Below are 576,716 nucleotides of genomic sequence, written 5' to 3' on the forward strand. Positions count from 1 at the left end.
TTAGCTTAACCAGATTTTTATTTACTTAACATCTTGCCAACATGGTAAGTATTGTGCTAATGTGAGTTTTTAAGATTTGTGGGATTTTATACCTTGTTCTTAAAGCCAGTATTACTTGTTTTGCTCACTCTAGCTAAAAGCCCTACCACTACACAGTCTCCTAAATCTTCTTTCCTGGCAAGCTTGAATCCCAAAACGTGGGGTAGATTAAGCGCACAGTCCAATAGCAACAACATTGAACCAGCCCGTACAGCCGGAGTCAGTGGTCTTGCCAGGGCTGCCTCAAAGGACACCATATCTAACAATAGGTAAAGTCCGTTGTCTTTCCTTAGGCTTTTATTGACAAGGGTAGAATCCATTTTCATTGATTCAGTTTATGTTACTAACATATAGTTTAAAATGAATTATTAGTATTTTCATTTAATATATGAACTTCAGTGAGAACAGGCATCATAATTAGCTGCTATATTTGGATTTGAATCCAGTCTTAGCTAGTTGTGTACCCTGAATCAGCTATTTAACTATCATATCACAGTGCTATTTAGGATTAAGCACAGATATTTTCTGAGAGTAGCAAAGATGTTTTATCTTAGTTTTTATTATTCTCATCTAGTTTTCCTATTATACTGTGTCCGCCACAGGCGCCCCCCCCCCCCCCCCAACTTCTTAAAATCAGAATTTCTCATCACTTAACTAGAAACCAGGGCTTCCTGGGCCCAAAACTAACTTTCTATCCACAAGGTTAAACTGCCTGTTGAATAATTTCAGATTTCTTGAGTCTACATTTGTATTCAAATGTATACATCCACAGTTGTTCAAAACAGATGTCTATATTACTCCTGAAGTGAAATTAAAAAAAAAGACTTCTTTAATCAAGCACTTATTTGCCTTTGCATAAGTGAAATGAATGGGGAAAATGATTCATTATGTTTTTATTGCTTGTTTTCTATTCCAGAGAAAAAATTAAGGGTTGGATTAAGGAACAAGCTCATAAATTTGTGGAACGGTATTTCAGCTCTGAGAATATGGATGGAAGCAATCCTGCACTAAATGTCCTTCAGAGACTTTGCACTGCAACTGAACAACTCAACCTCCAGGTAGAATTTTCAAGTGTGGTTATCAGAGATTCCATTACATTTTTGAGCACAAGAATGATGCTTTGTTAATGATTAGGGGCAGCTGGGGGTAGCAGGAGCACCAGGCCTGGAGTTGGGAGGACCAAGTAGCTTCAGACACTTCTAACTTTGTGACCTTGGCAAAGTCACTTAATTGTAGTTGCCTAGTCCATACCTCTTTTCTGCCTCAGAATTAATACTTAACCAATTCTAAAATAGATGTTAGTGGGTTTAAAACAATTTAAAGAATAGTCATGATTGGGTTTTGATAATAAGTAGACATTGACTGTTGTTATTATTTCTGATTTATCCTTATATAATATTTGGATATTTTTATATTCTAATATATTGAACTCATTGTAGATAATATAATTAGCAGTATCCTTTTAATGGAAGTTCATTTAGAAATAGCTAAATAAAATTCAACCTCACTTTAAAAAAAAATGCCTACAATTTCTATAGAAAGTACTCATTCCCAATAGGCATTAATATCCGTTTACCTTCTCTTCATTACTGATAAAGGAGTCATGGTGGGAAACCCTCTCGATTTGGTGAGTGGTTATCAAATAATTAGAATCTGGAGTCTTGTATTTATTTTTAGGTGGATGGTGGAGCTGAGTGCCTTGTAGAAATCCGGAGCATAGTCTCAGAGTCTGATGTCTCCTCATTTGAAATTCAGCATAGTGGGTTTGTGAAACAGTTGCTGCTTTACTTGACATCCAAGAGTGAAAAAGACGCTGTGAGCAGAGATATCAGAATTAAACGATTCCTTCACGTCTTTTTTGCTTCTCCAGTAAGTAATCCATTGAGTGTTGGAACAGCTACGTCTGTTTCAACACTAGTTTGCACCTGAATATTGAAGGAATGCTGGGTTTCTCAGTAGCTACATCACTGGGCTTGGAGTCAGGAAGATGTGAGTTCAAATCTGGCTACTTACAAATGGTATGATCCCTTAATGTCTTCCTCAATTTCCTTAATTGTAAAATGGATATAATAGGGTGTTGTGATCATCAAAAGACATCCTATTTATAAAGCCCTTAGCACAGTACCTTTCTCATAGTAGGTGCAATAGAAATGCTAGCCAATATTGAATGTCTTCTAAAATTTTATTTTATAATTGAAGCCTTTGGCCATCTTGGAATTCCACAAAAGACATAGTAAGACAGTGTTTCTCCCAAAAGCAGTATAGGTTCAACTGCAAAAATGTCTGATCGGTATGCTTACAGACCCCTCTCCCATTAGACTCCCTTCCATAGCCTCAGAAGATTGGTATACAGAGGGGGACGGGTGAGGGCAGTGAATAGGATTGAAATGTATAATTCCAAGAATGTTTGATAGTAAATTAATTTATTTTAGCCTGGTAAAAATTCATGCAGTTATGTAGACCAGCATTCAAACAAAGACTTTACTAGTGCAGATTACCTAGAAGAATAACTTTTAACAACTTGACTTCAGCAGCTCCTACAACTTTTCTTAAAGGAGAGTAAGTAATTTGATGTTCTCTATCTATGTCCACACCAATGAGTGATGCTTCCTATATTTTATTACATTGTAATAATAAAAGAAACCTCTATCTGGGTCACTTCTACTGCTTTGAAGAGACCTGTGGAGCTTCCTTCCTGTCCATATATAGAGGTCATATATATGGTCAAAGTGACTTGTCTTTGAAGGCATTCTAAAATTTGAGATGTTACTCAACAGTAGATCAGTGGCAGACTGAACATATATCACAATTTTTCCACTGAGTATACAATCTCAGAAAAGATTACCTATAACAAGACAATTGTGAATTTGAAATTTATAGTTTTCCTATTCAGAAGTCTTCTGTCCTTAAAAAGCATTAACTAGTTGGTTTATTTATAACTTTAGCTTCCTGGAGAAGAACCAATTGGAAGATTGGAACCCATGGGAAATGCACCTTTGTTGGCATTAGTTCACAAGATGAACAACTGCCTTAGTCAGATGGAGCAGTTTCCAGTCAAAGTTCATGATTTCCCAAGTGGAAATGGAACTGGGAGCAGGTAAGGATTAATGCTTAGGTACATCCATGCCATTATGGGTTTGGATGTGTACTAGCTTCTGTGAAAGTTGAAGCCTTCTCTTTCCCAAATCAGGTTTGCAAATATCAACACTGATGATATCCTAACCTGTATTCATTTTAAAAGACGGCTCCAATGCTTTACAGAGAAGTTGAAATTTTACTCATTAACATATTTCTTTTAAATGTCACGATGTATTAACCTGAGTTGCAAAAATATTCTTGGAAGCATTCCATGATGTTCTTGCCTCCTATAAGTATTAGGGACTATTTCTGACAGACTTGGCCTGTTGAGGTGAGCCTTAACATTTCCATATTTAAAGAAAACCCCATTGGTCTTTTGGTCTTGAATGAATATCATACTTGGTATAATTTAAAGGGTACTTGTAGTAGTGGTTAAAGTAACTGTATGCTCTACTCCAGCATGCTAATTAATTGTTACTTTGGATAGGTCATTTTGCTTCTTAGCCAAAAAATGAGATTTATGATATTGTGAATAAGTGGTTATTTAATGATTTGTAATGAATTTTGAAATTAGCAAATGAAATTGACATTTATATCTAGTTGATATGATTATTAACCAATCTTTCAAATGTTTTTTAAAAGGTTTTTTTTTTAATACTTAATTGCCCTACAAAAATATCATTGAAACGATTTGATTCTTGCACCTCTGAAATGAGATGTAATATATTTTTTTTAATTGGTATGTAAAATGAAGAAATTAATGTTTAACTCTGCTGACTTGGGAAATGTTTTTAATATGTATTTTTCTAAGGAGAAATGGTGTTTAATATGAAATGACAACTAGTACAATCATTTGATTCTTTAAAGGCTTCATTTTTTTATTTGGGACAAATTTTTTTTACAAGCATCTTTTTACTTTTTCATTAGCCATTGTATTTTGACAAAAGTCATTATGTTATTCATAATAATAAAGGGAAAATATATTCTAAGTGTTTTGAAGGATATAGGATTTCTTAATGGATTGAATAAGAATCTTGCTGCTGTATGTTACAGACTAGATAATGAATGTTAAATATGTACATCTGTAAGGAACAGTTCATAATGTTCAAGATTCCTAATAGATTTAAAAATAATTCACAACCTCTTCCACATACATAAAAGTTTGTCAACTCTTTGAAGTCTTTAGTTTCATTTCTTTGGTGTATCCTCCATTCTCATTCAGGAGCTCTATATATATAGGCTAGATATGGGAGAACTCCACCTGTAATTATTAATATTGCCTTATAGAAATTGATAATCATCATTAATTTTGTTTTTAGCAGCTCTTAGATACGCAAAATATTATATCTGTATTTTAAAGTGAAGAGCTTAATGGCAGAAACTTGCTTTACCTTAATGTAGCCTGGAAAATTTTGCACCCTTTACCTTACATTTTAGCTGTGTTGGACAAAATAACCATTAATGTATTTTATTAACACTTCCTATTAGGAAGTGCTGAAAAGAATCAAAATAGATTAAGACAAATTATGAGACCGTGGAAGATGAACTGTAAAAAAGAAAAACAAAACAGAAATGTCTAAAATGATGTAAAAGACCAAGGGATTTTGTATTCATTTCTGTTGGATGAGTTATTTCCCCCTACCTTCACTTATGATTTATTTTTTATGGTTTATTATATTAATCCTTGCTACTTTATTTTAAAGATATTGTTGGTTAAATGTGGAATATTTCCCCTATTTTATTTATATATATATGCTTATTTAGACAAGATATCAATTTGCATGAACACTTTCTCATTGCATTATTTATGTATGTTATTTGTAAGATGACAAGTAATAGAATAATTGTAGCAACTTTTTTCATAAATTATCTTGAGTTTTTCTCTCAACAGAGGATCGCAAGCTTTAAAATTTTTCAACACACACCAGTTAAAATGCCAACTACAAAGACATCCTGACTGTGCAAATGTGAAACAATGGAAGGGTGGACCTGTGAAGATAGATCCCCTGGCGTTGGTACAAGCCATTGAGAGATATCTTGTAGTCAGAGGTACTTCTACATGCCTCCAACTCCTGGTCCTATGCTATTCACCCTAGTGTTTCTATTGTGACTATAAATGGAATGCCACCTATACAGTGACATACTGGGGATGGCATGTAGTCAGATACTGTCTTTTAAGTGCTTGAAGTTTTAGGGGAAGGGGCACTACCTTTTAGAAAATATAGTATGTTCTTTTTTAAAAAAGACAGAGTAAGTGACTGCTTTTTGTTTGAGCCATTATTTTGCAGATTTATAATTATTCTGTTAAGCTTTCTTTTGCCAGTAAGCCAGGGTTCTCTTAGCTAAAGACTTTATGTATTAGTATTTAATTTTATGTTCAAGAGCCTCTTGGAGCTGAGATCTTTAAATTTGTAGTTAAGCACAAAGAAAATAAATCAGGATGTTTTATTGGTCTTTGTTGATAGCATTACTGAGGAGAATAACGTGCTTTTCCTTTGTTAAAGATTCATAATTTAATATTTGGATATTTTATAGGGGCTAGAGTTAATCAATAATTTTTGGAGTTCTTTGTTTAGAATTGCAAAGAGTATTAAGATGAACTCTTCTGTTTTTAGGCTATGGCAGAGTAAGAGAAGATGATGAAGACAGTGACGATGATGGTTCAGATGAAGAAATAGATGAGTCTTTGGTAAAGCGTTATTCATACTGAATTTTCATAGAAAAATGTAGATTCAGTATAAATCAAAATTTGTCTAATTTTTCTCTATTAGGCTGCTCAGTTCTTAAATTCGGGAAATGTAAGGCACAGACTACAATTCTACATTGGAGATCATTTACTGCCCTATAATATGACTGTGTATCAGGCAGTTAGACAATTCAGTATACAGGCTGAAGAGGAGAGGGAATCTACAGATGATGAAAGTAATCCATTAGGAAGAGCTGGCATTTGGACAAAGACTCACACAATATGGTATGGTTTCCTCTGCCTTATGTTGGTTTTTGTGTTTTACTTATAAAGAACATTAAGATGAGCTTATTTTCATTCTCTTGCCATATTAAAATTTTTTGATTCCTATTGTTCTATAATGATTCCTATTATTTCTATAATGGTGTGTATAGAAAGCCATTGATGTACTCAAACTGTTCAATAGAATGAATGCAAAATTTCATGTCGTGTAAAACATAAACTTTCTCAATTTTCTTAAAACTTTTCTTTACCATTTTCTTATGCAAATGGACAGGCTATATGGGGAATAAGAGGTAGAAATGCAAGACCATTGCTTGCAAATTGAACCAACTTTACTTTTTTTAACCTTCCTATTTTTTATTTATAAAGAAATTATAGCTCATTGTATAAAGGCCATTTTATAGCCCTTCTGTGAAGGTCTCTTAGGAAACAATGAGTTGTTACTTCAGCTTTTAGAAGGAGGTGAAGATATGGTAGCACCTTCTTGTTTATAGATATTTTCAAGTTTAGCTAATCAAGAGCTGGTGTGGATAGGGAATCCCATTGTCCTAGCTACTAATTTTGTAAGGAGAGTCAGTTGTGCTCAACAGAGCTAATCCTTACATAGAGATAATCAGTAGGATAGCTTTATTAGCTTAGTAGAAAACCAACAAAATCACATTTAGCAGCTTATTCTAGGTATTTCTTATCCTCTAGCCTCTTCCAGATGAAAACAGTTTTTAAAAATTATTTGACTTCATATTGAACATCTCTACAACTGATTAAACTTGCTTAGTAACTCTTTACTATTCCATTCATTGATTTCTACATGTAATCTTAATAATTCGGATTTTTTGTCTACTTGGCGATAATTTTTATTTTTCAATTATGATTTATTCATAGGGTTATTTGTGCTCATATTTTAATTAATACTTTGAATGCTCTTCTGTCATCCTTTTAGGTATAAACCTGTAAGAGAAGATGAAGATGGTAGTAAAGACTCTGTTGGTGGTAAAAGGGGAAGGGCCCAAACGGCTCCAACAAAAACTTCCCCTAGAAATGCAAAAAAGCATGATGAATTGTGGCATGGTATGTTTTCCAGAAAGTAACTCCCTATTATAAAAAGTTATGATTAGGAACTATCTCCTGTTATTGTCTTAACTAAATTTATCATTTTAAAGAAGCATTTATAGATATCAAAATATTTTTATGCTACCAAAAAAAATGAATTAAATACATTTAAACTTTCTACTTCCTTAATCCTGGCATTAAAACCTTTGAAACACGAAAGTCTGACTTTACTGTGAGAGATCCTTCAGACCATATGCAATAAAAATATAGTACCTTCTATATAGAAAGATGAAAAGAATTTGGTCTTTGCCCCTGAGGGCTTTATGTTATGGAGCTGCAAAGCATGTTTTAAAGTAATTTTGTGTGTGTATGTGTGTGAGAGGTGGGGGGGGAGGAGAGGGAGAGAGAGATGAATCCTGTTACCCCTTTGTTGGGAATAAAATTGTTCACTGGAAATCTGCTCCAGTATGGCAGCAAGAGTTTAAAAAAATTAATAACCCCCAACATGAACTTTGCCAGTAGTCCCTACCTCTGCCACAGAAAGTACATTTTCTCCTCCCTTTTTTGTAGTCCTGCTTGGTCATTATATGTAATCTATGACCCAGCATTCAGTTTCCTTTTTGTTCTCTTCCCTGCAGTTGTGTTAGTCATTGTCACACTTTTAAGATACTGCTTGTGTTGGCTTCAGTGGGCATCAGGGTTCTTCTGCCTTAATGTATTCATGCCTCCATTTCACCCCTTGTTCCCTCTGCCCAGACTTGGGGTACTATTTTTTCTCCCCTGGTTTTTAGGATGGCCAGGATGACATTGTCATAGTACACTGAACAAAGTAGTACCAAAATACCCAGAGTTCAGAAACTTTGTCATAATCTTTTAACTGTTGTTTTTTCTTTTTGAGCTTAAAAATGAGTGAGACTTGGGGGCAACTGGGTAGCTCAGTGGATTGAGAGCCAGGCCTAGAGATGGGAGGTCCTGGGGCTAATCTGGCCTCAAACACTTCCCAGCTGTGTGACTCTGGGCAAGTCTCTTGACCCCCATTGCCACTCTTATACCATTGACCCCTTACCACTCTTATGCCCTGGAGCCAAAACACAGTATTGACTCCAAGATGATAGGAAAGGGTTTAAAAAGAAAAAGAGTGAGACTCAACAAATAAAAACATTTGGTTTTCAAAACTTTTTTTTCTCATTATGTAATTAACCAATTTTAGGTTGAAAAGTCTTTTATGAACATAACTCCTAACCATCATTATTTGAAGCTTATGAGTTAATAATCATGATATATACTTCATGTAACAGTTTTGTTTTATACTTGATATCCCTCCTAACATGGCTTATTCTCACTGGATTGTTAGCTAGAGGATATGTGACTCATCATTGCATTTATTTATTATTATTATTATTTTTTTTGATGCCTTTCTTTTGCTAGTGAAGAGGTGCGTGCCAGAAGAGAAAGAAATCGTCAAATTGAAGTTACTTCCTTGATTTCGGTCATTACATATAGATTTCATTAAGTTTATGTTCTTTTTTTAATATTCCATTATCATGTATACTTCAATATTTGAAGAATTCATGGTATTCTTGGTATATGCAGTTTTACTTAGAAGAAATGGTATCAGTGCCTAGTATTTATTCATCAGCCAGTAGCAGAGCTCTATACAACTGTAACACATACTCAAGGGATATTTGGAGAAATGCTTTAGATTTACAGGAGCTATTGTATTGAGTACCATCACATCTGCTATGTTGGTTTACGATAGTTGCTGTAACAATAAACTTTTTACTTTAATTTTTTTCTTTAGATGGAGTGTGCCCATCAGTATCAAATCCTTTAGAAGTTTACCTCATATCTTCCCCACCTGAAAATATAACTTTTGAAGACCCTTCATTAGACGTGATCCTTCTATTAAGAGTTTTACATGCCATCAGTCGTTATTGGTATTATTTATATGATGTGAGTAATCCTTAGTTTTCTGAGGTTATTTATCAGATTAATTTCATCATTTCATAATATGTTTCTATGATGGATAATAATAGTCTACTCCACTTCCACAAGTAGGAAGTGTTTTGGCACTAGATAATAGTGTTTTTATTTTAATGAAATGGATATATTAATTGAGACAACTTTTTGAACCAAGTTGCCAGAATCTTAATTTGGCACGCATGTGTGCGTGTGTGCACGTGTGCGTGTGCGTGTGCGTGTGTGTGTGTGTGTGTGTGTGTGTGTGTGTGTGCGCGCGTGCTAGAATAATAGAGGAAGAGGGCAAGGAGCCACGTTAATGTTGACATAATAGAAGAACAGAAAGGAGGAAACCAGAAACATTGACTCTTAGCTTAGGCATGGTATTCCAGACAGCGCCTGGGGGTTTTTGATCTGTACTACTACTGAGTTGGCTTTGTTTGGAAAGTGATTGATTTTAAATCACTGAGATATACCTAGTTTTAAAGGGGAAAGAAGGGGAAATTATCTCATTAAGTTTTTTGTTGATAAATAACATTCCTTTAAAATTTTTTGACAGAATGCAATGTGCAAGGAAATAATTCCAACTGGTGAATTTAATAACAGTAAACTGACAGCAAAAGCAAACAGGCAGCTTCAGGATCCTTTGGTAATCATGACAGGAAATATCCCAACATGGCTCACTGAGCTTGGAAAAACCTGGTATGACTTGTCTTGCTTCTATAATTTTCAAGTTTTGAGCATTATGTCTTGTCTCCTCCCACCTCCTCTCCAGGGCCCCCAACACACATACATTTAGTGTTTAGAGGGGGCACGGAAAGGAAGGAGAATTAAGACCTATAATATGCTATATGTTTATATGTATAAAAATACTAATTATTTGGCTTCAATTGATTGTATGTAATCTTTGTCTACTTAATTTATTAAAAATGTACCTTTTGTCTTAAAATCAATATTGCGAGTTGATTCCAAGGCAGTAGCGTGACAAGGGTTAGGCAGTAGAGGTTAAGTGGCTTGCCCAGTCACACAACTGGAGCGTACCTGAGTCCAGATTTGAGCCCAGCACCTCCCATTTCTAGGCCTGGCTTTCAATCCACTCTGCCACCTGGCTGCCTCCTGAGATAACTTTATTTCTCTTCTCTTCTCTTCTCTTCTCTTCTCTTCTCTTCTCTTCTCTTCTCTTCTCTTCTCTTCTCTTCTCTTCTCTTCTCTTCTCTTCTCTTCTCTTCTCTTCTCTTCTCTTCTCTTCTCTTCTCTTCTCTTCTCTTTCTTTTCTCTTCTTTTCTTTTTCTTTTCTTTTCCTCACCTTCCAACTTAGAATTAATACTGGGTATTGGTTCTAAGGCAGAAGAGTGGTAAAGGCTAGGCAATGGGGGTTAAATGACTTGCCCTGGGTCACACAGCAGGGGCATGCCTGAGGTCAAATTTGAACTCAGGACCTCCCGTCTCTGGACCTGACTCAATCCACTGAGCCACTCAACTGCCCCCCTGAGATAACTTTAAAGGGAGGAAAACAGCAAAATTTCCTCAGCCTTACTTATAAACCCTGAAGACCATTTGTTTAACACCTGCTACATGCCAGATACCATGCTAAGTGCTGTGGATATAAGAAGAAGCAAAGGACATTGCCTTCAAGGAACTCAGAGTCCTAATGGTCTCTCAATAGGCAAACAGTAGTTATAATCTATTTGAGACAAGAACCCAAACTCCTCACCACTTGAGTATTCTTCATTTTTCTTTCTCACATTTTGGTTTCTTATGAAACACAAATTTTCAAACCTTTAATCCTTTATGTCTGATTGGCTATAAACTATCAAATATCTTGACCAGTGGTTTTACATGGGCACGTGATAGGTGTAGAACTAAAATAGGCTTTTCTACCTTTTTTGTAGGACATTTTATTGTTAAGTAGAATCATACTAACTTATTATGTTGCCATGTTAGCCCTGAAATTAGGAAGTCTATTAAATAAAATAGAAGAAATTACTATTATTATGAACAAAATGATGGCATGTTAAAAAGTATATAATGGAACAATATAATGTTTTAAATGATAGTATTGACATTGTGATATAGTATAATATGACTTCCAGTGTATTTTAGTTTTATAAAATTGTTTCATGGTGGTATCATGGGGAAGGGATGAGAGTATTTAGATCTTAATTGCTACTATGAAACTACAAATTTGAAACAGTAAATTTTTGGAAAACCTAAAGTAAAGTGACCAGCAGCTTATTTTAATGGCCACTTTGGACTACCATGATGAGGCAGAAAAGTTGAATGTTAAATACTGCATGTAAAGACCTATAAATTAAAATGTTTATATACCATCTCACTCATCATGATATACATACATATACACATACATGAGAGTGTGCAAGGACCTGAATTCAGATCCATTCTCAGACATTTACTAGCTCCATGACCCTGGGCAAATCACTTAAATTATATTCGCCTCATTTTCCTCAACTCCAGAATGGAGATAAAAATAGTATTTTCCTCCTAGGGCTTTTGCGAGGATCAAATAGTTATCAAATATTTATAATAATATTTATATTATACTTATAAGATGCTTAGCACAATGTCTAATACATAGCAGAAACTCTTTAATTGCTAGATATTTTTAATTATTATACAGTATGTTTTCATATCTACATAAATATAAAAAATTAATCTACATAAATTTCATATCTGCATAAATAAAGCCTAAATATGTTTATACACATGTTCAAACAAGGTTTAAGAGTATAACTAGGCAAATAAAGAAAATTGGTTACATTACAAAAAATAATCCTTGTCAGAGGAGCAAAATAAAACCCAAACCCAACTAGCTAACACTTCCATGTTGGCATTTTAAAATTTGTTTCAGTTCAGCAGATATTTTGTGACACGTGTGTCTATGTTCAAACACGGTTGTTAGTGCTAGAACACAAAACCTGCCTTTGATCATGCATTTACTTCATTTGTGTGTTTACCTAGGAAGGCTTTTTTATGTTGCTCAGAGATTAATTTTTAATTTAGGCTTCATGGTTTTAATTAACCTAAACAAAATAATTTTTATCCTATTTTTCCAGCCCATTTTTCTTTCCATTTGATACTCGGCAAATGCTTTTTTATGTTACTGCATTTGATCGAGACCGGGCCATGCAGAGGTTACTGGATACCAACCCAGAAATCAATCAGTCAGACTCTCAGGACAGCAGAGTTGCCCCCCGACTTGACAGAAAAAAGGTAAGTTTTTCAGAAAGCTGTCTTTTTTTTGTAGCACGACTCTTCATTCTCTTGGTTAATATTTGCAAGTAAAAAAGTAGTTACTCTGTCTGGCTTGCTAAATGATTCCAATGATGGTACATCTCTGTGCTGAGTACTGTGCTCAGGGCAAACTCTTCCCCAACTTAAGTGGCCTGTGCATGGAGGGGTGATGTACTGGCATTGGGGAACAGAACACAAACAGATGCAGAATGAAAGAAATTTTTGCTGGTATTTTCTGTTCCCAGTTTTGATATTACTCTTTGCTTTAAACAATGATTTGATCTTTGCTCATCCATTCTTACTTTATACTCCTCAGGTTTTCCCATTCATCTCTATCATGACTACATTCTTTCACATTATAATCTGTTCTTGTCCTGTTGAGGTTAACCTTTCTTCCTCATAGCATTTAATTGGAAAAAGTCAGGCATATTAAGTATTAGTGAAAATTATTAGTTGTGGTTTGCTCTGTATACATTTTTCACATACCACCTCTTCTCTGTACTCACCTTTTACAAGGTGCAAGCACTGCTTACCATTCTGAATATGTTTGTGTTCCCTTCCTTTTGGTAATACTTCACCTACTGACTTAGAGCTGCTGTTGGAGTAGAAGAGCTCCTTATAGGCATGCATTGTGCTATGCTTTGTGGTCCTACAAAGCAAATGGCCTAGAATGGAGGAGACACAGTAGCATTTCTCTGTCTCTCATTGGCCACAGCTCCAGAGTTTTAGTGCAATCCTCAGAACTGGGCCACTGACTGCTTAAATGCCATGCTTCACCATAGACCACATCCTTGCTCCTCTGGATATGGTCAATTTATTAGGCGGTTTAGACCTACTTTTCTGCTGCTGTCACAGCTGAATCTTTTTTTCATGTCCAGTTCCTCACAGCCATACCTCTCAAGCCTTGATAACTAAATCTATCCCATTAAATGTACATTCAGAAATCTTTTAGAGTGTCAAGAAAGAAATGTTGAATGACTTTTCAAATTGGAATAGAATAAGTTAATAAGAGGTAAACATCAATGAACTAAAAGCATGCCATTTTCCCACTGCTCATGAGCCTCCATGGGTTAGTCAGGATAGCCTAACTAAAACATCAAACTACCTAAAGGAGAGATAGGAACAGGCATCGTGTTTTCAGGTGAATTTATTCATTGATACAACTTGGATGACCACCCTAAAAAAGATAGCCAAGTCCCCTCGTGCCCAAGAATTACAGCCTGGCCCTCATTTAGGAAAATAGTCTCTGTAGCAATGTTACCTGGCAACTGCTTCTGCCATCCTCCTCAACTACCATAATGACAAAAGAAATGTGCCCTCAGCCTTCAAGAACCTGGCACTGTCAGACGGTTCAAGATCAGAAGGGAGGAATATGGTTTTACAAGGAAGAACAACCTAAAGAAGATGCAATATCCACTTACTTCTGTTTCACCTTTTAGAGCTGATTCAGCATTGAAACCACCTCTGTGTATTGTCCTCTCCATTAGTATGTGAGATCTTTAAGATATAATAACTAAAATTAAGTCATGAGGCTGCTAGTAGCTTTAGTAGCTTTAATAAATGTAGGTAGGAGTTAGACCCTGTTATTACATAACAATAATGGGTCAGCCACTTTTTATCATAATCAAAGTGAGATTGTTGTTTGGTTATACTTGGAAGATTCTTTGTCTCTGAATTAACACAACTAATACAGATCTCAGTTTTTCTAATAAAATTTTTCTTCCCAGCGAACTGTGAATAGAGAAGAGCTTTTGAAACAGGCAGAGTCTGTGATGCAGGACCTTGGCAGTTCAAGGGCCATGTTGGAAATTCAGTATGAGAATGAAGTGAGTATCTTCATTATTTGGGGTCCAACTTCTTGGAAAAACTCATTTGAACATATTCATGGAACACCCCCCCATTTACCCTTTTGGAGTAGAGAAAATTCTATGAAGTTCTTTTTAGAGTGGATTATAGAGGAAGAGCATTTTTTAAATACTTATCCTATACCAAGAATTATGAATACAATCAGAAAAGTAGGGACAATCCTTATATACTTATTCAATCCAATTATTCACTACCACAAAACAAGCTGGCAAAAAATAATTTTGAATATACAGATGCTTTTCCTCTTTCTTTGAGGGATGGGTTGGGTCTAGCAGTGGTGTTGAATATATTACACACACAGCTTTTTGGACATGTTTTCAGATTGCTCTCCAGAAGAGCTGATCTGTTGTTCCCCAACCCTTCCAGCATGGTGTGTGTCATCCGTTCTCCACACACCGTGACAATCTGATGGGTATGACGTGGTGTTTTAAAATTTTATTAGTGAATTAGGGCATTTTAAAGTGAGATTAAAAGTGAGTTCAATCTATCCTTTTTTGGGAGAGTATATGACCATATTTCATTTCCTTGGGATAAGAGAAGCTTTGTTCATTTACACTCTTGCCTCTGATGGACAGCAGATATTAACATGGAAAATTTTTTTTAAAATTTAAACCCTTACCTTCTGTCTTGGAATCAATATTGTGTATTGTTTCCAAGGCAGAAGAGTGGTAAGGGCTAGGCAATGGGGGTCAAGTGACTTGCCCAGGGTCACACAGCTGGGAAGTGTCTGATGCCAGATTTGAACCTAGGACCTCCCATCTCTAGGCCTGGCTCTCAGGCCACTGAGATACCTGGCTGCCCCGGGGGGGAAAAATTTTTTTTTAAGAGAAAAATACAGACATTTTGCGTTTCCATCAGCACTGTCTTATAAAAACCAAAGCAAGCTGTCTGAAAGTTAAGATGAACTTGGAAGCTAACTCTAATCTGATGTTGTTCATCCTCCTCCATAAAGGAACTAGATGAATAGAATAGTTTTCAGTATTGAACAGATTACTTAATGCTCTGAGCCTCAATTCATCCATAAATGAAGGGGGTTGGAAGAGATGTCATATTTTCCATCTCTAATTTCAATGCCCTATTAATAAATTCCTTGAACATCTCTGTTTAACTCATTTTCAAAACAAAGAGGTTTATAGAAGTGATTTCTAATATCTCTTCCTTCTCATAACTACCTTTTTGATGGAGTAGAGAATTATTTGTCCTCGACCTAGAATTTGAGTTAAAGCAGGAACATGGCATAACTTCACAACATAGCTAGGTCCTAGGGTAGGCAAGTGGTTCGTGTGTTGTCATAGAATGTTAATATTGGAAGAGACCTTGGAGTTCACCATGTCCAATTTCTTAATTTTATTTTTTACATTTAAAAATATATAACATAATTTAATATGTGATATAACAATGACATAGTAATTTTTTTTTGTAAATATGTAATAAATTATTACAAATATACTTATCTAAGAGAAAGAAATTCTCACATTAGCCATATGGAAATCTATGTCTCATTCTCCCCCCACCTTCCTCAAGAGGGGAGATAATATGATATAGTTTTTACATATATTACCATATATTGCATGTTTTCCTGTTTGTCATGTTTTAAAGATAAAGTGAGGTCCGGGGAAGAAAAGTGCATTGGCCACAGTCATATAAATAATACAACAAAGATTTTAATTGGGGTGTTCTGTCTTTTTTCCTTCATACCATGCTCTTAGTATCTTTGGTTTCTTCCTCTCCCCTCCAGAAATGATCGAATTATTCTATAAAAGACCATGGAAAATGGCACACCTTTGATCAGTTGAAAAGTTCTCTACAGAAGAAAGAGTCTATATAAATTCTGAAGTAATTCTCTTTTCTCCCTCTTCATTAGGTTGGTACAGGTCTTGGGCCTACACTGGAATTTTATGCACTTGTATCTCAGGAACTACAGAGAGCTGACTTGGGCCTCTGGAGAGGCGAAGAAGTAACTCTTACTAATCCAAAAGGTGATTTGGGGCAAAATGATATATTCTGTGGAGGACAGCTCAAACATCTTAATAGTTCCATTAATCCTGTGTTTCCAGTAGCATCATGCACTTCCTTGCCTTAAATTAGTTTCTGAAAAATAGGACTTAAAACTAGAAAATTTTTTATGCCTTTCATGTTTTGCATACTTCATTCAAGGACTATAATAAGTAAAACAAAAATGAAAGATATTTTTATGGTTAACCTGTTAATTTGTCAAAAATATAACAAGTTATTGGTAATTGTTGTTTTAGGAAGCCAAGAAGGGACCAAGTATATTCAAAACCTCCAAGGCCTGTTTGCACTTCCCTTTGGCAGAACTGCCAAACCAGCACATATTGCTAAGGTTAAGATGAAGTTTCGCTTTTTAGGAAAATTAATGGCCAAGGCTATCATGGATTTCAGATTGGTAAGTTGAAGATCATAGTAATTTTCTTTAAAAACAAATTTATGTTTCAAAGAAGCATGGAATTTGAGTATTGGAAGTGACCATTTAGCCCAACCTCTATACAAAAGAATTTCTTCTATAACGTATCCTGCAAGTAGTTCTCTCCTTTCCTCCCTCCCTCGCCTTCCATCTTGGAATCAGTACTTTGTATTGGTTCCAAGGCAGAAGAGTGGTAAGGGCTTGGCAATGGGGGTTAAGTGATTTGCCCTGGATCACACAACTAGGAAGTGTCTGAGGCCAGATTTAAACCCAGGACCTCCCATCTCTATGCCTGGCTCTCAATCCACTGAGGCACCTCCCTGTCCCTTATTCTTTATTTATTAAAACATTAATTAAAGGGTTAAAAAAATTCTTTATTCAAATAAAACCAAAAACCATTTGCCTTCTGTCTTAGAATCTGCTTTGTATTGGTTCCAAGGCAGAAGAGTAGACAATAGGCAATAAGTGACTTGCCTAGGGTCACATATCTAGGAAGTGTCTGAGGCCAGGTTTGAACTCAGGACCTTCCAGATGTTCTATCCACTCAGCCACCTAATGCTTTCTCCATGAAAGAATAAATTGCTTATTAAGGCTGTCCATCCCACTTTTGGAGAGTGAAAAGTATTAGAAACTTTTTCCTGACATCAAGCTTTCAGTGACCTCCCAGCAACTTGTTTAGGGGCAACACTTCTTTGTGCAACAACTCTTCATATACTTAGAAGATAAATATTCCTCGAAGTCTTCGCTTCTTTAACATAGTAATTCCTTCAGCTGATTCAAATATGTCATATCCTTACAGCCCTTAATCCTGGTTGATCATCCTTGAGTTTGCTTCCAGTTTGTCAGTGCCCTTTTTATACTGTGGTACCCAGAATTTAAGCACATTATATTATAATAAGCACAGCTCATTATATGAAGTCTCTGAAGAGTGGGATACAGGGACATTGTCACCTTCTTCTTTTGAAAAACTACTGATGCTCCTCAAGATTATGCTACTTTGGATGGCCATGTGCTGATGAATTGCTATTTATCCCTATATACCTGTGAAGTTGATATTTTATATACTAGCTTAAGACATTACATTTATCATTATTTTAATTTATCTTACTACAGACAGGCCAATGCTCTTGCCTATTAAGATCCTGACTCTTATTATAATGTTTGCCTTCCCTTCTAGTTTTTCACCGTTTGCAGACTTTATGAGGATTCCGTCTGTGGTTTTACCCAGATTGTTGACAAAAATGTTAACTAACACAAGGCCAAGCACAGATCTCCAAAGGGTTCCATTAGCTACCTCTAGCCACATTGACACTAAATCATTTATAATAATTTTGAGTCTGGCCATACAACCATAATTTGTCTTAATTTATATCTCCCATCTATTCCATAAGAATAGCATGAGATGTGTTATTGAAAGATTTGCTAAAAGCTACTCAACTGTCTATTGCATTTCTACTAATTTATAATCCCATCCAAAAAAAGATATGAGGATTTCTGATGTGGCTCATTCTTGATCAAGCCGTATAGACGTTTCCCAGAAGCCCAAGTCAACTCAGTGGTCCATAGTTTTAAAGACACTTATCTTTTTCTCTTTAAGGAACAAACAAAAACCAGGAGAATATATCCCCTTTTCCCATTTTGCTCTATCTTTCTTGTTGGCGTTTTTTTTCCCCTGTTTTTTTAAACATATTGAAACCTGCTGGTTCTCTAGACTTTTCATGTTCTTAAGGGGGTATCTAGGCAGCACAATGGACAGAGAGCCAGGCCTAGAGTCAGGAGGACCTAGGTTCACATCTGGTCTCAGACACTTTCTAACTTTGTGATTCTGGGCAAGTCACTTAACCCCATTCCCCTTCTGTCTTAGAATCAATATTTAGTATCATTTCTATGATTGAATGTGAGGGTTTTTTGTTTGTTTGGTTTTTTTTAGTGCTCTCTTACTTTTTACTTATATTGGGGACACATGGGCCACACTAGATGTTTTTGTTCTTTCATTTCCAGTGTAAAGACTATTCTTCTTTTTCTGAGGACAGACAGAAAGAATAGAGCGACTCTGAATTCATCTAATCTCTTTTCTTGGATGCTCCTTTTTCTCCCATTATCCTCAATATAGCCTGCACTTGAGCATTTCCAGTGCTGTTTTTATAGGACCATACCATGCACTTAGATTAATTTTTTGTTGCCTAGTCTTTAAATGATTGCTGGGTTTCTTGTATTTCCACATTGATTTCCTTTGACAAAATCCATTTTCCCTCTTGAGGTAGAACTGTCTCTATTTGTGCCTTTAGAATTTAATTCTTGAGCATTATGCCTCTTTCCTGGGCTAATTTCTCCTGAAACACTTTATTTTATTTTTAATTATTGTTTTGGAAAATTTTATTTAGTTAGTTAATTTAGACTTTTTCCATAGTTACAAAGAATCATGTTCTTTCCCACCTTTTCCCCCTGCCCCCCTCCTGTAACCAATGTGAAGTTCCATGGGGTTTTATATGTATTGTTGATCAAGACCTATTTCCATATTATTGATATTTGCACTAGGGTGATTATTTAGAGTCTGTATCCCCAATCATGGGTTGATAGGATATGACTGGGGATACAATCAACCCATGTGATCATGTGGTTGTTTTTCTTCTGAGTTTCTGCTCCCAAAGTTCTTTCTCTGAATGTGGATAGCATTCTTTCTCATAAGTCCCTCAGAATTGTCCTGGATCTTTGCACTGCTGCTAGTAGAGAAGTCTATTACCTTTGATTGTATCACAGTTTATCTGTCTCTGTGTACAATGTTCTCCTGGTCCTGTTCCTTTCACTCTGAATCAATTTCTGGAGGTTGTTCCAGGCTCCATGGAATTCCTCCAGTTCATTATTCCTTTGAGCACAATAGTATTCCATCACCAACATATACCACAATTTGTTCAGCCATTCCCCAATTGAAGGGCATCCCCCCATTTTCCAGTTTTTTGCCACCACAAAGAGCCCAGCTATGAATATTCTTGTACAAGTCTCTTTCCTTATTATCTCTTTGGGGTACAAACCCAGCAGTGCTATGGCTGGGTCAAAGGGCACAGTCTTTTAGCGCCCTTTGGGTGTAGTTCCAAATTGCCTTCCAAAATGGTTAGATCAATTCACAACTCCACCAGCAGTGCATTGATGTCCCTATTCCTGAAACATTTTAGTCTACTGTGAATTTTAAAACTATTCCACCCTAATTAGACCATTCTTTAGAAGATATGATTTAGCTATTTCCTGATCAGTAACAGTTGAGATACTTGGAATCAGGTCTTGGGAACTACATTGCTCCACCCTACTTACTTTAATGAGGTCAGGAATGTCTGCACCCATACTCAAGGATTAAGTATCTAACAAGATGGCCTTCAACAGACATGTGCAGAAAAAAAAAGACAGACTCCCCCTGGGCTGTCCTAAGTCAAGCTAAGCCATCATTGGTACAGATGAGACACAGGAAAATGATGTAAAACTGTCTATATAAGGCATATCACTTCCTCTCTCCTCTTTCCTCGGAGAGAGGATTCTAGCTGGCAGCGTGCTAAGCGTTATAACATCTTGGCGTGGTGGCAGCTATTGTCTGGGTTTGGTGGTGAGTTTTGCCCTGGAGCTGATTTCAGGTTTGGGCATCTTGGCTTAGCCCTTTCCTTTTTGGAGTTCAAGCCTGACTCCTTCCTCCTTCATACTCCAAAACTTTATCTCCTAATCTCCCCGCTCGGTACCAGCCAGTCGGGGAAAAGAAAACCTACTCCTTTCCTTCTTCCTTCTCCTTAATCTCCTCCACTATCAATTAAATCAACATAAAATTCCCAGCTGACTTGGGTGTTCATTAGGATTTTATAAATAAAATCCTTGACAACCAAAAAATATTATTACATTCAGTCTCAGCCATAATTTAAACCCTTACACTACTCATCTTTTCTTTGAACCCAGTGATACTCACTTTTTCCAGAATTAGACTGTGGGTCAGGCTATAACCAGATTTCCTCTGCGCTGTAAAATTCCAGGATGTATTGGCTACTTCCACCCCCAAGATTTTTAATTATTTCTACCCTAGCAACAAGTTCCTCTGTTACTGAGAATCAGATTCAAAAAAAACATTTAGTTGTGTTTATATATATATATATATATATATTACTCGTCACTAAGACAAGTCCAATGTTGTCTCAGAGAGTAGCTATGTAATCTTGTGCAAATTGGCTCATTGCTCTTTGCCTTAGTTATCTAATCTCTAAAATGAGTTTTTTGTGGGGATAAATGAGATACTATTGTAAAGTACTTTTCAATCCTAAAAACACCATGTAAATTTACTAGCTTACAACTATTAGATGCATTCCAATTCTAGTCAAGAGACAAGTATGTTTTATAAGTTGTCTGTTTTATCCATGGCTAATATAAGTTGGATAAATTGCTTAGTTATTGTAAATTTCTTACCAAGTATTACAAGTGTTTTGCTTTACAATATTTCATCATTGGGAAACACAGTTTACAAAGTTGAACAGTGAGAGAAGAAAAAGATTTTATCATTGACTTTATTTACTTAAGTTTTCATTAAAAACTAGTGTGAGTATAGTACCACATTTTTATCTTGACAACCAAGTAGTCTAGTTCTCTTTTATTTGGGATGACTTGGGCAAGTGGGGCAGGGCATAGTATGGTTTTGTTGATTTCACCAGTGTTAGAGAACGTGCATCTTTGAGGTTGGCATGGAGCATGACTGGTCAAAAAACTTAGTTTCTTGATACCCCTCATAGTTTCTTGATACCCCTCATACAACTAGAGTGTGTCAGAGGTAGTATTTGAACCAAATCTTCTAGACTCAAAAACCAGATAGCCATGCTGATGTGCTTATTCATTTTAAAAATTTGCAAAAGAACTCTTTCACTTAACCAGAAACTGCCTTTTTTTTTTTTTTTGAGATTTGGGAATTTCATATTTGTATAGTTTTTCAGTGGTAGTTTTAACAATAAATAAAGCAGCCCATTTCTGTTGTGGAAATACTAAAAATGTTGAAACTTTGTATTCTAATTCAGTGAGTTTATATTATTGCATTTCTGGTTGTTTTTAAAGAATTATTTAAACTTCTCATATTAAAAAATGTAATCAATCACATACATTTAATCTCATCAAGGAATATTTTATATTTTTCCCCTCCAGGTGGACCTTCCCCTTGGCTTGCCTTTTTATAAATGGATGCTTCGACAAGAAACTTCACTTACATCACATGATTTGTTTGATATTGACCCAGTTGTAGCAAGATCAGTTTATCACCTAGAAGATATTGTCAGACAGAAGAAAAGACTTGAACAAGATAAATCACAGGTAAGCATATAAAATGGAAACATTACACATTCTTACTTTTCATAAACTATGTATTGGTATGTTACTTGTTATAAAGACATTATTAAAGTAACATTTTCCCTTCATTATAAGAATTATAGTAAATTATAATTCTAAGAATTTTACAGTGAGAATATCAGGGTGGCTTGCAGTAAAAAAATGCATTCCCATTGGCTTTACTTTTGTATTTCTTTAAAAGAGATTTTTTTTTTACATAATATTAATTTTACATTATATGCTTCTTTCCCATGTCCTCCTCCTATTCCCTCAAGCCATCCCTTTAAAATACATTATTTTAAATAGGAAGAAAAAAATTCTGCAAAATCAACCAACTTATTAAAAAAAACATACATGCAGTAATCCACGACTTTGGTTCTCTACCTCTTTCAGAGAAGCTAGGAGAGGTAACTTCTCACTTGTCTTTTGAGGCCATGCCTGGTTGGCAGTATAATTTCACATCATTGTTTTATTTGTTTCTTTATTTTTCACCTTCTTTCTTAGTATCAATGCTAAGGCAGAAGAGTGGCAAGAGCTTGGGAATCAGGGTTAAGTGACTTGCCCAGAGTCATACAGCTAGGAAATATATGAGGTCATATTTGAAGCCATGACCTCCTGTCTCCAGGCCTGGTGCTCTTTTTTTTTTTTTTAAGCATTCAATTTTAATGGTTCTTTCCACTCAAATTGCTGAAGTCGTGTATGTTTTTTTCTTCATTCTACTTCATTTTGCATCATACTTCTCATACTCTTCCTTCCTCTCTGTATTCCATCATATTCACCATATCTTAAAGTACAATAATGTTCCATTATATTCATATACCACAGCTTGTTTAACCATTCCCCAGAACTAGCTATACTCAATTTCAAATTTCTGGTTATCACAAATCGTGCTGATGTATGTAGGAAATTTCTTTTTGTTGTTAACTTTCTTGGGGTATATGCTCAGGAGTGGAATGTCCAAATTAAATAAAACGACCATTTTAAATCATGTTATTTTCATAATTCCAAATTGCTTTACAGAATCATTGATTCAATTCATGGGGTCACCAACAATGTTTTTTACTGTACCTGTCTTCCCACAACACCATTCCTGTCAGCCAATTTTCTGGGTGTGATTGTTTGGTTGCTAACAGTTCATAATTTGCTGAGAATTGTTTATTTATTTTGGGGTGAGGAACATTTCTTTTGTGTATATCTTAAACCCAGAAGGAAATACTTGATACAAAGATTTTTCCACCCTCAAGCTTTTTTATGTTATATTTTTGTTAATGCAAAATCTTTAAAATTTACATGTAATTGAAATTGTCTCTCTTTTGAAATGGCTACTCATGCTTATTTGGTTAAAACTTGTCAGTATTGGGATCAGACTGAGTTGCCCACTGCATTTCTACCCTGGGTGAGATGGAGAGACATATTCTTATAAGTAGGTGAATTAGTAAATAAAATTACCATGAAGCCAAAGCTCTTATTTATTTTAGAATACATTTTAAGATGTTCGATTGAACCTTCTGTGTCTGCCTCTTTTCTAGTGTTTCCAGCGATTCTTTTCAAATTGAGTTCTTTTTTAGGTAATTGGGTTTTGTGGTTTATCAAACACTGAATTACTTTGTTTCTGATTCTTGTGTGATTTTTTAAGGTGTTTTTTTTTTAAATTTACAATTTTTTTTTAGTTCCAGATTCTCCTTTCAACCCCTTCCCATACCTAATGAGAAGGCAAGCAATACAATATCAAATATACATGTGAAATCATACAAAATATTTCTATATTAGCTATGTTGGGGAATAAAGCAAAAAATGAAAGCATGCTTCAGTCTGCACTCAGAATTCATCTGTTCTCTCTGGAGGTCGATGGCATCTTTCATCATAAGTCCTTTGGAATTGTTTTAATCAGTAGCTAATTCTTTAATCATCATTACACTATAGTTTTTACTTTTTCTAGTATTCTCCTGGTTCTGTTCACTTCACTTTGCACATTTAAGTCTTCTAAGGTTTTTCTGAAATAATCCTCACTATTTCTTACAGCAAAAGTATATTCCATCATAGCTACCTCACAACTTGTTCCATTCCCGTTATTCCCCATTTCCCATACATTTTCCAATTTCTTTGCCACCTCAAAAAAATCTGCTTAAAATATTTTTGTAAATATAGGTCCTTTTCCTTTTTAATCCCTTTGGAATTCAGACCTGGTAATATTTATTGAGTTAGAGGGTCTACACAGTCTTGGATACAATTCAGAATTGTTTTCAAGAATGGTTGGGACCAGTTCACAACTCCACCGACACTGCATAGTGTGTACTTTTCCACATCCCCTTGGAGATTATCTTGTTAAGTGATGTGAGGTGGTGTTCTAAGCTTAATTTCTACTGGTTAAATATGTGGTTTTTCTAGTAATTTTGTCAAATAGTAAGTCCTTCCCCTAGTAACTGATGTCTTTGAGTTTATGAAAAAACTATGCTTCTATGTTTATTTGTGTTTTTGTACCAAATTTTAATGCTTACTGACTTATAGTATAGTTTGAAATCTGATATTATTAGACTTTCCCACTTTTTTCATTATTTACTTTGTGTTCTTAAGATTTTTTACTTTTAGTTCCTCCATATGGATTTTGTTTGTTTTTCTAGGTCTTTAAAATATTTCAGGATTGGCATAATTGTTTAACAGACATAAATTAACTTAGGTATTATTATTATTATTATTTTCATTACATTATCTTGACCTACCCGTAAACTATTGTTGCCTTTATTTCTACAAAATGTTTTTTGTACTTGGTCTCTGATTTAGTCCTTGAATGAATTTTGGAAGATGCATTACCAGATATTTTGTTGCTTTAGTAATTATTTTGAATGGATTCCTCTTTCTAATTCTTGCTAGATTTTTTTCCTGCATATAGGAATGTTGATAATATAGATTTTTCTTGCATTATGGGGTTCAGGTTTTTTATTTATAATGTTCTTCTAAAGAACATAATAGTCCTTAAATTGTCTCTGCTGAAACTTCTGACACAAATTTCTAGTTTCTTCTCTTCTGGATTCCTTTTTTTTAAACATTCTGAAATTTTTCATTATTGTTCCATATTCTCTTGGGATCCCATTAGATTTTGATTTTTCCTTAGGTTTTATGTGTAATGTTTGACACGAGTCCTTTTTGATTTCTTAGGTTATATGTTTAACTCTTTCTAGTTTTAAGATTCATTCTGTAGATTTATCTGCTTTTGTGTCCTGAGTTTGTTGAGCTTTCCTATTGAAATATTTGGTGTTTGAGCATCTTCCTTATTGTTTTCCCTCATTCACTTTCTGACTGCTCCCCATTTGTGATTATAGATGGGAGAATAGGACCAGTCTGGCCCCACTGTCCACAAATTTCCTTGACTTCTTTCTTCCTTGTCTCTGAGGCTCAGTCTGTCACTTTTTTCAGAGTAAGAGAAGGATGGAGAACCTATTCCAGCCAATCTGCCAATAGCATTTATTAGTTTGGAGCTACAAATATGCAAAAGATAGCCGCCCTGCCTTCAAGCTCAAGTCATAATGGAGAAGAAATAAAACAAACTATAAGACAAAATAAATTGGAAAAACTTGAGATGGGGAAGTCACTAGATGGAATTTCCATAGATTCTGGATTCCTTACCTATGGATTATTCCATGTAGAAGACAACCGATTCCCCTTCTATCTTTTTTTCAGGTAACACAATATATCTGTGTACATGGCTTCAGAAGAAATAACTATATATGACTTCTAAAATAGATAGCTGTACAGACATGAGAATCAACAACTGTTTCATGGACTATTAAATATCTAGTTTATATGTAAACAACAGAGTACGTTAATTTGATGAAATGATGCCAAATTGCTGCGGTTATGAGAAGCAGCAGCCCTTCCCTGCATGGAGATGTAGCCAGGAGATTTGGAAGCTCTTGGTTTGTTGGAGAGGCCTTGTGTATTCCAGATGACGTGGGGCTTGGAAAAGGGTTCAAAATGAGAAGTTTCTTTGCTGATGACTAATAAAATTTGAATTTAAAGAGACAACGATTAAAAAAGAAATAGGAAAAATTAAAATGCTTCAGGAAGACTTGGCTCTTGCTGTGATGCCCAGAGAAGACATCCAAGAAATATAGCTTGCAGAGAAAGCCTTAGAGGAAGGTTAAGTGTTTTTCCCAGAGCAGGCCCTCCAGAAAGAGGAGGTAGGAATAGCCCAGAGGAGAGATATTTAGACCCTGACCCAACCAACATAAGTAGCCTTTCTTAGAACCTAATTGTGACTAGGAATCTCCAGCTGGACCAGTTTTCTCTCATTAATAGCATTTGAACTTTCATAGTATATGATAGAAAATGCTTACCAGAACAATGCTTTAAATTGATTTAGCCCTCTTTACATTGAAAGTTTTATTTTGAACATAATTTACATTGAAAGCTATACACTGGCCTAAATGTGTCAATATGATAGGGGAAATGAAGTGTGATTCACCATCTGTCAATTGTTAGACCTTACCATGATAGAATGTAAAACAAATACTCATCAAGAAATTTCCTTTTTTAAAGACAAATATAAGAAATTATGTCTGTAAAGCTACATATTTTTTAATCTTCACTGCTTTGATGTCTCACGCTTTTATCATTTCCTCTTGCAGCTTGGGGATTTTAGAGATTCCAAAATCCTTAGGGATTTTAGGGATTCTAAAATCTTTAGAATCAAGCTTGTTTCTGTTTCCATTTCAAATCTTTAATCAAGGTATAAATCTTATTCAAGATTGTTCAGCAATTAAAAATAAAAGGAAATTGATTGTATACTAGGTCTCCACAGGTATCCTTCTCTGAAAATGTAAGCATTTGTTCCAGTTCTATTGCTTTTAAGTTAATAATGACTAGCACTTATTACATAGTTACTGCTTTATAGTTTACACAGCATATGTTGTCTTATTTCATCCTCACAGGAACCTGGAGTGTAGCTGTAATTATCTTCATATATTATAGATGAAAAAACTCTGCCAGACAGAGAGTTAAGTGTTTTACTCAGGGTCACCCAGCTAATAAATATAGAAGGCTGGACTTGAATTCAGTTCTTTCTGATACCAAGCCCCGCTTACTTTCCCCTCTTTTTCCATGTTTTTCTAGTAATACTTGTTATCATACAAAGATTGGCTTCTAGCCAAGTGGACTTTGGGTCCTTATTGTCACTAAATAATGAGGAAAACTTTATATTTGCACATAATGAAAACAAGAGTGCAGTGATCTGCTGAGCCTCAAGGGGGTAGGTGGGCAATTGCTATCTGGGCCCTTTTGCCTGTAGATGCAAACTTTTGAGATGCAAACTTTTGAAATTATCTACTTCTGCTCTTTTTTGAAGTGAACCTGAGTAATGTACCTCTCTGGTGCTTTCCCCTATTGTAGCTGAAATGCAGAACATTGAACTCTGCTTCTGACAGAATCCTGTTTTGTGTTAACTTTAAATAACACAAAGTTATTATATACAGTGATTCTGTATCAGGAAGAAAATTACAGTGAAAGCCCTTTCATTTTATCTTTAAGTGAAAAAAATTGCATACCTTTTTTATTCATTTAGCTTGACCTCCCAATTTTCCCTCAAAAGCTTCAGTTAGTTCATTTTCCCTTCCCTGACTACTCAGCCAATGTGATCTTTCTAGGCAGATTTAAAGTAACATATGGGCTCCAGGTTTGAAGCTTCATTGGTTTGTTCAGTCATTCTCCAATTGGTGGGCATCCCTTCAATGCCTACTTTATCATCACAAAAAGAACTAGTATAGATGTTTTTATACATACAGGCCCTTTTCCTTTTGCTTTAATCTCTTTGGTATAATACTTAGGAAAGGTGTTTCTGGGTCAAAGGGTATGCACAGTTTTATAGCCTTGTGGACATAGTTCCAAAGTTCATAATTCCAATAACAGTGTATTAGGGCCCAAAATTTTCCAAGTTCTTTCCAGCATTTCTTTTCCTTTTCTGTCATAATAGCCAATCTAATACAGGTGAGGTAGTATCTCAGAGTTAATTTTAATTTCTCTATTCATTAATGGTGTGGAACATTTTTTCATGTGACTTGGTAGCTTTTATTTCTTCTTCTGAAAATTACCTGTTCGTGTCCTTTGACTTTTCTCAGTTGGGGCATGGTGCTTATTTTTATCAGTTTGGCTCATATTCTTATATTTGAGAAATGAGACGTTTATCGGAGAAACTTAATGTGATTTTTTTTCTCAGTTTTCCACATTGCTTCTAGTTTTAGCTACATTGGTTTTGTTTTTGCACAAAGTTTTAATTTCCTGCAGTCACTTCATTTCCTATGAACCTCTCAAATCTTTTGTTCATGAACCTCTTCCCTTTTCAATAGGTCTGACAGGTAGTTTCTTTCTTCCATGCTGCCTTCTCACTTTATGTCTAAATCATTTACCAATTTTGGTCATAGGGTGTGTGATGTTGTGAGATCCAGTTTCTGCCAGACTGCTTTCTAATTTTCTCAGCAGTTCTTGTCAGATAATGAGTTTTATCCCTCAAAGCTTGGATCACTAGATTATTGTGTTCGTTTACTCACTACTCTTTATTTCTTAGCCAGTCCTAGATTGTTTTTAAGATTACTGTTTTGTGGTATTGTTTGAAGTCTGGTACTGCTAGACTGCCTTCCTTCACATTTTGTTGATTGTCATTTTTATTTTATTGACTTAGCCTACCCATGAGCAATTAATATGTCTTCCCTGTTTAGATGTATTAAACTTTAGATGTTTTGTAGCTCCGGGGGTAGAATCTCAAGTCTTCTATATTGTCTGTAGTTATTTTAAAATGGAATTTCTCTTTCTTCCTGTTAGATTTTATTGTTAATGAAAAGAAATGCTAGTGATTTCTATGGACCTATTTGTTTTTTTACCCTAAAACTTTGCTAAAATTGTTAATTGTTTTGAACAGTTTTTTAGATTGTATGCTTCTTAAGGACATTTCTCTTTGAACTGAACCCAAAAAGTAATTTTGGTGTTTTAGACATGAAAAGCACAGACTTCTTTTTTAAGGATTGTAGAGTCATTTAATGCTTCATTTAAAACTTTTTTTTATCATATTGGAATCTCCCTAAAATTTCTAGACTGTTTCAAGGATTTATTTTCAGTTTAAGGATAGTAGTTCAAATCTGGCCTCAGACAATTACTTAATTCGAATGACCCTTGGTGAATTGCTTGACTCTTCCTTGGTTTCCTCATCTATAAAATGAACTGGAGAAGGAAAATGATAGACCTTGTCAAGAAAACTCCAGACAGAGTCACAAAGAGTCAGATATGACTGAACAATAGTAGAAGGAGAACATCTATTTAGGCCAAAACAAGTTTAGAAGTATCCAAGGCTAGGAAAAGGTTAATGAGAGGTTCTGAGTACTATGGGGTGTTCTCAGGCAGCATTTTGTTAGACTCCTAGAAATTCATTTCATTGGGGATTAAGAAAAAAAAAGTTAAAAAAAATTTTTTTATATATATTTTAGGAGCTGTTGGGTAGCACAGTGGATAGAATGCCAGGCCTTGAATTCAGGACTTCAAATTTGGCCCCAGACTCTTTCCTGTGTGGCTCTGGACAAGTTACTTAACACTCTTTCCTTCAGTTCCTCATCTACAAAGTGAGCTGTATCTTTGTTAAGAAAACTCCAAATGGGATAATGAAGAGTTGGCCATGGCTGAAACAACTGAACAACAATGAAAAATAAAAAACTTTTTTCCATTAATTGTATATGGTCTCAAGAATTTTAGGTGGTCTTTAGAAGTTTTTGGATTTGGTTTGTGTTGTTAGTGACTTCATGAATATTTAGATATATTTTAATGTACATTTCAAAAATAAACCTCAGGAAATGAATAATCTTTTTTCCCAATTGAGAAGACTTCATTATTTCCTTTTACTATTATATTGACTCTTTGCTATATTGTTTTAAATTGAACTAATTGTAATATGAATTAATGAATTGTACTTTATTTTTCCCCTCCATATTTTTAGACCAAAGAGAGTCTACAGTATGCATTGGAGACCTTGAATATGAATGGCTGCTCAGTGGAAGACCTAGGATTGGATTTCACACTACCAGGGTTTCCCAACATAGAACTGAAGAAAGGGGGAAAGGATATACCTGTCACTATCCACAACTTAGAAGAGTATCTACGAGTATGTAATACAGAAGAAAGCTTTCTTTTTCAGGGGGAAGGAAGGTTGTTTAAGTTTATCTGTACTCGACACCTTTTTTCTGCAGAGTTCTTACTATACCAGTCAATCTCGTGATACTTTTTGGTGCAAAGGTATATCTAGTAGTGTATTTAAATATAATTTGCACATTACAATTTTGTGCATAATTAATATTGGCTATCATATATTCAGATTGGGCTTTGGACAGAGTTCGTTTATATTCAAGTAATTAAAGGGTAGAGAGTCAAAATCTTAGAATTGGAGTGGATTATGGGGGTCATAGAATCCTATGGAAAAGGGTCCTCTTTTACCTCCTGTCCAATTGACCATCTTTCCAGTGTTTGCCAAAAACCCTCTAATGAGAAAAAACTCACACACTACTTCCAAGGGAAGCCCATCCTATCCACTTTTATGTGGATCTGTTAGGAAGTTTTCCTGACATCAGACTTAGTAGATTTGTCTCTTAAATTTGTCCCAAGCTCCTACTTCTGGTCCCTAGAGTTTTGTAGAAAAAATCTAACCCCTCTTCCACATATGAGGCCCTTCAAATACTTGAAAATAGCCATCACTTTTCTTCTTAAGTCTTCCCTTCTCTAAGCTAAAGATACTCAGTTCCTGAAAATAAAGTAGGTACTGATTGATTTGGTGACTCTTAAGCAAATTGTGACATGTTGGAATTATGCTAGGCTGTAAAATAACAAATATAAGGAATTTGAAAATATAGGACAACTGAGGCAAGCTCTTCAATTTTTGTTATAAGGTCTAGGAGAGTAGGAGAGAGAAAGATAGTAAAAAATGAAGGGTATGAAAACCAAAAGCATTAATAAAATAACTCTTAAAAGGAAACTGAACAAATAAACTTATTTCTTTAGTGGATCCTAATGCCATGAACTCAAGACCTTCCACCATTTTGACTACTCTCCTGTGTGTTCTCCAGCTCACCAGTGTCTTTGTGGTACCCCAGACAGGACAGAGTACAGTGGCCCTCTTCCCCTGCTTATTTATTACAGTTCAGGATGCAGCTTAAAATTGTGTTGCCTCATGCTACTATTGACTGAATTTGCAGGCTCCCCAAAACAGATCCCACTATGATGTCATTGATGATTTGTGGAGATTTAAAACTTTCTCATTTGTCTCATGAAAATAGATTACCTGATGAATTATAAGTTCTGTATTTTATTTTCTGATTGTAATTCTTTCCCAATTAACAAAAGTGAAGCCCTTTAAATTTTTTTTTATTGTACACTTTTAACTCAGCTAGTCTAGGATTAAACTTCCTAATTTAGAAAATTAAATTGTACTTCTAGCCAGCCTATATGACAAACAAATAATTCTTTAATCCTGTCCCCTCTCCAGAGACTGAGGCAATACAGGAAGCATTATCTTCCTTCCTCCCACCTCCACAAGGTTTCAGGGAGGGGAGATATTTGTGTGTTTGGTTAGAAACACCAGACTCCAATTCTTAACTAGCCTGTTTCTTTCTGATTGATGAAATCTGAAAGCCCCCAGCATGCTGCTAACAGGACTGCTGCCATGTTTCCATTAGCCATGATAAACCTGTGGGGGACCCTTCTAAGGATCAGGGCCAAGAGAAATTAGTGGATAATCAGAACTTCTTAGGTGTTCTGCTGCTGAATAACTGGCAGGCAAAGTCAAGTCCACTCTTTCATATTCAAGATTTCCAAAGATAGTGAAAGTCTGACTCAGGATCACACAACAGAGAAGACAACCTGTGGAAGGAAATGAGAAAATGATTATCCTGGCTAGTGGCAGGGGAGGAACAGGATACTTGTCCTCAAGTATTAGAAAGCCTACCATGGGGAATTGGACTTGTTCTCTTTGGTCCTGATGGACATAGCTAGGTTCAGTGAATAATAGTTACAAGAGGCAGATTTTAGACTGATGTAAGGAAAACAGAGCTGTTTAAAAGCAGAATCAGCTGCTTGAGAATATAATGGGCTCCTCCTCACTGGAAGCCTTCATGCCAGACTAAATAGACAATAAATAGACTGATGGGACAAGAGCAAGGGAGACCCAAGTTCAGACCCAGATCCAAGCTTTGTGACCTTGGACAAATCAGGTAAGTGTTGTTTGCCAAGATTTTCTCAACTGTAAAATGGGGATAGCACCTACTTGCCAAGAGTTGTATGCAGCATTTAGCACAGTGTTGGAGTTGGTGATATATAAATGTTAGTTATGATGATGGTGGTGGTGTTGATGATACCACTTGTATGTACAGCGTTGTATGTAGATTTTGTAAAGTATTCTTTTTCAAATACAGATTGGATCATAGTTGGCTTCAAAACTTCATTTCAACCCTCAGATTTTGCTTTATTAGGTCACCTCACCCTAACTTGGCCTTGCTTTTTCATTTATAAAATAAGGGAGTCATTATATTAGATTACAGTTCCTATTTATATTTAATTAGGCCCTGTGTTGTTATTGATCATTTAAAATAAAACAAGTACATATTGCTAGAATGCTTCAGTAGTTGCATGTCAAAGATAAGTGTGCCTCCTTAGCTAGGCAGCCAATTATGAATTTGCATTCCAATGAGATTTTTTTGGTTAGTATACCATAACGAAATGTGTTTTCTGTGACATTCTAGCCCCTTCTTGAGCCCAATAAGTTCTTTTGTTCTAATATGGAAAATTCTTAAGAAAACATTGCTTGGTAGGCATTTTTATTTTCTTCTCCCCTTAAATGATATGCAGGGCGATACTTTACCCTTTTGATTACAAACTATTAGGATAATAGATATTTTAGATTTAGTGGAATTTAGAAGTAAAGCCTTTTGGGTGGAATGAGGTGCACATAGTCTTTCATAAGTGATTTTGGTTAATTTTCCTCCTTATATAAAAGGATATTTTGGATTTGGTTGGGAATTTCCATTTTTTCCCATCAAGCCTAACTGGTATGTGTGAGGCTTTTTGTTCAACAGAAGAAAATGAGTCCTAAATACAATGAAAATTTTGCATTTGCTGAGGCTCCAAATTAAAAACAACCTTGAGGAAATTACTTTCCATTGAATTATGTCAGGGGGCCTAATAGCTTACAGAAAATAGGCATTTCATTATGCTTTGCCATACATTAAATAGAAAAATTGCATGAAATTTTTATGTCTTTTTTTTCCTCCCAAGCTGGTTATATTCTGGGCACTAAATGAAGGTGTTGCCAGGCAGTTTGATTCATTCAGAGATGGATTTGAATCAGTCTTCCCACTCAGCCATCTTCAGTACTTCTATCCTGAGGAAGTAAGTAATTTTTCTGAGTACAACAGCAATCTTTTAAATGGGCCTGCAAGTGCTAGTGGGTGTATACCAGATCTAAATCCCGCAGCTTTGTCAAACCTTTCCTCACCTCACAATCAGGGCCTCTTCTTCCTCCTGAATTACAGTCTTTACTAGTTGCTCCACCATGACCATCTCCTAGATTTGTTTGTTGAATTAAGATGTGGAAGGGCAGGTGGCCCGGATAGAGCAACACTGAAGCTATGGCACTGCCTTACATGGTGAAGGGTCTACGTTGTTTTGTTTTTCAAATTCATTTAGATTTCTCCTCTTACTGTCTTACCAACTAAGAACCACACTTGACTCCCTTCTGCTTCTGTGGGAGTGGAGGTTAAATGTGGCTCAGTGGCTTTAGGTTTGGGAGCATTATTAGACATTTTTAAGCTGCATTTTAAACTTGGTGATATATGTTTTACATAATCATAGTTGGTCTTACATAGCCATGTTGCAGGTGGTAATTAGCTGTTGAGAGAAGTATAGCAAAACCTTGGGAAAGTAGTCATGCCAGTAATATGGCATGAGAAAAGTCAAAGGGTTGCATAAATAATTTTAGTGTACCTAATTTTACAATGAAGTCTATTTTCTTGAAAGAAGAGACTTATTTTAATGCTGTATTAGAGCCAATTGATCCAGTATGTTCATACATCTTTCCTCAAGTCTAAATTTGATGCCTCATCATGCCATTTAGGTATCTGCCAAGACTGCCAGCAGAGCCCAAGCTTTTGTTTACCCCCCACCAAAACCCAGAGAGATTCATCCCCAGAAGGCTGGCCACCCCCTTAATCTGGAGAGGTGGGGTGGGGGGATTTATCTAGACAGAGAGAGGCTTTGTGATCTTTGGAAATGGAATATAAATACTCATGCTGAGGCCATGATGCAGTCAGCTGGACCGTATATGCCATCTCCCCTCCCCAGACATTTCAGACAGGCCCACAGTGGGTGTGCTCCTTTCTGTCTCATCGCCTGATGTCTTCCCTTGTATGTTGACCTTATAGCTGGATCAGCTTCTGTGTGGCAGTAAAGCAGACACTTGGGATGCAAAGACACTGATGGAATGCTGCAGGCCCGATCATGGCTATACACATGACAGGTAATGATGACAAGGGTCTCTTATGTTGGAATTGGAGACAGGCAGGTCTCAGAAGAGATTTTCTGGCTTAAACAAGAAGAGCTGTTTTAAAGGATCCCCTTCAACACTTTCAAGAGAATTTTTTTACCTTAGTGTAATACCTGTTAAAAGCTAAGAAGCTCATTTTCAGTTGATAAACAATAGAAAAGGAAAAGAGTTTAGGTTTCATTGTAATTAATAGCAACAAAAAAATCTTGGATCCAAAATCCAAGGCACCCAAGTAGTGTGACTCATTTATGTTATCTCTCTACAAATATAATCTTTTATATCTGGTTATGAATACATAGAGATGAAACACTAAAGAGCAGGCCACTCTCTAATTTTAAATTGTCATTAATGAATGGGTCACTATCTGGGTTATGAATATTTTGGCTTCAAGATTTCTGCTGTGTGAACTAGATGAACTTCTAATAAACCTGCTTGGTAGAGCTTGGCCTCATAAATTGTTTTCATTCTCTTATCTAGAGATCATATAGATATGTCATTTCATTTATTTCTGATAAAGTAGATAGTGTTTTATCCCATTGTATAGATAGGAAAACTGAAGCTTTAAAAAGTGACTTTGCAAGTCTCTCAGGTAATTGATGGTAAAAGCTAGAGTTTGAATCTTAGTCCAGGTTACTTTCCTCTCTGCCCCCTTCCCATTCCTGTGTCATGCCAGCTTGCATGCTGCATGGGCATGGCCTGTTGCGCCGCCGGGCGCTGTGTTCCTCTCCCCCCCGCCCCCCCAATTGTCCTCGGGTGGTGGTTGCTGTGTCAATTTCATACAAAACTATGTTCCTGATTCCAGGTTTGATTTTAGTGATATTTTGCTGATATTGACTCTTGATGGCTTTTAATATTTAGCATTCTCATGGTAATGGCTAATATATATGGGTAGAAATAATAATAAATATGAAATAATTTTGTTTCTTTGTTGTTTTAGTCGAGCTGTGAAGTACCTGTTTGAGATTCTCAGTGGTTTTGATAATGAGCAGCAGAGATTATTTCTTCAGTTTGTGACTGGTAGCCCAAGATTGCCTGTAGGAGGTGAGTATGTTTAGTTGGCTTTTACCTCACATCTCAGTAGAGCTATTGCTTGTCTAGGCTTTTGAAGATAGCTATTTTCACATAGTTAGCATTAAGGCTTTCATTTTAATTGGTACTTCAGTTTTTCAACTTGATTTATCAGAGCTAGAAGCTCTGAATTATATCAATTGCTTCAAAATATCTGCTTAATAATCATTTCATGCATGACATAAGGGACAAGAAAATACATGTAGGTAGAGTTTGGTAAGAAATAATTGCATTTGATAGAATTAGTAGCCCTGAGTGATGTGGCTATTTGTGCTTCTGAGGAAAATCTAATGCTTTTTTTTCCTTTTAAAATTCAAGGCATATGAATATAGGAAAGTCAAAATGGCTGTCTGTTGTCTAAGATGAAAATGGTTCATTTAGAATTAAGTCTTTTTTTTTTTCCACCCTTACCTTTCATCTTAGAATCAATACCATGTATTGGTTCCAAGGCAGAAGAGTGGTAAAGGCTAGGCAATGTAAGTTAAGTGACTTACACAGCCAGGAAGTATCTCAGATCAGATTTGAACTGAGGCTCTGGACCTGCCTCTCAATCCACTGAACCACCCAGCTTCCCCCAAGAATTAAGTCTTAATAGATAATTTTATATCGTATTTTAAGAGATGTAAATATATTTTTAAATGTTGATTTTTGTGTCTGTATTACATGCTGTCTTGTAAAGCTAATGTCTGTATGTAATAAGTGGATTGAGCAGCCATCCCAGATAGATCAGTTCAATTGCTAAACTATAGAAGAAGGAATGAAACCTGCATACATTTTGGTATTTCCCGGCCAAATATTTTCTTGTTTAGATAAAAGTGCAAGAAACCTTGTTGTTTCTGTGATTTCCTCACTGCCCTGGTCTTCTTAAAAAGTTTTTTTTTTTTAATGGTTAAGAGATTTCCACTATGTGAACTAGCTGAATTTCTAAAAAACCTACTTGGTAGAAATTGGCCTGATAAACTTAGCTTTTAGCAACACCAAGTTACTTGTAAAAACTTAATGATTGCCAGGTATCTTATATGCTTATTTTATTGATAAATGCATTGGCTTTTTCTTCCTTTCCTCTGTATCAGGCTTCCGAAGTTTGAATCCTCCTTTGACAATTGTCCGCAAGACCTTTGAGTCAACAGAAAATCCAGATGACTTCTTGCCCTCAGTAATGACTTGTGTGAACTATCTCAAGTTGCCAGACTATTCAAGTATTGAGATAATGCGTGAAAAACTGTTGATAGCTGCCAGAGAGGGGCAGCAGTCATTCCATCTTTCCTGATCACAATGAAAAATGCAATGTCTGCCTGTTACAGCAAAAGAGAAAAAAATCATGATTTCTTTTCTAAATGTATCACCTGAGTCAAGGAAACGTGTTACTCCTTCTTGTAGAAAAACGGCTTGCAGATTATAAAAGAGACACTTGGTTGATATTTCTTAACGGCCCCATGGACTTAAAAGTGATCAGGCCCTAAAAAAAAGTTGTTGTGACAAGGTTTCTTTAGCAAGTTCTTGTTTAAATTATCATTTATTTGATGAGTGAAGTTTTTAAACTTGCTTTGCTGTGTGAAATTTAAAAAGGGATGTTTTTCCAGGCTGGAACAATAAATGTCGCTGTGCAGTTTAATACTGGGCTGTGTGTATCCATCTAGCTAAGTCTGCAGTTTTATTTCCTCCAAAGACAACTTTTGTACATAAGTACAGAAATGAAAACACATGTATTTGACATAGAGTTTAGTAGACTAGCTCTCTGTACCTTCACTTGCCTCTGATTTTTCTCCCTTCCTCCGTGTATTGTCTGATGTGCAATTCACATGGTTATTTTTTGTGTACAACACTCACAACAATTGTTACATTTTCGTTGGCATGGGCGTTTACCGTTCCATGTTTTCTCTCAAATTAAGATATAATTTAAATTTTACTGAATTAAAATATATTGTCGATATAACTCAGCCTTTGTAACTAGGTAGATTCTTTCATATAGCTTAGTTTTAATGTAGTTTTAGGCTATATTGGCTACAGCCTTTACCAGATGACACACTAGGACTGTTTACACAGTTATTTCAGGCAACAAAAAGCCTCCAAAGTGGAGGCAAGGAAGAAATCATTATTTTTTTGTGTGTGTGTAGTTGAAAAATTCAACAGATTGGGCTGGCCAGTATTTATTATTATATGGCCAGAGCATTTTGAATTGATGTAAAGTTTTAAAAGGAAATTAGCAGTTTTCATTCCCTGTTCTAGGAAAACTTTTTTCCCCTTGTTCTTAAGTTCTTGCTTTTCTTTCATAGTTTTGCTTTCATTCCTTTCTCTTCACCCTTCCTTCCTTCCCTCCCCTCTTCCCCAGTGCTAGCTTGGAACAAACAGTTCAGCCTTTGTCTTGACACAGATAAAGCACCTGTAAGCAATGCTCTGTCCAACTGTTTTATGTGCTGATTTCTCAAATCTGCAATAATTTACTTCATCAGGTTAATGTTTTTACCTGAATATAAATAAATAAAGTTTGCTTCACCTTTTTGTTTATAGTTTTGTACTGTATCCATAAGTTCAATTGTGTAAATTTATTTCAATGCCAGTAAATCATTTAAATCTCCATGACTAATTGCCTATGGTCATGGCTGATTTGCTATTTAAACAAGAGTTGCAATATATGCGATTAAACTCCGTGGAGAGATGACTGAAGGAGATTCTTTCCTTCCATGGGTTAAAAATTTACAGTCTGCTACAAACATTCTTGAGAAAGAACTTTCTATGATTCATCTCTTTGAAAATCTGAGATGAGTTCATTATTTTTATTCAACTTTGAGAAATCAAATTTATTTTTAGTTTGATCACTTGTTCAAAAATTTATTTTGTCACTGTAAGAATCCCTATCTTCCTCCCCTTTTCATCCCTAAAGTAACTTAGTGGCTGTTTTATTTGGGTGAATGTGTCATTTTAGAATGAATTTAAATGGCCTTTCACATATTTTTTTACAGTTAAATTAGTCACAGAATTTCCTATGAAGCAAATCCAGCGAAGTGCCATTGAACTATAACTCAAACTTGTGATGAGGTGTGAAATTTGAAATCATTGAAGAAAGAATATGAAAATTAAAAAACCATATTAAAATGGAATAAAGGAACTACATTTTTACATGTGACATTGGATAGCATTAGTTTCATAAAACAAAGGCAGTGTTAGAGCATGGATTAATTTGTTTCATATTGTTAATACTTTTTTTAAGCTAAGCACAATAGTTTTGTGTTTATAATGTCTGGATATAGCATTTTGTTCTGCATTTTTAAAAAGTTCTATATTTTAAAAATTATAGATCTGTGTTGCCAAAAAAAGGGCAAGTAATGTTTTATATTAAAATATCTGTATTTGATATTTTTTTAAAATCCATGTTGTCTCCCTGCCTAATATGGCTTCATTGGTTTGCATTTAATATAGATACAGTCGTGGTTGAATTGGAAATTCCGAAGTGTGAATAAATCAGTCACTACTTGTGACAACACCAAGAGATCATTATTGACCAATTTAAAAAAAAAAAAAGAAACCACTTAAGTTTTTAGTGGTTGAGCTCTCCTGTCACAAAACCAACAGATTTATTCATAAGGTTTCAGAGATTGACTAAAGGATAGCAAGATGTTTCCTTCCCATATAAAGCAACCTTTCTTGGTCAAGGTCAACCACACCACTGGCCAACAGGATGTAAGAAAACATCTATTGATGGCTTTTGCTGGGCCTTAAAATTCCATCATACTGCCCTCCATAAGCATTAGCCACCTTAAAAAAGCAATACAGATAACAAAGTAGTCAATGAGAAGGCTTTATTGTCCTTTGATTTTTGCTGAATTGGTTTCAGATCAACTTGGACCATAATTGAAATTGAAAGTCTATTGGCTTATTCAGTTCTCCAAGGGGATGCCTATGTGCCCCGTGAATTCATCTCTGTTTTTTTGTTTTTGGCTATTTAGAGTACCTCCATAAAGTTTGGGGGAAGAACTTAACCACCCTACTATTTTAATTCATCTCACTTTTCCTTCAACCATGGCAGAAGGAACTGAGAGAATTAATATAAATGAAAGCAACATTCTTTACTAACCCAGAATAAAAGGCTGCTTGCCCTGAAGGAATGTCTGAACAGCTAGCTTAACAGGTTAAAATCCAGTTCATGAGTAGAGAGTAGAATTTGTTAACCTTTTTAAAAAAGTATAAAGAAAGTTATAAAGTTGCTCTGTATTGGACTTAAAAGTACAGTTAAAGGTATAATCTTATGAGAGGAGGGTTGATTAATATGTTGGATCACATTGCAGCTCCTATGTATATATAATATAGTTAATCTCTCATTGTCATGAAGCCTATAAAGAAGATTGTTTCCTTGACTCCTAAGGTCTTCAAGTTGTTTTTCACTAATGTCAAATGCATCTCAAGGAACTACAATCAACTCTTGGTTATCCATTTCCAGGGTTCAACCTCCAGGTTGCTTCTGTAACCTGGGGCAAGTACATGCAGACAACTCCATCACACACACAACTCACACACTCATCAGCATTACGGTGTGTTTGCAAGAAATAAAAATGCAATTGTTAACTAAACAATTTATTCAGTTTATTCAGAATAGCAAAACTGGAAGGGGGGAGGGGGCAGGAATTCGAGTGCTTTCCAAAACCAAATCATTTGAATTATTTCCTTTATGGGATGGTGGATTCCCTCAGTAGCATGGAGGATGATCAAGAGTTGACTCAGAAGTTCCATCATTTCAGGCTTCCTTTCCACACTTACCTAAGTGTTTGCTTCTGACCTTAACTGTAGTAGAAGACCATGGTTTTAAAAATGTTCTTGGCTAGATAATAGTCTTTCGGATATTCTTTTGAGTAGTTGAGTCCTCAATTGGACCTTGAAATGACACACATTAAATCCCAGTGACAACGTGCTTCTTTCAAGATGCAAAGAAAGCAAGATAATTAAAATTCGAACTTATTCAAATGTATAGCAAAGGAAAGTTTTTTAAAAATTTAAGATAATTATCATTATGCAAAAAATTTAGCAATTAATGCCACTTTTCGTAAAACAAACCAGTGATTCTCTAACAATAGAACTATGGTTCTCTTTCTCCCACCCCTCCCCTCCCCAGCTCATTGATAGAATGAAATCTATCATCAATTGCTAATACTTGTATAAAGTTTTTTTCTCTATCTTAATCCAAAACAATCATTTATATGAAAATTCTTCCTCTGTTGGAATAGTAAAACCTTAAGCTACAGCTTCATATGTAAAGATGCATAAATACACTGACTTCTCCCTTAATATATTTTTAATAAATAGCATCCTGACTTGATCACTTTTTAAATTGTACTTTAGAGGATTTCTTCAGAAAAGCGGAATGTGCCTTTTTGTAGTGCTTTGGAAAAGCTGATGAATTGATCCAGCTGACCATTACAAGGAATGCGGTTAACTGTTGCTCATTTTTGAAGGGATGGTTAATGGGGGAAAGTCCTAGAAAGATAGGTCCATGGGTGTGGAATTGTTACTTAAGGTTAACTGAGGGTGACACCTGTACCTTTAAGTAATGCTTCTCTATGCAGTGATGAAATTGTGCCTTTGAGATTTGGTTTATATTTCAAAATAAAAATCCTCACTTAAAAAATTAAGACTGACTACAAAGACAGGAGGAGTTATTTTTCCTGGGAAAAAAAATGCATCCTCTTATCAGAACACTAGTTGGATTCCTAGGCTTCATGCCTGTCCTGGGACTGACTTGGCTGTTACAACCTATTAGAATAAAGACAGGCATTTACCAAAACAGGAAAGTGGGTAGAATGCACTGGGCAGGAGGTAAAAATGAGGTCATGATTTTTAGGAAAAAAAAGTTTTAGTGATGTAATGGAACTGGATAGACTATCTCGAGGTCTTACACCTGACATAGAGGTCTTAAACTAACCACCACATTAACCGAAAACAACATTTTTCCTGAGTGTACGTCTACATGTAACTACTTTGTGATCAGTAAAATGCTCTGAGCCTCAGATGAACGGTGCTATTCAACTTAAACCTGTTACAGAATAAGAGCATTTCCATAACATTTGTAATTAATACAATGCTGTCTGTATTATATAAATTGTGTATATTGAGGTAGTGAGGCATTATGTTAAAGAATAACAAATTAATTTGACTTATGTTGATAGATGTTGACATTTTAATGACTCCTTTGGATAGTATTTTTAAATCTTTACTATTAAAATGGAAGTTATTTTGACCATTGTTCCAATATTAAGTTTATAGATTAAACTACTTTATCCCCTTGAAGTACTATTTGGAGGCCAGTGGACACTACACAAGACATTTCATTTTGGCTTGAAACGCTATAGCCCATTTATTATAAAACACTCCACGTTTACTAAAAAACCCAGGTTTATCTTTTTGGACAACTCAAAACCAATCCTTTCTCAACTTTTGGTTGTCAGGTTATCACTCCCCAAAGACAGTACATGAATTACACATATATACCTTTACCAAATGGATGACGGTGTGCTGGAATACCAAAGTGCTGCTATCCTAGTATCTATGCAATAGGTTACCAAAGGTGGTAGTCTTAAGAGCCACCCTTAATAATCCTCACTGTAGGAATGATTCCCCTGTTCTCTGTGCCCATGTACAATTGAGATGGATGGCCTGGCCCAGCCAGTATTGATATTTCTACTAAATCTGTGATATTTCTACTTAAATCTGCTTTACTGCTCTAAATCCATGGCTAGATGTTAGGATCCAGCACAGCATCACTAAATGGAAAAGCCATATAGGTTTCAGAGGTGTGGGCTTTTGAGATATTAATAATATAATTATGAGGTAATGTTGCAGCTACACAAACTAGCCATAGAAAATGTACACATAGATTATTGGCATGCCAGAAAGCTTCCTTAAATTCAAGCAGAGGACTGATCATTTGTCAAGGGATGTCAGATAAGGTTCTTACACAGGTATGAATTGGACTAGGTGGTTCCAACTTAAGTATGAGAATTCTAACTGGCATCTCTGAATCCTTTTATTTCTAGTTGTATTCCTGTTTGTCCTTTTTTTTTAAGAGTTATATGTTATATTTAGAGTATATGAAATGAATACCTTCAAATTAGACCATTAATGTCATGAATAAAAGAAAGCCAACAGCATACTTTGACATAATGTAAAAATTCTATTAGAACTAAACTCTCAAAGAGAGTTGCTGATTGGAATTAAAATTAAATGCCATGAAAATGTAAATCTAAACTTTTCTCCACCCCCAAGAATAATTAGAATAAAGATGGTTTAGATTCACGTCCACTAAAATCAGTTTCCTCTTGGTCATTCTAAAGATAATTATAAAAAGTTATTTAGGGATGCTGCTTTTTGAGAATACTTCTTGGGGCAGCTTGGAGGCTAAAAAGATGAGTCAGACTAGAGATGGTAGGTCATTGGTTAAAATCTGGCCCCAGACTAGCTCTATGACCCCTAGGCAAGTCTCTTAACCTCAAATGCCTAGCCCTGACTGCTCTTCTTCTTTGAAACCAATAGTGAGTAGACACAAAGTAAGGGTTTTTTAAAAATCTAGAAATCATAGTTGTCTTTTTTAATCGTTTTTAACCTTTAAGAAAAATTAGGCTTAGGTTCTAATTTGAATTATATTGGTCCCCATTAATGTTATTTTCCAACAAATTCATTTTGATGACAAAAGCTTATTGTTTTGGTGCAAAATTTTACAAAGTTTGATTAAACTTAAAAGTACTTCAAGAAGAGAGATTTATGGCAATAAAGCAGTTAATTGAAATGAGTCCGGGAGTTAATTCTGAGTTCTAATACCTGCTTTGCCTCTATAATTCATTGTGAGCCCCCTTGACTGTGTAGCTGAACTTCTCTGGGTCTTTCCTCATCTGCACAGTAACTCACAACTTGTACAAATAGAGCCTTAAAATTTGCCAAGATCTTCATGTATTTGTGAAGAAGGAATTCCCAATTTTCTTAGCCACATCTGAGAAATGAAGAAAGAGTCTCAGAGAAGTTGAGTAACCTTTTCATAGAAGATAACCAGTAAGCTGAGACTTGAGCTCAGGTCTCTTGACTAGGTCCTACTTCTATGTTGTTCATCACACTGAGTTGTCATAGATGATTTCCAAAATCCTTCTAGCTCTTAACAATAAGAGAACCTTTGCTTCTGTTGTTCTCTGGATCCTCCTGGTCCAAGAGAACACTTTGAAGGTTGTTTGTTTTTGGTATTCAGTTTCAATAAGGACTGTCAGGCTATCCCTTCCTGGTTTTGCTGGGGGGAGGGGGGGCAGAAGCAGCTTTCATAATGTTTAACTCAAAACTTAATGATTTAATTTGACTACAATTCTTTGGGGAAAATGATAACTTCCATTATCTAGTTGATCAAACACTTTCTAAACCCACATGAATTATGTGTAGCTTTCTCCAGTTACTCTTGATTTCATATACATGCTAGGATGGCTGGGTTTCTGGGATGTTTTACATGTCCCATTTCAAACTAAAGCACTATTATGAATGCCATTATTTATCTTGTTATAATGATTCAGTGGTTATTGGCATGCTAAGAAGAATCCAATTTCTCAAGTGCAAACGGTAGAACAATTCTGCTCCAGTGAGTGAATAACTGGGTCTCTTAGTTCTTTGATTAATTATTTGTGAACATAGGATCAGAGGATTTTGAATTGTAAAGGACCTTAGGAATCATGTATTTAACCCCCTTCATTTTGTTTTATGGACTGATGAAGAGCTTGGTCCTTGATATATACCTATTTCAGTAGATCTGAAGGTTCATGTGTGTGACTGTTTCTCCATTGGTGCTGATTACAAGCCTCAATTTATGGGATCTTTATCTATGGCTTTATCAAGCTGACATTTTGGAAATTTAGTCCCTGTGAGGATAGCACTCCTGCTATTGAATTAAAACTCTTTCGCTTACCAGACATCTTTTCCTCTGTTTCCTTAATAATGCATTTCCTGCATATAATTAATTGCTGAAAATGTTGCCTACTTATACTCACCATACATCCCCTAGTTGCTTCTTGGTTTGGTTCCTGGATTTTTGTTCTTTAGAGTTTATGATGTTCCAAGATTCATTTATATTTCTAAAAAGGAAGATAGATAGATTGGTTGATTTTGGTGTTAGGGAGCAGCTTGGGATTGGTGAAAACATTGTACAACATCCCAAAAGCAATCCAGTGTACTGTCTTCAATTATATTCTGCCCCCAACTCATCCATTTGCAGTGCCTTTCTCAGGTGTATACACACACACACACACACACACACACACACACACACACACACACACACACACACACACACACACACACACACCCCTACCTAATTTAATAGACTGTACCTCCAACTATTTCATATACTGAAAAATAGGCATTTTAAAATGCCATTTACTTTTCCCTATATGTATCAAGTAATCCTGGATCTCATTAAGGATGGCTTATGATGTTCTTAAAGCTTGAACACACAATCATCCACAAATTGGAGGACCTCATCATCTGTATTAGGATTTCTTAACCTCCTTTGTATCCCAGGAATCTAGTAATTCCTATGGACCTCTTTTCAGAATAATTTTTAAATGCATAAAATAAAATGCCTAGAATTACAAAGGAAGTGAATTATATTGAAATAGTTATAGAAAATAAATATTTTTGAAGTTCACAATCCCCAGGTTAAAAACTATAGGGAACCCTTCCATCTGCCACTTGTCTAGAAACTGTCCCAAGTTTTATATACATAAAAATAAAGCATATTCTATATTTTAAAACTATAAAGCCATGAAAAAGATATTGTAATAATCACATAAATTAACATTCTGAATTTTAAAAGTACATTTGAATTGACTACAATGCCAGAACTAAAAGAATACTATAACTATCTGGTACAATTTTGCATTAATGTTTTTTCTCTATTTTACTTTTTCATCAATTAATTATGTATTTTCTTCTATTCCCATCTCTATTCCCTACCTTATTGGGGGGGGGGGGGGGAAGAAAAGTAAAATCCTTGTAGTGAATCAACATAACCAAAGAAAAATTCCCACATTGGTTATGTCTGAAAAATAGGTTTCATTCTGCATCTTGCATCCATCACTTCTGGATTTTTATCTGTCATTCTGTATCTTCTGGTTTCTCTGAAACCAGTCCCTTTCCTAATTTCTTATAGCACAGTACTATTCCATTATAGTCACAAACCATTTTGCTTCCATACAGATGTGAAAATGATAGAGATTTTTGGAGTTATTTCAGTTTTTAGTATAACATCAGATTTGCTTATGTGAACTTGAATGGGTTACTTACCTCCCTGAGCCTCAGTTTCCTCATGTTTAAATAAGGGATCAAACTACATGATATCGAAGATCCCTTCCATCTAAAAAACTTTGTGCTTCTCCAAATTAGAGTTGGGGAATCATCAACTGACCTATCATTATTGATCTGTAGGATGCTTAGAATCAGAAGGCAAAACCTTGTTAGGGACCTTAGAAACAATCTTTTTCTGGTTTTGTTTCACAGGGGATGAAGCAAAGCATAGAAATTACTTGTCCAAGGCTGCCTAGAGACTAGCACTAGAACCCATCCCTCCTGACTTTCAGGCAATCTCTCCTTCCATGACACCATATTACCTCTTGATCCCTGCCCGTTTCAACTTTAAATAGATACTTAAGTAAATTCTATTTTTGGGGAGGCTCTAATTCTATCCTAAATTCCACTGGAGGAGATCTGTCTTAAGAGTTTGGGGGAGAAGGCTATAGGGGAGATCAGGAAGGTGCAAAGGGGTGAGGGCATTTTTTTTTTGTGGCTTAACTAGCAAAGATTGTAGAAATTTATTGGACATCTTTAAGCCCCCATAAAGCATAGAATTTCACATTGCCAAACTTTGGTTCCCTCTTCCAGAAGCAAGTGACTAAGACCTTCATATTTGGAACTGGAAGGAACCTAAGAGATCACCTAATAAAAGCTCTCCATTCTATATACTGGGAAACTGGGTCCCCAGAAAGTAGATTAACTCGTTGAGCTTATAGGTGGGTAGCAGCAGAGATGGGATCCCAAAGCCAATCCTCAACTCCCTCTCCCCGAAGCAGGTTTCTGATCAGAACCTCTCTTGTTGTGAGCTCACCACCTCATGTCCCAAACCACCACCCCAAACTCTTAAGACAAATTCACCATCATTCTGCAAAGATTCTGTATTGTCGATCATTTTAAACTCTTTCCCATAGTGCTCCAGGGGAACCTCTGATTCTAGTGACCCAGGGATCCATTGACTTAAAATTCTGATGTAAAGGGTTCATGCATCATCTTGCCATGGATACTGATGCTGGGTCAAAATGTTAGAAGGAGTTTAGAATTATAGGGGGGCGGGATTAAATTCAGATTTTTTTTTCTCAAATTAAAAGTGTTATCATTTTAGGAAAATAAGCTCACAATTTGAATCAGATTTATTTCCCAACTTGGACTGAATGTTGCATCTTTATTGGAGTGTGTATATATCTTTGCTATTATCCTTGCATTCTGTTTGCTACCTCATTGTTGATGTAAGAACAATGTTTCCTGCAGCTCTGCTTTTGTGTTTGTTATACAACTGTTCACTGATCTCTTTGGAAATCTTTCTTTCAACCTCTCCCTCACCTTGACACTCATTATTACTGTTACAAATAAAGACTGTTGCTAAAAGTCACTGGAGTTTTCCTTGGAAGGAAAAATGAAACAATCTTTACATAATCAAATTGATTACATGTGAATAAAAGAATCTATTATGTTACAGATTTCTTATTCATTGGATTCACCTTTCCTCCAAGAGACTCTAGATACCCTGCATAGATATTTTGCTCTGATTTTAGAATGATAGTCTTAAATATTATAACAAAAAATTAGCAAGGAGATGGCATGGCATGGGGTCATGCGGAGGTGCCATGGGATCAGAGGGATGATGAGAAGGAACAATAATATAAGCATCCTATCCTATATTTCCACCCAAACCAATCAACTGTTACGCAGTGCAGTAGGATGGTAGAGATGTATATAATAATAGTAACTAACATTTATAAAGAACCTATTATGTGCCACGTGGGGTACCCAACACTTTACAAGTATTATCTTATTTGATCCACACAACAACCTGGGGAAATAGGGCTATTATTGTTTCTATTTTGCAGATGGGGAGACTGAGGCAAATGAGAAACTTGCCCAAGTTAGAATCTGAGACTCAATTTAAACTCAGGTCTTCTTGACTCCAGGCTTAGCACTCTATCTACTGCCCTACCTGAGGAGAAGGTTGCAGAGGTGTCACTTCCAGGGCTACTACAAGTGATATTTAAAGGACTTGAGGCTCTTGGGATTAAAGTCAGCCCCTCCTTTTCCTTGGTACAGTCTGTACTAAACTGTCATAGGTCCACACATAGGATTTCCATGATAAAAGTCTGTAGGACTGGCCAGGCCCTTGGACATCATTTAGTCCAGCCTTCCAGTTCGTAGATGAAGTGGCTACGGAGCAGGAGACTGAAGACACTTGTCCAAAATATTGGTTGTCACTTGATTGCCCTCCAAAACAAGTTTAAGAGAAAAGCTGAGTACGATTTGGTCCTGGAGATGGCCCTGGCATTCCCTTGAAAACAGATTGTCAAAAAAAAAAGTAAAAAAGGCCAGTCAGCCCTAGTAGCCTATGGGAAGAACATGGCATGTGTCTTGAATGCTCCCGTTATCAAAGCGTACTCCAAGGTCCTGGCCTCTGGGATGGAAGCACAGTAAATGACTGGGAAAGGGAGTTTTCTCTTGTATAAAGATCATTTTACTAGCTAGATAGCCATCTATGAGCCCTCTCCCCATCACCATGTTTTATTCTCACCCTATAAAAAACTGTGAAAGCGAAATATTACATCCCTGAAGTTGTGCCCTGTAGGAAATTCTTACTCTGCACATGAGGTTGGCCTATTTGAGCCCTTTTCAAGGCTACTGGGAAAGAGTCCAGCAAAGGCTAAAGATTTGGCAACAGTATGCTACTGGGGGAGGAGGGAGGAGGAAGAGAGGCAGGTCAAGGATGACTCCATGTTTGTGAACCTGCTTTGCTGGAAGGATTCTGGTAAAAGAAAGAAGGAAGTTTGGTGGGACAGATTTAGGGAGGAAGCCAATGAGTTCCATATCCTGAAAGAAATATCCAACAAGCCATAGATAACTTGGACTGGATTTTAGCATAGCTATTTGGGCAGAATATGTAGATTTAAGAAGTAGAGGTAGATGAGATCACCAATAGACAAACAAAGGCCCCAGGGATAGATAGAGAGCCAGTCCTGGAATCAGGAGGTCCTGGGTTCAAATCTGCCCTCAGATACTTCCTAGCTGTGTCACCCTGAACAAGTCACTGCCTTGAAACCATGCTTAATATCAATTTTTAAAAACCCTTACCTTCTGTCTTGGAGTCAATACTGTGTATTGGTTCCAAGGCAGAAGAGTGGTAAGGGCTAGGCAATGGGGGTTAAGTGACTAGCCCAGGGTCACACAGCTAGGAAGTATCTGAGATCAGATTTGAACACAGGACCTCCTATCTCTGTGTCTGTCTCTCAATTCACTGAGCCACCCAGCTGCCCCCTTGATATCAATTCTAAGAAGAATTTTTTTAAAAGACCCAAATGGAATTCTTAGGGACACATATGCTTGGGAGCAGGTGGTAGATGATGACCCAAGAAAGAAGAATTGAACTAGATCAGTTTGGCAAGTAAAAGAAGAGTAAGGATTAGTGTCATAGAAACTAAGGGAATGAAAAGTGTCTAAGAGAAAAGGGTAGTTATCATTCAAAACCTGCCAGAGCAGTTGAGTAAGATGGATAAAAAGATTATTTGACTTGGCAGTGAGGTGGTCACTGGTCATCTTGGAGAGAGTAGTCACATATAATTGGTGAAGTCAGAAGCAAGATTAAAAGGGTTGAGAAGTACGTAGGAGGCATTAAATTTAATTATTTGTTGGACTAAAAGGGAGAGGAGATAGATATTTATTGATAAACCTTAAGTGGATGGCAAGGTAAAGTGATTTAAAAAAAAAATTTATAACTCTTACTGTCTATCTTAGAATCAATACTGTGTATTAGTTCCAAGGCAGAAGAGTGGTAACGGCTAGGCAATGGGGGTTAAGTGACTTGCCTAGGGTCACACAGCTAGGAAGTATCTGAGACCAGATTTGAACACAGGACCTCCTATCTCTGTGTCTGTCTCTCAATTCACTGAGCCACCCAGCTGTCCTCAAGTAATTTTTTTTTAAAGGGAGAGATGATCTACATGTCTTTGTAGGCAGCAGGGAAAGACCTAGATCAGGGGTTTCTAACCATTCTTGTGTCATGGACCCCTTCTTTAAAAGTGTATTTAAGTGGATAAAATAAAAGAGAATTACAAAGGAAATCAAACAATTATCACAGAGACCACTAGGATAAGAAGTGGTGGGAAGCAAGGTCAAGGTGGGTAGGAATGAGAGAGTGAGGAATAGTATCAGAGAAAAGTTATTTTTACCTGAGGGAGATATCAATTCTAAATCACTGAGATTAAGGGAATAAGAGATTTTAATTCATTAGCCAGTGGACTAGAGACATGTAGTTAGGTGGAGTTTTGGATACAGTGTTGTACTTTAAGAAAAGCTAGGTTCAAAGCTCTTCTCTGCCTCTTACTAATGATATCATTTGGGCTAACCAAGCTAGCCAACTTTAGTTTTTTGTTAAATTTGTAAAATGAAGGAGTTCGACTCAATGACTGTCTCAGGTTCTTTCTAGCTCTAAATCTTTGAACCTCTGGAAGTTCAGGTTGATGGCTCCTTGCAATATTGATACAGGTGTTTCCTCTTCAAAGCTGGGGAGCTGGAACTGGTGGTTGGGAATTAAGACCAGTAAGGTTGAACAGTATTCCAAAAGGCAAAATATATAAGTTTACAAGGAGAACTTACCTTACAGAGCTTAATGTAATCCTACAGGGGGAAAATGGATTTTTAATAGAATAGAGAACTATCAAAGATTTCTGATTTAAAAAAAAAGATCAGAGTTGAATCGGGAGTGTGAAATGCAAATAAAGGATAAGAGAAACTTATAAAGATAAATTTGTTTGAAGTTTTGTCAGTAATGATAGATTGTTAATATTCTAATGATGGACAAGAAAGCCATCTCCCTTCAAAACCTTAATGACTTCAAAGGATGTTGAAGGAAAGACCAAAATGAGAAAAAAAAAAGTTGAAGGAAGCATTGTAGTCCAACTCATTCCCACATGTAAAATTTAAAATTAATGTCAATAATAAAAATATTATATCTTAGGTTTATTAATGATTATTAGAAATCAATGAATAAAGAGGATACCAAATAAAAACAATTTGCTCATGGCTGATTAGCCCATTTTAAAATCCCCACTCACCACTGTCACCATGCTAACAGGAAGTCCAAGAGGTGGGATCCTTCATGTCCTTGCCTAATATCCCCTGTCTACAGGAAGTATGTATTGACAGGAAGTCAGTGGGCTCCCAGGAAATGTAGGTCTTTTTTAAGGTAACAGAATTTCAATTATACATTCCCATTTTATATCCATGGAAAACTAGTTTCTCCAATGGATCTTGTAAACATAACCAACTTTGAAATTACAATAATTTGGGGATAAAAGGAAAAGAAAACAAAACCAATTATTGCTAGATGCATTGACAAAAAGTCAGTTAGGGGGCAGTCCCCTTCGGCATAAGAGTATACATACAAAAAAAAAATGCATTCAACCCCACACAGTTCAAAACACCACATCCCAATGTTCACTTTGGATCTTCTGGTGCAGCATGTGGTCTGTGCAAAAATCTTAAAGGTGCCTTCTCCAAACAGTTTACTTATTGGATTTGGAGGGGCAGCATTTTTCTTATCCTAAAATTACTCTCAAAAAGTATTTAAACTTTGCATTTTAGAACAATAAAGAGGGTATTGAAAAACATAGAGATCACTTAGGGATGCATGGCTGAGTTATGAGGAATATGAATCAATTGACAAGAGAAATAAAAAACATCAAAAAATCCAAATAAAAAAGAAAAAATAATTTCTGGATGAAATATAAACTATCAAAGTCTTATGTGTAAAAATTTTAAGTAAAGGAAAATAAACCTGTAACAGGTCCTTGAATAAGGACCCAATTAAGGTGATTTAAGCAATTATGCATTTACCCAATCAGCAGCCAGGACTACAGAAAGTTTTGCCACACAATGAAAGACAGAATAGAGACTAGATTATAGGAGCAGGTAGGAGTCAAATTTGAGAGATTTGGTAGAATGTGGGACAAGGAAGACCTGCCTTTGACATATGACAAAACAACCGCAACCTCAAACCCCAATCAAATTCAAGTTCTCTTGTCTTGGCTCAAAATTTCATCAATCCTATTGGCATAGTCTTTTTGACCTTATGCTCGATTGGCATTATGTAGTTTACCTTTGTGCTTTTTTGGCACTGTGCAATGTCTCTTTCTGTATTCCCTTCTCCTGGAATCACACAAAATCATTAAGCAAAGTCCCATAATTTTTTAAACAATCAATGGCATCTTTTTTATAGTCTAAAGCTTTTTGTGTTTGCATTAATATCAGAATAAATGTATTTTATACTTATATTACTGCAAAATAAAAAAAAACTTAAAGAAAAATCTTTTCAATACTGTTGACATGTGCTTCAAATACAAAAAGGAGAGAAAAAATAAAACTCAGATATTATATCACACATACAAGGAAAAGCAACAATAAAAACAAGTTTTAAAAATAAAAAAATATATAGCTTACAATTAGTGACACATTGCATCAGCCAAGAAGAGGCAGAATACAAAGGTTTCTCACAAAAAAAATGAGATCCATTTCCTCTTTAAACTTAGCCATGATCCACTGTATCAGTGCAAATGATTTTCACAAAGTAACATTTTTTATAAAGAACAATAGTACAACATATAATGCATTGCATATTCATGAAGTATCAACATCCCCAAAGTTATAATAGCCCATTTAATGACAATAGCAAACAAACCCACTATCATTAGGATTCACATGAGTCTGCTGTATAACATTTTTAAAAAAGCCTTAGAAGCTAATAGATACTTGTCACAAGTTTTTCAAGTATAGCAGTGTTTCAACCTTGGCTGAGATATTTTAAAAAAATTAATTACTGCCATCATTACAAAAATGTGGCAGAGGAGTCTAGAAAAAAACAAACCTCTATACTGTTGATTTTGGGTCTAAAAATATCACCAAAAATCTAGATCATTCTGGTGGAAGCGTAGAATAAGCAGAAGAGTTATAAATGAGAGATGCTTCCCCTTGGGAGCCATGCAGGGGTACCATGCCCTGAGATTAACTTCCCAACTCCATTAGTATGAAACTCTTATGTCCCATCCATTCACATTTTTACAAATGTGGAGGTGGGGATTATAATAGTATTTTACTTCAGCTACTAAAATGGACTCTTTACCTCTTGTTACAAATAACTCAGAGGCAGGCAAAATGATCAGTTAGTTGTTGAAAAAAAATTTTTAATCATGTCTGAAGACCCCTTAAAATCAATTTAAGATATTTAGCTCATTAAATTCTTCAAAGGTTGTTAGCCAGGTTGAGTCCATCCATCATCTATGTGACAAAACAAATGCAAAATGGTGGGGAAAAAAGCTGTTTATGGGCTTTTACAATATATATTATTGAGTATAGTTACAGGGGAAAAGTAACAGAATATATCTAATAGTTAAAACACAGTAGATTAAAATGATTTAGTGTAACAGAGTAATATTGAATGAACTTAAAACAACAAAATTAAATCTTAAAGCAGACAATCAGCAAAATACAATAAAAAAACAGAGCCTTTCATAAAACAATAGAGTCTGAAGAGGCTTAAAATTTTCACCTCCGGTCTCTTTAAAGTTCATTTCTCTATCCATTCAACTTTCTTTTGTCAGAACTGTAGCAAGGGAGAACATGGGTTTGAGGAATCTTAAACTGAATGAATCTCTTTTTTTTTTAAACCCTTACCTTCCATCTTGGAGTCAATACTGTGTATTGGCTCCAAGGCAGAAGAGTGGTAAGGGTAGGCAATGGGGGTCAAGTGACTTGCCCAGGGTCACACAGTTGGGAAGTGTCTGAGGCCAGATTTGAACCTAGGACCTCTCGTCTCTAGGGCTAGCTCTCAATTCACTGAGCTACCCAGCTGCCCCCAAACTGAATGAATCTTAGAGACTGGGCAGGCCCAAATGGCAAAGGGTTGTAGGGAGATGAATTTCTCCCCTGAATCTGAGGCAAGATAAGGGAAAGGATCAGTGCATTCATGAATGGTAGAACCTATTTGAAATATGCAAGGTACTGCTCTTTCATAGAGTATGCCATGCTTGTAATTTTTACTTCCTGTTTAGAAGAGTAACTTCCTTCTTCTGTTCCCCCCCTGAGGTAAAATGATTGTTTCCCCCACCACATGGAGAGGGAGTTAGGAGGCTAATCATTGCCTAAGGAAAATACACCCTAGTTTTTACCAGTTGCCCAGAGAGTGACTCCAAGAATTCCTAGCTTCTCTGGGGCAGCAATCAGCAGCCCAGCAGGATCAGAAACAGTGGTTGAGGTCGGGGCTGAGGCAGATTCAGGAGCAGGAATAGGAGTGGGGCTGGAGTTCAGGAGGAGCATTTCCAGAGGCAGCAGTGAGAAACTGAGGAACATGGATTCAAGCAGAGTCCCACAGATAAAAATAGCCCAGAGTGACCAGGCAAAAAGTACAGAAAGAAAAAGGCAGCAGCGCCAAAGAGAGTTTGTAGTTCTCTTGGAGTTTGCGAGGGTGGGTGACTGGGTAGGGTGGGCAAAAAGCAGGAGAAGCATGGCTTTAAAAATTTTATCTAGGCTATCTTAAAAAGATTGAGAATTCCTTTTCCCAGTGGTTGCCAAAAATGTAAAATTTAAAATTAATGTCAATAATAAAGAGGATACCAAATAATGAACACGTGCCCATAGCTGATTAGCTGTGAAGACTGGAGTTAGCTCTCCCCTAATTGTAACAATGAGGGTTCTTAGCTCTTCCTTGATTGTGAAGATTGAATTGCAATCCTCTGTCTATTTGTTGATTTAATCCCCAGAAATGTAAGCATAGTACTTGAAATTGAGTGGGAAGATCTGCCCATGTCTGATCACCAGGGGTATAAATATCCCACTTAATCATGAGGTGGGAGGTCTTTGACCCACGTGTGCAATAGTGGGTGACGAATTAGAATTGACTGATTGCCTTCTAGGCAGTCCTAGAGCAGAGCATCTGCTGTGATTAGTAGACATGAAATTTAGGGGAGGTGACACAAGAGAAAAAGATCTTTAAAAAGAGGACCACAGAAGGGTTTGGGGATGTGGAAGAACTCTGACTCAGAGTAAAGACTGGAGGACAGACACTTAAGGAGAGACTGGAAGAGGAACTTGACCCTGGAGGAACTCATGCAGGAGACCTCAGACTGCTTTACTTTTAGATGGTCACTGTTGGTGAGTGAAAGGCTGACTTAGTGACCCCACCTTTCTGGAGGCATAAAGCCTCCAGGAAAGGCCCATCATCTTGAGACTTTTTTCTCCTGACTGGGGCTTAGAATTTCTAACTGGTATCAGTGGAAGCCAAAGCTCTCTCTCTCTCAATCTCTCTCTCATTCTCTCTCTGTCTCTCTCTCTCTCTGTCTCTCTCTCTCTCTCTGTCTCTCTCTCTCTCTCATTCTCTCCCCTTTTCTCTCTTCCTTAATATCTTTCCTCTATTGTAAATAAACTACCATAACTTTCATTTACTTTAGTAATTTATTTTGGGATTTAGAAATTAAATCCTTGGCAACCACCTATATAAACTTTCAGAGTCCAACCACAAATAAATTTAACATAGCCCATTTCAAAATCGCCACTCACCACCATCATCATGCTGACAGGAAGCCCAAGAGACAAGACTCTTCAAGTCTTTGCTTGATATCCCCTGTTTACAGGAAGTACATAATGACAGGAAGTCAGTGAGCTCCTGGGAAATGTAGTTCTTTTTTTATGTTAATGGATTTTCGATTATACATATAACTACTTCAACAAAGATCTAGGAAGAGTATCAAACAAGTAGTGATTAGAAGAATCCATAGAGAAGTCACACTTAATCCTTTCCCCAACCTAGGTCATTATAGGGAGAAAACCAGAGAGAACTACAGACACTGGGAAGGGAGTCCAACCAGGAAGAACCCAAGCCATCCCTTTCAGTATGGGAATTGAACTAGGACCTTTGGCTATATGCCAGGACAAGAAGCGAATGGGAATCTAGCAGAGATATTGTACAGAGAAATAGTGAAGGGGATGACTTCAATAAAACCTGAGAAAAGTGCTATGAACTGATGCAAAGTAAAGTGAATCAAATAAGAACATTGCATATAGTAACAACACTATTGTAATGATAATTGATAATAAAAGACTTAGCTGCTCTGATTAATGCAATGATCCATAATGATTTCAAAGACTCTGGATGAAAAATGCCATCTACTTCCACAAGCAGAGTTTTTTTAAATGATTGTTTTGTTGTTGTTGTTGTTGTTGCATGACTGATGTGGATATATGTCTGATGTAACTTCATAGTTATTATGGGTATTATATTTCTTGTCTTCTTGATGGTAAGGGAGGGGGTGAAGAGAGAAAGAGAATTTGGAAATGAAAATAAAAATATTTTAAATACAGTTTTAAAAAGAGACTTTAGCAAGGATTGACTGGTTTTGGACACTCAAGGGAGGAGAAATGGGACCCAGCCACAGTTTATCACTTTAGCTGAGATCCAGTATAGACTAAAGGGGTACCCATAGTTTTGTTTGGGGAGTTCATCCTGTGGCTGTGTCATCAAGGGTTCTGAGTACAGAAGAGGAAGGAAGTGGGCAGCAGCCTCTTACCATTCACCCCAAAATTAAGTCAATGATTTTTAGGCCAAAGCTAAGTGATTAGAACACAGTGCTCTAGCAAAGAGGGAATCTACAGTTCTCTTATTGTGAGTCTTTCAGAGCCTTTAAGCTAGGGAGCTGGGTGAATCTTAAAAATTCTCAGACCCTACTTCAGAACACTTGGTTAAGACCATTCCCCATTTTAAACAATGAAGGTACTTGATCAGGAATGTGAGACCTCTACTCCACCCATACATAAGCATACTTTAGGGGAAGATAAAGTTGTAAACTCTTTACTGAACAATGAAAAAGTACTTAACTCATACATATAGTAAAGCAAAAGCCTTAAGCTAAGTCTATTTTTAGGAAGGTGCTAAGTACCCATGAAGGTCAGGCAACTTGTAAACTTACAAGTGGCAAAGAGGTGAGAACTTACTCAGAGGTTTTTTCAGGTGTGAATTACTCAAAAGTTTAGTCTACTCAGGTGTGAATTAAGAATGGTCAGTCCTTTGGAAAATGTCTACTGTGATTGGTAGATGTGAGAACTTAGGGGAGGTGACATAGGAGAAAATCCCCTTTAAAAGGAGGTCAAAAAGAGGTCTATGGAGATTCAGCTGGGAAGAGCTGAATTGGAGGAGGCAGCTGGCCAAAGCTGCCTTGAAAGGCTTGGTGGCTGAACTTGATTGAGCTAGCCAAAGCTGAACTGGTGTCTCTCTGAACACTAGAATCTTGCTTGGGACAAATCTTGTGGTGAGTGGATAAAAGACTGACTGATCTCTCTCTTAGGGTTTTCAGCCTAGTCTGGCTCATGCTGGCCTAGGCTGGTCTAGCCCTTTTCTCATTATTCCTCTTTTTCTTTCTCTCTCCCTTTCATTAATTCCTCATTTGTATTAATTAAAATCTCTATAAAATCCAGCTGACTTGGGTATATTTAATATTTGGGAATTTTTCCCTGGTGACCACTTTATATTTGATTTAAAACAAGACACTGTCTTAAAACCATATTTTCTGCTGTCACATTTTAAGGCAACCACTGTTTTATCTGTAACAGTTTATGACTCCACTATTTTAAATGTTACAGCTGACAAGGTTATGTCTAGTAGCAGTCTACTGCAGCTCCAACCAGAGAAAAGCCTTGAATTATCTTTCAAATACTCAGACAGTTTACCTTCCAACAGTTACTAGCTATATGACTCTTTTCCTTAGTTTCTCTATTTGTAAAATAAGACAATATGGTATAGTAAGAAGAGAACCAGATTTGGACTCAGAGGATATGGGTTCAAATTGGACTTCTACCACATACTAGCCCTTAGGTAAATCTCTTACCCCAACTTCAACTCACTTGGTCTTCTCCAGTTAAAAATATCTGCAGCTCAATCACTCCTGATAGACATAGTGTTATGGAATCCTCTTCTGGGTGTGGATTGGATTAAAGAGATCCTGTGATCTCTTCCAACCCTATGATTCTGCGATATCTTAAATTCTTTTTTTTTTCTTTTTTAAACCCTTACCTTCTGTCTTGGAGCCAATACTGTGTATTGGCTCCAAGGCAGAAGAGTGGTAAGGGCTAGGCAAGGGGGGTCAAGTGACTTGCCCAGGGTCACACAGCTGGGAAGTGGCTGAGGTCAGATTTGAACCTAGGACCTCCCATATCTAGGCCTGGCTCTCAATCCACTGAGCTACCCAGTTGCCCCCATCTTAAATTCATTTGAAAGGAGCTGAGGCTTAAAAAAGAAGTATGACTGGGGAAAATCACTAAATAGTTTATAAATATAAATATATTTACATATATTTATATAAATGTAACATATTTATTATGGTTATATAATATATTAGTAAAATAAATATAATTAAACTAATAAATATAAGATATAATATGAAAATGATTGATATCAGGTTATTTTCTTTCTGCTAAAATTTTTTTAATTTATTTTAAAGATTTTCCCCCGGTTGCATGATTCATGTTCTCTCCTCCCCTCCTGGAGCTGACAAGCAGTTCCACTGGGTTATACATGTATTATCACTTGCTATCAGGTTATTTTCTGATGGCCAGTTAGCGAGGAAGATACCAGACACCTGAAAGAAGCAGCTTGGCGGCTCAGTGGACAGAGCCGTGGAGTCAGGAGGACCCGAAATCTAATCTGGCTTCAGACACTTGCTGGCTGTGTGACCCTGGGCAAGTATCACTTAACCTCCTGATTTTCATAGGGATAATATTAGCTCTTGAGTCTCGGGTTATTGTGAGAATCAAATGAAATGATCTTTCTAAAATTCTGAGGCACTTCAATACTTCTTTCCTCTACCTGGAAGGAAGGAGAGTTTGACTGGCTTTGCTTATCAGGCAACTGGAACGATAATGTCTATAATTGGGGCCTGTTCTTGTCTCTTATACTGTGTGCCTCCAGCTATTTGTAGAGCACATAAATGCGGAGGGACCCCATTTTCCGTAAATCTTCAATACTCTGATGGACTCCAGATCTCCTGATGGTGGCGACTTCTTCAAAGATGTGGATTCTCTCTCCTTCTGAGGGGTTCTTTTCCACACTCTTCAATCAATAAGCATGGATTAAATACTTATTAAATTTTAGGCATTGTGCCAGGTGCTATCAAGTTGGATAATGTCTCCCTCATTTAAATGTAAATTCTTTGCAAATAGGGATTATTTCATCCTTTTTTACATGTATCCTCATTGCACAATGCTTGGAACATAGTAGGTACTTAATAACAATAATTCTTATCAGTAGATTGATTGATTGATTGGAAATTCAGTTCTCCAGGAGGAAAAGCTGCTGCTATCTTTCAACAAGAAGTATTTCCTCCCTCCCTCCCTCCCTCCCTCCCTCCCTCCCTCCCTCCCTTCCTTCCTTCCTTCCTTCCTTCCTTCCTTCCTTCCTTCCTTCCTTCCTTCCTTCCTTCCTTCCTTCCTCCCTCCCTCCCTCCCTCCCTTCCTTCCTTCCTTCCTTCCTTCCTTCCTTCCTTCCTTCCTTCCTTCCTTCCTTCCTTCCTTCCTTCCTTCCTTCCTTCCTTCCTTCCTTCCTTCCTTCCTTCCTTCCTTCCTTCCTCCCTCCCTCCCTCCCTCCCTCCCTTCCTTCCTTCCTTCCTTCCTTCCTTCCTTCCTTCCTTCCTTCCTTCCTTCCTTCCTTCCTTCCTTCCTTCCTTCCTTCCTTCCTTCCTTCCTCCACCATTTACTTAGCCCTTGTGCCTTCCATGCAAACCATATGGAATCTCCCACATGGGTCTTATTCCTGCTCTGCCAGACTGAGGAACCAGCTTCATGAAATCAGTGGGGTTTATGCTTCCATTTAGTAAATTACTTTGCCTTTTAATTTCCTTCAGTAAAGAGCTGCACAGATGGGAAGAATGTGAGGTAAATCAGGAAATGGTTAATTGCTTCTGGAACGAGGACTCTTTGTTGGAAGCACAATAATATACCACATTTTAAGCTTGAGGTTGCCATAGAACCTGTTAACTCGCATTTTTTCTTCATTTTCTCCTGTGGGGGATCCAGCACCACCCTTTATATGGATAAAGAAACCAAGAAAAATATCTCTCCTGTTTCTAATATTTTCAGCAAATGGAGCAATTGGGAAGCCTGCTATAGACTGAGATGGGAAGAAGGGAGAAAAGATAGCTCTCTCAACTCACTCTCTATTGCCTTCCTTCCTAATTCTTCCTATTTTTCTTCTTTCCCTGGACTTGAGCCTATAGGGCTCAGCCTGAAGCCTGACTAGTAGTGAACTATGGGGTAGCTATTACTGAGCAAGCTTACCTAGAGACTGTTACAGAATTTAACTCATTTTCCTGCTCCCTCCCACACCAGTTTAAAAAACCCTTAACTTCTGTCTTAGTATCAATTCTAAGATAGAAGAGTGGCAAGACCTAGGCAAACAGGGCTAAGCAACTTGCTCAAGGTCATAGAGATAGAAAGTATCTAAGGTTAGATTTGAACTCAGGTCCTCCTGACTCCAAGCTTGGCACTGGCTCTACTGTGCAGCCTAGCTGCCCTCAGAATTTAATGCCATATAAAGGATGCTAATACATTGGTCTTGGTCTGCAAGGAGCTAAGGTTCACTAATTATAGTATTCAATATATTGTATCATAATCTAAGAATTCATGATTTCATTGGCACAAGTACTCCCTTTATCATGCAGATCTCAACCACTCCTCTCTGTTACAGGAGTTGGCCTTTTTGGGGTGCTGGTATTGAAAAGGAAAATCATTATCTGGTCTCCAACTTTCTGGTGATGTTTCTTTAATGTAAGCTAGTATTCAATCACCAGACATGAAGCTCTATTGGCATTTTAGGATTGCAGGATTTTCATTTTGATAAGTCTTGCAAGAATGTGGATTCCACTGAGAAACCTTAAAGAACCCAGAGATGGATGCTTTTTTTTTTTTAACATTTTTAAATTTGGTCATTTTCATACATTATTCATTGGAAAAAAAGGATCATTTTCTTTTCCTCCCCCTCTCCTCCCGCCACCCCTCCCCTAGCCAACACACAATTCCACATGTGTCCTTGCTCTGAACCCATTTCCATGTTGTTGGTGTTTGCACTAGGATGTTCATTTAGAGTCTCTCCTCATTCATGTCCCTTCCACCCCTGTAGTCAAGCAGTTGCTTTTCATCGGTGTTTGTCCTCTGCTTGTAGATACTGTTTTTTCTTTGTTCAGCCATTCCCCAATTGAAGGGCATCCCCTCGTTTTCTAATTTTTGGCCACCACAAAGAGCGCAGCTATGAATATTCTTGTCTTTTTCCTTATTATCTCTTTGGGGTACAAACCCAGCAGTGCTATGGCTGGATCAAAGGGCTGATAGTCTTTTATTGCCTTTTGGGCATAGTTGCAAATTGCCTCCAGAATGGTTGGATTAATTCACAACTCCACCATCAGTGCATTAGTGTTCCCACTTTGCCACATCCCCTCCAGCATTCACTACTTTCCTTTGCTGTCATGTTGGCCAGTCTGCTAGTTGTGAAGTGATACCTCAGAGTTGTTTTGATTTGCATCTCTCTGATTATAAGAGATTTAGAACACTTCTTCATGTGCTTATTAATAGTTTTGACTTTTTAACTGAAAACTGCCTATCCATGTCCCTTGCCCATTTATCAGTTGGAGAATGGCTTGATTTTTTTGTACAACTGGTTTAACTCTTTATAAATTTGAGTAATTAGACCTTTGTCAGAGGTTTTTATTATGAATATTGTTTCCCAATTTGTTGCCTCCCTTCTGATTTTAGTTACATTGGTTTTGTTTGTACAAAAACTTTTCAATTTGATGTAGTCAAAATTATTTATTTTACATTTTGTGACTCTTTCTAAGCGTTGCTTGGTTCTAAAATCTTTCCCTTCCCAAAGGTCTGACATGTATACTATTCTGTGTTCACCTAATTTACTTATAGTTTCCTTCTTTATGTTCAGGTCATTCACCCATTCTGAGTTTATCTTGGTGTAGGGTGTGAGATATTGATCCAAACCTAATCTCTCCCACACTGTCTTCCAATTTTCCCAGCAGTTTTTATCAAACAGTGGATTTTTGTCCCAAAAGCTGGGGTCTTTGGGTTTGTCATAGACTGTCTTACTGAGGTCATTTACCCCAAGTCTATTCCACTGATCCTCCTTTCTGTCTCTTAGCCAGTACCAAATTGTTTTGATAACCACTGCTTTGTAATATAGTTTGAGATGTGGGACTGCAAGGCCCCCTTCCTTTGTATTTTTTAAATTATTATTTCCCTGGATATCCTTGATCCTTTGTTCTTCCAAATGAACTTTGTTATGGTTTTCTCTAATTCAGTAAAAAAAAGTTTTTTGGAAGTTCAATGGGTACGACACTAAATAGATATATAAGTTTGGGTAGGATGGTCATTTTAATTATGTTAGCTCGTCCCACCCATGAGCATTCAATGTTTTTCCAATTGTTTAGATCTAGTTTTAATTGTGTGGAGAGTGTTTTATAGTTGTGTACATATAGTTCCTGTGTTTGTCTCGGCAAATAGATTCCTAAGTATTTTATATTGTCTCGGGTGACTTTAAATGGAATTTCTCTTTCTAATTCTTGCTGCTGAAATGGGTTGGAGATATATAGAAATGCTGATGACTTATGTGGGTTTATTTTGTATCCTGCAACTTTGCTAAAGTTGTTGATTATTTCGACTAGCTTTTTGATTGATTCTCTAGGATTCTTTAAGTATACCATCATATCATCCTCAAAGAGTGATAGCTTGGTCTCCTCATTGCCTATTTTAATATCATCAATTTCTTTTTATTCTCTAATTCCTTCAGCTAATGTTTCTAGTACAATATTAAATAATAGAGGTGATAATGGGCATCCTTGTTTCACTCCTGATCTTATTGGGAAGGCTTCTAGTTTATCCCCATTGCAGATGATGTTTGTTGATGGTTTTAGATATATACTGTTTATTATTTTTAGGAAAGGCCCTGCTATTCCTATACTTTCTGGGGTTTTCAATAGGAATGGGTGTTGTATTTTATCAAAGGCTTTTTCTGCATCTATTGAGATAATCATGTGATTTTTGTTGGTTTGCTTGTTAATATGGTCAATTATGTGGACGGTTTTCCTAATATTGAACCAGCCCTGCATTCCTGGTATGAATCCTACCTGATCATTGTGGTTAACCCTTGTGATGACTTGCTGGAATCTTTTTGCTAGTATCCTATTTAAGATTTTTGCATCTATATTCATTACGGAGATTGGCCTATAGTTTTCTTTCTCTGTATATGCTGGAGGTTTTCTATAATTTAGGGACCACAGCAAGTAACTCAAATATGTCCTCTGCAAATCTGAACATCTGCAAAAAAAATAATTAAATGATCACTTAATTCATAGAAAACAAACCTTTTAAAATAATATGTACTATCCTCAGACACTTCCTAGCTGTGTGACCCTGGGTAAGTCATTTAACCCCAATTACTTAGCCCTTACCACTCTTCTGCCTTGGAACTGATACTTAGTTATTGTTACCTGGAAGGTAAGGACTTTTTTCCTTTCAGTTTAATAACCAGCTCTCTGAAAATTCATGACATTTTAAAGTTTAATCTGCATTATCAACTTTTTCTCCATCATTTCATTTTCTAGGCAATCACTAAACCCCAATAAGTCTGGTCTTGTTTTGCACACTGAAAATTTAACAAAAATCTTGAATCCATCCTGGCTAGTTTCTATAAAGAAACAAATGAGAAAATAACAGGTAGGTGGTGCAGTGTTTAGAGTGCTAGATCGGTAGTCAGGGATGTGAATTTAAATTTATTCCACCCTGCTTAGTCTTTGAATTCTAGGAACCAGGAATGTATACAGCCCTACTTAAGGATTAAGTGTTAAGGAGGATGGCCTATGACCAACATGTGCTAGCAAGTGACAAATCAAAAACAACTGACAGACCCCCTGGACTGTCCCAAGTTAAGCTTAAGCTACCATTGGTACATGGGAGACGCAAGAAGTGACATAAAGAACAGTCTATATATTTACATGTCGTTTCCTCTCTCTGGTGCTGGCTCTCAGTCTCTCTCGGAGATGTTTTATTTCTGCATTGGGAGCTTGTGGTGGGTTGGGCATTTGTGGTTTGGTGGTAAAGTGACTGATTCCTCCTTTCCTCCTTTCCTTGACTTCCAACTCCTATCTGGCTTGCCAGAGCAGTCCAATTCCCTTTTCTCTCTCTTTTTCTTAATTTCTTCCCTCTATGGTAATTAAACCACCATAAAAATCCCAAACTGACTTGAGTATTTTATTGGGATCGAATTTTAATCACTGGCTACCACTAGTATAATATATTCAATCAACAAACCCTAATTTTACCCTTAACAGGAAGACTTGAGTTCAAATCCAGATTCACTGGCTGTGTGACCCTAGGCAAATCATTTAACCGCTGTTTGCCTCAATTTCCTCAAGTGTAAAATGGGGATGATAATAGTATCTATTTTGTCTGGTAGATGAGGATTAAATGAGATATTTGCAAAATTCTTAGCATAGTGCCTGGCATATAGGTTCTTAATAAATGCACATTTCCTTCCTTCCTTCCTTCCTTCCTTCCTTCCTTCCTTCCTTCCTTCCTTCCTTCCTTCCTTCCTTCCTTCCTTCCTTCCTTCCTTCCTTCCTTCCTTCCTTCCTTCCTTCCTTCCTTCCTTCCTTCCTTCCTTCCTCTCTCCCTCCCTCCCTCCCTTCCTTCCTTCCTTCCTTCCTTCCTTCCTTCCTTCCTTCCTTCCTTCCTTCCTTCCTTCCTTCCTTCCTTCCTTCCTTCCTTCCTTCCTTCCTTCCTTCCTTTTTTCTTTCTGCCTTTCTTGATTGCTTTCCTAGGAGAATAGGGTTAAATCAAAGTAATTTAAGCAAAATATGTTTGATATTGAGTAATTTCAGTTATGCAAAAGACCTGTACTCCAGACCTAAGCATTGTCCTTGACTCCTCACTCTCTTTTTTAGATAAACATAGCCTTTGTAGAAACTTCTGCAAATGTAATATGTACACTCTGATCTCTCTCTTGACCCTGGTCATTAGTAAACATTGCTGAAATACTTTCCTTGAATGGTTATCTTTGGATAAAAGCTATATTTATTAACTTCTTTTTGAGAATTTTGAAGTCATTATCACTTGGCTTCCTTAACATCTGAGATGAGTCCTTGAGGTTGGGACTGGTTGCCCCATAGACCTGTCGGATTCAGATGTTTTCCTGAATGATTTCTCTTTTGGGCTGGTATTTGGGTCAAAGCCAGTCTTTGAGGCCATTGGGCAGGTGGCCCTGATTTCCTCATGCAAATCAAATGCCAAATGTTCTGCTATAGCAGAAGGGCCCAAACCCTTGAGTTTTCTTCTATGCAAGCCTGAAAGTGGAAAAAAGGAGACCATATGGCTTGTTCCTAAAACCAAATAGACCCTAATGCTTCTGTTAAGTAAATCAGCATTTCTTTTTTTAAAGTTGCAACAATTGCCCCCCAAGATTTGAGGTTGGAAGATGGCTATGGGTGAATAGGTATAATTCAATTAAACCAAAGTCCAGACATGAAATTTCCCTATAGTATACAACTCTACCAATGGTCAAGGGTATTTATAATTCATAATTTAATTAAAATTTTAATAACAAAATTTCAGTTCTCGAGCTTTTTTCTCCCTTTCCAATGCACTAAAAAAGGGGAAAATGTAATTCTTATAATGAATAAACACAGTCAAAACAAACTCCCATATTTGTCACATCCAATAATATTTGGCTCATTATGCATATTAATCCATTGTCTCTTTGTCAAGAGTTGGGCAACATTCTTTATCATCAGTCCTCTGGAATTATAATGATGGATCAGAGTTCTTAAGTCTTTCAGAGCAATTCTCCCACCCACCCCCATAATATTGATATAGTTTTATTTCAGCAAATGAACCTGGAACAATGTTTCTCAAATCTTTTGGCCCCATAATAAAGGCTCTCCCGTTCCCCTCTATCCCCTTTTACCATGAAAAGTCTAGAGGTTAGGGGCCAGGAGCCTCTCAGGGGTGGAGTCAGGGAAGGTTGTTCAATTGTTTCCATCATGTCTGACTCTTTGTGACCCCTTTTGGGGTTTTCTTGGCAAAGACACTGGAGTAGTTTATCATTTCCTTTTCTAGCTCATTTTATAGATGAGGAAACTGAGGCCAATAGGGTTAAATGACTTGCCCAGGGTCACATAGCTAGTAAGTATCTAATGCCGAATTTGAACTCAGAAAGATGAGTCTTCCTAACTCCAGGCTTGGTATTCTCTCTGACACCTACCAGCTCCCAAGAGACCTTACAGGTTGTCTATTCTTCGACATTACCTTCTATTTATATTTTATATTTCTCATTGAAGTTACCAGTATATTGTCTCTATCATTAGAATGTAAGCTTCTTGAGGGTAGGCATCATTTCTCTCTGTCTTGATATTTCTAGGGCTTTGCAAAATATCAGACCTAAAACGAATGCTTACTAAATGCTTGTGCAAAAGGAAGCTAGGTGGTTCACTGTCTTGAGAGCCAGAGACATTCTGGGTTCAAATCAGACCACAGACATTTCCTGGCTGTGTCATTTCACCCCAATTGCTTAACCCTTACCATTCTTCTGCCTTAGAACCAATACTTATATTGAGTATAAGCCGGAAAGTAAAAGTTAAAAAAAAATACTTGTTGACTGTCAGGCAATTCTACAGGTAAGGAAATGAAGCCGAAAGTAGAGAGGATATAAGTAGTAAGGAGCGAAGCAGAAAATTTCAATCATGGTATCCTGGAAACTTATCTAGGATTTATAGGCATCATAAAGCCTGTCTGAGATAATCAAGAGCTGGAAAAACAAGAACTGAGGGGTAGGAACAATGTTATTGGTGGAAGCTATCATGGAAGAAGAGGAGATATCCTGGAAGCATTCCTTCCTACCATGATGGGAAGAAAAGACCTCTATATTGTAGGGAGGTTTGGCAGACTGCCTGCTGGATCTGGAGCTCTTCAGCATAAATGCCCAGAGAAAAGCTCTAGCAACAGCAACCAATTGCTGCCAGAGCATCACACCAGACAAATTTCAGTTTGTAGTAGGTTCCCTCCCTTTGCTTTCCCAAAGGCTCACCCATCAGGTAAAAGGAAAAGAGATGTTTGTTCTATTTCTGAACTTTAAAAAATATTTTATTTTCTCCCTATTTGATGAGCAACTCAAGAGTATTCATCCTATTATATTCTTTAGTGTTTACCTGTTTTGATTAATTTGGGACTTGTTCATCAAATTGAGATGAGGATAAATATGACTATTCTACAAACAAAGATAGGATTTTATTTATAAATATTAGGAATAATGGATATGTGGGATAGTTAGGTAGTACAGTGGATAGAGTAACAGTCTCAGAGTCAGGAGAGTTCATATCTGGCTTCAGATACTTTCTAACTGTGTGACCCTAGGCAAGTCACTTAAATCTGATTGTCTTGCTCTTGCTACTCTTCTGTCTTAGAACTGATACTAAGATAGAAGGTAAGAGTTAAAAAATATCAAGTGACATGTTTGGCATCTAGAAATGATTTGATTTTTTATAAGATGGAATTGTTTATAAAATAATTAGTTTTGAAATCAGGTCCCAGGGCAGGTAAATGGTATAGTGGATAGAATGATAGAAAAAGAAAGAAGAAGAAAGAAGAAGATGAATAAGAAGGAGAGGAAGGAGAGGAAGAAGGAGGAGGAGGAGGAGGAGAAGGAGAAGAAGGAGAAGAAGGAGAAGAAGGAGAAGGAGAAGAAGAAGAAGGAGAAGAAGGAGATGGTAGATAGAAAAATAGAAAGAAAGATAGATAGTAGATGATAGGTAGAAAATTTGAAAGTTAGGAAGAAAGATAGTAGAAGACCTGAGTTCATGTCCAACCTCAGATATTTGCTACTTGTATGACCTTGGGCAAAGCACTGAATCTCTGTCTGTCTGAGTTTCCTGAGTTGTAAAATGAGGATAATAATAGCACCTACTTCCCATTGTTATTGTGAGGAAAAAATGAAAAGGGCTTAGCACAGTGTCTGGTGCAGAGTAAGCCTATATAAATGTTAGCTGTAATTATTACTCCAGGACGTTCAAGGGGTGGGTCAGAATTCCTTTTCTCCTTTCTGTTAGACTGACTGTAGCCCTTGTTGGTAGGAGGGATGAGAAAAAAGGATATTTATGAACTCCAGTCCTCAGGTCTGGTCCCTTCCTCTCAGTATTAGGAGCAAGAGATCACCCTTGCCAGAGCCCAAACCCTCATTCTGCCCATGTCCACTTTTCTTAGGTCTCCATGTTTGTGACAGTGGAAAGGGCATCCCCAGCGGTGGGACTAGTTTTTGCTCTTTAGCTATGCTAATATGGAACCCTGGAAGGTGTGACAGAGGTCTGAACTCAAAGAAAAGTGACAGGATGAAGTGCTGCTGAATCTTCTCACCTTGATGGGGGAGGGGCCCCAGGAGGTCTGGAATTTTGAGAAGCCAGAAGGTTCTGACTAAGAGGCAGTTAGCTCTCAGTGTTGAGATAGGCAAGGGAAAGGTCTGACCAAGACTTGATCCTAGGGAAAGAATCATCTTTCTCTCCTAGTGAATGGACATCCTTCCCCCCATCAATTCCCAACCAAAGTGGCCAGCTGGAGAAGACATTAAGCCTCTGACAAGACTACCTCACAGCTCCTGGTGCCCTGGGTCTGAATTGTGCCAGTTGGGCCAAGACCAGGGCTAGCCAAGCCTGACTCTCTCAGGGGTCCCAAGGCTGCCAAATGTGGAAAGGAAAACTGAATCAAGTTCTGGACTTTCTGCCTCTCAGGTGGAGCAAATAGCAGTTGGAATGTTAGAGAGAAGATATTGACAGTTGGTGTGGGGGAGGGGATCTTGGAGAGTGACAGTTGGCCTCATGGGGATCTCTTTCCTGGCCCTCAGACTGGCAGGAGTGCTTTCTCCCTGTCTCTGGATAGAAGTTCCTCTATTCCTGATTTTCCCAACTGTGTGCTCCTGTTATCGTATCATCGAACAAAAGGACTTAAGGGGAGCAGTTTGAACTGTAAGGCCAGTCTTTAGGGGTGTCAGCCCGAAGAGACAGGCCTAACCAGCTCTGAAAATCAGAACCTTTTCTTCCTCTTGTTGTCTACTGCTATAGACTTTGAATTTAAGAAAACTAGCACAGATTATCTCATATAGGAATAGAAGAAACCCTCCACCAGTCTGTGAGGCCTGGCCTCAGCTCAGAAGCTGAGAGACTCAAACCCAATCTAGGGAAATCCGGATTCCCTCTTCCTTGATAGCTCCCCAGTCCAAATCCAAACTTGCTATTAAATTCATCCTTTTTTTAAAAAAATAAAACCTCAGCCAGATAAGAGGACTATCATTTCAGGGGAACATAGAGGAAGCAGAACTTAAGGACAGTCATTCAACCATAAATAGTACTTATCAGATCCCTGGGGGAGGATTGTCCCTCAGGGGGGTCCGTGCTTACCTGCTCTGGGGTATCTTCTACATCAATCAATAGAGAAGACATCCCCTCAGGCTATCATTGGTGGCCCTTTCTTGGAAATCCCAATTTTCAAAGATAGCCTCTCAGCAGGGGGCATCTCTCTCCTTTTACCTCACCAGTATCCATATTCCCTCTCTCCCTTCAATTCCTCCATTCCCTGTCAAAAACCTTCCATATCCCCTATAACTTCTTATCCCTACAATTCCTATAATTATTACACAAGGCCTGGGTCCCCCAACGTGAGGAGAGAGGAAAAGGGGTAGCTAGAATAGGGACACTGTTCCTCTCTTTCCTCACAAACCTTTCCTGCAGCCTTTTCCCTGGGTTATTCCCAACTGAATTAATTTAGAATAAAGGTTGTTGTCTTTCTCAAATTGACTTGAGTGTGAGTGGCTCAGCTTGAGAGGGAAAGTAATCTCCCTGAGGAAGAAAGCTCTAGACATTAGTAGTAGAGGAAGATAACAGCCAGTTTGGGGAGTAGCCATAGCTGAGGGAACGCTGAAGGGGGAAACTACTCACTCCCCCTCTCCTCTCTCTTGGCCCATTTTAACATCAGCTATCTCCCCAGGACCCTGCTTTGAGAGAGAAGATATCCATTCTTTCTCCTTTTGCCATCAACTAATTCCTATATTACATCTTGGTACCCCAGAAGGGACTCGAACCCACAATCCCTGACTTAGATATGTGGAAGTTATAACACCTACTCTATACCAAGCATTGTACAAAATCTTATCTATTATTCAGTCTTAACCCTTCATGTGATATAATAGGAAACTGAGGACAATAAGGGGAAATAGATTACGTCAAATCATAGAGTTGGGTAGTAAAGCCAACCAACCAGTCAATGCATAATGCCAGGCCCTGTACTATAATATATATTATCTGTCTTTCTCTCTATCTACCTATCATTTACTATCTTTTTTCTTTCCATCTTTCTTTCTATTTTTCTATATCCACTATCTTTAAAATTTTCTACCTATTGTAAAAATGGAGATTTGAACCCCAGACTTCAATTCCCAGAAGTCCTTGGCCACTTCCCAGAATGCTTTGTAACCTCACCTGAATTCCCACCTGGGCCAAGAACAAATTATTATTTAAACTAACTCTGCCTACTTCAGGCTCTCTCTCTTGGCTTCCGCTTCTAGGGACACGCATCTCCCAAGATGTAGTGAGTGAAATTGAATGGGCCTTTAGGCCCTCTTAGCCACGTGCTTTCTTATTTTGTATTTTCTTTATTTCTTAATCTTTAATAAACCTCATAAAAATATAATAGTTTTATTACTAGAAACTAAATTTTAATCATAACACTATCATCTACTATCTTTCTATTTTTCCATCCACCTGAAAGGGAATTTTTTATTCCCTTTGTCTATTTTAAGTTAATCAATCAGGAACTTGAAGTACCTCTACTGAACACTTAGTAAGTCACTAACAAAGAAAGTTCACACTTACTTAGTCATTAACACTTAACATTAACAAGCCCTCAGAATCCCTCCAAGGCAGTAGAATGAATGAAGAATGCCCTCAGCTGGCTTTTATAAGCAGTTTTCTTCCCATCACTTCCTGTCTCTCTGGTTTCTCCTTCCTTTCACTGTGGGCTGGTCTTTCACATCTTAGGAATCAATCAAAGTCGATCAATTTACCTAGCAGTGCCCAGGGAGGGGCAGTACTTGTGGTCTTTTAGTACTAACTGTTAATGACTAAGTAGTGTGAATTCTCTTTGTTAGTGACTTATTAAGTGTTAAGTAGTGGTACTTCAAGTTCCTGATTAACAAAATACACAAAGGGAATTAAAAACTTTCCTTTCACATACCTATCTTCTACTTTTTCTTCCCATTTTTCTTTTTCTATCTGCCCATCATCTACTATCTTATATTCTATTTTTATATCTATCTTTCTATCAGTCTATCACCTACTATCTTTCTATCTCTCTATCTACCTATCATCTATTCTATTTTTTCCTATCTACCTGCCTATCATCTACAATTTTTCTTTCTTATATTTCTATTTTTTTATCATCTATTATTTATCTTTGTTTTTATCTTCCTATTTACCATTTATCCCCTTTTTTCTTTCTTTATCTCTCTCTTGCTATTATCTCTGTCTCTCCTTGCTCAAGAAGGCTTCCTATTTATTGCCTCTAGGAACAAACACAAATTTCTTTGTTCAGTATGTAAAACCCTCCAGTCTACCTTTCCTTGTTAATTATACACTATTACTCCTTCCACACTCCACATTCCACACAAGCTGGCATATTTGTTGTTCTCTATATATAACGTTCCATTTCCTATTTTTCAATCCTTTGCCCAGGTTGTTCTCAATTCCATGTACAAAAGGGGGTACTCCTTCTTTCCTTCTAGCTCTTAGAACAGGTCCTAACTTTCTTCAAGGCGCAGTTCAAGTGCCATATCTTACAGGAGAAATTTCCTCCTCATTTCTTTAGTGTCCTCCTGTGCCCCTTGATATTACTCCATTTGTATTTATTTATTTGTTGTGTTACTTTATTTATCTGTAAGTGTTATTTCTTACTAATGGAATGCAAACTCCTAGAGGTCAGGGGCTGTTTTATTTTTGCCTTTGAAATTCTCAGATCTCGAACAGTGTCTGGGACCTAGTAGTTGCTGAAAAATGCTTGTCCAATGAATAAATAAAAGAGCTGGGACTAGGACCAACTGCTTGCTGTCTTTCCAGCTCTGACAAGGTATTTCTTCTTTGCCTCTGTAGTGATGCATAGCACCGAGGAAGGATGTGAGAAAGTGCTTTTAGATGGAATGTATTAAGCTGTCAAAGTAGAAAACCAAAGTTGGACAGGTTGGCTTTGAGATTCATAGGAGATGGCACACTGAGGTCTATGGTGTTGAGTTGCCAGTAAGACATGCAAAGTTCAGACCTTTATCTGGTGTGACCTTTCTCTGTCTCTGTCATGGATATAGGCAGGCTCCTTTGGCATTGGATACTCTGTGAAACATAACCTCTCCCAAACACTTGGCTTCAAAGTAGGTTATCAACACCTTGATATACAAGCTGGAAAGAAAGTATAATCTACTTACAGATATACTTTCTGAAAGATAAGCTAGTAGTAGTGGTAGTCTCTCGGTGACCGAGAATGACGATTGTCTTTGTGCATTATCATCATTATCATCTACGGTGTACCCTCATGTGGCTTTGGAGTCCAAAGGCTGAGGCGCACAGTTTGTGGCACACGGGGCATGGGACGCCAGTTGTTATGGGAGGTGCAGTTCTGGCCTGGTGTCAGCGTTCACGCGCAGCGGCAAGACATCGACGTCGCTCATCTTCAAAGGTGGCGGTGGCATGGTTAATGTGGGTTCGCCAGCTGCTTCTGTCAGAGGCAGCGAGTTCTAGTTGCTTTGGTGTGATGCCAGCCCACTTCAAGTTGGACTTTAGCTGATCCTTGAATCTTCTCTTTGGTCAGCCTTGTTTCCTGAGTCCAGCTGACAGTTCACCATACAATGCCTGTCTTGGTATTCACTGTGGTTCCATGCGGATGACGTGTCCAGACCATCGTAGCTGGGTCTTGAGGACCAGGACTTCGATGCTGGTGGAGTTGGCTCTGTCGAGGACTTCCTGGTTGGTGATTCGGTCCTGCCATCGGATCCTCATGATTGACCAGAGAGAGCGTTGGTGGAATTGCTCCAACTGTCATGTGCTTCCAGTACAGTGTCCATGTCTCACACCATACAGGAGCGAGCTGAGGACCACTGCGTTGTACACTTTGAGCTTCGTCGCAGTGCTTACACTTCTGTGTTGGAGGACTTTGGAGCGCAGCCGCCCGAGTGCCTGGCTGTCCTTTTGGATCCTTGCATTAATCTTGTGGTCTAGGGACCCATTGTTGGTGATGGTGCTGCCCAGGTACTTGGAAGTGTTGACGTTAGAAAGCTGCATGCCGTCGATTGTAATGCACGGCTGGTTCGTTGGCCTCCCTGGTGCAGGTTGGAACAGCACCTCTGTTTTGCTGAGGCTGATGGTCAGGCCAAATAGTTTTGTTGTGGTGGAGAACCTGTCCACAATGGTTTGGAGGTGATTTTCTTGGTGGGCCATGAGAGCACAGTCATCTGTGAAGAGAGCTTCCAGGATGAGTCTCTCTGTTGTCTTTGTTTTTGCAGTCAGGCAGCGAAGGTCAAATAGTGAGCCATCCAGTCGGAATCTGATGTAGACGCCCAGGTCTAGATCCATCACAGCATGTCGTAATACTTGGGTGAAGGATAGGTTGAATAGTACCGGAGCAAGGACACAGCCTTGTTTCATGCGATTGGAGATGTTGAAGCGATCGGAAGTCTCTCCACCAGATAGGACTTCCCCTGTCATGTTGACATGAAAGAGCTGGATCAGTTTGACGAATTTTGCTGGGCAACCAAGCTTGCTGAGGATCACCCACAATGTGTCCCTGTTCACTGTGTCGAACGCCTTTGTCAGGTCTATGAAGACAATGTAGAGACTCAGGTTCTGCTCAAGGCATTTTTCCTGCATTTGCCTCACCGTGAAGACCATGTCGATGGTGCTGCGATCTGGTCGGAAGCCACATTGTGATTCAGGAAGGTTCTGCTCTGAAACAGATGACAGGAGTCTGTTGAGTATAACACGGGCGAGGATCTTTCTGGCAGTGGAGAGTAGTGAGATGCCTCTGTAGTTGTCACAGGCTGCTCATGAGCCTTTGTTCTTGTATAGGGCTACGATGGAGGCATCTCTGAGTTCTGGGGGCATGTCTTCCTCTTCCCATATGCTGGTCAGCACTATGTGGAATGCCTGGAGCGCCTTTCCATTTAAGGCCTTGTACACCTCGGTTGGGATCCCGTCTTTACTGGGTGCCTTGCCTGCAATCATTTGTTGAATGGATTTTTGGACTTCCTCTATTGAAGGAGGGACGTCAAGTTGTTCAATGGTGCGGTTTTGGGGAATCTGGTCAAGGGCGCTTTGGTCGACTGAAGAGGGTCAGTTGAGAAGCTGACTGAAGTGTTCTTTCCACCTGTTGCTGATGCCTTTTTTATCTTTTATGAGAGTGTCACCGTCAGAGGATAGCAAGGGAGTGGTGGTGGGTTTTAATTGCCCATAGACAGTCTTGAGGGCACTGAAAAATTGTTTGTAGTTTTTCTTACCCACGCTGAGAGAGTGGGACTGTCTCTGTGCATCGAAAGATAAGCTAGTCACTGTCTAATTGACAGGGTCCTTTGAAAAATCTACACCAAGTTCTATGCAGTTCTGGTTATACTTGTAAGCTGAGTTGCCTTAGTGGTAAGATTTTAAGAAGTTAACAACTACCTTCCCTTTCCTTCCATCAGCCCTCTTTTGCTCAAACAAAGATCATAGGACAAAACAACTGACCTGGAAAATAGATCCAGAAGAGACAATTTAAGAATTATTGGACTACCCAAAAGTCATGATAAAAAAAAAGTCTAGACATCATATTAGAAAAATTATTTTAAAAGATGGTCCTGATATTCTTGAACAAGAAGGTAAAATAGAAATTGAAAGAATCCACAGATTACCCCTCCTGAAATAAAGCCCCAAATGAAAACTCCCAGGAATGTTATAATTTTTGAAGTTTTGCATGTGTTTGCTTGGATCTCATCATCTCTTATGGACTCTGTGCCTTGTTCTTTGTCTCCATAGAAATTTTATGGGGTTAGGTGTTTCTTTTGCTGTTTGCTCATTTTCCCAGTCTTTTTTTGTCTTTGGACTGGGAGTTCTAAAAGTTGCTGATTCTGTCTCCTCTACTGATAGCTTGTAGGACTCAACATTCTGAGCTATTTGGCCCTGGTGCTAAGGGCTATACCTTAGTGAAGGCTTCATTTCACTTTGCCTTCAGCGCAGGCTTGAAAGACCAAGTGCTACAGACTTCTGGACCTCACTGTGGGCTGTTGCCAGGGCCTGACACTTCAAGGGGTGGGTCTGGGGTGTGGGATGCTCTGTTGTTGTTGCATTCAGGGTCCTAGGATCCCAAATCTGGCTTATGCCCAGGTGGGGAACCTGGTGCAGTAAGTGGTTGGTCAGCACTCCTCTGTGTGCAGTTTTACTTCTGGTTCTCCCTTACCCCCTGAAAATTGACTCTCTGTGTCTCTGTCTCTGTCTCTGTCTCTGTCTCTGTCTCTGTCTCTGTCTCTGTCTCTGTCTCTGTCTGTCTGTCTGTCTGTCTGTCTCTTCCTACTTTTCAAGTTGTATCCAGTAGGAGAGTCCCCTCACTATGTCTTGCTGTTGGTTTTATACTTTTATCATTTTGAGGTGCTTTTTAAAGACCAGTTTGGAAGGATTGTCAGAGTAGCTTCAGCTTTCACTTTTATTAAGCCCCATCTTGGCTTTGCCCCCTACAATTCTGAGAGTGGGTTCAAACTTAAAGCACAATGATTGTGCCACATATGTGTAGAGACCCTATGTGATCAAAGGATTCTGACTCCTGGCCCCCGAAATCTTTTTGTTCTTTTATGGAGAGCTCATGAATTTTCTCTTTGGGTAGATTTTTGCTAGACTTCTAGAGTGAGTGTATTTTTACAATCTATATAGCCAGCATTTCTCTGTCATGAAGAATCACAATCTCAAAAATGACTGACATCGTCAGGGAACTATTTTTATTCCTTTTTCTACAAATGTTTCCTATGTTCTTGGTTTCTGTAGATTTTGTTCTGAGTTCATTTGCCAGCAGGATCTCTGAGGAGAACTCTGAGGAGAGATGAAGTCTCCTGGTCACCTGGATACTCCCTTTCAGAATACTTATTTATTTAACATCAGGAAAGAATAAACACAAAAGAAATAGTTATATGTCAAACCAGGTAGGAGAAAGAGCTGTGGCTTATCCTAGACATGACCACTCATAGTTCTGCCCCACTAGTCTCTAAGAAGTGTGAGAGGGAATTTAAAACTCCCTTTGTTTATTTTAACTTAATCAGTCAAGAACTTGGAGTGCTTCTCCTTTCACACTTAGTCAGACATTTGAAGATCCTTTTACAAGAAAGCTCACACCCTCAGAGAAAGGAAGTTTTCACAGGAAGTGAATCCCATAGGCACTTCCCCATAGGAATTGCCAGGCAAATTAAGAAACTATGACTAATTCCTGAGATGTGATATATCAGCCCAGAGTGAAAGGAAATAGAAACATGGGAAAAGGGCTTATAAAAGGTGAGACCAAAGAGCTGAGCATTCATTCTGCATTGGAATTCATTCTGCATTGGTGGCTCTTGCTTAAAGAGGATTTCTGTGTTGGAGATTCTGCATTGGAGATTCTTGCTGAAAGAGGGATTCTGTGTTAGTGGCTCTAGGAGCTTGGCTTTGGTGACTCACTTGGATTGAAGAGATACTCTCATGGGGTGGTGAGATTCACATTTGTGGATTTGCACTCTCAGTCTGGAGGCCCTCAGATCCGGACTTATGGTATTTAGCTAGGCAATATTTTCTATCTCTTTCCTGCATTTCCCTCTCTTTACTATCTCTACTTTGCTGTAATAAAGATATTAAAGTTACTAACAGATTCATAATTTAATTTTTAATTATTATAAATAAACATATAATAATATATCATCAATAATATAATAAATATATAAATAATTATTATGAATTTTATATGTTTTATATATAAAATTTTAATTATAAATGGCGACCACAACTTTTTATAACTCTTAATTTGACCAAAACCAATTTTAACTTTTATAGAAGGAAATGGAAAAAAAAATTGAGTGGCTGAATCACTCCTTTTGTATGGACACTCAGTTATGGCTCAATCATTCATGAGTCATCAATCCTTCTGACTCTTCAAGCAGCCATGAACATCTTCCTTAACTTGTAACACCAGCCCGTCAGTTTCTGATGGCAGGAACCGGCTCACCATTCTTCCATATGTGATTGTATTAGAAACAGGAAAATAATTTCCTTGCATACTCTAAAGACTAAAACTAAGTAGGGAATATTTGTACCCATTTCAAGGACTTCCCCTTCACCCTCCACTGGCCAGGCCTCCATTATATAACTCAACCCTCTCACTTTACAGGTGAAGGAAAAGAGACCCAGTAAGGTTGAATGATTTACATCAAGTTGCATAGAGAGCAGGTGGCAGAACTTGGATCCCCTCTGATGATTGCATTATTGCACCCAGTCAACCAAATAGTTGTTAGAAGTCTTGGTGGTTCTACCTACAAAATACCTTTCACGTTCCTTCCTTTCCACACATTCTGAAACCTCTGTCTGCCCTATCTCTCCTTCATGGAATCCCTTCAAAGCTTAGCTTGGACATGGCCCCTTACATGAAGCCTTCTCCTGATTTCACCAACTACTAATGCCCTTCCTTCCCTCCCTCCTTTGTATGTATTTGTATTATTTTCTTTACATTTTTTCTCTGTATACATATATGCATACATAGATATAGCCACATTTACATATGTATATATATATTTCTCCCCCTCTCCTCCAAGAGAACACAATCTCTTTGGGGGTAGGCAGTTTTTCTTTGTATTTGTATTCCTATTGCCTGGTGGTGTGACTGGCACAAAGTTAGCACTTATCAGTTGATTTTCTATCCTCTTCATATTAGAGTCTGAGCTCCTTGATGGTGAGATCTGTATGTATTTTAGGAGTCTCTTGGCATATGCCTCATCCCTAGCAAATGGCCAGGAAAGGTTTGTGGACTTGATTTCTTAAAGGGTACCATGAGTGATTCATGATTTTGAATTAGACATTGCTCTCTCTCTCCGCATCGCCTTTAAATCTGGAAATGCCCCTGGGAGGGGCTGCTCATCTAATTCCTAGGACCTGAGGATAATCTTAGCCAGGGCATGATCACTGTCTTCAGAGAGCTGAAGGACTGTCATATGGAGGAAGGACTAGGCTTGTTCTGCTAAGCCCCAGAGCAATGCGCAATAATTGCAAAGAAGAACAGTTAGGCTTGATTTCAGTTCAAACTTTCTTACTTGGAGCCATCCCAAGATGGACTGGGTGACCTTTGGGAATGGCAGTCTCGCTCCCTCCCCCATTGGAGGTCTTCAAGAACCACCAAGGCTGAATGGATCCATTCTTGTGTAGGCACAGAGGAGATTAGATAGTCTCTGAGTTTCCTTCCTCTTCAGAAATTCCATGAAATAAAAGCATTAGATGTCAGGGAGTAGGGGACGGGGATGGCAATGGCAGAGAAAGTGGATAGAAAGGACCCAATAATATAGTAAACTGACATTGATACAGCACCTTAAAGTTTGCAGTGCTTTACATACGCAATATGTACTGTGCCAGGCATGGAGTTAGGAAAATCCCTCTTCCCAAGTTCAAATCTGGCCACAGACACTTACTAGCTGTGTGATCCTGGGCAAGTCACTTCACTCTGTTTGCCTCAGTTTCCTCATCTGTAATAAGGTGAAAAAGGAAATGACAAACCATTCTAGTATCTCTGCCATAACAACGCATAAGGGGTCATGAAGAGTTGGACACGATTGAACAACATCGACATGTATCAGGGATTTATGATCTTCCTTTAAGTCTTGAGGACTGGAGTCAGGAAGACCTCAATTCAAATTTAGTCTCAGACACCTTCCAGTGATGTGACCCTGGAGAAGTCACATCCTTTGTTGGCTTCATTTCCTCACCTATAAAATGGAGATAATTAGCAGCTTTGTCGCAGAGTTGTTGTGAGAATCAAATGAGATATTTATATTATGCTTAACATAGTGTCTAGGTGATATTAATGTTAGGTATGGTGATGATGATGACAGTGTGTGTGTGTGTGCATGGAGATACAGTTAAAAGGATGGGAACTGGTCATAAAGTTACTTCCTCTAAGGTTGTTATTAAAGAAAGGTATTGTGCTTAAATGCACTTTTTATTGTAAAATTGATTGTTATTCTGTCATGTTTGACTCTTCATGACCTCATGCACCTTACTGTCCATGGGGTTTTCTTGGCAAAGATATTAGAATGGTTTGTCATTTCCTTCTCCAACGTATTTTACAGATGAGGCAATTGAGGCAAACAGGATAAAGTGACTTGCCCAGGGTCACAGAGCTAGTAAATATCTGAGGTAGAATTTGAACTCAGGTCTTCCTCATTCTAGGTCCAACACCCTATCCACTGAGTCACCTAGTGTTCTCCTAATATTGATCAAATACACATACCTTTAAAATACAGCATTTCAAGATGGAAAGAGCATTGGGTTAGAGGTCTGTAGATCTGTGGTTTTCATTCTAGTTTTGCCATTGACAATGAGACCTTGGGCAAGTAACCATCTATTTGGACCTTGCTTTTGTATCCCCTACAAAACAAGGGATTTAGAATGTTAGAAAATGGCATAAGAGAGCCACCAAATTTTACTACTAATGGTGAATACTTGAAATGTTTTAGGGGCCATTCCTTGGAAACCATTTCTTTATTTCCTCTGAAGAAGAAAGAGAGGGAGAGAGAAAGAGGTGTTTGAATTGCTCCCTGAATTCTACAGCCTTTGTTTTTAACCACGGTAGGTTAATTGATGCTTGGATCCAGGGACTGCCCACAAATTTGGTTGTTACATTCAAAAAAAGATGGCAGACTTCCTGTGATGTCCTGCTTCAATGCCTCATTGGAGCATGCAAGTGACTTGTGTTCTTGAAGGCAATGTGGTGGGTTGCATGCTCTGGCAGGGAATAGACTCAGAGAGGGTGATGACTGGAAGGGAAATCAGTGGCCAACCCATACCCCAGATGAATTCTCACTATCTTCTCCCTGATAAGTGGTTATTTGGCCTTTGCTTGAAGCTGCTCAAGAAGGGGAAACCCACTTGCCCTCTAGGCAGCCCATAACACTTTGGAACAGCTCAGATTGGGAGTTTTTCTTGACATTAAACCTAAAATTGCAAATTCTACCTGCTCTTCCTGGTTCTGTTCTCTGGATCTAAGTGGCCAGATCTGGCCTCCATCTAACCTGTTGGGTCACCCTGGGGTTTGTGGTTAAAAGAGTCTGCTACGGACTCTCTGGGCTACCTCTAAGGTCCTGGGTTTGGGAGCACATGCTACAATGGCTCGGGAAATGGAGGGTGTACATGGGCTTTCTCATCCCCTCATTTTTCTTAGCTATGTGGATGTAATTTTTAAAGACATTTTTTTCATGTATTTTTTCACATATAAATATTACATATAAATTATATGTTTATATTGTTATACTGAAATGTAAATAATATATTTATATACAAACAGAATTATATATTAGGTAAACTATTATATTTCTATTTTACATTTATATATAGTATTATGCCACATATTATGAGCATTGAACACCAGTTTGTACCCCTTTTCTTGGTAAATCTAAGATCAGTCTTAGGGTGTTTCTCTACTGAATTGAGTTTCCATTCAGCTCCCGCTCTCTGAATGGATTAAGGACAAGACCTGAAGCTTATCTATATAAGGATTAGGCCAGCCAGAGACCTTATGGCTCCCTGACTTCTCAGAAAATGCTTGTCTCTTGTCACGTTGACTCTTGGCATTGGGAAGACAGGCCTCTGACTTGGACTGAGGTCAAGTCTGTCCAAGCAGGTGACCCAGAAAAAATGATGTCATGGGGGTGTAAGTTACGGATCAAGGAAGAGTGAGCTCATGTTAGCAAGGCAACTGACCAAGTGACAAACCGGCTCTTAACTATTTAATAAATCATTATAAATTAATGTACAGTCTCCAGAGAGTTTTAATCTTAATAATCTTATTATATTATATAATAGATATACAATACATATTTTACACTTATAATATATTATATAATATATAACATTTATATATAATATACTTATATATTTTATGTAGTATATTTATATCTATATATTATAATGTTGAAAATTAATATTATACCAAATGTAATATGCTAAATGTAATAATTAGAAATTGGTTTGGAAATAAAAAATTAGTTAAAAAAAGAAAAGATTATTGTGGTTGTTGTTTTTAAAAATAATTAACCCTTAAGTCATGAGGATGATAGTAGCTTTTAACAATGTAATTTTAATATAAATATAATCTAAGAATGAAAAAAAATATTTCTTAGCCTACCAGCCCACAAGATTGTCTTCTGCCTGAGCCACCAGCCTCTAGAGAGAGAGTCCAATTCCACACTCCAGTCCCCAAAACCCCTTTTCTCCATGTCACTTTCTTTTCTTGTGGGCTGGTCTATCACATTTCAGGAACTCATGAAAGTTTCTCTGACCTGAACCTATAACTTCTAGTTCCAGGTTGCTAATATGGGGTATAAGGAGGGATAGGAGTTATGGGGTATAAGAATCAATTCTCAAAAGAAAAACCAAAACCAAATAGAAGAAAAAAAAAGAAAAAAAATTAAAATTTGGGAAAAAAATCTCAAACTTTATGTATATAAAAATTCTAAGTAAGGAAGAATAAGTCCATAACAGGGTCAATTGAAGTGATTTATGTCCCACAAGTCTGTAGAACAAAATTGCCATACTATAAAGAGAAAAAAGGGACTAGATTTTGAAGTAAAAGGGAAATATGGCTCCCTGGTGTGATTTTACTTTCACTCTCAGGGATAGGGGAGCCAAAATGGCAACCAAATGAGTTACTTGTCGGAAACCTGGCATGGGGAAATCAGAAGGGAATCCACCCCTAACCCCTAAGGATGCTGAATAATCCAAGGAGAGGGATGAGATAATTAGTTTTCAGGCACTGGGGACAGAGAATCACTCTTTCATATTTAACCCTTAAAAGTTTGCAAAGCACTTTGCATAATATAATTTGATTCTCACAACTCTCTGGGAGGTAGATATTACTATTATCCCTATTTTGCAAATGAGAAAGTTAAGGCTTAGACTTAAATGACTCATCCAGAGTCACATGGTGAACATCACACCCAGATCTTCCTACCTCCAGGTCCAGCTTTCTGACATTATGTCATGGGAGACCACCTAGGGACAAAAGGAGATGACTGTATCAATTTGTGCTGAAAAAATCCCCTTGAAATTCATATATATATATATATATATATCAATATATATTCTCATTCATTCTTTTAGCAAAAATTCTCTATATATACTCTATACATATATACACATGCATGTGCACATACATGTATATGTGATATAATTAAAGAGCCTATATACACACTCTAAATATACATGCATGTACACCAACATGCATGTGTACCAATACATGTATGTATCCCCCCCTCCCCAAAGTCTTTCACTCCCTCCCCCTAACCAGAGCAAACTGTGGTATTCCATTTTTCTGAATGTACTCTCCAAGCTATTTCTTACTGGAACTTCTTTTGTTCCTTTTGAGGCTTCTGTTGATATTCATTTTGACCTGATTTCATTTATAGAAAACTACTAGTGGGGTGGGGAGAAGGAAGAAGCAGGGTGTACTTTGCCCCGTCCTCTACCAAGAACAGCCCTGGTTATTTACATCCAATTGATTTCACCCTTTCAAGGTGTGTGAAAATAAGCTTGAAGATACTTTGAACAAGGATGGAGAAGATAATGATGTTGCACTATTTAGACCTGAGAGCATTATTTATATTTTAAAGCTGCTTGAGTAAAGTCTTGAATTCTTTAGGACGCTTTGAAGATGCCAAGGACCTTAGAGGGAATAATAAGATAAGAAGAAGAAGATAGTGATAAGGACAAAGATAATAATAATAATAACTCAGAGTCATCTAGCTTAAAGGTTTGCAAAGCATTTAACCTAAATTATCCCTTTTGATTCAGAATAGGAAAGGGATGGTGATTAAAATAACTTGCATCCATGAAAAATCTTCATTCAAATATATAATCATATGGGCCCTTTATGTGTTTCAAACACTTCCATTCGGGGTTATTGAATTCTGCCATAGCAATTGTTTCATAAACGACTTCAAATCCCATGATTTCCCTGCCTTTTAAGATGGTTTAATGGCTTTTGCAAGTTTTGCAGTTCTTCATGCCCAGGGTAAAAATGGAAAATTGGACTTTTTCATTTCCTAAGTGTTTTTTCCACAACAATGAATGTTCTATGGACGTTTAGTAATACTGTGATCTTTTCCATATGAAGATAAAATGAAAAATTATTTTTGCCTCGGAGGAATTTAAATTCTACTGAGGGTTTAAAAACAAAAGGTTTTATCGACGCCTTTTACTTTTGAAGCCTGCTCTGTACACAAACAAACAGTGGAGTGAGTAATCTGACAGTGTATGCAATACTCTGTCCTGGTAGTCCCCACTTAGCAGACGAGAAGAGGGTAAGTATGTTTTATTATGTGTTCTTTCTAGTGTCATTATCCATTTTTTGGTTGCCCAGAGTACAACTTCCTTTTAGTGATCTTTTAATTCACACTGTTGTGGTCATTGTGTAGATTTTCTCTCCTGATTCTCTCTTTTCCTTACTCTGTCAGTTCACAGAAGTCTTCCTATATTTAAATCTCTCATTAAAAAAAAAATTCTTCCTGGTTGTATGCTATTATTCTTGTGCATAAAACTGACCAACAGAGGGCAATTGTAGGAAGTTTAAACTTAGTGATGTCAGGGAGACAGAACAGAGAAGAGACTAAGAACTATTTCAAGTGGTATTTAAAGGAAGGAGAGAAATCTAGAATTTATAGAAATATGTTTGAATATATTTCTCCTCTGTGTGTTCTCCTCTCAATCCTTACTCATAGTGGCAGGTTGAGTAAGCAGAGGACAGATGACTAGTCCTCTTCTCAAGCTTTCAGAAATAACCCTGATGGGCTCTGGCTTTGTTACTGTCACCCAGAAGCCACCATCTGGTGTCCCCCCTTCCACATTGATCAAGTAGCTTGGAACAATTAACTTTTACCAAGGGATGCTTTGGGCTTGGTGGCTTCTAGCTCTGGTGACCTATTACTATTACTGAATGGACTCCTCCCCCCCCCCCCCCACCCCAACCCTTACCTTCCATCTTAGAACCAATCCTGAGTATTGATTCAAGGAAGACGAGAGGTAAGGGCTAGAAAACTGGGGTTGTCACTCTGTTAGGAAGGTTCTGAGGTGTAATATTTGAACTCAGCACCTCTATCTCTATGCCTGACTATTCATTGAGACACCTACATGCCCCAGTTTAATAGACTTTTGACAGTTCTTTTAAACCTTTCAAAAAAGCACAAGGTCCTAATCTGTTCAATTCCATTTCTGCACGTACTTTTATCTAAGGTCAGAAAAGAAGAAAACCAAAAGAAACAGAAGAAACAGGAGCTTCATGTACTTATAAGCATATATGATGACTGGGTAGGAAAATATAAGCATATATGATGACTGGGTAGGAAAATAAGGCAGCCAATGTCCCTTCCCAACTTGTCCCAAGATCTTAATAGTTCCCTTTATTTAAAAGCTGGAAGGGAAGAGAACAAAAGTTCAGTTCAAATGCATGCTAATGCATTGTTGGTGGAGTTGTGAACTGATCCAACCATTCTGAATGGCAATTCGGAACTATTGTAAACAATAATAGCAATATTCGACCATGGTTATCTGTGAAAACTTGGCACTCTCAGCAGCTCAAAGATCTGGGACTATCCTGAAGGACTTAAGATGAGGAATGCTGTCTACCTCCAGAGAAAAAAAGCTGTTGGAGTCATCTTTCACATCAGTGTATTTATGGTTTTATTTTGGAGTTTTGATTTTGTATGAGTGTGCTCTTACAACAATGACCAAAATGGAAGTCTTTCATGGCAATAAATTTTTTAAGTTAACCCCCCCCCCCCCCCACCTTTTTCATGCATCCTCAATTCCAGTTCCTGAGCCAATTAGAAGGCTTTCTGTCTTGACAGTAGGAGCCTCTCAGTCCCCCATGGCTAGAGGTAGACTCACTAACCTGCCATTTATTGGATTGGAACCAGATGGGGAATTTTGTGCTTGCTCCATACAATCCCCAAGGAAGGGACAAATGGATATGTGCTTTAAGGACCAGATTCCCATTAGATAATTAGATAGTCCTCCCCTACCCCCATTGCAATTGTACAAAGAACGGTCTATACCTACAGAAAAACAAGAGAGCAATAATGCTCTTTGGACAAGCTGCCATAGCTGTATAGTGGATGGCTATATTTAATAGGGCTGTTTGGCTTTCTTATCTTAACTCATTTCTTCCAAATTGAATTTTTGCCATGAAGTAATTCCTAATCGCCTCCTGACATTTGGATCGAAATATATTGATTCACCCCTGGGAGAAATCGTCTCTTTCCACGGAGCTCCCAGTGAAAGGAACATCTTGAAGATTTGCCTGCAGACATTTCAAGGGATGCTCAGACTCCATGTCATCTGATGACGTACGTTTTGCCCTTACTAAAAGTCACATGAGGCTGTGGCCACATTCTTCTGTGACGTGGAACAAATGCTCCAATTAATCCTGGGCCAGAGTGACTGAGGTTCTTTGCTCCAGCTCAGATCTGCTCCTGCTCCTCCAGGGCTGGGGCCATTGAAACTTCCCAAGCCTCGTTGACTGAGAAGGAAAATCATTGTCTTGGGTTCACATTTTGATCTCTTTCTGAGGGGCTGAAGCTGGGGTTTTTCTTTTCTTTTCTTTTCTTTTCTTTTCTTTTCTTTTCTTTTCTTTTCTTTTCTTTTCTTTTCTTTTCTTTTCTTTTCTTTTCTTTTCTTTCTTGCTTTCCCTTCTTTCCCGCCTTCCCTCCTTCCCTCCTTCCCTCCTTCCTTCCTTCCTTCCTTCCTTCCTTCCTTCCTTCCTTCCTTCCTTCCTTCCTTCCTTCCTTCCTTCCTTCCTTCCTTCCTTCCTTCCTTCCTTCCTTCCTTCCTTCCTTCCTTCCCTCCTTCCCTCCTTCCCTCCTCCCTCCCCTCCTCCCTTCCTTCCCTTCTTTCCCTTCCTTCCCTCCTTCCCTCCCTTCCTTCCCTTCCTTCCCTTCCTTCCCTCCTTCCCTCCTTCCCTCCTTCCCTCCTTCCCTCCTTCCCTCCTCCCTTCCTTCCCTTCCTTCCCTTCCTTCCCTCCTTCCCTCCCTTCCTTCCCTTCCTTCCCTCCTTCCCTCCTTCCTTCCTTCCTTCCTTCCTTCCTTCCTTCCTTCCTTCCTTCCTTCCTTCCTTCCTTCCTTCCTTCCTTCCTTCCTTCCCTTCCTTCCTTCCCTCCTTCCTTCCTTCCCTCCTTCCCTCCTTCCCTCCTTCCCTCCTCCCTTCCTTCCCTTCCTTCTCTTCCTTCCCTTCCTTCCCTTCCTTCCCTTCCTTCCCTCCTTCCTTCCCTTCCTTCCCTTCCTTCCCTCCTTCCCTCCTTCCCTCCTTCCTTCCTTCCTTCCTTCCTTCCTTCCTTCCTTCCTTCCTTCCTTCCTTCCTTCCTTCCTTCCTTCCTTCCTTCCTTCCTTCCTTCCTTCTTTCCTTCCTTCCCTTTGGGCGGAATACAAATACAGGATGCTGGGAAAGAGCTTCAGTCTGTGACCCTGACTTCATGCAAGGGCAGCTAAGGCAGATGATTCGGAGGGAGGCAGCTGTGCAAGCTTAATTCTGCTCATTATTATGAATAACACTTTTTTAAAAAAATGAGCCACCTGCTGGGCAAGGGCTGCACCAGAAAAGTGAAGGTGATCACTGTCAGCCCAGTGCTGACGTCATGTTGGCTGTGAAAATAGCCCAGCTCAGACAGTCCATCCTGCTGCACAGTCCCCAGGGATATTGGTGTCATTAAACCATGACGTGGTTACCAAATAAGGTGGAAAAAACACATTGGCTTCTTCAGCTTTAGTTGCCTGCTTAGCTGAGAAAATAATTTCAAGCAACATACCAGGTCCTCCATGTAGCATATTCCAAGTTAAAAAGAAAAAGAGATATTTGTGTTTGGTTCTTCTCCCTGAACTGCTTCTATCTTGTCATGCTTTCTTCCTAGGCTCCCCTCCTGTCCTCCAACCCCATGTGCTGTCATGATGGCTCCCAGGTAGCTATCCCCATCTCCTTGCCCTTGCCTTCCTGGAGAGTATCCAATGCTCCAGACTGTTCTGACTTCCCTCCAAAATTGACTTGTTCAGGTGGCACAGTGGATAGAGAGCCTGGTTAGGAGCTGGGAGGACCTGGGTCCAAATCTGTCCTCAGACACTTCCTAGCTGTGTGACCCTGGGCAAGTCACTTGACCCCCATTGCCTAGTCCTTATTGTCCTTTGGCTTGGAACCAATATACAGTGTTGATTCTAACATGGGAGGTAAGTGTTATAGAAAAAAAGAAAGAAAAGAAACCTGTATTGGAGAAGAGACTAGTGTTTTAACATGGAGAAATAGTTTTAATGTTAGGAATGCCCAAGGATACCCCTTGGGCAACAACTGTACCATATAGGTGGCCAACTAGTCCTATCCTGCCATCACTTTGGAACAAAAGAATAAAATGTTCCTTCACTATATGAGACCATAATTGGATTCAGCATTCCTAATTTTATTAATCCTAGATTTACTGGCTTGTTAGATTATGACATACCTTAACTCTGTTATTCGTCAATCCTCCATCTCTAGGTCCTGGATAATAATTGCACGACAGGGTCATAACTAGCACGTGGTAACCAGGTCTTTACCTCAGGGCATCACAAATCTCCTGAAAATGCCATTAATAACCTCCTTAAAGGAGGAAGGCACATCCTTATTACTTTTTGTTATGCCCAAGTTCATCATTATAATCCTTGCCTTCACTTCTATTACTAGAAGGGGAGTAGAGGCATTTTCCTGGCTTTGTTTGCTTTATTCAGTATCAGTTCATCCAGATTTTCCCATGTTTCTCTGAATTCTTCATATCTGTCATTTCTTCTAATAATCTTTAATAAATCTCATAAAATATAATATTCTTCTTACTAGAAACTAAATTTAATTTTTATAATGTATACATGTGAAGTCATGCAAAACATATTTCCATATTTTTTAGGTGTGGTTCTCTATCTACTGAGCCACTTCTCTGCCCCATACCAATCGATTGTTAGCAACAGAGTTTTCTAGAAGCAAGTACACAGTCTACAATTTGAGCCTCCTAATTTCCCGGCCAATTTTCTTCAGTTTCTTCTTGGAGAAGTTCCAGTGTTTAAATGTTACTTATTTCTTATGAAAAGAAAATATTTTTACTATAAACAGTATTGCTTTTAAAATAACACGGGGGCTCCAAGAAGACACTCCGATTTGCCCTCGGTAATTGTTCAAGTGCCTCTATAAATATTTCTCTGTGGAAGATGTGTCCTCTCTTGCAGTCTGTTTATTCAAAGCATTGGTTTCAAATTTGTTCTGGGTCAAAACAAGGAAAGGGTTTCAAAAAGGAACCGAGTTGTCTCAGTAGTCTAAGAGAAAAGTGATAGTATAATTAGAGCAGATTGAGGTGAAAAGCAGCAATTCTTCATGACCACAGTATTTAGGAATTCCCCTGGGTACTAAAGGATGGAATAATGGGAATTTTCCATATTAGAATGCTTGAAGAGCCTGCAGGGTGTAGCATAGTACAATCGTTTCCCAATTCTTTTGGTCTTAGCACTCCTTTATACTCTCAAAAATTACTGAGAACCCCGACGAGCTTTTGTTTTTGTGGGTTACAAGGATCCATATTTACCATGTTAGGAGTTAAAATGTGTTAGCGGATTAGAGTAGCATAAAGTAGTCTGCCTATTAAATCTATCGATAGAAGAATTTAGGACCAAACGAGAGATAGGATATAAAATGGATAATGTTGATTACATTAAACTAAAAAGGTTTTGTCCAAAAAAGAGTTAAAGTGATTACACAAATAGTTTTGACTTTATGAAGCCCCCTGAGAGGGTCTTGGAGATTTCCATTCTGGACCACACTTTGCTTTGGAGTCAGGAAGACTTGAGTTTTTAATCTTACCTCAGATAATAGTGGGGCAACTCTTGGCAATCCACTTTGACTTTTCTTAGTCTCAGTTGTCTCATTTGTAGAATCAGATGGTAATGGCAAGTGCCTCAAAGGGTGACTGCGAGGCTGAAATATAGGAAATTATGTGTATATATAAATATATATATATACATATATCTGCATGTATACAGTGCTCTGCAAACCTTAAAGATCTCTATAAATGTCTGATCTTCTTATGAAGGGGGGAAACAGTACTGATCACTATCTTAAGGAATATTAGAAATTTTATGCTGCCTGTGGATTCCAGTTTATGAGAACTATTTATATTTTGTGAGGTCTCTTAAAAAACCCAAGAGTGGCCCTCACTCTTTATTTACATTGTGAGTTAGAAGTTGCATTTGTGTTTAGTTGCAGTGAACTCAGAGAAGATATGGCCCTATCTAGCTGGGGGGACTGCCTCCTACTGCTTCTAAGGAGGTGGGTTCTCCCTAACACAGCCAGGTTGGTTCTTTCTCCTCCTAATTGGTCTGCCTGCCTCTAGTCTCTCCCATTTCCAATTCATCCTTCACATAGCTGCCAAATTGATATTACAAAGGCACAAATTTGACCAGGTCACTCTCCTGCTCAAAAAGTTTCACTGGCTCCTTTTTACCTCTGGGATTAATTATGATAATGGGATCCCTTATTAATGTGCTGATTGGGGACATGAAGTCTTGCCTTGATTCAAAGATGAAAGTTATGTGAATGAAAGAAAGAAAGAGAGAGAGAGGGAGGAAGGAAGGAAGGAAGGAAGGAAGGAAGGAAGGAAGGAAGGAAGGAAGGAAGGAAGGAAGGAAAGGAAGGAAGGAAGGAAGGAAGGAAGGAAGGAAGGAAGGAAGGAAGGAAGGAAGGAAGGAAGGAAGGAAGGAAGGAAGGAAGGAAGGAAGGAAGGTTTTGCCACTGAACCGGACTGCATTTCATCAACAGGAATATCTCTTAGAACTTTAGCTCTGATGTTATCAATCAATAATAACAGCTCTGAGTGAGTTAAGTGTCTAAAGGTTTATAAAGTACTTTATGATCCTCATGAGGTTATGATTCTCATTTTACAGATACAGAAGCAGAGGGTCAGATTAGCTAAGCAACTAGAACTGTTAGTTTTGTATCTAAACTGGGAGTTGAACCCAGTTCTTCCCAGTTCCAAACCCAGCCCTGTATCTGCTAGGTCACAGCTCAAGTCATACAATCACTGAATTGAAAGGGATCTTGGTGTTAATTTGATCTATTTTCCGCCTTAGACCGGAACCACCATTTAAAGCATCAGACAGATGGTTATCGAGTCTTGAGAATTTTCAATGAGGGATAACTCTGTCAGGAAGGGACGTCAATCCTTGGAAAGTTTTTTCTTGTTTTGAGGGGAATCTTCCTTCCTCTCTATTATATATAAGCACACATAATAATATAGCAAATATACAACAATAGACCTATATAATATATTCTCAATATATTTTATCTTATTTTTAAAATTATATATAAATACATTATAAATATATACAATAAAATACACACATATTTATTTATATACACATACACACTCATTGGTTCTATTTTTACCCATTGGACTTGGGTATTTAGCGGGGACTAGCCCTTTTCAGGGCTGCTCAGCCACCTCTGGTGCCAGCCTTTTATCCAACTCTCTCACCTGTGGCTCCAAGAAGCTGGAGCATGTGCAGTAGCTTCACCTGGTGTAAACTATCTAAGTGTATTTACTATATCCTGGGCCATCCTTAGTTGTCCTAACTTTTGTCTTGCCATCAGACTTTGATGATTCTGAAAGAGAGAATGAGGCTGATGACTTTGTAAAACTAACTCACTGAAATCCAATTCAGACCCAAGTTGATATGACTCCATAATGCCATTGGTCCTCTTCGAAAACAAAGAATAAATTACAACAACAATTTGTACAATAATGAGTGTATATATATAATTTAACATATATATGGAAAGACACCTATTACCAATAATGACTTGTCCACAAGAAGTAGCTTTAAAAACATTCATGAAAGGAGTTAGTTTGGTTGTGTAAGAGGATAATTGGGATGTGCCTCTTTTAGTCCTTGTAATCCTTTTATTCCAAAAGAAAGCCTGGAGCACACTGGGAAAATCCATTGTGGAAGACTCATGGAAGGATTTGGGCAAGAGACAAGGTCTAGGGAGAGGGTGATCTGATTTCTACCAGTGGAAGGAGTAACTACACTAGTAGGAAAAGGATCATTGAAATAATGAAATATATGATTGCATTTATTTTTAGCAACTGAACTATACCATTGGCTCATCTAAGTGGGAGTGTGGACAGAGAATAGGACCCAGGGTCAGGAAGATTAGAGTTCAAATTTGACCTCAGACACTTCCTAGCTGTGTGAACCTGGGCAAGTCACTTAACTTCACCTTGCCTCAGTTTCTTTATCTGTAAAATAGGGATAACAATAGCATATACCTCTCAAAGCTATTATGAGGATCAAACAAAATAACATCTGCAAAGAGATTAGCACAGTGTCTGGCACTAAATTTAGTAAGCACTAAATATATGTTAGCTATTATTACTATAATGAGGTTAACAGAAAGTAGTTTTTTTTTCATATGAATTGGTTTTTTTCCTGGCATTTCCATTTTGAATTTGTTCAAATGATTTTAAAAACATAAATGAAAGAATTTATATTTTTCTTTGTTTAAATTTCATCTTAGTAATAATAATAGCTGGCATTTGTATGGTACCTACTAAGTACCAGGCACTGAATTAAACACTTTACAAATATTATCTCATATGTCCTTATAACAATACTAGGACAAAGCTGCTATTATTTCCATTTTACAGATATAGAAACTGAGGCAAACAGAAGTGAAGTGCCTTGCCTAGGATCAAACAGCTAGTAAGTATCAGGTTGGATTTGAACTCCGTCATCCTGATTCCAGGTCCACCACTGTCTTGTATCACATAGCTACCTCATGTTGGTAGTTTTGCCTCAGTATTCTACCTCAATTAATTTCTACTCATGAAGGAATGGATTTGAGGTAAGTTATAATCTCAATTCTTCCACCTACTATATTTAACATCATATGCAGATCAGCACCATTTGCAGATTGGACAAGTATACCTTTAATGTCTTCATCCAAGTTATTGATTCTAGTACTGACCAGGGTGAGACCGAGTCCAGAACCCCGTGTCCTGACATTACAGAGCTTCCTCCAGGTAATAGCAATCTCTCAACCAACATTCTCTGGAGCTGATTGTTTCCCTGCCTGTAAATAGACCTAATTATGCAATCAGTCATATTTCCCAATTTTCTGTAGAAGAAAATTTCAAATGCTTTGCTGAAATCAAGATTTTCTGTGCTTACAACATTCTTCTAATCTGCCAACAGACTGACATTATTAAAAAAGGAAATGAATCTAGTCAGATGTTTGGCGTGATATTAAGAAGAAAACATCTGGATGATTGACTGCATCTTAAAACTTGTCATTTAAAAATAGAGCTAAAAAATGGAGTTAAAGTTATTTTTGAAATCACTATTAAAGGGATCAGCCAAAGCATGGTGGCAAGATTTAGAAATTCATTACCTTATCACCTCGCCTGGACCATTATAGGAGCTTCCTAATTGAGCTCCAGATCTCTGGGCTCTTTCCCCTCCAAGTCATGTTCCAAATTGGTATCTGGTAGATCTGAAAATTTAGACATCTCTATCCCAAATGTTCATATGGGTTAATTGTGCCTGACCAGTGGTAGAGTCTTCCAGTGGTCTGATCAGCCACAGCTGAATACAGTGGACATTGACCTTAACATATAGTGATGTCATTTTGGTCCTTGTTGAGTATGAAGGACAACCGCCATTTCTAAAGCATAGATCTGACCAGGTCTCTTTCTTCGTCAAGTTTCATTGGCTTCCCATTGCCTCTCAGACAAAATAGAAACATCTTTGTTTTCAGCTTGTCTTCTCAGGCCACTCATACACGACTCCCCAACCTCCATAAAACATTATGAAATAAATGCCTTAAAACAAAACAAAACAAAACAAAACTCTTACCTCCCATTTTAGAATCAATACTGTGTATTGGATCCAAAACAGAAAAGCAGAAAGGGCTAGGTAACAGGGGGTTAGGTGAGTTGCCCAGGGCCATACAGCTAGGAAGTGTGTGAAGTGAGATTTGAACCCAGGACATCCTGTCTCTAGGCATGGCTCTCAATCCACTGAGTCACCTAGCTGCCCTATTAGATTCCTTTTTGACTTCTGATTCATCTATCCACAAGGATGGCCATGGCGATGTAGGGCATATGAATATCATGGGGAGTCTGTTAGGCAGGAAAGAATAGGCAGCTAGGTGGCACAGTGAATATATGCTTGGGATTGGGAAGATCTGAGTTCAAATATGACCTCAGACATTTATTAGTTATATGACTCTGGGAAAGTAATTTAATCATTTTTTGCCTTAGTTTCCTTATTTGCAAAATGGAGATAATAATAGCACTTACCTCCCAATGTTGTGGTAAAGATCATTGATGAATCATGATAATATCATACAAATGATATCATAATCATGAAATAATTTCTGTAAAGTGCATAGCAGATAGTCAGAGTTATATAAATGTTTATTCCTTTCCATTTCCTCCTTTCCTTATATTGCTATGTTTGTTAATCATTAAATTTAGGATTTTTTTTTTATCAGATCCATGTTAGGAGTTTCCAGGGAGAAACTTCTTTTAGCAGTAGCAAACTGCCAACAACTCTGCAATTTATAGTCTTATAGAGAGTTAGCTAGGGAGAGGGAATTCAGGCCAAGGTTACACTTGAACATAGCTCTTTCTGTTTTCTAGGAAAACTCTCTAGCAATATTGGAAGCTGCCTCATAAGAAAATATTATTGGCAGTTAAGTGGCTCAGTGAGAGAAAGCCAGGTCTGGATGTGGGAGGACCTGAGTTCAAATCTGTCCTTGGATACTTCCCATCAGTGTGATCCTGGGCAAGTCATTTAATCCCAATTGATTCACCTTTATTGTTTTTCTCCCTTGGAATAGATATTTAGTATCTATTTGAAGACAGAAGGTAAGGGTTTTCTAAAAAAAGAAAATATTGGGGTGGTAGTGAAAGCAAAATGGAGGAGGAAGCAAAGTGTTGTGTCATGGAGGGGCACTGGGCTTGAAGTAGAGATTATTTTCTAGTTCCTATCATGACATCAACTGTGTGACCTTGGACAAGTCATTTCTCATCCCCAACCTCTTCTCCCTTTTCTCAAATGAATAAGTTGGACTAGATGATCTCAACAAAGTCTTTACTAGCTTTAAGCTTTTATGATTCCAAATGTGGTTCTAAAGAAACATTCATTCTATACATGGTTCCCAGAATAGAAATCAAACTGTCTTAAAAGCTTGTCTTAAAAGGCAAACTGACATTTATCTACAAAGGGGATAGAGAAGCAAAAACAAATTCTCTCCTCTACAAACTCCTTATGACCATCCAGAAAATATTGTACTGACACTTGGGCAGAGAAAAAAAAATCCATTATTTATGGGTATACAGTATTGTCTATTCCTTTAGATGCCTTTGAAGGCAAGGACAGTGTCCATATTGTCTTTGTATCCCCAGGGCTTAGCCCAGATGGCAATTGATGAATTTTTGTTGGTTGATCTAAAAGAAAACTACCTCTTGCATTGGCTTTTTCACATTGGTTTGGATTTTTTTTTTATTGTGTATAATGAGAATTGGTGCTGTATTATAACTCTTAGGGTTATGGGAACATAGCTTCACTTGTAGAATTTCCTTGTCTTTCCCTTTGTTGAGGGGTGGGTGGTGGTGATGGAAGGGAAGAGAAAAGAACAAACATTGTCATGTGCCAGCCACTCTGACTAGCAGTTTACAGACATCTTATTTCATTCTCATAACAGCCTTGGGCATTGTTGCCCATTTCATAAATGAGGAAACTGAGGCACATAGAGACCAAGTGACTTGTCCAGGGTCACATAGTAATATTTGAGAAATCCAGGTCTAATAGACTCTAGGCCATCTTACCCCCTAATGACTTAGATATCTAGATTGGTAGGAATACAGATGGAATAATTCAATACAACAAAATAAGTACCTGCTCTGTACAAGGGGGCTACGGAGACAAAAATGAGATGGTTCTTGCCCTTAGGGAGTTTACATTCCAATGGAAGTTCGAATTAATGAATGATAAAGCATTTAATTAGCACCAAGATACCAGGGATAAAAATACATGTAAGGAAGACATTGTCTTTAAGAAGTTTAATTCTTTTTGTAGCAAAACAACCAAAGAAAACTGGAAATGGGAAATATGGGACAGGAAGATGGATGGGAAATAGCTAAGAAAGTCAGGAATAGTTAGATATATCTAGACAGTCAGGAAGTGCTTTGTAGTCTCTCATCTGGGCAAGAAAAGTTGAAAACTCACCTCTGAGAGCTCAGTGTCCTAGGAGAGAATGTCATGTTCTGATGCAAGGGATGGGTGAGTGTAAGACGCTAATAATGGCTTGGAAATGTGCTCTGGGTGACACACCATCAATAGGTGGATAACTCAGACAAGCAAATACAAGATAATTTGAAGCAGGTGTTAACTTTTTCAATGCTTTTCAGAAAGTCTGGTCTCTGTAGGTCTCTATCCTTATTATGCATAGAAGGCTATTGTGAAGCTTCTTAGAATTTGGAGATTACAAGTCTTTCTTCCTTATTCTGAGGAATGCAAATGAATGAACTCTGGATGCTATAGACTGACCATTCCCATGCATACACACATTTATGCAGTTAGTCTAATAAGGGAGACCTTGGAGGTTTTTTTTAAACCCTTTATTTTCTGTTTTAGTAACAACTCTAAGCCCAAAGGTCAAGCACTAGGCAAATGGAGTTAAGTGACTTGCCCAGGGTCACACAGCTAGGAAATGTCAGAGGTCAGTTTTGTACCCTGGTGCTCCTGACTCTAGGCCTGGCATTCTGTCCACTGGGTTACCTAGTTGTCCCATAAATAAGGCCTTTGTTAAGATCTTTGTTCTACTTTTGCTAAAGAATCTGCCCAAGTGAGGAAATAAGCAAATATGTGCTTCTAGGAAGCCTTTGATTCTTCACTTGAGAAGACCACCTAAGATCATTTCCCCGACACTTGACAAATAATTGGCTTTGTACCCTGGAAATGGCCTTTATCCTTTACTTTTTGCACTCAATATTAAAAGGAGTTGAGAAGGTCTACCCTTCTTTGCTTAATAACTTCAGAATAAGTGTGGTGGTGGTAGTACTGCACTTAGCATAGTGCTTGGTCCAGAGTAGGTACTATATAAATGCTATTATTATTATTATAATTATTTATAAAGCACTTGGCACAGTAACTGGCAAGTAGGTAGTAGGTACTTAAAATGCATTTCCCTTCTCTGTCCTCACATTTATTCTTACCCCAGTCAATTAATTACTATTGAAAGATCCCAAAATGTAGTGCTCAAAACAGAGGTGGCAGCTAGCATCTTGTTTGCCATGAATCATCATCCTGGATTCCCAGAAAAAGATGAGGCACCTCTAATAGGCATCCAAGGTAGATCTCTTCTTATACATAAAGGAAAGATAGGAAGTAATATCTGGGGCTGCCACACCACTGCAGTCTGGAAAGAGGGTCCCACTCCTGTCTCCAAGAACTCCAAAGACTACTTATTTTTTTGGACATTGTGAATCTTACATGTGATCTTCTTTTTCTCTTCCTAACCAGGGGTGCTGCCACATAAGCACTTATTTTGGAGAGGCATTTGTTCAATGCGAAAGAACTGAAATGGCCAGGAGACTGGTTAAGGCTCTCTGTATTTTTCAAATTCATAGAACCCAAGGAGGTTATACCATACAAAGTACCCAGAGTCATATTCTGGAGGCTGATAAGCAGATAGTGTTCTGACAGGCAAAGTGGAGGAGAAGGAGAATTCCAGGTAAGGGGCACAAACTACAAATGTGTTTCTTGTAGACAGCATATTATGGGATTCTGGCTTTTAATCCATTCTGCTATCCTTTTTCATCTTATGGGTAAATTCATCCCATTCACATTCACAGTTATATTACTAACTGTGAGCTTCCCTCCATTTTATTTCCCCCCTTTTTATCTTTAAGAAGAGCTAATTTTCAAAGTGGGGTTGAGTGAATATATATGATAAGTTATGTTTTGATTATGTTGAGATTGAAATGCCAACAAGAAGTTGAGGGAGCTATACCTATGAGGCACTATAGGAAATTAGGAAAGAGATTAGGATTAGGTATTGAGATTTCTAAATCATTCATGTAGGATGACAATTGAATCCATGGGAGTAGATGGAAGAGAATATATAAAGAGAAGGAGGTTGAGGACCAAGCTCTTAGAACAACTAAAAATTTCCTCTGAAATCAGGAGACTGTGATTGGATGCAACTCAATCCAATCCAATCAACATTTATTAAACTGTGCCAGGCACTTTGCTAAGCACTGAGGGATATAATTAATAAATAAAAGGCAATCCTTGCCCTCAAGAAGCTTCCAATCTAGTGAGGGTAGACAATACACAAAAGGGAGCAGAAAATAGGAAGAGTAATGGGGGAGGAACACCAGGGAGTACTAGATGTGAAAGCATATTTTTTCTGGGAGTTGAAAGGAAAAGGACAGCAGCTGCAGAATGGAGTGAGTCAAAAACTACAGTTTCTGCCTTCTAAAAAGGAAGGCATTGGAAGGAATTTGGTACTCCAGCCTATCAATCAGAGGGGAGAGGAGGTTGTGGAAGGTAATGTCAATCAAGACTTGTTACTAGCATGGGAAGGATATTAGAGGTGCTGAGCTTAACCCAAGAGAGAGAGCTTGTTCTGTGGTGTTGAAACCAGACAAAGCATCAGATGCTGAGTGAATAGGACTGTGTCTGAGATTGCTGAATGGACAGATGAGACTGATGTAGGATGGCCAGATAGGAGGATGCCAAATCAGCACAGATCAAGAAATATAAATTAGAGAAAATCAGGAAAGGCTAAACTAGGCCTGAAGTGTCCAAGGCCATGTAGAATCTTGGGTTGCTATGGATAATGGTAAGGGTCAGCATGATTGTCAGAGCTCTGGTTGAAGGTGATTCAGGGTTTGACAATTCTTAAAATGCTCATTGAAGCATGAGAGCCTCCTATTGGAATTCTCTTTATCTCCATGGGGATGGGTCAGTAGGTTTTGGGAGTGGGGGAGAAATTATACCAGGGGAATTTAAAAGATTTGATTAGAGAACAATGGGATGTGTACTTCTGGAGTTTTGTTTCTGAATTTGTTTCTAATTCCTTTTTCTTGTGAATTAATCATAGAGAATGCCAGAAGTATAATATAGCAGTGAGAGAAGGGGAATGGGTATATATCCAAACTGGGAAGAGACAGAAGAGGAAAAAGCAAATAGGGGTTGGGTGTAACATATATTTGGATATAGGAAACCAGGCATGCGCAGGGTCAAGGGGTCTTGGTATCTTGAAATGAATTTTAGACAGTAGAAGTTTAGAAATGAGGCAAAGCTTCTTGTTAGGGCAAAATCCTTGTTTCAAGGAGATTTGGAATCCTGAGCTAGGATTCATTCCTACAAGCAAATGTTGCCTTAGAACTCCTGGAAAAGCTTCAACAGGTGAGAAAAGTATCTAATTTGAGAAACATTGTCAATAAAGCATAACCATTCAACTGAATGGATGAAAAAATGATGAATGGAAAATGAATGAAGAAACATTTATTAGGGACTTAATATGTGCCAGGCACTGTACTGAAGATACAGAAATGAAAACAAAGACAGTCTCTATCCTCAAGGAGATTCCATTCATCTAGAGGAATCTTATCTAGGCAAAGGAATTTTGGTGTGAGAAGTCACAGAGATGATGATGCATCAGAAAGTCAACCGATACGTCCTTTCCAAACTTGATGATATATTGATTTTATTATTAGGTTCAGAACAAGAGGTAGAAAGTAGGGGTGGAGGGGTTGGTAGAAAGCAAGATGGTCCAGCTAGATGGCTATGAAGTTGAGGTATAGTCTGGATCCAATTAGATAGTCATAGTGCTCTATGTTTACTAATTTACTAGATTATACTCATTGGATGACCCATCAAGATGACTGGTCCTGGGGGACAAAAATCAGAAGATGAGTAGATTAACTTCTTTAGTCTGGAGGCATGGATTCTGCAAACGAAAGACTGGACTGCCTTAAAATGAATTCTAAATGCAAAATACCTAACAAGTAGTCATCTATTCCCAGCTTGAAGGCCTCCTTTGAGTGGAAAACAGCATCTCCGAAGGCAGCCATATTCAATTTATGAATAGCTCTAATTGTTAGAACACTCAATCCAACCCTCTTTCCACTATACCAAAAGGTCAGTGTTGGAGTGAAACGGCTTCCTGAGAAGTGCAAAGGATGGAGAATTCAGACTTGATCAAATTAGCAGGATGTGCAACTGAAATATTTGTTCATATGGGACTCCTCTCCTTTTTTATTCTGGTGATATCTACTAGAGTAAAGATGGAGGAATGCATTCTCTTCTTTTCTAACCTTTTAACTTAAAACTTCCTATTCTTGACTTCTCACTCCTTGTCTTTGTGTCATTAATTTATTTCTCCCATGAGCATATCAGTGTTACTGATTTTTTCCCCATTTTTCCATTTCTAATGAAACAATACCAGTAAAGAAAAAAGACAAAATATCAGTGTTTTACTGGCAATTTCTACTTAGAGAATATAGTAGACTTTGTATCTGGAGGAGTTGAGAAATGAAACTACTGCCCTTAATTCTCCCACATTTTGAAGGAGTTAAGTTCAGTGGTACAGAATTGTTTGAGGCAGATAATATAAATCAGAATGGAGTGAGGACTCGCTTCAGTATATGTCCCTGTTGGACATGGCAGTCCCATGCCCTTCAAGTTATGGAAAGGTAGAGAATCTATAGGTGTGCCATAGGTATGAGAGTGGCAGAAGTTGTACCAACCAGGACAAGACAATGTTCCCTGAAATGCTCAGTAGGATAAGAAAACAGTGTGAATGGTCAGAATATGACCGGCAGAGGGAGCTAGGGTGGCACAGAAATGAAGACATTGTAAACTGATCAAGTCTCTGATTAAAGTCAGGTGTAAAGGAAAATGTGAGCCTGTTCAGTTCTACTTGGACGCATGAATCTAATGATTCCTTTCACTGAATGCAAACCTAGCAAGGTTTCACTTACTTTAAGCAAGTCATGACAAGGATTTTAGCCACTTTCTGTAAGAGATACCAAATATTGGTTAAGACAGGATTAAGAGAAGTGGAGCAGATATTTGCAGCAGAATTAAGACTTTCTGGCTGGGCTACATACCTTTGGGGGCACATGTTGTATTAGGTGATGGGATTAGGGAAAGAACTCCCAGCCAGGGTCAGAAAATGGTCCCATTTTAATTAATCAGTCAACATTTCTTTTCTGGCTACTATATTGTTAGGCACTGCACCAAGTGCTGGGGAGACAAAAAGAGACAAAAAATGCAGTGCCAGCCCTCAAAGAACTTACAATCTAATGGGGGTAGACAAGATGTAAACAAATACATACAAAGCAAGCTTTTTATAGATAAATAAGAAACACGGTAACTAAGAGCAATTGGGAAAGATTTGCTATGGCTAGCACTGTAATTTTAGACTAGTTACTCCATCTACTCTGGCATTAGTTTCCTCAATTGTAATATGAAAGACTTAAGATAGTCTCTAAGGTTTCTTTCTTGGGGGTAGGGGGTATGGGGTAGGGAATAATAGCTAGATGTCTTAGGGGATAGGGTCCTAGGGCTAGTGTCAGGAAGCCCTGAATTAAAATATGGTCTCAACCACTTATGCAGTGTGACCTTGGGCAAGTCACTTAACTTCCTTCTTAATCCACTGAGGAAGGAAATGCCAAACCAACTCCAGCATCTTCCCTAAGAATATCCCATGAACAATATGGGTCACAGAGTCTGACAAAAAACACTGCACAACAAAAAGGTTCCTTCAACTCCTAACATCCTCAGATTCCTTAAGTCTTTCATGGGCTTCTCACTGTTGTTATTTCTGAGCCTTAATCGAGCTATACCTAGTTTGGGGTGGCATCCTTTTCCTCATTCATATTGTCTCATTGCAGAAGTCTTGCTTTCCATACAAAATCTGATTAGATTTCTAGCGCCATCCCTCCTCCGCCCAGGGGCATGGGCTTATGTAGGTATATCTAACTATACAGATAGTGGAAGATTTTTAAAAGTAATATGAGTCGCATCTATGTTGTCCCTCCTCAAATTTATGTTTTCCTAAGGCAAGGAGAAATAATCAATGTCGAAACCCTTCTACAAACAGGGGTTGACTTTTTAAATTTTTATTTTTTTAACCAGTGGAGCGACCGAGAATCAGGATTTCTGAAATGCTGTTTTCCAAGTCTTTTCTCTCGGTGGATCGAATGGCTTTGCTCCAGTCTCCACCTCAGACTCCCAAAAGTGGGGGAGGAAAGGGGAGAACACATCTAATACTGAAGTCTTCTTGATTCTGTGCTCCTCCAGGGCATGGGGAAGGGGGTGGGATGGAAAGGAGAGGGGGAAGGGTGTTGGGAGGGAGGGAGGGTTGGAGAAAGAGGGAGAGGCAGCCACGGTGGATGAGGTAAGGCTGGTCACCGCAGTGGTACACACGGATTCTGCGCCAAACCGCTGCCTCCTCTTCTCCCTCTCCAGCAGGGGCTCCTAGAAAGCTCCATCCTAGGTGGGCAAAGATGCACCCGCCCGACCCCTTTCTGGACGGTATGCACAACCACCTGCAGCCTCCCTCCTCCCTCTCTGCTTCTTGTGACCTGGCCAGCCCGAGGTTGGTCATCCCTCTCCCAGTTTGACCCGCTCTCTATCCAGCTGCACTTTTCAGTTTAAGGGCGATACTGTGATCCCTAACGTTAACTGGCCCCTCCCTACATCCCGGAGCCCTTTTCTCTCTAGCTCAGGCTTTGACGGCTCCCTCCTTTCCTCGCTACTGCCTAAGTCGGCCGGCTGGGTACAGTCCGATGCCCTTGGGACACACCCCTTTTCTCCTAGCAGCTAGTGGGTAGGACCAAAGCTCTGGACTCCGGCCTCTTCTCCCTGATATTCCCTCGCTGGCTCTGTGCCCCTTTCCCCAAGCCACATTCCCTTCCACCCCAAGAGGCAAGAGGGAAGTGAAGGGATCTCGGAGTATGTGTGTGTGCGTGTGTGTGTGTGAAGAGGGGGATTGGTGGGTATTTGGGTGAAGAGAGAACGAGGAAGGGAGGAAGGAAAGGTAGCCTCTCTCCCCATCTCTGGGCAGCGATCACTGCGCCCCCAGCAAGGGAAAGCAAGCTCTCGGGCTCCGCCCCTCCCTCCCTTCTTCCCCTCTTCCCCCCTCCAATTTTCCCCGCCCCGCAGGCCCCGCCCGCGCGTTGCCCGGGGAACCGCGGATCCCCGCAGCTGCAAAAAGCAACCTAAGGAGCGTGCGGCCGGCCGCTGTAGCTGCTGCTGCTGCTTCTCGTGCTCTGCCGCTCCTGCCTTGAGCCCCAGCGGCAGCACCCCAGCCCCAGCCCTACCCGGCCGGGCCCAGCAGCGCCCGCCGTGCGCCTTCGAGCTCCATTCCCCAAGCCAGAGCTCCTGTCAGGGCCATGCTGCCCAGCCGGCGTCCTCGCCGCCGCCGCCTCCTCCCCCCTTTGCCGACCAACCCGCTCCCGGTCGGCCGCCCGCTGCTACCCGGGCTGCTGCTGCTGCTGCTGAGTCCGGGGCCATCCCAGTCCCTCCCGGTCACCCCGGCCGTGCCGCTGCCGGACCCCTGCGCGCTGCAGCCCTGCAGGAACAACGGCACCTGCTCTCCCAGCGCGAGCTCGAGCCCCAGCCCGGGGCAGCAGCAGCCCGACTTCCAGGAGCCTCCCGACCTGGGTTACAGCTGCACCTGCCCCGCCGGAGTCACGGGCAGCAACTGCCAGGTGAGGGGCTGGGGAGGGTCCGGACCTGGGCGCGCCGACCCTGAGCCGCGGCGGCTGGGACAGGAGCATCCTCTCCCGGGCTTTCCCTCCCCTCCGTGTGTCTCTCCTTCTTTCTGCTTCCTTACTGCCGGCATGTCTGTTCCCCCGCCCTCCCGCATCTGGGGCCGCTTCTCGGCATGTCTGTTCCCCAGCCCTCCCGCATCTGGGGCCGCTTCTCGCTTCATTTTCAGCGCCACTCCCTCCATCTTTCTGGGGTATACGGTTATCCAGCACCGTGGGGCGTTTTCTGTGTGCTCCCTCTGCTCCCCCCGCCCTCTCTATCCACGACCGCCGCGGCTGGCTCCCATTCCCACTCCTTCCCTGGATTTTCCTCCCTCCCCTGGCCCAAGCATCTCCTTAGCCTCTCTCCACTCTTAGCTCCATCTCTAGCTTTCCTGGGGAACGCATTCTGTACCCCCAGGATGTAACGTCCACGCCTTCGTTCACTTCCACTTACTTCTGTTGTATGTATTACTTCCTGCTGCCTGCCTGCCTGCCTGCTTAGGCGTATATTTCTCTCTGCTGTTTCCTTCGATCCTTCCGTGCCAGTCTAACACAGCTCATTTACTCCCCGAGTTGGTAGGAGTTAAGAGGGCAAGAGCGAGATGGATCAGGTGCAGCTGAAACACTTCAGGCCGTATTGACTTACCGAGGTTGCCAGCTTTTTTATTTTTATTTTTTTTAAGCTCATGAAATATTTAAGGTAGATGTTGTTACCCAAAGGAGTCATGCTCATCCTTCCTTGAGAGGGGGCTTTTTCTTTTTCCTTCCCGGGCTGTGCTCTCCTAGTTGGACCATTCGCTAAGGTTGAGAGAACTTTTCTTCCCCATCAGAGATGAGACAAAAATGCAAACCGTGCGATTCAAATGGGAGGAGCAGCAGCGGGTGTTTTAGTCGACTCTGAGACTTAGGTCTCTCTTTGGCGTTAATTCGACATTTCAGAAAAATTGGAAGGCAAATACCATGAATGGAGATGTTAAAGTTAATATACATTAGATGGATCTAATATATATATATATATGCACATATATATATTGACTATGTGTCAATCTCTCTTTTTTTATGAAAACGAGAAGCTACAGCACAGTGTATCAACCAATGAAGTATTAATCAAAGAAAATGTTTTCGATAGGCTATTCAGTCAAGAGGATGGAAAGGAGCTTTCGGATGGCCATCAGTGGCCTTGGGTTCTGGGGAAATTTTAGAAAATACAATATACACAAAGACCAAAATGTCTCTCTCTCCAGCCAAGTCAGCTTTGGTTTGTATTCATATACATTTCAGAAAGGAAATTTAAGAGTCTAGACTCCAGCAGGCTAGTAGAGCTAAGGCACAAGGAAGGGTAGGAAAATGAATCTGATGCCCTTGAGAAAAGAGGCTGTTCTGTGATCATAGGATTCATTTAAACTAATTAGCTGTGAACTATCCTTGGGCTCCTATTGGAAAATCCAAGGACATACCTTTCCACATTGCATATAGACCTGAAGAGAGTTGCTTCATATGAATTTAATTAATGAAAGACTTTTGGATAGGAACTGCTTGCAAGATGCTCAAACCTGCTCTTTTTTTTTTTTTTTGGTGGTAGAGGAAGACTTCTCTCCCCCCTCCCAATTTCCTCAAGGGAGAGGAAGTCACATGAATAAAGGTGGGACCAAGTTGAATGACCTTGATGGATGATGCTTAGTTTTATTTAGAGGTCCTTTTTTAGGGCAACTGTCAACATAAAGGTAATTTGTTTCAAGGTTGGAGTTTTCTCTCTGTCCATAGAGCTATAATTCCAGTGAAAAGGACATTCATTTCTATTCTCCCTATCCTTCTACTAGGTTTTGGTTGTAACTGTTGTCCATTCTGACAATCCCTCCTCATTAGGACACAGCTCTCACACCCTACTTTTGGAAAATTTAAGAAAACCACAAATAAATAAAGAGCTTTGTCAAAATGAAATTCAATGGATTAAAGGCTAATTTCAACTGCCCTGCACTTAATGGCCTGAGAGTAGAGAGGGATGGAGTTTCCAAGTTGCTGCAACTGTTCAGTTCTCATTTTTTCCCTGTGCGAATTCCATAACTGAAAGGGAAAGTTATTGCACATTTTTTAGAGGCTGTGTTCTACCTGTAAGAGGCTGCAGTTGCTTCTTGGATGAGGTTGAGGGCTAATGGAGTAAGGGGGTGGGGCAGCACTGGAGCAGCAATGGATAACCATGGAGAAAAGATAAATGAGGCATGTGTGCATCAGCTTAAGTCAATCAAAAACAAGTACTGGACATGGTTTAGGGTTTTTTTTTTCCTTTTAAAAATACCATGTAATATCTTTGGAGGGCTTATTGATTTTTTTTTTGTGCTTTCTTAATTATTAGGTAATAATCATTATGGCTTTGGGGGCCTTTTAAAAACAATGTATTTGTTGAGGCAAAAAAAAAAAAGGAGTCTCACCTGTGATTTCTTCCTGTGGGACTTCACTGGTGCAAATGAGCAAGCAATTTAACAGTCTCAGAGAATTGCCTAGGGGTCACTAAGAGGTTCAGACTTAACTGAGGTCTCTCAGCTACCAGGGATAAAAGAGATAGGACTTAAAGTCAGGGTTTAATTCTTTCTAACCATGGCTAGTGAGGAAGCATAAACTTTTTGATTAGGTCTAGAATGGTGGTTCAAGATAGAAAATAATTAAAATAGCTTAAAATAGCCATAGGTTATACCTGATCTCCAAGGACCCTCAGCTCTAAAATATCTCTAATCTATGCTGTCATATTTTAGTTATTTTAGAAATTATTTTGGGCAATATAGGTTCTTGCACACACAGAATTGTGGAGAGTAGTCCTAATTCATAAGAGACAAGGAAGCAGAACTCAGAATAGAAGGCTATATAAAAATATTTGAGAGTTAAATTCAAGAGAGACATGGGAATTGCAATTTTAACAGATTTTGTTTTCTGGTAAATTTGGAACTTGGCTTTAACTTGACTACCAAAAAAGATTTTATTGAGGTTGTCCAGCTACTAATTACACACACTGTTTTTAATTGTTTAAATTTTAGATTTTCTGCTTATTACAGTACAATCTTGAAGTTTCATTTCCTTCCTTCCTTCCTTCCTTCCTTCCTTCCTTCCTTCCTTCCTTCCTTCCTTCCTTCCTTCCTTCCCTCCTTCCTTCCTTCCTTCCTTCCTTCCTTCCTTCCTTCCTTCCTTCCTTCCTTCCTTCCTTCCTTCATCTCTCTGTCTTTCTGGTATTGTCTCTCTGTGTGTATATGTGTCTTTCTCTCTGTCTCTGTCTTTCTCCTTAATAGTTAATAGCCTAATTAGAAAGGACATTTCAAAGTTTCATAGCATTGGTGTCATCTTTTTCTTATTCTCCCTCATCCAGTTCATCCATTCTATTGCTAGATCTTATAATTTTTCTCTTTGATATATTTTCCCATACATTCCCTCCCTCTCTATTTTCAGACAGTTATCCCCTCATTCTGGATTGCATCACCACTTCTCTGGACTATTGGGATAGCCTGTTAATTGGTCTCTTCGAATCTCGTGTCTTCCCACTCCAATCCATCCTTCATCCAGCTATCAAAGTGATCTTCCTAAATTGTAGGTCTGACCATAGCACACTCCCTTTCAATGCTCTCTAGTTTACTCTAGCATTCCATTTAAAATTCTCTATTTGGCATTTAAAACCCTTAACAATCTGGCCCCTTCTTACCTTTCTAATCTTACATTTTGTTCCTTTCCATTCACTGTTAACTAGTTATGCTGTTTTTCGTGTACTCTAACCTCCCTTCTCCCTGCCTTTTAATTTCTCCTCTTCTGTGCCTAGAATGCTTTAATTCTTCATCTCTCTACCTTGTAGATTCCTTTGCTTCCTTCAGGATTCATATCAAATGTTTTTTTTTTTTCTTGTGGCATTTCCTAGTCCCACCAGCTGCTAAAGCAGTTCTTTCCAAGGCTGTCTTTCATCTGTATAAATCTTTTATTGGCTTATTTATTTACATGTTTTCTCCCATATTAGAATATAAGCTCCTTTAGGGCAGGTATTGTATGTTTATTTTTGTACCCTCAGTACTTGGTATAATTTCCATAATTTGTAAATGCTTAATAAATACTTGTTGATTAGATGACTGTTTTTGTTGTTGTTCAGTTGTTTCAGGTATGTGTGACTCTTTGTGATTCCACTGGGAGTTGTCTTGGCAAAGATACTGGAGTGGTTTACCATTTCCTTCTCCAGCTCATTTAACATATGAGGAAACCAAGGCAAACAGGGTCAAGTGACCTGTTTAGGGCCACACAGCAAATCTGGGACCAGATTTGAATTTAGGAAGATTTGTCTTTCTGATTCCAGGCCCTGCACTTTATCCATTGTATCACCTAACTGCCTTTAAATGAATAGCAGTAAATGCAAAAAAAGAAAAAAAAAAGAAATGAAAATGATGGCAGCCTGGTACAAATAAGGAAAGAGTGTATTAGCTATTGATAAGGGTTGTGGCTAAAAAAAAATAGGGCCTCTGCTTCTACTATCAAAACATTCAATAAATGTTTATCAGTATTCAAGAATATTTCTTAAACTGAAAAAATATACCTGGAAAGGCATAATGACAGCTTATATGAGTATTACCTAAACCAGTGATGGCAAACCTTTTAGAAACCACATGCCCAAACTGCAACTCTTATGCTGCATGTGAGCCCCCACCTTTACCCCAGACAGGGGAGGTTCCTCCCTGTTGGGGAACCTCCCTGTTCCACCCAATTGGGCTACTGGGCAGAAGGGCAGGCCATGTGAGAAATGTCCTCAGAGGCATGAGGAGAAGGGTAGGGGAGCAGCCCCCTCTGGCATGCTCCAGTGCATGTGCCATAGGTTCACCAACACAGACCTATACTGTCTCAATAGCATCCTAATAGAGCCCCTCTGCCTTAAGCTTCTCCACTCTCCATGCAGCTGCCAAATAGGTTTTTCTGAATGGCAAGTCTGACATGTTACTCTCTGAACTTAAATGCTATTGGTTCTCTGTTGCCTCTGGGATCATTTATAGACTCTGCTTAGCTTTCAAAGACCTAATTTACAACCTAGTCCCAATTTACCTTCAAATTAAATTAAAATTTTTTCAACAAACAATAATCTGCTCTCTCTTTTCCCCCTCAACCTTGAAAAAAGAAAGAATAATATACCCTAAGAACAGGCAAATACAGTCAATCAAATCAAATTTTTGCATTGGCTGCTGTGTCCAGTATTTCAGACTATACCCTGAGTTCATGACCTTTCCTTCAGAGTGGGGAGAAAATTTCACCATAAAGCCCTCTGGAATTGTGATTGATCACTACCTCAGTTTACCAATCTAGCCCTCTTATACATTCCTCCTGATCCTAAACATTAAAGTCCAGTTAAACTACTCTCATTATTGTTCTTCCCAGGACACTCCATTTGCTGTTTCACTACCTTAAACCATCCCTTGTGTACTCAGAATGAACTTACCTCCATTCTTAAAATTCTGTTTTCCAAATTACTAATATGGAAAAATGTTTTACATGATTGCACATGTGAAGCTTATATTAGATTGCTTACTGTCTGTGGGTAGAGAAAGAGTGAGGGAAAGGAGGAGAGAGTTTGGAACTCAAAATAAAAAAAGAATATTAAAAATTGTTTTTACATGAAACTGAGGAAAAATTAGATATTATTTTAAAAAATTCTTTGTTTCCTTCAAAATTCTGTCCAAGTTGCTTCTTCTATGTAAAACCCTCTCTGTTTCTGTCACCCCAAATTAACTTAGGCCCTCCTTCCTTCCCCTTATTTTTTTATTTTGTATATTAGAGAGTCATTATGGCATAATGGATAGAGAGGAGAACCTCAGAGGCAGGAAGACCTGGTTTCCAGGCCTAGTTCTGACACATACTTGTTTCTGTAACCTGGGACAAATCATAACTTGCCTCTTGTTTGAGATAACTCTGGCAATCATCAGTTGTAGAGAATGTGCCAGCCTGTACATTCTTGTGGAAGAAGACTTTCCCTAATAATTAAAGAGTAGGTCCAGTTTCTATCTCTATAGATCTTGCATGTACTTACTGATGAGTATGTTGTTTTTCCCAATAGAATAAAACCTTTTTGAGGACAGGAATTATTTTATTTTTATTTTTGTATCTCCAGCACCTAGGATAGTTCCTGATCCATAGAGTTTAATAAAAGATTATTGTCAGCAACTATCATATGACCCTCACAAGTCTTGTGCAGTAGTTGAAAGAAAGTGTTATTAACACAATTTTAAAAATGAGAAGAAAAATAACTTGCCCAAGGTATGGGGGGGCACTATGATAGAGTTATATAGTAGAAAGAACACTGAATTTGGAGTTAGAGGAGATTTGTTTTTGATTTGTTAAACCCTTATCTTATATTTTAGAGTTGATGCCAAGTATTTTCTTCTCCTTCTCCTCCTCCTCCTCCTCCTTCTCCTCCTCCTTCTCCTCCTCCTCCTTCTCCTCCTCCTCCTCCTCCTCCTCCTCCTCCTCCTCCTCCTCCTCCTCCTCCTCCTCCTCTTCCTCCCCCTTTCCCCCTCTCCCTCTCTCCCTCTCTCCCTCTCCCCCTCTCCCCCTCTCCCCCTCTCCCCCTCTCCCTCTCTCCCTCTCTATCCCTTCCTCCCCCCCCCCCCCAGAGCACATGCTTTAAAAGAAATCATTCTAAGGCAGAAGAACAGTAAGGGCTAGGCAATTGGGGTTAAGTGACTTGCCCAGGGTCACACAGCTATGATGTGTCTGAGACCAGATTTAAACCCAGGTCCCTTTGATTCCATCCTGGCTCTCTATCCACTGAGCTACTTAGATACCTCTTGAATACTTGTTTTGCTGCAGTAAACTGGTATGTGAATTTGGGTAAGTTGGTTCTCGATTTCTTGGGTCTCAGTGTCTTCATGTGTAAAATGAGGAGGATTGGGCTATATGATCTCTAAGGCCCTTTCCAGTTCTAAATCCTATGGAAAATACAGCACTTTAAAAAGATGTGTTATATTTGAAACAAGTCCTAAATTAACAAACCTTTTATTTTAATGGGATGGAATTATTAGGTACAAGTTTTTTAATGCATTTTTGGCAAAAGTTAATCAGTTCTGTTGTATGTGAGAATCAGTAGGTCAAGACCATGGTGCTGGCTATGGGAATCAGGAAGACTTGGACTTGTCTTGCCACCAATATATACTGTCTACCTGACTCAGGGCATCTAGTAATTGCTTAATAAATGCTTTTTGCTTGCTTAAACTCACTAAAGATTATGTATTACAGAAAATTTACTAATCTGCACAGATGGAGAGAGTTTACACACCAGAAGTTCCTCATATTGATGGAATCACAGGGCTGGACCAAAATCAAAATGTAGCATGTAACTGATCTTAAAGGTAAAAGATAAAAGATTAATTTGTAAAGATGTATATGGGAAGGGAGTATACTAGAAGGAGCCAGGGGATCTCAAGTCTAGGCTCTGCTTGGCAAATAACTAGTGTGATCCTAAGCAAAGCATTGAACATTTCTGAGCTTCATCTTTAAAATGAAGGACCCAGATTTGATAATCCCTAAGGTTCTTTCCAGCTTCAAAACCCTTTGATTCTAAGGCTTTATTTGAGCTGACTTATAAAGGAATGGTAGGCACATCTCTTTCATACATAAAGCAGGGCTGCTACTATCAGGATTGCAATTAAGGATCTCAGCTATAAGAATTTTTGTGATTAAAAATAAATTTATACCAAAGAAAAGAGACAAACATTCCTAATATTTTGAATGAACAACCTCAGCCTTTAAATTTCCTGTCAAATATGACTTTCTGTTTCCTTTTAGCTCCTTTTTGAGGATGGCTGTTGCTGGGAGGGAGGCACTAATTGTCTATTCAAAATACAGAAACTCTCAAATTTTAAGGAGCTATCCATAAAAACCATGGATTATTTGAATCTATTATTTATTGCTTGTAAAGTTTATTTTCTTTTTTAAAAAAATCCTTTTCTTCTGTCTTAGCATTGATATTAAGTATGAGTTCCAAGGCAGAAGAGTAATAAAGGCTAGGCAATTGGGGTTCATTGACTTGTCCAGGGTCACACAACTAGGAATTGTCCAAGATTGAATTTGAACCTAGGACCTTCCCATCTCTAGGCCTGACTCCACTAAGCTACCTGAGTACCCCAAAGTTTATTTCATCTAAATGAAAAATTTGTTGCCAAACATCCAAGCATTGATTGAGACACCTGTTTTGTTTTTTATTAGAAAAAATTTGTTTCTGTGGGGATGCTGTTCTTTGGGATGATAATAAAAATGTGTTAAATTCTGTGCTGAAAGAAGTGGTCTAACTGTACAGCTGCTATTTATGCAGTTTAATTTTTCCTAGGAAACTGATTCTAATTTTCTCCCTCTCTCTCCCTCCCTCCTCCTCATCTCTCTCTCTCTCTCTCTCTCTCTCTCTCTCTCTCTCTCTCTCTCTCTCTCTCTCTCTCTCTCTCTCTCTCTCCCTCTCTCTCTCTCTCTCTCTCTCTCTCTCTCCCCCCCCTCTCTCTCTCTCTCTCTCTCTCTCTCTCTCTCTCTCTCTCTCTCTCTCTCTCCCTCTCCCTCTCCCTCTCCCTCTCCCTCTCCCTCTCCCTCTCCCTCTCCCTCTCCCTCTCCCTCTCCCTCTCCCTCTCCCCCTTCCCCCGTCTCCCTCTCTCCCTGTCCCCATCTCTGTCCCTCTCTTTTTCCCTTTCCCTCTCCCTCCTTTTGTCTGCTTGTCTGTCTGTTTATAAAGCACATGCTTTTAATGAAATTGTTTTGGGCTAAGTTTTGGTAGTTAAAATAACAGCTAAAAGTATTTATGGATATTTGAACAAACATTTTGGAAAATAGATTAAGCTTTGGGTAACTAGAGAGAATAGGACTTCTCTCCCACCCTTTGATGAATAAATTTATTTTTAAATATACTTAAAAGTTTCCACGTGCCACATTGTTTCCCTCCCTCTCACTTCTCTTCTGTCCACTGAGAAGGCAAGCAATAGGATGTTAATGTTACATGTGAAGTCATGCAAAACTCGAGGATAGTACTTTTTCCTTTTTCCCAGGGTGGCATATAGCTTGCCAGTGTTTGAACCAGGATTGGAGCTGAGTCCAGTGTAATTGTGCACTGAGAATCAGTGTGGTGTACTCCAGTCCTACATGTGGTCTCCAACATTCTTTAGTGTAGTTGGAACCATGTTAAAATATAATTGGGAAATATTTAGCAAAATAAATAAAAATACAATGCCGTGTAGATAATGTTAATTTGTTGTTTTCTAAATCAACATGAAGCCATTAGGACCCCCTTTTAATTGAATTGGACACCACTGATAGATAGGGATAATATTGGACATGGATTTGGGAAAACTTGGGTTCAAATATCACATCAGACACTGGTCATATGATTTTGGACAGATCATTTAACCATAATGAGCCCATTTCTTCATCTATAAAATGAGGATTATAGGGTAAGTTGAGGAGACAATGAGAATATATGCCTTAAAATACTATGCAAATATCAACTATTTACATATTTTCTATTAAAGTTTTCATTTATATAAACTGAATGAAAGAAAAAACATTTAAGAGATAGTAACTAATATTTATATAGCACTTATTATGCCAAGTGCTTTGCAGTTATTTTCTCATTTGCCATACACTAAATTAGGGTCTGCTAATATTTTCAGCCATAAGGACTGAACCTGTAATTCACTGGCATAGGGACCTCCAAGTGAGAAAAGCCTTTCTACCCCTCTAGATCAGCCTCTTCCCTGAAATTTAGCATTGTCTAAGACACTCAGTGGTTAAATGACTAGGGTCCCAAGTCCAGTACATGTCATATAGACTTAGACCTTGGTCTTCTTGAATCCAAGACCAGTTTTCTAGTCTTTGCTCTACAATGGACTTGTGATGATTTCATTGGATCAAGGAGCTACTTGTATCAGTGTAGACCATTTCATCATCTCCACTTTATAGTCTTAAAGAATTTCCTGGATGCCTGAGAGCCACATAGCTACTGTCAGAGGTGAGACTTGAATCCCTGTCTGCCTTGGTACCGCCTCACTAACAACTATCCCAAACTCTAATAGGGAGAGACAACACACATAGGGAAGTAGTGGTTTGGAGAGGTACAGGGATGGTGAATGGAGGCTTTGGGTAGGAATGTAGAATGATAGATCCTTCCTCAGAACAGAAACAGAATAGAGTTGATTATTTTTCCAGGACTGAAAGGTGGTAGAAAGGGCTGGAATTTTGACAAAAACAGCAAAAAGAACAGTAGGAGTCTGGAGATCTGGGAGTAAGTCTCATCGCTGTTGCTGATTAACTGTGATTTAGGGAAAGGCATGTTATTTCTAGGAAATACTTTCCTAATCTGTAAAATATAAACCTACCTGTCCTATCTACCTCAAAGAGCTTTTGTGAGGATCAAATGTGGAAAGTTCTCTGAAAATTATAAAATATTAGAGATAATAGATGAGGAAACTTGGATAAAAGCATAAAAATAATGTGATTGTGTAATACAACCAGATAGTAATTTTTTATTAGAAATAAAATAACATAAGGAATTGATTCAGATTGATAAGAATAAGAGCCATTCCTTATAGATAGTCAAGAGATGAGAACAGCTATTTTTTTGGGAAATTTTTATATAATTAGTTAATTTAGAATATTTTCCCATGGTTACAAGAATCATGTTCTTTCCCTCCCCTCCCCCCAATCCCCTCCCATAGCTGATGCGCAATTTCACTGGGTTGTACTTGTGTCCTTGATCAAAACCTATTTCCATATTATTAATATTTGCACCAGGGAGATCATTTAGAGTCTACATCCCCAGTCATATCCCCATCAAACCATGTGATCAAGCAGTTGTTTTTCTTCTGTGTTTCTGCTCCCACAGTTCTTTCTCTGAATGTGGATAGCATCTTTCTCATAAGTCTCTCAGAATTGTCCTGGATCATTGCATTGCTACTAGTAGAGAAGTCCATTACAATTGATTATACCACAGTGAATTAGTTTCTGTGTACATTGTTCTCCTGGACAGATATTTTTAAAAGGAAAAAAATCTAAGCTATTAGCAATCAAATGAAAAAAATGTTCCACATGACTAATAACTAAAGAAATACAAATTGAACTAACTCTGCATTTCATCTTACCAGCATAACATCTGCAAAGATGATGAGGAAAATCACAAATGCTGAAGGGGCTATAGGAAAACAGGCACATAATATACTCTTGGTGGAGCTGTGACTTGGTCTATCCATTCTGGAAAACCATTTGGAATTATGACCAAAAAAGCCACTAAAGCAGTTTTGATCCAGTGATACCACTATTAGACATATACCCCAAAGAGATCAAAAAAGAAAAAAAGATTCATATTTACAAAAATGCTTATAGCAGCTCTTTTTGTAGTAGCAAAAAATTAGGATCTGAGGGAATGTCTACTTCTTGCAGAATGGCTAAACAAGTTATGGCATATAAATGTGAAGGAATATTAACGTGCCTAAGAAATGATGAAATTGATAGTTTCAGAGGAACCTGGGAATACTTCTCTGAACTGATACAGAGTGAAGGGAGCAGAACCAGGAAAACAATTTATACAATGACAGCAATATTTATGGAGAAAGACAACTTTGAAAGATGTTAGTACTCAATGCAGTGACAAACCATAATTTGATAGGAATGAAAATGAAGCTGATGGTGCCCACCTCTCAAAAGAGAGGCGATAGACTTAGAATGCCAAATGAGACATGATTTTTTGGACAAGACCAATATGGGAATTTGCTTCAACTGATTATAGATGTTTGCTATGGGGATTTTCTTTTTCTTTTTGTTCAGTGCATGGGTGTAGGGTGAATGGGGAGGTTGGGAGTGAGGAGAGAAAAAATGCTTCTTAATTGAAAAAATAAAAAGTAAATGTGTTACAAAAAATAAATACATATGAAATATCCCATATCTAGAAAAAAGAGGAAAAAAGGCAAAGAAGAATATAAAATATTGACTAAGCAGAAATGAGGGCAACCAGAGTAATGGGCAAAATCTTTTTTAAAAATTAGTTTAAACATTTCATGTAAATTCTGTAGGTGCCTGGAGCCTATTTAGGAACTCAATAAATACTTTTTTATTGTTTATTCTGTTTTTTTCCTAACTCATATCAATGTCAGAAAGGTGGCTGGTAAAACAAAACAAAAAACAAATGCAAAGAATTACACAATATTAGAATATGATACTACATGTTGCTTTTTAAAATGTAGGAAATGTGTCTTTAATTGAATCAATATCTGAGAATTTTTTTTAGAATAAAAGAAAAAATTTGTAATAAAAGCTTGCCATTTAAATGAATATGACCAACTAAATTTGTTCACTATGTTTAATTTCAATATTATTCATTATAAATTTCAGTTCCTCCCTCTATAAAATCTTCATGAAGATTTGTTTGCTCATTCATTTTCTTTTACTTTCTTATATGGCTGTAGTGAGTATGAATTTAGTTTTTCCAGCTTTAAAAGAAATTTGTATTATTTCACAAAGGTCTTTTCAGAATTTTTTGTATATCCCAAACTTCTCTGTTATAGTAGCATTGGAACATTCCATTATATGAATATACTCTCTTATTGAACTATTCTTTGATTGCTATTGAAAATGAAATACTGTTCACGCACATTTGGCATCTTTGGCCATATTATAGTTATGCAACGTGTTTTAAATGGGGACAGTCAAAGAATCCTAGAATTCCTCAGCTGGAAGGCCCTTAGACATCATCTAGTCTCCATCCTTTCCCTTTATAGATAATGACTACAAGTGGCTAAGTAACATCTCTAAAGTCACAGTGGCAGCACTGAGATTAGAACCCTGATTTGCTGATTCCCAGTCCAATTGATTCTTTCTATTGTATGAACTCATATAGACTTGGGGTTTAATTTGGAAGCTGAGTAAACAAGGCATTGATTGGCTGAAGGACTTTCAGAGCAGGGCAGCCAGGATTTTTGAAATATACTGAATTAATAGGTTATGAAGTTAATTTGAAGGCACTAGGGGGAGGAAGGTCTTTTATCTGGAAGACTTTGGGGAAGCAAGATAGTTGTCCTAAAGAATTTAAAGGGCTGCCACTGAAAAGGAGAGCAGTTGGTATGTGTGGAGAGAGTACTGGATCTAAAGTCAGAAAGACCTCAGTTCAAATTTGGACTCAGACATTTACTAGCTATATGACCCTGGGCAAGTCACTTAACTCTACTTCAATTCTTCATCTCTAAAATGAGTTGGAGAAGAAAATGGCAAAACACTCCAGTATCTTTGACAAGAAAATACCAAATGGGATCACAAAGAATTGGACACAACTAAAATGATTGACCAATGAATAGAAAGATGGATTAGAGTTGGTCTATTTGGTCCTGGAGATGCCAACCTAACTTTAAGCAGTCTACTATAATATTTTTCAGTTTATCTTGATTTATTGTGATCATTTTGTGGGATATTTAAGAAGCACTTCTTTCCTACATACCCTTCTCCTTGAATTAGTGTACTTTCTTGGGTTGCAAAAATGGTCAAGGTCACTTTAAGGGGTCTCTGTGATAACTGGATACTTACTCATGGTTATGGATGGGTAGCTGGGTTTTATTATATCCTGTCCTGAAAGAGGGATCCATAGTCAGCCTTTGTGTTTTCCTTTCTCTGGGGAAAGAGAATAGTTTTTGATTATCAATAGTAAGCCTTCTTCACACTTTAATCTCTTCATTTTATTTTTTAACTCAAATTCTTACCTGAAAATAGCCTTATTTCTCACAAAGAAGGATTTTTTTTCTCCCAGTCATTTTGGTTTAGTTTTCACTCAGGGTTGGTCACTAGTTTGTTGAATTCATTTCCTTCTGCTAGAGAAGAATAACAGAGAGGAAGAGACAGTGATGGGAACTAATATTAGCATTTTTTGAGGCCCAAAATAAACAAATCCAGCTGGATAGAAGTAATTTGTGGTGTGTGTTTGTCTTTTTTTTTTTAAAGAAAGCAAAGAAGAGATTTTTAATTGAGCCAAATGAAGGAAAGTTGCACTTATTTCTTTCACTTGAGAAAATAATTATAATTATTGTAATCACCCTTAATAGAATTAAAAATGATACTGACATCCATTTAAAATCCCTAAACTAATTTTTTGCCAGATTGACTTTTTTTTTTTAAACCCTTACCTTCCGTCTTGGAGTCAATACTGTATATTGATTCCAAGGCAGAAGAGTGGTAAGGGCTAGGCAATGGGGGTCAAGTGACTTGCCCAGGGTCACACAGCTAGGAAGTGTCTGAGGCCAGATTTGAACCTAGGACCTCCCATCTCTAGGGCTAGCTCTCAATCCACTGAGCTACCCAGCTGCCCCCTCAGATTGACTTTTGAACCTTGTATAGATTTGATAGTGGCAAAGTAGACAGCCACAAGGTGCTGAGAATCAATACCTTCCCAACGAACTCACTGCAGTGCCTGAGTTTCCTTTCTTCTCCCCATTTTGACCACAGAAGCCCTCTTAATATGTACTTCTTAGAGGGGTATCAAATATTAAGCTTCACTAGTCATTTAGGTTTAACTCAAATCTCGTCTATCAGATTAACCCAGGCAATCAGCTGACTTCCTATACTGGGCAGTCCTGGGACTGAAGAAGGATAAATGGGTGTCTGGAGTCTAGCCTTCTCCTTTTGCAGATGAGGGAAAAGAGACCAGGCTAGTTAGATGACTTGTCCAAGGTCACACAGGTAGTGATAGAGTTGAGTTTGAAGCCAGGTCCTAAGATTTAGAAATGAAGGACCTTAAGAGACCATCGGTCTACTCCAAGCCTCCTTTTACTTTACAAATGAGAGAATTGATGATCAGAAGAATTAAATGACTTCCTGATAGTGTTAGAGGTAGAATTTGTTGTTGTCTGATTCCCGAGTCAGAGTTCTTTCCACCATATCCCATTTCACTCCCTCTTGAGTTTTGTGCACGGTACCCTCCGTGATTTGGATTGCTGCATAAAATCCTGCGAAATTAGGAGGTGGGAGCTATACAATTCCAGATAGGACTCATAATGCATGATGCTGTGAGGCTTTCATGATTAGCTAATTGAATTGTGCCCAATTTCTGTGAAATTAGAACAAATTCACTCAGGGGGCTTATGGAAACTGCGTAATAAATAATCCAAACTGAACACCCAATTTGTGTGCCCACCAAATATTGCAACTTTCGTTTTAATATTCTTTTAGGAACCCCAGTGGAGAGATTCAAAGAGTGTTCAAAAACTGCCTTTGTATATTATAAAGGTGGTTATCTCTTATACATCCGTGGGCTCTGAAGACTATTGGGTTCAAAGCAAAGCTTATAGAAAGGTAGTTTGTAAGTCTGTAATTGGAATGTTTCAAGACACTTGTCCAAAGCCCCAATTCAATACCTACTGTCATAAGATTTCAGATTCCTCTCTCTGCCCTCCCCCAATATACTTTGATTTGAGCATCCTTCTTCCCCTTCTTCTGTGTCCTGGGGTGACTTCTAATCATTTGAAAGTGCAGTGCTTCCTTTTGTTATCAGCATTTAATACACGGGAGCAGCTCAAAACCTACCTGAGAAAGCTCTGAAGCTGAAGGGTACCCTTAGCTAGAATTGTTTCCCCTCTTATTTTGTTTAAACATTAATGGAACATTCCTGTCCTTTAATGTTCATCAATAGAAAGCTGGCTTTGTTCATTGAATGTTCACACAGAGCTTCTATGGTTGACTTTTATAAACCAAATACTTGTGCTTGTGATGCTTAGAAACATGAGTACCGAGCACCTACCACCTAGAGCTCTGTTTTTCTTTTGGGACTTCAAAGGTGGCCAATTGGAGGTCACTGGGAGCTCAGGATGTACCTTTTGGCCATTGGGTATACCAGCCCACAACCTAAGTTTGGAGATGTCTTTAGGGACCACCCCAGGATTTGGATCAGCCCCAACTGACACGCGGAGGGCTTATTCTCTAGAGGAATTAGAAAATTAGAAGGACAGCTTTGAGAGCTGGAGTTGCCTCAGGCAGAGTGCGAATGTAAACTTCTTGAGGATGAGCGACTGTCATATTTTTGTATTTTATCTTGGGCACCTGTCATGGTGTCTGCCATGTGGGTGCACATTAATAAATGCTTGTATTTGTTGATTGTGAATTTTGGGGTAACCTTCTTCTCTCCATCCCACTCTAATAATTTGATTTTTTCTGCACCTATAGAAGTCCCTTTCTGAACCTCCAAGTTGGTCCCAGTAACCCAATGGCTCTAGAACCCTTCTGGAGTTTAGAATGTGCGTTCTATGGGAGAAAAGGATAAAGGTAGTCATCTTTCCCTCCTTTTTTTTTTTTAAACCCTTACCTTCCGTCTTGGAGTCAATACTGTGTATTGGCTCCAAGGCAGAAGAGTGGTGAGGGCTAGGCAATGGGGGTCAAGTGACTTGCCCAGGGTCACACAGTCTCCCTTCTTTTAATCCAGGTTTCCTAATCCAAATAATTAATTCTTCCACTGGTCATCTTCTGAGTAGTAATTTAAAAAAAAAGATCAATGTGTACCAAGAATATTAGAGTTATAAGGTTCCTTAGAGATAATTTCATCTAGTCCCTTCATTTTACAGATGAGGAAATTGAGGCAGAATGGGGCATAGTGTCATGGAACTACAGCTAAAAGGAACCTCAAAGGCCATTTAGCTCAACCCCTCTCATTTTACAGATGAGGAAACTGAGGCTCAGTGATGTTATTGCCCAGTATCACTTGGATAGTATGTGACAGTAGTGGGATTAGAGAGCAGGTCCTTTGAATCCAGACCCAGTGCTTTTTCTACTCTACCATACTTCTGGTGGTTCTAGGCTTGGAGTCAGGAAAACCTGAGTTCAAATCTTCATTGTGTGACAGTCATTTAATTGCTACATGCTTCAATTTTCTCAACTGCAAAAAGGGGATAATATAGCGCCTACCTTCCAGGGTTGCTTTGAGGCTAGAATGAGATAATATTTGTGAAGTGCTGAGCATATATTAGGGGCTTAGATGCTTGTTCCCTCTCTCCCTTCTCAGTATTCTTTTTTCAGCATATTGCTTTTAAATGCCCACATACACCCCAACCTGCACCACAAACAACAAATTTCCAAATTCTGAAATTAAATTTCTAGGTGTGTACATAGTAGTGGGGCTGGAGAGAGTCTTTATACCTAATGAAATGCATCTTCAGTGGCCTGTGGGAATGAAGTCTTAACAGTATTAAGTTCTTTAGGACAAAAAATTGTTTTATTCTTTGACTGACCAACAGTAATTATTATTGTACAGTGTACAGAGTGGCCACCCTTTATGGAATGACAGCTATCATCATGAGTAGGAGCCTCATCATGGACAGGACATGACAGCATTTAGAAATGGGCTCACAGTATGGCAAGAAGTCAAAGATCTAGGATTTTTCTCAGTGTGAAAATCCCCTTTCCCTCAGCAAATAGAGATCCACAGATCTTATCGTTTCCTGTAGAAGTCTTTGCGAGTTGCCTGCCAGAGGCTTCAAGTTTCAATGACTTAGCTGTGGGCACGTAGTACGTCTTAGACTTGGGGCCCCCTTAACAATGCCACCTTGCCTCATCTATTTAATTGTTTTCAACTCTAACATACGCACTTGTACTGAGTTATTGATACGGTCCCCACTGTAACAGGAATTGCCTTTCTAATGTATTCAGGAATGATTTCCTTTATCACAAAAATAAGATTACATATGTTAATCCTTGTAGAAAAGAATCAAGACTAGAGAATATATTTCTGAAGAATGGTAATGAATTTGGCTAAATTTTGGCAATTCCATTTGAAAGCCAATGTAGGAACTTAAAAAAAAAAACTTAAGGCAATTTCTTGGGCAGCTGAGTGGCACAGTGGATAGAGCAGCAGACCTGGAGTCAGAAGGACTTGGGTTCAAATCTGGTCTTAGACACTTCTCAGCTGTGTGACCCTGGGCAAATCACTTAACCCTATTTGCCTAGCCATTGCCCTTCTGCCTTAGAGCTGTCACCAGGACAGAAAGCAAGGGTTTAAAAAAAGAGAAAGGTACATTTTGTGTGATTGGAAGAGCAGAAGTGATTTCTCACTGTACCTTTGATTGGGAATTTTTAAAAATAATGCTGATAGCACTGACAAGAAACAATACCTTCCACTGAGTGATGCTTGGCAGATTTCTTAGCTTGGATCCTCCCAGTAACTCTGGCCATCAGCAGTGAGCCTTGCTGTTGCCATGGAGAACAAGTGAGGAGCTTTCCAGCTCAAGGGACTTTGGGGAGAGGAAACACAAAAGCAAGTGGAGGGCTGGTCAAGGTGTACACAGCGAGACATAAAAGCAAGGACCAACGGTGGACCTGCCAAGCGTGGCAAATTGAGACAGCTCTTTGTCCAGCTCAGCCCCCAGGTCTTTGGCTTGTGCCAAATCATGCATTTTCAGCTCCAGACTTATGTTCTTGGTGTGATTGGCTTCTGAATCTCACAACACCTCCCTCCATTGCAGGAAGACAAGGAAGGGAATAAGCATTTCTGTAAGTGCCTGCTATATGTCAACCACCATGCTGAGTGCTCTTTTAGAAATATTATCTCATTCAGTCCTCACAACAGTCCCGTCTGTGAGATAGGTGCTGTTATTATCCCCATTTTATAGTTGAGGAAACTGAAGATTTAATAACTTATCCAGGGTCACACAGCTAGTAAGTGTCCGAGGTCAAATTTGAACTCAAGACTTCCTGAATTCAGGCATCACCATCTTCTGTCGCTTTGACCCTTTACCTGAAATGGGATTTCCTTCCGACTGCCAAATTGGGCAGGGTGGGGGGCGTTAATCTGTACCTTGGACTGTGCTTTATTGCCATCCTTTATGTACAGGGGAAAGCTGGCAGGATAGAGACGGTATTATCTTCTTTTGGAGGAGGAGGAGGGAATTGAAGTTGAGAGAAGATGGTGATATATTCTTCACTCCAAGTTTTACAGTTAATTCTTAGAGAGGCAGAATGGGCCAGAGGAAATTGAATACCAGCTCTGGAGTTAGAGGTCCTGAGTTCAAACCCTCCCTTGGATGCTTACTGCCTCAATGACTAAGAATAAGTCATTTAAACTCTTTGGGCCTCAGTTTCCCTATATGTAAATTGAGGAAACTGAATAAATTGGTCCATGAGTCCCTGACCAGCTCTTTGTAACTCTTGCCCCTGGGGCAGAGTCTAGTATTTTCTATGTCATTTCATACTTGAAATGATGTTTTGCATATATATACATGCATATATATATAATTTAAAAATACATTTGTTTATTTTTTAGTTTAAAAATTCCCCCCCCCCCATATTTTCTTTCTCTCCCGTCTTCCCTCCTACTCCCAGAGCCAACAAGCAATTCTGCTGGGTTATTACAAACATTATCACTTGATATCTATTTCCATGTTACTCATTTTTGCTACAGAGCAATCTTTTGAAACCAACCCCCCCAATCATGTACCATATAAACAAATGATAACTCTGTTTTTCTTAAATGTAAAAACACTTGAATGATATTTTGCACTTAGATGCATTAAAAATCATTTCAGTTCCTCATTCTGGACACAGTCTGCTGAGGGAAGTTGTATCTTCACCACTAGGTAGGTAAGGGAGAAGCCACGGAGTAGAACATGGGACTTCACTGGGAGCTTTATCTGGAGTGAGCACTGATCCCTCTCTGGTCAGTGCCCAGACTGGAGGACCCTGTTTAAGTAGGCATGTTGAGCCAGCTCTCAGAAGCCTGGCCATTTAAGACCTTTACTGGTTGCCATGTGGAACGGATTCTTATTTATTTTAAAACTCTCATTGATTAAGATGTGTTTTGTGCAACGCAATGTCCCTTTGATGTGGGAGAAACACACCCAGATTTGTAGCAGGGTCTCAGACCCAAAGTCCGTTGAATTCAGAAGTAAGAAAAGAATTTTATTTGAAGAAGAGGTGGTTTATGGTAGTATAATAGCCCAATAGCTGGTGGAAGCGTCTGGGTGCTAATCAGGTAGCCTTAGGACTGATGGATAAGCCCAGAGGCTAGTAGAATAGCCTTTTGGGAGCTCAAATAGCATGGAACAGCAACTCCACTATAGGGTGGCAGCTTTCTCCAAGGAGTTGGCATATTTATTGGAGTCTGGTAGCTTAGCATCTCCCTTTCCAAATTCAGGTGGAGGCATGTTTTGGGGTTCTGTTGCCATAGGGAATAAGGAGCATGTGCAAGATTGGGGCATTCTTCTGAAAAGCCAGAGTCCCCAGTGCTTAGGTTCCATGTTCCTCCATGTCCCCCTTGTCATCACTTGCTGCCCTTCCAGAGTGGGAACATGGGGAGAGGATGCGGTGCATTGGCGGACCACTCTAGGTAATTAATTATTTCTAAGAACAATATAAGCATACAAAGCCGATGCCTACTATAGAATATTACAGATCTAGTACACAGAGTGGATAATTGAACAATCTACAATTCATGCTTGACTAATGCTAAGATGACAGTTTTTGACATTTAGTGTTTAACCAGTGCTAACTAGTGAGAAATGCAAGATTCCAGAGTGTGAGGGTCCTGTTCCTATTACTGCACCTTGTTGCCCACTGTCAGCCCACGGCACCTTCACTGAAGAAGACCTGGAGAGAGTTTGCTTTAAAGGCTGAAACATATACATTTTATTTTGGTCCTGACTTGATTTCACTGATTTGGGGAACTTTTGGCATGGAAAATCCCTGTACAGGTGCTGATAGCTGGAGGAATAACTAGGAATTGTTTGGTGGGTGGAAGGAAGTGATGGAGAAGGAGGCTGAACTGCTTGGAGTTTTGGATTCCCTTTAGACAAGGGGTCAGGGGGTTCCACTGAGGCCAAATGGCTTTCATAGACTGGAGTTGCTTTTAGAGATGGAATACTTCAAAGTCCAGACCCTTTGGGAACAGGCTGGGATGCTCAAGGAAGGCAATAAACGTTTATTTAGTACCTATTGTGTGCCTGACACCAAGTGTTCTACAAATATCTCATTTGGTCCTCACAACAACTCTGAACCTTAGGTGTTATTATTATCCCCATTTTACAGTTGAGAAACCTGAGACAGATGGAGGTTAAGTGATTTGCCTAGGATCACACACTCATTAAGTAATCAGGTCTTTGTGACTTTAAGCCCAGAGCTCTATCTACTATGTTATCTAACAGGGTTTGCTCTGGATCTCATTCCTACTAGGGAGAGAGGCACTAAAGGGACCTGATTAACTCTAGTGACAGAGGACCAGCTGCTCCAGGGAGGGGACTTGCTTCTCTCAACCAGAGGTGTTGTAAACTCCAGGGATGAGGACTTACAAAGCCTAGGCTGCTTGTTCTAGTTCCAATTTTTCTTCTAGGATCAGGGATGAAAGAGAAAGATGAGGAAATTCCTTTTCCATGGGTTCCAGCTTCCAATATGTTACCCTGTTCCTTTCTCCCCATCTTCCCTTCCATCTGGCTCCTAACCAGTAGCTCCAGTAACTACCTACTCTTTTCTGGCTGAATTAGTGCCTGCTCCTTCCTAAGACCAAGAACAGGATTAAAATACTTGATAGAGGGAGTCATTTTACCTTGATGTCCCCAGAACGTCTCCCAACAGGAGCTCACTCTGTTCTGTGGGGCTGGTGCTTGGGTAATAAGGGACCTTGGAAGCTTCTTTCACCCCGTGCTGAATATCAACCAGAAACAAAAAGGCTGAATCTCATTTGTCTTTGCATTTTATCTTGAGTGTGAAGTAGAATTTCAGGCAATAAGAGGCGTTGACCTTTATTTGGTAAATTAAGATATGTAATGAGACCCAGAATGGTAATGCAGGTGAATTATTTTGTGAGGCATAAGTACACAAATGCAATCCCCAAGACTCAAGACGTGGGTTTATTGCTCTCTTGTATTCTGAGGATTTTTTTCCAGGGGGATAACTTAGAAAACAGAGATTTTCTGTGTATACATGCGTGTGTATGTGTGTTTCCAGGAATACATCAATGTGGCAATAAATTCAAAAGAAAACAATTGGGTTTTGTCTTCTACTTCCCCCTCCTAGCATGATTTTCTGTAGAAGCTGACAAAGGATTAATAAACACTGCACATTCTTGTCTTGCCTATGTTACTTTAGGGAAATTACCGGAGTTAGTTGGCTCCATGGTTGACTGCTTAGTTGATATTCTAGAATGGAAAAGAATCTTGTGGTTGATCATCTGGGAGATTTACTTGTAAACATTCGGAGAGTAAGGAGCCCACTAAAGGAAAAGAATTTTCAACTCTCAATTATAATTACCAAAATCACATCTCACAAAAGTTGTAGATTTTGAGATTCCTGCTACTGGATGGAAAAACACACCTTTCAATTAACCAGCAAGCATTTATTAAGGATTTTCTATGTGCCAGGCACTGGACACATAGAGGCAAAAATGAACCAGTTTCTCCCCTCAAAGAGCTTACATTTTCATGAGGGAAACACACACACACACACACACACACACACACACACATATCACAGGAGGAGATTGGCCACTAAGTGATAGAATCTCTCCCCTGCCCCAAAGTAGTTCATGAGGACTGGATGGAAGAATTGTGATTATTATGGTGAGCCAAATGGGAGTGGTGCCCACACTAATAGAATCAGAGATCTTTGACACATGGAAATAAGGTGGTATGTTGAACATGGGGCAACTCATTATTTGCTCCTACCCAAGTTTCCCTTCATGGGACTCTTCCTTTCCTTTCTCCCTCCTTCATTTTTCTTTTCATCCTTCACATCCTTCCTTTTAAAAAAAATTATTGTCATTGTCAGCAAAACATACTTCCATATTGATCATTGTTGTATTCAATAATAAGCAAATTCAATACATAACCAAAACCCCAAAATAAAACCATAAATACGCTGATGTGGAAGACAACTCCAACAGTTCTTTCTCTGGAGGTAGATAACATTCCCCATCAGAAGTCTTTTAGGATGGTCCCAGATCATTGCATTGTTGAGAGGAGTCAAATTTTCACAGATAATCATCAAACATTATTGCTGTTACTGTTTTCAATATTTTCCTGGTTCTCTTTATTTTGCTCTATCAGTTCCAACAGATTTTTCTGAAATCATCTTGCTTATCATTTCTTAAAGCACAATAGTATTGCATCACCAACATGTACCACAATTTGTTTAGCCATTCCCCAATTAATCATCCTTTCTTTTAAAAAATCTTTCTTTTTTATATTTGTCTTTACATTAGAGTTCATAGCTATCTCCCTCACTCACCTCCATGCCCTAGAGAAGGCATCATTTGACCAAAAAAAAAAAAGTATACAAAGCTATGTCTTCTTTTCCTTGCTCAACCTCCTTCCTCCTTCTTTAGTCTTATCTTTGCTTTTTTCTTTCCTGTTCTGCATATCTCTTCATTTTCTCTTTTTTACTTCTAACTTATTAAGCACCTACTTGGTGTAAAACATTGTGCTGGTGCTGGGAGATTATCAAAGCTACAAAGGATGGGGATCTTACCATCAGAGAGCATACATTTTGGGAAGGAGGGAACTGAATACACAAATGTACATTAATATTCAATAACTATTTCAAACAAGAATATATTAAGAGCATGAGAATGGGGCAAAGTGTTACACAAGACTGGATAAAGGAAAGAAAATTTCTGGCTCAATCAGGGAAGACTTTCTGCAGGAAGCAGTACTTGAATTCGGTCCTTAAGTAAAGAGAAACCATGATATTTTATGCTAATGTTGGATTAGAAAAGAGATAGAAAAGGGAGGGCTGACAGCATCAACACTTAGCCTTAGGCAGCCCATTGAGATCCGAAGAGTCTTCTATAAGCTAATTGAAAAGAAGATTTTGATTGCACAGCTGGATTCAAAGGTAAGTGAGATAGGACTGCTCTCTCTCTCAGGGAGGCAACAGCATGGGGCTTCTCATGTAAGGCTTCTGCCATGGGGAGGTTTGAAGTTGCCTCATACCTCTTGGAGGATAGTGAGGTCTATTCAGAAAGACTACTGAATAAGAAGCAATATTTATATAATACTTCAAAGTTTGCAAAATATTTTGCACATCTCATTTGATCTTCATTACAACCTGGTAAGGTTGGTGCTATTTTTATCATCCCCATTTTACAGATTGAGGTAATAATAGGTAAGTGACTTGCCAATGGCGGATCATAATTGTCTGAGGTAGAATCTGAATGCATCTTCCTGATTCCAACTTCTCTGACCTCTTCGCTATGCCTTCTACAGCCCTTATTTACTCTTACTCCTGTTTCGGGAATGGAGTCTAGTATTTCTTGCAAATGGTTATACCAACTGATATTTCCGTCTTCTTTTGTTTCTTAGAAACTAGATGGATATAATAACTCTTCTGTATTAAAACCTGGGATGGGATTTGATGGGAACTCTTGATTTCATCAGTACTGGGAACTCCTGATGGGGAAACACTATTACAAGTACAGATTACCACTGCCATGGACAACCCCATGCCACCAACCTTGCTGCCAGCCAGCCCTGGTAGCCCTCCTCCAAGGGAGTAACTCTGTGGATATGTGACCTGGCCACAAACTGTTTCTGTAGGCGTTACAGTACGTTCCTCCGCAGCAGTCCTAGTTACTGAAGAAAGACTTGTTAAAGAACGTTTTCTCATCAAAATTCATGGCATGGGGTGAAGGTTCATCAGCCACAGATATGGCTTTGTTAATGTACATCACATTAAAGGTGATGCACTCTGGCACCCATTGGACCCTGCCATCGATGTGACTTCCATCAGAAGCCTCCTCTAGGTGTTGTCTTCCTCTCCAGAACATAAGCTTCCTGAGAGAAAGGGGTGCCTCACTTTTACCCTTAGCATAGTGCTACGCACATAGGAATAACAAATTAATATTTTTATTTTATTATATATTGTCATTAATAAATAATAAAAGAAATTGTATTCATTCATTATAGTTATCTTTTAAAAACAGTCCCTTTCTTTGATATTGAACTTCAGCATTAAATAGTCACTATGTGTCTACCCAGAACCTCTATTTATAGAATCCATGAACTTTTAAATGAACTTTACAACTCGTACCAATTGCATAAGAACTCCTCTAAAACACGAGGTCAACTTTTTTGTCCCTGATGGATAAAAACACATTTGAATGTCTTTTTGTCTTCAACAGGTTTAGTTCTTTTGCTCTCAGTGTTAGCACACAGACAGATAAATGCATTCTTCTACCTAGTTATGTGGCAGGTCGCTACCATCTTCTATTAAAAAAAATTAATTGAGAATTAGGGCCTGATTCCATTAGGCACAGTGCAGCCAGATGACCTGGGTTTAAATCCCAGCTCTGTCACTCTCTATGTGGTCTTGGTCACTTAACATCTCTCAGCCTTAGATTCCTCATCTGTCAGATGAGAGAATTAGACTAAATGACTTCTGAGGTTCCTTCCATTTCTAAATCTGATTATACATAGCTTATGGCATAATTTATTTTGTCAAGATTCAGTTTAAATGTACAAGCTTTAAGAAATAAGGATCTTTGGGAAAGTAATTAAAAAAATTTTTAGAGCCCTGGCTTTAGTGACAAGAATAAAGGATGATAGCACTCGTTATTAATGAACTAGAACTATAGATGGATCATTCCTGAGGTCTAGGGAATAGGATGTGTCTAGATAATTCAATTCTTTACAATGATGTGATCATTGAATTATAGGAAGGTGAGCTGGAAGGAGCCTGTGAGATCACGAGATTTTAGACCAACATGGGATTTTAGGGATTATTGAAGCCAATCTCCTAATCTTAAAGAGGAAGGAACAGATCTACTGAGATGGAGTGATTTACTCATTGTCACCTAGTTGGTTAATGGTAAAACAAAGAGCAGAACTTAGCCTCCTGAGTTGATACTTTATTTTTTGCTTTACCATGATTATTATTTCTTACTGTGTAAAATTTTATATGAATTTCACATTTGCAATGATGAAAATCTGAGCATCTCAATCATTCATAATCCCACTTTTTACTGGAAATTCAGGATACTAACACTGACTGTAGCAACCTGAGGGTTGATAACCTGCCCCTGGGATGTCTATGATAGTATTCTCTCTTTGGTCCTGAGTCTAGCACAGTGCCTCATTGCCTAAGAGTGGCTGAATCTATATCAGTGGCAGGTTCTTGAATTATTGAAGTATGGAACCTCACCTTAACTAGGGCTTCTTAATTTGGGCTCATGAACTTGTTTAAAAATATTTTGATAACTTTATTTCAATATAATTAGTTACCTTCATATTCGTGTATATTTCACGTATTCAAAACTGTTTTGCTGAGAAGGGTCTGTAGATTTCCAAAGGAGTGCATGAAATTAAAAAATGGTCAAGAACATCCGCCTTAACCTTCTTCCCTTTCCCATTTGCATTCACCCTGCCAGCCTTGTTATGCCAGTCAAACAAGAATCTTCCTGGTCATTTGAATTCAAATCTGGTGTAATTCTGTGCTTTAGGCACACATTTCTAAGCCTGCCTCTTCTAGGAAGCCCTTGCTGTAAGAGTGGCAATAAGATGCTACCTAATCTTCAGTCCTTTCATATATGGAAAAGTAACATGGCAACTTGGTGGTGTAGTCGATAAAGTGCCAGCCCTAGAATCAGGAATCTTTGTTAATTCCAATCTGGACTCAGACACTGATTAGCTGTATGACCTTGGGCAAGTCACTTACTTGCCCTGCTTGTCTTAGTTCCCTCATCGGTAAAATGAGCTGGAGAAAGACATGTCAAACTACTCTTTGCCAAGAAAACCCCAAATGGGGTCATGGACATTCAGGTTGTCTGAGAAGTGACTAAACCATGAAAGTAAATAACTTTCCTCTCCTCCCATTTCTTGGCATTCTTCTTAATGAGCAAATTGTGGATTTCTGGAGGACATGAATCACTTCTACTGCCTCTCATGGTGACAGATTGAATTAGAATCCACAGTCTGGCTCTGATCTTTTTGAATCCCTTATACCTGCAATACCAAAAATTAAATTTTAATGTCATCCATCAAAAAGCCAAAGGAAAAGTTATGAATTATTGTTCTTGTTAGAAGCAGCAGCAGCAGCAGCAGCAGCAGCTTTGGCTGGGTAAAGATGACTGTCAGACTAGCAAGTGGGTCATTTGTATGCAACTGAGAAGAGTCTCACAATGTCACATACTGTTTTACCTCTCAAGTCTTGAGGTCAGTGCCTAAGGAAGCTTCCCAGGTGACTCTCAAAATTGAGACAGGCAGGGAGAAGCCCACCCACAGAATGTTCCTAAAGGAGCCTTCTGAACCTGACTCCCTTGGATGTTGACGGTGATGGGAAAGCTATGATGTATGAATCAAGATCAGTGCTTTGGGGAGGCACTGGAGCACTTGTCAAGGTTGATGAGTTTGTAGTGAAGTTTTGATCAGGGGATTGCAACATGGCAGCCTTGGTTCCAGGTCTATGTGGTCAGGTCAGCACTCAGTTTCAGGGAAGAATAGATTGGTGCACTCTCCTATGGCTCTGTCAGTGAAATTGTGACAGTCAAATGAATCAGGAAAAATGACTCGCTGGTTGCAGTCTGTTCGCTTGGGAAGATCCAATCAAACAAGGCAATTATTAAGCACCTGTGATGTGGTTTTCACCTAATGAATTTTCTGACCAATGGGATGACATTGGTGGGAACAAAAGCACCATGAAGGGCAATGGTGTGGTCTCTAAACAGGTCAGTTTAATCTCTTAGAAGGAGCAGGAGAAAGTATGAAAAGACATGGCTGGTGGTGAGGAGAAGGGCTGGTAAGGGTGGGGACTGACTTTGGCTGATGGTTGATTTCTACTCCAGTTGGAAATAGGTGTAGAGCAGTGCCCTTGTCTGACTTAACAGATGTTGTGTAAGATGGCCTCTGGGTCTAAGACAACAACTCGGGTCTTTGCTACTTATCAAAACCTAGTAACAGATTAAAAAGGTTAAGATATATGAGAAATGTTATATCATCAATATGCCTTCAAGGCTTCAGTTTTTGTAGATGTGCTAGGCACTGTGCTAAGTGCTGGGGTTAGTCTCTGCTTTCAAGCTTCCAGTCTAATGGGGGAGACAACATGCAAAAAAACCACTATGAATAAACAATCTATAAACAGGATAAATTGGCAATAATCAATCAAGAGAAGGAAGTAGATTTAAGGGGCATCAGGAAAAGCTTTCTGTAGAAGGTGGGATTTTAGTTATATGGAACCTTAGAGGTTATCTGGGCCAAACTTCTTATTTTAGAGCTGAGGAAACTCAGCTTCAGAATGAATTAAATGACATGTCCAAGGTCACACAGATAATAACATGGATGAAATTCCAACCTAGATCATGGGATCATAGTTAAATAGATCTGAAGGAAACCTTATAAGTCATCTGGACTAATCCACGTCTTTGAGCCTAGATGTTATGACTTCAAATTCAATGTTCTTCCCACTTCTTGGATTCCCTTTTCTAATCTCTGCTTGCTAATGCTAATTCCCTTTGGAACTAATGTTCCTTTCATATCCTGCTTGTAAAGCCATTGATAGCCCTTGTCATCTTCCCTCTTTCTCCTCCTGTCCATTTCACCCCCACCCCCAAATCATAATCTGCTATTGCCTCTTGGGTGGAGATATGAGCCCTTCAAGGGCAGCAAAAATGTGGGTAGGATGGAGTAGAACTGTTGTCGGGCCAGAATACTGTGCCTTAGACTGACTCCATTTGATTTAGAGATTTAAGGTACTTTAAGGAATATCTAACCAAGATCTCTTATTTGGAAACCGTCCCAAAGATGTTGTCATTTCATAGAATCACAGAGTTTGAGAGTTGTAAGGGACTTTAGCAGCCATTTCCCCATAGAAATTCCTACTCTAATATCCCCAAGAAACCATTATTCAACTTGCTCAAGATCACTCAGGTAATGAATAGCAGAGCTGGGTTTTGATCCTAGTGTGGTCATCTTGGAAAAAGGCCAACAAACTTCCCTAAGATCCACAAGGCTTACTTTTTGAGGCTGCTTCTCATCTAGATGTGGCCCCTTCTTTTGCCTGGCACTTCTACATTTTGTCTTTTTCTAGAGTTTCTATGCCTGGATTCTTCTTTGTTAGAAACATTATCTTTCATGCTTCTAGAGTAGGACATTGCAAACTAATCCTTGCCCTCTTTGTGCCTGTAAGAGCAGAGCTTAGAAACTAATCACAGATACTTGGTTATCTACTCTATTCATGGCCCTTAGTGATGTCATCTAGCTGCCCAGATATGGAGGATGAAGAACTAGGCATCCCGTACATTGTCTTAGAATGATGAGAGCTTGGTATAATCTAAATGTGCCAATTCTGGAGAGTCATAGGCCCATTGTTGATCAACTCTTCTCTCACCATAGCCTAAATGTGACTGTACCAGAGGGTTTAATTCCCTGTCTAGTTTTATTATCCTTTGTTTCTTATCAGAGATCCAAGTCTTTCCAGGTATAATCTAAAACCTGCATGTAATATTCCCTTCCAAATACTGAAAGTTTGAAATGGCCTGGGATGGTTTGGTCCTCTGACTCAAAACCATGGTCTAGATTTTAGAAGATGGAGGAGGAATGTGTGTGTTCTCAGATTTGTCATTATTTACTTCAGTGGTCCCTTCCATAGATTATATTAAAAAAAAATCTCTGTTGATTCTCCCCACCCCTACCCAAGGAGGATGAGTTGACTGGGCTGTCTTTAGCAATACAGACTTTTTTGGATTCAAATTTTAAATTGCATAAAAATGCCTTGAGGTTTGTTGGGGGGAGTTAGTGTTTCCCCAGATACATTGTAATGATCATAAACAAGTAAAAAATGCATGGATTTTTTTCTTTAAGATAAATGGAAAAAGGGCTCATTGTAGAATGTGGGGCTTTTGTTGAACACAGTAAGGCAAAGCAAGCTATCTATTTCTGCTTATCAGTTATGACAGATTTCTGGCTCTTTGTGCATCATCTTTATATGGCTGGAACAGTGATACCCATCCTCATTAAATCCTGCTGCCATCTTATTTTGGTTTGTCTTAATGATCTATTTCATGTATTCAGTCTTGGGTTTCCATGTAAGATACAGGGTGTGATGGAGATTGCACTGATGATTTCTCTTGTGAAGTACTCATTTGCATACTTGTATTTGGATGGAACAATATTAATATTTCTAAAACTTTTAACTGTCTATTGAAATGCAAGTGGCATTATCATACTCTGCACTCTTTGTCCTTCATATGATTCAAGGCTGCTGGTTGCTTAGCAACTGAAGATCAGAGTCCTCTAACCTTGTACTGTTGTTATTATACAGTCACTGTCCCAGTGGAATTGGAGGGGGGGATCAACAGAGATAAAAATATACCTCCGAACGATTGCAATAATTTAGTGATTATCTCAATTGCCTTCTAGAGAATGTTACTGATTCTAAAGCATACGTATGGTCTCCTCATTTTACTGGGTCAACAGAATAGCTTTCATTTCTGTTAGCACACAGATTCTTTTTTGTAAAACTTTCCTAAGCTAATGTTTAGAATTAGACCCAGTAAAATAGGTTGCTCCATGTCACAAAGCAATAGGTGAAATGTCATCAGTAGGTTAGACTTAGGAAATTTGAATTTGCTTAAAACATTTTTTTTATTAGAGAGTGTCTAGTGAGAGCAACCATGATACAATGGATAAAGAGTTAATTTTAGAGCTTGAAAGATGCAGGTTCAAGTCCAGATTCTGCTATATCCTGGCTGTTTATGACTTGGATAAACCATGGAACCTCTCAGGGCTCTGGGCAACTCTCTAACATGATAAGTTGCAAAGAAGGCACCAACCGGCTTTGGTAGAGGAGATCCTTCACTAATCACAATAAAATCCTCTCTATCCCAATAAAGCCACAGATCTAGTTCATCTCCCTGTCCCTATTAGAGGGTAACCAGTACTGTGAACTCACTTTATATAGCCAAGACCATTCTTAGTGGTAGGGTGATTGAACATGACAATTGATTACTGAAGCAGGCTTTGGAAGCTTCACTTCTGGAGATATGGAAGAAAAAGGTAGATGATTACCCATGTGATTGCAGTACTTCAAACATTTATAATTTCCTTAGTATAGGGGGAAGTATTTACCTACACTGATGGTCATTGTAGCTACTCTACAACTTAGCATACAGTCTTTTAGAGTTTTTGTGTAAATCCAGATGATCACCCTATAGCCAGCCTCATGATGGCTCTCTTTGAACTTATTAGGCTGTTCCTCAGATTGACAGGCATGCATTTCATCACTAGGCTTATTCTCTAATCCTCTATAGCTGGGTAGGAACTACCACACCTGGCATTCCATTGGTATAATCTTTGAGGACCATGCCATGAAGAAGTATAGGGCTTGAAAGGAAGCATCCATTTTATTTTCCTTTGAGAAGTAGAGTAGTAGTATGGTTGATAGATAGGTAGCTTTGGGGCCAGGAAATCCAGGGTTCAGACCCTATCCCTGACAGCTGTGGGGACCTGGGCAAATCAGGTAATCGAGGAATATTTTAGGCAACTCTCGAAGGTGGTAAGTTGGAGAAAAGTTGCTAGCTTGCATTGGTAGAGGAAATTTCCTCCTCTGGTAATCCCACATAGAATTTAGCCTAGAAGTATTGTGGTCAAATTATGTGATGTCATCAAGGCATAAGTTTTAGTGACATTCTAATCTCCTAAAAGAGTTTAAAGAATCCTTACCTTCCATCTTAGAATATATTGGTTCCAAGTCAGATAAGTGGCAAGGGCTAGGCAAAGTGCGGTTGGGGTTAACTGACTTGCTCGGAGTCACACAGCTAGGAAATATCTGAAGTCAAATTTGAACCCAGAACTTCCCATATCTGGATCTTATTCTTAATCCACTGAACCAGCCTTTCTCTGAAAGAGACTCCCAGTACAGTCCCTCCTGCCTTCCTTATTTCTCTTAATGGTACCTCTCTTTAAGGTTCCCTGGTCAAAATCAAAGAGTCATCTTTCACTCTGGTCCCATACATTAAATCAGTGAACAAGTTAGGTAGCTCTTGAGATTGCCCTTTCCCTTTTATTTCCATTGCCTATGCTACCTCAAAACTTTAGTCCTTTATCCTGTCACAGTTATACTATTGCATCTGCCACCTAACTAGCTCCCCCATTCCTTGCAATGGAACAGATTTTCATAAAACACTGCTTCTATCATGTCACTTTGCTGCTCAGAAACTATTACCTATCAGAAAAAATATAAGCTGCTTAGTCTGCCATTTAAGGTCTTTCCACAATCTAGATCCTAATTATTTTCCTACTTTCTCCATATATAGGATTGTAAAATCATAGGTTCAAAGTTGGAAGGAACCATAGAAGCCACCTGTTGGACTTCCCTAACTTTACAGATTAGGTTACTGACTTACCCAAGGTCATGTAAATAAGAATGTGGGAAAGTCAGATTTCAAATCTAGGATCTGACTGCAAATCCAGTATTCTTTCCATTTAAAACATACTCCCACACATTCTTGCACTTCTATGTTTCTGGCTCTTTTAAAACTTGTTCTCTTTTGCTTCCTCAATTTCCCTCCTTTCTCTTCTCATTTCCAAAACCTAGCCATCTTTTTAAAATCTTACATCAATAATTCTCATTTAATAGCTTGCAAACTCCTTTGAGACTCATGACAATGGTCAAAGAGGTTCACATGAAAAATTCTTTAGTTGTACCTTATACAGTAAATAATTGCCCAATTATGTCATAAATATGTCATTGCTCTTTGGTAACAAGCATGCAGATTTTCAAAAGATTATAGGTTCATTTCTTTAGTGATTTGAAACTGTCATGATCGTGCTCACGATGATTTTGCTGTGTATGCAGTTATTACATTAACTCAGCTTCTAAATGCAATGTGTTTTTGCAATTTCTCAACCTGTCATCAAATTATTTGCAAACTGTCCCAAGGATTTAACATTCAAAAAACAAATGGATTCCCAAGGAACCATTAGACAAATTTGAATACCTAAATCTCCTTTCTGTATAATGCACCAAAGTAGCTCCATTGTTCTCTGTTCCTTTGTAATTTATTGTTCTCACAGTGCAAAAGTTAGGCTGCTTGAAAACCATGATCACATTTTCATTTCCAGTGATCCTGAAACCATTGTGAACCATCACAAACATTCTGCAGAAGCAAAATTTATAGTGCCTCTCATTGCATTTCTAAGGCTTTAAATGTATTGTCTGCTTATGTTAGTATTCTTCTGTCTAGATAAGTATCCAAATCAACTGGTCAGCAGCACTGCTCAGTTGTTCAGTAGACCTTCTGTGAGATTGTAATTTTATATGTGCCAGTGGCAGAAGAGAACATCAAGTCTGAAAAGATTCTTTTCATACTGAGTTTAGTTTGCATTCAAACATTAAAAATGGAACCATATATGCAGTTGAACCTTATATTTATCATACAACACTTGTAATTAGCCAGTAGAAAAATAAATATTTTATATGTAACTTCATTTTTGTTAAATGGTTACCTGGCTAAAAATAAAACATGAATGTTTGTTAGTGTTTATTTGTGCTTTATTTCTTGATGTAAATAATAAATAAATTTGATGCATAATAAAATTTAAGATTGTATTTGTCTCATGATGTAAGTCATTGTTTAAACAAAAATCCAATATCGAAATTAAGTTGCTCTATATGTTAAACATAAAATGATGTTTAATGTCCTTCAAGTTGTAACTTATTTTATTAAAATATATTTATATTTAACAAATTCTATAAAATAAATGTAATATGAAGTCTTCCAGATAATAGTAAATATGCAATCTTGGTAGATTATTAAATTTTTAATAGAATATTGATAACAATTGAAGTTTTAAATTTAATAGAGTTTTCATACTTATAGGTGGAATAATATTGTGTTCTTGATATTTATAATTATATAATCTAAATTTTAATTTGGAGCATTTTGGGGCAAAAGTAATCATTGTAGTACTTAGTGAATAAATCTAAAAGAATATTATGGGTAGTGTATCAAATTACCCTGGGGAGTCACAACATATTTATTTTTGTTGTTGTTGAAAGGGGTTCTTGGAACAAAAAAAAAAACAAAACTTGGGAACCATTGCTCTATTTGAACCACTTTCCTCACTGCAGCCTTCTCTAACTTCCTTAATTGGAAATAATTTGTCCTAGCACTTATGTACTGCTTTCCATATGCATTTTGCTTCTCTAGCCAAATCATAAGCATCTCATTACTTATACCTTACTTTGAATCTCTCTGTAAACCTTATAGTGTTTAGCACAGCATCTTGAACATAGAAAATGTGAAATAAATATTTCATAATAACTAGGGAATTCAATCAACTTAATTTCTCCTTTCCCCCTCTTCCCTCCCAGGCCACTTGATGAATTTATAGAATGTGAACATCAGATAACAGAGATAATGAGATGTTAAGGTCACTGAGAAATGCTTATAGTTCATTAATACTTTAGGATAATAATGATAACTAGCATTTACATAGTAGTTTAAGTTTTACAGAGCATTTTTAAATTCATTATCACATTTGATTCTTAAAATAACTCTAGGTCCTAGAGTCTAGGAGTTTGTTGTTATTTTTCAGTTGCTTCAGTCATATCTAATTCTTCATGACCCCATTTGGGGTTTTCTTGATGACAGTATTGGATTGGCTTGCCATTTCCTTTTCCAGCTCAATTTGTAGATGAGGAAACTGAGGTAGAATGAAATGACTTGCCTAAGGTCATCCAGCTAGTAAATGTCTGAGGTCACATTTGAAGTCAGGTCTTCCTGACTCAAGGTCCAGTGCTCTATCGATTATACCATCTAATTGTTTAGGATGTAAAAGTGCCATTGTTATTCCTATTTTACAAATGAAGAAACCGAGGCTAAGAGAAGTTAAGTTCTTTGTTCAGATTCACATAGCTAGTAAGTGCCTGAGGCAATATTATGGAGGAACTTCTTCTACTTAGGGCCCTAGCTATTGAATGTTTGAAGAATCAGCCATACTGCTTAGAAGCCCAGGGAAGCCCTTCAGACATTTTCTAAGGAGTAAGGCAAGACTAAAGATCCATCAATCAAGGGAGTCATTCCTTGCAGTGGAGAAGAGAGCTAGCTATGGAGAAAGTAACCAGATGAGATTTATCCCTTGTGCCTTTTCCAGAGTGCAGCAGAGGGGGAGAGCTGACTCCTCTATTCCCCTTTCATTTCCCATCATTAATGGTGCCTGGCAGTAGAGTAACTTGCTTACTAGGAGATGCCAGATCTAACAGAGGGCAGGCTCAGATGGTCCAGTTAAGAGAAAATTAGCCCAGGTAGTCAGGAGTTGAGTTATGGACAAGAATAGACTCAAGGAAACTAGTAGAGTGACATGGCCAGGAGAGATATTGAATCCATGTGGGTGAAAGACTATTAGGAGAAGAGAAAAGGGTTAGAGACCTTGAAATATTGAGAGCATGAGTTATTTGAGCAATGTGTGTTGTCTAACCATGTGCCCAGTATGCTCAATAATGCTATTTGTGGGACAATAAGTCTCAGGTTTATGGGGAGATTGCTTTGTTACCGTTGTTCTTGCTCTGCCATTTTGGTAAGTGAGATCAATAAGATATGACAAGCTAAGATAATATTTGTTAAGCATTTAGCATAGTGCCTGGAATGTGCTTAATAGATACTTGTTTTCTTCCAAAATGCCTTTACTTTGAGCTGGTTATTTCAACTGGCAGATTGTTAAAAATAAGTTTACTGATAGGGGCTTGTGAAAATTATAGTTTTAAGAGTATGGACCCATAAAATAATTTAAGCTGGACACAGTCACCCCCTGGGGGAACCCTACCTGTGAGTATGAGTTGAGGGAGTGGTGGATGTAACAGTAGTATCATTGATTGTGTTTTTAGCTGGAAAATGCCTTAGAGGCTTCATCAGTATAATTCCTTTATTTCATAGATGAAGAACTGAGGTCCAGAAACAGAGTAAATGACTTGCCTAAAGTCATAGGTAGTGGGGGCATCTGGGTAGCTCAGTGGATTGAGGACCAGGCCTAGAGATGGGGGGTTCTAGGTTCAAATCTGGCCTCAGACACTTCCCAATTGTGTGACCCTGGACAAGTCACTTAACCCCCATTGTCTAGCTCTTACCACTCTTCTGCCTTGGAACCAATACACAATATTGATTCCAAGATGGAAGGTGAGGGTTTATTAAAAAAGAAGTCACAGGTAGTGTTTAAATCAGGATTAGAACTCAAGTCCCATGATTCAAATCTAGCATTCTTTCAAATGTCTCAAATTACCTCCTAAATCAGGTCCTATCTCATTGGTGAACCTTTTCTGAGTTCTAGTGCCCAGAGGGCAAATTCAAACTGTCCCTGAGCCCCTGGATTACTGGAGAGAATGGAGGAAGTACTTGCTTTGGGTGACTGGACAGAGGGGTGAGGCATGCTCCACTAGTGTCTACTCTGCATGTGTGCCATATCTTTGCCAACACTGTCTAGATCATCTTGGGACCGTAAGAGGTCCCCAATTGAATGTTCCCTCTAGGTCTTTGCTTTATAATATCATCGAAAGCCATTTTGTGATGATGGCATTGGATAGTTTTGCCTTACCTCTAGAGATTTAAGGATCCCTAGCTCCCTTTAAGAATTTCATTTATTTGCATTTAGACATGAACCAAATTTGTTGGTAAATTAATAAAAGAAAGGAACATTATTAAATTCAAGGACTTTGACTCATATGCTTTGTTCATTTGTTTTGACAATTGCTTAATTATTTACACTTTATTTTTAATATAGTCCATAAAGAAATGCCTTGCAGGATTTTTGCAACAGCAACCAAGTCTCTGTTACACATGAGGGCCCGCTCCTTCCTTCGCCATAAGCCTGGACAGATATAAGTGGGTCAAGGATGTCAAGGTTTCTTAGAGAGAAAAAGCAAATTATCTTGATTCTTTTGTAAGTTTCAAAAAAAAAAATTCCCCATTTTTGGCATGGAATTTATTGCCTCTCTGTGTTTGTCCTTTCAGAGACAATACAGTTAGCAAATCTCATACTTATTCATTTGCACTCCCTTAAATTTTTCCATTTTGAAAACATTTTTAAACAAATAAAAAAAAACATAAACAAAATTGCCTATTAAAATACTGTCAATCAATGCTTGCTTGAAGGGCTTTAAAGGAAAACCTAGCCTTTTTTTTTTTAAACCCTTACCTTCCGTCTTGGAGTCAATACTGTATATTAGCTCCAAGGCAGAAGAGTGGTAAGGTCTAGGCAATGGGGGTCAAGTGACTTGCCCAGGGTCACACAGCTGGGAAGTGTCTGAGGCCAGATTTGAACCTAGGACCTCCCATCTCTAGGCCTGGCTCTCCATCCACTGAGCCACCCAGCTGCCCCCAAACCTAGCCTTTTGTGCTTCGTGGGCTTGTATCTGAAACAGCCCTTTCTACCTTCCCTTTAAATTCATTCCTGATTGCTCGTCCTCGCCTTACAATTAATGATAAAGGGGGGATGTGTCACCCATGACTTTTCTTTGTGATTTTCTGATTCGTCTCTTTGAACTGTCAATAGGTACCAAACTTAATCATTAGGTTTGTTTAGGTGTTCAGAAATCAAGGATTTGTCACATAGCAGGCAAAAATGATTATAATTTCACTATAATTATAAAACATTTGAGTTAGAATTGATTTTTCTTTTTTTGGGATCCCCTGGCACGCACACTGTGTGCAGAACTGCCTGCTTCCTTAGCACCAACCCTTGCTTTTTCCTTCCCTCAGAGACTAAGGATTCATGGATTTGTTGACCATTTACCTAGTGAACACCCAATAAACATTGATTACTGGAGCTATAATTATTTTTAAATATCCCTGGAGGGAAAAGCCTGATCCTGTGCTTCGTTTCCCAGGACACAAGATCTTAAGCAGTCAGCTAGTTCCCAGGACAAATGCATTTTCCAAGAGTTTGGGGCAATGGATGCCAGCCCTTCGGATTTTGTCACTTAGCATTATTTAGGCCAATTAGAGCTTAGGACCTTAGGAGTACATTTGCTGAAAATCATTGTATTGACCTTTCTGTTGTTGCCGAAAGTTATCACCTTATTGCTGTAAACCTTCCTCTGATTCTTTATCTTGCTTAGCATTTTTAGATGTGCTGACAAAGCTTAACTGGTCTAGATGCTATTTGCTCAGCTGATTTTATCAATAAAAAGGAACTACCGAATAAGGTTAATATAAAATTAGCAAGAATACATGTACATGTGCTTATGTATGTATATATCTACATCTCCCCCTGGCAAAACATCTGACTACAGTTTAGCTAGAAATTGGTAGTGCAGTATAATACTGGATGTCAGAATTAGGGGACTTCGTTTTTTTCTTTTTCTTTAAAAAACAAAAACCAACCAAACAAAAAACAACAATAAAAAACTCACCCTTCCCTTCCATCTTAGAATCAGTACTGAGTATTGGTTCCAAGGCAGAAGAGTGGGAAGGGCTAGACAGTGGGTGTTAAATGACTCATCCAGGGTCACATAACTAGGGAATGTCTTAGGTGAGTTTTGAATCCAAGTCCTCTTGACTCCAAGTCTGGCTCTCTATCTACTGAGCAACCTAGCTGCCCGCCCCCCACTCTTTTTTTAAGATGCAACTCAGGTGCCATCTTATTCATGAAGATTTTGCTGATCTCCTTGACTGCTAGTGGCCCTTCCACCCATCATACCTTATATTTAAATACTTTGTATGTATTTATATTTGTTCAATACTCACACAAATAGGAATACAAACATACACACACATATACATTTGTAAATATACTCACCTCCCCCTTTAAAGCATGGAGAGTGTTCTTCATACCTGGCACATAGTAGCTACTTAATAAATACTTATTGATTGATTGTCCTGTGAAATGAACAAACTTATTAGAGAATTTAAGTATACACTTAGCCCCCAAAGTTAGAAAACTTGGAGGATTCTGGGAATAATTTTCATAGAAATAAAAAATCCCATAGTAAATATGTGAGTTGTTGTTTAAAAGACATCAGAGTGGATACATGACTGGGTTTTTGCTTTAGAAGAACACTCTATTACAAATACGATTAATCTGAAAGTGGGTTTTGAACAATGGCACATGTATAACCCAATGGAATTACTTGTCAGCTCTGGGAGGGAGGAGGGAAGAGGGGAGGGAAAGAACATGAATCCTTTAACCATGGAAAAAATATTCTAAATACAAAATAAATATTTTAAAAAAGGGAAAAAAGACATCAAAGAAGGCCTGTTTTCCCAGAGAAGGAGTTGAGGGGTCAGTCAATTGTGCAGTGATGATAAAGGGCAACAGATATGTGATGGTGCTCATGGAATGGTAAAGAACCCAAGGAAAGCCTCTACTGGGAGCTGGGAGCATTGTAATTCATATTACATCAGAAGTGGGAATATAAAGTGGTACCCTCTCATCCTGATGGCATGATATAGTTGGTATAATAAATTTAGATTTAAAGCAATAAACCCCTTACCGTCCATCTTAGAATCAGAACTATGTTTTGGTTCTAAGGTGGAAGAATGGTAAGGAATAGGGAACAGCCCTTAAGGGACTTGGCCAGGGTCACAAAGCAGGGCATATATGAGATCAGATTTGAACCCAGATTCTCCTGGTTCCAGTGATACCTAAATCTATATTTATTATACCAAATGATATATCATGTCATTAGGATGAGAGGATGTGACTTTATATTCTTACCTCAGGTACAACTCATGACTACTATGTTTTTTTTTAATTCTATAAAAATTTCTCCTATGCTCCAAGTTTTTTAATTATTGGGGCAAAGTATATATTTAAATTAACTAATTAGTTTGATCAAATTTGAACTCAGGACATCTTGATTCTAGTGTTCTACAGATCTTAAGGTACCACATACACATCAGTTATTATTATTTGTTTGGAAAGAGCTGTATTTTCTTCCAGCGAATGACGTGGTCCCAGGTTTCCATACAAGTAGCAATTACTGCTTTATTCCAGAAATCTCTAGGAGCGCAAGAACAGAAGCAATTGGCAGCAGAGGGGTTGAATGTGAGCCCGAGCTCACATTGGAAGGGCTATCTATACCCGTGCAGCTATTTCACCACACTCCACATTGTAAAGCAAGACAATAAATCAAAGACTCAAAGCAACAGCATCTACTGGAGGAGAGAAGAGAAAGACATTTGATCAAGCCAGTGTGGTCACATAGCTAGCTAGTTAGAAGAAGGCATATCCTAATTTCTTTCAGCTTCCATTTTTGAAACAGTCACAAATTTATCCAGGATTTTGTTAGTTCATTTATATTTCCTGCCAATCTCACCTCTGACCGCAGGCACTGGTACGCTGATTAACATTTAATAGGTAGTTCTCTGTTTAAAAAATGTACATTTGAAACACTTTTGACCACATGCTTTTTTCTGCCTCATTTATATTTTTTTCATCACTTTCTTAAATCTAGACAATCAACAAAATAACCAACCGAACCCCAATTTATAGTGTTTACTGATATCTTAAGTGTAAATGTGTGAAGCTGCAAATTCCCTTGGGAAAAAAAAAAGAGATGCATGCCCATTGATCTCTGTAAACTTACTTCTGCATGACATGTTCACTTGTCACCCCAAAGAACAACTAGCTGCCTTCCAGCTTGAAAGTCATATTAAACAGACTTCCTTTGGAGAAAAGATTCCGTGTTCTAGCTCTTCAAAGTAAAGTATGTTCAGGAATGATTATAGTTCAAAGGTGGGCGGAGCCATTCATAGGTTACCATGTCAGACTTCAGAAGGCTCTGTAGGAGTTCTAAACAGGAGCTTTTGGAATCCTCCAGAACCAGAGTGGTGCTGGTGGGAATTTGGAAACAGCAAGAATGGGCTTTGGCAATAATAGATTTTAAAATGTAAAAAAAAATAATGGTTTTGTTGGTAAGAGTTGGCTCCAGCATATCCCTAGTTAAAATTTAGAGCTGGAAGAGATCTTAGAGAACCTGTAGTCCAATGCTCTTGATTTATAGAGGAAGGAATCTAGGGGTGGGCAAATAACCTAGTAAAGGCCAGACAGCTAGCAAGTGGCAGAGCCTGGAATTACACCCAATTTCTTTAATTCCAAATCCTCAGTAAAATTCCATCTTCTACAATAATACGCCTTTCATGATCCCCTTTAATTCTGGAGTCTTGCCTTTGTTGGCTATCTTCAATTTTCCTGTATATAACTTGTTTGTACAGTTGTTCGCATGTTATCTGTCCCATTAGACTAGGAGCTATTTGAGGGTAGATACTATTTTTACTTTTTTCTATCCAATTAGGACAACACTTAGTCTATAGTAGGTACTTCATTTTATTGATTGACAAAGGTGTTAGGATTAATATTTAGGAAGTGTTAAGTTATTACAAGAAAAAATTCTGGTTATAGCATAGTTATGATGGGAGGAGAAATTAAGGTTATACTAGTCAAAAGTGGGGATGGAAGGAAAGAATTTAAAATGCAGAGGGGACAATTAAAATACAGGCATTCCTTTTGCAAACTGCATTCAGGAATTATTGACATCAATTGTCAGTAACTTTTCTGCTGAGATTAGAAAAGGGATGACAAAGAAGAGAGAGAGGAGGAGATGTTAATCAAGTGCACCAGAGTCTGTCTTCCCATTGAGATGTCCATTTTTATGTTAGATTGTTTAAAAAAATATGACAAGTTAATTCCAAGGGTGTGTTGATACTGGTGGTGATACTTTAAAAGAGGGGAGGTAGGGCATTGGATAGATTCATTCAGAGATGAAGCTTTAATGTGTATTCATTAAAAAAAACACAAACCTTTACCTTCCATCTTAGAATCAATATTATGTGTTGGTTTCAAGACATAAGAGCAATAAGGGCTAGACAATGGAGGTTAAGTAACTCGCCCAGGTTCATACAGATAGGAAGTGTCTGAGTCTACATTTGAACTCAGAACCTCCTGTCTCTAAAGCCTGGCTCTCAATCCATTGAGCCACCTAGCTGCCTGCAATGTGTAGTCATTTAAATACATAGAAATATATTCAGTATAAACATTGCCTTTCACAAAAAGAAATGGACAATAGGAAAGAGGTAAAGAAGACTGAAACACTGGATTTCTTACCTTCTTTATAAATTAGGAAGAAGGTGAAGATTAATTCTAGAGCTACATCAAAAGCATATCATGTTTAAATAAGGATGGAGATCATTTAAAAATCATAGAAATGCCCCCCCCCACTCCCAAGTATATTATATTTTAAATACAGAGAACTACTAAGAGGGTTACAAATTTTTTTTATTTAAAGAACCTGTGGCTGCTAAAACAGCTGGCAGTTTCAGGACTAGTAGTTTTCCCTCTTGAGTTCCACATTCCTGAAAGATGCTTATGTGGGTAGTTGCGAATAGTGTATTGGTAGGGATACACAAGGATGGCATACAGGTGGAATAACTATGGAAGCTCCATGAAAAGAGAGACTGCTTTCAAATTTTTATTGTATCTTCAGTGTTTAACCTAGTGACTGGCATGTAGTAAGGGTTTAAATGCGGATTGAATGATAATCTTTTTTTCATTAAATAAAAGGCTCTGGTATTTACTAACTGACTTAAAAAACTCCCCTTACTTTTTATCTTAGAAGTGATACTGTGTATTGGTTCCAAGACAGAATGGGCTAGGCAATAGGGATTAAATGACTTGCCCCGAGTCACATAGCTAGGAAGTGTCTGAGGCCAGATTTCAACCCAAGACCCCCTGTCTGTACACCTGGCTATCAATCCACTGAGCCACCCAGCTGCCCCTGCATTAACTAATTTTTCAAAGCCATAAACTCCTCATGTATTTTAGGTGACATCAGTGCAAACCTGTCCCATGTGCTAATAACTTCCTTATTAGAGGTAGAGGGCACCACCATCTTTCCCAAACCTCACATTCAGATTCACCACTATAGAATCATCTTCAAATTCTATTCTCCCCATCCCCCAGAGCCAATCCATTCTCACATCTTGTTGGTTCTATCTTATATAACATTATCTGCATTGTTCCCTTCTTTCCACTCATATAGTCTCTACCTTAGTTTAGTCTCTTTTCAACTCTCACCTCAACTATAGAAATAGTTTTTCTGTTCTGTTGTTGAATTATTCAGTTGTGTCCTACTCTTCATGACCCTATGGACCATATCATATCAGGTCCTTTCCTCCACCATCTTCCAAAGATTGTTTAAGCTCATGTTTGTTGCTCAGTGACACTATCTGTCTCATCCTTTGTCATCCCTTCCTCTTTTTGTCTTCAATCTTTCCCAACATCAGGGTCTTTTCCAATGAGTCTAGTCTTTTTGTAACCAAAAGTTTTTTGGCTTCAGCTTCAGTACTTGAACTTCCAAGAATAGGCTAAGTTAATTGCTTTAAATATTGATTGGTTTTGCTCTCTTGCTGTCCAAGGGACTCTCATAATTCTTCTCTAGTACCACAATTAAAGCATCAATTCTGTGGCACACATTCCTAATATGCCAGCTTTCACAGCCCTATAATACTAATCGAAAACCCATAACTTTGGCTATGCATTACCTTTGCTTGCAAAATGTTGCCTCTGCTTTTTAGTGAGCTGTCCAGATTTGTCATAGCTTTCCTTCCAAGGAGCAAGTATTTTTTAATTTCATGGCTGTAGTCTCCATCTGCAGTGATCTTTGATCCAAAAATATAAAATCTGATACTTCTTCCATTTCTTTTTCCTCTATTTGCTAGGAAGTGATAGGACCAGTTGCCATGATCTTAGGTTTTTTTTGTTGTTATGCATCAAGCCAGCTTTTACACTCTTCTCTTTCACCCTCATCAATAAGCTTCTTAATTCTTCTTCACTTTCCGCCATCAGAATAGTATCATTTGTATATCTGAGACTGTTGATATTTTTCCTGGCAATCTTAGTTCTGACTTTTGGTTTGTCCATCCTGACATTTCTTACACAGTACTCTACATATAAATAAGGGGACAATATACAGCCTTGTCATACTTCTTTTCCGACCTTAAACCAATCAGTTATTCCACGCTCAGTTATAACTGTTGCTTCTTGACCTACATATGGGTTCCTCAGGAGACAAAAAAGATGATCTGATACTCACATCTTTTTCAGGATTTGCCACATTTTGTTGTGGTCCACACAGTCAAAAGCTTTAGTGAAGTCAATGAAAAGAAATATATTTTTTTTGGTGAAACTCCCTTCCTTTCTCCATAATCCAGTGAATGTTGGCAATTTGGTCTTTAGTTCCTCTGCCTCTTTGAAAACCAGATTGCTCTTCTGGTAATTCTTGGTTCACATATACAGAAGTCTAGCTTGCAGAATCTTAAGCACAACCTTGCTCAGATATGAAATGAATACAATTGTTCAATAATTTGAACATTCTTTAGCATTGTCCTTCTTTAGGGTTGGGAAGTAAACTGATCTTTTGCAATTCAGTGGCCACTGTGAAGTTTTCCAATTTTGCTAAAATATTGAGTGCTGAACTTTAACAGCATTATATTTTAGTATGTAAACAACTCAGCTGAAATTCCATCACCTCCACTAGTCTTATTATTAGCAATGTTTCCTAAGGTATATTTGGCATCAGTTCTCTAAGGACATCTGGCTCTAGATCAGTAACCAAACTTTCATGGTAATCAGTAACATTAAGATCTTTCTTGTATAATTCTTCTCTATATTCTTGCCATCTCTTCTTAATCTCTTCTCCTTCTGTTAAGTACCTACCATTTAAATTTTTTATTATGCTGTTTTTTCCCCATGAAACAGTACCTTAATTTCTCTAATTTTCTTGAAGATATTTCTTGCCCTTCCCATTCTCTCATTTACTTCTAGTTTTTTGTATCACTCATTGAAGAAAACCTTCTTACCTCTCCTTGCTATTCTCTGGAATTCTGCAATCAATTGAGTATATCTTCTATTTTCTTTTTTCCCTTTCCCTTTCCTTTTTTCCCCCTCAGTTAATGTAAAGCCTCATCAGATAACCATTTTGCTTTCTTGCTCTTCTTTTTCTTTGGAATATTTTTTTGGTTGTTGCTGCTTCCAGTATTGTGAAATATAGTTCTTCAGCCACTCTATATACCAGATCTAATTCCTTAAACTTATTCATCACTTCTAATTCATATTCATAAGGAGTGTTATTTAGGTCATACGAAATGGCCTTGTGGTTTTCTCCACTTTCTTCAATTTAGGTATGAATTTTTCAATAAAAGCTCATGATCTGAGCCATAGTCAGTTCTTGTTTTTAACTGACTTTATAGAGGTTCTCTACCATTTGTTGTAAAGTATATAATCAATCTGATTTCAATATTGATCATTTGGTGGTGCCCATATGTAGAGACACTTCTTAGGTTGTTAAAAAAGATTGTTTGCTATGAACAATAAGTAACAGGGACAAAACTCTTATTAGTTTCTGCCCTGCTTCATTTTATACTCCAAGACCAAATTTGCTTGTCATTCCAATAATCTTTTGATTGCTTACTTTAGCATTTTAATATCCTATGATGAATAACATCTTTTTGGGTGTTATTTCTAGAAGATATTATGACTCTTCATAGAACCAATCAACTTTGGCCTCTTCAGCATCAGTGGTTGGAGCATATGATATTGAATGATTTGTCTTGGATTTGAACAGATATTATTCTGTCATTTTTGAGATTATTCCGCAGTACAGATTTTCTCATCCTTTTATTGACTATGAGAGCTGTTCCATTTCTTCTAAGGGATTCTTGCCCACAGTAATATGTGGAATGATCATTGGAATCAAATGTACCCATTCTCATTCATTTAAGTTCACTGATACTCATGATGTTGATATTTCATCTTTCCACTTCCTGTTTGACCACATTTAGTTTACCTTGGTTCATAGATCTTACATTCCTAAACAATATTGATCTTTAGGGCATTAGACTTTTCCTTTAGTCGCCAGACACATCTAAACCTGAACTTTCTTTTAGCTTTGCCTCAGTTACTTCATTAGTTGGAGCTATTTGTAATTGTCCCCTCCTGTCTTCCCTAGTGGCATGTTAGACACTTTTTACTTGAAGTGCTCATTTTCCAGCCTCAATCTGAGTCTTAAGTCAATCTTGCCATACTTATTTCATACTTTCTCATGCATTCTATGGTCTAATTATCCTAACCTACATGTTCTTCCCCAATATGACATATGACATTGTCTCTCTCATCTCCAGTGGTTCTTGGCACAATGTCTGGCACCATAGTAAGTATTTAATAAAGACTTCCTTCCCTCCCTCTGAATTTCACATCATTTTGAGAAGCAGCCAAATGGAGATGCACTAAGAATGTCAGTGGCATCATAGCATGCCCCTGGGAGTAATTTTTGAAAAGAACTAACCTGTGAGCATTTTTTTAGTGCCCAAGTGCCTTAGTGGGAGTTGTGGTTCCAGATACCATTGTTATTGACATCTCCTCAGCAGTTCTGTGACTCCTATGAAAATCTCTTTGGGTTATTGGCAGGAGTTTTCCAGGTAAAGGCTGATGCTTGTGGGCAATCCACAATGCTGCACTTTGACATCTCTCCCTTCCTCCACCCCATCCCTGCTATGTGCTGGGTAAGGAAGTACCATGACAGCAAAAAAACTTCTGGGGAGAAACCAATACTGAACAAACCATATAATTGCAGAACACCAGAGCTGGAAGTGACTTTAACTACTGTATACTTCTATTTCATCTCATAGAGAAGGAAAAAGATGCCAAATGACACAAAATATTTTATTAAGTTTACCCAGTTGGTAAATATTAAAGCAATCTCTAGACCCCAGGTTCCTTGACTCTCTTAAGCTCTTTCCCCATTCAACTGTCCTTGCTTGGAGTAATTGTTGATATTTCTCTCTCAATTCACAGTTAGATGGAAGGTTCTTAGCCTTGGAGACCAAGAAGAATAGTGATACTAGTTGCATATATTGGGATGATATTTCCCGTTTCTAATTTATCTAGTCAATGCTTCACATCTTTTAGTACATTTGGTGCCATGAATACTTAAAAATCTCTGACATTTCAACGTCTTTTGTTATTAATCTAACATACGCTGTCTCACTGAATCATCAGAGAGGGCAACATTTTCTGTATTTTTGAAGGTTCTTTTGGACACTTTGCTGACTGTGTCTTCTTTCCAGCTTCCTGATATTGTGTCTTTACACGATCATGTTTTTTCTTTAAGTGACCTGACCTAATTTCTATTTTTGGTGGCTTTTCCATTTTCTCTTCAGCACTCAGAATTCTGGGTTTAGTCAGCTTAGACTCTTGTCCTTCCTACACACTGACAGAGTTTGTTCCCAAACCAAAGCACTTTTCCAAACACTAATGCTTTGAATGACAGTTGACCTCTTTAGACCCCCCCATCCCACCCCCCTTTTAGGGTTGACTTTACATTGGAGCCTTTTTAGTAGTGTGATGATTCTGGGGGGGAAATCTCTTTTGCTAAATTATTTTACTTGTCTTAATGGTTTCCATTGGAATTTTATATCTTCTGAACTTATGATATTTTCCTCAATGCTTTTTACAACTTTAGATCCAATTTAAGATTAGAATTTTTGCCATTAGTTTATTGTAATTCTCCTCACACCATGCCGGACTTTAACCCTGGATTACTTGCCATTAGCCTTCTTTGATGTCCTTTGCTACTGCAGGACCAGCTGGTTTCATTATGAGTTTGGTATTCTAGGCTTTTGCTACTACACAGAAATCCTTGTTTTTCCTTAGTCTACTTCCTTCCCTCCCTCCCTCCCTCCCTCCCTTCCTCCCTCCCTTCCTCCCTCTTTTCCTTCCTTCCTCCCTTCCTCCCTTCCTCCCTTCCTCCCTTCCTCCCTTCCTCCCTTCCTCCCTTCCTCCCTTCCTCCCTTCCTCCCTTCCTCCCTTCCTCCCTTCCTCCCTTCCTCCCTTCCTCCCTTCCTTCCTTCCTTCCTTCCTTCCTTCCTTCCTTCCTTCCTTCCTTCCTTCCTTCCTTCCTTCCTTCCTTCCTTCCTTCCTTCCTTCCTTCCTTCCTTCCTTCCTTCCTCCCTCCCTCCCTCCCTCCCTCCCTCCCTCCCTCCCTCCCTCCCTCCCTCCCTCCCTCCCTCCCTCCCTCCCTCCCTCCCTCCCTCCCTCCCTTCCTTCCTTCCTTCCTTCCTTCCTTCCTTCCTTCCTTCCTTCCTTCCTTCCTTCCTTCCTTCCTTCCTTCCTTCCTTCCTTCCTTCCTTCCTTCCTTCCTTCCTTCCTTCCTTCCTTCCTTCCTGTGTCTGAGGAATAGATGGTGCTTTTCTTGCCAAGGCTAGTGCCTCTTGAACCTTTCTCATTCTGTTTCTAAGAGCTTATCCTTTTGACCATTCTCTCTTTTTTTCTCAGTCACCTTCAATCTCTTTATTTGCTGCCTACAGTCACCAAAGAGCTTCAGCCTTCTGTATCTTGGGCAAAAAGCCCTTCATTTGATCACATACCCCCCCAAAATACCATGCTAGTATTTCTTCTTCATACTAAACTCTTGCAAAAAGTAGTATTCAGTGCCCACACAGTTTTCAGCCCCTTGTAATCTGGCTTTTGACTCTACCACTCAGCTAAATCTTTTCTCTTTAAAGTTACTAACAATTTTTAAACTACTCAACACAATAATTCTTTTTCAGGCCTCATTATACTTTATCTCTGCCCCTACCCTCCTCCCGCCACCCCCTATCCTTGCTATCTGCCAACCACACTTGAGCTAGAATACTCTTCCTTTGACTTCCATTAGACTCTTTTCCTTAGCTGACTAATATTACATATTTCTCTTGCTTCCGAAACCTACGTGTATTCCAAGGCTTTGTAATAGACTTTGTCCCCTTTCCCTCTACTTTATCCCTTCGTCATCTCATTAACTCCAATGGATTCTCTTATATCTCTAGACAGATGGCTCCCAGATATTTATATCTAGTCCTGGTCCCTATCCTCAACTCCATTTATAAACCACCAGTTTCCTATTGCATATCTTAATCAGGATGCTCCATTAGATTCTCACAAGTAATATGTTGAAAACAGACCTCATTATTTTCCTTTTATAAATTGGCCCCCCATTCTAAACTTCCTTATTTCTGTCAAAGGCCCTGATGTCTTTCTCATTACTATGCAAAACAGAGGTATCCTTGATTCTCCTTTACTTACTATACCCATTCATTTTCCAAACCTTGAATCTTCTTACACATTTCACCCCTCCATCACCTTCTATTTGCAAATATCCTACACTAATTCCTAAACTCACTCAGAATTTGAGGGTTGGAAGGGAATTCAGAAACTGTTTTAGTCCAATTCATACACAAAAGGAATTCCTAATTCAACCTCCAACAAGTGCAAGTCACATTCAAGGAGGGAAAGCCATCAATTGTTGAAGCAGCTCTTTTTGGAAATTTTTGGATAATTCTAGTTGTTAGGAAGTTTCTCCTGACATCAAACCTAAATTCTCCTGTTTGTAACTCCATTCCCTAACCCTCTGCCATTGTTCTTGATTCTACCTCTAGGGTCAAACAGAACCATCTAATTCTTCTTTCCAATGAACAACTCTTTTAAGACTTAAATCTAGTTAACACATCTCCCTTGAGTCTTTTCTTCTGCAGACTGGTTCCTTCAACTGATTCTTATTTGACATAGTCACAAATCTTTGCTTGATACCTCTTCTACACACTCTCCAGCTTATCAGTGTCATAAAAAAACCCTTACCTTTTGCCTTAGAATCAATACTAAGTATCAGTTCTAAGGCAGAGCAGTAAGGGCTAGGCAATGGGGTTAAGTGACTTCCCCATGGTCACTTAGCCAGGGAGTATCTGTGATCAAATTTGAACTCAGGACCTTTAGGCCTGGATCTCAATCCACTGAGCCACTTAGTTGCACCCATTAGGATCCTTCTTAAACCATGTTGCCCAGAATTTAGCAGAGTTGTTGGTGAAAACCCTTCTTCAGTGGCAAGAAAGTTTCTTTAACTTGTATGAACAGATACAAAATGAAGTAAACAGAATCAGGAGAACATTGTCACAGTAGCAGCAATATTATATGATGATCACCTGTGGATGACTTGGCTCTTCCCAGCAATACAATGATCTACAACAACTCAAAAAGACTCATGTAAAATGCTATCCATTGTCAGAGAGAAGAACAAGAACTTACTGAGTTTGAATACAATTTGAAGCATACTTTGTTTTCTGCACTTGTTTTTTGGTGATAAGTATCTACTTCCACAACATGCTGAATATGAAAATGTTTTATATGATAGCACATGTATAATCTATATCAAATTGCTTACTGTAGCAGGGAGAGGGGAAGGAAGGGAAGGAGGGAGAGAACTGGTCACTCAGAATTTTATAAAATGAATGTTAAAAATTGTTTTTACATGTAATTGGGGAAAAATAAAATATTGCTGAATGAAAAAGAGAAAGTTTTTTTAGTTTCCTCAAAAATGGAAGCAAGACTATAGGGAACTGAGCTGGATTTATAAGAATGAGAACTATTCCCCCACTGATAAATAAAAAGGAAGAAAGCAAAGCTGTTAGTAGTCACAGTCACAACTCTAAGTTCTCCAGGTTCTGCTCATTTCACTTTGATTAGTTCATTTACATCTTCCCAGATTTTTCGGTAACTATTCCCTTCATTATTTATGAATAGCATGAATATTCCATCTCATGAATATACCATAACTTTGTTTAGCTATTTCCCAATTAATGTGCATCCCTCAGTTTCCAATTCTTTGTCACCACAAAAAGAGCTGCATCCAATATTTTTGTTCATATTGGTTTGTACCATTTTTCTTTGATCCCCTATAGCCTTAGCAGCATTAATGCTAGGTCAGAGGGTATTCATAGTTTGTATTCCTTTATGCATATTGTTCTTCAGAATGGTTGATCTAATGATCAATTCCATCAACAGTGCACTAGTGTTCAAATTTTCCCACATCTTCTCATCTTTGTTATTTTCCTTTTCTGTTAGCAGCCAAACTTATGGGTGTGAGGTGGTACTTCAGAGTTATTTTAATTAGCTTTTCTCTAATCACTAGTGATTTAGAACATTTCTTCATGCAAATATTAATAGCTCTGATTCCTTCCTCTGAAAACTGCCAGTCCATGTCTCATGATCCCTTATCAGTTGGGAAATCTTATTCTTATAAATCTGACTCAATTCCCTATATTTTTCCTTCTGTTTTTGAGGAAACCAAAATTAAAAAACAAAACAAAACAACAAAAAACCTTTCTTGTCACAGAAGAAGGGTAGTCACAAGATTTACTGAAGTTTCAAATATACAAACTAAGAAATTGGAAAATCAACAAAGCCTTTATTCCATGACTGCTATGAGCCAGACACAAGGGCTAAGCACTTAATAAATATAATATCATTTGATCCTCATAGCAATTCTGGAAGGTAGGTGCTGCTGCTATTATCCTCATGTTAGAGTTCAGGAAATTGAGACAGGCAAAGTTTAAGTGAATTATTGAGGGTCATATAGCCAGTAAGTGAGACTGAACTTGAACTCAGGTCTTCCTGATTCCAGCCTCAGAGCTCTATCTACCATATTACATAACTGCTTCTAATATACAAAGAATTAAATTATAAAAATTATAATAAAAAACCATATAAATTAGTAAGAATAAAATTTTTATAAATACAAAATTTTAAATAATTTCTACTTTCAAGCTTTGAATTTTGTTTATAATACTATCTGGGTGATCTTTTTGAACCTCAATCTCTTCATCTGTGGAAAGGGGATGATATTTAATAGTATCTATCCTATAAGGTGGTAGCGAGTCCCAAATGAGATAGTATACCTAAAAACCACCCTCTCCAGAGTTCAGAACTCTATGTAAATATCAGTTGTTACCATTGACAGCCAAAAATTCACCTTTAAGCTGGGAGAGTTCTTTGTTGTCACTAATCTAAAGAGGGAAGGGTTTTACTCATTTTGGCCTCTTCTCCAGCCTGCTGCTTTGGGTTCAAGTGAAACAGCATGATATCATGGGTCTTTTCTCTGAAATTGCCACAGGCCAGAAACATGTTTCCTTTGTTTTTTTTTTTTTTTTAAGGAAAAGCTGTTCTGTTGAGATAAAAGATGAGCTTTCAGCTTATTATTATACTTATATGATCAGGGAGCCTGAGTCCTAAGAGGCCTGGGTGGAAGGAGGTAGTTTATACAAAGGGTCCTTTGAAGGCTTCAAAGGCATTTGATTTCTTCACTATTTTAAAGCTCTACTCAGACTTAGGTTGTAAAACAATGCTTAGCCAGGAAGGAGGTTCAAAAAGCATCAATGATAACATTAAGAACAGTGAACATTTATGCCATACTTTCCATGTATGATCTCATTTCCTATTTTACCAATGGGGAAATTGAGACTCAGATATAGGTTAAACAACTTGCTTGAGTCACATAGCTAGTAAATGTCTTCCTGACTCTAAGTTCCAAAGTTCCATCCATCATGACACTTTGCCTTCTGACAAGGGATTTTATCATTGGAAAAGGAGATGGAATGGTCATGTCAAGAAAGTGAGGAATATTAGCTAGACATCCCCGGGACTGGAGTGGTAGCCATGAAATGTAGCAAGATCAGGAGGAAGATCCACTCTGGAGAGGATTCATAGAAAGATAGGGACAAGAAGCCCACGTGTCGGTATAGGTTGAAAGGTATACTCATATTGGTAAATTCATGGATCGATCAGAGTGTTACCTCTTCCCTTTTGTTGGCTTTGAACCCTGGCTACTCAGATTCCTTTCTTTTTCAGAGTGAGTGGGGAAAGGCACAAGAATGATGAGGTATAAAAGGCAAAGGTTTTGCTCTTGAGTCCTTTGGACAAGTCTATCTTCCTTGTTATTGTGAAAACACGTCAACACCTTGCCCATTTAGTATGGACATATAATAGCCCATATTTACATAGAATTTCAATGTTTGTAGGGCATGCTATATATAATTACCTCGTTTGATTTTCACAAGTTACAAAAGCAAGATGCTATTATTAGGAGCATTTTGCAAATGAGGAAACTGATACATAGAGAGCTTAAGAGGCTGGCTGGCTCAGGGTTGGACAGCCAGAAAATGACTCAGACTAGATTTCAACTATGTCTTTCTAACTATGAGTCTAGCACTCTACTTATTGCCCCATTCTGCCTCCAGTCATTGTACAAATGCACCTGCATCCTGTTGACAATCTAACCACTCTATTCCAGATGCCCAAGTGTGATATTCTCTCTCTCTCTCTCTCTCTCTCTCTCTCTCTCTCTCTCTCTCTCTCTCTCTCTCTCTCTCTCTCTCTCTCTCTCTCTCTCTCTCTCTCTTTCTCTCTCTCTCTCTCTCTCTCTCTCACTCTCTCTCTCTCTCTCTCTCATCTTTTGAATCATCACTATTTAGACATTTTGAATTAGATGTCTCCTAGCATCTCAAACATGTACCTCAAACTGAACTCATTATCTTTCCCCCCAAACTCCTCCCTCTTCCCAAATTAAAAAAAAATACTATTAAGGGCACCACCAATCTCCTCATCACTCAGGCTTGTGACCTGAGTACCATCCTTGACTAGTCACTTTCACTCCCCCCCCCCCATATACACTCCCTTGCCAAATCTTATTTTATCTACCTTCACACGATCTCTCTTATATGTCCCCCTCCTTGCTTATACAGCTATGACACTAATTCAGGTCCTAATCACTTTTAGTGAGGATTATTACTTCATGTTTTTTTAAGGCTGCTATTTTCACAGCTAGTGCTGGAGGGCCTGTAAGTTTGCAGTGTTTCTAAGGTCATGTGATCTGAGGAGAGTTGTGGTCATTAACCTCTTGGTCTATGTTCCAGTCCTTACTAAAGAAGGACCCCATCTCGGATAGCATGCATTCTTCTGGAACTGTAACATGAAACTTGGTAATGGGCAATGGAGTTGCTAAATGGTATCTAATCCCACACCCAGTGCCAGGACAGGGGTCACCTAGAATCTCTTTCTGACCAGGTGTTCAATCAACTTGCCATTTCTGGGGGATGAATCCTCCCAGTATCCCTGATGCTGCGGCTATGACTGCTACCTCCAAGGCCCCTAGCTCTGTTACTTCTGCATCATGCTCCCGGCCAGCCCCCAATCTCATGCTGTAGACCTCTCCTGTCCTAATTGTCCTGGGCTGGAAAAATGTCACTCTCTGACCTTTTGCTGGTTATGCTGCTTTAGGATTTGAGTTGACACATTATTTTAAAGTTGTTTAGAGGGGAATGTTGGGAGAGTTCAGCTAGACTGCCCTCTTTTACTCCATTATCTTGGTTCCTCCTGATTTGGTCTTCCTTATACATTAAAGACAGCCATCATCTCCCAAATCTATGTAGTTTTACTATCTTTTATGCTTTGAATGTATCACCTTCTCACTTTGTATTTCGAGCTTCCATGACTTCTTCAAATCTCACATTTTATACAGGCCTTATCTTGTCTCCTCTCTGGCTAGTCCCTTTCCTCTGAGATTGTGTTCCATCTCCATCTTGTGCCTATGGAATTATGTTGTCCCTTTCATTAAAATCTGAACTCCTAAGGGCCAGGAATTATGTTTTCCCCTTTCTTCAGTTTTTAGCAGAGTTCCTGCTATCCATTACATCTTCCAACTCAGAGAGAATAAAAAGAGGACAAATAATGAACCTTGAGAACCCCTTAATTTAAGGGATCCACTCAATAAATACTTACTGAGTGACTCACAACTGATTTATCCCCATCATCTGTTTGACTGTTAATCATGGCTTTTTGAGTTTGCCTATGAAGAACACTAGTGCTGGTTGTTTAAAAAAATGTTTTGCAGAACCCAGCCAAGGAAACAAAATGACATGGCATTAACGAATCCTGTGAATTTAACAGTTCTGTGACAGTGGAGACTGATTCTCTTTTTCTCCTCCCTGAGAAGACAAGGAAAGTAGGTTGGCTAAATACACACTTCATGAGAATTCACAGTGGGCATAATTGAAGACAGCACCTGATGTGTTCTTCTGTTAAGAAGTGTGATGATGGATTAAGAGGATGTAGAATGGTAGGAGGCAAAAACAGGGAGGAATTGTTCTTTGTAGAATTTTAAGTAACACTGGTATGTTTATAATCTTTGGAATTCTTTCAATGTTGCATCTGATACACATCAAGCATATGATTTATGGGAAAAATAATCTGGCTTCTCTCTCTTGCACTCACTGAAACCCTTCCCTCAGGGTTTATCGTCAATCTTCTTATCACCAAATTCAACAACCCACTTTTAGTCCTCATCCTCCTTGACCTCTCTTCACCATCTAACACTACTGACCAACCTCCTCCATCAGACTTGCTTTCCACCCATTCGATTCCGATACAATGAACATCAAAGTGTTAAAGATTACAATGCAAAAGAATGAATTCATTCTTTTACAGGTTCTTCTGTTTCCTTATCTTCTTTCTGATTCCTTAAATTAAGGGGTTCCCAAGGTTCATTATTTGTCCTCTTTTTATTCTCTCTGAGTTGCAAGATGTAATGGATAGATAGAATACTGGACTTAGAGTCAGAAAGACCTGGGTTCAGATTTTGCTTCAAGATGTTCTATTAACTGTGTGATTCTGGGTGTAAGAATTAGAATAATATTTCTACCCAGATATATTTTATAAAGTTTATTAGGAAGGGTAGACAATCATTCCTATAAGTAACCTGACCACGTGGTCCCTAGCCTGCATGCCTTTTCCTCCTTCCCTGTCACCTGCCTGCTCTGTTCCCAACTTCCTCCTTCTTTATTCTCTTCTCCGATCTCCCCTGATTCTCCTTCTCTCAAGCCTGAAGCCTTGACTTTTATTGACACACAGTACAACTCCTATGCAGACGCAAACCTGGTGCAACTGTATTATCTCAGGAATGTTTGATGGACAGATCAAGCTCTTCAGGAGGGGGAGGGGATAATCTTCCTTGACACATGGGCAAGTCACTTAATTTCTTTGTCTGTAAAATGGGAACCGTACAAAGTTGTTAGGAGACTCAAATGATATAATGTCATGTTTTTTTCCATGAATCTAAGATTTTCATTGTACTATCTAGACTAGTCCCCAGACCCTTCAGGCTATTGTTTATGTTTCCTTGTCTCTGGAAGTTCTTTCTTTGCTTCCCAGGTAAAAAATCCTAATGGTTTCTAATACCTACATTTCTTTTACAAACTCACTAAGCATCACTGAAGAACCTTCCTTCAAACTAGGATGAATTCTCTCCTCAAAACATTTCCATGGAGATAGCATAGTGCAGTGAGAAAAGCTTGAACTTGATCAAAGGCACAGGACCTGGATTCAAATCCCATCTCTGCCCCTAGATGGCTTAGTGGATATAGCATGGGAATTGGAATAAAGAAATCTGAGTTCAAATCTGGTCTTAGGCAGGTGGGTGACCCTGGGAAAGTTACTTATCCCCCCCCAACACAAAACTGCCTGTTTGCTTCAGTTTCCCCACCTGGAAAAACAGGAATAATAATGTCATTTGTCTCTCAAAGTTGTGAAGATAAATGAAAATATTTGTGAATCACTTTATAAATGTTAAATCTATATTTTTAAATTAATGTTGTTATTTATGAATAATTATACCAGTGTCATTTTTAAAAACCCTTACTTTCTGCCTTAGAACCATGTATTGGTCTAAAGCAGAAGAGTGGTAAGGGCTAGGCAATGGGGGTTAAGTGAATTGCCCAGGGTCACACAGCTGGGAAGTGTCTAAGGCCAGATTTCAGCTTAGGACTTCCCATCTCTAGGCTTGGCTCTCAAACCACTGAGCCATCCAGTTGCCCCCTCTGAGTGCTAAATCTCTGGATTTTAGTTCCTCATCTGTAAAATGAAGAGTTTTAACTAGACATCCTCTGAGGTCTCTAAGCTCGAGGTCTATTATCTCACTTTTGATTGAGACTTCTTTGAACTTACTTAGGACTGAAACTTCTTTAACCAGTCATAACAGACATGGTTTCTGGAGGTAAGGAGAATGGGAGAAACCCCCCCCCCCCCAAACCAAAACCTAAATGGGATCATTGATTTTCTCTTTCCAGTGATACTGTTTTTAGGAACTTTTTTCTTTTTAGAAACTTTTACTTTTGCTGATTAATAGAGATTGGCTAAATTTAGGACTATAGAGTATTGCAAGTCCTTGGTTATGTCTTTGCAGTACTAAAAGCAAGGTTCAGTTCAGTAGAAATACAATCAGCCCAACTTATTAGTTGGGGCCATAAGAAGAAAAGAAACCAATTGGTTTTAACTTGATTGAATTTTTCACTTTTCATGACACCATGGAAATATATTCACAGAGTAACAAATTCATTTTGATTTGAATCCTGGCAGGAATAAATATTGGGTGGAACTATTTTTGGCAGTTTTTCTCAAAGGGATATTTATGGGAAGATAGTGTCTGAGGCCCCCATGTAAACAGCAGATTGAAAAAATCTGATAGCTTATTTTCAGATTGTACTGGGTGCCATGATTTAGGGTTTAGCCTGATTTATGCTTTACCTAGACTCACTGTTTTTCTTCTTCACCAACATCTGGTGCATCATTTGATGTAATTTTCCTTCCCATGAATCTTCTCATTAATCCCTTTAGTATTTCACTTTGAGGACTGCATTACAGGTGCATTTGCTTTCACTTTTCCATACAGGTCGAGTTCTAAACAGCCACTTAAAATGAAATCCCGTCTTCTTACTTTGATAAACACTGAAGTGTTAAAGAAATGCTTAACAGAGCAACAGCAGAATGGTTATTTCTGTAACTATTTATTAAGGCAGTATGGTAGAGTAGAGAGATCACTGGCAGTAGAGGTAGAAAAAATCAGGGGTTCAAATTCCAATTATGCTACTACCTAGCTGGGTTACCATAGTAAAGTCATTTTATCTCACTGAGCCTTAGTTTCCTCATTTATAATACAGAAATAATAACAGCTTATGTTACCCATTTCACTGGATTCTTGTGAAGTTCAAGAGATGTAATGTTGTTATAAAGCTCTGTAAACCTTAAAATAATCTATGAATTGGGGCATCTAGACAACACAATGGATGGAGTGCCAGGGCTGGAGTTTGGAGGACTTGAGTTCAAATTTAGCCTCAGATACTTACTGGCTGCATGGCCCTGGGCAAGTTGCTTAACCCCAATTATCTGGGCCTTGCTGCTCCTCTGTCCTAGAATTGATATTAAGATAGAAAGTAAGGGTTTAAATATAAATATATATGTGTGTATATATATGTATGTATGTGTATATATATATATATATATAAAATAAATTTAGATGTGACTCATCTGGGATTCAAGGAAAGACATTCAGAGATAATAAAGGTTGTCTCTCCCTTCTCTCCACCTTCCCCAGCCTTCTCATGAATTTAAATTCTTTTAAAATTGGGACTATTTAATTTCTATCATTGTAGCTCCAGGATTTAGCCCAGTCCATGCTTAATAAATGTTTATATATTGTTAAAAGCTAACATTTATCTACTTTGTAAACTTTCAAACCTAGAGATAGGAAGTCTAGGTTAAAATCTGGCCTCAAACACTTCCTAGCTGTTGTGACCCTGGGCAAGTCACTTAACCCCCATTGCCTAGCCCTTACCACTCTTCTATATATTATCTCTCTCTATATATTATCTCATCTGATTGTCCCAAGAACCCTACAGGTTTGGAGCTATTATTGACTCCATTTTACAAATGAGGAAATTGAGATACAGTGATTAAGTGACTTGCCTAGGGTCACATAGCTTATAAAAGTATCTGAGCCTGGACTTTTACCCAGGACTTCCTGACTCCTAGTCCATTGTTCTATCTATTAGTGTCCTGTGTTCTGAGCACCTTGACTGGACACTGAGAAAGATGCAACAATTAAAAACAAACAAACAGCAAAGAATTACTTTTATCTTCTGTCAGAATCCATGCTAAGTATTGGTTTCAAGGTAGAATAGAGGTAAGGGCTAGGCAGTTGAAGTGAAGTGACTTGCTCAGGGTCACACAGCTAGGAAGATGCAACATTTACATAAGAAAGAACCCTTTCCCTCACTGAGATGGAGTTTTCCATCCATTAGGGAGATATGGCACATGTGTGAATAACTTCAATGTGAAATGATACATGAATAAGAGAGGAGTGAACCGGATACCCTGAGAGGTCGTTACAGATGGGAAATCAGGGAAGGGCTAATGAAAAGAGTGCAGTTTGAGAGGTGGACAGGGGCATTCCGGGTAAAGGGAATGGTGCATATATATGCATATAGAGTCTGGACTCAAGAGGAGCCTAATTATGTTGAATTCCTGGCTAACTAAATTAAAGGATGAAACATTTATTATAGAGAATATATAGGTATACACATACGTACATACATACATATATACAATAGAGTTGAGAGAGAGAATATAGAGAATAACTATGTATATGGCTTAGAGTAGTGATGTCACACTGGCAACTTAGATGTAGAGATAAAACATTTATTAAGCTCCTATTGTGTTAAGCCTATGCTTGGGAAAAGGGGAAACAAATACAAGCCATAAAGAGATGCCCTGTCTTCAAGGAGCATCTATTTAATGGGGGAAGGCATTATTTAAAGGAGAACTGGAAAGTGGATGGGTTGAGGAAATGGAGAGAGAAGGGAGGATACCTACTGCAGGAACAAGTGGGTGGTGAGGAGGCAGAGATGTTTGGAGCATGAGGAGTGACGTGAGCTTTGTTCTGGCATTGATATCTCCTTTATGGGTTGTGAATTCACCTTGCCCTCAGTTGGTCCACTGGCACCACATTAAAGATGATTGATGGATTAATTCACAGCCAGTTTCAGAACACCTGGGCTAAAGTTTGGACTCACACTTTAAAAGGCATTTTTAGACCGATATTTCTGAGAGATGCAGAGAGGGGACAGACCAGACATCCATTGAGATTTGGACTCATTTCCATAGAAAGACAGTCTGAGCATCTGCCAGGCCCCAGGAGAAGAGGGAACCCTGTAGCCTAGGAGACAGCATCAGGCAGACACAGTAGAGGAAAGTTTCTGGGCTAAGCCAGGAATTGCAAGGTTGTGAGCTGGAAGTGGTGGGGTGGCAGGGACAGCAGTTGTAAGGAAGAGAAGTTTCTGGACAAGTGGATGTAACGTGGGACCATACCTTCTCAAAACAGAGGAGGTATTTCTAGACAATGTCGATTTTATGGATCAAGTCTATTGGAGAGATGAGGAGGAGCTCTTAGAGAAAGAATTCCCAGGAACAAGCAAAAGCCAAGGCAGAATCCCAATGTAGAGAAGCAAACCTGGATCTTATTATTTAATGTTACTGGGAATACAAGCTTGGGGAGTTCACCTAGGACCTCCCATCTCTAGGTTCAAATTTGGCCTCAGACACTTCCCAGCTGTGTGACCCTGGACAAGTCACTTGACCCCCATTGCCTAGCCCTTACCACTCTTCTGCCTTGGAGCCAATACACAGTATTGACTCCAAGATGGAAGGTAAGGGTTTAAAAAAATAAGGAGTCAATGAGGTGTTTTCGAACAGAGAATTGGCATTTTACATATGTCAAGATTTGTGTGACTGTTTTGAAGTTTGGCTTGAAGGGCAGAACAATTTAGAGGTAATAATCCAGGTAGGTTATAACAACCTGGTCTAGAATGAAGGAGAGGGGAGAGATGTGATACTTTGAATTTAATTTAATTTTGAACTATAGAAATAGAGCATTTCCATATATATATGTAGATATAGATATAGATATAGATATAGTAAAAGGAAAAATGTATGTAATAATATGTAACTTTCAAAGCTTTCTTGCTTCTCTGTGTTTCCTCCGAGCCTTTCCTCTGGTCTCATGTGCATTTTCAAAATGCTCCAACAATTCTTTCCTTTTTAACAACTCCATTGCTAGCCCCTTTCTTTTCTTTTCTTTTTTTTAAATTTTAATATTATTTTATTTGGTCGTTTTCATACATTATTCACTGGAAACAAAGATCGTTTTCTTTTCCTCCCCCCCCCCCCCCCCCCCCCGCCTTTCCCTCTCCCATAGCCGACGCATGATTCCACTGGTTATCACATGTGTTCTTGACTCGAACCCATTTCCCTGTTGTTGGAGTTTGCATTATAGTGTTCATTTAGAGTCTCTCCTCAGTCTTATCTCCTCCAACCCTGTAGTCAAGCAGTTGCTTTTCATCGGTGTTTTTACTCCCACAGTTTATCCTCTGCTTGTGGGTAGTATTTTTTTTTTAGATCCCTGCAGATTGTTCAGGGATTGCATTGATACTAATGGAGAAGTCCATCACCTTCGATTGTACCACAATGTATCAGTCTCTGTGTACAATGTTTTCCTGGTTCTGCTTCTTTCACTCTGCATCACTTCCTGGAGGTTGTTCCAGTCTCCATGGAACTTCTCCACTTTATTATTCCTTTTAGCACAATAGTATTCCATCACCAACATATACCACAATTTGTTCAGCCATTCCCCAATTGAGGGGCATCCCCTCATTTTCCAATTTGCTAGCCCCTTTCTTTTATTCCCGCATACCATGAAAAATAAAAATAAAAACAAACCCTTTTTAACAAGTATGCTCATTATGTTTAAAATTTGTTTCTCTAGTAATCTTTTATTGTATTTTCTCAATTATAAGTAAAAACAATTTTAAACATTTTTTTCTGACAGTTTTCAATCCAAATTCTATCCCTCCCTCCTTCCTTTCTCCTCACCCTGACATAGCAAGTAATCTAAGTTAGAAATGTGCTATCATGCAATGCATATTTCTATATTTGTCATGTTGTGAAAGTAGACACATCTCACATATAAGAAAAAACTCAATAAGGAATTAAAGTGAAAAAGAGTATGATTCAAACTGCAAGCATACATCATGTTGAAGGTAAAGTCTATGACTTTGCAGGTGATTGGATCTGAGAAGTGAGGGAGAAGGCAGAATCCCAGATCCTACTAAGGTCTTAGATGATGGTGCCTCTTTCAGAAGTCATAAACTCAAGATGTATTTTTCCCTTCTATCCAAGTTTGCAGATCCTCTAGCTTTTGTCTCCAGGCTCATTAGGGTCTATGGATCCTTGGTTGAGAATCTCTGTCTTACATTGTCATTATGTGAAGGATCTATATGTTCTGTGTGGTTTACCTCTACATTAATACAGATTTCTATTCCTCTGTGTTATGGTTTCCATCGTCTCTGGATAACGGTGGCCAGCTTGGTCTCTCCAGAAACATCTATGTTGCTTCTTTTTAGATGTGCAATATTGTTAGTTGCCTGACCCAGACATCAAGTCTTTCTATTCTGGTGTAGGACCTACTATAGATTTTGTATTCTACTCTTCAAAAAGCTGAGGTGACTACCATTAAAGTCCTCCTTTGATGCCCTGTGATGGTGTAGAAGTCATCAATTTCTCCAAATTGATCTCTTGGTCCTTTTCATTTAGGCTGTTCCCTATGGGAGGCAATTCTTATTTTATTTTAATTATTTATTCTTATTTTACTTTAATTCTTATTTTAATTTTGCAGTAAGAATCTACTAAGACATAAATGAGTTTCTTTTATAACCATCCTAAATATTTAGTGAGCAGTCTGCCAATAAGTTGAGATATTTTCTTTAATATTATACAGTTCATTCAAGAATTTCTATATTCATGAGTTTATAAGGAGAAATATGAAAGTCTCTTTCTTCCATTTAGAAGTCTGCCCTTATGTTTGATAATGAGAAAGAACATATATGTAGATAAATACACACAAATATATATCCAAAATGACTACAAAGGGTGCAAGAAGAGAGGCAAAAGGATTTCCATGAAGATATAAAGTGGGCAAGAGGAAAAACTCTGAGACTTGACATATTATAGAATTTTTGCTGGAAGGAAGCTTAGAGGTAATTGAGTTCAACCTCATTTTATAAGTGAGGAAACTGAGGCTAAGAACCTTAAATTATTTGCTTTAGGTTATTTAGCAAATTAGTGGCAGGGTTGGTACTAGAATCCGGGTTCTTTGCTAGGTTTATGCTTTGGGAATATATGCTTTGGGAGTTATGATGGGGTTGGATAAGGTAAAATAATTTAATTCTACTTATAGAATACAAGATATTAAGAACTTGCCCAGCAGCTGGGGTAGGTGAGGGAAATGCTTTCTTTTTTTGCAGTTCTGAGCTATAGAGAGTCCTTCTGAAATCCTTTCCTTTCCTTTCCTTCTCTCTCCTTCCTTCCTTCCTTCCTTCCTTCCTTCCTTCCTTCCTTCCTTCCTTCCTTCCTTCCTTCCTTCCTTCCTTCCTTCCTTCCTTCCTTCCTTCCTTCCTTCCTTCCTTCCTTCCTTCCTTCCTTCCTTCCTTCCTTCCTTCCTTCCTTCCTTCCTTCCTTCCTTCCTTCCTTCCTTCCTTCCTTCCTTCCTTCCTTCCTCCCTTCCTTCCTTCCTCCCTTCCTTCCTCCCTTCCTTCCTCCCTTCCTTCCTCCCTTCCTTCTTCCCTTCCTCCCTCCCTCCCTCCCTCCCTCCCTCCCTCCCTCCCTCCCTCCTTTCCTCCTTCCTTCCTTCCCTCCTTCCATTTGTATATATGTATATGGTAAATATGGAAAGAAAGAGAGGCTCAGTTAAAAAAAGTCAGGTCAGTGCCTTTTAAATCTAGTTCATCTGTATAGCACCATTTCAGAAGTTTCCCAAAGGCTGGTTTCAAAGACCTTGAAAGGACACCCCATTCTTGTCTCAGTACAAAGAAACACATTCCAGTTTAGCTTTGAAACTGCAGGGGGCTTCTGCAGCTGAAGCTTTCCTTCATCAATTGCTGCCAGTCCTGGGTGCTGCAGAATTCTGATAATGAGAATTTGTCAGTTCTATGTAGGTCACCACATCCTTCAGGACAAAACTCAGATCTGGAGGAGATATGTTAAAAAAAGTTGGAGAGAGAATATTCTTTTTCTGAAGAAGCTAATTTATTACCTCTCATTTTTTAGGGTCGATTTATAAATTTTGTTATACATGCTTAGAAAATGAGAGTGTTTTGTATTTTTCAAACTCATATGATATGATGACAGCTAATCTCCTATTCCTAATTTTGACTTTCTTAGAACTTGCAATGATCCTAAATTCTTGACAACTGTTCCTAAAGCCATTGATTCAAAAGATCAAATGTTTTCCAATTAGATTGTCTTAGCTGGACACTGATGACATATAGGTTAGTGATAAAAATAGGTAGAATTAATATAGTGCTTTAAGTTTGCAAACCACTTTATACATAGTATCTCAACCTTCCCAACAATTCTTCAAGCTATATATTATTGTTATCTCTATTTTGCAAATGAGGAAACTGAGCTGGGATAGGTTAAGTGACTTTCTTGGGATCATCCAGCTATTGTGTCTGAGGCAGGATTTGAACTCAGGTCTTCTTGACTTCAAATTCAGTGCTCTGTCTACTATATCATCTGGCTACTGAGGCTAAAAAGAATAGGAACTGTTGACTTCTATTTCTTTCTGGAAGGATATACACCTGGATAAATTAAAGACAATTATTATTTTAAAATTTGGGGCAAGAGGCATGTTTCCACTTTAAAAATATAATTGTATTTATTTTTTAAAACCCTTGTCTTCTAGATTAGAATCAATACTAATACTAAGTATTGATTTCTAAGTATGATTCTAAGTATCAATGCTAAGTATTGATTCCAAGGCAGAAATGTGGTAAGGGGTAGATAGTGGAAGAAAAGTGACTTGATCAGGATCACATAGCTAGGATATGTCTACCTAGCTGTCCCTACTGGTATTTATTTTTGAAAATTATCTGGATGAATCCTAGGTGTCAGAATATTAGTGGATCTATTATATCATTGCTTTGGGTATTCTTTCCATCAGAGTTGTTTGTATCCCATATTTTCCTTCTCACCCTATTTAATTTTTTATGTATATTCTCTCATGGCGACTCTGTTCAATGTGCATTTATTAAGTGCCCAATACATGCCAGATAACATGTTACACAATGGAGATAGAAAGACAAAGAAATGAAACATTTCCCATTGTCTCTGATGAGGCTTGCATTCTATTGGGGAAATCCAGGGAATCAAAAGAACACCTCTCCAAGGTGCTGAAACATATCCCTCCCTCCCCATTCTTTTTTCTTTCTTTCTGGGGCATCAGTGCAGTGATTCAGAGGTTTCAAATCGAGACACCATGATTGAGAAGCCCAAGTGTGGATAGTTAGGAAATAGTAGATTTGGTTTAGTTTCCATTGTCTCTCTACCTGTAAAATGACAACAGAGGTCATCTGGCCCAATTCCCTCATTTTTTTATGTGGGAAATTGAGTGTTAGAGAACTTAATTGACTTGTGCCTAAGATCATCAAGGTAGTAAGTCACAGAGCTGGAATTCGAACTTGGGTTCTTTTATTCCACATCTAAAGGCTTTTCTACTTTCCATCCCACACAGATAATCTTACCACGTTATAGCATTATAGATATAATATATATCTTATATATTATAGCTAGCATTACCACATTTTCAGAGAAGGACCATTAAGTGTTTTGAATATGCCAGTAAAATGATATTAGGACAAATGGTGCTAGGGAAACTTCAGAAATTCAAAGGGGGTAGCAGAAAATATAAATTTCTATTGAACATTTAGTACCTTCCTGTCTGATAACAACATTGGACAAGACAAAAGTCTTCAGAATGGGTTTGGGGAAACCTTGACATATGTTCATCAGTTAATCAGTGGTCCTACAGTGGAAATGGTGTAGAGGTGAAAATAAGGAACTTATGGTTTCCAGCTCAATCTGTCCCATAGCAAAGAAATAGATATTACCTTGGCACAGGTGAGATGAACCAGAGATAACAATCAACTAGAAAATCTCCAGTCATGAAGGTTAATTGTGGTTTTATTATTAAAAAAAGTTAAGGAAAAGAATAAGAATTTAAAGGTTCTTTCTGGTCTTTAAAAAATCTCAGTTCCTTTTCTGGGCCAGAGACAAGAAATTCAAAGATTTCACAAAGACAATTTTCAGTGGTTGCTTACAGTTAGTTGCCCGGGGCAGCAAAAACTGGGAGGTTTTACTTTCTCTGCAGTATTCAATTCCAATTCTAATTCAACTCTATTCATCATTCCTGGGTTCTATTTTTGTGTACCAGTCTCCAAGCTCAGAACATTGTAGGACACTGAAGACCTATAAGAAGCCTCCAGGTTTGACCATAGGCAATTTGCAAGGCTTGCCTGGCAAGACAGCCAGAAGACTGTCTCACCATGGAATTGGAAGGTGGCAAGGTTGACTCCAAGTTGGCAGTGTTGGCAGAATCACAGGTGAAACATCTGCTGCCTCACCCGAATGGAGCTAGACATGGCAGTCAGCCAGCAGCTGACCCCTTTGCCAGTTTCAAGTAAGCACTTTAAACTGTCAGGGATGGGAGGATCAAGAGAGCTAGAGAGCAAGGTGGCTAGCCAAGTTGCAAGAAATAATTAGCCTGATTAGTTCTCAAGCAGTAATATGAGTTCGATGCTTAGTTCAAGAAGATAGAGCATTCTGGCACATGTCCTGGGAATCATTAGTAGTTCTTTGGTTTCTATATATCCTTAATTTAGGAGATGGCCCTGACAATTTTGAAATTGGAAAATTATTGCTTTCATGTTTTTAGAAATTAAATTCTCTTCTGCTTGCTTAGCTTCAAGCTTTAAAAACTCTTTAAACATACATATACTTGTTGATCAAACCTTGTTATTGTTAGAAATTTTTCATAATGACTAGAAGCAAAACTTTGAAAAGAGAGTAGAGGCAGCTAAACATTGTCATTTGGGTTATCTGTCAGCACCTTATTGGGGAGAATAAACAAATCCAAAGGATTAACTGGTGACATAGAAAATGTTAGTAAAAGAAATTCAGTCTATAAATATAGTTTATTACACATTGTTTAACTGTCTTCATTATTCTCTGTGAAAGAAGAAAAATAAGGCAACATGGTTAAATAGAAAATTGTAACCCACCAAATCTTTAGCTTTTTCTTTTGTCTTTGAGCTGAAAGCTCAGAATCTTTTGAATGAGAGTGAAGTGGACAAAATGACTGTCTAATTCTAGACAAGTTATTGAATTCCTCTACGTATCAGTTGACTCATCTGTAAAAACCAAGGGACTAGAAACTATTATCTCAGCCTCCATCTTAGCTCCATTTTTGACTCCTCTCTCTCCTTTGATCAGTATTTTCGGTCAGTTAACCAAGCTCTGTTGTGTTTCCACTATAAATTCATCTGCTCTAACCTTCTCATGGACACTTCTGTTACTACTGCCATCACTGACATGACCCTTCTGCTAGCCTCCTTATCTCTTGCCTTTTAATAGCCTTTTGACTGGTTTCTCTGCATCCATTTTCTTATTCTTCCAATCTATCCTGCAAGCCTCTGCCAGATTCATCTTCCTAATGCACTGTTCATTCATTACTCTATTCCATTGTTTTTCTCTTGCTCAGAAACATTCAATGGAAACTACTGTTGCCTTTAAAATAAAATGCAAAACCTTAATTTCCATATTTAATATCTTTCACCATTTGGTTCCAATCTACATTATTCTTTAGTATTGTCCTTCATGATGTCGGCTTTCTAGACAAATTGGGCTACTTGTTATTTCCTGAACTCATCCAGGTCTCTCAATTTTTTACCTATACTCATTCCTTTTGTCTCTATCAGGAATTTAGTTAGCCTTCTTACTACGTGTATCTGCAGTAGGAGTTTAAGAAATGCTTGTTGCAGTGAATAGATTAGATGATCTCTAAGGTTTCTTCTAGCTCTGACGTTCAGTGTCCTACAATTAATTTATGGAAATAGAAACATAGCAGGAGAAGGGAACAAGCCCAAAGACTTTTCTGCAAAAGAAAAGATGACAATTACAGAAGGGCAGGTGAGCAGTTTCTGCTCTAGCAAGCAGGGAACTTTTGCTTTCACCTTTATTGCATATGGTGGATGTTGGTCATAGTGAATTTACATTCGATTGAATAAACTTCTCTAAAGCACCTATACTGTGCCATCCTCCATGGTCAGTCAGAGAAAGATTTATCCTCAAGGAGTAGAATAAATACTGAAATGAGCTTTGATTACTTTATGTGGAATGCCAGCATGTATTTTGGTAATCTTCCCTCATGACAACCATTGAGTGTTTAAAGAAGAAATATCCCAAAGGCAAAATTTCATATAGTCACTAGTGAGAACATAAGGAAGCTTTTCACAGTGAGATGATTCTAGACCTTTAGTCATCTGTATCTAGTTATCTAACTATCAAACTGACCAGGAGGCACTTTTAAAAAAAATTAATTTCTGTAAATACCCTAGATTGATCAGATTCCGTTTTAGGTTAATAACAAAATTTAAGACCATAAACCACCACTAAATCATCTATTCATTATTAACATTTATACATTATTAATATTCTGTCCTTGATCTATTCTTCAAGATCCAACTGTCTACCTTGGCATTCTTTGGTTAGTTGTGAGGACTTTCTTCAAGTTACTAAAGAGACCTGGTCAAGATTTTTGCCTTGTACTTGGTAGAGTATCCAACTTATGACTTTGCACCCTTCCAGGCCACCAGTTCCCCTCATTTTCTCTCAATATTTGCCCATTTTCTGTTAGCTCTATACCTTGGATTGAGCAAAAGTAGGATTGTTTGTCTGTGGCATATAGGCAAGGAATTATGGGGGGGGTAGTTCAAGTTTATTTCTTTCCATTGGTGCAGGAACAGATTGTATTTGAATGGGCAAATTTTTCAGAGTATGAAATTCCAGTTTGATCAGAAGAAGACATAACCCATTCAATTTATGTAAATGCAGCTCTCTAAAACAGCTTCAACAGGACCAGATGCCATTTCTGTTACTTTCCCAGTCTTTCTTTGTGTAGAAGAATAGCTTTCCCCCCTACTCACTGAAGATGGAGGATGTGAAGTAGAAATTGTTAGTCATAACTGAGTAAGTTCGATCACTTGTGACAGAACATGTTGCTGCTTTAATGTTATCTGAATAATGGGAACAGCATGAACTACAGAATGTTTCCCTTTTATAGTTTGAGTTTCCAGTGGGGCTGTAGAGTTTTAAAGTCATATTAATTTTGAAAAATTTGATCCTTGGTGAGGTGTTCACTATAACTTATCAACTCTAAGGTTTTTTTAGTCATGTAAAAATTAATTTTTTTCTGGATTACTCGATACACTTTTTAATAACCATTTTCTTGACATTTTGCAATCAATGTTCTCTCCCTCTTTCCCTCCCACTGCTTCCCCTTCATCAACAGCATATGATAAAGTCACACATGCGAAATCATACAATACATATTTCCATGTTCACCATGTTGTGAAAGAAGACACATATCACACTAGAGAAAAATTCATGGAGGAAATAAAGTGAAGAATGGTATGCTTCATTTTGCATTCAGACTTGATCAGTTAGTTCCTTCTATGGTGGTGGATATCCTTTTTTGGTCATGAATCCCTTGCAGTTGTCCTGGATCCATCCTTGCCTTGTTGATAATAGTTAATAAAAGCCATTCCCAGTTGATCATTGTACATGGAAGGGAGTTGGAGATCATCTAGTGCAACCTGCTCATTTTATAAATGAGGAAACTGAGGACTAGAGTAGGAAAGTGGCTTGCCAAAAGTTATATAATCATTGAGTGGCAAATCTCAGACCTGAACAATTCAGCCCAGTGCTCTTTCCATCAATTCATCCTTCTCTTGTGGTTCGTTGCTGATGACATTAGTCTATAAAAGCAAAGATTTGAGAATGAGTATCCCTCCCAGATATATTTAGTAATGAGTAAGAATCTTAGCAATTTCTGTAGGGAGGGACTTTTTGGCCTCAAGGATTGATTGCCCCCAGGAGCAGATCTAATGTGGCTATCAGTGTGTGATTGCCTCAATTGTCATATTTCTTCCAGGTGTTGTTTTTTATTCCAATCCAGCCTGGAACATATTTTCCCTGCTTAGTGTACATTTGGGCACATCAGAAAAGCTTAACCGTGCTTTTAGTATTGTTTGTCCATCTCTACCAGGATATCGAATAGCTGTAACAAAGATCACTGACTATTAGCATGTTCTAATACACTCCTCAGACAATCCCAAACAACACACACCAAATATATACATATATATATATATATATATATATATACACTAATGATATCATTATATTTAACAACTCATCTGGACAACACATGTGAGTGACTCTAAGCACTAATTTAATTTATTTGCTGGGCTAACCCTTAGTGGATGTGGATTCAATGAAGATCTCAGAAAGGAAGTTTAGTGTCACTGAGTGCTGGATTTGGTGTCAGGAGGACCCAGTTTCAACCCTGATATGTAACAGTCATGTGACACTGAGTAAGTCATGTAACTTTCCGTAGTTTCCTCATGTGTAAAATGGGTATAATAATACTTGCACTACCTAACTCACAGGGTCATTATGAGGAATGTGCTTCACAAATCTTAAAGCACTTAATAAGTGGAAGTTATGACATGGCACCTGTCCTCTCTCCTGAAAAGAATTTGTTGTCAATTCTTCAAGAATTCCTTTCATGATAACAATAACTGTTATTCATATAGTGCTGTAAGGTTTACGAAATGCTTTCTTTACAAGTGTTGTCTACATTAACAGAGATCACAATCCTTCTGTGCCTTAGTATGTAGTCTTTGGGAATTACTTACAGTTGGAAAATCCATCAACTCACAGCCTTCTCTAAATTTACCTGGTTCATAGAAACTGGACACATGATCTATCCCTTAGCATGCGTTCTGAGGCTCTCCATCTTGGCAAGACCCCCATCAGAGCTTATACTCTCTGGTCACAGAACTGAGAATCGAAGGCACTTTCCTGTCGCAGTGAAACGTGAGCTGTAACATTAGTGGTGGGTGAAGATGACTATCAAGGGACACCTTTGATGAAGAAAACAGTCATAGAAGCGTCTCTAGCTACTTTAGGGGTGTCCAAGTTTGGATATGAGGAGAGGCGATCCTGCTCCCTCCATCTGGGTAATGGGGGAGTGGGATTTAGAGGCTGATATGGATTTGATGTCAGCCTTTTTTTTCTTTTACAATTGGCAGCTAGTAGAGCTTTCTACCTTTCACACACTGATTGCTTTCTCCAGCCATTGGCCAATCAACTGAAGCAAAAAGTTCTTTTTCCCCAGAATGATTTGATGATCACACTCCTGAGGCAGTCATTGGCCACTGTAGAGAGAGTAAAGGATTTGAAACTGGGAAAAATCTTCATTTTCATTATTCTTAAGATAATTATTTGGTGTGTGACCCCAGGCAAGATATTCCATTCCTCTCAGCCTCAGTTTTACCTTCTGTAAAATGGGTATAATAAAAGCACCTATGGAAGATTATTGTGAGGATCAAATGAGATAACTTGTAGTGTTCAGACCTTAATGCACTACATACATGTATTATTAGTGAGGCTATGTAGTGAGTCAAAGGGCACTGAATTTGGAGCCAGAGATGATGAGTTTGGGGTTCCACTCTGTTATTTCCTATCTTATATAATATATATATACATATATATATATAAAATATATAATATATATTAATGGAAATACAAACTCCTTAGGGATGATCTCATTTTTATCCAATGCCTTAAGCATAGTAGACCATTAAGAAATGTTTGCTGAATGAAAATGTGGGACTTTTCCTTTTCGTCCTCACTTTCCTTATCTGTAAAATGAAAGAGTTAGGTGCCTAACTCTGGTTCCTTCCAGTCAGAAGCCAGAGGCTTCTAGGAGTGGCCATTGCTATATCATCCTGACATGCTTCTTCCCTGAGAATTCTGGAGGTGAGGACTTTTTGGATTGATTGCAAGAGTTTGGGGGTAAAGGTGAAGAGGAAGCAATGAGGCTCCACTGAGTACCTCTCAGGGTTTCAATTCACATAAATGTAGGTTCCTGTCACCCTCTTTAAAGAGCTCAGGGAGGCCAGACACCTAATTTTTTTCCACTTTTCCTTCTCAGGAGACAGAAATAGTTGTAATTTGCCACCTCCAGTGCAGCTATTTCCATGGCTGTCAGCCTGCAGGTGCACTAGCGATGTAAATGTGGAAGGCACCATCCCAGCTTCTCTGGAAAAGTTCTCACTTTCAATGCAGGCACCAAGGAACATCAGCATCTTTAAAGATGAGAGATAACCAAGGTGTTTCCAAGGTTTGATGGAAGGGACTCATGAAAATGTGAGCTGCTGTGCCCAGCAAGATCCGAGTCTAAAATTAGAATGCCCAGACTCCCAGACTGCAGTCAGGGGATCAGATTTCGAAACATTTCAGGAGAAAAGGTCCTGTGTTCTCAACTGCCCTCATCATCTCCCACCCCACTCATTATCATACTACCCATGCCTTCCTCTCTTGATGTACTCCTTTGTACCAGGAGAATGGCTTCTCCTGGCTTCTTTCCATTTGCCCTAATAAACAATAGCCTTTGCAACCAAGGAAAAAAATCTATAGCAGGTGAAGGTCTATTTTTAGGAATGCTGAAACCTCAGTGTTGATTCCTGTATTTTCACACCCAGAGTATACTCAGGTCCTTAAGTTGAAACACTGATTTCCACATCCCCCTTCCCAGCTCATGAGTATCCCCTCTTTCACACTGTTCTAGTCCAATACCTTTGTTCATGAATTACTTAGCACATATTGAAGGGAAAAATCATGAGAAACTGAGTCAGGGCCAAGGAAGGGTCAGCGGCTACTCTGGGGTGGAGTTAATATACAATAAGGTACAATGTATGACATGTAATAATGGTTAACATTTATATGGCATTTTAAGGTTTGCAAAGTTTGTTGTTTTTAGTTGTATCCAACTCTTTGTGACCCCATTTGGGGTTTTATTGGGCAAAGATGCTGGAAAGATTTGCCTTTTCCTTCTCTGGCTCATTTTGCAAATGAGGAGACTGAGGCAGTAGGAGTTAAGTGACTTACCTGGGGTCATATAGCTATTAAGTGTCTGTCTGAGGCCAGATAGGTCTTCTTGACTCTAGGCTTGGTGCTCTGTCCACCATACCACCTAGCTGCCTCAAAGTACTACAAAATACTTTACATACATTATCTTATTTAATCCTGGGATCAAATGGTAAACAGATGTTATCATGACCTGAATTATACAAATTAAGAGAGTGACTTGCCCAGGGTCACCTCTGGCTGCCCGACACCAAATCTGTGACTCTATCATGCCATCTACATGCCACATACATGATCATAGAATTTAGAGGAGAAAGGAACATTGAAGGTCATCTAATCTCTCCGTTTTTCATGTTCCAAGAGGGGAAACAGACTCCTTAGAAGGGAAGTGACTTTTCCAAGGTCATACAAATGGTAAGTAGTCAAGCTAAAATAAGAACTCATTTCCTCAGACTACAAAACAAAGGTTTTCCCATGTTACTATTCTGCTTCTCACATATTTGTAGATAAAATAGCTACTCCAGATTGTGATCTGTCCAAGGTTAGGCAGGTAGCAAAGTCAGTATTTCAGCTGATTCCAATCAGAATTCTAACTAACCCTTATGCTTTTTAATTTAACTTTATGAAAAAATTTTGATGCCAGAAAATACTGTTCTCTATGGCATGTGGGTATTTTGTGATGTCAAGTTGCATATGTTACAAATGGGAGCTTCAAGCTTCTGGCAGACAGGAATACATGGGAGAATGCAATTTTCAAAAGCTTGCCCAGGATGTACAAATGCCTTGTGTGAAGTCATTCTTTGGGCCATTTCACTGCTCATTGGAGAGGCAAAGTGACAGTGGAAAAGAACATTGATCTTGGATTACCCTCACTGGCTGTGGCCTTAGGCAAGTGATTTTACTTCTGAGCCTCAGTTTCTTTATCTAGAAAATGGAGTATAATAATATCTGATGGATTTATGTGAGGGAAATAGATCTGTGGTCCTTCTTGTTTTGGGCATTCACTCCAGTGGTACCATTTGTGATGAATCTATACCTTATCCTATGTAACTCGTCCACTGGCTTTCCTAAATCCTTTACAGGGATCCATCCAATGTGCTTAGAGATCTTCTTCTAGATGGATACATCTGGGGCATATAATCTATTCATTGGTGTTTAGGAAAATTATTGACTTTTTTAGACATCACATTTCCTACCTCTCCCAGAGAGGCTTATTTATAACAAAGAAATATATCATAGGAATATATTATGATATACATATTATAAGATAATATAAGAAAGGAAAAAGTTTGCTGAACAGTTTAGTAAAACTAAGCAGAACATTAATCAAGTGACATTCTATTCAGTGTTATATACCCATAGTCCCTTGACTCTGAAGAGAGGAAGGCACATTCAGCAGGAGCTTAATAAATGCTTGTTGACTTGAGTTCTATCAACTTTTGAGCCAAAACTTGGTCTTTCTAATTTTGTTGAATTTGATTTTGATTGTTTTTTTCCTCTCTCTAAGATCCTGTGCTTTTCCTGCTGTGCTGTTTGTTTGTCCAGGAGAGAGGAAGCATTGCCACCACAGTTAGTTGCTCTATGCCCTACTCATTCCAACAGTTTTATTTGGGTGGCAATAGTATTGAACTTGTTTAAAATTTAATTCAACAAATATTTATTAAGCACCTACAATATAAAAGGCACTCTATTAGGCCTTGGATACAAAAAGAAAAACAAAATGACTGTTTTTCAAGGAATTTTCACTCTACTCAGGGTGGGGATACAATATGTACAAGGATAGGTAATATGAAATTTTAAAAGACTACTGACTTCAAATCTTCTTTGACTTAAATTTTGAGTATTTCTATATAGAGATTAGAATGGAAAACACTAATAAAGGTAGCATTATGCAAAATGGAGACTTTGCTATGATCTCTGGGGGTACATGATCAGCCAATCAGATGGGTTTATCTCCAATACACCACCAATACCACACTTTACCCCAACCTCCTTCTTTTTGAGTGGGGCATCCCTCTGCTGTGGATAAGAATTCCACTTTCCCCTTTGTATTTTGGGTAGGATAGAGTGAGTTGTATAAAATAAACAGGCACTGATGGATTGTGATCTTCACCGTAGATATTATCATGTCTTCCCAAACCCATTGCTCTTGTATTTTTTCTCAAAGATATTACCTCCTCTTAGTTTCTCAGATTCACAACGTTGGTGTCAGTGTCTACTCATTCTTTCTCCTCCATATCCAATCAGGTGCTAAACAGCAATATTTCTTTAATTTATTCCCTTCTCTCTACTCACATAGGCAATACTCTAGAGCAGGATCTCATCTTTTGCCTGCCCTATAGTAGTCTGTAGGTGTTCTCCCAACCTCATCTCTTTCCCTCTGTTCCATCCTTCAATTAACTGTCAAAGGGATTTTCCTGAAAGTCCAGGTCTTATCATATCTCTTTCCTACTCAATATCTCCCTTCTGACTTTAGAATGAAATGTTATTTCATCTCCTCCTTTAAAATTTATATAATGTTTAAGTTATTTAAGGGATATTATTTATACAGTAACACATATATACACTTTATAGATAAAAGTATGGTTGTGTTCTAACATGATTAATAATGTTTGGAGACAGAGAGCAGACAGAGTCTATGAATACTTCCCTTCATTCTCTACTCTCTTTATCTTTGTCCTGGCCAGCTGCCTTGTTGCCCAGATCAGGGACCATCATCCATCAGGTTTCAGTCTTCATCTCTGAAAGTTCCACCATGGGACTTTGCTGCCTAGACTGACAACTGCTTCTTCTGACTCACTGTTTTATGAAAGCTGGGCCATGTTATTTCCTCCTGTCCAGCCATCTCCTCCTTCACACCCCTTTTTCACCCTCTCCCCTCTCCTCTTCTCTTCCTTCCCTCCCCACTGTGGTCAAATTAACTCTGCCATTGTTCCTGGATGGACTGTGTCAGTCTTCTCCTCTGTGACCACTTTCACCTTTTCTATAACTTGCTGGACTAATATGTCTCTCCCTTATTACTATTCCTCTATTGGAATATGAGCTCTTCAAAGGTTGAGACTATCTTTATCTTTTTTATTTATATTTTCAGGACTTAGCACAGTACTCTACACTTATTAAATACTTTATAAATGCGTTTTTTTCATTGTCATTGACACATGTTATACAGTGCAGTACCTTCTAGGGATGGTGCAGAGGGACTAGAATTTAGGTTCTTTCTGTGTTGATTTTTCTTGGGAAGAAATAAGAAAATAGGTAGGGAAAAGCTGATACATAACGATCAACCTTATAACCCAGGATTTATGGAATTTTCCTTTATTATATAGCAATTTCTAAATATCAATCCTATTTGATAGTCAAATTGCTATTGCCTTTGTTCTCAAATAAAAGTTATTTGGCTTAGAATTCAATGTTATATGGAAGAGGCCTTTGATAAATCTATCTACTTGCCATTTGAAGGAGATACTATGTAACTACAATAGCTTATTTCCTTTTCCTCTCCCAGACTTCCTTTAAAGTTACTTTTTGATTTACAGCTTGTATTTATTTTTACGTAGAAACTTAAGGGTTGGTTCCCATGGTGATCACTGAATACAAGTGTCTTATCTAGAATTGCTGCATTTAGATGGCCTCTTGTCCTCTGCTAGCCCTACCTGTAACATTTTTCACTCTACTAGCTTCCATTCCTGGAAGGACTCAAAAGTGCCAGTGACCTGTCAAATTGAATGTGCAACAGCACATGTTTCACTTGTATGTAATTGGCTTCTCAGCACAGGTTAACTGAAACACTGGCTCTGAGTGGAGAAATTTTACTGTTAATTATATATACATTCTAAAGAGGGGATGACATTATACATCATAAAATCAGTTTGGAATCAGGAGTGTGAAGATGGTGGCTTTTATAGGAAGAAGGTACCTGCAGTTGGATGGAATTTCCTTTTTTTTTTACAGTTTTGAACATTTTAACTTTTTTCCATTTGAATTAGTTTATTTAGTCAATTTAGAACATTATTCCTTGGTTACAGTAATCACATTATTTCCCTCCCTTCCCTCCTCCCACCCTTCCCACAGCCAACACACAACTTCATTGGGTATTACTTGTGTCCTTGATCAGAACCTATTTCCATGTTGTTGTTTACACTAGGATGTTCCTTTAGAGTTTACATCCCCAATCATATCCCTTTGACCCATGTATTCAAGCAGTTGTTTTCTTTTGTTTTTTTTTTTGTTTTTTTTTCTCCCATAATGTTTCCTCTGAATGTGGATAATGGGTTTTCTCGTAGATTCCTCCAAGTTGTTCAGGATCATTGCATTGCCACTAATGGAAATCCATTACATTCGATTGTGCCACAGTGTACCAGTCCCTGTGTACAATGTTTTCCTGGTTCTGCTCCTCTCACTCCGCATCACTTCCTGGAGGTTGTTCCAGTCTCCATGAAATTCCTCCACTTTATTATTCCTTTTTGCACAATAGTATTCCATCACCAACATATACCACAATTTGCTTAGCCATTCCCCAATTGAAGGGCATCCCCTCATTTTCCATTTTTTTTGCCACCACAAAGAGCACAGCTATGAATATTCTTGTACATGTCTTTTTTCTTATTATCTCTTTGGGGTACAAACCCAGCAGTGCTATGGCTGGATCAAAGGACAGGCAGTCTTTTATCGCCCTTTGGGCATAGTTCCAAATTGCCCTCCAGAATGGTTGGATCAATTTACAACTCCACCAGCAATGCATTAATATCCTGACTTTGCCACATCCCTTCCAGCATTCATTACTTCCCTTTGCTGTCATGTGAGCCAATTTGCTAGGTGTAAGGTGATAACTCAGAGTTGTTTTGATTTGCATTTCTCTGATTAATAGAGATTTAGAATACTTTTTCATGTGCTTATTAATAGTTTTGATTTCTTTGGCTGAGAACTGCCTGTTCATGTCCCTTGCCCATTTATCAATTGGAGAATGGTTTGATTTTTTGTATAATTGATTTAGCTCTTTGTAAATTTGAGTAATTAAACCTTTGTCAGAGGTTTTTGTAATGAAGATTGTTTCCCAATTTGTTGCTTCCCTTCTAATTTTGCATGCATTAGTTTTGTTTGTAGAAAAACTTTTTAATTTGATTTAATCAAAATGATTGATTTTTCATTTTGTGATTTTTTTCTTGCTCTTGCTTGGTTTTAAAGTCTTTCCTTTCCCAAAGATCTGACATGTATACTATTCTGTGTTCACCTAATTTGCTTATAGTTTCCTTCTTTATATTCAGGTCATTCACCCATTCTGAGTTTGGAATTTCCTTTTCTTCTGAATTTGCATCAGAGCATTTGATGACAGACTTTTATATCTATTCTAATATCATTTGAATGATTATAGTAATTATTTATTATTCTTAAGTTTTTTTGTGCATTAAGTAGATGTAGAACATTTCCAAAAGGTAGCATTTCTGCCTCCCAGAATTATCCAGGAAAAATGGCTCAGCCCCTAATATGTCCATTTTGAAGAGATGGCTTCAAATGGAGAAGAGGTGATGGGGAGAAGGAAGGATCATTTTTTATAATTTTTTCTTGCAGTAGTTATGGAGAATAATAAAAACTGATTAATGCAAAGTTGAAAATAACACACACATATAGTGCTTTAATGTTTGCAAAGAGATTTACTTTCATCTCATTTTATCTTTACAACCACCCTAATAAGTAGAAGCTATGATTATTCTCATTTCTACAAATGAGAAAATGGGGGCAAAGAGAGATTAAGTGACTTGTCATTGATCACATGCTAGTAAGTATCTGAGGCTTCATTTGAACCCAGAAAACGCTGACCCCAGGTCCAAGGCTTTATCGTCCTGTACCACCTGGCTGCTTATAGTCCAAAGACCTTTATAAAAAGTTTCAAACAGGGAATATGATAACTGAAACAAGTAAGGAAGGCAATGCTGTTATGTTCGACAATAAGAGTCAGGCTTAACTCTTTGTGACCCTGTTTGGGATTTTCTTGGCAAAGAGACTGTAATGGTCTGCCATTTCCTTCTCTAGCTCATTTTACAGATAAGGAGACTGAGGTCAACAGGGCTAAATGACTTGCCCAGGGTCACATAGTTAGAAAATGCCTGAAGCCAGAGTTGACTCATTTTGATTCTATCCACTATGATATCTATCTGCAGTATTGCCACTGTTTTAATAAATAAAAAAAATTAAAAAATTTTAATCCACCTATAAAGAATATATTTCTTACTTCTAAGGTACCTATTTATTTAAGCAAACAATTGAGAATGATTCAATTCTCAACTGTAGGCATGAATACTAGTGGAGAGCTGTGTGAATCAAGTTCTAAAAGGAGAGTATATTTTCCCTGTTTGTTTTTACAATGAAATCTGTTGAAAACAGTTTTGAAATGTGGTCCATTTGTGCTGTTTTGAGTCCCTCTTTCCCCAGGTTGCATAACAACTTTTCCAGGTGTAATTCCTTTTTTGTAATTCTAAGTTAGCTCCCTCAGTCCTTCTCCCAAGGGTGCCTTTCCTTCCACAACTGCACAAATATACAGGTTGTGCTTGGTTGGCATCAGCAAAATGTGACCACAGTTTATGCTTATTTAACTGATTAATTTTGTTACTTTGGATTCTGAATTAAACTGTGAAAGCTTCATCTATTTTGGTTTGGAGGCCATCTGTGTATGTTTTTAAAAAATTTTCAACTGTCAATTTGGCTTCTTGGAGCTTATCAGGTGATATTTTGTGATCACTGCCATAGATTTGTCTTCTTTGCAACCCCCACAGTAAGCTGGTGTGTGTGTGTGTGTGTGTGTGTGTGTGTGTGTGTGTGTGTGTGTGTGTGTGTGTGTAATTGTTTAGTCATCAGAACTTAAACTGAAGGATAATTGGAATTGAAAATCTAGAACATTATTAGGTAACCATTGGACAGTTACCATTCAGTGTTCAGCTTCTTTTTGTAATGATCCTGTGAGGACCGGGTAGGAAAAAGGAATTAGAGAGTCCAAGTTTTGCTAGTTTCACCTAAAAGGCCAGTAAAAGAGACAAGAACATCATATATTTGTATGGTGCCTCATAATTGACAATAAACGGGAGGTCCTGGGTTCAAATCTGGGCTCAGACACTTCCCAGCTGTGTGACCCTAGGCAAGTCACTTGACCCCCATTGCCTAGCCCTTACCACTCTTCTGCCTTGGAACCAATACACAGTATAGATTTCAAGACAGAAGGTAAGGGTTTAAAAAAAATAACTATGTGAAGTCAGAGGCATAGAAAATGTCCCCATTTTACAAATAAGGAAACCAAGGCTGAGAAATTAAATGTCTTGAGCAAAGTTTGTTAGAGGAGGTGTGGATTGGTAGAATGAACTCTGGATTCTGAGTCATGGTGCTTGTATTTGAATTCTGACTCTAATACTTGATGATTGTATGGTTATGGAAAAACATTCCCTGCATATCCAATATTTTTGGTTCATTGAATATCATCATATATAAGCATGCCTATTTTGGGGGACCTAAAGGATTTTTATTATTATGCCCATTTTGCATATTAGGAAATTGAGGCTTTGAGAGGTTTTCATTTTCCTTAGTTCACATAGCCAGGTACCTTTCCACTCAAAATGTCTTTTGTTTTTTTTTGAGTGTATTGCCATCCTTCTAGTTATCCAGATTAAAACCCAGATTCATCTTGGACTCTTCTGTCTCCCTTACCCATAAATACCCAATCAATTTATAATTCTGACTGATTTTTACATATATTCTGTATCTTCTCTTAATTTATTTAGCCAATATAATCAACGTTATTTTAGGGCATTATAATATCTTCCTGGACTATTATAATAGTCTCCTAACTAGTATTTTACTTCTCCAATCCTTCTTCCACAAAACTATTTAATTAATCTTTCAACATAGATATGACCATATCATAACTGTGTTTAGGAAGCTTCTGTGATTTTCTATTGTACTGATAATAAAAAATAAGTTATTCAGTTTGGAATTTAAAGGACTCTAGCCTATCTTTCCAGGCTTTCTTCACATCACTGCCTTCCACATTCTATACTTCCGTCCAAATTGGGCTCTTTGAGATTTTCTGAACTTGGAATTATTCCATCTTTTGGCTCTATTTATTTATTTATTGGTAAAGATATTTTATTTTTCCATTTACATATAATAAAAATCCTACATTTAAGTTTTCCGAAGTCATAAGATCCAAATTGTCTCTCTCCCTTCTCTCCTCTTTCTCAGATACAGTAAGCAATTTGATCTGGGTTATACATGTATTGTTATGCAAAACATATATCCTATTGTTTATTATAATAAGAGAATATTCATATAAAATCAAAATCCCAAGATAAAAACAAAAATAAGCTTACACGAAAAATATATGCTTTGATCTGCATTCTGACGTCAATAGTTCTTTCTCTAGAAGTGGATGGCATTCTTTGTCATAAGTCCTTTATTTATTATTATTATTATTTTTTTTAAACCCTTACCTTCCATCTTGGAGTCAATACTGTGTATTGGCTCCAAGGCAGAAGAGTGGTAAGGGCTAGGCAATAGGGGTCAAGTGACTTGCCCAGGGTCACACAGCTGGGAAGTGTCTGAGACCAGATTTGAACCCAGGACCTCCTGTCTCTGTCATAAGTCCTTTAAAATTGTTCTGAATCATTGTATTGCTAAGAGTAGCTAAGTCTATTATAGTTGATCATCTCAAAATATTGCTGCACTTTGTACAATGTTCTGCTGGTTCTGCTTATTTCACTCTGCATCAGTTCATATAGGTTTTTCTGGCTCTTTCAGAAATCATCCTATTTATCATCTCTTACAGCCCAATAATATTCCTTCACAATTTGTTCAGCCATTCCCCAATTGATAGACAATCCCTCGATTTCCAATTCTTTGCCACCAAAAAAAGGGCAACTATAAATCTTTTTGCACAAGTAGGTACTTTCTCCCCATTCTTTTGGATCTCTTTTGGGCACAGATGTAGTATCCAGATATTATTGGATCAAAGAGTATGTACAGGTTTATAGCCCTTTGGGCATAGTTCCAAGTTACTCTTTATGATGGTTGAATGAGTTTGCAACTCTACAAACAATGCATTAATGTCCCAATTTTGCCACATACCCTCCAACATTTACTACTTTCCTTTAGTGTCATATTGGCCAATCTGAAAAGTGTGAGGTGGTACCTCAGAGTTGTTTTAATTTGATTTTCTCTAATCAAGAGTGATTTAGAATATTTTTTCATGTGATTATTGATTTCTTCATCTGAAAATTGCTTGTTTATATCATTTGACCATTTGTCAATTGAGGAATGACTTGTATTCTTCTAAATTTGACTTGATTCTTGATATATTTGAGAAATGAGACTTTTGTTAGATAAATTTTCCATAAAATTTTTTTCCTCAATTTTTTGTTTCCCTTTTAATCTTAGTTATGATGGCTTTGTTTGTACACATTTTTTAAACGTAATATAAAAATAATTCATTTTACATCTTGTAATGTTCTTTGTCTCTTGTGTTTTCACAAATTCTTCTGTTTTCCATAGCTATGACAGGCAAACTATTCTATGTTCCTCTAATTTCTTTATGGTATCACCTTTTATACCTTATAAAGATATATACCCATTTTGACCTTATTTTGGTATAGGATTATGAGATATTGGTCTATACCTAGTTTTTGTCATACTGTTTGCCAGTTTTTGTGAAATAGTGAGTTCTTATCCCAAAAGATGGTGTCTTTGACTCCATTCATTTATACAATCTATCTCCCATGCTTGGAATTTATTGCTTCCTCACCTTTACTGTTTAGAATTTTTAGCTTTCTTCAGGGACCAGCTTAGTGCCTCCCTTCTCAGGAATCCTCTCCATCTTCTGTCAGTTATTATACTCTCTTCCTCTTCAAATTATCTTGCGTTTTCTCATCTGACAGAGGTTGATATGTTACCCTGGGAAAGTATCTTGACCTCCTTGGTTCTTAGTTTCCTCCTCTGTAAAATGAAAGTGCTGGACTCTGTGCCACCTTGTTGCTCTATGACTCCATATTTTTGTCTTTGCATCTTCAGAGCTGTTAGCAGTTCTTTACACCCAGTTGGCACTAAATAAATGCTGTTTGAAACCCAGGGCTGTGATTCCAAGTGCAATGCTCTTTCTAAATGGCTTTTGGATTGAGCTGAATTGAGCTACATGCTCCACCATGTTTCCCTTGTGCCCGAGTGAATATCAGAGTGAAGCTGCATACTTGTCAGGAAGAAATCCTTTTATCAGACTTTTTCATAGCCAGACAGTGTCCATTTTGAATATCTGGGTTTAGCCAAGTAGATGCCCTGGACTAAGAGGTTTTGGCTATGGGTATAAAGCCTCTCCTTAACTCTTTCTTTAAAGGGCTATCAGGGAATTTCTGTCTCTAGAGTTCAACAAACCAAATGCTTAGAAAACCATTTGCCCTGTAATAATTTAAGTATCACTGGATTTTAGGAGAAGGGTGGGATTAGGTGATTGTTACAATTAAAATTATTTGGAGAGACTGACTTTAAGTAAGAATTTGTTTATTGATTATATTAGGTTTATTGGTTAGTCCAGCATCATAGCTGATAAAATGATATAGGTCTCCAAGGCTCTCTTGCAACCAGTGATGACCTGACCTGGGTTAGGCAGCCTGATAGATAGATTTTTAGGAGTTCATTATTTAACTCCTCCCTTGACCGTCCCAAGGCATCTTTAAATGGTGATAGCTACTTAAGAGATGGTCCACCAACTTATCTACTCCACCCCATAGGTGGTTAGGTCACATAAGCTGACCCTTATCTCCTTCATTCATTAACCAAATTCTGCAAAAAGGAAGATATTCCTTGGGGTTACCAAAGACAAAGAAAATACAAAAAGTAGCAGACTTGATGGTATGTCTGATACAGAACCCAGAAACAGGAATACACAGCAATTCCCCCTAATAGAATGAAATATGAAATATGAAAAAGAAATTATCACATGATCTCTGGGGAACTCTAAGATCAGGTGCAATAACTTAGCTATTGATCAGGGGAAGTGACTTACAGGTGTATGTCTAGAGACCTGTGGCTCAAAGGTCAACTAGATTGTCCTTATAACAGGTTTCAACCAGAAAATTTTTGTCATTTATTGAATTTTTAAAAAATTTGACTTTCATTCCTAGTTAACAATTCCATCTTACTCTTCTTCTATGGCCTGGAATCTTTAATTGGAGCTGGTGTCAGGATAGAAAGACTCCAGGCTTCAGAGTAGGGAAGAAAAATCCCTCTGGGGAACACTTCCTGGGAGAAGAAATGCAAATATCTGTTGTGTTCAAGAAAGAGAATTTTAGGAAATTGCAGCAGTTTCTATGAAATGTTCTTCACAATTTCTCAGATCTATCCTTGAGACACAGGGCAGCCCATTAGCGAGAGAAACTCATATTAAAGAAAGAGTTAATGGCACACTTCAGTAAGGAAGATGTAAAAGTCATCACAAAGGTGACTGTCAACCCTTCTTGTTGGTGAATTATTTCTCCTTCCTCAGTGGCATACTTTTGATTCTGATGTTGGCTCTTTCTGCTGAGTTTGTTCTCTTCTGCCTCAAGCCCCTGACACTGGACTACAAAGGGTTAGTGTGCAGGTGGTAGTGTAACTTTACCTCTGGGAAAATATAGATTTCATGGTATGATGTACTCCAAAAATCAATATTCTACCAGAGGAAGCCGAGTATCATTTTCATGTCCTTGAAATAAAGGAAAATTCTTTTATTCTCAACATGGTCTCATTAAAGAAAGAAAAGAAAATGTTCCAGAAAAAGTTTTTTTTTCCTTCTCTTCATTTTTGGATTTTTTTTGTCACTTGTATAAGATGATTGCTTTTATAATACATGTCTGATGCCTTAATTTGGTGGGGGCATTTCTTTCTTTCTAGATTGTCTCCTCTCCTCCTCCTCCTTTCTTTTCCTCTTCCTTCTCCTCCTTCTCCTCCTTCTCCCCTCCCCTCCTTCTCCTTCTTCTTCTCCCCCTCCTCCTTCTCCTCCTCCTTCTCATTCTCCTCCTCCTCCTCCTCCTCCTCCTCCTTCTCCTTCTCTTTCTCCTTCTCCTCCTTCTCCTCCCCCCCCCTCCTCCTCCTCCTCCTCCTCCTTCTCCTTCTCCTTCTTCTCCTTCTCCTTCTCCTTCTCCTTCTCCTTCTCCTTCTCCTTCTCCTTCTCCTTCTCCTTCTCCTTCTCCTTCTCCCCTCCTCCCCCTTCTCCTTCTCCTTCTCCTTCTCCCCCTTCTCCTTCTCCTTCTCCTCCTCCTCCTCCTCCTCCTCCTCCTCCTCCTCCTTCTCCTTCTCCTTCTTCTCCTTCTCCTTCTCCTTCTCCTTCTCCTTCTCCTTCTCCTTCTCCTTCTCCTTCTCCTTCTCCTTCTCCTTCTCCTTCTCCCCTCCTCCCCCTCCTCCTCCTCCTCCTCCTCCTCCTCCTCCTCCTCCTCCTCCTCCTTCTCCTTCTCCTTCTCCTTCTCCTTCTCCTTCTCCTTCTCCTTCTCCTTCTTCTCCTTCTCCTTCTCCTTCTCCTTCTCCTTCTCCTTCTCCTTCTCCTTCTCCTTCTCCTTCTCCTTCTCCTTCTCCTTCTCCCCTCCTCCCCCTTCTCCTTCTCCTTCTCTTTCTCCCCCTTCTCCTTCTCCTCCTCCTCCTTCTCCTCCTCCTCCTCCTCCTTTCTCTACCTGTCTCTGTCTTTCTGCCTCTATCTCTCTCTTTCTTCCTCCCTCCTCTCTCTTTCTCACTCTCCAGATCTAGGAAACTTCTGGTAAAACCAGATTCAGTGCTTTAAAAATGTCTATTTTCCTTTAAGGGAACAAATATGCCACCCCTTATTTGGTCAAAGTAAGAAGGACTTAAGAGTGTAAGTGAATGTGACCTAGCATAGTTTCACTTATCTGGAAAATAGCCTATGATGATGAAGTCAGGAAAAAAGGACTTCAAGTAGCCAAGAATAGAGAATATATTTACTATGTTCATAGAAAAACCTTTCCAACCTCTCTCAGGCCTTATTTACTCCTATTTGACACACAGTTCTGAGAAGCTTAATTATTTAGTTTTCTAGTCCACAGCTGATGAGAAAGGAGATTCTAGAGGGAGATAAGAATTATCAACTGATAGTCTGACATTGAAGAAGGAGAGAGCAGTCTAAAAATAGCAGATCCAATAACCCAGTGAACGTAGCAGTCTGCTTGTCAGTTAGCATAGGGGCTAATGGCCCTGTTTACCCTGAAAAAAGACCTTGAGAATCCCTGTATCGTAGTGAATGCTCACAATAATGACTTTGAATCATCAAGAAAAAGTTGAAATTTTACTCAGTAGCTTCTGGATTTTAGCAATAATTATACAAAAATGTTTGGAATAAAAAAAATCTATATTTAAAAGGATAAACTTAAGTTTTTACCTGAGAAAACTCAGGTGGGTGGAACAGCTGTGGCACTGGAAAAATGAGTTTAATTTAGTCTTTATATAGTTCTCTTTGTCTTGGAGTCTCAGTATCATTTAGTGATTTTTATTTACTTATGTGTTTCATTGAAGTTCTGAGGTTCTTTTTCCCAACTCCCATTCTCACAGAGGAGACGAGGTACTAGAACAAGGCTACATCTCCCCTCAGAATTATAGAGGTGTCCATAAACAGTTAGAATTGATTCTCCAATTCCATCAGTTCTAGTCCCTACCAGTGATCTTCCTTCCCAAGATTTTCAGTTAAGAATCATTTTAGGGGGCACCAAGGTGGCTCAGTGGATTGAGAGTTAGGCCTAGAGACAAGAGGTCCTGCCTTCAAATTTGATTTTAGACTATTCCTAGCTGTGTGATCCTGGGAAAAATCACTTAATTCCCATTGCCTAGCCCTAATCTCTCCTTTGTCTTGCAACCCTAAATACTGTATTGATTCTAACATGGAAGGTATGAGTTAAAAAATAATCATTTTAATCATTCAATCTTATGTAACTTATTTATCTATTTTTCTCTATTTACCTATTTTATATCACTTGTCATTTCTGTTTTTTCTATCATCTATTTTTCTGTTATCAATCATCCATCTATTTTTCTATCATCTGCTTTTAAAATGTGGGGTTTTTCATCACTTTGCATGTCATTCCAACTCTAGTATATGTGCTGCTGAAGCAAACACATTATGTAGCTTTTAGAAAGGGATATTAAATAAGACACTGCAGTAAGAAGAGTTGCTATCAAGGTCCTCCTAAACATCTGTGACACCCTCTCCCACAAGTACATAGAGAGTCCTGGAGGAAATGGGCTTGAATTTAAAGAGCACATGTTGCAAAGAGTTAATCTGCAGCTCTTGATTACTGGAAGTCATTTTTTCTCATTCATGAGGTTCTCAAGATGATCCCCTTAGGTTAGGCTCCTTAGAGAGCCATGACTCCTCATCAAGTAGATTCTCTGCTCCCAAATCAGACACTGCCATCTGAGGAGTGTCTTCTCTGGGGACATTACAAGGACACTGGTGGAAAGATGGGTAGTCCAAAAACTCTAAACCTCACATGGTCCTTCTTTGGCCAAAGGAATGCAGAGAAAGAAAGTTGCTCAAGGGTAAAGTGGGGACCTTCCTTTCCTTCTCCCCTAATCAGTTCCTCTTTAGGAGTTTTACTGGAAAGGTAGACTTGTTCTAACCTTTGAAATGGCTCCATTTTTAAACTAGCCTCATAATTTATGGAAAAAGCCTGGATCATGACCAAGGTTCCTGGACTTCTTTGCACCCTTCTTCTAGTGTAATATCATTACAATTCCAAGTACTTTTAGTACTTGATCTAAACCTATAATTGGAATTGATCAATAGGGCATTTTTTCACTTATTTTAAGTGGGCTGGATTGAGTATATCAATGAACTCCACCCTTACATTTAAAACCCTTGTGAAATAGAAGCTTTTTTCTTTCCTAGAGGAAGAATTCAGTTCAGTTCAATTCAATTCAATAACCTTTAATTAAGTGCCTGTTGTGTATTTGGCACCATACTAGACTCTGGTGCTACAAAAATGAGACATAAACAGTCTCTCTCCTTGATACTTTCCATTGATAAAAAGCCAGGAGATAAAATGGAACATCTAAAATTCAACTGTAAGTCTAGTGTTTAGACACCAATGTCAATACTGTCTCTTCTGACAAAGTACATTTCCCCCTGGTCCACAGAAAAGTAAGCTATTGATTGATCAAAGTAGCCTTTATTGAATGTTCACATGGAGAAGAAAGACCTGGGTAAGAAAAAAGCAAAACAAAAAACAAAACAAAACAAAAAATCAAAAGGAGAGAGGTCAGTGGAGGAAGTAGATGATGGAAGGGGATTTTTATCTGGAAGGGACCTTAGAAATGACCTAATGCAAGCCCTTTGTTTTGCAGTGAATCAATCAATATACATTTATTATGGCCTACTATGTACTAGGCACTAAGCTAAGTGTTGATTAGATTAGCTTGCTTAAGTAGGTAGCACTTAAGATTTGTAAGGTACTTTTCCAGCTGTGTGAACCTGGGCAAGTCACTTAACCCCCATTGCCTAGCCCTTACTACTATTCTGCCTTGGAACCAATATGTAGTATTGATTCCAAGATGGAAGGTAAGGGTTTAAAAAAAGATTCATAAGGCACTTTATGTATATCACTGAAATCTTGACAACTCTGGGAGGTAGGTGCTATTTCCATCCCCATTTCGCAGATTGAAACTAAGCCTGAAAGAGTGCCACTCAAGTAGTAAGTATCTGGGGTAGGATTCAAAGCAGGTATTTTTTTTTTATTAAGTTTAATTTATTTAGCATATTTTCCCATGGTTACATAATTCATATTCTTTCCCTCCTCTCCTCCTACTTCCCCTCCTGTAGCCAATGAGCAATTCCACTGGGTTTTACATGTGTCATTGATCAAGACCTATTTCCATATTATTAATATTTGCAAGAGTGATTGTTTAGAGTCTACATCCCCAATCATATCCCTATTGAACCATGTGATCAAGCAGTTGTTTTGCTTCTGTGTTTCCACTTCCACAGTTCTTCCTCTGAATGTGGATAGCGTTCTTTCTCATGAGTCCCTCAGAATTGTCCTGGATCATTGCATTGCTGCTAGTAGAGAAGTCCATTATATTTGATTGCACCACAATGTATCAGTCTCTGTGTACAATGTTCTGGTTCTGCTCCTTTCGCTCTGCATCACTTCCTGAAGGTTGTTCCAGTTCCCATGGAATCCCTCCACTTTATTATTCCTTTTAGCACAATAGTATCCCATCACCAACATATACCACAATTTGTTCAGCCATTCTCCAATTGAAGGGCATCCCCTCATTTTCCAATTTTTTGCCACCACAAAGAGTGCAGCTATGAATATCCTTGTACAGGTCTTTTTCCTTATTATCTCTTTGGAGTACAAACCCAGAAGTGCTATGGCTGGATCAAAGGGCAGACAGTCTTTTATCGCCCTTTGGGCATAGTTCCAAATTGCCCTCCATAATGGTTGGATCAATTTACAACTCCACCAGCAGTGCATTAATGTCCCAATGCCATATTCCCTCCAACATTTATTATTTTCCTTTGCTGTCATATTAGCCAATCTTCAAAGCAGGTCTTCTTGATTCTCAGTCCAGGGTTTTTATTTTGTGAACCACAGTTGGAATGACTCTATGTGACTGCTAGGATCTTTTGAACGAATGAATGTTCAAAACATTTATTAAGCATTTTGTAAGACAATCCCTGCTCTTGAAAAAGTCACATTTTAATGGAAGAGACAAGAAATGGAAGATTTAGCTTCAAACTAGATGGAAAGGTCCCATGGTCCTTAAGGTGCAGCAGCAAGGAAGATGGTGATGCCTTTTTTTTAGCATCATTTTCACTGATAGAATCATGTCAGTTCTTGATGTTGAGCCATATGACAATGCTAAGGACTTTGGTAGCAAGAACTCTCTTTTCTTAGTGTTCAGAGCTGTGGTTGAAGCACCTTTAAGAGCAGTTTCCAAGTTGTATCTCCATAATGGTTGTACCTTAGATGATGCCTGGACTATTCCCTTTGTTCAGAAAACTGGAAAGACTTAGATGAACTGATACAGATTAAAGTGAACTGAAACAGGAGAAAAATTTAATAACATTATGAAGAAAAACAACTTTGAGTACATTGAGAATTCTGAGCAGTGCCATGACCAACAGTTTCAGGAGATCAGTGATGCTGCCCTTTTGACAAGCAATGAATTCACATATAGAATGAGACATTCATTTTTAAAAACCCTTATCTTTTGTTTTAGAATTATTATTAAGTATTGATTCCAAGGCAGAAGAGTGATAAATGCTAGACAATGAGATTTAAATGACTTGCCCAGGATCACATAGCTAGGAAGTGTCTGATTCAGGATTCGAACACAGGATCTCTGGTCATTAGACTCGATTCTCTATCCACCTGGCTGCCCCAAGATATGTATTTTTGGACATAGCTTTTCTTGACTATGGATATTTATTATTAGGTCTTTTTCTTTTTCTTTTTTTTATTCAGGGGGAATTGGATAGAGAAAGTAAATCCTTATTAATTAATAAAGAAATAGAAAAATAACAACTTCACAGTGCTTAGAGATTCCAGTTATGCTTATGGGACAAATAGATGTTCTTCTAATTTTATTCTCTTTTCAAGTCTTGAGTAGTGAGACTATAGCTTGAGTTAGAATTCTTATTCTAACTCACAGGGAACTTTATGGAAAGTTGCAAATGGAAGAAGCATTAAAGAGAAAAATTTCATTTTCTAGATGAAAATCCAAGATGAAGTGACATAATTGTCATCACAGAACTGCTACTTAGTGGACCTGGTCTTGTACCAGTGTTCCTTCCTTTATCACATGAATACATGTGTGCTAAAGTGCTATAAAAGCAGGAATACTTGACTTGTATCAGTAAAGACTTGAATGTAGGTTCAATCGTTAGGTACCCCTAACCTTGAAGAAGTTGCTTAGTCTCTCAGAGTCTCAATTTCTTTACCCGGAAAATGGGTACAAAAATATGTGTAGTACCTAGAATAAAAATATCTCTAATGTTGTTATTTTTAGTTTCAACTTTCATTTTTAAATTTTGGCTTTCTCTCCCTCTTTCTCTCCAAAAACCCACTGAGAAGGTAAACAATATGGTACCCATCTTATATATGAAGTCATACAAAACATATTTCCATGTTAGTCATGCCTAGTGTTTTTATGAGGATCAGGTGCTTTATAAATTTCATTTCTCATGATCATGGATAATAATCCCTCCAGTGCTTCTGATTACAACCTGTCAAGGGTTCTTTGCTTATGTAACACTTGCCTGAGCCCTTTTGGAAATCTTACACAGGGGCTCTTTCCAATATGCCTTGTGCCTTCTCAATTTTAATATGCACAAAAAGAGCACACAGGAAGTCTGATCATCACTTATCGTTCCATTGGTTATCAGCTCACCTCCTTTTTTGGGTCATGCCTTTTCTTTGATCAAATCTTTTCTCATTATTATGTGTCTGGATCTGTGATCTCATCAATATAGGTAAGCCCTTCCACCAATGCACACTGGTAATGCCTATGTAATTTAGAGTACAGTTTTATGAAATTGCCTAAAGCATTTGTGGCTTGCCCCTGGTCACACAGTATTTTGTCAAAGAGAGCACTTTCCCAACTCTAATATTTAAACTATATTCTCCATCTCATTTTGCATCTCTTATTATTAGCATTCCCACCCAGCCAAAGCCTGACGTAGAATAGCTTAGAATTCAGTATTAGGTGAGTCTTGCCCAATGGTGTCCAGTATTATAAGGAATGAAATTTGTTTCATATAATATAGTCTCATTTATATTAACTTAGGCTTGGTATCTCTGAACAATTCCTGGGAAGGCTTGGGTTATAGAGAGCTTTTCTTCTGTTAGACTAAGGCAGTTGTGGTGAACCTTTTAGAGACTGAGTGCCCAAACTGCAACCTTCTTGGCACATGTGATCCCTGTGCCTTACCCAGATGCACGATGGAGGAAGCGCTCCCATTGGGCTGCTGGGCAGAGGGATGGGTGATGGGAGAAATGTCCCCAAACTTGGTGGAGAGGGGGAGGGGAGAAGCCCCCCTCCCCCAGCACATGTGCCATAGGTTTGCCAACACAGGACTAGGGGCTCTTATCCTGTGTATGTGTGTATGTGTACACGGGACTCCTTTGGTAGTCTAGTAAAGCCTATGGATACCTTCTCACAATAATGTTTTTAAGTACACATGATTACAAAGGAAACCAAAAATTAGCAAAAATAAAGATGTATTTATTTTCCTATTCCAGGTCACAGATTGCCTGAAATCTATCTAGAGATAGACTGACCCAAGGTTGCGAATCCCTGCATTACATACAATGTGACATAGCCAGTGAGCTCTGGTGGGGCTTTCTGGAATAGATTTCACTTTTTCCTCTTACTCTGAACATATTTATTTATTGGAAGAAAAAGATCTTCAACACCTGAACCCATAGAGCACGTTTAGATGTCAGTTCCCCCTTCCTCCCTCTCTTCCTCATAACTAGAAAAAATACATCAGCATCAAACATTGATGCATAAAGTGACTTGTTCCCAGAAATGAACATAAATATTTGACACTTCCTCATGCAGGCTGCCTCCTTCCATGTGGCAAGAGTAGGAGAGAAAGGGATCCAGGGAGAACCTTATCATAAAAAAATGAACCATAATACTTTGCTATTCATGTGCCAGCTGATAATAATGTTTTGCTAACTATTCCAACATCTTCAGCTCGTTTGGCACATTTCGGTATTAATCTTTTCAACAACACTATAGCTCTGTGAGTGGGAAGTGGAATATTATGCATTAATACTGAAACATGCATATGAGAGCTTGGAAGCGGGCGGGAGCACTGCTGCCGTATCATTTTCAGTGGCATCAGCTGCTCTGTGTGATAGCACACCTGAGCCCACATTATGCCCTTTCAGTTTCTGTCCTGTGACCTTCGAGGGCTGACTCTTCATGGTGCTTCACATTTAAAAGGACTTAGTGGAAAAATATCTCCCCGACTTCTGACAACAAAGGGAGCTGACATGGTGGCCTTGTTTGTCAATAGCTCTCTGAAAGGGAAAAACCACCTCTGCTAAGATTTCTGTTTCCCAGAGAGGCTTCTTGCAGGTTTTCTTGAAGGACACCCCACTAACCTCTCTCAATAGAAAAGTACTTGGATAGTTGGGTCCAGATTTAGACAAAAGATGATATTATTCTGACTTCTTTATGTTATTTGGGAGTGTGAAGAGAGTTGTTGCAGGGGGAGTTGCTGAATCAAATATAGGAATTATTTGTTCAGTGCCTACAACAGAGATAGCACTCTTCTAGATGCTAAGGGATAGATAGAGATGAATAATTCAATTGATTTCCATTCAGCAAGTGTTTATTAACCATTCACTATGTGCCAGGCACTGTTGGTAGGCAGAGTGCTGGATTAGGAGTCAGAAAGACTGAGGTTTAGAGAGATTAATAAGTTTTCCATGGTTACACAGCTAGGAACTGTCAGAGACAAGATTTGAACCAGTGTCTTACTAACACCAAGTCTGCTACATTATACTATTTTCCATAAAACCCGCCTCCTTGGATTGAGAGTTTATAATATATTTAGGGAGATAAGACTGTGACATAAAAGTTAAATAATAATACTTCAGTGGCTTCAGAATGATTTGGGATCAGTTTGGTGTGTCCTCTTTCTACTGCCATAGATCCTGCAACCTTTGCTTTCCATGGTAAGGAATCTGATTCAATAATTAGATAGATTAAAAATGCTGCTGGTCCTAAGGCCAGAAAGAGGAAAAAAAAGGATATTCCAGTGCTCCAATGATAGACTTGTGAAGGCAAGATAAAATGAAGAAGAACGCTAATGATTGGGTAAGAACCCTTGTGATGAATTTGTAGGAAGACATAGATGAGAATCTCACTGGAAGGAGATGCATATTATTGGAAGGAGAATCACAGATTCATCTGCATACTGTTTTGAGTGCAGTAAAAACAACAACAACAACAAGAAAACCACCTGTTGTCTATCCCTTTGGGGATGAACCTCTCTGAGCCTGACTAATGACACACAATCAGTCCATGGCAGGTCTGTATTCACCTTTCCTGCTTGGCTAGGGCTTGCCCGTGGTCCCCCAGCAAAACCTGCAGAAAACAAGAACCACTTCCATGCAACCATGAGGCACCGGAGCAGGACTTCTGTAGGGGAAATGATGGCACAATGTCATTAAAAAGTAAAATGGGAAACAAATACATGCACAAAGAGGCATGTGTGGTTGTGTGATCCTGGACAAATCACTTCATCTTTTAATTTCATCTGAAAAAAATGGGGCCAATAGTACTTGGACTGTCTTCTCCAGAGGGTTTTTGTGGGGAAGCTCCTTGCAAACCTTTGAGAGGTTGATACTTATGAGTTCTGAGTCTCCTCAGGATGGGAGTGACTTCTAGAGTGTTACTTTTGTATGTGCCATTACTAGATGGTTCTGTTGGGCACTGTGGTGATAGCTCCTTTGTGGGTTTTTAAAAATAATCTATGACCTTAGCTTAGTTGAAGGCTGCCACAAGATTCAAAGATGGAGCTTTACCCAATATGGAGTTATAGTGGTAAAGGTTTGTCCTGTTGAAAGCCTGCCTGTCCTGTTCCTGAAAGCTAGATGGGCAACTCTTTTAAAGTAAGCAGAGTATGCAGTTCCAGTTGTTCCTATCATGACTTGGAGCCATGGCTAGAGCTATTTCATTCTCTCTCTCTGTCTCTCACGGTCTCTCTCACTGTCTCTGTCTCTGTCTCTCTGTCTCTCTGTCTCTCTCTGTCTCTCTCTGTCTCTCTCTGTCTCTCTGTCTCTCTCTCTCTCTCTCTCTCTCTCTCTCTCTCTCTCTCTCTCTCTCTCTCTCTCTCTCTCTCTCTCTCTCTCTCACCTTATGTCTTAGAATCAATACTGTGTGTTGGTTCCAAGGGAGAATGCAATGTTGGTTAAGTGACTTTCCCAGGGTCACATAGCTAGGAAGTGTCTGATGTCAAATTTGAACCCAGATCCTCCTGAGTGTTGGCCTGGCTCCCAATCAATTCAGCCACCTAACTGTCTGTCCTCTTTCCTCCGTTTTAAAGAACTCTCAATCCTCAGAGTTTAGGTGAAAAAGAATTTAGGATAGATGGCGAATTGGATCAGGGAAATGCTGAATACTGCACATGACAGAATATAAAACATTTAAACACTTCTCTCTTCACATGGCATAAATACATATAATGCATTGCTTTTCTAATGAATTTGATAGAAATGCCAAATCTCCTTTCATTCCATTGCATTTGAATTTGCTGGGTCTTGACACAGTGAGAATATAGTTTCATCAAATACCAAATTAGGCTGTTTTCCTTGCCAAATAATTTATCACTCTTTTTCTTGATATTGGGTGTTTTCTTTTCTTTTTGTGGCTTATAGCTAATGGAAGATTATAGGCTTAGAGCTGGAATAGAGGCTTTTGATGCCATTTAGTTCAACCTTCTTATTTTATGGATGAGGTAGATGAGACCCAGAGAAATGATAAAAAAAGTAGTAAATGACAATTAGAATTTGAACCCAGTTCCTCTTCTTCCAAATCCAGTGCTTTCTCTTCTGGCTCCCTTCCACTTGGGTTGCTGGCCCTCTGTAATCTTGTATACCATAGTTGACCAAGTTGCTTTTCTTTTCAGGCTTTCCTGAGAATACTCATTCAATCCAGAGTCCCAGCTATCCTTCTAAATTGAAGACATCCAAAACAAGAGAAAAGTTAAGCTGCTTGCTATGCCAGTTTCTGACAGCACCAGGCTAGAAAAAATTCAGCTGCACTGGAAAGAAATCAGAAGTTATCTGTCATCTTAATTCTGGTCAATTATTTAACTGAATTCCCTACATCACTAAGCCAAAATTTCATCAGTATCCTTTCTTATGGATCACAGTCAACCCCTTCATATGCTAGTAGATGACAGTCTTCTTAAATTGCCGTGGCTAAAAGGAACTTTATCATCTGGTAGCCAACGTTTTAGGGATGAGCCTTTCCTAACTATTACAGCCTGTCGGAGGAAGAATGGTGAACTGAATAATCTGCTGAAGTAGAGAGAAGGGGAAGAGAAAAAAACCTTGGTTCAAATTCTGGCATTGCCACTTACTACCAGTCTGTGATCTTGGGCATACTTAATCTCTTCAGGTCTCCTACTGTAAAATGGGAAAGGATCTTGAGCTAGCCTCTTATGTTCCTTTCAGCTCTAAATATATGATCCCCATGGTTCCTGGGATTACAGATATCCAGTTTATCATCAGACTTTTTTCTAGGTAGGCGTCACCATGATATACCTTCCTGGATCTATTAGGGTGTATTAGGGATCTATTAGAAGCTGTATTTTAAAATATATTACTAATAAGAGAAATAGGTAGTTTCAAATTGGTAGAAGCCCTTGATCTTTGAAGTTCTTCTCAAGGGCATCTTAAAAATGAGACAGATTTATTTAATAAAACATTGTTTCTTAAGGCAAAGGATATTTTCCCTCCCCCTCTGGGAAACTGCTGAGCTGCTAAAAGCACATCATGTCTTTCTCCTTGCCACCTTCACTCTTGGTACTACATTTTCAAGTCTGAGAGATGCTTAGCTATGGCTCTTTATAGCAATAACCCTTTCCCCTTTGACAAGGGGTCCTCAGGAAAAGAGGGACAATTATCAATTTGCTTTAATTCCAGAAGAGGGATCAAGTATTCAGATCTGGGAAGGGATCTTGTGGATCACTTAGTTTAAACCATCTTACTCAATAGATTTGGTTAAAGTTCCTTAGGTCCTTTGATGCCAAATCTAGTGTTCTTTACATTATACCAAGGGAAATGGATAATGGGTCAGAGATTTGAAAGGGTTTCAAAAGATAACCCTAATTTTAAGGTTGAATTAATAGTTGTGAAGAGGTTTGCTCATAAGAAAAGTGCCAGGCTGAAGAGCTGATGAATCTTTCTCCTCAATGGCAGAGGGGCCCCAGGAGGCTGGAATTTTGAGGAGCAGAAAGTTCTCCTTGAAGAGCAGTTGGTCTCTCATTTTGGAGAAGTTGGAGAGAGAGAGGGCTGAATAAGATTTTCTCCTGAGGGTTATTCACCTTTTTCCTGTTCGTGACTGGAAATCCTCCCCCGCCCCCCAACATTTCCCAATTGAAAAGACTATTGAAGAGAAATCTGAGAAAGGCATTTTGAATCTGTCAGACTTTACCTCAGCTCCTGTTGCTCTGGGTCTGAACTGTGGCCAAGGGGCCAAACCCAGGGTCAGTCAACCTGACTATCTCTCAGGGGACTCAGGCTGCAAAAGCTCGAGAAGGGAGGGAAAAGGGTTTTAGCTAGAGACCCCTTTCCCCCACTTTCCTTTCCCATTCTTCTCCCTGTCAACTATTCCTTTGTATTACCCTGATTGAGTGAATTGACATTAAAGTAGTTATCTTTTCCCCAAACTTTGAATCAAGTGTGAGTGAACAGCTTCAAGGGGGAGAGACATCTTCTTAAGAAGAAATATGTAAGTCTCTAGTAGTGGAGGGGGTACAAGAGGGAAAAGAGCAAATCTGGGAGAGCAGCCATAGCTAAGGAGTAAAGGGTAAAGGGGGAAAATCTTCAAATCCTCTCTCCTCTCTCTGAGCCAATCCTAAACATCATCTTTCTCTCTCCTAGATCCTGTTTCCTTTACCATCCCAAACCTTTCCTCCATTACATAGTTTAACAAAAATAAATGGTTGACCTAATATTACATAAATCTCATTCTTAATTTATTTAATGGCATATTGATATGTTTCATTTCTTTTTACCCCCTTTCCATCCTCTACCCTTTTAAAATTTCTTTACTTACACAATACCTATTATGCAAAGAGATCCTTGGTGAAATTTCTTCATCTTCTAACTTTGTACCCTTGGGTAAGCCACTTAAACTCTGTGGGTCTTAGTTTCCTTCTAAAATGAGAGGACTGGACTTGATGGCTTTGAGTTCCCTTCTAGCCCTCAATTTGTGATCCCATCATGCTCTTCTTATCCAACTTCCTCAACTTCTAGTCCCTGTAGACAGTCAGTTTTGCTTTCTTTTTAATGGAAAATTGCTCTCAAGAAAGGTCCTGGGACTAATTTCCCCTAATAGATAAAGGACTGATAATGCAAAAGGTTTCTTCTCCTACCAAGCCTTGATTTTTTGATAGAGATAAAAGGCCTATCTGCAAGGGATGATGGTCCTGAAAGTAAAGTTCTGGCTTCGATGAGGAGTTTTCAGGATGTGTGGAGAGATAGATGGGAGCCTTCTGAGGGTCCCCTGAGATAATACTATTCCTATATTATACTATATTACACATGCAGCTTGGACCAATTTTAAGCATGAAGAAATGATAATTGCATTCACATTGGAATTCATTGCAGCACAACCATGAGCATATAAAGATATGACTTAACTCTAATTCTAGTTATCATCACATGATACCACTTTTCATATCAGAACTGCTTTTCTTCTTGGTGGGAAATGGATGGAAGAGAATAATTACTTTTACAGTAATAGAGAATGTTCAATGAATAATAACATAATCTTAGAGAACTAGAAGATTGCAGTTCATTATTTTCTATCCCAGGACTTATTGTAAATAATCTATGCAAATAAGATACAAGGAATGGAAAATAAGACCTATACAGTACTAAAGAAACCTGGTTTCTTTTCCTTAGCCTGTAGGTGCCTGGGTGGCCAGATGGCTAATTGTAATGAAACAGGTACATTGTGGGGTAGAAGGCTGAGGGCTGCATTTATGACCATATGTTTGGAGATTTAAATATTCAAAATGACCATTTATCACCAGTGCGCTGGGGAAAAGTCCAATGTTTATTCACATTTATAAATTTGGTGAGAAAAGTTCCTTCCAAGCAACTTGGGAGGTTTTAATGTTATATGCTTATCAGCCTAAGGGAAAGAGCCAAAATTCATTAAAGGACCCCAATTAAAAAATGAACCTAATTGCTCCACTGAAGTTATGTTTAGATGTTTCATTATGGCTTGGAAGGTGACCCTGGTTTCTTATCAATGGAACACCAGTTCTGACAGTCCTACCCATCTAGAAACAGGCTATGTATATTGTCCAAGAATATAAAGCCTTCCTCTCTCTTGTTTTTCAGCTTCCTTTTGTGTTTTGTCTTTATTTCCCCCATTAAATTGTAAGCTTCTTGAGGGCAAATGTTGTCTTTCTTTTCATATCTCCAGTGCTTAGCACAATGCTTGGCATATAGTAAATTTTTAATAAATATTGAACTGAAGAATAAGTCTAATTAAATTCAGAGATATTCATCATTAGAAGCTTGTCCACAACTTGATGTAATTTTTTAGATGCACTAACTCTTGAAAATTGTGCACTGAGATGTTAGAGGAATTGAAATCTGCCTTGGTGAAGGATTATTCATACTGTTAAAACCATGGACCTTTAAAACATTAAATCAAACAGTGTCTAATTCATTTATGGCACAAACTGAAAGTATTTGTAGAATTGATCCATTTACATATGAACATTTATTTTTTTTGTTCATGTTTACATTTTATTATTTGTTCTTTTTTTCTTGCTTACTTCAAGGCAAGGAAACACTCTGAAACCCAAGAGTTCAACCTAATAGCCTTGTTTTGCGCACCCCACATAATGGATTGATACATTTCTATTTGTTCATTTAATTTTTCTTTCTCTTTTTAATTAAGTTAGTTATAATTCTGTATATTTTTTAATCTTTCCAAAGAATCAACTTTTAGTTTTACTATTTTTATCTTTTTTGTTTTTCATCTTACCTATTTCTCCTCTAATTGTCAATTTTTCCTCTTTTGGATTTATTTTGACTTTATTGATTTTGTAATTTAAAGACTTGGATATTTATAAATGGATACTCTCTTTTTTCTATGCTTTCATGGATATAATTTTCCTCTGGAGCATGACTTTAGTCTAATTCCAGTAGTTTTTACCAGTTTTCTCTTCATTATTCTCTTCCACATAGACATTGTTTCTATGACTTCTTTGACTCATTCATCATTTTAAGTGCCATTATTAAGTCTGTATCTAGTTCTGCATGCTTTTCTCATGGTCAGGCTATGCCTTTCTCAAATATTCCAAGATTCATGTGAACAGATGTATGTTTACTGTCACTTTTAGCTGAATAAGGCTGAAAATCTGGGACAGACAGTGCTGGAAGCAACTACCACAGTTAATTCTTTGTGTGGTACAAATTGACATCAGATGGCACCCTGAGGTGCTCATGTTATTTTTCAATACTCGTTCTTTAGAACTCATCAGTTTTTGATCCATTGCCTCTAAGCCTGGAGCATCATCTTGCCTCATCGTGCCTCCCCTACTGCAATTGTTAACTTGGGGCTTGTGGCTTCAAAGGCTGGGGTCCTTGCCAGCTGCAGTCCTTGGTCTCTCAGGTTACACCCTTCCCACTGGTTTTTGATGTTCCCCTCTTAGGTTAAGTGATCAGTAATGAGGAGGAGGGCTAGCAGAAGAGGGACAAAATGCATTTTTCCTTTGAAAGATTCTTATGTATATTGAATATTTGTGATTCTGACTTGCAACAAGAAAATTCAGGTCTGCCTAAACTAATATTTTATTCATCAATGAACATTACAATTTTACTTTTATGGCCAGAATGGGAAATTTTAACTGCTCCCTCTCCTTACCTTCTTAAAAGGTTGAGGCAAACATCAGACAGTGCTCTCAAGAACTTCAACTCCCTTCTCTACCTCTGACAAGAATTTCCTTTCTTTTTGCTTCTCCCCCTAACCCCGCCCCCAAGCAAAAAGATGGTGCAATAGAGTCAAAAAGTCCTGAATTCAAATGCAGCTTCAGACATATTTCTGGCTGTGTGATGCTGGCAAGCCACTTAATCTGTGTACCTCAGTTTTCTCATCTGTACTGAAAATGTTTACATTCTAATAAAGGAGGTAACATGTAGATATATCAATATATATATATACCACAAATATAAAGTGAATACAGAAAATGGTTAAATGTCAGGTAGTCTGAGAGGGAGCACATTCAGGAAAGGCTTCATCTAGTAAATTGAGCTTGAGCTGCTTCTTAAAGCCAGAGAGGCAGAGGGGGTGCAGGCCAGATAAAGGAGGGTGAAATGATAGCTGGTGCCACAGTATGAAGATGGGAGGTAGAAGAGTACTCTGGGATGAACAGAGAGAAGCCAATTTGGCTGGATTGCATAGAATATTTTCATATACATTTTCTCATTCAATGTAAGGTAAATGCTGTTGCCTCAGTATTACTAACAAAGAAACTGAGGCTTAAGTGAGGTGATTTACCCACGGTCATAGAATTAGGGACAGGGTTGAGATTTGAGCCCCTATCCTTCTAACTCTGTGTTTAATATTTTTTTCTACTACACCATCCTGTGAGAAAAAGATCATAAATATAACAGGGATATTTTAACTCTAATCTGGATCCTAAATACCTCTCAGTGAAAAAAATTTTGAGCATATACTCCTAATGTGTGCATTTTGTTGTTTGCCATTTTTCATCCTCTCTGACCCCAAAGATAATGGAGTAGATTTCTATGTCCTTTGTCCAGCTCATTTTACACATGAAGAATTTTTCACAGATGAATTACAAATGAATTTGCAACCCTTTTTTCCAGATGAAGAAGAGGCAAACAGAGTTAAATGACTTGACCAGGATCACCCAGCTATTAAGTCTCTGAAATGGGATTTGAATTCATGAAGATTAGTCTTCTTGATTCCAAATCCAGGGCCACCTACCTAACCATGTGTGTATTTGTTTACCTATAAAATTTATACCTGTTTTACTGTATTAATAATTATATACCTTATGACATTTATGCAAAAATGGAAACTAAAATGATAAAATAAAGATGAAGTAGTATTTGAGTCTGGAGTCAGCAACATTAAACAAGGGAGTTACGTGCCTTAAGTAATAATAGGGATGGTGGGAAAAGGGCTGAGTTTTGGTGGAAAGATAATGGAATGAGACCTGAATAAGCAGAGAAAAGCCTATTCGTGCCAATTCATACTATGTGTCTCAAAATGAAAAGAGGGCGAGTAGGGCAGGGCTCTTTCCCTCTTATCACTGCCCTGAGTCCATGCCCTCTATGCCCCAGTTCTGAGTATTGTAGTCATCAGGTAATTACAGACACAAGGTAATTAGGCTGAGGAGAGGGTGGATCTCCTGAGAGGCAGATTTTTCTAATGGCACCTATGCAGGTACTGTAGTTGTGGGTGCTTAGGTAGTGTCTGGGTTTCTGTCTTGCAGGGCTATTGATGGAGTCAGAAAGAGAGACTCATATTGTAGTGATTGAGGGAGGGTGTGTGTATGATAAGTATAGGCATGATTGTGCCTGAGAAAATGATCTATCACAATTGACTCTTGTGGGATGGGTGAGAGATGTTCCATATTCTTACCCTCTAATTGGTTAATCACATTCCTCCCTTGAGGTCAGGCTATGGCTCCCATTTTGTAGATCATTGTTTTATATGATGTGCTAGAAGCTTTTCTTCCTTTTCTCAAGATCTGTGGTTTTCAACCATTTTTTTAACATGGAAATTTTCATTTACCCTTCTACAATAATAATTATATGCTTAATATTTATTGATTGAGAACATATGGAGTTACCTATGGATTTGGAGGGTCCACTGGATTTCTAGAGGGGGGATTCATTGTTCTGGAAAATAAATGATCTTATTGGCAAAATGCACGGTAATGGTCATTCACTAACGTGTGGAGATCTCGAGTAGCAATATTCTGGTCTAGGGAGAATGCATAAACAAATTTTTTTTGTACATTTGTCATCAACTCATGATTAGGCTGCCATATGTTGTTTCTCTAGTCTCCTACAGAGAAATTGAACTTGAAATTGGTTTGGAAAACCTTTTGAAGTTCTAAGAAAACATTTGAGACAGGATGACATAATGGATAGATAGCTGGCTGTGGTGTCAGAAGATCTGACTTTGCATTCTGACTATGATTCACAATGACAAGTCACTGAACCACTTAGTGTGCTATAGTCCAATGGTGTCAAATTCAAATAGAAATGAGGACCACCAACTTGTATATAGGGATCCCACAGGGCTGCCTATTGATTTAGTTTTCATATGTAATATTATCTGTTTTATTTTATTTTTATAAAAAACGCTTAACCTTCTCACTATTAGTTCCAGGGCAAAAGAGCAATAAGAGCCAGGTTTAAGTGGGATTAAGTGACTTTCCCAGGGAAGTGTCTGATGCCAGATTTGAAACCAGGACCTCTGGTTTGTAAGCTTGGCTATCAATCCACAGAGCCATCTAGCTGCCCCTTTCCAAATACATTTTGATCTGGTTCAGGCTATAGTTGGGGTGTTCTGTGTGTTTGACATTTCTGATCTAGGCAACTCTCTAAGAGTATAATTATAGAGAAAGCACCAACATGTACTGAAAGAAGGAGTTTCATCAGTCATGAGTTCCCAACATCAATGAAATCATAGTTCCAGTGGCTGTCTTTGTTCTCTAAAGTTAGCAGACAGAGCACTGGCCAAAGAGACCTTGGCTATTGTTAAGAACAGGATTATATTCCACACTTGGGGTTTATGTAATAAGATATTGAGAGAAAATGCAACTCATTCCTTAAAGCTATATGACATTTGGCAAATTACTTATCCTCCCTGGGCCTCAGTTTCCCCATGTAGCCTAGAATGAGGTTTGGATGAGACTATCTCTAAAGTCCCTGAAAGCAAATTTTAAGACAGCGGTTCTCAACCTCTCAATTTGTAGCAATGAGAATAAATGATGCAGATCAGGTATTTATATTCCGAATCATAACTGTAGCAAACTTACAGTTTTGAAGTAGCCACCAAAATAATTTTTTGGTTTGGGGTCACTGCACCACGAGGAACTGTATTGAGGGGTCACAGTATTAGAAAGGTTGAGAACCACTGTTTTAAGAGATCAGGCATCATCTTGCTTTTAAAATCCACTTACGTAGCCATGTTTTGAGTTTCAATTCAATAGAAAATGTCCTCATGCATCCTTTTGCTGCTTTATTGATAAAAGTATACCTGATGAAAATTTCATTTCTCAGAATACTCAAAATTCATGGAAATGGAAGGGCAGTTTGGAAACAGTTCAGTGCATTTATGTCAGTTTCAGAGATTAGGTCAGTGGTTTTAATGATCTAACAGGAATTCTTACTTTTGTTGGATGTATTGATTTTTACATACAAGGGACAGTATTATTGCCCCTAGAGGATAATGTTTGCCAAGAAAAAATGACTTATTTTGTGTTTTAATATTATATTCTTTTATTCTAAGAGTGATTTTGAACACCATTTCTCTGCTTTCTGATCTTGGCAAGATTTCATCACCCTCCCCTTTCCTTTTCCTCCCATATGACTTGTAGAAAACCTTGAGTGAAACTTTTAGTCCTGCTATTAATATTGAGGAAGGGAAGGGAGAGAGAGGAACAAGCATTTGTTAAGTTTCTACTGTGTGCCAGGCATTGTGCCCAGTGCTATATCTCATTTGGTCTTCACAATGACCCTGGGAGAGAGGTGCTATTATGATTCCCATTTTACATATGAGAAAACTGAGACAGACAGAGGTTAAGTGACTTCTTCAGGGTCAAAGAGCATCACTGAAAAAATGAATAAAACATCTTCATTGAAATAAAAAATCATGCAAAAACAATTTTCACAACATATATTTTTGAGTCTGGTAACTTCGTGCAATGACTTGTCAGCATTTTCATGCTTCATCATGACTTGGAGGTGACCTTGAATTCTTGTTTGCCTGTATCAGCTAAGCAAAAACATTGGAAAGCCAAGCCAACCTGAAGGGCTTTGATAAAGACCCTGATGCTTGTGTCTTCAATGTCCAATAACCAGCCCAGATAAGTTCAGGCAGGGCCATCATCAGGAGGATGGCCATCAAGCAATAAATACTTTTGATGACATAAACTCCTGTAAAGCTTCAGTCAGAAAGCCCTGGGCTTGAATCTCTCCTTTGGAACTTCTTAGCTGTGTGATCCTGGAGAAGTCACTTAACTTCTTTTTGCCTCAGTTTCCATAAGTGTAAAATGGGAAAAAAAATTATAGCCCTTACCTTGTAGGGTTGTTGTCAGGATCAAATGAGATATTTGTAAAAGCTTAGAACAGTAGGTGCTTCATCTTCCTTCTATACCCAGTGAGCAGTCCCTTTCAGCAAATAAAAGAGGTTTTATCCTTGGAAATGACATCAAAGACCTAAAGACTTTCTGCCCTCCCATCTGACATGCTGTTGAAACTTCCCATATGAATTATCTCCCCCTATATTAGAATGTGAGCTCTTTGACAGCAGGGACTGTTTTCCTTTTCTTAGCTCAGTGCTTTGCATACAGTAAGTGTCTAATAAGTACTTGATTTTATTTGTCCATTCATTCCATTTCTAAAGGAAGAAGATCCAGTTATGCAGTGTTCTGTGCCCATAGATCCCCACCTCTGCAAAGAAAGGAGGGATGTTCATTTTCTTGCAGAGGCAAAGTGATTTTCCAAGGTCATGCAGGTTAATGGGCAACATGGCTATTTGGAATTTGAATCCACTTAACTCTGAATTCAATGTCCTTTCTACTCAGTCACAAAGCTTTAAGAGCTCAGCCTTAATTGCACTTAGACCTTGGGCTGGTAGGCTCTTGCTTATTTACAGTAGCATGTCCATGCTAGCCAAACACACCAGCTGACCAATCTATCAACCTACATGTATCCACATGCTCATTCATAGAAAAGTCCTAATTCCTTCACTCATTAGTCTAAGGAAGCAGCTGCCCCTGATTCCCAGACTTTCACAGCTGAATGCCTCATAATGAGCTCCCTTTATCTTTTTATGCAAAAAAAAAATCTCTTGCATTCTAGTCAAGATTTTCCTTCCTAGAAATCTTACCATAATCTTAATTCTTTGGATTTGATTTCTTTAAAATTATACTGTTCCTCACCAATACAGGAGAAGGGTTGGAAGAGGGGTCCTAGAAGAAGGCAGGAGTCCAATGGAGAGAGAAGGATCTAGGCATACCAACCTCATCCCTACCCATATTCTCCGCCATCTTGTCTTCAGCACTATTTCCTGTTTTTCTCTATGAACATGTCACTCCTTCTGTAGGTAGCAAGGTCACTGCACAGATGATCTCATTTGTGTCTAGACATGAAAAAAAAAAGACAGCATCTCTTTCCCAAGATTTCCCAAGATGCTATTTACCCAGTTTTTGTTAGGGGACCAAAGTAGTTTGAAGGCATGGCATGATGCCTAGAGAGCTAGACTTAAAGCCTGAGGATTTGAGTTCAAATACTAGTCTGCCACATACAGACTATTAACTTAATTAAGCTTTCTGGACCTCAGTTTCTTCATCTGTGAAATGAGGAGATTGGAGTAAGTGACCTCTGAGGTCCCTTCCTCTTTTTCACTTAGAAACTTCTGAATCTGTGATCAACAAATATTTTTTCTTTGGATTTTTACTAAGGAAAGGTCAATAATAGTTGCAGAAGGAAAGCAAGAAGGTATCCAAAAGCAAAACAGAAACTACTGCTTTGTAAGTTTTGATGAGCCAGTTAATTTGATTTGATTTTTAAAATTTTATTTTTATTGTCATGCAAAATATACTTCCATAGTGGTCCTTGTTGTAAGAGCAAACTCATACATAATAACCAAAATGCCAAAATAAAATGATGAATTCACTGATGTGAAAGACAACTCCAGCAGTTCTTTCTCTGGAGGTAGATAGCATTCCCCATCCTTCTGGATTGTCCCAGAATATTGCATTGTTGATAGTAGCCAAGTTTTTATATATAATCACTGTATAATATTGCTATTATTGTGTACAATGTTCTCCTAGTTCTGCTTATTTTGCTCTGCATTAGTTCCTCCAGATCTTTCCAGCTTTTTCTGAAACCATCTTGCTTATCACTTCTTATAGCACAATAATGTTCTATTACCAACATGTATCACTATTTTTTCAATCATTCCCCAATTAATGGACATCCTCTCAATTTCTAATTCTTTGCCACTACAAAAAGAACTGCTATAAATATTTTTATGCAAGTATAATATATTTATACAAGTAGGTCCTTTCCTCCTTTTGATTGTCTCTTTGGAATATAGACCTACTAGTGGTATTACCATATCAAAGGGTATGAATAGTTTTATAGCCCTTTGGGCATAGTTCCAAATGGATTTCCAGAATGGTTGGGTCAGATCACAACTCCACCAACAATGTATTAGTGTCCCAATTTTTCCACATCCCCTCCAACATTTACCACTTTCCTTTACTGCTATATTGATTAATCTGATAGGTATGAGGTGGTACCTTAGCATTGTTTTAATTTGAATTTCTCTAATCAAGAATAAGAACTGGCTAATTAAAACAATGAAAGACCTACATGAAATTATAAAGAGCAAAATGAGATGAACCAAAAGAACATTATACTATAGCAACAGAAATATTATTTGAAGAATAACTTGTATATGTCCACCTTTCAGAGAAACAACTGAAAAATAGAAATAAATAAGGCATAATTTACATATATCTCTTTGTCAAATGATGCCTTCTCTAATGGGTAGAGGGGGAAGGAGAGAAGTAGTCACTTGGGTGTGTTAATGTAACAAACAAACAAATGAATAAATCTAAGAATCTTTAAAAAAGGAAATTGAAAGGGAAACAAGCATAGAGTGGGAAAACTAATGAGAATTTAGACATGTGTACTACTGGGTCTCTTATCAGCTTAAAGAATCAACTCTAGCAGAAAAGTTTGTTATCCAATGTGGCAAGGATTTATAAATCACTCCAAATCAATGGAAGTGTGGATCTTTGCAGCATCATGAAAATTAGATAACCACTTGTAGGGACTTTCAAGATTTTCCCCCAAAACATTATTTCCTCACATATATTCAAAAGAATGAAAGGAACACAAAATAGCCTTATTCTTAAACTTAGGAATGTGTCCTGATATCAGCAGTGCCAGCTATGTTTACCTGCATGTGATCAGCAGTTTTCACCAATTCTGAAATAACTTAAAAATGCTTTTTCACTCTGCATTTTTTAGATTGTGACATTCAGCATTCACTTCCAGACAACTGTGGTGAAGTTAAGTTCCATGATTGCTGAGTTCTTTCGAATTTCTGAAGGTTACTGGCACTTAATTCTCTCAGACATCCTTAGTATGTTTTCTTTTGTTAATTGTTTGTTCCAGCATATGTTTTTATTTCTGCTTTGTCTTAATCAAGGTTTCAAATATTTCCATGAGGCTTCTGAACCTCCCTGCCCTCTTTGTAGAAGTGGAGAAAAACAACGGAGAGTTTATTTCACTGGCCTTGGCAGATAAATAGGTCAGCTGGTGTGTTGGGCAAGAATGGACCTGCTGCTGCAAATAGGCAAGAGCCTACCAGCCCAAGACCTTAGTGCAGCTAAAGCTGAGCTCTTAAAGCTTTGTGACATTGAATTCAGAATCAAGTGGATTCAAATTCCAAATAGCCATGCTGCCCATTAACCTGTGTGGTTAGTTTGCTTCTAGATGCCTCCCTTTCCTGTCTTACAAAATGGAGAATGGGAGGGACGTGGACTAGAGAAAACCAACAACAGTTAGCATTGATTAAGCAAATACTTTGGTTTGAATACTGGCCCAAGAGTGGGGGATGCTAATACAATGGGTTTAGCACAGTACCTGGCACATAGTAGGCTCTTTAAAAAATGCAAAAATCTCACCTTCTGTCTTAGAATCAATACTATGTATTGGTTCCAAGGCAGAAGATTGGTTAGGGCTAGGCAGGGGTTAAGTAACTTGCCCAGAGTCACTCAGCTTGAAAGTATCTGACCAGATTTAAACCTAGATCCTCCTGACTCTAGATTTGAGGCTCTGTCCATTGTGCTACCTAGCTACCCCTGTAATAGGATATATTTTTTAAGTTTTTACCTTCTGATAGAATCAATACTGTGTACTGATTCCAAGGCAGAAGAGTGTTAAGGGCTAGGCAATGGGGATTAAAAAACTTACCTAGGACATGTTTGAGGTCAGATTTGAACCCAGGACCTCCCATCTCTGGACCTGACTTTCAATCCTCTAAATGACCTACTTGCTGCCTATAGAAAGCTCTTAATTTATTCCTTTCTTCTCTCTTCCCTGAGTGAAGGTTTATAGTTCCTAAACTCTTGCTAATTAATAAATTTGGAAAATCTGAATTCCTGACTTTGTCCTTAACCAAGTTGATCTTTTGATTTTAGTTGTTTAACAGCATAGATGTAATTTGAGGCTTTGCTGGTCTAACAAAGGACATGTCACTCAAAGGAACTTATGGCTTTCCAGGAGAAAACTTTGAAGGAGACAACAGAAATTTGGCTGAATAAGTTCTGATATATTCAGTTCTTGAATATCAGTCAGGTTAATTTAATGTCCTGTATTTCCTGTGCAACAATGTGCTGAAGGACCAAGTTTGTTTTCCTCTTAGATCCCATTGACATGCCCTTTCTGAGCCTTAAACTCCATACTAAAGCCAACTCATTTCAATAATTTATTATTCATTTACTGTATGTAAGACACAACACTTTGCTTAGTGATATGAGCACAAAGATGAAAATGATAGAGTATTCAGTGAGTGTTTAAGACTTCCTAGTTGAGCCTAGAGGATATAGAGAACCACTGGGATTGATTGACCAAGTTTTTATGCATCACAGAGAGACAAGGTCAGATCTATGCTTTAGGAAACTCTCTTTGGCAGGTGAGTGGATGACAGATTTAAGAGTCAAGAGACCAGAGTTATCGTGATTGTGAAGCCAAGAGGTGATGACAGCCTAAGCTAGGATGGTGGCTGTGTGGTTGGAGCAATCATGGGTCAGATTATGTGAAAGTTCAAGGGTATATCCTTGGGAGTACAGCAGTGTCCTCAGTAGTAATAGGAAAGCTGAGAAGGGGAAAAGGCTTAAGGGTAAAGATCTGGGGATCTAATTGAGTTCTAATTGAGACATGTTGAGTTTGAGATGTCTTTGAGATGTTCATTTTGATTTGATGATGTAAGAATGGAGCTCAAGAGAGAGGCTGTATATATAGATCTGGGAAATCATTTAAATAGAGATTGATAATTGGATATATGGGAATTGATAAGATTACTGTGTGTGTGTGTGTGTGTGTATGTGTGTGTGTGTGAGAGAGAGAGAGAGAGAGAGAGAGAGAGAGAGTTGGAGAGAGGGAGAGAGAGGGAGAGAGGGAGAGAGGGAGAGAGAGAGGTGGAGTGGAGAGGAAGAGAAGAGGGTCTTCAGGCTACACTGCTAGAATTTAACTAAATCAGTTAAAACTCTATATTGAGGAACATCATTCTTGTTTAATCAGTTGGTAAGAGAACTTTGACAATAATAGTGATTTTTTTCTTTCTCTTCATATCTTCACTATGTAGTAGTTTCTTAGACTCAAGATTTTTTTCCTTCTTGGATGCTTTGGAAGGTCTGTGATTCTTTCGTATACTTTTCTTTAATTCTTCTGAGGATGACTGAAGAAGATTTCGGTTCCTCCATTACTTCTTAGCACAAATGGTCCATGTTTTACTAAAAATACATCATGCCATATATCTTTGGGTGAGTTTTTTACACTGGAGACCTTTTTAATATTCCAATGGGGGCAATTGTGATAACAGTGGGCCCTCAGGTTGTCCTTTCCTTGCCTCTCATTCTTAGTCCCTGTGGGCTATTACATTAAAGGCGTTCACTTGTTAATACTTCTGGCACCACTATACATACAGCCAACTATCCTATAGTGCCCTAATTACTACTGTGGCATTTTCATATCAATAATTCATGTAAACCAATCAGAGCAATTTGCTAATTGCAGATGGTTCTTATTTTCTCACAGCTAGCTGGACTTTCTACTTAACAACCCATTGCTAGTCATTTAATCATGTTACTGCATATACTTAAGAACAATTCAATGCTCTGATAAATATTCCATAATTCAGACCTTTCTTTAACTCTGGCTGGTTTGTCTTTCTTTCACCTCCCCCTCCCCTCCCCATGACTCCAAATTAGTGAATTTATAAAGCATTCAAGATCCCAATTCTTTGTTGAGACCACTAGAGGACAACATTAGATCTTGAAATCAGGTGTGCTGAACATTTTGAATGGGATTTTCTGACTTGATTATAGTGCATATCATGATATTTAGGGAAGCCCACTTATCCCCCAACAAAACTGTGTAAACTCCTCTTGGGAAAATCCCATGAGAAGAATTGATAAAGACTTAACACAGGTAAATCTTTATTTGAGACTCTTGTCAGTAGACTTCCCCTTTCCCCCCTCTATTATTTTTTGCAGCTAGTAGAAACAAGCAAGTAAACCAATGTGAAGTAATACCAAAGTTATTAAATATATATACATGTTATATATGACATTTCTTTTGGAAATATGTATCTATTCTAAAAATAGGTACCCACAACTCTAAATGTATCGCTTTAACATTATTTTGATGGAACTCGAAGATCCCTTTTAGCTCAAAAAAGCTTTTGCCTCATGATTATAAAGTGAAGAGAAATGTTAACCAAAGAATTTTAGAATTGGAAGGGACACCAGAGTCTACCTAATCTAACACATAGCTAAAAAAGAATTCTCTTATCAACATTTCCATTAAGTGACCATCCAGCCTTTGCTTGAATCTCTCTAAAAAGGAAGGAACTGCTACTTTCTCAGACAGTTGATTATGCTTCTGGATAGCTCCAATTGTCCCAAAGTTTTTCTGAGGCTAAAATTTCTTCTTTATAATTTATTTCCATTGCTGTTAGTTCCACCCTTTAGGGCCAAGTAGAATAAGTTGAACACCTTTTGACTCTTCAGATACTCAAAGGCATCTAGCAATCTTGTCCTCTCAGCCTTCTATTCTCTGGGCGAAATATCTGGTTTCTTCTAGTAAACTTCATATGGCATGAACTCAAGGAACTCATTCTGATTGCCTGTCTCTGGACACTCTTCAGGTTATCAATCTTCTTTTTAAATGTGGAGCCCAGAACTGATCATAATACACAGTCTGGTTTTCCTTGGGCATAGTATGCCATCACTTACTGAGTCCTGGTTACTATTCTCTTAATGCAACCCATAATGGTTCTTAGACTTTTTGACTGCTTTATTGCCATGTTAACTTCTATTGAATTTATACTCCATTAAATCCACTGGAGCTTTTTCAGATGAGGCATGAGATAGTCCTGCCTCTCAAATGTGTACTCGTGAAGATGATTTTTTTTATTATATATGTAAATTACATATATATTAAATTATATAAAGTAAGTTTTGTTCTTCCCTTAGCCTTATTGATTTGCATCTTATTTGATGCTATATAAGGCAATGTTTTGATTTGCCTAGATCTTTTTGAATTCTAACTGTTATTCATTATATTAGCTTCCACTCCTGCCAGTTTTATGTAATCTCCTGGTTTGATAATCAAGTCATATTATAATATTAATACAACAACAACAATCCTTGTAGTGTTGTTGTAAGGACCAAATGAAATAATAATTGCAAAATGTTTAGCACAGTACCTGAGATATAATAGGAGCTATATAAATGGTAGCTCTTACTAGTTCTTATTATATAATAAATAACAAATAGCAGTTACATAGCACTTTAAGGTTTACTAAGCATTTTATAAAGATTATCTCCTTTTACCTTCACAACAACACTTTGCCATTATTATCCCCTTTTTACATATGAGGGAACTGAGGCAGACAGAGGTCAAGTGACTTGTCCAAAGTACACAAGTAAGTGCCAGAGGTTTGAGCTGAGCTCCTGACTCTAGACCCAATGTTCTTTCTGCTGGGTCACCTACCTATCTCCAAAATGTTGGACACAACACTGTCAACTAGAGATCCCTGAAGCACTCCTCTGGGTCTGGCCAGCCAACAAGATTCAATTACATCTACTTAAACCATCATTTAGCCCATATCTCTGTCTTTTTCCTTTTGTTTACAGGAATAGAATGATAGAGTTTAACACATGCTTAACTAAAATCAAGGCAAACCAGTTCTACATATTTCTCTCATTCTACTTATTTAATAACCTTGTTAAAAAGAGAAATAAGGCCAATGAGGCGTATCTTATTCTTGATTAAATCATATTGGCTTTTTGTAAACACTGCTTTCTTTTCTAAATATTCTCTAGTCATCTCTTCAATAATATTTTATAATTTTTTATAGAATTGAGATCAAATTGGTTGACCTATGGTTTATAGTCTCCCTTCCCTTTCATTTTTTGAATATTGGGACAGGATTTGCCCTCCTCCAATTCTGTGATGCCTCTTTCAATCTCTATGATCTTAGCTATACGAGATTTCAAGACAATCTAACAGTCTAATACCATTGAAATTTGCCAAGATTTCTTTGCAGAAGTTATCAGGAATCTCAAAACAATGAGATTATTACATGCCTGTGAATACTACTTTATGGACAGAATAAAGACTGATTTGCTATCTTACAAAGCAAAATATTATGGCAACTCAAATGCTGGCTTTAAGAAAGAAGGGATGAGTTCCACAAGGAAGGCTTGGTATAATTCAATGATGCTGGGGTTTAGGTATTTCCAGGGTATTAGTCTATTATGACCCTTTCTCTTGTCATAAGAGTATAAAAATCTTACAAATATTGGGAAATTTTAAATGGAAGAAATGGAATAAATTATCCATCAATTTAACAGACATGTGTTAGGTACTCGTTGTGGTATGTATAAAGATGAATAAAATGTTCTCTCTGCCCTTAATGATTAGGAGAGGTAAGATATATACTTGCCTATGTCTTAATAAGGAAAATAAGACACATTCACCAAGAATATATCATAGGACAGAAGATGATAAGTGCTTGTGGAGTTCTGGGAAAGGAGTTCTGACTGAGGGATGGATTAGTGAAGATACTTTAAAGGTGTAGATTTTGAGCTGACCTTCAAAAATGGGTCATCCAGGGATATGGCAAGGAGGAATGGTATTTCAGATACAGAGAATGGTATGAAAGTACAAAATGTATTAAGGAAACTGGCAAGTTTAATTTCACTATACTGTAAGGAACTTGATGGAGATAAAGTTTGAAAGACACATTGGATTCAAAGCAAGAATTCTGGGTCTTTATTCAATTCTGCTAATATTCTGTCTCAAACTGGACCTTCTGCTCCCTAATGGGGCTATGCTGTTTGGTGAGAGCTCACCATATCTGACTCACCCCAACCATTGGGTCATGCTATCTCTTTGCCACATTAATATGCCTTACCATTTGGTAGCCAATAGAGAGCCAATGATAAGATGAATGAAATATTAATTACAGCTGTCCTTTGGGAATATTAATTTGTTTTTGACCTTTAGGAAGGTGTATTAGTTATATTTTGGATCTCAAGGAATGGAAACATAGTCATTCCCACCTTTAATTCAGCCACAGCCTGGTGGAAGACTCACTCATGAAGAGAACATGCTTTTTCACATCCCTAACTCCACTTTTTTTCCTGAACATAAAAAACAAAGCTTACTCTCCATCTTAGAATCCATACTGTGTATTGATTCCAAGGCAGAAGAGCAGTAAGGGATAGGCAATGGGGGTTACATGGTCACATAGCTAGGAAGTGTGTAAGGCCAGATTTGAACCCAGGACCTCCCATCTCTAGGCTTGACCACCTAGCTGTCTCCCTTCTGAACAATCTTTATTATAACCACAAGCCAAGGAATTAGCTCTATCCAGAAACATTAATTTCATAGAGTAGAGATTTTTACATGTGTTCCAAATTATGACAAAAAGACCCCAGACTATTAAATACATCTTTAGTAGCTAAGAAAAAGGATAGACACAGAGTATGGGGACAACATATGGGGATGCCATAGGTGAGTTTTTGACCTTATCATAGTTGGGTATTTCTTCCAGTTCTTGCCAGAGCCCTACTCCCTTACCATTGCCACCTCACAGAACATTTGGACTTCACTTCTCTAACAATTCTGTATGATAGGTGAGTTTTTTTCTTCATTTTGTTTTGGCCCAGGTCCAGATGTTCCCCTCTTCCTTTCCATTTTCCTTTTATGTATTATTTTCTTCTGCTATTGCCATGCAAATTCCTTGTAGGCAGAGAATGTTTTATTTGCTCATATTTGTATCCTGAGTATTTAATCATATTGTCTAACAAATAGTTAAAAACTTAATAAGTGCTTTATCTTTCTATCAGTCAATTTATCTCATCAGTCATTCTAGCCATTCCAGTCTCCCTTTCCCCCTGGAGGAAGGGACTCAATCAGTTCAGCCCACTGGGTCAAAGTGAGAGAGAATCCAGGGATAGTGATGCTTGTTTTCAGGCTTTTTCTTTAGAACCAGAAAGTGGCATATTAAATTGGATGTTACTGATCACACCATAAAAGGAATTTTAAAATAAAAGAGTCACATCAAATGGGTGAGGCAGAGCCATCATTAAGGTTTTGCCACATTCCCTTGACATCAGAACCTCCTTGTTGCTGTTACCCTAGTGTTTAGCCCCGTGGGCAGTGCTAAAAATCTCTGTCTGTGGTACTGATTTGGAAGAGTGCTATCTCCCTAAAGAAGGTACCAAGCTCTCCGCAGATTTGGTAGAGACTGTCTATTCTTCAAAACCATTTTCATACCACAAAGTAATAATGCTTGCTGAGCCCCTTTGAAAAATGAGTTTTGATAACTTGAAACTCAGGAGATTCCCAGTATTTGTAAATTTAACTGGTCTGGGGGAAATGTTGAGGCAAAACACGACTTAACAATCATAGCAATGATTATAATTGTGTTGATAAAAATTTAACTTAATTGGAATAAAGCTAAATTTTGGTTTTAATTGGCCTTTACTGTGGATACTTTCTTAAGGATGTAAGCAGTTTTCTTTCTTCCTCGTAAGTCTCAGCAAGTCTGGTGCTGGGCTGGGTCCTTCTTATAGCCTAATTTGATCTGGCACTTTGTTGGTGTCTATCTATGATCTAACAGTAATCATGAGCAGAGCTTATGAAATCTGCAAAGGCCTTGAGAAAAAATAGTTTCTGGATTAATTAGCTTCATCAGTTTGCTCTCTCAGGTCCCTGAAAATCTTCACCCCACCAAATTTATTTTTCAGTTTCAGAATGATAAAAGGAGTTTATAATTACTTGATCCCAAAAGCCTTTTGCTGGTTCAGAATGGAGCAAGAGGGAAAAACAGAAATGCAGGCTGAGAGAGACCTAGGGGGAATACAGAGCAAAAAATGGGAGTAATTTTATTTGTTCACAAACCCATTGTCTCCTCACTTAAGGAATTCTTAGTGTACATGTGCTACAAACCTTGATTAAGTACCAATGCTCCTCCCTTGGCTCATGGGGAGGGTGATATATGTTCACTTTTATTGAAATTGGTGACAGTTTCTAGAAGTGGCTTTGTCCTTGAACATTCATTCTTGGGGATGGCAACATCTCTGTAAAAGAAGCTTTGCCATCTGTTTTTTCTTCCCAGTATTTGTGCTCCATTTGGGTCTCTTGTGATGCTCCTACACCTTCTGAGCTCAATGAAACTTCCTTGGGGCTTAATTATTGCTAGACTTTTCCTGGATATAAATATAGCCAAGGAAAAGAGCATTTATTAATCACCTACTGTGTGTCAGGAACACTGTGGTATAGATACTGGAGGAAAGGCAATGTTTGAAGAAGACTAGTGAGCATGATTGTGTGTGAGTGTGAGTGTTTTAGGTGTGTGAATGAATGTGTGAAGGGGAGGAGAGGGGGACTTCTCAGGGCTGGAGAACAAAGTAAGAGTAAAATATAGCTGTGCTTTTGAGTGTATTTGTGTGTTAAAGACCTCCCAGGGAATGAATAGGGCTGTGAGATGAGGCTTTGGTGGGTGAGTGAGAATATGTATATTAGTGTGTTTGAGGACAAGATTTTACTGGCCTGGGAAGCAGAGTAAGACTCAGGTAAATATGAACACATACTTGAGTGAGTGTGTGTGTGTGTGTGTGTGTGTGTGTGTGTGTGTGTGTGTGTGTGAGAGAGAGAGAGAGAGAGAGAAGGAGAAAGGAAAAAAAAGGTAAAGAAAGATAATAGCAGAGATAGAAAGGAAGAAAGAGAAAGAGAGACAGAAAGAAAAGGAGAGGAGATAGAGACAGAGAGACAGAAGCAGAGACAAAGAGAAAAAAGAAGAAAAATAAAAAAGAGAGAAAGGGAGAGGAGAGAGAAAGAGGTGGAGGAGGAGGAAGAGAGAGAGAAGAGAGGCACACAGAGACAGAGAAGCAGATTTGGAACAGTAGGGAACATTGTTGGGAAGGAGCAAGAAAAAGAAAGTCCTCATCTTTTAGTTCTTGCTCTGAACTTAGCCTCTTCTGTTGAGGCTATGGCTTCTGTCCCAGAAGGCAGAGAAAGGCTGCCTTGAAGGGGATAATAATGGTGGATGTGGCTGCTGTCTTTACAAGAATGAATACTGGCTTTGGAGTCAATGCACCTGGGCCTGGAGCCCAGTTCAGCTACTGACCAGCTCTGTGACCTTGGTTAAATCACTTAACTTCTCTGGGGCTTGATTTGCTCATCTGAAAAATGAGGGCATTGGTCTAGGCCCTCTGTGAGGTCTACAATTCTACAATCTAGGATCCTTTGATTCCAGGGGCACGCAGAGTGGGTCCTGTTGGCCAGGAGTTCCATTGGGAGAGGAAATGGGTTGGTCTGGCAGAGTTTCTAATGAGGGTGATGCAGGGAGCAAGCCTGGGGACCAGAGCCAAGTAGCCAAGAAATGGAGAGTTCAATCCTAGGGAGAATTAGGCCATGGGCTGCTGATTGTACCCCAAGAGCTCATAGCTCTGGAGACTGTTCTGCTTTGGAAGTGCCCCTGCTCATCCTAAGAACCCGTGTTGGCATTAAAGGGTGTGAAAGGGCCATGACTATCAAATGCTGAGAAATAAAGTTGATAGGGACAAAACACTTCTACCTTATTATGTTTAATTTGCATAATTTCTAATGAACGTGACACTGTTGACATTACTCCTTGCTTATTAATTTCCTCTCATTTATTAACTTAAGAAACTCCTTGCTCTAATTTGTAGAAATATTTTGGTTAATTAATATATGCTAGGGGATAAATATTTTTTTGCTCTTGGATATAGGTTCTTCACAAGGATAGATGGTCAGGCACACATAAATGCCCATGAGACTTGCATCTAGCAATATACAATCATGTCAAGATTCAACTTCCCTTCTTTCCTTGAATCTGTCCCCAACACCCAACACAAACTTTCCACACATATAGAATAGTGGGCTACCTGAATGCTATTGGAGGCAATAATAGATGCAGGGTTGAGTGGAAACTTGAAGATCATCTACTTCAATTTCTTTTTATGGATCAGAGAATTGAGACGTGGAGATGAAATGACTTCCCCATTGTCCTCCAAGTAGTAAGAGGCAGAATCCAGTTTTGAACCCTATTTCTCTGATTCTACATCACATAGTTCTTTCAGGGTCATTGGAAAGATCCTTGATCACGGATACCTGAAGATCTTTTCACAGGTGACAACAACAGTTGGAGATAAGATCTAAAATGGATATATCTCTGGGAAAAGTAGCACTAATATTCACACTAAGGTGTAAATGATATACATCACATTCTTTTCTGAGAAGAGTGTTTGATGAGGGGAGGAGGTGAAGAACTAAGCACCTCCCTCCTGATGGGAGGGAGAGAGGGAACTTAGAAGAAATGAATCTAGCAAGTGATGGCTGGGGTTAATGGACTACTTCCATTTGGGTGATTTTACATTTTACTAATGTAGAGGTTCAGATTGCTCCTGAGGAGAAGGGCAGACAATGCTCATTTCACCCCTGGACCTTTAAACATAGAGGTACAGATTGGCACCTATATGGGATTATAGCCAGAAGGGGTTAGGGCGGACCAGAAAAGAATGCTACCTATTTCCACTAACCATAGAGGAGGCAGATATTTGTTACAATAAAGGAAATATTCTTGAGTGTCCCTAAATGCTCCAATTATTAATAAAATCCAATTATCATCCTGAAACCTTAGGGGATATATACTAGGCATGAGCTTGAAATCAGGAGAGTTCTGGGTTCAAAATGTGCCCTTGATACTTTCTAGTTAAGAAACTAAGGGCAAGTCACTCATTTGTTTTCAGTCTTTTTTTCTTATATGTAAAACTAGGAAAATGTCTTACTCTGAGGCTCAACATGTGACCTATAGATAAAGTGCTCGGTCTCCTCCAAAGTCTAGGATGTCCCAAAAATCTTAGTGTAGTTTTAAGCTTGCACTTTATAAGCTAAACCTTGAACTCCACAGCAACCACGTGAAGCAGGTTGTACAAGTATCAAGCTTTAATAGCGTAAAACTGCACTGACAATGTAAAATCAATTAGGAACCTGTCCTCGGTCTCCTAGCTAGTAAGTAGTGATAGAGAGAACCTGAACCCAGGTTTTCTGATGACAAAGACAGGACATGTTCTTCTACTACATTCTCCACCCACCATTATCTTTGTCTTAGTTAATGGGAATTGCTGGTCATGAGAATCAGAGCCCTATGAACACTGTCTGTCTGGCCAGATTAAAGTTGTTGTCTAAATCCTGAACTTGTACTACATCAGGACTGTAGACAAAGGATAATGAGAGATCAGATAGAGTTTACTAATGTTTAAGTGAAATTTAGCATTTCATTCATTGTTTAAAAGCATTTCTTAGAGAAGGGTTCCATAGGCTTCATCAGGAGACCCAAAGGGGTCCATGACATGAAAAAAGGTAAGAACCTCTGCTTTACAGAGAAGTAGGGCCAATGGGTTGCCATTGGCTGTCAGCAGACTTTAGCTCAACATGGAAAAACTTCCAAATAATTAGAACTGTCTAAAAGTTGAAATGAGCTGCCTCAGAAGGTGGGATGAGCTCTCTATCCTCAGAGGTCTTCAAGTAGAAATTGAATGACCATTTATTTCAATGGTGATGGGGATATTCATACTTCAGGTATAGGTTTGCTGTTGTATAGGGCCATTTTTTCAATCGTGTCCAACTTACCGTGACCCCATTTGGGGTTTTGGCAGACACAGGAATGGTTTGCCATTTCCTTCTCTAACTCATTTGATATATGAAGAAACTGAGGTAAACAGGGCTAAATGGCTTGTCCAGAGTCACACAGCTAACAAGTGTCTGAGGTTGGATTTGAGTTCATGAAGATGAGGCTTCCTTATTCCATGTCTAGTCCTCTATTCACTGAGCCACCCTAGCCACCCATAGGGTTGACTGGATGCCATTTAAGGTCCTCCCTAGGTTCGGGATTTTATAATCCTATGAAGCACATTTTCTGTCTTTGTCAGGCAAGCTTGTCCAGAAAGTTAGAGAAAGAAGAGAACAGGGATGGGGAGGGGGTGGCAGTAGCAGCCTGGAGACCAGAAACTTCAGGATGCAACCTTTCTTCAGAGGTAGACTGTTAAACACATGACTTGGCTTTGCTTGCTGACTGGTGATGCTGAAATAAAGTCCCCCTGAAGCTTAAATCTTGGTATTTACAGCAGAAAGAGTAAGACCTTTGGCAGGTCAAATGATGCTCTGCTCTGCTTTTCATAGATCAACTATGACTATGAGGATAAACAATTAAATGAGGTTTAATTTCAATTGCACATGATTAGAGAGAAGCTTTGGAAGCAGGATTTTTTAGGCTATGTATTGTGCTTCTGCACCAGCAAAGTGGGAATATTGCGCTAATGCAAGAAGTGCTGGAGGAGAGAACTCTTTAAGCCCAAATAATTACTTCTCTGGTCCAGGAAGGGCATGGACTAGTCAATTAAAATGATTCCCCCAGCCAGCTGAGCCAGGGGAAATGAGAGGTGAGTTATGCTTTGGGCTATGAATCAGGCTGAAAAGTATTCAAGTCCCTTCCCAGTAGGGAGTGCTAAGCCCTGAAGATGATGGGCCAGATGGAGAAACAGCACAAGCATATTAGATGTAGGTAGAAGGTGAGCTAGAGCTGGCTCAGACCTTAGCAACCTTCTGGTCTATAGGCAATGATCTGTTATGGAGTGGGCTATCATTGTTCTGGTGAAGGTCCCTGGGACACCTACTCTGTTCTGCATATGGAGGGGGACTTTGACCATTTCTTTTTGGCCTTAGAGAGTAGAATAATGATTCACAAACATTTTGGTCTTGGGATCCCTTTACACTTTAAATAATTATTGAGGACCCCAAAGAGCTTTTGTGTATGTGGATTATATCTATTGATATTTGCTGTATTAGATATTACAACTGATAAAATTTAAAATATTAATTCACATAAGATGTTAATAAATTCATTATATGTTAATATAAATACCATATTTAATGAAAACAAAAAACAAACAAAAATAAATTGCTGATAAGACTGGCATTATTTTATATATATACATATATATGTATATATATATATATATATTTGCCATCAATAATGGCTAGCCTAATAGAAGACAGCTAGATTCTCCTATCTCTTTCTTTATTTTATCTGTTACACTATGTTGTTTTGGTTAAAGTACAGGAAGGAAAGATGGCCTCAATGGTAATGGGAGGAGGGAGGAGTATTTTTATAGCATACACATATCCAATCCAAGCATTGTAATAAAAATAATTTTGAACCAAGAGACCCTCTGAAAGGGTCTTGAGGACCTCCAGGAATCCATGGACTATATTCTGAAAACCTTGAGAACTGCTGGAATAGAATTAGGGCAAAGTACAGCAGGTGCAAGGAAGCAGATGCTGCCTTGGGATAAGGAAAAACTTAAAAGTGCACTGTGCTTTCCTGGGAGATGGGGAGTTCCCTTTGGTTGGAGGTCTTTGAGCAAAAACTGGTGGGGGCATCACTTGTGGATGTTGCAGAGGGGATTCTTGAATAGGTAGATTACTACTGAGGACTCTTCCAATTCTGAGAATTTGTTTCTTATTTTCCAAATAAAGGAATTGAGCCTACAGAGATTAAGTAGCTCAATCATGTTCATTAAATTATTGGATTTCATAATGACATTTTGAATTCCCTCAGTATCCAAGAGCTATATTAAAATAACAATTCAAATGATACTGGTCATTTTAGTACTGAAGAAATTTGGGGATCATTCCCTATTGTGGCACCTTTGCCAGTGTATTCCATGATTAGTATGACTTCTCAGGGGTAGGTCATGGAGTAAGTTCACAAAGCATCTGAAACTGTGATGAATGATTCTAGAAACTCACTAATAATACAGGCAGATGCTTTTTCTTTCTCCTTTCTATGCAGAGTAGAGAAGCTCTGGCTTCTCTAGATCATGGGTGTCCCTAGGTATACTATCCCTGTTGTACCTTAGGATGTCAATAACTTGCGTATTCTAGGCAAGATAGGAGTATGACAACCATTGTTCAATATCCAGCTGATGACGTCTGATTCTTTGGCTCTGGTTGCTAAGCTACTCGGTGCTGTTGTTAGAACAATCCACAGGGCATTCTGGATTTTAAAATTTTCCTTCATTTTCCAATAAAGATTCTAATTTTGGAAATGATATTTATAGCAGCCAAGTGGCTACTAATCCATATTGTATACCACAAAATCAGATTTTTTTGTAATTTTGTTTGCAAATGTCTTCCCCATAGAGGGAGAAAAATCAAATGATTCAAGATTCAATCTTATTTGAGACATTTTGTAGTGGCAGTGGGTTTAACCAGTATATAGATGAGATCAGCTTTTAAGTAAACCCAAGTTATTACCTTATATTAGTAATCTTTCTGTATCCCCCTCCCTTTTAGGACACATGCATTTAGATTAGTTTAAGATAATTTAGTATAATAAACCAGACATAGCTTTTTATAATGGTACAAATGGTTTAAATAGTTTTAAGATGTTATTAATTTTTATTTATTCACTTAGTTTTCCTAGAAGTTAGAGCTGAAAAGGACTAAAGAGAACATTTGTAGTTAAAGCAGGACTCTCTGTTTCTTTCATTTAAAAAGGGAGAAATCATTTTATTGATACTTTTTGTCAGTATTTTCAGGGGGAGTCCTCTCCCTATACTAGACAGAATGCTCATGGTAAAGATTATTTGAAGATAAGCAAGCAGGAACTTCTGATACTATGATAGATGTCAGGACATAACATTCTGCTCTAGTAGGATTAGAACTTGAACTCAGAACTTTAATCTTCAAATCCATTATTTTTTCCACTCTGCTAATCTGTTTCTATTCACCAGTTGATGGGGACCCACTTAACTCAATTTTTTTGCTACCACAGAAAGGCCTATAATGCAGATTATGGGATGTATTATCCTACCCTTTCAACCCCCCTTTTTATTATCTTGGAGGCAGAAGGCCCAATGAATAGAACATTGGACCTAGAGTAAGAAGATGAGTCCAGATATGTCCTTGGATACTTACTTGCTGTTTGACCCTGGACAAGTCACTTAATCTGTCTGCCTTAGTTTCTTCAACTGTAAAGTAGGGATAATAATAATAACATTTCTCTGGGTTGTTATGAGGATCAAATGAGATAATGTTTGTAAAGTGCTTGGCAAAGTGCTTAGCAACATAGCAAATGCTAGCTATTGTTATTATTATTTTAACTAATTTTAAAGCTTAAAGAAAAAGAAGCCCAGAGAGACCTGATTTGCCCAAGGTCATATAAACAATTAATAGGAGGACTGAGATTTGAACCTAATTCTTCAAATCTCAAATCTTATACTCTTTCCAGTTCCCTTCAGATTAGCTATGGGGATGACACTTTTGAAACATAAAATAGGAGGAGTTATTCTTGATGAAGTCATCTTGCTATTCTGAAGGTTTTCTCAGGGATGCTTGAATGTTTCTTATGTAATAAACAAAGCTTCAGCCATGAAAATAATTTACCAGTTATTTGTGGTCAATTTTTTTGGTAAATTCTAAATTTCAGGATTGTTGAAAGACTAAAGTCTTCCCCCAAAAGACACCTCTGAAGTGGTGTTTATCTTTAGTTTTGAAGAGTACCAGTGACATGGAAAGGTGCTTTTTTAATTGAAAAAAAATTTAACCTATTTTCCCCCCAAATTAAATGTAATTCAAATTTTCTACAGATCTTTTCTGAAGGTATAAAATCCAAATTGTCTTCCTCTTCCCTTTCCCTCCTGCATATCCTGTATGATAAGCAATTTGATCTCAGTCATACCTGTATTATCTTGCAAAACATATTTTCATAGTTTAAGAAAATACTCAATATAAAACCAAACCCCCAAATAAAAACACAAATAAGCTAAAGCAAAAAATTGTATGCTTTCATCTGCATTCTGACTCCAACAGTTCTTTTTCTGGAGGTGCTTAGCATCCTTAAGTCATAAATCCCTCAGACTTGTCCTATATCATTGTATTGCTGAAAGTAGCTAAGTTTTTCACAGTTGATTATCGTAACATATTTCTGTTACTGTGTACCATGTTCTCTTAGCTCTCCTTATTTCATTCTACATCAGTTCACATAGGTCTTTCCAGCTTTTTCTAAAGTTTTCCTGTTCATCATTTCCTTCAGCACAATAGAATTCCTCACCACAATTGTTCTGCCATTCCCCAATTGATGGTTATGCCTTCAATTTCCAATTCTTTGCCAATGGAGTTATGTCTTGACTTGTGAGTGAATTGGATCTAAGTGAGGCCGAGCATCAAAAAAGCTAACAAAGTTGTTAGCCTCACTATCTCTTCCAGTCATTGAAGTTCAACAGAGAGACAAAAGTCATCACCATCACTGCAGAAAGTAAGCTCTTGCAGGTCATATTAGAATGGAAAGACTTTGAGTAATGGTCAGAGACAGATTATGTGTCTGTTCTCTGAGGATCAGCTGAAGTGAGCCTGGAAAGGTTGTTCACCAATTTGAATGCAGGATGATGGATTTTTCAATTCCAGGAACTCCTGAAGGCCATTGATTATGAGTTATAATCTGGAGGTTGAAAGTATACACACCAATGAAAAGTGAAGATCCTTGGGGGTATTAAAGGTAGAAGATGAGGACCAGAAAACTGGGACACACTGCCATTTCATCAAAATGTCTTCTATCCTGCAGTCAGAAATATTAAGAATGGCTGGCTTCTAATGCCTTCATGGATGATATATTTTATGATGGACAAACTGTCAGGATGCCATATACACAAGATGAAAAAAGCAATAGGATTTTAAAACTAGGTTAGGAAGGGGTCTTAGAAGCCATCTTGTCGATCCTTGTCATTTTTTAAATGAAGAACTAAGGTCTAAGGAGGGGAAGTGATTTCTCTCTAAGATCACTTAGGGTGGGATTTGAACCTGGGGTCTTATACTGTCTTGGTTCAGATTTAGGCTGAAGACAAAATGTTGACGATAAAGGCTTTCTTTCATTTAACCATTAAAGATAAAATGGGCTCTTACCTTCTCACTTGATCAGAATCCCATGCTCTCTTATTTATGCAATTTTCTAGTTTGGTTCTAGATGTTAGTCATGTATAAACATTTTAATTTATGTTACATAGGCATCTATTTATTACAGATCACTATACCAGGCACTGGGAGGGATAAAAAAGATTAAATGAAGCATATTCCGTGCCCCTTTGAGCCCACAATATAGTAGTTTGAGAAGATCTACTTCCAGTGTGCCTAACTTCATAGGTGATGATGGAGAATGGTGTCAAAAATGTCATGTCAAAATAAAAACACAGAAATGGTACTCCACCATGGCTAACATATTGTGGTTCTAAATGATGTCTTTTTACCTCACCTCAAGAACGGTGTACCTGGGCTTTCATCCTCTTTTTTGCTTATAAATTGCCTTCCCTACCCATATCACTTACCCTAACTGTTGTCTCTTGATTTCTTATTATTTTAGGAGTCCTACGTTGAGACCTGTTAGTGAAAAAGAAGAAAATGCATAATATACAAGCTAATTTTTGATCAGTGCTTTGGGTGAAACATGATTATTCATAAAATTAATCGAAGTTTGCTTCTATCTTGGTCCTTTCATCTTGTTTCAGTCAATGGACAAGGGTTTATAACTCCATCATTAACTCATTGTAAGGTCTTGGGAAAGACTCCTGTAAAGTGAGTGTTGAACCTAGACAGTCTTTATGAATCTTTCCAACTTGAAATATTTCATGATTCTATATAAATAACTAATATAAGCTCAGATTTTGCAATTTCTTCCCTCTACCTGTTTTATATAATGTGTGATTAAAAAAATTAAAGTGAATTGAGATTTTTTATAAAAATCTTAGAAAAACTGAGACAACTCTTGTGAGTACTATAGCCTTCCTCTGCCATGAGGTCCAACATTCCAGGGACCAAACCATAGCCATGTTCACTAGAGTGTAATGATAATATGGAAACCACATGTGGGAACTTACATATAAAAAAGTAGGCATGAAGATAAATGCATCTATCTCAAAGCCATTCTGAGTATGACTTTGGGAAAATGAAATTGATACTATCCAGGCTATAAATTGATTCTGGATGGCCAATGGAGTTTAGAAACTTCCACAGGAGTAGTCTTGATTTTGTAGTTGTACCCACAGAGCCTAGTACTCTGTCCTGAAGGTAGTAGGTGCTTAATAAATGCTGGTGTTGTTTAATTGTGTAGACAGTGAGAGTTGGCACCTTTTACAGAAGCACTGGACAAGGCTAAGCATACCTAAGCCCCTTTGAATTCATCTAATGTGAACAGGTCAGATAAGGATAAAATCAGAAAACTGGTATAATTCCAGGGGCTACTCTTCTAAGATTCATCAATCACTCCAGCAATCTTTAGCTACTTGTACCTTCATTTTCACTTCAGAGGAAGAAGCTTGGTTTAACCAGCCTACATCATTTTGTTCATGTATCCTGTTTAGGGACTTGGGAGCATGAGAATCTTCTTAATTTTTTTCCTGAACTAATTGGCAAAATTTGGGGACTAAATGGGGGAACATATGGCTTGGTTACTTACTAATGAATGCTACCTTGAACAAAGATAAGTCAGAAAAATGTTTGCAAAAGGAGTTTTTTTCTCTGCTAGGTCAGGACTTAGTGAAAGAAAAGAAGAAAGACTTTCCTGGATCGAAAGGACCTACTGGGCAAATCTTCATCAGACTATGGTGAAATTTATTAAAGTGTATTAACTGACTCACTGGTGACCAATCAACCTTTGGGAGAATCAGTTTTGATGTCCCATGACTCACTATTATAGTTATCAAATGAATATGCCTAGCCAATCCATTAGCCCAGCTAAAGCTAAAGTATCATATTAGAGTAGGGAAAATGAAGGCAGCTTCTGTTTTAATAAGTGACCATATTCATATCCAGTTGGTAGCCAAAGGCATCAATCTGAATCTTTTGCTCTGTACCAATTATTCTATTGACCAGGTAGATGGGAAGAAGAAAATATTTTTGGATTTTTATCTATTTGCTCCCTTAACCCCATTGCCATCTTTAATATCTTAAGGCTGCCAGAGGTTGCTAACCTCTCTTTAAAGATAACTGTGAGAGAGGAACAATATTTTGAGTCCAGCATGGTGGTAAATCTCTTGCTTTGGGTATACCTGAATATGTGGGCTCCTTGGTTTTATTTTTCTGTATCATACTCTCAAACAGAGTTGAAGAGTATTTTATTCTCTCAGAGAGGTCTATTTCAATGAAGCTAAAGGTGAAATAAGAATATAATTGATTATTTGATTATTGTTGTAGAAAGATATATTTCCATGGAAACACCGGAATTATTCCATAAGGAGAATTATGTTATGAATAGTTAAAGAAATAAAAAACAAATTGCTCCTTTACAGACTGTTTCTGAACCAAAACTCTGTGAGTTGGAGTCTCTTCTTTTACTATCTGGTCTACTGGGAAGCCCCAGGTTTAATAAGTAAGAGTGCCAGACACTAGGGAGGACAATAGGACAATCTGTTCATTTCTTGTCTTTATTTTGTAGCTGAGTTCTCCTTCCTACTTTCCTTCCTTTCCTACTTTCCATATAAAAACAGGGTATGTGGTAAAGTTATGTGGCCATTAAGAAAAAAGATGCATTTGGGAACCCCAAAGGCAATGTATTTCAGTGAGGCAACATGGTAGATGAATAGTAGTAGTCGTCTCTCGGTAACCAAGGATGATGATTGTCTTTGTGCGTTTTCATCTATGATAGATGAGTGTGCACAAAGACACTTGTGCATGAAGGAGATTTAAGTGGAAAAGCCGATGCACAGAGACAGTCCCACTCTCTCGGCGTTGGAAGCCTGGGTCCAGTGGCACGAAAAGTCATTACACTTGGAGACTTCCTCAGCTGCATTGGATGGCCGTGTTGTCTTTTGTGCTCCAACACATCCTAAGCACTCCACGGTGCTTTGCTGTGTCGCCCTCTCAGCTGTTGAACCTTCTTACTGGTTTCTTCCATCTGTTCGGCCAAAGCAGTCTTCACATGCTGGGTGAGCAAAGCCTTAGTTCACCAGGGGTCGACGACCCTATGGCTACCCTCACAAGGTTTGGTCGGCCTGTCAGATGAATAGACAACTAAGTATTAGATTTAAAGAAGTCTGTCCATGTGTCTCAAAGTTCTTCAGTTCAGTTTTTTAATGAAGTAATCCCCTCTCCAGACACTTGGATTTCCACTAGTTGCTGCTTTTTAAAAATATTTGACTCAGGTCACAGTTAAAGAAATGGGGCAGATAGATTGACTTCAAGTAAAAAGCACTAAGAATTTTTAAAAAGTATTTTTGTTTTGTTTTGAGGATTTCCATTAGTTGGAAAGTAATTCCTTAAATGTATCTTAAGTCCATAATACAGAGTTACAGTAATATCAATATAGATTTATACCATTAAGGTATATATAGCATTGTAGTGCTCTTTTCAGTAAATGAAAATGAGCACTTTTCTTATTTTGAGCCAAAAAATGTTCAACATTTCCTAGCAAATGGAGATCACTGTTGGCAATGTTATTGTTTTAATGGCTCTCTTGCCTTTAGTGGATGGTGGGTAGGAAGGAGGATGATGCTTCTGCATTCTTGAGATCTCTATCAGAGAAAATGAGAATAATAATTTAACAGATGAAACAAAAATGCTGCAACAGATAAATCAAGCATTAGGCATTAATTAAGCACCTACTGTTTGCCAGGCACTGTTCTAATTACTGGTAATATAAGTACAAAGAATGAAACAACCCCTACTCTGATCATTTACAGTCTTCCAACCAATGGAATTGGCTCTTCCTTGGAAAGGACTATCATTCCCTGACATTAAAGCTTAAAATCTTCATCATTTTTTATTGTTCTTTTTCTCTTATTTACCTGGCTGATGACCAAGTGCCATTAATTCCACCTTCATAGTATATCTTGCTTTTTATCTTTCCTTTTATCTCTCTACTACCATTTCTCTAGATTTGGTTCTCATTTGCTTTTAGCCTTCTAATTTGTGGCTCCCTTTTATTTTTTACTCCTTTAATCCCACCAGATTTATCTTCCTGAAAGTGTTATGATTACATCACCACCCATCTCAGATTTGAAAGGTTCCTCAGTGCCTATAGGGTCCATAGGTTCAATTTGATCTGCACTACTCCTCTGCATGGACTTTTTGCTCCAGTCTACTCAATTTCCTCTGCTACCTGCCTTTTGCAGTTTAATTTCCTGGAAAACCACCCTTTCTTTGACACCTAATCCCTGCCTGTGGTTTATGGTCCAATTCAATTCTATCTTTCCTGAAGCTTTCCTTGAATTTCCTCCCTTCCCCTGCAACTCCTTTCCCCCAGTCTTCTTTCCTTTTTCTCAATTCGGAGTCACAAAATCTCAGAAGGGCCCCCAGGGACTACTTAGTCTAATGCATAAATGATAGAGAATCCCTTTTTCCCAGCTTTCCCATTAACAAATCATGCTAACTCCCTTTATAGAGAAAGAAGTTATTTTGTTAGGTTAAATAGAGCCCATGTATCACTAAGAGCTGCTATTGTCATTCAAAAATGACGTCTAATAAGATGTTTACGCAGGCTATTGGTCAACATTGTTTTTCATTGATAAGCAATAAAAACTCATAACTGAGGAAACTTCAAACAAATGAGTGATTACAGTTGACAAGGGAACCACGATCATTCCTGCAAATAAAGGTTTTATTAAGAATATTTCCTATTTTTCAAACCACCTTTTCAAGTCGGTTTTCTACAATAAGGGAAGAGAAGGATAAATAAAACTTTCAAATGATCTTCAACACACTTTGATTGACTCAATTCCTTTTCACTGGGTTCTTATCTTTCTTCTGGAGTTGGCACTGATGAGTCCAGTATTAATCAAAGAATGAGACAATAAAATTTATTAAGCACCTACTATGTGCCAGGTACTCTGCAAAATATAATCCCTGCTCTCAAGGAACTTATATTTTAATGGGGGAAGATGACACACAAAGAAAAGCTGAAAGTTAGGGGAAGTGAAGGTACATGTCTGGGGGACATGGTAGAGAAATCCAGAGAACTGCAGCAAAGTAGAAAATGAAGAGATGATTGGCCTGTGCACCTTCTTTTAATGGACATTCTGGGAAGAGTTCTCCACCCTCCAGTTAAAGAGAACAAGGTGCCCATTAGGATTGACTTTCAGGGCTAAAGTCATCTTCTGGGATAAAGAGATTGGGCCTCAAGTAATCTTCCCGGATTAAGAGTGGGCAGCAAAAAAGGGCAAAGAAGTTCAAGTCACATTAAAGAAATGGGACAAATAGACTGATTTCAAGTAAAATAACTTAGATTTTAAATTTTTTTTATTTCGAGGGCTTCTATTAGTTATAATTTCCACAAGTGGATCTTAAGTCCATAATACAGTTACAGTAATATTAAAATACATTTATCTTCCACACTAAGGTATATAGTATAATGGTGGTCTCTAGGACTCAGGGTCAAGGATAATCTGCTTTCTTCATTATGTTTTGAATTGGGATGGGGTGCAGGGACAGGAGATTTGACGGATTTAAACCAGTAGCTTAAACAGTGAAAAAGACCAAATTAGTTCCACTAGGTGAAAAATGTGGATCAAATTCATAAATTAATATAACTGGGTATTGATTTAGTAAACACGCTCCATTTTAAAAAATGAGCCACACTTAAATGTAAGAAGGAAAATATTAATCCATGGATGTTTCCTGTTTTTGTTGATTATTATAGCTAGTGTTATAAATATATATATATATATATATATATATATAGTGTTATAAAATTGATCATCCTCAAGAAATGGTGGTCAAGAATTGCTACTTGATAAAGGCTGCATATTCTCCAAGTGAAGATTTAGTAATAATGACCTCCTCGCTCATTTTATAGTTCAGTGATTTACTTACTTATGATCTTAGTTTCAGGTTCTTATTTATAGCAGTGATATCCCCTGAAATATGCCATTTTTTCCCACTTTGGTCACCAGCATGGAGAAAGTTAGCAATAACTTCAGAGAAAACTGTATATATGAAAAATGGTTATGACATCAGAAGTTCATCATCAAAAAGTTATGATTTTGGAGACTGAGCTTCTACGTTAAAATTAATGTAATAGAAACAAAACATAAAAACAATGTACTAAAGAGCAGAAAAAGAAATCTTGTTATTGGGGTGGTCATTGTTAATGGAAAAGCTAACACAAAGCACAGGCATAGTATAAAGTTATTATTTTCAGTTAGGAATCATTCCACAGTGTCCCTTATCCATTCTTATTGTGACTGGCTTTTATGGTTTTCTGTGTAATCAGATAATTCAGTGTTTGAGCTTTTGACAAAAGGATATAACTGAGGATTCAGTCTTTAAATTCTCCCTCACATCCTTTTTGATATTTGTTATTTCTTTTAGCCTCCCACTTCAATCATGCTTCATTGATTTTACTTCTAATTTGTGCATTTATCAGATTTAGGAAAACCAGTAGTTCAGAAAAAAAAAATTGCTACTTGTTCTGTTAGTATTCTTCAGTCCACTTTTTGTCTCCATGGCCACTGTTAGAGCTCTCCAGTATCTGAAATAAAGATGCCCATTTTGGGCTCTGATCTTTGAGGAATCCAGTGCTGTTGCTCCATGATACTCAGGTACTGACTCAAGGAGGTAGCTGGTTGGGGAGGAAGATGGTGACACCAGTTGGGGATAACAAATATCTGGGGCTTATACAAAGCAAGTTGCCCTGAAAAACACCACCACTGTTGCTGAAGTAGAGAGAGCTCCCACACAGCTATCAGGATATTGTACCTTTCAACATCTATTCCCCTTCATGGCTGCCTATGACACCTACTATACTGGATTTCATTTGCTTTAAAAGTTTGATGAGAGAGATAAAGGACAGGCTATATAAATAGTGTGATTTGCCAAATGCGTACACTTCTTTAGAAATGATCCTGGGTCTTCATCTCCTCTGAAAAACTCCTTTTAGGTTCCAATTACTGGCCTAGTGAGCTCTCTAGGAGCACTTGCCCACAGAAATGAAATCCCTAGAAAAAAATTTTATATATAGATGATGATTTGTTTCTTGGCTTTCATATATAAAAATAGGACTACTAGCTTGCCTTCTGGAGGAACTATGCCTTATAGTTTTTTTTTAAACAGCAGTAGTGCTGCTTTTTAGTGGTAGCAAATAAATGGAAACATAAGTAGATGTGTCTATCTACTGTCGCCCATACACTACCATCTACAATGGGGAATGGGAGAACAAATTGTAGTATGTGAATGTAATGGAATATTTCTGTGCTCTAAGAAATAGTAAAGATTATGAGGACAGAGGTGCATAAAAGGTGCTCTTATATGAAATAATGCAGAACGAAGTAAACAGAACTCAGACAACAATCTACCCAATGCTTATAACAATGTAAATGGAAAAACCAACAAGAAGAAAAGTGAACATTGTAAAATTCCAGAGAACAAGTATGGTCTTAAAGAAGAAATATAATACTCTTCCCAAAACTCCTTTGCAGAGGAGTGACCTCTATGTATATGGAATATTGTTTATATTGTTAGATTTTTTTAAAAGGTACTGGTTGGCTTTGTTAAAATTTTAAGAAGCTATTTGTGATATGGGATGATTATCTGGGAGTAGGAAAAAGAAGAGACACAGGATAAAATTAAGGTGGTACAAAATGATATCAAGATATGTTTATTTAAATTAAAGCATTAGTACTGACTTGATTGAACCATTTAGGCTTTTTCTAACTTGCTTATACTAGTCAGCATCAGTACACATTTGTCAGAGGTTTTAGTTGAAGGGAATGGTGTTTGGCCATGGAAGATGCCTTCATTTATTTATTAAATGTTTACTTAGTATAATGGACACAGTATTGCCAAAGATACCAGAATAAATAAGGAAGTAAGATCTCATTTATGGAGTTCTAAGGAACTTCAGGACTCATGTAGAGGTAAATATAGTACCAATTAGAATATGATGAATACATGGGGACAGCAAAGGCTTGTGGCTATCAGGAGCTACATGGAAAGAAATGGTCATTGAATAAACAAATGAACAAATACACAGATGAGAGAGATTGACCAAAGTCACTGAAGTTGTGGCATCTGTATTAAATCCTATCTCCAGATCAGTTTTAGAAAAGAATATGATAGTGTCAGATGGCCTAGAGAGCCATTAACTTGTCCTGCAATCCAGGAATGAGCAGTCAAGTATTCAATCAATCAGCAATCATTTAGTATATGAGCCAACTGTATATGAGCCAAAAGGAGAGTGTCAAAGCACACTCTCTATTTATATGGGAAAGATGGGGCTGGACCATTGTGGTAGATAAAGAAGTAGATGATCTTGTCATATTGGTTTCATAAAATATCTTAAAGTTATATAAAATGGTGTCTCTGAGAGACTTTGGTCAAGAATGACTAATTTAATTATGAACCAGAATGCCTAGATCAAATTAAGACTCTTGAATTCTCTTTCCTACAAGGTGTCAATCACTGTGTACAATTACCACTGAAAATAAATTCCATTCAGGTGCTCATTGTGTGGGTTAAGTATTTTTTTTAATTAATTAAAAAAATCTTTACCTTCTATTTTAGAATCAATTTTGAGTCAGAATCATAGCAAGGGCTAGGCAATAGGGCTTAAGTGACTTGCCCAGGGTCATGTAGCTGTGTTTTTAATGGACTTATGCCACCAAAATATTATTTATTAAACAAATTTTGGAGTAATTAGAAAAGCAATACATGAGGAGGAGGAGGAGAAGCCATGAGGCGAAATCCACCCCCATCAGACACCAACAAAGAAAGAGTGTTGAAACATGTGCTAAGTGAGATCTCTTTATTTTCAAAATTTTAGTGTCATTTGACTTGACACTTTTCTAAAAATAACCCACCTGGTATCTCCTTTTAAAGCCTCAGCTCTAGTTGACTCAGCCTTAGACTCGCTCCCCAAAATAATTTGTCCTTGGAATCACTATTGTTTAGCACTTGAAGCTTGGGGGTTGACTGTCCATTAAGCTTTTCCTTATTAGCACCTCACAGAGTCACATCTTTGCTCAGCTTACCAACGGGGCAGAGCCTTGGAAGGTTCCTTGTATGCAATTTAAAATGTATTTTCCATAATAGCTTCTTTTCTGCAACCCAGAGTTCATTCCCTGCCCCTAAGTACCGGCTCTTCTTAGTAGGGTGTAATTGACCCATTTATTGTTTCTTTTCAGTTTGTAGCCGACCCTTGTGCCAGCAACCCTTGTCTCCATGGCAACTGTAGCACCAGCGAGGATGGATACCTTTGTATTTGTGATGAAGGCTATAAAGGAATCAGCTGTGAACAAGCATCTCCCAGCCTCCCCGTCTCTAGTTGGACAGAGTCCCCAGCTCCAAGGCAACTCCAACCTGTCTCCTCCACCCAGGAGCCTGATGTGGTCCTCCCCCCCTCCCAAGCAACTGTGACACTTCCCACCTGGCAGCCAAAAGAGGGCCAGAAAGTTGTAAATATGAAATGGGATGAAATAGAGGTGAGAATGAATTAAAAAAATATGGGTTTTTCTGGGAGGGGGGGAGGAAAGAGGGGAGGGAAAGAAAATGAATCAGGTAACCATGGAAATATAATAAATAAAAAATAAATGAAAAAGTTTGGATTCCCCCTTATACTATAAGAGATCATGAATTCACCTGCCTGATCATTGATTCTTAACAGTAAAAAGACCCTTCTAAGAACACTTTGGAAGTGAATTACAAATTCCACTTGATTTCACTGGCTGGGGAACAGGAAATGGCTTTCATCTATGCAGTATATTTATATGCTCATACAGCATAGTGGCAATTTGTTTCTATACCTCATAAAGATAATACAAAGCTGGGTGGAATCAAGTTTGTTATATGCATGTACACACATATACATATATACATGTGTATGTATATCTATTCTCATGTATGTGTTAAGTATGTATATATGTACACAGATATACATATTTGTTGTTGTTTAGTCATTTTTTAGTCATGTCTGACTCTTCATGACACCATTTGGGGTTTTCTTGGCAAAAAAAGTCAATCAGGTTTGCAGTTTCCTTTTTCAGTGGAAACTGAGGCAAAGAAGGTTAAGTGACCTGTCCAAAGCCACACACATAGTAAATGTTTGACACTGGATTTGAACTCAGGTCTTCCTGATTCCAGGCCTGAAACTCTATCCACTGTGCTACCTATATCTACACATATACCTACCTACACACACACACACACACACACACACACACACATTTCTCTCTCTATTGCTTCCTTCCTTCCTTCCTTCCTTCTTCCTTCCTTCCTTCCTTCCTTCCTTCCTTCCTTCCTTCCTTCCTTCCTTCCTTCCTTCCTTCCTTCCTTCCTTCCTTCCTTCCTTCCTTCCTTCCTTCCTTCCTTCCTTCCTTCCTTCCTTCCTTCCTTCCTTCCTTCCTTCCTTCCTTCCTTCCTTCCTTCCTTCCTTCCTTCCTTCCTTCCTTCCTTCCTTCCTTCCTCCTTTCTCTCTTCTTTCCTTTCATCTCGATCTGTAATTTCAGCCATTTCCCAGTGTCATTCTCCACAGATGCAGATCAGTAACTTGTTTATAATTTATAGTCTTACAGAGTATCCTGGGGGCATGAGAAGGTTGAGAGACTTGCTCAGGATCCCCCAGCTAATGTGTCAGAGACAGAACTTGAACTTAGATCCCCCTGACTCCAAGGTCATATCTCTACATTTAGTATGACACATTACCTCTCTTATCATGTGTATTATCCAAGCCAACAATTTTGTAAGCAGAAAAAGGTAATGCAAAGGAAAAAAGGACCCAGGGACTATATAATTTTGCTAGAATGACTTACATATTAGACACTATTATTAAAAAGAACCATTTTCCATCTCTCAAGGGGAGAAAATCCATTTGTATTTTGGGCTAAACGGTAGTTTTAGAGGATCACGGTTGACTTCACAAATTTCTATTTGTTATTTTGGTAATAGTAACTACTATTTGTTGATATCCTTGGCTATGAGTTAAGCTCTGCCTTCCCAATGGCAAAAGAGTTATTAATAGAGCCTCAGATCTCAGCAAAATAACTGATTATTCAATAGCTTCTTTAACTTAGTTGTGTAATAGATATAGGAATTGGAGAAGAAATGCTGTCTACCATTATGTAAGCATTTTTTTTTCAACTGAATTGAAAGGATAAAGGTTTTCATCATATATTTTATTTATAGTGTTGAAGCCATCACGAGTATGTATTGTTAAAAATTTTGATATTTCAGTGAGAGGAGTCATAGATCTTTATTATGTCTGAGAAATGTACCTGACAATTTCCCCACTGGGTTTTTTTTTTGGAGGGTTCCATTTTATCACAAAAGTGATAATGCAATCTTTCTTCTGTTGCCTTTTTCTAGGCAGATATAAGGCATATAAAATACAGGTGTTAATCAGTTGACTCATTTTTTTCCAAATTGGTTATGAAGGCTACAGCCACCCTGAGCTCCAGTGCTTGTTTCTCCACCCTGCCCTTAAATATCATGAATTTAGGCTCTTTTCACTTAAGAAAAAAACCTGTTCCCAAGTTATGTTAGGCTACCTTGAATACATGCCAGATGCCATTCTCAGTTTATTGGGAAGCCTCTTTGAAAGTAAATCTACTATCTCTTGGCCCTTTAAGTCTGTGAATAGGTTGACAAGAAATTCAACTCTTTTTGTAGTGAAGGTAAAAATGGATTTGTCCCACCTTTGTATCCTATTGATATTTCTTAGTCAAGGGATTAGACATAAGGTAAAAGAATCAGTGAGTACATAAAAATATATTTGGACTTAATTTTAAATCTTTAAAACATGAGGATATTTTGGACCACATATACCTAATTTGGCTGATTGACCCTGGTCAAAATGGAGGCTGTCCTCCAGGGGAGATTGAAATCCCTGTATGGTGATAATATTCAGAGAATACTAAAGGGATTGTCTCATTAATAAGACTTGTAGTCTTTGGGATCAGATGTCAAGTATCAATGACTCCCATTCTGTAAGAAGATATTAATTGAAGAAGGGAGAGTGCTTTCAATAATTACCTTTTCCCCTTTCATGTGTGACGTAAGTGGGTGATAAGTTGGGAGTGGAGATACATTATGAGGATGCAAAAAATTCATCTGAGGTAATCCAGTGGTCATGACTGTGATATGACAATGAAATGCTTCCTTTTGAAGGAATGATTTTTCATTCTGAGATAATGTTCTGTTTGTTTTTCTCTTTTTCTCAGTCATTTCAGGTGTGTCCAACTCTTTATGACTCTTTTTAGGGTTTTCTTGGCAAAGATCCTGGAGGAATTTGCCATTTTCTCTTCTAGCTCATTTTACAGATGAGGAAACTGAGGCAAAGAAGGTTAAATGGTTAATCCAGGGTCACCCAGCTAGGATGATGAATCTTCTTGACTTTAGGTAGCACACTCTACCCATTATGCCATCTAACCACCCTCCACCCTTTTTTTTTGTGAGAGAGGGCATTTCCCTTTACCAAGAACAGATACTGATGATTTTCTTCTAGGAAATCTATCATTAGAAGATAAAACAAAAAGGAAAACAAAACATTTACAACTATATCTACATATACATGTACTGTTACAATTAGATTTTTAGGATTTTAGGGAAGAAACACAGAGGGAATACATATAAATATTTTGATTTTATTTTAACAGAGAGGGGAAAGGGAGAAAGACGGGAAAAGGAGATCAGTCTGCTTAACCCTTAGTTTAACCCCTATATAATAAGCCCATCTTCCTACTAGGATTTTATAATCCTAAAGGCCAGTCCAACATAAACTTGGAGATCTCACATATATAGAGTCCTTAACAGATAGATGCTGGTATCCAGATGAAGGAACTCAGAGGTTCAGAGAATGGCTGAAGTCTTCCTCAATCTTCCCTTTAGTCCATGTAAGAGTATTGGGGAAAACTCCTGCTCACTCTTGCTTGAAGGTCTGCTTGTCCAAGGTCCAATGGAGTCCACAAGAGAGATAAGATCTGCCACCGTCAGGTTTCCCTGTCAGCTCAAACTCCAGTTGGGGCAAACTCACTAACAGTTGGAATCTTCCCCTGACAGCTCTGAAGATTCTCTGTCTTGAAGACCCGCCAATCATGCATTGCAACCCTTCTGCTATAGTACACATATACATACACATATATACATACACACAACAAAACTGACACTAGACAGCCCTGGTGCCTACACACGTGTATATGACTGAAATAGAGAACTTTCAGAGATACAGCTCTTTGCCTTTCTTTCCTCCTTTTAAAAAAAATCAGTTGTGAGTTCTTGGTAGACTTTCTTCATCATAATTAGGAAACATTTTTCTCTTAATTAGCATGACACACTTTAAAGACTAAGCTCAACCTTTAAGTGCTTAACCCCATCCCAAAAGTGCTCAAGAAGGATTTGTTGGATGAATGAAAAATTGAACAATAAAAAGATCAGAATCTTCATTGCCTCCTTCATACTCGATCTATTCTATTACCTGGATTCATCAAAAACCCATTAGGGAATCTCTGGGTATTAGAAGGATTGATGGTTTCTTAGTTCTTAAGGGTTTATTCTTTCTCCCCTAAGCAAGAATGGAGAGGATGCTATTGGTAGTATTTCCTTCTGATAAGATTTATTTTCCTTATCGACTTATCGAGAATGACAAATAACCAGCCATTATTGCTTTCAGATAATCCCGGATATTGCCTGTGGGAATGCCAGTTCCAATAACTCTTCCGGAGGCCGGCTGGTATCCTTTGAAGTGCCACAAAACACTTCAGTAAAGTAAGGATATGGTTTTGTTGCTTGTCTGAGATGATTGACTTTGCAATGATGGGTCTCAGAGAAAAGCTGAGGTTGCCAAATTTTGAGATTGGGTCATTATATTTTCTGGGCAGTTTCTGAAATTTTCAATAAAAAAGGACCCAAAGAATTTTTAAGAGTGTATGGTAGGATTTTAGGTTAGTTTATGAGAGACCACTAAATAACATTTAATGGGACAAACTCTAAATGCTCTACCCAGGATGTAGCTACCCATGGAAGCAATTTAGTACTGAAAGACCTCCACAATTTCATGTGTAGGCACAACCTATGTCATCCAGGGAGCAGAGGAAAAAGTTTCATAGAAATGATGTAATTGCTGGTCTATACCTGTGAAATTGTTTGGCCACTTCGTGGTAAGGCTAAGAAAGCAGAAAACAGTAGTCCAGATCCAGAGGCAGGCATGAGAACTTCCCCAGTCATATTTGCCTTAAGATGTGGAGCCTTTAACAATTTTTGAGCTATTTAATATTCATGAAATATCCAAATTGAAAATTGAAACTGACTCAAAATTGATGAATAGAAATATCTAGGAAACCCCTATTTTCAAAGAGGGCACTACCACCCTTAATCACTCAAGTGTTAACATTGGAGTTACCCTCCAGCCTTCTCTCTCCCTCATCCTTCACATTTATTGTTGCTGTTTGTTAATAAAATGGTGCTTGAACTGAGTCTGGAAGTAACAGATTTTATGGGGCGGAGGTGAGAAAGGAGCATATCTAGGCATGGGATAGCCAATGCAAAGGCAAAAGATGGGAGATGGACTTTCAGACAGAACAGAAAACACTCATTATTGTGCAGAAATGTTGGAGAAAATGGAAAGATGGTCTGATAAAAATTGGGCTTAGAACATCTTACAGCATATGCCACAGGATGCCATTACCCGAATACAAAAGGTCATGCCATTAAAAAAATATGAGCAAACAAGCGGATCAATTACCTTTCACAACTGAGGGCAAGAACAGGTAGAGAAGCATTCTCGAAAGATAGCAATTTTGGTTATGTGAAATTGAAATGCTTTTATCCAGCAAAAACCTCAAATGTAAGAACGAAAGAAGCTGTCATTTGGGAATCTGCTCTATGTGTCTTCACTCACATCTGCAGCCATCCGCTGTGCTCTCATAAGCTCTTCTCCAGACTATTGAGGTAGCCTGCTTCCAGTCTTTGCCATGTCTGTTCCGCCTGCCATATTGCAGCAGACCCCAGAAGAGTTAGAGCAGTGGTTCTCCACCTTTCTAATGCTGTGACCCCGCAATACAGTTCCTCATGGTGCAGTGACCCCAAACCAAAAAATTATTTTGGTGGCTACTTCAAAACTGTAATTCTGCTACAGTTATGATTCGGAATGTAAATACCTGATATGCATTATGTATTCTCATTGCTACAAATTGAGAGGTTGAGAACCGCTGAGTTAGAGGCTTTGTCAGGGTCATACACCTAATAAATTCCAAAGATCCATAGGTTTGAGTGCTACTCCAAGGCAGAATTCCCTGGCTCTATACTGCCAGAATTTTTATAACTTTGGTGGCTAGATTGCTTTGACTACACTACTGGAAATGTTCCCTTTTGAAGCCCTTTGTGAACAAAGTTGTAACTTCTTGATTCTAAAGAGAATTGTTGCAAATTCTTCTTACCCTATCCATTTTTAAAGAACCCTCACCTTCTGACATACAATTGATACTAAATATTAGTTCCAAGGCAGAAGAACAGTAAAGGCTATGCAAATGGGGTTAAGTGATTTTCCAGCTAGGAAATGTCTGAAGCTAGATTTGAATCCTGGTCCTTCCAACTCCAGACTTAACTCTTTGTCTATTGAATCATCTAGCTGCCCCTCATCCTATCCATTTTACATATTATGGCACTTGGATACCTTTCATGCCCCAAGTAAGGGGTCTTCAATTTTTTTTTTTTGGCAATGAATACTTTTTCATTTTTTAAAAACTTTTACCTTCTGTCTTGGAGTCAATACTGTGTATTGGCTCCAAGGCAGAAGAGGGTTAAGGGCTAGGCAATGGAGGTCAAGTGATTTGCTCAGGGTCACACAGCTAGGAAGTGCCTGAGGCCAGATCTGAACCTAGGACTTCCGGTCTCTACACCTGGCTTTCTATCCACTGAGCTACCCAGCTGCACCCTACTTTTTCATTTTTGAAAAGCCCTGTGATTCCTGTGGGGTGGGGAATAGATGCTGGGGATCCTGCCAAAGGAAGCCCAGAAATGGAGCTGGAGAAAGAACTCTGATTGATTGTATTGCTTCCCTGACTGGAATCCAAGCTGACTGAGCATATGTGGCAGCAGCCATTGGCTAGGAAATCTGTTGCTAGAGAATGCCTGACTTACTGGTTTGAAACTTCTATGAAAAAAGTTTTCTCCCTAAAAATATATCTTAAAGCCTTTTCTTCTTCTGGCCTCCATGAGATAGGGAGTGAATAGGTACTCTTATTTGAATAACATTACCTGCCCTGTTCTTTTTGAATAGCCCGTAGTCTTCTGTTCTAATTGGCCTAGTTCTTTTTAGTTTTTTTTCCCCTAAAAAAATGCTTTTCTAGTCTGACTCTTCATATATTTTTATTGTTCTTCTATGAACCAACATGAAATTTTGGAGACCCTCTTAAATGATAGTAGTTTGAGCTGAACACTGTGCATATCTGACCAGGGCTTTGTTGTAATGCAGGTATTATTTCAAGGGTCTTATGTATTCTATTATTTAAAAACAGTCACCCTTCACTTAATGTTGTATAACTTTTGTATCATACATTTACTTTAAATAACTGTGATAGAGTGAAGAGTCCTCTGACTGCAGGCCCGTCACATTACCTCTGTGTGTCATACATAGTTCTTTGTGAAATACAGAGACCATGAACTGCGTGCTCCACTTTATTTAGTAGTATTTTTAAACTCAAATGTGATCAGTTCTAGAAAGTGCTTTGCAAACCCAAGAGGGGAATGTAAATGATAGCTAGTGTGACTATTTAAATTCTGGTCATTCTTTAAGTGGTGAATAATTATGGGAGAAACCTTTCTATGAAAGAACACTAGTTTATATTTCTTATTAAAATGGTTATCCAAAATTTTCAAAAACTAAGATGGTTAAGGCTGGGATCTCCTATTATGTATATAAGCAATCACTTTCTCCATTTTGAATCAGAATAGGTGATAGAATCTCAGTTTTTATATGTAGAAAGCCATGTTAAAATTAGTAAAATAGGTAACTGGATGGCTACCTATTTAAAATAATAGCTAGTATTTATACAACCCTTTAAAGGTTTCAAAGAGCTTTACAGATAGCATTTCATTTTATTCTGGCAACAACCCTGAGATATAGATACAATTATTATCCCTATTATTATAAATGAGGAAACTAAGGCAAACCACTGGGTCTCTCCTCATCATCTTTTTCTTCTTCTTTGGTAGTTTGATTGCCTGATGAGATGAGTTTTTTTTTTCCCCCAGAAGGTGTTTTGTGACTCACCTTTTCTTTTGCTTCCATTTTCAGGATTTGGAAGGATGCCACAGCATCCCTGATTTTGCTCTGGAAGGTCACTGCAACTGGGTTTAAGCAATGCTCCCTTATAGATGGCAGAAGTGTTACTCTCCTGCAAGCATTGGGTGGCCTCGTGCTCTCTGAGGAAATGCTTGTCTTGGGAAACAATTACTTTATCGGTGAGTTTATGTAAAGATGTTTCCCCCCAATACTAAGGGGCTCCTCTTTATAATTTTTCAGTGTTGATTTGGTTATTAGAGATCCTGGACATGAAGAACACCCATAATTGTTACTATTTCTCATATTTTAAGATAGAGATCATTAGAATAACATGCATTCCTAAGGTAACATTGCCAATGTATTTTGTGATGTTTATTTGAGAGATACTAAGGTGTGTGTGTGTGTGTGTGTGAGAGAGAGAGAGAGAGCGAGAGAGAGAGAGACAGACAGACAGACAGAGAAAGAGAGAGAGAGGAGAGAGATGGAGAGAGAGGAATGTTGATAAATATCAAGCAAACATAAATACAAATTTATTTTTCTATTAGGATTCTGACTGCTTAGCCATTCTTAGTGATATGTTATCATAAATGATACTAAATTACCTTCTAGCTGTTTGTAATAGGGCAAGGAGAAAGAATAACTCATCCCTTTCTCACTTTCCTCTAGCTAGAGTTCCATTAAGCCAGATTGACTGAATTGAGGGTGTTTCATGTTTATTAATAAGGACCTCCTTGATTCTAATTTGACTTATTTGAAAAAGATTGTGTGGATACCTCTATTGACTTTCATTCCAAACTCTGCAGAAAGTAGGATAATCTCCAAATCTTAAGAGAACAGAGCTGAGCTGCCAAAATCCTGGCATGTGACCCAATATGACCATGAATAGTAGATGGAGTTGAGAGACACGTTTCTGGGATCAGGACCTGGATTCAAATCTCACCTCCAGTACTTGTTACTTGCATGACTTTATGGGCTAGTCATCTCATTTCACCTAGCTTCAGTTTCCTTCCCTGTAAATGAAGAAGTTGGAATAGATGACCTCTCTTTCAGCTCTAGTTCTATGGACCTATGATCTGTTCCCTCTCACTTTCTTTCTCATAGTCAGCATATTAGAAGGCTCTTTCCTTTCTCCTTGGGGTGGGCAGGAGAACAGAGGTTTTTGCTTCTTCATCTTCCTGTCTTTTGAACTCTGGAGCCCCAACCAGTTCTCTTTCTCTTAGAAGGTGAGTGGATAAAATTAAGAAGGAATAAAAGGATTGCCTTGCCCTGGTGAGGGACCACTTATTATTTTGTAACCTAACAATTACATACTCCTTGTATCTATTCTCAGAGTAGGCAAATTCTTATCCCCTTGGGAGAGCAATTAGGGAGTGATAATCTTGATTTCAGCAAGGAAGTAAGTGGAGTCAGGAAGGGATCTCAGCAAGATGATCCAGGGGAAAGAGCAATAGAGAAAAAGAGGAAGTCCATACGAAGGTGAGATAGGTAGACATAGATAACTGCTGGATTGCAGCCCTTTTTGTGACAAGCTAACCAGCCTACATGGGGATGGGGGTGGAGTTCAGCAGACATGCAAGGAAAACTATTTTGAGTTTCCTTAGTGCTATCTTAGTCTAGTTTCACTAAAAATAAACAAAAAGGCACCCCCATATTTCTCCTCTCTTCCACTGTAAGTCAGAATATAGTTGTTTTCACCTTGTGTTTGAAGTAAATATTTCACCAAATAGATATAATTTGGTTATGAAGTCACATGTGAGACCCCTTGGAGTTCTTTGTTATAGAGAAGCAGAAGAGACATATTTGTTCAGAAGCCTCACTATTCAACTGCTAAGGAAACTAGAAATCAAGTTGTAAAAACAATTTCCTTTTATTGAAGAAAATTATAGTTGTAGATATTTGGAGGAAGAATTTGACTTTTTTTTTGAGATTGTAGAGTATAGCAATGCATTCTTTTCAGATAATAATAAAACACAATAATCACTATTGACATTTCTATAGTGATTTAAAATTTGCAAAGTTTTTTATGTTCATTATTTTATTTGAGCTCTAGAACAATACTATAAGATAGGCACTACAGGTGTCCTCATTTTACAGATGAGGAAACTGAAGTATATGGTTATATACTTAGTATCAGATTTCGAATCTGTCTCCCAAAATAATAATGTTGATGTCATATTCTTGTGCAAAGTTTAAAGCACACTTCCCTCACAACAACCCTATGAAATATTTTAGCCCTATTTAAAAAAGTATTCTTATTGTCATGTAAAACACACTTCCATATTAGCACTATTGTAAGAGCACACTCATACATAATCAAACTCCAAAACTCCAAAATAAGATCATAAATACACCGATGTGAAAGATGACTCCAACAACTTTCTCTGGACATGGATAGCATTCCCTGTCACAAGTCATTCAGGATTGTCCAGATCATTGCGTTGCTTAGAGTAGCCAAGTTCTCACAGATAATCATGATCCAGCATTGCTCTTATTGTGTACAATGTTCTCCTAGCTCTGCTTATTTCACTCAGCATCAGTTCCTGCAGATCTTTCCAGCTTTTTCTGAAATCATCTTGCTTATCATTTCTTATAGCACATTAGTATTCTATCACCAACACGTACCACATTTTGTTTAGCCATTCCGCAATTGATGGACATCCCCTCAATTTCCAGTTTTTTGCTACTATAAAAAGAGCAGCTAGGGGGCAGCTGGGTGGCTCAGTGGATTGAGAGCCAAGCCTAGGGATGGGAAGTCCTAGGTTCAAATCTGGCCTCAGACACTTCCCAGCTGTGTGACCCTGGGCAAGTCACTTGACCCCTATTGCCTAGCCCTTACCATTCTTCTGCCTTGGAGCCAATACGTAGTATTGATTCTAAGACGGAAGGTAAGGATTTAAAAAAAAAAAGGGCAGCTAGAAATATTTTTGTACAAGTGGATCCTTTCCCCTTTTTTATTATCTCTTTGGAATATAGACTTAGTAGTGGTATTACCAGATCAAAGGGGATGCCCAGTTTTATAACCCTTTGGGCATAGTTCCAAATTGCCCACCAGAATGGTTTGATCAATTCACAATTCCACCAGCAGTACTTTAGCGTCCAAATTTTGCCACATCCTCTTCAACATTTACCACTTTTATTTACTGCCATAATGGCCAATCTGACAGGTATGAGGTAGTACCTCAGTGTTGTTCTAATTTGCATTTCTCTAGTCAAGAGTGATTTAGAACTTTTTTTTCCATATGATTACTGATGACTTTGATTTCTTCATCTGAAAATTGCTTGTTTATGTCCTTTGACCATTTATCAATTGGGGAATGACTTATATTCTTATAAAATTTACTCAGTTCTCTATAAATTTGAAATACTAGTCCTTTATCAGAGAAATTTGTTATAAACATTTCTCCCAAGTTTATTGTTTCCATTCTAATCTTGGTTACATTAGTTTTGTTTGTATAAAAGTCTTTTAATTTAATACATTCAGAATTATTGATTTTATATCTTATAATACTCTCCATCTCTTGTTTGGTCATAAATTCTTCCCTTCTCGTGGGCAGCTGGGTAAGCTCAGTGGATTGAGAGCCAGGTCTAGAGATGGGAGGTCCTAGGTTCAAATCTGGTCTCAGACACTTCCAGGTGTGTGACCCTGGGCAAGTCACTTAACTCCTATTGCTTAGCCCATACCACTCTTCTGCCTTGGAACCAATGCATTGTATTGATTCCAAGATAGAAGGTAAGGGCTTAAAAAAATTCTTCCCTTCTCCAAAGATCTGTCAGGTAAATTTTCCTGTGTTCCCCTAATTTAGTTATGGTATCACTCTTTATACCTAAATCATATATCCATTTTGACCTAGGGTGCGAGATATATTGGTCTATCCCTAGCTTCTGCCATACTATTTTTCAGTTTTCTCAGCTAGCCCTATTTTAAGAATGAGAAAACTAAGGTCTTTGATGTCTTAGTGATGTTTGTATTTGAGAGACAACAGAGATACTGCTTTTCATTTTTTCACTAATTGCACTGTGGTTGTGGTTATAGTCCAGGGGGTCATAGGGAATATGAAAGGTAAAGAAGTCCCTATATTGGTCTGCTTCTACTCTTATTAAATTAAAAGTAGGTAGCAGTCTTCAGGGAAATGCTATCTGATGAAGTTCAAGTTTCATGAAGATTTTTTGTAGCAAAAATCATTCCCACAAAAGCTTATCTTTAATTGAAGTTTGTTTATATATATGATGTTTTGGGAAAAACGTCCATTTCCCCACTTCATTTACTAATACCTAAAATATGGAGGAAAAAATCTCTAAAATCACCCTCTAGTCTGTGGCGTACTGAAAATCATTTGTTGTGAAACCCTTTATTTCTTAACGGCTGTTCTTTGAAAGCTTGTGATTCCAATTCCTCTTTAATTTCCGGTGCAGAAACTTCCAGGTGTTTCAATGTAGTTTTATCATTGCGATCACAATTCTCTTTTTTTAAATTAAATGGAGGCAGAAGGCAGTGTTGTTACAAGTTACCTCCTGTGAAGGCATGGCCAACTTCCCAACAGTGACAAATTGGCTACACCCACACACTGGGAGCTAATCCACAGTTTCTAAAATCATCTTTCTTATTTTAAAAGAAACAAAATTAATTCTTTGTTATCAACATGGGCTCCTTGAACTCTATATAGTAATATGTATTTAAGATGCTTTATTACACTAAAAATCCTCCCCCCCACTTCCTTTGGACTCCATTTTACATTTCTGGAATTTCAAAACTGCACCAATTTAATTGTGTCCCAGAACACTGGAAATAGTTACTACAAAAGGACTCGACTCAGTGAAGTGGAGACTGAGGTGGTGATGACTTGAGTGCAAAAGAGAATAAAAGTCTAGACTCCTGTGTCTATCCTTTACTACTATGTAGTGCCCTTTGTTGGGAATCAATTTGGCTTTTTCATATGGTCATGAAAATGTCTTTATTAAATGTTTAGTTGTGAGGAAGGCTGCCTCTGATTGTAAATGGGGAAGAGAAAGAAAAGGAAAAGAGACAAGCATTTATATAGTATCTACTATGTGCCAGGCACTATACTAAGTTCTTTATGAATATTATCTCATTTGATCCTCAGAGTCACCCTGGTGGATTGTAACCATTTTACAGATGAGTAAAGCTGAAATAGGCAGAGGTTAAGTGACTTGCCCAGGGTGACACAGCTAAGGAGTATCTCAGGCAGGATTTGAGCGGAGATTGTCCTAACTCCAGACTAACTCCTAGCTCTATCCACAGGTTACCAGCTGCCTCTCAATGAATTGTGTAGGGTATAAGTATATATACACAGGGAAGGATATACACTGGTAATAATAATACTAACCCAAATTCCTGTACCTCTTTGAGTTGCTAATATTTTACAAATATCTGCCCATTTGAGTCTCATAGATCTGTATAATAGTTCCTGTTATTAACCCCTTTTTATAGCTCAAGAAACTGAGGCTTGAGGAGATTGTGACAAACTTTCCTTAAGGTCACGCCTTTAGTAACTATCTGAAGCAAAATTTGTGATTCCAATTACATATCTTCTTGACCCAAGTTATTCACACTCTACAGGGTGTCCTCAAAAGTCTTAGTGCAATACGTGAACCCTGTATACTTCACAGTCCTAAGACACATTGGCTCCATCATCCCTATTGTCAGGGCTTCCCTTGGATGCAGAGTAATTTGGATTCTCTGTTACATAAATATTTAGTACAGTTTTAGCCACTACTTGGGGTTCAGATTACCAAGAAAGATCATCAATGAATACCCCAAACTCATCTAAAGTTCAAATTTATTCAGCTTTTCAGAGATTTACACAATGCTGAACACCTCCTCCAAGCAGACACTCCAACCTCCTCCTTCTTTATTTCACTTAGCCTGAGCAGAGGGCACACACTCTCTCTGGGGCTCTCTGTCTCTCTCTGTGTCCCTCTCTTTCTCTTGGTATTTCTCTCTGTGGCTCTGTGACTGTTTATTTTTGTCTCTGTCTGTCTCTGTCTCTCTCTGGGGCTCTCTGTCTCCCTCTCTCTGTCTCTTGGTATCTCTGTGTCTCTATGACTCTCTGTTTATCTCTGTCTCTGTCTCTCTCTCTGGGGCTCTCTGTCTCTCTGTCTCCCTCTCTCTGTCTCTTGGTATCTTTGTGTCTCTATGACTCTCTGTTTATCTCTGTCTCTGTCTCTCTCTCTGGGGCTCTCTGTCTCTTTCTGTCTCCCTCTCTGTATCTCTCTGTGTTTCTCTCTCTGTTTCTCTCTGTCTCTGTCTGTCTCTGTCTCTCTGACTCTCTGTATCTCTCTGTCTCTGTCTGTCTCTCATAACTTTTAAAAATAAAAGTGTAGTTGGTAGTGAACCAGTGAACACCCCTCTTTCATAGGAACCTTAATATTAAGCTTTCTTGGAATAGGTGAAGACAAACAGTGCACACTGCTGACTTATCCCTTGTCTTTCTGACCTGGTTCAAATTAAGGAACCCTGGGTAGGGGGTCTCCCTATCCCTAAAAGGTGTGACAAGGAAATCTGAACCTTAATCTCATTTGAATAGTCAAAATCCTCTGTTTACCTAAGAGAGCCTTCTCTTTTCCCAATAGTGATGAGGGAAAACCATTGGGAGTTGGACATTTAGCTTTTAGAATAAAGAAGAGAATCTTGTCTCCTTGTAGGGAGAACTCGACCTGCATAGCTCCAGATCCTAAGGAGTCAGAGAATTAGAGCTAGAGAGTTATTGATTAGGGACCTTAGAAGTCATCTCAATCAATCTTCCCTTTTTTATAGATGTGGAAATGGATGCTCAGATAGGATTTGGCCAACATCACATAACTTAGCAAGAAATTGAGCTGAGATTAGAATCTGGCTCTTCTGACTGAATTCAGGACAATGATATAATGATATAACCTCTTTTCTCCTAATCTCTCTCCCTCCTGTTTTCTCTCTCTGTCTCTTTCTCTCTATTACTCTGTCTTTCCAGTATATGAATATATATGAAATTTGAATATTTTTCCATGGTTCCATCATTCATGTTCTTTCCCTCCCTTTTTTCCTACCCCCCCCAAAGCCAACAAGCAATTCCACTGGGTTATACATGTATTGTCACTCAACAGTATATGTATTTTTACCTAGTCGTATCAAACTCAGATAGGAATGGGGGCCACTAAATTGTACATGAGTTTTCTATGGACTTAGAAAACCACATATTAACATTATCTGTGTCTCATTATATTTTCATTCATTTGGATAATTTATTTTAATAAAATAATATTAAATATTGTTTATATTAATAAAATAATTTGTATTATTTATATTATTAATAATAATATAATAAAATTTTAAAATAAAAATTGTTATATTTTAATTTGATTCAGGCCCCCCTGGGGAGTGTTGCAGGCAGAGCAAGGCCAGAGGGCCAAGTTTCCAGAACTCTGCTCTTATTATTTTCTCAAAGTTTCTATTGTTCTCCATAGTTCTTTAATTATCTTTCAAGTCTTCCTGAAGATATCTGTTGTACTGTGAGACAAAACATTCAGAGCAATATGTTATTTGCTTTACATGATGGTTTTCAGTGATTCATTAAGTAAATTAACATTCATTTACAATGTGTTTACACATTGCTAAAAGCTTTCAGATAGGAGGCAGTCAGAGGAGCTGATTAACCACTGAGTGATTCATTGCCTTGGAGTATCTGCTTAGTAGCAATACTGTATGGCTGTGATGGAGGATAATATCAGATTTCTGCAAAAGCACAGTAACAAGACAGCTTTCCTAATCACCAACTGGCTCCTGGTGGCCTGCTGGGAAAGACTAATTGTGACAGATTAATTCAATACTCAAAAGTTGAACCAACTGTACTGAATATGCCTATGTCAAAACTCTTTGCTTGCTAATAGTGTACAGAATCAGTCCCCTGTGTCCTTATTCAAAACTGTCAATGTGGGGCAGCCAGGTCGCTCAATGGATAGAGCACCAGACCTAGAGTCACTATGAAGCTAGGTTCAAATATGGCCTCAGATACTTCCTAGCTGTATGACCCTGGGCAAGTCACTTAACCTCATTTTCCTAGCCTTTGCCCTTCTCTCTTAAAGTTCTTACAATGTCAGAAAGTACGAATTAAGAAAAACAAACCTTCAATGACTGCCCCTCTTCTAGAGGATATAGTCCAGACTCCTTTGTTTGAAATTCAAGGTTCACCATCTGCCCCAGTCCAAGAAAGCTCATGGGTGGGATTGGAGTGAAACCCACTGTGTTCTAATCTCTGCTACTGATTATATGTGACCTCGAGCAAATCATTTGCCCTTCTTGGCTTTAGTTTCTTTATCAGAAAAATCAGGGAGCTGGGCTAGATAATCTCTAAGGGCACCTTTAGTTCTGAGATTCTGTATTGTTAACTCCTCCTGGTTAAATTCTCCTCCTTGGCTTCCATGACACTATTCTCTCTTGGCCTTTATTGGAATGATCCTTATCACCCTCTTCTTGTTGAATAATCTATCTCATGTCCCTTAAGCAGGGAGGGGACTGTTACCCAAGGTTCTGTTCTGGACCCTCTTCTCTTCTTTATCATGCCATCTCGCTTGGTGAGATCTGCTGCTACCATTGGTTCAGTTTACAATTCGTATGTACAGGATGGCCATGTTCTCCCTATAAGAAGTCGCTGCCTCTTGAGCTTCAGTCTGAAATCACCAACTACTTGTTGGACATTTTGAACTGGAATGAGGTCATGAGAGCCTGAAATGGGACAGTGGTTAAATAAGTGGAGAAAAGGGAGACAAATATGAGAAGAGTTATAAGCTAGAATTGGGAAGACTTGCATTGAATGAGTGGAGTGAGTGGAAGGAAAAGTCTAGGATGTTGGAGAAGTTCAAAACCTGGTGATTGAAGGAATAAGAAACGAGGAATATGAGGAAAACCAGGGAACAACTTGTCTGAACTAATATGTAGTAAAGTAAATTGAACTTGAACATCACTATATGGAATGGTTAAAACAAAATGAATAGAATGAATAAGAAAAGAAAACAAATAAAAGGAATCTCTTGAGGGTAAAGAGGTTTTCTCCCCTCACATTTCTTAGTAATAATATCTATTAACATTTGTATAGTAGCACTTACTATGAACCAGATACCATTCTAAGTGCTCTATAAATATTCTCTCATTTGATCCTTATAACATCCCTGCGAGGTAGACACTATTATTATCCTTGTTTTGCAGATAAGGAAACTGAGGCAAACAGAGGTTAAGTGACTTGCCCAGAGGAGTACAACTAGTAAGTGTCAGAAGTTTGATTTGAACTCATATTTTCCTGACTCCGGAACTGGAGCCACCTTTGCAATTCTAGCACCTAACTGGTGCCTTGAACATGGTAGATGGTTAATGAGTTCTTACTGGAGGGCTGAATAACATGATCCACTTTGATAAACTTTCTAAGATGGATCTTTAGTTCCTGCTTTCTAACAGCCCCTACTCTTAATATATAGATATTCTAAGGTTTTTCCTGTTCTTAAAAATTTTTCCTGTGGTTCCCTGTAAGCCAACTTTCCATCTCTCCTCTCTTTTTTGGCCAACAAACTTGTAGAAAATACTATTTACATTTCCTATGTACTTCCTTAGTATCCAATTACTTCTCAACTCCTTATAATATGGCTTCCCCTTTTTCTCTTTTCTCCTAAGGTTTTCATAATGTTTTGCTTGGTTTGCCCTATGCTCAATGCCCTCTTGTAATACATCTGTTTGTGAACTTAGCTCTATCTTTCTCCCCTGCCAACCCATCTATGTTAGACCATAAGCTCTTTGAGTTCAGGGACCGCATTGTACCTATTTTGTGTATATTGTCAGATTCTATACCCTGTAGGTGTTTAATAATGAACAAAATCTTCATTATCCTTATGATGGCTCTATTAATTTCAGATCTTCTTTAATTTCCTCTGAAGATTAAGGTAGGAGCAATCGTTAGGAGGCAGATTTCAGATCATTATAAGGGAGAATGTTCTTATAATTAGAAGTGTCCAAGAATGAAATGAAGCTTCCATGAAGTTCACTGGTAGCATTTGAATAGATGCTCAGTGATCATCTGTTAGGTGAAATTGTAGAGAAAATCTGTGCCTTGGGTAGGAGGATGACTTTTAGGGCCCTTCCTACTATGATTCTAATGAAGTAGTGGTAAGAGAACTGAATTTGAAGTGAACAAAGTTAGGTTTGCATCCAAATTCTTTCTTTACACTTTGGTGTGGGTCACTTCTTTAGAGCTCAGTTTTTCAACTGGAGAATGAATAAGTTGCATCAAATGATCTCTCTGGATCCTTCCAGCTCTAAATGACCAAATCCCATTTGTTATGATAAAAAAGATATTCTATCATAAAGTTATATATAGTATAATAAAATTTATTTATAATTTTTCCTTGGGAAATAAGATATATCCTGTCATTGATAGGTACCAAATATGTATCCAATTTTCTTTTTACTGAGATGAAAAATATTCCCTTGGTGAAATGTACCTTTATGTTTTAGGATTTTATTTCTGTGTTGACTATATGCCATATGAATAAACATGACAGAAAGGGAAGATGACAAGTACTACTAGAGAGGATGTTGAAAAATTGGGACACTGATGCACTGTTGGTAAGGTGGTGAACTAGTCCACCATATGGAAGAAGAATTTGGAACTATATCCAAAGGTATATGAATCTCTGCATACCTCTTGACTCAGCAATACCACTATTAGGTATATATCCCAAAGAGATCAAGGAAAAAGTTACATTTGTATGAAAATATTTATAGTAGCTCGTTTTGTGGTGGCAAAGAAATGGAAACTGAGGGTATGCCCATCAATTGGAGAATGGCTGAACTAGTTGTGGTACATGATTGTGATGGATTATTATAGGAAATGATGAGCAGGATGGTTTCAGAAAAACTGGGGAAGACTTATATGAACTGAGGCAAAGTGAAGTAAGAAGAATGAGGAAAATATTGTATGCAGTAATAACAATATTGTAAGATTGACCAACTCTGAAAGACTTAGCTACCACCAGCAAGGCAGTGATCTAAGACAATTGCAAGGGACCCATAATGAAAAATGCTGTCCATTTCCAGAGAAAGAACTGATGCAGATTGAAGCAAACTTTTTTTTTACATTATTTTTTTTTTTGCAACATGGCTAACATAGAAATATGTTTTGCTTGATTTCCCATGTATAATCAATATCAAATTGATGGAAGGGAGAAAAGAATTTGCAACTCAAAAAATAAAAAAAGAATGTTAAGTATTTTATATATAATTGGAAAGTACTTAACAAAATACAAAATATTTTTTAAAAAGCACATGGTCAAGCATAGATCTCTTGAGCAGACCTCTTTCCAAGATGACTTGGAACCATTAATGATTCCTTTTCAGCTGGTTATTTAACTTCCTCTGAATAGGCAAAATCCTATTATATAGCCCACATCCCTCCACCTTTGCCACAAAACATCATTCGCTACAGGGTTTTTGGCAATTTCTTTGCTAAAATCAAGATAAACTGTATCTTCAGCATTCCCCACTTTCTATCACATTTTCAACACCTCAACCATCTAACACAATTCCCTGCACTTAGTTTCCTAAGAGATCTTTATCTCCCAGGATAACCTATTCCACCTTTGGATAATTCTCATTTCTGGAAAGCTTATTTTTGTTTCCCACAATGTATATGCCTGCTAATATGCTGTGGGGTTGCACAATGTCAATCAATGTTCTCTTTCTGAATTTCAGTTTCTCACTCCAATGATATTTCAAAGTTTTTCTTGCACCGTAGTGCATTGAAAAGTATTTATTAAGGAATATGATGGTGATAGGAGGTGGGAATGGTGGAACTTTGAGAACACTTAATTTTATCTCTGGAGAAATGCTATTACTGAGAGATGGAAATTTGTAAGGGAACCCTTTGGCAGAATGTTTGACATTTTTCTTTGTTCAAAGTTTGAGCTTCAACAAAGGAAATGCTAATTTCTTACTCTTTATGGTCACTGTTCAAACCCCAGTTGAATGTGAATTTCCAACCATTGCTTCCCAGAGGGGAGCCCAACTGTATGTTGGAGGGCACTAGAGAAAAGTTACTTGCATTCATTCAAATAAAAGGCAAGAACCAGGAAAGAAACAGAGGAGAGAAAGGACTAAAAAGAGGGTGAGGTCCTCAGAGTTCATTTCAGACCCTCTTATCCTTCCTTTGTTTCCAGTATGTATAGGGCTGAGGTATATAATAGTAGCTCACATTTTGGGAGCCCTTTAAGCTTTCCAAAGCACTTTGCTCACAATCCTGTGGGGTAGACAGTGAAAGTTCTAGTTTAGTCAAGGAAGTTCAAGCTTAGAAAGTGAGATGCTATGCTAGTAAGTGTTAGCACCAGGATTAGAATTTAGGACGCCTGATTGTGAAGCTCATGTTCTTTCTCCTGTTTTATCCTTTCTTACCAAAGTACATAACTTGGTTGAATATCAGTTGAAACTATGCGTCCAATTCATCATCAAGACTAGATCCTGAATCACGTCTCAGCCGAGTTCAGATTGGTGACCTTGAACTTGTCTTTTCCTTCTGTCTTCCAAAATTACCATCAAATAGTCCTTAGACTATTTTATTAAGTCCATGTGCAGAAGGATCACATGCCATAGAATGTGAGAGCTGAAAGGGATTTTAGTGACTAATCCTTTTATTTGATAGATGAGGAACCAGACCCTTTCAAAGGCAGTGATTTCTCCAAAGTCATAAAAAAACTGGTTGGTTATAGAGCTTAGACACTGATGTCCAGTTGTTGTGATGCTGAAAAACGAACAGGTAAAGCAGTGATCAAATGTTTATTATGCACTAAGCAGTGGGAAAACAAAGAGGAAAAAGGACAGTTCCTGCCCTCAAGCATTCATTTTATTTTTTAGTGAGGAACACAACACATGTGAGGGCTCCAATGCATGAAATCCAGTAGACACCTGCGTCTCCCCTACTTCTTTGTCATAGTATGTTACATAGTGATAAAGCTGCCAACCGAGAAGGTAACTGATGCTGTATAGTTTCTATGTGCATATGTCAAAAGGAAACTCCTTAGAAATTGGAAGCACCGGATAAATGTTCTGTGGCAAAACAGGAGGAGCAGCAGCACAGCAAATTGTGCCTAAACAGTAAAGCATTCGTGTGGGGTTTCTAGTCACTTTCCAACTTTGTTTTGCCATTTTAACTTTAGAAGAAAAAGGTCTCGGGTAATTTTCTTACAATTATGGTATTCTATCACTAGGTGGCAATAGATACCCAAGTGTAGTGTACTCATTTGCCAAGGAGCATATGCTTTATGTGAATTTTAGAGGATAGTTAGGGATGTTCCCAATTACCAAGATCTCTTTCTTAAAATAACTAAATTTGGCAGAGCAAATTATTCTAAGAGAGCAATGTTTTCCCCCCAAAGAAGTAATTATCATTTGTCTTTATCAGTTTATGCCACCCCAACTTTTATGATCAGACTTGGACTTTCTTAAAAAAATTCTTTTTAATTAAAAATAAACCCTTGCCTTCTGCCTTAAAATTGATACTAATGATTGATTCGAAGACAGAAGATAAGTAAGGGGTAGGCAATTGGGGATAAGTGACTTGTCTAGGGTCACAGAGTTGGAAGTGTCTGAGGCTAGATTTGAACCCAGATCCTCCTGACCTTAGGCCTGGCGTACTATCACTGTGCTATCTTATTGAGCCAGATTAGAATTTCTTTATAATTTGCCCTGTTTCCTTTGGATATGTGCACAGGTATTGGCTTTAATTTATGCTGTTGCCCTTTGTAGCTTTCTATTCTGTTGAGTATGGTCATTATAATTTAAAAAATCAGAAGTTTGACAATATCCTACCTAAACCTGTTATAAACTAATTTTCAATGGATTTTGATATTCTCTATAAGTCCATGCCTCTCCTCTTTCCATAAATGTTGTGATGGAAGCCAAAAATCCTTTGTGATATTGCTCTCCAATTAGAAGGAGATGCTCTACTTTATCCTTAAACAATACGAACATCCTTTTTCCTTTAGTTTTCAACAGAGAATATACTACTGTGTGTAATTTAATATATGCATACATAAAATGATTTCTCTTAGTAACTCCTTAGTAATCTCTGTTTTCTATTAACTGCCTCAGCAAGAGAATTCTGTAGAACCTACCCTCCCAGAGTCACTATTCTTTAAAAAATAACATTACAAATTTCAAATGAGGCTTATTACTATCCTTATATCTCAAGAGTAAACTTTTATTTTGTATTTAACAAGCATTTTTTTCCATTCTCTTCCCAAACCCCAGTGAAGATCAAAAAACAAAAAATAAAACCCTTGTAACAAATGGGCATAGTCAAGCAAGACAAGTTTTAATATTAGCTCTATAAATAGCATATAATATTTGCATTTTGAATCCATCATCTCCCCATCAGAAGACTGAGAACAGGCTTCATCCTTGGTCCTCTGGTCATGATTGGTCTTTAAATCAATCAGAATTTTCAAACCCAAGTCTTTCAAAATTGTTTTCAGTGTTATTGTATAAATTGTTCCCCTGGTTCTGCTTATTTCACATTGCATTGTTTTAGGTGAACCTTCCCAGTTTTCTTTGAAATTTCCCATTTTTTCTTTTTTATGGCAAAAAAACCCTATTTCTTTACATTCAGATACCATTCTTTGTTTAGCTATTCCAAAAAAGATGGGTACCTTTCCAGTTCTTTGTCACTACAAACAGAGCCTTTTCTTTCTTTGATCTCTCTGGGTCCAGTGTCTAATAGTGGTAAAAACATATAGAGACTATTGGGGGCATTGCCTTTCAGAATGTTTGGACTATTTCACAATTCCACTGCCATTGCATTAATGAGCAATGTAAGACTCAAGATTGAAGCAAATAAAGTAGATGATGGTCTAGAATGGAGAGTAAGAAGGTGGAGAAATAATTGAGAGAGCTGACAATCAGGTTTCAAATCAATGATGACCTTTTCCCCAAGGTTATATGGAAAATGTTCACTTTCAAGAAGAATGACCATTCTTGCAATCAATTCACAAATTACTCTGTGGAATTCTTTCACCTCCTTACCAGAGAACTCCAAGGACATTTGTTTGACTCACTTGTCATGGAGTCACATACTCAGACATTCAATGAGTACAGAAACAGGGATGCAGAAAAAGTTAGATGTCTGAAAACTTCTCTAGTTTTTAAGAGCTTAAGACATTCACTTCCTATAACTTGACAAAATGAACACAGAAACTACAATGTGCCAGCAACAACCATTGTTTTTCTTTTTCTTTTCCTTTCAAGACCTTGGGGATAAAAAATGGAGGAGGAGGGAGGAGCAAAGGATGGGACAGAAATAGGGCATGTCACCTGGAGAAAATTGCTGAGTGTTTGATGAGGAAGATAAATAATTAGAACTGTATTTCAATAGGACTCTCTCCATTTCTCTCCACTAACTATCTGTCTGACATTTGGGTTCTGAATGCCATGATATTTTTAGTATTCACATGCATCCTTAACAAGCAATGTTCACTTGCCTGTCCTGATTCTTCACTATAATTGTGGGTCTGACCTACAAAAGACTGATGGCTTGGGAAGCGGTTGCCAAGTCTCCTTAAACCACTACTGGAGTAGGTACATCATTTTGATATAATCCCAAGTAACATATGAAACCCCAAGCACTCTTGTAGTTGAAGGAGCTCGGACTTTGGATTTAGAGGACCTGAGTTCTAATCCTGTTTGTGTTTCTCACTTTCTGTGTGATCTCAAATGAGTTGCTTTCATTTTCTTCCTCTTTTAAATTCAGGGGATTGGATTAGATGATTTCTAAGGTCTCAAATAATTCTAAATCCTAAAAAAATTTTTGGATACTCCTGCAATTCTATAAATGTTACAATAGGCACATGTAATCATGCTTCTTCTCCTGGCTCTCTTATCTTCTTCTTCTTCTTCTTCTTCTTCTTCTTCTTCTTCTTCTTCTTCTTCTTCTTCTTCTTCTTCTTCTTCTTCTTCTTCTTCTTCTTCTTCTTCTTCTTCTTCTTCTTCTTCTTCTTCTTCTTCTTCTTCTTTTTGCAAGCTCCTCCTTATCCTCTTGATCCTTATAAATGGATTTTCCCCAAGTTCCTTTTTTTGAGCCCTCTTTATTTCTCACTGCTCTCACTTTTTGGGATTTCATTCGTGTTCAGTAACCACCTTTATGCAGAGTATTTCTACATCTAAATCTTCAGTGCCAACTGGTCCTCCGAATTCCTGTCCCATATTTCCAGGTGTGTACTGGCTATTTCTCCTTAGATTCCATGCTAGAAACCCAAAATCAACATGTCCAAAACTGAACTCATCATCTTCTCTTCAAAACTTCCCTTTCTCAACTTCTTTGTTTCTATTGCTTCCCCCCCCCCCCCCCCCATCATTTGCAATCCCAGGAAAGCAGTGTTTTAGAGTGTAAAGAATAATGGACAGGAGGCAGAAGAGCTGGACTCAGGTCTTTGCTTCTCCTTAAGTCATGGTATAACTTTGAGTAAGTCACTTCAATTCTCTTTGATTGAGTTTCCCATCTGAAGAATGAGAGATGTAAACCACAAAGTCATCTGCCATCTCTCAAACGCCTTAACATTCTGATTCTTCCTTCAGTTATCTAAGCTGTGTCTGTGGAGAAAACGTAACAAGAGTCACTGGAAATTCCTTCAAATAAATGGAAATGAGCTCTTTTCATTAATTCCTGGTTGTAGAATTTTGTTTAGAGATTGCTGCTTTAGGCAGCTTTAGGCTGACCATTTTCTGTAAAGGTATATCATATGGCTTAGTTTCATAGAGCTCCATTTATTGCTTATTGGAGGCATAGAAAACTGTTCCCTCCCTCCCTCCCTCCCTCCCTCCCTCCCTCCCTCCCTCCCTCCCTTCCTTCCTTCCTTCCTTCCTTCCTTCCTTCCTTCCTTCCTTCCTTCCTTCCTTCCTTCCTTCCTTCCTTCCTTCCTTCCTTCCTTCCTTCCTTCCTTCCTTCCTTCCTTCCTTCCTTCCTTCCTTCCTTCCTTCCTTCCTTCCTTCCTTCCTTCCTTCCAATACTATGTATTGGTTCCAAGGCAGAAGAATTATAAGGGCTAGGCAATGGGGGTTAAAGGACTTGCCCAGGGTCACACAGCTAGGAAGTGTCTGAGGCCAGATTTGAACCCAGGAACTCCCATCTCGAGGCCTGGCTCTCCATGCACTGAGCCACCCAGCTGCAACCCAACCTACCTAGTATTTCTGCCTTCAGTCTATCCCTTCTTTAATCTTTCTTTCACATTACTCTCCAAGAAATCTGCCCAACTCATTGCTATGATCATGCAACACACCTACTAAAGCAGTTTCAGTAACTCTTCATTGCCGACTGAAAAAAAGGCCATGTTTTTGACAGAGATTCATGATTCTCTACAATGCCTCCAATTCTCTTTAATACCTTTACTGTCACTACGTCCTTTCATATAGCCTCTATTTTATTCAACAAATCTTTATTAAACTCCTAGTATCTATAAGACATTGTGCTGAGTCCTGGGAGTATAAAGACAAAAATGAGAGTCTTTGCTCTTATATTCTTATAATCCAAAAAAATGTTTTTCACTGTCATTCTACTATGGGAAGAATGAAACATTTACAAGATCCTTTTTAGGTGCACAAAATGCTTTTCATATATCATTTCATTTGAACCTCTACATTACAAGCCATTGAGATCAAGACTTTTAGTTTATTATTTCCATTTGACATATGAGGAAATTGAGTCTTAGGAAGGTTAGGTGATTTTTTTCATGGTCCCAGCTGTTACATGTATGAAGTTGGATTTGAACCCAGGTCTCTCCTGTCTTGAAATCCAGCATCCCTTTTTACTACTTTGTATTACCTCTTGACTTCATTCCAAGCAGGATAGAATGAGTCTGTCTTTTGCTCTTTTAAGTTCTATGTATTTCCTCTGCTTCATCCCCCACTCCAACAATGGAACCCTCTTTCTCATTGACCATCTAAATGTTCCTAATTTGCTGTCCCTAACTCCATCTGTTGAAATTCGTTCCTTAAAGGTTCAACTTGAATAAATGCTACTTTCTTGGTGAATTCTTTACTCCTTCTCCCTCTAAATTCTCAGGTTTCACCTAATACTTTGCCCAACTCTTTCCTTCACATTCATCTCACTTACCTTTTTATCACTGTTATTTACATGTTTCTCCACCTTCCCCTCTCTTTATTAGATTGGAAACTATTTTAAAGCAGGGTAGTATAATCTATATCTTTGTAATTCCTAGGAGGGTCCATAAGGTAGATGCTTGATGTATTTATATTTTCTTTTGTTTAATCACATGAAAGGATTTTAAATAGGGTAGTCAAAAGTAACCTTGCCCAAGTGATGGTTGAGAAAGATGAAAGAAATTATATGTGGGATTAATTGGAGCAAGAAGGATGATTAAAAGATTATTGCAATAGCCTGTGAAGAGAGGACCCCAAGTAGGATGCTGGAAGTGTGGAAGGGAAAGAAGAAAAGGAGAAATGAAATGTAGGAGAGAATGAGAGGGAGGAGTCAAGTGTGATTGCTAGGTTTTGACCCCAGGTGACTCTGATGGAGTCATTAACAGAAATATAGAAGATCAGAGAGGAAGTTGGTATTAGACACATCTTGTCACAGCTCATTTGTGAAGTTTATCTAATATTAACATCAATTGGATAGTGTTGGCATTAATTGGAATTGGCAGTCTCGAAAACTGGTAAATTCCTTTAGTTGAGTTTCTTTTCTTAATGTTGAAAATGGTTAAAATTCTCATTTGTAAATTAAACAACTCTAGTTTTCTCATACTTCCTTTCCAGTACTTTTCTTGCAGACCACTTCATACATTCTTTATTCAGGCAACATTTATTGCATACCTACTACATGCAATATACTATCGTAGATGCTGAGTAGATGAAGACAAAAATCACAAGCTTACATGCCATTGGGGATGAACAACAAATACGCAGATAAGCAAACAGAATAGAAGATTGGCTAGGAGATGCCCAGTAGCAGCAAGGGGTGTGGTGGTGGTGGTGGTGGTGGTGGTGGAGGCGGATCAGGAAAGGTCTTGGGAAGGGGTTGACTCTTGAGCCAAGATGAAAATCAAGGAATTTGGAGAGTTGCAGGGGCATATGTGATACAGTATGTCTAAGACAAATGGCAAAATGCATGGAATACTAAATTTGGAATCAGAAGGACTTGAGTTTAAATCCCACTTTAGAGATTTGTTTACCAAGTACATGATCCTGGGCAAGGCATGTAACCTCTTAACTGCCTCAGTTTCCTCATCTTTAAAATGAGAATAGCAATAGCACCTACCTTGAAGGCAACATCAAAATTGTTCAAGAATTCATTGATAAACACTTCTTCCAATGAGAACTATAAACATCCAGAAACATTGAAAGAAAACCAGAGCAAAGACCCATGGTATAGAAAAACCAATGCCCCAAACCCTGAATGATAGTTTCTGCAACCCTCCCCCAACAGATTTTAGTTACAATGGAGCACCAATATTATGGAATTCCATAAAGAGCAAGAACAACAAAAAATAGAAAGCAGCACCAGAAGAACCACCTCAGATAAAATAAGGAACTGATCAGAAGACTAGGAGTATAGCAGGAATTTGCAGACTCATCCTTAATACCTTGTTACTTGACATGCTCATTTTAAGTAAGTAGAGGCTGTAAAACTGAGCCAGAGATTCTCTTATCACTAACCAGTGAGAAAATGTGATATCTCAGCTAAATCCTGCATGTTCCCTCTGGTTATGTAACCTACTATCTTAAGGGAATGGCATTAATAAAGAATTAGAAATAGAAATAGAGAAATTTTCTTATGACAGAGGGTTGAACATCCAAAGAGGTCATAAGTAGAAATCACTTTGTTAATTTGAAAGTACTATATAAATGCCGGATATTAATATTAGTGGATTCTGAGAAGCTAGAATAGCTAGAATAAAGTTATAGATTCAAGAAATGTAGTATCATATATAGGGAATGCAAATAGACCAGTTGGAATAGAAAGTGGATGAAGGGTCAGCTAGTTGGCTAAGTGGATTAAGAGCAACTCCTATACATGGGAGTTCCTGGGTTCAAATCTGACCTCAGACACTTCCCAGCTGTGTGACCCTGGGCAAGTCACTTAACCCCCATTGCCTAGCCCTAACCATGTTTCTGCCTTAGCACCAATATACAGTATTGATTCCAAGGTGGAAATTAGGGGTTTAAAAAAACAGAAAGTGAATGAAGAAGACTAATTTGCAATAAGCTTAGAAAAGTAGGCTGAAGTCAGTTTGTGAAGGGCTTTCTATGCCAAATGAGAGTTGTCTTTGAGTCAGTAGGGAGCCACTGGTGGTTCCTGAGCATGAGAGTAACACAGCTCAATTTATGCTTCAGGGATATTACTTTAAAAATGGTGTGAAGGATAGATTGGAGGAAGGAAGAGACTTGTTAGGGAAATCAGAGAGGAAACCGTTGCAATAGTTCAAGTGCAGGGACAGTTCGGTGGCTCAGTGGATTGAGAGCCAGGCTTAGAGACAGGAGGTCTTGGGTTCAAATATGGCCTTGGACTCTTCCTAACCATATGTCCCTGGGCAAGTTATTTAACTCCAATTGCCTAGTCCTTACTGCTCTTCTGTCTTGTAACCAATACTTAATATTGATTCTAATGCAGAAGGTGTGAGGGTTTAGAACAGTTGTTTAGGTGAGAGATAATAGTCTCCATTGGGTTGGGGGCTGTTGAAATGGAGAGAAGGGAATGATTGTGAGAGACAGAAATGACAAAAACTTGCCTAATTGGACATGAGGGTAGTCATAAGGGAGGGAGGGGAAGAGACAGAGAAAGAGAAACAAAGAGTGACAGAGAGAGAGAGACAGAGACACACAGAGAGAGACAGAGAGGCAGAGATAGACAGAGACAATGGCAGAGAGACACAGAGAGATAAAGACCAAGAGAGACAGAGGGAGGGCAGAAAGGAGGGAGGGACGAATTGAGGTCAGCTCTAAGATAGTGAACCTTCATAAATATCAGCCATCTGGATAAAAATCATTTTTGATCTTTGGCTAAAAATAGGATCTCAGAAGTATTGAACCTAGGCACTGTTTTGAAGATGGCTAATCTAATTTTGGCCCCCGTACCTCCCATTTAGCTCCTTTGATGTGCTCGGAAACCTCTCTCCACAGACTCCCATAATTACAACAGATGTGACAGTTGAAAGAAGTGCTCGCTCCTCTAGCTTCCTTCAATAGACATTAGTCAGGACACTCAGAGCACCAATATGCAAATACAAAATTCCACTTTCAGTAGCTGTATGTAAAAAAGTGGTCTGAGTGGCACAACATGGTAAATAATTAAGCCAATTATTATTAGGATTTTGAATGAGTCCTACACTTCCTTCTGGAAGCATCTTAGCTGCTTGGGCTCATGTTTTTTCCTGAAGGTTTCAAGAGAAGTAATTAGGGATTCCATTTTAAAAGTAGGCAACTGTGAAACTTCCTTCCATTCTAGTTCCTTAGGCTGTAGGTTGTAATTGACACGGAGAATTGAGAGATGGGGATAATGCCAGGAGAGAAATTTTATAGACAGAGAAAGAGAATTGATGAATTACTGAGAATTTGAATGGAATGCTTCTCCCTCATCCACCGCACCCTCCCAGGAAGGAGCAAGTAGAGAAAAACTCAAAACTGAGATTTGCCATGAATCGCACAATAGAGACGACCCAGGGAAAAATCAAGCTGACCTTAATTTTGAAAGACTAAATGAGAAGCTGTGATAAAGACATTTTCTCCCACATTTAATGCCACTAGGGTAAAAAATGTTTGTATCAAGTAGGTTTTAGTTTTGTTCATTTCTTCCATCATTGACCATTTATTTAGACTTGTTATAGACCAGGAAGTGTGCAAAATAGTAGAGATAAAAAACAGAAATGAAACAGTCCGTGCCTTTGAGTCATTTAATCTGAGCAAATCATTTAACCTCAGGTTACCTCAGAGCCCTCATCTGTAAAATGGGTATTATAATAATAACACTTTCTTCCCAGGGTTATTGTGAGAATAAAATGAAATATTGGTAAAGGGCTTTTTATACAATAAAGCACTCTATAAGGGGTTATTATTGTTATCATCATTTTATGCTTTAAATAGTATACTTTCTACTGAGGAGTTACCATGTACATATATGGGTATATACAAGATAACGTGCAAAGTGGATACAAGATAGCCTTGTATTGCAGAGAACTACTCTAGGTAAAGAAAGGCATCATTACAATGTGTAATAAAAAGGGATCAAATACCTTCCTCCACCTCCCAATAATCAAAGCACTGAATCCCTCGATACCTTGATATTTCCGTCAGTCTGTGATCTCATAAATACGTACATTCCCTCCATTGATAGGGATCTTAACTCATCTACACCTTTCCATCCTGTGCAATTTTTCCCCCTGCATCTTCCCATAAATCTGTTAAGTTTGGTTCACCTAACAGTCTAGGGAATCTTCCTCTCGATTCAGCCTTACAGACAAAGACCTGAACATCAAATAGGGTCCACTACTTGTGTTTGTGTAAAATAGTTATTTTTGTATTTAAAAATGTAAAAATCATTTGACATCTGGGATAGAGTGGTATATTAATCACTAAATATTTATCAAGCACCTTTTAAGTGCTGGATACTCTGCTAGGTTAGGTACTTGGGAACAATATATTGTCTGTCCCTGCTCTTACGGAGTTTATATTCTATTCCTCATATTTGCTATGTGACTAGTTCAAAATTTTCCTCTGGTTAAGCCATTTTCTGATGATACTCTTACAGTTAATCTTGAGAAACTTCTCACTTTCATCTTGCTGATATCTACCATGTGTCATTAACAAATTAAAAAAAAAACCCTTCTTATAATTTTTTATACTATTAGCTGGAAACATTAACAACAGTTTCAAATATCAGATCAGAAAAACCATGGAAATGAATAGAAATATTTGGTGAGATAAGAATTATATTCTGTCTCTTGCCCCCTGCCTCCCCCCATAGAAGAGGATCAAATAGATAGTATTCAGTAACATATTTGGAAGAAAAACCTTCTGAATCATAGATACCCAGGGGAGCCAGTGGACAGGATTTTAGTTCTGAATTTACAACAGAAGTGGCCAGTATTATTTTAAGTAGTGAGCTTTATGGCACAAGGGGCAGGAAGAAGCACTGGTTTTCAATAGAATCCTTTTGAAATTTAGCATATTCAGAAACTAAGGGAGATCAATACAACAGTTCATATAATTCACCTGTGTGGACAATCCCATTCAAACTTGCCTTAACAAATTGTAATAAAAAGGACGTTATCCCAGATTTAAGCTATTCTTTGAGTCCTGACTCCTAAAACTTTAGTTTGGAAGCCCCTATTGGTGTGTTTTACTTTTCATAGTCAGCCAGTAGAAACAATTAGCTTAAAGCAAAGGCATCAAGAACAATAGTTATAAATAATTCCTCTATAAGTCTGACGTATATTGTTCCATAAAAAATACATACTTTCAGTGCTAAGGATGGGCACACACATAGAATAAAGAAGGCCAACTACTGGGGACACAGATAACCAAAGTGTTTCATATTTCCAACATTAAAGGGTATCCTCTATCTTTTCTCATAGTTTCTTCACAGTATTTCCTCTGGCTAAAATGTCTCTCCTGGACAGTGCTATTTTCCAGTCCTCTTTCTCTTTCTAGCTTAACTCCTCGTAGTCAGGGCTAATGCTCTTGACTCACACTTTTCCTCCTTTTTTCCAGGCCTTGATTCATTGGTCCTTTCCCCTGCTGAGTGCAATGTCTCCTGGACAGATTGTTCTTCTAGATACCATTGATCACGTGGTAGAGTATGGGAAAGAGAAATCTCTTGTCCCTTTCAGAGGCAAGGAATATTCCCTCTCAAAGACTGGGTTAATTCATATTTGCTATCTTCAAAATTCACAAAGCATATACATCTTAGATATACCTCTTATCTTGACTAATTTCCTAGAGAGTGTAGTTTGGTTTTTAATGGGTCCCTAAGCTGAACCCTCAATGAGCCAATAATAATAATAATAATAGTAATGATTATGATGATAATAATAATAACAAGCATTTATATAGGGACTTAAGGTTTACAAAGACAGAGAAAAATTCAAATCTTGTCTTGAACACTTACTGGCTGTTATACCCTTGCATATTCATCCACTATAGATTTCAGTTACTTCATTGGTAAAATGGGGACAATACTAGTGTCTAACCTACAGGGTTATTTTGAAGATCAAATTGCAAGACTTTGCAAATGTTAGCTATTGTTATCATTTAATTTATGGTGTTGTTATTTGGTTACAAGCCTAATCCTTTTCTGCTTTTAGATTGTAAGCTCTTTGAGGGAAAGGAATGAACTCAGATTTTGTCTTTTTATTTCCAGCATATGATGCAGTAACCTGCTTGTTTGTTGTTTGTTGAACTGGATTAAATTCCTTATGGTTGAGCATTCCCCAATCTATGGAGCAGGGTTAGGAAATAAAACCTGATTGAGAGGGATGGCACATGAAATCAATAACAACTTAATGTCAATTTAGTACACATCATTTACTTGCCTTTTGACCAAAGAGAAGAACTCAGTGCACATGAGAATCTTGATGGGAGGGAGAAGAAAAGGGTCCAGAAAGGGAAGACAGAGAGTAAGGAAGACACATTTTGAATCTCTAAGTTTTGCTCAAGGTCTGTCCTGATTGGTCAATTTATCAGATAGAAGCAAAACAGTTTACTAGGACTTATCTTTCTTGGGCAAATTAACTAACTAAAGTAATTAGAACTGAAGTTGACCATTACCTGAAATAATTTTTTTCTTTTATGGGTTCCTATTGGCCATTAAAAAAAACTTATCTAATATTATTGTCTTAAGATGAGGTAGATATATGCATCAAAAAATAAGCTTGTCAGGAACCATCCAAAAGGACTAAGAATATTCTGGAGTCAGAATTCTTTCAAATAGACTGTGTATATTCCTATAACCTGGAAGGAATATGACATAGTGGGGTTGACCACAATCCTTTAACATTGGACATTGATTGAACATTAGAAGGGTTCACGGTTACTGAAATCAGATTATTTACTGTGACCAATCTTGGCCCAAGAGTATTAACAATTAACACTTATTCTCTTAGTAGGAGATGGAACACAGGTGAAGGGGGGGATGTTGCTTTCACTGTCACATATGGTTTCTTTGTTGGTTGGCTTTTGCTGACCTTTTTCTGCAGCAAGGGAAGATTCAATGAGTCAAGTATATAAGGAATTGATTGTGGTATAAAAAATAAAAAGCATCACTTAAATTTAAAAAAGGGGAAAATTAGGATTTTGGAACATAATGAGTAAAGAATTACAAAGCCTTCTAAATAAAGAAGGAATAATATTCATATAAAGGAGACAATGAAATAAGATGGAAAGAGGAGTTTGTTCAAATGCCACCAATCATGAATACTTAATTGTGTGTGACATCAGCAAATCTTGACCTCCCTATGCCTGAGTTTCTTCTGCAAAATGAAGGTACTCATCTCAGTGCTGTCTAAGATCCTTTCCAGCTCCAGATAATAGGATAATAGGATCTTAGATCTAGAGCTACTAGATGTCACCCGAATCTTTGATCCCATGATAACCAAGACTTATTCTGGCCAGAAGGCACTTTGTACCAGTCAGCCTCTTTCTGCCTTTGTTTATCTGAAGGTTTCTTTTGAACAGCTTTTCTCAGTCCAAGTGATTTTGCATTTATAATTCCACACTCCACCCCAATCAACAAATAATACTGATTAGCTATTTTGGTCTTCACAGAAATGCCATAATCAAGATACATTCATTTGATATTAATGAGTGGACCTTGGCTGTGAATGTATGTGAAATTCTATTGATTTACTAGTGTTTGATGAGTTTTGAAGCTGTATTAATGGAAGATTGAATGATATAATTCTACCTGCTTATTAAAAAGTGATCAAAAAGATATAGACAAAAAAGAGATTAGAACAACAAAGTATTTCTATTGTTATGTCCTGTTGAAGCCATGACAATTTTAATAGGAAAGAACAAATTAATTTTCATGTTCAATCATTGTGTATTCAGCACTGGCATTTAAACAAATCTGTGTGGCATTAGAATGGGCTTTTCATCTGCAGTGAGAAAAAAGTGTTTTAAATTTGTATTCTTAGCAATTTGACATGGCTACTAATAATTTCAATGACATTCATATTGAAAATAGCTGCAAGATGGTGTAGTGGATAGACTGCCAAACCTGGGGTCTGTAAGACCCGAGTTCAAATGTGATCCCAGACACTTAATAGCTATATGACCATGGGCAAGTTACTTACCCTTGTTGGCCTCAGTTTCTTTATCTGTAAAAATGAACTGGAAAAGGAAATAGAGATCCACTCCAGTATCTTTGCCAAGAACACCTCAAAAGACATCATGATGAGTTAGACCCAACTGAAAGAACTAAATAATAACAAAAGTTATTTTTACATTTTGAAACACTATAGTTGGAGATGAAGCTGGCTCTTCAAAGGCAGGGCCCTGCAAGTCTTAGCATGAAGAAAAGTCTTTGAATATGACCCCCACTAATGGATTGTAGTCTTGTTGTCTGAAGCCTGGCCTAATTCAGTCGAGAAAAACTCATCCCAGCAGTGGCTGTAAGGTGATCAATGTATCGGGCACAGCAACTCCCAATGACCATATCCTAAGTATAAGAGGAATTAGAAAGTACTTCCAAGGGGTGGTGTCTGCTCCAAGGAAATCAGTCTTAAAGTACTGAAGTAAGTTACTGTTTGAAAGTTGTTTCATGACAGCCCAGTTCTCCCTCTTTTTTCTTCCTGGCTAATGGTTCTCCTCAGGAGTCTCAGAGTTAAATTTTTTTTTTAACAAATATTACAGAGGCATGAATAATTCAAGATTCTCTGTAATCAAAAAATAATTTATGAGCTTTAAGGATGTGTTTTAACTTACATTTGAATTTAGCTATAATGTTATGTGAATCTCCTGAAAAATAAGAAAGACATATTCTTGCAAATGAGGAAATTGAGGCTTGGAGAATGTTCATGAAGAATCCCAGTGATCACACAACTTATAAAAGTTGGAAGTAGGATGCAAAACCACATCTTATGACTTTAGCTGTAGTTCTCCAAACAGTATGCCACTTTGTCTTTCTTGAAATAAATGTGTTAATTGCTTTCAAGTAACAGATATTAATTTTAAAAATCATTTGACATTAAAACCTTAGCTGTCCTGAACCCTGGGAGGAATGAATCATTTCTTTAAAAAAAAAACAACAACCCTTACCTTCTGTCTTAGAATCAATACTGTGTATTGGTTCCAAGGCAGTAAGGGCTTGGCAATGGGTATTAAGTGACTTGCCCAGGGTCACACAGCTAGGAAGTATCTGAGGCCAGAATGAATCATTCTTAATAGCTGAGATTTCAGCATCAAAATCTTCATAATTTAAACTAATTTTAGATGTAAATGTTTCTAACTTTTTATTATTGTATATACATCTTTCACTTTTTAAGCAGGGTATGCAAAGTACAATTCAGAGGCAGGGCAAGGAATAAATATTAAGCATCTATTATGTGCCAGGCACTGTGTTAAGTACTTAACAAATATTATCTCTTTTAATCCTTATACTATCCCTGAGAGGTAGGTGCTATTATTAATCCTATTTTACAGTTATAGAAACTGAGTCAGATAGAGGCTAAGTGACTTGTCCAGGACTACATAGTTATTAGTGTCTTAGGCTAGCTTTAAACTCAGTTTATCTTGCCTCCAGATCAGATGCTCTTTTCCACTGTATCACCAAGCTGCCTTTTAAAAAAGCCTTTTTCTTAATGACTTAAAAGTCATTGTGAATGTCAGTTTTCATTGCTTTATTATGTGAATTTCTCACATCCCTACTGAAGTGTTGTAGGTCTTATGTCCCAATGTGAATGACCTTAGACTTCCAGCCCTCCCTCCCCATGCCAGCTATTAATAATCAAGGGAGAAGGGTCCTCCCTTCATCATTACCATCAGCAACGACTGCTGACCCATTGCCACCAACAGTTGTTATACCTGAGGTAATGAAGCCCTACTTCTGGCCCAGCTCTTATAGCCACTGTTCAAGGGCCCATCTATCCCCAACAAATGCCAACTGACACGGTCACAGAAGGTCTCCTAGCTGAAGCAGCATGGTACCCTGAGGCAGCATGTGTCAGGCAATCCAAATCATCACCACCACCTTGACCCCTCCATCCCCTATAAAATTTAAATTAATATCCAATAGCTCCAAGTATTTTATTTTATAAAGTTTATTAATAATCATTTGAAGTAGAAAGAAAATAAATGAAAAGAAATAGAAATTCAAACCCAATTATCTAACAAAAAGTAAACTCACGTGTGTAGATTCTCCTGCCTGGCATAAAGCCCACTTTCCCAGCCACGATCCAGCAAAAATAGAGAAGTAGGGCTACACAAAATTTATATCCTCCCTACATTATCATGTAATGAAAAGGAACATGGGAAGCTGGGAAAGAGAGCTTCTGGGGAGCAAATTCTAATTATACAATACCACCCACCTTGATTCCATTGGAAAATGAGCATGTAGAAATCTCCCAGATTTACATAACCAACTTATGTCTCTAAAGATTTTTAGCTAGAGTACATGTACTATTGCAGTTTCTAAGGGGAAATTACAATAATTTTGGGATAAGAGGGAAATAAAAGAGAGAGAACAAAACCAATGTTAGGTGCATTGACAAAAAAACCTCAAACAATTATGGGGCAGTCCCCTTTGGCATAAGAATGTACATTCAAAATAAATGCAATCAACCCCCAACAGTTCAATTTAACTACATCCCAAAGTGCATTCTGGATGTTTGGTGCAGTGTGTAGTTTTTACAGGCTTTTTTATGGCACCTTCTCCAAGCAGTTCACTTTCTTGATTTGGGGAGGTATCAAGTTTCTTATCCTAAAATTACTCTAAAACAAGAAAAAAATTTTATAAATCTAGAATTTTATGACAATAATACACCCCCCCGAGGAGGATGTTGACCAACACACAGAACACCCTGGAATACATGGCTGAGTTATGAAATATATGAATCAATTGTCAAAAGAAAATTGAAAACATAAAAAAAACCCAAAGAAAAAAGAAAAAAAATAGCTTCTGGATGAAACATCAAATATCAAAATCTCATGTGTAAAAATTCTAAAGTAAATATGAATAAACCTATAACAGGTCCTTGAACCAGGACTCAAAGTGATTTATGTCCCACAAACCTGTAGTTGCAATTATAACAATGTAGCACTTACCCATTGGCAGGCAGGACTATAGAAAATTGCCACACTATGAAAGACAGAAAAGGGTCTAGATTTTTGAACAAAATGGGAAAATTCTCTGGTCTGGGGCTCTCAGGGATAGGGGAGCCAAAATGGCAGCCAAAATGAGGTACTTGGTAAAGGTCTGGATCAGGCATGAGGGAATCCTGTATTTGACTTTGCAAACAGCCACTTCCTCAAGTCCCAAAATAAGTTCAAGTCCCCTGTCATGGTGCAGAATCTCATCAATGCCACTGGGATTGGTTGGTCTTCTTGACCTTGTGCTTCTAGGTACTGTGCAGGTTAACTTTGTGCTCCTTGGCACTGTGTAGTGGCTCTTTTGTGGTCCTTTCTCCTGGAATCAGACACAATCATTAATCAAAGTCCCATAATATTTAACTATCAATGGCAGGTTTCCATAGTCTAAAACTTTTGGATATGCATTAATATTAGAGCTAATGGATATTTTAAACTTACCCTAGTACAAAATAATAAAAAAATTAATACTGGTAACATGTGCTTCAAGTATAAAAAATGAGAGAAAAAAGAAAACTCAAATGCTGAATTGCACATGCAAGGGAAAACAATAATAAAATAAAAAAAATATATATATATTTCACATTCCATGAAACACCATGTTAGTGAAGTAGAGGCATAACAAAAAGGTTTATCACCCCCAAATGAGATCCATTTCTTTTTTAACTTGACCATGATTCACAGAGTGAGTGTACATGATTTTCACCAAGTAACAGCTTTATAAAACAGTAGTACAGCAGCTAATGCACATTCAAAGAAGTACTAAAATTCCCCAAATCAGAAGAGCCCATTTAATGACAATAGCAAACAAACCTGCTATCATTGGGTTTCACATGAATCTCTATAGCCACTGAATCTCATGGATACTTATCACAAGTTCTCAAGATCTAGACTATCTTTCAACCTTGGAGAAGATATTTCTAACAAAGTTTATTACTGCCATCATTCCAAAATGTGGCCAGAGAGCCCAGAAAATCCTCTGTATTACTGATGAAAACTTTTTTTGGTCTAAAATGTCACCAAGAATCTAGATCATTCTGGTGGCAGGGTAGAGTAAACTGAATAGTAGCAAATATAAAAACCATCCAGGAACCACCAAGCTCCATGGGAAATACTCTGTATGGGAGTCATTCAGGGGTTACCACACCCCCTAGGAAAACCTTCCCACCTCCTGGATGAGATTATAACCCATCACTGGGTAACCAAGCCCCTTGGGAAACCTCCCTCCTTTGGTATGAGACTGTAACAGCTGTAAAAGGAATGTCTTTATATGCCCCATCTATTGAAATGTGGAGGTGAGGACTACAACAGTGAAAATCACTTCTGATGTCTCATCCATTACATATTTAATAAATGTGGAGGTCAAAAATAAAATAATTGTATTGTATTTCACTTCAACTACTAAATAAATCCTTACCTCTTGTTACAAACAACTCAAAGGTAGGCAAAGGATCAGTCAGAGGTAGTAGTACTTCTAGATATCCTGAAAATCACTTATGAAGACCCTTTAAAATCAATTGAGATTTTTAAATTCTCCAAAGGTTGTATACAGACTGTAATTAGTTTGATGGAGTCCATCCATCATCATCTATGTGACAATTAACAAAGACAAAAAGGAACAAAAGGCCATTAAGGCAACATGGGACCTCAATGGATCTGGTGACAAACCCAGCATCCATAAAGACCTATGGTTTTGCCTTGGAAAAGGGTTTGTCCAACTTGTTTATGGACTTTTTTAATGGCATTTTTTTCTAGTCCAGTCATAGTGCAGTACAAATAAAAATAGTAGGATGGTACAAATGAAAACAGTGTAACAGAAACAAAATTGAATTTTAAAGCAAACAATCAGCAAATACAATATATGTGACAGGATGTGAGCCATGGATTCAGGAGTCCTTTTCTCCAATTTTGATAGCTGCGTTACAGAGACTTCTTCACTATTTTGAGGGGAGCAAGCTGAAACAGTTGACATCAATAAGGCAATGAGTCTGAAAAGGCTAGAAATTTACCTTCAGACTCTTTTAATATTTATTCCCTCCCAAGTATCATCATCCATCTTCGGTCACATGTCTGGGGTTCCCCATACCTCCACTGAGCATAGTGTGGACAAACCCCATATTGGATGTGATATAGAGGCTGGGCATGATTAGATAGTAAAGGAGATGAATCTCCCTTCTGAATCTCAAGATTACTCAAGCTAACAGCAAAGACAAGTGCACCCAGGAATAGTGGCAAGAAAAGACATCCTAAAACTTTGCTAAGGCTCTCTAGGAACAGGAGCTGTTTGAGATAAGGAGGAAACTGGGCCATGCTTACAATCCTACTTATTAAATTGGTTGTAATTCTACTTCCTGTCTATAGGCGGCACTAGTTTAGTATGCACTGGCTAGGAGTAAAGTTAAGAGGTTTGGAAGAGTAGCCTTCCTTCCCCTCCCCACTAGGGGTAAAAACCAGTGGCCATTTGACACCTCAGTCCCCACCCCCACAGACAGGAGCATGGAAACTCTCCTGGGTTAGCCAGGTTGGGTTGCGGTTGGGTGGATAATGTTTAAAGACTGCTCCATTCTGTGTTCCCCTGCTGAAAAGAGACTAGCACAGGCTTGGGAGCCTCATGGGGTATGGAAGGTGAAGGAGAAGGGATTTATACTTTACCAGCCACACAGAAAGTGGTTCTTAAGGACCCCCAGCCAGTTTCTGGTCACATGTGAGAGGCAGTGGGGGCAGCAGCAGCAGCAGTAGTAGCAGTAGTGGGAGGAGGAGGAGTAGCAAAGGTGACAGAGGCTTTTTAAACTAATCTGTCTTTAAAAACTGCTTTACAACTTTGAGCAGAGCTAGGGTCCTATAACTCCAGATTTCTGTTCTCCATCAATGTAAAATTTAAATTAATATCCAATAACTCCAAGTATTATTTTTATAAAGTTTATTAATTATCACTTGAAGTAGAAAGAAAATAAACTAAAGGAAATAGAAGTTCAAACCTAATTATCTAACAAAAAGTAAATCCATGTGTGTAGAATCTCCTGCTTGGCATAAAGTCTACTTTCCCAGCCACAGTCCAGCAAAAAGAGAGAGAAGTCAGGCTACGCAAAATTTATATCTTCCCTATGTTAGCATATAATGTGAAAAGGAACATGGGAAGTTGGGAAAGAGAGCTTCTGGGGAGCAAATTCTAATTATACACCCCTTAGAAAATGATGGAGATGGCCCAGGACCCTGAATTCAAGAGCCTTGGGAATAGCATTACTTCCATATCAAACATTATCCTGGGAAGCTATTCCCCCCTCCCCTGGGAATGTGGTCTGGCATCTGTGGCAAGTGCTACAACCAGAGCTAATGGAATCTCAGAAAAGGAAGTTCCCATCACCAAAGTCCTTGGTACTAGATAAAATTTCACACTTGCTATCAAACCCTTATTTCCTGGTCTGGAGTGAGAATTTCTAGCCTAGCTGAGCTAGGCTCCTTGGTTAAGGATACAATTGGTCACAACAGTGAAATTGGTTATGTTAGAGTGCTACCCACTAGGGTTATAATGTGTGTGTGTGTGTGTGCATGAATCAGGCATTTATGTTCACTTTTGCTTGCTAGAACACCATGCCACTTCACTACTTTATAGCCCAGCTCCTGGTAACTGTAGCAGATCAGAAATGACTGGGAGCTGAAATGAACATATATCCCCTTTTAATGAACTATTTTGATGTTTGATGACTGTAAGTATCTTCTTTGGCTCAGACCTGGACCTTGACTAAAAGTTCCATTGGTTGGGCATAGCTGACTCAGTTTCTGGCTACCTCAGATGATTTCTAAGATACCTTCTAGTTTTATGTCCTGGGACTATATCCCATAATGACAGAATTGCTGAATTGTAATGGAACTCAGTGACCATGGAGACTAACCTGTATGCCCAAGAATCCTTACTATAAGGTACAAGAAGAATGGTTCATTCTGCATTTGCTTGAAGACTGCCAATTAGGAGAAACCCTCTCTATCCCCCCTTTTCCTGGGACAGCTTAAACCACTTTTAGATAGCTCTGATTTTTAAGAAGTTTTTCCTGCTATCAAGTCTAAATTTATCTCTTTGCAATTTTTTCCCAATGTTTCTAGCTCTGCTATCTGGGGAACACAGAACAAGTCTAATCTTCTTCCATGAAACAACTCTTCAAATACTTGAAGTTACTTGTTCTATGCCCAGTGAGCCTTTTCCTCTCTAGGCAAAACAAAAAAAAATGCCCAGCTGATTTTCATACAACATGGGTTTAAGGCTCTTCCTTATTCTGGTTATTGTCCTTTGGTCACTTCCAAAGTCCTTTCTTAAAGTACAGTGCCCAGAACTTAGCCTGATGCTCCAGATGTGGGCAGACTAGGATAGAGTACAGGGAGATGTTGTTGCTCAGTCATTTCATTTATGCCTGATTCTTTGTGTTCCTTTTTGGGGTTTTCTTGGCAAATATATTGGAGTGTTTTGCTATTCCCTTCTCCAGCTCACTTACAGATGAGGAAACTTAGGTGGACAGAATTAAGTGACTTGCCTACGATGATAGAGCTAGTATGTGTCTGAGGCCAGATTTGAACTCAGGAAAATGAGAATTCCCGAGTCCAGACATGTCACTCTATCCTCTGTGCCAGCTAACTGCCCTTTTCAGAGTGTAAACCTTAAAATTTCACAGACTTATGAATGTTAAACATTTTACTACACATTGAGGAATCCTCCAATTCCCTACTTGAAATAATTCCCTACCAGATAGTGAGAACTCTACTTGAATGTGAAAACTCCTTGCTATGGGAGTATCCCTACTTCACCCCTACTTAAGACTGCTTTAGGGCAGAAAACTCCTTGCTAAACAATGAAAGTACTTGAAAACCATACTTATAAAGGAAAGGAGTTCTTTGAACCATGGCTGTTTTTGGAATTGATACAATGGGATGCTAAGTGCCTATAAAGGTGGGGCAACTTGTAAACTACTTAGACCTAAAAGGTGAAAACTTACTCAGAGGTTTTCTCTTAATGAAATTAGTCAACACAGCAGCATTTTTTCTGACTTACTAAAGAGATTAATCTACTCAGCTGTGAATTCAAAATGGGCTGTCTTTTGGAAAACATCTACAGTGATTGGTAGATGGAAGAACTTAGGGGAGGTGACATAGGAGATTTTGCCCTTAAAAATAAGGAGCTCAAAGAAGAGGTGGGACTCATTCTGAAACATTCAGATGGAGGAGGACTCATTTTGAGAAAGACTGATTCTGAAACATTCAGATGGAGGAGGGAGCTGGTGAAAGCAACTGAGATGATGCTGGCCTGGTGTCACTAGAATCCTTGCTTAGACAGATCTTGTGGTGAGTGTTAAAAAACTGACTGATTTCTCTCTTAAGACTCAGGTCTAGGCCATATTGGCTTGAGGCCCTTCATACTTATTCCTTTCTTACTCTCTCTCTTTCTTTGATTACTCATTGTATTATTAATTAAAAATTCTCTACAAAACCCAGTTGACTTGGGTATATTCATAATTGGGAATATATTCCCTGGCGACCACCTTATATTTGATTTAAAACAAGACACTGTAGAGAAACATATTTTCTGCGGTCAAATTTACTCACCCTTTCTTATATCTATCACAATTTATATCTTCCACCATTTTAACTCACTACAGTTTATGGGCTTCACTATTTTAAATCTCACAAGGGGTATGATCTCTTGTTTATTCCTGGAATCTTTTTCCCTTTTGAAGGAACCCAAGATCTAAAAAGTTTTCTGGCATCCATTATCATGAGGCTGACTCATATCAAGTTTATAGTCTACTAATTTCCAATTTGTCTTGTCTATGTTTTGTTGGTACATAGAGTCAGGTAACCTCCCCCATTGGATTGTGAGATCCTAGAAAGCAGGGATTCTCTTGCTTTTCTTTGTATGCCTAGCACTTAGGACAGATCCTGGCCATAGTAGATGCTTAATAAAAACTTTTTGACTGACTGACTGAAAGAAATTGCTCTTTAGCCCTGACTTTCCCATGTGGTACTTGTGAAGTTTCTCAGATTTGTTATTTTACATTGAATTCTACCAAATTTTATTTTCTTAAATTTAGCCCAACTTTCTAGCCAAACTTCTTTCTAGTTCTTATGTTTCAGAACTTGGATCTCTTGCTCAAATTTAACCTCCCCTGTGTCAAACAAAGATACACTTCCTAGATTGGCTTTTCAAGTTCACCAAAAATAATATTCTTCACAAGATTTTATTTGGATTGGCATTCTGTGATATTGGTGTGATATTCTGTGAAATCCTTGAGGGACCTCGTGAAGCTCTAAGTGGCTCTAATTCTAAAGATAAAACTGGGCAGATATGGCACTTCCTGAAAGAAAGCTATGCCACGTTATTCCACGCAACTATGGAAGGGGCGCCCTTTGCATCTTAAGACTTTTGGAACCTGGAAGGCTCTCAGGGAATTATTATTCTAAGGGAATGTCTCCACCTTGGGAATCAGGTTGGAGTTTGTGTCTGTGAAATATCCAACACTCCAATTCCTTTTTAGTGCTTGCCAAGGGGATTCCATGGAACCTGGATGGGTTTTTTTTAAGGCCATAGGTTAGTGCCAAATGACTCACTTAGGCTTAATGGAAAATTGAGCATCGCTGATTTCCAGCACATGCTGCTCAAGGGCTCCTGTGCAGAACTTTTATTTTCCATATGTGCTTTACCTTTATGAGGAAAGACAATGATCTTGATGTAAGCAAGTGGAGCAAAACATGTGTACCACAGTTGTCATTAAATCCAATGAGGTGTGAAATACAAAGCCTATTTAAACCCATTTAATGTTTCCTATTGGAGAAGGCAAGTAGTAAAACAAACAGTTAACAGCCTGGCACCAAGTACTTTCCAAGACTTTACCTAATGCTATACTTTATTCTTCCCCCTCAGCCTGGCTTAGAGGAGACCACTAGGCTCTACTGTTGTTGTTCAGTCATTTTTTTTCAGTCCTATCCAACTCTTTATGATGTGATTTGGGGTTTTCTTGGCATAGATATTAGACTGATTTGCCATTTCCTTCTCCAGCTCACTAAGATAGACAGGGTTAAGTGACTTGCTCAAGGCCACTCAGCTAGTAAGTGTCTGAAGCTGGATTTGAATTCAGGAAGATGCTGATTCCAGAACCAGCACTCTATCCCCAGACATACCTGGTTGTGCTTGGCATTGCCGGTGAGGCACAGACTCAGGTAGGGTCTGTCAAGCTAAAAAGTCTTTGAGGACAAATCTGATTGTTTAGAGATGGGTTTGGGTGAGCTCAGAGTGTTACTTGCTCCACCATCCTAATGAGGACGAATATGGTGATGGAACTCTGTGCCTGCGTCAATAAAACTTATCAAAGAGGTGATCAGAAGGCTCTACTTCAATTCATGATCATTTTGGTTCAAGCAACACATGAAGGTCACCCATCAATGCCAGGAATGGTCAGGGTGTTGTCAGATCTTGTTTTGTCAATAAACTGACGGTGTTCATGGGGGCTGAACAACTCTGACAGAAGGAACTCTTTGTCATTAAAACTGGGCTCAAAGATCCGAAAAGCCCTTTTTAGTTCCTTCTGCGATCTCTGGGGCTCTGAGATAAATTTTGGGAATCTTTTCCTAATAGAATCCAATTCCTATGTGGTGAATTGTTTGTGGATTTTGGAGTATAAAACTCCTGCTGTGTCTGAGATCTTTGTGATGTCCTTCAAAGGAAAAATTTTCTCACCATCCTTGTTTGTACTAGTGTCCTTATCCTTGTCATTGCCCAGTGCACCCGACTTATTCTTCTTGGTTTTCTTTTCCTTATCTTTGGTCTGCCTGTCCATTTCCCACTTTGATCTGATTTAAACCCCTTTTCTTTAAAATTTCTTAACACATATTCTTTACAAGATCTTCTAAGTTAGTCCATAAGTTGTGCTGCTGTTCTTGGTATTATAAACTTATAGATATTCTTCATGTAAGTAAATGTTTGTATGGCAGCCATGGTCACAATGTAAACCCGAGTGATCACTTGCCATGAGATGGTATTGTTTTGAAATGGCATGTTCATTAGGAATGTAGTGGTGTTTGATATGTACCCCATCGTCTCCAGTACTCTATTGGACATAGTGCTGTCCAAGATATTGTATACCCAATAGCAGGCAATTATGACTAACACCATTGTGCCACACACTATCTTCATGGACGTTTTGTCTTTTCTCTTTTGGCTTCCTCTCCATAGGGTAGTGTACAGTCTTTTCAGGGGGCCAAATTGTGTTAGGGGAATTAACTGAGGGTTATGTTGATGGAAAGAGCAGCTCAGTCAACTTCCTCTGCCTCCTTCCCCCCCCCCCCCCATCTACCTTTCCTTTCTCCCTCCTCCCTTCAGTTAATATCACTGGAAATCAGCTCTGATTGAGTATCTTGGTATATCAGACTGACAACTCACTCTTTGATAAATTTAAACAAGGGCTTTTATTTAGGAGAAGGGAAAGGTAGGGAAGTTGATGGGAGAGAGGGTTTGGGTTTCCCTAATCCTACAATATTCATTCCTAAGTTGAAGGATAGTGGAATAGAGTCTTTGAATTGCAAGATGGCTAACAAGTTTGAGGATTTTAGTCACTTGAATCTTGAAGGGAGAAATCAGGGAGAGCAGGACCTTTTCAGTCCTTACTCCTTCTTGTCCCAAGAGCTGGAGACCCAGTCTCTCAGCTTGGCTGTTCTTTCTACAACTGTCCTTCCTGGTCACCATTCCATTTCGAATGCTTTCTTTGATGGACAGTTCTGCAGGTCTTGCTTCTTCAGCTCTGCTGCAGGCTTTTTCAATTCTCTCATCCACAAGCGTTACCCACACCAGTGGAATCACTAAGTTTGGGAAGTCATGAAATACTAGCTAAAACTAGACATGTGCTGGACAATAACAAATTCTTCCTTTGGTGGTTCTGGGTAGTTAAATTTAGACTAATGTGCATAAAAAAGAGGCACATGTTGTCAGAGGAGTACATGTATTTAAGTTTTGCCTCTGACATGTATCATATGGCTTCATGCAAGACTCTTAACCTCTCAGAGCTCCAGACAAATTTCTAAGACTATAGATTTCAGAGCAGATGCCCCATATTTATAGACAAAGATCATAACATTATAGATTCAGAACTAGAAGAGACCTTTGAGACTACTGAGGCATTCTCATTTTGCATATGAAGAAACTGAGGCAGAGAAATTAATGGAATTTCCCAAAGTTATAAAGCTAGTGAGGAGAGTTAATATAGACATATGGAGAAAAATAAATAGGGACAAAAAGGAATACACCTTCTTCTCAGCACCACATGGCACATTCACAAAAATATATCATACACTAGGTCACAGAAACATGGCACTCAAATGCAGAAAAGCAGAAATAATAAATGCAACCTTTTCAGATCATAAAGCAATAAAAATATTGATCAGTATGGGTACATGGAGAGCTAAATAAAAAAACTAATTGGAAATTAAATAATATGATACTCCAAAATCAGTTAGTTGGAGAAGAAATCATAGAAACAATTAATAATTTCATTGAGGAAAATGACAATGGTGAGATATCCTTTCAAATCTTATGGGATGCAGCCAAAGCAGTACTTAGAGGAAAATTCATATCCATGAGTGCATATATTAACAAATTAGGGAGGGCAGAGATCAATGAATTGGAAATGCAAATAAAAAAACTTGAGAATGAACAAATTAAAAACCCCCAGAAGAAAACCAAACTAGAGATCCTAAAAATTAAGGGAGAAATTAATAAAATCAAAAGTGATAGAACTATTGCACTAATAAACAAGACTAGAAGCTGGTACTTTGAAAAAACAGACAAAATAGACAAAGTACTGGTTAATCTAATTAAAAAAAGGAAAGAAGAAAGGCAAATTAACAGTATCAAGGATGAAAAGGGGGACCTCACCTCCAATGAAGAGGAAATTAAGACAATCATTAAAAACTACTTTGCCCAACTATATGGCAATAAATATACCAACCTAGGTGATATGGATGAATATTTACAAAAATATAAATTGCCTAGACTAACAGAAGAAGAAATAGATTTCTTAAATAATCCCATATCAGAAAAAGAAATCCAACAGGCCATCAAAGAACTCCCTAAGAAAAAATCCCCAGGGCCTGATGGATTCACCAGTGAATTCTATCAAACATTCAAAGAACAGCTAACCCCAATACTATACAAACTATTTGACATAATAAGCAAAGAAGGAGTTCTACCAAATTCCTCTTATGACACAAACATGGTACTGATCCCAAAGTCAGGCAGGCCAAAAACAGAGAAAGAAAATTATAGACCAATCTCCCTAATGAATATAGATGCAAAAATCTTAAATAGGATACTAGCAAAAAGACTCCAGCAAGTGATCAGAAGGGTCATTCACCATGATCAAGTAGGATTTATACCAGGGATGCAGGGCTGGTTCAATATTAGGAAAACCATCCACATAATTGACCACATCAGCAAGCAAACCAACAAAAATTATATGATTATTTCAATAGATGCAGAAAAAGCCTTTGATAAAATACAACATCCATTCCTATTAAAAACACTAGAAAGCATAGGAATAGAAGGGTCATTCCTAAAATAATAAACAGTATATATCTAAAACCATCAACTAATATCATCTGCAATGGGGATAAACTAGATGCATTCCCAATAAGATCAGGAGTGAAACAAGGATGCCCATTATCACCTCTATTATTTGACATTGTACTAGAAACACTAGCAGTAGCAATTAGAGAAGAAAAAGAAATTGAAGGCATTAAAATAGGCAAGGAGGAGACCAAGTTATCACTCTTTGCAGATGACATGATGGTCTACTTAAAGAATCCTAGAGATTCAACCAAAAAGCTAATCGAAATAATCAACAACTTTAGCAAAGTTGCAGGATACAAAATAAACCCACATAAGTCATCAGCATTTCTATATATTTCCAACACAGCTGAGTAGCAAGAACTAGAAAGAGAAATCCCATTCAAAATCACCTTAGACAAAATAAAATACTTAGGAATCTATCTCCCGAAACAAACACAGGAACTATATGAACATAATTATAAAACACTCTCCACACAACTAAAACTAGACTTGAATAATTGGAAGAACATTAAATGCTCATGGGTAGGATGAGCCAATATAATAAAAATGACCATCCTACCCAAACTCATTTATCTATTTAGTGCCATACCCATTGAACTTCCAAAAATTTTTTTTACTGATTTAGAAAAAACCATAACAAAGTTCATTTGGAAGAACAAAGGATCAAGGATATCCACAGAAACAATGAAAAAAAAATACAAAGGAAGGGGGCCTTGCAGTCCCAGATCTCAGAAGGTATTATAAAACAGCGGTCATCAAAACAATTTGGTACTGGCTAAGAGACAGAAAGGAGGAACAGTGGAATAGACTCCGGGTAAGTGACCTCAACAGGACAGTATACGACAAACCCAGAGAACCCAGCTGTTGGGATAAAAATACACTATTTGATAAAAACTGCTGGGAAAATTAGAGGACAGTGTGGGAGAGATTAGGTTTAGATCAACACCTCACACCCTACACCAAGATAAATTCAGAATGGGTGAATGACTTGAACATAAAGAAGGAAACTATAAGAAAATTAGGTGAACACAGAATAGTATACATGTCAGACCTTTGGGAAGGGAAAGATTTTAAAACCAAGCAAGACTTAGAAAGAGTCACAAAATGCAAAATAAATAATTTGGAATACATCAAATTAAAAAGTTTTTGTACAAACAAAACCAATGTATCTAAAATCAGAAGGAAAGCAACAAATTGGGAAAAAATCTTCATAAAAACCTCTGACAAAGGTTTAATTACTCAAATTTACAAAGAGCTAAATCAATTATACAAAAAATCAAACCATTCTCCAATTGATAAATGGGCAAGGGACATGAACAGGCAGTTCTCATCCAAAGAAATCAAAACTATTAATAAGCACATGAAAAAGTGTTCTAAATGTCTTATAATCAGAGAGATGCAAATCAAAACAACTCTGAGGTATCACCTCACACCTAGCAGACTGGCTAGCATGACAGCTATGGAAAGTAATGAATGCTGGAGGGGATGCGGCAAAGTAGAGACACTAATTCATTGCTGGTGGAGTTGTGAACTGATCCAGCCATTCTGGAGGGCAATTTGGAACTATGCCCAAAGGGCGATAAAATACTCTCTGCCCTTTGATCCAGCCATAGCACTGCTGGGTTTGTACCCCAAAGAAATAATAAGGAAAAAGACTTGTACAAGAATATTCATAGCTGCACTCTTTGTGGTGGCCAAAAATTGGAAAATGAGGGGATACCCTTCAATTGGGGAATGGCTGAACAAACTGTGTATCTGTTGGTGATGGAATACTATTATGCTAAAAGGAATAATAAAATGGAGGAATTCCGTGGAGTCTGGAACAACCTCCAGGAAGAAGTGATGCAGAGTGAAAGGAGCAGAACCAGGAAATCATTATACACAGAGTACACTTATATATATATATGTATATATATATATATATATATATACACACATTATACACATAGTATACACTGTGGTACAATGGAAGGTGATGGACTTCTCCACTGGTGTCAATGCAATGTCCCTGAACAATCTGCAGGGATATAAAAAACACTATCCACAAGCAGAGGATAAACTGTGGGAGTAAAAACACCGATGAAAAGCAACTGCCTGACTACAGACAGGGGCTGAGGGGATATGACTGAGGGGAGACTCTAAATGAACACTCTAATGCAAATACCAACAATACGGAAATGGGTTCGAACCAAGAACACATGTGATACCCAGTGGAATCGTGTGTCGGCTATGGGAGAGGTGGTGGGAAGGGGGGGGGGAGGAAAAGAAAATGATCTTTGTCTCCAGTGAATAATGTTTGGAAATGACCAAATAAAATAATGTTTATTAAAAAAATACATTAACTGACCAAAAAAATATATAAAAAAATAAAGCTAGTGATGAGAACTTCCTGACCCTAAGTTTAGTGCACTATGCCAACCTGTATTTTCTTTACCAGGGGCTACTTGAACTGATGAAGTGCTAGATCTAGGGGAAAAAAGGAAAAGGATATTTTATTATTACAATTGGAGAGCAAAAAAGATCTCCCCTTTCTCCACCAGAAACATTTATTAATATACATTAATTTTAATTTCCATTCTAGGTTATTTGCCAGTTGATCCTCAAAATTCTGTTTCTGTCTTAGAGCCAAAGACTGTCTTACCAAGCAGCAATCCCAGTGACTCTCCATCATGTTCTCTTCTGGGTACCTTTCTCATTCTCCCTTTTATGAGTGTCTGACCCCAATAGCATGTAAGCTCCTTCAAGGCAGGACTGTCTGTCTTTTTTACTTTATCTGGCACTATGTTAAGTCCTTTCTTATTGATTGATTCACTGACTGACTTTGTTATATTTGGTTGTCACAGTCCCTGGTACAAATGAGTGCTTATAAATGCTCATTTATTAATTCATTCAAAAGATAAACAGAAAAAAATTAAATTTAATCCTTTTGTTTCTCCTCCCATTCCATGGGAAATTAATGCCTAAATCAAAAAGAGAGCTTACTAATTTTCAGAAAGAGAGCTTTTTTCTTCTAAATTTTTTTTTTTAATTTTCAAAAAATTCCTTACCTTTCATGTTGGAATCAATATTGTGTATTGGTTCCAATGCAGAAGAGTGGTAAGACTATGGGCTAGACAATGGGGGGGGGGGTAAGTGACTTGTTCAGGGTCACACAGCTAGGGAGTATCTGAGGCCAGATTTGAACCAGGACTCTGGACTGGCTCTCAATCCACTGAGTCACCCAACTGCCCCCTACTTTTAAATTTTAATGAGTATGGGAAAGATACCTTGGGACAGTTATTGTGGGAAATCAGGACAGCCAGCACTATTCACTCAAGAAGCATATAATCTCCTTATGTCGTTTCCACTCCAGGCATGGATCAGAAAAGAGCTTCATGGCTAGTATGATAGAGTAAAGCAGTGTTCTTTTTGATGAAGTTTTAGATTTAAGGAAGAGAAAAATAAGCTGCATTTTCTGTACATTTTTTGGCTCAAGAAAGGAAGAAATATGTAGCTGAATGTACATGTGTGAAAAGTCCATCCATTGTCAGCAGCTGAGAGGGATGAGAAGAAATCCACTGGCTTTCCTTTAGCTATCTAATGAGTGTTGATAAAGCCTTTTTTCCTCCCAAATGAAATTTATTCCAATTTAATACTGAGTTTTTCACATTCCTCCCGCTAGGCTTCTGTGAAGGATTGAGTTTTTGCTTTTGAAAGTTGAAACTACTTTAGGATTATTGTGTACTTTACAATGATGAAAGTTAAATTGGATAAAATTATCTTCCATTATGGGAAACTCCAAACATTCTTCTTCAGATTGTATCCAAAGGAGTTGTAAACAAGTTAAAGCAATTACATACTCACCTGGAAGTACCGAGTGAACTTCCAGCTCGCCTCATTTGTGCAATCTGAATGGGGCTGAAAATTGGGAACTATGTATCAGTGATTCAGCTTTTTTGGAAAGGGTGGGTGAAATGATGATAAAAGGTAGCATTCTGGTGAGTGGGATGATTCATTTAGAGGTTGGTCAAGTGATTTTATGATCAGAAAAGCCTCTGCCTTACTAGGCTAACAAAATCCTACTAGGAGCTAGTCTGGTATTCTCCAAAGAGCTCATAATAATCAACTTAATGGGAGGTGTCTACTGGATGGACAAGGGTTTTGTAGTGATGGCAGGAAAGCCAATAAAAGACTCCTTTTCTCTCACCTTCCAGGATTTGGCTTCTTTAGTCTTATTAAAGCATCAAGACAATTTTATCATGGGCATGATGTGATTTATAAGGTTATAAAAGTATAGATTCAAATCTGGAAGGGACCTTAGAGGCCATGAAATCTAACTCCTTTATTCTATATATATATTTATATATTCTTTACCTATAGTCTTTATATATAATATTCTTTAAATATATATTGTATATTTATAAATTCTTTATATATAATTTTTAAAAATACATATGATGTATATTATATATTCTTTATATATAATCTTTAAATATATAATATATAATTATATTAGTGTATATTTATATGTAATCTATAATCTATAATATAATAAATATATATAGAATTCTTTAAATATATATAAAAACTGATATTGTGAAAAATTAAGTAATTTTTCCAGGGTCAGTGGGATTTGAACCCAGGTCCTACTGTTTCCAAGTCCAGTGATCTATTGGTTCATCCTCTCCTTACCCTGCCAATGGACCAATTAACAAGGATATCTATCAATATAGCTATTATCTCTCTGTCTATACATACTTATTTGTGTAAGATCTCTATATACTTATATATACATGCACACACATTTTTTCTTGTTTAATCATATTAGTTATGTCTAATTTTTCATGATACCATTTGGGGTTTTCTTAACAAAGATATTAAAGAGATTTCCCATTTCCTTCTCCATCTCATGTTTTTTAAAGATGAGGAAATGGAAGCAAAGAGAATTAAGTGACTATATATACGCATGCATGGGCAGCTAGGTGATGAGGTGGATAGAGTGCTGCATCTGGAGTCAGGAATACCTGAGTTCAATCTGTCTTCAGACACTAGCTATGTGACCCTGGACACTTAACCCCCATTGCCTCAGTTTCCTTATCTGTAAATATGTTGGAGAAGGAAATGTCAAACCATTCCAGAATCGTTGTCAAAAAATACCCAAACGGGGTCATGAAGAATTAGATCTAACTGGAAAAAACAACTTAATAACAACAAAATTGAAAAAACATGGTTGCAAGGGATGCAAATGAAATAAAATATATATGCTTCTTGTAGCAAATTAATTTTATAATATAATTATAACTGTCAATTTAATGACTTTACTGACCACTTTGGATTATCTCAAAAGCACTTAAGTATCTACTATGGACCAGGCACTGTGTTAAGTGTTGAGATTATCAATATATTTTTTGAGTTCTTTCTTGGGTTCCACTTTCTTTCATCTCTCTTCCATTCAATATTTACTTTCCTTCAAGATTCAGTGTAAACGCTCTCCTCCTAGATCCCTGTCTGGATTTCCCCAGCTTTGAATTTCTCCCCACCATTACCTTGTATTTATTTGGTGTATGTTTACATACATTTACATGGTCTTCCTCAGGTGAGTAGAAGCCCATTGAGTTCAGGAACATTTTGGTATGTCTGTCCCCATGACCCATATATCTACTATTTGTTGATGCTTAATAAATACTTGTTGATTATAGTAGTCACTTCAATGATAATCCAATTAAAGAAATCAAAACACGTAACCATATCCTTTTCCATTTTTCTTTCATCTCTCAGCTTTCTTGCCTTCTGTTCAACCCCTAATGTGGCTGACTTCTGTGCCTTTAATGCCTAGCCTAGTTCTAGTTCTCAGCACCCAGTTCAATAAATGTTTGGTGAATTGTTAATTCAATTAATGTTAATTAATGGCTTAATTACCACTAGCTATAAGTGAATATAGATCATCTTAGGAACACAGTGAGTTGTGCATTGTCTAGGAAGAATTCTCTCCATGGTCACACCTCACTGTGTTCCTCGTGACAGTGTTTGGCACATTATAATTGTTTAATAAATATGATTCATTCATAGGGGCTTGGAGCCCTCTCCCTAACCCCACTTGGCATGTAGTTTTATTTATAATTGTAGCCATGATATTTCTCATATAGAACAATGTTTGGGTACATCCAAGAAAATAGTGGCTAATTAGTCGTAGATGTTGTAAAAAAAAAAACCAAAAATACTCTTTTCAGACAACAAGTAGCAGGGGAAGTCTGTAGCTGTGTCTTCTCTGCATGATTCCCTCTTAGTTTTTCATGGTTTATTAATGAATCTACCATATTGCAAACAGTTTTGATATCTCACATGGTAAGTTAAATCTTCTAGAACATATGTATAAAATATATTTCTGACAGGATTAGACATATTTTAGTTTTTTAATTTAAAAAATTTTATTGTTTTCCCAATTACATGTAAAATAATTGTTAATATTCTTTTTAAAACTTAAGAGATCTGATTGTGGGAATATTTATTCACCACAGGCTTTTTGTTTATTTCTTTTCCTGACTTATAATTTGGTATTGATTTTTCTTAAAAAAGAAAATGGAAATGCCATAGTTGACACAGATGAGGTTTGAACCTTTGTTCAATGTTGTCTGCTTCAGAGTATCCTAGGATGATGTTTTTTAATCTGTGCCATCTCTCCTTCCCTCCCATCTCTTGTTTCTCTTTTCATTTTCCTTGGTCCTGCTAGAGTAAGGGGCTCTTAAACTGGGGTCCATGGAGTCTGGGAAGTTGGATGAGAAAAATGGGTATCTTGATTTTCACTAACCTATAACTGAAGTTTAGTTTTTCCTTTAATTATTTGGAAACATGATTCTGAGAATGGGTTTGACAAAGCAGCCACGACAGAAAAAGATCAAGAATCCCTGGGCTATAGGGTGTGATGCTGATTAGGTATTAGGGTCATAGGTAGGGTATGGAACGGTAGGCCACGGAAAATTCAGCAAGTGGACAGTAGCTGGTTTCCCATTCAATTCATGGTTCTTTATGTAGTCAGCATCACACTAGGTACTTTGGAGAATCAGCAGAAATTTGAGATGTGTGAGATGTGTGAATAAAGTTTTTTTTAAAAAAACATGCCATAATGTATACTTCCAAGATAACATTGTTCATCAAAGCTACCCTCCTGGAAAGCTGCATGCTATGTGGCCATTGCTTAGATCAGAGGTGTCAAACACACAACTCATAACACATGGGGCCTGAACCAGATTAAAATGTAGTTTCTATATGATTTAATGTGTTGGATGTATTAATTTAAAAAGAGATATACCAACATATGTGGTTTTCTAAGTCAATTGGCCAACAGGGATTCTTATTTACAATTATATTTGAGTTTGACATTGACTTAGAACGTGTTTAAACTCCTCTTTTTGAGTTTAATTGAGTTTAGAAGATCTCTGAAGTCTAATCCCTTTAGAGGTACACTTATTTTTGACCCAGTCTAAGCACTGATTTATCCAACAACAGTCTTGGCTTTGAATCCTTTGCTGCTGTTTCCAAAAAAGTGAAATCTAGCACAGTTCCTGGCATATAGTAAACACTATCTAAATGTTAGCTGCTATTATTATTATTATTATTATTATTTACTTCTACCTTCAAAACAAAAGATACGCTCCCACCAAGGAATGTAGGATTATTGATTTAGAGTTGGAAGAGACTTTTGAGGTTGATTTTGTAGTTAGGTGATCCAATGGATAGGTTGTTGGAGTCAGGAATATTTGAGTTTGAAAAATGACTTAGACACTTTCTAAGTTGTGTGACCCTGAACAAAGTAATTTAATCTGTCTGCCTCCATTTCCTTATCTGTAAATAGGAATAATAATAACACCTGCCCCATCTGCAAAACACATTGCAAACCTTAAAATACTACATAAATATTATAATAGTAATGATGATGGTATTATTATCTAGCATAATTCCTTCATTTTACAGATGAGGAAACTGAGGTTTAGAAACTGCTCAAAGAGGCAAAGTTGCTTCTTTAGGGTTGCTGCCTATTTTATCTGCATGGAGAGTTAGGTTTTTCTTTTGTTTCCCACACCCACTTCCAGACACTCCCTTTGTCACCATGGTGCTTTATCATTTTTGCTATTTGTCTGTACCACTCTTTCCTAATCATTAGCCTTGCTTGGGTTCCTGATCTCTGTCTCACCATGCTCTATGATACTGACACTTGGCTTTAAATGTTCCTTTCAATCCCTTTCCATGCCATTACTTTTGGAGATTGCTGTGTCTATGTGGATGACCCAATTCACATTCTGTCCTCATAGTTTCTTGAATTTCTTATCTCCTGTATCATCATTTTAAATCTAGAGCCATTTACCAGGGAAGTCACAGACTAGAATTCAACCTCTTTTAAAATTGATCCATCACTGAATGGAATGGAAAAACTCCAGAATCCAAAAATCTCCTTCAACTATAATCTTTAAGAAACAAAAATGGATTAACAAGGGGTTTAGGGCAAACCTATGAATGATAAGGCATTATTGGCTAATAATAATAGCATTAGTGACCAATAAGAGAAAATTAGATATACTTAAGGGATTGTCTAGATAGCACAATGGATAGACTTCTGAATTTGGAATCAGTAAGACCTGAGTTAGAACTAGAACTCTCTTGCTGTGTGATCTTGGGCAAGTCACTTAACCTTACGATACCTCAATTTTACCAACTATAAAATGAGGGAGTTAAATTTGTTGGTATCTTTTCTAGTCCAAATCAAGGATCCTTTGGACTTAGAAAACTTACCTAAGAAGTGATAACTTTATCCTCTTTTCTATACTATCCTTTGGGTCTAAACTGAGTGGCCCATGACATTGACCCAGGATAGTTATTCTTATGTAAAAGAAAACTCTAAGAAATGGAAAAGCCATTCTTTCTCATCTTTCCTCCTCTCCTGGACATCTTCAGTTCAGTGAGGCATTTCTGCAATATGTAAGTGACAAACTTTCTACCAGTGGGTGAAGCTTTATGTCCTTATTTTGCAACACCTTACTTACTATCCTTTCCATTCTCCTTATGAAGTATATATCTCTCCATTTCCTGAGAAAGGTTACTTGACCCTCAGTTCTTATTATTTTTTTCCTTTTGCCATTTTGTTTATTGACATATTTAAAGACCAAAACAACTGAGTACACCTTAAAAGAGAGATCATTCTCTCTGTGAGACCTTCTTGTCTTCATTTTTAATGCTTCACAATGCTCTGCCAATGTTTTCTGCCAGAAACAGTCATTAGTTCACTTCAACTAATTAAGACATCAGACTTGTGATTTTAGTTAAGGAATAGGAAGTACGAAAAAACTGAGCCCTGTCAAACATTATTTTTCTCCAATACTTTTAAAAGAATAAAAAATGAAAAAGAGGTGGGAAGCCTCCTTTATTTTTAATATTTTCCACCAAATTTCTCACAATGTACTTTTCCATTACAGTGTGAAATGAAACTCAAATGACAGTTTGACAAGGTCGAATATATGTGTTTTAGCAACCTCCCTTTCTGGCTTAAAAGGAGTGATAAGTGAGACCCATTGAAAGTGAGGGGAGTGCTGTGGAGCCATTATTGACATCATTAAATGTGTTTATGACATGCCTGTCAGTTTCTGGCTTCGTGCCCCCTGCTGTATAAGCAAGTTAAATTGGTGTTGTGATTTCCGGAGAGCTTACCATCAAAAATGGACTGAAGCGATACGAACAAATAAAAGACCCCTTTATCTAACCCTGCATCCCTACAGGGATAACTTAGGAAGGAACTTGACAAGGTGGAAAAGGGGAGATACTTGTGACATAGGAAAGTGAGTGTAGAAGCCTTGTTCTATTAGCTGTAAAGCTATTCACTCTTGGGCAGTGACTCAACCACAGTGGGGACAAGACATTTTTCAAGTCTTATCAGAGGCCAGTCTAGAAGCGGTGCATGACTAAGACTGCAACATAGCTAGGCTTGTCATCTCAGCCAGCCTAAATGATCTCTGCTAGTGCCTCAGCCATCAATCTGACCATCCTAGTTAATCATGAGCATGAAGAGACCTGAAGTGATTGGATGGGGTGTGCCTTGGCCTTAAACACCGATTGTCTTCCTCATGGGAAATGAACCAGTGCATTATTTTGAAGTTAAAGTGTCCATGGATAAATGAGTGCTGTTGATGAAAAAATTAGAAACCAACCCAAGTGATACAATCGGGCTTCACTGATACAGTTACATTTTCTCAGTTCAAGAAAATGCTTCTGGTTGTTTCTTCTATGACCAAGTGACAATGTATATTTAAATCTATTTGAAGGGCTCTCATGTGGAAGAGAGATTAGGCTTGCTCTGTTTGGCACCAGTCACCGGAGCTAGGAACAGTGGGTAGAAGCTCAAAGAGATAAATTTAGGCTTGAAAGGAAATGCTTTGTAATTGTTAGAGCTGTCCAAAGTAGAACGGGCTGCCTTAGGTGATATTGAGTTCCTTTCTGTTAGAGGACTTGGAACAAAGGGTCTACAGCTCCTAGTTTGGAGATGGCATTGAAGGCATTCTTGGTCAGATGTGGGTTGGCCTGAATGGTCTCTGAAATCCTTTTACATTTTGATATTCCACAATTATGTAAGTCTTCCTGTGTCCTTTTTCTGTTAGTAGATCTTATTATAGAGTTAAAATCAGAGAGTGAATGTTCAAATGAAATGTTAATCAACGAAATATTTGCTGTTCACCTGCAATGTTATGTTTCATTTTCTTTTGTCAGAGCAGAATATGACTTTGGATTCTACCCTGCTTGGTGTGACTGCTTATCTGACCTTATCTCAAAGGAAAAAAATATTGTTCCTTTTTCTTCCCAGGTTTCGTGAATGACTCAGTCAGTAAATGCATCGTGGCTTTGCGCTTGACCGTGGTTGTGAAGGTTAGCACTTGTGTGCCTGTGGACAGCAAGTCACATGATGTGCAGTGCTCTGAAAAGGGAAAATGTACCACCACACCAGCAGAGGTGAGGAAAGGGGAGGTTTTCTATTTTAAACAGTGTATATTCATTGGTACAAATCTGATATGCATTTCTGTTTTCATGTGCATCTAGATAATGATTGCATGTATAGATTTTTAAAAATACTTAAACAATGATTATAAAATGCAACCAGAGAGACATTCAGTGTGTGTTGTGTTGGATATGGTGTTGGACTTGGAGTAAGGAAGAGTTGTGTTTGAATCATGCTTCTGACATGCCCTAGCCAAGGAAAAATGGACAAATTGCTTAACTCCTTGGAACATCAATCAATTGCCTGACATCTGCTAAGGTAGAGATGGGTGGTTATCTACATTTATTGAAGCTATTCCCATCCTGGACATTCTTTACATTGATGAACAATCACAGATTTCTTATTACATCCATGAAGTGCTGGTGTTCAGGCTAGATTTATGCTTTGATGAAAGAGATGGATTTTGTGAGAATGGGTACTGACCAGAAATCAGGTGAGAGGGAAGGAGAAGTCTAGGGTTGCGTGCTTCTCTTGGATTTTCTAGATCTTTTGCTGACAAATATAATAACCACTTCCCTGAATTTTGAGGGCCTCTTCTAAACCTTAAATAAATAATGTCACAGGTGGTGAAATGAAGGCCATTGGAAGGGAAAGAACCTGCCCTGTATCACACAGTGATTTAGTGGCAATTGGGTTAAAAGGAATGGAAAGAAATTAAAATGTAGAAAATTTTGAATTAATCTTATCCTTTTAAAAACTCAAACTCATCCACACAAATAAAATTAGATTTAAACAATTGGAAAAACATGAATTTCTCGTGGGTAGAATGAGCCAATATAATAAAATGACAATCCTATCTTAAAAAAAAAAAAACCTTCTAGTGGCTGTGTTCCATTTTTGAATGGAAGATGTGGGAGGCTGTGGAAAAGGACTCTTTTAATTGCACACTTTCTCCTTTCTCTTGATTGTTCATGATGAGTGTTCATAGACTCAATAAGTTGGAAAGGTCCGTAGAGGCCAGCTAGTTCAGCTTCCCACCTAATGCAGGATTCCTCTCTGCTATGTTGCTAATAATTATCCAGCTTCTGCTTGAAGACATCTAGTGACAGGGAACTTGCTACTTCTAAAGTATCCTACTCTACTTTTGAATATCCATCTTTTTTCCTTTACCATATCATATTATTGTCCTTATTCTGTCTCATTCTTCTCAAATCTTAAAGGATCTCTGCCTAAACTGGCATTAAGGAGGAGCAGAACCTCCTAATCATTTAAGAGTTTTTCTCTTTCACTGATGTTGGCTCTTCTACAATCTGTGTAGAACACAGTCATCCATGGCTTTTTATTCTTTGTGATTCTTGTCCACTGATAAAACAATGGCTTTCCATGAAAAAAGAGGGCTTGTTCAGACCTTTATATCCAGGGAACTTGATTAAATAGTTCAAAGACAGAAAGAAAGGTCTCATATACAACAAAATATTTATAGAAGCCCTTTTTTGTGGTAATAAAAGCCTGGAATCAAAGTAGGCAACCTTGAATTTTGGAATAGCTAACCACATTGTGGTGCATAGGCATAATGGGATAGTTCTCCATCTAAAGAAATGAAAGGATCAGAATTTAAGGAAGCATATAAGGATTTGTATGAACTGATTCAGAATGAAATAAGCAAGATCTGGACAACAGTATACACAGTGACTACCACAATTAGAATCCAAAGAACAAAAACCAGACTGAATACCAGGGAACTAGAACAACCAAGCTAAGGACAAAAGGTGTGGTATATTGCATATGCCATCAGATGGAGCTGATGTGTTATTTCTGCAGAATTCCTTTTTGAACTTTCTTTCCAACCTTTGTTGAGGGAAGAAGAGACTAGCATTTCAATAGTGCCTATTATGTGTCAATCAACATGCTGAAGACATTTCACAAATATTATCTCATGTGATTATTCCAAAAATCCTGGGAGGTAGGTACTGTTATCATTGGCATTTTATAGTTAGGAAACTGAGGCACAGAGAAGTCAAGTGACTTGACCAGGGTCACATGGGTAAGGGTGTGAGGCTGGATTTGAATTTATGTCTTTTTGTATCCAAGCCCACCATGCTCTTATGCCACCTTGCTTCCTAAATTGTGTTAAAGAATTTGGAAATGAGAGGATATAAAAAATAAGATATCAATAAAATAAGATTAAAAATTGGCAAAAACAATTTTTAAATAAAAAACAGTTTTCTGGGTTTAGACATAGTAGCTTATTGGAGATAGTTAGGTCGCTCAGTGGATAGAGAACCAGGACTGGAGCAAAGAGGTCCTGGGTTCAAATGTGACTTCAGACACTTCCTAGCTATGTATGTGATCCTGGACAAGTCATTTAGCTCCCATTGTCTAGCCTTTACTGCTCTTCTTCCTTGGAACTGATCGTAGTATCAGCAAGGATTTAAAAATATATAGAAACTTATGTAGTTCTTTATTGGGAAAGTTGAAATGATCAAAATAAATAACACTGAGAAAAAGGAGAGGAAGCCTAACATAAGGAGATGTAACAGGGTCTAGTGGGAAAAAAGCATTGTATTTGGATTCAGTCAAGCTGATCTGAATCATGTTCAGTGTGGCCTTAGCTCATCTCTTTGGGGCTGTTACTTCATCAATAAAGGAAGGGGTTGGACTAGCTGATCTTTCCATTTCTAACAATCTATGAAACTGATATTTAAATATTGTATCATATAATTTAATATTGCTTCAGACTATTAATATATCAACCAATAATTAATGTTAATTATATTAACAATATTTTGATTCAATTTAATCTCCTATTCTTGAAAGGAATAATCTGTAGGGGGCAGAATTTCACCATGAAATGGACAGGTGGCTCAAGCTGTGGTCTAAAAAGTTTTGTCCAAGTGACGAAAATGAGCACAACTAGAAGCCAGAGCCAGAATTATATTCTTGCCTCGGGGCAGATGAACTGGATGGAGGCCAAAAGCTGAAACTCAAGGATAAGATTTCTTTTCTACCAGATAAACTTGCCTTTTAGATCCCATCCTCTTACTTCTTAGCCAATTTGGAAGGTTCTCTTCCTTCTCTTTGGGGAAACCTCATTAATCAAAATATCCTGTAGAAAAGGAAAGGATACACAGTGCTTTTCTCTGATTATAGTCTAAAATGGAGAAGGAGAAAAATATCTCCACCAAAACCTTAGGAAAAGTTGTTCATTTTGGGAAGAGGAAGCTCCATGAGGGTAGAGACAGTTTTCATTTGTGTCTTTGTAGACTCAGCATCAAGGAGCACAATGGACATGTGAGCAGGCTGCAATATGGAGAACTTAATTTTTTTTATTCTTTGTAATTTTATTTTGGATTAGATTATATTTATACTCATTCCTTCTTTGGTCTTTAAGAAGATACTCTGTTGAGTATTGATATAAATTTTTTAAATTAATTTTTTTTTGACATGGAGAACTTTGAAGAACATAAGATCATAGATTTAGAGCTCATTGAATCCTTAGAGGCCATTGAATCCAACCTTGTAGATTTTACAGATGAGGAAACTGAGGCTGAGAAAGGATCACACAATTAATAAGAGTCTGAGACAAGATTTGAACTCAGATCTTACTGAATCTAAGTCCAACACTCTTATCTTTTATGCCACATAGCTACTTAGGATCATAGCATAGTACATTTAGGTATGATGTTCCTCCTGATCCCCTTCATTTTGTAGATGAGGAAACTAAGACCCAGAGAGATTTAGGTCATACAGGCAGAACATATCAGGACTAGAATTTTAGCTCTGGTTTTCTGCCTCTGAAAATCACACACTTTCCTCTATACCCCACTGATTCTTTAAGGAGTAAAAGATATCAGGAAAATGCATGGTATAGGGACTGGCTAGGTGACTCAGTGGATAGAGAGCCAGGTCTGGAGATGGGACATCCTGGGTTCAGATATAATAATGATTCTAAGATGGAAGGTAAAGGATTAAAGAAAAAAAATTCATGGTAGGAAGGAAATATGGGTGATCACATGGTAAGGGCACCCTCAGGATTTGAGGAACAATGAACTTTCTGTGGCAAACCTCTAGACTGGTGTGGACAAGAGACATGGGATCAATAGGCATGGATGAGTTGGGACTTCTGTTGCTGGAGGTAAGATGCAAGTCTGTGAGATCACAGACCCATATGAGTATCCATACTGTTTAGCCGTGTGTCTGGCACACATAGATGTTCAGTAAGTACAGTAAGAATTGGATCAGAAACATCTGGAGACCACAGAAAAACTGGTAGCATTAGGGATAGAAAATTAGCAAACGCCAGACCAAATTCAGGTTCAAGTTATTCAGTTCAATTTAATGTCTGCTGAGTACAAACTGGGCTTGTTGTTGGGAAAGCTCAAAGACAATATAGGTATAGAGCTGGATGGAATCTCAGAGGCCATCTGGTCTGACCCTCTCATTTTACAAATGAGGAGACTGATGACCAGGGTTTAAAAGGATTTGAAGTCACACAAGTAGTAAGCAGTGGAGAAGGGAACTTGGAGCATCATCAGGAGGAAATTGCTTTGCAAATCTTTTGGTACAAGGTAAATGTGAGCTACTAATGCTTCCTTGGCAGCTTTTTTGAAGTCTATTGCTTTGTATTTCTACTGCCTTTGTCCTTTCTACAGATCTTCATTTCATGCTACTTAGGGCTATTGCAGGAGCCAATCTATAGGCGTCTTTATTTACCCAATCCAAAATAAACCAGTGCCAGAATAACCTTTCTTATATAGAGCTCAGGGCATCTCTACTCAAAAATCTTCAGTAGCTTCCTATTTATTATCAAATACAGTTTCAGTTTTTCTGTATGGTATTCAAAGTCATCTACAACTTGGCATCACTGTCCTTTTTTCTGGATTATCTCCTGTGGCTCCCCTCTATATAGTTTACTTGAACTAGTGATCTTTTATCTCTGCATTGAGTGCAATATTCTTCAGTCTCTGATCCTTTGCTTACATTATTCTTTTTGGAAGATCCTCTCTTCCAAGTTTTGCCTATTGAAATCCTCTTAATTCTTGAAAAGGAAACCACAATGCCAGGTCTTTTGAAAGAACTCTTCTGTTCTCATAATACAATGTTTGTAAATTTGAAATGCAATTTTTATGTAATGTATAATTATTCACAAAGGCCATATGCTTCATGAGATCAGAGAATTTAAATGTAAATAGTTTGCATTCTCTAACATAATGTTTTTTACATATGATCCACTTAACATGCATTTATTGCATTATATTCTTGTATTAAGTCTTCTATCAAAGTAAAATAGTCATGGGTTTTTACAATATGCCCTTCCCTTATTTAGTAATATTATATATTTTAGTTCACTACGTGGAACTAACTGTTTCTCTCATGTCAAATTTTGTTAGGTCAGATGACACTTAATACTTAAAAAGTAGGGATCTTTTTTTTGTTACTGTTCAACATTAACATTTTTGAATAGAAGATTACTTGGAAGCTTCTCTTTAGCTCACAGTAAGGTGAGCATTTTTTAGTTTTTCCTTTAGAAAAATTATTACTTGTTTCCACCCCACTATAATTCACACCTTCTTATTCATGGTCAAAATCTTACTTACTAGTTACTGTGAAGACCTCCTCTCTTCACTTTACCCAGTTGAGTTATGCAAGCCACGTGATTAGGGGTTTTCTCCCAGGTTAATTTCCATCCTCTTTGATCATGCTGGACTGTTTTTTCCCTCATCCTTTGTTTTATTCTTTGTTATGGGGATATTTCTGTGTATTGGGGTGGGGTGAGGGAGCAGGATGTAAAAACAAATGCTATCAATAAAAAGTTAGTGTTTTGAAATCCTTAGTTGATAGAGTTATTTTGCTTTTATCCAATTAAATATGTAGCCCTAATTAGTCAAGCAAACATTCCTGATTACTGGTTTGCCAATGATTTTTTCTAGCCCCAAGATTATGGTCATGAGATAACAGAGGAAGTTTGACTCATCAGTGTACTACCAGATTAGTCATCCAGAAGTCCTTATGGAAAACCAGCTGTCTAATATTTGAGCAATACCTGGTGAATATTAGAGTGCAGAAGGTGACTGATGAATGTGGTTATTGAGAATAATGGATTGGAAACATTTTCTTCTCTAAGCCATTATTATGCCAATCTTACATATATTGTGGATCCAGGAAAATGTAATAGTCACTTAAGAAAGAAACTTAAATATTATTACCAATTCTTTCTTAGTTGTCAAAAAGAAATGGACAGAATAATTTGAGAAATTGGAGTTCTCTTCTCTGCCATCCACTTTTTTGATGATCTTGTTGATTTGAAATAATCAGTAGTCTGCCTTTTTTTTTTTGCTTTTAATAGTACTACATTGATGGGCTGTAATAGAGGTAATATTTCACTCTTTGGAAAAGATGTTTCAGAAATAGGATTCTCTGGATATAATTAGAAGAAATTGAAGAGATCCTCATTAAAATGTAATCCCATTGTAAAAAAAAGTCATTTTCAGATTTTACAAAAGTACTCTGACACAATATGGTTGTAAGAAGTTAGACTAAAGGGTGTCAGAGAGAGCCTATACAGAAATAAAGAAATTATTTTTATATCTCTCAGAGGCAGTATAGTAGAATGGATAGAAAGTCAGTCTTGAAGTAAGAAAGATGTTAATTCAATCCCTGCCTTTCATCCATGCTATCTTTCTCACTCTGGGAAAGTTATTTAATTTCTTGGCACCTTAATCAACTCTCTTAGACTCTAAGATGATGTTAGAGACCAATTGCCAGTTTATCTAAGTGAAAGAGGTTCCCATACTGGGAGTTCCCTATACTGATGAAATCATAAGTCTATATCCAACAAAATGCCCAAAAATACCCCCCCCCAAAAAAATAAGAAGGAAGTTAGTAATTAATGTCTTGCCTTCCTCTTAGGTGCCCTTAGAAATCAATGCAGTTCTGATTCTTTTGGGTCTAGATTCCCAACCTTCGTTAAGAGTGGCTAAAAGAGGAACCTTCAGCTGGTAAGGGGTGGAGGGAGGCAGAGTTAAGATGACCTTTTAGAAGCAGCAAAAGTCTAGACTTCTGTGAAAACCCTTCCACACCAATAAAAAACAAAGGGCTTTGAGGGGACAGAAAACCAAATTTAACAACAGGACAAAGTTGGAGGGACCTTCCTGCTCAATTAAACTTAAAAGGTACATAGAGAAGGCTAAATACTCAGGTTTAAGAAAAAGGAAGTAGGAAGGTCCCAGGACCCCTCCTCTACCTACCATGCTGAGTCTCCAGCTGTCACTGGAATCTTTGGGCAAGGGCCCCAGAGGAAATGCCTTGGTGCCACAGCTGTGCCAGGTTCAAGGTTCTAACCATAGCCAGCAGGGAGGGCAGCCTAGTCTCAGCCACTACTCTCCATCTTGGGCCTCTCCTTCTGGAGATTTTGGCCTCAGGGCATATCCACCTCCAGAGATCAGCTCTGTTCCAGCTTAATTTAGTCTATCAATAGGGCAGACAAGAAGTCTTCAGAGGGTAGGGAAGCTCAATCTCCAACACCCTTCCCCAACCTATAATAAAAGATGAGATTGGCAACTCTTAAAATTGTTATTATCATCAGGGTAGCTAGAAGAAATATACTTAGAGGGAACAGTGACAAACTGTATAGGATGAAATGTCAATATATATATATATATATATATATATAAACTAGGGGTAAAAAAGAGGATAATACTAAGAGAAATGGGAAAAAGAAATAAAATGGGGGTAATTTAATATTTCATAAAGAAGCACTTGGTGGGGAGGGGAGGAGAAGACCAATACAATGGAAAGGTGAAAGAGGTTGGAGACAGTCTCCAAGAAAATTTTAATCATTACAGTGGGAAGGGTCAGAAAGGTTCAAATGGAAGGAAAACCTCCAACTTCAAATTCAATCATCATCACCTTTGTCAACACCATCAAGAACAACATCATCAACATCATCAACATCATCAACATCAAGAACATCAAGAACAACATCATCAACATCAAGAACATAAAAAAGAACATCATCAACATCAAGAACATCAAGAACAACATCATCAACATCAAGAACATCAAGAACAACATCATCAACATCAAGAACATCAAGAACAACATCATCAATATCATCAACATCAAGAACATCAAGAACAACATCAAGAACATCAAGAACAACATCATCAACATCAAGAACATAAAAAAGAACATCATCAACATCAAGAACATCAAAAAGAACATCATCAATATCAAGAACATCAAGAACAACATCATCAACATCATCAACATCAAGAACATCAAGAACATAAAAAAGAACATCATCAACATCAAGAACATAAAAAAGAACATCATCAACATCAAGAACATAAAAAAGAACATCATCAACATCAAGAACATCAAGAACAACATCATCAACATCAAGAACATCAAGAACAACATCATCAACATCAAGAACATCAAGAACATCATCAACATCAAGAACATCAAGAACAACATCATCAACATCAAGAACATCAAGAACAACATCATCAACATCAAGAACATCAAGAACATCATCAACATCAAGAACATCAAGAACAACATCATCAACATCAAGAACAACATCATCAACATCAAGAACATCAAGAACAACATCATCAATGTCGTCAACACCAACAACATCATCAACACCAACAACATCATCAACACCAACAACATCATCATCAACAACACCAACATCATCCTCAACAACATCCGCAACAACACCCAGAACATCATCAACATCATCAACATCTACATCATCAACAACATTCTCAACAACATCAACAACATCCTCAACAACATTCTCAACATCAACATCAAAGTCATCAATATCTACATCCTCAACAATATCCTCAACATCAACAAAATCAACATAATCAATATCTACATCCTCAACAACATCCTCAACATCAACAAAATCAACATAATCAATATCTACATCCTCAACAACATCCTCAACAACATAAAAAACATCATCAAAGTCATCAACATCTACATCCTCAACAACATCAACAACATCATCAACATGATCAAAATGTTCAACATCTACATCCTCAACAACATCAACATCATCAACGTCATCATCTACATCATCTACATCATCAAAATCTTCATTGTCAACATCATCAACAACATCAACAACATCATCAACACCATCAACATTGATATCTTCATCATCAACATCATCAATCTAATCCTCAGAAATATCATCAACATCAACATCGTTGTCATCAACAACATCATCATCAACAACCTCAAGAACAACAACATCAACATCAACACCTAACTATCCATCTTTTCCTGGCCCAGGAAAGATTTTTGCTGGGTGGCCTAACCTAATAGCATACTATGCAGAGTACTGAATGAGAACCAAAAGACCTAAACTCTAGGCTTTAGTGCCACTATGTGTCCTTTGGGGATAAAAAGAAAGCCTTCTTTTTCCTGGATTCAGTTTCCTCATTTATGTATGAGTAAAGCTTACCTGGACTTTGATTAAATTAATCAGTTAAATCATAGAATAAACCAGGTGTAAACAGGATAAAAAGAGATTATTCACTTATAAAAATGAATGATGAAGAAAAAAAAGAGGAACCTTCCCTTTGAAGCAGTTAACATGGCCAAAGTTAGTGGAGATCAGATGAGAGACTATATTTACTAGAGACTATATTTAGTAAAGCAGCCCTTGAGGGGAGTCTTTTTAGGGAGACAGTTCTGCTGAATAAGTAGATGCCATATTGACAGAACACATACACTTTGGGGACAGCAAAGAATGGGAATTTGAAACCCTGATGAGAATTTATTATGGCTGAAATGAAAGTGGTAAAGCTATTGAAGTCAATTAAACCATTGTTAAAATTAAGGCACTAGGGCTAGAGCAAAGACAAAACAGCCTAGGGGGCAGGTAAGAGAGGGATACAACATGTACCCAGTAAAGTGCAAAGGGTCCTAAAAGTCTCAGTTTTAATCTACTAAAGCTTAAGACTGTACTAAATCTTTTGGAACTAATTCTTTTGTTTTATACAAGTGAGGGATTCAGTGAAGTAAATAAATGATCAGATAATAGGTCTAGGCATATTAGGGTAGGGAGAGAAAGCTAAGAACTTTGGGCACTGGGATGGGTTGTGCTTTTCAGAAAAAGGAAGAAAAATTGTGTGAATAGTCATTAGGAATAGAATCTTATGAGAGGAACAATAAAGAGTTTGGTGTCACTGGATTTTAAAGCATAAGGGTATTTGACAGAACCAGCACTTTGAGAAATATCCATGCTTAAGGAATAGTAGATACATGATAAACCTGCCATGGAGACTGAGAAGATTTGGTTAAATGAGTAGGAGGAGAATCAGGAGAGACCAATACTATGGAAACCAAATTAGGAGAGGATATTTAGGGGGTCAACATTTTCCAGAACTTACAAAAAATTGAGGAGGATGAGGATCATAAAAATCTATTGGATATATTTACTGAGGTCATTGATCATCCTTCAGAGAACAGTTTCATAAGATTTTTGGGATCAGAAATGGGATCACAAGTAGTTAAAGAGTATATGGGTAGTGAGGAAGTGATTCCAGTAAGCATAGAATATTCATATTAGATTGTTACTGGTAAAAAGGTAGAAAGAGAGAATAAAAAATCAAGGAGGTAGTATGGGCAAATGAAAGTTTTTAAAGAATGGAAATATAATAGCATAGATAGAAGGAAAATTTGATGGGGGTAAGCTCTGGATAAGATAGAAGAGGATGCCATGGGGGAGCACAAGTTACAAGGGTGATGCTTATGAAAGGAAAAAGCCACTGTATCATCTTAGACTGGTGCAGAGGGAAGGGAGGGTGATGGGTAAAAATAATTGAATGTATTTTGATACAGACTAGAGAAGATGAAGGGAAACACATGACAAGTCCCTTTTTGCAGCCAAGTTAGTAGAAAAATAATTTATGGGGGAGCTTGAGGGAAGCATGTGGAGTTCAAGAAAAGCAATATTTGGAATAGCTACTGATAGTTGCATTGAGAAGTGGGAATCCAGTTGTGCTAATTTATTATGAATTTGTAGTGAACCCTTGTGTTGGGGGATGTGGGAGGAATGAAAGTGCTATAGAGAAGAGGAGAGTAGATGAGGGAAGAAATAAGATGTCTTTAAGAGAAAGGCAGATTTCTAGGAGCACTGATACATAGGGAGAGAAAGCAGAGAAAAGAGGAGGAGAGTTTATCAGTGTTCCAGTTCCTGAGGAGGAGAGGGGTTCCAGAGGGCATAGTTGAGAGGAAGTATGGAAGATATTGCTGTATCTTTTTCAGCTTGACAGGTAGTGTCTCCACATAACAAGGAGCTTTTTGACTCAGTGGCTAGTGTCTCTACATAATAAAGATGAGGGTAATAGGAAGTAAAAATGTGTTAATTTGTTAATAGTAAGTTAGGAAAAGCACCAGATTGGAAAACCATGTAGATGAGATTGGCTTTAGTTTTCTAATTGTAATTGTGGTATGAAAGTGCCTCTGACTGTGATATCTCTTGGAGAATTACCTAAGGATGAGAATTGGCAACAGAAGTACTGGTGTCATGGTGGTTGGGAAGGTTGTATAAAGGAGAGATATTTTGAAATGGTATTGTTGTACAAGGAGTTAACAGTCTAAGAGAGGGCATATGAGATGGATACAAGTCCTATACTCTTTTAAAAAATGTTGTATTGAAACTATTTATAGTTTCAAGAGGTAGTGTGATATAGAGAGAGGAGTGCATAAATCATTGTATCTAGGAGAAAAAGAAAAAAACTGTTAAGTAAAAGGGGAAATATTAACATCAAATACCTTTGATTAAAGTCTAATATCTAAGACCTATCATGAACTGATAGTATAAGATAAAAGGTCAAAGGATATGAATAATTCTGAAAAGAAGTTGTGTAAACTATCAACCACCAGTGGGGAGAATTATGGCAAATAACTGATGAGAAGAGAAATATAATTAAAACAATGTTGAGGTTTTTACTGGACTTGGATGGCTCTAGAAGACAAAATGAAGCTGCAGTCTTTGTACAACTCTGCCTCACTTAAATTCAATTCATGTACAAGTCAAGACATCACCCCACAATGTCATTGATCCTCTGAAAACAAAAGACAAACAAACAACAAAATAACTTCTATCTTTGGGTTCTTCACATTTGTCATTTCTTACAGCAAAATAATGTTCCTTTAACTTTATTTATAGTACTTTATTCAGTCATCCCTCAAAATATGGGTACCCAATTTGTTTCTGGTTTTTATTTTTTCTATCACAGAAAGTGTTGCTACAAGCATCTGGGTATATATGGAACTTTTGTCTTTCTTTTTGACTTCTTTAGTAAAGGAAATGCATCCTCCAAGGATGGGAATGCTTTAGGGACTTTTTCATCTTCTGAAGAGCTGTCTAGAATTGTCAGACCAATAGTTCATATCCCATCAGTGGTGTGTTTGTCTTCCCAAGGTCCTTCTAATTTTGAAAATTTCCATTAAAAAATCTTTCCCATTTTTTTTCTGGGTATGATGTGAAACTTCCACATTTTTTTCCAAATTGTATTTCTCTTATTATCAGTGATTTGCCACATTTCCTCCCAATGGTGGTTGATAGTTTGCATATCTTTTTTTTTTCAAAACTGTTTAAGTTCTTTGAGTATTCACCTTTTGGGAAATAGCTTTTGGTCTTATGGTTGTATCAAGTCTCAATTTGTCTTTGATATTGAACTTTTATTGGATATTTTTAATGGAAAGATTCTTCCTCTATACTTAATAATTTTTCTCTTTGCCCCATATATTGATTTATGCATTCTTTCATCTATACTATACTACTTCCTAGAACTGTATTTAATAAGGGTGCTATACAATTTAGTACACAAATGAAAAAATGCAGTATTTATTATACCATTGTGTTGTGATCAAGGATGGATTTAGGGAAGGCATGATTGCTCTCTTCAGGGTCTATCATACAGACCAGGAATTATATTATACTGATCATCCGCTGAAGGTTATACTAGGAGCTATGGATACAAGTTTCAGAGAAACAAATTTAGGCTTGATGAAAGGAAAACTTCTTAACCACAGAGATGTACAAAATAGAATGTGCAGTCTTGAGATGCAGTGAATTCCCTTTCACAAATAGCAGAGGGTAGATGAACCCTTGTTGGATCTGTGGTGGAGGGCATCCCTGTTCAGGAATGAAATGAATTACACAGTAGCCTCACAAGGTTCTGTTTAATTCCAATATTCTGTGATGTAAGGTAGAATGTGAAAGAGAGAGAAGAAACATCTACCCATAGTGCTCAAGGAAAATTTGAAGAGAGATAAATCCTTTTCATCAGATGGGAAAGGAGAGTATCAGAGGAAGTTGTAGGAGGAGATAGCCCCTGAAAGAAGACTCTTTCAACGTAGGTTTTTTGAGGGAGGAAGGAACATTTCAGGCACGAGAGCAGATGTGTCTCTTTTTCAGTAGCAAGAAGGTGAAGGAAGAGATTTTGCTTGCTCAGTTTACTTTGTCATGATTCAAAGAGGAAATATGCAATATATGCAAGGAAAGTGAATACAATACAATTTGTCTAATAAAGTATATGAACAAGAGAGCCCGATATTTTGTCATGTGCATTTAGAAATACATGGAATGGGAATATTAACATCCGTGATCACATTTCATTTAAAAGTTAACTTTCTTGGTAGCTAACAGTCTTCTGCATGTGAAAGTACTATGAATGTTGAGCTTAGACAAAACAATGACTGATTTTTTTGCATCAAGTAGCTGTGCTTCCATTTATGGATTAAAGAATAAACCTCTTTCTATTTGGACTGAGTTGAGTTTGAATTATGACATAAACTTGTGATAAAATTTTTGAAAATTAAAAGTTTTCTTATTTATTGTAGAAAACATTTGGAAGGATGATCATAATTCTGCCCTACTTAAAATGTGACACAACATATTTTATCCACTTATAATTTTAAAGGAGTAATTACTAAGTAATTGTTTTATAATCCATCCTGTACATGCATTTCTCATTGTTGTTATTCAGAGAACCAAAAATGCAATTTCCCAAATTAAGCCATTATTGTTTATAGTTAATGACTGTCTAAAGCTGACAGGTTAGTGCAAAGGATTACGTCATGTCTACATACTAGTCTCCTTCTCTTTTCCCAGCCCAAACAGCAGCCTACTTAGAAAATGTGACCTAAAGATGGCAGGACACTGCCTGGGTGGTTTCTATGTGTGGTGTTTGACTATTTGATGAAATAAAAACAAGGTACCAGATTAAAATGCGTTAGAAACATTGCACCGAAGAGATCATATTCCTTCTGACCTTTTAAAGCACATTTATGATTCAGGAGATTTTGTTAAAATGAAATTACTTTGGAATGCATTTTACTTGAGGACCAAACTAACTGTGTACCCTTAATTCCTACAGAGAGTAGTTTGTTCAAAGGACATTCTTGTTGTAAATCTGTCAAAAGAGAAGAAACAATCATTTTTCATGATTCTACAAATTGTAGACTAGCAATCATAAAAATTGTTTAAACTTAGATATGTAACTCTTGAATACAGGAACATTGCTCTGACCAGACTTTTACCCCATGGAGAATAAAAATGTCATCTTTGGGGTTTATGTTCTCTTCCATCCTTTTTCCCCCATGGGGAAAAACAAACCCAAACTACGTTTTATTATGTCTCAGTCTATAAAACAGCAAACTCTTTCTGAGCCAACATGAATGATATACTTTAATGCTTTTTCCTAAGATAGGTGCATGCTTAAATGAGAGATGCTTATAGGAGGTGAGATCTGTACTAACATTCATCTCGTTTCAACCAATATTCTTTTGGTGCTGCCTATATGAAGGGACCTGTGGTAGTCACTTGGGACACAAAATGGAAAAATGACCCAGACTCTGACCTCAGCATTCTTATGTTCAAATGAAGGAGTGTGTGGGGGATACAAGTGGGTGGAGTGAAGTGACAAAAAAAAATATGTTCTAAGGTACAGTATGGAAAGGACCAAAGAAAAATCCAGACAGTATGCCATAAAAGGGAGTCAGTAAGACCACTAGTTGAGTGGGTCATCTTGTTTAAGTTCAGGTTGAGGTCCAGGTCTAAGTCCAGATGACCTCTGGGGTCCCTTGACTCTTAGATTCTGTTGCTTCCTACAAGAGAGATAAGGGAAGACATTGTAGAGGAAATATTTTCCAAACTAGAAGTAGGGGAAAAGATTTTCAATAGGAAAAATGCAGAGGAAGGCCTTGGGAATTTATGAAAACAAGAAAAAACAGGGTATGATTAGACACAGTAGGACAAGACTTTTCCTGGAAAATGAAGCACTTGAAGGGTAGTAGTTTGAAATAAGTAGGGTTGGCATCATATTGTGGAAAATTTTGAATTCTAAGTTAAATATATTTTATTCTTTAGGCAATAGGGAGCAACTGATAGAATTTGAGTAGGGGAGTGATGTAAGACTTTGGAAGTATATTATGAAATTTAATTGGAAAGTTTGGATAAAGGAGAAACTAGTGACAAAGAAACCAAGTAGGACATTATTCTAGTAATCCTGGTAAGTGGTGGTGAGGACTTGACCTTGGATAGTAGGAGAGTGTTGGCATAAATAAAGGGGGGGAGATGAGAGAGATGTTTGGAAGCAGCTGGACATGGGAAGATGAAGGGAGAGGAGTAGGAGGAGAGAGGAACCACTAAATATGTCATTAAGGAATTGAGCATGAGAAGATGGTGGCTCCTTCCATAGAAATAGGGAAATGAAATATAGTTCAACATTTTTAAAGAGTATGACATATAGTATTTGAAAATCTCAATTCTGGGAGAAGCAGAACAAACTTCATAATTCAACCTTGCTACTACCTCAGTTTCTTTATCTATCAAATGAGTGAATTGAACTAGATGACCTCTGAGATGCATTCTGGCTCAATTCATGTTCTTTAAAATTTCTTTAAATTATTTTTATTGATATGCAAAAACACTTCCATATTGGTCATTGTTTTAAGAGCAGACTCATCCTTCACCAAAACTGCAAAGTAAAACCATAAATACACTGATGTGAAAGATGACTCCCAACAATTCTTTCTCTGGCAGTGGATAGCATTCCCTACCATAAGTCTTTCAGGATTGTCCCAGATCATTGCACTACTGAGAGCAGCCAAGTTTTCACAGATAATCATTGTCCAACATTGTTATTATTGTGTACGATGTTCTCCCAGTTCTGTTTATTTTGCTCTGTATCAGTTTCTGCAGTTGATTTATGTTCTTAATAGTAAATCAAGCAAGATGGATTCTGGATAAAAGAATCAAAGAAAGACATTCAGGAATGCTCAAAATTTAGTCCATCACGAAGAAGATAGATTCCCATAGTTCCTGTGTATCTGAAAGGAGACCTGGAAACCAGACAATATCATTCCTTGGAAAGTAGCCATTGGAGTTCTCTGTGAGAAACATTGTCCAAAGTTCCCTCCCACTCTCCAGGCAACAATGATAATAATAATAATAACTAATATTTATGGTGCTTTAAGGGCTGCAGGGCACTTTTTTATGTATATGTTCATTTGATCCCCAAGAAGTGTGTAAGTGCTATTATTAGCCCCAGTTTACTGAGATGGACAGAAGTTAAGTGGATTGGCCAGAGTTCCATAGTAATGGTAATGAGATAGGATTCAAACTCAGATTGACTTCCTGACCCCAAGTCTAGAATTCTATTAGAACTATCTAGCTATAGTATTAGAGTGAAAGTCCTACTTCACAAAAGTCCTACTTCAGTCTCACCACAATATGGTAATGATATTGATTTCTCAAAGGCTATGACAGTGAAACACACAATCTGGTAGATTTTGCTTGCCAAAAGGCTTGGGTTTTGTCCTTAGGCTATTTATTGTGGAAAGATCAGTGTAGATTATTCTTAGTGCAGAGATGCTTATTACTAGCAGGCAGACCCCTAGGTAATGGGTTCTTTGTCCTTCAACAGTCAGTTCATAAACATTTATCAAGAGCTCATTATAGGGGTAGCTAGGTAGCATGGAAGATAGAGAGCCATGCCTGGAGTTGGGAGGACCTGCATTCAAATCTGACCTCAGACACTTTCTATCTATGTGATCCTGGGCAAGTCACTTGATCCTGATTGCCTAGCCCTTGAAACTCTTCTGTTTTAGAACCGATACTAAAATTGTCTGGCCCTTGTTGTTTTCCTGTCTTAGAATTGATACTAAGACAGAAAGTAAGGGCATAAAAAAAAAGGAAAATGAACCTTTTGGGTGTCAGGAATTGTGCTAAGCAGTAGAAACACTTAAATATACAAAATGGTCCCTTATAAGTAGCCTCTTTCTCCTCTCATGGTGGCTGACCCAGGAAAAGGAGGCAGAAGGTGCTAAGAATGTACTTTTTAGACCATATATATGCAGTAATTTACCTTTTTAAAATTTTATATGTAAAAGATCTTTGTCCAATGAGCAATGAGCTAATTTGCTGAGGAAATGAATTAGTATCATTTCAATATTGGCATTCTAGTTAGACATGAAGCTAGAACACAGAAGTTGTTTTCCTTAATTGGAGGGAAGACTCCTAAGTTTTCTTCAGAGTAAGAAATAAAACATTGTGAAAGTCTGTTTCATTCTCTGTCCAAAGCTAATAAACCATTATTTCATGGGATACCATCATTCAGCAGCCTTCTCAGCCTTAAGATTGCCTTTGCCGCCATGTTCCAGCAGCCTTCTCATCTTGGATGATCCCTGCACTCTGTGACCCCTTCTGCTGAGCAGTCATTTCCTTCCAGGACCACCATTTGAAGAAAGATCCTCAGGCTGGCTATTTTCACTCCTTCATACCTCTCTGTGCCCCTCTCAGGAGTGTGTCTCCATCATGTAATGAGCACCTTCCCTTCCAATCCCTCATTTTTCAGTTCTCTTTAATATGGATTCTTTCCTATTAGAAGACAAGCTTCTCAGAGTTTGCTTCCCTAGCACTTAGTACAGTTCTTTAAGTTGATTTGTTGATGAGACACTTAAGTGTCTGTGATGAACAGAAGACAATAAGGAAGGCGATAGGCTAAAGAGCATCTGGAGAAGGACAGTGTCATATGAGGACAAGTTGAGGGAATTGGAATGTTTAGCATAGAGAAGAGGAGCCTTAGGGGAAATAGGATGGGTGCCTCCAAGGATTTGACAGGCTGTCATATGGAAGAAGTACTGGACTTGTTCTGCTGGCCCTGAGAAGGTAGACTGGGAGCAATGGGTTGAAATTATAGAAATGCAGATTTCAGCTTGATGAAAAACAAAACACAAAATTTTCCTAACAATTAAAACTATTAAAAATATAATGAACTGCCTCATCCATATAAGTGTCACAAAGATGGGAGACCCTGGCAAATGCTAAGAGGTAGAAAGACAGAGTAAGGCAAACACATGGCCCCTGCACTTGAGGAGCTCACATTGCAATGGGAAAGACAGCATATAGACATCCATGCAATACAGGATAGTTTTAAGCAGAGTAGATGGAAGATAATCTCTGAGGGAAGGCACTAGCAGTAAGGGAGGGTTAGTTCTTAGAGAAGGGGAGGGAGAACCAGGAAAGACTTCCTACAGAAGGTGACATTAGAGCTGAATCTTGAGTCATGTCTAAGTAGAATGTCAATGTGTGACCCTGGACAGGTCACATAACTTCTCTTTGTTCTAAGCAATCTTCTAAGTCTATAAATTGCAGAGAAGATGTCCATCTGCATTGGTGGCTCACTTGGATCTTCCCCATGTCAGTTGAAATCACAATCCTGTCTTTATGTGCCAAACACTGCGCTCACTGTGCTAGCTCAATTCTGGCTGAGTAACATAGTTATAGAAAGGAAATCATGTCAATTCATGGATAGAATCTTGTGCTTGTGGGTTGGCCCTTAGCTGGTGGTTCAGTTGGCAAAGCCTATGAGGCTCCAGAGTAATTTTCACATTCTGATGAGGCACCAGAGTAAAACTTTAGTGACGTTGCAAGACTTCATAGTCATGCGAGACTCACGAGTTTTGACCTGAGTCAAATTCTGACTAGCAACTAACTGGGAGGTTAAGGGAACCATCTTTTGTTGCCAGTATTTATATACTTGGAGGGCTGACATGTGGAAGAAGACCAGATTTATTTTGCCTGAACCCAGAAGGGAGATCAAGAATTAGTGGGTGGAAGTTTTGAGAAGACGGTTTTTATTCAACAAAGAGAAGAAGTTGCTAAGACGTAATATTTTCTGAAAGTTGAGTGGGATACTATAGGATCTCATCAGCGAGGCACATAGTAGGGGAAAGAGGAGGAACAAACTTTTATTAAGAACTACTTGATACCAGGTACTGTGCTAAGGCTTTACAAATGATAGGTAGTAGTATTATGAGCTCCAATTTACAGTTACAGAAATTGAGTCAAACAGAGGCTGTGACTTGCCTTGGGTGCCACTAGCTAGTGCAAAGATGTGAGAATACAAAGTAGGATAAAAGCATGGCCCCTGCACTTGAGGAGCTCACAATCCAATGGGAAAGACAACATGCAGACAACCATGTACATACAGGATAGGTTCAAGCAGAGCAGAGGGAAGATAATCTCTGAGGGAAGGCACTAGCAGTTAGGGAGGGATGTAATTAGAGAATGGAAGGAAGAACCAAGAAAGACCTCCTACAGAAGGCGAGATTTGAGCTGTCTTGAAGGAAGCTCAGAAGCCAGGAGGCAGAGGTGAGGAAAAAGAGGCATGGGAGAACCCACAGTGCAAAAAAAGACAGGGGAGATGGCATCTGTGAGCGAGAGCCAGAAGGCAGGTGTTACTGAACCACTAAGTACATAGAAGGGAATAACATGTAAGAAGACTGGAAAGGTTATAAAGGGTTTTATATAACCATATATACCTTTTATGTTTAATCCTGTAGGTTATAGGGAACCAATGGAGTTTACTGAGTAGGAGGCAGGGGTGAAATGGTGAGCCTTGTGCTTTATGGCGGTTTAGTGGAGGATGGACCAGCATAGGAAGAGACTTATGGGAGGCTGACCAAGCAGAAGACTGTTACTGTGATAATCTTGTCCAGTATGAATGCTTGCTGGGGTTATTATTGAGGAGGGGTTCATGCTCTAGACTAGATGACCTTCCAGGGCCCTTCAAGTATTTTTTAAAGATTTTATGACCCTATGGAGGAATACTATATGGGCCAACTTAGGTTTCTAGACCGGTTTGGGACGGTATTCAGTGATTTGACCTCATCCCAAATCAAACATAGTCCAAAGTTCTTTTAGGAATCTAGTTTGGTTCCAGGGAATTTGAGATACATCCATACCACTTCAATGGTTTGGCTTCAAGCTGGATGGGAAAGAGAACTGAAGTGGCCCCACATCTTCCCTTGCACTTAGGCTGGCCTCAAACTTAACCAAAGCTTTCTGGGAAGAGAAGAGAGGGTAGGGTACATCTTCACCGTGACTTATGTCTGGCTGTCAGACCAGCTTCTTCCTTTCCTCAGATTCTTTCCAAAATATCACAAGAACTATGGCTTCAGTTTGTCCTCCTCTTACTCATCTGTACCAGGGGATGAATTCTGTATTCTGCTTACTTACAGTTAATGGGAATTTTGAGCTTAAGATCAATGTATAATGGAGCCCCTGATATTAGTCCCTTCCAAGTCCACTATGGAAAAGAGTTTGGAGTTTAATGATAACTCTGTGGTTAAGCAGGATTCCTCCAAGTTTAGAAAGGATCGAGAGAATGCTGGCTCTGGAAGGGTAATGAGAAAGCTCTCCCAGGAAAACAACAGCTGCTCAATAATGAATAAACCAAGGAGGGTTAGTATAGAGCACCTTGGGCCATTGCCATGACTATAATCTGCCCTCGTTTAAACTACTGTTAGTTAGTTTCAGCAAACTTTCTGGGCAAAAAACTCTTGCTCAGCCTAAGGCTCCGAAAGGAGGCTTGTTACAGAATATGCACAGTGGGGTTTCTGCTCAGTGCTGGAGTGTAGATGGGAAGGCTGGGGACAGTGGCTTGAAATCCTTCCAGAGAGTCTGCAGCCCGCTCGGCAAATGTGGAATGTTCGAGCTCTGTCCAAAATTCAAAGATCATTAATTATGTAATACATCAAATCTGTCATTGACATACCTCCCTTTTGTACAATCACAATATTTTGGCACAAAACTATAGGAGGAGAAAAAATGAAACACAGATGCCAAGAAACACCCTAAGCAACTTATGATACGTTGCTCTATCACTCTCTTATGCACTATTTTTTCTTCTTTTCTTGTTTCTCCATGTTCTGTTTTCAGGGAGATTTTTTCCCCTCCTGAGACTAAATTCTTTAATACATCTTCAGGTTTCCAATTTCTTTTTTTTAAAAGACTTTATTATTTTTTTAAATTAAAATACATTGTTGATATCTTGTTTTTATATCACCTGTATTTTCCAGTGTATCCTTTCCCTTTCTCTTGTCCATTTAAAAATTTTAACAGCTCCTATCTATGTAATATTTAATGATTTACAAAGTTGCTTCTTCACAACAACCCTTTGAAGTTGTAAGTGTAAGCAGTATTGTCCCAATATTACATAAGGAGGGGAAAAGGGAGACAGCTAGGCAATACAGTAAATTGATCACTAGGTCTGGACTCGAGAAGACCTGAGTTCAAATTTGGTCTCAGATTCTTCAGACAAGTCACTTAACCTCTGTCTCAGTTTCCTCAGTCACAGAAACTGCTAATAACCACATATACTTCACCGGGTTGTTGTATCAAATGAGATATTTGTTAAATGCATAGCTTTGCACCTGGTACGTAGTAACTGCTTATTCTCTTCCCATATTCCCCCAACCTCCCTTTTAAGTTCAGTAGTCCCAGTAGGGAGGGCAGCTAGGTTACACAGTGTATAGATTTCTGTGCCTTAAATTAGGAAGACTTATCTTCACATCTAGCTTCAGATACTTTTTGGTTGTGTGATCCTAGGCAAGTCACTTAACTCTGTTTGCCTCAGTTTCTTCATTTATAAAATGAGCTGGAGAAAGAAATGGCAAACCCCTCCAGTGTCCCTTTCAAGAAAACACCAAACGGGGTCTTGAAAAATCAGGCACAATGGAAAAGACTCAATAAAGTCTAAGTTGGATTATCTATCTCATTATCACATATGGTGTAATAATGGAATTTGAACTCAGTTCTTTTAGCTCTATGTCTAAGACTTACTCTACTATACTAAACTGTCTTTTCTTATCTCTTTTGGGTGGATTCTTTCATGTTTTCTTCTTTTTTTTCTGTATTTTCTTGCTTTTTATTTGAATTAGTATTTCTTCTTCCACAGATACTATCCAACAGCATTTGCGAGGCTGTTCAAGACAGAATGCTCTGTACAAAACCATAGAATGGGCAATCATTAAGAAGATGTTATATACACAAATTGGTGTTCTTTGTAAACTCAGATATTAAAAGAATGAGTTACAGGATATAGAAGTGTTGGAGATAGTACCAATTACTCTCCCATTTGTAGCTGTTTTTGGGAGACATTATAGAGAAGGAAGGATATTAGGAGTTTGTGAATGATGGAGAACAAGGACCTTTATGACTTGAATCAGAAGGGGGTAAAGCACTAATCTTGAAATCAAATGATTGATATTCTCATTCAAACTCTGATGTAACTGACTATCATTTTGGGCTAATCATTTCCCCTCTGTGTACCTTATTTCCTTAACTATATAAGATGAAAGGAGTTCAAATGGATAGGATGATAGCTAATGTTCCTCTTGACTTTGGCACACTAAGGCTTGTCCCTATTTGAAACCCAACATCTTTCTTTCAGGTTTATTGAAGTAATTTACATTTACTGATTTTGTGATCCTGGGCAAGTCACTTAATCTCTGTTTGTCTCAGTTTTCCAATTTGTAAAAGGAGGATAAAAATAGCATCTCTCTTCTAGGGATGTTGTGAGAATCAAATGAGATAATATTTTTAAAGAGCTTTGTAAGTTTTAAATGTTAATGTAAACTATTGATTTTTAAATAGATACGAAAGCATTCATTCTCTCAACTGCTGGAGGGGAGCTGAGCTTTCTTTCCTCTCCAAAATCAGATTAATTTTAAACATATATTATATAAAAGAAATCATACCAAGATTTCTTATTCAGTGAGGAAGGCAAAGAAGATTAAACGATCTGTTCTTTGTAAGCAAATCACAGACACAATGGGGTGATAATAGGGGGCTTGGACAAAGGAGATCATTTGGACCCAAATTTGTAGAATGTATAGTTTACTATATAGTATTTTCTGGTGAATCACTCCACATTGTGTTTCCAAATGATCCTTCCTGCCTTGCTCTATATTGGCAATGCCCTCCTTCTTCTGGAACACTAAGTTGATCCCATTCAGCCATCTTTCACAGACTGTGTGAAAAATCCAGCATCTCCATGGTGCCATGTCTATCTTAAGGGAAAGAGGGATATCTAATGGTTTATTTCCTCTTTCTTTCCCTTTTCAAAGTGTTCTTGGTCATATAATTGTCCCATTCCATAGACATATCATTATATATTTTTATTTATGTCTGTGGTCATTGAGTCATCATGAGCAATCATCAGCATGGCTCCACATAGGTATTATAATACCATCTGAATTAGACCATAATCTCTTAGGTGGGAGGTTCCTTTTAGTTTTCTTCATAAAACATCCATTTTAGCATCTGTAGGAAAATGTTAGTTTAAATGCTTTTGTTGATGATGATAAAATAAGAATATAATAAAGATATCACAACACACACAGGTGGGGAGAGGGAGTAGGATGAACTGAACAGAACAGACCCTCTCTGTAAAAGAAACTTTAAAGGCTAGAACTCTCTCATAATACAGACTAGTCTTGTTAGGATGGGCCTTTTGCCATGTGTTTGGAGAATGTGATTGTATGTATGGATCATGGGAACCGAGATAAAGCTACTTTAGAACAGGATGAATGAATAAAGCACTTATAAAGTGGATTATGGTGGGCAAAGCACTGGGGATACAAAGAGAGAGTAAGACAATCCTGACTCTACTGCAATACAAAAAGAATGAGATAGAAGGGAGCTCCCAAGCTCAGGCTGAGGACTGTAGTAATAGAATTAATCCTGATAGGTGCTCCATTTGTTGAGTCTTATTCATCTTTGGCTGGTGTTCAAGCCACTCATAAAGGTCCTTTGTAGGCGGATGAAATCGATAACAATGCAAGTAGCATAGACTTTCTCATGTAGGCAATATTAATGCACTCTGTTGCCTTCTCACTTCCCTCGCGAAGAACCATTCACAGGATAGCTTACCAAACATAGAATATTACACTCAAGATGATTTAGATCAATGTGAAGCTAATAAGGCAGAATTGATATAAGTAATTGTTTAACATTAGCTCCATTGGGTTAATGTAGCTCAAGGATGAAGGTGTTTTGCCTTTTAAAATCCAATAACATCCATTAATTAAGGATTACTAAAGACACTGAAACTCATAATTGACTTTGATTGGGTCAATGAATCACATAAAAGCCTTTTTCTATTGTCACTTAGCTAGAGAAAAGAGTTTTGCTCTCACTATGTTACAAAATGGAACATCTGTATAGCTACATAGGTAAGACCTGATTAATGGTATATAATCCACACTATTTAAAATTATCATTGTGTAGAATAGTTTATGTTGTTGGAAATTAGGATGAACAATTTTAAACTAGAAGGAGCCATCAAGGAAACCATCAAGTCTAGGCTCTTCATTTCACATATGAGAAACCGAGGCATAGAAATATCAACTCTCCTGGAGTCACACAGCTATTAAGTGTCTGGGACAGAATTAGAAACTAGATCTTCCTAGCTTCAACTCTCACACTCAGTTCCATTACCCCAAGCTGCCTCTTCTTTTAGCTCATTAAAACTTAATAATACTGAAATAGAAAATGGGCTTTTATGATAAAAATCTGTCATACCAATAGAAGTTACCATTAGAATGGCATTAGAAGAGGATATTGTCTTATCTTTCTTGATATATTTCACATCTTCAACCCTATCTCCCTTAGCCTCTACTCTTCATCTTATCTCTTAGGCTCCTGAAATGCTTCTGGGTAAGGTAATTGCTTTCAGTGGAGGGAAGTGGAATTCATTAGGAGACTACATATTTCATTTTCTCTGGAAAGTACTAATTTTTACAAAGGTTATATCCTGGGAAAGTTGGCATTTAAGTGGCGACTTGAGCCCTGCTATTTTGAGTGACTGCCCAGATTAAAACCATCAACAAAATAGATGCTACCCAATAGCCATTTGCCCCATACACCTTCCATGTTCATACTGCAGGTATAGTGATTTGCTGTTTTCCCCACATTTTGAAGAACCAAGACATTCAATTGAGGTATAAAGTATTCAAAACCACCAGAATATGACTGGAAATATTCCACAGGTACTAATTTAAGAGGTAGATATGTTGAAATCTTTTATAAAAATGGACCAATAATAGTAGTGAACTTTAACATAGCACTTTAAGGTTTCCAAAGCTCCTGATGCATGTTATCTTAGTTTAATTTTACAACATCCTTGGGAGGTAGATTCTATTATTATCCTTTTTTATGGATCTGAGAATTGAGGTAGAAGTTGTGACTTGCTCAGGGTCACACAGTAACTGAGGTTGGATTTGATCCCAGATATTCCTGCCTACAGATCCATTGACATATCTTTTGTGCCACTTGGACTGAAGATGTATGCATCATATGGTATATGGTAAGCAGCGCAAGGGACTAGGATCAGAATCCTTCAGTTTTTTATTCTGTTTCTGAACTGTTCTGATTGGGTCTATGGAGCCAAGTTTGGAAGAAATGACATTCTCATTTATTCTGGTTCATACATTCCTTTCAAAGGATGCTTATTTTGGACTACTTACTCATTTTTTAAAAGGCCAGAGGATATTTAAAAAATTCAACAGAATTATAACCAAGATCTTCCTGGCTCCAACTCTCATGCTTAGTTCTATTACCCCAAGTCGCCTCTCAGTTTATCTCATTAAAACTTAATATACCGAGGTAGGAAATGGGCTTTTATCAACATGCTGTACTGACAGAACATCTGTCACATCCATAGAAGTTAACATTAGCATGTTTTTGGTATTCTATTTCTTGATGTATTTCCTATACTTGCCCCTTTCTCCCCTTAACTCTACTATTCATCTTATCTTTTAGTCTCTTGAAATGCTTCTGTGCAAGGTAATTGATTTCAGTGGAGGGAAGTAGAATTCATTTGGGAGACCACATATTTCATTTTCTCTGGAGAGTACTAATTTACAAAAGTCGTATCTTAGGAAAGCTGGCATTTAAATGGAAACTTAGGTCTGCTATTCTGAGGGGATGCCTAAATTAAAACCATCAATAATAGGAATTTTTTCACTTTTGTCATTGTATCCCAGGGCCTGGCAGAGCATCTGGTACAAAGCAGGTGTTTAATAAATGCTTGTTGATTGATTGATAAGTTGCAAGCATCTACATTGTAGACTGTTGAGCATTTCAAGGAAAGATGACGCTTTATACCATGAAATGATGTTTCCTGTTGAATTTGATATGTTCTGAAATGAATGTACTAATTAAATTATTCATCTTTCCATGGAAAACCTGCCAGACATCTTTTGAATGAGCTACAACTTCTTTATATCTTGCAGTTTCATTTATAGTGAAGATATCCATTTGGATATTTTTCATTTCCTACGCTACGTTACTGACTTTATTGGTCATTGAACAAAGGTTGCATGTTCAGAGCAACAAGAGTTAAATTAATTCTTGTGGATGTCTTCAAAATTGTGTCAAGCTCTCTGAACATCCCCCAAAATAAAAATGCCTCTATCTTAACAGATACAAAATGATCAGTTATCAATTTCAATTAACCGTGTGTGTTTAATCAGACACTGCTGGGTAGTGTGGAGGTCAAAATGAACACCAAGCCAAAAGAAAGCCAATGGAGGGACAAGAGAAATCACATGGAATTACAGCAGCTCTAGCATGAACTTTAAAATTAGAGAAATAAACAAAATAAAGACACTGATTCTCTCAATGTTTACTATGTGTGGGACCTTGGACAAATCATTTAAATTCTCTGGGCTTCAGATTCCTCATCTATGAGGAAACTGAACCAGGAGGGTCAAAGACTTAGAGTAAGAAGAGAATGTAGAGGTCATTTGGTCAGGACCTTCTCTTGTTACAGATAAGGAAATTGAGGCAGGCTCAGTAAAGTTATGTAACTGGCCCAAGGTCACATAGGTAGTGAGTCAGAATTTGAACTGACGACATCTTATACTAAATCCAGTGCTTTCCCCACCCACTGTGCCATATAATTTCTTTGAGGGTCCCTCCATCTCTACACTTGTGACTGATGCTACAATCCTATGACTTTTGAGATAAGCTTAACTTATGCAGAGCAAGCATCACCACTAAGAGGCGGAAAGGTGGATTGTACTTAGAAATTGTGATGGCTTAGCAAATACTTAATCTTGAAGTAGAGAGGTGTATCAGCCAAGAAAACCATTTATTATTTTTTAAAACCATCCAACTCCTTAATTTTGACAGTTGTGAAATATTTACTCACAAACCACTTGTGATGGGGAGAGAATGTGATTGATTTCTTCCTCCTCTCTCCCAGTTAAACTGATGTAATCATAGAAGGTATAGGCACACTTTGTGAGGTGTGTGTGTGTGTATGTAAACAAGATGTCCTATTGTCCTTTAATGATGGGTGAGCCATTCAAGCTTCCTTGTGACACATTATGAAAGAGCATATTAGAACACCATAAGCAATCTCATACAAATAGCAATAATCATTGAGGAGAAAAATGACTCAATGTATGAAGTAGGCTGAGATTTATTATAGAATGGTATAGAACTTCAGATATTCAGGATATAATGATCTTTCCCTCTTAGTGTATGCTGTAGAGCATGACAGATTAATTTGTCATATGATTATGAACTCATGTTTGGATTAATAGACTCTCACCTTTAGAGGTGGAAAGAACTTAAAGATCTTTATACCAACCCTCATTTTGTAGATGCTAGGGGATTAATGCTTTGCCCAAGGTTACACAGCTATTTAAAGACATTCCTTTCTCCTTGAATAAAGACTCTGAAATCAAGAGTCTAGCCACTGAGTTGTGAACAATAAACAAGAATTACAAAGAGATTGCAATCATTTTAATGGGTAAGGGGGTGATGGATTCTCGAAGGGGTTATTTAATACCAAATATAAGATTTGTATGAAAAAAGGTAGTTCTCAGGGACATAATTTCACTCAGGAACTCCACTAAAGGAACAGGTTTAAATCATCAACCAAGAAAACTGAAATGGCTTGATGAGACATACAAAATTTAATTTGAAGGCAAGGCAGGGTGACCCTGTTCATTGGCTCTGTTCCTTTTCTGTTGCTAGGCTAGACATTTTGGTGGGTTTCTCGTGGGCGATATTTGGATGATTGTAGAATATCTAACTACCCTAGAGAAACACATTTACCAGTGTAGCCAGCCTTTCATACAGCAACAAGACAATGAACATGATTAGCATCTAAGTGGTCACCAAGAGGGTTTCATTAAAATGAGCAACGGGAACTGTACACCTCTCAGGCTGTTATTATTTCAATCTGGGAGGTTGTAGATTTAGTAAAAACAGAAATGCATTGATTAAGCTGGGGACTTCAGTCTTTATAAACAAAAACCTAATGAAAATTTAGACTTTTTAAATACCCAAATGAATTCTTCACCATTAACCTGTGGGTTCAGTACTGAATTAACTATAATAGTATTACAAAATCTAGACCATGCCATCAATTCTGAGGCATGGCAGAAAGAAGTTTTGGCTCTGGAGATAGATTCCATCTTTCCTTTGATGCTTACTACCTGTGTGATCTTGGGCAAATCACCTAACCCCCTTGGGTCTCAATTTTCTCATCCATATGATGAGATCTTGGTCTAGATGGTGATCGAGTTTCCTTATAACTCTAAATCTATAATCCTCTGATTATGTGGTGTATGGATAATTGCTGTTTTTTCTTGGTTAGAGGAATAAGAGATTAGGAAATACTTTTCTCTGATATAGGGAAGATTAATTCATAACTTATTAAATCTTATTGTAAAATCCGTGGCATCTTGTATAATAATGTTGTGCTTGACTCAATTGTGAGCAATTCCATCCATTGACACCTCCCCCAGTACCTTGTATTTAGAGCAGACTCCTCATATTGGGACATAAAAGATTCCAGATTTCTTGCATTAGATCCCATGCTACCACCATTTTAGAGACAATACTTCCTTCTTCCCTTCCTCCTACCTCTTTCCTTTCCATGACCACCCAGATCTCATTAAGATTTTTGGAAAACAAGAAACCTTTCTTCATCTCTTTGGCTACCCAGACCATACAGGATGGTAGGGTGAGAAGAATGACTTTGATGTGTTGAGGGTCATCAATTCTAATCCTTCTGGCCAAGTGGAGACCTTTACATCTGTTACTACATCTTGTTAGTCTCAGAATTTTACCATCTGCCCTGTTTCTATGACTGCTCAATCTCTCAAGGCACTGTCATCTGGCTTCAACATTAAGGACACCTGTGCCTTGCCATTGTGCTGTCATTTAACCATTAGGACTTACAGATCTTTCTGTCCATCTTGTAACTAACCTTTCATTTGTATGTTGTTTTCTACAGTTAGAATATGAGCTCCTTAAGAGCCTAAACTATTTCCATTTATCTATTTGTATCCCTTTTATCAAGCTCAATAATCAACACATAGGCAATTCTTAAAATTTTTTCATTCATTCATTCTACATTTATTAAAAAGATAATTTTTAGTTTGTTTTCTTAGTTTATTTCTTTTAATTTAGTTTTCTTGGTTTAGCACCTATATATTAGTCTATTTATGTGAAGGATACCAAAAAGGGGTAGAAGGAGGAAGAGAAGCAATAGAAGGGAAAAGAACAGAACATTCAAGACAACATGAAGCTCTTTTGTTTTTTTAAAGTCTTACCTTCTGTCTTAGAATTCATATAGTAGTAAGAACTAGGTAATTAGATTTAAGTGACTTGTCCAGGGTCACACAACTAGGAAGTGTCCAAGGTCAAATTTGAACTCAGGATCTCCCATTTTTTTCCGTCTCTTCATCCACTGAGTCTCATAGCTGCCCATCCATCTAAGTTCTGAGATATACACCCCTTGTCAAAGGTCAAGTCTTATTTAAGAGCCCTTCCAGCCAAATAACAGTGAATTGGGGATTTTTTGCATTTGAAGATGTGAAGAACTTCATGATTTAGTTTCAGAAAAGACTTATCCTGTCATTAAAAATGTACAGAGGAGGCTTTAATATATAAAACTGTCAGGTTCTGTCTGGTCCTTGAATTTTAGTGCTTGGACCAGATACAGATAAATTCCAATCCTGTTCTCTCTAGACAAGTCGTGTGCATGTTTTCCAACCAACTCATAGTAGTTTTCTTTCTTTACCTCACTACTCAAACCTGTTTGGAAGCAAAGAGTTTGAAAATCTCATCCTGTCTGCTCCCACTCTAAACCCAGTTCCTGTCTCCTGCCCTATCCCTTGTGATTTTTCAGTATCTTGCTCAGCTGCGGATAGCAGCTGCCATGTGTCAGGGGGTAATTGGGAAAGGTTTAGGCTGTTATACTCCTGCCAACATATCTCTCTCTCTCTCTCTCTCTCTCTCTCTCTCTCTCTCTCTCTCTCTCTCTCTCTCTCTCTCTCTCTCTCTCTCTCTCTCTCTCTCTCTCTCTCTCTCTCTCTCTCTCTCTCTCTCTCTCTCTCTCTCTCTCTCTCTCTCTCTCTCTCTCTCTCTCTCTCTCTCTCTCTCTCTCTCTCTCCCTCTCTCTCTCCCTCTCTCTCTCCCTCTCTCCCCCTACCCCTCTCTCCCTCTCTCCCTCTCTCCCTTCCCCTCCCCCTCCGTCTCTCTCTCCCTCCCTCCTCTCTCTCTCTCTCTCTCTCTCTCTCTCTCTCTCTCTCTCTCTCTCTCTCTGTCTGTCTCTCTCTCTTTCCTTCTTCCTCTATCTCTCTGTCTGTCTGTCTCTGTCTCTGCCTCTCTCTCCTCTCTTTTTCTCTCCCGCTTCCTCTCTCTTTCTGTCTCTCTGTCTCTGTCTGTCTCTGTCTGTCTCTGTCTCTCTCTCTCTCCCTCTTTCTCTTTATATCTTCCCACATGCATACACCCCACACATATGATCTGAGAGATCAAATTCAATTCACTTTGTATTAATTAAATGCGCATAGGGCCAGGGATATCTCATCATAACGGGGGACTGGCCCATGAGTGTTCAATCTTCATTCTTCCTGGAATCAATTCTTGGCTCTAGATCCTGCTTCTAGGCATATAGAATTGAAGCCTCTGCTCTCCTTTTGAGAACATGAGCAGCTATTCTGTGACTGCTTTATATCTGCCTATTGTGTGTCCTTGAGGTGCCTCTGGGACAGACTGCTGAGATAGAAGAGACTGTGAGTGCCAACAAGTACTAATAGGCCAAATCAGCTCTCCCCCCCCCCCCCCCATGGCAAGTGAGGCAATAACTGCTATCAAATGACAACAACAAGGTAGGTGAATGCAGGCTGTTGAGCTCTATTATACTGAGTGCCAAATCAGGAAATGTGCAGATAGCCTATAACAGTCATTTGGCACTTATTCTAAACAAAGCACATTAATAGCATCCATTGTAGGACTTTTAGTCTGGCTTCTCCATCTAGATAGTAAACTCTTCAAAGAAGGAACTGGCTCCCACGATCCTTTGAATCTCCCACTTTGATACCTGTTCTTTACATGTAAAACCATCAAGAATACAAAGTGTTAACATGAATAGCAAAGATAAAAGCGACTAAATTCAGATAGTTTAAAAAAAACACAGCTGAAAATATTTTCCCGAATTCCAATAATTCCCCCCCTTATTTCATAAACTGCCAAGCATTTTTGTTTCTTGCTCAGATAAAGAAATGATGGAAAAGAAAATAGCCTAGAGGCCCCAGGAAACAGGTAGGGACTATAAAGTGCAATTTATTTAATGGAAAAATATAATGACATAGCTGACTTTTTCTAATTTCTCAACCTACTTTTATGTTGCCAGTCATTTGCTAAATGCAATTGCACATGGGGAAAAATGTCTTGTGTTGAACTATGAAAATTTGGCCTCATTGTGCCTAAATTAAAAGAAGAAATCTCAAATCACACTTTGTTCACTTTTCACTGATGGACTTGTTATGTTTTCTTTTGCATTTGTGCATGAAAAAAGGTGATAAGAGGGGATGATACCCTCTTTCCCTCCCACCTCTTCAACTATCTTCTGATCCATAAAGACCAGAGCAATTTCTTATTTAATTCTGGTATCTCTCCTAGAAACTAGGCCAGTATACTGTATGCCAGGAAAGTTTGCTAAATTTTATTGTAGTGAATTAAATGAAATTTCTTTGTACCCAGAGTAAAATCAAGTTCAAAAGTTGTTTCTGTAACTGATGCTGCATTTAGAAAAATGGAGGCTTTGGTTAGCTCTAAAATACAAAGATGGCTGGGAATCTTTTTCAGGGCTATAGATGAGGGTGAGCTATGCCATATTATTTGAACAGTTAAATTAATCCATATTTAATACGAATCACTCCCCCTCTATTATAATGTTTGGAGCTATTGTCTAGAGAAGGTGATTGTTGAGATCTAAATAGCTTAGCTGGGAGAGATAATTATTGTTATCAATATTACCTTTTAATAGCTTGATAGTACCCTCATGGATTGGTTTTATATTTAATAAGTAGGAGAAGATAGAACCTAGGACCCAGTAACATGACAGGGTGTTTTGTCCAGGATAACAACATATGGAGGAAAATTCCTCCTTATAATAGGCCAGAGGAAGCCTTCCCTGTGCTTTGAAACTTGTCATTTTCTGCCATCTTGTGCCGTGTGGTGTGAATCAACTTTCTCACCCAGCTCTTGACTGCTCAAGAGTCCCATCATTGTGGAACCTCTCATATGGTGCTTACTTTCTCCCTCAACTGCTTGAAGGCGTGTATTGCCTAACTCTATGGGAAATCAATCAACCAACTAATTTTTAATAAATATATTATATGCCAAGGACTGGAAATGGCCCACCCTCCTTCTTCCAACTGTTTTGGGAAAATAGGAAATAAATGTAAAAAATAGGCAAAAGATTGTTCCTAGTTTGATATTTTACAGGAGAGGCATGATTGATTGATCAGGGTAGACTGGACCCATGGACTATTGCTTGGGAATAATCAAGACCTGTGGTAGCAAACTTGTTACAGAAGAGAGGGCAATCAGGCAGGTGGGATGGGGATTCTGGGAGGGGTGAGGGAGGAGAGAGCAGGGACAGGAACATGGTGAAAAGAGATTGGAGCAGGGCAGCTGCAATAGGAAAAGCCAGAGACCAACTTTCTCACTTTAGAGCTTCATTGGGAGTGTATGAAAAGTACACCCTTTAATTCCATTCTCAATTGTCTTTCTGATGAGGATCATGAAGGTAATGATAGAAAAACATCTTTAATTCATTGAAATGTTTTTTTAATTATAATATCTTATCAGAAAGATATTTTAATAAGATAATTTTATATAATTATCTTCTGGCCCTTACTTATCTATGCATTTTTTCTTTTTAAAGAGAACTCATTTTAGTGATGTAGTCTATAACTAGATCAATATAGGATATAAAGAAAATACAATGAAACCCACCCAATCTTTACTATTTGACAATGAACACATGTCATTATTTGATGGAAATTCATTATCTATTGATAATTAATTTCTATAATTGAAAAGCAAAAAGAAATTCAGGTAGCTTCTGAAATAAGTAATAGTGTTTCTGATTTCTCCAGTATTCCCCTTAGTTTGACAAATTAAGGTGCTCGTTTCTTTTCTTTGGGTGAGCCCGAGTTAAAAAGAAAGAATATTTCTTAAGGAATCCCTCAATTCCTTCTCAGACTCTTTCCTTGTTGGTCATTTCACATCCAGGGGCAGGTAGGTGGTACAGTGGCTAGAGTGTTGGGTCTAGAGTTAGGAAGTCCTGACTTCAAATTCAACCTCAGACATTTACTGGGTGACCCTGGGCAAGTCACTTAATCCTGTTTGCCTTGATTTCCTCATCTGTAAAATGAGCTGGAAAAGGAAATGACAAATCACTCCAGTATCTTTACCAAGAACTCTACTCCCCAAGGGGTCATAAAAAGTTGGATTTGGTTGAAAAGACTAAACAACAACAAATTTTACATCTATAATTACTTTGGCTCATTTGTTTAAAAATGAATATCTGGCTTTTCTTATATCAGGAAAACATTTCCATCTAATTGAACCTCACTTGCTAGGGAATCATTGATCAGTTAAAAATGTAGATTAAAAACAATTAAACAGCATGGGATGCTAGCTACATTTAGGAGGGAGTCTTTTTTCCCTGGTCATGAGCTCCTCATTTGCATTAGAAAGAAAATATTGTTTTGTGGAGGGCAGTTTAAAATTTTGCAAAGAATCTAATGGTTGATATAAAAATTTCATTGGCACAAGAAGTAAAATTACTCATATTTAATGTGATTAAATTGAACTCATCTCTAAATAGTCCAGCTGACAAGGAGTCCTCCACTAAAGCCCCATCATCATGACAAGATGGTGATTCCTCTGGAGTCTCAGAAGCAAAACTGGGAAGACTTTGGGTACAGGTCCAGTAAATCTGTCTCTGAGGAATGGGATAATGTTTCATTGCAACAACTCTCTGAGATCATCCATTTAGTTAAATGGGTTGTCATCTATGTTAGGAGAGAAAATGCCTACATGGAAAAACTTAGAGAATATAATAATAGCTGGCATGGTGCTCTGAGATTTACAAATGTTATCTCACTTGATCCTCATAATAATATAAAGATTTTGTAAAATTAAAACTTGTGATTTCATTGTCATGGGAGGGAGGTTCCTGTATGGAGACTCTGTCCTTTGATACAGATCAGCCACTCCTCTCTAACTTAAGAAAATTAGAGGGTTATCTAGAGGTACTGAGAAGTTAAGAGACTTGCCCATGATTATATAGCTAGTATATGTCAGAGGTAGAGCTCATGACCAGCTCTTGATGATTCTAAGGATCATGGAATCATGAATTTATAAAGGAAGGAAGGAAACAAACATTTATTAAGTGTTTACTATGTGCTTATTAAGGACAGCTAGGTGGTATAGTGGATAGAGCACTGACCCTGGAATTAGGAAGACCTAAGTTCAAATCCAGCCTCAGACACTTACTAGCTCTTAACCTCCTTTGCCTCAGTATCCTCCTATGTAAAATGAACTGGAGAAGGAAATGGCAAACCACTCTAGTATGTGCCAAAAAGACACCAAATGGGATTATGAAGTCAGACACAACTAAGAGTGAACAACTACATATCCAGATTTATAGCTAGAAGGGTCTGTCTCTGAAGTCCTCCAGTTCAATCCTTTCCTATGTGGAGACTCAGCAATTTATCCAAGATTCTATAAATAGCCAAGATTTGAACCAAATCTAGTAGTATGTTACCTTCCTTACACTGGACTTGTATCCACTATGTCATTCTGACTCTACTAATATTAGTAGTATTATTCTGTTTTTGCAAATAAGTAAATTATTATCTTAATTAATTAATATCTTAACTTTACAATGACTTGCCCATGATTGGATTAAGTGATAGAACAGATTTTTTTTTTCAGGTCTTGGAGTCCATTGCTTTCTCTCGATACTAAGAAACTTCCTTTTATTCCTGATTTTACTCTTGGCCCCACATAAAGGACTTGAATTTAGCCAGAGACAACTTTTAGGTCTCTTAGCTCAGCCAATCTAGCAGCTAAGTTTTGTGGAAAAATGTACAACTATTTCCTCTTCCCCTATCTCACCATTTAAAAAAGATTGTTGTGTTTTCCCTTAAAGACTTTTACTTACCTGTATCATGAATATAAAGTAAATCTTGGTGTCCTTTGAAAGAAAAGGGCACCTACTCTCATTATTGCTGCCATTATTTAAAATTTAACATTTAAAGCCACATAATGAATGGCATGAATTCATGAATGCCAAGCTATGGATTTATTGTGTATGTATACACACACACACACACACATATTCTGCTCTCTACATTTCTAAGCTTGCCTCTCTTACTAGTCATTTTTCAGTTGTGTCTGACCATGACCCCATTTTCTTGATGAGGATATTGGAATGGTTTGCCATTTCCTTCTCCAACTCATTTTACAGATAAGGAAACTGGGGTAAATAGAGGTTAAGTGACTTGGGGAATGGCTATGCTATAGTATATGATTTTAATAGAATATTAGTGTATTATAAGAAATGGTGAGCAGAATAATTTCAGAAAAACATGAAAAGACTTACTCGAATTGATGCTGAGTGAAGGAAGCAAGACCATGAGGACATTGTGATAGTAATATTGTATGGTTGTCTCCCAGTTGTCCATGGTCACTTAGCTAGTAAGTGTCTGAGGCTAGATTTGAACTCAGAAAGATGAGCCTTCCTGCCTCAATCCCCCTGTTCTCGGTGCACTCTGATTGCCCCTACAGGCTGCCCCTCTTATTAGACACTGCGATGATTGTAGTGAAGTTCACAGATCTATAGAATGAAGATGTAGTCTTGGAAACGACCGATGGATAGGAGAGAAGCATGGTTTTTAAAGCAGAAGAGCATGTAGTTTAAACAGTGAATACTGTACAATAATCCAGAGAGCCAGCCAGGAAGCAAGAATTCTTGGAGCCCTTTAACATACTTCATGGAAGTTCATCCCCGTGTTGTTTCTTTCCAAGCAGTATGGCGAGTTTTCCTTTGAGATGACCCCATCATTCCTAAGAATGTGTGTTCCCAGGAGGAAGTACCATTTTATCTCTGTGGCTAAATTCCAGCTAGTTCTGTGTGGCCCAGTCTCACAACAAGAATTTATGGGCAGTTTTACATTATAAACAGAGCTCTGAGACCCTTGTTGAAATCTAATGTCCAAGTGACTCCTTTTGCCTGGCTGTGAGAAGAGTACAAAATCTGTGCCTAGCAAGAATTCCCAATGATGAAATCAGACCTTGTAAGTGAACATGTTGGAATGATCTTTTGACACCATGAAATAGTTTTAAATTATGCTTAGGCAGGTCAAACCATTTCTTGCCATTAAAAATTTCTGTCTGGGTTTTTGTATTTGTCGGTGGAAAGTAATTTCAGCCCTAGAAACTATCTTTTAAAAAATCATCATCATCCTTCTTTTACCAGGTGTATCATTAGAGTCACATCAAATGCCAACTAAATAGAGGCCAAATGAGAGTGATTGTTACTCATCTGAGAAATCTTCAGATCACTCCATCTTCACAGAACTCAGGGGTTAGAAAATGTGGATGTAGCGAGCTCCCATCTAGCATAATTACAGTGGTCTGGAAATGTCAGTCTTGCAACACACACACACACACACACACACACACACTTTCTTTTAGGAGGATTGCCAATCTAGGGGACGGGGATGATTGGTACATTGATAGACCTTGCTTAGGAAAGAGAACTATGGTTTCTAGCCCCAAAGAAACTTATTTTGGGGGCACTTAGTGGGGCTAGATTTCCTTAGGATGAGTCAGATTCTTTCTAACTTATATAGAGCAATAGGGTGCATTATTGTTCCTTGTCTCTAACATATGACCAAGGTAATGATGACTCTAAGCAATTGTTGCAAATAGAAAAGCTAATCCCTTAGCCGGGACTGCTCTCAAGTGGCTCCAGACTCCTGAGAAAGAATGCTCTAGGTGTCTGCTTCAGTGAGCTGTTTAGACCCAGGAGCCTCCAGTGGTCAGTCAGGAAACTCAAGTCAACTTGTCATTTATTAAACATCTTGCTATATGTAAATCACTGTGATAATCACTGGGAACACAAAACCAAAACAGTCATTGCCCTCACAGAACATAGGTGAGAAAAGGGGGTGATTAGAGTTTGGTAATTACAACTGTGATTTGGGAAGATTATTTTGCCAGCTCTATTTGAAAGAGGTAATATTCATAACCATAGAGATTAGTTTTTTTTTTTATTCCCTTCCAATTACATGTAAAATCAACCTCCAGCAAGTCTTTTTTTTTTTAATTTTGAGCCTTGGATTCTCTTCCTCTTTCCCTTCTCCCCCCACTAACACCTGCTGAGATTGTAAGCAATATGATATAGATTTTACATGCGTGATAATGGAAAATGTTTAACTATATTAATTGTTTTGTGGAAGGAAACTCACACAAATAAAAAAAAGAAATAAAACAAGATAATTTGCTTTGGTCTGGATGCAGACTTCATTTCTTTCTTTGGAAACAGATGGCATTTTTTTAAAAATGTGAGTCCTTTGGGATTGTCTTTTTTTTTTTGGATCATTGTATTGCTGAGTATAGCTAAGTTATTCACAGTTGTTCATCATACAATATTGCTGTCACTATATACAGTATCCTCATGGTTCTGCTTCATTCACTCTGCATCAGTTTGAGTAAATCTTTTCATGTTTTTCTGAAATTGTTCTTATCATTTTTATAGTATTATGTATTCTATTAAAATTACATACTATAACTTAACCATTCCCAAATTCATGGGTATCCTCTTACTTTCCACTTTTTTGCCTCTCCAAAAAAGAACTCCTTTCAATAATTTTTGCATATAGGTCCTTTTCCTTTTTTTTTATCTCTTTGATATACAAACCTAGTAATGGTATTGCTGGGCTAAAGAGTATAATACTGCTTTATAGTCTTTCAAACATAGATCTAAATTGTTCTCCAGAATGCCTAAGTTAGTTCACCACTCCCCGAGTAGTAGCTCAATTTTAGTGGCTCAATTTTCTTACCCCCTCTCCAAATTTTGTCATTTTAGTATGGAGATTAATTAAGAAATCCTTACAATAGTCTAGCTTTGAGACCATGATGTCTTTAACTAAGATTTGAGTCTATGAGTAGAGAGAAGGGGATGATACAAGAGATGTTAGGGAGTCAGAATCAACAAGACCTAGAAACTGATTGGATGTTGGGAGGTGAGAGAGAAGTGATGAATTAATCACTTTAAAACCATAAACTCAAGTGACTGGAAAAATGATGGAGCTGTCAACAGAAATAGGGGAGTTTGGAGAATGGGTAGAGTTAAAAGAAAGATGTAATGAGCTCCATAGTAGATATGTCACATTTGTGATACTAAGAAGACATTTAGATGCAGATGTCTAAGATTGAAGTAGAGGATATAATTGGGAGCTAGATTTACAGATTTGGGAGATACCTGCACGAGATGTTAAATGAATCTGTAGGAAAAACACAACACTAAGGGAGAATATATAGAGAGAAGAGAAATCACCCAGGACAGAGCAAGAGGGAACATATGTTAGAGGATGGAGCTAGATGATAGTCTAGCAAAGGGACTGGGAAGGAGAAGTCAGGCAGATGTGGGAAAGAAAAGTGATATCAAGGAAACCTAGGGAAGAGAGTGACCAAATAATGTGAAAACCTTAAAAGCAACAAAAATCTAGCAGTTAACAGATGATTTTTAACCCTGAAAAGTCTGGTTACAATTGTTTGGTTAGGTAGCAACCTATATTGGAAAGTGTTAAGGAGTGCATAGGAGGTGACAAAATGAAGATGATGAGTATAGATGACTTTTTCTAAGAGTGTAGCTATGAAAAAAAGAAGAGATAAAAGGAAGTAACTTGAAGGACAAGTGAAGATTTTTAAGGGAGGGGAGATCTGGGAATGTTTGTAGGTGCTGAGGAAGGAACCATGAGAAAAGGTGAAATTAAACACTAAAAAGTGAGAGAGTAGGGGCAGCTAGGTAATTCAGAAGATAGTCAGACCTGGAGATGGGAGGTCCTGGATTAAAATATAGCCTCAGATATATTATATATATATATATATATATATATAAAATATTTTAAATATAGCCAGATATTCCTGTCTGTGTGACCCCTGGGCAAGTGAGGTAAGCTCCATTGCCTAGATTTTACTGCTCTTCTGCCTTGGAACCAATACTCAGTATTGACTCTAAGAAAGAAAGCAACGGTTAAAAAAAATGAGAGAATGATCTTTGGGCAATTACCTGGAGGATATGGAAAGAGATAGGATCAATGGCATAAATAAAGGGGTTGACCACACCAAAAAGTGCCATGGTTTTTTTTTTTTTATCAGAGAGTAGAACAAAGAATTAATAATGAATGGGGAATAATAAAGAGGCATTAAGAGGTATAGAGTACTAAAGAAGTATGCATGAGATGACTTCTAGTTTCTGTTGCATTGGGACATTCTCTATCATTTTTGTGCCTCAAGAAAAGCTACCCTAGTTTTGAGAAGTTCTTTGGGTCATCTCCCACATGAGACCCCCCCCCCACTGTATTTATTTTTTCAGATAGCCAGAGTATTTATTTATTAAAAATGAAAGACAATTCATCAAACACAGCAAATAAAGTAACAAAAAATGATGCACTGATTGGCTATATTCTCCCAAAGATCGCTAGGGAGATAGAAAATGCATGTGAATAGATGATATATGATCAAGGCATAAACATGGAGGACATATATGTAAGAAACAAATGATTATCAAAACACAGACATACAAAAAAAAAGAACATCATCTTCTAGGACCATTACGAGAGGAATAGTAACTCCACACTTCCAAAGATTCAGTATCAAAGTATATATATATATATATATATATATTGTGAAGATATATATATATATATGTATATATTTTATTAGCATCAATTTTTTGATGCTCTGGGGCAATTAAGAAAAGGTTCAATAATGTGTAGTATGTATGTTTAAAAAAACAGTGAAATGTGGAATATATTTCAGGAAGATTCGTATCCATAATCACTTAAATCAGATGTTTTGGTACTCAAAGAGAAAGCCCTAAGTATTGGAAAACTTAGCAGTCTAGAATAAAATATTTCCCAAGGGTTGTAGATTCCCAACTTTTGACTATTTGTATTTTCTCCTAGATCAGGGTGGTATTATTCATATGTGGGGTATTTAATGAATCTTAAACTTCACAAAATGGAAAATATTCATTCCAACTAGTTTCTAAGTCGAGCATGAAAAACTGGGCATTCACTACAATCTCTTACTATTCTAGACATATTTCTCAATTATGAAAATTTCCACAAAAAAAAACGATTAAATAAACAGGAGGCCAAGGACAAAGGCTATGTCTATCTAATTTAAAAATCCCAGACTCCTACAAGATTAGTGTCATTTTTAGAACTTTTAAGAGAGAATTGGTCTCACTGCACAGTTCATTAAATTGCCCATTAGCATAGCCAATTTGTTCAATGACAGCCAGAGGGAAAAAAAGTAAAAAATCCCCAACCCCCTCAGTTTTACCCTCAGAAATGCCACGTGCTTTCATTCACACGTAAGGATGTCCCCAGTCCTTTTCAGGTCATGGTTAGAGTCTACTTACTACTGTCTGCCAGTTTGAGAAGATCTTTCCTTTCTCCTTCATACCTTGTCCTAGTTGAGTGCAGAACAATCAAATGCCTTATCAAAAATTATATTCACTGTTTAAAAATAGTCTTAGGAAATAAGGCTGTTCAAAGAGAAATAACGTTTCCAGCTGAATCATTTATACTAATGAAAATGTAAATTAAACATTTTGTGCTCATTAGTTGTTTGACCTTTTGGATAGAAAAACTTACAATGATTAGCTATCCTATTATTTTCCTTTTAATGTTAAAAAATTAAGGAACTATGTCATGTAGACTTAGTTATCTGATGTGTAGATCCAAATATAGGTCAAGAATAGTGTATATTGGTTAGTGTGTCTGTTTAAATTTTTCTCCTCTATTCATACTCAGAAGACTTGAGTTCAAATTCAGTTTCTGACAGTAGCTGTGTAACTTGTGGCAAATCATTTAACCCTGTCTTCCTCAGTTTCCTCATCTGTAAAATGACTAGAGAAGGGGATGGCAAACCCCTTCAGTATCTTTGCCAGAAAAAACCTAAATAGGGCTAAAAAGAGTTGGACATGACAGAAAAGACTGAACAACAACAAATAGTATTTTTCTAGGCAGCTAAGTGGTAGAGAGAATAGAGTGCTACATCTAGAGTCAGAGAGACCTGAATTCAAATCCATCCTGAGACATTTAAGAGCTATCTGACTGTGGATAAGTTATTCTGCCTTAGTTTTTTTATCTGTAAAATAGGGATAATAACACACCCATCTCTCAGGATTGTTGTGAATATAAAATGAGTTAATAGTTGTAACACACAATACAATATACATATTAGCTGTTTTATTATTATTTATTTAAAACCCTTATTTTCTGTCTTAGTAACAATTCTAAGACCAAAGGGCAAGGGTTAGGCAAATCAGGTAAGTGACTTGCCCAGGGTCACACAGCTAGGAAGTATATGAGAACAGATTTGAATGCAGGACATCTTGTCTCTAAGCTTGGTTTTCTATCCATTGAGCCACTTGGCTACCCTTATTATTATCATCTTTAAAAGTTCATGATGATGAACTTTTTTGAAGCAAACAATGTAAAACTCTATGCGAATAAGTGGGGGAATCATTGTTTCAGGTTCCAAACTTACACAATTTGGATCATGCTTGAAGTAGCAACAAAAATGGTGGAAGTTATGGTAGAAAAGGGGCAGGTCATAGGTGGGAAATAATGAGTTCAGTTTAGGACATGTTGGTTTTGTAGTCACAGTGGTATATCCAAGTAGAGGTGCCTAGTAGACAAATGGAATTGGGAAGCTCAGGGGAAAAATGATCCAGGGATCTTCCACATAATCATTAATAATGAAGTCATGAAAGTGGGTAAAGGGGTTAAAAAAGAGTTCACAAAAGAAGTGGGGGGGTGAGGATAGGTCTATAGAGAATAAAGGAATGCTTGAGTGCTGGTTGCTGTGGCATCAGGAAGAAATGCTACGTGTGACGATCCCCAGAGACATAGCAGAACACCACCAACAGAGCAAAATTCAGGGCAGGTAAAAGATCCAAAAGAAAAGATTATTCAAGTGTTTAATAAATGTTGTGGATTAATAAGGGAGGATGACTGAAAAGCTTCCAGATTTGGTGTTAAGGGAATCATTATAAATTAACTCCAAGTATTAATGATCAACTTGAGCCAAAACAGAAGAAAAAGTATCTATTTCGGTGGTGAACTTTCAATTTTACTCATAATGTTTCTTGATGCTCCTGTGAAAGACCAGTGTGGTGAACTCCCATTGTGGAAACTTCTAGGATGACTTGAAAGCTATCTGTGACATATACTTCTGGTATGAGGACTCTATCCACCAGTAGAGAGTGTACCACATTTGAGAAGTAGTAGTAGCCAAGACCTAGAGAGTTGCCTGATGACTCACTTGGGATCGTGCACTGAATAAGTGTGAGTGGAGTTAAAGTAAATAAATAAATAAATAGAGACAAGCAGAGGTCTTTCTGACTCCAAATTCTTCAGTCTCTCCATTCTGTTTCTTTAGAAAATGTATCTTCTTTTAACTTTATAATCCTGTATTAAGGCCTTGCTTTGTGTCTTGTGGGTAGTAGGAGAGAGAGAAAGTTTAAACAAGACATATTTCCTTCCCTGTAACGGTGTAGCAGACCCCCTGGATCTACACCCCTCAACCTATGGTCAGATTTGAAGCTTGGATTTTCAGAGAGACATTTACCATCTCAGACTTTAAGGGTAACCCAAGAAAACTATGTTCCTACCAGCCTAGAAGACCCCCTTATTAATTTATTAATTATTAACTTATCAGTTACTTATTATCAAGCAGCCAGTAGACACAGCTCTTAGCAAAGGCATTTGCTCTTCTGGCATCATAATAACATTAGGTATAAAACATCCTCCTCATAATAAGATTTTATTTTTTATTTTTGAAAATTTTATTTCATTAGTCAATTTAGAATATTTTTCCTTGGTTACAAGAGTCATATCTTTCCTCCCCTACCCTCACCTCCTCCCATAGCTGACATGCAAATCCACTGGGTTTTACATATATCTTTGATCAAAACCTATTTCCATATTGTTGATATTTGCACTAGGGTGATTATTTCAAGTCTTTATCCCTAATCATATCCCCATCAACCTATGTGATCAAGCAATTGTTTTTCTTCTGTGTTTCTGCTCCCATAGTTCTTTCTCTGGATGTAGATAGCATCTTTCTCATAAATCCCTCCAAATTATCCTGGATCATTGCTTTGCTGCTAGTAGAGAAGTCCATTACATTTGATTGTACAACAGTGTATCAGTCTCTGTGTATAATGTTCTGGTTCTGCTCCTTTCACTCTGCATCAATTCCTGGAGGTCATTCCAGTTCACATGGAATTCCTCCACTCCATTGTTCCTTTGAGCACAATAGTATTCCATCACCAACAGATACCACAATTTGTTCAGCCATTCCCCAACTGAAGGGAATTCCCTCGTTTTCCAATTTTTTCATCACAAAGAAAGCAGCTATGAATATTCTTGTACATGTCTTTTCCCTTATTATCTCTTTGGGGTACAAACCCAGCAGTGCTATGGCTGGATCAAAGGGTAGATATTCCTTTGTCGCCCTTTGGGCATAGTTCCAAATTGCCCTCCAGAATGGCTGGATCAATTCACAACTCCACCAGCAATACATTAATGTCCCAATTTTGCCTCATCCCCTCCATCATTCATTACTTTCCTTTGCTATCATGTTAGCCAATCTGCTGGGTATGAGGTGGTACCTCAGAGTTGTTTTGATTTTCATCTCTCTGATTATAAGAGATTTAGAACACTTTTTCATGTGATTATTAATAGTTTGATTTCTTTATCTGAAAATTGCCCATTTATGTCCCTTGCCCATTTATTAATTGGGGACTGGCTTGATTTTTTTTGTACAATTGATTTAGCTTTTTATAAATTTGAGTAATTAAACCTTTGTTAGAGGTTTTTGTTATGAAGATTTCCTCCCAATTTATTGCTTCCCTTCTTATTTTGGCTGCATTGGTTTTGTTTGTACAAAACCTTTTTAATTTAATGTAATCAAAATTATTTATTTTACATTTTGTAATTTTTTCTAACTCTTACTTGGTCTTAAAATCTTTCCTTTCCCAAAAATCTGACAAGTATACTTGGAATCAAATTTAGAGTGCAGTGAGAGTAGAAGGCAGTATGTCAAAGGTTCACATCTGATATTACTAGAAGTTCTCTCTTCTCCTCCCCCCTTCCCTCCTCACAGAGTCCTTGCTCTGGGTTCCCAGGCTCTCCTCCTCTTCAGAGGAGATTATTTCTTTGTGTGCTGTGCCCTTTCTGACTGTTAGGGGTCATACTGTTTCTACATCTGGGTCTGCCTGGATTCCCTATCTCTGTTTTCCAAAGGGTGTAGTGTCTGGTCTAATAGATCCCTTTTAAAACTAAACAGCTAATGTAGGAAGGAGGAAGAAGACCCAGAAATTTTCTCTCACCCCCTTGCCGAGGTCTCTTCCATTGGTAGTCTCTAGTTTTCAAACTTGAACTGTCTACTTCTGGATGGCTTCCTTTAAAAAATATTTGGGTCCAGGGGGCTCGACTAATTCTCTTAGCCAAACACAAGATATTTTCTGTGTGGTTATATAGCCCCAAAGTTCTCAGACTTTTTGGCCTCTGTTCCCTTTGAGCTCTTAAAAATTATTGAGGACCATCCAAAAGCTTTTGTTTATGTGGGCTATATCTTTGAACATTTACTATATTAGAAATTAAAATGTTTTAGCAGTATTATGAAAAGAATCTGACCTCGTGGATTCCCTAAAAAGGGTCTCTTGGACCCCCAGTAGCACATTTTGAGAATTGATTGAACATAGACCATTGTAGGCAAGGGTGCTACTCATCCTCATTCCACAGTCATTGAAGATTATTTTTTCAAATTCGTTAAACATTTGTTTCTTTGTTCTGGCAATAATGGAAGCTGTCAAATATTAATTGGTTGTATTTCTCACCGATTTTAAATGCATCAACTAGTTGAACTCTTAAATCATCATCTCCATCTGCAGGTAGCAAAATCCCCCTTTCAGATTTTGATTCCAATAAAGCATCCTTTCACTATTGTTTTTTTTTTCTTTTTAATCTGGAAAATGTATAAATTTGATTAAATATAATTTAATAAATTGAATTAATTAAATTAATAATTTAATAAATTAAATAAATTTGATAAAATAAATGTTTGAACTTAAACTCTGAGACAATTTTAGAATCTTTTTAATTGTTTTTAAAACCAAGATCTTAACATTTAATGCTATAAATGATGCCTTTTAAACTATTACAGAAGGAGACACTTGATCTGTTTGGGTTTGGGGGCTGAAATGGAAATTTGCAAGGACTCAGAGTCACACATAATGGCATGTTTGTTTTTAGGCAACTTTTTCCTGCAAATGTGAGGACCAGTATGTGGGGACTTTCTGTGAAGAATTTGATGCCTGCCAAGTACAGCCATGCCAGAACAATGGGAGTTGCGTCGATGCAATTGAAAAACACGACGGGAACAATTTCACCTGTGTTTGCCAGCCTGGTAGGTTTTAAATGGCATTTGCTAGTAAGCCTTATGCGTTTATCCTTTATGTACAATTCGTCCTTCTGAAATATGTACTATGCACTTAGGTACAACTTAGAGAAAATGAGAGAGCTTTACATCCTTGAAGGATTGTCCCACAGAAGAGGGATTAGACACGTTCTATGTGATAACAGAGAATAAAAGTCAAAGAAATAGATGGGAGTTTAAGAGAGGTAAACTTGGACATTATTAAGGAAAAAGAGAAAGCTCTCTGGATCTGTAATTTACCTGGCAGAGGGAAATAATGGTTGAGGAAGCTTCCATATTTTTTTTTTACCAATTTTGATATTTTCTCTGTCATTTATAGTCTTATAGAGTTACCTGGAGCACTGGGGGGTGAAGACACTTGCTTAGGATCACACAGCCAGTATGTGTCATATTTAAATAAATATGTGAGGGGTTAGTAGAGGTAGAATGGCTTAATGGATAGAGAGATGTCCTCAAAATGAGCAAACTTGCATTCCAGGTCCATCTTTTATATATACTGAATGAGTGACCCTGGACAAGTCATTTAACCTTTTGGAACTCTAGGTAAATCTCTAGGATTGTAGATTGCAGAGAAGTGAATTAGTGGAGGAAGATGCTTGACTGACCTGTGACTTCTCTGTATTAAAGAGATTACAGGGCTGGTCCTTGTCTCTAGATGTTCCCTTCTGTTTCATCTGAGCCTCACAATAGTCTAGTGAGGTGGGACTTATAGGCATTATCAATAGCAAATAAATATTTATTAAGTACATACTGTGTGCTAGGCACTATACTAAGTGCTAGGGATACAAAGACTAAAATAGAAAGACAGTCTCTGCCCTCAGGGAACTTACAATCAAATGGGGGAAGACAACACAAAAAGAAAGCTGAAAAATCTGTGATGGGTGGGGAGGGTGCCTGGCATAAAGGTATAGCAGAGAAACCATAGCTGTCCAAAACGAGTGCAGCTGCTTGGGCAATGAGGAGATGCCAATCTCAATTTTGCTGATGAGGAAACTGAGGCTGAGTGGGAAACTGGATTTGGAAACAGATGACCTGGTTTTAACTCCCTTTTCTTCTGTGTAATGTATGACTTCTTTAGACTTCATTTCCCTTATTTATAAGATGAAAGGATTGGATTAGATGACCTCTGAATTTCCCTTCCAATTCTGAATTTACTAATCTGTGATTCTATTCTATTCCTGTAGTCCTAGATCTACTAAGTTCCAGAGAAAGAATTTGAACCCCATTCTTCCTGGTTTCAAACTCAGTTCTTCTATCACTAGGTCAGGCTGGCTTTTTGAATATTATTTAATAACTATTTTGGAGTATCAGAGTATGTCTTTTGTAGGGTTTTAAAAAATGATTTCAGCAAATGTCACCTTGAGCAAGGTGTTTGATAGCACTAAGATTGTTTCTCTAAATGTTTAAATCCTGAAGTTGCTTTCCTTCTATCTATTTACAAAAACATTCTGAGTAATATTTATATAACACAATCGAAAACTTGCAGATAATTTGAAATTATCATTTAACCTTGTTGTCATCAGTTTCCTCCTAAATGAGCTGGAGAAAGCAATGACAAACCACTCCAGTATCTTTTCTATGAAAACTCCAAATGGTTTCATAAAGAGTCGGACATGATTGAAATGCCTTAACGATAACGACGACAACATGGAAAGAGAACCTTGTTTCAAATTCTGGCTCTGTGACTTAGGACAAGTCATTTCTACCTTTGGTCTTAATTTCCATATCTGTAAAATGAGTGACTTGGATTAGGTCTCCTCAAAGTGCCTTTCTGTATTTAAATCAATGATCCCCTATAATAGGACGATATCCTCATTTTTGCTTCTGTAGGAGCAACAAAAATCAGGCTTAATTCAGTTCATTAGAATTCAGCTTCCCTAAGTGATACGTAACACAAGTAACACATAGTGGTAAGATATGTGGCTGTGGGTTGACTTTGAAGCATCCTTATTAACCAAAAAATAATTGACAGAGCAGTATATGGCTTGCAAAGCACCTTACATTGATTATCTTATATTTCTGCCTGTTCATTTCAGCCTCTAATCATGATAGTCTGAAAAGATCAAGTGTTTGAAAGTATGGCAAGATTTGATCTTGATCTTCTCTATTGTTCGCAAGTAGCCATCATTTGCCTTCAATATGGCTTACACAAATCAAAGAAGGAAGAGATGACCAGGGCACAATGTTTGGAGATGCTGGCTTTTTATACACTCGATAGCCATTTCTTATTTCTTTTTGGTCCATATCTGTAATTTCAATGGTATATGGGAATTTTTGGTGTGGAAACTCCATAAATCAGCTTCTCTTCTTTAATTTATCATCATATTGAGTTGCTTGGCTGCACTGAATAGTTTTGTGAATTGACTGAAGCCATACATAGTATTTGTTAAAATCTAAACCTTAATCCATGTTTTCTGGACTCAGTGACCAACACCTCATTCATGTTGCCACATGATATCTTCAGCCATAGTTAGTCATTCCAGATCTTCCTTAAAATATATATTAAGAAACTCAGTTAAAAAAACAAAATATCCTTTTTAAATTATTAATTTATTGAGGGTCTTCTCCTGCTTTTTTTGTATTTTCAGAGATTAGTACAGTGTCACACAGTACGCACTTAATAAATGCTTATTAATTATTGATTTTAGTAAATGGAACATTCAAAAACAATGTCATCACTATTTTTCCATAGTATCCAAAATTTATTTTGAAAGTGAAAACATCCATTTGGCATGTTGTTTTCATTTAAGGTCGAATGAGATAATATATATAAAGTGCTTTGCAAACCTTTAAAGTGCCTTATAAATCTTAGTTATTATGATTATTATTGGAATTATTAAGGGCAATACTTAATCTGATTTTTTGACAAAAATGCCTGGTTGTCCTAGAAAGGCAGTTTGTAGATGGATGTCTTTGAACTTATGCTAGGACATACAGGTTCCATATCCTGCAGGAATCTGGTGATGAAGGGACCCAGATCTTAGGAGTTTCTAGATCTGGCCTCCAGCAGCCTCCATATATTTGCTGAAGAGGTCACGAATTATCTTTTCTCTTCCCATACCCTTCATTAAGTACCCTATAAAAACCAAATGAGTTTTCATCTTCAGGGAAATCTCAGGAGACCTAGTATAATTTCAAGAGAATGTCTGCTTCCAAGCTTACTTTCCTCCATTCTGCCCCTAAACCCTGGGTCTCTTGTTTTCTCTCCCTCAATTTTTTCCTTGATACCCTCATCCACCCCAAGACTTCAGTTAACATCTTAATTCCAGTGGTTGCCAAACTCATCTCTTTCTCCTCATATTACTCATGATTTCCTGACCTGTATTTCCAGCTGCAGTTAAATTTTGTAGATCATTCAGTCCAGCAGCATTTATAAAGTATCTAGTATACCTACCAACTATTGTGCTTGGTCTTGGAGATACAAAGACAAAATGGAGCCACCTGCTACGTTTAATTTGAGGTTAGAGAGTAAGAAGGTGGAGACGGTGGATAGATTGTTTCTCCCCTCTCTTTCCTTAATAAAACTCACACTAGTTGTCTTCAGAGTTACAGACTATATTTCTTCAGAGACTGGGTTGAATGTAAACTCCAGGACTGAACTGATTCTCTCTCCTTGAGGAGAAAGTCTAGGTCTCCTCCCCAAGCTTCAAGTCTCTCTCCCTAGATATTATGAGGCAGGCATTTGATCTAAAGGAACAGCTATTTATTCTTAAGGAACACACATACAATAGGGTAAATAGGATTGTTGGGTAAGGCAATGGGAAAGAAGGATGTAGGAAGTCCCTAAGAGACTAACAACTGACCCCTCCCCAAATCCTGACCTCCCTGGGTCAGTTGTGAGAGCTGTCCTGACTTCTATCTGTCATATTTATAATATGAAGTTCACAAGGACCACTTTAGAGGGATAGAGAGGAAATCTTCCTTGAGTGGATGGCTTTGTGATAAAGTCCTATCCACTCCTGTTATCTTCCACTGGATTCAGGGGGTCTGGATTCACAGAAGGATGATGAAGCTCAGAGGTTCTCTCAGACCAACCTCTCTGAAGGAGTTCCCAAAGAGAAGTGAAGTAGGTTCTTGGATCTTCTCAGCTCTTCTCTTCCTTCTCTGGCATTCTCTCTCCTTTTTGCCCTTCCCCTGCTTGAGTTTTTCTTCCAGCATGTAATCTGCTTTTCCTCTATTACAATATGCAGAAATATATACGAGTGAATTCTAAGTTGTTTTGGGAAGGTGATCACTAGTTCACTAGCAGGGAATAGGGAGGATGTTAGAAAAGAGGATATAGAAAGTGCTACTTAAACTGAAGGTTGAATGAACATAATTTGATCATTTTTATTTCCTGGGAATGTGGCAAATATGCTAGTGTTTAGTGTTTTTTTAATATCCATCTTCACAAACTGAATGTCTTTCTTCTCAAATATGTTCCTCTTCACACTTTCATATCACGGCCAATGGCACTGCCATTTCCCCACTCACTTAGGCTCAAAACCTTGGAATAATTTTTGACTTTACTCCCTCCTTTGCCTTCCCCACATCCAACAAATGTCCCTTAGTTTTGTTCTTTCAATATCCATAATCTTTACCACATCTATCTCTTTTGGAAGTACCTAACTCAAGCTAGGAGTAGCTATGTGGTACAGTGACTAGAGCACTGGGCTTGGAATCTGGAAGGTTCATCTTCATGAGTTCAAATCCATCCTCAGACACTTACTAACTGGGTGACTCTGGGCAAGTCACTTTATCCTGTTTGCTTCAGTTCCTCATTTATAAAATGAGCTGGAGAAGGAAATGGCAAACCATTCTAGTATTTGTCAAAAAAAAATCCAAAAATCGGTTCACAAAGAGTTGGACATGACTGTAACCATTCAACAACAGCAATTCAAGTCAACATTACCTCTCATCTATTGCTATTCTTTATTTATAACTATCTTTTTAAAATGTTTGATTGATTTTTCTGCATTTCTCTTATTCTGCATTTACTGCTGCCACTCCTTCAGAACCATGTAAAATAAACTGAAAAAAAAATGACTATGCCTGATAGCATATACCTCATTCCATAAGTTGACCATCTTCATCCTGAAAGGGATGAGTTATTTTTCACAATTAGCTTTCTGGAGTTGAGAGGCCATTGCATTCATCCAAACTTTTATATGTCATTTTCTTTTATGGTCCTCATGTGTTTCCTAGATTTCTAGGATTCTACCAGCTATTCTTGATTCTACCTATTTTGTTCTGCATTGGTTCATACCAATACCAGGTTTCTTTGAATTATTCTTATTTGTTATTTCTTTTTTTATTTGATCATTTCCAAACATTATTCACTGGAGACAAAGATCATTTTCTCCCCCCCCCCCCCATAGCCGACGCGCAATTCCACTGGGTATCACATGTGTTCTTGATTCGAACCCATTTCCATGTTGTTGGTTTTTGCATTAGAGTGTTCATTTAGAGTTGTTATTTCTTATGTCACAAAAAAATTCCATCAAGGTCCCATAACACAGTTTGTGTAACTATTTCCTGGTTGACAGATACCCATTTTATTTCCTTTTTTCCCTAGTAGACTTTGAACCAACAGCTCTGAAGGACAGCTTTCTCAGAGTATATCTCACTTTGTCTCTCAGAGACCAGAGATCTGAAAGAGAAAGCTTCCATGATGAATCTCCTTTAAATCAGCTACTTTTAATGCAGCAGGAATGCTGATTTCTTCCTCTATGCCTCCTTAACTGTTTTGCATGTATAGTTAATAACTAATTTGTATTTATATGTTTTTTCACTTGAGAAACCAGATTTATATTTAAATGAAGATGGAAGTGAGAGATGACCTTGCAATGTATGCTTGCTTTCATTACTGGTTTTTCATAAATATGCAGATGGAACCAAATGGCTCTTTAAGTAAGGATATGTGACACCTGCTAAGTAATGCTTTAATTTTGCTTAAATGTACTTAGCAATAAAAATGGAGACTAGACTTGAAAGTGAGTGACTTATCAAATTTTTATCATTTAGGTTCTATTCAATTTAATTCCATTCAACAAGCATTAAACGCCTACCAAGTGTTAGTCACTGTGCTAGTTGCTGGGTCTACAAAGGCAAAAATGAAACCATCTCCACCCTCACAGGGCTTACATCCCACATAGTTTTCCAAATTCCCCCTGAAAACCCAGGGAGATTTACTATTTACTCCTCTGGAAGCAAAACTGAGAAAAAAAATACTTGAATGATTATTTTTCCCTATGTAGCTAACAGGCACAAACTGTCTCAAAGCTCTTTTTGGTTCAGTAATAATTCCAGAATCTTCATTATCATAATAATAAACTTTCAAGCTCTGACAAAAATAAGGAAGCAATAACTACTTATTCAAAACTGTTGAAATGTAGCTGAATCTCTTTAGTCGATAATGGATCTGGAAATGTCACAAGCAGGGCTTATTTTTCCTGGTGACTCCTGGTCCTTCAGGCAGAGGTGGGACTTTAGAGTTCTTACAGGTTTACGCCTGCATCCCTGCATTTTTTCCTTGCTTTCAAATAGAGAAAGGAAAGTATGTGGTAAATTTTGTTTGTCTATCATTTTATTGTACCCTCATTGCATCCTCCAAAAGATGTTTTTGTGCTTTAAAAGAATGATGGCTTGATGCACTCTTTTTCCCATCTGCATAATTTTAAGGGTAAATGTAAAAACCCCATTTTTCAAACACTTTCCCCCACTGATGTTCCATTCACAGCATTTTCATGTTGGAAAGATATCAGAATCTTTTTTAGCCTCTTAATGCTTCTTAGTTATTACAAAAGGCTCTCCATTTCACAGCCAATTGTCATTTGCATCTTGTTTGGTTGAATGAAGATAGGCTAATCATTTTTATTTCATAGGAACACAGCAGCTGGGCTCATGTAGTCTAGAGGCTGGAGACTTTTTTTTAATGGAAACTTGGCACTGGTCCCTTTAATGTTACTAGTAGGCTCTTCCCATCTTGGTGGGATCTAATAGCTTCAGAAATGGTCATCCTAGCTACCTACCTATTTCCCATAATGTGCTTTTATGAGGCTTCTGTCACAAGAAATAAACATCTTCCTTTGCATGGCTGAGAATCTGGTCACTTATGTGTGACCTTGGCCAAATCACTTGAATCATAGAATTCCAAAGCTGAAAAGAACCTTGGGCACCTTCTAGTTCACTTCATTCATTTACAACTGGGAGGTGAAATTCCTTGATGAAATTTATGTAGTGAATTAGTGGTAGAATCCTAGAATTTAGGTCTCTACTCTCAGTGTACTGTTCTTTCAACTACATCTTAGCTTTCTCCTCTGGATCTCAGCTGGCTCATCTGTGAAGTCAGGGAGTTGAACTAGATGACTTCGAAGGCTCCTTTAACTCTATTTGTCCTCTACACAACATTTGCTGTTCAGTTGTGTCCAACTCTTTGGAACCCCATTTGGAATTTTCTTGGTAAAGATAAAGTAGTGGTTTGCTATTTCCTTCCCCAGCAAATTAAGGCAAACAGACTTAAGTGACTGAATTATCTTAAGTGATTTTATTATCTCAATTTTATAAATATAGAAATTGAATTTCTACTCAACAAATATTCTAGGCACCAGGCAGTGTTCTGGGGGTTGGGGATTCAGGGAACAGTACCTGTTTTGTAGGAATTTTCATTTCACTGGGTTGATACATGCATGATAGGAATTGGGTCAAGGAATGCTGATTTTATGTGGTAAAGGGAATAGAAAGGAAAGAGAATAGATATAGAGACCAACTAGGAGGCTATTACAGTAGTCAAGGCAGGACATACCAAGGGTTTGAGCTATAGGATGGCTGAAATGTGAGTGGAAAGAAAGGGAATAGATCTAACAGATTCTGAGGAAGTAAAATGGACAAGATGGTGGTAATTGACTAGATTTGGAGCAAGTGTATTGGAATGAGGTATTGAGCATCAATTAATCAGTCAACTCAGATTTATTAAGTTCCTTAGTATATGCTAAACCCTGTTTTAAGTGTTGGGGATAAAAAGAAAGATCAAAAATCATCCTATGCTCCCAAAGAGTTCATATTCCAATAGGGAAGACAAGAGGCAAACAACCATGTACAAACAAGAGATCTACAGGATAAACTGAAAGTAGTTTCATATGGAAAGTATTAAGATTAAGGAGGATTGGTCAAAGCTTCTTGCAGAAGGTAGGACTTAAGTTGAGATGAGACTTAAAATAAGTAAAGGAAGTCCAGAGGTGAAAGTGATGAGGTGTTTCAGGCATGGGGAAGAACCATTAGGAAATAGACTGTCTTCTTCAAGGAATAGCAAGGAGGCCAGAATCACTGAATCACAGAGAATTTGGAGGGATGGTAGGAGTAAGAATATGAGAAATAGGGGGTAGCTGGGTGGCTCTGTGGAATGAGAGCCAGGCCCAGAGATGGGAGGTCCTGGGTTCAAATCTGGCCTCAGATACTTCCATAGCTATGTGACCCTGGGCAAGTCACTTGACCCTCATTGCTTAGCCCTTATGATTCTTCTGCCTTGGAACCAATACACAGTATTGATTCCAAGATGGAAGGCAAGGGTTTAAAAAAAAAGAATATGAGAAACAGAGGAAGAGGCCAGCTTATGAAGGGCTTTAAAAGCCAAACACTTCCCCTTAAAATATGTTCTAAGTATTTTAAATCATTAAAAATCTGAACAGAATTTTATATTTGACCCTGAAGATAATAAGGAGTCACTTGAGTTTACTGAATTCAGGGTTATATGGTCAGAATTGTGTTTTAGGGATATTAATATGAGAGCTGAGTGGAGGATGGACTGGAGTGGAGAGAGACTTGAAGCCAGTAGGTTATTGTAAGAGTTGCGGAAGAGAGAGATATGATATTTAATATTAATAATTAATTTATAATAACTAACTATAGGGACAGTTTAGAAAAATTTGTTCAAAGTCTTAGGGAAGTAGGGACAGACATAAAACTACTTAAGTATAGAAGTTAGATTGCATTATAATTTTAGGTTAGCAATAGAAAATTTTACTTAGTTGAATTTATAGACATTAGCAGATAAGACAGCTACATATTCAAAATGCTGTTAAAATTGTTTAAAATTGTTACATGATTTGCTATTATGTTAAAAAAAATGTCCATGTAAATTCCTTACTTACCTAAACCATTTTCCTATACCCAAACTTAGCATAGGATTAGATAGACAGAATAGCTAAGATAGATTAGGATTTGTTGTTTTGGAAGGGTAAAGGAATATTTAATATAATATAGGATAAAGAATTAGATAGATAGAAATATAACAATATATATCTAAAAGGTAAGTATCATTAAAAATGCTGGTTGTATTTTTTCCAAGATGAAAAGGGAGGATTTGTGGAAGAGAGAGAGATTGGAAAAGCATGCAACAAGAGTTTGGAATAGCTGATGACCTGTCAGTCGAATGAAAGTATTCTGATTTGGAATGTTGCTGGGAGAAACAGTTGGAGGCAAACCAACTCCTTGGTGGACCCTTGTTACCTTGAAAGAGCGAAGGAAGAAAGCTGGTTTTCTTCTCTTTGGAATCTCTTTGGAGATTCAAGCTGAAGGAAGTCTGGTGACTTTGAAGGCAGAAGAAGGAAGAATAAAAGTCCAGATATCTGTCTCTGACTTGCTCTGTTGATGATAGTGACTGAACTTCCAGACCTATCAGCCATTTCTCTCAATTGAATTATATTCCAAACTCCTCCAACCTAACACTTATTGTAGTATTAGGGAAATCCCCAATCCTCTTACCTCCATTCTCTATCCTTTCCCATCATCCCCAAATAAATCCCTTACTTAAGATAAAGAAGAGAAAGAATATTTCATATGAAACATCATAAACTCACCCCTGATCTGATTTAGAGAAACCAGAAGAAGAAGAAGGAAGGGGGTGGAGGGGAAGCTGAAGGGAAGAAGAAGGAGGAAGGGAGGTATAGAGGGAGGAGGGAAAGACAGAAGAAATAAAATAACTGCCTGATCTATTAGTTATCAATTAACAATCAATATAGGCCCTTATTATTATTATTATTATTATTATTATTATTATTATTATTATTTATTACACAGTTCCAACTTGAGGTGACAATGTTCTACACCAGTGGTAGCAGTGATAGAGGAGAGAAAGGGGAGAATGTGAGGGATATAATCAAGGTTAATTCCTAGGCTGTGAATATGAATGACCTAAAGAATGGTGGTAGATCCCTTGGAAGAAACAATGAAGTTAGGAGAAGTAGGATTAGAGGAAAACATGACTTCTATTTGGAGGCATGTTGAATTTGGAGATGCTGATGGATCATCCAGGCCATGGACAGAATTTATTAATTATGCGACTAGGAAAATCACTTAAAGTGAGTTTCTCAGATTCCTCCCTAGATCTTGTCTACTTAGTTAGAGATAGAATGGCATTTGCTGATGTGCTGGTTAAGAGATTTATTATTTTGATATAGTTATAACATCATTCAGCAAGTGTTTAGTGTTAATGGTATGCATGGACTGTCCTTGGAAGGAGGTTGGGGGCAACCTGAAATAAAAAGTAGAAAGTGTAATACCTTCTCTCAAAGAACTGGCCATTAAGATTGTCAAAGATGCAAAGAGACCCCAAGAACAATTCAGAAAATGCTATGTGAGCAAAGAGAAAAACCAATAAAAATATGGATTCCATCTAAAAAGACTGTACAAAGGAATGGTCAAAGTGATGTGGTTCCAGCCAGGGAAGGTTTCCTGAAGGCCATGATCTTTGAGACATCTTTACATTTTAATTTAAGCAGACATTTTTCTCATTTAAAAAGTTATGTCTTTTGAAGAACATACTAGCTAATTTGTTTTTTTTTTCCTCAAAATACTAGATCTATGATTTCTGTGTGAAATCATCCTTGCCCAAGTACTGCTTAGCATTTACAAAGTACTTTTCAACTTCAAAGCCCCTCACTGTTGACTAATTGGTGATTTCAACCTTCTTTTGATAGAAACAACCCCACTTTCCAAGGCAGGGAAAAATCGAAGCCTGGTTCCAGTTTAAGTTTTAGTATTTTAAACAGCTACACTGGGAGAGGCAGTCAAGGTGCCCTTTGAGTTGTAAATAGGTCAGTTCCTTGCTTGGGGGGTGGGAGACAGTGTAGATTATAGTTAGTTGGATATGTCCCACCAAGGCATCTTCAACTGATTGGGGAGGGTAGCTTTTTTTTTAAAGAACATTAACCATATGATATGGATTTGCTTTTCATACATGTCACAGTAAAGAAAACTGCTAACAATGAGTTTTTTTACTGAAGCCAAAGTAGTTCTGATAAATACTCTAACATTCCTGAAAGTACTGTGAATTCAGCATCCTTGCCAGCCTTGAGCCATTCCCATGATGCCTATTTTTGTTCTGAGTGCCAAAATTCAGCTATCATTTAAGTGCCTACTATGTGCAGCTGGGCTTAGAGGTGGCACAGTAGAATCATGAATTGAAAAGATTTGGATTAAAATTTTTTCCTCTGTCACTTGCCTGTGTCACCTTAGGCCCATCATTGAACCTGTATACACCTCAGTTCCTTTATTTGTAAAATGAATGAATTAGTAGGAGAGCATCATACACAATAACAGCATCATTGTATGGTGATCAACTATGAAAATGCCTACTCTTAGCAATGCAACGATCAGGGACAATTCTAAAGGACCTGTGGTGAGGAATGCTATCCATCTCCAAAGAAAGGACTGTTGGAGTTGGATGGATACGGATCAAAGTAGACTACTGCTTTCTGAATAAAATTAATTTATATTTTTAAAAAATCTAATTATTTAGATAAATCTAAATGAAACTTAGGGTTTTATTTTAGGGTTTTGGTTTCATATGAATTTGCTCTTATAACAATGACCAATATGGAAATGTGTTTTGCATGATAATACATGTATTGTCCAGATCAAATTGCTTACCATCTCTAAGTGAGGGGAAGGAAGGGAGGGATGGAGGGAAATGGTTTGGATCTTATAATTTTGGAAAATGTATGTTGAACATTATACATGCAATTGAGAAAATAAAATCTCTTTGAATATAAAAATTCTGAATTGAAAAAATGAAGGGATTATATCTAAGAACATCTAAAATCCCTTCCAGCTCTCAGTCTATGATAAAATAAAATTAAAGTGCCACACAGAAATTCTAGTTAATAATGAGCAATATATTACTACAGTTATCCTATGATCTTTATCATCTTGTATTTTGAGGGTGAATAGATGGTTCAGTGCATAAAGGACTGGACCTGGAGTCAGGATCTGACCAGAGTTCAAATCTGTCCTCAGACACTTACTAGCCAGATGTCCCCGGGCAAACCACATAACCTTATTTGCCTCAGTTTCCTCATCTGTAAAAATGAACTGTAGAAGGAAATGGCAAACTACTCCAGTATCTTTGTTAAGAATTCCTTGAGTGGGGTTGTGAAGAGTCAGACGCAAACTGAAAATTATTCAAAAACAACAAATCTTTGTTTCCTCATCTTTAAAAGAAGGAGATTTGGACTCAGTAATATCAAAAAATCTTTCCAGATCTGAATAAAGAAGAAAGTTCTGGATTAGTAAAGCCAACCAGATAAAATATTCTTATGGCTTATAAAAATTTCAATTTCATGTTTTTATTTAAATGTTTTGTTATTGCACCCATGAAACCAGGCATTGTATCCAAGCATGTCGAGTCCCAGTATCTAGAAAATAGACCTAAAAATCTTCAGTGGGGCTCCTAATTTCTATCCATAAAAGGTTTAATTCTTTTCAAGGGCCATTTCAAAACTGTCCTCTGCCTGATCCTAGGTTCCTTTTCCAGACTTACTTTCCATGATGCCGGTATAAATGAGTGACTTATCATTAGCCACAAGTCTTCCACCCTTTCTAGTCTTCATGCCTTTATATTTGCTGTCTCCTTAAGGGGGTCTTCAAGTGGTTACTCAACCAGTGTATATCAGAATGTGGAATAAAACCCATGCTCCTGACTGCAAGGCCAGCATTCTTTCCACTGCATCACCTTGTTCTATGCATATAGAAGGACAAAGTTGGAGGAAGAATTTTCTAGATCTGGAGTTTATCTTGAACAGCTATGGAATAAACATGACTTTTTTTTTTCAGGAATGCTGAGGATTCTGGCCTGTCTGGAATAGAAGGGCTAAGTTGGGGAGTAAGAGAAAGATAAGGTTGGAAGTTGGAGGAAGATGGGATTAAGTACAAATAATAAAAATAGCTGCCATTTTCTTAATGCTTCAAAGTTTGGAAGACACTTTATATTTTAGTAAGACAACCTAGTAATGAAGAATGACTTGGAACAACATTGAACTTCTGGGTGACCCCTAATGTTATTTCTCTAGCATCAGTTCGGAAAATAAAACCATGCTATATGAAGGTCATGTGACCATCTGCCCATTAGGTCTGGACCTCAAATGTAATGAAACACTTCTAGACCTTCTTATTTAACAAGCAGAAATTTATTTGAGCCATAAACATAAAGGATGTTTAGCAGGGATGTAGTATTGATCCTTATGGATTCAGGGCTCCTGCCTCCTGGTCCACCAGGCAGAATCCTGGACTGGGTTTTTTATGACTTTGGCAACCATGATGAAACATCAACAGTTGGACTTTTTGACCAAGTTTTAGGGGCAATTTCCTTGCCATTTGGGGTAGAAACTAGCCAAATTTCAATGAAGTAGATGTTAATTCATTTATAGCATGCCATTAATAGGACACACATACAAGGCAGTTAATATATTAGGGAAAAGATAGAAGCCAAAATTATTTTTGTCCAGTTATTAGCATTCTGGTACCAGCTGAAGTCTTCCCCTGATCTTTTCACATCAATCAATCAGTCAACATTTTTGAAGCATCTACTATGTGCCAGGCACCATGTTAAATTCTGGAGATCCAAAACGGGGCAAAATACAGGAGCTTACAATCCAGTCAAGGAACAAATAGTCCAGTGGTTTAGATGGCATACCTGTGTTTCCTCCTTAGGGTGACTTACTGAGTGTGTGAGGATGATTCTATGTCTCTAGTTTCCTTTTTACTTCCAGTTTCCCAGGGTTCTTCTGCTCACCCTCTATACCCCTATAATCCCTATTTTAATTAACTCTTGCTTTGGAAGCAGTGGCTCATTTTGAGTTATTTAATAATTGAAGCTTATTGTAGAGAAGGTAGTGTTAAACTTTTGTATTCTTATGAAAGATGAAGAAGTCAGGTTCTCTTTAGTTACCATTTATTTTTTATATATATAATATATAACAATAATAATATAAAACATATGATTTGTTATACATATATAATAAATTATAATAAATATGCTTATCTAAAAGAAGCAAATTCTATTAGTTATGTCCAAAAATTTATCTCATTCTTTTTCACCCGCCCCATTTTTTATTTTATGTTGCTATGTATTTTGTCTTTGCCAGGGAGACCTGAATTCAAGACCTGCTTCTGTTACATCTTGGTTGTATGACCCTAGGCAAGTCATTTAGCACTTTTGGTGTTCTAGGGGTATTCTAAAATCTGTGTTGCAGAATTACTGCCAGTCATCTCTAATGGTGCTGAACCAGTCCATCCTTCTTTCTGCTATCAAACTGATCTTAAACTACATATGTAACTATCTCTTCTCTCTCTTCCCCAACACTTTATTCAACAAACTCCAGTGGCTATCTGTTATCTCCAAAATCAAATATAAACTATAAAAGGACTTTAAAAGCCCTTCAGAACCTGGCCCCTTCCTACCTTCCCATTCTTACACTTTCCTTTTCTCTCCATGCTCTCCCATTCATTATTCTTCACACAAGGCACTCTATCTCCCAAATAGGGGCATTTTCACCATCATCCCTAGATGAAAGACAAAGGCAGCTTCATAATCTCCAGACATCTATTTGCTGCCCTTGATCTCAGAGCCTGTGAAGGCTTGGAGACAGCAGTCACCTTCTCTTCACTCAGTTCATTAAGCAAGCTTCCTTTTACTTATTACCTCTGTGAGTTGGTTTTGGAGAGGGTTCCTTACCAGTTATAGGTTGGACTTGCTGGCTACTGGGATCCCTTCTAACTCTGAAAGTCCTGATACTGTTCTAAGCGAGTCTTTACATCACATCAAGAAGAAAATGACAGGCAGTTTGGGAATGGCTGAACAAATTATGGTATATGATTGTGATGGCATTCTATTGCACTGTAAGAAATGATGAGCGAGATGCTTTCAGAAAAAGTTGGGAAGATCTCCATGAACTGATGCAAAATGAAGTGAGCAGACCCAGGAGAACATTGCTCACAGTACTGGCATTATTGTAGGGTGATCAGCTGTGAAAGACAGCTGTTTTCAGGATTATAAAGATCCAAGGCAATTCTGAAAGACATATGATGGAAAATGCTATCCACTTTGAGAGAAAGAACTGATGGAGTCTGAAGGCAGACCAAAACATACTGTTTTTCACTTTATCTTATTTGCGAATGTTTTTATTTGGGGACTGTGGTCTTATATGAGTATTCTCTCACAATATGACCAATATGGAAATATATTTTGCATGATCATATATGTATAATGCAGATCAGATTACTTACCATCTCAGGGAGGGAGGATGGAAGAAAGGGAGAGAGATGATTTGGATCTTATAATTTCAGAAAATATATATTAAAATTGGTATTACTTGTAATTGGGAAAATAAAGTGTTTTTTTAAATGATGGAGAAAAAGAATAAATTCTACACACCCGGCATTTGCAATTTCAAGGAGAATTGATGATGGTAAGGAAGAAAGCATACAAATAATTGATAAATTTTTCACAGACCTCAATTTTAACCCTCTCTCTTTAGTTTAGAAGCATGAAGCCCTTCTGGAAGGACCTTAGATACTGTCTTCTCTCTATTCTGACTCTTGTTTCATATTACTATCTTCCCTCTCCAATCCCTTCCACATCTCTTCTACTAACTTCCCTTCTCCCTTCAAGTGCTTTCAAGTCTCTCTTATAAAAATAAAAACAAAAAAAATCTCCCAAATTTAAGTAGAACCTGGTGATATTTTTGCTACTGTCCCTTTGACAACCAACATTTTCATTTGAGTGGCATATACTTGCTGTTTTTATTACCCATCTATCCCATCAGGTCCCATTCCTTCAATCTCTTGCAATGGACTTCTCTACTCATCCTTGGGAGGGATGGTATACTCAGTGTTTATAGCCTTAATTTTCATGAAACTATAGTTTGCTTAGAGAATGGGAAGGGACTGGGAGAGGAGGCATGTTCTCAGTAAATGTTAGAGTAACACAATGATGAAAGTGCCTTTGTTTATATTATAAATATTATAATATATTAACTTAATTAGGGAAGGGAAGGTGGGATTGGAGTGAAAGGCTAGTAGGAATAAGGAAAGGAAGTGTAATATAAAATGGGAAAGCCTCAGGAGAACCCAGCTTACCACTAAAAAATAAGTACCAGTCTCAGTTCCACTTCCTAGCTTGTCTCTCTACATCTTAGAAGTACACAGAAGTCAGGCTTTTAATCTACACAGGGCAAGCTATGTGATTTAAACAGACCAAGACCACCTTTATGATTGGCTTTTACAAAGTCAAAGAAGGTTCCTGATGTTTGTAAGCATTAGCTTATGGAGACCTAGTGTTCATAGGCTTATGGTAGAGAGTTGTTGTTTAACCTGATCAATCTGTGTAAAGGTTAAGATGAATGGATGGAGCTTTTTTTGGGGGGGTACTATACTCTGTATTATCTGAATTTTTTTAGCCAAATAAATTACTTTTCTAAAGTAAAAAATAAACTTTATTACTAAAATGACTCTTTTCAGGATTAGTCACTTCTTCTTTTTACAAGTTCAGAGGTTTTTATATTCAGCTTTTAAAAACTTTTATATATAATGTATATTTTATATATATCTATATCTATATATATAGATATAATGAAAACTTCCCATTTTCTTGGTATTCACAAGAGTGCTAGACTTGGTAGTCAAGAATGATCTGAGTTTTGGAAATACTGCCTTTGACATTTACTGGCTCTCTGACCATATATGGACAAGTCACATAATCCTCTAAACCTTCATTTTCCTCATCTGTGAAATGAAATCCCTAACAATAGGTAGCACCTATCCCACAAAATTAAATGAGATACAAATCACCCTGTAACATCTTAAAGAATTTTTTATTCTCAACCTTTTATCCACGTTCTTCAGTGCCTTGATTGCTAACAGTTGTCTTACTGAACATTTTTTTTGATGTTTCATCTTCACCTTGAATTCCATGTGTCTAAAATCCATCATTGCACTAAAAGGATGGTTTGATATAATATTTAGAAAAGATACTTGTGATCACTGGCAGCCAGCCTGGGTGGATTCCAAAAGAAGGTTTTTCATGTCAGATGAACTTCATTTTCCTTTTTTGATGGTGTTAGATCATGGGAATGTCCTAGACACATAGTAATCTGTGTTTCAGCAAGAAATTTGAGTATCTCACAATCTCCTGTTGCCTAGAAATGTTGGATAGACAACAACAGTTCAGAGAAAAACGTCTTGGGTGTGTTAGGGGACTGCTCACTCGATATGAGTCAACAATGGCAATTATAGAAGCTCTGTCTTAGCCTCTAAGACTGCATAAAAGAGAAGTATAAAGTTCAGAAGGAAGCAGTTATACTATTCCCAGATGGCATCATTTAGTTCTAGGTGACACATTTGTGGAATATTGACATGTGAACACATGATTCTTGATCTCTCTGTCTCTGCTTCTGTCTGTCTGTCTCTTTTCTCATCTGGCAAAGATTTTGCATAATTCTACTTAAACCCATAGCCTAGCACTCAAGGCTCAACAAAATCTAGATCACTACTTTTCTAGTCTTATTTCCCATAGGAGACTTCTACTTCAGCAAAACTGGTATCCTTTGACATGTGAATATGTCATGTTTATTCTCACTTTCAAGCTTTTGGTAATGTTGTGCCTTCTCCCCACAGCACTTTCTCTCCACCTTCTTTATAAATTTTCAAAGAACTGTGAAGTGTTTTTGAATCATCCCTGGCCACCTTGATTTCTCCATTTTCATTTTCACAAGCCACTTGTTCTTTGGCTTACTCATTTTGACATTTAATCACATTGATTTTTACATTGCTATTTGTATATTCTTGATTTGGATTGTAATCATTTTCATGGTAAGAAAGAGCCTTTTCATAGTCCCTATGGCGAGTTAGGGATGTTAACAAAGACCAATGCACAAAGCAGGTGCTCAGTGAATATTTGTTGAATGAAAGGATGGAAAATTTCCTTTTTAGTTTGATGTAGTTCTTAAGATTAGAACTCAACTGAATCCACTTAACATCTAGTCTTCACCCCAGTATGAAAAGCTTTCTATTCTCTGGCTGGATTTTCAGAGAAAGAACAGTTCAAGACAAACTGGTTAGTTTGTCTTGAAAATCTTAGTTGAATAGGATTTGGAGGTCATTTGGCCCAATAACCTTGGATTTAGATGAGGTAACTAAAGTAAAGAGACGAAATGATTTTTTTCTATGTCATACAAGGAAAAGTGGAAGAATCAGAATTTGAAACTAGATCTTCAGACTCCAAATCCAGTATTCTTTTCATTGCCCCAATGGTTATTAAGCCAAAAATTTCTTTTTTTTTTTTTTTAATATATTTTATTTGATCATTTCCAAGCATTATTCGTTAAAGACATAGATCATTTTCTTTTCCTCCCCCCCACACCCCATAGCCGACGCGTAAGTCCACTGGGCATTAGATGTTTTCTTGATTTGAACCCATTGCTTTGTTGATAGTATTTGAATTAGAGTGTTCATTTAAAGTCTATCCTCTGTCATGTCCCCTCAACCTCTGTATTCAGGCAGTTGCTTTTTCTCGGTGTTTCCACTCCCATAGTTTATCCTTTGCTTATGAATGGTGTTTTTTTTCTCCTGGATCCCTGAAAGTTGTTCAGGGACATTACACCACCCCTAATGGAGAAGTCCATTACGTTCGATTATACCACAGTGTATTAGTCTCTGTGTACAATGTTCTCCTGGTTCTGCTCCTCTCGCTCTGCATCACTTCCTGGAGGTTGTTCCAGTCTCCATGGAACTTCTCCACTTTATTATTCCTTTGAGCACAATAGTATTCCATCACCAACATATACCACAGTTTGTTCAGCCATTCCCCAATTGATGGGCATCCCCTCGTTTTCCAGTTTTGGGCCACCACAAAGAGCGCAGCTATGAATATTTTTGTACAAGTCTTTGTGTAAGCCAAAAATTTCTAAGACCCTGGTTTTGAAAGATCCTCCTCCTCCTCCCCTCTTTCTTTTCTTTTCTTTTGCTTTCTTTTGTTCTCTTTTTTCTCTCCTTCCTTCCTTCCTTCCTTCCTTCCTTCCTTCCTTCCTTCCTTCCTTCCTTCCTTCCTTCCTTCCTTCCTTCCTTCCTTCCTTCCTTCCTTCCTTCCTTCCTTCCTTCCTTCCTTCCTTCCCTCCTTCCCTCCTTCCCTCCTTCCCTCCTTCCCTCCTTCCCTCCTTCCCTCCTTCCCTCTTTCCCTCCTTCCTCCCTTCCTCCCTCCCTCCCTCCCTCCCTCCCTCCCTCCCTTCCTCCCTTCCTCCCTTCCTCCCTCCCTTCCTCCCTCCCTTCCTTCCTCCCTTCCTTCCTTCCTTCCTTCCTTCCTTCCTTCCTTCCTTCCTTCCTTCCTTCCTTCCTTCCTTCCTTCCTTCCTTCCTTCCTTCCTTCCTTCCTTCCTTCCTTCCTTCCTTCCTTCCTTCCTCCCTTCCTCCCTTCCTCCCTTCCTCCCTTCCTCCCTTCCTCCCTCCCTTCCTCCCTCCCTTCCTTCCTCCCTTCCTCCCTCCCTCCCTCCCTCCCTCCCTCCCTCCCTTCCTTCCTCCCTTCCTCCCTTCCTCCCTTCCTCCCTCCCTTCCTTCCTCCCTTCCTCCCTCCCTCCCTCCCTCCCTCCCTCCCTTCCTTCCTTCCTTCCTTCCTTCCTTCCTTCCTTCCTTCCTTCCTTCCTTCCTCCCTTCCTTCCTCCCTTCCTTCCTCCCTTCCTCCCTCCCTGCCTCCCTGCCTCCCTGCCTCCCTGCCTTCCTGCCTTCCTGCCTCCCTCCTTCCCTCCCTCCCTCCCTCCCTTCCTTCCTTTCTCCCTCCCTCCCTCCCTCCCTCGCTCCCTCCCTCCCTTCCTCCCTCCTTCCCTCCCTCCCTCCCTTCCCCCTCTCTCTTTCTCCCTTCCTTCCTCCTCCTCTCCCCCTCCTCCTCTTTCTCCTTCTTTTTCTTCCTCCCCCTCTTCTCCTCTTTGCACCCTTCCTTCTCTCTCTCCTTTTTATTTGCTTTTATTTAATAAGTGATGCAAGATGATTGATTTCACTTTCTCTCACTTTTATTCATTCCTGATTCTCTTTCCTCCTTTTAATTCTTTCAGCACTTATTATATGTAAGACACACCATGCCTGGTGATACAGCTCAAAAGACTATTTGGTTTTTTATTTAGGTGCTAGGAAAAAGAAACGTAAAAAAAAATTAATTTGAAAAAAATCTCACAATGTCTTGTTTTATGCATGGTACATAGTAGGCCCTCAAAGAATATTTATTTTGACTTTACTGGACCTTTCTGCTGTATATCTTGCCCTAATGTATCACTGTAATGTTCAGGGGACAAGGTTTTCATTGGTAGAGGAAACATCCATGATAAAAATTCCAGATCTTTGAATTATTGATGCCTGATATACATAAGCAATGAAATAAATTTGTTTGATTTATTATTTAATATGACTGTTTGATTTGTTTTTTTTTAAAGCTTACTTCCTACTAACTCAGATAGTTTCTTGGGGGAAAAACAGATTTAATGAAACATTTTATTTATAGGACATAATCACTTAATGTTCTTAGCTTATCATGGTTTGTTTTTCTAATCCTGCTGAATGCTTTTCTTTCAGGATTGCATTTTTTCTTTTCTTTTTGATTTTGAGATGCTTTTGCTCTAGTTTAATTACTTTCTATTTCCTGACTTTCATGGCTATTTGTTATGTCTCCCTTTCTCTGCCTCTGATATTTAAAGGTTGTTTTTTTTCTTTTTGCTTTGTTCATTGTACATTTTCTTCTTAATAAGGTAGATTCTTTTCCTTCTCTGGTAAATCATTTTTTCCCCTTTAGATATGAGGATGGAATAATTCTGAAATTGAATCTCTGCCTGGTAACTAACTTACCCTCTTCATTTCTTGCCTCATTGTGCTAATCTTAGGTCCTCCACTGGATCTCAGCAATATGCCTGGACCCCCCAGGTGCTAACACTGGTGGGCCCTGGATGGAATCATTAGTTTAGTCAAAATCTTAGCAGCTTCCCTTCACTGCACATGCTAATCTATTAAAAGAACTAGGAGGTAAAAATAGCAGCCAATGCCATTCCCACCCTGAATGCTACTTTCAGACCATGCCTCCGAAGAGTTGATTAGTTTTTGTCTTGCAGAGACAGAGCAATGTTGAAGAATATATTTTATTTCTGGGTATCCAGACACAAAATTCAGTAGGAAAGCAAATATTTTCAAAGCAAAGGATTGATAGGCATTCTGAAATCAGATTCATTTAGTCAGCTATGTTCATCTCATTCACTATTTGATTGGGAAGACCTATATATATATATATATATATATATTTATATATATGTTTTTCCCAAGATTAGGCAACATAGATAATGATTAGCAAGAGTTTGTTTGTAAGGAGCTGAACAATATGAAGCTCTCACCAGCAGTCATTTTGTTCTGAATTAGTTTGACAGAAAGAGCAAATAGAATAATTTCTCTCTCTCTCTCTCTCTCTCTCTCTCTCTCTCTCTCTCTCTCTCTCTCTCTCTCTCTCTCTCTCTCTCTCTCTTCTTTCTTTCTTTCTCTCTCTCTCTCTCTCTTTCTTTCTCTCTTTCTCTCTTTTTCCTTCCTTCCTTCCTTCCTTCCTTCCTTCCTTCCTTCCTTCCTTCCTTCCTTCCTTCCTTCCTTCCTTCCTTCCTTCCTTCCTTCCTTCCTTCCTTCCTTCCTTCCTTCCTTCCTTCCTTCCTTCCTTCCTTCCTTCCTTCCTTCCTTCCTTCCTTCCTTCACTTTGGTAGCAAGAGAATGGTAAGGGCTAGTTAAAGGACTTGCCCAGGGCCACACAACTTAGAAATGTCTGAGGCTGGATTTGATTTTCAGATTTATCATCTCTTGGCTTAGCTCTCAATCCACTGAGCCATCTAGCTGCTCCCTAGTAAAGTAATTTCTGTTAGATCAGTTAAAGAAATCCCAGAGCAGCATAGTCTTATATTTCTTCATTGTCTAAAGTTTTTTGAGCCATATAATTAATGTCAGTAGCCTCATTATTTGGTCATTTTCAGTTGCATCTAACTATGATCCCATTTTTGTTTGTTTGGCAAAGATACTAGAGTGCTTTGCCATTTCCTTTTCCACTTCACTTAATAAGATGAGGAAATTAAGGCAAATGGGTTTAAGTGAGGTCGTACAACTTGAAAGCATTGAGACCAGATTTGAACTCAGGAAGGATCAATCTCCCTAGTTCCAAGTCCAGTGTATCTACTGCATCACCTAGTTGTCTAATTATTTTTTGAGTCATATAATCAGTGACAGAAATGTTTACTCCCCAAAGTCCAGAAAATTCCTAAATGGATAGAGCATGACAAAGCTTTTCTTTGCATAGAAATAATATCCTTTAGACAGTGGTATTAGGAAATTTTTCTGCCAGATATTTTAATGAATCTTTGATCTTTGTTTTCCTCAGCTTGGGCACTTCTTTTCCACATTCTCCCATTGCTCTTTTATATAATGTAATGAAGACCTTCCTTTGTATCTTTTAATGCTTCATCAATGCCAGGGTAAATGGAGGCTATTCTTCTGTTAACTTTAGCCTTATTCCAGGAGAAGTCCACTGTTTTCAGTTTAACCTGCCCTTATTTTGCAACCTAGATTTACTTTGAAACATATTATAAGCTAGCTATAACTATTCTGTACCTTGAAATTCTATTGGGCCATCTGCCATTTTGCTTTTTGATGTGATGATAGTATTGTATGATTCGTAGCCATGTAACATTACCAGAGGAATAGTAGTATTTAAAAACATGTCCTTTGGTGACAGGGAGAAACTTGGGTTCATCGAAAGCCTAGGTCAGAGAACAGATAGGTTGCTCAGTGGATTGAGAACCAGACCTAGAGATGGGCAGTTCTGGGTTCAAATTTGACCTCAGAGACTTTCTAGCTGTGTGACTCTCCACCCCCACCCCAATGATCTAACCCATATTGCTCTTTTGCCTCGGAACCAATACATAGTATTTATTCTAAGGTGGAAGGCAAAAGTTTGGGGGAAAAAAAAGAAAGAAAGCAGAGCCCCATTCTCCAAATATAATAGAGAGGCTTAGTGAAGAGAATAAAATGCTAGATTTGTAATCAGGCTTGAGTTTGAATTCTGCCACAAACTTTTACCAGCGTGAGACCTTGAACAATTCGTTTAATCTTTATGGACTTTAGGAACTTCAGCTCTAAATCTAAAATCTGATCTTTGCTAGTCTGAGTCCAGAATTTTGTCCTCTGTGCAGCATTTGTCTCAAGAGATATGTACCCCCCAAAGTCAACTGAAAATACATAAGTGGTATTCAAACTACTTACCTATTAATTCATCTGTAGAGGCATTTTTGGGTGAAATTTGCCTATGCATATATGGAGAGCATCTTTGGTGAAAATATGAGGGAGAACAGAAAGATTCTTCTAGGTGATTTTCTGCATAGCAGACTACACCTTCACAGTCATCCAGTTGTGAGTTGTAAATAATGTAAGATATACTCTGTTGGTTACAACAATCACTTGACTTAGTAGAACCAATTATAGCTTTCAGGGCCCTTCTTTAACAAGTTATCTCCCATTGACAGGCTAGTTCCATAGAAGATTCATTGATAGAAACTAACATAGAGATAAAGAGATCAAAGGTATAAAAAACAGAGATGGATCTTTGCTAATGGTATTTGCCAGTGCTATGCAGAATGTTGTGCATTTAGAGCATTCCCTATATAGAGAGTGAAGAAGTACAACTTATGGGAAAAGACTCTGGGTAAGTATGATAGAAAGTAGTTAAAAAATTAGATTGGCTGAATGTTGGAATGGTTAATGAGAATTGTGGCTAGTTGGACACTTGTGCCCCAATATTGTTAATCAGGGAAGTGATGGAAACCAGAAGATGAATCTTTAGTGACATGTCACAGACCTCTTTACTTTATTCTGTGTTATATAGGATTTAGAGTGTAGAAGAACCTTAGAGATCATAGCATCCTAGCTACAGCGAAAGGATGGATCATAGCTGTTCTCCAATCTTAGCTCTTTTCTTTAGAGATGGAGGAAGTAAAACCAAGAAGATGAAATTTAATAAAGATAAATATGAAGTCCTGAACTTAAAAAAATCAATTGCACAAGTTTAGTATGAAAGAGAATTGGATTAAGACCAGTTAAAAGAAAAAAACCTTGGACATATAATTTGATTCCAAGAGCATTATAAGACAACATGATGGTATATCTGTTTCAAAAGATAATGCTTTCCTGGATTCAGCAATATCATGACCAGATCACAGGAGGTAATAGTTCTACTCAATGCTGATTAGATCTGGTAATTCCTGAGCAAGATATTTTAAGCGCAAAACCATCAATCTGAATTGTGTCCAAAAGATAGCGAGCAAGGTAGTGATTGATCAGGAAACTGTGTCCTATAAAGAATAAGGAAGGATCTGGAGGAAAATGCTAAAGAGACGACAGAGTGGGGACACAAGAACTGTCTTCACATATTAGATAAAGCTAGGTAGCACAATGTATAAAGCACTGGCTCATTAGGAAGATCTGAGTTCAAATGATACTCACTGGGGAAGTCACTTAACCTCTGTTTGCTTCAGTTTACTCATCTGTAAAATGGGAAAAATTGTACCTAGCTTTCAGGGATATTGTAAGACTCAGATGAGGTAATAATTGTAAAATTCTTGGTGCATTTCCTAGCACATTATAAGCATTATATAGGTTAATTGATATTATTAATATTATTTAAGGTATGGAATATAGATTAGGTTATTTTATACAGTTGTGGAGGGCAGAACTAGGATCAGTGGATCAAAGTTACAGGGAAATATATTTAGGTTTGGGGCAGGAAGGTAGTGCAATGGAGAGAGCATTAGGCCTGGAGTCATGAAGACCTGTGTTCAAATTTGGCCACAGAAACTTATTAGCTATGTAACCTGGGACAAGATACTTCGTCCTGTTTCCATTAGTTTCCTCATTTGTAAAATAAGCTGGAAAAAGAAAGGGCAAACCACACCAATGGTTCTTTGCCAAGAAAACCCTAAATGGGTCACAGAGAGCCAGACACAACCAAAACAACTGAACAGAACTAAACAACAAATATTTGCATTTAATAAAATACCGAAGTTTTCAATTACTATAGCACTCCTGTTAGAATGGGCTGCCTCATGATGAAATGAGCCTCTTGACTTTGAAAGTGCTGAAGAAGAAGATGAATATCTCTTATGGATATTATAAAAGAGGATTCCTGCACTGATGGAGTTGGCCATGCCAGTTTTAGAATATTTTTTTTCCAATTCTAAGAGCTGATGAGTTTTGAGTCAGGACAAATCCTACAATAGACCCAACTCCATGTCTTGGCAGCTATTGGAGCCAGGAAAAGGCTGGTAGCAGATCTTTTCCTAGGGTTATGTTGAGTTGCACCAGTTGTCGCTTTACACACACTTAGATTCAGTGCTAGGGGGAACCATAGAGATAATAATCCAACCCACTCATTTTACAGATGAAAAAATGGAGACCAGATGTTGAGTGACTTTTCCAAAGTCACAGGTGCTGATTATCAGAGTTGGGACTAGAATTCAAGTCCCCTGACTCAGAGCCAATGGTTGGTCCAGTGTACCATGTTTGTTTCCTTTGAACTCAAGCCCCAAGGACTACTTACATTTTGGAATTATCTATATGTTTTACTATCCAGAGAGAAGCACTTGACTAGGGACAAAATACTTTTGTGCTTTAATGCAAAAAGGTTATCTCTAAGATTATTTTGGTATTGCCTTTTATTTAACTTGCTTCCAATTCACTTTTTCAGATCAGACCAAATTTTAAAGAGGCAAAAGGAAAAGATAAATGTATTCCTGATGGTGAAAAGTTCATGTATTAAACTTCCAGATAAAAAAGGATTTTAAAAGTTTGTATTAGTGTCAGTGATAAGATATCATACCTTCAGCTGATTAGGAAAATGACTGCCTGGAGTTTAGAGCAAGGAAAACTAGTCTCCCAAGACATACGATTCCCTGCTGACTCCCAGCTGAGCAGCCCTTAGTTTATCAAAGTGAAAAGAGCAAGTAGAGATGACACTCTTGAATATGCTAACTAGAAATCTATTCCAGACCATTAAAAATGACTTGGCCACTTGACATGATTCTATAAGGGAGAGAAGTGAAGATGAGGACCTCTTGGCTGCCACAGTATCAGTCATTGGTTAATGATAACATTTTCCATTCTTAAAACACCTTGGCATTAATAAAGCACTTTCGTAATCCTCATGGCAAGCCTGAGAGGTTGTTGATGCTGGACTTGTTTCCCTTATTTGCTGGGTCAGGAGTCAGGAGGACTCATCTTGCTGAATTCAAATCTGTCCTCAGACATTTATTAGCTGAGTGACTCTGGACAAACCACTGGTCCATGTTTGCCTTTGTTTCATCAGCTGACAAAAGAGTTGGAGAAGGAAATGCCAAACTACTCCACTATCTTTGCCAAGAAAACCCCAAAAGGGAATCAAGAAGAGTCAGATATAACAGAAACACCCAAACAACAACAGCAAAGTTTCAGTATTTATTTCAGAATCAAGAACCTCAAATCCTACTTTGTAGGTTATATTGCTTCATTGTCTTTTTTTTTTTTAAACCCTTACCTTCCATCTTGGAATTAATACTGTGTATTGGTTCCAAGGCAGAAGAGTGGTAAGGACTAGGCCATGGGGGTTAAGTGACTTGCCCAGGGTTACACAGCTGGGAAGTGTCTGAGGCCAGATTTGAACCTAGGACCTCCCATCTCTAGGTCTGACTCTCAATGCACTGAGCTACCGAGCTGCCCCCTTGCCTCATTGTCTTTTGAGCCAAGAAAGTTCTCAAGGATGGTATCCAAAGCCTCACAAATTCCTTGGGGATAAATAGAGGCAGGATTTCCAGAGAGTACTCTGACGGCCATTGGATTTATTGCTTTGTAGCTTCCTTTGAAACTAAAGAGAGCATCCAGTGACAGAGTGATTCCCCAGTTAGTGGGAGTTGGGGCAAAGGGAGCCAGGTTTCCAATTTGTGTGCCTCTGTGCAGTCTTGACAGCTTACATTCACTTTACTTGTTTAAATTGACTGAACTCTTGGAGCCTAAAAACATGGAACTTGTCTCTTGTCTGCTTTCCCTTACCTCAGATCTTCTGATTCCTCCAATCTAACTCTGATTCTAATGATGATAATAAAAACAATAGGTAGAATTTAGATAACACACTGCACATATGATCTAATTTCACAACAGCCCTGTGAAGAAGGTACTGTTAGTGTTCCCATTTTTGTGGATCAGGAAACTGAGGCTAAGAATGTAAATGTTGTGCCCAAGGTTTCATAGAAAGTGTGTGAGACAGAATTTGAAATTAGGTCTTCTTAACATTAAACCTGGCATTTTAGCCACTGTACCACCTAAAGCTTCTGGTTTGCCTTCTGTCGCTGGATTTCTCCAGCTCATTGTTTCAAATACCTAGCCCTGCATAGTTTAAATTTGTCTGAACTAGCATTTCCCCATCACCCAATTCTTCCTGTTTCTGGGCAAGATGAGTTTTGACCTGTACCCATTTTATAGGGGGGCAGCTTGGTGTGCTAGAAAGAATGCAGGATTTATACTTAAAGAACATGGATTTAAATCCTTATTTGGCTGTTTACTGGCTATGTGACCTTAGGCAAGTTATTTAGCCTCCCTACGCCTCAGTTTTCTGCTTGATAAAATGGACTATGTGGCCTCTTAGATATCTCCCAGGTCCAAATCGATGGCCCTATGGTCCTTTTAGTCTGTCTGAAATCTCACTTTCTACAACTGCAAAAGGAAGGGGTAGGACTAGTGGTCTCCAAGCTCCCTTTCCATTCTCAATCCAGGACGCTGGACCTTTGATCTCTGTGCCTTTTCATCTGTAAAATGAAGATATTAGAATAGATGGCCTCCATGGTCCCTTTCAACTTAATCTACAACCTTATTGGAGGCTTATGTAACTGTTCTCATCATTGTCTTCAGAACGCATCATCATCATCACCTCCATTAAAATGTACTTCCCATGACATCATAATTCATCCATCCATATGGCTTGATATTCCCACTGTGTGCATGTATTTTTTAATCAGGAGCTTATGCCCTATAATGCCACCATTTCCCTTTGTAGAGAGCTAATCCATCAGCCAGCCAATCAACAAACATTTATTAAGCATGAGCTATGCGCCAAGCACCAGGCCAGGTGCTGAGGATGAACATTCAGAGAATGAAATGAGTTTGTCTGTGAGAGCCTGAGAGATTTATTTACAATTTCAGGTTGTCGCAGCCTAGCAACAACTGATGATTTGTTCCAGGCGACTGCATGGCTTCTTGGTTTGTAAGCTTAAGGAAAGAAATTGTTTCTTTCCTGATGAATATAGAACAAACAGGTGAATAATATTTTCTGATGTAAAAAGAGACTCTAGAGCCCTGCTTCTTTTCCCTCCAATTTCCTCAGTATACCCAGATGCTGTACAAATTGGGTCTTGAGTCTCATGTACAAGAGGGAGCCTAGATCACTATTTCACCAGCTCTTATTCTCTGAATGTACCACTTTCATTTGCAAATGAAACTCTGACCAAAGAGCCAACAACAGCAGTGGCAGTGGCGGATTTGAGCTTGAAAACAATTAGTTCTTTCCTTCTGAGGTTTGGAGTTTTGCATGGAAACTGAGCCCCCCTTTTTTGGGGTACATCTTTTTCAGATCTCTTTAATTATTTAGACTTTGTTGTATAGCATTCAGACATGTGAGGAAGGAAGAGTGGGGACTCTAGACAACTGGTGCTCCATTTGCAATCTGTAGCTTGTAACTAGTTTGGCAGGAATTTGCAACTCTGGTGAATAGCTCCCCACAGCTTTCATCTGAAATCAGCCATTCTTTGCAAGGCCCAGGACCAAGGACTAATGATAGTCATTCAACACAAATAATTCCGAAAGGCCAGTCTTATTGAAAGTCCCCTAGGAGCACTGCATTGCCAAATTCACAACCAATTTGAATTTCATTGGAAGCCTTTTATGCTTATGCAGGTGCTGAGAGAAATTTCAATCCCTACATATCATGCATGCCTGCAAAATTAAAATATTACTATCAGTCAGTGTGACAATAGCAAGTCTGCTTCTCAGAGAATTATTGGAGTTGAGTTGGTGTGGCATAGAGATATCGATTGATATTTAGTGCTTGACATGCTGCCTTGTGCCTTTATTTTTTTCATGTCTAAAACATTGGAGTTGAACTGGAATAGCTATGAAATCTCCTCTCATGCTGGCATTTTTGATTCTGTGGGTCTTGGGATAGTGACTGGTATAATATTTGTCTGACACATAGACCACCTGAGATGGTACCACTCCATGCAGAGGATGCTAGAGAGCTGCTTCCAGGATAATTGTGATGATGCAAAAAGAAAATGTCTGGTAAGCCCAGAGCAGATGTAGGTGTTCTATAAGTGGTTCCATTCAGCTTGCCATGTAGTGAAGAGGAAACTCTCTGATTGCCTATAAAATCATTCAAAAAGATCTTTCAGATTCCTCTTTGTTTTAGCACTCTTAAGAGAACTTGGCAACTAAGGGAAAGGAGCAGAGACTACAAACTTGTGTTTAAAAGATCCAGAGGGCTCCTCAACATCCTGTCATGCTAGAGTCCAGGTTTACAGTTGACATGAAAACAGTGTTTTAAAAACTAAGGACTCACCTTTAGGAGTGGTCTTTGGACCCTCTACCTGGCAATAACTGAGACAAAAACATCATCCTGCTGCAATACATCCTCTGGAGGGAAACTTGGTGAGGAGGATGCTATGTGGGAAATGAATTAATTAGCCTACTTTCCCCTGAGGCCAAGATAGAGAATATACCCACCAAAGGGGAGGGAAAGGGACTGTTTTGATATTCTTTCTATGTGTTTGAGCCAAATATCCTTTTGTAAAAAGCTAATTGATGTCTAGTGGTTAAAGGCTCCAAACAAATGGTGGAATATCACTGGTGGGGGCTCCAGCTGATGACACTAAAGAAGGGGGAGATACCTGAAACTTTGGGACTCTGAAAGACAATGTAGCAGGCCTGAAAGAGTGAGGCTAGAGTATATAATTTGTGCTAGAAATTGTGTCTATGATGACATTTGTTATGAATATAACTTTAGAGGTCTTTGGGTCAAAATCCTTTATTTTTGGAGTTGGGGAAACTGAGGCATGCAAAGACATGACTTGTCCATAGTCACACAAGTAGTAAGGATGAGAGGCAAGATTTGAAGCCAGAGCCTGATTCCAGGACTCTTCCCACTGTATCATGTTGCTTAGATTATTAGACATAGAAGGAATGTCAGAAATATGTAGTTCACATTCCTCTCTTAAACATATTTTATAGATGAAGAAATATTCAGATTGTTTTAAATATATAAAGAGACCAAAAAGCTGTTTTGGAATGGTAATGTCATTTTATTAAAATAATGGAAGCTAACAAGAGTATGTCAATGACAAACATCGTGTTTTTTTTTTCTTTTTTTAGAAATTAGCTTGTTTTTCTAATGTGAAAAATTGACTCTCTATTTCAGGTTACACTGGTGAGCTTTGCCAGTCTCTGGTAGATTACTGCATTTTAGAACCATGCAAAAATGGAGCGACATGCAATTCGGATCTCAGTGGATTCAGCTGCCAATGTCCAGAAGGTAAATAGCATCGTTATTCAAACAATACTTTTTCTTTTAATAATATAGTCAACTTTTAGAAGTAATGCTATTACTTTTCTATTTCTAAACTGCTTTAAAAAAGATTGTGGGTATGGGATTTTTTTATGGTTTTGTTTTATGTTGCTGATAGAAAGGAGTATAGATCCTTATTCCCATCCATATGGTAGAAGAATTTAAGTTGTTTGTCTTTTTGATATTTGAAATACTCTAATGAGTCTCTTTTATTTAAAAAAATGCTTTGAATGCCATTGGGCACAAAAAATGAAATTGATTTTTTTAAAAATTGTTAATGGAAGGACTTTTGTGGCTTAAAGTCACCTCAACCATTTTTTTTTATTTGTCCCCTTTAAAACTTCATTTGTCAATTGAACTCTTTTCATTTTGTAAATCAATTATGGAGCCCCATCAAATTAGATTTGCCTGATTGACTCTTGGCTCTCCCCAATTCCCGACCTGGTTTTCTCATTGAATATTTTTCCTGCTTCAATTGTCTTTAGCTAGAAGTTATACCTGGAAAAATCAGTTCTGCCACGCCATTGTTATTAATTGAACATTTATGAATTTTAAAGAACTAAATTCTTCCCATTTCCTTTTTGGATGGATTTATATTTTCTATGTGTTTGTTTATTCCTGATATCTATCATCAATTGCGCAATCTGCAGTTAAAATGAAAGCCTCCCCCAAACAAAAGAGTATGTGTGCTACTGATCTGCTGAAATAGCCCACTGATGTGGGGAATCAGGTTTCATATTGGGTGGTAAATTGGAAAGAGAGAGAGTGTTGCAGTTTGGGAGTCAGTCTTGGTTTCCAGAAGACCTGATTTCAAGTCCCACTTCTGCCATACACTTACTGTATAGTGGTGGTTAAATATACTTAAGTACTCAGTGCCCCCAAACAACTCTTAATCAACTAGCACTTATTAAGCTCCTACTTAATTGTTTATTTACTCCTACATAAGTGCCAGGCACTAGAGAATACAAAGAAAAGGTAAATAATTTTAAAATCCTAAAAATTAAAAAATAACAGTAGTCCTTACCCTCTAGGAACTTCTAGTCTAATGGGAGAACTACTATAAACAGAAATAGGTGCATATGAGATAAATACAGTTAGAAGGCAACCTTGAGGAAAAGCCACTAGCACTGGTGGGAAGTGGGAACCCAGGGGATCAGGGAGACCTGGGAAAGATATCCTGCATAAGATGGTTTTCGAGGTGAGATGTGAAAGAAGTCAGAGATTCTACCAGGCAGAGGTGAGAAACGAGAGTTTTATAGCTCAGATTCTAAGTTCTGGAGCTCAGGAACATTTGTAGAGAATATTCCCTACACCAAGAAAGTCACAGTTGCTTAGCACTGGAAAGAGCATTGAGATTAGGAGTCATAAGGCTTTTAGGGACAACTCTTGCTCATTCAGTCTAGAAACATTTATTAAGCACCTACTCTATGTTGGGCACTGTGCTAAACAGTGAGGTTACAAAGAAAGCAAAAAGGAAAAGGGAAAAAAGTCCTTCCTCTTAACAAACACCTTGTTTAATGTGGAAACACCATGTAGACAACCATGTAAAGATTCACATAGACAGGATTAAATTGTAGGTAATCATTCCAGGAAAGGCTACATATTTGGGGGAGGGGGACTTTCCATTCCCTTCTATAGTCTTCCTATAGATGGAAGGATTTAACTTGGACTGGAAGGAAACCAGGGAAGCCAGGAGATGAAGATGTGACCTTGGTCAAGTCATTTCCTATTTCTAGTTCTTGGCTTCCTTATTTGCAAAACTGGTGAGGAGAATGGACTAGATATCCCCTAAGGTCCCTTACACATTTGAATTGTTGTTCAAATTTGAGAGCAAACTCCAAAATCTGGAATAGTTTTAGAAATACATTTATTAGGTTATTTGGTAGAAGAGAGTGAACCAGAAAGACGTGACTTCCTTTTGTCCAAACTCTGGAAGGTTTACATTATGAAGGATTTAGACAAGGTGCCCCAGCATGAACTATTAGTACACAGTTGAGCAATGAGAGAGTAACTTGAAAGTAATGTAGATTGAAGTAGATATGCATAATTAAAAACGTTCAATAAAATTTGAGTGAAGCTAAAACATCAGCTTGTGTGCACCCAGAATAAGTCTTGGGAGTGGAGACCAAAACAAGAATGCTTTGGGTGGAATCCTGTGACAAGGAAATCACTTTAAAAGACTGATATATATTAATTTAAGGTCGCCAAGGAATTCAGCTATGTAATTCCTAAATGAAAACTCAAGTCAGCAGTCAACCTTTTATGGAGTTTAATTACAAACAGGAGGAAGAAAGGTATTAGAGAGAGAGAGAGAGAGAGAGAGAGAGAGAGAGAGAGAGAGAGAGAGAGAGAGAGAGAGAGAGAGAAGAAAGGGGAGAGAAGGGAATAGGGCTTAAATACTCCTTTTGTTTAGGCTGGGCCAAAAGACCCAAGCCCTTAGATAGCTGAGGCAAAGAAAAGAGATCAGTCCCTATCACTCATGTGACCAAAATGGAGAAACAGTCTCAGGGGCCTCCACCTCCAGCTTCCTTCAGAGCAAACTCCTCAAAGCACCACCTCTCAGAGCAAAAACCTCTCCAACCAACCACCCCTCAGTCCTCAGACCCCTCTATCTTTAAGGAAACCATCCAAGTTCCCTCCCCTCAGTTCTCACATCTACCAATCACTGTCCATGTCTTCCCTGTGCCAATGGTGGCTCTAGCTTAACCCAGGACCACCCAGAGGTCTGTGGCTTTGCACATGTCTGTTGAAGGTCATATTCTCAAATAATTAAATCTTGATCCTTTGCTGCAGCCCTTCCTAAATCCTGTTAGGACTGAGTGGGGTGGAAATTGTATCAATTCTAAAATCAATCATGACTCAAAGAACTTCCTATTCTATGTTTAAGCATAGGTCAAAGCCCTTTCCATTGTTCAGCAAAAGGTTTCTGTCCTAAAGTAATCTCAGGTAGGGAGGAGAAGGACCCTCCCTACCTAATGTTGGAAATGGGGAAATTTCCAACATTCACAAGCCTAAGAAATTTTAAGGTTTACAATCCCAAATACCTTATAGCCATCTCCAGTATTCCTAGTAAGATACTGGAGTCAGCATATGTTCTACGTGCAGATAATTTTTAATCTAAGAAGATTGGATTTAAACAGTAGAAATATTTTTTGAAAAATTTAATAAATCATTTTACCCAAAGATTCTATGAATTTGTCTTTCTAGGAGTACTATGCCCCATTCTCAGTCACTTCAGAGATATGGATGGGCAGCTAGGGGGTGCAGTGTAGGTTCTGGAGTCAGGAGGATTCATCTTTATGAGTTCAAATCCAGCTTCAGACACTAGATGCGTGACCCCAGGCAAGTTACTTAATCTGGTTTGCCTTTGTTTCCTGACCTATAAAATGAATCAGAGAAGGAAATAACAAACCACTTCATTATCTTTGCCAGGAAAACCACAAATGTGATCACAAAGAATTGGATATGGCTGAAATGACTAAACAACAACATCAGTATTGCATTGAATAAAGTTTGAATCAAAAAGTTAAATTCTTTCAAATATCAATATATTTCTGGTAGTGGTTCTTGGAAGTAATTCAATATCTGTCTGTGAAGAAGTGAATCTGCAAATTTTCTAAGCAAAAGGGCAATGAAAAGCCAACTGTTGGGCATGATCGGGTTACAGCAATTCTCCAGGATAATAATGATAATAGTAGCAGGTAATTTATTTATATAGCACCTTCTATGTGCCAGGTATTATGTTAAACACTTTACAATTATTATCTCAACTGATTCTCATAACAATCCTTGGAGATAGGTACTAATATTATCCCCATTTTATAAATGAGGAGACTGAAATAAATAGAGGTTAAGTGATTGCCCATGGTCTTACTGCTAGTAAGAGCCTGAGGCTGAATTTGAACTCATGTCTTCCTAATACCAGATCCAGTGCTCTGTATATTGGGTCCCCTCTTGAAGATGCCATAGAAAATATGAATGGGGGGAAAAGGAGGGCAACCATAAAGGATGGTCTACAGAGAGACTCTATGCACCATGGAGGATCCAATTGAATAGACTGGGGATGGTTTGATGGGTAACCAGACAACCTGAGTTTTCATAAGGAGCCTCTGTCTGCCATCTCACATGGATGAGGTTCCTGAGCCAATAATGCATATTTCCACTAGATATTCATCACTAATGATAAAAGTAATTCGGGGCTTAGAAATTAGTATATTAGACCTGCAAGGCATCTTTGCCAATTCCCTCAGTTTACAGATGAAGATGTTGTGACTCTGAGAAAGGAATGGACTTGCCCAAGATCATGCAACTAGGAAGTAGCAGAGCCAGAATTGAGATTAAGATCATTTGGCCCTTAATCCAATGTTCTTTATATGATACCATATGCTGATTGTTTATTTCAAGATATAAATTTGCAAATGTCAGTGAACAATTCAGCCAACAAGCAAATATTAAGTATTTATTATGTACCAGGCACCGGGTTAAGTTCTAAGGATATAAGGAAAGGAAAAAAGGAGAGAGCCTTTGCTCTCTAAATGACTTAAAAAAAATAAGCTCTAAAGTACTTTCCCTGTTTTTATTGTAAATACGAGAGATCTTTTCATCCAACCAAAAACCTGTTGAAGATGGGCTTTCAATGAGGACATTTCTTATCATTATTCTTTATGTTCATCCTTTTCCTGAGACATCTTCATTACTTCCTTCCCTCTTCCACACCCAAGCGTGTAAATTCATGGGTATAAAGGTGGCACAAGCAGTTTGAGATGGGAGAGAATGAATGTTGAGACCTCTTGAAATTAAGAGGAAATCCTAACCACAAGAGATTATTGGTTTAAGATAGACTATTGGTCCCTTGGACATTGATAAATAATTGGTTTGGTGCAAAAGACATGAAAAGAGACTCATTTTTTATGAATCTTCTTATAACGTATCACTAGTAACTTATGTTCCATCTTCTCTCCTATCCTCAGGGGAATGTGCTGCAAACATATAATTTATTAATGTTGTGGGGATTATTGTCTATCCTGCACCACCGATTTCTTCTCTTGACCTTGAGGTTCCTTCTTTACTTTGGAAGGCTTCTCAATGAAAAGTATATCTTCACTATCAATTTCCCAGGACAAGGGAAAAGGAATGCAAAGTAACTATCAGAAAACCTTCATTTCATGGTCAAAAGGATGTGGGAGGAATTGAATTAGAAAATGGGTTTTTTAAATGTTTCCTGTTTTTTGCATCAATCTGGGCAATACCATTTTTTGAAACCTTTGAAGCCCCTTTTTAAAATTGGGTGCATTTTAATTGGGAACACATGATTGTGCATGTAGACTGTGATTATCTATTAAAGTTTGAAAGAGTGTATGAAATTCAGATTCTAGAAACTAGTGAACTCGGCTTCATTGCCTACCATTTTCATCCAGGCTTGTTTTTCTTTGAAGTATTTACAATGCCTAAATTTAGATAGAATAAAAAGGAAAAAAATCTGTAGCAGAACATCACTATTCATTCTAAAGGTGTCATTTCTTCTTACATCTAATTACATTCCTGACACAAATGTGTCCATTAAAAGTGCATGGTGATAAGAGATTACTGTTAATGATTGGAGAGTCACTGTCTACCTCGAGAAAATGTTTTTGGGAAACTGTCATAGAAAGAGACTTTTTCCTTTACAAGTGAAGAATTTAGCACCTTGTTTTATTTTGTTCTCTCTTGTCCAACTCTGTGATCTAATGGACCATCATCGCACATCAGAGGTTTTCTTGGCAAATGCACTGGAGTAGTTGCCATTTCCTTCTCCAGTGGATTACCTTTTGTCAGAATTCTCCACTGTGATCTGTTGATCTTGGGTTACCCTGCATGGCATAGCTCATAGATTAATTGAGTTACATAAATCCCTCCTCCATGACAAGGCAGGGATCCAGGAGGGATCACTAAGCACTTACTTTGTCTAAAGTATGGTGCCAAGTGCTAGAGATGCAAATATCTAAATAAGATAGCCTCTGCTCTCATGGAACTCTCAGTCTAATGGGGAGACAACATGTATGGAAGGTTTCAGAAGCAAGTTGGATGGAGAGATCAATGATTTTTAGGGTATGGCAGCAAAGCAAATGGTCATGTTCTTCTTTGGTGTCATTTCCACTGATAAAAATTGCATGTTGCCAAACCCTTTGACAATCAGTGCCAAGGACGTCGGTAGGAAGAACTTTCTTTTCTGGATTTTTGATGGCGGTGACTGTAGCTTCTGCAGGCGCAATTGTCAGGCTGCATCTCCTAATAATGACTTTACTAGCAAGGATCCTGATACATGAGAATTTGTATTAAACTAATTGAATGAATGAACATTTGCAATATGTCAGGTACTCTTCTAAACCCTTTGTTTTGTTTAGAATCTTTCATCATTAAAATGTGGTACCCAGATGGATGGGGGTGGCTTTAGATGTGAGGTACAATTAGTAGTCTGACTTTTCCATGGTAGAAATGGCATTTTGGTATGATGAATCCCAAATATGATCCCAAATCCCCAAAATATGAAAACTATTTGAGCTAAATATAGAATCATTGCATAGTGAAATTAGTGCTCAATTTGGAAGCACAGGGCCTGGGTTCAAATTCTACTGTCTTGTATTATTGATGTGACACTGGGAACTCATTTCATTGCTCAGGAGGTCAGCTTTCTCATCTGTAGAATAACCAGGTGGGACTAGACAACCTTAAAATCTTTCCTAGCTCTATATTTATGATTCTCTAAATACTTCAGGACCCACTAAAATAGCTAACTCTTATATCTTTAAGATTTGCAAAGCATTCTAAATAAAAATATTTGCAAAGCACCTCATAAATATCTTGTTTTATCCTCCAACAACTCTGGGATGAGGGATACTATCATCAACTCCATTTTACAGGTAAAGAAACTGAGGCAGACAGAGGTTACAGTGACTTGTCCAGAGTTTCAGATCTGAACTCAAGACTTCTTGATTCCAGATCCAGAGTTCTATTCACTGTAACAATTAGCTGCCATCCCCAAAATTGATAAATACTCCCATAATGTGATAAAGCAGAAGGTAAAAAAACCCCAAGATATACATATTCATTAGTAATATGAGAAAATGTCTCCTGAAAAGAAATTCTAGCCATCAAGGCTAGATGTTCTCTGAGTTTTAATAGCAGCTTTTTGATTCCTTCTGTCAAAAATGAATAATGAAAACCACTCCTTTTCTCTTAATAAATGTTAGTACATTAATATTTTAAATGCTTTTGACACTTTCAACTTCACACGTACTGGGAGCCCATAATATCCTTAAGTGAACACTTTATTGAGTGGGAATGGAATAAATCCCGAGAAAACACACACACACCAAACAAAAGGCGTAACTCAGCCGAAGAGTCACAGAGTGCTTAAGACTGCCTCTGAGATGGCCTGCGTGTACTCATTGTCTAAATTAATGGTGGGAGGCAAGAGAGCATCTTCTTACAGCCAAAATGCATACATGTGTTTTTCTATTTCAGTGTCATGTTTAGAAAAGTGACCAATCATGTGTTCAGCAATTTTCTTGTTTAAGATTTTTTATTTACTTACATGAATTTCCAGATACACATATAAAAGACACCTATGCTTTACCACTAACTAGTACTACTTCAACTACTACTGCTTATTACTACTTACTACTACTACTACTACCACTACTACTACTACTACTACTACCACCACCATTACTACTACTACTACTACCACCACCACTACTACTACTACTACTACTACTACTACCACCACCACCATTGCTACTACTACTACTACTACCACCACCACTACTACTACTACTACTACTACTACTACTACTACTACTACTACTACTACTACTACTACTACTACCATTACTACTACTACTACTGCTGCTGCAGTTAGGACCTTGACTTCTTTGGGGGGTGTGTGTGTGTGTGTATGTGTGTGTGTGTGTGTGTGTGTGTGTGTGTGTGTGCATGTGCATGTGTGTGTGTTTGTATGCGTGTAGGATATTTATGATTGAGAAAGCTTCTTCACCAATGCAAATAATTGTAGAGAATTTCAAGGGGACATTGAGAAATGAAATAACTATCTCAGCCACACAGACTCAGATTTGTCCAAAGTGGTCCTTGAATCAAAGTCTTCCTGACTACAAGGCTTAATTAGTTATCTATTTTGTAACATTTCTTTTTTGCATGTATATATAGATACATATTTGTACATATAGGTGTGATGTGTATATAATTGTTGGACAAATAACACACACACACACACACATATATGGGCAGCTAGGTGGTATAGTGGATAGAGCACTGGGTTTGGAATCAACAAAAATCATCTTCCTATGTTTAAATTGAGCCACAGACACTAGCTACGTGACCCTGGACAAGTCGCTCAACCCTGTTTGCCTCAGTTTCCTCACCTGTAAAATGAACTGGAAAGGGAATTGGCAAACCACTTCAGTATCTTTGCCAAGAAAAGCCCAAATGGGGTCATGAAGAGTCAGATAACTACATCTATATATAATGGAAGGATTGTGTGCTATATATGGAGGGGCCATATGCTGTGACTCTGGACTGGTGGGCAGAATGATGAGCTTATTTCTAAGTGCCGGTGTAAAAGATATAAGGAGTTGATTCAGTAGTTCTTAGGCAAACACATGTTGACTGAGGACATATCAGGGAGGAGAGAGACTTTGGAACAGTAGCTATACACAGGAAACCATTTGGGTGAGAGCTTCTCTTTATCTATTTGTATAGATGATATTTACAGACTTTTCACATGCATATATGTATGTAAACACACACACACACAAACACATATACATAAATATGGGTTATCTTCCTTTCCCCAATATTGTTACTCCCAAAATATGCAAAAAAAAGGAGGAAATTCTTCATGTGCCGGTTAGTATTTCACAAATGTTACAATTTGGGAAAGAGAGAATGTGGCTGTTACTTCTCTAAGGCTATAAAATGATCTCTCCTCTTTGAGCAACTTTGTAGCTGTGATTCTATTATCAGGAGCAGAATATCAACGTTGGAGGAAAACTGTTTTTATTAGAATATATTTGAATTTCATTAAACTATTTGGGCCTGTAATTCCAAAATTTCACTTTCAGACTTGATTTCCATGTTCCTTGAGGAAGGATGCTGTCACATAAATTAAGAAGTAAAGGGAAACTCAATGAAAAATTGGTAGGAACTGCTAAGCAGAGTGGCATTGACCTGTAATCCCTGCTCCTGTGGATGACTGAGGCTGGTGCATCTTTAGAGCTACAGAGGACTAAGCCAATTGGTGTCCATAATCAGTCAGCCAACAAATATTTATTAAGCACCTACCATATGTCAGGCACTGCACTAAGGGTATTAAATCCAATACCAAACATACTGAGCCCTTGAGAGTCGGGAGGAAGGTACCAAGTTGCTTAAAGGAGGGATGATATGGCTCAGATTAGAAATGAAACAAATAAACCTTCTGTGCTGATTCAAAATGGCCTCTTGCCCACTAGTATCCTCCAAACTTCCATCTTAGATGAGATAGGGAGATCTGGTCTCCCTCCCCCATCGCAAATATGGAAGGAATTAATGAGAATATTTGTTGTATATATTGCTATATTTCCATGAAGTGGCACATGAATATAGTGCTAGACTTAGAGACTGGAAGACTTAGATTCAAATTTTGCTTTTGACCCTAGCTATGTGACCATATACAAAGCATTTTATCTCCTTGCACCTCATTTCCTCATCTGTAAAATGAGATTAGAATAGAATTTCTCTAATTCTAAAACTATGATTTTATGATCCTATTAACTTTACTAGGATCTCATGAGAGAAACAGAAGTAAAGTTTATTATTTAATGTTAATATCTTCTCTTTAGGGATGAATACAATCTATAATGAATCTTATAAAAGTCTCTCTCCCTTGGGATGTTGGGGAAAGAACAAAGTGTATGAATACAAAGATTATATGTTGAATAAACAGCCCAGCACAAAATAGACAAAAGCCCAACTCTGCTTTATATATAAATATATATACATACACTTAATTCTATATTTATAATATCAATGTCTATCTGTCTGTCTACCTGTCTATCTATCTGTCTGTCTGTCTCTCTGTCTGTCTGTCTATCTATCTATCTATCTATCTATCTATGTCTATCTACTCTGTCAGATCATTGGATTTGGAGTCAAGAAGAATTAGATTCAAATCCTACCTCTAATACTTACTACCTCTATGGTCCTGATCACAATTATTTCATTCATTCCTATTAACCTCAGTTTCCTCTCTTGTTAAATAGAGATAACAATACCAATAGTATCTATCCCACAGGGCTCTTGTATGGCTTAAATAAAATCAGTCAACAAGGACTCATGAAACATCTACTACATGCTTAATAAAGACAATGTGCTAAAGTTTTCAAGCTATTTACATATATACATATTTATACACATACAGATATAAATAGAAGAGGAAATATATGTACATATAAGTTATTAATGAAGGAAGATGGGAAATAAAATGCTTACATATATACATAATATTACATATTAGGGCTAGAATGATCCCATTTTAAACCAACTGAATTCAGTGTCTTTTACCACTAAATGAAATACCTCGCATCCCCTGGCTTCTCTATTTCTGTTGAGAGGAAACATCATTCTAGTTTCAAACTCTGATTTGTAACCTGGCAGTCATCATGGACTCTTCACTTTTCTTCACCCCTCCTGTCTGATCAGTTTCGGAGTGGACTCTACATCCATAGCATTTTTTACATCTGTCCCTCTTTCTCTACACACCGTAATCATAGTAGTTTAAGACCTCCTCACCGCTTTCCTGGAAAATTGTGATATCTTACTAACTGGTCTCCTTGCATCTAGCCACTGCCATCTTCCAAATTAGCTTCCATGTAAGAGCAAAAATTATATTCCTGAGGCACAGGTCTGATTATTCTTTTGCTCCAGAAACATAGTGGCTCTCTATTGTCTATAGCCTAAAGTAAAACTTTGAAGACATTAAAAAATCTTCAGAATTCAGCTCCAGAGAATCCACATTGCCTTGAAACTGGCCATTTTGCTCTTCCCAACTCTGTGACATTGCCTAGCTGTTCCCTGTACCTGGAATATTCTTTCTCCTCATCTCTGTCTCCTGTCAATCTAGATATCTTCCAGGCATCACTTCCATCTCCTTCGAGAGACTTTTCCTGTTTCCCCTGGTTGCTGGTGGCCCTTGAGATTTATTTGTCTTTTATTTATGTGTATATATACACATTTATATGTAAATATATAAAACAGAGATTTGTACATGTTTGTCTATACATCATTTATCTATATCTGTCAATCCCTACCTACCTATCATTTACCTATATCTATCTACCTATTTGTCTTCTCTCTCTCAGCTTTCATCTTTCTCTACTTATCGTCTATCTCAAGCTGTCAACCTATTTATCCACCTATCATTTATGTCTCCTACTTGTCCTCTATCTTTCATCTCTCTCTTTACCTATAATCTATTTTCTATTTAACTCTCATCTTTTTCATCTTTCACTTCTCTACCTACCATCTCTATCCAATCATCTCTATTTGTCCATCATTATCTGTCTCTATCTTTCTATTATCTGTCTATCTAATTATCTCTTTTATTTATTGACTGAGCTTATTATATTCCATCAGTAGACCTCCCTAGAGGGAGGTCCCATTACTGTTCCACTTCTGTCTTTGAAGATATCCCCAATATTTAGCACAATGTCTGGTTCATAACAGATACTGAATAAATGCTTATCAAGGGACAGCTAGGTGGCTCAGTTGAGAGAATAGCCTAGAGATGGGAGATCTCAGGTACAAATTTGGCTTTAGATTAGCTGTGTGATCTTGGTCAAGTCACCTAACTCCAATTGCCTAGCCCTTACCAGTCTTCTGCCTTGGAAACAATACATAATACCACTTCTAAGGCAAAAGGTAAGCTTTTAAAAAATATGTTTGTCAATTGACTACTTGGTTAAATATATCTAAGAGGAAGTTTGCACTTCATTTGCTTAGTAAGTCCTTGTCACCATCTGGATTTGAACTCAAAGACCTGCATTCAAATTCTTTCTCTGCTTGTGCCTATACTACTTTCAGTCTCAGTTTCCTTATTTGTAAAATGAAGGTTTTGGATTGTATGATACATGTTTCTACTTCCAGTTTGAAACCTCATGGACTATAAACTATTTTTTAAAACCCTTTCCTTCCACCTTAGAGTCAATACTGTGTATTGGCTCCAAGGCAGAAGAGTGGTAAGGGCTAGGCAAAGGGGGTCAAGTGACTTGCCCAGGGTCACACAGCTGGGAAGTGTCTGAGGCCAGATTTGAACCTAGGACCTCTCGTCTCTAGGGCTAGCTCTCAATCCACTGAGCTAACCAGCTGCCCCCTGGACTATAAATTATTAAAGAGAATGATTAAATCATTGAGATGAAGACCAAGAGACTTTGGCTGGAAGTGTCAACCCAACTTTCCATTTTTCTCCCTTCTTTTCTGAAAGAGCTAAAATATAGGGAAAGATGGGATACTGTAAAATTCCTCTTAGGCTGAGGCCACCCAGACAAAGGCCACCCAGCTTATATAGTATATAATAGTGATATTTGGTGAGCAAAAGTAATTTAGAATTTTATAGGACTGATTGAGCAGCCAAAAGTATGAACAAGAAATGTAATAAAATCAGAAAAATGCAAATGCTTTATGGATTTAATAGAAATTTCATTACATGGCTGGAAGGTGCAAGTAAATATTTGCATGACTTGGTCTAAATCTTACCAGGAATTAATATATCCTGTTTTGGACATCTCCATAATAGAAAAATTCAAGAGAGTTCTGGGATGATAAATTTCTTCTTCCCTTTTTGACTTTTCTGAAATTGAAAGACTGACATATGGAAAAAGTTGTGAAATATGTAGAGTTTAGACAAGAGTAAGAGACAGAATCATTAATATCAAACCAAGGCTGAATCTGTATTATGCTAAAATAACCACTTAGAACAATGAAATTCCAGGTCAGTTTGGCCCAGTTGGAGAATGGGTGAATTTTTTCTTTCTGCTGCCTTGATTTGTTTTTCAGCGAATTGACAGATCAATTCTGTGAAGATAGTAAACCTGATAGCTAACTCTGTGTGGACATGAAGAGGAGAGAATGCTTATGAAAGAAAAAAAACATATTAAATATTAAATCCAGGCTAGTAATATAGTTATTTAAATGAGTTACACACACAGGAGAAACAGAGACAGAGACACACAGAGCCAGAGAGAAGTCACACTCCAGATCAGGACAACTTCAAGTCTCACCATATATCCCTGAACAAGTCTTTAACTTCTCCATATTGTAATCAACTCTCTGAGACACTAAGTTGAAGAACAGTCACCATTGCATTGGTGGATGGTTTTCTCATCAAGGTTCCTTACATTGAAAACATCACAGATATGGAGCCATATGGCTTGATATTGTATACGTATATTTTACTTATGTAGATATATACCTTACAGATAGAATTCTCTCTTAAAGCTGATTATTTGTTCTTTACTCTCATTATTTAAAAACATATATGAAGGAGGGTAATGGAATATCATGATGTTCTAGGTTTCATACTGAGCAATACAGATCTAGTCCTAGTTCTCCAGATGCAGTTTAAGATGGGGAGTCCTGGGGGATAGAAAGATATAAAGGATCTTAAAAAACAACCAAAGCAACATTGTGATTTTGGTCAATGAAGAGTTAAGGAAATTTATTTCAGGGAACCTGGGTTAAGTTCCCAGATTTGCTGCTTATAAAGCCTAGAATAAGTTGGCTAAAATTCTTTGATCCTTGGTTTTTCATCTATCTATAAAGAGAGGGGGTTGAATTAAATGAAATTTAAGGTTCTGTCTAATAGTATGGTCCCATGATTTTTTTTAACCTTTCTAAAAGGAAACATACTATAACAAAGAGGTCCCTAATCTGTGAGCCTGGAGAACTGAGTTCTGGAACAAGGTCTTCCATCAATTGGCTATGTGACCTAGAAAAAGCTGCTTAATTTCTCAAGACCTCAGTTTCCTCATTTCTAACTCTTTTAACTCTACAATTGATGATCCCTATGATAGATTTTTTTTTGCTGACCTTTCCAATGAAATATTATAAGATAATGAAGCATTAACTGAATGAGCAAAATCTTACTTTTAATTTGCTTGATCAAAGCTCTTCTGGTCTCATTTAACATTATAACGTGTTAAAAAGACAGACTGCCAAAGTGAATCAGTTATTCATATCACTCTAGGAGTGTCCTTTTGCCTTGGGACATTTTTCCCCCAGTATTCTTTTTTTGTGGAATAAAACTGTGAAAAGATGCCTGAAATTTGCAGGGATAGTTTGCTATTTTTAGAGTGGCCCCCAAAAAGCATATACTTAAAATTGTCAGCTGTCACTCTGATGCAGCACTTGCTACTAGAGAACCATCCTTTCAGTATCTTCTGTTTCTGTTGAATATGAACAAAGGCACCTTTTATCTAGGATCATGTTGTACCTCTCTGTTGACATGTAGAAGTAACCAGTATGTCAGTTGACTTGTGGCTGATTACATGTTCTGTTGTAAAGGTCACTATATTCCTGAATATAATCTACCAATATGCCCTAGAATCAAAACTTCCACATTGTTTTAAAAAACAAAACAAAACAAAAACACCTTACTTTCTGTCTTAGTAACAACTCTAAGACAGAAGGGCAGGGACTAGGCCAATAGAGTCACACAGTTAGGAAGTATCTGAAGCTGTATTTGAACCCAGAACCTCCTGTCTCTAGGCTTGGCTTTCTTTCCACTATGCCATCTAGCTGCTCACTCATCCTCGCTGCCCCCAATATTGTCTCAAAATTGTATTATATGGTCAGTTCCTCCAAATGAAGTAGTGGAATAAATATGGAACTTGGATTTTGAAGATTGGGTTAGAACTTGATTCTGATGCTTAACTTAATGGACACCAGCAAGTCACCTAACTTCTTAGTGCCTCAAGCTAGGCAGTGTGTATGATAAATTTTATACTATCAATCTCCCTTGCAGAGCTATTATGGGGAAAGTGCCTTGAAAGCCTAAAGATATAGTTATTGATATTTTTGTCTATATCTGCATCTGTATTTCTTTATATATCCACCTGTAGCTATATCTATATTTACCCATATCTAGATCCAACCTCATATATATAGCCACACATTTATGTGTTTGTAAATATACATATTTGTGTTTTTGTGTATTAATATTTAAATTCTTAGTTCCATCTAGGTAGTACAGCAGATAGAGTGCTAAGTCTGGAGCTAGGTTCAAATATAACCTCAGAAAATTCTTATCTGAGTGATGTCAAATTTAAATTGTGATTGGATTCTGAATATTTATATAGGTGGTTGCCAGGGATTTAATTTCTAAATCCCAAAATGAATTACTAAAGTAAATGGAATTTATGGTAATTTATTTACAATAGAGGGAAGATATTAAGGAGAGAGAGAGAGAGGAGAGAGAGAGAGAGCAAGAGAGAGAGAGAGCGAGCACAAGCTTTGGCTTCCTCTGATACCAGTTAGAAATTCTAAACCCCAGCCAGCAGAAGAGAGTCTCAAGACAATGGGCCTTTCCTGGAGGCTTGAAGCCTCTAGAAAGGCAGAGTCACTAAGTCAGCCTTTTACTCACTAAGGGTGGCCGTCTAAAAGGGAAAGCAATCTGAGATCTCCTGCATGAGTTCCTCCAGGGGTCCAATTCCTCTAGTCCAACTCTGAGTTAGAGATCCTCCAACCAACTTGAATCTCCAATCAAATATATCATCTTCTGGCCTCTGATTCTGTTTTTTAAAGATCTTTTTCTCTTGTGTCACCTCCCCTAAATTTTACATCTACCAATAACAGCAGATGCTTTTCTCCAAGACTGCCCACTCTTTAGTTCACACCTTCTTTTGTTAGATTATATCTTTTTGGTTTATTTAACACCTTTTTTGGTTAGTTAACCTTTTGTAGTTACTTAACACCATTTTGTAGTTAAAATGGGCAGATCTACTTAAAATACTGAGTTATCAACTTTTGGGGATTAAAATCTAAAAATAAATTGCAGATTACAATTCAATATTCCTAATAAAGGAAGAGCTAAGTACCTTCATTGTTATAATCAGGAGGTAGCTAAATCCAGACTTCACAGTGACCTTGGGCAAGTCACTTAATCCCAATTGCTTACCTTTCCTGCTCGTCTGTCTTAGAATTGATCCTTGGTATTGATTCTAAGAAAGGAGGTGAGAGTTTAAAAAATAATGAAACACTTTCAGGTTCTATATTTCATGGTGTAGATGCCAAATCTGTGACAGCCTTAGTAACATGGTCTTTGTAAGCTACTCAGGCTGAAGATTCATTATCTTGCAGCTATCTTTCTGGTGGTGATGAGCATCTATCACATTAGCTAAAATGTTTCCCCAATAGCAAGCCAACAGACCATACCGGAAACCTTTTCAGCTTGCTAGAACTTGCTGAAAGAACTCTTCAACTGACAAAATTTGAGAATTTAGTGTCACTTCCATGACAAGTTGAAGCATCAGAAAAGGACTTTTGAAGAGGCTTATTATTATAATAATGTTCTTGTTCCCATGGAACCAACAGACCCCTATCCTGCCGTGACACTTAATATCAGATTTGGGCACAACTAATTACCAGTATTAAGTAGAGTGTACCTGTACATAGATTCAGGTGGGGAATCTGAACACTTTGACTTTCCTAGGAGGAGTCATTGAACCCCATACAATTAGGAACTATAGAAACTGGGAGATAAATGTGTTCATTATATTATGAGAAAACAACTCATTATAAATACTCCACTGTGGTATGTTGTTTAGATGAAACTTAAAGTGCTCTAAAAAAGGCTATGCCTTAGATTAGTATCAGTAATCTTGGTCTATATAAACTGACTTTTAAAAACATCTTGTTGATGCTTTAGGTTTTTCTATAATGATCATTCCTGTATATATACTTCTTTTCCCCACCCCAATCACCAAGTTAGTCTTCCCTTATAAAAAAGAAAAATAAATTTGCTGACAGCTTATGGAATATTTCACATCCACAGATCTCTACCTCTTGAATGAATAGAGGTTGCTATATACATAAAATTTAATTTAAAGTCCCTCTTAAAAGACCAGCTGGGAAGGCGGGCATTGGAAATCAGTTAGCAAATTGATTGCTAGAATACATTTCCTGATGCAGGGAAATATTGTGTAGTACAGCATGTGGGAACAATCTTAGCACTGTTATCTTTTGGACATGAGAGAAGATACATCAGTGGAAGATAGTTCTTTCCTGACCAAAAGGTATAGAGACCAACTTAGATCCTTGGTAGAAGCAGGAGGCATATACAGGTAAAGTTTTTTTTTTCCCTCTGGAATGGAATTGATGCTGGTAGTGGGAGGTTTTTATTATCAAAATCTGAAGTCTGACTATGGCCCATAGCTGAACATAAAGCCTAGAAAGCTTTTGCCCTCAGTAGTTCAAAGAGATTAAGGGTTATTTCTTATTTAGTAAAGAAACTAAGTAGTAATTAATGACCAGGTAAAATAATACTTAAAACCCTGTGATCCTTCATAAGATACCTAACAAAAATCTAAGTGCACAGATTTCTTCATTTTTCTTTTTATTTCTTCATGTGTTTGTTGGTTACATTAAAATTCCCAGGTATCTGTCTTTTTCCCTACCTTCTCTGTAATAGAGGAGGCATCATTTGACAAAAAATATTATATATAAACGATGCCTCTCATGTTTGGGTTCATCTGTTCTTTCTCGAAGGTGGACATTCACCAGCCATTCTTCAAATATTATTTCTCTTGGTTCTATTTATTTGCTTTCCATAATTTCATGGAAATCTTTCCACATTTAAAAAAATTAACCTGCTCATCATTTCTTATGATACAGTAGTATTCCATTGCAATCATAGGCCACAAATTGTTCAGCCATTCTCCAGTTGATGGGAATCCTTTCAATTTCCAGTTCTTTGACACCACAGAGTTGCTATATAAAAAGAAAGTAAGATGAAAAGGTTCCCCCCCCCTTTTCCCCTTATCACCTTGGGAAACAGATCAAATACTGGTATTTCTGGATCTAAGGATATGCCCAGTTTTATAAATCTGGGCATAATTCCAAAGTGCCCTCCAAAATGGTTGATCAGTTTGCAGTTCCACTAACAGCATGCCAACACCCCCATTTCCCCACATGCATCTATTTCTTTTAACCTTGCTCAACATCACCTTTTACATTATTTGTGGTGGTGGTGATTGATGGACCATAATAATCTCAGCCAACCAAAGCAGAGATTCAATCACTCCTCCTCTCTAGATCATAGCATTAATTAGCCATGATCATAGATTCAGAGCTCAAAGGAGTCCTCTAATCCCACCCCTTTATTTTTCAGGTGAGAAAATTGAAGCCTAAAGAAATTAGGTGAATTGCCCAGAATCCCAAAGCCAGAGAGTATTTGAGCTCAGGTTCTCTGATTCTCAAACCAACACTTTCTGCATAATGATTGATCATGATGTAGATCTATGTACTGGAAAAGTCAAAGATTCCAGCCAGCCATGAAGTATGTTGGTTGTTTCACAACTGAGCAAATGAGCTCTTTGTTTCTTTTTTAAGGGACATACTGTTCTGCTGGTTCAGGATTTTCATTGTATTATAGCAACCTTATGATGTAAATGGCATTAGCATCAGGAAATAGACCAATATTGAAAATCATAAAGCAGACCAAAGAAAATGTCAGCTGAAATTTTTACAAAATAATGTGGGAGTTATCTACTTTTTTTTTTTGGCCTGGCACAGTAATTGAGTGGCCCCAAGTATTTTGATCCTATTAAATTATTTCAGGATTCTAGAGTAGGTTGGATGACATTTCTGAGGTTGTTGCTTTTTTATAGCACCAATCCTTAATAAGGATTTTTCTGGTAATGGAATATAATGAATAGTACCCTTCTCCAAATAAATATGGAATGTCCTTAGTGCAAACCATTGGTGCCTTCTGCAGGTATGAGGCAATGTACATTTTGTACATGCATTGTGTATGTACACAAAATGTACAAAATGTACATTTTGATGATGCTCAAGGGACCACAAGTTGAGTGATAAGATACAGAACAATAATGGGAGAGAGAGCCTTGGACCACTGTGACTCAGAGGCAAGAAGTGTTAAAAATAAGAGGTGGCTAAAAAGCCTAATCAGAATAGAGATGATGAAGATTGAAGATATAAATTCCTTGTAAGTAGGGGTTGTTTTATGCATTTCCTTTGTATCTGCAGCACTTGGTGAAGCCCTAGGCAAATAGTAGTCACTTAAAAATGCTTCTTGACTAATTGGTTAATCAAAGTCAGATCTTAGAGAGCAACTTGTCCTATCTGACCTAAGATGTTCTCTTAGAAGACAGATGAATTTAAGAGATATGGAATTTGGAAGCATAGCAACCATCTTGAGACCTGAGGGTGCTTTATAGAGAGCTAGAGTTATCTCTAGAGAACCAATCACAACAGATTTGGTTTTCCTTCATGTCTGGAAGCTGTGAGTCTAGGCAGCCTGAGTAGTTGGGAGTGGAAGTAGGAAAGTGTATATCTAAGGAGAAGCCAGATTTTTCTTGTGATTTGGGAAAATTTGTATATAGTCCTTACCTCAATAATCATTATTTTATAGTAGATCTTTGTCAGCATCAAGAATGTAAGTAGTATTTTGGGATGGAAGGCAAGGAGCCAGGACTGAGAATAGGGAACAAGAGTCAGAGTGAAGTGTTGGAAGCAGATAAAAGAAATAGGCTTGATATCAGAACATATTTAGAAGTTGATAGTCAAAGGATCATATATTTAGAGCTAGAATGGGTCTCAGAAGTCTTCTAGTCCAACCCTGTCATTTTACAGATGAGGAGAATGTGCCCCAGGGCTCATTTTGTGATTTCCCCAAGTTCATAAAAGCAGGAAAAATTCAGAAGTAGGGGATGAGCTTTTACTTTTTCCACAAGACCTGAGGATTGAAAATGAGGTAAGTAGACAAGTGAGGAGGAAATGAATTGATCATTAGAACCAGCAAGTGTGTCTAAAATCCAGGGATTCTGGCATTTAGGGTTAGGACAATAGCACAAGTTAGAACAAGTAAAAGATCAGGAACCAGGGAGACAAATGAGGCATCAGGAAAGGAGACTAGACAATAGGAGCTTAGATTGTGGCTAGCCTGGTAAAAAGTAGGGCAGTCCTAGATATTAAGGATCAGATCAAGCAGGACATAAATAACTTGGACATGTGGGAATGTTGCATAATGGTGAGAGCACTGGAAAAGGCTGGGTTCAAAATGTTGGTTTGTTTACTTATTATGAGGGAGCTGGATAGTAGATAGAGCACTGGGCTGGGAATCAGGCAGACTCATCTTCCTAAATTCAAATTTGGTGCCTCAGACTGTTCCTAGGTGTATGACTTTGGGCAAGTCACTTAACCCTGTTTGTCTCAGTTTCCTCATCTGTAAAATGAGTTGGAGGAGGAAATGGCAAACACTCCAATATCTTTGCCAAAAAACTCCAAATGAGGTCACAAAGAGTTGGATGCATCTGAAACAAATGAACAACATTTGAACTAGAAATGGATAGCTACTGTGTTAAAGGATCAAATAAAAAAGAATTGAAGGCATTTATATTCTCTACTGTTCTCTCCTAGTTCTTTTTGCTTAGTCTGTTCCTTTATTCTCCTTTACCCAAAGCTCTTGGTTCTACCCTAAATGTAAGAATTTCCTTCCATCTCTCTTTTCTCTTTTATCTCACTTTTCTCTTTGGAGAGTCCATCCACTGTTGTGGATTTTGCCATCATCTCAGAGAAGTCCTTAAGTTAGTAACTATGGGTTTCTCTGGGGATTTACATTATAGAATTCTTAAGAATAAAAGATGGTCAGTTAAGGGGTTCTCTTGACTTCCTTGTTCTTATGATAAAGCTTTCTTCTCTAATGTAAGGAATATGCTCTCAAATGTGGAGTGGGTCTCATTTTACAGGACAGAATTGTAGACATTAATATTTTCAGGGGATTTAGAGCTCATTTAGTCTAGCCTACTTATTTTATAAATGAGTAAACTAAGTCCTAGAAAGGTCATATGGCTTGGCGCCAGAGTCAGTCAGATCTAAATATCAAAGTCAGGATTGGGAATCTCCAGATCTCTTGACTCCAATTCCCATCTACTTCCCTTTATACTCCAGTATCTCAGTGGGGCCAGCTAGACATTCCTCTAGGTTCCCTGGGATGAGTAATTTGAACCAAAAGTAAAAGGAAAGTTTCCTTGAAAGGTACCCTTTGTGGCAATGGTCAAGATCATTCTGTTTAATGATGAAGTCAATAGTGGATGGATGAGTTCATCAAAAACTTCAGAAAGTCCTACATATTTTAAACACATTAAGGATTCAAATTTTTATTTACTCATTTTAAAAACAAAACTTTTTTGTCCTAGCATCAGTTCTAAGACTGAAGAGTGACAAGGGCTAGGCAACTGAGGTTTAAATGATTTGCCCAGGATCCCTCACCTAGGAAGTGTCTGAGTTCAAATTTGAACCCAGATGCTGCTAACTCCAGGTAAGGTGCTCTATCTAGCTGCTCTTGATTCAAATTAAAAAAAAAATACAGAACCCAAATTTAAGGTGTCACCTTCCTATATGATCTGGGAAGAATCTGTATGCTCCATGTCTACTTTCCACTTTAAAACTCCATGGAATAATTAGTTTTCTACCATTTCCCTCCTTCCCCTATAAATGCAGAGCACTCTTTGAGCTCCTTCATTGTTTACTAGGAAACAACATCTCCCAGTGTTGGATACAACCTCATGAAGATACTTTACACACATGAAAAATGACTTCTGAGTATGTCAAATCATCATGATGAACATAAACCATTATTTTAAACGATCGACAGTTCATCTTACAGCATAGAATAACTGTTTTGCCCATTGAGAATATTAACAAAATCAACAAATTAACAACATCTCTAAATAAACTCAAAAGGTGATTTCAAAAGCCTTTTCTATTTTTTCAGGAGACTAAATGTAGATATCCCTTCCATTGTGACTTTTCCCAATGTGACTTTGATATATCATGAGGCAACATGTGAAATCAAGTGGAATTTTATGGAAGTCACAGATGACACACATAGGTTAGCAGACAACACAAAAAAACTTAGAAATTCAGAAATGCATAATATATACATATATAGTATTATATATTATCAACATGTTTTATCGTTTAACATTATATACACAATTTCTTTTCTAAAGTTAAAATAAGTAAAAAGTTAGTTTGCAGAAAAAATGTGAACACCAGCAGATGACATACAAAGACTAAAAATGGAGATCTTAACATTGACCCACAGATAACTTACGACTAATTTCTTAACCCAAATTTTACAATAAAGTGCTGTAAATACCCCATAAGAGAAAAAGAAAAAAATTCAGACTTCTTTTCTAGTATAAAGGGAGAACAAAAAGCTTTATATAGATTTTCCAAATCAGATTGAGAAGGGGAAGGAGATGTAGAAGGGATATGTGTATTTCCCATAAACTTTAAGACTGTGAGCTATATTATTTATGATTTTTCCAGCCTCTCTCTCTCGGGCAAAGATAATCCCCATATTCTTAAAGATTTCATCACATACACAGCAACGGAGAGGGATCAGAATTTCTGATAGGCTTCCATTTCTGATTCTGGACAAGTAAAATTTTTTAAAAAGCTTTCCCTAAATTTCCATTATGTGCTAGGAATTGTTGTAGGTGCATGGAAAGAAATACCTCAGTGAGGCAGTCTTGGCCCCTAGGAGGCTTATATTCTATTAGCTTACATTCTAATATTAAATATTGAAGTTGAATTCTTGATCACTAGAGATCCCAGAAGTTATTGAATTGTCTTCACCTACAGTATACAGACTGTCTCTATAATACAGTATTGCATTGCACTACCTAAATTGTTCCCCAGTTATATTAAATATTTATGTTTTACTTGGCCAATTCAATAAATATTGAGAAAGTTCAATATGCGAATGAATTTCTAATTCCTTTCATGTAAATATGATTCTTTAAATATTAAATATAATCTAGATGGAAAAATATGGAAGTGTTGATCCTTAGAAATGCAAGTGGCCATCCTACCTCTCACCTTCCATCCTTCCCTATTACTGTTGAGGTAACTCATCCTCCTAGTCCCTTAGTCTTATAACCTGGAGTCATCCTGGATTCCTCATTATCTCTTGCTCCTACTAATCTGTTGTCAACACTGCTAACACTAGTGAAGACCTTCATCCCCTCATGCCTAGACTATTGCAATAGCCTGATTGTGGGGCTGCTTGGCCCCACTCCAATTCTCCATTCAATCACTAAAGTGATTTTCCTAAGTATAAGTCTGATGATGTTACTCAGCTCTGCCCTCCCACCCCCAGCTAAATCAGTTCCATTGGCTTCCTGTTGTCTCCAGGATCAAATACAAAAATGATTCATTCAAAGACCTTCATATCCTAACTCCCTCCTACCTTTCTAGTCTTCTTAAATCTTATTCCTGGACATATACTCTTCCAACCAGTAACACTGATCCCTCAAACAAGACCCTTCCATCTTTCTGCTCTGGGCATTTTCTCTATCTTCTATGTGTGTAACACACTTGCACCTCTGCTTTTACTAATGACCCCTTTGGCTTCCTTTAAGTCCCATCTAAAATACCACCTTCTACAGGAAGCCTTTTCCAACACCCCTTAGTTCCAGTGCCTTCCCTTTTTAACTATTTCCTATTTATTCTTTACATAGTTTACTTTGTATATATTTGTTTATACCTTGTCTCCCCATTTAGAGCATTAGCTCCTAGAAGGCAGGGACTGTCTTTTGTCTCTTTTTGACCCTCATTGCTTAGCACAGGTCCTAGGATATAGGTATGTAATAAATATTTGATTTTTTGACATCATAGATCTATCTCAGTGATTAAAAAAATAAGATGCTCAAGCCATAAAACTCCACCTTTTCTTAGTGATCCCATTATCTAAATGTAAAAAGGCTCATCATTCTTTTCAACTAATCCTTTTTGATTATTTGGGAGCTGCTTCAAAATGTTTTCATTATTTCCTTCTATCAGTTTTTATAAGATCATATGTTTAGTATTGGAAGGGATCTTAGGGGTCATCTGGTCAAAATTCATTATTTTATAGATGAGGAAACTGAGGTCCCAAGAGTTTAGATTACTTACCAAGGTCACTCAGAAAGGAGGTAATAGAGTTGGTATTCAACCCTGGTTTTCAGTCTCCAAATCCAATGCTTTTATCCCTATATCATATAATTTCTCAGAAAATTATTGATACTATTTTAATTTATAACATTTTAACTAATCTTGTAAAGCCATCTGACCTCCAATTTAATTTTTAAGTACTTCACTATTATTGTGACTTCGTTATTTTGAAATTTAAAATCCTCAGGAATTTTCTTGTTTTCCATCTTGATTCTCTCACTCCAATAATGTATATATCCCTGAGGATGTTAGTTTCTTCTCATTTGTATGATAAAATATTCCAGGAGCACAATATTTTGAAGCCCTTTTTTAAACAAATATTGGTTAGAATCCAATATTTTTACCCAGAAGACTGCAGTTGAATATGAAAAATTATATGTATTTCTTCATTAACGTACATGATTTCAGGTAGGTTTTTATAATTATATTTACTTTGTATTCTAAACTTTACATTTTCATTCTCATTTGCTTCCCTGCCTGCAATGTTGTTTCAAATCTCTTGGCTTCCTTCAGTGAGCCTTGAGAAATTGTTTTTCTTTCTAGCAATTTTTCCTTCTCTCTGAAATATTTGCTGTTGTTGTCCTGTGATTGCATGCTCCTTTATGCCTTGAAATAAACCATTCTATCTGTACTGCACAATTCTCTCTGCAGTATACTGCATATATAATAGGAAAATATACTACTTTTGAAACAAAGAATTTTAAATATCATTATATGACTCCCACCTCCCAGGAGTAGGGAGGAATTGGTTTGCTTTGTCCTTGTGGATAAGAGTGAGAGGAAAAAAACTCCCTCTTTGGAAATGGAAACATGATTTAATCCATGATTTGAGACAATGAACTAGAGCCTTTGTCAAGTCAAGCCAAATTTCACTAGGATTACTTGAGCCAGGGAAAAAGTGGGAGGTGGGAACCAATTCTCAGACAAATCTGAAGCCGTGGAAATTAGTATGGGGTCAGGAAAAACCATCATACCAAGAACCATGTCAGGGTATCCCCAACATCTGTCCTATATAACTTTCTTGTCTAAGACGGTATTCTTTTAAGGCAGCATCTCCCTGTTTCTTTTAGAAATGTTTTCTTGCTTATATACTTTCCAGGTTTGTTATTGGAACAATATCTTTAAATATTGTTGCATTTCTCATCCTAAAGTAAGACCTTTAGGCAGATGGCATAGAATTGTAGAAGACTGGCCTTGGAATAGGAATTCCCAGTTTCATATCTTGCCTCCAATAAGATGTGGATCCACAGTTTCCATCAACCTCTTGTTGGACATATTAAATTCCATGTAGAGGTTCTCCTTCAAGACCTGTGGTGTCTTTGGTATGGCAATTCCTTCTCTAAACTCAGATCCCAGCTCCTCTCTAAATTAGTAGAGGGTCCTTGAGAGGTACCCTTAGCAATAGTTTCATTAACTATAATTGGCCTTTATCAATGTAGCTAAGGTGTTATTGATAAAAGTGGCAAACTGACAGTTGTAACTGAAATTAGAATTGCCAGTGGATCTATGCTCTAGGAATGATGAATTAATTTTCCTCACAAGGTCCTACACAGTTTCCTTAAGACTTGTAATGTCTTTCTGTATTTTGCACTCTTAATGGAAGGTAAACACTCTGGGGGGATGTTGGATGGACAACTCATTACCATTGAATGTGCTCTGTCTGAATCACTAATGGTAATTGTGGGGCAAAAGAAATTGGCATAATACCAGTCTTCTTTTCCCAATGTCATAATGTTAGTCCTTCAGCTAAAGGGATCATTGTGGATGACACTTCTTGCAAGAAGCATGTTGCCTAGGAATTCTCAAACTTGAGGAAGCTTCCAAAGTTGGTGTTGCCCCACCTCCCATTTCCTTTCTTTGACTTGAGGGATAGGTACTATGGTAACACTGTTAGAGTGTTATCCCCCCTTCCATACACAGGCGTTTAGGGTTCAGGTACACTATTGACATACTCCTTCTCTTTTTGAAGCACCTGCCTGCTTTTACATTGTCCTTCTGTAGGAAGTAAATTATTTCATTATCATTGTCTCAGCTGACACAATCTCTTGGATTGAGAGAGTCTACCATAGGGAATTCTTAAATCAGGCTAAAGGTACGGGTCTGAAAACACAATTAAATTCTTTGAAAGTAAGTCATGTTTATATAAAACAATACTATATTACATCTTTTCCTCATGAGATTACATCCACTCAAGATCAAAAATTCTATTTGACTTGGTCAATTTAAGACCAAAATAAATCAATTCAGTTTTTAAAGCATCACTCATGTATGTATTACATATGTAATAATTTATTTTTCTCTATTCGTTTATTGATTAAACTATTTCTCTTATCTATCCATTTATTCTTCTATCTCTATCTAATTTATCCATTTATTTATTATTTTATCAATTCATTTATCCATTCATCTATATCTTATCTATCCATTTTTTAACCTATCTTTTTGTATATATCTGTTTATCTGTCTATATCTGTGAGAGAAATCAAACAATGAGTCGATTGAAGGAATTTTTCACTTTTCATTTGGTGGAGCTGACATTCTGTAGGTTAACGAAAAAAGCTCTTTGCATGGGACAGGATTATTGGAACTGGGATATTATATACCCTACTTTTGAAATTATTCTACTTGAAAATTTCCCAACAAAAGATAATAAAACTAATAGTGCTATCAAATGGTGATTGGCAAATTAATATCTTCTTTTCAGAGGAAAATAGCTTCTTGTTATAAAGGATGGAATTGTATCTCTTGCTTAGTAGTAAAATCACCACTCAGAGAATGTCACATCTTTTAGAAACCAATTGCAGGATAATTTATTGGTCTACTTTCCAAACTTTAATGCTGGAAGCTTCACAAAATTCCTAGCTGTGCCAGCTTTTGTGTCTCCATACAAAAAAATAGTAAGTCTCTCCTGCCAATGTGTATGGTAGATAGAGGAAGTGAATTTGTGTTTGATCCATCTGTTCCCCACACAGCCATCTACATTTACTATCACTAGGAGTGCTGAGTGAGAAGGGCGAGATGGGACTCAAGCTGAGATCGGGAAATTAAACAGGAAGCCGATAGACACATAATATGAACAACATCCTAAAAAGTGTGTTTCTTTTCATTTCTGAGGTGTCAGTGATTTGTGTTCATCTCAGGCCATTTTTTAAAGCATCAATCAAAGAACAAGTTGAACCTGGAGCAAGTAACATTTAACTGAAGAATATTTAAGAAAACATCTTAAAGTGAAAGCTTGCTTTGCATCAATTGGACATTCTCCTCATTCTTTTCCATCAAGCCAACTAGCTAGTAGAACAAGTTCTGTTTTTTTTTTTCATTTTTCATTCTTTATTTAATTAATTAATTTAGAATATTTTCCCATGGTTTCATGATTCATGTTCTTTCTCTTCCTTTCTCCTTTTTCCTGTAGCTGATGAGCAATTCCTTTGGGTTTTAGTAGAACAAGTTCTGATCAGTACCCTTCAAAGCCAGAGTCTCATAAAACTCAGAGCACCACCATGTTCTCCTGTCTGCTATGCCTCCTCTGTGTATTTGACCATAATCCTAATGTGGAAGGTTGGGCATCCAGGAACATTGTTTTTCTGCTTGGGGACAGCCTCTATGTTAGCATTAGTTAGATATTGTTGACCCAGTTGGTGTGGGATGTTTCAAATCTTCATTAAAATTTTGTCTTAAACCAATCTTATTTTGGACTTATGATCAGTTTTGTCAACTCCATTAGAAACAAAAATGGGGCCTTTAAATTATAACTTTGTACATTTATATATACTTTATACATTTTAATTATTATTTTAAATATAACTTTTTATAATTGGATTGCTTTTTGATTATAACTTAAAAGATGCATTAGGAGACCATAGAGAACGAATTGTTTCTAGCACCCTTTATACTCTCGACTTTCTTTGAGGCATCTTAAAAGTCTGTTCTTGAGCTGAGGTACTTAAAACTCTTGTACATTTATATGTTTTGAGTAAATTGGCCAAGTTCTGGTGGATTATTATTTACCGGTTGAGGAAAATTTTGATCTGTAGGGAATATATCTTTCTGCCTTTCTTTTTCTAAAACTTGACTTTGAAATGATTAAAAACAATTTAGTAATGACATTGACAGAATATTTGGACATAGTCATTACTTAATAAAAATAAGCCAAAAATATTTTTTAAAAATCATACCAAAGTTTGGGGAAATATTTTTAACCCTTAAAGGATTTCATCATATAGAAAGTACTATATAAATATAAATATCATTATGATTACATATACTAACATAAATATTTACAAAATACCTTAAGAGAACCATTGAGAGATTTCAGGGGATCTGTAAAGTTAGATGGGAAGCAGATGACACTTTATTTTCACTGACTTGTAATTCAAACTTAGAATTTCCTTCAATTATTTGAAAACATTTTTTTTTTGAGAAAAGATTCATAGGCTTCACACACAGAGTGATACAAAAAAAGGTCAAGAACCCCCATCTTAAGGTTTACAAATTCTTTCCTTACACTAACTCTGTGAAGCAAGTAGGGGAAGCATTACTATCCCCGTTTTATAAGGGAGAGAACTGAGATTTAAAGACAGTGAAACAGTTAACTTTTCCATTGTGCCCCAGGTAGAAAGGATCAGGTATAATAGTCACAATCATAATCATGCTAATAGGTTATATTTGCAAAGCACTTGCTACACTCCAGCCATGTGCTAAGAACTTTCAAATTATTCTTAATTTGAGCCTCCCAACAATCCTAGGAGGTAGGTACTATATTATCTCCATTTTACAGATGAGGAAACTGAGATATATGGGTGAATTGACTTGTCCAGTGTCACACAGCTAGTAAGTATCTTGAGGATGGATTTGAACTCTGGGTTTTCTGACTCTAGGACCAGGGTTCTCTCACTGATCCACCTAGCTGCCCCAAATTTGGGGATCTGAGGTGGGACTTGCATGCACATCCAATGTATCACAGGACCATGTGGCTTCCCTTTTCTTTGGATTTTGTGACATCTATGGAAACTCTGCATATAACTGATAAAGGGCAGAATATATATATATATATATATATATAATATAACATAATATATATATATATATATATATATAAATTTTTTTCCCTTTACAAGGTCTTAGTTTGTCTACTGGGAAATATATTTGGATTCTTAAAAAAGGAAAAAATCCCTCTTTTGTTTCCTAGAATATTCTGGACCATCTTGTGAAGAGAAAGTAGATCCATGTGCCTCATCGCCCTGCCAGAATAATGGGACATGCTATGCTGATCGGGCTCACTTTACCTGCAGCTGTAGTGCAGGCTTCACTGGCTCCACCTGTGCCCAGCTGATTGACTTCTGTGCCCTGAATCCTTGTGCCCATGGAACCTGCCGCAGTGTTGGGACAAGCTATAAGTGTCTCTGCGATCCTGGTGCGTACATGTATTGGAGATGTTTATTATTATTGTTAGCCCCAACTTTTGATTTTTTTTTAATGTAGGGTACTCCTGCATAAGGAAATTTCTCTTAACAATGCAGATTTGTACCTGTTTTTTAGAAGAGTGGATTGAGGTTTAGTGATTTGTCCAGGGTCACATAGTCAGAAGCCAAATTTGAACCCAGGTTTTCCTGACTTTAAGACCGTCTCTCAATCTACCAATGCTTTTAGAAGTAATCAAGGTAGATAGCAGAGCTATACGGGAATTCAGTCAGGCATTTAATGGGTGATTAATGTTTTTTTTTTTAATTTCCAAAAAGATTCCAAGTTTTTTAGTGTTCTGAGGTTCACAGGACTGAAGTAGCTTCAGAAATCTTCACTTAAATTTTAAATTTAAATTTAAAACATTTTACTTTATATAAATTACTTAACACACATTTTTCTTTTCTGTTCTTTAAAACATGGTGTGGGGTAGAGGGTTGAGGGATGGCTTAATCCTGCCAGCAGTGCAATCTCATGTCCCCAAACCCTTGTAGTCATGGACTTCCAATAAATGTGCCAAGTAAGCCCTTCTGCTGTAGTGAAATTGTTCTCCCTTGTTTGGTCCTCAGTGGATATAGGAAACCACTGTTTACCATGCCTGGTATATATATATATATATATATATATATATATATATATATAAACATCCCATCATGTCCACTCTGGTATGTGCCTGTTGGGGGAAAAAATTCTGAGAAAGGAAAAGCTACAGGGAAGTGTAATACCCTCGTCTTCTGGGAACTTCCAACACTGCGATCAGTGTGTGTGTGTGTGTGTGTGTGTGTGTGTGTGTGTGTGTCCATTGTGACTGGAAAAGATGACACAGAACTTTGCTGTATTTTTTTCTAAACATGGGATGACTCACCTTTTCCAAGCACTACTCTGAATGTCATAACCTGGAATCATTTCCCACAGAGATGCTCTGATCTCCAACCCTCTTTGGAGGCAATTTCTACCCTTCTATTAGGAACTTGCTCTGTCTTCCTTAGCCATCGCCTGGGAGCTAGCTATGCTTTCTTGATGAAGTCTTCAGAGAGAAGGAGCAAATATCAGAATACTAGTTAACTCTCAGTCTCTCCATTTCTTTTCTAAGATTTATAAAATTTTTACTTATATTTAATTTATAGGGGTGTTCTGGCATAGTGGAAAAGGGGATGGATTTGGAGTCAGAGGACCTGGGTTCAGTGCCACTTTCTACCTGGAAGGGGGATGGATTTGGAATCAGAGGACTGGTTTCACAGTTACTTCGTATCTGAGTGACCTTTGACAAGTCACAGCCTCTCTGAGCCTCTATTTTCATATCTGCAAAATGAGGGGGTTGGACTAGATGGCCCCTGGGATTTCTTCCAGCTCAAATTTCTGATTCTATGAATTGAATCTTTTAAAATAATTCAATTTGTTTTTTTCTTTTGAAAAAAAAAAACAACAAAACCTTTACCTTCTATCTTAGAATCAATACTGTGGATTGGTTCCAAGACAGAAGAACAGTAAGGGTTGGGCAATAGGAATTAAGTGATTTTCACAGGGTGAAACATCTAGGAAGTATCTGAGGTCAGATTTGAACCTGGACCTTCCATATCTAAGCCTGACTCTCCACTGAGCCACCCAGCTGCCCCCTAAAAACAAGATTTTGTTTTTTTCCTATTTACATGTAAAAACAATTTAATATCTTTTTTAAAAAAATTGAGATCCAAATTTGCTCCCTGTCCCCCTCCTTGTCTTCTTCCCTTTGTAAGATAGTAAACAATTTGATACTGATTTTACATGTGCAGTCACATAAAACATTTTCCCATATTAGTCATTTTGTCGGAGAGATCACAAACAAACAGACAAACAAAAAAAAGAAAGTGAAATATAGTACATTTTGGGATTTATTCATTCTTTCTTGGGAGGGGATAGTATTTTTCATTATGAATCTTTGGGATTGCTTTGGATCACTGTATTGCTAAAAATAGCTAGGTCATTCACAGTTGCTCATCATACAATACTGCTGTTACTGTATACACTGTTCTTGTTCAGCTAACTTCACTTGCATCCATTCATGTAAGTCTTTCCAGGTTTTTCTGAGCTCCTCCTGCTCATCATTTCTTATAGCACAATGACATTCCGTGACAATCATATACCACAACTTACTCAGACATTCATCAATTGATGGATATCCCCTTACTTGCAATTCTTTGCTATAATCAAAAGAACTATGAATATTTTTGTACAAATAGGCCCATTTCACTTTAAGATATAGACCTACTAGTGATGTTTACATGCCCTTTTGTTGAATTTTATTTATTTGTTTATTTTTAATTGAAATCTTTTATTTAATTAATTTAGAATATTTTTCTGTGGTTCCATGATTCATGTTCTTTCCCTCCCTTCATCCCCCACCCCACCCCTATTTAGCCGGCATGCAATTCCCCTGGATTTTATATGTATCATTGATCAAGACTATTTCCATATTCCACATTGATAATTGCAACAGGGTGATCGTTTAGAGTCTGCATCCCCATCGATCCATGTGATCGAGCAGTTGCTTTTCTTCTGTTACATGCCCTTTTAACATAAAATATATTGCTCAGTGATGCCTGTTCAATTGATGCGTGTTGTCTAGTCCTCCTTAGACCTTGCAGTGGAAAAGCACTGCTGTTTTCCCTCCCTCTGCCCCCTGGATCCTCTGCTCACATGTGCCACGTGGTCATTAACAAGCAGTGCTGTAAACAAGGATATGATCACCAAGATTTTCCTCCAGAAACTCAATTTTGAGGGAACAATAATTGAACACGTGAACTGCTTTACCACATGGAAACACCTGAGCTGGGCATTTGTTTGCAAGAATACTTGGGGGAAAAAAGAAAGCTATGGGGTGAGAATCACTTTTTCTAACTTATTTCTACCTTCCATCCAGCTATGCTTGATTTACTTACCCCTTGTAGGTCTCCTTCCCTCCTCTTTCTCCCACTTCCATAAACCCTGTCCTGACCAGACAAAACTGATCTTCACTCTTGTTTTACTTATAGTAATGGAAGTGACTTAAATGGGACAACCAAAATGGTTGGACTGGGAATTGGACTGGGAATCAAGTAAGGCTTATGTTTAAATTCTGCCTGGATTTGCATAGTTGTGTAACTCTTGGGGCATGTCAAAATTTCAATCAAACTCAGTTTCCCTACATGAAAAAATTCAAATAATAACATCTGTAGGACCTACTTCACTGGGTTTTTGTGATCTTAGTAAAGTCACTTAGCCACACTAGCTTAAATTTCTCCATCTGAATAATAACAATAATAATAATAATGATATACTAATAATAACTAGCATTTATAGTGCTTGGGACTTGCAAAGTACTTTACAAATGCCTAATTTTATTCTCACAATAGCCCTGGATGGCTGGTATTATTATCCCCATTTATAGATGAGAAAACTGAGGCAGGTAGAGGTTAAAGGGCTTGCTCAGGGTCACACAGCTAGTAAATACTGAGGTTGGATTTGAACTCAGATCTTCCTGCCTCTAGGTTTAGCACTTTATCCATGTACCTCTTATGTGAAGATTGCTCTAATTCATCTCAGAGATCTTTTGCAGCTCTTAGTCTGTGAAACAATGAGATGAGACCTTGCAAACCTTAAAGTCTTATATTTTTGCACAGTCAGGTACAGGACAGGAGTCTCGTGACATAGACTTCCAAAAGCCATGTTATATGTTACTAATGCGGTTCAGTTGTTTTTTAATTGAGTCCAACTCTTTGGGACCCCATTTGGGGTTTTCTTAGCAAAGATACCAGAATGGCTTGCCATTTCCTTCTGTAGTTCATTTGACAGATGAGGAAGCTTTATCTTAGCAGGGTGAAGTGACTTGTCCAGAGTCACTCAGATAGTAAGGGTCAGAGACAGAATTTGAACTCAGAACCTCCTAATTCAAAGACCTGGCACTCTATGCACTGTGCCATCTAGCTGCCCCAGGTTATAGTAAAGGACACTAGTAAAAAAGCTTTAAAATGCCCCCCCCCCCAGTTTCATACTATCCCAGAAACTGCCTTTAGATCAGGCATTGTATGAGAAAAATGCACCTGAACATCTGGTCTGAATTTCCATTTTAAGAGGTGACGATGACAAGCCTCTCAATGTACCATTTCTGGTCTTAATCTCTTGGAGCATGTAATTGCTTTACCACTCTTTTGCATAATAGAAGAATCCCATGAGAATAGGTTAAATTGGGTATCAAGCTAGAGAGCAACATGCATAGTCATCTTTATGGATCACTAACACATCCAATTCCATAAAGGGGCAGCAGCCTGGAATCATCTCAGGCTGATAATTATTCTACATCTGACATACCCCCAAAATGCCTTTTGGATTCCAGAACATTAGATCTGCCGTGTCCTCCCTTTTTCAAACTGAATTTTCAGGTTATTGAATGAAAGATTTTGATGAGATTTTAATATTAAGTAATAAAATGTTGGTGCTGTATAATCATTTGAAGGTTCTCTCAAATAGCCACATTAATGAATGGGCAATGCATATTCTCAAAAAATTACAGATTGAAAGTACATCGACTTAAAAAAAATACAGATTATTATCTCCTGGCCCTGAGACTCAGGACTGAAATGTATACGACTTATGAGCACAAATTTCATATCCAGGCTGTGGTTTGCATCTGATTGTCTGTATGGCAGGCATTTGAAATGAAACGGCAGATATTTGGAGAACAAATTCCATGGCCAGTGCTCTACAGGATACCCTTAAACTGTGGGCATATAAAACAGAACCAGAAATGTGAAAGGCATGATTTATTTTGTAAGGGAATGGAAGCATCCATTAAATGTCTTATGTGCCACGTGTTTTAAAATTATTATTCCATTTGTTACTCCCAATAGCCCTGAGAAAAGGATGCTATTATTATCCCTATTTTATAGTTTGGGAAACTGAGGCAGACAGAAATTAAGTAACTTGCCTGAGGTTACACAGCTAGTAACTATCTAAGGCTGGATTTAAACTCATATCTTGCTCATTCCATGCCTGGCACTATATCCATTATGCCACCAAGTTAGTAAATGTGGAAATGCCTGAGAAAGGAGAGAAAGAGCTGAGAATCAATTTCTTTTTTTCTCTCTCTCTTTTCTCTCTCTCTCTGCCTCTCTCCTCGCTCTCTCGCTCTCTCTGTCTCTCCTCGCTCTCTCTCTCTCTCTGTCTCTCTCTCTCTCTCTCTGTCTCTCTCTCTGTCTCTGTCTCTCTGTGTGTGTCTCTCTCTCTCTCTCTCCCTCCCTCCCTCCCTCCCTCCCTCCTATCTCTCTCTCTCTCTGCAATTCTCTTCCACTTTTCCCATCCCTGTTGATTTTCTTGATTATGTGAACTTTTAGTAACAACCCTAAAAGGGGCAAGGGCTCGGCAAATGGGATTAAGTGATTTATCCAGGGTCACATAAAGTCTTTCAAGGGAGGGTTAAAGCTATAACTGTAAAAAATGTTTTTGGAGAGGGTTAAATTTTTTTCTTGTGAGAGGAACCTGTATCTGTGATTCATTGCTAAAGAGAATGCCCAATAAGAAAATTCCCTCTACCAATAAAGATTGAAAGCTGGCATCTTCTCCACAACACAGAGCCTTAGAGGGTTTACTGGAATACTGGGAGATTAAGTCACTTGCCCAGGGTCACTACATCAGAGGAGGCATTTGAATCCAGATCTTCCCACCTCTGGGGCCAGCTCTTTATCCACTATTATTGCCTTTGGGATTTCTTCATTTCTGCAAATTGATCATTTGGATATTGTATTCCCAGTACCTATCATAATGTCTGACACACGGTAAACATTTGATAATTCCTGGTTGAGTTAGATTCTCCATATTTTTTGAAGAAGAGTGGCTTTTGAATAGCTCCTGGCTCCCCAAAGCTACATGGCAGGGGTAGGTGCAATGGTAGTAACCAAGCAACTTCAGAGAAGCTCCCGTGGACTCTTTCTTTCCTCTCTCTGGTCCTCACTTTCCCCAATTGCAAAATATGGGAAGCATCAAGATCTCTTTCAGTTTTAAATCTATTAATCTGGTGTTCTTAACATCACAGAACAAAACTGTTTTAAGTTTCAAAGACTATATGCTAAAAAGAAAAAGGAGAAAGTTTTGCTGATCCAGCACCATCATCTAGCATGGCGCTGCTCATGTGGTCAGGCCATCTGGATATAGTCATCATAAAAAGCAGGTAACACATTAGATTTCTTCATAGGGAAGGATGGGTTTTCTTTTTCCTTCTCAAAGGACTTCACATGTGCAAAGCTTCAGGAATTTGCACCGGGGTCATTCCCCTTTTTGCACTCTAGCCACATATGCCTGTGTAAAAGGACTAGCCAGGTCATTCCTTGGTTTCCCTTGCTAGAAATTTGCAGAGGCCATTGTCTTCTTCACATGGAGCACACAGTTGGTGGCTCAGATCTCCCACTATTTAATGAGATCCTTCTGGCTAAGTTCTAATGCCTATTGCACTGCTGGACAGATGGGAGATTTTGGCTGTATCAAGAAACAGTGGCTAGGCAATGGATTTATGATTGCCTTTGCCCTCGTAGCTAAGCCTAGGGGGCATCTTGTCCAGTGTAGTGAACACTCCATCCCTTCTCCTAAGCAGATTGTCGAGGTGTAAGTTTGCCAGATTCTAGGCAGAGGTTAATGACATCCTTTGCTTCTCCTTCATATTGTCCTTGAAGCAGGCAGCAGCAAGCTTCAAACATCTGTTCTGTCTTCAGATTCTGATCAGGCCATTCAAGTCTGGCCACTGGCCACTGTAGAGAGCAGCTTGAGTTTCAAATTCTTGCCTTTGCTTTTAAGGTCCTAAATAGTTTATTACTGACCCAACTGAAAGACTATAGCTCTCTTCTTTCTATATACCCCTTAACAGAATATGCATGACTCACTATATTTGCTTCAAGCCTGCTTTTCTAGTTTTTTCCCCTCTTATTTCCCAGAGATGTGGATCCCTGAAGTATTTGATCCATTCCAATTCCATTCCATTTAACATGTTTTTTTTTTTATTAATTCCTTGCTATATGCAAGGCACTGGGCTAGGGACTCAAAGACTGACTACAAAGTCTCTGCCCTCAAGGAGCATCCATTATATTATGGGAGTATAAGTATATTCATGATTATGTGAGAAGAGAGAGAACAACTATCAGCTAGGGACATGAGAAAAATTTGCCTTCTCGAGGTGCCACCGAAGCTGAGCTGAGAAGGAAGCCAGAAAAGCTAAGAGGTGGAAGTGAGGAGGGGTATATTGTTTTCTTTGGAGAATCATTGGAGGTGTGGAGAATAATCAAGGGGTCAGAGGCAAGGGATACAATAAAGGGTTTTAAGAAATACAAGTAATTGAGTTTGGCTGTTATATAGAATAGGGAGAGAAGGAGGAGGAGGAGGAAGAAGAGGTAGAAGGAGGAGGAGGAGGAAGAGGAAGAAGGAGAAGAAGGAGGAGGAGGAGGAAGAAGAGGTAGAAGGAGGAGGAGGAGGAAGAGGAAGAAGGAGAAGAAGGAGGAGGAGGAGGAAGAAGAGGTAGAAGGAGGAGGAGGAGGAAGAAGGAGGAGGAGGAGGAAGAAGAAGGAAGAGGAAGAAGAAGTAGGAGGAGGAAGAAGGAAGAGGAAGAAGAAGGAGAAGGAGGAGGAGGAGGAAGAGGAGGAGGAGGAAGTGTCTAAAGGGAAAACCATGCTTTTTATTTGAATGGCTCATCTTAAATGTTGTGTTCAAGGTTGGCTTCCTTCTTCGAGTCCGGGTTAAAACTCTTATCTCCTCCAAGTTGTCTGATTTTCCTTCTTTCTTATCCTTCTCCTCTGCTGATTACCTCTATCTACCTTATCCTTGTCTCCATTTGGTCTGTACAGTTCTTTGGATGTTGTTCCATTAGACTGTGAACTCCTTGAGGGCAAAGCCTAATTTTTGCCTTTGTATCCCTCTAATACAGTCCCTGACAGAGTAGGCATTTAATCAATGTTAATTGACAGCTGCTTTCCTGCCTTTATTGTTCCTGTGACCATCTTCTGAGAGTGCTTCATTTTATCCTTGACCTTGAGAGGTGAAATTGAGAATAGTAAAAAGAACACTAGTTTGGGATTCTGAGATCCTAGGTTCGAATCTCCTCTTTAAAATTTACTACTTGTGTGACCTTTCTACCTGGATGACAATATATGATTTCTCTATCACTCGTCCCTCCCCTCTCACTTTAGTTTCCTCATCTATAATAAAAGGGTGTTGTCTCATGGCCCCTGAGGACCCTTCCAGGTTTAGATCTCTGGTCCCTGGTTTTCTTTGACTTTCTTCTTTCATTTCTTTATTCAGTTTTTATATTATTTTTATATATCATTATATATTATACAAAATATATTTATATATAGAATATAATATATGTCATATATATTTATATATAGAATATACATCCTATAATAAATGCATAAAATATAATATAATGTATTCGTTATAGGATACCTTTGGCATCCTAACACCCCAGTATTTAACCACACAAGCTATCCTTGGTCAGCATTCACACTCCGAGGGATCACTCGATCGTTCAAGCTGAGTTCTTCGGAGCTTCAAGAATTGTCCAACAAAACAACCAATACCTCTACCATGATGCAGAATACAGCCCAAGCCTCTACCATGTTTTCAACTGTCTTTATATGTTAAAATTTGTGATAATCTCAATAAACAGAAACCTCACTGTGGGGAAAAAGAAAAGATCACTTGATCTCTCAGACCTTCCTGTTTCGAGGCGTTGTCCTGCCATTCATTGTTGATAGTATGACATCTGCCAGGATCAGTTTTCTGTGAAGGTGAAGAGCAAGATTGGAGACTGACCTGCATGCCTTATCTTTTTAGAGCCTTTTAATTTGGACTGTTGCTTAATTCCTTATTGATTGGAAATTTGTGCGAAAGTTTGGGAAAAGGCAGACTGGATTTCTTGATTTGGTTTTCTCTGTCCTCGTTTCTGAACTTGCTGTTTTGAAGCATACGGCTGAAGTCTCTCCTAATTCACCCACTTTTCTGTGTGTCCTGTTGGGGACGATTCCAGGCTCTATGCAAGGTTAGCCCTGAAGGACATTGATAGATGATGACCTCAATCTCTTTCCAACTTTCTCTCCACTTATAGACAATGCACTGACTTCGTAGCACTGTGCTGAATATGCTTTTTTAAATAAAGTATGGCTGGGCTCCACTTTTAGGTATCTGCTCTGCTTTGCCATGGAGTCTAGTAGAAGTTCTGTGTTATTTTGGTGGCTATCTGCTTCATTTTGACTTTACCCAGAGTGTGTGGGTAAGAGTGGCCATCAAAAGGCTTCATTTATTTAGAAGGGAGGTCTAAAGAGTATTTGTTGTTGTTGTTGAGTCATTTTCAGCTGTATCTGACTCATTATGATCCCATTTAAGATTTTGTTGGCAAAGATCCTGAGGTGGTTTTCCATTTCCTTCTCCAGCTCTTTTTACAGATGAGGAAACTGAGGCAAACAGGGTTAAGTGACTTGCCCAGGGTCACACAACTAGGAAGTATCTAAGACCAGATTTGAACTCAAGAAGATGAGTCTTCTTGACTCTAGACCTAGTATTCTATGTACTGTGCCATCTAGCTGCCCAACTGAAAAGCATTTAGAGAAAGTGAATTCCAAAAAAGAGCTGACCTTACAAATAGGTCAGATTTCTTTACCTTTTTGCTAATGCCTCGAGGCTCTCCATTCAAGTTTCCTTGCTATGGCTCAAACCTTTGTGCTGTTAAAATTTAAATGGCCCTGGGAGAAAGGAGAGATTAAATCTTATTGAACCTTTATGTTTTTGTGCAAATGACTTTTTAAGATGATTTCCTGAGAATAGATTTTGCCAGAAAAAGGTCCAAAGAGAATATGCCGATGCTAGATGTCTAAAGGGAGAGAATGGTCCTGGAAGTGCAATCATACTTCATAAATAGGAAGCGGTCTTATTTAATTCAACTCAATTAGCTTCAATCCAATAATCATTTATTAATCACCTACTATGTATAAGGCACAATGCTATCTGCTAGGGAAACAGAGGTCAACAAAGAAATTGTCCCCATTTCCAAGGACCTCACATTTTCCTGTGAGCACAAAATGCACATGGATAAATATAACATATATATATATAGATATAGATACTAAATAAATACAAAGTAATATCCAAAGAGAATTCTGTAACAATTGAAGGATGGGGGGTATGTGGGTTTGAGCTATATCTGAAAGGAAACCAGGGCAATGAGGTAGTGCAGTGGATAGAGCACTGGGTCTAGAATCAGGAAGACTCATTTTCCTGAGTTCAAATCTGATCATAGCCACCAAAGGCAAGTCATTGAACTCTGTTTGCCTCAGTTTCCTCATCTATCAAGTGAACTAGAGAGGGAAATATCAAACTATTCCAGTATCCTTGCCATGAAAAAAGATTCAGACATGACTAAAATGACTAAACAACAACAACTTAAAGTAAAATAGCAATTATAAGAGGTGGAAGTGAGGAAGGAAGGAATTTTAGGTCCCCAATTGGGAGCCGCCTGAAAAAGACATGGAGGCAGGAGATGGACTGTCCAATGGAAAAAAACAGCCAACTCCAGGACTGGGGAAGCTTTGCCTCTGACTTTACAGGTTAAGCTTCTCCAGTTCCCCAAGAATCCCAAGTAGTAGCAACGGGCACAATAAAAACTACGCTTTTGATATTTCACTGCTGCCCGACCTCCTGGGTGAGCAGATGTATTTTTCTGGAGGCCACTTTTAATAACCTCTCTGTAGATACAGTCAGTGTAGAATATAGGCTTGGCTCTACTTAGAGGGCACAGATCACATTTTATGTCCTCTGAAGTTTTCTCTGGAAGCCAGTTTGCTTCCAGGTGAAGTTCAGGTTGTTAATTTTCTCTATAAAGTTCTTTGTGGCTTAAGCCCTGAATATCAGAGTCCTGTACTGTCTAGGTTTCCCACTGTGGGCTTGGAGCTGGCAAGGCTGACATCTTTTCAAGTGAAAAGCTTGTAGTTTCTCATGGATATTCACAAGAAGCTTGTTCCACTTCACGCCAATATATTAACTTGGCTCCAATTTTAACTAAGGAATACTAATAGACTAATGGAGGAGGAGCAAAATATTTCTAAAGGCAACTGAATTGTGACTTCAAATATCCCCGACTTATTTAGTGCAAAACAAACTAGCCCAGAAAAAGAATCGATCATCTGCATTAAGGATGTCACATATCTGAGTGCTAGCTGCTGCTGTTTATTCCCCTGGAGCCTAAATGGGAGGACTCCTCATGGACTGGTGAAAAGTCTGGGCAGCTGGATCAAATAGGTGGAGAAAGGAATGAATTATTCAGCTTGCAAATCTCAGTGCAGATTCTGGTTTCTTTGTGTGCATGGGATGCTTGAAGAAATTCTGATTGGGGAAAAGCCTGTGATGTAGGTGAGGAAGAGGACAGTAGTGACCCAAGTCTGCAACCCTACCATGGCCCCATATGGGTGCCTTCTTCCATTATGTCAGGTAGCAGCTATTAATTTTTGTTTGTTTGCTCATTTCTATTGTCTCTGAAATGAAGCCTGGGAGGAATTTTAAGTAGCTCCTGTTAGCCCAAATGTGTCTAGCTGGTTGACTGCTTAGTTTCTGTATTTTATGGTCAGTTTATTTTTCTGCTTGAGGGCTATGATGAGCGTGCCGCCATATTTCTCATTTGCCATTAGCACATGGTTCTCACTGAAGTTGACATTGCAGAATGAGACCTTGGAGATCATGGAATCCAACCCGCTCATTTCACAAATTAGGAAATTGAGGGCTGAAGAGGTAATGTGACTTATTCAAAGTCACAGACACCAAATGATAAAGGAAAAATTAGAACTTGATTTCATTTTCGCCCATTGGCTACTATAGCTGAAGAAGAAAGGGGTCATGCTATAGGAGTCATGTGCTTTGCTGTGACATAGTGATTTTTTTAAAGGTCAACCCAAATCATACAAAACTCTATAAAGCACTAACATTACTTAAACACTTATTTTCAAGTGGATTGATGTGACTTCATTAATGTCACTTCCAACATAGCAAATTCCTGCCCTTCTTGAGTGACTCTTATTCATGTCAACCAGACAATCAACCTACAGACATTCATTAAACACCTACTAAGTGCAAATTAGGTGCTAGGTATCAGGGGAGACAACATGAGGAAATATATATATATATATATATATATATATATATATATATATATATATATATATATATATATATATATAAACTCATCCCAGTAGTCAACCCAATGTCCTGGGAGTCTTCCTTAAAGTCTCTTGACATCAAAATGTACCAGTGGAGCATCAATGATTCCTTACTCTTGCTATGAGATTGCACCTTCTTCCTTTTAAATTGCAGATTTCTTCCTTTCTTTTTTTTTTAACCCTTCTGTCTTAGTTATATTTTCTCCTTGTACATTTATTGTGCTTCTGGCATAAGCTTATTGGCTCTCATTTGAGGCTGGTGGAAGTCTTTGATTAGAATAGGTTTCTCTCTGTAAAGACATACACACATTTATAAACATGCACATATAGGATACAATTATTTTTTTCTAGTTGTGATGACTTGAAGTAAAAGCAAAAACGATTTTGCCACAGTACCTACTTCTGGTTTTATAACCACAGATTTGCAGCTTTTGAAAAGGAATAAATAACTATATTTTATATATATATATATATTATATATATATATTTATATGTCATGCTTTAGCTGTCAAAGGAGGCTTTTAAAAATAGAGCACTTTAGAAAGCTAGTAAAGGCTGAGTTATCCCTTTTGATGCATTAATAGAATAGCAGATTGATTGTGATTTCCAGCTTTCCAAACTTTCTCCATTTCCCTTCCCCCCTCATCCTACCAAATGGACTTTTTCAGAATGCTGGTAAGAATACAGCGAGTTTTCCATTTGGCTTTGAGGCAAGGACTCATACACATGTAGCACAGCTATGAAAACACAACCACTGAATTTGCTTCATCTTTGAGGTTTTTTTTTTTTTTTTAAATAGGACAGGGACTGCTGAAAGATAGACCTTGGCTTAAAATAAGTCAGGGGCTGTTGAAGCTCAACTTCTGTCCATAAGTAGAACATTGCAGGTATTTTCTCAAGTGCTTTTTCTTAATTTCACACAATACCCATTGTAGTTAAAATAGGTTGAGAAAATCAGTCCAGTGAGATATGTCAGGGAAGCTTATTAATTTTTGGAGGGAAACACTGAGAACTTTAAGAAAATTACATTTCTGGGCAATCTTTTTCCCAGTTCTTCATTAAACATCAGAGGAATTAAGACTGTAGTACTACCCACCCTGCAGTGGCCTATTTACCTGAGGGTAATACATTTTAATGAGACCATATTCCCCACCAGGGGAAATCATTATAATGAATTCTTTTACCTGCATAGCTATTAAAATATTCAAAATATCTGCATAAAGAAAGTGACATTTTCTTTCCATAGAATAAACTACTCCTTAGAACATTCAAAACCTTTTTGCTATTCATAGTCCATAACAAAATGGAAAACTCTACAGATCAATAATAACAAATTGGGATTTCTTCCTCTTCATACTATGAAAGCAATCCATTTTTATATTTTAAATTTATTAAATGCCCTTGCTATTATTACCCAACCCACTAAGTAAATTTCTATCTGTCATGGCTTAGCAAGGGCAAACTATTTTAGAAAACTAATAAATAATTGATCTGCCCTTGGCAATTCCATCAGTATTTCAAAGAATAACTTCTTGTGGGAAAAATGAAGGTTTTATAAAGATAAAATTAAGAATTTTTGGTTTTTGTGTCTCTAAACATGATTTTGTCCATCTGTTCCTCTCCCTCCCTCCCTTCCTCCCTCCCTTCCTCCCTCCCTCCCTCCCTCCCTCCCTCCCTCCCTCCGTCCCTCCCTCCCTCCCTTCCTTCCTTCCTTCCTTCCTTCCTTCCTTCCTTCCTTCCTTCCTTCCTTCCTTCCTTCCTTCCTTCCTTCCTTCCTTCCTTCCTTCCTTCCTTCCTTCCTTCCTTCCTTCCTTCCTTCCTTCCTTCCTTCCTTCCTTCCTTCCTTCCTTCCTTCCTTCCTTCCTTCCTTCCTTCCTTCCTTCCTTCCTTCCTTCCTTCCTTCCTTCCTTCCTTCTCACAGAGTGAAAATTCTTCCTCTCATGCCATAATGTCAAAGTCTAGACCAAATCATATGACAATGAATAGGGATAAATAAATAGTGATGGACTCCTGTTCTGGGCTAAAACTTCAATGGGGAGGAGGTGTGGTTGGGCAATAGAGATCCAGATGGTTAGCAGAGCTATCAGGAAGCTGAGAGGACTTCAGACAAAGTGAAATGAGGATGGCTCGAGGGACCTGGAGATACTGAGTCTAGAGAAATGAAAAATGAGGAGGGGGGTTGATGTGCTAGCTAGTTTCAGATATTTAAAGATCTATCATGTGGAAGGAGGTATTCAATTTGTTCTAGAGGATGGAAACTAGAAGCAATGGGCAGAAACTCTCAAGATAGAGATATCACTCCATTATAGACAAAAATATAAGACGACCATGTCAAGAATAATAGTTGCCCTATTGATGGTGGTCTTCTTTGTCAGAGATGTTGTAAGAGGCATCCCTGTTTACGTAGGTGACCTTTGAGGTCCCTTCCAACTTGGAGGCTGGGATTCTAGGATTCGTAGGTGAAAACTACCCTCTAGTGGCCAAAAGAAACATTTTTTAAAAGTCACATTAATCACGAATGATTTTAATAAAATGATGAGACTGATTCTCTTGGGTTCCTGGTTAACTGCCCTGAATTAATTTGCCAAAGAAGAGCTCTAGCAATGTCTTTAGAGGTGATAGTACTATAGAAATAAGCATATATCTCCTGGGGTCACTACATGAAAGGAAAACACTTATTTGTATGTTTTAGTTCAGACATACTTGCTTAAAAGGTCTCTTTGTTTCTTTACCTAAGTCTTCTCTTTAAGGCTCTGTTTTAAGCTGTCACTTACAAATCTATGCTCTTTCTCTTTTTCCTAAACAAAGTTTTTAAATAGAAAACCAAAACAGAAACTCTAATGGAGAGGAAGTAGAACAGATTTCTGGTCATTTCACTGTGGTTGCCCATCATTTAGAGGAGTTTCTTATAATTCTGAATGTAAGCACAGATCCCTTCCCTAATTTCAAACAAATATGAAATGACCTCATAACTGTTGTAGATTTCAGCTTTTCTAAGGATATTCTCTTCCACATATTAAAATATCCAATTTTCCTAAAGTTAGACTAATTGGAAATAGTTTATACTTAATCATCCATTGCTCTGCATCTTTTTAAAGTCATCTTCTAATAAGACCAGCACCTCCCGCCACATCCTCTAAATTCACTTAGAATGTACTCATTTTTTCTGTCCCAGAAAAACAACAACATGAATGAGGTCAGACTTTTCCTGGGACAGCCAGTTATCAGGTTGCACATTTAAAATATTAGTGAATGATCACCTTATTGCTCTGTAATTAGCCACAAAATTTAGAATTGTTATAGTGGAAAGAATGACAGTAAGTCCTTTATGAAACCCCTATTTTGACGATAAGGACATCTTGTTTGTTTCTCTTTCAGGTCTTTCAAAGCTGGGACCATTTCCCCCTCTTCTGTCTGAATTGTCTGCATTTATCGTGGTGTTTACACATAGCTGGAATTTAAAAAATGCTTGTTGGGTTGCATCAAATTTGGGGATATCCCTGTGCCATAGAATGTCATTTCCATGACCTGGTTTCTAAATTGCATTTTAGTATGCTGTTTAGGGCTTCTGTTCATCTAGGACTAATGAGTTCAGTTGGTTAGAGGAATGATCTTCAGAGTTAATGTTAAAGTCTTATCCCAAGGGTTGTGTGAGCAACCCATAAAAGGACAGAAAGATGGGTCACATACAGCTATCGCCATGTAGTTGTGAAGTTTATCTTCAACCCAGCCACAACTACTCTTGTCTTCCAGTACTGCCCAAGCAGCTTTATCTCTGTAAGTTTTCAGCCTTTGCCTACCCCCCACCTTCTCTACCAAGAGCTTGATCTTACGTATACTCTGGGCACCAACAGCAATAGACCTTGGGAGGTGCTATTGGGGAAATTCCATTTTTCTCCCCTGAAAGCCACTTGGATTGCACTCCTCACCCCAGACAGGTTCTGGCTGTGGGCAGTGAACAGGGAATAATAAACCCATCTCCCTTTCAATTTGGGTGGGACAGAGTGAAGCCCATAGGGAGACTAGCTATGAATAGGTTCTAATGTGCATCACTCATATTTTTGTTATCTTTCCTTCCAAAGACTTCTTGCTAATCTCCCTGTATCTCAGGTTTTTTAATCTTTAAGTCATCTTACTCCCCATTCTCACTTATTTTTTGCATCCAATCAATTGCCAAGTCCCCTCCTCTCTTCTCGTATGACCACCACCCTAATGCATGTCCTCATCATCTTTGGCTCCAACTCATCCTCAACATAGCTACAAAAAGAGATTGTCTGATCATACCATCTCTTTATTCACCAAACTCTAGTGCCCCTCATTGCCTATAGGATCAAATGTCATTTCATCTTCATTTTATCCTTTTACAATTTCTATTATTTTGCCTTTTATACTGTAGTTGATTATTAATTCTGTACTATACACACATATTTTATATAAGTACATTTTTACCATCTTAAAAAAATGTTTTGGACAGCTAGATGACTCAGTGGATAGAAAATCTGACCTGGAACCAGGAGGTCCTGTGTTCAAATCTGGCTTCAAACACTTCCTAGCTCTGCAACCTTGGCAAGCCACTTAATCCTAATTGTCTAGCCCTCACTGGTCTTTAGCTTTGGAACCCATACTTCATTTTGACTCAAAGACTTAGAAGAGGAGGGTTTAAAAATGTTTACCTGGAGGAGTGTACAGTCAAGGAAGTTTAGAGGCCACTGGATTATATCGTGGTTCTAAATGAGCAAAAGAATATGGGTTTCATCCCCAGTAGGATAAATGCTGCTCTGCTGGTGGGCATGGACCTTGTGAACCCTTAACTCTGCCCAATCACTTTCAAAGGCATGCCCTTCCTCCCAGAGGGGACGATGGGACAGCATGGAAAAGGCCACACGCTAAGCGTCCCCTAGAAGAACAATTCCTAGCATGCCGTATGGATGATGGGTCAATTGCATCACCATTAGGGACACCATGTTGTTTACAGAGGCATGGAGGGAGCATACCACTTGGTGGCTGGATTAGGCTTCCACAACATAGCCAGGCTTCATAACATGAATACTGAGGCTACGTTGGCTTAGAGTCTGCTCCTAATTATGTGCTAAATTGGAACATCAAGAAGACCAAAGGAAGGCAGGCCATGGTTAAATGAGGCATTTTGAAAAGAAGTTCTGAGGTTCTGTGCGTGAATGGTTCACTTCATCCATTGTTTTTGGCTCGTTCTCCCATTCAAATTTTACAAGAATTGCTAACAAGCAGAAAAATCTTGTGACTTGAGGTTTGTTTTTTTTTTTACCATATCTTCCCCCTTTGGCCCTGATACCATTGAGCAATGAAAATGAAAAAGAGCAGACGGCAGAAGGGAGAAACAACAGTGGCCATCCGCAAATAGGAAACCACGGTTACTTGCAGAACTTCCTTCTTTTTTCATGGCTATTTTATTGTTCTTTCTGTGTGTGTACACATGCTTGTGCCTTCTTGTCCATTACATTTGAGTTCATTTCCCTCTAAGAATCCGATCGAAGAAGAAGCAAAGCCTACATGATGTTCCCATCCTATTGGCCATAGCCTTTCTAACATGGATTCAGTGACAAGTTGTAAGGCTGGATTTGAAGTCAGGAAGACCTAGTTCAGATCCTGCCTCAGACACTTACTAGCTTTGTGTTGCTGAGCCAGGCACCAGAAATTTTCTGATCTTCATTCGAATGGTGATAATACTAGCAGCCTGACCCACAGGAATTTTGTGAGGATTAAATTAGATGTAGCATCTATGCTGAGTGCTTTAAAACTTCATGCCACTATTAAAATATAAGCTGTTATTATGATTGACATTAATACATCAGAGAAGTCCCACAAGTCTGGCCAGAGCACTTGAAGAAGAACCTATTATGGGCAGTTAGGTGGTACATTGGACAGAATCCCCCTTCTGGAGTTAGGAAGATCTGAATTCAAATCCAGCTTCAGACACTACTGTATGACCCTGTGGAAGTCACTTAATCCTGTTTGCCTCAGTTTCCTCATCTATGAAATGAGACAGAGAAGGAAATGGTAAACCACTCCAGTATCTTTGTCAAGAAAATTCCAAATGGGATTATGAAGAGTCAGAAGTGACTGAAACTACTAAACAAGTATAAGAAAGAACTCAATTATTAAGATTTGGTTTTTAAAGGATTTTATTTAGAAAAATACAAGTAAGATAAATGGTATTTGTTAAGAGGGTTTGTAGTGATTAGTGGATTTAATCAAAATTATAAGGAGCATTGACAACCACATAATCATGAAAGCTTTTGTTTTCCTTTTGCCCAAAGCATCTCTATCTGCTATGGGAGACCTATTAGGATGTTTTAATTTCCCTAATGGAGACAAAAAGGATTTTATAATTTTATTTCATCCCCCAGAGAAGAGGAAGAAAATAATTCCTTCAAGGTAGCCACAGAAGCACAGAGGGGTAGTATTCTGTCTTGCTCTTCATTGTGGTAGTCTCAAGATAACAAAGAAAAAAAGACTTACAATGTCCTATTTCACTGAAGTCTGCCTATCATAAAGGAAGCACCATAGCTCCCAGTGTCGCCAAACACAGTGCCATTGTTTGTGCAAGCCTGATGAAATAACTGGAGTGCCCTTGGTCCTTATTCTGTCCTCCAGAGGTACTTACAGGCTTAAACCTGCCTTTGATCCTGTTAGTTTTGTTTCATCCTTCAAACCTGTTATATCTTAATCTATCCTGATGGTACCAAGCCACACATTCTGTGTCATCTAGTGTCATCTAGCTGTGCTTCTGCCTTCACCGAGTTTTATGTCATTCATCAATTTGATAAATACACCTTTTATGCCTTCAAATTAAGAGAAATATTTTATAAAAATTAGGGTCAGACTTCCTTCTTTAGATCCTCAGCCATTGCCAAGAACTATTTGTCTATACTAATTATTCACAAAGATAACATGATAGTATTTTTAAAAATCTTATTTTATTAATGTCTTGTTTTTTCATCATCCCAATTTCCAAATGTATCCCCTCCTCAATTAAAAGGATCTTTCTGACAAAGATTTAAAAATAAAGAGGGAAAAGGCAGTCCATCTGTCAACCTTATATGACAGTGTATAGAATAGGCACTATCTCTTGTCCCTAAACTCTGCAAAGAGAGAAGTGAGATGCCCGTTCTTCCTTTACAGAGCAAAATTTTGTTTTGTATGAAGTCATTTTTTTATATTTATGTAGAAATATTCAGGTTCTTTGCCATTTTCCATTTAGGACATTCTATCATATGATCAGAGAGATCATCTCAATGTTGCCTTTAATGCGTTATGTATTTATCTTGAATGAAATTAATATCTCAACAATCCATGATTGATTTCATGTGATTACTCCTTCCACCAATGCATATGGTAACCCTTTTCTGCCTCCATTTTTAGACAAGTAGACTGAGACTTAGAGCGCAGCAACTAGTTCAGGGTCCAAAAGATGGTAAATAGTAGAGATCAAGGCTCCTGAATTTAAGTTCAGTACTTGGTCCACTAATCCAAGATATGAAAGAGGACAAAGGAGGATCATTTTAAAGGAAAGACTCTCTTAATGATTTCAAATAGAGATCAATCAAAAATTGTTTTCATTTAGTCATTTTAAGTTGTGTCTAACTCTTCCTGACCCTATATGGGGTTTTCTTGGCAGAGTCTGGAATGATTTGCTGTATCCTTTTTTAGCTCATTTTACAGATGAGGAAACTAAGGTAAACAAGGTTAAATGATTTGCCTGGGGCCACACAGCGAGTAAGTCTTCAAGGTCAGATTTAAAATCATGAAGATGAGTCTTCCAGACTTCAAGCCCCATTCACTTTTTTACCATCTTGTTACCCCTAATCAATAATTAACAGACACTTATTAAGGGCCTGTCATGGGACAATAGCAAAAGCTGTGTTTAAGGTATTTTTAGCCAAGTCTGGGGAGATACAAATATAAAAGAATTGTGGGTTAAAAAACAACTACATCCTGGCTGGGGACTACATTTCCCAGCATGCCCCAGGGGTCCCTCCCTCCTACTTCCTGGTATAGTAGTCTTGAATGGACCAATCATATATTGAGGGACCACGCCCCCCTACTTCCTGGCGTGGGATTGGTCTTGAATTGGACGAATCCCTTGTTAGGGAGGGACCATGCCTCCCTCTACTTCCTGGCACGTGATTAGTCCATATAAGGACCAGTCCAGGCCTAGGAGGGCCTTTGAATCAGAAATTTATACTGGCTGGAGCTCCCATTTTTTGGTTTTGATTAAAGTTTACTGAGATCAAAAAACAGGGTTTGTTTTCCCCTTCTTCAGCATGTTCAGAATCACTACAAGTTGATTGGCACGGTGGGCTGTTGGTAGGGGGCAAGGGCAATAGCTAGCAGCTGAGAGGGTCAGGGCGGAAGGCAAGAAAGGCTTCCTGTGCAAGGTGGAGTCCTTTAAGTCTTGGGACAGAACCAGTTCAAAGGTACGGAGGTGGGAAGTGGGGTTTGTGTATGAAGAACAAGAAGAAGTCCAGTTTGGAGGTCTCATAGACTATATGGAAGAGGTGTGTATTTTGTAATTAGACTAGAAAGAAATGTTCAAACTAATCTGCTGGAGGGAGAGGAAATAGTTCTGTAAATTCACAAAAAAGTATTTGATGGTGAGGAAAAACAGCCCTTCTATAATACCTAAAAGTTCGCAAAGTCTTGTCTATACGTATTGAACCTCACGACAGCTCCACGAGGTAGGTGCTACAGAGTAGAACTCATATGTCAAAACTATAGCTGCAATTTTGGTTTTCTTTTTCCTAACCCAAGTAAAGTCATCATTAGCAGCAGCAGCAGCAGCATTATCAACATATGTTTCTTTAGGTAGATCAGTAACCCCATCCAAATACAGGGTGGGGGGAAAACCCAAAACATTAAACATTTCATCCAAACCAGCTAAAATATCTACCCTTTTTGATGGAAGTCAGTCTACTGACAAGGCAAATACAAAATTATTCCCACATCTGTGATAAGCAGAATAAATAAACCATGGAACCCATGAGAAGGGTCTTATGAGACAGACATTTGAGCTTTGAGGATTTGGCTTTGATGAGTTACAAAGGCAAAGAGAGTGAACGGAACTCATTCCCACTTGGACAGGCGTTTATTTATCCTGATTATCTCAAGCTAGAGCCAACAATACTAATACTATTTGAATGGCTTCACATGTTTCTCCCTGCCTGGGAAGGGCCCATCCCCAAATGGGGCTGTTTTTGCAAAATTGGCAGCAGCATAGATGTCTTCAGAGATCAAAACAAATGGGCTATCTTTTTGAAAGTTTAGGGAATCTTATCTTTTCTCTCTATAATTTAGAAGAATGTAGAAGCTGAGGAGTTAAATCTCCAGTCAGAATAATTATATATTCCTAAATATTTTGCTTTATTTAGGGCTACTTACATTAAAATTCAAATGTTTTGGTAAGTAGTCATGTGATAACTCCCCCCCATTTAAACTTCAAAACACATCAATACCATATTTATCCTTTAACTGTCATTATTTTCCTGCACAAAAAGAGAAACTATCATTAGTTTTTCCCATTCTAATTAAATTCAATTTAATATGAATATTTAATTTAGGTCAGAATGATTACTTTTCTAATTGAAGTAGAGGAGAAAATGGTTTTCATGTCCATGTAAGAAAATTACAGTTTCTATCATTCATACATTATCTATTCATTCATCCAGTAGAAGCTAACTAAGATTCCATTGTATGTAGAACACTGCTGGGTGCTGGAAAATTTAGATAAAGTAAGACTCCTGTCCACAGGGAGATAATCGTCTAATAAGCTGCATAAAAGAGTTGGCCTAAATTACTTTTAAAGCTGTTTCCAATTCTGAGATTCAATGGTTTTATAGCAATGTGTATATGAAACCTGTAGCTTAAAGCTAAGGTTTTTGCTGTAAATGGGTTGAATTCCATCTTAGACAATTCTCACAAATCATCCTTTTCCTTGTGCCCCCACCTTGGGTTTTCCTGTGAAAACATCAACATTTTTCTTAGGAATAAGTCTCTATAGAAAAAGAAATGGCCCCCTAGCTATCATGCAAGCACTCAGCCTAACAAGGTAGAATATGGGGCAGGCTTTACTTCCTCCAGTGGAAGGTTCAAGGAGTTATTCTTGAGCCCATAAATAATCAAAACCACTTTCCTTTCCTCTTTAGTGAGCTTCAATCTCTCCCAGGGATCTGTCTAATTTTCTAGACAACTAGTACTGCCCTGATGTTGAGCCTTTATTAAAATGGAAAAGCTTTTGACATTGCTAAAATGGCAAGCAACTCCCTTCTTCCAGTGAACCCCACTACCCCTAGGAACTTTTTACAACTCATACAGTCTTCCAGACTCACAAGGGAAAACAACTCAGGATTTCTGAAAAAGTCAGCCTCCTCTCCTTGCCCTCAACCTGATCATCTATTGGGGAATGAATGAAAGAATTAATGAAAAAGCATTCCTTATATAAGACCTAAGCACTGTGCTAAGAGTTGGGGATATAAATCCAAAAGCAAAGATGATCACTTCCTTCAAAAGAGCTTATATCCTAATGAGGGAGGCTACATACATAGGGGTGCAGTGACCAAGCGAGAGGCCATATGATTCAAATAATTATGGTCTTGATGAGTGGGGTCATGTGGAAGGAGATAAAGGGAAGGACAAGGCATGGATTTCTTCCCTCACATTTGACCTTGAGCAGTGGCATCTTCTGGGAGCATCTTTACCCTTTTACACCAATGTTCAGCTGATGCTATTTATGGAGGCAAGAGGTTTCCTTGAGGATCCAAGCCCTACTGAGTGTGTAGTTTCTCTCTTCCCTATATTCATCTCTAGTCACTCTCCTCCCTTTATGTGCTGACATCTTTATGATGGTCAAGTCCAAAGGTTAAAGATATTAAAAGAAGGAATCAATAGAGCATTGCATATCCACATAGTTCATGGCAAATTAGGGTTAGTTCAAGGACAACTAGAGTAATGGGAGTTTGTAAAGAGTGAGTCTTGTCAAGGAAATTTCATACCTTCTTAAGGAGCCATTTTTAAGACCAACATAAAACTTCAAGAAGTGGGGCCGAAAGGGAAAAAGACACATTAAAAATTTCATCCAAATTAGCTAGAATATCGACACTTTGCTTCCTACTTCTAAAATATCTGCTCTTCTAGAATGGATTTTTTTTTTTACATTTTCTATATTCTATACGAGCACAAGGAATCTCATTCACTTAATTCAGTAATTTTAATTGAATTAAAGCTAGTAATCACATTTCCATTATCTGGTATATTGATTATTATTAATTCTCTCTCTTTTAAACTTTGGTACAACTTTATTAGTAAGCATAATTCAAGAAATAGTTATGTGTTAACTTGAAAAAAAAACTTGCTATATTTTCTAAAAGTACCAAAAAACCCAAATATCAAATTTTCCTTCACTTTTTCCTTAAAAAAAAAAATCCAAAACCTGACTCCTCTCCCACACAGAGATGTATATATTTAGTGAAATCTGCATTATGGTGCCACTAGGAGATTAATGGAATTACACAAAATGGAAAATTAAGGCTGAGTCTCATATCTCAGTGCATCATCTCTCTGACCTAAAAGCGTTGATGACGATTCTCTCAGCTTCTATAACAAATTCCTTAGTTCTTCCTTAGAAAATACCACAAAATGTTGATGGTGCTCTGAAGAAACCATTATCCGCAAGCTGTAGGCACTCCTCATACTGGTTTATGCAATACAAAATTATGTTAAGCAGGATGCACATTGTTGGCAGACAAAACCTCCTCTGCAAAACCATCAGATGGGTTCTTCTGTGGTTCAGCATCCATTCTGACATCTATACCACCCTCTCTATCAACACTCTCTCTCTCACTCCCTCCTCCCTTTCCCTGTTCCTCTTTCTCCTTACTGTCTGTCTGTCTTTTTAACCTTCTCCCCACTTTCTCTTCCCTTCTCCCTCTCTCCCTCTGCTTTATAAAAAATGTAGGTCAGAGATGGCCAATGCTTTAATTGTCTTTCCCCAATATGCTTTTTAGATTTATGTAACCAGGACCCCCAGCTCCTTAAATCCTACATAAAAAATATCATACTCTCTGTAAAAAGTCAACTATCTTTCATGATGACCAGTTAAAAGGAAGAGGAGAGTAAAAGTCTGAAAATCTGGTTTTGATCCCAGATTTTCCATTTATTACCTGTATGCCCTTGGATTTTAATCTTTTTGGACCTCAGTTTCCTTTTCTGAAAAATGACAGTGTTGGCAGATGAAATCTAAGGTCACTTTGGACATGTGAGTCCTAGAAACCAGTAAATGAGTTTTGAAGTAGAAATGTTTCCTAGCATTCTCTGTCCTCTTGTCTTATAGGTTATCACGGACTTTATTGTGAAGAGGAAGATAATGAATGCCTTTCAGTCCCTTGCCAGAATGGGGCCACTTGCAGGGATCTTGTGAATAGCTACGAGTGTGTGTGCCTCCCAGAATATAAAGGTAAGAATCAACTTGGCCGTTTTGGCCATAAGTGGTTTCCTGTTCTTTCCAAGAGCAGTTAATCTTCTATTCTACTAAGGAATAGAAAGCTGTGCTGTCACAGAAAGTTTCTCTAGACTGGGATGGTAGACTGGGTATTTCCAACCAAGTTCTGTAACTAACTTTGGACAAATCACTTGACTTTTTTTCTTCTCCATAATTAACTGATCTCTAAGTTTCCTTCTAGCTCTGATGCTGCATGATTTGGTTCATTAGAGAGGCAACATGGTGGACATACACTGGATAGGGAATCCAAAGACCTATGTTTGAATCCTGCCTCAACTGCTGAACGACCTGAAACAAGTCCCTCTCCCTTTGATCCTCAGTTTCCTTATCTGCCAAATGAGAAGTTAGATGGTCCCTAAATGTGTGATTGAGGACTTTTGTGTTTCTTCCTCAATGGAATCCATAGATTCTGATTTTGGTTTTGGTCTGGACCCCTTATTTCATTGATATAGAGAATTCATGGGAAGTAAATCCCCTGCCCTAACAGAGACCCATGAACTCTCTTCAAGTGACAGTCTTATTGACTTGTCCAGGGTACTAGGGCTTTCCACTTAAGAGCCTGACCTTTCACAGCACATAGAGTTGAGACTCGTTTTGTTCATGGACATTGTCTGAGACTCAAAAGTGTCAATGTTGAAGCTGGTAACTCTCTAGTTGACATGTCTGGTAGACATGGCGACCAATGTTTGTAAAGCCAGTGGTCCAGCAGGAAGACTTGTCTCTAACAAGCACACCATCTCTGATCACTGTTTGCTACATGGGTTAGTCTACTGCTATGGTACAGTTGCTAGAATTGAAAGATAGTTTGGGGGGATAGAGTGGGATGGAGATAGTGTTTCACAGATTTTCTTTGAGGGCTTTTTAATCTAACCAATTTATAGCTTAAATCACGTAATTTTAGATCTTAAAAAAAAAAAGGATCTCAGAGGTTCTCTAATCCTGTCCTCCCCATTTATAAATGAGGAACTGGAACTTCATTGAGAGGAAGTAACTTGCCCAATATCATACAATTCCCCGGTGTAGCAGGAGAAAGATAAAAGGATTGAGGAAATAAAAGGGTCCGAGCTGCTGACCTTTTCAATTTATTAAGTAAGCATTGCGTGCCAGTTGCCTGACAAATTGAGATCAGGCTCCTTCCTCAGCTTAAGGCTGGACCTCAAGTAGAGGGAGAGACGGAATTTTATACATTAAAAACAATTCATCAAATAAGGACAATTATTTAAAAGGAAATCACATTAGGCAATCTCATTTCTAATTGAATGAAAGATTAGGGACTTTCCAAGTTGGGAGGAGGAGAATGAACAGATTCAGTTCTCAGAATTCAGAAAAAGAGGTGCTCCATTCTCCCCAAGTGTCTGTATACTATCAAAGGAACATGGAAATGTGCTAGTCTGGTGCCAAGAAACCATCAATCAGTTGCTTGAGATGTACAACTGTGAGAAAATTCCTTACATCAGGCTCAGATCTGACTGGTTTCTGGTGAGCATAACGTAGGTCCTTAGTTCAGAGTGGCTAAGCAGCGGGTAGAGGTGGTCCAGCTTCCCAGCCACACAGGGCGAGGTTCAAACAATGCAATACGGTTTTCTCCCAATTCCCACGATTGGATAGATTTTCTTACAAAACAGAAACTGGACTAGACCCTTCATTGAATAGAAAGGCAACTGAGCTTGTTCCAGAATTGAGTCACAAGATGGAGTCACTGGGGTTCACTCAGTTCCTATACTTAGAGACTGGCTGTTTGAATCCCCTCCAGTCCCACAATCTCTTCAGTGGCAGTTCTGGGTCTTCTCACTTCTAAGATCCCAAAAAGCCATGTGTGCTCTGACCATCATCTCTTCAAACCTGTCCAGGTTAGTGGAATTGTGTTACAACAAATATTGTTTCCAGGCCAGTGGGCTCTCTTGTCCTGGGTCTCATCAGTGACCCTTATTTCTAGTTTCAGGCAGCGATCATGAATCTGCCATACCTTGGCCAAATGGGATTGGCCAAATGGCCAAAAGCCATTGCTTTATCTGCCTGGAGTTTGGTCTAGATCCTGAAGACTTACACGTTTGTCCCCTACTCTTCCAGCTTCCCAAAAGGAAGACAATCATATGGATTCTAGATTTCTTCCTCTGGCTCATTATTTAAATTCCATGTTGAGAAGGCACTTAATGAATATTTGTCGACTCTTTTGTCAATGCATTATAGAACAAGATGGCATGTAGAAGTAGAAACAGCAAAAGATGATGTGAGCCAGACCTGGGACTTGGTCTCCATTCTGTCACTAATTAGCTATGGTCAAGTCACTTTACCTCAGTTTCTCAATCTGTTCAATGGGTATAATGACACCTGCCTTATATACCCAATGGGGTTGTTGTCAGGAGCAAATGAAATAATGGAGTTGAAGATTTTTTGAAAAATGTAAATGTAATTTATTTCTTTTATTTGTAACAGTCTCATGGGGTCTCTTTTATGAGTTCATTAGGAGAACACAAACTGCTTAACACAGACTAATTAAAACCACTAGAATTGACTTCCTATGATATAACTACTATCACATGAGTTTCCACTGAGAGTTAGGAAACAGAGAATTTAGGAGTTGAGATGTAGACGGATCATTTAAGAAGTAGACATTAATATGGTAAACCTATATTAAATCCAAGTGTCTCCTTTGAGGATATCTAAGTTAAACTGTGCTATCTCTTCAAGGGAGACTGATAGGTTATAATCTTTTCCTGTTAAAGAGTAGACACAGTCCACAGGGGACTAACTTTTTTTTTTTACCTGCTGAAGTTCCTAATTTTTTTTTAAATTTTATTTAATTAGTTAATTTAGAATATTTTTCCATGGTTACAAGAATCATGTTCTTTCCCTCCCTCCCTCCCCCCACCCCCACCGTAGCCGACGTGCAATTTCACTGGGTTTTACATGTGTCATTGATCAAGACCTATTTCCATTTTATCCATATTTGTACTAGGGTGATCATTTAGAGTCTATATCCTCAATCATATCCCCCTCGACCCACGAGATCAAGCAGCTGTTTTTCAGATTCTATGACCAAAAAAGTACACAATTGAAAAGGAAAGTATTGTTCTACTGCCTGAAACTTGCACATATTGAATTCAACGTTATCAATAACTCAACATGTAATATATTGATCAGTTAACTGCTAGGTGCCATGTAGATTACAAAAGACATAAATATATAATCCTTGGCCTCAGAGAGTTTATAGTCTAGTTTGGAACAGAAAACGGTGACACTTGAAACATGATTAGGTATCAAAGTGTGTGGTCTACATGTAATTAGGACTCAGAGAAAGTCCTGAGAAAATAATAGGAGGTTTCCCAAGGAAGAATAATGACAGAGGAAATATCAAGTTAAAGCCTATTTACCTGGAGTATTTTGTCTAGAGGCTAATTCACTTGGATTCCCCCAAAACACACACATACACACCCTAAATCACACCTCCCCCCATCCCCCCACATGCAAAGTAATCATTACATCTGTATTTTGGTAATGAGAACAACTTTTAATTTGTACCCTACTCTGATTCATCCTGAATTTCATTCTAAATTAACGTGTATAAGGAGTTCTGGGGAGCAGCAATATTTTAAGAAAGATTGCTTCTTTCCACCCCTTAATATGAAAACTGGGGATTTGTGTTTGTTTTGACTGAATTGCAGTTTGTTTTTGCTTGAGGCTAAATATAAATTTCATACTAGCACGTACTGTGTTCATTGCCAGTGAATGATGACTGTATCATTCCACAGACTGTTTGAAGTATGGACCTGGTTTTCCTTGACAAAATGTGGTGTTTTTGAGATAGATTTGGAATGACTCCTTATTCTACTGGCTGGGCTACCTGTGAGTCTGCCAAAGTACATTGGGTGTTTCCTCTCCTTTAGAAATGAGAGGCCAGTTTTGTTTACCTGATTTCAACCGAAGCACCCCATTGGCCAAAGATATTCTGCTTCTTTCTGTTCCCAAAGGTGGGGACATATATAGTACAAATAATGACTGGCATGTGAGAAATGGCATAAAAGTTGTGTTTTTGAAGACTTAAATGCCTAGAAAAAATAATAGACTACTCAAATGAAGAGATGGACAACTCACATATCTTGGCACCCAAGAAGTATTTACAGACCCAGGAAGACCAAGATGTTGGGATGGTACCCCATGGGGTACTTGGCGATCTGGTACTGGGAGCTGCTTGGTATAAGACGCCATCTAATATAACCATCTCATTTTACAGTTGAGGAAACTGTAATACAGAGATATTAAGTGATTGGCCCAAGGTTATACAGGTAATCAGAACAGGGATGGGACTGGCACATACATTCATCCTTTGGATACAGGATTACTGGCTTTTCATTGTACCTACCTCTTCCCTCTAATGTTTTGGAAAGATATGGACAGAAATTGCAGGAGAAATGTAGAAAGAATATCTATACTGAAGATATGCCATATCTGTGCCCACATTCTATGAGGGTCATCTGAAAAAAGGAAGAGGTATACCAGATTCCTCCTATGTCCATGCCAACACATCAGCAATAACTAAGGGGCAGAGACTCCAAGCAGCTACAATGAAAGGACCATAGCTTTGGTGAAACAGATTGAATTGTGCAAATGGTCCACTCACTGGGACACCCTCCATTTTGACTTCCTAATCTTTTATCACCCTGAATCTTTACCCAATAACTAGTTTCCTGACATGTCCCAATTCTTGGATTTCAGACCCACTTTTTTTTCTGTTGGTAACTTTCTCTTTTTTTCAACTTGGACCTACGTAGATGAGAATTTCTTTCCTTTTTTTGGCTGTACCTTTCTCCATTTCTTCCCCCTTGCATTGCATCCTCATCCATCATTCTCCTTTCTGGGTGTTTGCCTAATCTCATTAATGTGTTAGTTCTTGTGAGTGGCAACAATATTGTTTGGTGCCTTAGACAGATGGTTTATAGCTAAATATGGCAGTGTTCCCCGGGGTACTGTGAGTCTTTCACTAGAGGACTCCAGAATCCATGGAGAGGTGATAACAGTTGCTTTAGACCCCCAAGGACCCAGTACTCTTGAAAGACTCATTTAAAACTTTGAAGTCCCTGAATTCCTGGGGCTTGGAGTTGATGATCCTTGCTCCACAAAGCATCTGGAATTGTCTAGAAATATTTATTAGATGAATGGAGGATGTCCCAGGGATCCTACCCCATTATAATCCAATTCCATGAGCATCATGGAGGATTATCTATGAACTGGACTAAGGATGGCTTTCTTGAAATGGAAGGATTTTTCTTGAAATCTTTCTTGAAATTGCTCCTGGGATACCTCTAACACACTGATAATAGTTCTCTAATAGACAACGTGGAAGAGTTCCTTCCCATTTTTGGTGCTAGTTAGGAGACTTTCATAATGTTTTCTTTTTCCTCCTCATAGGCAATAGTGAACCAGTACATTTGCTGACTCTAACAAGAAAGGGACTTGGATAAAAATGCTGATATTCTGATTCCTTCTGGACCCTAAATCTTGACTGAGCATGACAGAGTTTTACTCTTATAGGTCATTTTTTTTTGAAGGATTGATTTGTCATGCCTGTGTTTGATATAGCTACTGACATTACCCACATTTGGCACTGTTTACCTATTGATCTCCTTTTTTATAACTAAACTTGAGACATATCTTTTAAGGCAATTTCTCTGCCTACCTCCTGGAGTCAGTTGCACAAGAAGGGAGATTCAGTGAGAATCAGTGGCGAAGGATATTTTATTTCCCAGACACAAGGTCTTCTAAGAATCCCCAGATAATGAGACATCATAGAGGCAGCAGCAAGACCTGTCCCTCAATCCCTGTCTTTAGATTGAACAAACAAATCAATAAACCAACAAGCTCATGAGGTAACCGATATGTGCCAGGTCCTATGATAGGACCATGGGATTCAAAGAAAAAAATGAAATAATTCCTGCACTCAAGAAACAATCTGGGCATAGCTAGTCCTGAGAGAGAACACCACTAAGACTTGGCCTCTCCATGTTATACCAAGCCGGATAAAGAGAACTGACTACAAGCTCTCATCAGTTCTCTTACTATAATGGATTAAAGATTGGAGTCCTTTATCCTTCACATATTAGGGCATCTGAGCAACTTTCACCTTATCTACTAAAGGGATCCTTGTGGGGAGGGGAGTGATGGTGGTCTTCTATGACTTGACTTTATCAGCCTGTCTACCTTTCCCAAAGAAACACGAATTCCTGGTTTTACAGAAATATTGAATGAGTACAGGGGGGAAAAAAAACTACAAACGAAAATCCTGTATTTCCTATAGAAGAGTGAATTCTGTTTAGACAGTGGATCAAGTTGTTATCCTGGAATTCTATAATCAGCAGGAGGACTGCATAGACCCAAGTTCTGTGGACTGTTTTTATGTTATAGATCTATGCAAAGTCCAGTAAAACCTATGGATTTCTTCTCAAAATAATGTTTTTCTAGGCGCATATATTAAAATAAATAAAATTACAAAGGAATTAAATTGCATCCAAAAATTTAAAAGGCAGTTTAAAGAAAATAGATTAAGATCTGTAGTCCTAGAAATATTGATAGTAATAAATTAATTCCAGAGATCCTGGTCTGAAGATTCCTTCACTTCCTTCAAAACTCAGCTCAGGCAAGGACTTCTTCATGAAGCTTTTCAACTGAAATAACAAGTGTTTTGTAAACCTTAGAGCACTACATTAAAGTTACTCATTGTTTTTCTTGCTTCCTGATGCTCCCACCTGCCAGTGCCTTCCTTCCCAAACTCTCATGTCACATTATTTCTCTTATAAGACATGTTCTGCTAATCTCTAGAAAATAGAATGAGGAGAAATGGGTCAAAGTTGCAAAGAGATAAAATTAGGTTTTATGCAACAAAAATCTTTCTCCTATGTCCCTTCAGTTCTAAATCTATGATTCTAAGAAGAGCCATCCCCAGATCGAATGGGCTCCCTCATATGATAATGGATTCCCCTTGACTGTTAGAGAGGGTGTCTTTGTTAGATGTTTAGAGCCGAAAGAGATTTAAGAGATTATAATCCAAGTCTTGAGGGTTCTCTCTCTCAGGACTGTAAGTAATCAATCCCCTTCCTTCACCTGTAGTCTGAATATCATTGTGTCTGAGATTTAGGTGACTTTCCTAAGTATAGCCAGGGTTGTCCCTTCTCGTAGTTGTCTTTGATTGTCTTTGACCTCTTCTGCCATCTTATCTGAAGCTTTCTGCCCTCCACTGAGAGAGTTCAAACAAAAGCCTACTGCTTTTAGTATTATTGTCTAGTCTGCCTCTTCTGTAAAAGCCCAGTGGACTGGGCTTCATTTTTCACCAATGTATGCCATAGAAATGACCAAAAGAAGACATCAATAGTTTCCTTCACAGGAATGTTATTTCTGTGAAGATTTCTTTTATTCTGACCCATCTGCTTGAAGATAACTCTTCAATGGATGAACAAATGATCTCGGAGATTGTTTAAAAAAATCATCATAAGAAGGAATAAAAGTATTCCCAAAGGCTAGGAATCCAAATTACTTCTTATAATCTTAGTTTTTTTTAGATTAAATAAATATAAAATAATTTAAATTCATTCTATTTTGGACATAAAGTGGCACAATATTGGAAATTGAAGGTACTGTAGTGGTCGTTCAGGTCACTCCAGTCCTTATACCTTTATTCAAACATTTCAATGACTGGAAACTCATTGCCTTTGGGGAGCTATTCCATCTTCAAATGGCTAATTGTTGTCCCCCCTTTAAGTTGAAATGTGTTTCCCTAATATTTCCACCAATCAATATTGTTTGCTACTCTCACAATATATAGGAGAATCAATATTTTGTCTGGAATTTATTTGTTGACTTAGCATGGCAAATTTTTATCTGTGAACAGAGATGAGACACCAAATTATCTCAGACTTTTTGACCTAGAAGAAGTACTTCTTGTGGGAGAATTGTCTATGGATTTGGTCTCTTCTTGGTCTCTTGGTCAGAAACATGAATTTCTGTTTTCTTTGAAGGATCATTTCATCTTCTCTTGTTGCTAATTATTATATAGTCTTGTATGCAGAGAATCGAGATTCTTTTATTCTTAACTCCTTGATGAGCAGATTGAAGCAAAGGAGATGAAAACTCTTTGGGGGACTCATTGAAGATTCTGAGGAGGGAAAGACTAAGGTATTTTTTCAAAGTCAAACAGGGCAGAGAGGCAGCTCAGTTCACAGAGAGCCAGACCTGGAGATGAGAGGTCTTGGGTTCAAATCTAGCCTCAGACACTCCCTAGCTGGTGATCCTGGAGAAGTCACTTAATTCCTGTTGCCCAGCCCTCACTGCTCTTCAGGTTTTTTCTTTTTCAATATTTAGTTCAGATTCTAAGATAGGGGGTAATAGTTTACATCATTACCTTAATTTGATCACTGATGTAAATACACATTCTGTGTTTGGTAAGAATGAATGAAATGAAGGTTTCTGTTTTGAGTAAATGGAAGCCAGAAGAGCTACTTGGAAGTGGCTGAAGTGATCCAAGCATGGAAGCCAGGGATTAGGGTGGAGCTGCAGAAAGGATGAGAGAGACCAAGATCTGTGAAACCTTGCTGAGAAATTTGGCAGGGTTTGGTGATGGATTGGATTTGAGAATATGGACTAAAGAGGGGTTAAAAATAACTTTGCACTGAAATACTTATTAGGCAGCACATAAATATGTAATACATATAGGGAGGGTTTTTATTTCTTCCCATTGCTTTCTTCACCTTTTATTATCCACATTGCTAAAGGCAATAAAAATGAAGGAAAAAAAATAGAGAACGAAAACAAGGATAATTTCAATGACTAAATAGTGAATCATAGGGAGTGGTGATATCTTACACAATAGAACTTAAGCAATGATGTGAGGAGAGCAAAAGTGAATGTAGCATTGAAAAAATACAATTTCTCATTTTTATTCATTTCCTCAGGGTCATGGGAAGGGCTCAATGAATGAAATTTTCTTTCCTCTTGCCTGGTTTTCTGCATAATTAGTTTTTATTTCAGATTAAAAGGTTACCTTTATACAACTTTTCTGATACAACTTTTATACAACAATACAATAGGATTTCCTCCTAAAGAGAACAAAACAACATAAAAGACATGATCGCTTCTTTATGTAAGAGCTTGAGTTCTTGGAAGAAATAAATTATTTATGGATTCATTTTTGCAAACTTTTGTTATGCCTCTTTCTCTCTGCCCAATTGAGCATTTACAGCAAAACACATACATACGTACACACACACACACATCCCCTAAACTATAAAACCCTTATAACAAATATGCAGAGTCTAGTAAAACCAATTCCCAAATTGACTGTTTCCAAAAAATATGTTTTATTCTGCATTTTAAGACCAGCACTTTTCCAGCCAGAGGTGGGAGTAGTGTGTTTCATCTTGAGACTTCCACACTCATGTTGTAGCACTGCACTAATCTGTGTTCTTAAGGCTTTTCAAACTATTTTTCTTTATGATGTTGTCATTGTAGAAATTGTTCCCCTAGTTCTACTCACTTCACTCTAGTCCTTTGATGCTGCCCATTTGGTCATTTCCTATGGCACAATAATATTCCCATTCCATGTGTGTATACATTTATATAATTTTTTAGCCATTGTAGAACCTAAGGGTTTTTTTTTCCTAAACCCTTAGTTTCTATCTTAGAATTAGCAGAAGAGTAGTAAGTGAGTTGCTCAGGGTCATACAGCTAGGAATTGTCTGAGACCAGATTTGAACCAAAGACCTCCTCTCTCTGGGCCTGGCTCTCAATCTACTGAGCTACCCAGTTGCCCCAGGTTTTTTTTTTTAATAAGACAAATCATCTTGAAAAATGCTATTGTAATATAGTGGGGGAAAGCTTTGAATTTGGAGTTGTAAGACTTCAAATTTCTGTTTTGCCATTTACTTTTTGTATGATGTTCCACAAGTCATTTAACCAGATCTATTTCCCGTAAAAGATTGAAAACTTTAGACTAGATGACCTCTAAGATCCTTTCTAGGTTCTATGTATATGACTCTGTGTTTCTATTTAAGGAAATATGGTAGGGTGGAAAGAATATTAGACCCTGGGTCCAGAGTCTTAGGTTTAAATCCAAGCTTAGACATTTTCTAGCAGGGATACCCTGGGTAAATAAAATTGATGTCTTATCTGCCATCTTTGAAACTGGGATAAGATTCTACCTACCTTCAAACCTTTTTTAAGGTCACAGTGGAGTAAGATGGGGAAGACATTAGTAATTTTCAAAATATCTAAGAAATAAATGCTATGATATTGCTTTGAGACAGAGATCTCCCATGTACCTCCACTGGGCATTCTTTTTTTTTTTAAACAAATTGCTGACTTTAATTTCAGTATTCTTCTATGATATCCTTCTAATCAAAATTATTAGGGTAAATATAAATTTTCTATTTTGCATTAGAATATATATTTTTGTTGCAGGTTTTCTAAATATGTAAATTATATGCATATTCTATATATTACATATATAAAACATTTATATATACAAAACCTAAAACAAAAAGATATATTCTTTTTTTAAAAACATTATTTTATTTGGTCATTTCCAAACATTATTCATTGGATACAAAGATCATTTTCTTTTCCTCCCCCCCCCCCCCCCGCCTTTCCCTCTCCCATAGCTGACACACGATTCCACTAGTTATCACATGTGTTCTTGACTCGAACCCATTTCCATGTTGTTGGTATTTGCATTAGAGTGTTCGTTTAGAGTCTCTCCTCAGTCATGTCCCCTCAACCCCTGTAGTCAAGCAGTTGCTTTTCCTTGGTGTTTTTACTCCCACAGTTTGTCCTCTGCTTATGAATAGTGTTTTTTCTCCTAGATCCCTGCAGATTGTTCAGGGATATTACACCGCCACTAATGGAGAAGTCCATTACGTTCTCTTGCACCACAGTGTATCAGTCTCTGTGTACAATGTTCTCCTGGTTCTGCTCCTCTCGCTCTGCATCACTTTCTGGAGGTTGTTCCAGTCTCCATGGAACTTCTCCACTTTATTATTCCTTTTAGCACAATAGTACTCCATCACCAACATATACCACAATTTGCTCAGCCATTCCCCAATTGATGGGCATCCCCTCGTTTTCTAATTTTTGGCCACCACAAAGAGCGCAGCTATGAATATTTTTGTACAAGTCTTTTTGTCCATTATCTCTTTGGGGTACAAGCCCAGCAGTGCTATGGCTGGATCAAAGGGCAGACAGTCTTTTATCGCCCTTTGGGCATAGTTCCAAGTTTCCCTCCAGAATGGCTGGATCAATTCACAGTCCCACCAGCAATCCACTGGGCATTCTTAACAGCTATAATATGATACCAACTGGAGTTTTAGCCATGGAATGAGTATTGAGAAAAGTAGGAATTCTCCTCAGTGTTTTGGCTCATTTTGGATTTTGTCCCTATTCTGGTTTGGATCATCATCAGTTATCAGCTGACCAAGTACTAGCATCTGGACCTCAGTTTCCTCACCTGTAAAATAAAGTGGGTTGGGCTATAAATGAACTCTAAGAACTCTTCTAGCTAAATCCAACAATTTATGATCCTATAATCTCTACCCTGATTTGGGTAATTTGTTTGATCTAGGAACAAGAGGGAGAAAGGATGAGTAAACTTCTAAGGATCTTTGAGAATTGAGTATTTAAGAGGATGTCTGATTGTCTATTTAAAAAGCCTTAAAGAATACTTTTCCTTGTGGATCTGGCATCTTCCATGCCGTAGCTGAATTCTGTTGGTTCCTCATGTTTTTATGTCCATGGACCTAGAGTGTGACTGGGAAAGCATTTATGTCTGGCATAGTCTGTGATCAGGCTCCACTCTCTTTGCCATCATCTCTTAACAGGACACCCAGTATGGTGTGGGATGCCAGAGCAGCTACAGTTCAGTCCATCCATCACTGGCATCCAACCTGCTGATGAACTTTGCTTTCTTAGAGGATGTATAGCTTAGCACACCACTTCTGAGGCAGTCCTATCAGACTGGCTATCTCACGATTTGTTTCTTGTCTTTGCTTTCAGGTTCACACTGTGAATTGTACAAGGATCCCTGTGCTAACATCAGTTGCCTGAATGGTGGGACCTGTGACAGCGAAAGTCTAAATGGAACCTGTATCTGCTTACCTGGGTTTACAGGCAAGTAAACTTCCTATTGGTTTTTTAAAATATTATCATGGAAGCTTCTGGGTAGCAAATGTCAAAGGAGGGAGAAAAGTACCTTGGCCATTTATTTAGAATTCTAGCATGGTGGGTTAATGTCAGTTGCTTGTATACTTATCTATGTATCTATATCTATCTATATCTATATCTATATCTATATCTATATCTTTATCTATATCTATATATATAAAGGTTAAAAGTATGTATAAAAGTCTCAATGGATAATTGAACCAGGTACAGCTACTTAGGAAAACATAGACTATGGCTTGGTTCATATATAGGATGTCTTTTGTGTAGTATGGTAATATTATCGTCTATGGGGCCTATTTCCAGAGCAGAGTACATACATCACTTGAATAAATAATTGATTTGTACCAATTCCCAGGATATGGAAATGACACTGGAAGTGAGAAAAGAGGTGGGAGGTATCTAAAAATGGAGGCTCCCAGTTTCCAGAGAACTGCATAAATCTACCAATGTGTTTAATTAGAAAAAGTTAGAGTTGAGAAAATTTTTTCTAGAGGTGTCAGAATATGATTTGGCCAAGGAAAGTGGAGAGTAAACATTTCTGGTGAGAAATATGGTATTAATGATAAGGCAGGTGCTGTAGGGTTGAGGAAAGAGAGAGGAAAGATGGAGTGGCTGATGGATAGCATAAGATTTAACACTGAAAGGGATATCAGATATTATCAGTCCTCTCATTTAACAGATGGGAAAACTGAGACCTAGAGAGAAGGCTTTGGAAAGAAATTGATAAGCTGGCAAGTGTCCAGAGAAGGACAGCCAAGAGGGTGAAGAGTTTTGAGTCTATGCCATATAAGAACTGGGGATGATTAGACGAAGGGTAGAACATGACAGCTGTCTTTAATTATTTGAAGGGCTATCAAATGGAGGGAGGCTTATACTTTTCCTAATTTGGTCCCAGAGAGAAGAGCTAAGAACAAAGGGTGGAGTTCTAAAGAGATAATTTGAACTGGATATCATGAAAAACTTCCCAGAAGTCTCAGTTGTCCCAAAGCACAATGGACTGCCTTGGGAAGCCATGGGTTACCCCTCCTTGGAGGTCTTTAATCAGAGGCTGGAGGACCACAGATCAGGACTGCTATACTAGGGATTCTTTTTCAAGTGAGATGGGGACTGGTTGGTCTCTGAGGTTACCTTCAACTGAGCAATCAATCAATCAAGCAATATTTATTAAGCACCTACTATGTGCCAGGCACCATGCTAATCACTGGGATGCAAAAAAGAAGCAAAAGATAGTTCCTGGCCTCAAGGGGCTTACAATCTAATGGGGGGAGGAGACACCATGCGAACAAATAACTACAAAGCAAGTTAAATATAGAATTTATAGGAAATAATAGAGGAAAGGCACTAGAATTAAGAGGGGTTGGGGAAGGCTTCCAATAAAAGATAGGTTTTAGTTGGGATTTAAAAGAAGCCAGAGAGTTCAGTAGGTAAAATGGAGGAGGAAGAGCATTCTAATCATGGTGGACAGTAGGAGTGTGGTTTTTCCAAGGCCATGAAGATAAAAAAAAAGCCAGAGCTGCAACTGGAATCTAGGTTATTATTATTATTATTATTATTTTATTAAAATCCCTTAGGAGCAAAGTGGATATAGAGTGTTGGTGAGAGGAAGACTTGGGTTCAAATCCTGTTTCAACCTCTTGGGGCTCAGTTTCTGAACTAATAAAATGAGAGGGATAGATATAGTGGTTTCCAAGTTCCCTTTCAGCTCTAGCTCTATGATATTAAGATGCTCCTACCTTCCCTGCCTAAGCAGAGGGGATGTTATACCTAAGGATGAAGGCAATTAACCGGGGAAGTTGGAGAAGAACAGTTTTCTGTTTCATACTTTCCCCTTTCAAGTATCCTGGAGACAGAACTGTTTAGAGTGAATCTTGGCTATTCCAAGTTTTTGAGCAACAGGGAGAGATAGTTGGGCTGGGCACAGAGGCCCTCAACATTCCTTTTTCCTGCTATTTGAACAAACCTGCAACGTACCAGGTTCCTGAGCACAAGATGGGGTCTGTATTTTTGGAGTTTGCACTGGGAATATAAAGTGGGGATTAATTAGGTTTCCAAGTTGGGTGATTTTCAAGAAATTCCTGCTTTTACCAACAAATCTGAGGCCAATAAAAAAGCCAATTCAACAGGCATATATGAAAACAGTAGTTAATGTGTTGATAATTCATATGCTGGCATGTTTACTGACCTACAAATCTCTGAGAGTCACACTGACAGAGCTACTAGTAGGTCCCTCTGCAGAATGCGTGTATATTTGTGTGTGCACGTGTGTACAAGCGTGTGAACTGCTTTGTGTGTTCTTCTCCTCACTTCCATCCCAGCGTAGCCATCCCTGTGCCTTTGGGATGTGCCCCTGTACATAATCAGCATACTAGGAAAAGAGGCACAACCTTCTTCAACGATCACTGTAAGGAGTCTTTTTACTGATTTAAGTTCGCTTGAATTCAGCATTCATTCATTTAGTGCTTGTGTTGATATTAAAAGGAACCAGGAAAGATTCTTATGGAAGCTAGGATTTTAGCTGAGACTGAACAGAAATCAGGAAAACCAGGAGGTAGAGATGGGGTGAGAGAGGGCTTTACAGGCAAGGGGGACAGTCAGAGAAAATGCATAGAGTCTGAAGATGGAGAGGAACAGCATGGAGGATGGTGTCACTGGATTATAGAGCAGGTGGAATAGAGTAAGGTATGACTAAATTGTAAGAAGAGACCAGCTTATAAGATGGCTTTCAAAGCCAAACAAAGGAGTATATGTTTGATCCTAGAGATTATAAAGTGCTACCTTCTGCAGGAAGCCTTCCTCAAGCCCTCTTAATTCCAGAGCCTTTCCTCTTAATGATTTCCAATTTATCTTTTTAATTTTTAATCCTTATCTTCTGTCTTGGAATCAATACTGTGTATTAGTCCCAAGGGAGAAGAGCTGCAAGAGCTAGGCAGTGGGAGTTAAGTGACTTGCCCAGGGTCTGGGAAATATCTGAGACCAGATTTGAACCCAGGACTTCCCTTCTCTGGGCTTTGCTCTCTATCCACTGAACTGTGTAGCTGCCCCAACTTCTCATTTAGCTTACTTTGTCTATATTTATTTGTATACTGGCCCCCCCCCCCACTAGATTGCAAGCTCCTTGAGGGCAGAGACTTTTTTTTTTGCCCCTTTTTGAATCCCCAGTAATTAGCATGGTGCCTGGCACATATTAAGTGCTTAATGAATGTTAGGTATTGATTAACTGATTGGAATTCTTGGTGCTTCATTGCATTCCTATTTCTTTCTTCAATAATGATATTCACCATCAATCTTCCTGGCTTGATATGGTGGATTTTTTTTTTACTCCCACCCTCTTTTAGATTATGATATTGAGAAGAAAAATCAATCCCTTTTAAATCACTATGGTGCTCTTATAATATTTGTGAACAGAATGTAAAACTAAATTGCTCTTTGACTTCCTCTAGGAAATAGAAGTGACCAGAGCTTGGAAACCTACATAACTTTTTCTGAAGGCACTAATCCCTCTCAACTGAACTTTATTTGCTGGTTTTCACATATGACGTATAGGTACATTGATCAGTACTGCAACCTTTCCTTCTGTAGATGATAAGATGGCAGAGAAATTACCCAGAGCACCAAAGCTTCCAGTTAGCTTTTAGATTATTTACTTGATTGAATTATAAACTATTGGATGGCCATGACTATATTCTTTTTCATTTTTCTACCATCATTTTGTATATAGAGATTTGATAATCCTAGGTAATAAAATTATTTCAGGTCACTAGACCTCTTCTGATTTTAGTGTATATATACATGATTGCAATAAGAAAAATGCTATAAGGGAGCATCTAAGTGGCTTAGTGGATTGAGAGCCAGCCCTATTGATGGTAAGTCCGGGGTTCAAAACTGGACTCGGACATTTCCTAGCGATGTGACCCTCATTGCCTTGCCCTTAATACTTTTTGGCATTGGAGCCAATGCACAGTATTGATTCTAAGATGGAAGATAAAATATTTTTTAAAATTCCATGAAAACTTTTCAGAGGGGTGTTTCTTCCAACTCAGGGAAAATCTCAGAGACTGTGGAATTATTCCTTGTTTCAAACGTCGTTCAGTCTGATTTTCATACTGGCTATCTGAGTAGATGAGGTCTTAGAACCAGGATGACCTGTGTTCAAGCCCTGCCCCTGATGTGTACTGATGGTGTGATCCTGGGAAAATCACTCAGCTTCTGGACATCTCAGTTGTAAGAATAACACTGGGCATTCCCTTCACAGATGAAATCATAGATTTGGTCAGAAAACACAAAGAAAATAATAGCTGCCTTAAGACTTTAAGTGTCTCCTGTTACATTTTTTTTTTTGTGGTTGAGACTAAAATATTTATATAGGTGGTCACCAGGGATTTAATTTCTAAATCCCAAAATGAATTACTAAAGTAAACGGAATTTATGGTAGTTTATTTACAATATTTACAATAGAAGGAAGATATTAAGGAATGAGAGAGAGAAAGAGAGAAAACTCTGGCTTCCTCTGATATCAGAATTACTAAGCCCCAGCCAGGGGAAAAGAAAAGCAAGTCCACTAAGTCAGCCTTTCACTCAGCAATGGTGACTGTCTAAAAAGAAGTCTGGGTATCTGTCTTCTAGTCTCCCCAAGGGTCGGTCTTCCAGTCGCTCCTCCAAGTCAGTGCCTGAATGTCTAAATGCCTGAATGTCTCCAAACGTCCATCTTCCCTCCAGTTCTGAGTGACTGTCTCCGGAAATCATCCAAACATCTGAATCTGAATGAATGCTTCTTCTGCCTTTTGGTCCTCCTTTTAAAGATCTTTTCCTTTTGTGTCACCTCCCCTAAATTCCACATCTACCAATCACAGAAGATGATTTTTTTCCAGGACTGCCCATTCTTTAGTTCTCATTTTTTCTGGTTAAATTATATCTTTTTGGGCTATTTAACACCTCATTTGGTAAATTCACCTCTTGTAGTTACTTAGCAATTTTTTGTGGTTAATTCTAAAACTAGATTGTAGCTTATAATTCTAGCTTCACTCTAAAGGAAGAGCTAAGTACCTTCATTGTTACAATCAGGAGATTGCTAAATCCAATCTTTACGTTCCCATATATATATTCACACTCATATACATATACATGTATATATATATATATATATACATACATCTATGTATATAGATCACACTTTATCATCTATCTGTCTGTCTGTCTATCTATATATCCATCCATTCATCCATCTATCTATGTTAAAAGACACTATGGCTAGAGTGATGGACTTGAAACTAAAATGACCCAGGTTCAAATACCTACTCCTAACACTTAGACTGTGTGATCCTGGACAGTCACTTATCGTGGTGAGCTTCAGGAAACTCTATAGCTTTTATATACAAAATCTTAGGATTGCATTTGGTGTTGGTGGAGAAAGCTCTCCCATTGGGAGTTTCAAAGGGAATCACAAATCCTTCTTGACCATATATATGTACATTCTAGATTTCCATAACAGCTCTCTGATATGGGTACTCATTTTAAAGATAAGATAAAAATGCTCAGAGAGGTAAAGTCCAACATAGTTAATTGGTATTTGTCAGGATTCTTCCCTAAGCCTTTAGTAACACCAAGCCCAGTTCTTTTTCTACTATACCAAAAGGGGATTGTGGAAAGAAATGTTAATAGGTAGTAAACTGATTTATTTAAGTTGTTTGTTCTCCTATCAAGACCCAATCTGCCATGCCTTGTTTTTGTTATTCTCATTTCACTCATAGAATTTAATAAGTATTGTTCAATTTTTTTTCTTTTTTAATTGATCTGACAGAGAGACAGGGGAGCTAATATGACTCAGTGAAGTCTTGAGGCTTATACAAGTTATGACTTTAACTTTATTGTTAGCTAACTCTGCAACCAATTGAAAAGTTTCTTCCTTTGTGATTATCTCAATGACAGGTACTCTTTGGATGACTTTTGACTGGGAGTCGTGGGTACTTTGGGGTGGGCGATTGGGTAGGCTGACCCCTGAGGCTCTTTCTGTTCTTCTGTGATTGCTTTGGTAGGATTCTGGGTTTTATTCCCCTGGGATATCGGGAGGAATAAAATATAAGAACATGAAGGGAGTTTGAACAGCTGCTATCATAAGCATCATGAAAGTGTTTCCTAGAACTGAAGATGGTACAATAATGGAATATTCAAATGAAAAAAGTATTGTGGAGTATAGAATGCTACATGAAAACTTAAGGATGAAACAAAAAACCCTTGAGAAATTAGAGATAGAAGAAAAAAAAAAGGAGATCAGTTTTGGAAAAAAAATACACATTGGATGGGGGGAAAATCATCCTAAAAACAGAGAAAGAAAGATGTTTTTTTTTAAAATATACCAGTGTTAAGAGAAAGTGTCAAAATGAACATTTTAAAATCAATAAATCAAGAAGCAGTTATTAAGCATCTAGGTGAAATAGTAGATGGAGTGTAAGACCTGGAGTCAGGAAGACCTGAGTTCAAATCTGGACTCAGACATTTACTAAGTTGTGTGACTTTGGGCAAGTCAGTTAACCCCATTTGTCTTAGTTTCCTCATCTGTGAAATAAACTGAATAAGGAAATGGCAAACCACTCTAGTATCTTTGCTAAGAAAATCCCAAATAAGGGTTATGAAGAGTCAGATATGAGTGAAATGCCTGAACAACAACAAACATATGCCAGCCACTGTTTGATGTATAGAAATAGAAATGGAACCATCCTTGTCCTTGAGGAGTTTATAGTCTTACTAAGAGAGAAAATGTACAAATAAATAGTTATATAAAATAAAGATACAAACTAATTTGGGGAGAAAGACTTAAGTAGCCTGATAGAGATTAGAAAAGTCTTAAAGCAGAAGTTGACTCAGAACCTGAAATTTGATGAAATTTAAGAAAATCTAAGAGATAGAGGTGAAAATCATTTGATCCTTATACTTAGACCATCCTTCCCCTCCTCTCTCTTTTCTCTCTGATTTTCTCTGTTTCTCAAATTTCTGTCCAGTTGAGGTGAAAGACTACTGAATTCCCCAAAGAGGTTTGATATCTTTGTAGATATTTAAGTTATTGGGATGCCACTATGTCATCTCCAAGATAATACGGATCTGTCCATAGTGTCCCTGACACCAGCTGCAGGGCCAAAATGGGTCTTGTGAAAAGGGAATTCTTTGTTCTCTTTGCCTATTCTGAGTTTACACTTGTGAAAGAGAATCCTTTATTCCCTTTGTCTATTTTGAGTTAACACTTGGTTAACAATAGCTTAAATACCCCTACTTAGTACCTCAATAGACTATGAAGACAGAATTAACTCTCTTTTGCCTACTTTTGAATTGCATCAACAAAAGTTTAAATACCCCTATTTAGCACTAGGTGGAGGAGCTCTCTACCCTTTCAACTCAATCAGCCAGGAAATGAAAATTCACACCATAGTCAGCCAGGAATCTGTGAACCCTTTTGATGAGTATTCACCTCTCCAGAAGGTGAGAAGTGGTTCCCACAAACACTTTCCCCTGGTCAGTGCTGGGCAATTTAGAAGCTGTGATTGGCCCTTGTAAAAAGGGGAAGGGGTGAGAAACCACTATAAAAGACCCTGAATTTCTGGGGCTAGGGAAGTTGACTTTAAGAAGGAAGTTGCCTTCAAGAAGGAAGTCAGCTTCAAGAAGAAGATTGGCTCAAGGAAGAAAGTTGGCCTTAGGAGTCACCTTCAGCTTGAGTCATTGTCTTGGCCTGCCTCTTGGAAGGAACTTGGGTGTTTGGGTAACTGGCTTTCCCTTCCTATCTTCTGGAGAGAGTTTAATTCTGGTTGAAGATCAAAAGTCCTGGCTGAGTTGAGGACCAGAGCAATATTTAGTTAGATAGGCTAATGTCTTCTCTACCCTTTTGTATTTCTCTGCTTTCACTCTTTCCATCTCTTTTGTAAATAAAAGTTATTAAAGTCATTTTGACTTTGAGCAATAATACTTGAATTGGTGACCACCTTATTATTATAATTTTCATATATTTTAGTCAAACCATTAAAATTTAATCCTTATAATCTCAGGTGTTTGATGCTATGTGAGTTGGTCATTTCTGACCCAAACCCCTTACAATTAGGTATTTTTCCAGATATCTAGACTTATCTTGGAATGAAGGGGGCAGACTTTCTAGGAGAGCATTTTTTAAGTGATAGTATAGTTCAGAAGCAAAAACACTACCTCAAGACCCACTCCTACCCTGGGATTATAGCCCTCCCACTTCTCTGATGTGTAGATTTAGAAAAGTCTCTTCTCTTTGGGGCTTAGTCTTCTCATGTGTAGAATGAAAGAGTTGGACTAGATTATTTTTAAGGTCCCTTCTCATTCTGACCATTTTAAAAATGAATCAGTGAAAGAATAAAAAAAAATCAATTGTTAATCAAACACTTGCTGTGTGCCAACATTATAGATACCAATATAAGACGATAGACCCTGCCCTTAAAGAGCTTATGTTTGAATGGGGGAAAACAACATGAAGGAGAATCAGAAAGGGTATGGGGAAGAATGTATGCAGTGGCATCGCCACAAAGTGATGGAGAAAAGACTAGTTTTAGTCAAAAAAAAATGAAAACTTCAACTTCATTTATGACAACCCAGAGACTCAGAGAAGAGTTGAGGTGGTTCACGGGGGAGGAAACCAAGAAAAATAGCTAGAATGGCAGAGAAGAAGACAGGATCTCCAAATGACTGGGAAGGTCTAGAGATGGCTGAGCAAGTCTAGAAATGCCTGGGGAGATCTGCAAATGGCCAGAGGGGATTCTGCTGAGCATTAGTTTGGATAAAAATCCTCCAAAATTTCAACCAAGTTTTCACAGATAATCATCATCCAACATTGCTGTTTTTGTGTACAATGTTCTCCCAGTTCTGCTTATTTTGCTCTGCATTGATTCCTGTAAATCTTTCTAGCTTTTTCTGAAATCATCTTGCATAGCATTTCTTATATCATAATAGTATTTCATTACCAACATGTACCATTATTTGTTCAGCCATTCCCTTTTACCCTAGGGGTTCACCAAAATTGTCCTGCTTGTTTGTATTTGGGAACCAGCCTCATCTGTAAAATGAATGAGATGAGCTAAATGATCTCTTTTCCACCTCTTTGATTCTGAAATCAAATAGAGGAGAGAAGGGATTCTAATAATGAGTCAAAGAACACACAAATACCATGTACCTGGTACTCTGCTGGCATCTGAGGACACAAAAACAAAAAAAAAAATGGAATAGTCTCTGCCTTCTAGTGGCTTATATTTTAATGGAGGGAGGGGCTAGATAGGAGATTAGGGATGACAAGGATAGATAACAAAAGAAGTCTAAAGTAATTTTTTCAGATGTTGGTTGTATATTATATTTAGGGTACAGAAATGCCATAGATAGCTGGAGCCATCTATGGTGGGAGGAGTAGCGTTGGGAGGAATCAGAAACGACTCCATGAAGAAAGTGGCATTTAAGTTGTACTTTGAATATAGTCTAAAAGATAAGAAGTGAGGGCAGCCAGGTGGCTCAGTGGATAGGGAGATACATCATCCTGGGTTCGAATGTGACCTCAGACACTTCTAGTTGTGTGAACTTAGGTAAGTCACTTAACCCCAGTTGCCTAACCCTTACCATTCTTCTGCCTTGGAACCAATACTTACTGATTCCAGGACAGTAGATAAGAGTTTAAAAATAATAAATAAAAGATGAGATGGCAAGATGCATTCCAGTCATGAAAAAGTAGGTCATGAAAAGCTTTAAAGGTCAAAGAGAGAACATTATATTTCATACTAAAAGCAATAGGGAACCATTGAAGTTTATGGAGTAAGAGATGGAAAATCATTTTGCAAAATAACTTTAGGAAAATCAGTTTTTAGTAGTTTTATGGAGAATTGATTAGAGTGATGTGAAGAAATGAGAGTAATTAGAAAGGCTTGTAAGTTTTTTAATTTAAATTTTTAATTAACAAATATATTTTTCTCTTTCACTAAGTACTCCACTAAAAGTAAAAGAATAACAAAATATTTATAATGAATATACACAGTCAAGAAAAACAAAATCCCACAGTGACCATGTCCAAAAATGTCTTATTCTGTATCTTGACTCCATTACTTCTCCTCCTGTCCTTTTCTATTCTTCTGCCTTGGAACAAATACACAATATAGATTCTAAGTGAGAAAGTAAGGGTTTAACAAAATAATAATGAATATTGGAGGTGGGGGACAACTAGATGGCTCAGTGGATAGAGAGTCAGTCCTGGAGTTAGGACTTTATGGCAAGTCCAGTTGTCAGCACAGTGCCTGGTACATAGTAGGTGGTTAATAAATATGTATTTTTTAAACCCTTACCTTCTGTCTCAGAATCTAAACTAAGTATTGATTCCAAGGCAGATGAGTTGTATGGGCTAGGCAATTGAGGTTACGTGACTTGCCCCTGGTCACAGAGCTAGGAAGTGTTGGAGATCAGATTTGAACCTAGGACCTCCTGTCTCTAAGCCTGGCTCTCTATCTACTGAGCCACCCATTGTCCCACTAAGTATTTATTGATGATGATTAGCATGCTTTATCCTTGGTTCTCTGGAAGGATGGTTTGCTATGACATTGATTAGAGTTCTTAAGCCATCCCAAGTCCAATTCTTGAGCCAAAAACAAAATCATCTAGGGTCTTGGAACCCTGGGATTTTCTGTTCAACATGTTCTGTGGTCAATCTATCCTGGCTTTTGGACACAACTGATGCATATTCACTCCGGTTCTCTGGATTGTGACTCTAGACCTGGAAGGATGTTCTAAATCTCATAGTATGACTTTTTCCTTTTACAATTGAGGAAACTGAGATCTAGAGAGATGTATGACCTTTCCCAAAGCCTCATACTTAGAATACAGTCCTACAGGACAGCACAGATTAGAGTATATCCCAAGGCTCCAAGGGAAGGTGGTAATAGGGGAGTTGGAAAGAGTTCTGGAGCTGCCTGGGATCTAGGGCAATGTGGTTTATGACGTTGGCATTCATGTTGGACTTCGGGGAGTGGTTAGTGGCCTATTGCATTTTCCTCTGGCTACAGGAATAGGAGCCAAGAGGAAAGCTGTTACAGAGCCTGCCCAGCTTTCATTTTTCAGGAGTTCACAGAATTCTTATTGGCAGCAAAAAGAAGCTCTGAGTGGCACCTATAATGGCGCCCCCATTACAAGTTGTTGATTTACATATCTGTCAAAGCCTTCTGCTCAAGCCTTTTAAAACTTCTCAGCACATTAAAGGCTCCCATGTCTCTGTATCTGGATTACTGTGTCATACCATTTGTAATTGTCCAGTTGTTGGCCTTTCCTTCTGAGAGTGATTTCCCCATCAATGCAAAGACAGCTTTAGAAACTGGTTAGCAAGAGGAAATCAGTTGGATGTTTTCTCTGTTGCATAAATGACTATATTTATCCCAAATAGCAAATTCATTTAGACAGCACTGGATTATAATCAACCATGTCCAACTTAGAGGCGATTAGGATGATTACAACCAATTTCACTTTAAAAATAAATGGAGGGAGAAGGCAACTTGGTGGCTCAGTGGATTGAGAGCCAGGTTGAAATAGCCTATAAAAAGGATTTTGTAGATTTGTTAGTTTGGGGACTCTGTTGTTTTTGTTCTTGTTGGACCAGGTGGTTGCTATGCATGGGTCTATCAGAGTATTTTGTGCCCTGGGTGATGGGAAAATTGGTCCCAGGTAATAGGGGCGATAAATCTAACACGCCTGAAGCTTTGCTGGAACCATAAAAAGAAGTTATTGATAAGCCGAAACAAGTCATTTGATGTTGCGGCTGTGATTTGTGAAACACTCTTTATCTCCCTTAGGTGAAGACTGTGAGACTGATATAAATGAATGTGAGAGTAACCCCTGCCACCACTCTGGTACCTGCATAGATCAGACCAATGGCTATACCTGCCACTGCCCCCACAATTGGATTGGACCAAACTGCGAAGTCCGTAAGTATTTCTGCATCTTGCTTTTGGGGATCAGATTCTGAACTGGTAAGACAAGGGATGCAGGGGAGGGTATGATTATAGCCTTATCTGTATTAAAGCCAGCTTTTCCATGTCTTTAGAATGAAGAATAATTGCATTTTATTTGAAAATGGAGTTAAGCCTCAAGTCTTTAAAGATTTACATTCTCTTGAAGATGCTACATGTTTGTAAATCACAAGACTCCAACAATGTCAGAAAAACCTAAAATGATAAGTTACTCAAAGGGCAATAGATAGCTGCCTAATGAGCGTGAATCAACTAAAGGGTGGCATCAGTGGCTGGACAAGTGGCCTAAAAGTGGCACTTTTCAAGAACCAGGTGACTGGAGATGGAGTTGGGTCTATCATGAATTACAAATGAGAGACAGCAAATAGCTCCAGTGGTTCACTGGGACCCCTGAGGACTTAAAAGGATTATAGGAATGTTTCTGGCATGTTGACTAGAGAAGAGGACATATGGGAAAATTCAAACAAGAAATATTCTGGATGGCAAAATGTCAGAAAAGGAATATTTAAAATTGTATTGACCTGTAATCTGGAAAATAATGGAAAATTTAAAGAAAAAAGATCATGGTGGTTCATAAGAAATCCAAACTTGTAGAAGTAGGATCCATACTGGGAACCTTGGCTTTCCCAAAACTCATGGCTGTTTGATTAGGGACTGCAGCTATAAAATGACCTGCATCTAAAATCTTCAATTCTGCCTTCTACCATATACCCCACCTATCAACCTAGAATCTTGGGCTTCTGATTGCTGAGCTGTCACCATTTTTAGTTTGACCTAGACCATCATGATGCTTTTGATCCACTCTCTTCCCAACATGCTGACTTGTACCTCCCCCAAGCAGATCCTATCACTTTCTTCCCCACACTCTGTACTTTTCACTCTACCACCAGAGACCTTAATGACATTACCATTCCTAGAAAGGGTAAGTCATTCAGTTACTCTGTGATTCCACTCATCATCTCTGTAACTTCCCCAACCAAACTGCCCACCCTTCCTCTTACCCACTTCCCTACTATTCACTATTAGAATATAAACTCCTTTAGAACAGGTACTATCTTTCTTTTTGTTTTTGTACTTCCTTTAACCCTGTAACACTCAGCACAGATCTTGGTACTTAGTAAGTGCTTACTAAAAATGCTTTTTCCTTCCTGTATTATTGATACTTAAGAAGGAGGAGGACAAAAGTGAAATCAAATTAATAGCTAATTTTATACTAGTAGTCAAGAAACTTGAGTTTGGGTTCTAGTTTAAGACCTAATTCTGGATGTAATTTTGGACAAGTCACTTAATTTCTCTGAGTATTAGTTTCTTCATTTAGACAATGGGGCAAGAGTAGAGTGTTTGATCAAACTATTTTAAAGATCAGTTGCAGCTCTAATGTTTTATTACCTGAAAAAAAAAACTTGTTTAATGCTTGTTATGTGCCAAGTGCTATGTAGGGTATTTGGGGGTGAGTTTGAGGAATATAAAAGAAGAATAATTTAGTGATATACCCTGGCTGATTCACATTTTGTGTACTGTGTACAAGATCTGTGACTTTATCTGGTGGATAGTAATCTTTTTGGAACTTGGTAAATGGACTTTAGGAGATTTTTGTGGCCAAAATACATATTGGGCTACAGTGAATCTGGTGATGCACAGGTTTGAACTTAGCTAGGCAAAATCCTCAGACTGTAGAGATATGATCCATCTCTTGACTCATAATTGAAACCTTTCTGGTATGATAATACTTTTGTGAAGGAGATGGGATGAGGGGCAGGTTAGCAGGTGGGGCTATCAGTCACTTTACTCTTCATTTGTGTGAACAGGCACTTTCTAGGACTCACTCCTCTCTTTTAGACCATGTTTTTTCCCTTCTCATTTCTTTACCTTTCCCCCACAGCCTTCTGGAGGCAAAGTATATTTTCAAACCTGGCATTAGGACCAAAGAGATTATGGATGCATAATTTTCCCAGCTAGCTCCTACCATTATTAATGACTCACTTTGTTCCTAAGGCTACCCCCGTTGAAGGTTCTCTCTTTACTTTGGGAAATTGCTATGTTATCTATTTCTCTTATAATATGAGCCCCCAATCAACAGAGACTGACAAAATAAGTTTAAATCACCTTCATTTCCAGACATTCCCAGTTGACGTTCTCTTAGGAGGTCAAACACCTGTACACAAATTTAACCATTAACTGGAGTTTTAATAGCTTAAGAAATAAAACTGAAATTTAGATATAAATATTTCTAAACACCAGTGCTTTTGGTTAGCACTAAGAGGGAGGGTGAGACTACTTTCTCTTCCAAGGAGGTACAGAAAATAGAGGCAGGAACAAAGCAAGTTTTATGTTATGGGCTAGATTACAACCTCTTAGTGCTAGATACCCATAGTCTCTGTACTAATTTCTTTTGCCTCAGTATTTCAGTCCTTGTTTTTTAGATGACTATCACTTTAAAAAAATATTTTTATTGTCATGCAAAACACACTTTCATATGGGTCATTATTGTAAGAACAAACTCATATGTAACCCAAAGCCCAAAATAGAACCATAAATACACTCATGTGAAAGATGACTCCAACGGTTCTTTCTCTGGAGGTGGATAGCATTTTCCATCATGTCTTTCAGGATTGTCCCTGGCCATTGCATTGATAAGTGTAGCCAAGTTTTCACAGATAATCATTGCCCAATATTTTGTTGCTGTGTACAGTGTTCTCCCAGTTCTGCTCATTTTGCTTTGCACCCATTCCTGTAGATATTTCCAGCTTTTTCTGAAATCATCTTGCTTATCATTTCTAATAGCACAATAGTATTCCATCACCAACATGTACCACAGTTTGTTCAGCCATTCCCTAATTGATGGAAATCCCCTCAGTTTCTAATTTTTTGCCACTACAAATAGAACTGCTATAGATATTTTTGTACAGTTAGGTCCTTTCCCCTTTTTTATTATCACATTGGAATACAAATGCAGTAGGGGTATTACCAGATCAAAGGGTATACATAGTTTTATAGCCCTTTGGGCATAGTTCCAAATTGCCCTCCAAAATGGTTGTATCAATTCACAACTCCACCAACAATGCATTAGTGTCCCATTTTTGCCACATCCCCTCCAAAACATTTACCACTTTCCTTTACTGCCATATTGGCCAAACTGATAGTTATGAAATGATATTTCAGCATTATTTTAATTTGTAGTTCTCATATCAAGAGTGATTTAGAACATTTTTTTCATATGATTATTGATGGCTTTTTCTTGTTCATACCCTTTGAACATTGGTCAGTTGGGGAATGGATGTCCATCACTTCTAGTGGTTCCATTCCTCTCTGGTCTCTATTGCAAGGCTGAAATATCCATGTCTTGTATCTTCTCCCCATATGATTGGCCAAAATTTCTCTGGCCATATTCGGTTGTGGGTATTCTTCTTTTTATCAAGGCCAAGTTCCTTCCCCTACCAAGAGACTCTGTCATTCTCCCATTCCTGGAAATGTCCTCAGACCTAAGTTCCTATACTTTTTCTGTTTCAACTTCTCAGTTCCCACTATCTTTTGCAATGGAACATTATGCTAATTTTGAGAGATCTAGCAGAGTTTGTCTTTCAAAAGCATCAATCTTCAAAACCACAGGCTCAGTGCTGTACCACAAGGAATTAAACTTCAGTGAAAACCAGATTTGTAAATGATGAAAAACTCAAATTTTATTTAACATTAATTAAAAAAAAAACCTTCTTAGGCAAAAACACATAGAACTCTTATGAAGAGATGTATGGCAATCAAGAACCACTCCCTGGAAAGATCTTAATTGTAAGGAATGTTTTGTAATGTCTCCCGGGTTAGTCAAGACAAACCAAAGCATGAAGGCTTTATTAACTACTTACTGTGTAACCAGTTGAATACAAAGAAAAGCACAAGACCATCCCTGCTCTCAAGAAGCTCAAAATCTATTAGATAACTATGGACAAACAAGGTATAGACAATCTAAATTGGAGATGATCTCAAAGGGAAGCCACTCAAGTGGAGGAGGACTCCTTGTGAAGAAGGGGATTTAGCTAAGATTTGAAGGCCATCAGGGCAGCTAGGAGGCAGAGATGAAGAGGGAGATGGAATTTCAAGCATGCAACATGAATAGCCAGTGCAAATGCATATAGTCTGTCAGTCAATAAACATTATTGAGGGCCTTCCAGATGCCAGGCACTGGGCTGAGCAGTGGGTCTGTAAAAAAAGGTAAAAAACAGTGGCCCCTCTCAAGGAGCTCACAGTCCAGTTGGAGGAGATCAGAGGAAATCAAGCTATAGCCAGGGTAAATTAGAAGCAATCCACAGAGGGAAGGCACTGGAATTAAGGATAATCAGGAAAACCTTCCTATAGAGGCAGGATTTTGGTTGGGACTTGAAGGAAGCTAAGAGATAGAGATGAGGAGGGAGAACATTCTTAGCATGGAGGGCAGCCAGTGAAAATACTCTGAGATAGAAGATGCAGAATCTTGTGAGAGGAATAGCTAGGAGGCCAAAGTCTGGATCGTAGTGTACGTGGAGAAGAAGAAGATATAAGAAGACTGGAAAGGTTGGGCAATGACAGACTTTGAAAGCCAAACACAGGATTTTTTATATTTGATCCTGGATGTAAGAGGGAGTCAGTGTGGTTTTCTGAAAAGGGTGAGGGAGGTGACAGGATCACACTTGCCCTTGAGAAGGATAATTTTGACAGCTGAATGGAGAGTAAACTGAAGTAGGGAAAGACTTGAGGCAAAGAGACCAACCAGAAGGCTATGACTGTCCTAGTTTAAGCATGAAATGAGGTAGGGTGATAGCAGGGAGATGGTAGAGCAAAGAAGGGGACATCTAGGAGAGGTGTTCAAAAGCTAGAAAAGAAAGGCTTTTGCAACTGATTAGATATGTATGAGGAGGCGAGACACAGTGAAAGGAACGGAAAGAGATAATAAGCCCAGATTGGGGCATGATGAATTGAAGATGTCTACCAGATGCACGGTTTGAGATGTCTAATATGCAATTTGAGACCAGACAGTATTAATCACCCTGCCTAGAACCCATAGACACTCAGTCAGTGAGACCAATCAAACATTCCCGATAACAAATCTTCTAAATCCTTTGAAGTCATTCTCCATTTTCTCTAATGAAATCAGATTATCTTTTTTGAACATCTATATTAAACCTAATTCAATAATAGTTTTTTTTTAATTTGGAAAAAGATTAGATTGAAGAATGACAGGAATAAGTCAAATCAAAAAGCATTTGTAAGTGCAAACTATATAACAGGTCCTGGGCTAACCTGTGCAGATTCAAGTATAAATAAAACAAATCTTTACTCTATTCCCAGTGGAATTTACATGCCAAAGGGTAAGACAGTGCAACTTCTGAGGTCAAATGAATTACCCAAGGGGGGCGGGTTATGTTTTGTAGAAGTAGGTTAGGACCTCACGGGACATCTTGAATAACATTTTTTAGGAACAAAATTTCTCCCTTTCTCTTTGCCACTCTCAGAAAACCATCCCATATAACAAACAATTTTTTTAAAGAAAAAGAGGAAGAGGGAAAAAAATCAGCAAAACTAAATAACACATCAAAAAATCTGAAAAATAAGTCACTTCTACAAAGCAGTAGAAGGAGGGATCTTCTCTTGAGTGATATGTTAAGACATACACAAACTTCATTATGGAGGTAGATGGGAAGCCACTGTAGATTTTCAGTGTGGGATATGATTAAAACTGGGAATTCACCAGAGAAATAGGGCAGTCCTGGGCTGGAAAGGAAGAGACTGGAGTTAGAGAGACCAGGTAAGAGGCATGAACTGAAGTGGTACTGATGGAAATGAAGAGGGTCCAGGAAATCGTAGGATTATTGAGTAAAGAATCATTAAAAATATCCATTTGTGGCTAGATTTATCATAGATAAGTTATCATAGATGAAAATATGATGGTAGAGAAGCAGGGCAGACTTCTCTCCACTGCTCCCCAACTATATGACTCTGGGTAAATAATTTAATTTATCTCTACCTTAGTTTACTCATCTGTAAAATGAGAATGACAAAAGATAAGAGCACCTACCTCACATAGTTGTGAGGATTAAATGAAATAATATGTGCAGAGTGCTTTGCAAACTTTAAAGTAAATATTGGTTATTATCCTTACATCAATGGATGGAGTGGTCATCTGGTTACTCTTCCTCAAAACAATATTGGGGCATTTTGCCCTGACCTGTGACACCATTGGTGTAGAAAATGAAGTGAAATGACTTATCCAGGGTAACACAACTAATAAGGATCTGAGATTGGGTTTGAACTCAGGTCCACTTCCTGACCCAGGACAAATACTCTATCCACTCTGCTACTTTCATTTCCTCATCTGTAAAATGGGAATAATAATAGCTGCTACTTCCCAGCATTACCATCAGGATCAAATGGGAATAACATTTGTAAAGTGCTTTGAAACCTTAACATGGCATAGAAATGCCAGCTATTATAATTATGTTAAATCCTTGCAATTATTCTGTAAGGTAGGTTCAGCAAGTATTATTATTTCCAGTCTATAGATGAGGAACCTGAAACTCAGAACAAGTTGCTAAGACTTGCCAATGGTCCCCCCAGTGGGTAAGCTCCAGTGACTGGATTTGAACCTGGTTTGCTTCTCACCCCAAAGACAGATTCTTGCCGAGTTCCTACTCTGCAGGATTTTACAGTGCAGCCCTCAGAGTTAGAGGGAGAGAATCAGATCTTTTTTCCTGGAGTTGGTGGTGGCAAATGAGAACTGGGAACCAGATTCACCCATCCCTATGAAATTCCAAAAGGACTTTGAAACCTGCCCTCTCAGAACGTGTTGTTCACTCATTTCCGTCATGTCTGGCTCTTCATGACCCCATTTGGGGTTTTCCTGGCAGAGATAATAGAGTGGTTTGTCAATTCCATCTCCAGCTCATTTTACAAATGAGGAAACTGAGGCAAAGTTAAATGATTCGCCTAGAGTCACCCTGCTGGTAAGTGTGTGAGGTCAGAGTTGAACTCAGGAAGATGAGTCTTCCTGACTTCAGGATTTGCACTCTATCCACTGTAGCACCTACCCACCACTCTCAGACCTACCAGGGCAAACTTATAGAGATAGAAATAGAATCAATTCTGAGAAAAGTTCCCAAATAGCAAGTAATTTAACCTGAATGGGAAGACATGTTTTTGAACCCTTCTCTTCTGTGTTATTATCTGTTATAAAATGGAAGCGTGGCAAGGGCTAGGCAGTCAGAATTAAGAGACTTACTCAGAGTCACACAGCTAGGATGTATCTGAGGCCAGATTTGAACTCTTGGCCTGGCACTCTAACTACTGTGCTACCTAGCTGGCCCAGACGACACTTTTTTGTGTGTGCCATTTAATACTCTTCTATCCTTTACTCCTTCTTCCTCCAGGAAAAATCACAATCCAGTGGCTGCTACCTGGGGCAGCAGATTAGAGATGCAGATGAGATGTTTGGTTTTTAAAACCCTTTTCGATGATGCCTCTTCTTCCCTCGGAGTCTCCCCATTCTTTATTCTCCTCTGTTCACTCTGTGAGCCAGCTCTACCAACCTACTTGCTTTCTCCCCTCTCCATGCCTTTGCCCTGGCTATCTCCCAAGCCTAGATTATTCTCTTTCCTCATGTCCACCTTGTAGTCTCCTTGGCTTCTGTTGATACTCAGCTCAGGCTACTAGAGATAACTCTAATGGACTCTTCAGTGAATCTAGTAATTTTTTATTTATTGTCTCTCTTATTTGAATGTGAGTTCCTTGAGGTTGGGTTCCATTTGCATCTTTGTATCTCCATTGTTAAGCAAAGTGCCTGAGACATAGTGGCGTCAAGCTTCATATAAATATATCTATGACTAGTAATATTAATAATAATTATTATTATTGTAACAGAATGTCTCTTAAGTGACTGAGCTACAATCCAAAGCTGGATAAGAGGCTCTTATTATGATGCTTTTCATTAGAAGGCATTCGCTTCCAGAACTTCTCCAGTTTCACGTGCCAATTATTTTATTTTAGCTATTGCACAGCCACCTCCAATATTCGTTTTAGCCTGGGGCCATAGCCAGTCTCTCGTACTTGGCAGGTAGTCATTATCTAACATCCAATCAGTAGTAATAATAAGTAATCTGGTCTACCGCACAGATAGTTTTCTCAGGTCCACCCGGAGAGACGAGCTGTAACCATCACCTTGGGAAGAGAATTTTCCATCCTTATTAGTATTTGATGTGTCCATGTCTTGAGATGAATCAGAGTGTTCTGGGTAGTTACCATAACAACTCAGGTGTCTCGAAATTTGAGTCACCGTCACCCACGTCCAGGGCTTTGGAATTTAGCTCACATCTGTCAGGCTTTATTGAAAGAAGACACCCCAAGGAAGCCAGTCCTAGGAACAGCTTTACAGTGTGATGCCCCCTGGGTATTATTGTTCACATTGAGAAACATAAGGTTTTCTTATTTGTAGCTTAAGTTCCTTTGGTGACAATTATAATAAAAAATAACAGCTAACAAGGAGATAGCATTTGAAGGTTCGCCAACCTCTTTATCTGCATTCTCTCATTGGAGCCCCCACCTAGCAAATCTGAGAGATGGGTCTGAAGGACATTATGGCTATGCAGTAATTAAGGCAAATTCAAATAATGCACAATTTGATTTCAATTGAATTGTAATACCAGGTCACTTTTAATGCAAGCCAAAATTCAAGCAGATGTGACCTGTGAGAGCTAGTCAAAGGTTTGAACATGCCATTACATCGTTAATCTGCTCTTGCCTAATGCCAGGTGTGGATATGATGTGCTGCTGGGTACCATATTCCCAACAGGTATGGTAATTTTTTTAAAAGGGCCCTTGGGGTGGCAGCTGGGTGGCTTAATGGGTTGAGAGCCAGGTCTAGAGACAGGAGGTCCTGGGTACATATCTAGACCCCGGCCAAGTCACTTAACCCTCATTGCCTAGCTCTTACAACTTCTTCTGCCTTGGAATCAAGACAGAATATTAATTCTAAGCTGGAAGGTAAGGGGTTAAAAAATAAAAATAAAAAGGACTCTTCACAAAATGGGCAAACTGCAGAAGAATACTGCAGGTGCAGTAGAGGCTTGTTGTTATTACATCAGAAATAATGATGGGAGAGTAATGGAGAGACTTAAGTATTCTTGGTGTGCCTGAGTCAAGGAGCTCTTGAATCCTAAATTGTGAGACATTTTAGGTTGGCAAGGGCTGTTTAAGCATGTGACCATTCTTGATGGCATCAGATCTTGAATCTTCCATTCTAAAATAAACATGAAAAAGGTCCCCAAATAGTTTACTTCTTATTCTTTATTCCTTTCCAGGCCATATTTTAGCAGCATCAGTAAGTTACACAAAGTATGGAGTCCTGCTCCTTATAAGTTAAACCACTGTAAGTAAATCATTTCTCTGCAAAATGAAGAGATCATCCCAGACAGGTTTGAAGCTCCCTTTCGCTCTGAAACCTGTATTTTTGTAACTCTACAAAGACCAAGGAGGGAGCTTTGGTTGTTACCTGGGACACAGGAAGGAGAAATGAATGGAACAGAGTATGGAGGAAGGGTAGACATCCCTATTCTGGTCCATCCCAGTTTCATGACTATATTTTCTCATCCAGTAAATGGCAATTCCCATACTTTACAAGGTTGTGAGTTTAAACCAGAAATGATAGAGTGGAAAGTGCACTAGTTCATAGGACCCAGTTTCAAATTCTACTTCTTACATTTATTCCTTGTGTGATCTAAAGTAAATCACATAACATACTCCCCCAGCCTCAGTTTCCACATCTGCAGATGAGAGATTTAGACTCGATAGAGGTTCCAACAAACTCTAACCCTGTGATCTTATGTTTCCTGTAATGTGGGTTCAAATCCTCCTTATGATAATTACTACCTAAAGGACCTTGGGCAGATCACCTTCCTGTCCTCATCTGTAAAATGAGAATTGGGCTTTGACGGTCCCTGAGATCCTTTCAAGCCACAATTCCCTGAGCCTACCATCCTGTGACAGTTCAGTGAAAGCTTTTTGGGATGAATGAAATGCCATATGCACTTACAGGAGAAGCATTTATGGCAAATTCTTAGTCTGTCATCCAAGTGCTTTCTGAGCCACCCAAATGAAAAACATGCCCCGAGCAGTGAGCATATGTGTATTCTGGGCCATGTACCTGCTGGGGCTGATGAGGTCACCCCGTCCATCCCCCTGCCAAGGCCGCCTTTTTTCCCTTCCTGGACTTTATCCAGCAAGGTAAATGATTCATGCAGTGGATCTCCCAGGACGCGGCAAAGCAGAGGGGCTTAGGAGAATAATGGATGGAATGTGAGATGGCAGATGCAACCGCTTGGTGTAAATAAATTTTGCTCCATTTCAGACGAAGTGTTGGATTTATTCAAGCTAACTAGCTAAGCTGTCAGTCAAATGGAGCCAGGTTACTAAGCAGATTTGGAGAGCAAAACAATTCATACACCATTTCCTCCTGACAGAGGAATGAGGCAGTGCTAAGGAGGGAGTAATCCTTTCAAAATTGGGCCAGAAAGCTTTTCTTTTTGGGATGCGTGGGGAGAATATAGACAATTTTCTCCATAGCAAAGGCGGTCTGGAATAAGCCATTAGGAGAAATAAAGACAGATGATGGAAGACCCTATATCCCAGTCTCCTTAGACAGACCTGGAACATAGCACCGAGTATTGTACCAAATGATCTGCTAAAATTTATATCCGTTTTGAACAATCTTATAAGTATAAAATGTGTGTTCCTGTGAATCCATCTTAGGATTTTTAGTTTCCCTCAGAGCTCATTGCAAGGATCATCTGGTGGGGCCTTTCCTGAACCCCAATCTGCTTTCTCCTAGCCTCTAAATTACCTTCTATTTTTTTCGCTAAATATAAACATGTGGACATGCACCTCCTATATAGCCTATTTCCCTTCAGTCTTTGAGGTTCCAGTACAGAGTACATAGGAGGCATTTAATAAATGCTGTTGATTGATTGAGTGATTGATTGTGTGTATAGAGTGTGAATATATGTGGACGTACACCTAAAATACTTACAAAATATCTGAGACTTCATTGATATAGACACTGGCACAGATTGATAGCTTTTCATGTTCTAGGAGTTGTTTTGGCTAAAAAAAAACCCCATCGGGTTCCTCCTCTCCTCTCTGTTTGGCAATAGTAGCTAGTGGCCAACATTTATAGGGTGCCTAATATGTGCCAAGAACTGCACTTTGCAAATATTATCTCATATGATACTCACAATAGTTATGGGAGATAGGTGCTATAATTATCCCCATTTTACAGATGAGGAAACTGTGACAAGTAGAGTCTAAGTGTTGTGCTCAGGGTTACAAAGTTAGTAAATATTTGTGGTCGGTGTTCTAGACTCTGGGTCCAGTGCTCTATCCATTGTATCACCTATCTGATGACTTAACCAGGCTGTTTCTTGAATGACATGCTGCATCACCAAGCCCAAGCCCCAAACCTTTTCATCTTGGTAACACTGACCTGAGCTTAAGCTTCAGATGAGATTTAGTATCATGTCCACAGCACTATGAGGCACTGGAGGAGAACTAGGCTCCAGGACACTCTAAATGCATGTCTGTGTATGTATAGGACAGTGAAGCTGGACATATATAATAATAATGATGATGATGATGATGGTTATTTAGCATTTTATTGTTGACATTATCTGATTCGTGCCTCACAAGGATGTATGCTGCAGACATTATTCTCTCCATTTTATAGATTGAGAAAATAGACACTCAAAGAAGTTGATCTTCCCACAGTTCCAGAGCTAGGAAATGTCAGTGTCAGGTTTTGAACCTGTTATTTTCCATATGCCAAGTCCAGCATTATGCACTCTGCCATGTTGCTTCTTTAAAAATGTATACGTGCTCACACCCAGATAGATTATTTCCATGAACTGCAATAATATGTGAAAACCCAACAGAGGGTTGTCTGGCTCTACTCTGGGCAATTTCATCTAAATAAAGGATAAATCCAAAATACAAATATATATGTTCTATCCTCATGCTATTGATTCAGCCATGGCTGTTCTGAAATTTTAGCATAATTGTGCTGAATGTTGGACTGCAGCCTATACTTTTCTTCCCAAGAGAATGCTGAAATACTTAGAAATCAAGTGAGTCATACTTCACTTTCGTCAGCCAGAAAATAACAGTTGTCTCTCTAAATGTATCCCAGATCTTTTCAAACAAATTTGTTTGTGGACACTTCATGTAGGGAAAAAGCGATGTGGACCATTCTGTAAACTTTTGTGATCATTATGCTGACCTCTATCTATGGTAATTGTTCAGTGGTAGCTACTCTCATCATCTTCTTAGCATGTTTCCATGACTAGTAAGTAATAATGGTCTATTTGATATCAATTTCTTTCCTTGATCCACTAAAGGTTTAAGCTTTGGAAGGTAGGGGGCTATATCCTGTTTATCACCAATTTTTCATTATAAATCAGCACTGTACATAAGATTTTTTTATTTAAATTCAGTAACAGACTAATCTGGAACAGACCTCAGAATAGACCTGGTTTATTTCCCTTTTTCCTGGTCATGTGGTATCCAAGCCCTCCAGGACAGGAGACAGTTAATCATTTTCCAATTAGCTCTCCAAGAAAAGAGTGTCTTCAACTTCTCTTGGTAGTTTCTGTGTTTGGCAATGCTAACAGTCATCAATTTTCTCTATTCGCTGCCTGCTGTTAAGGTATTTTTCCTCTACCAGACAAACCTCTCTTGAAATTTAAATTTTTATATTCCTTTCCATTCTCAGAGGGAATGGAGGATTGTTGGGTACCATCTTCCTTGGGATCGTTCTCAGTGCTTTCTGAAGAGTTTTTATGGAGGCAAAGGTATAGCTGCACAATGGACATATTTTCTCTACTGCTGTAATCCTCCTAATAGAATGAAAACTCCTTGAGGGCAGAGACACTTTTTTTTTCCATTTATATCTCCAGCACCTTTCACATAGTAGGCATTTAATAGAAGCTTATTGAACTGGATGCTTTGGGAGCTAAGAGAGCTAGTGGAGACCATGGCAGGGATTTTGAAAGCAGATAGTCCAGTCCCCATCGACAACCAGTGTGTGATTGCTATGACGAGGTGGTGCTGAAGGAGAAAGAATGAAAGGAAAAGCTGTATATAGAAACTGAAGAAGAACAAAGGTATCGTAGCTGCACCAGTGATACTCATTTTGTGCCACTTAGAGTCTGACCCTTCTCTTATTCAAACTGAATCGTTTTAAGTTTTCCTAAACCCTATTTTCCGATAGATATCTTTATGGCTCACATCTGGGCTCTTTCCAAGGCATCCATATATCCTCTCTCCAATGTTGATGGATCCATCCACTCAGAGGGGGTGGAGAATAGTTAGTTGCCATCTGCCATCTGATAGTACTCTGTACTTTCTGAAGAGATGTTATGAAGGCAAAGAGTGCCTTTCCAAGATATCAAAATATCCAACTAGCCAAGTATCTGTGATACCAACTGCCTATGGGACCTCCCTGGGCTTTAATTGCTTTACCTATAAGAAGAAGAGATTGGGCCAAATGGCCTTTGAGGCCCCTTCAAGTTGGAATTCTAGAATTTCCTTTTATCTGGACAGTTGACATTTTTTTGTTCCTCATTTAGCAGCTATACCAACTTCCTATACATAAAATTCCTATTATTATTATTAGATTGATTAATATCAATACTTGATTATTATAATCTAAAATATTCATCATTAATATTATTGGAATAGATATTCAGATAATACAATTATTCTTTATAATAGTACATACTATAATAAGTAATAAGGCCTAATTTTTAGATCTTGGAAGAGTATAATGAATGTATCTATATAGTAATTGAGACAGCCAGTGAATAGAGTGCTGGGTCAGGAATCAGGAAGGTTTGAGTTCATCACCAGCCTCAGATGCTTCCTGGGTTGTTTGGCCCTGGGTAAGTTTCCTATCCTCTGTTTGCCTCAGTTTCCTCAACTGTAAAGTGGGGTAATAACAGTAATTACCTTGTAGGGTTGTTGTGAGGATCCAATGCGCTAATATTTATAAAATGCTTAGTGAAATGCCTGGCACTCAGGCAGCACATAAATACTTATTGCTTTCATTGCCCAGTGTTTAAAATCTCATATGGGGACCCAATAACCTTTGACAATGGTCTGCTCACTTCTGTTCACAGACATACAGTGGAGGTCTGGCCCCATGGCTGAGAGCCTGAGCAACATGCCACGCCACTCACTCTACATCATCATTGGCGCGCTCTGCGTGGCCTTCGTCCTCATGCTGATCATCCTCATAGTGGGCATCTGTCGTATCAGCCGGATTGAATACCAGGGCTCTGCCAGACCTGCCTACGAGGAGTTCTACAACTGCAGGAGCATTGACAGTGAATTCAGCAGTGCCATCGCCTCCATCCGCCATGCCAGGTGTGTGGGTTGGGAAGGGAAGTGGCTTGATGCACTCATGGCGGTCCTAGGCAGACGCAAGGTACCATGGAAAGAGGACTGGTTTGGAGTCACAGGACTTGGGTCCAAATCTTATCTCTGATGTCTACTCCCTACCTTACCATGGGTCAGTCACTTCTTCACCTTCTTGGCCTCAGTTTCTTCATCTGGAAAATAAGGAGATTGGATTAGATGACTTCTGAGATCCTTGATCTGTAATCTCTTGGGAATGTGTTCATAATTTGCTTACTAGGTTAAAAAAATCTTAATGTAATATTATATTGAAATTTTTAGAGAGGAGAGCATGTCCCCTTTTAAGTGTAATACTATTGTACCCCTTTTTGGTGGGGAACCAACAGAAGGAAGGGATTCCAGCTTTGTGATGCATTAATTTGAGGAAGTTAAGAAAGGGGAAAGGCTTCTATGGACTCAGAGAGCTGCTTACAGGTATTGCGAGGTGAAGAGAATGATCAGCCAGGACCTGTTAGAGACAGAATTTGAACTCAGGTCTTCCTGAATCAATGTCAACTTTCTAGACCTAATACCATGCTCTCTCTCTCTCTCTCTCTCTCTCTCTCTCTCTCTCTCTCTCTCTCTCTCTCTCTCTCTCTCTCTCTCTCTCTCTCTCTCTCTGTCTCTCTGTCTCTCTCTTTCTCTCTCTCTCTCTCTCTCTCTCTCTCTCTCTCTCTCTCTCTCTCTCTCTCTCTCTCTCTCTCTCTCTCTCTCCCCTCTCTCTCTCATTAGACAAATAGAAATAAAGCATATAGATATTCATTGTTAGTTTTGCTTAGTGTTCAGCAAACATTTAATAAATATTTACTATGAGCTAGGCAGGTTTACTGGCTCCTTTCCAAAAACCTGGAGGGACTTAGTCTACCTCTGAGTAAGTGGGTTGTTTCCTCATTGCTTTGGCATGGCCCATTGATGGCTGGAGGGATATTCTAAGAATAGAGCAAGAGGGCCAGGGTATCTTATCTCTCATTCACAGCAGAAGGGTATGTGCTTGGACCCTTGCAAGCTCCAAAGGAAGACCCCAGAATCCCTTTTTTGGAATCTCATGGGAAATGTCTATGATGAGTTCCTAAGGGCTGAGCTAGCCTTCGATGAGCTCTCTGCTAGGCTGTTTTCACTTGGTTACTGTTGGTAGGGAGGAAGCTGAAGTCTATCAGTGTAGCAATCTGGGACTGATTTTTTCAAAATCAAAACCATTTGCAATAGAATGATGAAAAGGCAAGCTCCTTATGTGAAGCACATGACTAAAATAAAACAATTGCATTCAAGCCATTATCCTCCAAAATACCTGGAGCTCAGGAACACTTGACTTCTAGCAATTTTCCTCAGTAGGATGACAGATTTTCCACCAAGTGAACCCTGGCTGGGCCTCTGACTCCATTGCTTCTGGGAACTTTTGGGTTTCCTTTCTCCTTTTTCCTCCAAGGAAAACACATACAACCCTCTTGAGTTAGATCTCTCTCTAGAGTCTTCGAGAACTGGGAAACAAGGGGAAGTGAGGTAGCACCATGGTTCAGTCTTGGGGTAGGGAGGACTTGGGTTCAAACCTGGCCTCAGACACTTCCTAGCTGTGTGCCCCTGGGCAAGTGACTTAACCAATTGCCTAGCATTTACTCCTCTTCTGTCTTAGAAATGATACTCAGAGAGAAAATAAAGTATTTTTTTATACCCTCACCTTCGGTCTTGGAGTCAATACTGTGTATTGGCTCCAAGGCAGAAGAGTGGTAAGGGCTAGGCAATAGGGGTCAAGTGACTTGCCCAGGGTCACACAGCTGGGAAGTGTCTGAGGCCAGATTTGAACCTAGGACCTCCCATCTCTAGGCCTGGCTCTCAATCCACTGAGCTACCCAGCTGCCCCCAGAAAATAAAGTTTTAAAAGGAAAAGAACTGGGAAACACAAATGCCCAAATGAAGGGACTCTAGCTTTTAGCCGTCAGGTTACATTGAGATCAAAATGACGGAAATATATCATCTTTCAGCCAGAAAGGGAGCTTAATGAGTCACCTGGGTAAAACAGAGAGCCAAGATAGAGTGTCTTACTCATCGGTGCCAAAGGTCTCTTAAAATATTTACTAGGGACTGAAGCAAAGCTCTGGCAGCCATGATGTCAATACCAGTGATGTCAACATCCATTCTTGGATATTGGAGAGGGGGAGTAGAAGCTGACCCCTGGACAGGTCACCAGTCATCCAACCTCTGATACATACTTCCTATCTGACTTTCAATCAAAACAGCTCCCATTTGTTTTGCCTGTTGTGTCTCAGGATTGTATGATGTAGAAATGGAATAGGAAATGTATGGATTAGGCGAACATCAAACAAAGTATTTTACCACAGCATCTTCCTCAACAACATCATTAATAATTTAATTACTTCAATGAGAAGGCTTTTTCCTTATCTCTCTTTCCTTCTCCTCCCCTTATCTCCTCTTTTAGATTCCTCTTTCATCCTTCTAACTCTCCTGCTCTCCTTTCTGCTCTCCCCTTCTCTCTCATCTTTTTCCCTTCTCTCCCCCCACTATTGATCCTTCCCTTCTCTTCTCTTTCTTTTTCTTCCCTCTTTTACCTTTCTCCTTTTCTACTATAGTCCCCCTACTTTCATTCCTTCCTTTTCTCTTCCCTCCTTCTTGCCTTCTCTCCTTTCCTTTCCTCTCCCCCCCACCCCCATTCCTTTCATCCCTCTCCTTCCTTTTTTTCTGGAAAAAGTTTATAACTAAACAATAGGACCTTGGTAGCAATGGGTTGATTAAATGATAGGATTCTGAACAAAAAGAAGTCCATAAAGATCATCTATTTTTAAGCTCCACTTTCTCCAGATGAAGATACTTTGCAATGTTCTAGAGAGACTTGGGTGCCCATTTATCTTACTCTGTCTTATAAATGTAGAATAACAACCTAATCAAGTAAGTGAAGGTTTAAATCTCTTTAAATACCTTTAACCTCTTAAATATTCTCTGGGATTCCTCAAGATGATATGACACATCCCATCCAGCTTAACTTTTTTCCTTGCTACTTAGGTTAATGACTCCTCATGTAGTCTGGGTGTCTATACTCCAATAAAGTCAGTCTCTCTTATCTGCTAGCACAATTCTGATATGGGAGTGAGGAGGACAGTTTCTTCTATTAAAAAAAAAGCTTTAAAATTATTGTTGGATGTTTTTGAGTGTCATGAAAATAGCCCCAGCTTGCTCTCCCTTCAGTGCTGTTTTGTTAACTCCTCAGACCTTTATTTTGCTTGGTAACTTTCTGGCAACATGCCTTCTACCTCCTGGAGACAAGCCATCTGGAATGAATTGGCATATGTCATAAATGATCATTTCCAAAGGAAAATAGTTTTTGAGAATGTTTTTCAGGGTGGGGGTTCAGCTGACTGATCTCTGAGGGATTTTCCCATTCTGAGATCGCAGAATTCTATGAAAGCATGATTTTCTCTTTCCCCCCATCTTCATCAAATGTTGAAGTTCTAAGTGATGCCAAAGCTCTGGGAAGAGACAGGGCAAGGAACAGGGCCAGGATTGGTCCATGGTGAATAAGCTCATTACATTTCTGGACAAGCTGATCAAGGAAATGTTTTTTAAAAATTAAAAACATATATTAAAATAAAAGTTTTCATAATTTTTACTTGTACATGCCAACTAGCATTAAAGTTGTAAAGAATGGGTTAGTTAATTTTTTTAATTGGGGTTTTAAGTCATTGCAGTGAATGTGAAATGAGAAACAGTGGTGAATCAAAAAGAAATTAATTTCTCTGACTATGGGGCTTAAAGAAGAGAAAAATCAATATGAGGTTTTTCAAAATCTATCTATGCTGTGTCTAAAAGCTTTGCAAAGATTGAGTACAGAAACCACTTGAGTTTGGATTCTGTTGATCTTAATTCAATTCCACAAACATTTATTAGTTGTCTACTATGATTGTGGTGCCAATCGATACTGGGGATTCAAAGACAAAAATCTAAACAAAGCCCTGTTCTCTCCAGGAGCTTTTGCATTCCAAGAAGGCTAGAGGAGGGGATACAACTCATCACTAAGTAAATACGAAATAATTTCAGGATTTAAAGATCACTAACAACCAGGGCCATCAAGAAAAGCATAGGATCCCTGAATGGAGGGAATAATAATAATAATAATGATGATTGCTATTTAGCATTTTATTGTTGACATTATCTGATTTGTGCCTCACAAGGATGTATGCTGCAGACATTATTCTCTCCATTTTATAGATTGAGAAAATAGACGCTCAAAGAAGTGATCTTTCCACAGTTCCAGAGCTAGTAAATGTCAGTGTCAGGTTTTGAACCTGTTATTTTCCAGATGCCAAGTCCAGCATTTTCCACTCTGCTACGTTGCTTCTTTAAAAATGTATACGTGCTCACACCCAGATAGATTATCTGAGACCAGATTTGAACTCTGAAAAACAAGTCTTCCTGAATCCCTGCCCAGTGCTCTATCCACTGTGCCATCTAGCTGTACTGCAAGGATCTAGGTAAAAGGTAATAAAAAGCCTCATTAGGGTAGCTGTGTGAGTGGAGAGAAGGAACAGGCAAGAGATGTTCTGAAAGGAGAGAAGGCATAAGTTGGCAATCGATTGGATATGTGAGGTAAGGGAGAACGAAGGGTCCATTTGCAATGTCAAGATTTGAAATTCCTTGTTACATCACTGGAGAGGTAACCAAAAAAAGCCCAAAGACTGGGGACTGGGTTTGGCTACGTGGGGAGAAGAAGAAGAATAGAGTATGGTGATACTAGTACTTGAGCCTCATCAGGTTATAGAGAATGTACTGAGCCCAAGCAAACAAGAAGAGTTAATTATGTGCCAGGCACCATACCATAAAAGTTTAAGATAATATCATTATACAAGGAATATTTTGTTTCACATAGGGTTCAAGGAGCAGTGTGGTCTAATATGTGGAGGGAGGAGAGGTAGATAGGACCTGGCGTAAGATGTTTTGGATTCAAATCCTATCTCTGAGATTTGCCAACTGTGTAACTTTAGGAAGAGACCTTTCTTCTCTCTTCTCAAACTCTCCAATGAAGGGGTTGAACCAGATGGCCTCTGATGGATGGCCATCTATCTATCTCTAGGGCAAGCAGTGGATACATAATTCCTTAAAACATGAAGTATACATTTATTGAGGGCTTGTTATGTGCCCAGATGATAGAATCCTAAAATTTCATACCTAGGAGAGACGTTCGAACATGCAATATCAGACTCAGCAGGAAATACATTTAATCCAAAACACATTCATTTTTTAATTGATGAAACTGGCCCCTAAATGGTAAGTGTTTATACACACACACACACACACACACACACACACACACACACACACACATATATTTAATATAAAGTTAGTAAATTCTTACAAGAATTTACTCATAAGAATTTACTAACTTTATATTTAAATATATATATATATCTGCATGCCTGTATATATTTGTGGCCCCCACTGAAATATGAGCTCCTTGTGAAAAGGAATTTTTTTCATTCTTTGTACTTGGCTCTTCAGTGGCTGGTACAGGTCCTGACACATAGTAGGCACTTAATAAAAAGAAGATTGGTTGATTGATTGGTCCTGAAATATGCTAGGAGCTACATTCATTTCTTCCATCCATTCCATTCACTGGACAGTTTTGGTTAAATGACCAAATGGGGCATAATCTTTCTTTAACCAGAGCTTTATTTTCCTTTTGTGTTTCAGGTTTGGAAAGAAGTCCCGCCCTGCTATGTATGATGCAACTCCCATTGCTTATGAGGATTACAGCCCCGATGATAAACCCTTGGTCACACTGATTAAAACGAAAGATTTGTAATCGACTGTATCTTTTTTGGATTATTTTTCAAAAAGATGAGATACGACACTAATTTAAATATTTTTAAGAGTTAAAAAAACCTAAGAAATTTAAATTGTTAGCTGCTCAAGAATTTTCTGTAGAATATTTAAGAACTAATTTTCTGCAGCTTTTAGTTTGAAGAAATATTTTAAAAACTGAATTTGTGAAGTTCATAGACTACATTTTAATGTACTTCCAGCTCTCTAAACCATAGGCTTCTAATAGTGTGTGCTCTTTTCATGGTAGACACTATTATGACACCCAGATTAATTTCTGTGCTTGTTACAGAATAAGTCTAATGGAGGAGAAGTTTCTATTTGACATTAAAGTGCCGGCTTTCAGAGTAGTGTTAGGAAAAAAAAAGTAAAGCATAGTCTGATACATACTACAGTATATCCATAACTTAAAAGAAGTCTAAGATGTGTGTGTGTTGTGAAAAAAGAAACTAGTTACATTAATTATTCCTCACCTGAATGAAATTAGCTTTTTGCCTTATTCTGTGCATGGGTAGAGATCCTATTTCTGCATTATTTGGTTGAATCTTGTGGAAGCATACTTTGGAGTTCAATGTCGAGTTTTGTTTTGTTTTTGGTAATTGTCTTCAAGGTAGGCCACCTTTGCAAAACAAACAAACTACAAAGACAAGCAGTATCTAGTATAAGACAAATTTGGTGATGGTGTCGATCCTATATTTTTCTTTGAAAAGTCCAAGTTTTTCTATTGTGAGTAAATTAAAATCTATCTATGTTTTAAGTTGTTTGCTCTTAAGAAGTTTCAACTGTATGAGAGAACCGGCTCTTTGGATAGTGTATATTTCTCCTTACATATCTTATTTATATCCAAGACCCTTTTTTGTGGCTGTATTTGAATGCCCTGTGCTTCTTCGAGTTCTTGCTGATTTCAAAGGATATTAAATAAATGTTATCAAATCAATGCTGCCATGGACTCTTTCATTTGAAATAGCAATAGGAATGTTTGATTTTGTTATTCTCTGTTGAAGAGAAAAATCTGTTTTAACCATTCAGGTGAATTTATCCGAAGTGAATTGGGAACTGACTTTGAATCCAGGAAGGCTTTGGTTCCAGGCTTTCCTCTAACACAGCCTGGATATGTGACCCTGGGCAAATAGACTTTTCTAGAGCACCTAGAGATAAAATTAAGACCATACATTAATGAGAAAATCACTACCTGTCTTGGTAGAAGGTCATCAGAGATGCTCTCTTCCTCAATGAAATCATAGATCTAATCCCAACTGCTATCATCAGTCATCATTCATTGTGCCTTGGAAGAGTCCATCCTTCTTGTTCATGGAGTTTGGAGATGAAATGAAGAAGGTGATGAGAAAACACATTGCTGCTGGGACTTTTTGATCCTGGGGCAAGCAGCATTAGTTGTTCTCTCAGTGAGGCATGGGGTAAGGATGGAAGGAGAGCACCAACTTATGAGGGAGGAGAGAAAGGCTCAGAACATGAGCCTGAGGGGAATTATGGGGTGGGAGAACACAGTGGGACATGGGAGGAGTTCACCTCTGCTTGACAAACTTGCTGCAAGGACCATCAATGTATTCTCAATTCCCCAATTGCCTTACCATGCAACTCTTTTGTTTCTGGGATTGGGATATTTGAAACATTTATGTCTAGAGGATATAAGCATAAAAACTACAGAACATCAGAATTAGAAATCTAACACAGGGCTTCCTGATTCTGAGACAGGTTCACTCTTCATTAAACCATGTCAGTGTGTAAGTAGAAAATCTCAAATGCTTGGACTTCATCTCCCAGGATCCTTTCCCCTTCATCCACATGGTGTTCTTGTAAATTGTTTATAAGTTCTGTAACTCCACCTCTTTTCTCTCTCTTTTCCAGAGACCACACTGGCTTAACTCCCTCTTTGCTCTAGCTTTTTATTTTCTTTTACTTCAAGTTATTTTTGATATATCTTATTAAACATAATACTTGGGCTATTTGGATATTAATTTTTAGTCTTACATCCGTAGTCATCCAAATGATGCAGAGCACAAATCCCTAGTCTGATTCTTCAATGATACAAGATATGGGTTGGGTTGAAATTTTTATTTGGGTCAAGAATACTATCTAGTAGAATCAAACATGAATCTAGATGATATTAGGATAATTTTCTGGACATAGGAAAGTCCATGGAAAAACTACTAGAAAGTACAACTCAAATGTTTTCTTTCTTTCTTGTGGAAAGGAAAACTAAAGTGTCTGAAAGTGTATTTATGCAAAATGTAAATATGTATATAGTTAGTTCCATAAAGTCTTAGGCAAATAGAAAGATCAATAGATATTTCTATTTGACTGACATCAGGATGTGGAACAATGTATATTATTGTATTATCTGTAAATAATCTCTATAAATAATGTATATACTATAATTAGGTTAGTAATATAGTGGTAGAGTCTGTAAATATTTAGCATGGCATGTATATATGCTGTACATAAGATTCGGTTATAGATTAGACTAGAGACTTAGATAATAGTTATAAGAAGTAGGGAATCGATTAGGAGTAAGTTAAGTTAAATATAGCATAGACAGTTGGTTATACATAGGAATGGACTTAAGCTGCATTTTCAGATAGTAAGCTTTTAATTGTTTATTGTAAAGCTGATGCTAAAATTGTGTTTAATGGAAATATAGATAGATAGATAGATAGATAGATAAAATAGTTTGCAAATAATAGATATATAAAATAGGAAAACTGGTTGCTTTAGTTAACTTAGCAAGAGTAAGTAGTATTAGCACTAAGATTCAAATTTCTTTGTAATGGTTTTGTTCAAACATTTATTGTACTGAATTTATTGTAAAACCCTAAAACTACCCTTACCCAAACTTTCCTGTATAGAATTCCTAAGAGTAGATAACGTTAGCATAGAATAGTGATAGAGTAATTGAGGGAAGTTTATTATTTTGGGGAAAGTAGTTAGAAATTAGATGTAGTAGATTGGTAACTATAATAAAAATAAGTGACCTTGGGAAGGTCACAACAAAAAAAGGGGATTGTAGAAAGGAAAACGAAAGCAAGTTCTGGACTTTCTGCCACTGAGTTGGAACAAACATCAGTTGGAGTGTTAGAAGATATTGACAAGACTGACAGTTGGTGGGGGAAGGGGAAAATGGGAGTAGCAGTTGGTCTTGTAGACTAGTACTTCCTACCTGACCTTGGAACTGGAAGGAGCCTTTTCCCCTGTGTCTGGATAGAAGTGGCTCTATTCCTGAATTTCCCAACTGTGTGCTCTACCTGGATCCTTGTGATCATGTTCATCAGACAAAGGACTTAAGGGAAGCAGTTTGGACTGCAATGCCAGTCTTTAGGGTGTCAGCCTGAAGAGACAGGCCCAACAGCTCTGAAGGTCAGAACTTTTCTCCATATTGCTGTCTACTGCTAAGACTTTTGAAATTAATAAAGCCAGCATAGATATAGCATAGACAGGAATAAAAGAAACCCTCCACCAGCCTGTGAGGCCTGGTCTCAGCTCAAAAGCTGAGAGAGGCTCAAACCTCATCTAGGAAAATCCCTTTTCCCCTCCCCAATCCAAACTTGTTATTAAAATTTATCTTTATTTGAATATCACAGTCAGATACGAGCACTAATATTTCAGGGGACATAGTGGGACCTGAACCTCAGGACAGCCATTCAACTATAAACAGTCTTTATTGGACTCCTGCTGGGCGACCTTGGTCTGGCAGGCTTGTCCCTCAGGAGGGTCCATGCTTACCTGCTCTGGGGTATCTGCAACATCAATTGATAGAGAAGACATCCCCTCAGACTATCATAAGTGGCCCATTTCTCAAGAACCCCATTTTTCAAAAATAGCCTCTTGCCAGGGGGCATCTCTCTCCTTTTACCTCATCCACAGCCATATTCCCTCTCTCCCTTCAACTCCTCTTTTCCCTGTTACAAAACCTTCTGTATCCCCTGTTCCTCTATCCCACCCAGCCATATTCCCTCTCTCCCTTCAACTCCTCTTTTCCCTGTTACAAAACCTTCTGTATCCCCTGTTCCTCTATCCCACCCCATTTTCCACTATAAATATTATTCTCTTTTAAGAGTAATGTTGAAGGAGAAGCTGGGTGGTTCATTGGATGGAGAGCCAGGCCCAGAGATAGGAGATCCTGGGTTCAAATCTTCCCTTAGACACTTCCTAGTTGTTTGACCCTGGGCAAGTCACTTAACCCCCATTGCCTAACCCTTACCTATCTCTTCTGCCTTGGAACAAATACATAGTAAAGGTTTAAAAAAAGTAATGTTGAAGGGGCAGCTAGGTGATTCAGTGGCTTGAGATCAGGCCTAGAGACAGTAGGTCCTGAGTTCAAATCTGGCCTCAGATACTTCCTACTTGTGTGACCCTGGACAAGTTACTTAACCTTTATTTGCCTCAGTTTCCTCATCAACAAAACAGAGATAATAATATGATTCAGGGTTATTGTCAGAATTTAATGATATATTATTTATAAAGTACTTCATAAACCATAAGTTGCTTCATAAATGATATTAGTAGTAGTAGTAGTAGTAGTAGCATTAGGATAAAGTAAGATATTTTCAAAGTGCTTTGCAAACCCTTCATAAAGTGCTATATAAATGATACTATTATTTGCATTTGAATCAAGTAAGATATTTAGGAAATGCTTCACAAACCACAAATGGTATTTTTTATTACTATTAATATTAGCATTCAGATAACATGAAATATTTTCAAAGTACTTTACAAACCATAAAGTGCTATATGTTATTATGATGACCATTTTATTAATATTATGATAAAGTAAGATGATATTTGCAAAGTGCTTTGCAAACCTCAAAGTGCCACATAAATGTTAAATATTATTACTACTATTATTATAAAGTCTTCTAATATTTGTAAAGTTCTTTGTGTAAGGGTAAAATTAGGGTTGTTGAACGAATATATTATATTAGTGGTCGCCAGGGATTTAAATTCAATCCCAAAAAAATACTCAAGTCAGTTTAGGATTTTTATGGTGGTTTAATTACAATAGTTGGAAGAAATTAAGGAGAAGAGAGAGAGGAAAGGGTATAAGATTTCTCTGGCCTAACCTAAGTCAAGGGAAGTTCAGAGACCTCAGCCAAGGGGCCTTCTCAGAAGATTAAATCTAGCTTGGCTTCCAGCCACAAGGCCTCCTCCAAAATGAGGGACTTCTTTGGAGAATAGTGCCTTTCAGGAGGTCAAAGAAAGGAGGAATCAGCCTTGGTTTGCTCACCAAAGTTGTTCAGGGAAGACACCTCATCTAAACCACGCTACAGAGCCAAATGCCTCAAGCATGACAAAACGCCACCCAACGTTGCGAGATAGAGGTCACAGGAAGTGATGCGAATTATATAGGCAGTTCTTTACATCACTTCCTGTGTCTCACATGTACCAATGGTAGTTTAAGCTTGGCTTAGGACAGTCTAGGGTTCTGATTTATCACTTGCTAGCACATGCTGGCCATGGGCCTTCCTCCCTGAAACTTAATCCTTAAGTGGGGGTGTATACATTGCTGGTTGCTAAAATTCTCAAGACTAAGCAGGGTGGAGTAAAACTAAAATTCACCTCTGCAAACCTGAGAGTGCTATAGAAACATCATTATTTTTATTACTATTGTTATTAGGATAAAGCAAGATAAGATGTGTAAGATTCTTTGCACACCTAAAAGTACTATACAAATACTATTTATTATTACTATTATTGCTATTACAATTGTTATTATTAGGAGAAAGCAAGGGAATATATGTAAAGTACTTTGCAAAATTTAAAGCTCAATAAAAATGTTAGCTCTGCTTATGCCAGCTATTATTATGCCTGCCTTGTCCAAAGTGGGGAAATATCAGGATGGGTCTTAAAAAATTAAGTTAATTAAGTGTCAAAACCATAAGCTTATCAGAATTAGCTTAACACATTGTTGCCAAATAGAGGCCCTTAGGGAAAATTGCTTTAATGATTAGATTACAGAGCTTTCAATTAGCACATAAATTATTGTTTTATAGATGGCGCTTTTTGGCTTTAAGGAAAATCTTTGGAAAGTCTGCTCACCACCATTTTAAGCACTCTCCCTATCGTCCTTCTTATGCAGTCAACTTACACTATCTGTGAAGAAAGGATTAGCTTTGGGCAGGTAGGCAGCAGAGTGGACAGAGCACTAGACCTGGAGTTGGGAAGACCAGGGTTCCAGTCTGATTCTTCCTAGCCATGTGACCCTGGGTAAGTCACTCAACCCCAATTGCCTAATCCTTTCCCCTCTTCGATCTTAGAATCAATATGGCTTTGTGACCATTTTTCAACAAATCATTCAATCAATTTACTTTAGTAAATTTGTATATAAAATATATATACATGCATATAGGCATAGATACAATATGTATTATATACAATGTATATACAGTTTTATACCATATAATTGTATATAATAATCCCTCACTAAGAATCATCAGGGATAGGTTTTGAACTCAGGTCTTCCTGACCCAAGCTGAGTCTCACCTCCACTGAGCCACATTGTGTCCGAAGACTCATTTATGAAATCTTGAGCAGAGCCCAGAGCCCAGAGGCAGGAGTGCAGTAGAGAGAGCTGGGCTCGGGCAGGTGTCAGAGCGAGAGCGGGGATGCTGTGACTCGGGCTTGACGGAGGGCTAGGATCTAGCTAGGCAGGAAGGAGAAGACCCTCCAGGGGGATTTGTAGCACCAGAAAAACCATGCAGGTGAGAAAGCACAAGGTTTCCTCACTGGGAGTGAGCCAATCTGGCTGGAACAATTGGAAAAACCAGGTTAGGGAACTCCTGGGAAGGACTCTGAATGCCAAGGCAAGAAGTTTGGACTTTATGCTGGAGGCAACATAGGACTAAAGAACATTTTTAAAATCATTAAATAATTTGTTAATAATTAAATAATTTTTAAAGAGGAAGATTAATCAGGATTGGGGGGGGGAGGACTTGGCAGGGATCAGAGATGGAGAAGAGGCTGCTGGCACTAGTCTAGGTAGGAAACAATGAGGTCCAAACCAAGTGGTGGCTGTAACAATGAAAAGAGAAGGTAGGAAGGGACCAGATTAGAGAAGACTTTAAAAAGATAAGAGAAAAAAATTTTAAATTTACCTTCCATCTTAGAGTCAATACTGTTTATTGGTAATAAGGCAGAAGGGCAGGAAGGGCTAGACAATGAGGGTTAAATGACTTGTCCAGGGTCATACAGCTAGAAAGTAGAACCCGAGGCCTCCTATCTTTGAAACTGACTCTCAATCTTCTGAGCCACTGAGCTGCCCCCCAATAGATAATTTTATATTTGACCCTGGAGGCAATAGGGAACAAAGGGTTTTATTGATGAGCAGGGTGATGTGATCAAGTGTGCCCTTGTTCAGTCACTTCAGTCATTTGAGTTTCTTGGAGCATCTGCCATTTCTTTCTCCAATTCATTTGGTAAATGAGGGAACTGAGGCAAACCGAGTTAAGTAACTTGTTCAGGGTCACACAGTGTCTAAGAGCAGTTTTAAACTCCTCCGGCACTCTATCCATTGACCACCAAGCTGTCCTATCTGCCCTTCAGGAAGATCATTTTGACAGTTGAGTGCAAGCTGGATTGGAATTGGGAGAGTCTAAGTGTCAGAGGAGAGAAGGGGATGTTTAAGAGACATGTCACAAAAGTAGACAAAGTAAAGCTCGCCAACAGATTGGATGTGAGCAAGCTATGCTGGTAAATGTTTAACAACCAACTCGACAGGAAAAAAAGAAGTCCCCAAGACATAATTTGAAGCCTAATCTGCATTATTAACATTTTCTCCATTACTTTCTTAAGTCTAGACAATAAAAAATAACATATCAAGCCCAATTTGTAGTGTTTGCAATATATAAATGCTCCCATTGAAAATTTAACAATCAGCTTTTGGAAAACAATTCAAGTTGACTTCCTTGGATATTGGAGGATGAGAGTGAGAATAAAATTTGGGAGGGTGAGTTCATTTTTCTAAAGCTGTGTTAGTTTTGGTCGGTTCAGAGTGCCTCACTGTAAAAAGTACTCTTTGCCCTCCACAATCACTGCCCCCCATGGAATCTGAGCCATACCTTGAGTTGGGCAAAGTTTATCTGGGATGTTCGACCCTCTCCCCTCCTTTCACCTCTTTCACCTCTCCATGGTGCCTTCTTCTTCTCAAAACCTGCTCCTTAGTAAGCCTTATCTATCAGTCATTTCCATGCCATCTGAATTTTAGTCTTTATTTTTCTCTGAGTTGGAAAGGTTTAATTTTTAAAACTTTTAACTACTTGTGAGATGAAGGACTTTTTTTTCCTGTTAAATTATCAAAGGATGGTGGAAAACAGGCGAGAAGGAAGGCTTTCATTACCAGAAAAAATCCCAAGATGGCTCCCCATAAGGTCAGCCTAGACTTCAGACATTCGATGAGGGCCACAACATTATTGAACATGGGGGTGGGGTGGGGTGAAGATAGGATTAACTCTATCCTTGCCTATTTTTAAATTAATCAACCAAAAGTCAAACCCTAAATTTGAATTCCTTACAATGGAGAATGGGAAGACCAACTTTAGCTGATTATTATCTAAAGTCCATGAGGGCAGGGGCTATTGTATGTGTGCCAGTATTCCATTAAAGTCTTTAGATGCTTTACTAGATAGCTACTAGGTTATTGAAAATACTTGTTGAAGAATGAAAAAAAGAGGAAAATAAGACAGAGAAGAGGAACGACATGAAATCTTATTGCTGAAGAAGATTACAGTCTGTATGAGGGAAAAATAATTATTTGCTTAAATGTGTGTTATGTGCCAGGCACTGGGGATACAAGGACCAAGGGTAAAGAATGAAAGGATCCTTATTCTCAAGGAATTTATAGTAGGGCTGGTATCAGTAGGGGAAAGTTCCAGGTTGACTGAAACCACTAATAATACAACCCCCCCTATACAAACAATTTTTGCTTTAAATATATATACATATATAAATCCTTTATAATACATAGTATTTTTATATGTTATATTATAATATAATATTATGTATATATAAAACCCTTATAATACATAGTATTTTTATATGTTATGTTATCATATAATAGTATATATATATATATATATATATATATATATGTGTGTGTGTGTGTGTGTGTATGTGTGTGTGTAGTTTATTAGTTATGTTTAAAATGATCCAATGGGGAGACTGGTCTCCCAAAGGATCACAGGGGGAATGGAATGTGTAGGTGGAAAATTTTGCCATTCTCACATCCTTTTAAGTTACATCCTCATTTTACATAAGGATGCTTGGGAGATAAATTTGACTGAGACTCACACCTACAGCACTTTACCAAAAGCACAAGTTTCCAAAAAAGAGCTCCACAGCGTGGATCTCAGCCAAATTTATCTCCCAAGCATCCTATGTAAAATGAGGACAAAATTTAAAAGGATGCTGGGAATCTAGCTCAGGTGTGGCAAAATTTTACACTTGCACAATATATAACCCTTAACTTACATCTTAGAATCAATACTATATATTGTTGCCAAGGCAGAAGAGAGGTAAAGGCTAGGTAATGGGGGTTAAGTGACTGACCCAAGGTCACACAGCTAGGAAGTGTCTAAGCTCAGATTTAAACCCAGTACCTCCTGTCTCTGGACCTGGCTCTCAATCCACTGGGCCACTCAGCTATCCCCTTTGTTTTAACTTTTTAAAACCTATGTGAAATTTTATGTATAGTGCTGTGCTCTCTCTCTGTTCCTGACCCTTATCTCCATGCTCTACTGACTTCCTAGCCTCCCCCAAATAAAAAATAAACAAACAAAATCCTTCCAAGTGAAAGCAGAAGAACTGATCCTGGGAGAGACCTCTGAGGGTTTCTGAAGCCTCAGGAAGACCTCTGACCCAGAGTATGTGCTAGGGTGCTTAGGGTTAGGTATCCTTGAACTACTATATATGACAGCCTCTGCTCTCTTCCAGAGGCAGCGCCCTTCCTGCCTCCCTTTCTCTGGAATTGGAACTTGACTGTGGGTAACTGAAACCTTGGAAAGGTAAATTGTGGCATAAAGGGGATTGTTGTATAGCCTACTAGGAGAGGTAATCATGCGTGAGCACACACACACACATATGGCTATCATTCAGACGTGTGTGTATGTGTGTGTTCCCATTACCCTCCTCTTTACACACTCTAATCCATTGGCACTGGTCCCCTTGCTTTTCCTCTCACGAGATACTCCATCTTCCAGCTCTGAGAGTTTTACTATGCTTAAAATGCATACAATCTGGCTCCTGGCTTCCCTGGCATCCTTCTTGTGTCTGCTAAAACCCCACCTTGCAAGAAGCCATTCCCAAGCCTCCTTAAGGTTAGCACCGCCCCTCTGACACAACCCCATTTTCTCCTGTATGTACCTTGTTTGTACAGAGTTACTTGTAAATTCCTACCCTCCATCCCCTACCAACTGGATTAGAAGCTCCTCGAGGGCAGGGACATCCTCTTTGTATTCTCAGCACTTAGTACAGTGCCTGGCACATAGTACAAGTCTAATCAGTGTTAGTTAACTGACTGACTGCATGTATACATGCACACATAGAGGTTTGTGTATGCATATCTGTACTATACCCATTTATACATACATATATATACCTGTATATTTATGTATATACATAGTATATTCCTACATATAATCATGTATACAACCATGTATCTGTGTATAGGCAATGTGTGTAGACATGTTTATGTACACATACATATATACACATGCGCTTATACAGATGTGTGCCCATGGCCACCCACATACCTTATCTGTATACACATACATGTTATAAGCATGTGTATGCATGATTGTATGTGTGTATAGGTATGTCTACATATGTCTATATTATGTGCACATATACAGATAGGTAGGTAGATGGGTAGATGTATGGATAGATCTATAGACAGATGGACAGATGGACAGACAGACAGATGGGTAGATGGATAGATGGATGGATGGACACAGATAGATGGATGGATGGATGGATGGATGGATGGATGGATGGATAGCTAGATAGATGCATAGACAGATAGATGGGTAGACGGATAGATGATGGATAGATCTAGTGATTGATCAATAGATAGACAGACAGAAAGATGGACAGTTTTATAGATACATAAATACACATGTTTGTATTTATATATAATATTCATGTATATTATATATTTATATAGTATGTTTACATATATTCCCCAATGATGAAGCTCTCTTTACTAGGATAGGTCAGCATCTTGTCTGCCTAGAGAATAAAGAAGCTAAGCGACTTCCTCAAGGTCACACCAGTTTATGTCCAAAGGTGAGCTTGAACACAGATCTTCTTGGTTTTGAGGCCAGCTCTCTATTGTCACTGACTTTCATAAATAAAGATATTTAGAATAAATATAAAGAAATAAATTCAAAGTAGTTAAAATAGATTAGTTGGGGCATGAAAAAGTAGGCAATCAAGGAAAATTCTTGTCAAATGCAATGTTTGAGTTTCCATTAAAAAAAAACAACAACTCTTATTTTCTATTTTAGGCTCAATACTATGTATTGGTTCCAAGGCAGAAGAGCAGTAAGGGCTGGGCAATGAGATTTAAGTGACTTGACCAGGATCTCACAACTAGGAAGTATCTGAGGCCAGATCTGAACCTACAACCCTCGTCTCTAGACTTGCCTCTCTACTGAGCTGTCTAGCTGCCCTCTTGAGTTCCCCCTTGAAGACAGAAAGGGATAGGAGGAGGAGGAGAGGGGAGGTTGCTTTTTAGGCATGAGCAATGTCCAGAACAAAGTCACAGACAAGTGAGATGGCATGCCATCTGTGAGTAAGAGAGAGAAGGCCAGTTTGATACTACTGAAAAATTAGGGAGGGGAATAGTGTAGGGAGGACAGAGAGATAGGTTGGAGCCATGTTATATAGGGCTTTAAAAGTTCAACAGAGAAATTTATATTTGTTCCTAGAGGTAATGGCGAGCCAAAAGAGTTTATTAGAGGAGGGAAATAATTCAGATGAAGGAGGACTGGTATTGAAGAGGCATGAAGAGAGAAAGGTTTTGAAGGACAAGCCAAGATGTAAGAGACTAAGCTGGGGACCTGTCTTGTCAATCAAGACGAAGATTCTAAAATGGAATGTTCCCAGGAGGAGTGGCAGTTGAGCTGATGTGGGAGGAGGGGACTGTGTCACTCTCTCTCTGGCAGTTGAGGCTGGTAGTTGGGGCTGGTTGAAGACCCTGATTGTGCTGGCTTGTTTTTTGGGGCTTTCTGATCAAGGGGAGGATCTATCTCTCACTCTCTGGCAGTTGAGGTTGGCTGAAGACCCTGATTGTGCTTGCTTGTTTTTTGGGACTTCCTGATCAAGGGGAGACCCCTGCGCTCTCTGAGATTTTGATTGACCAAGAGTTGGGGTTTTTCTGGCCACAGAGAGAGGAGAAGAAGGAGAAACTTGGCTTTTGAGTTGCTTGTCTCTTTCTGAGAATTAAGCAGGCACCAGCCTCCTAAGACAGGGATTGTGGGTTCAAGTCCCATCTGGGGTGCCACTTGAAATAGAATAAGTAAACTGTAGTGACACTGAGTGAAATGACTACTGATTGAAATAGAGAGGTGAACTGAGGAAAACTATTTCTACTTGAAATAGAAGTAACGAATCTGTGAGACAATATTACTACTTGAAATAGAAGCGTAAATCTGTGTGACACTATTACTTGTTGCAATGACTGAATGCTCTAGCTTGAGACTAGAGAGCAGCTGCTACAGGGGAAACTGATGCTGCCACACAAGGGAACTGTTACACAGGGGAACTACTATGGTGTTTGCCTACTGATCCCTACTGATGACTGATGGATCAGTATATCTTTCTAACCTCCTCCTCCCTTTCACTCCCTCCCTTCTCCAACCCTCTGCTCCCTGTCCCCCTTCACCTCCCAATTCTTCTTGAAGCCTTTGGCTTCTTCCCTCCCCCTAAGTGAACTATTAAGATCTTCTTTTCTTTGTCAAGTAGGGGTTTATTGGGATAACAGGATGGGAAACTGAGGAAAGTGGGATGAGGTCTTCCCTAATCTATAAGGGGAATTTGAGAGGGTGATAGAAATAGTCCAGTAACAAAGGTGAGAAGAGGAACAGTTAGATAAATGGAGGACAACAGCTAAGATCTTCTTTCTTCTTTTACAACACCATCAAGGTCTCTCAGTTTCTCCTGGCCAGCTTAAACTCCGAAAGACAAGCAACTCAAAAGCCAAATTTCTCCTTCTCCTCTCTCTGTGGCCAGAAAAAAACCCAACTCTTGGTCAGCCAAAATCTCAGAGAGCGCAGGGGTCTCTCCCTTGATCAGAAAACCCCCCCCCCCAAACAAGCCAGCACAATCAGGGTCTTCAGCCAGCCCCAACTGCCAGTCTCAACTGCCAGAGAGTGACACTCAGTCGCCTCCCCCACGTCAGCTCAACTGCCACTCCTGGGAACATTTCATTTTAGAATCTTCATCTTGATTGACAAGACAGGTCCCCAGCTTAGTCTCTTACATCTTGGCTTGTCCTTCAAAACCTTTCTCTCTTCATGCCTCTTCCACACTGGGAAAGATTTCTTGCAGATGGGATTTTAGCTGAGGCTTGATTTACACTTAAAGAAAATCCCTTTGACATCTGTGGGTAGAATGAATAAGAGTTGGGGGAGGGGCACCTGGGTAGCTGAGGAGATTGAGAGTCAGGCTTAGAGATGGGAGGTCCTAGGTTCAATCTGGTCTCAGATACTTCCCAGCTGTGTGACCCTGGGCAAGTCACTTGACCCCCATTGCCTAGCCTTTGCCTCTCTTCTGCCTTGGAACCAATATACAGTATTGATTCCAAGAAGGAAGGTAAGAGTTTAAAAAAAAGAGTCAGGAGGGACATTAGGTAAGATCAATAAGGAGCCCATTGTAGTAGTTTGTAAGAGAAGAAGGAAGTGGTTTGGTACAAAAAGAGAGAAGTGGTAAGAAGGAAACTTCTTGGATGTATGCAGTAAAGAAGAGTGAGGGATGGAGAAGAGTCCTAAAATTTGGAACCTGGGAGACAAGAGGAATCATGGTGTCTTCAAGAGAAACAGGGAAGTTTGGAAGAGGGATAAGTTGAGGAGAAAGGGTGATGAGATCTGGTTTGGCTATGAGGTGCCATCTTGTTTGAATATCCAATGAACACCTGATAATGCTGGACTGAAAGTCAGCGGAGAGACTGGGCCTGGATATAGCAATTGGTGAGTACTCTGCACTATTATTACTATTAATCAAAAAACTATTTATTTAATATTAAATACTTAATAACTTTAATTAAATGAAAATGAACCCAAGGGAAACTGATGATTTAATGTACACACACACACACACACACACACACACACATACACACACACACACAGAGCAAATTGAAAACCTCTGTGTTCAAGTCTTAGGCAATTCTTTGATAGAATGTAAACTCATTGGATTAGGTAATTCCCTTTTTTTGTATCATTAATTAACCCAGTACTAAACAAAGAGCAGGACACAGACTTGCTTAGCAAAATTCTTAGTAAATGACCGTGCTACCTGTGTGGCACTGAGCAGATCAACTAATGTCTTTGGGTTTAATTTTCCTTTCCTGAAAATAAAGGGATTAGACTACTTCAGCTATGTCAAATAGATGCTACATGTAGTCCACAATACTCCCAAAGGAAGCCTCAATCAGATGCTAATGTAATAGAGAAATAATTAACAAAATAGATAAAAATACAATTAAACATAGATAATGTTAGTATGTGGTTTTTGTAATCAATATTCACCCACAGGGATCTATTTCCATTTGAGTTTGACACCATTGGATTGGATGATGTCTAAGAACCTTTCCATTGTCCTATGAGCCTAATAAAAAAAACCAAACAACTGAATTCATTTAAATAAACATATAAGAAATGTCTATTAGTTTAAGACCCTGGACTCATCCTGATGAAAAACAACATTGTCTTTTCCTTCAGGAAGTTTATATTCTACTAGAGAGAGCAAAGGCAAAGTTCTATAGTATGATCTGTATTTGTGCTGAGGCAGATCCCATAAATGAATGGCCTGAATGACTTTAGAAATGGAGTGAGGTTCATAAATATGGCGGCACAATGGAGAGAGAACAATGGGATCTAGACTCCATTGGTAATTCTCACTGATTCACTCTGTGAAATTCCTTGTGCAAGTCACATAACTTTTTTGATCATCTGAAAAGTGAGGTGGGTGGTGTGAAAGTAGAAGACCCCTTGTTTAGACATCCAGATTGCTTCAGTGGATAAAGTCTTGGATGTAATCAGGAAGACATGAGTTCAAATACAGCCTCAAACATTTACTAGCTGAGTGATGTTGGACAAATCACTTAATCTCGGTTTGCCTCATATTCTTCAAGTATAAAATGGGAATATAATTGCACCTACTTCCCAGGGTGGTTCTGAGGATCAAATGAGATCTTTGAAAAGAGTATTAGAACAGTTCCTAATGTATAATAGGTGCCTAAATAAATTATTTTCTCCTTCCTTTTTTTATTCCTCTTCCATCTGTACATTCTATGGTAATCAGCGGAGGCAGCTTCTTAACCATGAAAGAGGTGATGGCTTTGGATTGGTGGAGAGGAGAAATCAGGTGCAATTCTCTTATCATGAAGGCAGTCATTTTCCATCACCCATGGATTGGAGTACCTGCATTTGGTAGGGGCTCTTCTGCAGTGTGATTCTCTATCACTTAACTGTTTTCAATTATAATTTTAGGAGCAGATCCAAAAACACCCAGCTGCTTTTGGAACTCTGTAGGGGCCAAAGCTGGACACGTTTCTGGATTGAATCAATATTTTTGTAATGAGATTTTGTTAAGATCAATTTCCATGCAGCTTTCTTTTTAACACGCAGGTTAAAATTTAACCCACATATATTATCAGCAAATATCTTTAGTTTTTCTTTACTTAAAAACCAATGAGCCAACAAATAGAATGACCATTCTAGTTGTCAAGGACCATATTTACATGCAATATAGAAATCCTTTTATTATTAGTCAATTAGCATTTATTACATTCCTGCCTTGTGCCAAACACTGGGTTAATCACTGGGGATATCAGGAAAAAATAGAAGGCTAAAGATAGTCCTTTCCCTCAAGGTGCTTCCAGTTCAACGGGGATTTCAACAGGCAAATAACTCTGTATGAACAAGACAATCACTGAGATAAAGGCCACCTTGTCAATGTTTTCAATTAATCAGATACTTTCCAAGACACAACATTATTCATTATCATTTGAGATTCAGATTTGTTCATCATCCTGACTCATCTATTAGCACTGATTTCGGTCTTCAGTGAAAGTGGCCCCGAGGTGTTAGATGAAAGGTTTCACCTTAATTTTAATCTTAATCACATGTGTTTTTCTAATCAGTTTCAAGACATGGAATCTCTTGAAATTTGAATGTTCTCATCTACTTTATTCAGAGCATTTTGAAGACAGGAAATGTACAAAAGCAAGGTTGCACAATGGATGGAGCACCAGACTTGGAATCATTAAGACTTATCTGCATGAGTTCAAACCTGTCCTCAGACACTAGCAATAGGTAAATTACTGCTTGCCTCAGTTTCTCATCTGTAAAATGAGCTGGAGAAGGAAATGGCAAACTGCTCCAGTGACAAGAAAATCCCAAATGGGGACATGAAGAGTTGGACATGATCCAACAACCCAATGTATTACTATTAATTAATTACTATTAATGCTAATATTATTAATACTCAATGGATTCTCATTCTGTAATAAATGTACCCTGGCAGAAGATAAAAAGCAAAACAAAGAGAGCTTATCTTCTAAGGATCTTTTATAACAACAATCACATCATATTTCTGTAATTCTTGAAGATCTCCGAAGTGCTTGACATATGCTATCTCATTTGATTCTTACAGTGACCCTATAAGGAAAGTACCAAAGGCATTTTTATAAAGGAGGAACCTGCAGCTCAGAGCGCTGTGTCTTGCAGCTAAGAAGTGTCAGAGGAAGGATCCAGAGAATCACAGAACCTCAGCAATCGGAAGAGATTTTTAGAGCCCAACCGAAAGGCCCCAAAGGAGTCTTTCTACAATATACGTTATAAGTGACCACTAGGCTTTGCTTGAAGAGTTCCTTCTCATCCCCATCCCCTAGTGAAGGGGATTAGGCTACTTGCTACATGGAGATAGTCCAATCCACTTTTGGATTCTATTTTTAGGGAGGTTTTCTCTTCTCTTATGTTAAGCCTAAAGAGGCAATCTTCACAACTTTTTCCCATTCCTACCAAGTTTCTTGACTCCAAGCCCAGTCCTCATTTAACTGTTATGTAGTAATTCTCAAATAGGATAATAAATGTAAAATGCTTTGTAAATAATCATTCACAAGGCCAAATTTCAGTATTAGTAGTTTTGCTGCAAAACTTGTTTCAGGTATTTGATTTGTGCCCTGCCTAAGGTTTCCTCTTGGAATGTTAGAATTTGGTTTATCATAAGAGCTTTCAACTCCCTAGTAAGCACTCAGGCTAACAAAATATTTAACATTGTACAAATTTTATTTAATTGAACAAAAAATGCAAAGGACTTATACTTGAGTTCCTAAGTAGTCAATGACTCAGTCTTTTTCTCCAATGAGCCTCTGTCTTCCCTAGGGATCTGTGAAATCCTCCTAATTTATAGACCCTCTCTGTCTCTCTGTCTTGTCTCTCTCTGTCTCTCTCTGTCTCTGTCTCTGTTTCTCTGTCTCTCTGTCTCTGTCTCTGTCCCTGTCTCTCTCTGTCTCTCTGTCTCTCTGTCTCTCTGTCTCTCTGTCTCTCTGTCTCTCTGTCTCTGTCTCTCTCTCTGCAACTTCTACCATCTGCAGTTTAGTCAAGTTTGCTCCAGAAGCTGTCTAGTCTAATCCTCTCATTTTACAGATGAACAAACTGAGTCCAAGGACAAGTTGAACAACTTGCCTACAGTGACCCAGGTAGTATACAGCAAAGCAAGAATTTAAAATCCAGGTCTTCTAATGAGTATTTTTCCCCACTATATTATGTTGCCTCCATCTTATGAAGCATGTTTTTCAAGGCTGAGGAAGGGGAATGAAAAGGAATTCTGGTATTCCTTTTGCAATGGGATTCTAGGGATCCCCTCCTTGGACAATGCCTTCGGATGATATGTAACTTTTAGATATGAGTCCTTTGGAGTCAGAATTGATTTCAGAATGAGAAGATGAGATTACTCCATGAGGAAGACTTTCCAGAAAATACCTCCTGGAATGTAATCCTAGTTTCTGTGAAGTATGCATCTCACCTCAACTAGCTCTAGTCTCATTTGGTCTGCTTAGCTACCTACACCTTGGGCATTGGTGGAAGACCTGAGCTGGGAGACATGAATAGGTGTTGGGAAAGGCCCAGGAAGTAGACCCTGAAGATCTTCTAGAATATCATATGAATATAATACTATCACCATGATTAGAGAATGCTCAGTTGTTCCTTTGGATGATTGGTGCAGTAGAATAGACTGGTCCCCTAATCCAAAATGGCAAGCAAAACCCCTCCTCTACTCTGGACTGGAAGTCACCAATTTTCCAGTTTGCTTTGAACCAAGTCACTTGAGTTTTCAGACAGTCTCCAGCATAAATAATTAGGGAGACTCATTTAGCCAAGAAAATTGAAAGCATGAGCTTAACACATCTTCATTCTGGGATTTGTCATTTTTGATTAACCTGCTTTTAATCTACTGTAGGAGCAGCAGACTTTTCTGTCAAGTGTGCAGGAAGTAGGGCTATTTTCAGGATCAGGTCTACGTAGCTAGCCAGAAGTAGTGGGTCACCTAAGGTGAAGAGCAGAGCTATCAAACACAAATAGAAATAGGGTCCATGGACTAGGTCCAGATCCCCAAGGGTGGCATATCAACTTAAAAAGCCACATATTACCATTATCTGTATTCCATGATCATTTTACTTATTTTGTTGAATATTCCCAAAGACATTTTAATCTGGCTTATTTGACACTTTGACATGATCCGACTGTCCTTCCTTTATTTCTAACCTCTTTTTGTTGGACTGGCCAAAGGCAGCCTCCTGTGAGGAAGCACTTGGCATCTAGCTTTGAAATGGGCTCTGTCTGTATTATTTTCTTCTACAACAAGTTTTCTGTCCTGTAGTAACCAAATAACTGAATAGAATTTCCTCCTAACCCTTCCTTTTTATGCATATATTCTTAAGATCATAGATTTAGGGCTAGAAATGACCTTAGAGATCAGTCACTCCAACCCTCTTGGTTTATATAGAAGAAAACTGAGGCTCAGAGAGGGTCAGAGATCTGCCCAAAGCCCCAGTGCCAGAACTGTACCTGGGAATTCTTCATCTCAGGGAAAATTCAGTCGAAAGTGGGGTGGGCTAATATTTGCAGACTAAATACCAGCCAGGCCAATTTTCTAGCAGAAGGTGTCTCCGCGTGAATCCAAACAGCCTTCTACTTGTTTCCTTAAACAAGAAAAGGATTGTTGGCACTAGCTAGGCTATAGTTCCAGCTCACAGGGGCTCTATGCACCCATCTCACAAACAAATAAAATAGCCACTTACTTTGCCAGAAGAGGCTGAAGGAGGAAGGGAAAGGGATAGGAGGAGGAATGGAGAGCAGCAGATGTTCTGAAAGCAGACTTCCCACCCTTTCCAATCTTGTCCACATTGCCTTGGGGAAGGGGCAGTTAGGCAGCTTAGTGGATTGAGATCCAGACTTAGAAATGGGAGGTCCCGGATTCAAATCTAGCCTCAGACACTTTCTAACTGGGTGATTCTGGGCAAGTTCCTTAATGCCCATTGTCTAACCCTTGCCACTCTTCTGCCTTGGAACCAATACATGATATTGATTCTAAGATGGGAGATAAGGGTTTTTTGAAAAATACAGGGATGGAAAATTGGGCTCAAATATTTTCATGTTTCTTAAGTGTGCATCTGAAAGAATGCTGTAAAGCAATTGTTTCCACAGTTGCTGGTGAACCAGTTAACAATTGGGTTCCATGTTAAGAGTGAGGCAACTTGGGGCAGCTAGGTAACACAGTGGAGAGAGTGCCAGACTTGAAGTCAGCAGGACCTGGATTCAAATTTGACCTCAGATACTTCTCGCTGTGTGACCCTAGGGAAGTCCTTTAACTCTAACTGCCCAGCCCTTGGCACATTTCTGTCTTAGAATTGATACTAAGATGGAAGGTAAGGGTTTTTTTTTAAAGAAAAAGAAAGAGCGAGGCAACCTCAACAAATCAGTTCTATTACTATCCCAAATTTGACCTCCCTAACATATTTTCAAAAGATCATTCTCTTTGACTAGGTCCTGGATAACAGGTAAAGACAACGATTTTCAGCACAGATTTTTCCTATTAAAGCTGGCTGGAAATAACCATTTTCTCACCTCCTGTGGACCTGAGGACTTCAAATCATAAGTTTCTTATTTAATAGATTTAAATATTTAGGGATCAAAAAACCTTTCTCCATGACAAACTAAGGAGGCTGACTAAAAGACGTTGTAGCTTTTTGTTGTAAAGTAGACTGAGGAAAAGAGGTTGGTGGGGGTAGAGATTTGGGGCAAGCTTTTCTCCTCTTGTGGTCTGAGGTTGGGGTGTCAGTGCCCAGAGAAGGACTCCTGGACAGAGAGGAGATGGATAGGATGCCCCTCTTTAAGCTCTACCTCCTGGGATGAAGTTTCTTCCCTTTGTTCATGACATGGCCTCCATGGTGGTCAAGTGAACATGTCTATGGATCCCTTCCCAGAAGAATATTTTTAAATGTGTCAAGTAAGACACACGGCACTATAAAGGAAACCGATTCTTTTGAAATGCAATTATGAAAATATTTGTAAAAGACATAAGTTCACAGACAAGGTCAGGTTAAGAACACCAGCTCTAAGAGATTGCTGGGTCGGTGGATTCTTTTCCCTTTTTGGTCTACACCTCTGATTTATTTCATCAGGGTAGGAAGTTCTTTTAGTGTAAATTCCTTCCCCCTTTTTCTGGTATGGATCAGAAAGCTAGAGTGGCCAGAAGTGACTTACCCAGTGTGACCCAAACAGTGTATGCCCACATGGAGTTTGAACCCAGGTATTCTTACCTCCAAAGTCAGAACTCTATGCATTATGCCACACTCTCTTTCATCATGCTCTAGGAATGGTCAGGCAATCACCTTTATACCATACCTTTAATTTGTTTTTGTTTGCTTATTTGTTTTTATTTTTACAGCTAGAACACTCATTTCACTGTGTGACTTTGCCTCCCCCAGCCTCAGTTTCCTCATCTGTCAAATGAGAAGATTGGAGTCAGATGATGTCTCTTGTCTCTTCCAGCTTTAAAAAAAAATATGCTACTGAGTCTATGACTCATCCTGGCCTTGTCTCCTCATTGCTCTGTCTCAGGTAAATTATTTTGGGAGCAGAAAGTTTGTCAGCTCATCACCCACTTTGTGAGGGAGCACCAGTTTCCTCCATCATTTACAGTAAAAGCCTGGCAGGAAGGAATGCCCAGTGGGCATACACGTTAACAATCTTGGCAATGGTTTTCCAGCAACCTCCGTGTCAGTGACGGGTCTAGGAGACAGGTAATTTGTCGAGAGCCATTTTCAACCTGTCAGGCAACAGACTCCGGTCCTGGAAATCATGGGAGGACTCAGGCCTGAGGGTTTATCATCTGCCTTCCAACTGATTGCATTTGAGTGGGCTAGCATCCTTAAAAGTGTAACTCTGCTCCTGCCTCTGCTGGGATAAGTAGTTACACTTCAGCAACAGGGGCAAGCTTGGCGCGGCAGCCTTCCTTGATGAGGGTTTGATCCTGGCTCCTCCTGCCCTGCTGGGGAAACCAAAGGATGCTGAGCTTAAAGGAAGGATTTGCCCAAAGCCAGGATGTGGATGGATCTGTGGTTAAGGCAGGAACAGGACCGGCTGCCTGACTGAGCTTGCCACCTACCTGCTTTTTAGATCAAACAATCTGGTCCTTTCTGGTCCAAGCCAATTGTCCCTTTCTTCTCCTTTCTCTAGATAGGAAGGCAGGGGCAACGATCTGCTTTGGTTAATTAGATGGTAGCTAGATCAGGGGTCTTTAAGTTGGGGGTCCGCAGAGAGAAGGGGTCTGTGAATTTGGGAGGGAAAAAGATGTATTTTCATTTTCATTCACCTCTTACTGAAATTTAGCATTTCCTTCATTTATGAACATAAGTAGCAGACACTGATCTGAGGAGGAGTCCCAAAGTTTCACTAGGCAACCAAAGGCAAAATATATAAAGAATTCAGTCTGGAGGTAGGAGGACCTGAGTCCAGATACTTAACAATTTTGTGTGTTTCTGGGTAAGTCCCTTAATCTTCATTTGCCTCAATTTCCTCAACTGTAAAATGGGAGTAATAATAGCACCTATTTCCCCTAGTTGTAGGAATCAAATGAGATAATATTTGTAAAGTGCTTACTACAGAGTGGGCTTCTACTAAATATATAGTTACTTCTTCCCAAAGGAGTCCACAACACAAAAATGCTTAAGAATCATCCCTGAACTAAGAGGGCAGTTAAGTGGCTAGAAGAATTCCTGAGCTAGATGTCCCTCAGAGGCTTTTTTAAAATCCTTACCTTTCATCTCAGAATCAATACTATATGTTGTTCCCAAGGCTAAAGAGTGGTAAGGGAAAGGAAATGGGATTAAGTGACTCACCCAGGGTCAAATAGTCTAGAAGTGTCCAAGTTTACATTTGAACCCAGGACCTTTAGGATTGGATCTGTAAACCTCAAAATTTCGGAATTACATAGCTGAATTCCTTGGCGACCTTAAATTAATATATATCAGTCTTTTAAAGTGATTTCCTTGTCACAGTTCTCTAGCCACTGATAGCTTCCCCTGCCTTGTGTACTTTCAATCATCCCCTTAGCCCTAACTCTAAGTATAATCTGCTACTCTTTTCCCTATCCATTGTCACCCAAGCTCTAGGAAAAATAAAAAAAAAGACATTCTTAGCATTTAGGGATGGAAGGAACCCTAAAGATCAAAGATTCCAGCCTGCTCATTTGTACAGCTGGGGAAACAGGCACAGCAGCATTAATATGTCCCCATGCCAAAGAGCTAGAAGTAGAAGAACTCAGATTAGACCCTACTACCAAGGTCAGCCCTCTGTCCAGTGTACCATGCTGTTCTCTTTATCTCACTGAAAATTATGGGGATAAAGTGAGATAATAAATGGTGCTGTGGGAAAGGAATCTGCAGCAAGTGTTAGGAAGGATCATTGCTATGGTTATAAATGTATTCCATTGCTCAACAGCATCCATAAAGGGGTGGAAACTATGCTTTTAATAATATTCCACATTCCTGAGGATTGACCTCATCTTCAAAGACATGGTGAATGTATTAAGTCTTCTGAATCTCATTAATATTGCTTGCAGAGGAATAAACCAGTGATTCACAATGCTTGTACTATATCTTTTATTTTTCAAAACACGTATCTTCTGTCTTAGAATCAATCTTAAGTATTGTTTCCAAGGGTGAAGAAAGGTAAAGGCTAGGTAAGTGACTTGCCCAGGGTTACAAAGCTCAGAAATGTCTGAGATCAAGTTCGAACCCACAACCTTCCATCTCTGGGTCTGGCTCTCCATCTACTGAGCTGCCTAGTTGCTCTTTGTATTGTATCTTTGTCTACTTGGTAGTCAATCTTTGTTCTAAATTTTTTATTGAGTTTAATATATAAAATTAATATAAAATAATATATAAAAGTTACATCGATTGGCTATGTATACTGTACTCATCAGATTTTCTTCTCCTGGATCCAGGACAGGATATTACACACTTATTAAGCACCTGTAGACATGTTGGTTTTTTTCTCTTGATTTGGAGTCCACGCAGAACCTAACAGCTGCTGATGTGCCTTGGTTGGCTTGTTCTCCAAGGTCTCTCAAAGAAGCCTTTACTGTTCAATGCGCAACAAAGTCAAGACTACCTGCTCACATCATCAGCATTTCATTTCTGTTTGAGCAAGCCACTGAGTACATCACTCAAACCCAATCAATTAAGTATTGATTATGTAACGATCATACACAAGGGTTGGAAGACAAAATGATTGGACCTGATCCCAATAGCCTTCCACTGAGATTGACACCATAAGAGTAATTGTTTAAAGCAAATAAATAACAGTTTTGTGCCATTGAGGCAATTCATTCATGAGTTGGGGAGAGAGACAAGTTCTCAGGAACATTTCAGAGGTGAAACTTTTGCCTGCACAGATTGGGTTAGAGTTCCCAACAAATTCTGAGATTCTATGACTCTTTGGGAGGATTGCTTAGATTGATCACTACAGAAAAGTTCCTGAATTGTTTCCTTAGAGCTTTGAGTAGGAGAGGGGATAGAGTAGTGAGGGGTTAAAAGGGAGTCCTGGAACCAGCTCTAACTGATTCACAAAAACCAATCATTAAATTTTCAGCATGACTGTTTACATGGTGAAAATCGGAAAATCAGCAAATGCTACAAATCAGAGCTTGCCCTATTGTTCTATTGATTGTCTAGTCTTAAGGAAGTGATGAAGAAAGTGTTAATAATGCAAATTCAACTTAAAAGTGAGTTTAATGGACTTTTTTTTTTACACAGAACTGACTGGTTGTTAAATATTTACTAGCATCCCCAGAATGTGGATAGTATGTTTTGGATTCTAGCCCTGATTATCATTAAATCACTATGTGATTTTGAGCAAGTATTTCTTTGCCCTTCTGGACCTCAGTTCCTGAATGTGTAAAACTGGAGGCAAAACTCAATGATTTCTCTTTCCTTCTAGCCCTAATCTTCTATGAATCAATGCCATAACTAAGTAGGGGTGATTGGGGCTTTGCTTAGGGATGCTGATGAGAATTCTCTTCATTCAATCTTGAGACCACTGAAACCATCCTTGTGGTCCTCCACTGGCTATCCGTAGGTTCTTGTCATCATGAGGCCCCTTTCCTAGCCTGACTTTTTAACTCAATTTAACAAGTATTCCTTGAGTCCTATTTGCAAAGCATCATGGTAAGTTTTTTATGATTATATCATTCAAACCTCACAACATTATTATTCTCATAATCAGCATCAGCATCATCATTAATGGTCTTCCAAAAGAAAATACATTACTTTAACTTCCTAGTTGTAAAAAATAGACTCGAATACAGGACTACAATCCCCACAAGCCTTTGCTCCACTTCCCCAAAATGCTTTGTAATCTCACGGGAATTCTGAGGCGGGCGGAGATAGAGGAAGGATTTAAGCGGGTGGCAAAGGTTTTGGGGGCTCTTTTTGGACTTCTGTTTTGGAGCAGAGGCGTCTCTTCCATGATGTAAGGTTATTTTGTCTAGGCCTCTGGCCTAGGCACATGTTTCTTACTTGTATATTCTTTAATCCTTAATCCTTAATAAACCTCTAAAAAATATAATACTCCTTGCAGAGAGAAACTAATTTCAGTCTCCCCATAGTCTCCCCTAAATTTTAATTGTTACATAGTTCAATTCAATTTATTTCTATTCAACCAAGCAATTATTAAGTGTTTATTATGAGTCAGGCACTGTGTTAGCTGCTAGGAATATAAAGAAGAAAAAAGGAAATAATCCTTGCCCTCAAGGAATTTGCAGTTTAATTTAGCAATTATATGTACACACATAGATACACAAATATATCTTACACATGTTAATTTAAACAAAGGTATTAAAATAAAAATATGTAATACAAATAAATACATCAAATATTTTAAAAATATATTTCTTTCCATGCTGTTCCCTCATTATGCTATAAGCCCCCTGAGGGCAGGGATTGTTTTTTACCTCTTTTTCTATCCTCAGTGCTTGGCTTAGTGCCTGACACACAGTAGGTGCTTAATAAATATATATATATATATATTTTTTTTTTTTTTTTAAAAACCCTTACCTTCCATCTTGGAGTCAATACTGTGTATTGGCTCCAAGGCAGAAGAGTGGTAAGGGCTAGGCAATGGGGGTCAAGTGACTTGCCCAGGGTCACACAGCTAGGAAGTGTCTGAGGCCAGATTTGAACCTAGGACCTCCCATCTCTAGGCCTGGCTCTCAATCCACTGAGCTACCCAGCTGCCCCCGGTGCTTAATAAATATTGATTGGCATATATAAGTCAACACAAAGTAATTCAATCAGAGAATGAAGAGTGGTCTTTTGTATCTTATAGTTTTGAAGGAAGCTAGGGATGCAAAAGGCAGAGGGGAAAAGGGAGACCATTCTAGGTGGGGTCAATTGACTGTGAAATCTTAGCTATGAGACAAAGAATAGCAAGTGTGACAGTTTGGTTGGAATACAGAGTAAGTGACAGAGTATAAAATGCAACTGGCCTAAAGGTAAGTTGGATCTAGACTCTGAAGGGTCCCATGCTGGAGAAGAGACCCAGCCACCATCCAAAGGACTTCAGAGATGGAGATGGAACATCAGCACATGAGAGTCCAAGTTGTTTCCATCAGTCATCGGGGAGGAATGGGCCATTTGCCCTGGGAAGGCTGCTGTGGCTTCCAAGGCTCAGTGGCTACAGTAGTGAGGAAACAGGATTTCATAGCCTTAACCACAGCGGCAACAAATGTCTTCAAGAGATTTCTGGGCTGCAATTGATCATGTTTGGAGCAAGACCACCAAGGATGCTCCGGTCTCCATCCCTCCTGTTTCATCTGGTGTAGACCATCTGGGACTCGAGTGTAAAAATAACTATAAGAGAGAAGAGAAAACAGCAGATTGAATGCATGTATATCTTGTGAGATGCTGAAATCTTGTAATGATAAGTGAAGAAATCCACTGGCAGGTTGGCCAGCTTTCTTCCCTTGGAAACCATACAAATGCAAACCCGACATTCTTTCCCACTTCCTCTGTATGTGTTTCTTTTTAAAAATCATAATCATCACTTTTTTTTCTTTAGTCACCCACACATTGGCTTATGTTAGATTTGTGTTTAGTGTTGAAGTGAGCTGGGTTGGCCTGAGTGGTGCTGAGAAGAACCCATTCTGGTGTCACAGAGAATACCTGGTCTGAATCCATCAGAATGAGAAGCAGACACTAGAAACACACAGTGAGGGACCTGCCCGTATTCAGGCTGAGGAGGCTGGCTCTGAATGCTCTCTGTACCTGTCATGGGCTCACCCTTAAATTAATTCCAAAACTAGGGCTATCACACAGTGGGATACCCAGAGAGATAATCCATAGACCTAGAGCCAGGTATTGTTTAGTCATTTCAGAACTGTCTGACTCTTTGTGACTCTATCTTGGGTTTTCTTGGCAAAAAATACCAGAGTGGTTTGCCATTTCCTCCTCCAGCTTATCTTACAGATGAAGAAACTGAGGCAAACAGGGTCAAATGACTTGCCCAGGGACACACAGGTGATAAGGTTCTGAGGCTAGATTTTGAAGTCATGAAGATGAGTCTTCCTGACTCTAGCCTAGTACTAAGCACCCTTCTAGAGCTGGATAAAGCCCTAATTAGAGACTAACCAGTTCAAGTTGTAATATTTATTGTGAAAGGAAATAGGATTGGAAAAATGGGAATAAATGGGAAGTTTGTAGCAGGGAATGAAGGAGAGAGGGTATACTGCTTGGAGAGGCAAGGGAGGGAGATGCCCCCTGCTGAGAGGAAGCCGCAGGGGTCCGATAAGGACTCTTTGTCCTGGAATGATTGAGCTGAAGTTCAGCTCCCCCTATGACCAGAAAGATAATCCACTTATCTGACTGCGAATTCAAATAATATAAAGTTCAATAATCCAGTTGGGATTGGAGTTTTCTCAGCTTCACACCTGAGGCCAGGCCCCAGAGGCTGTTGGAGAGTTTGTCCCACTCCCGTCTACTCTTGTTGTTCTAATTCAGAATCTTAGCAATAGACAGAAAGCAAACAAGAACAATTCTAACCTTCAGAAGCCTGTGTCTTTGGGCTGAACCAAGAAGAGCATGCCACTCCAGACTGGGCTGAACAAGCTCCTCTCTCCTCCCACACTAGGATGCAAGTCCCACCCAGCAGGAAGGAAGTGCTAGTCACAAGACTCAACTGCCACTCCCAGTTGGCCTTCCCCCACACAAACTGTTAGTCTAGTTTCCTTTCCACAATTGTCCCCTTTTTTTGTTGTGACCTTCCCAAGGTCACATATTTGTATTATAGTTACCAATTTACTAAACCTACTCTAAGGATTCTTTGCGGGAAAGTAAGGGTAAGGGTAATTTTGGGTAATTTTACATTACATTTGGGTAATTTTGGGTAATTTTACATTAAATTCAGTACAAAAATGTCGAACAAAACTATTACAAGAAATTGAATCTTAGTGCTAATACTACTTACTCTAAGTTAACTAAAACTCATACCTTCTTTACAGAAATTATTTACATATAATACAACAATACACATTGTTCCATATCATGATGTCAGTCAAATAGAAATATCTACTGATCTTTCTATTTGCCTAAGACCCAATGGAACTAACTATATACATATTTACATTTTGCATAAATACAATTTCAGACCCTTATTTATATAAACAAGGTCTCTCAATGTCAGTTTATGATTTTGTGTTTTGTGTCTAATAGTGTTGTGTTGAATTAATACTTATCAGGTTTCTTCAGATCTCCACTTCTCATGTTGACTGATGGATCTCTTCTTTCTTCCATGTTATGTAGTGATGCATGCTATTTCCCTAATATGTGAAATTACTTTTGTTTTATTACTTCAACATACTCAGTCTTACATGTAAGTCTTGTTTTTTGATCTTTCCTCCTTCTTATATAAACAAATTTACAAAGTTCAAGGTCTTAGCTGTCCATTTCAGCTTTTCCTCTTTGTTTCTTGTCTCTAGCATCTTTTCTTGATGCTTTTCCTCTGGGCTGGTTTAAAATCTTTTCCTCTGGGATGCTTTTCCTCTGGGTTGCTTTTCCTCTGGGTTGCTTTTCCTCTGGGATGCTTTTCCTCTGGGTTGCTTTTCCTCTGGGCCGGAAAGTTGTCTCAAACATTATGTGTCACTATTATTTCTTTATGATTTGCTTTTATGTTAATCAGTTATTGTTTTCATTTCTTAGTACTATCTGTTGTCTAATTAGCTTTGATGTCTGTTACAGTGCTATTGAACTTTTTCTGGTTTCATGTGGGAACAGTGAAACCATGACTCTTTCCCTGCAACTTTTATAGCTGTTGGGGTAGTAAGCAATACTTCATGTGGTCCAGTCCATTTATTGTCTGTAGCCAATTTTCTATTGAAATTTTTTAAGTATACTAAGTCTCCTGGTTTGATGTTGTACAAATTGTAATCCAGGGGTACTGTTTGTTGTATCAAGCCCATTTCATGCAATTCTTGTCTGTAAAGCTTGTATATATTTTGTTAATTGACAATCTCCACCTATCATGGCAATGTAAGCTGGTTTACAAGTCCTTCCTTGCCAAATTGCATGTCCATATAGCATCACAAATGGAGAGATATGCAAATCTCCACTGGGTCATGTCCTAAGATGGAACAGAACTAATGGCAGAATGTTTGTCCATTTTTGGTGTGTTTCTGCACAAAATTTTTCTATCAATGTTTTTATTTAATCTTTCCACTTACCCTGAACTTTGGGGATGATATGGTGTGTGGTATGTTGCTTGTATTCCTAGATTTTTATAAATTTCATTTAATATTGACTGAGTAAAGTGACTTCCATGGTCTGAGTCCAAATTTGAGGGAATCCCAAATCTAGGTATGATTTCTTTTAATAGGATTTTGATCACAAATGCTGCGTTGTTCTTTTTGGAAGGAAAAACTTCTGGCCATCTAGTCAGTCTGTCTATGATGACAAGGCAATACATAAACCCTTTGTCTTTTGGCATATTGATAAAATCTATCTGTATGCATTCAAATGGAGTATATGCTAAAGGACGACCTCCTAAGCCTTTGGTCTTATAAACTCCCTGATTGAATTGCATACAAATTTTACATTTTTGACAAATTCTTATGGCATATGAGGATATTCCTGGTGCAGTCCAAAATCAACTCACTGAATCGATCACAGCTTGGGTTCCACAGTGTCCTTGTGCATGTATTGCATTGCACACGTGATAAAATAAATTTTTAGGCAGGATGGGCTTGCCTAGTTGCAAAAACCATATTCCTCTCATTTGTTTTGCTCCTAAGTTCTTTATCCATGATTGAATTTCCTGCTCATTATAGGCATCAGTTAGATTGTCCTGTTCAACTATTGAGAAATTCAATACATGAAAAGGTCCTTCTCTAGCTCCAAATTTTGCTGTAATGTCAGCTCTATGGTTTCCTAAAGACACATGATCATTAGCCCATGTGTGTGATCTACAGTGGATTATTGCCACTTCCTTGGGAAGTTGTACAGCCTCAAGAAGTTGCATTATTAGTTTGGCATATGCGATCTCTTTACCTGCACTTGTCAAAAATCCTCCATGTTTTCAAATTTCTGCAGTGGCATGAATTACTGAAAATGCATACTGGGAATCGGTGTAAATATTAACCCATTTATCTTTACCGATTTGCAAAGCATTTAATAAAGCAACTAGCTCTGCCCCTTGAGTGCTCACGTGCTTTGGTAAGGACTCATACCATAATGTCTCTGTTAGTGTTACTACTGCTGCTCCAGTATACTTTTCTCCGTTAACTTTCCTGCTCGAACCATATATATACATTTCAATGTCGGGTTGTTCCAGGGGAGTGTCTTTTAAATCATTTCTTGGCTTTTCTACTACTGATATTGTTTCTTGACAATTATGTATGGGTTCCCCTTCTAACGGCAGATCTGGAATCAAGGATGCCGGATTCAATGGTTGGCAACGTTTTAAAGTGATGTTTTCGTTGCTTAGCAACACAATTTCATATTGAGAAAGTCTTTGCTGTGTGAAAGCTTGTAAATGACATTTCTTCAATATGGATTCTAGTTGGTGTGCAGAGTAGACATTAAGTTTTGATCCTAATACCAAATCAGATGACTTTTGTATGGTTGCTGTGGCTATGATTACTCTCAAACAGGGAATCATTCCTTTCTCAATTATATCTAGCTGTATACTATAATATGCCACTGGCCTAAAATTGGGTCCTAATGTTTGGACTAACACTCCAGAAGCTTTGCCTCTTGCTTCATATACAAAGAGATGGAATTCTTTGTTGTAGTCTGGAATACCTAAGGCTGGAGCTGTTATGATTGCTTCTTTGAGCTGTGCCAAGGCTTGGAGATGCTCTTTCATTAGTTTCAAAGGTTCTGTGACTGTGTTTTTGGTTAAGTCCATAAGGCATTTTGTTATTTGGCTATAGCCTGGGATCCATTGTCTATAGAAACCTGTCACTCCTAAAAAGGCTCTCAGTTGTTTCTTAGTCTTTGGCACACTGAGCTTCAGTATGTCTTCTACTCTTTTCTTGGAAATTTTTCTCGTCCCCTTTTCCAAGATAAATCCTAGGTATGACCCACTTTAGGCATGACCCATTGAAGTTTTGATTTGGAAACTTTGTGACCTTTCTTATATAGCTCTAGGAGGAGTTTTTTACTGTCCTGGTAATAAACTTTAGCAGATGGGGATGCAAGAAGAATGTCATCCACATAGTGCACAATTTTGCTTTCCTTGAATCAGATGTTCTGCAAATCTTGTTGCAAGATTTGGCAAAATGCTTTTGGGCTATCACAGAATCCCATTGGTAATCTTCCCCATGTCATCTCAGTCCGATTCCAAGTGAAAGCAAAGATTTTTTTTGGCTTTCCTTTGCAATTGGAATGCTAAAATAAGCACTACACAGATCAACAACAGTATAATATCTAGAGTTACTTGGGATTTCTGAAATTATTTTAGATGGGCTTGGAATGACTGCATGGGACTTTTTCACAAAGTTATTTACTGCCCTTAAATCTTGGACCAGTCTCCACTGAACCTTTCCTTCAGAGTCACGTTTTGTTTTCTTCATAGGTATTATTGGTGTATTATATTCTGAAATCGTTGGGATTAAAATTTTCTGATCCAACAAGCTTTGGATAATTGGGTTGATTCCCTCAATGGCTTCTTTACTTAGTTTGTATTGTGGTATCCTTGGTGGTGTCCCTTCTTTAACTTCTACTTTTACTGGTGTTGCTGACTTTAGAATCCCTACATCTGAAGAATGTGTAGCCCAAAGTCCTTCTTGTTCAATTCAATTCAATACAATTCAAATATTGTACCTTTATTCTGAACTTGTTCATCATCCACTTGCCCCATGAACAGCAATGGATAATGTTTTAAAGAGTCTTTGGGTAGATGTAGAAAGATTTTCCCTGATTTATCACATTGAATAGTTGCTCCAATTTTACACAAAAAGTCTCTTCCAAGAAGGTTGATTGGGCATTCTGGGATTAACAAGAATGTATGTTCTGTTGTTAGGGGTCCTAGTGTTACCATTTTTGATTTTAGTTTTGGTACTCTCTGTTTTTTCCCTGTAGCCCCCATTATTTGTACGTAACTTGTGATTTGGCTGTCTTCCGGAGATGTTTTTAAAACAGATTTAGTTGCTCCTGTATCGATAAGAGCTGGGTAGACCTCATTACCCACTTTTATCATGACCCTTGGTTCTGTGTTCTCATTTTGTTGGCACACTTGGACCATAGGTGCCTCTATTTCTAGTTTGTTCAAATCCCAGTTTAGTTCTTCTGCTATAGACTTTTCTTGTTGCTCTGAACATTCATTTTGCAATCCATTCATCAGTTTGCAAGCGATTTGAATTATCATGGAGATTTAAGGATGGCATGACAATGTTTGTGTTTGCTTTTTCTTGTGCAGTTACTATTGGTTGGAATTCTTCTGCATAAGGATTTAAAGTTGACTTTTCTATTATATAATTGGTATTTTCTTTTGTAATATCATCCCTGCTTTTTATGCCATTGTCTTCAGGAGGTCTGCTAATTTGAATATTTTCTGTTATTGCATTTTCCTCCTCATTGGACCCTTCTGTTGTTAGCTCATGTGCTTCACTTAATTCATTTACAGTTTGTGTATTACAGACTGTTTTCAGTTCTGTTTCTTCCTCTTTCTTCATAGCTTGTTCTACTGTTCCAAAAATTTTCTCTTTAATCTCTGTTACATCATTATCTAATTGGATTTCTTCTTCTATCTGTTTTTTGGTTTTATTTTGTGCTTTTGGAACCTCAAGTTCTATTTGCATACAGTCTCCTTCCTTTTCCTTTTTCCTTTCCCATTTTTCCTTTTTGATATTACCCCTTGCACCTGGCTTCATAACTGACTTTGAGACTACTTGCTAATAACGTGGTTTCATTCCCTGTTGGATGTACCTCTCCATGGTTTCTAAATTTGGTGCTTGCAATGATTTCTTGCAATTACAATCACAACATTTTGCATTTGTTTGTGTATTATTGCTGCTATACTTTACATTGCTTTTCCTAGACCTCGGTTTGTTATTAGCTTGGAATAATTGTGCCTTTAAATAACAGTCTCGAACCATGTGACCCATTTTTCCACAGAGGAAACATCTGGGTAAATTTCTCCTTTGATTACTTTGTGTGTAATTTCTTGTGGGTTTGTATGATTGCAGAGTGGCTAGATTTTTTATTTCTTCAATTTCTTTATATTTACTTGAGCTATTTGCCTCCTTGAGCTTGGCTTTAAGGTCTTTTATTATTTCATCCTTTTCCTCTAGCATTTCTTTATGACCTGAAAATATGTAAGTTGCAGTTTTTCTTAAATCTTCCAGACTTAGTGTTTCCCAATCTGGGCATTGAAGTTTAAAATATGATCTAATAGGTGTGTTACTGCCTTTCACAAATTGTCTCCTTATGTGTTGGAGATTTTGTTCAGTTAAATTTTCAAATCCAAGCACATCCTCTGCTACTTCAATCACTCTATTGAGGAACTTTGATGGATGTTCCCCACTTTCTTATCTCAATCTCTCAAATTTTCCCCAAGTATCTAGTCTTTTTGAAAAACTTTTCATTGCCTCTAATAAATCTTCTCTGGCCTTTCTTAGGTAACGTAGATTTTCATTATTAGATAACTCTAAGTCTGTTCCTTCCTCTGGCCATGATGTTAAATTTGGATTTTTTTCTAGTTTCATCAAGGAATTGTTGTTTTTCCCTTTTTGAAAATAATTCTGAGAGAAGAATTTCAGTGTCCTGGAAATCTGGATCATAAAGCCTAATTGCTCTTTTAAATTCTTTTAAACATCTCATTAGTTCTGAAAACCAGGAAGGCATCCGTCTTTTCAGACTTTCAAGGTCAGCTGTTGTAAATGGTTTATGTGTTTTAATATGAATTATGCCGCTATCTGGTTGTAGACTTGTTTGATCTCTTAGTGGCAATATTGGTATTCCACCTTCAGCCCCATCTGTATTTTCTTGCTGAACTACATTGTTATTGCTTCATCATTCCTTTATTTGCATTATCTCCTCCTTCATGGCTAAAATTGTCACAGCCATTTCATTATCTTTTACTTTTTTCCCAAAAATTAGATGCACACCTATTTTTAGGGCATAGTATAATTTGGTTAAGAAGAATAATGCTCTGGCATATGTGGGAATGAATGAAATCAAGCGATACATACTTATATTCAGCCATTGCAAAGTTTCATAGATGATAAGCAGAAAATAAATATAATCCGGAATCGTGACAAACAATAAGTCAAAAAACATATAAAAGAAATATGCAATCCAGGCTAGATTACCCATGGCAAGTAATAGTTTTTTTTGCCATCTTTTATCTTGAAAAGCTTTTTGCAACAGAAAAAAAAATGTTTTTAAGTCTGGCCCTTTAAGAGTCCCCTCCTCCCTTCAGGAGGAGTGGTTTCTTTTGGGCGTGGTATCACTAGGCAGATTAGTTGCACTCAGCACTGCTCTCAAAATGGTTACTTTTCACAGTCACACAGGCTTTTGAAATGTGTGCAGGCCCAACTTCTCTGAAACCTCCAGTTGCTTCCTTTTCCCAAATTCTTAACAAAAATAGGTTGGAAAACCTAGCTGGCTCTGCCAAGAACTGTAATATTTATTGGGAAAGGAAATAGGATTTGGAAAACAAGGGGATAATGGGAGGTTTGTATGGGGTAATGAGGAGTCTGAGGGGAGAGAGGGAACATTGATTGGTGAAGCAAGGGAGGGAGATGCCCCCTGCTGAGAGGAAACAGCAGGGGTCCAATAAGGACGGTTTGTCTTTGAATGACTGAAACTGAAGTTCAGTTTCCTCTATGACTAGAAAAGATAGCCCACTTATCTGACTGCGAATTCAAATAATATAAAGTTTAATAATCCAGTTGGAACTGGAGTTTTTTCTCAGTTTCAGAATATAGGGCCAGGCCCCAGAGGCTGGCGGAGAGTTTGTCCCACTCCCGTCTACTCTCGTTGTTCTAATTCAGAATCTTAGCAATAGACAGAAAGCAAACAAGAACAATTCTAACCTTCAGAAGCCTGTGTCTTTGGGCTGAACCAAGAAGAGCATGCCACTCCAGACTGGGCTGAACAAGCTCCTCTCTCCTCCCACACCAGGACGCAAGACCTCCCCCGGCAGGCAGGAAGTGCTAGTCACAAGACCCAACTGTCACTCCCAGTTGGCTCTCCCCCACACAAACTGTTAGTCTAGTTTCCTTTCCACAAAGTTCCTCATTTACAGAGATGGAAGCCAAAAACCCAGGGAGATTAAGAAAATTGTTCAAGATCACATAGGTAGTAAACTTCAGAGACAGGATTTGAATTCAGGTCCTCTGACTCCAGAGTCAGTACTCTTTTTTTAGGCCTTGTGATGTTTCTGGTAACAAGTGTATACTGAGTATTCTAAATGTTTTATTGCTATTTTAAGCTTTACTAGTTTAAAATTGTGCATGCCTAATCAAGTTTTTCTGTGCAAAAGGAACTAAAGAAAAAAGCATTAACAACTTAAAATAACACTAAGATTGTTGGGATACCTTGTATGTCAATATTCCCATAGAACCATGACCTCAAATATGTGGGTATTATCTCTCATGATGCAGTTTGCAATATATCTATACTGTCCCCGTCCTATGTGATGCTCCTCTGTATGCCTCCCATGACTACAAGATGTCAATCCAATATGCAAGAGGTCTTCCTGGAGATCCCTTGATCTTTCATGGACCACTTAGACTGTGTCTATCATTTGCCCCCCAGTTTCTGGATCCTCTCTGTTTCTCTGTCTCTCTGTCTCTCTGCTTCTCCGTCTCTCTGTCTGTCTCTCTCTTTGTCTCCTCTCTCTCTCTCTTTATCTCTGTCTCTCTTTCTCTGTCTCTCTTTCTCTCTCTCTTTCTCTTCCCTCCTCCCTCTGTCTCTCTCCCCCTCCCTCCCTTTATCTATCCACCTAGCCACCCATCCATCCATCTATCCATCCATCCATTTTATATGTTTACTTTATCTATTCATTTGTTTATTGATTCATTTATCTATCTACTTGTTTATTTACCAGTTATTTATTCATCCATTTATCCATCTGTTTGTTTATTTATTCACTGAATTAGAGTTGAGAATTCTCAATTCACTTTCTGGCTTGGCTATGTAGGACTTATGTGACTTTGTAAAAAATCATTTCACCTTTCTCAGCCTCATTTTTCCCATTTGTTAAACAAAAGCTGCCCTTTGGGTTTTGTTGTTGTTCAGTCACTTGTGACCCCATCTGAGTTTTCTTGACAAAGATACTGGCAATGGTTTGCCATTTCCTTCTCCAACTCATCTTATAGATAAAGAACTGAGGCAAATAGTCAAATGACTTGTCCAGAGTTATAGAACTAGTAAGTGTCTGAGGTCAGATTTGAACTCAGGAAAACAAGACTTCCTGATTCCTGGTCTAGTGTTCTATTTGCTGGGCCACCTCGCTGCCTTCCTTCAGGTTTAATCTAATGAAATGATGAGGCTGAACTTGTTATCACTAAGGGCTTTCTTGGATGAAGTAGCCAAGGAGCATTCAATTAAATCCTACCCAAGCTTTTTCCTTTCTTTTTCATTCACATATTCCGTTTAGCAAATATTTTTCAAGTGCCTGTTATAGTCATTTGTCACTGACTTCACTACATTGGAGGTTAGGAGGTAGGAAAGTTCCAGTAGGTTTGCTTCTCTTACCAAAAGAACTAAAGAAAGCACTTTTAGACCAGTTAAAAATTAAGCCACACAACACTTCTTGTAGTAGCAAGAAACTTCCCAAACTGTCCCGTTTTCTCACTTTCCTTCTGTTCTCCTCAATGCATTAAAAAACAAACAAACAAACAAAAAAATCCTCGCTTTTTATCTCAGAATCAATACTATGTATTGGTTCCAAGGCAGAAATGTAGTAAGGGCCTAGGATCACACAGCTAGGAACTTTCTGAGGTAAAATTTGAACCCAGGACCTCCTGTCTCCTGATTTGGTTCTTAATCCTCTGAGTCACTTGGCTGCTCCATCCTCAATGCAGTTGAAAAAAAAAAGATGCCTATAAACTGGAAAACAAACAAGCAAATTGTGGTATGTGAATGTCATAATGGAGTTATTTAGCTATAAGAAATGACAAATTTGAAAAATTCAGAAAAAAAAAACTTAGGAAGATGAGACCAATATACAATATGGTAATTTAGGCCACTTAACCCCATACACAGGCAACTGGAGCAGCTAGGTAGAAGGTTACAGCTGAGAGAGTCACCAGGTGATATTCTGAGCTGGAATACCTGTTCTAATTACTGTGTATAAAGGAGCATGATCAAGAATCCTAGCCCTGAGTCTCCTAGCTCAAGAATTCTGTCTTTACCTGGATTTCTTCCAGCTATCTTCAGCCTCAGTGCTTTCCTCCTTGCCTAAATCCTGCATTAAAGCCTGGGGATGTGGGTTCTTTTGGTATTTGGAAGGGCTGGGGTTCCCAACTTAATTTCTTTGGTTTAGGATTTAGTTTAGGCTTAAGATTTGCTGATTTCATTGGTGTAGGACACTGGGTACTGTGGAGAAGAGAGAAATGATAAGAAAATGCATGCAAAGGACAGAAGCTGGAGATGGGTCAGCTGTCAATCAAAGGAAAATTCCATTTGGAATGTTACCGGAAAAAGCAGTTGGAAGTCAAGCCAATGGTGACTGTTTTAAGGTCTTTGGACTGATGGTGGTGACCCTGAAAGAAGTAGCTGGGTTTATCTCCGGGATTTGGGATAATCAAGTTGGAGGTGGCCTGGCTGATTTGAAGGCAGAAGAAGAAGGACAATAGTCCATCTATCTCTCTCTGACTGGCTCTGCTTCATGCTAGTGACTGAATTGCCATTTCTCTTAATATCCTCCAACCTAAGACTCATTGTAGATAATAGGGAAATTCCACCCCTCTTACCTTATCCTCCATCTTTCCTTTTTCTCCAATAAACCCTTACTTCAGATAAAGAAGAGAAAGAGTATTTCCTCTGAAACATCATAGCTCACCCTGAGTGACTTAGAAGGAGGCTGAAGAAGAAGGGGGAAGGGGAAAGTGAAGGGAAGAAGAGGGGTGCTTCTGTCCTTTGTATGCATTTTCTTATAATTTCTCTCTTCTCCACAGTGCATGGCATTGGGATGGTCTCATTCTTGGGACCATCTTCATCTCCCATCTTTACTCTCACAGTGCTCAGGACCTCCTATCCTATTCAATTGCTCATCTCTTTTCCTTCTTCAATCTGAGCCCAGATGGAATTTACTTAATTATCACCGAGGTTACTTTTTATGGTAGAAATGCTAAAATAATATATTGATAATCAATGTCATTGAATCTTTAATAACAAGGGGGCATATCCTGGTTTAGAACAAATAGATTCTCTCTTTTCACATTTTTAAAAAAATTATGGACTAACCAAAAACCAAATAAAACAAGCATCTCCCTGTACAAAATAGAACAGAGATAGGACTACAAAAAACTGCAGATCTCTATTATGTGTAGCTTGTTTTTCCTTTTAAATATATAATAATTTCAACATAAACCCTTCAAAGCTATTTAGTTTGTGTTTTCTCCTGACCTCCCTTCCGTCCTCTTCTGTGCATTTTAAAACAGGGCTTCCATGATCATTTAAATTTTCTTTTCTTTTTCTTGTTTTTGTTTTCTTCTGTATCTCTTTGCCTCCCTGTCTCCAATTGGGAAAAAAAAAAACAAGCATTCTTGTAAATGGTATATAGGCTAAATTCATTTATTGAAACAATATTGAGGCAATGATCCAGGACAATTCTGAGGCACTTATGAGAAAGAACACTATCCACATTCAAAGCAAGAACTGTGGGAGTAGAAACACAGAAGAAAAACAACTGCTTGATCACTTGGGTCGATGGGGATATGATCGGGGATGTAGACTCTAAAGGATCACCCTGGTGCAAATATCAATAATATGGAAATAGGTCTTGATCAAGGACACATGTAAAACCCAGTGGAATTGTGTGCCAGCTATGGGAGGGGGATGGGAGAAGGGGAGGGAAAGAACATGGATTTTGTAACCATGGAAAAATATTCTAAATTAATTAATTAAATAAATTTAAACATTAAAAAGAAAAAAGAAACAACATTGAGAATAAGAAAATATAAATTAAAAAATAAAATAAAAAACAAAATTGTTGTTCCTTTCCAAAATCTGAATTTTCAACTCCTCAACACTTTATCTTCTTCATCTGCTTTTTTTAGACACTCCCAAAGATCGTTTTTTTTTTTAAACTAAGCATTGCTTAACCTCAGGACCCCAAGAGGGGAGGAAAAAAGCCTTAAAAACATTTGGATCCCCCCAAAATGACCATGGGATCCCATAGAGGTTTCTTAAAATCCTTGCTAGTAGGCAGGTAAGCCCTTCTTCCCTCATAGTCACCCATGAAGGCATTATGCCTTGGGGGAGAGAGAGCAGTAAAACCCAAAATCATCCTTTGCAGATCCTCCATTTGCACATCATCAAAATGGTCTCTTGAAATTCCTTTTATAAGAATATGAGCCTTTTCTAAAAGAAAATTCCTTTTATAAGAATATGAGCCTTTTCTACCACTTTCCAGGCTCATTGGAACTGAGAGAGAATAAAATCTCAGAGGAAACATGTCTTCTCATTGCATAGTAGGAGGCTGAGACAGCAAGTGAAAACAGCATTAGCAGGCAGTTACAATGCTCAGTTTTGGTCCTGAAGGAGCGATAGAAAAACTCATTCCTTTCTTTTCAAAAAAGAGAGACAGACAGACAGCGACGGAGACGGAGGATAATGGATGGAGAATGCGGTGTAATTATGATGCACGCTAATTTTGTTTAACAGCTTTTCTTTTTTTACCAGGGAGAATTCAATGTCGTGATGAACACCAAATGAAAAGCGTCAATCAAACTTAACAAAATGAGGCCCCAGAGTTCTGAATAGACTGAGCACCACCCCATCCCTAGGACTGTATTCATATTCCATCGTTACCCTCAGACTGCTGAGTCAGTTGGGACTGACGAAGATGGCTTATGGTGGCTCATATACCAAATGGTGCCAAAGTGGCCCATTCAAGGTCCCCTGAAGAAGGGGGGGGGGGGGGCTCTGAAGAGGCAGAGTCTAAAGCTGCATTCCAAACAACATGGAACACATTCCTTTGGGAACTGTGGGAGATTTGGGTCAGTTACTCAAACGCTGCCCTGTTGAAGCATTTCTTCCACAAACTGTTTACTGGGAGTGAAGTCAAGATTTGCCAAGGTTGGTCCTGCCAGTCTTGGAAGGAGCTGTTGGGGGAATTGCAATAGTTTATTGAATGACAAATAGTGCTGAAAAGACCCCTTCTTATTAGACCTGAGCTTTCCCAAACAGGTCTGTCACAAACCCACTTTGTGCCATGGGGGGCTTTTTGGAGGAGCAGCAGAACTACTGTTATGATGGTTTTTCTGATAAAATAAACAAACCTCCTCTTATTTGTAGACAGGGAATAGCTCTGTTGACTCTGGAGGGGACTGGGAGGGGAAAGACTTTCCCACTTTCCTCTTGCCTTTCTACCTCTTGGTTCCTCCTCTCTACTAACACTTGTATGAAGAGAAGGTAATAGAATCATTGATTTCAAGCTAAAAAGGATCTTTGAGGTCATTTAGCCCAATTCTCTCCTTTTCCAGATGACAAATCTGAGTCAGATGATATCCCCAAAGTCATATGGGCACCAAGTGACAGAGCTGAGCTCTGAACTCAAGTCTTTTAATTCCAAATGAAAAGTTTTCTGTAAGAGTGAAAGAGGTCATCATGGAGGGGGAGATATACAACTATTAAAAAGAATGCCTCATATATAACAGATACTTGATAAACCTTTGGTGAATTAAAAGAAATGAAGGGAATTAAGTTAAGTGGCACAGTGGATAGAGTGTTGGATTTGGAGTCAAGAAGAACTCATTTTCCTGAGTTCACATCTTCCCTAAGACACTTACTATTTGTTTGACCTTGGGCAAGTCACTTCCCCTGTTTGCCTCAGTTTCCTTATCTGTCAATGAACTAGAGAAAGAAATGAAAAACCTCTCCAATAATGTTGCTAAGAAAATCCCAAATGGGGTCACAAAGAGTCGGACAACTTGGAATTTACTAAACAACAACAACCAAAGACCTTGGAGGTATGTCACCTCCGGAGAGTCAGAGATATCACATATTATGGAGCTCCTATGTCTCAGTGAAGAGGACTTCCACCCCTTGGTGGGATAGGAGTAGTGATGAAACCCCCTGTTGCTTGTTCATTTCACCCACCTCCCCCAGATATTGTCTGTGATCCTTATGAAAAATGGGAATCAATTTACCAGTCAACCAATAAACATTTCTTAAATTCTTGCTATGTGTAAGGCTTTGCTCTAGGTGCTGGAGAAAGATAGAAATGAAAGACCATGACCCCAAGTAGCTTGGATTTTATCAAGGGAGAAAAGTAACCAAAACAGACATGCAAAGTTACCATTCTACCAAATTTTTATTATCTTGGCCAGTTCTAGAAGGATCTATTTCATTGGTGGCCCCTAAATATTTAAGGGTCTCTGGGCAGAAAATCCCTTTGAACTATACTCTTCTGAACCCTTTTTATTTCCCTGATTTCTCCCCTACCACCACCATCAAAAGTCTGACTTGTATGAGTGGGAAGACTGGTACTGCTCTTGATGAGACACCAGTGACGTGATGTCTGATTTTTATTAAAGCATAAACATTGTCATTATAAACATCCCTACTACAGCCTGCAGAACACCTGGAGGAGATCCATGGCCCACACTTGGAGAACCATCTGAGTAACTGACCTTTCCCAGTCTTTTTCAGTTCCAGAAGGAGAGCATCTTTCTACTATTCATATTTAATTTCTGCATCTAAATCCCTCTCATTTCCCCATTCAGACACTTGGGTGGATGTTCTAATTAAAAAGCTGTTTTCATAGTGGAAGGGTCCTCTGACTTCCTCTTTTCTGTTCTGTCATTGAATGATTTGCAAGTTATAGTCAGGTTTGATTATAGGATTTAGAGCAGCATTTGTGGCATAGTGAAAAGACCCCAGATTCAGTCAGAAATACCTGGAGTTCTTTTCACTATGGTTCTTTTCCAGCATGTATTACCTATGTGATTCTGGGCAATCAACTAACCTTCTCTGACTCTTAGGCTCCTCATCTGTACCATGGAATAATAATGGCACCTCTCACATAGGAGTCTTGTGAAGATCAAATGGCATCATGTATGTAAATAAATCAATTTGTGCACTGTAAAGTGGTGTATGAACATGAGTCATGACTAGTGTTTAAATGGACTTGGATGGTGGTTTTTAGATGTCCTTAGAGGTCATCTAATCCAACCTGTTCATTTTACAAATGAGGAAAGTAAGGCCAGAGAGGCAAAGTTATTATATATACCTCAAGACACTCGAGTAATTAATAAGAGAGTTAAAATTCGAAGGCAGGATTTGTCCCTAGATCTTGGGCATTTTCCAGTGTGCCATGCTAGTTCATTGGTCTGCACATGCATGAGAATATAAGGAATAAGTGAATCTAGGGAGTAACATTTAAACAGAAATGTTCTACACTCCTTTTCTAGATTTTAGACTGGAGGCAAAACATTTCCTCCATTTAAACAAGAGAGTAAGTATTATTGATGACAAATATTGTAATTATTTCAAAATATTTGTAAGCATTTGAAATGCCTGGCAGATTGACTTTCTCAAATTGGATGGTATTTTCCATTTATTTTATGAAATAAAATCTGACTCATTAAAAAATATAACCTTACCTTCCATATTAGAGTAAACACTATGTATTGGTTCTAAGGCAGAAGAGCAGTAAGGTTAAGTGACTTGCTCAGAGTCAAACAGATAGGAAATTTCTGAGGCCAGGTTTGTACTGTGTAATTAGAATTTTGTACCCTGGGACTCCATTTCCCAGAATCCCACTTTCGTCTCCAAGTTACATCATTATGTTTTGGAGATAAAGTTTCTGGAATCCTGTCCCCTAGTCTCTTTCTTCTCCTGCTACCACAGTCAGGAAAAACCTCTCTTTACTCAGCTTTACTTTTGTCTTTTTATTTCCTCTATTTCAAGTGATTATTAATAATTCTTATAAAATATAATACTTGAAGTTATTGGATATTAATTTTAATCTTACAGTACCCAGGACCTCCTGACTCCAGGCCCTCAATCCACTGAGCCCCTTAGCTACTGCCTCACTTCTTAAAGTATTTTTATTTAGCATTTAGTATATAATAATAGTATATTATTTAATAACTAGTATATAATTTTTTTAATATAGGGGAAAATAGTTAGCTGGAGTCAGAGGAGTTGGTAAACACAGATCCACTGAATGACTTTCTGTTCCAACTACATGAGTTGGGTTTACAGGAATGTTTCTAATTCTAAATTTTAAATAAATCCTCTTTAATAAGAATGACTCTATGAAAGAAAATGGAGTTTCAGAAATCAAAAAGACAAATCATATTTTCTGTTTTAATATATAAGCTTTTGATTAAAGCAACACTGGGATTTTAATGTTTCTCAGCTTAGAGATTTAACCTTCTGTTCCCCATCCCTGCTGCTTATCTCTCTCATATAGTGTACTTGACATCCAGGTTGCAAAGGTCCCATGATCACTAATATAAGTCAAGACACAGCAAGGGGATTACAGAGTTATTTGCTAATCACATATATGGGGTATAAATGAAGAAGGATTCCCTAAAGATCATGAAGTCCTCTAGATTCTCCATTATGCTGACTATCAAGCTTTGAGGTGCTACAGAACTTCTTCAATGAGCAATGATTCCTCAAAGATCTTTGGCTTCTCCAGAGAGATCAACCTAACAATCCACATGAGAAAAACCAAATGGATGAAATGTGCCTTTTGCCCACATTAGAACATACAGTTGGATGGGCACACAAGCTACTTATTTAGAATAATTAGTACATCTATCTTGGATAGACCCTATGAATCAACAATGGACAAGACCCAAAGAGAATTAGATGGGAGGAAAAGGAAACACTGAATCTGATTTGAGTAACTGAACAGATACTTCAACAAATCCATGATGTTACTGAATACAAAACTCATTCTTTTCAACATTTATATACTCCCAAACATATGAAGGAGCTGGAATCCTGGAATAGCCATTATCTCTAAGTAAAAAAGTATAGGTGACCCCCAAAGGCAATGAAAAGTCTAAGAAGGCTGTAGCACATGACACAAAAGGTCAACTACAATATTTCAGTAAGCATATGTATTCTTAGAAAAAGAGGTGGACTGGCCATATAAGAAAGCAAGGGATAACAATTGAATTGCTCAGTTGCTAGACTGGCATCTAAAAAGACTTTGATGAAGACCTCTTTCACTTTAAGTTTACCTCTTTGAAGGACTTCAGAAAGGACATAAGCAAGAATCACACTAAATAAGATCAGCTGTGATCTTCACTACTAGATGGAGTAAACCTGTATCAATAAGGGCAAAGATGCCCCAAATTAGCGAAACGATGATCATAGTTTGTGTATCTGGCTACTTAAAGACCAGATTTGAGGAGTTTGGATAAGTTAAAAAATTACCGTGTAAAATTCAATAAATACTATTTTCTCATCATGCAAATATCCTCTTCCTTCTATGCCTTTTTCATAGGCGGGATTTTAACTGGTACTCAAAGGAAGCTAGGGAAGTCAGAAGGTAGAGATGAGGAAGGAGATTTGCAGCAAGAGAATTGGTGAAAATGCCCAGAGTTGGGAGAGATACTGTTTTGATTAAGGGATAGCAAGGAGACCAGGATCACTGGATTGCAAAAGTACATGGGAGTGAGCAAGATGTAAGAAGAGTGGGAGGTAGGTTATGAAGGACTTTGAACACCAAATGGAGATTTTATATTTGATCCTGGAGGTAATAGGTGTGAGTGTGTGTGTGTGTGTGTGTGTGTGTGTGTGTGTGTGTGTGTGTGTGTGTGTGTGTGTGTTTGAGTTACTTAAGGCAACCAACTAGAAGGTTGTTGAAATACTCTATGCATGGTGATGAGGACCTGCAGCAGGAAGATAGCATTGTCAGATAAAAGAAGGTAAAATGGATAAGATTTAGCATCATATTGATTATGAGGGCGAGAGAAAGTGAAAAGTAAAGGATAACATCCAGGTTGAAAGCCTGGATAGTTGGTTCTCTTTGCAGTTATGAGGAAGTTTGGAAAGGGGGAAAGATTTGGAGTGGGGAAATATAATGAGTTCTGTTTGGGAGCTATTGAGTTTAAGATATCTATGGGACGTCCAGTTCAAAATATCTCATAGGCAGCTGGAGATGTCTGGAGGTTAGGAGAGAGGTTAGGGTTGGATATGTAGATCTCAGAATTATCAGTATAGGGATGATGATTGAATCTATGGGAGCTGATGAGATCACCAAGTGAAATAATATAGGGGAGAGAAGAGAAGAGGAGCCAGGAGAAAGTCCTGGGGGGACACCCATGGTTAATGGGCATGACCTAGATGAAGGTCCATTCTTTAAGTAAAGGGGATTCTACTTCTCTCAAACCCCAACCATTATGGCTTTTTGTAGTATTGGGTGTGGCTTAGAGGTTTTAGAAAACCAGACTAAAGTCTATTATTTTCTCTTCTTTTCTTATTTTAATTATAATTTATTTTCAGTTTTATTTTGGAAGTATACAAAATAGCAAAATCACTTACATATGTTGATCACTAAAACAGAGAAAAAACATTGTCTAGAAATGGGTTTTAATATTTTTCCATTGAATTTCTTTTAAAAAATCATTTAATTGAAAACAATATTGAGCATCAATATAATAATCTATATAGTTAGTAATCATTTACAATTAAATTAATGAATTTTAATACATAAAACTTTTTTCTCTCATTTTTCTCTATTAAAACCCACCAAGTCACCCCTCCTGATCACCCTTCCTCCCTAGTAGAAGTATTCCTGTATTGTTAAGCAAAAGCAGTCAACACATGGTGGCCATGTTGGAGTATGCATGCCTAGAACCATATTGTTTTGAACATCACATCCAGCTTTCTTCCTTAGCTATGCTGTCATCTGACCAGCCATTCCTTCACCTCCTTCCTTTCCACCTCTTGCCATCATACTCAGATGAACAACACTATTGCTTTTGGAAAGAGTTGGTCAATTGACTGCCTTTTGGATCAGCTGACCATGCCTATAATTTCCTAGACCAGAATTTATTCTTCTCCAATCCTTTTTATTTATTTTCTTGTCAGCTCCTTGAAGGCAAGAACTGTTGCTCATTTTGTATTTGTAACTCCAGCTTTTAGTACAGTGTCTGGCACAGAGCATAGACTGAATAAATGTGTTTTCATTGATTCATTCCTAGAATATTAGAATCAGAGTGGATCATCTCTTCCACAATTTTTAACCCTAATCTTCTGTGTTAGAATCAATACTAAGTATTTTGAACAGATAAGAGTGGTAAGGGCTAGGCAATTGGGGTTAAATAGCTCGCCCAAGGACACACAGGTAGGAAGTATTTGAGGGCAAATTTGAACCCTGGACTGCTCAACTCCATGTGTGACTCTATTCATTTAGTCGCCTAGCTGCCCCTCATCTCTGTCATATCACAAATGAAGAAAGTAAGGTCCAAGAAGCCAAGGAAATATTGTCTAAAGAGGTTAATGAGTTGACACAATCAGGACTCTAAGCTGGGTATCCTGATTCCTCATCTGATGTCCTTCCTTTACCATAAATTTTTAACTGTTCTCCATATATTATCTCATTTAAGCTTCACAGAAATTTAATATTTGTTAATATTAATATTTTAACATATTATAGTACATGGCATTAAAATAGTAATTAATATTTAATATTTGACTCCACATCATATGGCTGGTAAATGTCAGAACCAGAGCACAACTCAGGCTTCCTGATTTCAAGTCTGGTAATCCTTATACTACCCTCCACTGCTTCAAGTCAAAATAATTAATACAAATATCATAAAAAGAATAAAGCACAAAATAGAATGACAGAGTCATGGACCAGCATGGAGTCATGAATAGGAAGACCTGGGATCATATATCATATCAGATTCTTAATAGATGTGTCAGACTTAATTGCTCTGTGCCTCAGTTTCCTTTCTCTGTAAAATGAGAGCATCAGACTCAATGGCCTCTGAGATCCCTTCCAAATCTAAATCTAAGGAATAAAGGGGTGGTCTCTGAGTTGCACCCTCAGCAAATAGTGAATGAGAAGTGAAACAATGAGAGCACATGCAAATTAGGAAGCAGAGAAAAACAGGCCCAGAAAGAGGAAGAAAATAAGTCTTGTGCTGGATACTGGTTGGGCAAAGGTAAAGGATGGAGAGGGCGATCAGTCTTCCCATTATTAGGACTGGCCTCTATGAGGTCATAGGAGCTATGGAATAAGACTCGGTTTGATCCCTTTGGGAAACCAAGTCAAGTGTCTGGAGAGGTATGGGAACCAAAAGATATGGAATTCCAGAGGTTTCCTTCTGGTTCTTGATGGAAGAAGGTTTTCATGACTGTAGTTGTGGCTTTTCTTTCTCTCACGTGGCAAGGATGGGTCTGTTCTTGAGACACCAAGGAGGGGAACCTCTGGTTGTAGACACCATGGAAAGGGGGAAGGAGACAGTATGAGTAAATACCCTTCGTGGTTACTGGAAAGGCCACTCGATTTGAGATCAGACACTTCTCACAACACTACCTCTGTGATCATCAACAAACTCCTTGGAGCTGAGCCTTACCACCCACCTTTCATCTAGACCCTCCAGACCCCCAGTTTTGTCATCTCACCTACTGATGTCACCCAAGTCCTCCTGGGTGTTAGAGAGGAACCCTCTATATTTATTGTCTCCTTCTATTAGAGTGTAATCTACTTGAGAAGAGGGATTAGTTTGCCTTTTCTACTTGTATCTTCAAGGGTTTCCAATAGAGCTTGGCATACAGTAAGTAAATGCCTAACAAAAGCTTTTTCATTCATTCATTTTATTCACCTGCAAAATGAGAGGGCTGGACTTAATGCCTCAGAACTCCCTTCAGCATGAGATCTATGACCCACAAGCTGCAAAATAAAGAGGAAAACAGAGACAGTTGCTCCTAGACAGAGGCCCTATTTTACTTACTAAAAAGGGGAGAAAAAGTTTAGTAGAAATTATAGTCACAAGATGGGCTGCTAAGTTTTATAGTGGATAGAGCACTGCCCCTGGAGTCAGGCAGATTCATCTTCCTGAGTTCAAATCTGGCCTTAGATACTAGCTATGTGACCTTGGTCAAGTCACTTAATCCTGTTTGCCTCAGTTTCTTTATCTAGAGAAGGAAACAGCAAACCAGCTTATTTTAACCAAGAAAACACCAAAGGTAATCACAAAGAGGAGGGCATGACTGAAAAAAATGACTGAATAACAATAATTATGAAATAGTGATAGCAAAGAAAATAGCTAAGAAAATCACTGAAAAAACCTAAATGCTTGGGTAATTTGGGTGAAAAGGTATAGGAATATAATTTTCTTTTCTTATAATATATATTCTTTTAAGTCCACACTGAATTAGATTCCTGGACTTTCCAAACCAGAATTTATCTCAGAGAGTAGTACCATAGTGAAATGTAGTAGAAGAAGATATGAGACTCAAGGGAGTAAAGGTAGACAGTATCCTAGGAGAAGGGGGAATGGGAGAAAGGAGCATAGAGAGAAATATTTTTAGTACAACATTTTGAGTGCTTATATAGAACCTACTTCCCTTCTTCACCCATTGAGTAGCAGCTAGGTTCAAAGTCATATTGGTATGAGTCAACACCCATTAAAAATCATAATTCATGAGAACATTCACCAATGTAGTTATTTTACCTTTAGTTTAAAACAAAAAAAAATTCATTCAATTCTGAAAGAAATTTCTTAAGTATTATATTATTTCAGATGCAGTGTTGGAAGATGGTGGAATAGGGTGTAAAGCTTCCTTGCCTTCCTAATACCACCCACAAACAAAGCCACCAGGAATCAATGCTAAAAGCAGCAAAAAATAGACAGGAGTTAGGAGTGAAGCTGAATAGTCAGGGATAACTAGGGAGGAAGGTTTTTGACTTCTCTTGGCTCAGTCCCACCTCTAGCCCTGGGGGCATGAACAAGGCAAACAGAATGAATCTACAAGGTAGCCCCTGAGGGCAGGTTTGGCAAGCTCACCTCCTTTGCTGAGCCAAAGAGCTTACATCCCCAAGAATACTACTGGATATTGTTCTATTGAGTAAATGTCAAGCAGAGTAGCTGATGGAGAACCTTACTAGCTAGTGCTATGGTAAAGGGATTTCTATTAACTCCATTATAGATCTGGTTATCATACAAATCAAATGGTAAGACCAAAAGGGGCCAGATAGTCAAATGACCTTTTGTTCTTCTGTATTCTATTCCTGCTTTTCTTATCCATCTTCCTCTTTTTAAGAATTCTGCTTCATTTGGCCAGTGGAGATTTTGGTTATATGCCTTATTTCTTTAGAAGTTGTGTATTACAATAAAGATAGGGCCCATTAGGTAGCTCAATGGAGTAAGGAGGACCTGGGTTCAAATGTGGCCTCACACTTCTCAGCTATATAAACCTAGGCAAGTCAAGTAATCCCAACTGCCTAATTCTTACTGCTCTTCTGCCTTGGAACTGATATTTGTATTGATTCTAAAGCAGAAAATAACGGTTATTAAAAAAACCAGAAACAATAAAGAGGGGCAGGTCGGGTAAAAAGTTCTAATGGATGATAATACTATTTTGTGCACCATTTTGTAGCTTTAGTTGAAAATGAACCAATGTGCACCAATGCCTTGTTCTAGCTTTGAGCCATGTGAAATTTATTATTGGTTTTTGATTCATAGCTATGAGTTTTGTTCATCATTATGGTAATCATTATAATTGAACTTTGCCATTATAACCAAATTTTATGGCTTTGAGGCTTAGAGCATTATTTCATAGATCTAATGCCAACTCTCAATAAGTGAGCAAAACAAGCTGCCAGTTGAGGGAGATAAGAAAGCTGGATGAAGGATGATTCAACATGATCACAAGATTTTTTCCTAGCGCTGAATTCCATTGGTACAGGGAGTGGTAGATAAGAGACCTTCTGGAGAATGTTCTGAGGAGAAGACTAATTCTATGTCCCCCTCCATAACAGTATGAACTCTAGAAAATCCCTAACTTGGAAAGGCACTGTAAGACTGGTTCTTACAAGACTATATTGACTTAATTTGGGTTTTCCAGTCACCATGATGGCTGAAGACTCATAGGTTGTCAAATAGCATAAATAAGAATCAATCACAGGACAGCTAGATGTCTCTGTGGATTGAGAACCAGGCCTAGAGTCAGAAGGTTCTGGATTCAAATGTGACCTCAGACTCTTCTGGGCAAGTCACTTAATCCCAATTGCCTAGCCCTTACCACTCTTCTGCCTTGGAACCAGTATCAAATATTGATTCTAATAGAGGAGGTAAAGGTTAAAAAAAGAACCAAGTACAGTCTTAATTAGGGGGCACATTTTTGGACTTTATATAACTACTAACTGGATTTTTAAAAGCTATTCTAAATGTGTCATATATCTTTAGTTACTGAGGGAATACTGACCTCTATTATGGGCAATTGCTAGCCTTGCCAATAAATAGATATGCTGAGACCTTTTGTGCCTCAGTCTCTCATTATTGCTGATTTATTGTGACAGAAGAGCAGCATGATCTTCCTCAACCAAACTCAAAGATCAGATGTCTAGATCAGAATACTCTAGTTTCTCTTAATAACTAATTATGGGTCTGTCATTTGTGAATTCATCCAGATCTAGGAGGGAAAGCTAGGTAGTTTTATTAGATGACATATTGGTATTATTATTATTATAATTAAAACACTGATAAAACAAAAGAAGTGAACATTTCACTTGACTGTGTGTGATGTTAAAAATGGAAATTAGCTTAAGAATGACTCTGACCTTTCTGAAGACTGAGTATATTTTGTTTAGCTCAGGAAAAGCCAAAGACAGCAGATAATTAAAGTGAAGCTTCCCATTCAGGCTGCATGGGAGTGGAAAGAGAGACTGGAAACAATGATAAAGGAGGCAATAAGAAGGAGGAACCATGCAAGCAAATTTAAAAAGGAGAAAGAACATAAGGGATGGGAGGAGATGTCAAAAGTAAAATATTGAGAGGGAGTAGAAGATGAGGGGAAATGACACAACTAGCTGAGATTAAGGGACAGATTAGAATAATATGTATACAGCTGTGGATGCAAGGAGAAATGAGTACAATGAAGTGTTATCTGTAGAATATCACATATTTTAATGTATCAAGAGGCAGGGAACAGTAGTCATTTACACTAAAGAATAAAAAATGAGAAATGATGATGATGATGATTTTTTTGGCTAGGATATTAAAATGGATAAAATATATCAGAAATATGTCTGTATTCCCACAAAATTACTATTGATCCAAAGAAAAATTGATGATTTAAAGCATGGTTTTTTAATCTGGGATCTATGGATTCCCAAGGGTGTCTATAGATAGATTTTAGATAGTCTGAATTTAGATGGGAAAAGCGTCCATCTTTATTTTCACCAACCACTAGCTAAAATTTAGCATTTCTTTCAATTCTGAATTTAGGTAGCAAACGTTACTCTGAAATAGGTTTGATAGGCTTTGTTAAATTGCCTAAAGGATTCATGTCATGAAAAGGGTTTGCAACCCCCATATAGAGGCAAGTAAGCTTCTGGGAGGTAAAAAACATATATTATTATTTTTGTTATCATAGTAAATTATTATTACTATTGAAAATGTTAATAATACAGTTCAGTGGCATATTTTGGTTTATAAAGCACTTCTATCACAATAGCAGCCTGGGAAAAGCTTCCATCTTTATTTTCACCAACCTCTAGCTAAAATTTAGCATTTCTTTCAATTCTGAATTTAGGTAGCAAACATTACTCTGAAATAGGTTTGATAGGCTTTGTTAAATCACCTAAAGAATTGTTTTGTTTTGTTTTGTTTTGTTTTACAATAAATCTCAAGACCAACACACTCTCTGTAATGTCATGCTGTCTCTCAAAAAGAATGAGTTGGAGTGAGGAATGACAACCATGAAGTATCTAGAGAAGCATGGGAAAATATGTAAGAATTGGTTTGAATGGAGAAAGGATAAAGAAAGAACACTATACAGAATAACTACAATAAGGTAAACTGAGACAACTAAAAGACAACAGCTCAAGTAATAGGCAACGATCAATATTGGTTCCAGATTCCTGAGGCTAAAACATACTTTTCCTTTCCTGGTATGAATTGGTAAACTTTTAGACTGGAAAATGAAATAAACAAAGTGGGAGCTGCAACCACTATATCAGATGGTTTTGCTTTATTGTTTTATTGGGAGGGAGGAAGATCCTATGGGAGAGATTGTTTATGGGAAAGTGATTTATGTGACAAAAGCACAATGTATGAATAATAAGCAGTATTTTTTAAGAGATTGGGCATGCCTTGGGATTTTATAAAGAATTCTCTGGCAGTTTAAGTAAGCCTTTGTCAGAGGCTTTCAGTCATTCTAGAAAAAGGGAAAAGGACCAAATCCAAAAGACAAGGGAAAACTCAGATTTTTATTTTGAAAAGAAATTGCAGGTTTTTAACAATATTGAATTCAGACTATAAAATCACTGCAGGGAATTTATTACCAAGACTAGCAGTAATTGGAAAAAAAAAGATATGAGACCTCATGTTATAATAAAGAAGATGGAGAGAGGAATGTAGATAGCTTGATCAATGTAAAGGAAATGGAAGAACATACCAAATGGGAGGAAATAGTAGCCATAAGCATGGATCAAGAGACGAGACTTAACCAGGACGTGAGAGATTTCGAGATGTGTGAGCTGCTATCTCTGCTTGTGAATTATGAAAGCACAATATAAAACCATGAGCTGTCTTTTAGATTTCTAGTCAGGGTAAACTGGAAAGGAAATGAAGGACAAGAGGGATAAGGTAAAGGAAAGCTATGCACACAGTCTTCTGCTGAACGCATTAGCAAAGACCTCCCAAGAACAAAGGCACAGTGCTCAGAAGTATGTACAAATAGCAGACCTGGAGAGAAAGTACACACCTGGGATTTGGGGGGAGCGCTGGTAAAGAGAACAGCACTCCCTCAAGTCCAACCCTAATCCAGAGAAAGAAAGATTCATAAATGTTTCAGAATGATGGCCCAAAGCTAGATGGAAAGGTTAGTTTGAGGTAGGTCAGGTAACACCATGAAAGGTCTTAAATGACTGACATGGTCATCTTTTGCAGAGACCACCCATTAGACACATTGCTTTCCAGCTCAACTGTGTCTGTGCCATTTTAGGTAGCCCCAAACACCAACCCTCCCACCGGAATGAATGCCTTACAAGAGCTTAGGATTGTGGTTTGTGTGTGCGATATCATTGGGTCCTGCATTCTGGTTCCCATGTTCTCTTCTCAGATCCAAAATCTTCTTGGTCTACTACAGCAGGGAGTAAAGGTTCCCTGCTGCCTGCTGGAAAACAGGACTATCATTTGCATTTGGGGAGTTAAAGTTTCATTGGATAAATATGGACTCCTTAAGCTTCCCAGACAAAAGGTCAGGAGAACACTGGATAGATAATGAAAAGGGTTAATTTAATCAGTATGGGATTCAGTATCTGGGTGATGAGGAAGAGATTCATTACCTGGCACACCCATTTCTAGAAAAGTCTATCCAAAGGTCTATTCATTCAACAGGACAGGATTGGATTGCTTATACTTAGAGACTGTGTAGCAGCCAGTATCTCATTTATATGCTATTTGGGGGGCATTTAGGGGATGTTGTGAGTCAACCTACCCAATTCTAGGAGGTTAAGGTGACTTTACTAAGTAGTAAGCATCACAGGTGGGATTTGAACCTCAGTCCTTGAACACTCCAGAATCAACACTCCTGCTGTACCATCCTAGCCATGACAGGGACGCCATCATGAATGGAGTGAATGTTGAGAACTGGCACTGGAATCCATCCTTTATCTAAAGGGACATATTTTGGGTAGATGAGTAAACTGTATTCATAAACTGTATACATAGTATTCAGAGGTAGGCATCAGGACAATTTTAATAGCTGGAGGAATGTGATGTTTGAGATGGCTTTCAAGAATCTGGCTCATGTATTCTAGTCTTCCCTTGCACTGGGGTGTTATTAAGTTATGGAAATATGAATCTTATCCTTGGATGATCATGAGTAGTCTAAAGTAGAAACAAAGGGAAAATTGAGATACCCGATTACTGTTGTTCATCCTTCATTTTCAAAGAGGACCAGTGATATCATGAGGGTGATGGCTTGAATTTGAGTGAGACAGAGTTGCTCAAAGTCAGCCTTATTTTCTCTTTCAGAGTATTTGAAGTCCAGAGTGTAAAAATTAAAATATAATGTGGAAATTATTGTATAATAATTTTAACTTTTACATTGACAGCTAGCTAATTTTAAATCTTATGAGGGGGATGACAAAAGTCAAGGCAAGTGGCAATAGTCTGAGATTCAGAGAATGATCTTTGTGTCTTCAATCTCTGACCAAGCACTCTATAGCACCTGCTTCACTGCCTTCCTGGCTGTTGGAATGAATTGTTTTTATCTGCCCATTCTGCCAGGGGAAGTCTTCTCATGTTTGCGGTAGACCTCTATAGTACTCACTGATGGATTTGAGATTTATTGGTTACCCTCAACCTGGTTTAGCGCATCTGCTGAGACAGGTTTACTGAGGTGTGACCACTATACTTGCTACAACTTCTTAGAACTTGTTTATGGAGAATGTGAAAGGGATTGACATGGAACTGGAAAATGTCTTTCAGGAGCCAACAAGTGTCCTTAAGGTAATGATGACGATGACAATGCAAACAGTACCTAATGTTTGTGCATCACTTTAAGGGTTACAAACATTATCTAATTTTATCTCAGTAACAAACCAGGGAGGTACTGCTATTATTATCCTCATTTTGTGATTGAGGAAACTGAGGCAGGCAGTCTTAAGTAATTTGCTAAGTGTCACAGAGAGAATAAGTTTAGGACTTGAGATTTGAATCTAGCTTTTTCTGACTCCAAGTTCAGTACTCTACAGACTATGCCACCCAAAGGGATATATAGGAGATCCTTCTTAGGGGAGGAAGTAAGGCATTGCTGCCAAGATATCCAATATACCTGGAATAGGAATAGATTTGAGACAAAACCAGGGTTACTGGTGCTCAGAGATGAAGAGATTTTAGTTGGGGGTGAGAGAACACCTAGACTGTCTGGCCTGGGCACATATTTCATAGAATTGGGCATAATAGCAAATCCTTTCATGTTGATGCCACCAAAAATCTCAAGCTAGGGCTGATAATGACTTGAATGGACTCCATGTGGCCTTCCACTGAACTATCATAGAGATGACACACTGCCCATTAAACCTTGCTTGGGGGATGGACATATGTGAGCCCTTCAAGGGGATGTATCTTCTAAGGCAGGGGGCAGGAGGCAGGATGTGAATAGCAAATAGACTTAGAGCCAGTAAAGGGATGCAATATGTAATTAACCTGTAAGATATAGTGGACTCAAGTCCACTTGGGCTTTAAATGCCAAAAGATGAGCTTGTATTTTATCCTAGAGGCTATAGGGAGCCACTGATGATTCATGGGAAGGGGAGGTAATATAATCAAAACTGTGCTTTAGGAAGATTAATTTGGTTTCTGTGTGGTGAGTTGATTTGAGAAAGAGATTTGGGAGACAGAAACCAATTAGAAAGCATACTGCAAGAGAAGCTAGGTAAGCTCAGTGGATAGAGAGTCAAGCTTAGAGACTTAGGAAGTCCTGGGTTCAGATCTTTTTCTCAGACATTTCCCAGTTATGTGACTGTGGTTAGTTCACTTCACTCTCATTGCATCGGACCACTCTTCTGCCTTGGAACCAGTACTTACTATTGTTTCTAAGATGGAAGGTAAGGGCTTAAAAATTAATTTCGTTTCCTTTTGAAAAAAAGAAAACATAAGAGTTCAGGTGAGGAATTAGACTAGGTTGTACTATGAGTAGAGATAAGGGTTAAAGTGAGTAAAATGTCCTAGCTGACTCCTAGAATGTGAATTTAGGTGTTGGCAAGGATGGTGGTACCCTTAACAGAAATAACAACAAAAACCTAAAGGGAGAAGTGGGTTTGATGATTACAGAGGGTGAAATTTAAGTGCCCTGCCTCCTTTAGTATCACTTTGACATTTCAGGTATGATCAAGGGTTCCTCCTGTATGGCATAATTGTTTTCTACTTTTCTATCTTCAGGAGATGTATGTGACACTAGGTGGAGCAGTGGATGGGGATCTGAACCTGGACTCAGGAAGATTTGAGTTCAAATGTGACCTCAGACATTTAGTAAGCTATGTGACCTTGGGTAAATCACTTAACCCTGTTTGCCTCAGTTTCCTCAACTATAAAATGAACTGGAAAAAGAAATAGCAAACCACATGAGTCTTTGCTAAGAAAATCTAAATTGGGTTCATGAAAAGCCAGTCATGACTGAAATAACTGAACAACAAATGGGTAGATTTGTAATATAGGAGAGGCCATTATGGGCTTGGGGATGAAAATCCCTCCTGGTGACCAGCAAGGTTTCTATATGAATCTAGGAAGACCAAGATGAGGGCCAAGGCAAACTGTTGCTTGATTTCATTCATCTTCCACTCCAAGAAGTCCCTTGGAATGCTTTCAGAGGTTTGGAAGAGGTACTATCAGAACAGAAAACTTTGGAGCAAAGTTGATACAGAGGATCCTCACATTAGACTACATTTTGGTTGCCTATTGGCCTATTCTAAACTCCTTTTTTAATTGGTACTTCTCTAACTTAGCAAATAGACAGAACTGATGTATGCACTGGAGACTAACCTAGATCAATTTATGCTAGGCAGCATTCCATGAATAGATGACAATATCAGCAAGTTTAACCATCTTCACTCTTTGTCTGGCAGGACTTGCAATATGGAGTTCCTCAAATTCTATGGGGCATTCCCCAAACTCAAAGATACCGTGAGTGTAGTATTCCCAGAGGGCAGGAGTTCTGAACCATTTTTTGGTCATGGAGCCCTTTGGCAGTGAATGAATGAAGTAGAATGCATAGGGTTACAAGGCAAAAATATATATTGAAATATAATGATCAAAATCTAAAAAGAAAAACAACAAAACAAATTCACTGATGCCAAGTTAAGAACCCTCTATGGATTCTGTGAGGGTTACTTACAGAAGGTTGACTGTTGTTTCCAATACAATCAGGGAGGGAAAGGGTTGCAGTGATATTTCTCTTGCTTGAAGAAGAACTAAGTTATTGGAGGTCTCCAAGTTCTACATAGATAAGACTCTTGCACAACCAAATATTTAGGAAGTTAAGTTTTGAGAGTCATAAACAAGGGAGCTGATCAGAAGATTCATATAAATGGTCTCAAGACAGTTGGGGAAAAGTTGTGGGCAGCAATGGGTAGACCATGCTGTGGAAATCCCGGGTTGGGGGTGGTACTTTGGATCTAGATGTCAGTAGAAGACCACACCAGGAAACCCCTGGCCTGCAGAGGTCCTCTCAAATAAAATGTTCTACCCACAGAAATGATTAATCTTAAACCCAGGGCACCTAAGTGGCACAATAGATTAAGTATTGTACTTAGAGTCAGGAAAAACTTGAGTTCAAATTCTGCTTCAGGACCTTAAAGAGAGGTGACTGTGGTTTGGGGAAATCTTTTATGTCTGGGACTCTCAAACACATTCTGTGACTAGGGATCGGGTTTTTTTTTTATTCGTATCTGTAGGACTTGGCATATGTCTGACATGTAATAGGAATTTATTCAATTGTCGCTGGCTTGCATGACTGATGGATGAGGTAGGATCTCAAACAATGGGCATATCAGAGTTGTGGTAAATCAAGACTATTTCAAAAAGCCCTTATTATCAATCAATCAAGCAGGATTTATTAAGTACCTACTGTATGTTAAGCACTGTGCTAGGAAGTCAAGATACAAGGACAAAAAATGGAACCTTTTTCATCTTAAGTAGCTTACATTCCATTTGAGAAAACAAAATGGTATACATGAACGTTTATACAAAAAATGTACATTGTACATTTTTGTATAAATGTTGTTCATGTTGTTCATCCTTTGTTTTCAAGAAGGACCAATAACATCCCAGGGTGATGTCTTGATTTGAGCACAAATTAGATTTAAGTGAGGCAGAGTGTAAACCTTAAAATTTCTTAGACTTATGAATGTTGGAAATTTCATGTTGTTCATCCTTTGTTTTCAAGAAGGACCAATAACATCCCAGGGTGATGTCTTGATTTGAGCACAAATTAGATTTAAGTGAGGCAGAGTGTAAACCTTAAAATTTCTTAGACTTATGAATGTTGGAAATTTCACCATTGGGAAATTTCATACTTGAAAAAATTTCCTACTGATAGTAAGAACTCTATTGGAATGTGAAACTCCTTGGCATGGGAGGCTCCTTCTCCTCCCTACTTAAGACTACTTTAGGACGGAAACCTTTTGCTAAACAATGGAAAGGGCTTTGACCTATGCTTAAGCATAGAACAGGAAGTTTTTTGAGTCATGATTGATTTTAGAATTGATACAATAGAGACACTTGGAATGACAGAACCAGGTCTTGGAACTTACAATCTCCACCCTACTCAGACTAACAGGATTTAGGAAGGGCTGCAGCAAAGATCAAGATTTAATTATTTGAGAATATGACCTTCAACAGACATGTGCAAAGGAAACAGACCTCTGGCTGGTCCTGGGTTAAGCTAGAGCCACCATTGGCACAGGGGAGACATCGACAGTGATTGGTAGATGTGAGAACGGAGGGGAGGGGACTTCGATGGTTGCCTTAAAGATAGCAGGGTCTGAGGACAGGGGGAGGGGGTTTTGCTCTGAGAGGTTTTGCTCTGAAGGAGGCTGAGAGGAGAGAGTTCCTGGAGGGAGAGCTCCTGGAGAGGTCAGAGAGGAGGGCTTGCTCTGAAGGAGGCTGGAGGTGGAGGCCCCTGAGACTGTTTCTCCATTTTGGCCACGTGAGTGATAGGGACTGATCTCTTTTCCTTGCCTCAGCTATCTAAGGGCTTGGGCCTTTGGCCCAGCCTAAGCAGAGGGGGTATTTAAGCCCTATTCCCTTCTCTCCCCTTTCTCTCTCTCTCTCTCTCTCTCTCTCTCTCTCTCTCTCTCTCTCTCTCTCTCTCTCATGCCTTTCTTCCTCCTGTTTGTAATTAAAAACTCCATAAAAGGTTGACTGATGACTTGAGTTTTCATTTAGGAATTACATAGCTGAATTCCTTGGCGACCTTATATTAATATATATCAGTCTTTTAAAGTGATTTCCATGTCACAAGAGTTGCATAAAGTCTTTAGCCTCACTCTCCCTTCAACAGTCATTAAAGTCCAGTGGCAAGACAAAAGTCAGGACAACTCATAATTGCCTGGGAGGCCATGAATGACTGTAAAGTGCAGTGAATTGGGGTCTTCTGTGTCTGACCAAACTCTCAGCACTCCACACCTCCTTCTTCAGCTGCCTTCAGGGCCACTGGAACAAATTGTTCTCATCTGCCCATTCTGCTGGGGGAAGTCTTTCTGTGCTTAGGATAGATACTCCTCGAACTCACTGAAATATTTAAGGCATGTTGGCTTGCCTCCATGAGACAGTTTTACTGGGATGTGGCTGCTGTACATGCTATGGCTTTTTGGAGTCATAAGTGAGACCTGGGTGAGAGGTAGACACCAAAAATGGATAAATCACACCCCTTAAAAATGCTAGGTAATGGGGGCAGCTGAGTGGCTCAGTGGATTGAGAGTCAGACCCAGAGATGGGAGGTCCTGGGTTCAAATCTGGTCTCAGATACTTCCTAACTGTGTGACCCTGGACAAGTCACTTAACCCCCATTGCCTAGTGTAAAATGGAGATTTGAACCCCAAACTTCAATCCCCAGAAGTCCTTGGCAGTTCCCAGAATTCCCTAAAATCTCACCTGAGTCCTCACCTGGGTCAAGAACACAATTTGTATTTAAACCCCTTTGTGGTCGCCAAACTACTCTTCTACCTTAGAACCAATACCCAGTATTGATTCTAAGACAGAAGATAAGGGTTTAAAAAAAAAAACTGCTAGGCAAGTCCTCACCTCAAAGGTGATAGTCCTCTTGAACACCTCATATGTTCTACAGATTAATAGTAGTATCTACTAAATAACATAGTAATAGTGTATAATAACTGTACTAGAAAATTCAAGTGTTAGGTCATTCTGAGAGGGAGATACACAAGTAGCTTGGAGTCAGGAATCAGAAAATGCTCCATCTAGGAAACATGATACTAAGTGACACCGATTCATTAACAATGGCTCAATATGGAAGGGAAGAAAAGATGGAAAAACCTCTAGAAGTCATTCTAAATGTAGGACAGGAATCAGTTCTATGTCACTTCCAATATCTCACTCCCTGGTTCCTTTGGTATTCAGGCTTGTGTCTGATGCCCAGGTCGGACAGCACCAGACCTTGGATTGTTTAACTGCCCATTAGAATTTGACACTTACCACTGAACTTCAGGTGTATTTTTTTTTTCTGTAGAGAATACAAAAGAACTAACCTTGCTATAATTAAATATTAATGCATTTTGTACTAATGTGACCTATTTGCATTTCTTTTAGTCATATCATACTGTAAATGTATTGATATTTCTGTTAACTAAAATCTGCAGCCACTTTTTGAAATATGAAGTCCTGTTAAGTCATGTTCCTTCCATTTGGTAGTGGTGAAATTATTTTTTTGAACTCCAGTGGAGGGTTTTACCCTTGCCCTTAAGATTAAACTGCATCTTGGTGAATTTGGTCCCTACTTCTAGCCTCTTGAAATCAAAATTCTGTTATAGACCATATTAGCTGTGGGCCATCTGCAAATCTAATGAACTTGCCCTCTATGTCTTCATCGAAGATAAAAAATGTCAAACAGGGCAAGACTAAAGGAAAAGCTTGGTAGAACTCTATTGGAGATGTCCCTGCAGGCTGACAAAGACACATTAATTAGCATTTTTTACGTATGGACATTCAACTGACTAGGAAACCACCCAACAGTATTTTTTCCTTAGCCCACAAACAAAAGGATATCCCAAGAGACTTAACAAAAGCCTTCTTGATAGGAGTTTCTTAGCATTTCAGTCCTGAAGTAGAAAGAAAACATTGGGGGGGCTAAAGATGTAAGAAAGACCCATAAAAAACCAGCTGTGCTTTTTGGACAAAGGTCAAGACCAAATTGATCAGATATGTAAGAAAGGTAGAAATCAAATAAAACCAGAGACAGTTTGGAGAACGTGATATTTAGAACATTGCCCATCTGGTCAAGTCGTCTTAATTCCCAACTTTTTATGCATATGTTGTATCTGGCAGCCATAAACTAGATTTATGATCTTTTTGCAGACTTTTAAAAAATTATCTATAGCACAATAAAACTCTCCTGATTCAGAGGTAGTTGTAATATTATTCATTTCCAAGGACAAGGTAATGATAGGGAACAGAGTGACTATCTTCCAGCCTTTTTAAATTTATTTTTAAATTTTTATAATTTTAATAAAGGCATAGGAAGAGAAGAAACTGTTTAATTTTCCACAGTTTGAATTCATTCTTTCTAAAGAACAAAGGGAAGTAAAATAAGTATATAGTCCATATATGAAGGGATGTGTAATCCCTAACAGCGCATCACTCTTACTAATTTTTGTATAATGATGGAAGATATTCAGGGTGCTTTTTAATTTTAAAGGAATTTCAAGCTCAAAATCATAAAGAAAATTATTTTTACTTGCTGGTAGCAGGTATGCCCAGGCATACACCAAAATTTGTTGTTGTTCCATTCTGTCCAAATCTTTATGACTCTATTTGGGATTTTCTAGGCAAAGATACTGGAGTAATTTGTCATTTCCTTTTCCAGCTCATTTTATAGCTGAAGAACTGAAGCAAATAGGAATTAAGTGACTTGCCTAGAGTCACACAGCTAGTAAACATCTGAGGCCAGATTTGTACTAAGGTCTTCTTTATTATTAATATTTTATTTACTTATTTTATAACTTTTACCTTCTGACTCAAAATCAATACTTTGTATTGGTTCCAAAGCAGAAAGGTGGTAAAAGCTAGGCAACTGGATTAAGTGACTTAGACATGGTCACACAGCAAGGAAAGTGTCTAAGCCAATTTTAAATCTGGGGACCCCCCACCCCCACCCCGACCTGGTTCTCAATCCACTGAGCCACTTAGTTGCCTCCAACTTAGGTCTTCTTGATTCCAAATCCAGTTTCCTATCCATTGCACCATCTAGCTGCTTGTGTAGGGTCAGAAAAATGGCAAAGCCCACCAGATGTGAAGGCTTTCTTGATGTCCTTGATGCATTTTTTCCACACTCTCCCTTTGAGGTAAATAGTGCAAATATTATTATTCAGACTTGTAAGTGGCAGAAGTAGGATTTGAACCCAGGTCTCTTGACTCTAAAACATGAACTCTTTACACTTTGTCACATTTTTAAAACATGGTAGTTCTATAGTAGATAGCCTTTCATCAACAGCAGAAGGAGATGGGGGAGGAGAAGGTTGGGGGTTTGTGTACAGCTCTAGAAGAACAACCTAAAAGAGGAACATCCCCGCTTCCCTTTTCTAATAATTCTTTTCTTATTTCCTGGTGATAATAACAGGAAGCCAAATGACTAAAGGGTCAGAACCATGGAGATCTAAGTGAATGTGCCTCAAGGAAAGAAAGTATGCAGAGAGGTTTAACAGAAGACATAGTGAATAAATTATATTAGCATGAACTAACTGCTTTTCTCCATCTTCTTTACTTGATACCAAGAACGTCACATGACCTGTCATTGAAGTAGGGGGAAACAGCTGTCGATGTAGTGATGGCATTCTAGATCAGATCAAGCCCCTGAGATGTGTAATAAAGGGGGGGGGAAGGGGAGAGATTTATAATAAAGAAGAAAGGGTGAAAAGGGAATGGAGTCTTCTTTCTTCTAGGCAAGGACAGAGGGAGAGGAAGTGTTGTTGTTTAGTCAGAGGAGAGAAGGATGGATTTTGTCTTTCCCTCCTCAGCCTTCTCTGACTAGACGCCCTCACTATGGCTGCCTTCAATTGCCAGTCTCTCTGAGATCTTTGTTGAAAGAGGTTTCAGATGTTAAGCCTCTTTCTTCTGGAGAGAGAGAGACCACTTCTCTCCCCCCTCAATTCAGGCTGTCTTCTAATAAAGCTGGAGTCAGTTCTAGGTCCTAATAACTGAGTTTATTCAAGGGAAGCAGGAAAGGGACAAGGCTGATGAAGGGTAAGGATTGAGATTCAGGAGGGAAAGAGGGAGAGGGGGTCCCTATCTAATTAATACTCCCCCCCCAAGTTAGATAGCTCAGGTCTAATAACCTGAACCCCCAAGGGGTTCAGAGTAGAGAAACCCTAGTTTCTTGGCTGGCACAGCAAATGTCCTCAAGTTCAAGGTTCAACGAGAGTTGTAGAGATCGTCTTTGTGGACTGCTTGTCTCTCAAAGTCCTTATCCACTGGTTCCGGGTTGGGAGGATCTGGGATCAGGAATTCAGGAAGAGAAAGAACCCTCTGCTCAGGTACTCTCAGCCAGGAGTCAGTTTCAACTGCCTGGCTCCAGCTTTTTTTTTTTTACTTACTCCAAGGTTCCAAGTTCCTTTCTGCCCCCCCTCCCCCTTTTGCTGCTTGTAGGATTCTTGGGACTCTTCAAGGATTATTCCCAAAATTTCCAGATTTCTTCCTCTTACAGATGGGAGTAGATGGTGAGATAGTGAGATGTTCAGAAGGATGAGCTACCTGAGGCAACTTGATAAAAACAGAGAGATCTGATCATTTTCAATTGAAAAAGGCAGATCTTTGCTCTAGCTGACACTTTGGAAAACTAGCAAGAACTAGTTCATTCCAAGTTCATGCCCAACAGAAGCATGGTCTCAGAACCATGAAGTGTTAGTCTTTTGGAAGTCCTTGTGAAGAACAGCCTTGAGGGTAGTAGGCTTATCCAGTGGTACCTACTTGCTATCTAGACTGAGTACTAGAGGGTCAATGTCTGGAAGACCAGGAGAAGACTAGAGGAACTTGATGGTGAATGGCCAACAACAGATTTTAGGAAGATGTGAATTTCAGTACTAGTTTCAAAACTTACAAGTAGTGTAATTATAAGCAGACATTTTAACCTCTTTTGGGACTTAGTTTATTGCTCAGTAAAATGGAGAATAATTGTTGATGATGGAAAGGTCTTTGATGAAAGCACATTGTAAATGATTAATTACTCTATGAAAGTGAGAGTTTATACACTGGTAAGTCACACATACACAAAGAGCTTCCAGATTTGTGAAATGTTTTATGTAGTATGTCTTGTTTGATCTTCACAATAACTGTGAATTGGGTGCCATTGTTATTTGCATTTTACTTTGGAAGAAACCGAGGTTCAGAGAGAGATGAAAAGATTTACCCTGGGTCACACTGCTCGAAAGCATCTGATTAGAACTCACATCTTCTGGACTCCTAAAGCTATATACAGTATACCATGATTGCCTCTTACGTCACAAAATTTTTATCTTTTAAGAAGTTACAAGAGATAGACTTGGGGAAAAGTAAGGAACAATGTCTTCTGAAGTAATTCCCTCCTAGTTGGGGGGGAAATAGAGTGTTGCTAGGGATTCAAAGAAGGAAGCCAGTAATGAGCATGGAACCCTCCCCAATCACATGGATTTTATCCTTTTATCTATTCGGATTCTTACCTGTAAGTCATACCCCACCAAAGCCATATGCCAGCCATGAATTCTCCATCCTTCCTAATCTCAGTGGTATCTTAAAAGAAATGTTTTTCTCCTTGATTTTTAGGACACTGGCCTCTCCTTGGGATAGTCTAAAATTGGCCAGTTGGTGACAGTGGTAGAAATCTTGATTACTGATCTCTCATCCGGTTTTTTAAAAAATACTTTCTTTGTTGGTTGTTTTCCCCCAACCTTCCTATATGTGAATGAATGAAGGAATAAATGTTTTGTGTTGTTGTTTTGGTCTGTGTTTTCTTTCAGAACAAGGCTAATATGGAAGTTGTTTTGGACATGCACAATCTGTAATAAATTGCTTGCCTTCTCAAGGAGGGGAGAGGGGAGAGAATTTGAAACTCATTTTTCCCCAAAAGAATGTTAAAAATTGTTATTACACATAATTGGGGAAATGTAAAATTTTTCAAAAATAAAAGAAAGAGGAAAGGAGAGTAGTAAGAAGTTGGTGCCAGGCACAGATATGATGGCATTATAGTAAGTGCTAAATGTTGGGGAAAGAGAGGAAAAGAGATTTTTTGTTCTTCTTTTCATGTTTTTAGTTCCATTTTCACTTCTAAGATAATGAAAATTGCCCTTCCTTCTTTTCTTACCATTTTCTCCATCTCTTTTCTTTTCTTCCTCTTCCCTGGAATATTCTTGTTTTTACTTCTCTTTCTCTCCCTTCATCAGAAAAGCTCAAAATTGGGGTTTGGGTCAGAGTAGTAGGGAGAACTACTAATAGGGAACAATTCAGTCCAGTATCCTTCTATTTCTTCCTCTTCCCTGTCCATTTAACATATGATTCACAAATATGAGGGATTCCTATTAGCCTTGTTCATGAAACAACAACAAGATTTGTGGGATTAATAGAAACCAGGTTCCTTGCTTTGTAATGATACCTCAGCATCCTACTAGAGTGAAAAGCACACTGGGATGGGGGTCAAGAGATTTGGGTTTGAGACTAATTTTTTATTAGTAGTTATACTGGGCCTCAGGAATCCTTCCTACTTTTGCTGTCTTACTCTTCACTTACCTCCACTTACTGGTCTGTCCTTGGGCTACACTGGCATCCTTGTTTTAACTCACATACTACCACAATTCCAGCTAATCCTTTTCCCTGGCTGGCCCCCATGTTTAAAATGATCTCCCTAATGCCTTCTAGTTTTCCTAGCTTCCTTCAAAAATAGGCTCAAAAGGAAAGTGATGAATGTTGGAAAGGACATGGCAAGATTTGGCCACTAGTGCATTGTTGGTGGAGTTGTGAGATCTAACCATTCTGGGGGGCAATTTTGAACAATGCCCAAAGGGCTATAAAACTATGATCATGTAATAATACCATTACTGGGTCTGTGTAACAGAGATCATATAAGGGGAAAGGATTTACTTGTTCAAAAATATTTATAGCAGCTCTTTTTGTGGTGGCAAAGAATTGGAAACTGAGGGGATGTCCATCAATTGGAGAATGAATAGACAAATTGTGGTATATGTTGGTGATGGAATACTATTATGCTGTAAGAAATGCTGAGCAGGATGATTTCAGAAAAAAACTGGAAAGATATGCATGAACTGATGCAGAGATAAATAAACAGAACTAAGAGAATTTTGTACACAATATCAGAAATATTGTACAATCATCAAATGTGAAAGATTTACTACTCTCAGCAATACAATGATCCAGGACAATTCCAAAGGTCTTACGATACTAAATAACTTGCTGAACTTCAACAACCTCATTGGTAAAATAAGGTGGTTTGGACTAGTCAACCTCTAAGTTCCTTTCCAGTTTCAAATCTGTGGTCCTACAATCCAGCCATGCCTCATCTGTGGGATTTTTGCCTATGCTTGGGAAGAATTTCTACACAGGGTGTTCACCCAAAGAGTTTGAGCCCTCCTTCAGTTTTCTAGATATTTTATATGTAACAATTTCACCTACAGGCTGTTCACTGATTGTTCTCTCTTGCCACATCACTGGTGTCTACTAGTTGACCTTCCTTTCCAGCCATGCCTTTCCCCAACTACATCCTTTATGTGACTTCTCTTGTGCAATTTATGAGCCAGCATTTGTCAAATGCTACTCACGCTCATGATCCACCTCTTTATTGACCTATGGGTGATCTTCAACTTTTATCCTTCAGAGACTTTGGTAATGCATGACTCACAGCCACATGCAACATTTATGAATATTATTAAAAAGATGGCAACATTTAGTTTTAATCATAAAATGACAATCATTTGTTAAATGCTTACTATGTGCCAGGCACTCCACTAAGGCATTGAGTATTTGAACAGAAAGAATGGGATCCTTAGTAATAAAAATGACTGGCTTACATTATGTTTTCTTTTTTGCTGGTGAAAACTAGATTAAATTCTTGTCACTAATGATGACAGGATATCCTGAGGCACTATTTGATCTCTCATGGCCTCACCATATCTGGCATATCATGGTGGATGAATCATAAATCAGCCTGCCATCAGTCTTATAGGGATACACAAGTGGTGGTTATTCCCCTTTTTATGAAGCTGCTCAATTTTCTCAGCCTAATATCTGCCATATGTGAACATTACAAAGGGGGGGGGGGAGATATCTAATAAATGACATTCCTGAATTTTCTCATTAAGAATGTTAACAAGGGGATAGGTAGGTTGTTCAGTGGATTGAGAACCAGGCTTAGAGAAGGGTTCAAATCTGAGCTTAGACACTTCCTAGCTGTGTGACCCTGGGCAAGTCTCTTAACCCCCATTGCCTAGTCCTTACCACTCTTCTTTCTTGGAACCAATACAGAGTATTGATTTTAAGATGGAACATAAGGTTTTAAAAAAAGGAATCTATTAACCAGGTTGAACCACCCCACAATCTATTATGAGCTAACACTCTTTACAACTGTATATCCTTTCCCACAGTACTCACTAGAGTAACTGATGAACTGAACTCTACTGTTCACATCTGTAAATCAAGGGTGTCTTACCCTACACTCATCAGAAAGCAGTCTGCTCAGTTTCATCAATATGCTTCAATAGTGCACCTCTATTGTTTTGACAGGAGTCAAGTTGGGGGTAGGCTAGATCATTCTTCCCTTCTTGCCCCCATTACAAAGAGCTAGAAGGAAATAATGTTAAATCAATCAAGTAAACAAAAAGAATTTATTAAGCATTTAACAAATATAAATTCTATATATTATGCTAAGATCTAGAGATTCAAAGAAAAAGAGAAAAAAATTCCCATCCTCAAGTAGTTTATATTCTAATGGCCTTCAGTTCTTATTACTGTTTTACCAAAGATGGTTAAGTAGGCAGGCTCCCAAAGTAATAGTAAAAAAGGTCCAAGGATATTACCTTTGTTCAAATTCTTTTGTTTCTGACATGGTACAATTGATTGTAGATTTCCCAAGCATGGGCTCCTCAGTGTAGCCATAATTAAACATTTGTTTCTAAGTAAATATATTACTCTTCTCTCTGCCTTCTCTCACTTGACAGCATCATTTAGTCCCATACCTTCAATGACTATATCTACAAGAATAACTCTCCCATTCTTATCTCTGTTCCTAAATTGTTTTCGTGTGAATGGTTGAGCTACATTTCCTACTTCCCTAAAGGAAATCGTCTTCTGCAGGTATTGCTTCTAGCACTCCAAAGCCAACATGTCTTAAGCTGAACTCATTATCGTTTCCACTAACCATCGTCCTGATAGCATTATTTTTATCTTTGTTTTCCACATTGGGGTTTATCTTTGAATCTTTCCCCCTCTCAACTCTCATTTCCCATCAGTTATGGAATCTGCTTCCAAAGTGTTTCACATCTTGTCCCCTCTCCTGTATCCATTCCCATTGCTACCACATCATTACCATCGTCCTGAACTCTGCTGCAGCCTGCTTACAGGGCTTCCTTTCTTATCGTAGGTTTCAAATAGTTACAAACCTGGACTGAATTTACTAATTTAGAGCAGCTTCTTTGCTATCTTCCCCTGGCACTGCTTTCAAAGTATAGAGACGAGAATTTTTTTAAGTCACAGAGCAGAAAATTGAACTAAATGTTAGTTGGCTTTATTGTAGTCTTTGTGTGTGTGTGTGTTTAGAGATGTGTTTGAGTGTGTATGAGCATGAAGACAGACAGGTGTATATTGTATCATATATATGTGAATATAATTCATTGATAGACCATCTCCGGCTTTAGAGAAACATTTAGAGCTACTCAAAATCAATATGATTATTAGCTTTGATGTGAATATGGAGAATAAGTGAACTCTGACTAAATGGGAATAATTGTACTATATATTTTTTTGCCTATGCTAGTTGTTAAAGTTTGAATGTAACTATCTACTGTTGGGCACTGCTTTGTTCTCTGTTCTTCTTTCCTGAAGGCAGAGATTAGTAGATATTTGTATTTCTGTAAACTCTCTTTCAAAAAGTGTGAACACCAGCTGGTTTACAATACTAATACAAGATCCTCTGGATTTTGGCAGGACCTATTGGGCTTTTGCACAGAAGGAAGGAAGGAAGGGAGGAAGGGAGGAAGGAAGGAAGGGAAGGAAGGAAGGAAGGAAGGAAGGAAGGAAGGAAGGGAGGACAAGTAGGGATATTTATGCATTTTATTACTACTTAAGCTTTAATTATAAAAACTCCTGATTTTTCATGTTAGATATTGCAGTTAGATTAGATGTAATTGGTAAATGAAATTGGTTTTCACAAAATGCCAAAGTTCACATTTTACTTTTCATAAGATCTAGTAAATCCCTCATATGTAAAACATTTCTGTGGGGTTTTCCTTAATGGACTTCCCTGACCAGCAGGGTCCCACAAGGGAAGGGGCTCACCTTTGTGATGGGACCCGAGGAGAGATGGGAACCGAGAACCAGGGTGGAAATGAAAGACACGAACAAGTCAGTGGTTGGATAGGGCAGGCAAACCCTATGATACTCCCAAAGCTCCACTTTTAACAACTGGCTGTCAAGATTAAAGTGTAAACAAAAGGCTAGTTCATTAATCTACTAGTTGTTCTTCCCTGTTCTAGCCATTCGTTGTGTGATTTCAACCCCAAAGTGTGTGTGAGATATCTCAGGACTGAAAACTGGTTCTCCCAACACCAACTATTTTAAATAGACCCAGTTAATCTGTCAAATTGGAATAAATTGAATTTTTATAACTAATAGTACTATTTGCACATCTACACAGCCCAAATGAAAGACTATTCATTAATGAAATGATAAATCAATAATTTCATTAGTAGGTTCAATGGAGAAGGTTTTCCCCCAACCTTTTCATCACATCTGCCTTAAGGAGAGAAGGATAAAACACAAAATGCTTTGAACTGATGAGTAGAATAAACAAGGCATAGTTTTATGTATTATAGTTTACATGTATCTTTTTGTCAGATGATGCCTTCTATAATGGGGGGGGTAAGGAGGGAAGGTATTTTATTGTAATAAATAGACAACATAAAAATAATAAATATTGGTCATTTGTAGAAGATAGCAAACTATTATGGACTCACATTTCTTAACACCTACCACCAAATGGCAACAGTATACAGATACTGTTACTCCAATATCCAGTTTTCTCACTTCCTCTGCTTACTGTGTACTACATACCAGCTGGCTGGCTCCCAGGGCTGACACCAGCTTCTCAACTTTGTTGCATCTGGCCATATTTTTATGGCAGACTGTTTCTCAAGCACTTTGAGATCTTTTGGCAAAAGAAGGTTTTGTTCATATAAATATTATTATTAATAGTTGTTATCATAAAGAAGGAACATTTTGATGGTGAGAGGGAAAAAAGAGTAGCTATGCTGAGACCATATACAGTACTCTGGTTGCCAGACACATTGGAGAATGCCCCAATATTGTTGCCATGGTTCTTTCCCATCTAATCAGGATTTCCCAGGATAACTCATATCCCAGAGCTACAGGGGGGATTTCTAAGGGCTAAGAGTTCACTCTACATACAGCATGGGAGAATAAAATGCTAGACTCAGAATCAGGAAAACATGGGACTTAAATCTGTTTTTGACATTAGCTATATCGCACTGCCTAAATTCCATGACCTCTCTCAGTCTCAGTTTCCTCATTTTTAATGTGGGATAATATTTATAGTTTCTAGTTTAAGAGGTTTTTGTGAATCTCAAACAAAATTGTGTGTGCATATATATAGCGAGAGATAGACAGGAAGGTAGATAGATAGACAGACAGACAGACAGACAGATAGATAGATAGATAGATAGATACATAGATGGATGAATGGATAAATGGATGGGTGGATAGATGGATGGATGGATGGATGGATGGATGGATGGATGGATAGATAGATAGATAATGTCGTGGAAACAACAAACATGGACTTGGACAGATTTTGAAATATAATGAAGGATAGAAGGACCTGGTGTCCTATGGTCTATAGAGTCATACTGAGTTGGATATGACAATGACTGAACAATAACAATAACATATATGTATATATCGTGCATATATATATACACATATGTATCAATTTATAGGCCTCAAAGTAAGAGATAGGTGAACTATCAATGCCATTATTATTATTATTCATTTATTCTCATCTTTTCCAAAGAAATTAAAATATAATATGTACAATTTATTAGTTCAATACTTTAAGATTTTCAAAGTGCTTTACACATATCTTTCATTTGAACCTCACAATAGCTCTATGAAGTAGATACTACATTATATTCCCATTTTATGGATAAGGAATTTGAGACTCAGAGAGTTAAGTGACTTGAATAGCTAGTAAAGTTCTTCAGTAGGATTTGAACTCAGATCTTCCTGATTCTAGGGTCAGTGATCTATTATTTAACATTCTGAGGATTGGTTGCACATATGAATGAAATAGCTAGGGTTTTTTTTTTTTTTGTGACTGACTAACAGCATTGACATTTAAGCTCATTTTCTGTAGGCTCACTGAAAATATCTTTGGGAGAACTGCAGTAACAGATAATATAAAAAGGGCATTATTTGGCTCATCCTCACATGATTTTGTTTTTTTCCACCAAATCTTAATATTTTTACAGTGACAATGTTGATTGACCAAATTCATAATCGAAGAAGACTAAAATTCAGTTAGAAATTAGGGAAAACAAAAATGTATTTTTCCTTTCCATAGTTCACAGACACTTTGGCATTTATCTATGGATCTTCTGGGTGTGTCTGTGGGTCACCAGAGATAGCTTTTGAATATTTGGTATGATGTCATTAAAAAATCATGATTCTTTAATTTTTATGGCTCAATGGAATATTCAAGTGGTTCTGGACAATGGTTCTGTCTGGTTAGTTTGGTGAATTCTCAAGGATATTTTGAGATCTGCATTTGTAATATGAACATTTATTTCTAAGTGCTGAAAGATATGAAGTTTTTGATGAATAATTTTGTCTCTCAATTTGTCTTTCTAAGCATAGATTTATAATCTATATCATCAATAGTGCCATCACTATAGATGTTTCCCCCACAAAAAGAGCTCCCTCAAAATGATTCCAATGGATCAAGGAGACTTCTGATAGAATATCCCAAAGGATAGATAAATATTAGATATTCTAACCTTGCTAATTAATTTACCCCCTGACTTATGGCCTGGAATCCTTTAGTTGAGGTTACCATGAATGCAAGCCTCAAAGATCCCCTAGCCAAAATGCCAATCAAATAAAGGAATTGGAAGTTTTAAATTGGTCCAGAGACGACAAAGCTATAGTAAAACCCTAGTCACCTTGTTGGTTATACTTGTTTATCTGACTCCAAGGATCCAGTAAATCTTTATTTGTTTAATCATCCATCTTTTTTTCAATAAAACCCATTTTAGAGAGAATCATAAGTCTCCCCTGTTAGGTATTCTTTCCCTCTTTGTTTCTTCCATCCTTGATGCTTCTGAAGTCTTCATGAGTGATTGTTGTAATATTTCCAGCATCAACTCCCCTACCCTAAACTCCCTTAATACCTAGGTGAGAGTGACTTAGCTGTCAGTCATCAGTTATGTCCATACTATTGCAAAACTTACTTCCTTCTAATAAGAGGAGTCACAGTGGAATAGTTTTGCATATTCTGTAATTAGCAAAAAATATTTTTCCAAGTCAAGGGGAAGAAATTATTGGGCAGAGGACAGAGAAGAAAGATGTAATAAATGAAACAGCATATCCATCTCCCTAATTGTGACTATTCTTCCATCATTACTCAATGATGACTCTGTCCTTTCTCATTTCCCCTTTGCTAGGGCTCTAGGGAGTCCAGAACTGTTGCTGGAACTCAGTATGGTATATTAAAAACTGTACTCGATTTGGAGGACTTGGATTCAAACTTGATTACTATTTGCCTCCTGTGTGACTTTAACATCTAGTTAACATCTCTGGACCTCAGTTTCCTCATTTGTAAAATAAAGGGGTTCTAGATCAAAGTTTCCTAACCTTTATTTTGCCATGGATCCCTTTGGCCTTCTGGTGAAAAGAATGGACCCCATTCTCAGGTTGATTGCCTACATTCATAATTGAGGGCAATACTAAAAATCAGTTAGAGTTTAATGAAAATAAAAATACATTTTCCCTCCCCAGTTCACAGACTCTTTGGAATATATATTAATGGATCCTTTGGGGGTCTCTGGATCCCAAGTTAAGAACTCTTGAAATAGATTATCTTTAAGTTCTACATCTACTATATTATGATGCTATGAAATTGGTCCAGAGAGATAAATGATCCTAAACCATTAGAAACCTAGGGAAAGTTCAAAACAATAGGTTCTCCAATCATATTGGAAGCAGGATGGTGGATCACAACATGAAATACTCAACATCTGATTGTACTAGATCAACAAATCAAAAACATTTTGATCACAAGGCCCTTTTATATTCTTAAAAATTATTGAGAACCCCAAAGAGTTTTTATGTCTATAAGTTAGATCTATCAACATTTGCCATATTGGAAATTAAAATGAATAAATTAAATATTTATTAATTCATTGAAAATAACAATAAACCTATTACATGTTAACATAAAGAGCACATTTGATGAAAAAATTGCTATATTTTCCAAAACACAAAAGTAAGAAGAATGACATTGTTTTACATAGTTTTCAAGTTTTTTAAAAATGTTTGGCTTAATAGAAGACAGTTGGATTTTCATAACAGCTTCTGCATTAGATCTGTTATGTTATATTATTTTGGTTGAAATATATGAAGAAAATCCAGCCTCATACAGATATGAAGTTTGAAAAGGGAGGAGTATTTTATTTTATTGGAAAATTTTGTTTAATTAGTTAATTTAGAATATTTTTCCATGCTTACAAGATTTCTGTTCTTTCCCTCCCCTCCCCCAAACCCCCTCCTGTGGTTGATGTGCAATTCCACTGGGTTTTACATGTGTCATTGATCAAGACTTATTTCCATATTATTGGATTTAGGGTCTATATCACTAATCATATCGCCATTGACCTATGTGATCAAGCAGTTGTTTTTCTTCTGTATTTCTACTCCCACAGTTCTTTTCTGGATGTGGACAGTGTTCTTTCTCATAAGTCCCTCAGAATTGTCCTGGATCATTGCATTGCTGTTAGTAGAGAAGTCCATTACATTCCGTTGTACCACAGTGTATCAGTCTCTGTGTATAATGTTCTCCTGGTTCTTCTCCTTTACCTCTGCATCCATTCCTGGAGGTCATTCCAGTTCACATGAAATTATTGAAAAGGGAGGAGTATTTTAATAGGCAAATGATGTCTTAGTATTCTTATGAAAATAGATTTGACCTCGCATACTACCTGAAAGGATCTCAGGAGTCCCCAAGGGTCCATGGACAACACTATGAGAACCACATTAGATCCATTGGCATGCTTCACTCCCTTGATGGCTCACTGATTGAATTTTTCACTGCAGCATTCCATGTGGTATCTTTCTTGCCTTTATGGGTTTAAAGCAAGGGCTCGTCACCTTCCTGGTATCATGCTCTTCTTTGGCAGTCTGATGAATCCAGGGTATGGATTCTTGCTCATAATCATATTTTCAAATGCATAAAATATGTAATATTACAAAAGCAACCAAATATATTGGAATGCAGTTATCAAAATAGTTTTTAAAGTTCCAGGTCCCCAGATGAAGAACCCTAGTCTAAGGCAATCAGTTTTTGAGAAATTACCCTCACTGAACTATTTCCATACACATAAATACTCAGTACAGCAGGAGGGCCCATTACTTTAAACATTCCTCAGTTTCCTGTTGATTTTAACTTGCTAGATCTTTTAACACATTCTACAGGTTATTTTGCTCTTCCCAAATACAGGTTATCTCAGAAATTGGAACTTTCTCTTGAATATCCAAGAGAGACTCTAGTCATTACTTTAAGAGTTATTCATCCTCTGAGATTGGGAGGTTGGCCAGGGATGGCTAATATTATCTTTCTATATATCACTGATTTGGTTTTCAAGATCCCAATCCATGCTAAGCAGGAGTAGAATTTCACAGCGAAAACCTGACAGGGCTACATATTTATATGATATTTTAAGTTACTAAGCTTGGCTGCTACATCTTACACTTTCAATTTACCTTTCATCGGTTTAATTTAGGCTGCCACTATTGCCTTTAGAAGGCATCACTATTTGTTTCCTGCCTTTCTTTCTCAAATCTGGACTCCTTCAACTCCTCCACAGCCAAATTGCACTGTGTACTTTCAGACTAGTTATTCAAAGTAGCCAACCCCACCCATAATCCTTATACTGTTTATGTTTCCCTTAAATTCATAAATTCTCCTGCCTTCTGACATAATCTTTGCCAGTTCTCTACTCCTAAGGAAATAGTCTTTTATGCCCCATCCAACCACAATGGATAGCTTAAGAAACTGCTTGTCAGGAGGAAACCATGAGTCTGGGTTCTTCTAGCCAGGGATTCCTATTACTGGCATACAGTAGTTACTTGTTGAAACATGGACTTGATATATTCCTTCCCCTAAGAGGTTGACACCATAAGTGAGGCAACTGAAAGTCTGTTAAGTCTGACAGCATGGTCCAAAAATTTAAGGGACAGAAATGAGTTAATTTCTTAACTTGAAAGTCTCCAGTGGGACACGTATAAAAGGGGTGGGAAGGAAGAGTACAAAAATAAATCTGCTTATACCTCTCTTGATTCCCAGTCTTATTTTATTTTTAAGAGATGAAGGGGCACATGTAACCTAAGTTCAGGAAATGAGTTCTTCCCAGAACTGTAGGCTACATCAGAGTAGCCCAAAGCAGTTAGGGCCAGTGCTGTTTTATACCAAAGTAAATAAAGGGAAACTGGCACATTGCCAAAGCTACTATTCTGAGACAGAGAAATTTCTTTGCTTTCAAGTGGGAGAAAAGTTAGTTCCAGTGAGTAGTTTCTTTGGTGCCACTTTTGGTTGCTTTATCTCCTCTTTCTCCTCTCTAAGGAATAGGGAATGGTCTGGAGCCTGGTCAACACAGTTTACAATACCATCTTACTAAGTGTCATAAATATGATCTTTTTAGTATGTTGTTGTATAATATAATAGCTTTTATATAATATTTTGCATTTTTCAAGTCCTTATAACAATCCTCCAAGGCACATGCTATTTATTATCATTCCCACTTTATTGCTGAATGAAGAAACAAGCAAAATAAAGTTAATTTACTTGTTCAGGATCACACAAGGTAGGATTCGACTAGTCAAAGTCTTCTGACTCCAAGGTCAATGCTCTGTGGCACTGTGCCACCAAACTTCCTAATATGGACCAGGGACTTCAAAAGAGGTCAACAATATAATGAAGTTTATTAACATGGTTTGAGGCAATGTAATTAGTGAAGAAGTGTTCTGTATATTCATTATCTATAGCTATGACCCATAATGAGGTGATGATAGTGTGGGAAGTACATCAAGATATGAAGATGAAAAGAAGGTGGGGGAATTAAGGAGTCAATGTCAATAAGAAAATGAAAGAATTAATTCCTTTTGACTTTTAAGCTCTTTCTATTATATGATTCTAGAGCTATAAATAAAGTTCTTTTCCCAGGGAAACATTCTGGTAAGTGGGGAGCATAGAAGGCAAGTAAGTGGGAACAACATGGAGGACAGTCTCAATGGCTCCAATCACAGCAGAGGGTGCCAATGATAGATGTTTTGCACTAGCTATCATAAGGAGTAAGTTTACCTTCTGGTGAAGGTGTAGGTTCCATCAATAAGAAAACAAATACTCTCTAGATGTCAGCATCCTGAGGCAAAGCCCATATTATGCTACAGTTCTGAACTACTCTACCATGATTATGTTGATAAGGATGGTTAAAAATAATGGATTTTATAAACATAGACTATTCTGACAGATATCAAGAGAGTCCATTTTCCCTGCACTATTCTTTGCCAGGTAATTTAGCAGTACCAAATGTATAACATAATAGGGAGTGGCAACACCATTAGTTTATTAACTTTGGGACACATTTATAATTTTGGACCACAGAAAGATTCCATTGTCTCCATCCCAAAATGCTGTATGGACTCATTTCCCCCCATCTAGAAACATGAACAAACATGTAGCCACACATATAAAAACTCTTAAGGAAAGAATGTTTTATTACCCACCAACCATAGAAACTCTATATTGGTATTAGAAGGGAAAGAATGGTTCAAATAGAATTTTTATTATATTTTCCCTCTCTTCAATGCTTTATCCAATTTTGAATTTTTTTATGCTTCTCTGGTCATTTTTAGAATAAAATCATAGGATCATAGAGATAGAGTTCAAAGGGACCAGAGGCTACTTAATCCATCTTGCATGTTTTAGATGAATGAAGTCAAGAAATGTCAGATGACTTTCCCAAGGTCATATATGATTAATAGAGACAGTATTCAAACCCAGGTCCTCTGACTATAAATCCAGAATTCTTTCCACTGTCTCTCTAATCCCTCAGTTAAAAAAAAAAACAACACCTTTCCTCCTATCTTAGAATTGAACTAAGTATTAATTCAAAGGCAGAAGAATGTTAGGCACCTGGGGCTAAATGACTTACCCCAGGATCACACAGCTAAGGAAGTATCTGAGGTCACATTCGAAACCAGGACTTCCCATTTCCAGGTCAGACTTTCTAGCCATTGAGCCATCCAACTGTCCCTCTCATTCCTCATTCTAATACATTGTTATTTATACTGCATTGTCACTGACCATCCACTGTACCTGGAATTCTCTCCCTCCTCATTATCACATTCTGACTTCTTTCAAGTCCCAGCTAAAATTTAATTTTACCCAAGAAGTCCTTTCTAGTTCCCCTCAATCCTAGTGCCTTCCCTCTATTAATTATCTCTAATTTATTTTCAATACATCTCATGTGTACATATTTGCTTTTATATTGTCTCCCCAACTAGACTGTGAACTCCCTGAGAATTTTGAATTTAGTGTTGCACCTGCCACATACTAAGCACTTAATATAAATGCTTGTCGTTTTGATATGGCTTTCTTACAGAGTTCAACTATATCCCCAAGATCTAGGCAGCATAAGCCCTGGAGGCTCATCGGCTTTGTTTTTGATATTCTGTTCCTGTTTTATGATTCTGCATTATTCTTGTGCCTTCACTCATGTTCAGAACCTGGAATTGTCCCTTCTTTTGTTTGCACAACTCAAGTCTTCTTGCATTCAAACTTAATGAGACAGTGCCAGCTTCCCCTGTAGTGATTACCCAAGAATATCAGCATAGCTGTACATGAACTTTGTTGGACCTTGCATTTTGGTGCTATTTGAAGGATTTGTGCTTTTGGCAGACTTCTGGAGATGGTGTACAAGTCCCATAAAATGGAAGCAAATAGCAGAATGGATTAGAAACAAGAATCCAACAAAGTATCATTTACAAGAGACATACTTGAATCAGAAAGACACATACAGTTAAATAAAGGGCTAGAGCAGAATCGAATATGTTTCGTTTGAAGTGAAAAGGCAGGTGGTAGCAATCATGATTTCAGACAAGCAAAAATAAAAATAGACCTAATTAAAGGAGATAATCAGGGAAGCTACATTATAGAAAAGGTACTCAATGAGACAATGAGGTAATATCCAAAATTTTTATAGCAAGCATTACTCCTTATTTGTCAACTATATACTAAGTATAGAACTGGGACTAATTCATGAAAATAAGAGCCATTTCCCAATTGAGAAATGGTCAGAGGATATTAACAGGTTGTTTTCATAAGAAATCGAAAGTATCTATAGTCATGTAAGAATGTTCTAAATCAGTATTGATTAGAGAAAGGCAAATTAAGACAGCTCTGATATGCCACCTTACACATACCAGAAATAAAAAAAATACTGGAGGGAATGAGGGAAAAATAGGTATACTAATAAACTGCTGATGAAGTAGTAAACTGGTTCAACCACTCTGGAGATCAATTAGGAACTATGCCCAATGGACTCTAAAATTGTGCATACCCTTTGACCCAGAAACACCTCTATTAGGTGTATTTCCAAAAGAGATCAAAGAAAAACAAAAAAAAGATTTTTATGTACAAAAAGAATTATAGCAGCTGTTTTGTGGAAGGAAAGAATTGGAAAACAAGGGAATACTCATCAATTGGGGAAGGGCTGAACAAGTTGTGATAGAGTACTAAAATGCTATAAGAAATGATGAGGGGGAGTGATTTCAGAAAAAATCACAAGATCCATATGAACTCATGCAAAATGAAGTGAGAAGAACTAAGAGATCATTGTGCACAGTAATGTCAATGCTGTAATGATGATCAACTGTGAAAGATTTAGCTATTCAGATCAATACAATGATACAAGACAAGTCCAAAGGCCTCATCATGAAAAAATGCTATTCACTTTCAAGGAGAGAAATGAGAAACTTTGAATGCAAATTTAAGTATGTTTTTCTCACTTCCTTTATTTTTCTTGTGTGTTGAAATAATATAGTTTTCACATATAGAATTAAATTACATCATTTTGCTTGGCTTCTTGGTGTGTGAGGGAGGGCTGGAAGTTAGAGAGAATTTGTAACCTAAATTTTGAAAAAAGAAAATATTTAAAATAAATAAATGATAAATTAAAATAATAAGAAAATGCATATGAGGCTATAACTACATCTACCCCTAGAATCATTCCCTTGTTTAGATGAATTTTGTCAGTCAATCAGCTTTTCTTTTTCTTTTTAAAACCCTTCCTTTAGGTCCTAGTAATTACTCTAAAAAGGAAGAGCAAGAACTAGGCAAACAAGGTTAAGTGACTTGCCCAGGGTCACACATCTAGGAAGTATCTCAACAAGTATTTATTTATTTTTTTAATTAAAAAAAATTATTTGATTAGTCAATTTGGAACATTTTTCCTTGGTTACAAGAATTATATTCTTTCCCTCCCCTCTCCCCACCCCTTCCCATATCCGACATGCAGTTCCTCTGGGTTTTACATATGTCCTTGATCAAAACCTATTTCCATGTTGTTGATGTTTACACTAAAATATTCATGTAGAGTCTCCATCCCCAATAGTATCCCCATTGACCCATGTGATCAAGCAGTTGTTTTTCTTCTATGTTTCTTCACCAACAGTTTTTCCTCTGAATGTATATAGTGTTCTTTCTCATAAATCACTCTGAATTATTCTGGATCACTGCATTGCTACTAATGGAGAAGTCCATTACATTCGATTATACCACAGTGTATCAGTCTTTGTGTACAATGTTCTTCTGGTTCTGCTCCTTTCACTCTACATCACTTCCAGTTCATATGGAATTCCTCCAGTTCATTATTCCTTTGGGCACAATAGTATTCCAACAACAGCATGTACCACAATTTGTTCAGCCATTCCCCAATTGGAGGGCATCCCCCATTTTCTAATTTTTTTGCTACCACTAAGAGTGCAGCCATGAATATTCTTGTACAAGTCTTTTTCCTTATTATCTCTTTGGGGTACAAACCCAACAGTGCTATGGCTGGATCAAAGGGCAGACATTCTTTTATCGCCCTTTAGGAATAGTTCCAAATTGCCCTCCAGAATGGTTGGATCAATTCACAACTCCACCAGCAATGCATTAATGTCCCGATTTTGCCACATCTCTTCCAGCATTCATTACTTTCCTTTGCTGTCAGGTTAGTCAATCTGCTATGTGTTAGGTGGTACCTCAGAGTTGTTTTGATTTGCATCTCTCTGATTATAAGAGATGTAGAACACTTTTTCATGTGCTTTTTAATAGTTTTGATTTCTTTACCTGACAATTGCCTATTCATGTCCCTTGCCCATGTATCAATTAGAGAATGGCTTGATTTTTTTATACAATTGATTTAGCTCTTTATAAATTTGAGTAATTAGACCTTTGTCAGAGGTTTCTGTCATGAATATTTTCCCCCAATTTGTTGCTTACCTTCTCATTTTGGTTGCATTTGGTTTTGTTTGTAAAAAAAAAAAAGTTTTAATTTAATGTAGTCAAAATTATTTATTTTGTGACTCTAAGTCTTGCTTGGTTTTAAAATCTTTCCCTTCCCAAAAGTCTGACATGTATGCTATTCTGTGTTCACCTAATTTACTTATAGTTTCCTTCTTTATATTCAAGTCATTCACCCATTCTGAGTTTATCTTGGTGTAGGGTGTGAGATATTGATCTAATCCTAATCTCTCCCATACTGTCTTCTAATTTTCCCAGCAGTTTTTATCAAGTAGTGGATTTTTGTCCTAAAAACTGGGGTCTTTGGGTTTATCATAGACTGTCTTGCTGAGGTCACTTTTCCCAGTACCATACTGTTTTGATGACTACTGCTTTATAGTATAGTTTGAGATCTGGGACTGCAAGGCCACCTTCCTTCCCATTTTTTTTCATTATTTCCCTGGATATCCTTGATCTTTTGTTCTTCCAAATGAACTTTGTTATGGTTTTTTCTAATTCAGTAAAAAAAGTTTCTTGGTAGTTTGATGGGTATGGCACTAAATAAGTAAATAAGTTTGGGTAGGATGGTCATTTTTCTTATGTTAGCTCATCTTACCCATGATCAATTAATGCTTTTCCAATTGTTTAGATCTAGTTTTAATTGTGGGGTAAGTATTTTGTAGTTGTATTCACATATTTCCTGTCTTTGTCTCGGCAGATAGATTCCTAAGTATTTTATATTGTCTCGGGTGATTTTAAATGGAATTTCTCTTTCTAATTCTTACTGCTGAGATATGTTGGAAATATATAGAAATGCTGATGGCTTATATGGGTTTATTTTGTATCCTGCAACTTTGCTAAAGTTGTTGATTATTTCCACAAGCTTTTTAGTTGATTCTCTAGGATTCTTTAATTAGACCATCGTATCATCTCCAAAGAGTGATAGCTTGGTCTTCATTGCCTATTTTAATACCTTCAAAAGAATTATTATTTTGAGGAAGAGTCCATAGGCTTCTGCCAGACTGCCAAAGGGGCCCATGGCAGAGTAAAGGCTAAGAACCTCTGATCTAGCTGAATTATTTTAGAATTCATTTCTCTTCCTCTTTGGGCCCTTATGGTATTCTGTCTTGGGTTGTTACTTGACTTTTTTCATCTGGATGTGCCCTGTCTGTCCAGCTAACCCACAAATTCTTTAAGAACTGAGACTATGTCTTTTAAGTCTTTGCATTTTCAATAGTAGCCAGCATAATGCCATACAAACAGGGAGTACTTGAATACTTTTTGAAAAAATCAAATCATTTTTGGAAACACAAGGTTTAGTATCACACTGCTTTACTTTTTGACACCTCATTATAATGAATCATCCCTAGTTAGTTTGGTTTTTCAGCAACAGAAGGAATTCTTTTTCATTTCAGTCCACATGATCCTGAGAAGTTTGAGGTTTTCTAAAATAATCAGGAATGATTTCCTGAAATCCTGCCCAATCATCAAAGTCTCTGGGGGTAGTCACTCATAAAATCAGGTGGGAGAAAGGGTTCTATTTTTAGGGCTTTCTTCCAGTTCTCTGAGGAGATCATGAGAATCTGACAACCACTGAAATCAGATTTAAAAAGAAAAATAAAGCAACAGCAGATCTGTTATGAAAGAACTCTGCTAGGCCAGTGTATTTCTTTTCCTTCAGAAGTGATTGGACCTGAATCTTCGGGCTGAACCAAGAAGAGGTACTCCACTCCAGACTGGGCTGAATGAGCTCCTCCCTCCTCCAACACCAGAAAGGAAGTCCTCAACAAGCATTTATTAAATGCTTACTACATGCCAGACAGTATGCTAAAAACTGGAAGAATGGATGGAGAAGGATGGAGAAGGTAACAAACCTTTATTAAGTACCTACACTGTTCCAGGCATTGTGCAAAGAACTTTATAAATATCTTATTTGATCTTCAGAAAATCCCTGTGAGGTAGGTACTATTATTATCTCCATTTTACAGCTGAGGGAACAGAGTCAGACAAAGGTTTTGTGACTTGCCCAATGCTATATAGCTATTATTTGAGGTTGGATTTGAATTCAAGTTTTCCTGCCTATAGGAACTTCTATGTCTCTAGAGAAGTGTTTGCTTTCAAGGAGCTCACGTTCTTTTGGAGGACATAACTAGACCCAGCTTTAGGACTAGTAGGTTTGTATCCCAAAGAGATCAAAGGATATCAAGGAACTTTTATGTAAGATATGTAGAGAACAGAGAATAAATCAAAGGCAATCTCAGAGCAGAAAGCATTAAATACAGCTGGGAAGACCAGGAAATACTTCTTATAGAATGTGGGATTGGAGCTGAATCTTAACGGAAATCAGGTAAATAAATTAAGAGACAGAGATAAGGAGGCAGTTTTTGAGGACTGAGGGGCAGACAGTGTAAAGACAGAGTTGGGAAACATGTTTTGTGAAGAATAAAAAACAGACCAGTGTAATGGTTTCATATGTGTTTCATACATGCATTTCAGTACATGGAGAAGAAAAACATATAAGAAGATGGGAAAGGTAGGGAGAGGCAAGGCTACAAAGGGAGATGGAATGCTCCACTAGAACCATAATAAGTAGGTCAGTGTGACTGATTCTTAGCATGCATAGAGGGGAGTTGAGATGAAGCAGATGTATCTGATCCCTGAAAATCAAGAGGTTGTCTACCACTCACCATTCCACTTCTTAAGAGGTTAACTCTTCAAGGATATTTAGCTGTGCTGCTACTCATTCCCAACTTCAGGAATCTTCAGATCCAGGACTGGAAGGAATGCAAGCATGACTGATTTCAGATGAACAAAACAAACATTTCTGAAGATACAAGTACAAGAAAAACAGCTAGTCCTTGCCCTCAGGTAGTTTACATTCTAAAGGAGAAAGTACAGAAAGGGAAGTGAAAAGCAGGAGAGACTATGGAGTGTGAGGGGAAGGAGAAGATGCCTTTGAAAAGGCATGATGGCAAAGTCAGCAGAATCAAGAGTGGGACCAGATGAGGGGTGAAGGAAGGGGGGAGTCTGGACATAGCCTCAAAATGAAGGTTCCAGAAGGAACTCAACAATTGGAGGAGGGACCGCAGGAGCAGAGGCACATCTAAGGGTATGAAGACTGCTGGGATAGAATGGAGAAATTCAGAGCCAGGAACATAATTGGGAGAGAGATGAAGTAGATGCAGGATACAAACCATATGCCCTTCCGTTCTATCTTTGACTTAACAAACAAACAGCTTGAACTGACTGTCAATGGCCAATATAGCAGTACTTCCTTAGCTTAGCCCAAAACCTGAGAGATGTCAGGTATACCAATACATGTAAACTTTTGACTGATGAGTTGATTATTATGGGGTATTCAATTTCCTGGAACCTCAACCTACCAATTCCATGTGAGAACCCCAGACACTTATGCTATAGCAATATCTAAATCATCAGGAAAAGAGGATGATATTTACCACAAAGAAACCACATATTATTGTCACAGATTCATTCAATGGTAGAGCTCTTTCCTGTGTAACAAAAGGAAAAAAATATCAAAAGGAAAAACAGGCTTGTTAGGGAAACAAAACATCTGAATTGCTGACATTCAAACCAAAAGGCTGAATTGAATGAATTACTAGCATTTTCACAAAAGTAAAAGGAGGGGAAAAATAAAGCTAATTCTTAAAAAGGAACCCAGGCATGCATCCTTAGTGACTCTAAGGAAATCTAACATGTAAGTCAAAGACTTTTGCAAGAAAGTAATATCCAAGGCCAAAATGTTGAGCTCTTTCTTATTTTTATTTTTCATTTTGAATTTGTTTCTGTTTTGGTTGAAAGAAGCCCAAGGTTCCTAGCATGGAACAAAGAATCGGGAAATGCCAAAGCAATTGGAATTGGATGGAAATGTACACACACACACACACACACACACACACACACACACACACACACATTCAACAGTATCACCTCCAGAAAACAGAATTCAGAATTCAAAAGGAAAAATAAAATAAATGCACAAAAGAAATGTGTTAAAAAGAGAATGTATCACCAACCCCTAAGCTCTGTCTCTGCCAACACATAATGAAATAAAGAGACTTTTCTGTAAGAGTCAGTTCATCATAATTGATACCTCAGGCCCCATGCCGTGGTTGTGTCTCAGCCAAATCACATTGACGTCAATAAGAGATTTAGCTCTGGTTAGGCTCCGACATCTAGTTTTCTTTTTTGGCTTTTTCACTTGGGAGTAGGAAGTTCCACTTTTAAAAATAATAGTTAGTTGAAATTTAGGAAAGTTGAGGTCAGGCAACTTAATCAGATCACTGGAAAGCGAGGCGGGAAACCCATCCAAGATAGGTTTGGAAAGCTACTGTGTGCTTGAAGCTTGATTTAAGGAATTAGAACCTCTTGGGAGATGTGGCAAGAGGCTAAGGAGGGGATATCACATTACACAGTGTGGGGAGAACCCCAAGGTGGTATTGGACTTCCAGTCATCCAGCCAGAGAGAGCTTTAGTGCTCTCTTCTTTACTCTTTAGGGATAATATTTGACTTAGAGGTTGATGAGAATAGACCTGATAAGGTAGAGTAGAGTAACTCCCAAGTAGCGATTGGTTGCAGTTTTCCATGGTCTTGACTATAGGGGCAGGGTACAGCTGTAACAACATGCTTGGAGTAGACAGAAGCAAAGACCAATGTCTTACTGGACCAGAATAACTGAAAAGTCATCAAATAAAAGTCATAAAAAAATCATCCAGAGTGGTGAGAGCCATAATACAAGAGAATAGGATCCAGAATAAGTCAGAGTTGCCAATGGTGGATGAATACTGTGTTAAGATTGGAAGTTGAGTTCTATGAAATGAGCAAGTATTGCTGATGGTGTCTCCCAGGGCAGGGAAGGAGTTTTACAGGACAGCTATTCATGGGTCCAGTTGGCCTATTATGGTCAAGCTGCTATAGTCTTTAAGGTGCTCTATTTCCTCTGGGTTCTTGCCTATTAACTGGTGCCATAGGTCTCTACAACCAAGCATCCTCTTTGGGATCTGGGAGTTGAGGGGGGAGTCTTCAGGGTATGCAACAGGTTTACTTGACCTGGAGTCTCCCTAGCAGTTTGGGATCTTCATTGTCTTATTCTTTCCCTATTGGGATTCTAGCAGTGTTATGGGGGAATCCGGGATCTAACAATTATGTCTAGACATAACATTGATAAAGAATCCTCTTTTAAATGAGCTTTGACATCTATCATGAATAATTTTGCTAAGGACTATTTTTGCAATATGAAAAATTACTAACTAGTCTTTGCTTGTACCTTGGCCTTTTAAAAAGTGATTCATGTGAGTGAGGCACAATCAGTATCCTGTGCTTGAAAGAGGAACACTGGAATATATGGGGTTAAATACAAGGTGTGGGGATGCTTCAGGATCATATAGTTTTCAAGGGGTCAGTAGAGGGCAGCAAAGTATCAGCTCAACCTGGACAGTAATATCCTACCTAGGAGGCTGAAAGGTAATGACCCCTTGTTGAAGGAATGTTGGCTAGATAGGGGAGCAAGGAGAGTCCATGAGTCAATGTGTTTGTGAGACCAGTAAAATGTAGGTTCCTTGAGAGCAAGCATTATATTTTTTTAATTGTCTCTCCGGGGTCTAGCACAGCACCTTACACATAGTAGGCATTTAAGAAATATTTGTTGAATTTACAGGGCGTTTGATGGTCATTGAGATACAGGGTGAACAAAACACCAGTTGCTAGAAGACCAAGAAAGAATATCACCAAGATGGCAGGTCCATAGTCATGATCCTCGCAAACTGGATATAGGTGAGAGACAAATAGTGCCAAATTCTACAAGCCAGAATGTGGCCAGAAAAAGAATTGGAAACTGAGGGGATGTCCATCAGTCTGGAAATGGACAAACAAAATTTGGTATATATTGGTGATGGAATACTATTGTGCTGTAAGAAATGATAAGCAAGATCTTTCAGAAAAAAAGTTGGAAAGATCTATATGAACTGATGCAGAGAGAAATAAGCAGAACCAGGATGGTATTATATATAGTAACAGCAATATCATGCAATTATTAACTGTGAAAACTTGGCTACACCCAGCAATGCAATGATCTGGGACAATTCTGAATGATTTATGACAGGAAATGCTATCCACCTCCAGAGAAAGAACTGTCAAGAGTCAGATGGATGTGGATCAAAGCAGACTATCTTTCACATTAGTATATTTATGGTTTTATTTTGGGGTTTTGGTTTTATATGTGTGCTCTTACAATAGTGACCAATATGGAGTGTGTTTTACATGAAAATAAAAATTGAATTAAATCGAGACAAAAGAATGTGACCAGAATAGCTAAGATCTGAAATGAAATCCAGAATGAAACCAGAAAAGGTGAATATGGCCAGAATAATAACAATAGCTCAGAGGAATTAACTTTTGGCATTTTCATGAACCATGGGCATTTTCATGGACCAGGTCTTTTATTCCTACTAAGAGAGCACCTATTGGATACCCTGTGTTCATTGTCTTAGAGAAGGCAGAGGCACCTGTAGAGGCAGTTGCCAGGTCACAACTCCACAAGGGCTAATCCCCTGGGATATGGCCATGGGATTTAGGATGGAGGCAGAGTGAGTGGTGTGGAGAAGCATTGATTTCTTCCCAGGACTTTTGGGGCTTGCCTTTCCATTGAAAGCAGTTGGTGTTAATGGGGGCAAAGATGTCAAATTCTTTATCCACATCCTTCCTTGATGATGGATGGATGAAAGTAGGACCAGTGTTCTAGGGATACAGGGGCAGCACATTACTATTCCAGTGCTCCTGGACTCAGGGTCCTGGGATGTTGGGTCTAAAGAGAAATGATAGTTGAGGTCATGGCAATGGTGTGCCTCACTTGGCACATGATGCCTTTTTCTCTTCTTCTGGGTATCTAGTTGCCAGGGAAGTACATGGAGAACAATGATATTCAAAAGCTTTGACTATACACAAACCCTCAGATTTGTTTTCTCATCAGTATAGGTGCTTGCCTTCTGACTGAAACCCATCCATGCCTGCCAAGTCATATCTAGATCCATGTTTGTTCGTCTAAAGTACTGGCAGTATTCCTTGATTTCAGCTGACATGGAAATGATACCATTTCGGCTGTCTGCTTGATATAATGGTGATACCAATCCATCTTCTTTTGCCATCATCTATTTTTTAAAGTCCTTTATTGTTGTTCTTCATGGATCCTTCTTTCTCATGTGTTGCAGCTTGCTTATACTTCTTATCAGGTAGTGCTGAAACTAGCTCATCCTGGTGAAAGATTTAATTGTCAAATTTTCAATTTGAGCATTTATACCTCTGAAATCAGCAAATGCTACAAAGCAGGGTTTGATACATTGTCTTATTGATTTTCTAGACTTAAAGCCATGACAAACATGAAGATATGTATTATATGATTATCAACATATAGCCTATATCACATTACTCTCCCTCTTGGGGAGGGGGAAGGATGGGAGGGAGAAGAGAACATGGATTGCAAAATGCCAGAAAATGAATATTAAAAATTGTATCAATATATATTCTAGAAAAAATTAAGGAAAGCTATGGATCAAATAATAATAAACAAGTGAGTTTTGTGTGCAGTCTTTCTCCTCTCCCCCCATATCTGATTGTTGAACATTTACCAGCACACCATCAGCTACCCTAAATCTCTACACAGCTGGCAACAAGAGTAGGGGGGATTACGTAAATATCTGACCTTGGTTGCTCACACATAGTCAACATGGAACATTCTGCACAAAGGAGATTGTGTTCAGTGTGACCTTGTGTTTTCCTGAAAGTTGGGTCATTCTAACTCATGCTGACTTGGTTTGAATGAGCTAGAACCTGTATTTTTACAGCAAATTGAAATGGACCCTGAGACATCTCTCCAGGTCCAGATTTTCATTGTCTATTGCCTCTGTCTTACTTTGCAAAATGTATGCCTATATAAAAAGAGATTTATATCCGGTCAGTGTCCAGCTACTCAAGGAAATTTCCAATCAAATTCAAGGAGTCTAAAAGTCATTAACCCTTTATTAAACACTTATTAAATGCCAGACACTGCACATAAAGCCATAGAGCGTCTGTTTTGGTTGAAGGGAAGGGAAAGGATGGAATGAGAGAGCAGGAAAAGGCATAGCTGAGAAAGGAAGCAGTTAAAACCAGCCCCAAGACCATATTGTAGATGAGATAAATCACCAGCAGCATGTTCTTATTGACCTCAGTGTTCCTATTGCTTTCTGAACCTGCCTCAGTAGAAAACCCTTGGGAAAAAGCTTCTATACATCTTGTATTTGAAGGCAGTATGCTTTTATGTTTCTCTCTGTTGTGTTTAAGTAGATTTCAAAAGGAAGAAAGGCTCTTTATCCTGTAAAAATTGTAAGCAAGTCAGTGGTCAAGGTATCAGGTTGAAGTCAGACCCTGAAATTACCACAAAGCAGGCAACAGTGAATAAGAAAAATAAACTCATTTCAAATTTACCTTTAAAAAAACCCCCTCAAATCCCCCCAAATAACCCACCAGCTTTTGGTTTCAAAATGGCAGAGTTAGGTGAAGAGAGAAAGCAAGGGGAGGAAAAAAATGTGATTGGAAGAAAAGTTACAAGGAAACATCAAAGATGATCGTCCTTCTTTTTTTGGTTCTGATTGTGAAAGGGGGGGAGATAAAACCAACAACACACAACTAATTGGAGTTCAGTAAGACGCCACCTATGACCTTCCTTAGAATTAGTAGGGAGCAGTGAGATTAAAAACTGGCAACAGAAGGTCCAAAAAGGTATTCTGATTTTTAGTGTTGGAGAATTATATTCTGGTTTGAGGACTTTCACCAATTAAAGTATCATGAATAAGATGAAGAATCAGTGTTTTCTCTTTGAAAACAAATATGAAAAAAATTAGATTAATTAAGGACGTAACAATAGAAGTTCATTACAAAGTTTTTTCTTTATTATTTCTTTAAGTTTTGTTCTAAAATCATACACATGGTCATATTAATGCTTTGCTATTTTAAAATGTTATTTCTCCCTCAAATCATAATGAACTAAAAAGTATATATATATATATATATATATATATATATATATAGACACACACACACATATATATATATATATATATATATAGATGTATGTATCAAACCCTCCCAAGTACACCAGAAGATGATTAAAATGTAATTGGGGGATTTAACAAAATAAATATACAATAGAACCCAGATAATATTAATATGTGGTTTATGACGGCAATATGTGGCCTGTAGGGATCCTTGTGTACAGCTTAGTGACCCTTGTTATTATTTGATATTAACACCATTGATCAGACCATGCAGCTGCCGACAAGACTGATTCGTGGCTCATTTGTTGGCAGTTAGCCATGTGGCAGGTGCAGTGGTAAAAGCAACCAAACACGCTTGTTGGATATATTTGCAAACTTAAACCAATGTTATATCCTCAGACTGTTTTCTTCTACTAATCGGTATTGCTGAATACTCTTAAAAGAACTGAATTTTCAATCAGAGAAGTCATGTAAGCAAATTAGTGGTAAATACCTGAGTCTTCTGGGTAAATTCTGTAAATCTATAAGCTCTTCAAGGACACAGTCTATGCCTTTGGCTTCTTTAATAAAGCTTTGTAGCACCCCCATGATTGCCAAATTGTGTATATTTTGCAAATGTTACTGGTTAACTGATAGATGGTAGTTCAGACAGCTAGAAAAACAAGAGAAGCCATAGCCAAGTTAACATACATTTAGGGTCAGTAAGGTGACTCAGTAGATAGAGAGCCAGGGCTGAAGATGGGAGGTTTGGGGTTCAAATATGGTTTCAGACACTTTCTAGCTATGTAGTCACTTGCCTATCCCTTACTGCTCTTCCTCCTTGGAACAAAAACCCAGTATTGATTCTAATGCATAAGGAAAGAGTTTCTTTAAAAAAATTCACACTTATTGTTTGGTAGAATCCTAGATTTGGGTCAGAGAATTTGGGTTCAAATCTCACCTCTGTCATTAACTATTAATACAAGCTTGGACAAACTTTACTTCTGTTGGCCTCAGTTTCCCCATTTGTAAAATGAAGGGGTTGGAAGAGATCAACACATACACACAAAATGGGACCAACAACTCATACATAAAGATCCCTGAGGATCTTTTGATCACAGAAATTGACACAGAAAGCCACATATTAACATTATCTATACTTTAATGTATTGTTTATTTATTTTTAAAAAATATTTTCCAAATACGTTTTAATTAGGATTCCCTCAAGTGTTATAGATCGTAGATTTGGCACTTTGGGTCTAGATGATCTGTGAGGTATCTTCCTACTCTAAATTAGTGACCCCATAATAAATGAGATAATGAATTCTGATTCATAAATTAAAAATACAGCCCCCAGGCAATTTTTCTGAAGTTATTACAGTATCTCCTACAAGCTCTCACCTCTTTTCTGCCCATGCATAGGTTTTATGAATAAACTAGTTGGAGTGTTACTAATTAAGAAGAGGGCTAATGGTTCAGCAAAACAAGAGCTTCTGCCAAGATGTTTTCTAGAGGCAGCAGAGTGGTGGTGCAGTGGTCAGGCTTGGAATCAAGAAGTCCTGCTTTTAAATCTAGTCTCAGAAACTATACAGCAGGACTTTGGTCAATTAAACAGGCCACTATAACTGCTGTTTGCCTGTTTCTTCATCTGTAAAATGGGGATAATAATTAGCACCTACCTCCCAGAGATATTGTGAGACTCAAATGAGGAAATCTTGGAAAGGATCATGTAATGCTAGCTACTGGGTTGACAACTATTGCCTTATTCCAAGGTAGAAAGTGACCAGACACCACTACGCTTTCCTTTAACCTTTACAGAGTGACCTCACATCCAGTGAGAGACAACATATGGGGGACCAGTCCTTGAAGGACTTCTTCCTCAGAAGATCCAGGTCCTTCGTCTTCAAGAAGAGCCTCAGATTTGTGTTTTAGCTCCAAGCATCCTTGAGCCTTCTTTCCCTCCTCATCTTCTTCCATACTCTAGCTTCCTGGCACACTGGTACCAGTCAAGTTCTGTTCTACTTCTTATTATTATTCAGTCATTTATTTGTTCACAGATTTGTGTTCCCCTTTCACTTTACTATCCTTGATAAATAACCTGAGGATAAAGAGGAACAGCAGCAACTTGACCGTTATTTTTCCAGCCTTTGATATCAATGGATTGGCTGGGCTAGAAATGCAACCATCATATAATCAATGCAAGTCATTGCAGAACTTCCCTTACTCTGTATTCTTACTGGTTTTCAGGCTTCTTGAGGGGGATTACAATTCATCCCATTGGCATCTATTTCCTAGGAAGATACTCTGATCATTAATTAACTACTTGACAGCCTCCTTTCACTAATCTCTTCCCTTGACTTACAAAGATGGATCACAGAGTTTGTGATGGAAGAAACCTCAGTCAATCAGTCAACAAACATTTTTTAATGTGTCACACGCTGTGTAAATACTGGAAATACAATTGCAAGTAAGAAGAGTACAACCTGAGGATTACTGATGAGGGTGAGGGTAGGAGCCTTCCACCTATTCCCCAGTCAGAGCATGGGTCCCCAGAGAAAGAGAGGACTTTAGAGATGTGAAATCCAGCACTGATCGAGTCTTCCAGGATGAAGAAGCTTGACAGAAAAATCCAGAAGAGTGTAGCCAAGTGGGAAATGAAAAAGTCACCTAGTCTAAGTAACTCTCTCATTTACAGATGAGGAAACTGAGGCTGATACAAAGATTGTTTTGCCCAATAAGTGGCATATTTGAGCTCAGGTACTTTGATTCCAAATCTAATACTTTCCCCACTGTACCACCTATCCTTTCTGGATTTAGTTATCTTTTCTAACTGGTTGACTTTTTCAGTCTTTTTATTCCTTTGGGTAAAGTCTTCCATTAGATTGAACCCTTCTCCTTCTGCACAAGTCACTCTCCTTCAGTTTTTTCCTCATGCTCTTATAAATAACTCAACCCTAATGCAGGGTCCAGTTTTCTCCACAAATCCAAGTCAGTAAACTAATTAATCAAACAAAGAACATTTATTAAACATCTACAATGTGCTAAGTTTTGTGCTATAATTTGGTATATATAGATTAGTAATTGGGAAATATATCTATATGTATACATATATTCAAATTGTATATGAATATATAGAAATTATATACAAATATATACAAATTACACACACACACACACATAGACATACACACACACACACATACACACAAATTGGGAAAGTCAAAAGAGTCCTGGTAGTCAAGGACATTCTAAGGGAAATCTCATTCACAGTTTCCTAATAACTTAACTGAAATTTTCTCTAGTACCTTTGATCATCTTCCTGAGACTAGATCTGGGGTACCATGTTCAGTTCTGATATCATAGTTATCAAATGATTTCAAAGTTCAGTTATAGGCATCAAAATTTTAGAAGATGTTGATTAGCTGGAGAGGTTCTAGAGAAGATCAACCATAATCATGTACGGATTTTGTCATATAAGTATTAGTTGAAGGAACTAGAATATTTAGGGCTGAGAAAGGAAGGCTTGGGAAATATGCTCGTTGTCTTTGACTGTTTGAAGGGCTGTCATATGGTGAAAGGTTTAGACTTATTCTGATTGACCCCAGAAGACCCAGTTGGCAGAAATGGGTGTCTTTCCAGCTTAGAGGTGGATGGGACCTCTAGTCCAATTTGTACTTTTTACAACATTGTCAACCAGTGGTCATCCAGCCATTACTGGACAAATTTCTAGGATACAGAACCCCCTAGCCACAAAAACTGCCCTTTTGTACAGCTCTGGTGGTTAGGAATTGTTTCCTATATAAAGGAAAAATGTTCTTCTCTCTAATGTTGCCTCATTGTTCCTAGTTCTGCCTTAGAGGACTCTAGGGGACCAAGCAAAACAACTCCAATCTCTTTCCCCTATGGTGACTTTATCAAATATGATGATATCTGTCACATTGTCTACTAAGACCTCCTTTCTTGAAGTTAAATATCACCAGTTTGTATTATTATTATATATTTTCTATATGTATATAATAATATTATTATCTCCAATTCCTTGTTTTAAGTATCTTCAGCATCACAGTTGCCTTCCATTAGAGGTGTTAAAGCTAATGAACATCCTTTCTAAAACAAGGTATAATTGAACACACAGTGCATGCTATATATATTTGTCTCACACAAACACTACCCATCATATTGTGAATTCTATGAAGAGTTTTTCCCTGTATAATTTCTGTATTATTCTATGTTTATCCTTCTTTCAAACACAAAACAATTCATATAATAATAGTAAGAGTAAACATAACAATAATAATACTCATGACAACAGCTAACATTTAACATGACAACAGCTAATTTATATGGTGTTTTCCCTCTACCAGGTACTGTGCTAAGCACTTTACAATTATTTATCCCATTTGATGTTCACAAAAACCCTGGGAGTTGTGTTATTATCATCTTCACTTTACAGATGAAGAAACTGAAGCTTCGTGTTCAGTCATGTCTGACTCTTGGTGAATCCATTTGGGGTTTTCTTAACAAGGATACTAGAATGGTTTGCCATATCCTTCTCCAGCTCATTTAGCAGATGAGAAAACTCAGTCAAACAGGGTTAAGTGACTTGTCCAGGGTCACATGGATAGTCTTTGAGGATCCACATGAATTTGGCTTCTCAACTGCAGGCTTGGGGCTCTATCCTCTGTGTTACCTCCCAGTTGCCTATATTAGGTGTTTAATTAACATTTATTAAAGTTGCTTCCACTTGCATATTAGAGAAACAATAGAATTTTATAATTTTAAATTTTCTTAATTTTAAAGAATTTTAAAGTATACATTTTGAGTTTTCGATTTATAAAAATATGTCTCTATACACATACATGTCAAAATGTGTATAGGAATATATGTTCATATACATACACATTATGGATGTTCAAGGTACATATCTTGAGTATCCTCCAAAATAAAAATATGTATGCATTTTGTTAATGGATACCATATCAACATATCATGAAATATCATGGGCAAGTTCATCCTTGCCCATGTTTTCTCTAGTTTCAAAAAAAACCAGGAGGTAAAAGAAAGGCTGACCACGTGGGAAACAATTCAAGCTCATATGAAGAAAGATATTACATACATTGAATCTATCATTCCAATTGGGATTTCCAAATGACTTACCAAGGGCTTCACATCTTCAAAATGCAGTAGACGTGAGGTGAGACTATGCTGATAGACACAGGAGAGCATCTGAAGGGACAAGGATCATTTTGCTCTTCTTTTCACAGGATTCATTCTTGCCTTTTGCCCCTGAGTTGGAGAACTCTAGGGAGGTGCTTAATCCACCTTTGATAATAGAGGAGCTAAAGATAGCTCTAGCTGTGAATGTCTTCTTTTCAACCTTTCATTAGCACAGTTTGTGCTCCAATGGAAGCACCAAACACCAGGCTACAAAATAAAGTAACTGTCCAACCTGCTGTTTGAATGTGAGTCAAGGACTGGTTATTGACATTATATTCCTAGGATACAAATGATAGAATTTTAGAGCTGGAAGGAATCTTTGAGGCAATGCGTGCGGTTCAGTGGAAAACAACAGTGGCCCTAGTCAGAGAACCAGGGCTCAAATTCTACCTCTGATTTGTTACTCTCTTGTCTGTCTTTGGTCAAATAAGGCAATCTCCTTGGAATCTCAATTTGTGATTTAAAAGAAAAAGCTAGCCTGGATGGGATGTGAGGATCCCTATGCCTTTAGGTCTACTGTAGTCCCTTCGTTTGATAGAAGAAAGTCAGAACATTGAAGTGATTTGTCTGAGGTCCCACAGAGGTAGAACTGTAACCAGACATGGGTTTCCTGACTCCTAGTTCTAATTTTGGAAAGGGCCCTTTCTCCTAAATTACAATCTATCACTTTCTGGATGACATGAATCAATCATCTTTTTACTAAAAGAAGTCACCATATTTTTCAGCCTGAGCATGCAATAGCAAGATTAAGATATTTTATTAAAATCCTTCTTAGAGGGAGCAGCTAGATGGCTCATTGGATAGTCAGGTCTAGAGATGGGAGGTCCTGAGTTCAAATGTGGCCTCAGAGATTTCCTAGTTGTGTGACCCTGGGCAAGTCACTTAACCCCCATTGCTTAGCCCTTACCTCTCTTTTACCTTTGAACCAATACTCAGCATTGATTTTAAGACAGAAGGCAAGGTTTAAAACAAATAACCAGACATGCTTAGCTCAAGGGCCAGTGGTGGGCTAGATTTGGCCGAAGGACTTTAATTTGCTCACCCCTGCTCTAGAAAGATAGAAAACTGTCTTGTTTGTTTGCTTGGTTTTGCATTCCTAACATGTAGGAACATGTCTTAGCTTCCATATGATCATCACAAATACTTGATGAACTGAATGTGCATTTTCATTCAGGATATGTCGCCTTTAGTAGAAACCTAATAAAGTATTGGTGAAAAAATGAAAGCAATCCTGGTGGCAGGTCTAGAAGGTGTAAGAGAGGAAACTTAGACTCAATCTGCCAGAGGAACAAGACAAGCAGTGGAAGGGCAAGAGAAGCAGAGAATTCCAGAGAAAGAACAGAGAAGAGTTGAGAAGATCCAAGGAGTTAACTTCACTTCTCTTTGGGAAGCCCTTCAGAAAGGTTGCTCTGAAAGCACCTCTGAGCCCTGGCCAGCCTTCTGTGAATCTAGACTCACTGAATCCAGCAGAAGACAACAGGAGTGCATAGGACTTTTGATATAAAGCTATCCACCTCAAGAGGATTTCCTCTCCATCCCTCCAAAACTGTTCTTGAACTTCAGATCATAACTAGGACAGCTCTCACAATTGACCCCAGAGGGTCAGGCAGGCAAAGCCTGACCCTGTAGGATTTGGGGAGAAGGGGTTCAATTGTTAGATTTTGGGGACTTCCTATTTCCCACTTTCCCAATGCCTTATCCCTCAATTTCATTTACTTTACCTTATGTGTGTTCTTCAAAATAAATAGCTGTTTCTATAGATCAAGTGACTGGCCATAACATTCAGGGAAAGGGACCAGAAGCTTTAGGGAGGAGAACTATATTTCCTCCCCAAGGAAGAAGAAGCTGTTTAGACCTGGGTCTACTTCAGCCCTGCCTCTGAAGAATAGTAGTCAATAGCCCTGAAGACAGCTAGTGTGGGTTTCTTGAGGAAGGAGAGGGGAGAAACTATCTATTCTCTCTCTCTCCACCCTTTAGTTCCATTTCATCTCTACCACACTCTGGTCCTGAATTCAGTGGTGGGGAACTCTATTCCTTTCCTCACCTCCATTACAAAGGAATCTTAGAGTTGGAAGGGGCCATAGAGATGATATGATCCAACTTCTACCTCACCGACTCACATCTTCAACAATCTAAAAGATAATCATCTTGTCTTTTTAAGAATGCTATCAGGATGGAGGAAACCTATTCTACTCAACTTCAATGATTGTTAGAAAACTCATATCTTGGTGCTAAAGCCAGACTTTCTTTAGCCTGTAGCCATTGTCAGTCGATCAATGAGCATTTATTTATTTAACTTTTTAAATAATATTTTAACATTCATTTAAAAAAATTTTTGAATTCCAAATTCTCTTCCTTCTTTTGATTCTTTCTCTCTCCCTCCCATTTTCCCTCCCTGAGACAGCAAGTAGTCTGATAAAGATTTCACATGTATCATTATGTAAAATGTTTTTTCTATATTAATTATTTTGTGTTAGAGTTTTCAAATGGAAAAAAAGAAAGAAAATGATATATAGTTTGTTTCAGTCGGCATTCAGACACCAATTTTTTTCTTAAATGGTAAATGTTATTTTTCATCATAAGTCTCAGGGATTATCTTGAATTGCTGTATTGTTGAGAATAATTCATAGTCATTCACAGTTGTTCATCAAGAAATATTGCTGTCACTGAATTCAATGTTCTTCTGGTTCTGCTTACTTCACTTTGCATCAGTTCATGTAAGTATTTCCACATTTTCCTAAAATGATCCTGCTGGTCATTCTTATGGCACAATAGTATTCCATAACTATCATATACCACTACTAGTTCAGCCATTCTCCAATTGATGGATACCTCCTTAATTTCCAATTCTTTGCTACCACAAAAAAAGTTGCAATAAATATTTTTGTACAAATATGTCCTTTCTTCCCCTTTTTTAAATCTTTTTGGAGTACATACCTACTAATGGTATTGATGGATTTGAGGGTATGCACAGTTTTAGGGTCCTTTAGGCATAGATCCAAATTGCTCCCCAGAATGGTTGAGATTGCAACTCCACCAACAGTGTTATAGTATTGCAATTTTCTGTCACCCCTTCCAACACTTATCATTTTCCTTTTCTGTCACATTAGCCAATCTGATAGGTGGTAGGGCAGTACCTCAGAATTGTTTTATTTGCATTTCTCTAATCAAGAGTGATTTAGACCATTTTCATATGATTATAGATGACTTTAATTTCTTCATCTGAAAACTGCCTATTCATATCATCTGACCATTTATCAATTGGAGAATGACTTTAATTTTAAATATTTTACTTAATTTTCTATACATTTGAGAAATTAGATCTATATGAACCAGTCACTATGTTAAGTGCTAGAGATATAAAGAAAAGTAAGACAATCTTTTTTTTTTCTGAAGGAGCTCTCTGTCTAATGGGGACATTAGAAGAGACAAGAAGCAAACAACTATGTCCAAATAAGAGATATGCAGAATAAATTGGAGATGATCAGCAGAGGATTAATTAGGGAGAATTTGAAAAGACTTCTTATGTAGGAGGAATTTTAGCTGGGACTTGAAGGAAGACAGGAAATGGAAATGGGGAGGGAGACAATTTTAGGCATGGAGACATCCTGGAAAAATGAACTCAGTTAGAAGACGGTATTATGCAAAGAACAGCAAAGCTAGTGTCATTGGATTGAAGAGAACATGGTAGTGAGCAAGGCATAAAACTGAAGCCATGTTTTGAAGGGCTTTGAATGAAAAACAAGATTTTCTCTGTGGTCTTAGAAGAACCACTGGAATTTATTAATAGAGAACTGACACGATTATAGCCTGCAATTTAGGAGGATTAATTTGATTGCAAGTGTAGGATAGACTAGAATGGGGAGAGCTTTGAAGTAGGGAGAAAAATCAAACAAAGTATTTTAATTGTCCAGATATGAAATGATAAGGGCCTGTAGCAGAGTGGTGATAGTGTTTGAGGAAAAAAGGATACATTTAAGAGATAGTTTTTGAAGGTAAAATTGAAGAAACTTAGCAGCAGACTGGATACTGGAGGAGTGTGTATGTTGGAGGTGAGGTCAAGGGAACCTGGTCTTGAATCCCACTTCTGACACCTAATAATGATATGAACCTGAACAAGTTACCATCAGAAGTCTCGGGGATTATCTTGGATTGCTGTATTGTTAAGAATAATTCACAGTCATTCACAGTTATTCATCAATAAATATTGTTGTTACTTGAAATAGAAGTGGCGAATCTGTGGGAAACTGAGTGAAACTACTACTGATTGAAATAGAGAGGTAAACGGAGGAAAGCTATTTCTACTTGAAATAGAAGTAACGAATCTGTGAGACAATATTACTACTTGAAATAGAAGCGTAAATCTGTGTGACACTATTACTTGTTGCAATGACTGAATGCTCTAGCTTGAGACTAGAGAGCAGCTGCTACAGGGGAAACTGATGCTGCCACACAAGGGAACTGTTACACAGGGGAACTACTATGGTGTTTGCCTACTGATCCCTACTGATGACTGATGGATCAGTATATCTTTCTAACCTCCTCCTCCCTTTCACTCCCTCCCTTCTCCAACCCTCTGTTCCCTGCCCCCCTTCACCTCCCAATTTTTCTTGAAGCTTTTGGCTTCTTCCCTCCCCCCAAGTGAACTATAAAGATCTTCTTTTCTTTTCTTTTTCAAGTAGGGGTTTATTGGGATAACAGGATGGGAAACTGAGGAAAGTGGAATGAGGGTTTCCCTAATGTATAAGGTGAATTTGAGAGGGTTGTGGAAATAGTCCAGTAACAAAGGTGAGAAGAGGAACAGTTAGATAAATGGAGGACAACAGCTAAGATCTTCTTTTACAATACCATCAAGGTCTCTCAGTTTCTCCTGGCCAGTTTAAACTCTCAGAAAGACAACCAACTCAAAAGCCAAGTTTCTCCTTCTCCTCTTTCTGTGGCCAGAAAAACCCCAACTCTTGTTTAGTCAAAATCTCAGAGAGCGCAGGGGTCTCCCCTTGATCAGAAAGTCCCAAAAAACAAGCCAGCACAATCAGGATCTTCAGCCAGCCCCAACTGCCAGCCTCAACTGCCAGAGAGAGAGTGACCCTCAGTCCCCTCCCCTACATCAGCTCAACTGGCACTCCTCTTGGGAACATTCCGTTTTAGAATCTTCCTCTTGATTGACAAGACAGGTCCTCAGCTTAGTCTCTTGCATCTTGGCTTGTCTGTCAAAACCTTTCTCTCTTCATGCCTCTTCCACATACTGAATTCAATGTTCTTCTGCCTCTGCTTATTTCACTTTGCATTTTGAATTATTTCAACTGTTGTCATATTATTTGGCTTTCTAATGTATTATTCTAGGTGTCTTTCTTTGGTCATAAAATCACAGAAGATTGAATTTGGAAGTAATCTTAGAAGTCATCCATTTTAGAAGGGATGCATTCATCCCTCCACAGCACCTTCAACACAGCTTCTAGGCTCAGTGACAGAGAATTCATTCCTATCCAAGCATCTTATTCCTTTCCCCCACAATCTCTTTCTTAAAACTAGGGGAGCATAGATCTTGATCTTCTAATCCAGCCTCTTCTTGTTATAGAGGAGAAAACTAAGGCATAAGGAAGTGAGATGACTTTAGGAGTCTCAGAATTGGGGCGGAGTCAAGATGGCAGCTTAGGAACAACAATAGTTCAGACCTCTGAAAACCGTTCCTTACTGATTACAAACTAAATGCTTCTAGGGGACTGAAAAATCATACCTAACAACAACACAGAGCCAGGGAACCCTCCTGATAGACTCAATTCAAAAGGTACACCCCACAAAAGCCAGATTCTGAGAACACTTGGGCTTAAGGGGAAGGCAGAGGGAAGGTCCCAGGACCCCTTCCCCTCCCCCACCTAGAGTGCTAAGCCTCCGGCTGCAGCAGGAACCTCTGGATAGAAAAAGATGCTGGTCTGGAGGGTGTACCTTGCAGGTAGGGCTGTGCCAGGCTCAGAGCGTTGAACACAGGTGGCGGGGAAGCAGCTGGAGAGGGAGGGAAGAGCTGGCAGCCTGGTAAGAACAGCTGACACCCTCCATATTGCTCCAGCCTTCCAGGAGGTTTTGGCCTCAGAGCACATCCAGCCCAACCCAGTTGAACCTAATCCCATCAAAAGTCTTCAGAGCTCAGGGAAGCCAGGACACCCCCCCACCCCCACCCAGAGTGCTAAGCATCCAGTGGTAGCAGGAACCTCTGGGCGGGCAAAGGCACTGGTCTAGAGAGTGCATCTTGCAGGCAGGGCTGTGCCAGGCTCAGTGTCGAACACAGGTGGCAGGGAAGCAGCTGGAGAGGGAGGGAAGAGCTGGCAGCCTGGTAAGAACAGCTGACACCCTCCATATTGCTCCAGCCTTCTACGGGGTTTTGGCCTCCGGGCACATCCAGCCCAACCCAGCTGAACTTAATTCCATCAAAAGTCTTCAGATCTCAAGGAAGCCCAAGTTCCAACACCCCTCCCTCACTGACTGCTGGACGATAATCCAATCAAAAGCTTCCAGAGGACAGGGAAGCTCAAACTCCAACACTCCTCCCCTAGATACTGCACTGAGAGATCTGACAAAGCTCCAAGAGGGGAGACTGACAGAAATTCCCCCAAAATTGAGAGGAGCAAGAACACAGACAAATACGTGGAATAAAGAATGGGGTAAATATGAGCAAACAACAGAAAAAGAAGAAAGAAATTACAATTGACAGCTTATGCACAGACAAAGAACCAAGAACAAAAAATACACAGGAGGAGAAAAGTAATAAAACAGAAATCCCAGGGAATTGGATGCAGGCTTTGGAAGAACTCAAAATGCCATTCAAAACACAATTAAGAGAGGCTGAAGACAATTGGGAAAAGAATTTAAAAACTAAGATAAGTCATCTGGAAACAGAAAATAGGGCCTTGAAAGCCAAAATCAACTAGCTTGAAAATGAGGCAAAGGAGATGAAAGATGAGGCAAAGAAGATGAAAGATGAGGCAAAGAATATGAAAGATGAGGCAAAGGAGATGAGAAATGAGGTAAAGAGAATGAAAGATGACCTCCAAAGAAAATCAGACCACAAGGAGAAGGATGACCAAAAAGCCAGGGATTAAATCCAGTCTTTAAGAACCAGAATACAACTAGAATTAAGTGACCTCACAAGACAGCAGGACACTATGAAACAAAACCAAAAGAATGAAAAAAAATTGAGGAAAATATGAAGCAATTCATTCACAAAACAGAGGATTTAGAAAATCATTTGAAGAGAGACAACTTAAGAATCATTGGTCTACCAGAAGACCATGACAAAAGAAAAAACCTGGATAAAATACTACAGGAAATTATGCAAGAAAACTGCCCCAATATTCTCGAACAAGAGGGAAGGAAAAGTGAAGATTGAAAGAATCCACAGATCACCTCCTGTACTTAATCCCCAACTGACAACACCCAGGAATGTTATAGCCAAATTCAAGAACTATCAGACCAAAGAAAATATATTACAAGCTGCCAAGAAGAAGTCATTCAGATACCACAGAACCCCAGTGAGGATAATGCAGGATCTAGCTGCATCCACACTGAAGGACTGAAAGGCATAGAATATGATATTCTGGAAAGCAAGGAAACTAAGTCTACAACTAAGAATCAACTACCCAGCAAAACTGACTATATTCTTACAGGGGAAAATATAGTCATTCAACAAAATAGAAGAATTCCAAGAATTTGTAAAGAAAAGACCAGACCTGAACAGCAAATTTGATGCCCAAGCACAGAACTCAAGAGAATCATCAAAAGGTAATTTAAAAAGAGGGGGAAAAAAGAGAGAAACAAAACAAAACAAAAAAAATACTTTTTTAAAAGAGACTCTATAAGTTAAAATGATATATATCTGTATAAGAAAAGAGGTCATTGGTAACTCTTAAAAATTGTTATTTTCAACTGGGCAGCTAATAGAATTACAATTAGAGGGAATAGTGACAAACTGTATAGGATGAAATGACAAGACATAAGTAGGTATATAAATATATGTATGCAAAAATACAAATATATGTATATCTACATCTACATATATATACACAATTAGAGCTAAAAAAGAGGTTAATACTAAAATAAATGGGAAAAGAAACAAAAGGGGATAAATTTATATGTCACAAAGAAGCTCATGGTGGGAGGCAGAAGAACATTGATACACTAGAAGGATAAAGAGGTTGGAGATAGGAAATACTCAACTCTTATGTGCATTGAAATTGACCTAAAGAGGGAAGAACAATCCAATCCATTGGGGCAGAGAATAGATTTGTGCCTTATATGGGAGTAGAAGGGTAACAAACGGACTGATGGGGAGGGAAGCAGTACAAGGGAGGGAGAAGGTGGGGGGTAGATTTAGAAAGATTGCAAGGCACATGGGGGCGGAAATAAGAAGGGAGGGGGGTAGAAAGGGAAGTAAAATAAGGTTGGGAACTAGGGGG

At 38.1% G+C, this 576,716-nt stretch overlaps 2 protein-coding genes across 51 annotated transcripts in view; both read left to right on the forward strand.

Moving 5' to 3' along the window:
• Positions 1 to 38,103, forward strand: part of TRIP12 (thyroid hormone receptor interactor 12) — a 167,680-nt gene extending 129,577 nt beyond the window's left edge. For 26 of the 50 annotated variants that reach the window (XM_001364975.5, XM_056807020.1, XM_056807032.1 and 23 more), the window contains 20 exons: positions 134 to 308; positions 956 to 1,097; positions 1,717 to 1,908; positions 2,985 to 3,136; positions 4,994 to 5,166; positions 5,733 to 5,806; positions 5,889 to 6,088; positions 7,026 to 7,153; positions 8,937 to 9,088; positions 9,654 to 9,796; positions 12,169 to 12,325; positions 14,074 to 14,172; positions 16,077 to 16,191; positions 16,465 to 16,619; positions 21,798 to 21,962; positions 29,950 to 30,114; positions 33,273 to 33,386; positions 34,418 to 34,512; positions 35,477 to 35,580; positions 36,681 to 38,103. In XM_001364975.5, coding sequence (XP_001365012.2) covers positions 134 to 308; positions 956 to 1,097; positions 1,717 to 1,908; positions 2,985 to 3,136; positions 4,994 to 5,166; positions 5,733 to 5,806; positions 5,889 to 6,088; positions 7,026 to 7,153; positions 8,937 to 9,088; positions 9,654 to 9,796; positions 12,169 to 12,325; positions 14,074 to 14,172; positions 16,077 to 16,191; positions 16,465 to 16,619; positions 21,798 to 21,962; positions 29,950 to 30,114; positions 33,273 to 33,386; positions 34,418 to 34,512; positions 35,477 to 35,580; positions 36,681 to 36,877 — 2,897 coding nt within the window. In that variant the 3' untranslated portion in view covers positions 36,878 to 38,103. The remainder of the gene's footprint in view (positions 1 to 133; positions 309 to 955; positions 1,098 to 1,716; positions 1,909 to 2,984; positions 3,137 to 4,993; positions 5,167 to 5,732; positions 5,807 to 5,888; positions 6,089 to 7,025; positions 7,154 to 8,936; positions 9,089 to 9,653; positions 9,797 to 12,168; positions 12,326 to 14,073; positions 14,173 to 16,076; positions 16,192 to 16,464; positions 16,620 to 21,797; positions 21,963 to 29,949; positions 30,115 to 33,272; positions 33,387 to 34,417; positions 34,513 to 35,476; positions 35,581 to 36,680) is intronic. The other 24 variants (XM_056807049.1, XM_056807059.1, XM_056807016.1 and 21 more) reach the window with 1 other exon arrangement.
• A 63,612-nt stretch (positions 38,104 to 101,715) lies between these two features.
• DNER (delta/notch like EGF repeat containing) lies at positions 101,716 to 473,583 on the forward strand. The gene is made up of 13 exons (XM_056807062.1): positions 101,716 to 103,077; positions 237,313 to 237,609; positions 241,791 to 241,885; positions 245,415 to 245,581; positions 296,169 to 296,314; positions 342,573 to 342,726; positions 373,555 to 373,668; positions 403,160 to 403,384; positions 427,996 to 428,118; positions 440,197 to 440,310; positions 452,184 to 452,315; positions 466,544 to 466,790; positions 472,518 to 473,583. The coding sequence occupies exons 1-13, from the start codon at positions 102,760 to 102,762 to the stop codon at positions 472,627 to 472,629; spliced, it is 2,244 nt and encodes a 747-aa protein (XP_056663040.1). The 5' UTR covers positions 101,716 to 102,759; the 3' UTR covers positions 472,630 to 473,583.
• The last annotated feature ends 103,133 nt before the right edge of the window (positions 473,584 to 576,716 follow it).

The sequence above is a fragment of the Monodelphis domestica genome, chromosome 8 (genome assembly GCF_027887165.1).
Source record: "Monodelphis domestica isolate mMonDom1 chromosome 8, mMonDom1.pri, whole genome shotgun sequence".
NCBI classification, from domain to species: domain Eukaryota; kingdom Metazoa; phylum Chordata; class Mammalia; order Didelphimorphia; family Didelphidae; genus Monodelphis; species Monodelphis domestica.

Excerpts from the sequence above, each read along its gene's own strand:
- DNER (XM_056807062.1), top strand. The coding sequence starts at position 102,760 with ATGCTGCCCAGCCGGCGTCCTCGCCGCCGCCGCCTCCTCCCCCCTTTG. Across the intron at positions 103,078-237,312 it reads TCACGGGCAGCAACTGCCAG|TTTGTAGCCGACCCTTGTGC; the intron begins GTGAGGGGCTGG and ends GTTTCTTTTCAG. Across the intron at positions 373,669-403,159 it reads CAGCTGCCAATGTCCAGAAG|AATATTCTGGACCATCTTGT; the intron begins GTAAATAGCATC and ends TTTGTTTCCTAG.